The sequence below is a fragment of the Canis lupus genome, chromosome 4 (genome assembly GCF_011100685.1).
Source record: "Canis lupus familiaris isolate Mischka breed German Shepherd chromosome 4, alternate assembly UU_Cfam_GSD_1.0, whole genome shotgun sequence".
NCBI classification, from domain to species: Eukaryota; Metazoa; Chordata; class Mammalia; order Carnivora; family Canidae; genus Canis; species Canis lupus.
The window spans coordinates 23656690-24233405 of record NC_049225.1 but is presented as its reverse complement, the minus strand read 5'-3'; the positions used below and the strand labels follow the sequence as shown (position 1 = coordinate 24233405).

General features: G+C 39.2%; 4 protein-coding genes, 5 long non-coding RNA genes, 1 other non-coding gene and 2 pseudogenes across 38 annotated transcripts in view; 7 read left to right on the top strand and 5 right to left on the bottom strand.

The window, feature by feature from the left end:
• The window catches only part of MCU (mitochondrial calcium uniporter), a 218087-nt gene extending 14086 nt beyond the window's left edge, over positions 1-204001 (bottom strand). The window contains exons 1-4 of one of the 5 annotated variants that reach the window (XM_038534301.1): positions 203657-204001; positions 26942-27011; positions 9670-9840; positions 8447-8551 (exon numbers count right to left, since the gene is read on the bottom strand). In XM_038534301.1, the coding sequence (XP_038390229.1) occupies positions 8447-8551; positions 9670-9840; positions 26942-27011; positions 203657-203806 (496 nt within the window). In that variant the 5' untranslated portion in view covers positions 203807-204001. Of the gene's footprint in view, positions 1-8446; positions 8552-9669; positions 9841-26941; positions 27012-184948; positions 185118-203656 lie in introns of those variants that run through there. The other 4 variants (XM_038534305.1, XM_038534303.1, XM_038534302.1 and 1 more) reach the window with 4 other exon arrangements.
• A 135-nt stretch (positions 204002-204136) lies between these two features.
• On the top strand, positions 204137-235914 carry LOC100688202 (annotated as a pseudogene).
• On the bottom strand, positions 210762-211261 carry LOC111095483 (annotated as a pseudogene).
• Positions 235915-257394: 21480 nt separating the features above from the next.
• On the top strand, positions 257395-505777 carry MICU1 (mitochondrial calcium uptake 1). Of its 11 annotated transcripts, none has more exons than XM_038534289.1 (14): positions 257401-257553; positions 314433-314594; positions 332325-332499; positions 347283-347445; positions 368922-368965; positions 377517-377528; positions 392609-392614; positions 393911-394025; positions 423664-423746; positions 430639-430836; positions 464666-464803; positions 478035-478143; positions 499783-499872; positions 504796-505777. In XM_038534289.1, exons 2-14 carry the CDS (start codon positions 314434-314436, stop codon positions 504954-504956), a joined length of 1455 nt encoding a protein of 484 aa, XP_038390217.1. In that variant the 5' UTR covers positions 257401-257553; position 314433; the 3' UTR covers positions 504957-505777. The 11 variants fall into 11 exon arrangements, with proteins under 11 accessions (XP_038390222.1, XP_038390216.1, XP_038390224.1 ...); XM_038534287.1 differs by lacking the exons at positions 377517-377528; positions 392609-392614 and adding exons at positions 284521-284602; positions 369583-369756 and having other exon boundaries at positions 257409-257553; XM_038534288.1 differs by lacking the exons at positions 377517-377528; positions 392609-392614 and adding an exon at positions 369583-369756 and having other exon boundaries at positions 257396-257543.
• LOC119871679 lies at positions 482981-483082 on the top strand. The gene has a single exon (XR_005358751.1). It is a non-coding gene; the product is annotated as a U6 spliceosomal RNA (small nuclear RNA).
• LOC111095482 lies at positions 483806-488745 on the bottom strand. The gene is made up of 3 exons (XR_005357957.1): positions 488411-488745; positions 488281-488334; positions 483806-484470 (listed from the first exon to the last, which is right to left on the bottom strand). It is a non-coding gene; the product is annotated as an uncharacterized LOC111095482 (long non-coding RNA).
• LOC111095481 lies at positions 497025-516350 on the bottom strand. 2 transcript variants are annotated; one of them, XR_005357954.1, is made up of 3 exons: positions 515530-516350; positions 503940-504098; positions 497025-498026 (listed from the first exon to the last, which is right to left on the bottom strand). It is a non-coding gene; the product is annotated as an uncharacterized LOC111095481 (long non-coding RNA). The 2 variants fall into 2 exon arrangements; XR_005357955.1 differs by lacking the exon at positions 515530-516350 and adding an exon at positions 506096-506560.
• On the top strand, positions 508567-513858 carry LOC119871471. The gene is made up of 2 exons (XR_005357956.1): positions 508567-508888; positions 513135-513858. It is a non-coding gene; the product is annotated as an uncharacterized LOC119871471 (long non-coding RNA).
• Positions 515778-533752, top strand: DNAJB12 (DnaJ heat shock protein family (Hsp40) member B12). Of its 6 annotated transcripts, none has more exons than XR_005357952.1 (10): positions 515779-516022; positions 524363-524534; positions 525290-525435; positions 526802-526987; positions 527117-527196; positions 528248-528357; positions 529944-530116; positions 530630-530727; positions 531874-532313; positions 532967-533747. XR_005357952.1 is itself a non-coding variant. In XM_038534297.1 (9 exons), exons 1-9 carry the CDS (start codon positions 515890-515892, stop codon positions 531901-531903), a joined length of 1128 nt encoding a protein of 375 aa, XP_038390225.1. In that variant the 5' UTR covers positions 515779-515889; the 3' UTR covers positions 531904-533752. The 6 variants fall into 6 exon arrangements, 4 of the variants coding, with proteins under 4 accessions (XP_038390228.1, XP_038390225.1, XP_038390227.1 ...); XR_005357951.1 differs by having other exon boundaries at positions 532963-533747; XM_038534297.1 differs by having other exon boundaries at positions 531874-533752.
• Positions 533753-534288: 536 nt separating this feature from the next.
• LOC119871470 lies at positions 534289-537665 on the top strand. Its single transcript, XR_005357949.1, has 2 exons — positions 534289-534865; positions 536239-537665. It is a non-coding gene; the product is annotated as an uncharacterized LOC119871470 (long non-coding RNA).
• A 6558-nt stretch (positions 537666-544223) lies between these two features.
• Positions 544224-559864, bottom strand: LOC111095480. 9 transcript variants are annotated; one of them, XR_005357942.1, is made up of 5 exons: positions 558198-559864; positions 557868-558014; positions 557069-557198; positions 553558-553686; positions 550916-553400 (listed from the first exon to the last, which is right to left on the bottom strand). XR_005357942.1 is itself a non-coding variant. In XM_038534285.1 (4 exons), the coding sequence occupies exons 2-4, from the start codon at positions 557894-557896 to the stop codon at positions 545968-545970; spliced, it is 414 nt and encodes a 137-aa protein (XP_038390213.1). In that variant the 5' UTR covers positions 557897-558014; positions 559689-559864; the 3' UTR covers positions 545769-545967. The 9 variants fall into 9 exon arrangements, 1 of the variants encoding a protein (XP_038390213.1); XR_005357944.1 differs by lacking the exon at positions 557069-557198 and having other exon boundaries at positions 558198-558561; positions 559056-559864; XR_005357945.1 differs by lacking the exon at positions 557069-557198 and having other exon boundaries at positions 558198-559256; positions 559689-559864.
• A 1975-nt stretch (positions 559865-561839) lies between these two features.
• Positions 561840-567431, top strand: LOC111095479. The gene is made up of 3 exons (XR_005357940.1): positions 561840-562854; positions 565491-565657; positions 566535-567431. It is a non-coding gene; the product is annotated as an uncharacterized LOC111095479 (long non-coding RNA).
• The last annotated feature ends 9285 nt before the right edge of the window (positions 567432-576716 follow it).

Below are 576716 nucleotides of genomic sequence, written 5' to 3'. Positions count from 1 at the left end.
TGTCTTTTATGGCTTCTGGGTTTTATGTTATAGTTAGAAAGCTCTTTCTCAATCCAAGTTTACAAAAAATATTTCTGTTTTGATTGTATTTCAGTACTTTTAAATTTTTTCTTCTTCAAAATTTAAGTTTTTGATCCATTTACCCTTTGACACAGTCTACCACTTCCAGGTATTTTTCTTACATATACACTCATAGACTTCCTAAATGACACATATTTAAGATTATTTGACACTATAGTAAATACTATAGCAAAGGATTAAGATTACATAAAAGTCCATTAATAAGTTTCTAGATCCTTTCTTGTCTTTCTGTTTTGTGTTTTGCTGTTTTTCTTTAGTGATATATTTGGATTTTTTTTCTTTTTGAAGTGTTTCTAATCTAGTTTATTGCACTCCTCATGTCTGATTCCTTTTCAATTTTTATTTATTTATTTATTTATGATAGTCACAGAGAGAGAGAGAGAGAGAGGCAGAGGGAGGAGCAGGCTCCATGCCAGGAGCCCGACGTGGGATTCGATCCCGGGTCTCCAGGATCGCGCCCTGGGCCAAAGGCAGGCGCCAAACCGCTGCGCCACCCAGGGATCCCTGATTCCTTTTTAAAACTATTTATTTGAGAGAGAGTGAGGGAGAGGGAGATCATGAGCAGAAGAAGTAGGACAGCAGAGGGAGAGGTAGAAGCAGACTCCCCTGCTGAGCAGGGAGCCCACTGCAGAGCTCTAACCTAGGACCCTGAGATCATGACCGGAGATGAAGGCAGGTGCTTAACCAACTGAGCCACGCAGGCATCCCTGTCTGATTCCCTTTTAACTCTTTTTATCTCTGTGGTAAAGTTCTCAATAATATCTTCCATTCTTTTCTCAAGCTCAGTGAGTAATCTTATGATCACTGCTTTAAATTATCCATCAGATATGTTACTTATATGTTTTGCTTAGATCTCCAGCGGCAGCCTTATCTTGTTTTTGCATTTGGGATAAATTTTTCTGTCTTCTCATTTTGTCTTAGTCTCTGCCTGCCTCTGTGTGTTACAAAAGTCAGTTATGTCTTTTTCTCCATCTACAATGTAGCCTCTTCCCTCCCCTCAACTTTTTTTAAAGATTTTATTTATTTATTTGAGAGTGAGAGACAGAGAGAGCAAGCATGAACAGGGGTAGAGACAGAGGGAGAGGGAGAAGAGGACTCTCCCTCTGAGAGAGGAGTCTGATGTGGAGCTCCATCCCAGGGCCCTAGGATTATGTCCTGAATCAAAGACAGATGTTTAACCAACTGAGATATCCAGATGCCCTACTGTTCTCTCTAGTTGTGGAGTTTGTTCTGTCAGTCTTTATTTTTTTTTCTGTTTTATTTTTTTTTTTCTGTCAGTCTTTAGATTGATTTCTGAGATATTTAGGAGGATTTGATAGGCATCTAGTTGTATTTGAGGGAGATGAGCCTAGGGTTCTCCTACTCCACCATCACCTTCCTCAGAACCCACTCTTACTTTTTTAGCTTCATTTACAATTGTACAAGGTTGACTCAGTCCTATAACAATTATTTTATTCCACAATAATTATGTGGTTCTGCTTCCCCAGTTGAACCTTGACTGATACAAATACTATGTATGTATATATGTATGATATTATTTGCATACAAAGGGGGGGGAATTTATGCATTTATATTTTCTTAAATGCATCAACAATGTCTGTCAGAAAACATAAGAAACTAAAAACAGTGCTTCCTGGTACAGAAGCAGCAAAAGGTGGATGTGGAACAAGGAAAAGAAGACTTTTTCCCATATATACTTTGATTTTGGGAGTTGAACTTTGTGAATGCACTATCTATTCTAAACAAATAAAAAAACTTAATGTGTAATCAGATACTTTCTAACAGCAATGGAAAAAACCATGAAATGATCATTTATAGATGAATCTCACAGATATCCAATTATTAAAGCCCCAGTAAACTCAAGAGAATTGGCTTTATTTTGTTAGATTTTTCTTGTCAGGAAGAACATGGTTCCAAGGTATTATCATGGTGGAAGAAAACATCAACCTCAAACCCTTTGACCTAGAAAAATATGCCCACATATTTGGAGATGAAATTATGAGAGAAGATAAATCTGCTAATGGCTTAACAACAACACTTTTGGATGATCTGTGTATGCTTTACTACAAATGCAATTAGAAATTTTTAATGTTTTTGCACTTAACATCAGTGCCAGGAAATTAAGGTACAGAAAGACAAAGAGATGTGTTAACATAATGGGTATTAAAAGTCTTAGTTACTAGAATGGTTTGAGAAGGACTTTGGTTGAGTCTCTGATAAAGTACTTATTGTTTTTATTTGGTTTGCATGTTCAACCGTTTCTCTCAAGTCATTTACATCATTAAGAGAGAAGCAAGGTTTCCAGTAGCCTCTGGATGGATAAATGAGGAAAAGGGCTTAGTGGTACCAATCAAAGTGATTCTCCTTAGCACAATAACTTTCAACAACCAGTGATTTAAATTATATTCTCTTCCTCCCCAATATTAAGTCGAAGGCAGTTAATTATTATTTCAACATGGACTGAGATAAAAGACCTTTTAAAGTACTCTCTTTCCATAGGCCTTCCTCTATTTTATATTTAGATTAGGTTTAAAATAATCTAATTGCTAAAACAGTTACTCTTCTAATCCTGTGGGCAGAGGGCAATCCAGCCATAGCTATGGTAATCAAAAGAATGTAATGATGCTTCCAGCTAGACTTAGTGCTATGACCTGGTCCCTTGGTTTCATTTCAGGTTTTTTCTGCCTCTTTCCATTCAATTTTGAGGTTAGGTACAAGGGTTGTTAACACTTAAGTATCTGTAATACTTACAGACTGTCAATCCCACATAAAGGTTAAATAGGCCTTTATTAGATCCTCTATCAATACGTCCTTTATCCTCAGTGCCTGATGGAAGTGTGTAAAGTTCAGGTTTTCTAGTACACAACATACAGCATTTTTAGTTCTAAAGTGCCACACATCACAGGGAAAAGAAAAATAGGAGAGAAGTGAAAGTTGAGAGGGGGGCAGTGAGTAGAAAAAACTATTTCAAAACTTAAAAAACTGTCCTGGAAAAGTTCCCCTTCATTAATTCTTTTATTAGATTTGTTCCATCTGCTCCGTGGGTATATATAATCCTAGTGTTCCTCCTCATCATTTGATCCCTGAGCCTTAGTACTTTCAATTGCTTTTCTGTTTAGCCTTTTCACTATAAAAGAGTTCTAATGTGGGGAAGAGGAATATGCCTACTCATCTGCATGACTGCCAACCTTCTTAAATACAGAAATTCAAACAGCTCTCTTGATGCAGCTGAAAAAGACTGGTAACTTAGATGCCAGCAGTATCTTCCTCATACAGGGAGAGGAAGATAATATGATAGAAACAAAATTAAAATCTGTTTTATGTATCATCAAAAGAAAATGGTTTTCTTTACTATGTTTTTAAAAGATCTTTATAAAAAATTTTAATTCCAATATAGTTAACATACAGTGTTAGTTTCAGGTGAACCTCAGGTGAACCATATAGTGATTCTTATAACAATATAGTAACACTTCCATACAACACCTGGTGTTCATCACAACAAGTACAGTCCTTAATCCCCATGACCTGTATCATCCATCTTCCCATTCTCCTTACCTCTGGTAACCATCAGCTTGTTCTCTTTAGTTAAGAGTCTGTTTCTTAATTTGTCTTTTTACTTTGTTCATTTGTTTTTTCTTAAATTCCACATGAGTGAAATCATATGGTATTTGTCTTTCTCTATTTCATTTAGCATTATACTCTCTAGCTCTATCTATGTCATTGTAAAAGGCAGGATTTCATTTTCTTCTATGGCTGAATGGTATTCCATTGTGTGTGCATATATATGTACACACACATACATACATACCATATCTTCTTTACCCATTCATCTACGTGGACACTGGGGCTGGTTCCATAATATGGCTACTGTAAATAATGCTGCTATAAACACAGGGGCGCATGTATCCCTTTGAATTAGTGTTTTTGTATTTTTAGGGTAAATACCCGATAGTGTGATTACTGGATCGTAGAGTACTTCTATTTTTTTTTTTTAAGATTTTTATTTATTTATTCATGAGAGACGGGGAGAGAGAGATAGAGATAGAGAGAGACAGAGAGAGAGAGACAGAGAGAGGCAGAGACACCGGCAGAGGGAGAAGCAGGCTCCATGCAGGGAGCCCGACATGGGACTCGATCCTGGGTCTCCAGGATCATGCCCTGGGTGGATGGCAGGTGCTAAACCGCTGAGCCACTGGGGCTGCCCCGAGTACTTCTGTTTTTAATTATTCAACTATTTTTTTTTAATTTTTATTTTATTTTATTTTATGATAGTCAGAGAGAGAGAGAGAGAGAGAGATTGAGAGAGAGGCAGAGACACAGGCAGAGGGAGAAGCAGGCTCCATGCACCGGGAGCCTGACGTGGGATTTGATCCCGGGTCTCCAGGATCGCGCCCTGGGCCAAAGGCAGGCGCTAAACCGCTGCGCCACCCAGGGATCCCCAATTATTCAACTATTTTAACTATTTTTAACTGCCTGTACCAGTTTCCTTTCTCTCTACATTCTCACCAACACTTGTTGTTTCTTACATTTTTGAGTTTTACGATGGTTTCTTTTTTTTATTATTATTATTTTCTTAAGATTTTATTTATTTATTCATGAGAGACACAGAGAGGCAGAGATACAGGCAGAGGGAGAAGCAGGCTCCATGCAGGGAGCCTGACGTGGGATTTGACCCCGGGTTCCCAGGATCACATTCCGGGCTGAAGGCAGCGCTAAACCGCTAAGCCACCAGGGCTGCCCGATTTTTACTATGTTTTAAAAGTTTGGGGAAAAGTGTTTACGGACTTGAAACAGTATTATTTAAGCTCCTGTGAGAAATGGTATCTAATGGCATAATCTCTCATTGTCTAATAACAGAGATAAGAGAACTATGATGTGTGAAAATGCTTTAAATGCTGAAAAGATATTTTAGGAGTGCTTGGGTGGCTCAGCTGAGTTGAGTTGGGTTGAGTGTTGGACTTTTCGTTTCAGTTCAGGTCATGATCTCATGGGTTGTGAGATCAAGCCCTGTGAAGGGCTCTGTTCTCAGCAGGGGGTCAGCTTGAGATTCTCTCTCTGCCCTTCCCCCGACTCATATGCTCTATGTAGAATAAACAAATTAATCCTTAAAAAGAAGATATTTTAAAAATTCTACACCAGTGTCATTGAGCTTACCAAATTTCACATTTCAATTTCTAGTTATTCCATGAATTACAAACTTTTAACCTTTGCAAACTTCATATTCCTTTTTTAAAAGATTTTATTTTTAAGTAATCTCTACACCCAATGTGGGGCTCAAACTCCTAACCCCAAGATCAAGAGTTGCATGCTGCACCAAATGAGTGGCCAGGTGCCCCACAAACTTCATATCCTAACTGTCTTTTGGGGAAGCTAAGTAGTATTCTACAATTCTGAGATGTAGATAAAGCAAAGAGTTGTTAGAGTACCAAACTGATTACCAGAGAATCAAATATATCTCCCCCTTTCAGTTTCTACCTTTACTTTTTATTATTCAGCTCAGGAATAACCCTATTTAAAAACCTAAAACATTCATTTTTTACTCTGAAAATAAAGAATTTAGACAGGCTGTTTAGAATTAGTCATTGATTAAAAGCCTCTCTCTTTTTTTTTTTTTTAAAGATTTTATTTATTTTATTAGAGACAGAGACAGACAGACAGACAGGCAGGCAGAGGGAGAAGCAGGCTCCATAGAGGGAGCCTGACATAGGACTTGATAAACTGCTAAGCCACCGGGGCTGCCCAAAAGCCTCTCATTTTTGACAACATAATATATGGAAGCTTACTGTCTTGCTTATTATACCTAATGTAAGGATATATTAATCAACTTTTAAATTTTTACTAACAGGGTCACCTGGGTAGCCTCAGTGGTTGAGCATCTGCCTTTGGCTCAGGTTGTGATCCTGGGGTCTTGGGATTGAGACCCACATCAGGCTCCCCATTGGGAGCCTGCTTCTCCCTCTGCCTATGTGTCTGCCTCTCTCTGTCTTTCATGAATAAATAAATAAAATCTTAAATAAAATAAAATTTTACTAATAGAAAATCTAAATAGAATGTGAACTTTCAGGATAATTCATATACACACACAAAATATTCCTAAGTATAATGCCCTCAAGGTTTACCCAGGTTGTTAGAAATAGCAGGTTTCCTTCTTTTTCACAGCTGAATAATATTCCATTATATGTATATACCATACCACAACTCCTTTATCCATTCATCTGCAGACAGACAATTAAGTTGTTTCCATATCTTCACTACTATGAATAATGCTTCAGTGAATATGGGAGTGCAAGAATCTCTCTGAGATCCTGATTTCATTTTCATTGATATATATCCAAAAGTGGGATTGGTGGATCGTATGGTATTATGGTATGACTGCAAACGGTGCCAAACTTCCCATTGTAAAACGAGTAAGTTTGGCGGATCTGTTGTACAGCATGGTGACTATAGTTAACAATATTGTATTGTATACTTGAAATTTGCTGAGAAAGTAGACCTTAAGTGTTACTACAAACACACACACACACACACAGACACACACACAGATAATTATGTGAGGTGATGGAGATGTTAATTAAGCCTACTGTGGTAATCATTTTGTAATATTAAAGTCTATCAATCATCACATTGTACACCTTAAACTTCACAATGTTATATATCAATTATATGTCAATAAAGCTGGAAAAGAAAGAGCATTTTTAAAGAACAACAACAATAAAGTGAGTAAACTAAGGCCTGTACTTTTGTTATTTTAAAGAGAGCTTCTAGTTCAAAAATCAGGGAATAAAGAAGAAAAACGTATTAGCATAGCTGGTATATAGCTAACAATCGCTGGTCTACATTATTCAGTTATTCCAACATGATAAAGTCTGGTTCAGTAATGTCTTACTATTTCAAGGACACTTTTCCATTCTTGCCGTATTCACTACACTTTTTCTAAGCTAGTCAACTAGCTCACACACAGAAGAGAATCTGGCTTCTGAACAACCAAAATGCTACCACCTTAACTCACTTACTTCACTCATTTTAGTATATGTGCTGCCGAAGCGAGCACTACTTACTTCACTCAATACAGAATGACCACCTGAGACAATGAGGGACACAAAATCACAGCACCTTCTGTCTGAGCATTAACAAAGAAGAGGAATAAGAAGAGTTCACAGAACAGATTATTCACTTCTAGTTGGCTGGGAGTCAGAGCAAAAAGAATAGAAAAAATAGGATCATTAAAGCCTTCGTGGAAAAGCTGACCTTGACAATTTTGACATGAGGAATAGGAGGTTAGGAAGACAGAGAAAAGGCACCTTAGAGAAAGGTGAGCAAGTACTGGGATAGCAAAGAATGTCACAGTTCAGAAAAGAGCAAAAGAATAGAGGGTGGAGGTAAAGGAGGCAGCATGTAAGGGGGAAGGAGGAAAACCTTTAAAGTAGATGTGGATCAGATTTTGGAGGCAGTCAATGTTTAGGCTTTCAGGGAGAATATTCTCTATATTAGACACAATTCTCAAAAGCAGAATTGAAAAGAAGGGATATCCTAGGAGACTATAATGGAAGTGGCATTAACAATAGCAGTAAGCGACAATAAAGATCAATGGCAGAGAGAGAAAAATGACCAAAAAAGATCCAAATTGAAAGCTACTTTAAGAGAGCTTTCTAGCATCAGTACTGTGCACAGACATTTTAGAGTCTGGGATAAAAAGAAAAATCAATATACAATTGCCTTCATGTAAATTTTGGTATTTTGTTCATCACAGGTGTTTTGCATTAACTTTGGTTTTAAAAAAATAGTTCCTTAAAATTTTATCTTGATTACTGAGGTAATCAAAATTTTTTTTGAGGGGGCACCCTCTTAAAATTTGCACCTGAGGTAAATACCACGCTTTTTATATAAAATCATATATATTATACATCAGAAGTTCCTAAGGACTATTATTTTATACTGACTTTCACACTACTGATCTTGAGCCATCAGGAAAAAAAAAAAAGATTAATTCCTGTTACAAATGTTTAAGAGGACAAGAAGTCCATAATTTACTTTAAAAAGATTCCCCCTACAATTTTATTAGAAGAATATGACTTTTACCTTGTAAAAGGTAAAATGGAGGGAAGGAGCTCATTTAGAATATTAATGTATGTGAATGCATGATAATATCCCATAATAAAGCATTCTGGTACCTAAGTTTTAGTCAGTGTACTAACCAGGTACTCAAGTATGAGGTACTCAATGAGTTTTCAACGAAAAGAGTCTATCTGGACCTAAGACTTTCAGTTTTGTTGATTATTTACTTGTCAAGGTTATCCATGAAAAAACAAAGTTCTTTCCAAAAGCCCTTCCACATTTGTCTGACCTTATCAAGATTACTTTTTACCTCTCTTTGGTGGTCGTACATGATATGTTAAGTCATTAATGACCAGCTTAAAGTCATCAAGGAGTAGGAGGTCTATCCCTGTTGAGGCAGCAACTCGAACACCATCTGTGAAAAATTTAAATGTAAAAATTTAAACTTGTCATATGTCCATAATTATTCGAGAATGATCAGGAAAAAGCAATCCTTAAAATAGATTTTAAAAATTATATCTTCTCTTTTAAATTCCAGTTTACTTTTGCCTCATTCCCAAGTACAATGCTAAACAAAGCTTTTATTATCTGAGGTTTTTTGCTTTTATGGCCTCAAGTCCATGAAGATTTAACAATATACTTTTCTAACAGAACTTCATGAATAAGTAAAACAATTACATAGATATATAGATGTTAACTGGAAATATAGGGTCACTGGGAGAGCGGCATGGATGTCATATATCTATGATGGAAGTTGGTTGAAAAAAAGAATGCTTTCTATGTATGGTACTTCTCAGTATAATTACTGATTAGTTGCAAATAATTTAATAGGGACAGATGTTAGGGTCAGCAAAATACACCATACTGGTATACTAATTATATTACTAGATAAGATGAGAATTAAGTATACTTAAACTATATGAAGTATAGAATGTAATAAATTGATAACTGATAAATCCAAGGGTAAATAGGTACTTCCTATGCAGTCTTTTATGTTTTCAGTAGGTTTAAGATTTTTTGAAGAATGGGAAAAAAAGGTAAGGCACTCAAATAAATAGGACAGATGTCAAATCAAATGGGAATTTTTCAGTGCCTTATTTTACATTCTTTTCCAAACACATATGTCTTTACTTTGAAAACTTTCATGTGAAAGGCAGAAGATCTAAAAAGAAGTCCTAGTATTTCTATCTCCAGAGATGAGATCTCAACTACTAGAAAAATTTATTTTATACCTAGGATAATAATAAAAGGTTCAAGAACATAAAATGTCATTGCTTATCTTTGCCTGTGGCATTATATGTGAGGTGCTTCTGAATGAGACTTCTGTGTATATACAGTTCTAAAATTGAACAATTATATTTTGAGAACTGCAAGAGAAATAACTGTCTCTCTTGACATTTGCTCAGCAAAAAATATGTGTTCTAAAGTTAAGAGTGTGGGATTCTTTAGTAGCAGTGTGTGTGTGTGTGCACGCAGAAGTGGTCTGGGGTGAAATGAGGGTTGGGTGGGAATTAATAATGAATGTGACCGTACCTGGTGAATAGATTGCAACTCTGTCAATTCCTCGATCCTCTTCTTGAAGTTGTCGTAAAAACACACCAACCGAGTCTGAGATAGGTTTAAGTGTGAACTGGCAGCGTTCACGCCGGGATGGCAGCCTCACAGATATCACAGGTAACCCATTTTGATACACCACTGTCACATCTGAATGAAAAAGACCCGTAATCATATGATAATTAGATTTCATTAGAAGTTAAAGCTACATTATTACTATTCTTATATAGGGTCTATTATTATCAATGTGGTTTAAAATGTTTTCAAAGGTTTAAGAATATGCCCTTCATCTTTTGTTGAAGGTTATTCTGAGAACTGGCTTATGGAAGATCAATCATATGGATCACACAATTCACTTTTCAGGAAAAAAAAAAAAAAAAAAACCAACAAACCAAACCCAAGCAGAGGATTATCTTCTAAGTAGGTCAAGGAGAGACTTTCCCAGGAATCTGAGGTAAAGATTTTGGCATTGGTAAATATAAACCCTAGTTCTATTGAGGAAGATTATTATTTCCAGGGTACTTGATAAATCAGTATTCTCTTAGATGATGTGAATATATTACAACATAACCAAAACAATTCTTTCCATGTTCTCTTGAACATCATCCTCAGGTCAGCTAGAAGCCAAAACTCAACCATTTGGGATTTTCTAACAAAAGTTATTAAGGGAAACATTATCATAAACTATAAAACTGAAAAGATTTTCTACATTACGGCACAGAATTCCTATTTCCTTATCTTTTTCCTCAATAGTCTTGATTTACAAAGCCTTAGTAACTAAAACAAATGTCAAAATAAAATAACTCTTTTGAAATAATTTTCATATGCATTTTTAAAATAATAAATTCTGAAGCAGAATTTTTTACACAAGCAACTAAGATTTAAAGATGATAAGTAGCACTAGCCTGTGAAGGAGAATAGGCTTTAGTGGCAAATCTGGGATGGAATCTTGATTTACTTTGGATATATTACATAACTTCTCTGAGGCCACACTTTCATGGCATATAAGATAGATTTAGTCCTTAACTGACAGAGTTGTTTCAAGGAATAAGTAAATCATTTAAAACACTTAACACACAGGGCACTTGGGTGGCTTAGTCAGTTAAGCATCTGCTTTTGACTCAGGTCATGATCCTGAGGTCCTGGGATAGAGCCAGCCAGATGTCAGGCTCCCTGCTCAGTGGTGAGTCTGCTTCTCCCTTTGCCCCTGCCCCCACTTGTGTTCTCTCTCAATCACTCTTTCAAATAAATAAATAAAATCTTAAAAAAAAATTAAAACAACACACTGCTTGATATATACATGATAATGTTTATTAGCTTTTTAAGAATAAAAAATAAATTCTACAATGCTTCTAAGGACTCATAACCCTCAAAATTGCAGAGTTGAGAGGAAATATATACAGATTAATCTTCTGGAGATTTCAAATGTATCACACTTCCAGTGTTATAATTTTTATTTATAAAATTTATTTAAAAATTTATTAAAAATTATAATTTTTTACATCTTATTTCCTTGCTCATTCTAGTAAATTTATAAGGCCTATAATATATACAATAGCCTCACATTACATTTTTTAAAAAGACTTTATTTATTTGAATCAGAGAGAGAGGATGAGCAGTGGGGAGAGGGGCAGAAGGAGAAGCAGACTCCTCACTGAGTAGGGAGCCCAATGCAGAGCTCAATCCCAGGACCTATGATATCAGGGATCATGACCTCAGCTGAAGACAGACATTTAACTGACTGAGCCACCCAGGTACCCCTCCACTACATTCTTTCAGTACATTTTAAAAGTAACCTTGATCAAGGCATAGTTTGTAAATAACATAAAATACTTTTATTTTAAATAGACATTTGATGAGTTTTGACACAGTAACCAAGACAAAGAACATTTCCATTACTCTCCCAAATTCCCATTTCCTATCCGAGTTAATCCCCAGGCAACCACTGATTTGATTTGTGTCAATGCAGATTGTATTTAGCTTTTTTGGAGTTTTTACATTACTAGAATCATATCATACAGTACAGACTTTGTATCTGACTTTTCTCAATATAATGATTTTGAGATTATTCCGTGTTGTTGCATGCATTAGTAGTTCATTTTTTATTGTCGGTGGTATTTCACTGTATGGATATAGCATGATTTATTCATTTTCCTGATTGATGTTTGGACTGTTTTCAGTCTCTAGCTACTATGAGAAAAGTTTTTATGATTACTCACTTTCAAGTCTTTGTATAGACATATGTTTCTGTGCTATACCCTTTCTTATCCGTTTACTTTTAACCTATTCTTGTCTATATTTAAAATGGGTTTTCTGGGGTATGTGGGTGCACTCTGTAGTTCAACAGAGGGGGTGGCTCAGTTAAGTGTCTGCCTTTGTCACAAGTCATGATCCCCGGGTCCTGGGATTGTGCCCTGCATCAGGCTCCCTGCTCAGTGGGGAGCCGGTTTTTCCCTCTCTTCCCTACTCATTCTTTCTCTCATTATCTTTGTCTCTCTCAAATAAATAAATAAAATCCTAAAAAAGAAAAGGGTTTTCTGCAGAGAGCATATAGTTGAGTCTTGCTATTTTATCTAATCCGACAATCTTAGATAAGTCTCTCAGATAAATAAATAAGTCTCTTCCTAGACTTTTTTATTTATTTATTTATTTTATTTTATTTTATTTTTTTAATTTTTATTTATTTATGATAGGCACACAGTGAGAGAGAGAGGCAGAGACACAGGCAGAGGGAGAAGCAGGCTCCATGCACCGGGAAACTGACGTGGGATTCGATCCCGGGTCTCCAGGATCGCGCCCTGGGCCAAAGGCAGGTGCTAAACCGCTGCGCCACCCAGGGATCCCGACTTTTTTATTTTAGAGAGGAAATAGACTGCACAAATGTGAGGGAGAGAAGAGGGACTGGACGAGAATTTTAAGCTGAGAGTGGAGCCAGAAGCAGGGCCAATCTCAGGATCCTGAAATCATGACCAGAGCTGAAATCAAGAGTTGGACACTTAATCAACTGAGCCACCCAGGTGCCAACCAATCTCAGCCTAATTAAAGTGTGTACATTATTTTCATTTAATACATTATCAGTAGGGTTCTGTATAAATCTACTTGTGTATGTCTTACTTCTTTCTTTATTGACTGACCCACCTGTTCTTTCTTCTACTTTTCCTCTAGTCTTGCTCTCTTTTAGATTAACTATTTTTATGATTACACTTAATCTCTACTATTGGCTCATTAACCATACCTTTTCATATTTTTAGGGGTTTACCTACAGTCAGTGTTAGCAAACTTTTTCTGTAAGGACTAGATATTATTATTTTTTAAAATAGACTTTATTTATTCATGAGAGACACAGAGAGGCAGAGACATAGGCAGAGGAAGAAGCAAGCTCCCCGTGGGGAGCCTGATGTGGGACTTGATCCCAGGACCCTGGGATCACGACATGAGCCAAAGGCAGACGCTCAACAACTGAGCCACCCAGGTAACATTGTAAGGGCTAAGATATTAAAGATTTTATGTCTTGTGGGCCATAAAGATCTCTGTTGAACTACAGAGTGCACTGCAGCAGAAGTATCTGACAGTATATAAACAAATGGGCATAGCTATTACAATAAACTTTATTTACAAAAATAAGCAGTGGCCTGGATTTGACCTATTGGGTTTGCTGAACCTTGCTCAAAGTTTTACAATTTACATCTTTAACTTCTTTCACTTGATCTTCATATAATTTACGACTTTAGGTACAAATGTAGAATAGGTACAATGTAGAATATCTTAGATAAATATGCTTCTATTTCTCTTGCTTTGTACTATTGTTTTCATACATTTTATTTCTGCATGTTACAAACCACACAATCCATTATTTTTACTTTGATAACTAATTACATTTTAAAGAAATTATAAAATGAGGAAAGATATCTTTTTTTCTATAGATCTAAATTTCTATTTAGAATCATTTTCCTTCTGTCTGAAGAGCTTCCTTAAACATTTCTTGTTGGACAGATGTGTTGACAATAAATTCTCCCCAATTTTGATAAGTCTGAAAAAGTTTATTTACCTTCATTTTTTAAGAACATTCTGCAGTGTAAAAAATTCTAGGTGAACAGATTTTTTTCTATTTAGTACTCTAAAGAACTTAAGTCTTCTGGTTTGCATAGTATATGATAAATTCATGTATAGTCTTCCTTATTCCTCTGCTTTATATGTCTTTTTTCCCTATGGCTGCTTTTAATATTTTCTCTTTACCATTGGTTTTCAATAATTTGATTATAATGTTCCTTTCTATGGCTTTATAAGTATTCTAACATGGGAGTTATTAAATTTCTTAGATCTATGAGCTCATAGTTTTCATCAAATTTGAAAAATTTTGGTATTACAGAAGTATTTTTTCTAGCTCTTACTCCTCTCCTTCTCAGATTCCATTTATACTTCTATTAGATGATGTAGTGCTGTCTCACAGGGCACTGAGGCTCTCTTCATGTATTTCAGGTTCTCTCCCCCCTCTCAGATTAATTTTGGATAGTTTTAACTGCCATACACTTCAATGTCACCGATATTTTCTGGAGTGTTTAAATATGTTGTCAGTTCCCTCTACAACTGCTTTTCATCTCAGATATTATTTGTTTCATCTCTAGAAGTTACATCTGTTTATTTTTGTATGTTCTATTTTCTTCATTTTATGCTTATTTTCCTTTTTTCTCCTGAATATAGACATTTATAGTAACTATTTTAAAATCCTTGTCTATTAATTCCATTATCTGTTGTTTCTAGATCTGTTTCTATTGACTAATTTTTCTTTTCTTTTTCCCCCTTCTTCATTTGCCTAGTAATTTTTGATTTGGAGTTAGACATTGTGATTTTACATTAAGTGCTGGATCTTGTTGTATCATTGGTTGCATGCTATTTTGATCCTTTCAGGTCCTTTAGAAAGTTTCTTAGGACAGATCTAGAGATTACTTTGTTATAGGGCCAAATTTGGCCCCACTTCTAAGATTCAATGCACACTGAACATTCATATATTCAGTGATACCTCTTCTCTGGCTGGAGGGAAGTCTAATGATTTCTGGCCCTGTATGAGTACTAAGAATTATCCATTTTACAATTTCTGGTAATTGATATTGGAAGTTATTCTAGCCTGGTCTTGTGGTTTAGAATTTAGCCAAAATTTCAGGCTGTGAGCTGAGGCAATATAAGGTCAATCCCATTTGCTCTTCTTCTCTCAGAGGTCACAATCTTGTCCTTATTGTCCAATGTCTAAACAAATTTGTTTTACATATTTTGTCTGGTGGTCTTGTTGTTAACAGTAGGGCAGCAATTCCCATAGTAGTTAATCCTCTGTGGATACATGATTTGAATTTTTACATAAAAATTTAAAAGACAGAATCTCTATTTCTTTAATTCTTCCAAACGGGTAGTTTATATTTCTTTAGGAAGAAGAGGCCAAAGATAATAATATGAACTTTATAATACGTACTATCTAAAGTTTTCAATGTCTAAAGATATCTGGAAATTGTCAGTTTGTCATTGCTAAAAGAATCCTTAGCAATCCAGTGTTTCCTTAAAGTCAGAGCCATTAATATGAATATCCTCACTTCTAAAGGCAGTGATGATGATGGCATCATAAAACTGGGTGACTTATTTATTTCTGTGCCCCACCCCCTTATCTTCTTTCTATATGTGAAAAAAACTATTCTGTCACAGATTTCAAGAAGTAGACAGAGGTGAATATATTATTATTATTTTTAAATATTTTATTTTATTTTTTTCAAGGGGGGGCAGAGACACAGGCAGAGAGAGAAGCAGGCTCCATGCAGGGAGCCCGACATGGGACTTGATCCAGGGTCTCCAGGATCAGGCCCTGGGCTGAAGGCGGCCCTAAACCGCTGAGCCACCAGGGCTGCCCTGACAGAGGTGAATTTAAATAAAAGATGGGAATCTTAAACACAAAAGCATGGAAGATTTCACTAAAGCTTCAGTTTTGCAGGTGAAGTGCTTAGGGGTTACTGTTTTAAAAATAACTGAGATGAAGTCAACAGAGAAAATTAAGGCCTTTCTCAGCCACTTTTTTTACACTAAAGATCATGAAGCCTTTCAAAGGAGTGAAACATGAAAGCTTTGAGAAACTGCATGGAATAACACAATTCAGGACTGACAAACCTTCATTATAATACTGTTTTTGAAATAAATCCTAAGCCTCCTTCATTCCCACAAGTGCACTAGATTGTAATGTAAATGTTAGATTTCTTGGTTTGCAACCAAAGAACAATTACCCAAGCTCCTCAAGTTTAACAATATGTAAAATAGCAGCTGCTGGTTGTAGCAAAGTCACAATGGGTATTTACAAGCTACTGACAATTGTCAGCTCCTATTCTCTAGAGACAAAAATTCGTTTTAAGTGCAAATTGCACCAGGTAGTTCTTCCCTGGGGATTATTTTTAATCTTTTGCTTTGATTTCCATTTCAATAATATAAGAAAATAACCTAAGTATGTTCTGAGGTAGTCTGCCTCAAAGAAATCCAGAAGTTATGGGTCAACCAATATGAATATTGAGTAGGAGAATATGACAATGGATTTACGCATAAAAACAAAAAGGCAAGGGGTTTTCCAGACTAAGAGAAGTGCAAGGACAATAGACATTTGGGGTTGAAGAAGGACTACATTAAAAAAAAAAGGCTTTAGGGCGTCAGGTACAGAAAAAGTTGTAATGTAGAAATGCTTATTTTTTAGCCAATTGTTAAGTAGGAATGTTAAGTTCATTTAGGAAACTTCTTTGATGTCCAAAACCATGGGTAAAGTCCTTCAAAATAGATCATCTCATGTATGAACATGACTGTATGTATCTTAAGGACTTACGAAAGGGAACTGGTACAATAAGGAAGCACATATAGGGTGTTTTTTGCAAAGCTACTTAGAGGTGAACCTATATGATATATGATTCCAGTGGTTTAATATCTTGTCTGTTTCTTTTCTTCTTTCTGCATTACTATGCATAAAAAATGTGAACTATAAGCAGAGACTTTTAGTGTTGGAAGAGACAGAGAAATCATATAGACTTTGTCCTTCTTTTGCAGCTAAGAACAATAAAGTCCATTATGGTTAAATGATATTTTTAAGGTTCAACCCAATGCAGAGTGGCTTTGGATCTCATCCAAAAATGACTAACAAGTCATTATCTTCCAGGTCATATGGGATTTAAGTTGCTAAATTCAGTGGTAATGTTAGCCCTTAACTTGCTTGTTTTAGGAATATCTAATATGTCCACCTACTCCTTCACTTTATAAAAAGTTTTCCTTTTGGCTTCTGTGATTTCATACTCTCCTGGTTGTTTTGTATCTTTCTGTCTACACTTTCTCATTTCCTTCATAGGTTCTTCTTCCCCTATTCATCCCTTTTGAAAGTTTCTCAGTGCTTTGCCCCCAGTCTTTGTGCTTCTCAATTCATACACTCTCTAGGCAATCTCATGTCCTTTCATATTGTCAGGTACCATCTAAATGCTGCTGATGTCCCAAATCTATATTCAAGTCTCTGCTAAGTTTCCTATATACATACCTCAAACTCAAAAAATCCTAAAATTTAATAATCTTCCCCAAACCACTACCACTCATCTCTGACAATTCTCATCTCAGTCAATAACACCACCATTATTTAACAACTGCCCAATTCAGAAAATTGTCTGATATCCCTGACTACTCTAAGAACCAGAACATGATATTCTTCCTATCTAATCAGTCACCATGGCCTTTCATTCTATTTCCTAAACACCTTTAATCCTTCCAATTCTCTCCACTACCAACATCTTCTTAGTCCAGGCCAACAACACCTCTCTTCTATCAGCTACACTGTAATTGGACTCCTTACTTTATTTCAGCCTTGCTCCTGTTCAAAACATTATCTACACTTAAACAGAATAATCTTTTCTTTTTTCAAAGGAAACCACTATCTTGAAGTTGGTATTTGGTGTTTAGCATTCCCATCCATTATATACATACAAGTAGGCAGGCAGACAGACACGCACAGACAGACACAGACACAGCTCAATATACCATATATAGTAATATGGAAGCCAGCCTTTAAGATGGCTCTCTATGATCCTTGCCTCTAGGTATTCATATCCTTGTGTGGTCCCATCCCACATCAAATCAGGGCTGGTCTGTCAAAATCAGTAGAATACAGCAGAAGTGATGGTGTGTAACTTCCCAGGCTATGCATAAAAGACTGTAGCTTCTGTCTTGCTCTCTTGGATCACTTGCTCTGAGGAAACCCAGTAGCCACAAGGACAATTCTGCAGCCCTATGGAGAAGCCAACATTGAGAAGAAGTGGAGTCTCCTATCAAGAGCCAGTACCAACTTCTCAGCCATATTGTGAGTCACCTTAGAATTGAATCCTCTAGCCCCAGTCAAACCTTTAGATGATTGTAGCAACCCCATGAGATCCTGAATTGCCCAGCTAAACTGCTCCTGAATTCCAAATGCATAAAAACAAGAAATAATGGATTGTTATTGTTTCAAGCCACTAAGTATTGCCATAATTTGCTATATGGTATTAATAACTAAATTTTGCATGGTTTTTACATGTACTTAGATATTACATAAATGGTTGCACTGTATTCAACCTTCTACAACTTGCCTTCTATGCTCAATAATGCTTTGAGATTTATCCAAATTGAATCACATTTCTGGATCATTCATTTAAAGTCCTATGTAGAATTTCATTGTATGAATATACCACAATTTATTCAGCCGTTGGAAAACCAGATTTTTTATTCTTATTCTAAATAAGAAGAAAGCTAAGAGAGTTACCAGCACTCCTTGTTTTTAGTTTCCAATATAAATTTGGCCAAATTTTCTTTTCCTTTTTGAGCTCTTTGTTTCACACTTTACTCCTTATGCCATCTGGAATTTACTTCTATGAGGTAAGAAGTCAAATTTAACAGCAGCATTTATTGAATAGTCTGCCTTTTCTCCTGATTTACAATATTAATTCTATCATACGTCAAATTTCCATATATGCAATGTTCCTGTAATCTGACCCTACGATCTTTCCTGAACCAGTATTTCACTGTTTTGATTATTATGGTTTTAAGAATACACCCTAGTATGTGGAATATGTGGTTAGGGCAAACCTTCTCCCCTTTTGTACTCCAAATTTATCTCAGGTATTTGTATAGTTTTATTCGTTCGTATGAGTTTTTGAGTAAGTTCAGCAGTTACTGTTGGGGTTTAGATTAGCATTGCACTGGAGTTTATAAATTCATGTGAGGGGAGCTGACATTTTTACAATATTGTCTTCACATTCATTAATGTGTTATAACTCTAATTTATTTTTATCTTCTTTTATGTCCTTCAATAAAGGACATAAAATATTATTCTTCTTAATATATGTTTTATAGATAATATTTTTCCATAGCAATAAGAAATCCCAATTATATAATTGTAACTTTAGTAGATTGATTAATCCAGTTGTCTCTTTCTAACCAGTAATATAAATTAATTTTTAAAAAAGAATTTATTTATTTGAGGGGTCAGGAAAGAGAAGAGGGAGGAGCAGAGGGAGAGGGACAAGCAGACTCCCTGTTAAGCACAAAGTCTGATGCTTGACCTCAGGACTCTGGGATCATGACCTGGGTGGAAACCATTAGTCAGATGCTTACTGAATGAGCTACCCAGGCACCCCTATAATTAATTTTAATCACATCAACTACATATTTCACTTTATACCTCAAGTGAATCAGTATTTGTACAACCGAATCTCTATAAGCTATGTAAAAGCTATTTTTGTGAAGTTATTATGAAGCTTAAATGATGAAAGTTGGAAAAACACAAAGTTGTAAATCATCTTTGAATATATGGTATCATCAGTCTGATGTTAAATAGCTGTATAACTTATGTACCTTTTGTTAATTCTGGTTCTTTTAAAATGAGTTAATGAAAATATTTCTCATACATGTCAAAACCATTTATGCTAAAAGGTCATATCCTCCTTTCTTTTTGTTCATGCACTCATTCTACTGAGAATTAAAAATTTTTGTTTGTTTTTGTAAAAATGAAGTCCTGTCCCAATATAGTACTGTAACATTTTTTTCCTTTCAAAAGTAATGCTCTTGGGATGCCTGGGTGGCTCGGTGGTTGAGCATCTGCCTTTGGCATGTCATGATCCCAGGGTCCTGGGATCATGTCCTGCATTAGACTCCTCACAAGGAGCCTGCTTCCCCCTCTGCCTGTGTCTCTGCTTCTCTGTCTCTTATGAATAAATAAATAAGATCTTTAAAAATAAAATAAAATAAAAGTTAATGCTCTTGATTGGGTGCTGTGAAAGTAACTTTATCAAACGTTGACCTTTGACCCACTTTAATTTTTGGGTAGTGAGAAGCAGCATACAGTCCTAAAGTGGGGACAGTGGAATGCAGTTGAAATAGTATGGTTTTGGAATCTCAGATTTGATAGTACTCAAGTTCTACCACAGAGGACACCTTGAATCCATGGGCACACTACTGAAAATAATTGTACATTAGTTTTCTCACTATAACCTCATTATAACCTCTCTTATAATACAGGGGTTCAAAAATCTCACAAGGCTGCTCCGAAGATTCGATCAGAATATGTGAAAAAAATACCTGCTTTAATAGTTTCTCCCGACTTTCCTAAAAACTAAGGTCTTAAAACCCAAAGTCTAAAATCAGAATATAGGGATCCCTGGGTGGCGCAGCGGTTTGGTGCCTGCCTTTGGCCCAGGGTGCGATCCTGGAGACCCGGGATCGAATCCCATGTCGGGCTCCCGGTGCATGGAGCCTGCTTCTCCCTCTGCCTGTGTCTCTGCCTCTCTTTCTCTCTCTCTCTCTCTGTGTGACTATCATAAATAAATAAAAATAAAAAAAAAAAAAACTTAAAAAAAAAATAAAATCAGAATATAAATCAATCAGTCAATCAGAATACATCCATGGAAAATTTTCAATCATGCCTTTAAATCTCAAGATAAGAAATTTGACTTGTTCCACTGAGGGCAACAAGAAGAAAAACAGTGTATGCTATACAAAGCAATTCCATGTTTCTTAGTATTTTTGGATAACTGACCTCTTTGAGACACTGTAAAGATATGGATTCCTCCTTTGGCCCTATTTCCTGAAAAAATTCCAATAATTTATACATAAAAATTTTAGATATAATTTATTTTAATGCATCAGAAACTGATCTCCTTCATATTGACCACTATGTACTGAATTATGTATCCCTGCGCAATTCATATGTTGAAGCTCTAATTCCCAGTGTGACTATCTGGAGATAGGTCTTTGGGAAGTAACTAAGGTTAAATGAGGTCATAAAGGTGGGGCCCTAATCTGTTAGGACAAGTAAGAAATCTCCCCATCCCCCTACCATGTGAGAACACAGAGACAAGGTAGCTATCTGCAAGCTAACAGATTTCTTACCAGAACCAGACCATGCTGGCACCCTGGCCTCAGACTTCCAGCCTCCAGAACTGTGAAAAAATAAATTTTTATTGTTTAAGCCACCCAGCCTATGCTATTTTGTTATTATGGCAGACCAAGCAAACTACTACATTGATAATATTTTTAAAATAAATGTTGACCAAAAACTTAAGTATTTTCCTCATTTTAAATCCCAAATTAATGGTCATTTCCTGCTTCTCTAAAGAGATAAAACAAAATTGTATGACTTAAATTTTAATTTTTTATAAAAAACTATTTCACTTATAAGGCTTCTATTGTTTGGTTTGCATAAAGAAGCCACATAATGGCCTGGTTTGGGAACATAGTTAACTTGTTTATCATCTTTGATATCTAAAAGGTTGGTGCCTTTCTGTTTTCATGAAAAGAAGTTATGAAAACTCTGAGACTCTGGTAAAGATATGCGGTAATAAATATAATCACAGCTCACTTTGCCACATGATGATGGTAGGCTAGGTATGTGTATGGAACCTAAGAAATTCTAAGACTCTTAGAATTGAATTCATATCACTGTTTTGAGGCAGCATTAAAAGTGAAAAGATTACAAATCCAAAATTCAATTTTAAGGTTTCTGAGTGGAGGCAATCTTCAAGAGCCCTGAGGCTTTTCAATTCTTGTAGAGAAGCTGATAAAGCTTTCCATTCATGACTACCCCCAGAGAAACTTCCTCCAGCAATTGAGAAATTCACAAGGTTGTCTATTTCTAATTATTCCTTGGATAAAAGAACTCAGGATTGTTCTATCAAATTCATCATAATGACTGCAAGGTCCTGAATTGGCGAACAGGCTCATTCATGAAGTCCCAAATATCCCTAAATAAATCAAGCTATAAGTAAACACTTCCTTGTACTAAATTTTCTCTTCTTTTAAAAAGCAAACTCTTGTCCAAAGTTTAATCAAGCAATGGAAAATTTTCTATATTGATAAAATCTTCTTCTCATGATGATTACTTCTGTGGTGGTAGGCAAGGATTCTTTTAGGGCTGTTGGAAGAGACTTCAACTCTAGTAGGTGCCAAGGAAGAAAAACAAACCGAATGTATTATTACAATGGGTGGGGCTCCTTTCTTCTCAGAGGCAATATAAATATGCATGTTACTAAGCTTGGAAGATGCACCATCTGTGCAGAGTACCAAGATCATCCTTAGCATCAAGAAAAAATTTTTTCTGGTAGTTATTTTGGCAAAGAAATTTAACAGTCTTTCAAAGATGGTGACAGCCATTAATGTTAACAGCTTTTTAAATTTCCGTAAGAGAATCTCACATATTTGAGATTTTATTTTTGATTGTGTCAACATGCTTATTAACGGACAAACCCTAGGAAATAACTTCCTAGAAGAAATCACTGGAAAAAAAAAAAAAAAGAAATCACTGGTTTCATCAAGGTGCATTCTGAAGGGAAATGGGATAGTTTTCAATTCCTTCAAAACTTCAAAATATTGGAATAAATGACAGCAATCCTAGAATGGATGACATCATCTGAAATTTGATATAAATCTGCTACTCCAAGCTAAGTCAGTTCAAAACTGTCAGGACATAAAACTTAAAGGTCTTTCCAATTTCATGTAGCAGCTTTTCTTGGCAATGTGAAAGTGAATTTTATAGAACCTTTTCAAAAAAGGGTTTTGTGATCGAACAAATTCAATCACATTTTGATGGTTCCTAACTGAAACTTCTACTTAGAACAAAAATTCCAAACTATAAGATATATTTTAAAAATGGAAAACGAAGGGATCCCTGGGTGGCTCAGAGGTTTAGCATTTGCCTTTGGTCCAGGGCGTGATCCTGGGGTCCCAGGATTGAGTCCTGTATCGGGCTCCCTGCATGGAGCCTGCTTTTCTCTCTCTCTCTCTCTCATGAATAAATAAAATATTTTTTAAAAATTTAAAAATATATATATAAATAAAAATGGAAAACTATAAGCTGTTTCAGCTTTCCCAACTTCATTCTTAGGTTGGTGAGAACTCTGCCGCATTAAAAAAACTAAGGCTTCGTGTTCTAGCATCTTTGGTGATTAGGTGATTTCATTTCTTTTTTGTTGTCAAGTTTCTTAAAAGTTGGAATGAAAGATAGTGGTGGGGTAGTTTGTGCCCTTAACATGACAATGACAATAAACACAGAATTTCCAAATGTATATAAGAGTGGCCATTAATAAAACAAGAGGACTCAAACAATAAGCTGAGGTCATGATCCCACAGTCCTGGGATGGCGCCCCCTTGGCAGGCTCCAAGCTCAGTGGGGGACTCTGCTTCTTCTCCCTCGCTCCTCCTTCTCTCAAATAAATAAATAAATTCTTAAAAAAAAATACCCCACACTGAAATAATACTACATATCCACTAAAATATCTATAATCAAGAAGACTGATCCAATTGACAAGTGTTGGGGAGGATGCAGGGAAACTGGAACACTTGTATATTGCTGGTGGAAATGCAAAGTAGTACAGCCACTTTGGAAAACAGTCTTGTAATTTCTTCAAAAGTCAAGCATATACCATATAATCTAGCCATTCCACTATCTACTCAAGAGAAATGAAAACATATGTTCACACAGACTTATAAACAAATGTTGATACCAGCAGTATTAACAGTCCAAAATGGAAAACAATCCAAACATTTTTCATTGGTGAATAAACCAAATGTGATATGTCCATATACTAGAATATTTCTCAGCAATAAAAATAAAGAACTGCAACACCCACCACAACATGGATAAACCTCAAAAGCATTTTGATATGTAAAACAAACTATAAAACATTATGACATGTAAAAAGAGACTCGTATTATATATGAGTCGATTTACAAGACATTTCGGGAAAAGATTTAATTATTAGAGGCAGAAAGCAGATTAGTGGCTGTCTGAGGCATAAGGTGGGAGAAGGGAATGACTGCAAAACAGGAACAAGGAAACCTTTTGGGGTGAAGGAAGTAATCTTAAGCTGGACAGTTATGATGCTTTGACACGATAGGTGAATTTTATAGTATGTAAAATTTATCTCAATAAGGCTTTAAAAAAAGGTAACAGGACAAAGACCAAAAAAAAGTTGGGGCACATATTTAGTTCTCCAAACCATTCACAGACCTTAGGTTAAGAATTTATATATTATCTATATTTCGGCTGATTAAACAGATGATTATTCTTAAACAGGAATTTTGAGTGATCCTTCATTACTAACATGATTTGCCCTCAAACAATTCTTGTAAGGAAATCTTGTACCTTTTGTTAAGTACAAAATAAACACAACTGTCTACCACAATTCTCAACACAGCAGCATTACAGGGTTAATTCAGCAGCATTACGTTCTGGATAGAGAAATAAAGACAGCTAGAGAAGGCTTATTTTCCTTGTTTTTATCCTAGATCACTTTTGTTACTTTCCCAATTGCTAAGGTGAAGATGTGTCCTGGCTTATACTATTAAAAATTGTCAGGAAAACTCTGGTTGTCTGTTTTTCATCCTCAAAAGTATCCTGAGATGGATGATCAATTATACATTCAACCTGTCTGTAGCAGAATTATTCTCATCCTTAACTTTCATTAACATGAAAGGGAACCCCCTGAAGGCTCTGAACATCGTAAGTAGGTATAAACAATGCAATCATCAAGACTGTACTGTTAGTTATTTTATACTTGAGGGTCAGGGTGTCAGGGGCACAGGGAGATTAAAATGAGATGCCTCAAGCCACATTTTTTAGATTAGCAGGATTTAACACTACCACTAGCATTCTTCACAGAGTGAGTGTTTCTAGTGGACAAGCACCATTTCTGCAGGGTAAGTATGTTTTTCTCTCTTTACTATTTTCTCCATTTCACAGATGAGAAAAGAGGCTGTGAGAAGTTAATTATCTTCCTAAAGTTATAAGGTGGTTAAATGGTGAAACTGACCTGAGTACACTCAGGTCTTCTTGACTCCAAACCTATCTCTTACTTAATCTCTAAGCATAATGCCTCTCCTGAAAGGGAACACAGGCATGGGTGTGGGTATGTACATGTGTGTCTGTGCACCATGTATCCAAAGTGGTTCTCCAGTTGACAGCCATGGGACTAGGGAGTCCGTGGGCTGGTTTGGGGGAGTTTGTATCACTAAGAAATTATGCGTAAAATTTCCTATATATGTAAATAACTTTTCTTTAAAGACAGAGTCTAGAACTTTCACCAGATCTTTGAAAGTATTTCTGACATAAGAAAAATAAAGAATTTTTAAGCTGCTTTGGTAAGAAGGTTAAACACTTAAGATAATATATACCTTTTATATCAGCTATTATAGTCATGATTAGAAGATGTATCAAACAGCACAATAAGCAATTACTGAGAGGTAGTATAGATTAGGCATATATATATATATATATATATATATATATACACACACACACACACACTATGCATATAAATGTAAGGTGATATTTTAGATTTTGTACTTTTAAAAAATGGGGGTCCTCATTTGATAAAGAGTATGATCCAGCAGCCTCAACTAAAAGCAATGAATAATGGTAGAGATGTTTACTACTGGTGGCTAATTCTATTCAAGTAGCTGTGTATTAGGCAGAGTTTTCCATAGGCTATACAGACCTAAGGTAAAATTAGTTTAGAAGTAAAAATAAGAAAAATGTATAATTTGGGGATAGTAAAGACAATGAGTTGCATTAAATCAATTATGTGCTTCTATTTCTATTATTTGATAAATAATATGAGTTGGTTTTCTTGAGAAGGGCAATAGCATTGGTAGGAATTTAGAGTCATGCTTTTTTTTTTTTTTTAAAGTATGTATCTTTTCAACCCCTTATGCAACACAGGGGCAATCTACTAGCATTTATGTCCTAGAATAATCCAGATACTCCAATATAACTGTACCATTGTCACCCTATTGAAATATTTCCATACAGGGTAACAGCAACTGCATTAAGTTTAAATAGCTTTGGGTGAGAGGAGGATTCTGATAACACTGCAAGTATTTATTTTGATGAGTAACAGGGGATTCCAGGAGTTTCAAAATTCCTCTGAGGCTTCTTCACTTTTGGTGTCTATAAGTTTGCTAGATGTTCTCCTGATGTTGCTTTGCCCATAAATTAATGTTTATAAAGTTGGAATTAGAATTTATCAAACTAAACTTGATACAGAGGAAATATATGTAACATTCAAACCAAAGCAAACAATCTAAACTGTAGATGTGTAATACTGGGTAAGAAAAATGACAGTAAGAACTGTGAACGTATTTCCCACTACTGTAATAACCACCAACACCTCTATCCTATTGCCAGTTTGCAGCATCATGGACATCAAAGGACTGTATGGTTCCCAAGCATCTGTTCATTCTTTCTCACATCAAAGAAGAGTATTACAGCCCTCAGTCTAAGGGAAGAAAAAAAACGATCAGGGCAGGAGGTCTCAGATTTTGAAATGCTTCTGTCTAGGTACTAATGATACAAAGGGGCTGGAGAGTTTGATCATAATCCATAATATGAAGACTCAATGGTTAGGAAATACCAAAACAGTCCTTCTGTGATCTTTACATTACCTATGTCCCCATTTTTAAAACATAAATGGAAAGATGAGATAACAATATTCCATGTTCTATGAAAACCTGATGGGTCTATTAGTTTTTCTTTCTGATTTCTCCTCTAAATTCACTGTGTTTTCATTTGAATTTTCTCTTCTTTAGCACCACACTCCCTCAGCTTCTCTGTCTGACTCTAAGTCCATCTCAAGCAAAGGAGTATGATTTTTAAGTTTATATGCTACAGAATGAGAAATATTTAGTTAAGGAAAAAAAATGAGACATAAAAAATGGACTTGCCAAAACTTACCATCAGAGGGCACAACAGTACTGCAATAAACAACTCCCAAATTCTGCCAGAAAGAGAGCCTCTGGTGCACCTAGAAAACACAAAAAGATATATTCAGGGTCAGGTCAGAGCAACAAATGTGTGTGTAAGTGATAAATAACTTTTTGATTATTTAAATAACATGTATTCTTTGTAGAAAACTGCTCCATATATGCTGACTAGTTTTTTGTTTTGTTTTTGATATTAACTCCATGGATTAACGTAAGGGAAACTGACTTCCATATGATTTAGAGTCTTCATACCCAATAACCTTGTAAGCCTTTCCCTTTAAGTCTATATTTGTGTCACACTGAGAAGCATTTTAAGGTCTTTTTCACACAGATCTTGTATGTCCTTTTCCCTAATGTAATGTTTCTTGTACTAACTGTACCAATCTTGTCTGATATTAAGATCATGACCCCTGTGGGGTTTTTTTGGTTTGTATATGTCTGTTGTATCTTTACCTGCCCTCTAATTTTGTTATTCTTTCAGAGTTTTTTTCAGAAATGACTCTAAATAATTTTTTTGTGATCTAATCTGGGAACCGTTTAATGGGAAAGTTCAGCCTATTTACATTTATTAATATAACATATTTAATCTTTTGGTCATCAAATATTATGTTATAAAAATTTTATGCTTTCTTTTATTATTGCTCTTTCTTCTTAAAAATAATTTACTAAATAGTTTGGGCTTGCTTTATTTTAGTTATGCATTCATTTCTTCTGATAATATGGAAAGTTTACTTTGGTTTATTGATTTCAGAGTAAAAGTCTAAGTTCTTTTAGGTGCCTTTAAGATCCAGTACTATCAGATATCTTATTATCTCTCAGTCTTCATCTCCTACCCCTTTCTCAATTATTCTGCTTAAGCCCCTCTAGACTCTTTCCTGTTTCTTGTATACGCCAGTTATGCTCTTGCTTCAAGACTTCGGCAATAGTTACTTTTGCTTAGAATATTATTTCTCCAGGTAACTATCAGGCTCCCTCACTTTCTTCAAATGTTTGCTCAAATTTCACTTTCTGAGGGAGGCCTACTCTGGCTACCCAATTTAGAATGTCAGTCCCATAAATTAAGATGGCAGAGTACTTGGGGGACCCAAAGTTGGTCTCCTCTCTCGAATACAACTACATAGTTATCAAATCATTCTGAATACCTGAAAAATCAATCAGAAATCTGAAAAAATAAATGCTACAAGTCTACAGGTAGAAAAGAAATCACAGTTTAGGAGGTAGGAGATGCAGAGACTTGAATCTGATATGATATACCTAAGGATATGATGAAGGGGTGGGAGCCTGCTTAAGGAGGCTACTGTAAAGTATTATAAGCAGCAGAGAGCAAATTCGGAACTTCTAGAAGTCTGCTACAGTGGGGGACATCCCTGGCTTAAAGGTGCCCAGGTGGCAAAGTGGAATGAAAACCCAGATGTGACAGGATGGTCTCAGGATCCCTGGGATGGCAAGAACAACAGGGGGCAGAGTGGGGCCGAGTTCCCAGGCACAGGAGCAGAGAAGTTGGCTGAAAACAGTGAGTCTAGGTACAGGCTTTCTACTCTGTATTGCCATAAACTGCAACAACTGAATGATTGTGCAACTGCTTTCCTGGACAGGATCCAGCAAAAGGCAGAAGCCTGGCAAGATCCCCTCCCCAAGAGGAAAGCGTGAATCTGCTATGGGGAGTCCCTAAAATTTGGGAGTTTTGAAAGTCATATGCCGGAGATAAAAAAGCTTGGTCATACGCTGGGTGGACAGAATTCTGATGGAAACCAGGGAGGCAAGAGTGATTGATTGCTTTTTTGTGAGGGTTCACTGAAGAGGAGGGGTGTGAATTTTCACCTCTTGGGCTAGAGAGCAGGGTGCAACCATATTCACCCAGCCCATTAGTGCTGAAAGCCTTCAGGGAGCAAAACAGTGCCACCTAGTGGAGTCTGGAGCTCTTATACTGTGCCCTGGCCCCTCTGAATACTGGAGGCACTTCACCAGAGGTAGTCCACCTGACAATCAGCGCAATAGACTCATCCCCCAGAAGACCACCGCGAACAACTCACTTGTACCAAGTTTATTGATCATAGAAGTCTACAAAACTTCAGCTCTTGGGGAAAACAATATATACTATTCTTTGTATTTTTATTTTTTAGTCTTTTAATATTATATTTTCAGTTATTTTCTTATTTTTTCAATTCTTTTTAAATTTTTATATGTATTTTATATATTTTTTGCTTCCTTTCATTGTATATTAATACACATATATATGTATTTATGCTCACATTTATATATTCACATATATACGTTTTTCTTTCTTATTTGGGGATCTAGTTTCTTTTAACAAGCAGATCAAAACATACTCAGGATCCTGTTTTGTTTTCTGTTGTTGTGGTTGTTCTTCTTCTTCTTCTTCTTTTTTTTTTTTTTCTGTTTCTTTCTGCTTTTCTTTCCTGGACAAAAATGACGAGATGGAGAAACTCACTCCAAAAGAAAAACCTAGTGGAGTATGGAGCTGGAATCTGGTGGTAGTACTCACTGCCAGGGATTTAATCAATATGGATACAAGTAATATGTCTGAACTAGAATTTAAAACAATGATTATAAAGACACTAGCTGGGCTTGAAAAAAAAGCATAGAAGACACTAGAGAATCCCTTACTCTAGAGTAAAGAAAACTAAAATCTAGTTAAGTCAAAATTAAAAATTCTATTATCAAGATGCAGTCCAAGATGGAGGCCATAAAAAAAAGGATGAACAAAACAGAAGAGTGAATCATTGATATAGAAGATAAAATGATGGAAAATAAGGATGGTAAAAAGAAGAGGGAAAGAAAACTACTAGATCATGAAGGCAGACTTAGGGAATTCAGAGATTCCATAAAGTAAAATAATATATGAATTATAAGAGTCCCAGAAGATGAGGAGCAGGAAAAGAGGCAGAAGGTTTATTTGAACAAATTATAGCTGACAACATCCCTAATTTGGAAAGGAAATGGACATTTAAGTCCAAGAGGTCCAGAGAACTCCCCTCAAAATCAACAAAAATAGGTCAACACCTAGACATATATGATAGTGAACCTTACAAATTACAAAGATAAAATCTTGAAAGCAGTTTGGGACAACAGGTTAGACACATAACCCACAAGGTTAGACACATAAAGCTAGCAGCAGACCTATACAAAGAGACCTGGCAGGCCAGAAAGGACTGGCATGATATATTTAATGTAATAAATGGGTAAAGTATACAGCCAAGAATACTTTATAGAGCAAGGCTCTCATTTAGAATACAAAGAGAGAGAAAGAGTTTCCAGGACAAACAAATACTGAAGGAATTTGTGAGCACTAAATCAGTCCTGCAAGAAATATTAAAGGTACAGAGAAAGCCCAAAAGTAACAAAGACCAGAAAGAAACAGAGACAATCTACACGAACAGCTACTTTACTGGTAATACAATGCCACTAAATACATATCCTTCAATTATTACTCTGAATGTAAGTGGACTAAATGTTCCAATCAAAAGACATAAGGTATCAGAGTGGATTAAAAAACAAGACTCACTATATGTTGCTTATTAGAGACTCATTTTAGACACAGAGACACCTCTAGATTGAAAGTGAGGGGGTAGAAAACCATTTATCATGCATGCTAATGGACATCAAAAGAATGCTGGAGTAGCCATCCCTATATCAGACAAACTAGATTTTAAACCAAAAACTGTAATAAGAGATAAGGACACTGCATCATAATAAACAGGTCTATCCAACAAGAAGATCTAACAATTGTAAATATTTATGCCCCTGACATGGGAGCAGCCAAATATGTAAACCAATTAATAACAAAAATAAAGAAACCCATTGATGATAATACAATGATAGTAGGGACTTTAATACCCTACTCACTACAATGGACAAATAATCTAAGCTGAAGATCAACAAGGAAACAGACTTTGAATGACATACTGAACCAGATGGACTTCACAGGTATATTCAGAGCATATCATCCTAATGCGGCAGAATACACATTCTTCTCAAGTGCACAAGGAACATTCTCCAGAAGAGATCACATAGTGGGTCACAAATCAGATCCCAACTGGTACAAAAAGATTATGATCATACCATCCATATTTTCAGACCACAATGCTATGAAACTTAAAGTCAACACAAGAAGAAATTTGGAAGGACCACAAATACATGGAGTTTAAAGAACATCCTACAAAAGAATAAATGGATCAAACAGGAAATTAAAGAATTTTTTAAAATACATGGAAGCAAATGAAAATGAAAACACAACAATTCAAAACTTTTGGAATGCAACAAAGATGGTCCTACAAGGGAAGTATATAGCAGTATAGACAGTTCTTCCTCAATAAACAGGAAAAACACACAACCTAACCTTATACCAAAAGGAGTTGGAGAAAGAATAGCAAATAAAGCCTAAACTCAGCAGGAGAAGAGAAATAATAAAGATTAGAGAAGAAATCAATAAAATGAAAAAAACAGTTGAACACATCAATGAAACAAGAAGCTGGTTCTTTGAAAGAATAAGATTAATAAACCCCTAGCTAGACTTAAAAGAGAAAGGACTAAATTAATAAAATCATGAATGGAGAGGAGAGATCACAACCAACACTGAAGAAATACAAACAATTATAAGAATATATTATGAGCAACTGTATACAAACAAATTATACAACCTGGAAGATATGGATGCATTCCTAGAAATATATAGACTACCACAACTGAAACAGGAAGAAATAGAAAAGCTGAAGCGACATATAACCAGCAAGGAAATTGAAGCAGTCATCAAAAATCTCCCAACAAACAAGAGTCCAGAGCCAGCTGGTCTTGCAGGGGAATTCTACCAGACATTTAAAGAAGAATTAATAACTATTCTTCTGAAACTGTTTAAAAAAATAGAAATGGAAGGAAAACTATCAAACTCATTCTATGAGGCCAGCATTACCTTATCCCAAAACCAGACAAAGACCCCACCAAAAAGGAGAATTACAGACTAATATCCCTGATGAACATGGATGCCAAAATTCTCACCAAGATAGAGCCAATAGGATCCAACACTACATTAAAAGGATTATTCACCATGACCAAGTGGGATTCATTCCTGGGCTGCAGAGGTGGTCCAATATCCACAAATCAATCAATGTGATACACCACATTAATAAAAGAAAGGACAAGAACCATATAATCCTCTCAATAGATGCAGAAAAGGGGCTTGACAACATACAGTATCCTTTCTTGATAAAAACCACCACATGTACGGATAAAGGGAACATACCTCAACATCATAAGAGCCATATATGAAAGATCCACAGTGAATATCATCCTCAACAGGGAAAAGCTGAGAGCTTTTCCTCTAAGATCAGGAATATGACAGGGATGTTCACTATCACCACTGTTGTTCAATATAGTACTAGAAGTCATAGCCTCAGAAATCAGACAACAAAAAGAAATGAAAGGCATCCAAATTGGCAAAGGAGAAGTCAAACTTTCACTCTTTATGGACAACATGATACCCTATGTAGAAAACTCAAGGTTCTACCAAAAAATTGCTAGAAGTGATACAGGAATTCAGCAAAGTCCCAAGATATAAAATCAATGCACAGAAGTTAGCTGCATTTCTATACACTAACAATGAAGTAGCAGAAAGATAAATAAGGAATCAATGTCATTTGCAATTGCACCAAAAATCCTAATATACTTAGGTGCCCAAAGCAATGTACACATTCAACAGAATCCCTATCAAAATACTAATAGTATTTTTCATGGAGCTAGAACAAACAATCCTAAAATTTGTATGGAACCAGAAAAGACCCTAAATAGCCAAACTTATGTTGAAAAAGAAAATCAAAGCTGGAGGCATCAAATTCTGGATTATTCAAGCTGCATTACAAAGCTGTAATCATCAAGACCGTATAGAACTGGCACAAAAACAGACACATAGATCAATGGAACAGAATAAAGAAACCAGAAATGGGCTCTCAACTCTGTGGTCAAATGATCTTTGACAAAGCAGGAAAGAATATCCAATGGAGAAAAGAGTCTCTTCAACAAATGGTGTTGAGAAAATTGGACAGTCACATGCAAAAGAATGAAACTGGACGAATTTCTTATACCATACACACACAAACCCTCAAAATGGATGAAAGACTTAAATGTGAGATAGGAATCCATCAAAATCCTAGAGGAGAACACAGGAAGTAACCTCTGTGACATCAGTCATAGCAACACCTTGCTGGACACTCTCCAAAAGCAAGAGAAACAAAAGAAAATGAGCTATTGGAATTTCATCAGGATAAAAAGCTTTTGCACAGCAAATAAATAATCCGTAAAACTAAAAGGCAACCTATAGAATAAAAGATACTTGCAAATGACATATCAGATAAAGGGCTAGTATCCAAAATCTATAAAGAACTTATTAAACTCAAAACTCAGAAAACAAAAAATATAGTCAAGAAATGGGCAGAAGACATGAACAGACATTCCTCCAAAGAGGACATACAAATGGCCAACAGACACATGAAAAAATGCTCAACATCAGCATCAGGGAAATACAAATCAAGACCACAATGAGACATCACTTCACACCAGTCAGAATGGCTAAAATTAGCAACTCAGGAAACGACAGATGTTGGCAAGGATACAGAAAAGGGGAACCCTCATACAGTATTAGTGGAATTGCAAGCTGGTGCAGCCACTCTGCAAAACAGAATGGAGGTTCCTCAGTTAAAAACAGAACTACCCTATGACCCCCTATGACCTACCAATTGCACTACTAGGTATTTATCCAAAAGATACAAACATAGTGATTTGAAGGGGCACATGCACCTTGATGTTTATAGCAACAATGTCCACAATAGCCAAACTATGTAAAAAAGCCCAGATGTCCATTAACAGATGAATGGATGAAGATGTGGTATACTGGGGCGCCTGGGTGGTTGAGTCATTAGTGTCTGACTTTGGCTTAGGTCATGATCTAAAGGTCCTGGGATGGAGCTCCACATCAAGTGTCCCACTCAGCAGGGAGTCTGCTTTGCCCTCTGCCCCTGCCCCATTCATGCTTGGTCATGCTCTCTCTCAAATAAAAATCGTAAAGAAAAAACAAAACAAAACAAAACAAGATGTGGTATTTACTCAGCTATCAAAAAGAATGAAATCTTGTCATTTGCAATGACATAGAACTAGAGAGTATTATGCTAAGCAAAATAAGTCAGAGAAAAACACCATATGATTTCATTCATATGTGGAATTTAAGAAACAAAACAGATGAACATAAGGGAAAGGAAGGAAAAATCAAATAAGATAAAAACAGAGAGGGAGACAAACCACAAGAGACTCTTAACTAAAGGAAACCATCTGAGAGTTTCCTATAGTTAAGGGAAACCCCTGAGCTAAAAGGGAAGTAGGTGGGGGGGATGGGGTAATTGGGTGATGGGCATTAAGGAGAGCATTTGATGTTATGTGCAACTGATGAATCACTAAATTCTACTCCTGAAACTAATAATACACTGTGTTAACTAAATTGAATTTAAATTAAAAAAAAATTTAAAATGTCAACCCTAACAATTGGTACTGCTGATATATATATTTATATATTTCCCATCTCTGTTGTGAGCAGTGATGAATTTCACTATGCCTTAAAAAAAAAAAAAGATTTTATTTATTTATTTTAGAGAGAAAATGAGCATGAGTGGGGAGTGGAAGAGAGAGAATCCCAAGCAGACTCCTCACTGAACATGAAGCCTGATGTGGGGCTTGATCTAATGACCCTGAGAACATGACCTGAGCCAAAATCAAAAGTTGGATGCTTAATTAACTGAGCCACTCAGGTGCCCTGAATTATCCCTCTTTTTTTCTGCCCCACTACTATACAGTTTAGTTTATATTATTTCTTAGTGCTTACCTATTTATCATCTAATTATCTATTACCTATTTATCATCATCTATCATGTATTATCATCACTCACACCCTCTTTTACTGGATTTATTGATTTTAAACATCTTTTGTTAGTGTGTTACACAACATAAGGTTTATACCACTTTATGTCACTTTTGTCCTCACTCTTCCAACTTTTGTTAGTTATATCAATACTGCCTTGTCAAGGTTTTAAACATTCATATTTGCTCTATAAAACCCTATCTAGGGGCACCTGGGTGGCTCAGTGGTAGAGCATCTGCCTTTTGGCTCAGGTCCTGATCCTGGGATTGAGTCCCCCATCAGGCTCCCTACTGGGAGCCTATTTCTCCCTCTGTCTATGTCTCTGCCTCTCTCTAAATAAATAAATAAATAAATAAATAAATAAATAAATAAATAAAAAAAAAAATCTAAAACAAAAACAAAAAAAACCAAAATCTTAATGTAATCTACATATTTATTCTAGTCTTAATTTTATGGATCCAATGGACTTGATGCTCACTTACCACTGTGTTAACTATAGTTTCTCCTTTCACATGTTGTTGTCTGAACTCCATCCTATAGAAGTAGGACTCATCAGAATAAAATTTCTCTGGAATTTGGCATGTTAGAAAATCCTTGCCTTTATACTGAAAGATTACTTGGATTGGCATACAATTCCTAAATAAATATTTGAGGAAAATATTAGGTAAAGTGCTAGTATTGAATGTTGTGTTGGAGAAGACTGAGGTCAGCTACTTCTTTTGGAGAACTGAGCTCTCATAGCTTTTGGGGCTCTGGAGCCATACATAACGTCTCTCAGAATCTTCTCACACACACCTATTTGACCTTCACTGGACCTGGAAGCATTTCTTCGTATATCAAGCTTTAGGATCTCTCTGGCTGTGCTGAAGATGGAGCTTATTTTCTTATTCACTTTCTTATTTTAAGGTTATTTCAAGAGAAGGGGAAAAGTGCTGCCTTTATCAGGCCATTACTTATTTAAATAGTAACTCTCTAATGTGAACATTTCAAAACATACAAAGAAGTAAAGAGCACAGTGTGATGAAGTAAAGAGCACCGGGTGATCTTCCAGGTACCATCACCTACTCCTATATTTACAAACATTTTATCAAATTTGTTTCATCTATATCCACTTAGTTTTTTTACCTGTAGAATAACTTAAAGGAAATTCCAACCAGCATATTGCATTACCTGAAATTATTTCTACACACATCTACTAGACCATTTTAAAATAGGATTTAAAATCTGTGATTTTACAAGGTATCTTTAAAAGTAAAAAATGTTTTTGTGGGCCAAAGAATTGCTTAAACAAACAGTTGTTTATGAGTATTATTTGTTAGGATGCCATAGAACATAGGTTGGCAGGCAAAACAACTGCTTTTGTAAATAAAGTTGTATGGAACACAACCAAACCCATTTATTTACTTCCTGTCTAGAGTAAGTCATCAGTCATTTACTTTCTCACTATAATGGCTGAGTAACTGAGTAACTGTAGCAGTGTTGAGTAGTTACAACAGAGACTATATGGCCCAGAAAGTGTAAAATATTTACCCTTTGGGCCTTAAAGAAAATGTTTGTTGACCCTTGCTGTAGAATGCTACCTCTGTAGTTTGAGATAAATCACTTTCCCAAAGTCCTTCCCAGTCACTTCTATAATGATACTGGTAATTATAAAATATTACTTATTAAATGTTCACTAACACACATATAGGTCCTTTCCTTTCTTTAAACCTTCTAATACCATAGAGTCTAATAGACCAGTAGAAACAGAAATGATTTTGCTCTTGTCATTTTTTTTTTTTGAAACGGAGCAACAATAACAACAAACCAACAAAACCCAAACAAGACAAAATGAAGGAGAGAAATGTACATGCTGGAGAGCAAAGAAGCACTGTTACTCTAAACTGTCTTCCATGACTCCCCCAGATTCAATATATTTCACTGTTAGTTTATATTCCCTTTTTTTTTTAAAGATTTTATTTATTTGAGAGAAAGAGCGAGTGAGCAAGACAGCATGAGCAGGGGGAGCAGGAGAGGGCAAAGCAGGCTCCCCACTGAGCAGGAAGCTGGCTCTGGAGCTCAGTCCCAGGACCTTGGATCCTGACTTAAGCCAAAGGCAGATGCTTAACTAACTGAGCTACCCAGGCAACCCTTAATTGTATATTCTTAACAAAACACAAGAAGATAGAAAGCTTTTAATAAATTCTTATCTGATGCTTGAAGTTAAAAAATCTCAGGTTAAAAAAAAGGAAAACATGGGACACCTGGGTGGCTCAGTGGTTGGTCACCTGCCTTCAGCTCAGATTGTGATCCTGGGATCCAGGATTGAGTCCCTCATTGGGCTTCCTACAAGGAGCCTGCTTCTCCCTCTGCCTATGCCTCTGCCTCTTTCTCTCAGTCCATGTCTCTAATGAAGAAAAAATAAATAAAATCTTAAAAAAAAAAGGGGGGGAAACATTCAGGCAAATGGCATGTATTTATTCACACATTTAAATTTCATAGGCAAACATGAAGATTAAGGTTAAGAAAGCAAATATTCAAATGTGCAGAAATCATAAGAGTAAAATCTCTAGTAATATCAATGCCAAATGAACAAGGTGATTTGGTGTCTGATTCCTTGAAAAAACAAGTTTATACTTTTGGTACAAAAGAGTCCACGGGCACCTGGGTGCCTCAGGTGGTTGAGCATCAGACTCTTGATTTCAGCTCAGGTCATGATCTCAGGGTCCTGGGATCAAGCCCAGCACTGGGCTCCATGCTCAGTGTGGTGCCTGCTTGAGAATTTCTCTCCCTCTCCTCTGCCCCTCCCCTTACTCATGCTCTTCCTCTCTCTCTAAAATAGATGTATAAATCTTTTTAAAAATAGCCCATATATTTTTCTTGTTCCTTTTTAAAAAGTAATCTCTATACCCAACATGGGGTTCAAACTCACAACCCCAAGATCAAGAGTTGCATGCTCCACCAACTGAGTCAGCCAGGTGCCCTGATTGTCCACATCCTTGATAAATAATTTGAGAATTTCTGGGAAAAACAAGGGCTTATAGTTAAAGTATAAAATCTGCTCTGGTATTACAACCATTTCTTAAATCTTAACTCCAGACAAAGAAAAATGCTAGCATTATCAAGTTCGAGTCAGTCTACAAAACATCGTTACTTAATTTTCCCAAGTCATAAAATTCAAGCTAATAAAAAATCAAACTTAAGTATTATAAAAAGACATTTCATGCCCTCAGAGCAACTTATTAAACGTAAGTCAAAGCTTACTTTAAAATTCTTTACTACTATCATAAATTATGCAACTTCCCTTACACTCACCTTTCATTGTTCAGAAGAGCAAACTCAGCAACATATTTCTGTCAGCAACTTGGGAAGAATGTCAAGTCTAAATAACCTGTCAATACCCTCAGAATATTCATTGCCATTTAGACACTAGACCATCTAAGTTAAAAAAGAAGAAAGGGAAGGAGGAGAAAGGAATATAGAAAAGAAAGAAAAAGGCAGTTCCCTATTTGCGCAATTCCATCTATTTAAAAAAATCTTAGATTAACACTGTAAAACTATTTCATTTGATCTCAAGCAAATGTTAAAAAGAAAACCAGAGGCCCAGAATGACATCACTTAAGTTGAGTCCCCAAACCAGGGCTTTATTATAAACCCAACTGCAGTTTCAACCTCCCCCAGAAATGTAGACTTAATTGGTCATCAAGAAATTTCTAATGGGTGCCACCAAGTCTGCCACCAGGGCCCTCTCCATCCCCAAAGTAAGACGAGATAGTCTGTTATAAGACACTCTGCTCTTCCCTCTAAGGGAACAATCTTTTCATTTTGCTAATAACTTTCCTGCTCAGCCTCCTTCTTATAAAAACCTTCCATTTTGTACAACTCCTTGGGGTTCCCCCCATACTTGCTATATGGGATGCGACCCAATTCCTGACTTGTTTAATAAAGACAATTAGATCTTCAAACCCACTCAGCTGAATTGTGATTTTTAACACAAGACAAACTTATAATAGCTTCTACAATCTGGCATCAGTTTTATCCATATCCTCTATATAATACAATTGCTGAAGCATCCCTTCTTTGATAAGTTTTCCTACTTCAACTCTAACAATATACTGAAATAAGCACCAAGACTGTAACTCCTCAAGATATGATATATGGGAAAACACCAAAAGACTTGGGCCCAGTTCCAATTCACTATCTTCAATTTCTACCCTTAAGTCTTGGTATTTTCATTTGTTAAATTAACAACAGCAATGAAAACAAAATTGGTGATTTCACAAGGCTGATTTCATTTAAGGATAAGTGATAATATGAATGTGACAACATTTGAATGACTAATGTCTTACTAAAATGTAAGATATTTGGAAATATAAACTCAAAATAATCTTAAATCTCCTTAAAAGACTGACTGAAAAGAATTTAGTTAGTATAATGTATTTTGACTACCTGTAAACTACCTCTAAACAAGGACATATTATACAACCTAAACACCTTATTATGTTAAAGGTAGAAATCTAAGGTAAGATTTTAGAAGAGAATCTCTTCAGGTAAACCATAAAAAATATTTAAAGGGTTAGACTAAATATAGGGTCTATTTTAATCTTCTTTCAATAACTCACCAAGGACACAAAGTTTCTTATGCAGTGAAAGTGGCATTAATATTTTGTGAGTTAAATTATATTACAGTTTAATATTAGAAAATTATTTTCTCCTTGAAAATAATTAAGTTACCACATTTTATTATAACATAGGCAACATTTCCTCCACTAGAATATATTGTTACTTTATAATGGAAGTCATGATTCAATTGATATACCTTTGATTTCCTAGAGAATTTCATATCTATAAAACAAGGCAATATGAAGCTTTTTTTTTTTTTTTTTTGAAGGACTTTTTGTCACATGTAGTCAACATCAATTTTTGAATTAGGGAATTAAATCTAGCTCCTAAATTATCAAGAAGTTTATTTAAACATTAATACTTGTTCACTGATGTGGGGCATAAAGGATATATATCAATTAAATTTCCTTACAACTTACAGCCTGTTGACAAGTACTTGCAATGGGCAGAGTGACCTTCCTCTAGGAACTCAACTGCCTTGATGTTAATACTTTGCCAAGGGCAAAAGGCAACCTTAGCTTAACATTAGCCCAGGATCCTAGAAGTTTCCTTTAACATATAAAAATACCTTTGGAATTTCCTTTATCTCCACACCTCCCCCCTCACCTAAGCATACAAGGCAAGACCTTAGCCATAATATTCAGCACCACTGCTGATCTAGCAATAGATTAAAATAATCAGAGCACTCAAACCTTAACTGAAACTAGTTGTACATATTATTCAACATAATATAAACTGATGAAAAGTCATTTTTATTTTTTAAATTTTTTAAAAAGATTTTATTTATTTATTCATGAAAGACACAGAGAGAGAGAGAGAGAGAGAGGCAGAGACACAGGCAGAGGGAGAAACAGGCTCCATGCAGGGAGCCCGATGTGGGACTTGATCCTGGGACTCCAGGATCATGCCCTGGGCCAAAGGCAGGCGCTAAACCGCTGAGCCACCCAGAAATCCCCTGAAAGGTCCTTTTTAATCCTAATAAACATAAATATTCATCCACTTAACTGTATCAAGAAATGCTCATTAAAGCCAATTCTCTTATATTAGGTCTTAAAATTAATAACTAGATTTTAAGACTTAAAAGATTAGTGATATTTCTGGCATGAATTAACTTCATTGATAAACAATGTTTCTATTTTAGATTTTGGTATTACTGCAAAATTACAACATATGGTTTATATTATGCAAGAAACAGAGCCCAATATCTGCTATAATTCCATTGTATAGCCTAGATCCCTAGTATTTGAGGTAATCCTACACCTGTATTTGGTATGTGTTTATACCCTAATGGTTGCTACATTTTCCTTAATGGATGCACTTTTACTCCCTTGGGTCTCATGACAAAAATGTTAATGATACCACAGTGAGGAATTCTGTTTTTTCTTAAGTGACAACCTTCCTTTCCCACAGTGAACTGGAAAGCTCTTTTCTACCTTGTTCCTTTCTATTTATTAAGAACCTACATTCACAGGCAAAAATAAAATGTTGGGATGCCTGGGTGGCTCAGCAGTTGGGCATCTACCTTGGGCTCAGGGCGTGATCCTGGAGTCCCACATCTGGTTCCCTGCATGGAGCCTGCTTCAGTCTCTGTCTCTGTCTCTCATGAATAAATAAAGTCTTTAAGAAAAAAAAAAAAAAAGAAAAAAAGAAAATGTTGGCCTCTTTATACTACCTTATTTGGGTTTTTTTTTTTATTTGGGTTTTTAAACAACTATTATTTCTATCCAACATTTGAATTATAAGACTTTTCAAACATGCAGCAAAATTGAAAAGATTTTACTGAGTTAAATTATATTACGGTTTAACAATTAGCTCATAATTTTACACCCTTTATAACCACCTTCACCTAGATTCAATATTATCAGGTTATCTATCCATTCCTTCAAATTTTACAAAAATTTTTAATTCTTATAGTTTTTCATTTTTAAATGCATTACCTTTTCCAACTCCATTTCCTTTACAACTCTCCTGCACTGTTCTCAGATTTTTGTCATTACCTGTCTTCACTTGTAATATTGTATTCTAAATGTCTATTTAGATGCCTGCTTCCCCTTCAGAGTAACAATCACCCTGAAGACTGCTTTCATTTCTTTAGATTTTGGAGCCCACCCCACCCCTAGACCCTAGGAGAAAATAGAAGCTTACTAAGCTTTGTGTTGTCTTTGTCTTTTTCTTCATATCTCAATATCTTTGGCAAGTTTTACAATTTTGCTTTGTGTCCAGGTTTTCCTCTCTTGGAAATTATTAACTTTTCTTTTACTGCTAAACTACCCTGAGAAATAAGGAAGTAATTATGATTTCTATAAGCATTTTGGTAGATATTCAGAGTGTAAATTTCTTCATCTATATATTAAACATCTACTTTATTTTAGCTACTGTCATTGCATAAATATATTCCATACTGTATTGGGATGGCCATTAAACTGCTAATCATTGTTTTTATTTTTTAAAGATTTTTAAAATTTATATGACAGAGAGAGTGAGAGAGTAAGTGAGCATACATTAGTGGGGTGACCAGTAGAGAGAGAAGGAGAGGCAGACTCCCTGCTGAGCAGGGAGCCTGACATGGGGCTCAGTCCCAGGACCCTGGGGGTCATGACCTGATCTGAAGGCAGACACTTAACTGACTGAGCCACTCAGGTGCCCCTAATCATTGTTTTTAAACAAAAAAACCCAAATGCAAAATCCTCAAAGGACTCATTGTTCCACCAAACCTAGCCAGCATTTGTACCTTTCAATAATTATTTGTACATTTCAAAGCAGCGTAAAGATTTAGACATGAGGTAATGAAATCAGAATATAAACCACACTGGAACATGAACTTTCAATAAGTGTTAAAGGTATAAATGTAAGTTTTTGAAAGATGTTTTTATTGAGAGTAAAACTGAAACTTCACTGGTTGCTCTTTTTGATTGACAGTTCAATTTGGCTATGGTTCCTTTTATCACCTGAATTTGTATTTCCCTCTAGTACCACTGAAGTCTGGAAGCTCAGTATTTGTTGATATAACAATATTGGGGAAGTAAGTAGTTGCATCTATAAATTAATGTAATGGGATAAAACTCCCACTCTGAAATGGTATAAAAGGAAAATAACAAGTTTTAAACTTTTTTTTTTTTTGCTTGATGATGAGTAAACAGGATTTGTTATATTATTCTCTATATAACTGAAATATTTTGTAGTTTTCTCTACTTTGCTAGTGCCTGGGGGCTATGAGACTTCTGTGCTTGTTCTAGATAACTTCTCAAAAATACTGTCCACAGATCTGCAGCATCAGCAACAGATAAACATGTTAGAAATGCACATCTCAGGCCCCCCCTCAAACTTATCACATTCTGCATTTTAACACAACCACTAGGAAACTCATATGCATATTAAAGTTTGAGAAGCACCACTATAGTTCACCCAGGTGAGCTTCAAGGGGGTTTACATTAGATGGTTAGATGTAGTACTCTCAGACATTTTACCTTTCTCCTTTATCCAGACCCCAGCATAAGAATTTAGAGTTTGTGGGGACACAACATGACATAATAGAAAAAATGTGACACTGCGAGTTTGAAAAATGGGGCTGTAGTCCCATCTCTGTATGTGACAAAGAACCTTAGTTCTTCTCATCTGTAAAATGAATGGGTTATACAACATTCACTGTAAGGTCCTTCAATTCTAAAAGTCTTCAAATTTATGAAAATAAATAACAGATATTTAGGGAACTGGTTCAACTGCATGTGATATCCAAGGAACTGGGCCTACTTTTAATGCTATAGGTATCTTGTTCATCAATTCCTTTATGTTTATTTAGGTTTGAAAATTAACCTCTATCTTTTGTTTTCACACTTGGTTTCTGGAAGATACATAGTGCGGCTGCTATTAATAATTTCCCTCACTGCTTCCTTTGTTCTTAAATGCAGATAAAACACAGGTAATAGGATTCAGGAAAAAGTAAAATCAGATTCTATGTTTTGTGTAAGAGCATGAGAATGTTAATGTTCTTGGAAAAATATGAATCATTTAGAGGTAAAGGATTATAATTCCTGACACTGTCAAATGGATCAGGAAATAATAAAATTCATCTGTGTGCGTGTGTGTGTGTGTGTGTACATGCATGAGACAGAGAAGAGAAATAAAGCAAATGTAGCAAAATATTAATAACGATGAATCTAGGTTCACCTAGATATAGGTATAGGACTATACATTGTACTTTCTGTAATTTTTTGTAGGTTTGAAATAATTTCTAAATAAAAGTCGAGAGAAAAAAATTAACATAATTATCTACTAACCTCAAAATGCCTATTTTACTCTTTCTTTCTTAAAGTAAAATATAGATTTATTTATTTTTCTGTAACCTTTAACATGCAAGAGGAAACCTTAAAAGGAAAAAAATCATTATCTAGAAGATTATAAAGAAGCGTTAAGTGCAACTTACACTCCCATGTTGCTTCTTTATTTTGTCTTTTGGATACAGACTTGCTTAATTTTCTTCCTAGCTAAGGATAAAATAAAAAGGGTGAAAGAAGGGGTGAGAAGTTGCCTCATATTTTCCTTATATTAATGAAGTAAACAATTTTAAAACAAAAGTTGGCGTTGTACAATTTTCATTTTTGCTCTAGCTTTGGCTAATAATGAAAAAGAATGTAGCTACCACTCACAAATATAAATAACTACAGGCCTTTTTTTATTTCTCTGCAAGGAGAGGGATACAACAGCTGCTATAAAAATCATTCTCCACCCTCCCATGTGCTGTGTAATTGTAATAGACTTAAACCATGAGAAGATCAAAATATAAAAAAAGAAAGAGCAAAGCAGTTGGTTCTGTTGCAGGGTTCCTTTTCCATTTACTGTAAGTTACTTTACCAATTAAAAACAAAATAAATACACTGCCTGCATTTCTAACATAACTGTCCTGCTTAACTGTAAATCTCAACCCAAAATACCAAAAGACTCATGTACTAGCTAACTGATAATGTTCCTTTAGTCTCTCCAGACTTTCTTCAATACCATAAAAACAATAAATCTATCTTCAATTAATCAGATATTTAAAAATACTCGTAAGTTTTGTCTTTAACATTGGCCTCATACAAATAACACAGATTTTGATAACCTTTCCTCCTTTTATCTACCATTACAGAAGGGGATTCATTTTAATTTGCTTAGTTTTAAAAAATGTCCTTAACAAAGCCATTCTAGAGTATAACTTCAGATAATGAACACATTGCTTAAAATTAATACAAAAGAATAGTCATTAAAGGTCTTAGTGCAGTACAAAGGGTAAGATCAAATAAGATAGTTGAGATCATTTTCATATATGATTCAAAACTGAAAATACTCAACCCAGAATGGTCCTCATCCCACATTCTCTGACTCCAGCTGATCTCTCCATCTGTTAAGGGATCACATGGGAACCAATCTCAGCAAACAATCCTAATCACAACTTTACACAGTCTGAGAGATTGATAGAGCCTTATCTAGAGATCCCTGATACATGATCACTATCATCCTCTTCATTTTCTAAGTATATATAGGGTCCAATTTTTCAAATTATTTTTTTATCCTTAGTTCTACAAAGAATTTGAGGCAACTACAACACAAACATTTTTTTTAAAGGAGGTTGGTCTATTTTTTTTTTAAGATTTTATTTATTCATTCATAGACACACAGACAGAGAGAGAGAGAGGCAGAGACACAGGCAGAGGGAGAAGCAGGCTCCATGCAGGGAGCCCGACGTGGGACTCGATCCCGGGTCTGCAGGGTCACGCCCCAGGCAGCGCTAGACCACTGCGCCACCAGGGCTGCCCCAACACAAACATTTTTGATAAAATGGTGGTTAATTTAAAAAATCTTGAAATCAAAATTTAAAAAAACCTGGACCAAGAAAACAAAAATACTTGAAAACAAATATTGGGGCAAAAGAACATGTGGATCATTAAAACCTTAACACTGCGAAATTAAGTTCCATACTCTAAACCTCTAAGATAGCCAGAATAATGGCCCCCCCAAATGTCCATGCCCTAATCTCCGGAATTTGTGGGCATGCACATGCCAAGGGGAAATTAAGGTTATATAGATGGAATTAAGGTTGCTAATAAGTGGAAGCTACTGGAAAAGCAGATTCTCCTTTGGAGGCTCCAGAAAGGAACTTCCTTGCTAACACCTTGGTTTTAGTTCAGTGAGACCTGTATTTGACTTCTAAACTATTGAACTTTAAGATAAAAAACTTATGTTGTTTTAAGCCATAAAGTTTGTGGTAATTTGTGAGAGCAACAATAGAAAACTATTGCTCCCAAGACAAAAAGACAACACAATCAGTGATAACCTCCATTAGTAGAAGGGAGGAAACATAACAATTTGTCAGGAAAGGCAAAATATTTTCTGACATAGAGTTTTATTTTTTATTTTTATTTTTAAAGATTTTACTTATTTATTCATGAGAGACGCAGCGTTCCTAATAATACTCTGAATATTAAACAAGAAACTTTACATGATTTTTTTCTTATTCTTTGATAAAAGATGAGAATATCTTTATCATCTTAAGATACAATTAGTAAAAAGTAAAAAGTCAATCTTTAAGGGAGTAAAATAATATAAACCAAGTTTGGACTTTTTGGGCAGAGTCAGCCTGATTTGAAAAGATTATAACTTGGAATAGCATAAATATTATGGGTAATTAAGTGTAATAACTCATATAATAAAGTTCAATTAGAATTAAAAACTATTAATAGATCTATACTGGATAAATCTTAAAATTAAAAAAATATAGAAGGATAAGCAAATTATATTATTGCAGAAGTTAAAAGAAACATGCTATTTTAATTTTCATATGTATTAATATATACATGTATAATATATTCAACATAAATATTAAATATTAAAATATATGGGAAAGATATCATTTTTATGACAATTATCTCTGAAAAGAAAGGATTTGGGTACTTGGGATGGGAACAAAGGCAACTTTAACTTTATTATATTTATATTGCTTATTTTCTTTCCAATTTTTTTTTTTTTAGTATATATGATGCCAAAGTGAGCACAATACATCGTTTATTTTTCTTTTTAGTAAAAAAGATTTGATACAGGTATGACAAAATGTGAGTATTTAAGGGTATAATTCTCTGTAATTTTGTTTACAAAATTTCTAAATTAAAAACAAAGAAATAAAACACTATCCTTTTAACAGTCTTTGAAAAAATCATTTCTCCAGTTAGGCTTTTTATGGGTGCTGAAAAGACTGAAGATTTTATTTTGTGATATAGGACTGGACTTTATTTTTTATTTTTTTAAAGATTTTATTTATTTATTCATGAGAAATCCGGGGGGGGGGGGGGGGAGACAGAGAGAGAGAGAGAGGCAGAGACTCAGGCAGAGAGAGAAGCAGGCTCCATGCAGGGAGCCCGATGTGGGACTTGATCCCAGGTCTCCAGGATCACACCCTGGATCCTGGAGACCAGGGATGAAGGTGGCGCTAAACCGCTGAGCCACCCAGGCTGTCCTAGGACTGGACTTTAAATGAATGGAACCATACAGCATTTATTAATTTCAGTTTGACTTTTATTGCTCAACACTATATCTATTAGATTCATCCACACTGTTGAGCTATCTTTGCTACATATCTGTGTATCCATTATATGTATATGTATGTATACATATCCATTGTATGAATATTCCAAAATGGACATTCAGGCTTTTTCTAGATTTGGCTAAAAATGCTGTGGTGAACATTCTTCTTCTTCCTTTTTAAGAGAGGGGGAGAAAAAAGGGAGGAGAGAGAGAGAGAGAGAGAAAGAGAGAGAGAGAGAATCTTAAGCAGACTCAGCACTGACCACAGAGCCTCACATGGGGCTTGACCTCACAACTCTGAGATCGTGATTTGAGCTGAAATCAAGAGTCACTTAACTGAATGAGCACCCAGGCGCCCCATACATCCTTTGGGTATAACTAGGAGTAGAAGTGCTGGGTCACAGGATATGCATACGTTCAGCTTTAAGAGATATTAGCAGTTTTTAAAGAGGGTAGATGCCAACTTACACATCTATTAATGTTTAAGAGTTCCAGATACTACACCTTCTTGGTATTGTCAGTTTTGTTAAATTGTGGCCATTCTGGTAGATGTTCAGGTTATCTCCTTGTAGTTTTATCCCTTCATGATTAAAGATGTTGAGATCCTTTTCATATATTTATTGACCATTCAGATATCCTCTTGTGAGTATCCACTCAAATTTCTTGCTCACCTTTTTGTCACATTGTCTTTTTTCTCACTGATGACTAAATTTCTTGATATAGTAAGGACATAAGCCCTTTGTCAGACAGATGTATTCCTAGTATCTTTTTTCACCCTGTAGCTTGCTGCTTCTCTCAATGGTGTCTTGATGAACAAAAAATTTTAATGTAGTCTAATTAGCAATCTTTTCCTTTACGGCTAGAACTTTTTGTATCTTGTTTAAGAAATCATCTACTCCAAGGTCATGAAGATATTCTCCTGTGTTTTCTTTAATAAGCTTTAATGTTTTATGTTTTCCATTTATGTCTATATTTTACCTAGAAGTGTGCTTTTTATTGGTGGTGGGGGGTATCTAATAGGAGTTGAGGCCAAGATAAAATTTATTTTTATTTTTTAATATGGTAACAAATTGATCCACCAACATGTATTGGAAAGACCATCCTGGGATGCCTGAGTGGCTCAGTGGTTGAGCGTCTGCCTTCAGCTCAAGGAGTGGTCCCAGATTCTCTGGATTGAATCCCACATCAGACTCCCTGTGGGGGAAGGGGGGCTTCTCCCTCTGCACATGTCTCTACCTCTCTCTCTGTGTCTCTCATGAATAACTAAATAAAATCTTAAAAAAGGGGCGGGGGGGAAGACTATCCTTTCTCTACAAATTGAGATAAGCATTTGTTCTAAGTCAGATATATAGGTCTGTTTCTGTACTTTCTACCTTGTTCCATTCGTCTATATATCTGTCCTTGCACCAATTCTGCACTATCTTAATTACAATAGCTTTAAACAGTATGCAAAGATTTATATAGTTTTATACTGTATATAAAACTTCATATAGATTTATACAGTCTTAATAACAAATACTATAAATCCTTCAGTTTTGTTTTGCTTCAAGATCATCTTGACTATGCTTAGCCCTTTGCATTTCCTCGCATATTTTAGAATCAGTTTGTTAATTCTCACAAAAATTTTTTTCCTGAGGTTTTAACTATTACATTGAATATATAGATCCACTTGGGGAGAACTAATGATTAAACAATGCTGAGGATTTCAGTACTTAAACACAGTATATTCCTCCATTCACTTGGGTTGTCTTTGTGATTTTCTCTAGAAGTTTGGCACAAGTTTCATTTATTACTAGTTATTTTTATGTTATTTGACATTACGGTAAAGAGTATGATTTTTCAAATTTCCTTTTCTAATTGGTGACCTATAGTGATACAACTAGGTTTTTTAGAGACTGTACTGAAGTATAATATGTATGAGAAAAGAGAATTTTAAGTGCTATACTTTGGTGATTTTTACAAACTGATCACAACAAGCATACAACCAATTTTTATATATTGACTCCAGTTCTAGCAACCTTGCAATGTCTACATATTTTAATATTTTATCTGTAGAATGTTTTGGATTTTGATGTAAAAAATTACATCATCTGCAAATAAAACGGTTTTAAATCTTCCTTTCCAGTACAAGACTTATGAAGGAAATTCCTATCTATTCCTAGTTTGCTGAGAGGTTTGTTTTTAGTTTTCCATTTTTCTTTTTTGGTTGTTGTTGCTTGATTTTTTTGGAGGATGTCTGTATCCATCTTTAAGAAGAAGAAGGCCTAGGGTTTCCCTTTCTTATAATGTCCTTGTTGGCTACAAAACAAGTTATAAAGTAAGCCCACTTTTTATATCCTCTGGAAGAGTTTAAGACAGCTATTATTTCTTCCTTAAATGTTTTAAAGAATTGATCAGTGGCACAGTATCTGGGCCTGGAGTTTTTTATGTGGGAAGGCTTTAATTATAAATTAGATTTCTTTTATAGATAAGAGACCGATCAGATTTTGTATTTCTTCTAGGATGGATTTCACTGTTTTTGGGGGGAAGGGTTGCTTTTATTTTTTTAAATAACAGCAAGTATATAATTTATATACCATTCAGTTCATCTATTTAAAGTATGCAATAGTTTTTTTTTTTTATACATAGAGTTAGGCAACCATCCCACAATCAGTCATAGAACATTTTCATTATCCTCAAAACTTTGTGCTTAACAGTCATTTCCTGTTCCTCCTGACCCCTAACCTCTGACAATCACATATCTACCTTCTGTCTCTATGAATTTGCCTACTGTGGACATTTCATATCAATGAAATCATAGAATATATGGTATTTTGTTATCAGCTTCTTTCACGTAACATAATCTTTTCAAAGTTTACTGATGTCTTAGCATGTATCAGTTCTCCATTCCTTCTTGTTGACAAATGATATTCCATTGTATGGATAAAAGATATTTTGTTTATCCATTCATCTGTCAGATCAGAAATCTGAGTTATTTCTACTTTTTGGTTATTATGAATAATGTTAATATGAGTATTTGTGTGTAAGTTATTGTGCGTGTGTGTGTTTTCATTTCCCTTGGGTAGTTACCTAGGAGTAAAACTGTGAGATCATATGGGAACTCTATATTTGATTTTGAGGAATTGCCAAACTGTTTGGTAAAGTGGCTGTACAATTTACATTCCCACCATCAATATTTAAGGGTTCCAATTTCTCTATATCCTCACCCATACTTATCTTCTTTATTTTAGCCACCAGAGTGAATGTTAAGCAGTATTTCATTGTGGCTTTGACTTCCATTTCTCTGATAAAATGTTGAGCATCTTTTTACATGCTTGCTATCATATCTTGTTAGAGAAATGCCTATTCAGATTCTTTGACCATTTTAAAAGACTGTCTTTTTTTTTAAGATTTTATTAATCTATTCATGAGAGACACACAGAGAGAGAGGTAGGGACATAAGCAGAGGGAGAAGCAGACTCCCCACAAGGAGGCTGATGTGGGACTTGAGCCCAGGACACCGGGATCATGACCTGAGCCAAAGGCAGATGCTCAACCACTGAGCCATCCAGGTGCCCCAGGTTGTCTTTTTTATTATTGAGTTTAGCGTTGGTTTTGTTATGTTATTCTAGGAATTTGTCCATATCATGTGAAGTTTAAAAATTATTTGCATAAGGTTGTTGGGAATACTCTTTCTTTTCTACCTTTTTAATGGCTGTAGGATCTGTAGTGATATTTCATTTTTCTGTTCCTGATATTGGTAAATCGTATCTACTTTTGTTCTTAATCTGTTAGTTTGAATTATTATTTCTTCTTTGATATACTAATATTGGAAGATTTTCCAATGAAAATGTTATAATTTTCAGCTTAATTCCAATGTGGTTAATAAACATACTCTGTATGATTTAAATCATTTGAAATTTATCAAGCCGTGCTCTATGGCCTAGCTTATGGTCAATTTTGGAAAATGTTCTATGTGCCTTTGAAAATAGCCAAGTAGGGGATCCTTGGGTGGCTCAGTGGTTTAGCCTTTGGCCCAGGGCGCGATCCTGGAGTCCCACGTCAGGCTCCAGGCATGGGCCTGCTTCTCCCTCCTCCTGTGTCTCTGCCTTTCTCTTTATGTCTATCATAATCTTTAAAAAAAAAAAAAAAGAAAAGAAAAGAAAAAAGAAAAAAAAAATAGCCAAGTATCTATAGTTGTGGTGTTGCCAGAGGCTTTTAATACTTAGAATATTCTAAGCTACCTGAATGAAAAAAACTTTCCTCTTTAACTTCTTATATTTATCTTGGCATTTTTATACTTAATATGCTGGTATCTAAACTTACTGATAAGTATTTACGATGTTAAGATGAAAGAAATAGTGGGAAATAGGAATAACCACAATTAATGGAAGGACTAACAACCTGTGTCTTACTTAATTCTGTGTTTCTTAGTCTTCCCTAGAACCCTTGCCTAAAAAAACAGATGCTTAATTTGGGGACACTCTGAGATCTTCAATATTCCAAAGCTAACTTAAGCAGAGAAGAGAGGGAAAGTAAGAAATTTCTTGATTTTAAAAGTCAAATTGGTGCTGCAAGATTCATGCTGGATTATTTTGTCAGTCAAAACACTGTAATACCTAAGTGGAGGCCTACTGATGACAGATTGGCAGTGGTTCAGGAGGTTGACTCCTACCCCCATGACCTCCAAGGTTTCGATAATTCCTTCTGTGCTTCTACATGAAACATGATGTTTACTCCTAAGGCCTATCTTTTAATAAATATGCAAATAGATATCAGAGGTTTCAAATATAAAATATATAAAAGAGATAGATTTGTGTGTATGCATAATAAAAATGCTTCTTTCCTTTCTTTCTCTGTTGCTACTCTCTCTTCTCAACAAAATGTCAAACTTACTGAGAAAGCTATCTCCTCAAAGCAGCTTTTTCAGTTGAACTACATATGCAAGCTATAAGGCCTATCCTGGTTTACCCCAATTGGTCAAAATAATGAAATTTGATTTAAATCCCTCTCTGCTGTTGATTTTTAGAGATAATGGTTAGGATCCAGACACTATTTGCCATGTGGTTCTCCAACCAAATTTTCAAATGGCATCTGACAAAATACCTTACATCTTTTTCTTTCCTTTTTTTTTTTAATGTTTCTTTATCTACTTGAGAGCAAGAGACAGTATGTGGTGGGTCGGGGGCAGAGGGAGAGAGAGCTCAAGCAGACTTCTCACTAAGCACAAAGCCTAATGCAGAGCTTAAACTCACAACCCTAAATAAATAAATAAATAAACAAACAAACAAACAAACAAACAAAAAAACTCACAACCCTGAGATATGACCTGAGCCGAAATCAAGAACTAGATGTTTAACCCACTGAGCGACCCAGGAACCCCCCAAAATACCTTTTATCTTTTTCTACCTTTCCCAGCAGAAGAAAAGTATTATAGAGACATGACAAAGTCCAAACTGGCATCTGTTTATACACTGAATTAATGGTCCTATAAAGGAAGGATTAAGAGTATTAAGAGTTAGAAGTTACTTTTATTGCTAGTGTAGAATTCTCAGTGCCAATACGTTTAAGTGTCATCAAACAGCATCACTACGACAATGCTCTGAGTCAATGCTGTCTTCCTATGGCTTGATAACACAAGCTCTTTGAGGATGGGCAGAATATCACATTCCTCCTCTCTGGATTCAACACTACTAAATAATTTACAAATTGATCTTCAGTAACAATTCCAATAAATAAATGCTGGTCAATTCTACAATCGGGGTATGGTAAAGGAGTTCAAGTTTCTAAAATCAAGAAAGCCAAAGGAAAACTTTAGCAGCTTCTAGGAATAGTACTTTTGATATTATTTTCATAGAATAAGTTAGCAAAACATTGTGAATATTATTATTACCACAACAGAGTAATCATGGTTTGCTCACTCAGCCTATCCCCTCCTATTAATCATTCTACATTTGAAGCAAATGAAATTCTGAAAAGTCACAGAAGAGGACAACGACCTAAATTACCAGGAGGAACTTTTCATTCTAAATCACAATCCTATAATACAGCCAGAACAGCTGCTCGATTATAAACTGTTTTAAGTCTTTCATGTTTTTTGCTCCATTATTGTGCTATCACCTAATTCTCCAAAAGGAAGTTGAACGCTTTCCATTTTGCCTCTTTCCAAACAGCTATTTTCCATTTTACGAAATTCTAAAAGAATGAAACAAGTCAAAATATTATCCACCACTTAGAGATTAGAGTTACGACTTGATTGCACCATATAAAAGTACTTAGTACAGGCAAGGCATAAAATAATGTTAATTCTCTTTGGGATAGAATTTCAAAGTCCTCTGCATCAACCAAGTCCATTAAAGTCTCTACTACTCTCCCTCTATCACTTTATTAATACAAAATAATATACTTCCAACTTTTCATTTTCAATGCTTCTCCAATTAGACTGCAAGCCCTTTGAAAAATGTGGAAACGGTGTCATATACTTCTTTCAATGCTCATATATAGCAACAGCTTTATAATTGTAATGCTATAGGCAGTAATAATTCTAATATCCAAGGCCAGTGGCTACTCTAAGTGACACCTAAAGACAGTTTCAAATGTTTATTCAAAATAGTATTGGGTTTCCTTATAAACTATTAGCGAGCCAGTATACCTCAGGCTATTGTTAAGGTAAAATTTAAAAAAACAAACAATATTGTCACTCTTCAGGGAAAGGCTATGTGATGAGATGCAATGAGCTAGGACTGAAGAGTCCTATTACTCTATTGTGTAAATAGTGGTAAAACTAGAAGGGTAAGAAACAAGCGGAGGTATACTGAGGAGAGTATACCTCCAAAATAAACTTAGTCACCATAATTATTTTAAATGTAATATATACACACAGGATATCTACTTTGCAATAGAGAGAAAACTGAGTACCCAAAGTTGAAGGGAGAGAACCAAGGAAAGACTATTTTTCTGGATGCTTCTGAATTAAATTGATTTTGCAGTGTATGCTGGGGGGAGGAGGGTGAAGGAAACCGGCTCCAGTAAGCGATCATAAATTCATAGCAATGAAAAGAAATAGAAAAAAATATTGGCAATAAGTTTGCTGCATAACCCTTCTTATTAATCAAATTATAAAATGCAACTATTTAAATTATAACATTGTGCTACCACTCCTCATCCTACCTATATGGGATTGTTTGCTTGGTTGCCCAGCAGATTTTTTTTTTTTCACATTTTTATTTATTTATGATAGTCACAGAGAGAGAGAGAGAGAGAGAGAGGCAGAGACACAGGCAGAGGGAGAAGCAGGCTCCATGCACCGGGAGCCCGACGTGGGATTCGATCCCGGGTCTCCAGGATCGCGCCCTGGGCCAAAGGCAGGCGCCAAACCACTGCGCCACCCAGGGATCCCCCAGCAGATTTTTTATAAGGAAGCTCAGTAATTTTTACCAGGTTATGTCTTAGTTTTAATCATTCTGAATTAGTTACTTAAAAGCACACAACTGGGTAGAAGGGAATACCTTTCAGTTACTGGAGTGTAGGAAACCAGAGGAAATTTCCTTTTATATAAATGACTACTAAAAGTTCTACTGTGCAAACAAATAAATCTCTTATTTTTTGCTCATCCTAACATATTCCAAATATTCCTAGGGGTTTTTTTCTATAGTATATTAAAAATTTCATTGAATTACCTTTAGAAAAGAAATCTAAAATGAAAGACTTGCTGACAAGTGTTGCATATACAACACACTGGTCCCTAGAAGACCCCTCTGTAGTTAAGAAAAAAATTATGAAAAATACTAGGAGATTGGAGCAATTTTTTAGCCATGTTCAACTTTAAGGAGCATTCATGATTTCTTACCATGAATGATGAAAAAAGGATCACATTTATACTTGTCCATCTCCTTCCCCACTTGATTTGTTAGTTATTTTTATAATATTAAAGTTTAAAAATTTACAATTTATTTTTGAAAGTATAATTTCCACGGAAGTACTTCACTTCTGTCATGAAATGAATTTAAATTTCTTATTATCACACTGTTTTTGCCATGGTTTATTTCTTTTCTTTTTTCTTTTTGCCATGGTTTATTTCTGAATTTTTTATTTTGATTCATCTCTTGATTATGTCTATTTTATCATGATGTAATTTTTTAAAGATTTTATTTATTCATTCATGAGAGACACATGAGAGAGAGGCAGAGACACAGGCAGAGGTAGAAGCAGGCTCCATGCAGGGAGCCCGACATGGGACTCGATCCCGGGACCCCAGGATCAGGCCCTGAGCCAAAGGCAGGCACTCAACCGCTGAGCCACCAAGGCGTCCCTGTCATGATGTAATTTGCTTTAAAAGGTCTTATGGGTATATGTTTGTTCAGCTTCTCCACGCTAGTGTACATCCATGCATGCATTGTATTTATGATTCAAGTAAAAAATCTCAGGTGAAGCCTCAGGCCAAGATAGAATTCCTCTGCTATTTTCTAGCATTGGACCTACTGTAGCTTCTTCAACAAGAGACAAGTTCTATCCGTATGCCACTTTTTAGATAGCCACAGAATTCTTTTTTCAAGTGAATAATTTGACCAGGATATGCCTTGGTACAAGTTCTCATATATCAATTGTTCCTAGGCCACAGGGTAGTCATTTTGATTCAAAGTTTTAATTATCTCAGGAAATATTTTCTCCTATTATGACTCTGAATGTTTTTTCAGTTCCATTGGTTGTTTGCATCAAGAACAGAGATCAGCAAACTATGAACAGGTAAAATCCAGCCCCAAACCTGTTTTTTGTGTATAAAGTTTTACTGGAGCCCAGCCATACATAGTGTCTATAGATGCTTCTGCACAGGGGCAGAGCCGACTGGCTGCAACAGAAACTGAATGGACTGCAAAGCCTAAAATATTTACCATCTGAATCTTTACAGAAAAAATCTGCTGACCCCATGCATATGTTTTATCTCCTTTGGTTTCCCTTATCTTCTTCTCTATAATTTTATACTTATATTTTATTTAATGTTATATAATTTCCTCAAGCCTCTCAGCCATGTCTCATTACATTTACTCTCTTTTTATAATTTCTAACGTGGTTTTCATTACTTTTATTGTTTACCTTTTTTTCTCCTGTATTTCTTTCCTGAGGTTTGCCCACTGATTTTTCAGCTCCTTCTACTGTCCTATTATCCCTTCTTAACATTTATGTTGGAGAGATTTTTAAAAACTATATTTTCTGTAACAGATCATGTCTATAATTTCTTTGCATCTATGATAACTATTGGAACTCCAATAAAGCTTCACCTGTTAGACCTTTTAAAGTACTGTAATACTTACTTTTAGAGAAACCAACATATTACTTGGGCTTCCCAAGAGAGGGTCAGCATTCTCCCACAGTGGAGTAGATTTCACAGTATATAGCAAGTTAAACTTCATTGTTTGCATTCTGGGCTTAGCCTCATGTCAAATTTCATTATAGATGGACTTCTTTTCTATTTTCCTGTCTTTTCGTTTTTAGCGGGTTTCGAAGGAGAAGAGTAAAAATGTCTTCACTCTGCCATCTTTAACTGAAGTCTTCTCCTGACACATTATATTTTAAGATGAGCTAATCTTCAAATAAATAAATTATAGGCTTGACAGGTTTGAATGCATCAGGTAATGAAAGAAAAAAAAAAAATCCAACATCAGCAGTGTGAAAGAATTGCTTAGAAGAAGCCCGTGCCAGGAACAACATTTGTTTGGAGATCTGTTCCAGCAGCCGTGCCAAATCAGTTGTGAGACTTGGATTAAAAGTAGCTGCAGAATGCTGTACTATAAGACTTCCATAGCATGTTTTCAATTAAGCTTAGGATACGGATTAGCAGTTTCACCTGAACATCACTTTATACAGACCCTTTTTCCACTCTTCCTTTTGATTTAGCCCTCATTTGTTGACATACTTGTGTATAACTGCATTACCTTTTTCATCACTTGCCATTCTGGTTCAAATATCCCTTTCAATTTCAGGAGGTTAGACTGGGTGATTTCTAAGGTTTAAAAAAAATTACTTGAGTCTAGGTATAAAAGTATCATGTTGTTGATTATAATACACATTGTTCAGTATAAAGCTGAATTATATTTTTAAAAATATTTATTTGAGAAAGAAAAGAGCATGCAGGGGGAGGGGCAAAGGGAGAGGGAGAGAGGGAGATGGGCAGAGAGGGAGAGAAGGAGAGGGAGAAACAGATTCTCAAGCAGACTGAACTGAGCACAGAGCCCAATACAGTGCTCCATCCCACTACCAGATCGCATTATCAGATCATGATCTGAGCCAAATCAAGAGTCAAACACTTAACTTACTGAGCCACCACCAAGGCACTCCTGAATTATATTTTTAATATATATATGTATAGATTAAGGAACATTGACAAATAGACTTATAAGTGATTATGTCTGTATAGTTTCCAAATTATTTACAGTAATCATGTATTATTTCACAATCAGAAAAAAAAATCACAAAAATATGCTACCTATAGTACAGATATCAAAAGATAGGACAAACTAACAAATCCTTTTACACTTCTTTCCCAAAGTTTGTCTGATTTCTTAATCATCTTCTGTAACTGAAGGTTTGGTTTTCTGCAGTCTTCAGAGTTGCTTACCACTCTGTATCTTACATCTTATTGCTGGTTGATGTCTTTTGTGCATAAAAAGATCCTCTAAGTGTTAATATCCAAGTTGGCTGGTCAGCAGCTCTCACTAGCAGTCCATGGCTGGCTAGATAATTTGAATTTGGGTTACAATGGGTTCTACTCATCTTGCTAAAAGCTGTTTCATTTCAGTTTCCTATTGGGAATCTGTTTGGATTCCTGACATGAGTCATCCTCAATATATAAAAAATCAAGAATGTGGGGCTGGAATAGTGAGCTAACAACCGGACTGTGTTCCAAGTGCTGGCAGCAGTGAGCCCTCATGCTATTTAATGTTTAGGACAGCTTAGAAATGACACTGAAAAAAGTGATCCCAGAATCAGATGTAACAGTTAAAGCACACTTTGAATCTAAAAGTCTCAAAGATGACTAAATTGTCAAGTTGTAGATCTTATGTTTACTCAAGTGCTGGATGTCCCACTCTGCCAACCTCCCACAGGACACTAATAAACGGACAACATAAAACCCAAGTATTTGATAAAACATTATTTAAACCAGTAATGGGAAGAAAGCTTATTTCCTCTTTGTATTGCTTTGCAACAATTTGCTTCAAATTGCAATGGTAAGCTTATTTAGAGCATATTTTCAATAATGAATACTACAGATTACTCACTAGAGATGAAGTTCCTTTGCCCTTTCACATCCTATATTCAACCACATAACCTCTAAAAAATTCTGTTCTCTCTGGTCACTGACTCAGAGGTCCCTTTTCTTCCTTTTGTCCTATCTCTTGCCCACTGTCTCTACCTCACGTTAATAATGAAGAAATCTTGAAACTGAAAGTGTTATACTTTCCACGCTAAAGAAAAAAAGCACCAACCATATCAAAAATGAATAGGTAAATAATATTGTTTCCTAAAATATGGGTTTTTTTAAAGATTTATTTATTTTTAGAGGGGGGCTATCTATTGGAGGGGAAGGGGACAGAGGGAGAGAAAGAATTCCAAGCAGACTCCCAGCTAATAAGCACAGAGCCCAATGTGGGCTCAATCTCAGAACCCTGAGACCAAGACCTGAGCTGAAATCAAGAGTCAGATGCTTAGGGCAACCCAGGTGCCTCAGCAGTTTAGCGCTGCCTTCAGCCCAGGGCATGATCCTGGAGACCCAGGATCGAGTCCCATGTCAGGCTCCCTGCATGGAGCCTGCTTCTCCCTCTGCCTGTGTCTCTGCCTCTCTCTCATTGTCTCTCATGAATAAATAAATAAAATCATTAAAAAAAAAAAGTCAGATGCTTAACTGACTGAGCCACCCAGGTGTCCCCTAAAATATGTTCTATGTGGGAAATTGCCTTTAGGTTTATCTAGTACCTAAATGTCAAGGAACTCAGTCTTGGTTGGGTGAAATTTATTTTCCTCCTGAAAAGAGGCATATAAGGAGGAATGCTTTAGGTTGTGTCTGTGATGAAGGACAAGACATCATTTAGAATTTTATAGGTATCAAAATAAAACCCATAGGGTCTTTCTGCTAAACTCTGAAAAAAAATTTATAGTATCTTGAGAAATTATTATTCATCTTCAAGGATAAATTGGTTAACATGAAACTTCTTTTTCAAAAATTTAAACATCCTCATTACCCAGTCCTTGAATACAGAGATGGAAAGCAATGCTTAAACAATAAGCTCAAAGACAACATATGCATTTAAATTAATAGCATGCCTTTGTATCAAACTAAATTGAGTTGAGATTCCTTCCCCCTGCTCCGACATACTAATGCACCGATTGAGAGAACAGCATACAAGGATTGAGTAGCAGCCTAGTCAAGAAAAGAAAATCTAAATATAAGAATAATCTGAATGGCCCGCACTGATTTTACACTACAAATCTTATTGAGTGAATTAATAAAAGATCAAGTCTATTGGTTACACTGGATCTCCAGTACTTAAATAACTACAACAGACACAAAAACATGTTTATCTCATAAAAATGCCAATTCATTTCAGCAAAAACATACACACATACATGAACCTATCAAGATCTTGAAAAATGATATTTTGGCTCACTGATGCTATAATGCAAATTTTCTTTAACATAATGAGCTTTTTCTCAAAACCACCACCACTACAACAAAACTGAAAAGGCAACCTGGACTTAAATCTTATCATCCACTATATTGTAGCCTATCTTTCCTATATTATAAATTATGCATTTTTTAAAAAACATCAATGGAAATCTTGAGTCTAAACCCTCTTGGTTCAAAGTGTGACCCCGAGAAGTCAACTAATAAAGTAGCTATTACTAAAAGCATGTTAACAGGTTTCTTACGGGGTGTAACCAAAAGAAATCACCACATAGCTTCAGTATTGTCCCTCAGCATATCTAGGCCTAACCTCCCTGCTTTATGACTCTTCTTACTCAGTATAAGCCTTATTTTAGTTATGTTTTCTAGGGTCTCTCTCAGCTTCCTTGATGTTCAAGACCCACTTCACCAAGCCTTACTTCTGGTAAGTCCATTCGATCAACTCCTGTCACAGGATGAAGCAGGGACTATAAAAACACTTTAACACTGTAATTGTGTTAAATGACATCAGTACAAATGTTATCCAACCCTAGCTAGATGGCCCTGAGGTCACCAATGGTTTTGGATCACAGCTCTCCCATTTGCTAACTGTGATTTTGAGCAAGTTCTTTATCTCAAGCCTTAGTTTCTGCATCTATAAATCCAAATGTTGTGAGAGGTCAAAGGACTAATGTATAAAAGCAATGACACCCAAAAACACTAAAACCAAACCAAACAAAAAAAAAAAAAAAAAAAAAACCATGCTATTGTTAATTAATCCTGCAATAGCCTCCAATCTTTTGTCCTTCAAATAAATCCATGAGGGTACACTAGTCATCTGCCTAAATAAAAACTGGATACCATCCTCTCCTGAAAACATTTTCACTAGCTTTTGTTTAAAGGATAAAGCCACGGGATCCCTGGGTGGCGCAGCGGTTTAGCGCCTGCCTTTGGCCCAGGGTGCGATCCTGGAGACCCGGGATCGAATCCCACATCGGGCTCCCGGTGCATGGAGCCTGCTTCTCCCTCTGCCTATGTCTCTGCCTCTCTCTCTCTCTGTGACTATCATAAATAAATAAATTAAAAAAAAATAAATAAAGGATAAAGCCAAAACTTCATATGAGTTTCAAGACTTTTCACAAAGTTAACCAATCCCAGCTCTTCCTCAAGGTCCTGAAAGGATACTTCCTTCTAAAACATACCTTAAAAATGTGGGTCATTAGAGTTTTATTTCCTTTATCTAACAGCTGCCAGCCCATAAATATGAGGAATTCACTTAAAATTTAACAAGAACTTTTAGAAACTTCATTCTCAAGTCAAAATCGTAAAATATTTTCTTAGGATTCTGCAAGGCTTCTGAAGTTAGTATTTCTGATGCCCCTGACTGTTCCTGCCTCACAAATTTCTATAACAGACTCATTTAATTTCAGGGCAAGCATTTACCTGAATCTTTTCTCATTTGGCTGGTAATGAGCTCTGCATCATGAGCCAAAGACAAGAGAATCTGGCTAAGTTTCAGATATTGCAGGTGGAAGAAAAGGTAAGCCAACTGCAAAATATAATGACAAAAGAAATCTAATATCCATTAGTGGTGGTGATACCTCGTTGTAAAACATAACTATTCTTTAAATTCACGGTATTCTTTTCCTAAGCATTTCTTACAGAAATCATCTATTTACAATCAAGTAAAATAAGTGTATCTAAAGATTACTGCAAAGTTTCATATTTTGTGTTACGTATTGACTAGATTGCATCTAAGAGATTTGCTTCTATTTGGAAAAGTAATTAGATGTTTAAATAAATAAATGAAATCTGGTTAGGAATCAGTGATTTTTCTCTTAAGCGTTTTTTTCATTTCATTAGTTTATCCTACTAATAATTTATAAATACGTGTTAATAGAATGTTACTTTATGAATTGTTCCTGGCAGAGAGTAGGGAAAAGGTTCTCAGCACCCTATCTTCTTTGGCCATCTCTTAAAACAGTCACTTACCATTTCAGTAGAAAGCCCAATGTCAGGTCTATTTTCTGAACAAAGCTTATGTGTGTGGGGAAAGGAGGAAAAGGAAACAGAGGCTATATGTATATATTGAAAGAAGAGTGAAAAACAGAAAAACCAAAGTATTAAATTCACTCTACCAATAAACAATTTAGAACTGAGTTACCTGGGAGCTTTTTGGGCTTTGGTTATATTATTACAATTAGCCTTTTTTATTTTTTATTTTTATTTTTTTAAAGATTTTATTTATTTATTCATGAGAGACACAGAGAGAGCGGCAGAGGGAGAAGCAGGCTCCATGCAGGGAGCCCAAGGTGGGACTCGATCCCGGGACTCTGGGATCACAGCCTGGGCTGAAGGCAGACACTCAACCACTGAGCCACTCAGGTGTCCTCTAGCCTCCTTTTCTAATAAAAATGACCAATAAAGAACTCAGTAGAGTTGAGCAGATTTTATTTAGTTAGCTTAGACCACATCAAAGTTACTGGCTCCAAGGAGAAGCACCTTTTATGTTTTTTTTTGTTGTTGTTGTTGTTTTAAACATTTCAGAAGAGGGACACCTGGGTGGCTCAGCAGTTGAGCATCTGCCTTTGGCTCAGGGCACGATCCCAGAGTCCAGGGATTGAGTCCCACATTGGGTTCCCTGAGTGGAGCCTGCTTCTCCCTCTGATTGTGTCTCTGCCTCTCTCTCTGTATCTCTCTCAATCTCTCTCTCTCTCTCATGAATAAATAAAATCTTAAAAAAAATTTTCAGGGATCCCAGGGTGGCGCAGCGGTTTGGCGCCTGCCTTTGGCCCAGGGCGCAATCCTGGAGACCCGGGATCGAATCCCACGTTGGGCTCCCGGTGGGAATGAAGCATGGAGCCTGCTTCTCCCTCTGCCTATGTCTCTGCCTCTCTCTCTCTCTCTCTGTGTGACTATCATAAATAAAAATTAAAAAAAAAATTTTTCAGAAGAAGCTCACCTCACCCAATGAGAAGACATTAAAATATTGACAATAGGTAATATATTCCTCAAGATTCTCATTAGGTTTTATTTCAGGTGACTGTGCTGTTAATGAGGCATTATTACAAAGTCCCCTTGCCCCACTCCCTAAAGCTGAATCATCTTATGGTATTTATTTATGGCCAAAGTCAGGTTTTAAACTCATCTAAATATCCAAATAATAAATGAAAATGCTGCTTCTGTGTGTGAAAAGCAATACAACAATTATCATTTCTCAATGACTTTAAGAAACCACATTAATTACCAGAGCAAAGGTCACTCTTTAGAAGTGTAGAAAAACCATAACCTAGACAAACTGGAGTAATGCTATGAAACTCACTTCCACATTTCTGTCTTACACAATGCAGAGTTCTGTGCAGCCAAGTGACATTATGATAGATGGTACAAAGCTTTCATATCCTTTCAAAAAGAAACAAATAATGGCAGGAGATTGAGCACCATACCACAAAGTAACATATGTATGTTGAATTCAAAAGAGTCTGAGCAGTGGTGGTAATCAGTATCATAATCATATTTCAAGTTGGCCATTTAATGGTAAAATACTGCCACTTAAAATTAAGGCCAATTGAAATTTACTAGTTTTATAATACAGTTTTATAGTGATATAGGAGCTATGTGCCTCTCTGACCTTATTCTGTCCCTCTGTCGTCTTCACTCCTTGAACTGGCTAAGTTTGTTCTGGCTTTATGGCTTCGCATTAATTACTCTTCTCTGCCTGGAATATTCCTTCCATAGATTTTCATATGATTGGCTTTTTCTGGTCAATCAGGTTTCATTAAACATCTCTTCTCAGAGTCCTCTCTTTCCATCAATCTGAAGAGGCTCAACAGTGAACACAAGACTGTGAACACAAGACTGCTTAATTTTATTCCTGGCACTTCTCACTGGGTGATTCTTAATTGATTTGTTTTCATCCCCTTCCCTTCTGCCACACCACCACTAGAACACAAGATCCATGACTGGCTCAACTATATGTTCCTGGCACCAAGAGCAGTGTAATTGGCACATCGTAGACATATTATTCAAATAATTACTGCATTAGAATGAATTAATGAATTAAAGGCTTCCACACAGCTGCCTCAGTCCTTTGTGGCCTAGTGCCTACCTGTGTCTTTGGCATCATCTCACATCAGCCTTCCCCTTACTCTGTACTTCAGTGCACACTGGCTTTTTGTAATTAGTTAAATTCTATATTCTCCTCTGTAGGCACAGGGCCTTTCTTCATTCAGTCTGTTTAGAGAAAGATCCCAGTTTGTTCCTTCAACTGACGAATGCCTATTCGTTTTGCAACTCTCACTCAGTCACCCCCTCATATAACCAGACTAGGTCAAATCCCTTTGCCTAATGTTTGTTTGTTTGTTTGTTTGTTTGTTTTTTAAAAGTTTGTTTATTTAAGTTTATCTTTATACCCATGGGGCTCAAACTCACCATCCCAATATCAAAAGTTGTATGCTCTTCTTCTGACTGAGCCAGCCAGGCAATCTACTACCTAATGCTCTTCAAGTTTTTTCATCTCTCTCTTATAAGCACTTAGGAAATTATAATTTTACTTTTTTGTTTTTAAGTTTGGGATTTTTTTTTTTTTTTTAACTAATCTCTACACTCAATGTGGGGCATGACCCTATGACCCCAAGATCAAGAGTCACATGCTCTTCCAACTGAGCTGACCTTATAATGGAAGTTCTCTTCTGTCAGAAATATATTCAATAACATATGCATGCAATTATAATGCACCACACCTTTTTCTGTTGTTGGAAACTGCACAAAATAGAATTAATCAACATTCCTATTTGGAGTAAAACTACAATGAATGCATGTGTGTGAATTCGTTTTTTTTTTTTTTTTTGCATCCAAACTATCCACAATAAAAAGCAAATTGCAATAAATCATGCTAGATAAAAGACTAAATTAGCTTTTGCCCTCTACAGAAAATTATCTAGAAAATTGTCATATGAAGAAGTGATCTAAGAGTATGAAGACCAAAAAAAAAGGGGGGGGGGTACTATAGAAGTGTGTCAGGCAGGTAATTAATAAAAATAAAAATGTTTTGTTATTATTCTGTAATATGTACTTGTTGGCTTTTAAAATCTGTAAATTGGTGGAGTTCTTTTCTCATTCTAAATAAATATTCACTTAACATTGTTTAAAAAAATGTGAAGGAAGAGGAACTTACAGAATAAAACAGAACTTAACATATAGTCCTTGTTTAGATTCTACTTCAAATGAACCAACTGCAATAAAACATTTATGGGACAATTAGGAAAATATGAATAATTACTAGTTATTTGATGATACTAAGAAAATATTGCTAATATATTCAGTTGTGATGATGATAGTGGCTATCCTCATGTTAGAGAAATATATTGGAGTATTTGTTGAAAAATGATATGGTAATTTGTATAAAACAATCCTGTATTTGTGTGTGTTATGTTCAAGTAAATGGGTAAAGGTAAAGATGAAATAAGATTGGCAATGTGGTTGATAACTGATTAAGATAGGTAACTGATACATGGGATTCATTATTCTTCCAATTATCAAAAAAGGTTTAAATTTTCATGATAAAATATTAAGAATATAAAATGGAAACTTAAGGTTATTTATTACAGTTTAAAGTTATTTATTGGAGGATAGGAATTGAATAGATTTAGGGATTCTCTAAGAAAAGCCTTCAAAAACAAGTTCTCTTTTCAGAGTTTTTAATATGGATAGATACGTTAATAGCAGAGGATGCTATGAGAACAAACAACAATCTAGATTTGTGAGTTTCGATTTTTGTATGTGTGTGTCAAATGTTTGTGCATTCTTTCCTGTACTACACTATTAAATAAAAATCCTGCTGCTTTCGTAGACTTGCTGAATCTCTTACAATAGGCAACAGAAGGTAGGGGAAAACGAGAGCCAACTAGATGAAGAAATACAGGAAAAATTAGAACTGCTGCTGATTCTGTGAAAAAGTGGTTTCTAAAACAAAGATACCAGCAGGAAAAGAAAATAACAAACCATCTACTGTGTAAGTTATATTGCCTACTACAACAAGCTAAGCCAAAACAGATTACTCAGATGGAAAGACCTACCCAAATTTGCTCCTGGAAAGTATTCTGCTTTAAGCCTATCTTCTCTGGCAATAATATCCACAAAGAAGAGAGAGTGGGAAATAGAATATTATTCTATTATAAGAGAAACACAGAAACAATGAGTCATGAATAACACAAATGAAATAAGATACAATTCTCTTGGTAGGAGATCTGAAGGTTGTATGGGGAATGGAGCCACTGTTGATTAAGGTGTAGTGAAAAACTGCTCAGTGCAGTTACTTGGGAGTTATAAATATTTCAAAATAAATTTGAGTAGTGATGTTTTTGTGAAGTATTGAACAGATTTACCATATCACTTTTCATAGGCACTTACAGAATAAAGAGGAAAATACAACATTTTAATGTTCAAATAAAAGCATGAAACACAAAAGAAGAAGTGAAACTTGAAGGGTTATGCAAAGGAATCCATGTTTTGTTTTGGCTTTTAAAAGCAAAAGCTGAACAATGAAGATATATACATAATGAATATATTTGAGCAGGGTAGGCTTTGAGAGCTGTGGTTATCTAACAGCCTGAGCAGTTAAGTATTTACCTTTATCATAATTTTCCTTTCACTCCATTTCTAATGAAATTATACATTGGTAGGCCTCATTTAGGTCTTTCCCAGTTTCACTAAAGGACTTTTAAGTATTGTTCAGAAGCCCTGGTCAGAGTGGTCAGCTTTGTGTCACTCATAAACCTTTATCTTCTTTTTTAAAGAAAACTCGAACAGGCTTGATTTATATCTCAGTTAAATACAAAATTATGCTGAATTGGTAATGGGGTTAACAAAATTTGTCTTATTTTTTATTGCTCCTCTAGACTCACTGAAAATGCTGAAGGGGTGCCTGGGTGGCTCAGTCAGTTGGGTGTCTGACTCTTAATTTCAGCTCAGTTCATGATGACAGGTTGTGAGATCAAACCCCACGGTGGGCTCCATGTTGGTCATGGAGCCTGCTTGAGGATTCTCTCTCCCTCTTTCTCTCCCACCACCCACCAACCCATACATGGGCACATGCACATGCGTGCACTCTCTCTGAAAGAGAGAGAGAGAGAGACAGAGAGAGAGAAGCAAGCAAGCTGAAATTACTGAAGTAAAGAATAGATGATTATCTCAAAGGAAGCAAGAAAAATCCTGAGGATGCTCTGAGTCTGTCTCTAGAATCATTTGCATCAGGAAATGCCTTTTATGTCCTTACGGACTGAATGGGCCAATCTCTCAAACGTGGAAGTTTCCACTTTTGAGTTGAACATTTGGTATCAACAATTTCTTAAAGGCCACATATGCATTCTTAAAGGAAATCATAGAGGATGTGGAAAGCATGCTTAATTAAGAGTTACCTTGAATTAATTACCTAAACCCCTCAGGAACCAACTATTTTCAACTTTTAAAATAAAATGGCAATTTTTAAGAAAATAAACTGGCAAAGAATTACTTTTAAAAAGTCTCTGGGTCAGAGCCAGTCCAAGCCTTTCAAAAGGAAGTCGGGTACATGGGTGGAACATGTGACCAATCGGGAGCCCAGAGTTCTACTGCCGACTTCCAGAACCAGCCAAGACTGTGACTTCTCTCAAATTCCTCACTTCTCTCTGAACTTCATTGATTCAAGGGCTGGATTAGATGATCTTTAAGATCCTGACTATAAAGTTCTACCATATCATTCTTGATCACACAGCTTCAATAGTATAATCCTAGATGATGAAAAATAAATGTCCCAGAAGTACCTGACAATATAATGATTCAAGTAAGAGTCATTTATATTAATTATACTGCACCTATAAAATCAACAGAACAGATCAGATCTTTTGGAAATACTTAAAGCAAAAAGGACTGCAAGTGTTATGAGTCAATACTGATTACCCAGAAAATTATTTAATCAGTTAGAACCCCTCATCACATCCATTTGGAAAGCACTTTAAATTTCTACCACACAGTAAGTAATTGTTACTTAGCTTAATACAATATGAAATTGTATCATAACACTAACAGTACTATGAATTTTCTAGAGGAAAGTGCTCAAAGAACTATGAATATGGACTCTACCTACCTTTATCTTCCCAAGTTAATGACAATATGTTCTATTTTCTGATTTCTCCTTTCACTTCCAGATAATCCAAAGCCTAAGGTTTATGTACTTATTTGCATGTGAACTATGTTTCAATTTTTAAAAAATTTTAATGAATGTGGGCAAAGTTTAAAAAAAAATCCAAAACACAATTCAATTCAAAGATTTTGTTAGGAAAATACAATTTTCTCTTTTATTCAGCATTGTTTGCTTTTATTATCAGTGATTTTCAGGCTTTCAAATGAAGAGAAAAACTACAAGGATGTAATTTTTAGACAGGTAGATGTATGAACTCATTAAGTCATTCAGTAAATAAATCTTGACTTGCTGATTCATGAACAAAAGGCTTTTCCATTTTTTGCATTGTCAGAATGATTATAAAGAAAAAAATTAAAGAAACTATGATATTCCAACAAACGTATCTCAAAAGCAATTTATTATATACATCACAGTGAAATGAGTTTTTTCCTATATTATTAGAATAAAGAGATTGAGCAGTATCTAATGTGTGCTCTTTGCCCCAATAATTCTGCTCTCAAGTATTTTCTGCGCTGAACTTGTCACAAGTATTCAGAAATAGGAGCATTCACTGGAGAACACTTTCATGAAGGCTTGAACCTAGTTTTATTTACTACTGTGTTTTCAAAACTAAAAATAGTGGTTGGCACACATAAGGTACTCATTAAATATATATTAAGGAATGAATGCTTACTGTGGCACTGTTTATTATAATGAATATTTGGAAACAATCTCAACAAGTTATGATATGTCAATATAATGAAATACTACATAGCTGTTAAAAAGAATGAGGTTGGGGACGTGTGAGGGTGGCTCAGTTGTTGAGCATCTGCCTTCGGCTCAGAGGGTAATCCCATGGTCTTGGGATTGAGGCCTGCATTGGGCTCCCCATAGGGAGCCTGCTTTTCCCTCTGCCTATGTCTCTGTCTCTCTGTGTGTCTCTCATGAATAAATAAATAAAATCTTAAAAAAAAAAAAAAAAAGAATGAGGTTGATCTACACACATCTGTGAAAAGAGTATATCATAGAGATCTTAGGCACAAAAATTAACTTAAAAAATTAAATATAGGGCAGCCCCGGTGGCGCAGCAGTTTAGTGCTGCCTGCAGCCTGGGGTGTGATCCTGGAGACCCGGATCAAATCCCACGTCAGGCCCCTGCATGGATCCTGCTTCTCCCGCTGCCTGTGTCTCTGCCTCTCTCTCTGTGTCTCTCATGAATAAATAAATAAAATCTTAAAAAAAAATTAAATTAAATATAGGAAGATTTTAAATTTGTGTTAAAATAGTGTTAAAATATAAAGTATGATTCCATATCTGCACTTAAAATATATTTATATATTTGTATATGTATAGAGAAAAGTTTGAGAAAATCTACATCAAACAGCTATTGGTTTTATCTCTAATGGGGAGATGACTTTTGCTTTTTACTCTGTAACACTTCCGTATTGTCTACTTACTTAAAATTATCACATATCTCTCTAATAAAAGATTTCTAAAAGTTAAAAAATGTAAATGCACAAAGAAAAAAGTTCTGGGAGGATGCAATAAAAATATAGTAGTTATCTTTGGGTGCTGGGATGATGGGTATTTTTCTCCTTTAAGCACTTAGTTTAGTAAAAAACTGAGTAGTTTTCTTTCCCTTTTACACATTTCTGTATTGTTCATAATGTATGAATCACTGAATATGAATTATTTTTCCAGCTAGGGGAAAATAAGGAAAAATGTAAAACCTCAATATATTGAATTATATTAATACTGTTTTACCATCAAACTGAAAGTTCATAGAGGTTTGATAACATGTACAAGATTACACAGCTTGAAAGAAATATCTAAAGCAGTCTCCCAAGAGTAATGATTCACAAAAAAATAACAATTATGAATATTTATGCATCTAACAGCATAGCAGCTATTTATCATAAAGTAGAAACAGTAGGAGATACAAGGTAAAACAAACAAACATACCACTAATAGGAGACTTTCACTTCTTAGATCACCAGAGAAAAAGTAGACAAAAATAAGGAGGAAAAAGCTAAACTAGAACATGTATTCATATAGATATGTAAGTATATTCTGTATCCTGAAAATTAAAAACAAAACAACCTCACCAAATGCCCATGTAACATTTATGAAAAGTAACCACATTAAGTCACAAGGAAAATCTTAATAAATTCTAAGAATAACAAAAATAAAAAGAACATTCTTTAATCATAGTGTAATAAAACCAGAAAATTGTGACAAAAATCAGAAAATAAACTCCTACCTGAAAATTTTAAAATTCTCTGCTAAACAATTCTTGGTCAAAAAGGAAATAAGGCTTTGGCCTTGCTTTAGACTGGATGGGATATCTCTGAAACAGTTAGATTCTTCTATTATTTGAGACATATTAATAACAGTTAATATTGGGATATTATCCCATTATTATAATGGGATATCCCTACAACAGAGTAAAAGATATGGGTTTCCTAGTGTTTCGTGAGAAATCCCTGGTGAATTAATGAATTAATGAATAGTTACAAAGTGACATTATTTTTAACCAAACTATTCTCTTGTGCCAAGAAACAGATACTACATCATAGGTGTCTTATCAGAAGCCAACATTTCCAGTCATGAGGAGCTGTGATCGAATTGGGTGATGAATAAAATAAGCGTGCTCAGGTATTACTTGGTGTTAAAGGAAAAATTCGGCCCAACTTTCTGGAGTTTATTTTTCTTGGAGTTATGGTAGACAGAACTTTAATATTATAATAGAATCAATATTGAAATAAATACACTGAATACATAGTTGAATAAGAAACGTATGCAAACTTCAAACATAAAACATGGGATTTCAGAGAAACTTCACTCTTGCTAAGAATATCCCTAGGATCTTGAGAGGATATACTTCTCACTCTCTAGAGTTAGGGGTACTTGAGAATAGCTTGAAAATTACTTAATATACTGATTTGTTGTTGTTATGATGCCAGGTGAGATCCAGAGAAGCAGACCATCAGGTAGCTTTTGTGGATAAACAAAGTATTCATAAAGTTAAAAAAAGAAAAAGAAAAAGAAATTGAAACAAAAGCTTCAGTGTACAACTTTAGGTGACCAAAATACCATGATGTCTCATTTTTTTTGGCATGGTCAGAAAATTGAGTGTCCACATAAGTGAATTTTCTATGAAACTAAAGCCTATCCCTTTAAGCATAACATCTTTTCAAGTTTTAAATTTCTCTCCCTGGAAGAATTCCTAAAGTATTTTTACTTCAACTTTTTATTGTGGAAAATTTTAAGTATATATAAATATATTCTATAATATATTCCCATGTACCCATCACCCTGATTCAACAATTACTAACTTACAGTTGATCTTATCTCATCTGTTCTACACCCCATTTCCCCTGCTAATTATTTTGAGGTAAGTTTCAGAAATTATATCATGTTATACACTAATATTTTAATATCTCTAAGGGACAAAATTATTTTAAAAACATAATCACTGGGATCACTGGGTGGCTCAGCAGTTTGGCGCCTGCCTTCGGCCCAGGGCCTGATCCTGGAGTCCTGGGATCGAGTCCCACGTCGGGCTCCCTGCATGGAGCCTGCTTCTCCCTCTGCCTGTGTCTCTGCCCCTCTCTCTCTCTTTCTCTCTCTCTGTGTGTCTCTCATGAATGAATAAATAAAATCTTTAAAAATAAAAATAAAAACATAATCACAATTATCATATACTCACACATTTTCGATTTGTAGTGGTTTTAATGGAAAATATTCTAAAATTTACTCATTTTACTTAAAGCACATTGATTATGAAAAAAACTTCTTTTAAAAAAATATTTTATTTATTTATTCATGAGAGACACAGAGAGAGAGAGAGGCAGGGACACAGGCAGAGAGAGAAGCAGGCTCCATGCAGGGAGCCCGATGTGGGACCCGATCTAGGGACTCCAGGATCACGCCCTGGGCCAAGGCAGGCACTCAACCACTGAGCCACCCAGACATCCCTATGAAAAAACTTCTATTTGACAAACCAAAGTCCGTATTCCTGGATGCAGTCTGCTGCGACATCAGAAACCTAAAACATATGGCCCTGATTCCAAGATGTGGTGATAGGAAGAAACAGGGTGGGACTTGAGGAGGCTCTGCTGAGAGCTTAAAGGTAAGTAAGGAAAATTTTATCAGAAGCTAGAGGAAATATATGTAGTGGTGGAGATTTTGGCAATATTGCCACCTATGGTAATGTAGAAAATAGGAAACCTACCTAATGAACTCAATGTTCTAGCTAAGGAGATTTTGGGGCAGAGTTTTGATGGTGCTGTCTTCTCCTAGCCATCTTTAGTAAAATACAAATGTAAGAGATAAGCTACAAAAAAAAAAAAAAAAAAAAAAAAAGATAAGAAAAAGTCTGTCACTTTTTAAAGGAAATATACACAACCCAGGATTTGTTGGGTTTGAAAATGAAACTTTTTCTCATTCTCTATCTCTATAGAAGGTAAACTATTTCAAATTAAGAAATAGGTTCTGGGCAAATATCAGAGCTAGAATAAACGTTTAGGATCTTTCATTAAGACCTTGAGAAATATTTAGAGTGGTGTCTTATAGACCCTTTCAAATGGGGGGACGGGGGAGGCTATCCAAAGATATTTAAGGACATGCCTCACAATTATTCCATTCAACACTAGGGCTTCCAAGAATCTTAAGGATGCTGTCCCACTAGAGTCTCATAGGGAGCTCAAGGTTGAGGAGGGCTTATCCTGAAGAGATTTTTGGGTGTGAGTTTGTCTAACGAAGTGAATTCATAAAATGATTTAATAAGAAGTCCACAAAGGTTTCAGAGAAATTGTATCAACCTGGCCTGAAAGGGACAGACACACGAGAAAATGAAAGGAGGATCTGGACTCCCCAAACTTTTGGTAAAGGTTACTCACCTGCAAAAAAAAAAAAAAAAAAAAAAAAAGAGAGTATTATTCAAAAGCAAGGATGATTCAGCAGAATCAAGAGTGAGGGGACACAGCCAAGATCTAGCAAAAGCCCCATAGATAGAAAGACTGAGCCCTCCCTAGCCAAGGAACTGGCAATATGTGTTCTCAATCAGTAATTGCTATTTATCTCGTTTTTCCCCTTTTTTGTTGGAAGGGTGTATCATGGTTATCCTAGGCCTGTCCCACCATATATGTTCCATTTATGTAGGGCAGATAACTCATCTCTTTAGCCCTAGGTCTTCAAATCAAGAGCAGTAGTTTCTCAAGGAACTGTATGCAAGGAATTGCATCTGTGGAGCCTCATTCATACCTGGACTTGGTATAGATAAGAGCCTGGACTTGGAGCTGATGCTGTACTGGAATGTGAATTGAGGATCTTGGTAGAGGAATTGCATGTGACAAGGATGTGAATTCTTATAGCTAAAGGGCAAACCGGCAAATTTTGTATACTGAGGCAGTCTACCACAATATATCTCATTCCATACATTTTTCTCACAATATGATGAATACATTCTTCCAGTCAGGAGAAGGGTCTATGATTCTTCAAATCTGGGTAGGACTGTGAATAAGGAAGTTAGGATACATGAATTGTGAAACTAAATCATAAAAGACAACACAGCTTCCACTTGGTTTTTTAAGATATGCTTTCTTGGAAACCAGCCACCCTGTGGTTAGGAAATCTAGGCCACATAAAGAGGCAACATACAAATATTCCATGCTACAGCCCTAGTTGAAATCTAGGTCACATGGAGAAGCAGTATACAGACATTCCATACTCACAGCCAGCCTCAGCTGGACATGTGTGAGGAAGACAAGCCATCATCTAACTGCAACCATATAAGATATTCCAAGCAAGAACTATCTTGTTGAACCCAAACAACCCACAAAATTATGAGAAATAATAATATAATGACTGTTAAGTCATAAATTTTAAGGCGATTTCTTACAAAGCAATAGGTAACAAGACCCCAATATAATCCTCTCTAATAAATTAAACTCATGGCCACAAAGATATCTAGAGAACTGTTTGCCTACAAATTAACTGGTCCTAGACTCCTGAGCACCTACAAAATTTTTTGATGGTGTAGGGTTAGGAGTTCCCACCAAAAAAAAAAAAAAAAAAAGGTGAGATATAGCCTTCCTGACATAAGAAAAGTCATTTTAGGCCTCCAGCCATTTTTGTGATCTATACCTGACTGGCACTACTTATCCAAGCACATTATTCTTATAGAACTTCCTGGGATACATTAAAACTGCTGAAAATAGACCTCAGTAGTTAATTATTTTAAAGGAACAAAAGAATGCAAAAATAAACAGCTACTATCAGGCCAGGAAATAGCCTAACCATATCAGAGACAATAAATCAGTGGTAAAACTCCCAAAGCTGTTGCAAAAGACTGACCTAACCTACATTCTTGAGTTGTTTTGCAGGCCTTAACCCCTCTGAGCCCTCAAACACTGGACTAATTGCCAGAGAACTGACGATGCCGACCCTTGCTGGCCCTTGCAACTTCAAACTAGGACCTGGTCTCTGTCAACTTAGGATGACTTCTGCCACAATTCCATACTGAACTGTCCTTCGCCAAGCCCCTCCATGATATACAAGCACACTTAGCTTAAAACTTCTCCAATTAGGAGCACCTGGGTGGCTCAGTGGTTGAGCATCTGCCTTTGGCTCAGGTTGTGATCCCAGGGTCCTGGGAAAGAGTTGTGTATCAGGCTCCCTATAGGAGCCCTCTGCCTCTCTCTGTGTCTCTCATGAATCAATCAATCTTTAAAAGAAAAAAACCTTCCCCAATTATATTGTTGGGGGGAGGAGCAGGATATTTGCTTTGGCAAATATCCCCAGTGTTCTCCCTACTTGTTGCCAAGTAAAGCCCTTCCTTTTCCCACTCTGGCTTGGTTGTGTCATTTGGCTCCAGGACCCACCAAGAGACAAGCCCAGTTTCAGGTTATTATAGTTTTTCCTTTTGCTCGTTGCTCTCTTTTTGAGTGGTTTTTAACATATGGCTTCCTATCAGTTGCTGAATTTTGCCCAAGTAAAATTCTGAGGCAGGCTCTGTGATAATGCTTATTTCTAAATTCCTAGCTATACAGTCACCCCTTGAACAATGTGGAGGTTAAGGGTGCCAAGCCCCCTCACAGTAGGAAATCCCTGTATAATTTTGACTCCCCCAAACTTTACTAATAGCCTACTGATGACCAGAAACCTTACTAATAACATAAACAGTCGATTACCATATTTCGTATGTTATATGTATAATACACTATATTCTTACAATAAAGCAAGCTAAAGAAGACGTTTTGAAGAAAATCATAAGGAAGAGAAAAATACACTTAGAGTACTGTATTGTGGGAAAAAAAATCCACGTAAAAGAAAGTGCACCTGCATAGTTCAAACCTATGCTACTCAAGGATTGACTGTATTACTGCAATAAACTTCGTAAAGGGGCATAATCATCACTGTCACCAACATCTACTGGGCACTAGCCATGAAACACACTCCACTTCACGTGCACTGATGTCATTTAATTTTCAAAAGAAAGAAACTCCTGAGGAGACATTATTATCTCACACTCACACAGAGATACTGAGTGACATTATCCAAGGTCACACACAGCTAGAAAGTGGCAGAACCAGGATTCAAACTTGACTTCAAAGGCCCCGTTCTTTACTACATATTTGGCTCCTTTTGATAAAGGCAACTGAGGTAGCAATCTCTTCTGGATAGAGTTAATTTTAAAATGTTGATTGCTGGGGGATCCCTGGGTGGCTTAGCAGTTTAACACCTCCCTTCGGCCCAGGGTATGCTCCTGGAGTCCCGGGATCGAGTCCCACATCGGGCTCCCTGCATGGAGCCTGCTTCTCCCTCTGCCTGTGTCTCTGCCTCTCTCTGTGTGTCTCTCATGAATAAATAAATAAAATATTTTTTAAAAATAAAATAAAATGTTGATTGCTTTTTGGCATTTAGAAAGAATTTCCTACAAAAAAGAAAACGTTTAGAAGGAGAAAAACTGAACTTTATCATTTTCATATCCTTATATAAATGTGCAACTACAACTAATATAACTGCACTCAACTACTAATTACTCAGATTAGTTGCATTTAGTAATTCATGGCATTTTAATAATAATGGGAAAGCACACTGGCTGAAAGGCTCCCTGATAAAAATAAAGATAAATTATCCTATATCTAAGTATGCAATATAGTTAAGCAGAAACTTCCAAGAAAGAGAGAAAAAAGCTACAGCTTTTTCAGCACTGTTTTTAAAAAGAGAAACGATCTCTATAAGGAATCCCTTCAAGGACTAGCATAACTCTGACACCCTTCTCCTAGACTCGGGGTATAGATGGAGATGGTGAAGAGAGTAATAAACAGAAAAGGAGCAAAAATAATTACTAATGATTATGATTTGCAGTCCATACATGACATTTAGTTAAAATCCTCTTCTGTCCATTTTGTATGACTCTGAGCTACATTAAGAGATCACCATCAGTAGTTGAGCTTTATAGAACTTAAATTTGATTTTAAAGCATTACAGTCATTTCATAATATAAAAGAACTCAAATGACATAAGACCCATCACTAATTTGAAATCATTGGGAATAAGACAGGGCAACAAAGACAAAACGCGCTACCACTTCTTACCTCTCAACAACAAGGAGATCATTTCACATAAAATCTTAATATATGCTTGCAACTCCTCCCCTGCATCTGCAAAGACTATCACGGATACATATCATATGAACATTATCCTTATAGGGAGCATCAATCACTCTGAAGAATATTTACTAAGTATATACCAATAGAGCAAGGCTTTCAAGATTTTGAAATGCCTCCAAAATATCTGATCTATCTTTGTCAGACCACAACATATTTCTTTGTTTCTTATTTCTCTATAATCGAAATGAAAAGCACCATTATGATTTAAAATATATACTGGATTTGAGATCCTGGGAGATTGCATTTCTACTGAAGTGCTGTTATTCATGAAAGTGCTTCTGCAATCAAAGCTTTCTGAGCATATAGTGGCATATAGCACACGTAGTAGCTTTTATTACATAGCCACAGCCTTCTCTAGATACAAAACTATAAATAAATAAACACCAGGGAATCCCAGGAATGTCCAGGGTTATTTCATCAAGCAAAAAGAGATTCAATTTAATAGGAGATGTATATTTCAACTCTATGCTTGTTATACCTTCATCTCCATTCATCTCCAAAATAATAGAATTCAAAAACAAAAAAAAACACATCAGAATGATCTTGCAGATCTTCTTCTAATACCACAATTTCTAAAAGGAGAACATGATTCACCTCAGATTTCATTAACAATCTTCATACGTTTGTTGGGGCTTCTAGGAGGTATATAATACATATAACTTCCCCTGTGGCTTTCCCCACTTTCTTAACTAGGGATGGAAGAATGAGGATAGAAAGCACTGTAAATACAAAAGTCTGGAATTAGTCAGAAGTCATTTCTCTTCTCTTTTCAAAGAAAAAGCCAACATTCATTTAATACAGATTAATGAAGGTCTTCCTCGCCCCCTACTTTCTTTGCTGAATTTTGCAACATGAAAGACATACTAGAACTAAACTGAAAAGTTAGTGTCAGGACTGCAATGCTGCAGGGTTATGAAAGATTCAGAGTTCAGAATTCTGAAATATAGGTCTACAGTTTAAGTGGTCTGTGATAATGCATGGCAATGAATAGGTTCCCACAAAGTCTCTCCTGAATCAAGCCACTGACCAAACCAGAACCAAAACTAGTAAATATATCAGAAATGTGTAACCAGAAACTACTAATGGACCATGTATTGAGAAGAACAGATATCCTTTGAGAAACTCTGGTCATGCAAGGCATTTTTCCAATTTCTTTTCTAGTGCTCCATATTTTATTGTGTGATTTAGGTGGCTTGATGAAGTCTGAAATGCCTTTAAAAAAGGATAACTACTTCTGTGCTATGATTAGAAATATGAATCTAATTTCAGAAGCCTAGGAGAGTTACAAAGATTAATGTACCGATAGTCTTTTTCTTGGGTAAAAATTTGATGAAGAATTATGAGGGAACAGAACTCAACATTTTTAATGGAAATAGAAAGGGAAAGCTAGAAATCCTGGAAAAAAACTTCACCAATCTTACTTTTAAGGGAAAGAATAAGAGGAAGTGCTAATCCTGTGTGTCTAATATGGTTTAATCTTACTTTATATGGATGCAGAATGAAAATGAACAATTCTCCCATAAAACAAAATCAGAGAGAAAGCTCAAAACAAGATGATGGCTATAAAACGACATAAAGCTAGCATCATAAATTCTTATAAGCTCCTATACTTACTTGACATGAAGCCAAAAGTGGTTCTAAACACATCACAGAAGCTACTGACATTTGAAAAATGCTGTATTATAGCTAATAGGCAATAGTAATTACTCAAATTCCACCCATTTGATTCTGTTAGATATCATCCTCCCAACAAGAAAACTTGAATTACATAATATTATTTAAATCTAAAACATCTTATTACTTATTGTGCCAAGATAACACCCTTAAGTACCTTAACTATTTCCAAAATTTCCAGCCATCCAATCCTATTTTCGGAACTTATCCCCTCATCCAACATATCAATTTTGTTCATTTGATGGGGTAAGTGCTAAGGTCCCTAGACTGTACCGGAGCAAAGTGAACTCAGAAACAGTCAATGGGAGAACCCAAAGAAAAGAAGTTACAAGCCTATTCTCTAATTTTTTATTCATCTAATACCCTAAACTCACCCCTTACAAGCCTCAAGAAGTAGACACAGTACTCATTCTAGAGAGGTAAAATTAGCCAGTTACAGGACTTAAGGACTCTAAGCACACTCTTATTTTTTCACTGGGGGAAGATAACACAGGAGATTCAAGAAAATAGCAAAACTGGCTACTTGAGACATGACACCTCATTCTAGACTGTTGTCAGAGGAAGGAATTCAGACATACCCATTCCCTATATCTTCAGTCCCTACTTAGCAAATGTTTATGTTTATTCCAACAAACTACCATATCCACTGCAGTAGCTGTTAAAATAGAGGATGTTATAGACTAGCAAACAAGCACTCTATCATGAGTCAACAACTCCTGATGTGTTACTATGTGACAATACAAAATATTAAATGATTTTTTAGACACATCTTCTTTAACCATCCCTTAGCAACGTGGGTGTGGTGTAAAATTTCCACATAGAATGTACTGATTTGGGGCACTTGGGTGGCTCAGTTGGTTAAGCATCTGCCTTCCCAAGGTCCTGGGATCAAGCCCTGCATCAAACTCCCCATTCAGTAGGGAGTCTGCTTCTCCCTTTCCCTCTGCCTCTCCCTCGCTCTCTCTCTCAAATAAATAAAAGTTTTTTTTTTTTTTAAAGAATGTACTAGCTGAACCTTACTCATTACTAGTTTGTATGTGCAACCATTTATACAGTCTACTACCTATGTACTTGCCCTATTAATCCTATCATTTCAGTACTACATTAGTCATTGAGTTTTTTAACTAGCTGGAGTCATAAACCCCAAATCAACAACTACTTGTTTGGGTAATGGCTAGATACCTATTGAATGAAGGAGACGGAATTCTCTCCACAGACTGGAATACAGAATAGAATCCATCCTTGTTTCCTGACAACTGTTATCATCTTCCTCAAGTAGAAGGTATCCACTCAGAGCTTATTATGTATAAAGCAACACTTAGGTGCTGGGAAGAAAATAAAAAAGAATAAGACAAGGTCTGTGATGGCTAAGAAGTTACAATTTAATCAGTGAGGCAAGATACAACCATAAAAATGAACATACCCTGGTTTATAACAATGCGTAAGTCCTGAAAGAGAGGTAAACCCAATGAAATTTAAATTATCAACAGAAATTGAATTTTCAATGAGTGAAGAATATTGTGGCCAGGAGTGGCAACAGAAGGCTTCTTGGAAGTGAGACCTTACTTGGGTCCAACAAGATATGTTATTTTATAAGGTGCAGGGACAGTAGGTTTGTCTTTTAAATTATGTTTTGTTTAGCCTAATATGAAAATCACTTTATATTACATTATTAAGCTGATGAAAAGTTTATCCTTTAAGCTTGAGATTAAAATATGGCCCTTAAAAAATCTCTCCTTTTCCATATATATTTTTTCTTTGTTCTTTTGCTATGTGAAGTTCAAGGTGATTTACAAGAGGTAGGAAAGCACAAATTTGGTGGTTTGCACAAGGGCTGCAGGAAATACCTAAAACTTCAAAAACAACTATTCTACCAGTGATGGCATGTTTCCAGGAGGACTGAATTTAGTGTGAAAACTGGGGAAATAAGGTTTATGTGTTTCAAAATAACTTGGAATCTAACAAGTCTGTGAAATTAGTAACTATAATCCTAATCCTTCCAATGAGAAAATTGAGGTCCCAGGAGGAGAGAGAACCAAGAATCAGCACAACTAGGATTTGGAATCAGATATATCTGGTTCTAAAAACGCATCTTCTATGTGACTCATTTTTACCTAGTAGAAACAGTGCTCACTCCATGTTGATGTGTTCCAATACACTGAAGATATATATATTAAAAACAAAAACAAAAAAACCCAGCCAGAATTCCACAAACAGCTATTTAGAACTACATTAATTAAACTGGGTGACATCTGTGAACACCAATCTCACGTCTCATGAAAATATCTCAATGGCAGGTCAGTCCATTATGTACCATTTTATTCTTGAATTTTAACTGCATGGCATTAATACCTTATTCAATACACTTAACTGTTCAATGGACAGCTTTCATCTACTCAAATTGGTAACACATACCTTGTAAATACATCTATTATTCTCTTATAGAATCTGTGCTCAATACATTCCATAATATATATACAATATATACCTGAGAATTAAGAGGTGCTGAGCAACATTCTTTTAATTTCTATAAAAGTCTCATTTCCAAAGAATTCTCTTCAACCACTTCTATTACTAGAGACTAACTCTAAATTAAAATAAGTGGCTACACACATATTACAATGTTTCTCTTACAAATTAAACCAAGGTGAAAACTGCTGTCCTTGTAAGGTCTTTCTATAGACAAGTGTCAGAGATAAAGTGAACCCTTACTACCATGAAATGAGCCAAGAGGATACCTTTATATAAACACTGAAAAGTGAATAAAATTGCAGTTCTGGACTATATGCCGACACACAAAAGCAGCTCATTTAAATGTGTCAGATAAACGGCAATCAGCAGATATGACCTCCTAAGAATATATATTTGGCTATTTTTTATCCTGTTTCCTTAATCTGCCACCAACTGTGACAATCACCAAATGTTTGGGGATGTGAGTGGCAGGAGGGGAGGTGGGGAGACAGAGGCAGAGAAAGGAGGAAAAGAAAGTTGTGGCTTCAGTGAATACACAACCACTAACCTTGCTGCAGAGACCCCAAGGTGATTAGGAAACTGTTGGCATAAGCACTGCCAGGATTGTCTGGAGCAGCCACCACTACCATTTGCTTGGCTGACGGTGTGATACATGGGGAAATCGGGGAGATTCTCCTGCTGGATGGTGAAACTGCATCTGCATGCTAAATATCTAGAGGAAGGAGAAGGCTTCGGTAAAAGAAGAGCAATCCCTGTGCTATGTGGAATCCTAACTCTGTTGACAACAGCAAGATTCTGCTTAAACAGCTCTATCAAGCAAGTAAAAGACATACACACTAGGAATTGATTCATGTTTTAATATATTTGCCTATGTGCTTTTCGTTCTTCAGTCTAACAAAGGCATTATCCTTTAAGAGCCGAAAACATATCAGCATTAGGAATTTCCCCAAATTTGCTGTGTAGGAGGAATTCCCCACACCATGCCCATGAAAAAGCAAAGATGCTATGCAATGTACTTCAGCCAGAGGCAGAGTGCTCAGTAACCCTCACACATACCCACACCCACGCATACTTAGGGACAGGCTTTCCCCATCATCACGCACTGAAATGAGGAGAAGACTCCCTCATCTTCCTGCACCATGTCATATTAACATTTAAAGAAGCGACTGGGTGCACAGAGGACTCTTCCTGACAGACAAGGACATTGAGAGATCTAATCCCTGCCAACAGTGGCTTTGCTGGACTTTTTGTCCTTCTTAGATACGCCACTAAGCAGCAAGCATACTTAAATCTATTCTTTAACCCCTCCTACAACTAAATGTACACATTCTTTGCACTGGTTTTCCAGATAGAATAGAAAGAAAATGCAAATCTCTCAACATCCAGGTAAATGGGCTTTTCAACCTCACGGCACAACATGAAAGGTTAAGCAAGGAGCTACAGTATCCAAAGGTACCTAGCTTCCTCTGGCTTCCCTTGAATCAAGCAGCAAGGTTAATTACGTGGAACAGCCAAAAAGGTACAGTAATTGGATATTGACTTTTGGGCGCTGGTGAATTTTAATAATGACTGTGGCACTAGACTTCATAATAAGCTTCTTCTTAACCTGTTTTTGAAACTGAAGAGTGGAAGACAAAGTAAACGAATTAAAAAAAAAGAAAAGAAAAAAAAGAAGGAAGGAAGGAATGTACGAATGAAAGAAACCATACTACCTTAAAAAAAAATGTCTGGAGCTAATCATGGGGAAGATCCTTCCCATATGCTCTGATTTTAGGGACTTCTCACATTTTCTTCTCCACCTTATTCCAATTTGTGTTTTTCTTGGCATGATCTCAGCTCTCTCCCTTCCTTTGAGAAAATAAACAGTATTTACTGTATTTAACACTTTGGATACAATAGACCCCCCCTCCCCCCCAAAAGCCTATCTTTCATCCTACAATGTTAAATTGACATATTTTTCCCTCAAAAGGAAAATGGGCTAGAAATCCCAACCCTGTTTTGCTCAAGAAGGGTTCACGCAGTATATGCAATGCCTCTCAGATGCCAAAGACAGGCTCAAAGGAGTGGCATATGGCAATTCCTTACCTGAGTCCAAATCACATCCCTTCAAGGAACCACTAGTTTGTTTTTGCCACACCTTTGTCCTAAATGATATTCTAAAATAAACAGCATCATACTTGTCTTGGATATGAGGATGGAAGTGAAGCAATGGAAAGGAATTTAAAATATCCTTCAAAAATCTGGAAGCTTTATTTACAGTGCAGCCAGATGGTGTACCTATGCCAGATAATAAAATCCAAATTGAAAACAGTCAAAACACTGACATTCTCTAGCCAAGGTGGAGCACGTGCAATACAATGGTTTCATTTAAACTATTCAGTGAAATACTTAGGGTAGATATTGATTATGATTAAAGTGCATTCAGAAAAAAAAAAAAAAAAAAAAAAAAATAAAGTGCATTCAGCAAAAATTTCAAACCAGTTGAGTTATTGTTTCCTTTTTTATAGCTGGGAACTCCTTTCACACTTTCCTATAGAACTGTAGACTGCAATTTGTTCTGGTTTGCCTTAGTAGAAGGAAGGTCCATTGATACACACCACCAGTCACAAATATTTCTAAATTCCCTGGATTCTTGATCATTTATTTTGTTTCCTTTAAATTTTAAGGGCCAGTTCCTTTATACTACTGTAGGATGTTGGCTCATGGTTACACAGCTACACTAAGACACAACTATCTCTGTTGTTGGCCTTGCTAACTACCTGTCAAATACAAATAATGGATGAGCCCTATAAGCAACAAACTTACAAATTAGTAAGGGAAACTAAATACACATCCTTGTAAATTTAAATAAGAAAACAAAAGTTAAAATGCGTTCCTCAGAAGAGATAGAAATTCAGTTGGATGTTTAAAAAATAGGTAGAATTCAGATAAATGAAAAAGTACAAGAGAGCATTTGGTAGAGCATGAGTTTAGAAATACATATGGTGTGAGGGTAAGAATGTACCAGGCACAGGCACACTACAAGTGGAAATGGACCAGTTCAAGTACTGCTACACCTTTACAACCACTTCACAAAGGAAATTTCAGGCAGACTGAGAAGGGCTATAGCATTCATTACACTGCTACAGTGTAAAACCTTTTTGGGGTTCTCTCCACCCAAACATGTGGTTACAGAATGTTTTGTGGAATCACCAAAGGTGATGGCAAGTTCCAGAACAGAGTAGAGAGAATCATGATCCATGTCCTACAGAAAGGAGTCTACAATCCTGGCAGCACATACTAGTTTCCTTTAGAGAAGTGACCAAAATATCTGATGTGAATGAAAAGGAATTCCCCCTTTTTGCAGCCTATTCATGACCAAAAATCACAGTGTCCTCATTGTTAGAACTGACCATTTGAATCATCTACAGATCCTGTCACTAAAAGTTTCTGGAATAATCAACCCTTTGGCCAATCACAAAGACATTAATTATGTAATAGCAACCGGGGGAAGGGCGGGGGGGGGGGGGATAAAGAGAGAAGAACTGAATGAAAGTAGGCATCTATTTTTCTGAAATATGTTTGAGAACTAAGGAATTCGGAATTCTCATTTTTCACCTAGGAATTAACTCAGGTTAGGCTTCCACACTAAAGTCTCAACTGATTTCAGGAAAACAAAACATCTGCTTCTGTATCACCAAACAACCATCTGTTTCTGAAAATAAACACCCAATCCCCCAAAGCCTTGTTTTAACCACAAATGGAATGAATAAGGTCTCATCCACAGTATACTTTAGGTGTATTTTGCCTTTGGGAATCCTCATCACCTATAATCTGGCTAGCCTTCGGTTGAATTTAACCCCACCATTCATTTAAAATTAGTAAGTCTAAGAAACTAAGGAGGCTATCTCAGGAAGCAAAGCATCAGAGACAAAGTAAGCCAAGGGGAAAAATTCTAAGAGTTTGCAGTCCAGGCTAAGGATACAAGCAGTTTATACACCTAAACAAAGAAGTCCATACTGGCTCCAAGTAACGTCAGCCTCCAAGTAACCTCAGTCTCGACAATTTCTTATCCCCAAATTCCTGGCCTTACAAATTCAATTCGTCTTTCTGATGACCAATAACAAGACACCAAATTCTACATCAAAAACTTAACAGTCCCTCCATGGGTACTATCCCCCTTAATCCCACCCAAGTGTTCTAATCCTTACACTAAAATGGCAAAAAAAAAAAAAATAGGGCAGCCTCAGTGGTGCAGCGTTTTAGCGCCACCTGCAGCCCAGCGTGTGATCCTGGAGACCCGGGATCAAGTCCCGCGTCAGGCTCCCAGCATGGAGCCTGCTTCTCCCTCTGCCTGTGTTTCTGCCTCCCCCCCCCCCCTCTCTGTCGCTCATGAATAAATAAATAAAATATTTTAAAAAATAAAGTAAAATGGCAAAAATACCCAGAAATAAATTAATAAGTTATTCATTGAATTACTAGTCATACATCTCCTTTGCAGAAATGACTATTCAAATTCTTTGTTCATTTTTAAATGAGCGTTGTTTTTTTTTTTATTATTGAGTTATAAGAGTTTAATATATTCTGGACGCAAGTCCTTTATGAATGATTTGCAAATACTTTCTTTTATTCTGTAGGTTGTTTCTTCACTTGTCTAATACTCTGTATGTCAGTCAAAGAAATTAAATAGGCATCATAATGTCACCAAATTAACACAAATATATATTACATTTGTAGAATTTTTTTTATTTTTTTTAAGTAATATCTATGCTCACCATGGGGATTGAATTTACAACCCCAAGATCAAGAGCTGCATGCTCTAGTAACTGAGCCAGCCAGGTGCCTCACCCCATAATGTTAATTCTTTAAGAGCTTTTACCTTCTAAAACTGCATCTGAGTGTCACAATAAGCCTGTGAGTGTGAAGAAGGTATTAACAGGAGAAAACCAGAGAAGCAGTTGACATGGTAAAACTTAGATCAGATATCACTGTTTCAGGATTTTGGTTCGTGTGGTTTTTTTCTTTTTTTGAGGGGGGTGCTGCTAGACCTTTCCAGATGATGAGGTGGGGAGGAGGGAGGAAGTGGAAGGGGAAGGAGTGAAGTTTTTTGTGGCTTTCCATCTAAGTTAAATAGGCATTATGCTCCTCTTATCATAAAAGATCATGGTAAACTTGTTTCAGCAAGTGATGACAAATGCATCTTTCCTACTCTTTCCAGTTCACCTAAAATACACACACACACACAAATATTACTCAAACAATATCTTAGAAAATCACTTTTTAAAAACCCCAACTTTGTTTTCCATTTCCTTCTTCCAGAGTTTTTTTTCAGTTATTTTTTAAAAATATTTCTGAGATACAATTCACATATCAAATTACCCTTTTTAAGTGTACAATTCAGTGGCTTTAGTATATTCACAAAGTTCCATACCCATCCTCAATATCCAATTCTAGAAAATTTTGTCACTCCAAAAAGAAACCTCAAGCTGGTTAATATTCTCTCACTGTTTCGTTCACCCAGCCCCTGGCAACCACTAATCTACTTTCTGTCCCTATGGATTGCCTGTTCTGGACATTTCATACAAATGGAATCAACACTATGTAGTCTTTTGTAACTGGATTTGTTCATTTAACACATTTACAAGGCTCATCCACGTTATAGCATATATCACTACTTCATTCTTTCTTGTTGCCAAATAATATTCCATTACATTCTGTAATATTCATTACATTCCGTTTATCCATTCAATGGATATACATCTATGTTTATCTAGCTGATAAGTATGTAGGTTATTTCTACTTTGACCTATTATGAATAAATGCTGCTATAAACACTGTACAGGTTTTTGGGTAGATATATGCTTTCATTTCTTTTGGGTATATGCCAAGAAGCAAAATTACTGAGTCATATGAGAAATCCATGTTAAACACTTTTAGGAACTGCCAAACTGTTTTTGCAAAGTGGCTATACCATTTCACATTTCCACCAGAAATATATAAATGTTCCAATTACTCCACATCCTCACTAATACTTATTATTTTCTATTATTATCATTGTTGTTGTTGCCATAATAGGCTATGTGAGGTAGTACCTCTTTGTGGCTTTAATTTGCATTTCCCTAAGAACTGGTGAAGCTGAACATCTTTTCAATAGTTTATTGGCCATTCATACATCTCCTTTGCAGAAATGACTATTCAAATTCTTCATTTTTAAATGAGGGTTGGTTTTTTTTTTTTATTATTGAGTTATAAGAGTTTAATATATTCTGGACGCAAGTCCTTTATGAATGCAAATACTTTCTTTTATTCTGTAGGTTGTTTCTTCACTTGTCTAATACTATCATTTTGCAGCAAAGAAATTTTAAATTTTGATGAGGTCCAATTACATATTTGTCCATGAACATGGGATATTTTTCCATTTGTTTAGGTCTTCTTTACTTTCTTTCAATAGGTCTCAGTGTATAAATCTTATACCTCTTTTATTAATTCCATAGTTATTTTTATCACAAAGATACATCTGAACTACATGTCCCATTGATGACTACATATGTTAATGGTCCTCCCTGTATTTAGTATGTGTATCCACATACAAATTTATCCTTTTAATTTTTATTTTTCATCCATTATACATCCATATTAATTTGGAACTTTAATCTGTAAACTGGTTACAAAAACAGCAATCCATTACTGCTACCTCTACCCCTAAAACCTCCACTCCTCCATCCCCAACACACTCAACTTACTTCTTTTCTAATTCCCTCAGGTAACTACTCTGAACTGATCATTTTGATATGTTCTCTCATATCTCTAAATAACACACTTTATAGTACCACCCCTTGAAACAAATACCAATAATTTAAAGAGTGTTGAAATTGCTAATGAAAAACTTTCAAAGCCTCTGACCCTTACCTGGAAGAATGGCCACCTTTTTATTATTACTTAAAAGTATTTTATTATAGTTAGTACTGAAATCCACAATTTGATGGCAAATATACACATTGGAACAGCCTAGTCTTGGAGCTTTGGAAAAGTCAAGAATTATCCACAAGTGAGATATACCCTCTCCAAATGACACTGGCTCCAGATTTTACTCTGAAACACTCTCAGGATCCTTCTATCATAGAAGCTCACATGAAACAAATGTGCTCAGCTTCAACTGGTGTATTAGCCCTATGTTGGGACTCACCTAAATCAAATGATAAGAATGGCAAACATACTGATGACTTGGCACCAACTATTCTGGGTTAAAAAAAAAATATATATATATATATATGTATATATAATATGTAAGTATTAATTAACATTATGTATAATAATATTACATGTTATACATAATTAATATTATGAATATTAATTAATAATTATATATATGCCTAAAGCAGTAAAGATGGTTGAAATGTTCTTTTGTGACAATACAGAAATTAGTAATGATTTACATGTTTAAATTTCTCAGGTGCCAAAGGTCTTCTAAATCTTAACCATGTGAATTTAAGTACTTATAGAATAGTTAAAAATAAACTTGGCATATCAAACTCCAATAAAAAATACATAATACATATATATATAAATACAAAAAAAGGAAGAAAGTCATTTTAACTAGTGAATTAATGAAACCTTAATAATATCACTTATGAAAATAATATCACTGGATACCCATACTATATTGACCTCTCACCATACACTGACAATTCCATGATAGAAAAGTATTCTTTCTAAAAAATGTAAACCTAGGGGTGCATGAACAAGGAAAATCTAAAGTCGTTTCCCCTCAGGACTTGGTCTTCTATCACCAAAGTAAATCAAACATCTAGTCACCTCTAAGTCTAAGAGACACAAAAAAGAGTAGATGGGGGACTGAGGATTCCATTATACCATGTGTCCAACTTGGTCATTTCTCTCCAGGCATCTTGTCTAATACCTCTGGCAAGTGAGTGTCAGGATGTAAATCCTGGTCTAGATAATGACTACACAAAACTTGCAGGCCATGAAGAACTGGGAGTATACGAAGCCAAAAAGATTTTCTTTTCATAAAATAGTCTAAAAGCATGAATGAAATCACAGTACTACAAAAGTAAAACAGTACTTGTTTCACTAGAACACCACATTGAGAGTTAAGAGAAGATTTCTTCCCCCACGCCACTCACCAAATTAGGAAATCAAATATATTTCTCCAACAAACTTGCTCTATCCCTTGTATTCCTTCTCTCAGAAAATGGCACTATCATTTAGTTGTCAAAATGATAAACTTGGCCATAGTTCTTAACTCCTTCCTCCCACCTTCCTTCCTTCCTCCATTCAGTCACCAAAAGACTGTGGGTTCTATCTCTTAAATAGCTGTAAAATCCATCTGTTTCTGCATCTCCAAGTCTGGACTGCACCAATTCTATTCTCCCTGCCTACTATCTATTCTCCACAACATAACCAAAATTATCTTCCTAAAATGCTTGTCTTTTCATGTCACTCCCTTGCTTAAGACCTGTTTCTTTAGCTTTAAGAGCTTTAAAATTCCAAACATTTAAGGAGAAGAACAAAAACAGTTACAGAATTTCAAGAGTCAAACGTCATGAATATATACTTGGGAAAGGGCCAAAAGAAAAGATATGGATTAGTAAAATGTCAGGAGAAAGAAGAGTAGCAGTGGGGACCAGGCTGTGATTAAAGCCAATGCTAAAAATCAAAGGTGGCATAAAAACTTTTTAAAAGTGAATAAATTGCCTTGTAGCAAATTAAAATCACAGCATTACTTAAATCATTTATATCAGATTTTTCAATTCAATAAATGTTTAAGAGAACTCCAATTATATGGAAGGCTCTGGATTATCCACTTAACTCCAAGAAGCCTCCAGTCCAAAGACTTGCTACAATTCCACTTCACCAATAACCTACTCTCAAGACAACCCCTTCTCCACTTTCATTCAAAAACACAGTTACAAAGTATTTATGGATAGAATAATATGTCTGAGATTTGTTTTGTGTTTTTCTTTTTAAGAGATGGAAATAGGGGAAGAGGCAGAGAGGGAGGCAGAGATAGAATCTTAAGCAGCTCCACACCCAGCCCAGAGCCCAATGCAGGGTTCAATCTCATGACCCTGAGATCATGACCTGAGCTGAAACTAAGAGTTGGACACTTAACTGAACCACCTAGGGGCCCTGTCTGAGATCTGCTTTAGAATAATTCTGGGAAGGGAGACAGTGGGAGAGAGGAAAGAAACAAAACTGGCAAATGTTCACATGCGGAAGGTGGTTGGCTGATGGACAGTTCATGGGTTAATTATACTATTGTCTTTGTATTTTTGAAAAATTTCTGTAATAAGTAAAACAAACCTAAAACAAAAGCCACTCAAAAAATTATAAGAAAAATGATCCATTGCTGAAAACATAATGCTTTTCTCATTCAATAAGATTTCATACAGGATAGTTACGTAGACTTTCATATTTCATACATCACTTTGGTGTGATTTTGAAACACAACCAGAAAGATTATTCTTTCAAATTCAATTGTAGAACAGAAAGATTTATACCAGTTAGAGAAAGTAGGGACGTCTGGGTGGCTCAGCATTTGAGCGACTGCCTTCAGCTCAGGGCATGATCCTGGAATCCGGATGGAATCCCACATCAGGTTCCCTTCGGGGAGCTTCCTTCTCCCTCTCCCATGTCTCTGCCTCTCTCTCTCTGTCTCTCATTAATAAATAAGTAAATCATTAAAAAAAAAGAGAGAGAAACTATAAGACAGATCAAAGTTGCAGTAACAGCTTCTGCAACTAAGATATAGAAATCATACTTACTTTAAGAAAACTTTAGTACCATACTGCCATTCTTTGTTCCTAGATCCATTACAAAAAAAAAAAAAGTTTCTACAGTTAGTATCTACTTCACAAATAATTGATTTTAAATAGTCCTGGTCTATACTAGAGGATAGACTATAGGGCATTTTGTGTTTCCAATAATAAACTTTTTATGAATATGATCACGCTGCTCCCTTTCTCTCTAAAACTAACCTTGGCTTGCTACACTGCCCTCCAGCAGGGTTTCTTAACTTTGGCACTACTGATATTTTGGACTGGATAATTCTTTGTTGTGGGGTGCTGTCCAGTGTGTATATCCTTGGAAATATCCTTGGCCTTGGGAGTGCCTGGGTAGCTCATTTAGTTAAGCTTCTGGCTCTTGATTTGGCTCAGGTCATGATCTCAAGGTCATAATATTGAGCCCCACATCAGCTCCCTGCTAAGTGAGGAGTCTGTTTGAGATTTCTCTCCCTGTCCCTCTGCACTTCTCACTCATGCTCTCTAAAAATAAATAATAATAAATAAATCTTTAAAAAAAAAGAAAGAAAGAAATGTCCCTGGCTTTAGCCACTGTCACTAGCAGGGCCAGCTCCCCAATCCCCATTAGTTGTTAACAACCAAAATGCTCCAAACATTGCCAAATATCTTGGGGCGAGGACAAATTACCTCCTATTGAGAACCACTGCCCTACAGCAATGAGACAGTATGATTTCTTAGTTGCTTGTTTAAAAAACACTCTAATCTTGTTTAGCTTCATAAATACATTTCCCTAATCTAGAAGAGCGAGACACCCTGGCATGTGTGTATATATTGCTAGTGTATATATTGCCATCATTTCTTAAAGGAACAGGTTCTTAGTCACTGGATCATAGGAGCATCTTAGATTAGCTACTCAGTGTTCTCCATGGGGAACACAGTCCAGATCTATGGTTATATGCTTTAGAGTTTAGAAGTTCTCTATAAGAAATTTTAAATTTTATGACTTTATCATTGATAATCTTTGAAAATTTGGATCATCTGAATGATTTCAGTGTTGCTAGAAAATTCATGTGCCCACATTTGTGTTTACCAACACAAGAAGTCATCAGTTTCCCTCACTATCTTAAAATGAGAAAAACAGAGGCAGCAATATAGTTGAGATGGTAGAGGCCAAATGATATCATGATATCATTTTCAATAGTTTTAATAGAAATGATGCCTTAAGAAAATTAAATCATCATCTTGTGCACAGTATTCCAGGTGGCCCAATGCAAAAGAACCTATAGGATAGCAAAGAATAACATATTCATATCAGAAGCAGCATTTTAGTTTCAGCAAATCACTATCATTCATCATATTAATATGTTGCTAATATGTTGGTTTTGCTTTGTTTATATTCCATTTGTTTTGATTTATAGTTCTACATGGATGCAGCACAGGGAACTTCTATTTAATTTTATGTTTGTCCAACACTATAGTTATGCATGTAATTAAAAATAATAGTTTCAATCAATACTTGGAATATTTGTCCCTCTTAAAGGTTCTGCAAATTACTCAAATTTGAAAATTACTGATCTTGTCCAATGCCTCATTCTACTCAGAAGAAACTACAGTCCAGTGATATTATAGTAATTTGTCCAAAATCAAATACCTAATCACTGGCAAAGAGAACATTACAACAAATAGGTCTATTCATGCACCAACTATTATCATGTACCTATGTACCTCAGTGTCTTGTATAAATAACATTATTAAGTAAATATAATCCAAAATGTCTTTTTACATATCATATTCTAAATTTAACTTATAAATAGGGAACCAAAATAAACCAGCATTAGAAATACACTATAAATAGACTGCACCAGTACAATACTGTACATGTATTTCCCTATGAAAGACGACTCGGCTAATTACTCTACTGAAAAATTTAAAGAGTATATAGGTGTTACCCTTGATCATGAGAGGTACCAATTCAATATTCCAATCCCATACTTCATAAGTCTTCTTAGCATTAAAGAAGTTGCTTAAATACTGCATTTTTTTATAATCATGAAACATTAGAAAATTTTCCCAACAATAAGGAATTTGTTACATTACCTATAGGATATTCATATAATGGAACCCTTGAGTAAAGATAGTGACTATTTATTAAATGATACTGTATATGAGGTTTTGTATTAAATGTGTTGTACGACCTCATTTACTCTTCACAACAATCCTTTAACTTACCTCCGTTTTACAAATAATGTTTATTTGCCAGGTCATGTAATTGTTAAGCTGAAAAGTCCAGAATCAAAGTCTAATTCCAAATTCTAAACTGATGCTAATGAAAAACTGCTACAAATTAAAATTCAGGTATAACCATCACATGAAAAGACATTTAATGTAATGCTATAATAAAGAAATTTCAAAAATAACATTTACAGGAAAAGTCAGGAAAGCTCTATGTCAAAGTGTTAACAGTGAATATATTACTGGGTCTTCTTTTCACTATCTCTATTTTCTAATTTATTTGCAGTGAATAAATATAAATTGTTAACCAACAGAATCCTTTACTGATACAAGTCAAGCCAACAGACTTATGCTGTGCAATGTAGTCATTCAGGGCAATCTTAGCTACAAGATCCCCATGCTCTAGTCACAAATGAGACCTTAGGCTCCCAAGAGTTTAAAAATAAAAAATCTTCCTTTCTGAATTTCTTATACTCGGTAGTCTCCCCCAGAGAGGAATTAATTACAAATAAGGGAAATAAGCAAAGTATGTCATTTTATAAACTATTGTTTTTACATATCAATGTTAAACATCTTTTCATGTGATGATTACTTAATACATGGCAGTTTTCATAAAACTTACCAATGACACAATCTGAGAATTAAGCAGGAAATTTAACAACTGCATTAAACATTAATCAGCTTCAAGAAATACTATATTTGTGAAAGTCAATGGTTAATTATTTAAAGAGAACATTCCTGGGATGCCTGGGTGGCTCTGCTTGGGGCTCAGGTCCTCATCTTGGGGCCTGGGATTGGGTCCCACATCGGGCTCCCTGTGGGAAGCCTGCTTCTCTCTTGCCCATGTCTCTGCCTCTCTCTGTGTGTCTCCCATGAATAAATAAATAAAATCTTTAAAAAATAAATAAATAAAGGGAACATTCCTTTCACTATGTTTTTAAAATCCGTTTACTTCTGAAAGAAGCCTGTATTTGCTCAAAACACAAGTCTTCAATAAGCCTGTAATGACACAAATTATTAGCTCTTATTAATTTTATTTTAGTTCTTGTTTTTTTTTTTTTAATTTTTATTTATTTATGATAGTCACACAGAGAGAGAGAGAGAGAGAGAGAGAGGCAGAGACATAGGCAGAGGGAGAAGCAGGCTCCATGCACCGGGAGCCCAACGTGGGATTCGATCCCGGGTCTCCAGGATCGCGCCCTGGGCCAAAGGCAGGCGCTAAACCGCTGCGCCACCCAGGGTTCCCCTAGTTCTTGGTTTTGAAGCAACAATGTAAGGAATCATGTTGGTAACAGACAATGAAAAGGAGGCAATGATTTGGTAATGTAGAATAGCTATGGAATTATTTGTGTGAAATTTATAATTAAACCTTTCTGCTATAATCTAATTCTCATTTCACTAACAGTAATAAAAGTGACATTAGACAATCATAGTGCTAACAGCTAGGATATAAAAATATGAAGTCACTTAATACTCAAAAATAAAAGTTAGCCAAGTTTTTCCTTAAGTAAAAATCAAAGTACTCAGAAATTACAAATATTTTATTATCACCAGTGCCTTCACACAGTCACAGGTGTATGAACCTGTGTGTAACCTGGTATGTAAACCAGGTCTTCTTGTTTTATTAGTTTCCTATTGTCTTTGAAATAAATTCCCCAACTCCAGTGGCTTAAAACAACACATATTTATTCTCGTGCATTTTGGAGGTCAGGTATTCAAAATGAGTCTCACTGGGCTAAATAAAGTCAAGGTTCTAGAGGCTCTGAGAGGAATATCCCTTTCCTTACTTTTTTCAGTTTCTAAAGGTCTCCTGCATTCCTTGGCTCATGACACCTTCCTCATATCACTCCCACCTCATGCTTCAGACATCTTATCTCCTACTATTAACTCTCATCTCTTGTCTCCCTATAATCATGAGGACCCTTGTGATTATATTAGACTCAACTACATCATCCAAAATAATCTCCCATCTCAAGATTTTTTTTTTTAATTTTTATTCATTTATGATAGTCACACACAGAGAGAGAGAGAGAGGGAGGCAGAGACATAGGCAGAAGGGAGAAGCAGGCTCCATGCACCGGGAGCCCGACGTGGGATTCGATCCCAGGTCTCCAGGATCAGGCCCTGGGCCAAAGGCAGGCGCTAACCACTGCGCCACCCAGGGTTTCCCCCATCTCAAGATGAGATGAGCCACCCAGAGATCCCCCTCAGAGGGTATTTGTTATATTTTTACCCCACATTTCTCCATGCTTTGTGATATGAGCGTTTAGTTTATCTGATCTAAAGTGTTGGTAAGACCAAAGTACTTTCCGATCTAATGGAGGATATTTTGCCTATATGAACTAGGCTAAGTGCCTTTTAAAATCCTGAGATTAAAGAAGTCTTACTTAGTCACATTATCACCTTCTTTGGATAACAGGTAGTTGCCACAGGGCAAGTAAAAGGATTCAAATTCATTTAACCTGTGTCTTAGTATTACTACAGCTGTGGCTAGCCTGACAGAAGATGGATTGATAGTATATAAAGTTTTCTTACAATTTATTTACAAAGTTAGATAACACAAACCATTTATAAGCTATACAATGATATTATGGGTTTTTTTAAATGTCCGCACAAAAGGATACTGTAAGATGGGAAATGTCTCAGTGATATTTTCATTCATGTTTTTATATGTTACATATGTCACAAGCTGCTGCAGAATGTATAGCAAATACTGAGAAGTTATATTGTTCACTATTTTCCATTATACCTGTATAGCTGAAAATGCAGAGCTATATGTCCTTGGGCCTTATTGGATGTGTAATGTAGCAAAGTATTTTTTGGATCCAGGGTATCTATGATTAGCTCATAACAAGGCTGACCCATAAGACTGACTTTTACTGCCCTTACTTTTTATCAAATAAAGAAAGCCTATAGGCATGAGCCAGCAAAAGATGAAATAGTTTCATTACTTCAAAGAATTGATAGCAATGTAGTTGCATGCTCACGGCTGAGTCATAAATCTTTGCTACTTCTTGAACTCTTTGGCCAGTTGTTTTTCCAGAGACATGCACCAGCCAAGGATAGGAAATATGTAGTGCTTTGCAAATGGATTGTTTTCTTTCCTTGGATATTGTGATTAAGAATCTTGAGATGGGGAAACCCTGGGTGGCGCAGTGGTTAGCACCTGCCTTTGGCCCAGGGCATGATCCTGGAGACCCAGGATCAAGTCCCACGTCGGGCTCCCTGCATGGAGCCTGCTTCTCTCTCTGCCTGTGTCTCTGCCTCTCTCTCCCTCTTTCTGTGTATCTCATGAATAAATAAATAAAATCTTTAAAAAAAAAAAAAAGAAAATGTTAAAAAAAAACACAAATACCCTCTGAAATGCATAACTGAGCATAAAGGAAAAAAGAAAAAATCCTCATGGGCCTAAAAATGAATTGAGAAATGAAAACCAGAGCCCTAAAGGAAGTTCCCTGGTCTGGGTAATCCACAAGCTTGGGTTTGAGAACTCTCCAGGGTGGGCTACATAAAAATTAAAAACTTCTGTGCACCAAAGGACACAACCAAAAGAGTAAAAAGGCAACCTATGTAACTGAAGAAAATATTTGCAAATCTATGTCTGATAAAAAGTTAAATCAAGAACTTATGTAACTCAATAACAACAGAAATCCAGAAAATCCAAACAAGGGATGCCTGGGTGGTTCAGTGGTTGAGTGTCTACCTTTGGTTCAGGTCATGATCCCACGGTCCTGAGATCGAGTCCCACATCGGGCTCCCCACATGGAGCCTGCTTCTCCTCTCTGCCTGTGTCTCTCTGGCTCTCTCTCTGTCTCTCAAGAATAAATAATCTTAAAAAAAAAAAAGAAAATCCAAACAATTCAATTAAATAATGAACAAAGGACTTAAGCAGACATCTCTCCAAGAAGATAGACAAATGGCCAACGAGCATGTGAAAAGATACTGAACATTACTAATCACTAAGGAAATACAAATCAAAGCCACATGAAATACCATCTCACACCAATTAGGATAACCACTATTAAAAGTAATAAGTGTTGGGGCACCTGGGTGGCATAGTCGGTTAAGCACCCAATTCTTGATTTCAGCTCAGGTCAAGATCTCGGGGATATGAGATCGAGCCCCACATTGGGCTCTGCACTGAGCTTGGAGCCTGCTTAAGAATCTCTTCCTCTCCCTCTTTCCCTCCCCTGCTCAAGCACAATCTGTCTCTAAATAAATAAATAATAAGTGTTGACAAGAATGTGGAGAAGTTGGAACCGTTGTGCACTAACTGGTGGGAATATAAAAAGTGTACAGTTGCTATGGAAAACAGTATGGTGGTTCCTCCAAAAATTAAAAATAGAACTACCATATGGTACTGCAATCCCACTTCTGACTATATATCCAAAAGAAATAAACACTCAAAGAGATATCTGCACATCCATTTTCATAGTAGTATTATTCACAATAGCCAAAAGGCGGAAACAACCTAGGTCTCCATCAATAGATGAATGGATAAACAAAAAGTGGTATATACATATAATGAAATGCTATTCATCCTTATAAAGGAAGGAAATTCTGACATATGCTATAACATGGAACTTGAGGACATCACTCTAAGTGAAATCAGCCAGTCACCAGAAGACAAATACTTACTGTTCATTCCATTTATATGTGTATGTAAAGTAGTCAAATTCATATATATGGAAAGCAGAATGGTGGTTGATGGGAGGCAGCAAGGAGGAGGAATGGGGAGTTGATTGTTGCTTAATGGGTATAAAATTTCAGTTTTGCATGATGAGAAAAGTTATAGTTTGCCACAATTAAAAACAAAAAACCACCAAGGGCTAGAGACAAAAATTTGAGTTATTAAAAGATAAGGTTACAACTAAGATCCTCTCATGAAGCAAGGAACATTAAAGTGCTATATCCTCAACGAAGGAATAAATTATAAGGAATTTATTCATGCCACAGGAATAGGACAAGAATTACATCTTTAATTTGGCTTCCATTCAAATAGTACATAAACACTCCCAAGCTGAGAAATACAGAAAGTGGTGCTGATATACAATAACATCAGACATTCAGAAAAATCAAACTCAATATATATCTCTGGAGACAAAACCCTCAACACGGAATTACTACATATTAAACCCAGGGAAGGCAGGTTTATTATTCAAAAAACAAAACATCTGAGAAAACAATCCATCCCAGATAATGTTAGACAATTAACCCCAAGAATTTTGGATACTAAAATCATCTGATACAGACTATAAAGCATATTTGTTTAAGATGAATAGAGATGGGGCATCTGTTGGCTCAGTCAGCAGAGCATGCAACTCTTGATGTCAGGGTTCCAAGTCTGAGTCCCACATTGGATGCAGAGATTACTTAAAAATAAAATCTTTTTTAAAAAGATGAGTATAAACAAGAAACCTGAAAAACTTTTGAAGACCATGAAAATTATAGGTATATTTGAACAAGAGCCTAAAAGAGCTTCTAGAATGAAAACTAATAACTAAAATGTCAAATTTATGGTTCAAATAGCACATGAGACACACTGAAGAATCAGTACATCAGAAGTTAGATATAAAGAGTTATCCAGGATGCAGCAAAAAAGATAGAAATAATTTTTAATTATTTCTTTTTTAATAAAGAACGAAAAGGGCCACCATATATTAGTGATAATGCAGGGAAAATAACATTCAAAGGAATATTTGATTAAGAATTTTCCAGAAATGTTAAAAGCCATGAATCCTCATATTCAGGTACCATAAAGTCCTAAAATAATAAATAAAAACAAATCTACATCTAGATACATGGCTGTGAAGTAGAAGGAACATAAAAGAGAACATAGTAAAAAACAAAACTAGAGCACATGAAAAGATATCCCTAATCCCTAAGGAAATGTAAATTAAAAACATAGTGAGATACCACATCACTCCCATTAGCATAGCTATTAGCAAAAACAAAACAAAAAAAAAAAAACAAAAACAGAAAATAACAAGCATTGGCATGGATGTGGAGAAAGTGAAACACTTCTGTATTGCTGGTGGCAATATAAAATGGTGTGGCCACTGTGGAAAAGAATATTGTGTTTCCTTAGTAAATTAAAAGTAGAATTACCATATGATCCAGGATTGCACTTCTAGGTTTTTATCTAAAAAAAAACTCAAAACAAAGAATGGTAATCTACACAACAGTGTTCACAGCAGCATTATTCACAATAGCTAAAAGATGGAAACAACCCAAATGTCCACCGATGGATAAACAAAATGTGACACATAGATACAATGGAATATTATCAACCTTAAAAAGAAAGGAAATTCTGATACATACTACAACACAGAGGAACCTTGGAAACATTTTGCTAATGAAGTAAGTCAGACACCAAGGGACAAATACATGATTCCTCTGATATGAAGTACCTAAAATAGACATATTCACAGAGATAGAAAGTATAAAAGTGGTTATCAGGGTCTGGGGAAAGGTTAATGAGAAATTATTGTCTAATAGTTACCAAGATTCTGTTTGCAATGATAAAAAACAGTTCTGAAGATGGCAGTGATGGTTGTACAACCATGTGAAAGTACTTAATGCCACTGAACTATTTAAAAATGTTGTCAGGATGGTAAATTTTGCTATATATTTTACCAAATATATACACAAAACCCAAAAATTTAGAGAAAAAATATGACTATCAAAGAAGACAACAGAGTGACACAAGATGTCCAAACAAAATGGAATAACATCATCAAAAGGCTAAGATAAGGGGTTCCTGGGTGGTTAAGTGTCTGCCTTTGTCAGGACATGACCCCCAGGGTCATGGGATCAAGCCCTGAATCATCCTCCTCAGCGGGGAGCTGAGCTTCTCCCTCTCCTCTACTCTTGTGCTCTCTCTCACAATCTGTTGCTATCTGTGTGTCTCTCTCTCAAATAAATAAATATTTTTTTAAAAGGCTAAGATAAAATAACCATCAAGCTAAAATTCTACATGCAACTAAACCATCATTAAAGGATAAGGAAAAATGAAAACATTTTCAAAAGAACACAAAATGAGAGTTTACTACAAACATACCCTAAGTGAAAGAACTATTAAAATATGTACTTCAAAAGAAGAAAATTGAACCTAAAAAGAAAAGAGTGCTGAACAAAGATACTGGCAAAGACTGGGCTACATCTAAGCCAGAGTTATATAAAAAACAGGAATAATAACAACAACAATTAACTTAGAAGAGTAAAATGTGAAGTTAAAAACAAGATAAAAAGAAAATTTTTTAGGGTACTAGGGTAGCTCAGTCAGTAAACTGCCCAAATTTTGATTTTGGCTCAGGTCATGATCTCAGGGCTGTGAGACTGAGCCCCACATTAGGCTCTGCACTAAGTGTGGAGCCTGCTTAAGATTCTCACTCTCCCTATGACCCTCTACTCTCTTTCTCCCTCTTAAAAAAAAAATCATTTTGTATGATAGAGGGAATGATAGGAGTAAAAGCATACTAAAGTTTTGGACTTTATGAAAGAAGGTAGAGACACTGATTAAACTCTAAGTCAGAAATATATGTTAAAATTCTAAGGGTAAATATTAATATATATAAAACATATAACTTCTCAATTCATAGAGGAAAAAAAAGAGTATAAAGAACACATTTTCAGGGACACTTGGGTAGCTCAGTGGTTAGCATCTGCCTGTGGATCCGGTTGTGATACTGGGGTCCTTAGGTTAGTGTCACATCAGACTCCCCACATGGAGCCTGCTTTTTCCCTCTGCCTATGTCTCTGCCTCTGTCTGTCTCTCATGAATAAATAAAATCTTAAAAAAAAAAAAGAACACATTTTCAGAAGAAAAATCAAGAAAGGAGAAAAACACAGAAAAAGGATCAGTGCAAAGTAAGATGGTAAAAATAAACACAAATAGAGACAACTTCTAAAATGCCAATTTGAGGAACTCTAAGGACCATCTATCTACCCAGTAAAACAACTACAACTGGTGAAAACTATAAAACAAAAACTAACCAACTGTTTAAAGTTTCTGCAAATTGTCCTAAAAGTATATAGCAAATGAAAGAACATTTACTTAGAAAATCTACAAAATCTCTGCAAAATCAGCAAAAATCTGTGGCATTTGACCCACAACCTGCTCCCTTCCTGTCCTTCCCTGAGTTCAGCATGATGGAAGTTCTATCCTAGGTGAATGTAACCAAGAATGTAGGCTTTCCTCTACCTCCAACTCCCAAATAAGGACTATTGTATCTGCTTAGGACAGGCAGTCCCTAACGAGAAGCATTTCTCATACTTCCATCTCTGTTGCAAAAGCTCTATAGAGGCAAGAGCCTCTGAAAGGTGTGGAGGTTCACTTCTTCCACTAAGCTCTCATTTATAGGCAGAAGTTCTACCACAGCAGACAGGCCAAGAGTACTGGGATCCCAACTACCCTTACTCCAGTTTGCTCACAGAGTGAAGTTTCCACAAGAGAAGAAGCTGAAAAGAACAAACAGGAGTGTCATTCCAAGAGAAGGTGACCCTATCTTCACTCTCAGCTCAAGGGAAGTGGTAGAGGTTTAGTCCAAAGGTAGGGGCAGGCCATAAGAAAAGAGAGTGCTAGAGAAATGACTACTTGGAACACAATGTGGGGGAAGTTCAAGACTTAAGGCACTACAATAACAATAGAAATTTTTGTGACTCTATGAGAGTAACGAGCTAAATCATAGAAAAACAAGAATTTTACCCAGGAGAATCAAGGAGAGACACAATCAAGAAGATTCTTCTTGAGTCTAGAACAAACCTCAAAGGTTGGCCTCAAAACCACCCCTGCAATAAGATCCAAATTTAATTCCATCAGCCTGTGGAAAAAAATTCATGCTACAAGCATTACTTACAACAATAAAGCAATTACCTGGCAATTGGTGGAGGCTAACAGTTGGGTGTAATACCTAAAGAGGCAGAGAGCTTAACAGAGAGAATAGGGAAAGAGCCTAAGAGAGCTCTGCTAAAACCACCATTATTTTAGGATGATTCAAACTGTATACTGCAGGGGTGCCTGGGTGACTCAATTTGTTAAGCATCTGCCTTCCACTCAAGTCGTGATCCTGGGGTTCTGGGATTGAGCCTGCATCATGCTCCCGAGTCAGCACGGGGTTTGCTTCTCCCTTTCCCGCTGCCCCTTCTCCCTGCTCATGTTCTTTCTTGATATCTCTTTCAAATAAATAAATGAAATCTTAAGAAAAAAAAAAGCAGCTACATACTGCAACTGCAGAAGAAATAAATTTCACTAAAATGGTCCAGCCAAGTCACTAAACAAATAAGCAAGCAAACAACACCCACCTCAGTCCATGAGTGTGTGGGTATTGGGGGTGGAATAAGTATCCTTCATTTCTACAATATGTTATTTAAAATGTCCAGCTTTAAAAATAAAATAAAATGTCCAGTTTTTAGAGGACCATGAGGACACATGAAAAGATGCTCACCATCACTAATCATCCAGGGAATGCAAATCAAAACCACAATGGGATATCATCTGACACCTGTCAAAATGGCTAAAATCAATGACACAAGGATATAGAGAAAGAGGAACCTTCTTGCACTGTTGGTGGGGATGCAAACTGATGCAGCCAGTTTGGAAAACAGTATGGAGGTTCAACAAAAAATTAAAAGTAGAATTACCATATGATCCAGTAATTCCACTACTGGGCATTGACCCAAAGGATACAAAAACACTAATTTAAAAAGACAGATGCACCCTATGTTTGTTGTGGCATTATTTACCATACATAGCCAAACCATGGATGCAACCCAAATGTCCATCAATAGATGAATAAAGAAGATGTGGTGTTAACACATGCACACACATAAACATGCAAAATGTAATTCTACTCAGCCATAAAAAAAGAATGAAATCTTGTTATTTGCAATAACATGAATGGATCTAAAGGATATAATGCTAATTAAAATAAATCAGAGAAAGATAAATACCATGTTATTTCACTCACGTAGCATTTAATAAACAAAGAAAAACAAGACATGTAAAAGAGCAGACTCAAATATATAGAACTGGTGGTTACTAGAGGGAAGATATGCAGGGAGTGGGTAAAAGAGATGAAGGGGATTAAGAGTACACTTATGATGAGAACAGATTAATGTATAGAATTGTTGAATCACTATATTGTAAACCTGAAACTAATATAACACTGTATGTTTATAATATTGGGACTAAGATTTTAAAAAAACAAGTAATAAAATGTCCAGTTTTTGACAAAAAATTATGAGATATTCAAAAAAACAGGGAAAGCAAACAAGCAATGGAAATCATCCTTAAGAGTTCAGATGTTGAACTTAGCAGACAGACTCCAAAACAACTATTATAAATTGTTCAAAGAATTAAAGGAAAAAGTACTTTAAAAAGTAAAAGATGCTATGATAATTTCTCATCAAATAGAAATTATCATTAAAATACAGAAATGATTTTAAATAGTGAAAATTCTAGAGTTGAGAAGTACAATAATCAAATGGAAAAATTCATTGTACAAAGCCTGAACCATAAATATGAATTAGTAGAAGAATCAGCAAACTTGAACATGATGGATAGAAATTATGCATCAGAAGAACAGAGAGAAAAAGAATGTACCCTATGAACAGTATCAGAGAAAAGTAAAAAGCCATTAAGCACATCAACATATACATAATGAAGAGCAGAGGACAAACCCTTATTTCAGGGAAGCAGAGAAAGGAACAGAAAAAATATTCAAAGAAATAATGGCTAAAACTTTCTAAGTATGACTAAATAATCTGTATATCCAAGAAGTTCAACAAAATTCCATGTGGGAAAACACAAAGTAGTATTATATATACACAAGATATATCACAGTAAAAACTCTTGAAAGTCCCAAGAGAAAAATAGCTCCTTATTCTTAAGGAAATCCCCAAAATATTAACAGCAGATTTCTAATCAGGAATAACAAAAGCTATGTGGCACCTTGGTGGCTCAGTTGGTTGAGCATTTAACTCTTGATTTCTGCTCAGGTCATGATCTCAGGGTCCTAGGATGGAGTCGCATGTCACAGAGCCTGCTTGAGATTCTCTCTCCCTCCTCCACTCTCCCTGATCAAGCGCTCGATAAATTAATCAATTTTTTTTTAACTTTAAAAAAGAAAATGAGGGCTAGAAAGCAGTGGGACAACACATTCAAAACTAAAAGAATTCATTGCTGGCAAACCTGCCTTACTAAAAATAGTAAGGGATACTATTTAGCCTAAAAATGCACATGACCCTAAAATTAACCTCAAATCTACATGAAAAAAAAAAATCAAAGAGCTACATGAAAAAAAAAATCAAAGAGCTTCACTAAAGGTAATTACATGGTTATAAAACATAGTATAAATACTCATTTCCTTATCTCTATTAACTATTTTAAAAGCAGATGAATAAAAAACAATATGTATATAATTGTTATTGTTGAGATTATACCTTAATAGATGTAATATATTTGACAATAACAGCATAAAGTCAGTAAATAGGAACAAGTTTGACATCAAAATGTTACTTGAATTCACAGGAGCAAATGAAGAAAACAAATGTTAAACAAGAAGGTTTAATACAAGAAATTTTATAAATTCTGTACTTGTTCTCCAGTCTTCTCTCATATTTTTTAAAAGACATAAAATTATATAACTTAATGATTATAATGCTATTTATCTTGAAACATATATAGCTATAAAATGTGCAGTTGACCCTTCAACAAGAGGGTTAGGGGTTCCAACCATTCCCTCCAGTAGAAAATCTATGTATAACTTTTGGCTCCCCCAAAACCTAACTACTAATGGCCTCCTATTTACTGGAAAGCTTACTAATAATTAGTCAACACAGATTTTTGTAATGTATATGCATTATATACTCTACTTTTACAATAAAGTAAGGTAGAGTAAACATTATTTTAAAAAATTATAAGGAAGAGAGTATACATTTATAGTACTATATGTATATTTATTGAAAACAATATGCCTATTAGTCGACACATGCAATTCAAACTCATTTTGTTCAAGGGTCAACTGTATAATAATAATAGCATAAAAAAAGGAAAGGAAACAGAGATAAATAGTGTATTTTGATGCTTTGCTGGAATTTAGTATAAATCTGAAGTAGACTGTGGTTAGGATAAGCCCTAGGGCACTCAGTAAGAAAATAATTTTTAAAAACTAGTTAAAAATCATCAAAGGAATCAAAATGTTACACTAGAAAATATTCAGATAATGCAAAAGAGTAGTACAGGAGAAGTAGACGAACAGAAAAATAAGACATCACGTGTTAGGCCTTAAACCTAGCATCAGTAAATTTAAACAAACTGAAACCAAAGGAAGCTCTCTGATCATAACAGAATGAAATTAGAAATCAGTAACAGAAGGAAATTTGGGAAATTCACAAATATGGGAAATTCGCAAATATGTGGAAATTAAACATCATAAGGAAAATTAGAAGATATTTTGGGATGGATGAAAATTAAGACACAACATAATAAAACGTATGGATTATAACTAAAGTGGTGCTCAGATGAAAATGTATAGCTATAAGTGCCTTACATCACAAAATATCTCAATTTAATAATCTAACCTTTCACCATAAGACCCCAGACTGTATGATTCAAATGATGTGCTCAGAGTAGGTAAATCTACAGGCAGGAAGTACACTATTGGCTACCAAGGACTGGGAAGATAGGCGGAAATAGGGAGGTTCTGAATGTTCTAAAATTGGGATGCCTGGGTGGCTCAGCGGTTGAGCGCCTGAGGCTCAGGGTGTGATCCCAGGGTCCTGGGATTGAGTCCCATACTGGGTTCCCTGTGAGGAGCCTGCTTCTCCCTCTACCTATGTCTCTGCCTCTTTCTGTGTGTCTCTCATGAATGAATAAATAAAAACATCATAAATAAATAAATAAATAAATAAATAAATAAATAAATAAACAAACAAACAAATAAATAAATAAATAACAGAAGACCCAGCATCAAGACCAGGCCCTATATTGCCCCAACAAGAATAATCTTTTCTGAATACCACTTTCATATCTACTGGTCTTTGGAAAAGGTGTTTAATGAGCATATTTAAATAAGAAGAAATAGAGTTATTAAAACATAGAAGTTCATCTGAAGAACCAAAGAATGTTCAACAACTTGGTTTTCAATCATAATTGATCAATAAGTATCAGAAATACACGACCAAAAGGCCATAAAGTAGTATCCTACCAGTTTTACAGAGACAAACAGAAGTATTAAGAAATGGACTATCATCCTGAAAGTTTTAATGTCCTAGCTATAAGATTCTGAAATCTCCTAAAAATAGATTTGAAAAAAGAATTATTTTTGAAATTATTTAAGGGTACTCAAGGGTTTGAGGGTTTTCAAGTACTGAAAACTCCTTGAGGGTTTGAGGAGTCCACGCAGCCCTAAACTATAGATTACTAATTTATGACTATCTAAACATAATGAATAAACAGAGGCCTTCTGCTTCTTGCATATTTGATACCTAGCAACATAGAGAGGCCAACCAAAAAACAATCATATTTGAATGGCAGAGACTGTGGCAAGCTTTGATTTTACCATATATTAGTAATGCTAATTAATGGCTAAGGCTGGTTTGATCTGTTTGTTATCCAAGAAAATCTTGTTCTACTTCTCCTATTGAACATTAAAATTTTAAAAAGGGAATAGACTGACATAAAAGGTACTCTGAATTTCCAACCTTCTCTTAATTTTATTCCAATGGAAATAAACTTTAAGAAATGGAAAAGAATGGTTCAGATTATTTTTATTCTAGAAGTTTTAGAGCTTCTGTAAGCTTTTATCACAGGTGAAGAAAGGGATTCCTTATTCTTGATGAAGTCATTTGCCTTTAATATCTGCAACAGAAAGCCCTACAGGTTACTAAAATAATCTTTTAAACATAAGACACATCCCAGGAAATAATAACTTTTCAGGAAGAGCTGGCATTAGGCAGAACAAAAGGTTTTTTTTTTTTTTTTGAATTTTTATTTATTTATGATAGTCACAGAGAGAGAGAGAGAGAGAGAGAGAGAGAGGCAGAGACACAGGCAGAGGGAGGAGCAGGCTCCATGCACCGGGAGCCCGACGTGGGATTCGATCCCGGGTCTCCAGGATCTCACCCTGGGCCAAAGGCAGGCGCCAAACCGCTGCGCCACCCAGGGATCCCTTTTTTTTTTTTTTGAAGAACAAAAGGTTAATAAACTTTTCCTTCCCTCTTACTCATTACCCTTTCCCATTTTCTCTCATCTTTTACAGTACCTCTAAGGAAACCATTTGCAGATTTTGCAACATTATGGACAAAATTGTTTTCATTAATACATTTATAAATGGTCAGATAGTCAAATACTATGCTATGCTATCTACAACTGAATTCTCATAGACTGAGTTTGTTTGCAAAGAGAACAATATTTTCATTAAGACTATGTTCTCTATGCCCTAATATCCAATTCTTCCTAAAGGCAAAAATTACATCCATGTGTCTCATTTTTATCCCACTCTACAAATCTGTGGTCATTAATGACTATATGTAATGGCTACTAATCAAAGTATCTGCAGTGAATTTGTACTATATAGAAACTCAGAAAATCCACTGAAAAATCCTATTCTCTTTATATAGCCAAAAAATAATTAAATCAACTTAGAACTTCATAGCAATTACATTTCTAAGCTACTGCAAGTAGACTGTATGCCATTTTTCATTTAGAAATATTAAAAATATAACCTGAAATCTGTTTAGGGGAATGCAATCATTTAAATTCAAATTATGATTATTCCCTACTGCATACTCTTCCTAATGAAAAGGTATAATTACTGCTTGAACATTTTGTAGCTTGAGCAGCGTATGTAGGAACCCTAAGTCCAGCTTATGTAGGAACCCTAAGTCCAGCTGGTGAACAGAAAATATTTGGGCATGCGTGCTACAATATGTTATGCTACCTTTCAGCTACCATATCAAGTATAGGCTCACCTTTTAAAATAACTGGAATTCCTAGCTATGCAATACATTAAACTGCTGCATTACCACAAGGAAAAAATACTGTGTCTACATATTAATTCTACCCCCAATCAGCAACCACCTTCCTCCAGTTCTTCTGATATCTTGAAGTAACAATTCTTTCTGCGGCCAAGATTATACTGCCCATTAAATTGAATTAATGGACTATTTGGCAAACCAGAAACTGGTTCAATCACCGCAGCACAATGAAGGAAGAGAAAGTAAACTGGAATATACTTCTATGATGCCCTGATTCCTTAAATCATTTAGTGGAAGTGAAAGCCAAAGGGCAGGGAAAGGCAAAAGATGTGGCTAGTCAACACTATGTAAATGTGGAGTGGATGCCAAAGAGGAAAAAGCTTGCTCTTAAGAATAGAAAAACCTAACAACAGTTCAACCTAACAAACTCTTTGCTTACTTACTAATGGTAAATGGCTACTTTTAGAGAAAGAAATTAAGAATTTAGGTTAACTCACTAACAGGTAGTTCTCTTTTGTAAGTGTGTGTATGGGGGGGAGTATTATTATTACTTTATATCTCTCAAATCTTTCTGTATTCTTCTATCTCAGATTGTATGACCCAGGCATCTAAGCCAAAACCTTAATCAACTGAGTAAATATATAACAATACCTGAACAAAAGTAACAGCATTTCCCAGTCTCTTTACCTCCAGTCTTAGATCATTCTTAGCTGTTGTAAGAGAGACTATCTAAAGTGAAATTTGATCACATAATTCCTCAGTTTTATTTTTTATTTTTATTTTTTAATTCCTCAGTTTTAAACCTTTCAATGTCATGCCACTACCTATAAAATAATCCCAAACTCTAAAGACAGTATGCAAAATCCCACCATAATCAAACTTCTCTCCCCATCCCATCTCATACTACACTTTGAACTAGTGTGTAGTTCCTTAAAAAATAAGTAAGTCATGCTGTTTTACACTCCTCAGACACTCCTATAGCTCCCTTAATTCAAATGCTTTTACTCATCTTGATACCCACCTCTTGGCCACTTTTCAATATTCCTCCTTCACTCAATTCAAGACCCAAATAATTTCCTCCTGGAAGTTTTTCCTGGACCCCTAAACTGGATTAGGTGTCTAACATGTGTCCTTCCATATTTCCTTGATATAGTACGTAAAATAATGGCCCCCATATATGTCAACACTTTAATCTTCAAAAATCTATGAATATGTTACTTTACATGGCAAAAGGGGCCTTATAGATGTGATTAAGGACTCTGAGATTAGAATTAAAATTGTCATCCAGGATTATTTAGGTAGGGCAATCTAATCACAGGAGTCCTTACAATCAGAAAACCTTTCCCAGCAACAAAGACTCAGAGAGATGATAATAAGAACAAAACCCACTGCTTCTGACTTTGGAGATGGAGGAAGTGATTAAGAGCCAAGGAATTTGGGTAGCCCCTACAAACTAGAAAAAGGCAGAGAAAAAAAATTCTTCTGTAAAATGTCCTGAAGGAACACAGCCCTGTTAACACCTGATTTTAGCCCAGTGAAATCCATGTCAGATTTCTGACCTACAGAACTGCACAATAATAAATTTGTGTTCTTTCAAGCCACTAAGTTTATGGTAATTTATTACAGCAACACTAAAATACTAATATATTTGGGCACCGTTTTTACGACGCTGTACTATTACTATGTCTGCTCAAGAGTGGGAGCTCGATCTTACTCAAAATTGTTTTTCCAATACCTAGCACAGTTGCTGTCTACAGAGATGCTCAACAGTATTTTGGAACTAATACATTTTCATAATTTAATTCTGCAAATTCTTATTACTATAATTAAAACATTTTTCTTCAATTCAGAATCTTAACTGGCAATATGAATTGCTTTCACTCTACATTAGTCATTCCAGACACAGAAATCTATTAATACCAGTTTACTTCTTCTGACTTGTCTCCTTTTAGTAAGAGGACAAGCACTCACTGTAACACAGTCTTCCCATGGAATTTGAATGTATATAGTTTTATCAATTTTCCTGTTTCATATTACATATCATATTTTTTAAATCACATATATATTGTTATCAGGAACAAGTTTTTACTTCTATCAATTCTACAATCCATTAAAAACTATTTTTATTTATCCACTGTGATTTTAAGTCTCCTGAGTGACAAAATAACTACTGGAAGTTCATCTCTTAAATCAAGGATTTAGAAATAGTCAGAAGGTACAAACCGCCATTTCACAACCCTCTAAAATTAGCATTATTTTTCCCTCTTCAAAAGCATTCTCAGTACTATAGTTCACAATATCAGCTGACATTTTTGAGAGCATAATATGTGCTCATTCTCTGTAGTATTATTAATCTTTACATGACCCTACAAAGGTGATTGTACCTATTTCCTTATGGAGGTGGGGGACTCAGAGGATTTAAGTGTCTTGCCTGAGATTAATTACATAGCTCAAAGGTAGTAGAAATGGGAATTCAAGTCCAAAGTCAATTAAAGAGTAAAAAAAAGTAAATTTCTTAGATCAACACTTATATAGCTTATTCTACTACTCAAAAATGGAATTTGGAAAAGTCAGCTTTCATTTCTGAGAAAGAGTTTTCAGACTGTCAGGTACTCATAAAAGTATGGCAATGGCTATCATAAAACACCAAAAAGTACCCATCATGTGACAAGGTGAGAAGACGTATTTTGACTCTACCATTATTTCCTTTGTACCTTAAAAAACCTTTTCTAAGATGAAGATAAGACTGTAAATCCTATCCCTGTGCATCTCTTCTATCAACTAACACTTCCACTCTTCAGGAGATAAAAAGTAGAAAGATTGTAAATTCTAGGCTCATTTTGTGGCTTAAGAACTGGTGCCATATGCAATTTAAACCTCTCACTCAACATCTTCTGGTGCCTATCATTATTGATGGTTAGTATTTACACAGGTTTAAAAATGGATTGCCAAACATTAGCAGCATTGACCTTCACTTCACTAATTAGCTCTGCAATCTTAAGTCACCTCACTCTCTAGTCCTTGTTTTTCTCATCCATAACACAAGAAAGTTAGATCAGATGAAGTTTCTAAACCTTTTCCTAATTCTAATATCCTAGGGCGGCACTAACCTTTGCATTTTGCCTGACATCCTACTGAGCTCAGTACAGCTAGTAGAAATTCAGAGGAATCAGGATATAATTAAAAAGCTTCAGCCAGACTATGTTTGAATTTCAGTACTCACTAAGTATATGACCTTGGGCAAGTCTTACTTAACTGTCTTGTCTGTAAAATAAGGACAAAAGTGCCACCTATGATTCTTTTGAGAATTAAATTTTTAAATACTTCTTAAAAATGCATCTAGGGCAGCCCGGGTGGCTCAGCGGTTTAGCACCGCCTTCAACCCAGGGCATGATCTCCAGATCCTGGGATCGAGTCCCACGACAGGCTCCCTGCAGGGAGCCTGCTTCTCCCTGTGCCTGTGTCTCTGTCTCTTCCCTGTCTCTCATGAATAGATGAATAAAATATTTTTTTAAATGCATCTAAAACAATTCCTGGCACTGAGTAACTACTCACTAAAAATTCTTTCTCTTACAGTGTGATTTATAAGTACTATAATCAGGTTTTTTAAAGAAACCATTTCTTGAAACAGGAGTTAAAGTTTTGTAGGATTTAAAGATAATATAGTATCAAGAGTGTCTTTGTCTACTTGGGGTACCATAACAAAATACCACAGACTATGTGGCTTAAACAAAAGTCATTTCTTTTCTCACCATTCTGGAAGGCTACAAGTCTCCGAGGACAGTCTGCCAGAGTGGTTTCTTGTGAAAGCTCTCTTTCTGGCTTATAGACAGCCACCTTCTCCTTCTTATAAAGGCACCAGCTCTGCCAGACTAGGCATCCACCTTTACAACCTCACATAATCTTTACCACCTCCCCACAGGGCCGAACTCCAAATAGAGTCACATTGGAGGTTAGCGCTTCAATGTAGGAATTTTGGGAGCACTCAAACATTCAGTCCATAACAAACTATGCTTCTTTATTTTTGTACTGAGACTTTATTTTATTTTCTAAAGGTTTTATTTATTTATTCATGAGAGACAGAGAGAGAGAGAGAGATAGGCAAAGGGAGAAGCAGGCTCCCTGGGGGGAGCCCTATGCGGGACTCAACCTGGGGACCCTGGGATCATGCCCTGAGCCGAGACCAGATGCTCAACCACTGAGCCACCCAGGCATCCCTGAGAGTTTATTTTTAAGCAAAGTTTATAAATTTCAATCAAACCTCCTGCCAAGTCTCTAAGACGAATAGAAGTACTATGATCCTACACGGAGACTTGAGGAGCAGACATGGAGAAGTTAAGCAACATAACCTTAATGATGCAACTGAATAAAGGCAGAGTCACAAACAGAATTTGAGCCTTTTGGGGATCCCTGGGTAGCTCAGCGGTTTGTTGCCTGCCTTCAGCCCAGGACGTGATCTTAGAGTCCTGGGATCGAGTCCCACATCAGGGCCCCTGCATGGAGCCTGCTTCTTCCTCTGCCTATGTCTCTGCCTCTCTCTCTCTCTCTCTCTTTCTCTCTCTCTTTCTCTCTCAATCTGTCTCTCATGAATAAATAAATAAAATATTTAAAAAAAGAATTTGAGCCTTTTAACACTGAAGCTCATTCTGTTAAATAATACTGCATTTTTTAAACTTCTATCTCTAAATGTATTATCACTGTCCTTCTCACATTACTTCTTAAATCCGACTTAAAATTCTGTTTTCACTAGAAAATTTAAATAATATTTAAAGAAAGGGGAAATTTTATAAAATGACTGAAGTTTTCAGAGCCAAGAAATTATATTAAATAGAGCTATGAAAACCAGGGTTTAATTAGCCCTGGTTTTGTGATTTCTGCTTTCAGGGAAAGCCAAAAAACTGACACATTCACCAAAGCCATTGGCTTCTTTCTTGACCAACAGTCATCAATGAGGCTCATCCACCCACAGGCAAGCTGGAGTTAGATAATTATTTCCAGTAACTGAAAGTTGCCTATTTTTGCTTTCAGAAAAGAGAAATAGGTTACTTTAATAATTATATTTCACTTTTTCTGGGTGGCAGAGATTTTATACACCATCTCTTTGGGTGCCAAATACCATTATACAACTATATCTGTAGATATGATATAGCACAGACAACTGTCTCAAAGAACATTCTTACAGGGTAGAGGTAGGGGGACAGAACTCTTCAGTGGGGAAAAACACTGGCTTATATTTGGTAGGTATTACTCTTCAGACCACATTGGCTAGGCATTTTTTCCCTCTTTTTAGAGATTAAAAAAAAAAGTAAAACTAGGTGATGTTATTCTGATTCCTTTAGCACTGACATGCAGGCTGGCACCTCCTAGAAAAAGTGAGAAACTTCCTATTCAAAAATAGCAATTTTTATGGGGTTCTCTGTGCTTTTTTGGAGGGAAGGGAGAGATGGATCATATTGTACTTGTCCTTACCTAACCAAATTAAATATTCTATTTTTTCTTTCCTTTTTCTCCCCTGAAACAATTTTGTACTCACTGCACAAAAATGTAGTACCTCCCTGGATTTCTTCAGTTGGAAGGGGTGATGGTGGTGCTGGGGATTTTCCGTTGCTTATCTCTAGATTATCTCTCCATCTCTTATTTGGCTCTCAGCCCATTTACTGCCTGTGTTATCATTTTCCTGTGTCAAATTCCTTCTGTTGTAAATACCTGACAGAGTTTCCATCTTCCTAGTGAGCCTCTGACTGAAAAAAAAATAACTTACTTGGTAATTTCATCATTTACTGTTTTTTTTGAAATGTTAATTACCTTTCTTCATATATTTATGTGCTTTAATATGCGTCCTCAAGTAAAAATCTTTTTTTTAAGATTTTATTTATTTATTCATGAGACAGAGAGAGAGCGAGAGAGAGAGGCAGAGACAGACAGAGGGAGAAGCAGGATCCATGCAGAGAGCCTGACGCAGGACTCGATCCAGGGTCTCCAGGATCAGGCCCTGGGCTGAAGGCAGACGCTCAACCGCTGAGCCAGCCGGGTGCCCCCTCAAGTAAAAACCTTAACCCTGAATTCATAGATTCTAAGATCTTAAATCTGACTTCTCAGGGCATACCCTGAAATCAGGATAGGGAGTGCAGAGGGGAGAAAAAGCTGACAATGGAAGGTCAGTGGATGAAATGCAAGTAGCAAAAGCTAATCAGATAACATGCTAGCCATGACAAATAATGTCAGCCAGGGAGTCTCTAGAATGAGGGGGTTTTTTGAACATAGCAAAAGTATTATTAAAAACAGGTCAATACGTGTTCAGACAATGAATACAGCAAACAATGATAATGCTATTATATAACCTCCAAGAATCAGGACTCCTATTCATTCAGTGAATTATTCAGTTTCTTCAGAGGCTCCCCAAACTGGTTAATAATCCAAAAGAAATTTCTTTTGTATGAGTAACTGTTAGTGGCTACAACTTAGAGCAATCTACGGAAAATCCAATTTTTAAATGCTAACCATACAAAGATAGATTGATACCACAATACAGTACAAACATTATTTTAGTGAAAAAATGAAGAGCACTGTATGACTCATGCACACCTCTTTCAGGAATTGGTTTCATTTGGGCTAGTATCCCTGAAGCAATACTTTGACACAATCTTTGAAAACTCATCTGGCAAGAAAAAGTCCCAAGAGACTATAGTTAGAAAATCGTTTATATTTCAGCAAATTAAATTGCTTTGACTTATAGGCACAAACTCATAATGATATAATACTAATAACAACATCAGACAGCAACTAATAGTAACTATATTTATGTGCCAGGCACTTTTCTTGGTGCTTTATATACTTAGCTCATCTAGTAATTCCCACAACTCATCAGGATAGGAACTATTTTTTCCCACTCCACCTCGACTATTACAGACAAGGCTCAGAGACAGTAAGTGGGGTGGCTGGCTCAGCAGTTGAGCATCTGCCTTTGGCTCAGGGCGTGACCCTGGAGTTCCAGGACTCAGTACCACATTGGGCTTCAGGTGAGGAGTCTGCTTCTCCCTCTGCCTATCTATGTCTCTGCCTCTCTCTCTCTCATGAATGAATAAATAAAATCTTAAAAAAGAAAACCAGACAGTAAGTTAGTTGCGCAAGTTCACATAACTAGTAAGAGCTAGAATATGATCCAGATAGTCTAATTCTGCAGTCCATGCTGTTAATTATTATCCTATAATCTGTCCCTAACTTGGTCAAGGTCATAAGGAACTGGGTGGTGAAACCAGAAACTCAATAAATTCTTGAGCTACATTTAACCAAAAACACATTCAGTAATAAAACATGTGCAGTTATAACTTTTTAGCTTTCCCCTTTCAAGCCCTTAGAAGTCTTTACCATCACCAGCAAAAATACCCATGGAACTAGGCAACAAGCATAGTGCAATATGGGATCCCGGTGCCATCATAAGTCAAATGGTACATGACAAAAACAGCCAAATGTTTATGGTCAGAAAATGTGGTTAAAGTCTTAACTTTGCCATTAACTGGCAGCATGCTATTCAACACAGTACAGAATCTTAAGTCAGACAGACCTGGGTTGAAATCCTAGCTTTAAAACCATGGTATAGAGTGGCAAAGTTTATGTAGAGCACAAGGGCACCTGGCCAAGACAGCACAACAGCTCAGCACAACAGCTGAAATTCTGCCTTTGTTCATTCAGCTCTCCAAGCCATCCGCCTGGGAATGGGAGCTACCTATGCTGGAAGAAGTGGCACTTACCACAAGTCCCCAGGCTACTACCTAGTGCAGTGAGTGTGGCAGCCCAGTTTCAGTTATTTAATTGGTTCACCACAGGGGGCATCTTTTTCTATTTCAAAGGTTCCTCATAAACTAGAGGTAACTAGTTATGTAATCTTGGGCAAGTTACTTTACTCTAAACCTCAGTTCTTTCATATGGAAAAAATATGTGAAAATAGTACCTGCCTCATGGTTTTGAGGATTACACAAAATGGTGCAAGTAAAGTGTTTAGTACAGTGCCAGGAACTTAATAAATGCTCATTAAGTTATAAGCAATAAATTATAACCACATGTAATATCACAACTTGAGCCTCAGATCCCTCATCTGTTAAAATAAATACCATCTACTTCGCAAGACATTTCCATGAATGTTGAATTGTGATGAGAAGGCATTTTACAAACTACTACATGTTTATTTATAATTTTCATATAAAGAATTAGCAAATACATAAAGTTCTTGGTACCCAGTACTTAGTGCTAAACAAATGTTAAACGGTATTGTTGCTGTTAGTATTGACAACTCATTTAAAGTTTTTGCATCACACATTATTGTTTTGGATATTTCTTATTTTAGGGAGGATAAACATGTTCATGGATCATTTTAAATCATTTTAAATTGTGAAAGGAAAATTATCTCATTACAATACAGATCTAAGGGGCCTAGGGCTAAGTGGTATTCAGTTCAAAAAAAATTCTTTTTAATTTTCTTTACAATCTATCAGGTTTGTGCTAATTTTAAAAATAAAAAAAGAGGGGTGGCTGGGTGGTTCAGTCGGTTAAACATCTGCCTTCAGCTCAGGTCAGGACCCCGGAGTCCTGGGATCAAGTCCCACATCAGGCTCCCCTGCTCATCGGGGTGTGCTTCTCCCTCTTCCTCTCCCCTCATCCCTGCTCATGCTCTCGCTCTCAAAATAAAGAAGTAAAATCTTTAAAAAAAAACAGGGGGTGGGGGATCCCTGGGTGGCTCAGAGGTTTAGCACCTGCCTTTGGCCCAGGGCACGATCCTGGAGTCCTGGGATCGAGTCCCACGTCGGGCTCTCGGCATGGAACCTGCTTCTCCCTCCTCCTGTGTCTCTGCCTCTCTCTCTCTCTATGTCTATGATAGATAGATAGATTAGATAGATAGATAGATAGATCGATCGATCAAGAAAGAAAGAAAGAAAGAAAAGAAAATTAGAAAAGAAAAGAAAAGAAAAGAACCCGAAGAACTAAAGAAAAGAAAAGCACAGACGAAGGAAGGCAAGAAAAGGAAGGGAAGGGAAGGGGAAGGGACTGGCGGGCAGGGAGTTCCGGCCGGTCCGTATGCCTGTCCTTTCATGTCATGTGACGTCTTTCCGCTGCTCCCCCCTCCCCGCCCCTCCCCCTCCCCTCCCCTCCCCTCCCACTCCCTCCCTCCCGCCCGCCTCCCTCACCTCCCCCCCCTCCCCCCCCTCCCCCCTCCCCCCCTCCCCCCCCCCCCCCCCCCCCCCTCCCCTCCCCGCCCCCCCCTCCCCCCCAAAAGAAAACAATGAAAGAAGAAAAGAAAAGAAGGCACCTGGGCAGCTCAGTTGGTTAAGCATCTGACTCTTATTTTCAACTCAGGTAATAATCTCACAATGGTGAGATAGAGGCCCTCGTCGGGCTCAGCGTTCAGCAGGGAGTCTGCCTGAGAGTCTCTCTCCCACTCCCTCTGCACCCTTCCCCCTGCCCACATGCTCATGATCAAAATCTCTCTCTCTCTCTTTCTCTCTCTCTCTCTCTCAAAATAAATAAAGTCTTTTTAAAAATGAAAATAAAAAAGAAAAGAAAAATCACATCAGAGACCCAAAGCCTTCTTGCTTAATATCGGAGCCTCTCAACAGAAAAGACTGTATTTATATCCACATGACATATAATGGCATAACTGTAGTTTCTCTGACTTGGAAATAGCATTCCTCAGAAACTGCCTGTTGATTCATTTCTAACTCAAAATAGATATTGAACTTGCTCCCTTAAGAAAAGGGTTCTTTCCACCATTTGGGATAAAGTTTCTATTACTATAAATTCCAAACTTGTAAGTCAGCTACAGCAACTATAATTCAAGCTACAACAAACACACACAGCACAGGGCTGCAAACTAGAGGATTTAACAGGCCTCTAGGCCTCCAGTTCTGCAACAGAATGATGGTTACTGTGACCCATACAGCAGGCAAAACCCAAAATACAATGAAGATCTAAGACTGCTTATACTTGCTTCATGTCTGTCTTTCCAATGTGCTTATAAGTTTTGTTGCTATTCACAGTTATTACCACCACCAGAGAGCTAACCACACAACTACTGACACAGTACTAATGAAAGAAAAGAATGTTTTCTCAACTTTATTAATGCCTGCCATCTTCTTTTTTTTTAAAGAGTTAATTAATTAATTTATTTATGAGAGACACAGAGAGAAAGAGAGGCAGAGACACAGGCAGAGGGAGAAGCAGGCTCCATGCAGGGAGCCTGACATGGGACTTGATCCCAGGTCTCCAGGATCACGCCCTGGGCTGAAGGCAGCCCTAAACCACTGAGCCACCTGGGCTGCCCTGCCTGCCATCTTCTTAGCACTCAAACAGAAAGCACATTCCATAAATACTGTAGCTTATTCTCTCCATCAAGACATCTCAACGGGATGAACACCAAGACGCAATGGATTCAAATCTGAATTGGTCACTAAATAGTGTTATGTCCTCAGCACATAATTTTATCTCTGCAGATTTTATCTCTGAGATAATATATGAAAGAGATTTTTTTTTAATTATAAGGTGATACACATATGGGAACGATTATTTCTGCCAACAGTATGTCATACAAATCAGTATCAAAATCCTGCTTCAGTTTTTTCAATTCACTATAAAGAAAAGTTATAAAAGTGCTTGAGAATAGAAATATTCTACAAATTCAAGACTTATGAATTATATCATCGTTTAATTCTTTATAATCTTATTACAGCACCCATAGAGGCATTAGACACAAAAGTCTCAATCAAAAGGTAACAATAATTTGGAAACTTCTGGAAACATAAGTATTGACAGTGAGGATATAATCAGGTTCCTCAGTAATATTATCTGTTTGGCAATATGTGCTCTTTCTTTTGGCTTTTTTAGTGGCATTTCATGCAGCCACATGCTACTTCTACAAGGGCAGTAAAAGAAGAGCCTCAAGTTTGTTTATCCTGACATCTCTCATGGTACAAAGGAGAAGCAATACTACCTCCATTTAATAAATGAGAAAAGTCTTGGTGATCATCTAAACCTATGAAATAAAAAACAAAAGCAGAACTAGAGTAATAAATAGGCTAAGTTCATTATTCTTTTTCCTAGAATGCACTGTCTTCCTTGGGGCAGGACAAACCTCCAAACTAAAAAATAATTGAAAAAAACTTCCCTATCCTTTCTCTCTCTGGCTTCTTTACTACCTATCTGAGACATTTATACAACAGAGCACAAGAACCAAAAAGTTTGACCCATAGGCACAGCAAAAGATGAACTTCATGAAATCTTGTTTTCTACTTGGCAGCCCTGTAAATCATCTATAAACCAACCCTCCATTAATATAAAGGCCAACTCATGTGACTCATGCTGTTCCTTTTGGAAAGGAAACCCTAGATATCTGGCAAAATAATCTGTCAAAGACAGGGCTCCCTATAGCATGAACAGGCAGATAAACATGACTGCCAAACATCAAGTATGATACAGAATGACTACTGCTAATGTAGTCATTTATAGAGGAATTATTTTCTTTATTTAATTTGCGTTATTACTAAACTACAACACTTCTAATCCAGAATACACCTCACATATAAAGCATGTCCACTAAACAACAAAACTATCACCTCGGCTGGCTTTAAAAGCCAACTAGGAAGAAGTCAGCAACACAAAGGCAGTTTAAGAATTGTACAATTCAGGGCATCTGGGTGGCTCAGTTGGTTAAACAGCAAAAACGGTTAACTGTTGGTTTCAGCTCAGGTCATGATCTCAAGGTCATGAGATAGAGCCCTGTGCCCAGGCTCCACACTTAGCAGGGACTCTGCTTAAGATTCTGTGTCTCCTTCTCCCCCTGTCCCAACTCCCTGTTGTGTTCTCTCTCTCCAAAAAAAAATAAGTAAATGTTAAAAAAAAAAAAAAAAAAGAATTGTACAATTGTCCCTTGAACAATACAGGTGTTATGGGCATCAACCCCTGCACAAATATCCATATATAACATTTTACTTCCACCTAAAACTTAATTACTAATAGCCTACTGTTGACCAGAAGCCTTACCAATAACATAAACAGTTAACACATATTTTATATATGTATTATATATTGTATTCTTTTTTTTAAAGATTTACTTATTTTATTTTTTTTTAAGATTTTATTTATTTATTCATGAGAGACAGACAGAGAGAGAGAGAGAGAGGCAGAGACACAGGCAGAGGGAGAAGCAGGCTCCACGCAGGGAGCCCAACGTGGGACTTGATCCCGGGTCCCAGGATCAGGCCCTGGGCTGGAGGCGGTGCTAAACCGCTGAGCCACTGGGGCTGCCCAGATTTTCTTATTTTAGAGAGAGAGTGGAGGGAGGGGCAGAGGAAGAGAATCTTTCAAGCAGACTCCCTGCAGAGCACAGAGCCCAACCCAGGGCTTAATCCCAGGAACCACGAGATCATGATGGGAGGGAGCCAAAACCAAGTGACAGATGTTTAACCAAGTCAGTCACCCAGGCACCCCTATATACTGTATTCTTACAATAAAGCTAGAGAAAAGAATCAGAGAAATCATAAGGAAGAGAGACAACATTTACACAACATAATGTAAAAAATCCACATAAGTGGACCCATGTGAGTCAAACCAGTGTTGTTCAAAGGTTGACTGTATTTCCCAAGTTAAACATTTGTGTGCTATGTAGTGTACAAACATGTTGTCACTATGACAATATTTTGCTTACAACGTATGGCAACATTGATATGATATACCACAGGCTAAAAATGGTTGCTTATCTAGACATGAGGTCTACAGATGATGTAAATGCTGATTTGGTTTTAAAATACTAAATATGTTTCAACTGCTGAAATACATCACCAATCTGAATTTATACAGAGAACATATTGAGTCCATAAAATATAACAAAATAGTGCATAAACTTTCAGACGGCAGAAAATGAGGAATGGTTTTTTTTTGGACTAGATGGCTTTTTTAAGTTGAGGCAGAAGTTTTGACACTGAAGTTGTTATTGAAGACTTTTGTATCTGACAGATCTGTGCTCCTATAGCCATGATTTGCTATGAAATGTATTTTAAAACCATTTAAAGTTTAATTAACATCTGAAACTCATCAAGGTGTAGTTTATTTGTGTGAATTTTCTTAAATAGTCTCTCTCTTTTTTTTTTTTTTTAAGATTTTATTTATTCATAGAGACAGAGACACGGGCAGAGGGAGAAGCAGGCTCCACACAGGAAGCCCAACATGGGACTCGATCCGGGGTCTCCAGGATCACACCCCAGGCTGCATTAAACGGCTATGCCACCAGGGCTCCCCAAATAGTTTCTCTTTTATGAAAACTGTATTTGGGTTTCTGAGGAGCTAGTTGGCTGACTCTCAGGGTTCATAAATAATCACTGTTCCAACCCTCATTTGGGATCATTCTCCTGTGCCAATTTCCCTTTACTGACACATAACAACTCTTTTGGGTTCCTAGACCCAATTCCAACATGTGTGTGAAGGGGTTTCCCAGTCCACCAATAAGAAACTATTGGACACTAGCAGGGTATACAAGAATTCTACTCAATTCTGACACTATCTACCTGAAGACAGTGTCAGAAATTCAAGAACAGCCAGATAGAAGAGATGCATAAGGCAAGGTATGTGAGAACGGACATGGAGCTTCCTTCCATGCTCTCTCCTGGCATACCATTCTCCCTGCATCTCCACATGCTCACCAATCCAGAAACTCTGAGCAATGATTTTTGGAATAGAATATCTAAAAAGATAAAATAAGGACACTTGATTTTGTATTAGAGCCCACTGAAAGAGTTGTTTCATCAAAGACAGATATTTGAAACGGTGTAATTATATAGAAAACATTTCAATTTGGTCTTAAGAGCTGATTTTAAATAGAAAAATGGATTAAAGATATAAATGGCCAACTTATAGGAGAAAAATGAATAGTTAATATATTTTTTAAATGCTCAGCCTCACTCATAATCAGAAAAGTAATTTAAAAGACTTTAAGATTCTATTTCATATCCATTACATATATAAAAAGTAAAAAGCCTGGGGTGCCTAGGTGGCTCAGTTGGTTAAGTATCTGCCTTCGGCTCAGGTCATGATCTCAGGGTCTTGGGATCGAACCCCCGAGTTGGGCTCCCTGCTCAGCAAGGAGTCTGCTTCTCCCTTTCCCTCTGCCCCTCTCCCCTCCCCACACTCACGCTTTCTCTCTTTCTCTCACTGTGTCTCTCAAATGGATAAATAAAATCTTTTTTAAAAATTAGTTTAAAGATTGTTTTTAATTTATTTGAGAGTGAGCAGAGATATAGAACTAACACGGGCAGGGGAGGGGTAGAGGGAGAGGGAGAAGCAAACACCCACTCTGAGCAGTGAGCCCAATGCAGGGCTCAATCCCAAGATTTTGAGATCATGACCTGAGCCAAAGGCAGACAGATGCTTAACCTACTGAGCAACCCACAAGCCCAATAAATAAAATCTTAAAAAAAAAAAGTCTGACAACACCAAGCACTGAAAAGGATATAGAACAACGTAAACTCTTTTTTTCTTTTCTTTTTTTTAGAGCAATATTAACTCTTATATATTCTTACCCAAAAAGTAAATTGGTATGATCACTTTGGGCAGTATCTATGAAGAAAAACATGCAAATCCTACACCCTAGCATTCCTGCTCATAGGCAAATACCATAGAGAAAGCCTGGGCCATGTACCCAAAGGGACCTGCAACAAGAATGTTCAGACCTACATTTTTATTATAGGAAAAAAAAAAACCCAAAAACCTAGAAATAGCTACCTATCAATAGGAGAATAGAAAACAAGTGTTCAAAAACTGCTGAATGAATGACTCTAAGGGATGAACTACAGTGTTCTCAAAGGAGGTCAGAGACTCAGGAATCTGTGGGATAATACCAAGAGGTGTAAGTAACAACAATATCATCAGAGAGAAAATGTGATGCAGAAAAGAACATTTGAAGAAATACTGGCTGAAAACAATTTTGGTGAAAGACAAACTGTTATATCCATATAATGGAAAACTATTCAACAATAAAAACGATAAACTACTGATACATGGAATAACATGGGTGGATCTCAAAGGCATTATGCTGGGGAAAGAAGACAACTTCCAAATGTTACAAATGATTTGATTCCATTTGATCTACAAAAGGCAGGAGTTTAAGAACAGAGAACAGATCAAAGGTTGCCTGGGATTGTGGATGAGAGGAGGGTTCAAGTCCAGTGGACAGCAAAAGAGAATTTTAGGGGTGGTGGAACTATTCTATATCCTGATTGTTAAGGAGACTACACAAATTTACACGTGTTAAAATTTACATAAATGTACACACACAAAAAGTCAATGTTATTATATACAATTTTAAAAAAAGAAAATCTGGGGAAAAAATCTATCTCATCCAAAGTCATCTATAACTGAGATATATGGCATCACATATATGTAATTATATGTAAAAGGCCACCAAATCAAGCAGTTATATGGGCCATCCACATAAACACTATGACTCTCCTTTAAAGATGGTTAACAAAAAATCTAAATAAAAGCACCAAACAATAAAAATCAAATGTCTTGCAACATAATTTTGTCAGAAGAAAGTGCTCAGTTTTTCTGTTTTTTTTGTTTTGTTTTGTTTTATATTAAACATCTTATTTTTAAGTAATCTCTATACCCAACATGGGGCTCAAACTCACAACCCCAAGATCAAGAGTCACATGCTCCACTGACTGAGCCAGCTGGGAACCCCTAGTGCTCAGTTTTTTTGGTACTTCTTTTTATGGAGCTAATCTAGATTTAAAAGACAGTAACTTTGCGTATTCAAAAAGAAACATTATTCTATCATATTTCGTGCCAGTAAAACCTTCTCGAAGGGGACAGAAGATGCTGCCAGTGCATAAAATTAAATTTTTTTACCTTTTCCTTCTCATTCAACCTCTCAAGTTCAGAGTGCCCTAAATAAAAAGTTACCTAAGCCCTGAGATGAAGGAGATGTACCAACAGTACAGGCCTTTCACAGTGATAACTTCCACAAATGCAATTTTCCACAGCCTATCAGGATTGCCAAAACAGAAGATAGCAAAGCTTTAACAGTGCCTTTTAACTTGGATGACCATGTGTCCTAATCTGCTTGGGACAGCTCTGATTTAAGACCTGCTATATATATATATATATATATATATATATATGGTTTTTTTTTTTTTTTTTTTTTTTTTAGTGGGCTCCACACCCAGCATAGAGGCCAGTGCAGGGCTTGAACTTACAACCTTAAGACCAAGACCGAAGCTAAGATCAGGAGTGGGACACTTAGCCAACTGAGTCACCCAGGTGCTGCCCCCTGACATAATTATTAACAACACTCTCACGCAGGAGGTGCTGAGGCTTAGACAACGAATTATATGGCTACTCCACCCTTAACCCTTAAGGAAACTGACCCACAATCCCTACCTATCACCAAGACTTAAAAAAGAAGACCTCACAAAGAGAAGTCCTTATACTAGGTTCAAAAAAAAAAAAAAAAGACACAGGAAAAATGAATTCGATTAACCTAATGTGTTTGTGTTGTATTTACTTATTTTGTCAATTGTAGCTAACAAAATTCTCTTATTTGGACTGTATAACTGCATAAAAATAACCCAACACTCTAATTAATCCATTCCTTAATATCTTAGGAGAAACTCTATCAGTCACATTGAAGAAGAATAAATGACCCATTTAAAATCCCTACCAATGCTTCCATTCTCATTTTAAAGGCTACTGAATATGAAAAGCATGGAAAGTCTAGTGCTTTTTATTCTGATTTAGGATGCTGTTTGCCAAATTCTAAGGAATTCTAATATGCTGTATCTCCAGACAGAGATATCTCTCTGCTTCCTTAATGTGGTATTACTGTCAAAAAAAGAACAGATTTCAAATTATAATTCTTCCTTGAGACTCTAACAATGTGGATAAGGATATCTCTCTTTTATAGTCTACCTAAAACAATAAACTTACCTTCCTCGCGTAATGAACTGCCAAGACTCCTTATATCTCCTTGTCATCCACCCTTTGGGCATTTATTGAATAGAGAAAAGTTAATACTCCTGCTATCATTCCTTGGTAATAAATCTGATGGGAAAAAGAATAAAGTGAAAGACCTACACTGTGCATTTTAACAGCCACTAGTCACATGCTCCACTGACCACTTGAAGTCTGTCTCATCCTAATTGAGATGCATGGCAGAATTTTTACAACTTGGTACAAGAAAAAAATGTAAAATAATGTTAATAATTTTTAAATTGATTACATGTGGAAATAATATTTTTGATATTTTCTATTAAAATATATTATACCTAGGGGGCTCAGGCAGTTAAGCATCTGCCGTTGGCTCAGGTCACAATCCTAGAGTCCTGGAAATAAGCTCCATATCGGGCTCCCTGCTCAGTTGGGAGTCTGCTTCTCCCGCTCCCTCGTCCCCCCCCCTGTTGCTTGTGCTCTTTCTCTCTCTCTCTGTCTCTCTCTCAAATAAATAAATCTGTTTAAAAAACTATAAAATATACAAATTCACCTGTTTCTTTTTACGTTTTTAGTGTGGCTACTATAAAGTTTTAAATTACTAATATGGCTGCATTATATTTCTATTGAATAATCTCTACAATAAACTATGTTTTGATGTGTTTCATAATAATTTTCGTAACAATAGCAGGTATAATAACCAACTTAGTTACCAAGTCTTTGCAATTGCACCACAGATGTCAAAGTGACAAAATTATCTGTAACAAGAGCAGTCGTTGGTACTCTACAGTAATAACCACTATATTCTTATTTTTTTTAAATGAAAACCAAAGCAAAACTCAAAATATTTTTAAAATGCAATGCCCTGCACTTTTTTGTTTCAAGGAGTATTTTTAATTCTCTAAGAACTTATTGGTACTTATTATTTGTCTAGACACTGTATGATTCCTGAAATATCTCAAAGTAATCAACCATGGACTTTTTAAATTGAAATATAATTGATATATTAGTTTTAGGTGTAGAACATAGTGATTTGACAATTCTATACATTATGGAGTGTTCATCACAATAAGTGTGGTTACCATCTGTCACAATACAAAGTTATTACAATATCATTGACTATATTCCCTATGCTGTACTTATCATTCCTGTGACATATTTTATAACTGGAAATCTGTACCTCTTTATCCCCTTCACCTTTTCTGCCCATCCCCCTCCTCTCTGGCACATATTTGGGCCTGTTTGTTTATGGAAGCAATCTGAATGTCTACTGATAGATAAATGGATAAAGATGTGGTGCGCATACATGCATACACACACACACACACACACACACACACACAACATACATTATGCAATAGGGAATATTACTCAGCCAAAAAAAAGATGAAATCTAGACATTCATGACATGATATTATGCTAAGTGAAATAAGTTGAACAGAGAAAGATAGACATCATATGATTTCACTTATGTCTGGAATCTAAAAAATAAAGCAAAACAACCATAGTGCCAGTTTGGGAAACCTATGTCCACAAGAGTGCAATGTGGAATAAGGAAGCAAAACCTAGGTTCTGGACACAGACTAGATGCAGCAAATAGGCAAGCTGAATTCAAACAAAAATAAACTCGAATTACTACTCCATAGGATTTTTGCCCTACATCTACTCCTAAACATTCCCTTACATTTTTAGTTTATATTTTGAGTTGCTTTTGTCATATCTGGAGAAATTTAGTTAGGCTGAAAAGGCCTTAACAGTTTCATTGTTAGGTTCAGAATTTCAAATATTCTAAGTTCATGCTTAGCAACCTACCATTAAGAGTTTATTAAACTTCTAAGTAAAAGATAATAAATCAAGCCCCTCCCAAACCCCTACATAATAACTTCAGGTCTTGATTTCTCAAAGTTGGCATCAAAAGATCCAAGTAAATGATTTTTTGATACCCTGATCTATCTTACATGATAGCAATTATAACAAATTTTGCATTAAGTTTAGATTTCAGATGGCTTTTGACATTGTAATTATAAAATAGAATAAGATCTCCAAACACACAGCAGCTAGTATAATCTCTGTTTGGAGGCAATTTCAGATATTTGAAACACTCAAGACTTACTTATATCTCAGAACAAGACCTGAAAATAAGACACTTCAGACTTACTACTTAGGATAGACACAGCTTCAATAAATATAACTCAAATGATTTATCTCTTTATAGCCAGATTTAACCACTTTAAAAGGGAGGTTAAATAAATAAATAGGAAGTAATATTTATTTAGATACAGGTGACATTTATGTCTCTTTGACACTTAAATCCAAGAACATTGTACAGCAGCTTTTATTCACAACCACAAAAAATCTTTTGTATTCTTCAGATGTGTAATGTGACTTGGAGCTTCTACTCAAGCATTTTTTTTTTAAGTCTGGCCATAATTCAAATATCCCTATGGAGGATATTTTTCTTTTTGGTTTTTGTAAAACTACACCACTACAACCATGGCTAGTATCAGGTAGTTCTGTATTTGAATATCACAGGTAATGGTTACATCACTAAGTTCCATGCCCTACCACATATACATAAGGTGCTTATTAAATATTTCTTGAATAAATAAATGAGAGAAGGGGAAATATGCACACTAATATTAGACTGCAAAGAAAAACGCGATGCAATCAAACAAAATACAGGGAGAACCAGATGGGATGTCCTTCCACTAAAAACATTAAAAATAGCTATTCCACAAAGAATGATAAAAAAAGTTATGGAGATGGATAATGGTAGTGGTTCACATCAATGAAAATGTACTTAATGTCACTGAATTGTGCATTTAAAAATGGCTAAAATGCTTAACTTTATATTATGTATATTTTACCACAGTAAGCTTTTTTTTTTTTTTTAAAGTAGGCTCCAAACCCAATATGGAGCTTTTAAACTCATTATCCTGAGATCAAGAATGGTTTCCTCTACCAACTGAGCCATTTAGATGCCCCTATAAAAGCTTTTAATAGCTACTCAGCCAAGTGTAACTATGTACTTCCACAGGAAGACACTGAGACTGTGATGGTGAGAAATTCTGACCATGTAAAATATTACGGTACATGGTACAGTAAAAAACTTAAAAATAAGCAAAAAGGCTCTCACTGAAAAAGTTGTACTGTGAGGATATGCTGTTTTACAAAATATGTTTGCCAAGTTCTGTGGCAAAAGTAACATACTATGATAGCTGTTTATATATAAAATACTAAGTAGTATTTACTCCATTGGAAGAAAAACTAAATACAATTTTAGGTAAACACAGACTTTGAGCCTTTAGAAATAAACATGCTTGCTTGAAAAAGAAATAAACAGTTTGGGGACGCCTCGGTGGCTCAACAGTTGAGCATCTGCCTTTGGCTCAGGGCATGATCCCAGGTTCCGGAGATCCAGTCCCACATCAGGCTCCCTGCAGAAAACTTGCTTCTCCCTGTGTCTCTGCCTCTCTCATTCATTCATTCATTCATTCATTCATTCATCCATAAATGAATGAATGAATGAATGAATGAATGAATAAATAAAATCTTTTAAAAAAAGTTTGATCCAAGTTGGTCATAAGCCTTTCAATTCTATAGTTTTTTAAAACTGATATGGATCCACCACATAAGCAATATTATATATTAATATGAAATACTTATTTGCAGATCTTGTTACACAAATCCAAAAGAGGAGGAGATCACTTTAAGCAGAGAAAATTCTATACTAAACCCTCAAAGATTAAAATATCCTATCCTAAACACCCGAAGATTAAAATAAGATATGAAATCTCAAATGGCGATATGGGGACTATTTGCTGACCTATGCCTATCTGAACATTCCTGCAATACTCTCCAACAAAAACTTCAGGGAATAGGTCTGGCAGAAAGAAGTTTGCACTGTAGCTCAAAGAAATCTGGAATGTTAAAAAGGAAAACAGGCCTATGATTGAATAACTACTAACCTTGCTATTTTACATTCTGTCCCAAAGCTGTGACCAGTCAGTCAAAAATTCTAGGATTTTCTCCTCCTCACCAAACTATTCTGGATTTAAGGAGCTACTTGGCAAAATAAAGTCAGTCCACTGAACAAAGTCTGCACTCAGTCTGTTAGGAATATCATATTACCACTAATGTTAACTACCCAAAAGTCTTTTTTTTTTTTTTTTTTTTTGAGAGAGAACACACATATGAGCAGGGGGAGGGGCAGAGTGAGAGAGAGAAGCACTCCCCCTGAGCCAGGAGCTGCAGGGGCTGGATCCCAGGACCCTGAGATCATGACTTGACCTGAAGTCAGACACTTAACCCACTGAGCCACCCAGGCACCCCTCCAAAATCTTAGAACAAACTAACTAAAAAAACTCCTTTGGATCTAGAACAGAAAACAAATGAAGCCAAAGGTATTTATTACATAATATAGACAAAAAAAACCTGCAGCATATATAAAAAATACTTCCTATATTAAAGGTGGGTTTAAAAAGGATTGGGTTAAAATAATTTTCTAATAACAAAAGAAACAAAAACATATAAATATATAAAACTGTCAAGGGAGAGAAGTGAAAATGAGTTATAGCATAACCTACAAAAAACAAATGGTTCAGGGTGCTTGGGTGGCTCGGGTTGTTAAGCATGTGCCTTTGGCTCAAGTCATAATCTCCAGGTCCTGGGATTAAAACCCCATGTTGGGCTCCCTGCTCAGCGTACAGTCTACTTCTCCTTCTCTGTCTCCCTCTGCTCTCCCCATGTGTGTGCTTACGTGCTCTCTCTTGCTCTTTCTAAAAAAAAAAAAAAAAAAAAAAAAAATCTAAAAAAAAATTTTTTTTAACTCCAATGGCTGGGTTACTGGAAAGAACTGCATAGTCTAATTATACTGTAGAATTGCACCTTGTTCAGCTTTTTAAAATCAGCTGCCATCAGGTGCCAAGAGAACTTCAAGGAGAAGTCAAACTACGTAGAACAATGGTTATTTTCAACTCTAATTAATCTCAAATTCTATCATGTATATACCAAATCTTTCATGACTTCTTCATAGCTACTCCTCCAGTAAGAGTATCCAGTAATATCACCCCTCTAAGTAATAATGCAAAATGAATTTTGATTTGTTAGTTTCTTTCATTTGCTTCTAAATTCATAAAATACTAACCATAAAGCTTATGCTTGCAAGCTTCTAGAGGTAAAAACATGGTTTATAGAAAAAAAAAAAGTGCTTTCAATGATTAGAACAGTGCCTGATAACATAGTAGGTACACTAAGTATAAATATTTGCTGAATGAATACAGGAATTATAGTTAAGGAATTAGAATTAATTATAGTTAAGTTTACCATCTTCACCTCATAAAATGTTTATATCACAGTGGCTCTAGAATCTTTTCTCTGGACTGCTCAAAACCAGGCAAACCCATAATCAATGTGGTAACCAAATGGCATACACTCCTCCTCTCTTCTTCCCTCACCACCCAAATACACACATCCATTGGATAGCAAAACCAAATTGAAGATACTTGTTTCCTTCCTTTTTCTTGACTTTCTGCCTAGAACAAAACCCTCAGTAGTATTTTTACAGCTTTGCACTCCCAAAAAATCAGCTCAGCAGTTGCCCAAAGAGCAAGAGCAAGTAGAAGTGCATCTAAAACTACATCTTCAAGAGAAAGCTTTTCTAACTCAGGTTCTCTGGTGCTCTCCTTCTTCCCCAACAGGTACAAATCAAAACCCGCAATTTTCCATAGTCCAGGTCCTGCCCATGGGCAACAAATTATTTTAAAATTAATGGCTCTTAAATAAAATAATGGCTCTTCCTTATTAGATATGCCTCTACGTGTGGAAATTGTTGGGCAAAACACACATCTCACTTATCTTTCACTGTGTCATATTCAATCCTTACTAGATACAGTTCTCACACAGTCATCCTAGCCAATGAATAGGCAAGCACTTAATAAACCCAAGAAAACCACAGTTATTAATTTACAAACAAAAATACTGACCAGTGGCGACCAATAGGTTGTGACTAGAGGAACTGTACCCATTTCTGAGCATTACTTACTTCATCAAATACCTAGAAGTCAAAAATATGGCTGAAATGTATATAAAAATGCTGAGAACCTCTGAGGAAAAATGGTAATACAACAAAGAATAAATAACACTGAAAGTCTGAAGAACCCTTATGATGACAAAGATGGATAGAATACACAGAGAAAACAAGGAACAACTAGAATCTAGAAGACTCATCAAATAAAAGTTTTAGATAGAAATAATCCACAAGCCGCAATTTGGAAGCATGGCACAGGAACTGTCACCAACAGGGACCATTGACCACAAGGAACATGAACACGCCTCTCACAGTACAGATGTCTTTTATGCCATCTTCCACTTTCAAAATACCTTCTACTTTCAAAAGAAGACTGTTTCTATACGTTTATCTTTAACAGTGAGTGTCTATAAATCACAGGGGCATATTTCTGACACAACTTCCTTATGCCTATTGAAACCTATATTTAGTCATGGTCAATTAAATGCTGCTTTCTCAAGAGCTCAATTAACTAAACTCATTAACTGTTGTATCTAAAAGGAAAAAAGACTGTTCATTGTGTTTACAATTAGATATATGAATAAGTGCATTAATATTTTATTAACAACTATTGAAGTATGTTGGAACAGCCTACATGATGCCAAATATAGCTAGAATCTTTTCATACATACAGTAAGTCTTTGCCTATTAGATCTAGAAATGCCTCTCTAAGAACCATGCTGTCATCTCCCTGCTGGCACAACTGGATTAAAGGATCTGTCCTGACAGTTCATTAAGAGATACAACCACACCTAACAGTAGTAGCATGCAGGGCTGCTCAGGCAAAGGAGCAAATGACTCACGGTACCTGTTGATTTAAACTTATCCTTGTATTACATTAGCTTTAGTGACCTCACTGGAATTGAAGTTGGAGATGAAGAAAACAAGTAACACATAAAATAAACAAAGAAATAGAAGTCAGAAGTAAAACAGAAATGCAGAACTAAAAGTCATAATTCTGAAGCTCGGTCATTCAAGAACTTTCAAAAAGAACTGGTAAGAAGGGCAGCCACGGTGGCTCAGCGGTTTAGCACTGCCTTCAGCCTGGGGTGTGATCCTGGAGACTCAGGATTGAGTCCCGCGTCGGGCTCCCTGCATGGAGCCTGCTTCTCTCTCTGCCTATGTCTCTGCCTCTTTCTCTCTCTCTGTGTCTGTCATGAATAAATAAATAAAATCTTAAAAAAAAAAAAAACTGGTAAGAATTGGGGTGCCTAGGTGGCTAGTCAGTGAAGGGTCTGCCTTCCACTGAGGTTATGATCTCCAGAGTCCTGAGACAGAGTCCCAAGTGCCTCAGGGTCCCTGCTCAGCAGGGAGTCTGCTCTTCTTCCTCTCCCTCTGTCCCTCTCCTCCTCATTCTCTCTCTCTTGCTCTCTCTCAAATAAATGAAATCTTAAAAAATAAAATAAAATAAACTGATAAGAAGTTTTGTTTTGGGAAAACCATTCCTAATAGGATATTTTGTCATTTCACTGTTATGATCAGCCATGAACTACGGAGCTTCCTATTTTTAGGTAATGAAAGAGAAAGCCTCATGCTAGAAGGGGAAAGACCATGATGAAAGCATTCTTTTCCAGCTTGCCATAGAACAATAAGCAAGAGAGCTATTAATCAATATACAAGCAAGATGAAAAAACTGTGACTAACAGGATCGAAGCAGAGTTAACACTAAAAATCTTCACTGGTTAATTTCATGTAGTAAGCCCACTTTAATGGGAAAGGGGCGGAAACACCACACAGCCCCAAAACCTACTCCCACAAAAAGACTACAGAAGCATAAGAAAATGGCTTTCTTTAAAATGGAAATTTTTCCCATTTCATAAACAGAGAAGCCTGAAGGATTGCTGCAAGGGAGGCTATTAAAATGTGAGGTTCGCCTAGAACTGAAATTAACTTTTTAACTAGAATTTAAATTTAAGGGATCCCTGGGTGGCGCAGCGGTTTGGCGCCTGCCTTTGGCCCAGGGCGCGATCCTGGAGACCCGGGATCGAATCCCACGTCGGGCTCCCAGTGCATGGAGCCTGCTTCTCCCTCTGCCTATGTCTCTGCCTCTCTCTCTCTCTGTGACTATCATAAATAAGTAAAAAATTTTAAAAAAAATTAAAAAAAAACCAACAACATATATATATGCAATATATATATTGCTGACTTTAATCACTTTTCCAGTTCCTAACATGTAGACTTTTTTAAAAATCCTATTTGAGACAATTTAATAAAATTTAAATTATTCTAAGCATAATTTCAGATGTTATTTTAAAAGTGTATAAAAGGGGGGCACCTGGGTGGCTTGGTCAGTTAAGCGTCTGCCTTCGGCGCAGGTCATAATCCCAGCGTCCTGAGATACAGCCCTGCAGTGGGCTCCCTGCTCAGTGTGGAGTCTGCTTCTCCCTCTGCCTCTGTCCCCACTGCTCGTGTTCTCTCTCTCTCTCTCTCTCTCTCAATCTCAATCTCTCTCAAATAAAATCTTTTTTTAAAGAAAGTCTATAAAAGGGAATGGTCTATCTCAAATCTGAATATAAACTCCCCACTGCTCGTGTTCTCTCTCTCTCTCTCTCTCTCAATCTCAATCTCTCTCAAATAAAATCTTTTTTTAAAAAAAGTCTATAAAAGGGAATGGTCTATCTCAAATCTGAATATAAACTTCACTACAATGTAAAATGGACTTTACAGTCTTCTCTTTTTTTGGCTATTAGTCAACTACTCACTAGAAATCAAAAACTTTTTAAGGTAAATTACATCCCGGTACTCCAATTTATAGTATGTACTTCAGTAATTTAATGACGTCTTGTGCATCTACTATGTGCAACACATCACTGTGACATGACATTCAAGCCTAAGTATTTACACTAAGTGCACATAGTACTTACCTTCTAATACATACCCAAACATACTTTTGGCTCCAGCTGAATATAAAAATGAAACAAAAGAGCTGGAGCCTTCAAAAATGAATAGCATATTGGCCAGTAGAAAGGGTCAGGAGAGCATCCCACAAAAAGCTGTGAACAAAGACAGAACCATAAGGCATGTCTCAGAAAACTAGCCCAGCAAAAGCCTAGGTTGCAAAAGGGAGGAGAAAAAAAGAACCTGGAAGATTAGACAGGGTTCAAACTATAAAGGGCTTTCAACACCAAAGCTCGGGGATTTTAGGCTTTATTCTCTAGGCAACAGGCAGCAAAGGATTTTAAGCAGAAGGGTGACCATTAAAAACAGTATGCCAAATACAGAATTTCTACAGATAAGCAATTATAAGCTTCACATAACATTTCCTTATGTTCTGTTATTTATAACCCTTAACTACTGAAATATGAGGCTAGGATGTCAACATCACGGCTATCAGTACTCAACATTTCCTTTTTCAAGACAATTAAGAATCCACATTTCCCTGCTTAGCATACACTTTCTAAAAAGGCTTGGTCTTTTTGCCCCATTTTCTCTAAAACAAACAGCATAAACCAGAGGAAAAAGTAGTCTTTTTAATGTTTGCTCAATCTAAAGCTAAACCCAGCACATAGGGTACACATGAGTATATAAGTTGGCTCTATTCCTCACTCCATGAGGCTATTTTTAATTTGTTGGTCATATAACTAAGGATGGATAAATGGGAGGGATTTCTCAGTGCCCCCAAGGTACTTATTCATATAACTTTAGGACAATTCCACCTCTATCTTCCTCAAGTAAACTTTCTGATTACTATAATTATAAGCTTTATTTCATTATCAGAACTAGAGAAAGCCTTTCCAGTATTTTTTATTTGTAATGATTGTAACTCTGTCCTCAGTTCCAGTCTAGGCTTTGTCATTTTTTAAAAATTATTACAGGGGGATCCCTGGGTGGCGCAGTGGTTTGGCGCCTGCCTTTGGCCCAGGGCGCGATCCTGGAGACCCGGGATCGAATCCCACGTCAGGCTCCCGGTGCATGAAGCCTGCTTCTCCCTCTGCCTGTGTCTCTGCCCCTCTCTCTCTCTCTGTGACTATCATAAATAAATAAAATAAATAAATAAATAAATAAAAATAAAAAAATAAAATAAAATAAAATAAAATAAAATAAAATAAAATAAAATAAAATAAAATTATTACAGGATTTCTCCAGCAGCATTAACTCCCAGAGGCCTGCAAGTCTTAATGACTACTAAAATAACAATTGCACCCAAAGATAACTGCCATCTCTACCACAGCTCACTGCTACTCTTATGCCCACTAAAAAGCAACAGAATGATGAGGAGTTATTAGGGAGAGTTGGAATCAACAGCTTGCTGCACCTGTAGAAAGGGAGAGCCCACTCTTGAAACTCAGGTCAAAAATTAAGAAGCAGAAAAGGGGGAAACACTGACAACTTTCCTCCTGAGGAATTCACATGGGGTTGCATCCTTTATTCTCTCTTCTCAAATTTTAAAATAGAAATCTCTTTAAAAAAAAAAAAAAAAAGAAAAGAAAAGAAAAGAAAAGAAAAGAAAAGAAATCTCTTACAATTAGGTTATGTGTTATTTGAGTTCTGAGGCCAAGGCCTAGCAATGTGGGAATTTACATGGAAAGCTGGTTCTTTTTTTTTTTTTTTTTAAAGTATTGGCTTGAGTTGAGGTTTCTGCACATCTGTTTTACCACTTTCATTTCTATACTGCTTAACATAAAGTTCCTATTACATTAGTAATTACCCTTACGTGTTTTCTTACCTCTAAAACACAGTTACACCTTAATATATCTGAGATTGCAAACTCATGACTGAAAAGTATGAATTATACACTTTCATGGTACCAACTGAAGAATTTCTCAAGTTTGGAAAAAGCAAGTTACAAGTTATTTTCAAGAAAAACGTTTATGTCCATTTAGGGTATAACCCACGAGACCCATGCCCTACATACTCCACTGACAAGACTAAGAAGTTTTGGGTAACACTGCAGTGAATTATAAACAAGTTCTTCTAGAAACTTTTTTAAGCACTGAAAGCAACCAGTCTGAAAGCTTTTTGACCAAATGCCAACAGCACCATTTCTCCTCACACTACTGTTTCAAATACTGAACAGCTCGATGTTGACATGAGGCAACAATGTCTAAGACTATCCACCATTTAGATTGCTAAATGCTTGGCCTAAATCATCAAAAAGGCATTATTAAGCTAAGGCAAAGGAAGTATGGTAATAAAACTCTTCACTGACAAATGTCAGTGATTTTAAAAGTAGATGAAAGAACCACAGCATTTAAATCATTAGAATCCAAGCTAAAATTTACTGCCTGAGATAATAGTGGGAGGAGGAGGTATGGCTCAGAGTTTTTGTTTACAATCTATTTACTAAGGCAACTTAGCAACATTTCTCCTCACATCTATCTCCAGGAGGGAAATATTGGTCATAATCCTTCTTTCCCAACAAGCATAAAGGGCCAACCTTTGTCTCTGCGGGATAAAATACAACCATCTAAGGGAAAACAAAAGATGTCTGGGTTCGAAGGAAATATTTTCCTAAGAGAATGCAACAATTTTTTCCAGTCTCACTTCCTTTAAGAACTGACAGCCTTTGTGAGTACAGGGGTACTAGGCAGCAGTAGTCAATGGGGGAGAAAGTGAATCAGAGAAATTGGTCAGAATCTTACTATTTAGTTACCTAATAATCTAAACCTGGGGTTAGTAGTAAATCTGAGGATGTAGAATAACCTGCCACAGCCCAACCAAATTTTACTGTCACCATTTAAAGAACTACCAAAAGGAATACAGGCAAACTATTAAGCAAAGCGCTCTTTCAAAGGCATAAAATATTCACGTATTCAACTTCCATGTATACATACATCTCTCAAAACATGAAAGGATTGTAAACAAAAAATGTTATGTTAATTTACTTTTATTTTTGAAATTTTTAGAATCAAAGCACCAAATTGTATTGATATGCAAAGGAAGAATATTTATTTACAAGTTTGCTTTTTTTAAAAAATAGAGTAATATGTACTTACTGTAAAAACTAAAATTAAATACAGAAATATGTAACATGGAAAGTGACAGTCCCCTCCAATCCCAACCCCCACAGACAACCACTGTTAACAATTTAAACCCCAGCATTTTACAACGCTCTATAATTACAAAACCTCAAGGTTGAAGATCCACAAAAATAACAGGTATAAAGGAACCTCCATCCTTATACGCCTCCAGATAATAAAATATCACAAAGCCTCTGCTTGAACAAATCCTTTGACAAGGACCTATGGCCCAAAGCAGTCCACTCCACCTTTATAACAGCTTTTTTTTTTTTTTTTAAGATTTATTTATTTATGATAGACAGAGAGAGAGGGAGAGAAAGAGGCAGAGACACAGGCAGAGGGAGAAGCAGGCTCCATGCCGGGAGCCCCACGTGGGACTCGATCCCGGAACTCCAGGATCGCGCCCTGGGCCAAAGGCAGGCGCTAAACCGCTGAGCCACCCAGGGATCCCCTATAACAGCTTTTATTCTAATACTGAGTAGCAATTACCTTGCTGTCAGATCATCTCAGTTTCTGTCTGGAATATGTCTGTTTTTAAATGTGCACCCTTGGGCAGCCCGGGTGGCTCAGCAGTTTAGTGCTGCCTTCAGCCCAGGGCCTGATCCTGGAGACCCAGGATTGAGTCCCCTGTCAGGCTCCCTGCATGGAGCCTGCTTCTCCCTCTGCCTGTGTCTCTGCCTCCCCCCTTTGTGTCTCTCATGAATAAATAAATAAAATCTTAAAAAAAAAAAAAAGATTTAAATGTGCACCCTTAAAACCAGATACTGACATGAACACAATAGTCTGAAACCATCATAGTACCCATTCTAGATACTATGCTTCTATGAACAGACCCCAAATCACACTGTGGACTCACATGAACATGTACCCACCATTCCAACCCCACCCCTTCCTGTTAAACTACATCACAATCATCTTTAGTAACACTTATTTTTAGAACCATATGTGGAATTTTGCACTTACAATGTTCAGTAAATCTTGATCAGTTTAGTCCATTTCAGTCATCAATATTTCATCCATGTTATTAATAAAAATGTTGAGTGCTGAAAGCCTACTCAGCTATAAAAAGAACTGAAATTCTGATATATACTAAAACAGGGAAGGACCTTGAGAACACTATGCTTAGTGGAATAAGCCAGACACAAAAGAACGAATATTGGATGATTACACTTATCTGGCACCTAGAATAGAAAAATTCAGAGACAGAAGGAATACTAGAGGTTACTAAGAACTGGAGGAGGGAAAATTATTATTTAATTGGTACAGAGTATTTTAGGGAAATATAAAAAAGTTTTAGGTAAAGTGATAATGGTTTAGTGGTGATAGTTAAATATATTTTGAATATATTTAAGGTTGTTGAATTGTATACTTACAAATGGTTCAAATATTTGAACTATACAAATGGTTCAAATAAATACTGTGTTTATACACAAATATATTTTGAATATATTTAAGGTGGTTGAATTGTATACTTACAAATGGTTCAAATAAATATACTTACAAATGGTTCAAATAAATACTATGTTTATTTTATCACAATAAAGAAAAAAAAGGAATGAATTATTGATACATGCTGACTGAAAAGACGCCAATCTCAAATGGTTACAATACCCACTCTAGGACTCCATTCATACAACATTTCTGAAATGATAAGCCTACAGAAATGGAGAACAGATTAGTTGTTGCCAGGGGTTAGAGACCAGGGGAGGAAAAAGTAGATGTAGTTATAAGAGGACAAGAAGGATCCTTGTGGTGATGGATTTGTTCTGTATCTTGACTGTGGTAGTGGATACAGAAGACAATACATGTAACAAAGTTACACAGAATTAAATAAACACAAAAGCGAGCAGAAATAAAATTGAGAAAATCTAATACAATCTGTAGGAATGCCTGGGCTGGCACAGGTGGTAGAGAGCATGTGGCTCTTGATCTCTGGGGTCATGAGTTTGAGCCCCACACTGACTGTAGAGATATACTTAAATATGCCAGAACTATAAAAAAGAGAAAAGAAAAGAAAGGAGAGAAGATCTGTGAATTGCATCAAAGTCGATATCCTGGTTGTGGTATTGTGCCATGGTTTTACAAAATGTTCACTGGCTAAAGGGCACACTGGATCTTATTGCGTTATTTCTTTCAACTACATGTGAATCTACAATTATCTCAAAATTTAAAAATTTAATTAAAAAAATTAAATGCTGAACAAAAGATTGTCAAAACACAGTATGTGCTATTACTACAATTTTCCCACTGTCTCCTGTTAATGTAGTCACTACAACTAGAACATCCTACCACTAGACATGCATTCTCTTTAGTCAAATTAACTAGTTATTTAACTAGTTAAATAGTTATTTAACTAGTTATAAGTCCGTTTAATTATAAGATGTAAAGTCCTAGGGACTCCTGAGTGGCTCAGTGGTTGAGCACCTGCCTTTGGCTCAGGGTATGGTCCCAGGGTCCCGGGAACGAGTCCCACATCGGGCTCCTTACTTCTCCCTCTATGTCTCTGCCTCTCTCTGTGTGTCTCTCATGAATAAATAAATAAAATCCTTTAAAAAAAAAAGTGAAGTCCTCATTATTTTCCCATCTGTTGATAAGGAAATTATTTTAAGCTTGCTTAAATATTCAGTACTTTAAATTTTTCAAAAATAAGTTAGTAACTATTTCTATGCTCAAAGCACAGTACTTTCCAATACTTCCAATAGAAGTATGTGAGCCACATATTTCTCACATATGTGAGCCATAAAATAGTAGCTATATATTTCTCACATATGCAAGCCATAAAATAGTAGCAACATTAATTTTAAAAATTTTAAGGTAAAAAAAATAAAAAAATAAAAATAAAAATTTTAAGGTAAAATTAACTTAGTATTTTATTTAACACAATATATCCAAAATATTGTTTTTTAGGATTTATTTATTTATCGTAGAGAGAGCACGGACACAAAGGGGAGAGGGGCAGACGGAGAGGATCTCAAGCAGACACCATGCTGAGCACAGAATCTGACATGGGGCTCAATCTTACAACCCTGAGATCATGACCTAAGCTGAAATCAAGAGTCAGCTGCTTAACCAAGTCAGCCACCCAGGTGCCCCCAAAGTATTATTCCAAGAGATGTGTATTTTATGATGAAAACAAAGGCAAGAGAATTGTAGCCAAAATCTCTTTACAACCTGCAGCCCACTGATAAAATCTTGAGGCATGCAGAGCGTGACATTCCTTAAGAAACTCATGGCTGCCTTTATGTTCATGTTTCATTAAAGACTAACAGTAGGCCCTACATTCAGCACATAGAAATTCCTTAGAAACTTACATTGTCTACCCCCTTCCCTCCACAAATTTCAAGTACATAATTAAGTCAGTCCTCGCGATCTGTTTCTGCGCAAGGGTCCTGACCCTGTACTGTGATAAGAGCACCTTTTTGCACCATAAAACATCTTAAGAATTCTTCCTTGACCATTGTGCTTGGCAACCTTGCATCGTTTTACACTTAACAGCACATCTCAATTTGAATTAGGCACATTTCAAGTCACCTGTAGCAAATGACTACTATATTAGATAGTGTGGACACAGCATTTCACTCAACTACTAGTTTTGCATCTTATTTGGAAAACTGCTTACAATTTTTAAAAGTCCTTTTTAATTATCTATTCTGGAAACCTGCCTATATCACTTTCTTTGGTCTGCAAATTTGCTTTTTTCTCTTTTTCAGAAGACCCATCCTCAATTTTCCAGTACTGTACTTCTCTCATTTTCTAAGATTTCTCAAAGACCACACAAATAATCTCATATATACATATAAGTTCTGAATACTACCCAGTTCATTTTTTTCTGGGATAACTCTAAGCTCCCTTATAGGTTTTTCACTCTTCCCAGGCTTGGACTACTCTTTATTAGTGTCATTTTCCAACCTTCAAGTCAAAAGAGGTTCTTTGTTGTAAATGTGAGTAGGAAGCAAGGAACTGTATTTTCATCTGCTTCATCATCATTAGCAAGCCTATCCTTACCTATTCCTGTTATTCCACAGTTTTAAAAAATGTTTGTTGTCTTAGTAACTTTAGAAATTTCATCTCATTTTAAACTCATTCTGATAGTACACCAAAGTCAGTCCTAATTGTATATCCTCCTCATTGGTCTTTTGTAAATGTCTGTTTTAGATCTGAGTAAAGCAAGGAATCTCTTTTGTAGTATGCATCAGTCTTTAAAAAACCTCCTCCAGGGACACCTGGGTGGTTCAGTGGTTGGGCGTCTGCCTTCATCTCAGGGCATGATCCTGGGGTCCGGGACTGAGTCCCACATTAGGCTCCCTGCATGGAGCCTGCTTCTCTCTCTGCCTCTCTCTCTCTCTCTCTCATGAATAGGTGGATAAATCTTGGGGAAAAAAAAAAAAAAAGACCCTCCTCCAGTTCTTATTCATAATTTCCAATTAACATTATTTACTTTGAAGGAACTGTCTTTCTTTCTTGAACCTCCTACGTTAAGCCTCTGTTCAGTTGCCACTTTTTATTTTATTTTATTTTTCAGTGGCCACTTTTTAATTTTTTAAATGTAACTTCCAAAGCAATTCCCCAAATTTTCTTCAACAAGCATATTTTACCATCATAATCAAAAAGTTTTAAAAAATAGGTTCCAGTTTGCTTTATCTACCTTCTGTGAAATTATCAGAAAGGCTTGTCAAAATTGAGTAAATGCTCCAATTTAAGCTAAATGAGCCTATTAAAATTCCCCTCCCCCCAAAATACATATATTTGAAGCAATAAACCTCAAGTAAAGCCAAGTTGCCTATTAAGCACTAGTCTATATGTTTTTCATACATTGTCTCATTTTATCTGTACAACATCCTTTCAAGGTTGATTTTATCCATCCCATTTTATAGATGAGAAGACTGATGTTTCAAGAGATTAAAGTGGTTTGTCTCATGTCACCCAAGGAGGAAATGGTAGATTTTGAAATCCAGTCTGGTGGCACAAAAGCCTGTGCTCTTTCCAGCACTCTCTACTTTCTTACAGACATTCTATTCTATTTTTCCATTTAATATTAATAAGGCATAACACATAAATGCTCCTACTGAAAGATTACATTCATATTAAACCCACTAAATGTAGGGGAAAAAAATCAAAAGGGCAATTCTGGTCTCATAAATGCTCTCTCCCGTAATTCAATCAAGCTAAGAATACATTTAACAGGAGCCTTCATTTGCTACAATAGATGGCACATACAATAGCTATGTAGACCATTCTTATGATCCAGTTAAACCAGTTATGAATTCTTTGAATACTCCAATTCCTTCTGAAGGAGTGTAAAACAAATATATAATCTAGATGTTATATATAAAACCTTGCAATACTGGGTACAAATGTTTCTTAAAATCTGGTAAGGAAAAAAAAATCTGATAAGGGGCAGCCCAGGTGGCTCAGAGGTTTCAGCTTTCAGCCGGGGGCCTGATCCTGAAGTCACGGGATCAAGTCCCACATCGGGATCCCTGCATGGAACCTGCTTCTCCCTCTGCCTGTGTCTCTGCCTCTCTCTCTCTCTCTCTCTGTCTCGTGATTAAATAAATACAATCTTAAATAAATAAACAAACAAACAAATAAATAAAATCTTTAAAAAAAAAAAAACCTGATAAGGAAGAGTGCTTAAGGAAGGTGCCAGAAACCAACAGCATTTGTTTGACAACACATTTAGTATTCCTGGTTTTCCTGCTCCATCAGATTCCCATAGAAATTAAAGGGATTTAATTTCATTTACCAGATCCTATCACATTTGATCTATATCAGTGGTCCTTTATAATTTCTTCCATTAATCTGTCTTCATACATCAACAATCTCCATTAAAAAAAAATGACTTTTACTCCCTTTATGACCAATATTGAAAAAACTATAAGACACCAAAAGGGGCATATGACTGCCTTCTTTGGAAAAAGACTCTGAGTTATCAGTTTGAAAAATGAATGAATGATAGATTCATCAAGAAGTAAAGAAAAGCTTAAAAAAAGACACCTCTACTCTTAGAACTCAACAACAGAAATAGAGAAACAACCCAACTTAAAAATGGGCTAAGAATTTGAACAGGCATTTCTCCAAAGATGATACAAATGGCTAACAAGCACACGAAAGTATGTTCAATATCATTAGTCATTAGGAAATACAGATCAAAACACAATGAGTGACCACTTCACACCCACTAGGATGGCTAAAATAAACATAACAGACAATAACAAGTATTGGTGAGGACACAGGGAGACTGAAAACTCACACACTGCTGCCGGAAGATTGTCAAATGGTACAGTCATTTTAAAAAAGATTTGGCAGTTCCACAAAAACTAAACAGAGAATTATTCTATCACCTTGTAATTTTAGTCTCCTAGGTATATACCCAAGAAAAATTAAAACATATCCACAAAAAAACCTGTGTAAGAATGTTGAAAGCAGCATTATTCAAAAATGGAAAAAAACAAACATCCATCAACTGTTGAATGGATAAATAAAAGATGTATATCCATACAATGAAACATCATGGATTATATTATGCAATAAAAGGAGTGAAGTAGGGCGCCTGGGTGGCTCAGTTGGTTAAGCATCTGCTTTCAGCTCAGGTCATGATCTCAGGGTCCTGGGATTGAGCACCACATCAGGCTCCCTGCTCAACAGGGAGTCTGCTTCTCCCTCTCCCTCTGCTTGTGCTTGCTTGCTCTCTGTCAAATAAATAAAATCTTTAAAAAAAAAAAAAAAAAGGAGTGAGGTACTGGGGCACCTGGTTGTCTCAAGTCAGTAGAGTATGCAATTCTTTTTTTTTAGATTTTATTTATTTATTCATGAGAGACACAGAGAGAGAGAAAGGCAGAGATGCAGGCAGAGGGAGAAGCAGGCTCCATGCAGGGAGCCCGACTTGGGATTCAATCCGGGTCCCCAGGATCACGCCCTGGGCTGAAGTCGAGGTGCTAAACCGCCAAGCCACCCGGGATGCCCAGAGCATGTGATTCTTGACCTCGGGATCATTGATTCAAGCCCCACATTGGTCACAGAGCTTACTTACTTACTTAAACATCTACAACATACCTGACCCTTATATTAAGTAAAAGAAACAAGTCACAAAAAGTTATTTGATTCCATATGAGTGAAAAGTTCAGATTACAAAAATCCATAGAAATAAGGAAGTAAATTAGTAATTGCCAGGATGGGTGTGGGGAGGAATGGCAAGCGATTGCTAATGGGTATGAGGTTTCTTTCTGTGGTGATGAAAATATTCTGGAATTAGATAGTACAGAACTCTGTGAATACCCATAAAATGACTGAATTGCCTACTTTAAAAAGGGTGAATACTATGATACGTAAATTATATCCCCATAAAGCTATTATTAAAAAGAGAAAGAGAAGGGCGCCTGGGTGGCTCAGGTCATGATCTCAAAATCCTGGGATGGAGTCCAGATTTGGGCTCTCTGTTCAGTGGGAAGCCTGCTCCTCCCTCTGCTTGTGCTCTCTCTCTCAAGTAAATAAAATTTCAAAAAATATAAATAAATAAATAAACAAACAAACAAAGATTTCTACCCTTTGATGTTAAAGACAACCATAGCTTTCCAATATCCTTTTGTGAGTGGCTCACTGATAAGAATCCCTAGAATAGGGATGCCTGGGTAGCTCTGCCTTTGCAAAGCTTTGCAAAGCTGTGTGATCCTGGAGTCCGGGGTCAAGTCCTGCATCAGGCTCCCTGAATGGAGCCTGCTTTTCCCTCTGCCTATGTCTCTGCTTCTCTCTGTCTCTCATGAATAAATAAATAAAATCTTAAAAAAAAAACCTAGAATAAAAGATTCTTCTATGTCTGAACAAGTTAGTTTTGTTTTCTCATAAGCGTATTCTCTGCCCAAGCTTGATTTTCTTTTTGCCATTTCAAAAGAATGAGATAAATTATTTTTTTCCTTTTGAATACTCTAAAGAGAAATAAATACAACCAAAAATGTCAGTAAAAGAAAATCATAGCTGGTGGGTGGCTCAGTCAGTGAATGGCCAACTCTTGATTTTGGCTCATGTCATGATTTTGGGGTTGTGGGATGGAGTCCTGTGTCAGGGAGGAAAGAAGGAAGGAAGGGAGGGAGGCAGGCAGGCAGGCAGGCAGGCAAGCAAGCAGGCAGGAAGGCAGGAAGGCAGCAAGGCAGCAAGGCAGGAAGGAAATCATAGCTGGGGTTTTTTTTAAACTTAGAAAATTAAAGAATCTCTGAGACTATGTAATTCAGAAAGCTTTAAAGAGAAATATTCAAAATCAATAAATGAATATAAAAAAACAAAAATTAGATGGTTAATAGAGCCCTTAAAATGAAGTTTTGTATGTATAATATTCACCGTCATAAAGCAGCATACTCTACAAATATTAAATATTGCATTCAAATAAAGCAATCTGTTCTATATGAGACCTCAAGTAACTTAGTCCCAATTTCACTTCCTGGATGAGAAAAAGGGGTATGATTTCCATCCAGATTCTAAAAATAGAAACTAAGTTCCCAGCAATTACTCCAAAACAGCACTACTATCATATACACCCACCAGTCAGTACTCTTAGTTACAAACAGAGCAAAACACATTTAAAGTGCCTTCAACACTATGGAAATGTATTGTTCACTGGAGAGCAGTGGTAGGAGTAGGCTTTAGAGCCAGTTCCACAGTATCTGCAAGGACCCAGGCTGTGTTCATCTTTAACTTCAGGATGGTTATTCCCGTAGTTTTGAGATGGCAGCCAGCACCAACTGGCTTCTCTATACTCATGAAGTAGAAGAATTAAGGTTCCCTCATCCAAAGCCCTTTCCTTCAGGTTGAGTGAGCCAAGTAAGCTCATATGCTAATCGCAGAATTAATTACTGCCACCAGAGGAATTCCATGTATAGGCTGGCTTAAACCCAGGCTCCTGAACCAATCACTGGCAAGGGGAATGGAATTAACATGATTGCCTTAAACCAGTGGCTTCTTAACTTTTCCAACTGCAAGCCAGGGTAAGAAAAATATTTTACAACAAGACTCATACACTTACATATGCACACATTCAGACATTGTGTGCAGTTAACAAACATTCTGTAAAACAATACATATCCTTACTATATACAATGCATTCTGGTATTTTCTTATATTACATTTTTTTTTTCAGTTGATTGCCACTCTACCAAAGTGATTTTCTGACCCCTTAATAGGTCATGTTTGGCAGCCTCAAACACACTGGCTTAGGCTAATCAGAGCTCTCACATAAGGGAAGTGTCAAGTTCAGAAACCTAACTACTGCTGCACAGTGGGACAAAGGTGAAATAGTTAATGAGGCATCAGCCACTGCATCCACTAACATCACCCACAGTGCACTTTAACACACATTTTCTTACATGATCTTATACAAGTAGTCTTGGAAAAATCTATAGGATATACACAAAAGAAAAAGAGGTTTATGCCTTATCATTTGGAAACTATGTTAAGACTTCTGCATATTTAGAATAAGGAGGTCATATTCAGAAACTGTTCACATGGATATATTCTCTGCAGAGCACCTACAAGTATGGTCATTAGATATTATTAGAAAGGACAAATAGGAATAAGCTTTAAAAGCTATGGTTGGAGCAGTGATTCTCAACCAGGGATGAAATTTGGTGATGTCTAAGGTATATTTTTGGTTATCACAACTGAGGAGGGGCTGCTATTTTTAACTCGTGGTAAAGGCCAGGGATGCTGCTAAACGTGTTACAACGCACAGGACAGTCCCCTTCTCACAAAGAATTATTTTAAAAAGTGAGGAGTGCCAAGGTTGAGAAACTCTGCATAGAATATTACCACCTATAGTCCATCTAACATCCAAATGCTGCTCTGCAGTGTGAGAATATTAGATACGTATGTACTATCCACTCCAGTTTGAATTTGAAATGGAAAATGGAAAAGAGAGTGAGCAAGAAGCAGAGTCCACATTATTCAGAGTAGTAACTGTTCTGCATTCCAAGCTGAATTTATCTCACTTGTTTATGGAGTTGATTTCTTTAAAAAAAAAAAAAAAAAAAAAAAAAAACTAGAAAGCAGTTTTCTACCTCTTCATTATACAGTGCAATTCTTTACTAGGAAAGATCTACCAGTGCAGATTTGAGGTTGGAGTCTTTTTGTTATTCTGAAGCAGTCATGTGAGCTATTGTTATAACCACACAAAATATTGTTCCCAAAAATCAAGGTAAGAGGAATAGAGAAGGGATTTCTTTCAAGGCCACTAGGTAGAGACACTGGAATGAAAACAGAAGGCTTCATTCCACTACTCACTGGACATGAGGTCTTTCTAATATTTCTTATCTTTGCTAGAAACCTCATGCTGTTCTCCTAAACAGCATCCAAATAATTTTAGTCACTCCATGATATCCAACAGCCCACAGGTTTAATAACACAGAAATATCCTTTTCTTCTCCACACCTATAATTACATACCTTCTCTCAACAGGACATCTCAGGGGAAGAAAAAGTAAGATGTATGTCCTCAAACTTCTGTTAAAACAATACAAAAACGTCCTCTCCTTTATAATCTCATCTACACTTCCTCTTACCACACTCTAGTAACATCAGCCATCCTGCTGTTCCTCTAATAGACCAAACTCAGTCACCACCCTTACCTCAAACCCCCAACCCAAACCCAAACCAGGGCTCCCACTAAAATATTCCTTGCCCTTAACATTACATGGATTTCTCCTTGTCATTTAGGTCTGAGCTTAAGTATTTTGACCTCAGAGAGGGTTTCTCTGACTGCTCAAATCTAAATTAGCCCTGCAATCATTCTCTACCATATCAACTTTTCCATGGTTTTTAACTACTCAGCACTTTTAAACAGCCTTCCCCGTTTGGGAAATTTCTCATCTCCTAAGTCATGCTTTCCCAAAACAAAGTCAGAAATTCACCTTCTCAGCCTCTTCTGTAAACAAGAAGCAGGTATGTGACCTAGGTTCTCCCAACCAACATCCACATATTTCAATTAGGAAGCAAATGATGTAATGGAAACACCATGTTCAATCCATTCTGATGTATATTCAGAGAGATATACCTTCCTTTCAGAAGCAGAAATGACAGAGGTCCTAGCAGTTGCATATCATACTCAGAAAATTCCAGTATCTGTTCCCACTGACAAAAGTCGCAGTATCTTCAATAAAATAGCCCAATGTTATAATTTAGACATTGTTCCTAGCTAAGCAGTCTCCAAGACTGATTCTCCACTTCTCCCCCAAAGATTCTGTGAGCTATATAATACTCTTAAATTTTTTTTCTCTGCTTTAACTAACTACAATAGGCTCTACCATCTGCAACTAAGTTATCTGATTCATTCTTCATAAATGTTTTCATAAGATTCTTTTTGTCTTATGTTTTCTTGTTAATTATTTTATTTATTGGCTGTCTCTCCCCACAAGAATATAAACTCCATGAGGATAGGGATATTGTCTATCCTTATCCTCTATACCCAGTATTTAGAATAGTTGCATATACAAGAGGTACTCAATAAAAACTCAAAACAGTTATTTACTGCTACAAAAACATATACTTAGGAACCAGTTGGAAGAAATTCAAAATATCAGTGCTATAGGAGTAAGAACTAAAAAAAGGATCAATGTGGACTAGAGGGCAGCTTGGGTGGCTCAGCGGTTTACCGCCGCCTTCAGCCCAGAGCCTGATCCTGGAGACCCGGGATCGAGTCCCATGTCGGGCTCCCTACATGGAACCTGCTTCTCCCTCTGCCTGTGTCTCTGCCTCTCTCTGTGTCTCTCATGAATAAATAAATAAAATCTTTTAAAAAAAAATGTGGACTAGAGAGGTCAGAGAGGCTTCATGAGACAGTGCTTGAGTAGTGAAAAGACAAACTGTAATCCATCTCTCTGCAGGAATGCAGACAGGGAAATACATGCCTTCTAAAGGATGAGAACAAATGAATACTGGGAATACGTGTGGCAAACATATATACAAGATTAAAGAAAAGTGTGTGGAGCTCAGTGGGAAGTATCTTAGATATGCAGGATGGGCAAGATTATGAATGGCTCTGAATGCTTGGCCTGAGAATGTTGTATTTGATGATGTTTCAAGAACACTAATCCTCAATGAGCATTTTCATCTATTCTTTATCCTAGATGTTATCTCTATGTAAAACTACAACAGCTACCCACACATTTTCTACAGCATTCCCTCTCTGAACTTTGGTGCTCTATATTTATCTGTTCAAGCTGAGACTACTAGAAAAAGAGATTCTTATAATTAATCCTCTTATAACCAACTGAATACTCAATTTAAAGATAAAAATCTATTACCAAAATGGGCTTTATTTCCTAGCTCCAACCCCAAAGTCAGGTTTTAAGATTTGTCTCAATTCCATTTACCCTTTAGTCTATGAGACTATTATGTTGGTACCAGGTCCACGAACTAGAGCTTTGGGCAAAGAATTTTGTTTTCTTTTGTATTAAAGTAACACAGTCACTGAGAACACAGAAAGATAATTTTATAAAGGGACTTCTTTTTTTTTTAATTTATTTCAGAGAGAGAGATAGTGAACACAAGCAAAGGGGGAGGAACAGAGGAAGAAGCAGACTTCCTGCTGAACAGGGAGCCTGATTCAGAGGTCAAGCCCAGGACCCCAAGATAATGACCTGAGCTGAAGGCAGATGCTTAATTGACAGAGCCACCTAGGCACCCCTGAAGAGACCTCCTCAGATAAAGTCTTCTACGTATCCAGCAAATCCTATAGCTAACAACTATAAAAAGATACATAATTACATTTTCTGGTCTCATGTGAATCAGAAGGACGTGAGAAAGACTTATGTTGTTGGTTTTGGAAAATAATCTGCAGTAATTATTAAATATTACTAAACATACATATAGCATATGAATATATCCTTTGAACCAGCAATCCCACTCCTCTGATTCTTTATCTCATAACATAAATGTGCCAGTATGTGAGGGTATAGACAAGATGCTTATTACAATGTTCACAGTGACAAAAAAAATGAAAAACAAGTGTCCATCAGCAAAGGATCAGCTAAATGAACAAATGTACAGATGCACCAAAAATAATCTCATTGATAATGGCATATTTTATACAACCAATAAGTGAATTCTTTAGTGCTATACTAGTTGATGTGAAGAATGCTGTACTAGAATTACTGAATGAGAAAAACAAGACACAGAACAGAATGCATAATATCCAATTTTTTTTAAACCTATACATATACATGTGTGCCTGGAGGAGTATATGTATACTGATAGGCAGACAAAAAATAGATAGGATGGTGATTCAAGTTTGGGGAAAGATATGAAAGGATATACATTCTATAGTTACTTTGGGGCAAAATGAGAAGGGGGAAAGGGAATTAGACAAGAAAGGAAAAAACTGATATAAATTCACGATAATATAAAAATAAATATGCATACAGATATTTGTATTTTTTAAATAAAAACAATATGAAAATAAAAAGAAGCCTGGGACGCCTGGGTGGCTCAGCAGTTGAGTGTCTACCTTTGGTTCAGGGCATGATCCTGGAGTCCAGCATCGAGTCCCACATGGGGCTCCTTGTGGGGAGCCTGCTTCTCCCTCTGCCTATCTCTGCTGTTCTCTCTCTGTGTCCCTTATGAATAAATAAAATCTTAAAAAAAAAAAAGAAGGGATACTAGAAACCACCTAATCTAACCTCCAGATAATTCAACAACCCTCATTTATTGTTGTGTAATGAACAAGGATTAGTATCTCCTTTCCTAACAGATTTAGTAACAAAGAATCATGTAGACCCCCAGATGCCCATTCCATTTTAAAGCTGTTCTAATGGAAGAAATTCTTCCATGTGATTAATTGAAATGTGCTTGTCCATAAGGAGAAGAAATCAATCTAATCTAAACCCTATTTACATAACTGTCTTCATAGGACTAATATCTTATTTCCTTAGCAACATTTATAGGCAGTTTCCTGCTTTTATACATAATACAGCCTTTAAAATGTGTGTTGAAATTGTAGACTCAGACGTAAGATATTGAAATATTAAAAAATGACGAATTGAAAAAAATTGGAACTCAGATCACAAAGGCTTTCTTTAATACCCAAATAGCTCCTAAAAATCACAATGAAAAGGACCACTTAATAAGAGCAGGAGCAAAAGGAAATATAGTTTTTTAAAAAGATGTTCAACATCACTCACTCAATGCAAATTATCTACATTATGATTCCATTTTTTTCACCAAACATAGATCCAAAAGGTTGGTAACACATTGTGTTGGCAAAGATGTAAGCAGATAGTAGTTCTCATACTTTCTGCTTTTAAGAACACATTCTTTAAACTCACACAGGAGCAGTAATGAATGCACAAGGTTATTCACTGTGGCAATGCAAATAATAGAAAAGGCTGGGAACAAATTAAGTGTTTAACAGAAGGGAACTGATTTTTCTAAAGAAAAGAGTACATGGAACAGAGTAGTTGACAGAGGAATAGGAGACCTTAGCTTTGTCTGGTACCAGGAATTCAGCTAGATAGCCATTAAATCATTCTCAACACCTTCAAACTCAACCAGAGATCTAAGAAAAGAATAACTAAAACTTTACAAATAGAAAAGTGAAGGACGCCTGGGTGGCTCAGCGGTTAAGCGTCTGCCTTTGGCTCAGGGCATGATCTTAGAGTCCTGGGATCAAGTCCCATAACAGGCTTCCTGCATAGAGCCTGCTTCTCTCTCTGCCTATGTCTCTGCCTCTCTCTCTCTCTCATGAATAAATAAAATCTTAAAAAAAAAAAAGTAAAAGGAAAGTCATCACTTTCTGCAAGAATGACATGAGGGAAAAACTCATCTCAAAAAAGACAAGAGGCAATAATGACTGCCAGGGACCTAAACAACATGGACAAAAGTAAGATGTCAGAACTAGAGCTCAGAATAACGATTATAAAGATACTATCTGGGTTTGAAAAAAGCATAGAAGACACTAGAAAATCCCTTTCTGAGGGAGACAGAACGTAAAGACTGCTAACTCTGGGAAACGAACTAGGGGTGGTAGAAGGGGAGGAGGGCGGGGGGTGGGAGTGAATGGGTGACGGGCACTGGGTGTTATTCTGTATGTTAGTAAATTGAACATCAATAAAAAATAAATTAAAAAAAAAAAAGAAAGAAAATCCCTTTCTGGAGCAATAAAAGAACTAAAATCTAAATGTCAAAATAAAAAAGGCTATTAATGAGATGGAATAAAAAATGGAGGTGCTAACTGTTGGTATAAATGAGGCAGAAGAAAGAATTAGTGATATAGAAGACAAAAGGACAGAGAATAAAGAAGCTGAAAAAAAGAGAGCTAAAAAAATACTGGAACACAAGGTGGGAATTCAAGAGATAAGTGATACCATAAAGAGAAAACAGTATTAGAATAATTGGGATCTCAGAAAAAGAAGAAAGACAATGAGGGACAAAGAAGGTCTATTGGAGCAAATTATAGCAGAGAACTTCCCTAATCTGAGGAAGGCACTCAAATCCAAGAAGCACAGAGAACGCTCCTCAAAAATCAATGAAAATAGGTCAACACCTCGACATATATTAGTGAAACTTGTAAATCTCAGAAGTGAAGAGAAAATCATCTAAGTAGCTCAAGACAAGCGATTTGTAACCTACGAGGGTAAAAACATTAGGCTGGCAATAGACTTGTCCACGGAGACCTGGCAGGCCAGAAAGGACTGGCATGAGATATTCAGGGTGCTAAATGAGAAAAATACACAGCCAAGATAATTTATCCAGCTAGGATGTCATTCAAAATAGAAGAAGAGGGATCCCTGGGTGGCGCAGCAGTTTGGCGCCTGCCTTTGGCCCAGGCCGCGATCCTGGAGACCCGGGATCAAATCCCACGTCGGGCTTCCTGCATGGAGCCTGCTTCTCCCTCTGCCTGTGTCTCTGCCTCTCTCTCTCTCTCTCTCTCTGTGTGTGTGTGTGACTATCATGAATAAATAAATAAAATCTTTAAAAAAAAAATGGAGAGATAAAAAGCTTCCAGGACAAATAAAAACTAAAAGAATTTCTGAACCCTAAACCAGCCCTATGGAAAGTATCAAAGGGATCCTTTAAGCAAAAAGAGAGCCCAAAAGTAACAAAGACCAGAAAAGAACAGAGACCATATAGAGAAACATTGACTTCACAGGTAATACAATGGCACTAAATTCATATTATTCAATAGTTACTCTGAATATAAATGGTCTAAACGCCCTAATCAAAAGACACAGGGTATCAGATTGCATAAAAAAAGCAAGACACATCTATATGCTGTCTGCAAGAGACTTATTGTAGATACAAAGACACCTCCAAATTGAAAGTGAAAGGGTGGAAAACCATTTATCATGCTAATGGACAGCAAAAGAAAGCTGGGGTGGCAATCCTTCTATCAGACAAATTAGATTTTAAAACAAAGACTGTAATAAGAGATGAGGAAGGACACTATATCATAATTAAATGATCTATCCAACAAGCGATCTAACAATTGTAAATATTTAGGCCCCTAACATGGGAGCAGCCAATTATATAAACCAATTAATAACAAAAGAAGTAAAAAAATAATACATTGATAACAATACAGTAGGGGACTTTAACACCCCACTTACTGCAATGGACAGATTATCTAAGCAGAAAATCAACAAGGAAACAAGGGCTTTGAATGACACACGGAACCAGACGGACTTCACAGATGTATTGAGAACATTCCATCCTAAAGCAACAGAATATACATTCTACACGAGTGCAACATGGAACGTTCTCCAGAATAGATCACAGACTGGGTCACAAATCAGGTTTCAACCAGGACCAAAAGATTAGGATCATTCCCTGCATATTTTTAAACTACAATGCTTTGAGACTGGAACTCAATCACAAGAGGAAACTTGTAAAGAACTCAAATATATGGAGGCTATTGAGCATCCTACTAAAGAATAATGGGTCAACTAGGAAATAAAAGAAGAATTTTAAAAATTCATGGAAACAAATGAAAATGAAAACATAACTGTTCAAAATCTTTGTGATAAAAAAAAAAAAACCTTTGTGATACAGTAAAAGCGGTCCTAAAAGGGAAGTAAATAACAATACAAGCCTTTCTCAGGAAACAAGAAAGGTCTCAAATATACAAAATAACCTTACAACTAAAGAAGCCGGAGAAAGAACAGCAAATAAAGCCTAAACCGGAACAGCTTAGGCCCAGTCGTTGAGCATCTGCCTTCAGATCGGGGCGTGATCCCAGGGTCCTGGGATTGAGTCCTACTTCAGGCTCCCTGGGGGAGCCTGCTTATTCCTCTGCCTATGTCTCTGCCTCTCTCTCTGTATCTCTCATTAATAAATAAATAAAATGTTAAAATAAAATAAAGCCTAAATCAAGCAAAAGAGAAAAAATAAAGATTACAGCAGAAATCAATGAAATAGAAACCAAAAGAACAGAACAGATCAACAAAACTAAAACCTGGATCCCTGAAAGAATTACTAAGATTGATAAACCCTTGGCCAGACTTATCAAAAAGAGAAATGACCCAAATAAATAAAATCATGAATGAAAGATAAATGATCACAACCAACACTGAAGAAATACAAACTATTATAAGAACAAATTATGAGCAATTGTATGCAAACAAATTATACAATCTGGAAAAAATGGATGCATTCCTTGAGACATATAAACTACCAAAACTGAAACAGGAAGAAAGAGAAAACCTAAACAGACCAATGACCAGCAAGGAAATAGAAGCAGTCATCAAAAATCTCCCAAAAAACAAGTCCAGGGCCAGATGGCTTTCCAGGGGACTACCAAACATTTAAAGAAGAATTAACACCTAATTCTTTTGAAGCTGTTTCAAAAAATAGAAATGGAAAGAAAACTTCCAAACTCTTTCTATTAGGCCAGCATTACCTTCATTCCCAAACCAAACAAAGATCCCATCAAAAAGGAGAATTATAGACCAATATCCCTCATAAACATAGATGCTAAAACTATCATCAAGATACTAGCCAATAGGATCCAGCAGTACATTTATTTAAAGAATTACTCACCACAACGAAGTGGGATTCATTCTGGGCTGCAAGGGTGGTTCAACATCCACAAATCAGTCAATGTGATACATTACATCAATAAAAGAAAGGACAAGAACCATATGATCCTGTCAATAGATGCAGAAAAAGCATTTGACAACATACAGCATCCTTTCTTGATTAAAACTCTTTAGCTTGAGTGGCTCAGCAGTTGAGCATCTGCCTTTGGCTCAGAGCATGATCCCAGGATCCTGGGATGGAGTCCCACATCGGGCTCCCTGCAGGGAGCCTGCTTCTCCCTCTGCCTATGTCTCTGCCTCTGTGTGTGTGTGTCTCTCATGAATAAATAAATAAATAAATATTTAAAAAAAAGAAAAAAAAGAGAGACAGAAGTAAAAGAAATTAAGGAGTCAATCCCGTTCACAGTTGCCTCCAAAACTGTAAGATACCTAGGAATAAACCTAACCAAAGAAGCAAAGGATCTGTACTCAGAAAACTTGTAATAGAACACTCATGAAAGAAATTGAGGAAGATACAAAGAAATGGAAAAACATTCCATGCTCATGGATTGGAAGAACAAATATTGTTAAAATATCTATGCTACCTAGAGCAATCTATACATTCAATGCAATCTCTATCAAAATACCATCAACTTATTTCAGAGTTGGAAGAAATAATCCAAAACCAGAAAAGGCCCCTGAATAGCCAAAGGAATTTTGAAAAAGAAAACCAAAACTCATAGCATCATAATTCCAGACTTCAAGCTCTATTACAAACCTTAATTATCAAGACAGTATGGTACTGGTACAAAAAAAGACACATAGATTAATGGAACAGAATAGAGAACCCCATGAGAACCCAGAAATGGACCCCTCAACTCTATGATCAACTGACCTCTAATAAAGCAGAAAAGAATATCCAATGGAAAAAAGAAGTTTGACTCTTCAACAAATGGTGTTGGGAAAATTGGACAGTCACATGCAGAAGAATGAAACTGGACCATCTCTTCCCACCATACATAAAAACAGACTCAAAATGGATGAAAGACCTAAATGTAAGAGGTGGTGGGATTCCCTGGAATCCACCAAAATCCTAGAGGAGAACATAGGCAGCATCCTTCGTGACCTCAGCCACAGCAATTTCTTGCTAAATACGTCTCCAAAGGCAAGGGAAACAAAGGCAAAAATGAACTAGTGGGACTTTATCACGATAAAAAGCTTTTGCACAGCAAAGGAAATAGTCCTCAAAACTAAAAGATAACCAACGGAACGGAAAAAGATATTTGCAAATGTATTATCAAATAAAGGGCTAGTATTCAAAATCTATACAGAACTTAACCAAACTCAACACTCGAAGAACAAATAATCCAATCAAGAAATGGGCAGAAGGGACATCTGGGTAGCTCAGTGGTTAAGCATCTGCCTTCAGCTCAGGGCATTATCCCAGGGTCCTGGGATCAAGTCCCGCATTGGGGTCCCCACAGGGAGCCTGCTTCTCCCTCTGCCTATGTCTCTGCCTCTCTCTGTGTCTCTCATGAATAAATAAAATATTTTTAAAAAGAAAAGAAATGGAAGAAGACATGAACAGACATTTCTCCAAAGAAGACATACACGTGGCCAACAGACACACGAAAAATGTTCAACATCACTCAGCATCAGGGAAATACAAACCAAAACCACAATTAGGTATCACTTCACACCAGTCAGGATGGCTAAAATTAACAAATCAGGAAACAACAGATGTTGGTAAGGATGTGGAGGAACAGGAACTCTCATACATTGCTGGTAAGAAAGCAACCTGGTACAGCCACTCTGGAAAAGAGTATGGGGGTTCCTGGAAAAGCTGAAATAGAGCTACCCTATGACCCAGTAATTGCACTACTAGGGATTTACCCCAAAGATACACATGTAGTGATCCGAAAAGACACTTGTATCCTAATGTTTATAGCAGCATGCCCACAATAACCAAACTATGGAAACAGTCCAGATGACCGTTGACAGATGAATGGATAAAGAAGATATATATACACACACACACCATGGAATACTACTCAGCCATCAAAAAAATGAAACCTTGCCATTTGCAACAACATGCATGGAACTAGAAGATATTATGCTAAGTGAAATAAGTCAATCAGAGAAAGACAATTATCTTATGATCTCATTCCATATGTGGAATGTAAGAAACAAAACAGAGGACCATAGTTGAAGAGAGAAAATAATAAATGAAGATGAAATCAGAGAGGGAGACAAACCATAAGAGACTCTTAATCATAGGAAACAAACTGAGAGTCCCTGGAGGGGAAGGGGTGAAAGGATGGGATAACTGGGTGATGGCCATTGAGGAGGCCCTGAGATGATATAATGAGCACAGGGTGTTATATAAGACTGATGAATCAGTGACCTCTACTTCTGAAACCAATAATACATGTGAATTAAGTGGACTTAAATAAGATTTTAAAAATAAAAATAAAATTATAGCACATCAACACACCTACATGAAAGATTTTACAAGGTATAAAATTCTGAAAGGATTTATTTAGGATTCTGAAAGAAGAATTTAGAAGACAATTATATCTTAATATCTTGGTTACCAAATCTAGAGATAGAAGAATGGGCTTTCTAAGAGCCTTAAAAGATTTTTATCAGTTTTCATTAAAATAGTAAAAAGGTTCTTGAGAACAGTATTTCAAACAGATGGACTTCAAGAGACGCTTTAAATAACTTTATTGTATTGGAGGCTGTTACTTGTGAGTGTATGAGAACACAGTGAGGGCGGTATCCAATTCTGTTCACACATAAGCACCGAAGGATCATTAGGTGAATATAGGTTTTTTTAAGTTTCTTCAATTTTCCTGAAACTTGTTTCAAGAGAAAGAATGCTTATTCTTTAAAAGTCTTCAAAGGGCAGCCCGGGTGGCTCAGTGGTTTGGCGCTGCCTTGGGCCCAGGGTGTGATCCTGGAGACCCGGGATCGAGTCCCATGTCAGGTTCCCTGCATGGAGCCTGCTCCTCCCTCTGCCTGTGTCTCTGCCTCTCTCTCTCTCTCTGTGTGTCTCATGAGTAAATAAATAAAATCTTTAAAAAAAAAAAAGTCTTCAAAAATAAATAATAAAATAAAATAAAATAAAATAAAATAAAATAAAATAAAATAAAAAAATAAAAGTCTTCAATATGGGACGCCTGGGTGGCTGAGTATTTGCCTTTGGCCCAGGGCATGATCCTGGAGTCCTGGGATCGAGTCCCGCATTGGGCTCCCTTGCATGGAGTCTGCTTCTCCCTTTGCCTCTTTCTCTGTGTCTCTCATGAATAAATAAATAAAATCTTTAAAAAAAATAAAATAAATAAAATAAATAAAAGTCTTCAATGTGCCACCAAAAGCATCTATTTTGAAAACTGTATTGTAAATACAAACAGTAGATACAGCCAGTCTATGGAATATTAAGTTGCCATTAAATGTTTATGACAGGGGTGCCTGGGCAGCCAGTGGGTTAAGCATCTGACTCTTAGTTTCAGCTCTGGTCATGACCTTGGGATCATGAGACGGAGCCCCTGATAGGGCTTCACGCTCAGCAAGGAGTGTGCTTGGGATTCTTTCTTACTCTCTCGCTCTCTGCTCCTCCTCTCTCCTCAAATCCTTAAAATAAAATAAAGTTCATGACAAGTTTGTTAAACATTTGATATAATGCTACACAAAGGAAGAATATAGTTTTAGGCTGCATATAAAAATGAACTACTATTTCATCAAAAGATGAACTCCATAAAAAAATGTCTGGAAGCAAATGCATAAATGTGTTAATAATGATTGTTTCTGAGTAGCATTTTCTCCTTCCTTCCATTTTTCTGTATATTTTTCTTCTCTATGATTTAGTACTTTCATAGTAGATAAAAGCTTTTAAAAATGAATAATAATTACATCATATACATGAATAGAAAATTGAGTTTATCTCTGTTCTAACAGATTTGCTGGACAATTATTAAAAATGTAGTTGTAGGGGCACCTGGGTAGCTCACTTGGTTAAGCTAACCATCTGCCTTCAGCTCAAATCATGATCCCAGGGTCCTGCATTGAGCCCTCTGCAGGGAGCCTGCTTCTCCCTCTTCCTCTGCCCCACCCTTCGTTTGTACTTTCTCTCTGGATCACTCTCTCATCTTAAAAAAAAAAAAAAAAAGTAGTTGTAAAAAGAATCTAAATCTCTTTTCTCTTCACTTTTGCTGTGATTCTTAAACTGCTCTAAAAGCATTAAGTCTAAAAATTTTTTTTAATTTAAAAAATAAAAAAATTAAGCCTTAATTTTAAAAATTCTAGAAGATAAATATTTCCTGCAGACAAAAGTGATAGAAAAAAGAAAGCTAAGCTTTTCAAGTATACACATAACAAAAAATTTGTATTTAGAACATACACATATCACCCATTTAACAAAACCTTTGTACCCAGAACTCTTACATTCAATAAGATGAACACGAATAAAAAATGGGCAAAGGTCTTGAATTGACTCTCTTCACAAAAGACGAAAAATGGCCATGAACAGAAACTATCCAGTGATGCTGGAGCCAAAGAACTCACACCTCAGCCTAACAGGTCTCTGAAATGAGACAGTTTAACAGGAGGGGAGTGTCAGAACTACTCCTTGCGAAATGGAAAACATGCTCACTGGTTTACTAAACCTCCACTTAATTTCTCACAGCTTGCTCACAGGTGTAGACAACAGGGAAGCATCCTGATACCCAACTTAATCTTTCTTAAAAGAAAGTGGCTTTCTCACGTATGTTCAAAAGTCTTAAGGAAGGAAATACCACAAATTTTAATTAAAACACAACCCAAGAAAGGAACACACAAAAAAGAGAAACTAATTTTTTTCCTCCATTTCTTAACTGTCGGCAGAGAAGAAGCGATGGTATTCAGTTCAAGCTGCAAAGCTATTCTCTTCTCTGACCTTTGTGAATCAAACCCCAAAACAAAAGTGGGTTGTTGTGGTTACCCAAAGATTAACTTGGATAAAGTAATGCTGTCTACCATGTTTTCAACTATAATAAAATTTTATTTGTAAAAATACTTAAGTATAGAAAAGAGGAAAAAGGAAACCCTGGGTCACTCACTACAACTCAATCTTGCTATCTCATTATAATTGTCTATGCCCAGACTAAGTCAAGCAGAGGGCTGAATGAAATAGAGAAAGGGGAAGTAACTGAGACCTAATTCACAAGAAGTCACACACTTTTTAATTATAATAAACCAGTATGCTAAATTGGTCTATATATTTTAGTATTTATACAGAAAAATGTCCTCATAAGCCCATCTCATCTTCAAATAAAATGTACAGCTTGTTTTCTCATTAGTTATCACAGATCCTCAAAAGCACACTACCAAGCACACAACCCTAAATATTGTTGAGGAACTCAACAGAGCTTAAGTGAACAATAATTTCAAGTAGCAATTACTAATGACAAGGCTTAAACTGATTTGTTTATGTTTCGCAAATTTTTTTTCAACTAAAATGAAACTGTTTTCTTTTTTTTTTTTTTTACTCTTTGTTTTCAATATCAAAAGCAACACAACAATTAGACAACAGTATCTAGAAATAGCAGTAATGCATCACTATAGTAAGGCATCAGTCAGGTATAAAAACTCTGTAGCATATATTAGAAATCATTTCAGAATGACCAATAAAATGAAAATTAAAATTTTCTTCTATACAAAGGATATTCTGAGATGGGGAAACACTCTCAAATGTGCACTTTAAAAGAGGTATATATTAATATATAAATATGTAATAGTGGAGGAAGTGCTAAAAAAATAAAGCAGAGCAATAGAGAAAGGGAGTACTGAGTAGCTGGGGAAAGTCTGCAGCTTTATACAGGCATACTTCATTTTACTGAACTTTGCTTTATTGCATTTCAGATACTGCACTTTTTGCACACTGAAAATCTGGCAACCCTGCATCAAGCAAGTCTACTGGTGCCATTTTTCCAACAGCATTTGCCCATTTCATGTCTGAGTCTCATATTGATAATTCTTGCAATATTTCAAACCTTTTCATTATGATACTTGTTACAGTGATTTGTGGTCAGTGATACTTGATGTTAGTTTTTTTTTTTTTTTTTTTTAAGATTTTATTTATTCATGAGAGACACACAGAGAGAGGCAGAGACACAGGCAGAGGGAGAAGCAAGCTCCCTGTGGCAAGCCTAATACAGGACTCAATCCCAGGACCCTGGGATCACACCCAGAGCCAAAGGCAGATGCTCAACCACTCAGTCACCCAGGTGACCCGATGTTAGTATTGTTAATTGTTTGGGGGCACCATGAACAGTGCCCACATAGCAGAGTGAACATAACGGATAAATGTCGTGTATGTATCGACTGCTCCACTGACAGGCTATTCCCGTCTCTATCCCTGTCCATAAATCTGCTCATTCCCTGAAACACAACAATATTGAATCAGGTCAATCAGGCCACTAAGTGTTCAAGTGAAAAGAAGAGTCCTCATCTCCCACTCTAAATCAAAACCTACATATGATTAAGCTTAGTGAAGAATGCATGTCAAAAACGGAGATGGGTCAAAAGCCAGGCGTGTTATGCTGAACAGTCAGCCGAGTTGTGAAGGGAAAGGGAACGTTCTTGAAGGAAACTAAAGATGCAACTCCAGTGAACACAGGAATGATAAGAAAGCAAAGCAGCCTCATTGCTGATATAGGTCAAGTGGTCTGAAGGGAAGATGAAACCAGCCATGACATTCCCTTAACCCAAAGCCTAACCCGGAACAAGGCCCTAACATTCTTCTGTTCTGTAAAGGCTGAGAGAGGAGAGGAAGCTGCAGAAGAAAAATCAGAAGCTAGGTTGGATGGTGCTGAAGGTTTAAAAAAGTTCAAGGTAAGACAGATATGCTGCTGCGGAAGAAGCAGCAAATTATTCAGAACATCCAGTTAAGATCATTCATGAACGTGGTTACACTAAACAAGAGATTTCCCAATATAGATGAAAACAGCCTTATATTGGAAGATGCCATCTAGAACTTTCATGGAGAAGTCAATGCCCAGCCTCAAAGCTTCAAAGGACAGGGAAACTTTTTTTTTTTTTTTTAGGATTTTTTAGGGGCTAATGCAGCTGGTGACTTTAAATTGAAGCTAAGGCTCATTTACTATTCTGAAAAACCTAGGGCCCTTAAAAAGTATGCTAAATCTACCATGCCTCTGTCTATAAATGGAACAAAGTCTGGATGACAGCACATCTGTTTACAACACAGTTTACTGAACATTTTAAGCCCACTGTTGACTCCTACTGCTTAGAAGGAAAAAAAAAAAAAGGATTCCTTTCAAAATATTACTGCTCACTGACAACTGGTCACCCAAGAGTTCCGACAGAGATGTACAAGACTGTTTTCATGCCTGCTGACACAACATCTATTCTGCAGCCCATGGATCAAGGAGTCATTTTGACTTTCAAGTCTTTTTTTTTTTTTTTCAAGTCTTATTATTTAAGAAAGACGTTCCATAAAGCTATAGCTGCCACAGATAGGGACTCCTCTGATTAATCTAGGCAAAATAAATCGAAAACCTTCTGGAAAGGATTCACCATTCTAGATGCCATTAAGAACATTCGTAATTCATGGAAAAATGTCAAAATATTAACATGAATGGGAGTTTGGAAGAAGTTGATTCTAGCTTTCATGGATAACTTTGAGAGGTTCAAGATCTTCATGGAGGAAATGTGGAAACAGCAAGAGAACTAGAATTAGAAGTGGAGCCTGAAGATGTGACTGAATGGCTGCAATCCCATGATAAACCTTGAATGGATGAGCAATTGCTTTTTATGGATGAGCAAAAAAAGCAGCTTCTTGAGATGGAATCTACTCTTGGTGAAAATACAGTGAAGATTACTGAAATGACAACAAAGAATTTAGAATATTACATGAACTTAGTTGATAAAAAAGCAATAGGGTTGGAGAGGATTGACTTCAAGTTTGAAAGAAGTTCTACTGTGGTTAAGACACTAACAAACAACATTGATGCTACAGAGAAATTGTTCATGAAGGGAAGAATCAATCAATGCAGCCAAATTCACACTATTGTCTTATTTCAAGAAATTGTCAAAGCCACCCCAACTTCAGCAACCACCACCTTGATCAGTCAGCAGCCATCAACACAGATGCAAGACCCTCTACCAGCAGAAAGATTACAACTCACTGAAGGCATAGATGACGGTTAGCACTTTTTAGCAATAAAGTCTTTTAATTAAGGTATATGCATTTTTTTGATATAAAGCTATTGCATACTTAATAGACTGCAGTATAGTGTAAACCTAACTTTTACAAGCACTGGGAAACAAAAATACATTCAAGTCACTTTATTGTAATATTGACTTTATTACAGTGGTCTGGAACCAAATGTGCTGTATCTCCAAGGAATGCCTGTGTAGGGAAATCATGGAAGATATCTGAGCAGACTTGAGAAAGATAAGAAATAAGCAAACATGCATGTATTTCAGGAAAAGATCATTCTAATCATAAAAATGCAAATGCAAAGATCCTGTGAGGTGGGTCTATATCTAGCACCTTTGAGGAAAATGAAGGAAGTCAATATTATAAAACTGGAATGGGTAAGGGGAAACCAGGTGGGGGGTCAGATGGGGATTGTTCAGGAGTAGTAAGCTGGAGTTGACTGGTAGCAGATGAAAAACAGATTGTTATACATTCCAGAACTTTGAATCAGCCATAGTGGGAGTAATTATATCATAGAAATAGTCAAGTGAAAAAAAAAAATAATAAAGAAATACTCAAGTGCTACAAATCAGTGGCTTTTCCCCTCTGGAGATCCAGTTTATCAGCACATTGCTGCCTATGGGCCACTTTAAATACTTTATCTTTTGGTCTGTGTGAGATCAGAAACTATTGGAAGGGTCATCTTGTCTGGTATCACTGCTTTAGTTCTGATCACGGAGTAAAAGGGGAAAAGCAAGAAGACTAATTTGGAGGCTAACATAATGTAGGTGAGATATGCTGATGGTCTAAATCAAAGTGCCAATGGTGAGAGCATGAGAAGTCAAATTCTAAATATGAAGAGCTCTGATTTGAATCAGCATGTGGCAATTGCTACCAAGCTTCCTACCTACAAATCAATGATCTATCTCTAAATATGTCATTTCTTGTTCTGAATTAAGACTGCTAGTTGGATTTATAAAGAACTTCAAAAAGTACAAAGAACCAATAAGGAGTCTTAGATGCACATTATACATCTTCAGCTACCCAGGGTTCCATTATCATTCCAAATGATCAACACAGACATTTACTAAGCACCTGTTACATATAAGATACTGAAGGTGATACAAAAAGATCTAGAATCCAAGCCCTTAAACTCAAGAATTTTGATAATCCTATAATTCAGACACCATATATTCTAAGATGTAAAGCTAATTTGTTCCGTGTGTTCCCCATATATCCTTTAAATGTTAGCAATCAATTTGTGTGTTTTCAAAATTGCTAGCATTTTCATATATTTTCTTTGAACAATATGAATATAGAAAAAATATATAAGCTTGGTGAACTTTCACAAAGTGAACATATCCATATAACCAACTACCCAAAACAAAAGCCTGAACATTACTGCCACCCCAAAAGGCCCCTTCATAAGGCATTCAAATACTTTCCCCAATCCCAAACAAGGATAATCAATCTCCTGACTTCTGACATCACAGATAGTTTAACCTGTTTTTGAAATGTATGTAAATGCAATCATAGAATATGCACTCTTCAGTGTCTGGCTTCTTCTGCTCAACATTATATCTGTTTCACAATTGTATATAGCTACAGTTTGTTCATTCTGATCAATGTTTAATTCATTGTGTGATTATGCCAGAAATTTATTTACCCATCCTACTGTTGATAAGCATTTGGAAAATTCCAGCTTGCACTATTGCAATTAGTCCTGCAATTAACAGTTTTTGTCCATATCTTCTGGTGAATATGCACATACAATTCCGTTGTGTATAACTCTACGAGTGAAAATGCTTAGTCACAGAACATGCAAGTGTTTAACTTCAGTAAACCAACTAATAAACTTTAAAGGAAAGAATTTTTTTAAGATTTATTTATTTAGGGATCCCTGGGTGGCGCAGCGGTTTAGCGCCTGCCTTTGGCCCAGGGCGTGATCCTGGAGACCCGGGATCGAATCCCACGTCAGGCTCCCAGTGCATGGAGCCTGCTTCTCCCTCTGCCTGTGTCTCTGCCTCTCTCTCTCTCTCTGTGACTATCATAAATAAAAAATTAAAAAAAAAAAAAGATTTATTTATTTATTTGAGAGAGAAAGAGAGAGAGAGTGCATGGGTGGCAGGGAGAGAGAGAGAGAATCCTTGAGCAGACTCCCCAGCAAGTGCAGATTCCAACACTGGGCTCTATCCCAGGACCCCAAGACCATGACCTGACCCGAAATCAAGAGTTGGCTGCTCAACTGACTAAGCCACCCAGGTGCCCCCAAAGGAAGGAGTACTTTAAGGTCTTTACAGGGCAATCTGAATGATTAAGGATTTATCAGAAGGTGCTGATAAAAACTCCATCAAAAACTACTTTCAGGGATCCCTGGGTGGCTTGAACACCTCCCTTCAGCCCAAGGCACAATCCTGGGGTCCCAGGATGGAGTCCCACATCGGGCTTCTGCATGGAGCCTGCTTCTCTCTCTACCTGTGTCTCTGCCTCTCTCTCTCTCTCTCTCTCTCTCTCTGTGTCTCTCATGAATAAATAAAATCTTAAACGAATATTTTTTTTTTTGTAATTTTTATTTATTTATGATAGTCACAGAGAGAGAGAGAGAGAGAGGCAGAGACACAGGCAGAGGGAGAAGCAGGCTCCATGCACCGGGAGCCCGATGTGGGATTCGATCCCGGGTCTCCAGGATCGCGCCCTGGGCCAAAGGTAGGCGCCAAACCGCTGCGCCACCCAGGGATCCCTCATGAATAAATAAAATCTTAAAAAAAAAAACCTACTTTCAGGGGCACCTGGGTGGCTCAGTCAGTTAAGTGCCTTCCTTCAGCTCAGGTCATGATCTTGGGGTCTTGAGATGGAGCACTGTATCAGCCTCCCTGTTCAGCAGGTGAGTCTCCTCGCTCACCCTCTGGCCCTCCCTCTGCCTGTGCTCGCTCACACTCTCTCTCTCCCACTCGTGTGCGCACTCATGTGCTCTCTTGCTCAAATAAAATCTTAAAAAAAAAAAAAACCTACTTTCAGGAGAGCAAGCATATTGAAGTAGGATTGTTGAACCACATGGCTTCCAAGGATAGCAGTTTACTTTAGAATATTTTCACCAGCAATTTGGAATGTGACAATAACACTTAGAAGTAACCAAGTTTGTCTTGTCTTTTCTGGAACTGCTGATGCTGAAAATTTAGAAATAGCTGAAGAGCCATTACTATCAATAAGGTTCAGTAGTCACTTTCTCAACATGTTATGGACTATAAATGTTACATGTCAGAATTCTGCAACAGTTAAGCCTGTACTCCTTTAATCACACTCCTGGAAAATGAAAGGGACTTCAAAACTAGTCTAACCTTCAGGTGGTATATCAATGACTTCTAATTCAGTGAACATGCAAACAAAAATTCATTTAATTCTGAAATGGAAGAAGAATACTAGGCAAAAACTAAAGGAATCTGAATAATGCATACTTTAAGATGTATTAATACTGGTTTATGAATTATAACAAATGTACCAATCTAATGTAACATGTTAACAATAGGGAAAATGGGGTTGGGGTATAAATGGGAATTGTGTGTAAAATCTTAGTTTCCTGTAAATCCAAAACTGTTTAAAAATAGAACTTATTGTTTAAAATCCATTTAAAACTCTGCAACATGGGATCCCTGGGTGGCGCAGTGGTTTGGCGCCTGCCTTTGGCCCAGGGCGTGATCCCGGAGACCTGGGATCGAATCCCACATCGGGCTCCCGGTGCATGGAGCCTGCTTCTCCCTCTGCCTGTGTCTCTGCCTCTCTCTCTCTCTGTGTGACTATCATAAATAAATAAAAATTAAAAAAAAAAAAAAAACTCTGCAACATAATCTACAGATTATAATACACCTGCTAAACTCCTCTCAGAATGCAATCCAAATGCATTTTAAGAGCTGTTAGACACCTACACATGCATACATGCATACACACACACACACTTTCCATCTATGGGCTTAGAGACTTAGATATATGAGGGAAACATTTTGTCTATGCTGATTTTGGTTTTCCCCCAGCTGTAAAATTATGAACAAGGCTCAGGCTTCCTTTTTTCTTCCAACTAACCTAAAGTATTAGGAGTATATCCTGTAAGCGCTTAATGATTCATTAAGAAGCAATCCCCCATGGGATCCCTGGGTGGCTCAGTGGTTTAGCACCTGCCTTCAGCTCAGGGCCTGATCCTGGAGACCTGGGATCGAGTCCCACGTCAGGCTCCCTGCATGGAGCCTGCTCCTCCCTCTGCATGTGTCTCTGCCTCTCTCTCTCTCTCATGGAACCTGCTCCTCCCTCTGCCTCTCTCTCTCTCTCTCTCATGAATAAATAAATAAAATAAAAATTTTAAAAAAGCAATCCCCCAGTTAATCTTCAAACAATAAGAGCATCCAAACTCCAAGTAATATCAATTCTCCAATAAATCACATCTTTGTGGTGGAAATCATTGAGTCTTTGATTTTACTTTAGAGGGAATAAAGGGAAAAGGCTATGCCTTACAGCTAGTAGGGAAAACAAGCAGCCCTAGTATGGTATGAGACCTAGTGGAAGGACGCTGGGCAAAGAGGCAAGAGATCTAGCTTCCAGCTTCAGTTCCACCACTCATCTCCTCTGTGATCCTTGAATATTTCCCTGAACATCTCTGATCCTCAATTTCCATGATCTCAAGTCCATTTTAACTTTATTATTTGTTCCATGAATCAAGAGGTCCTTTAGTGGGACACCTGGGTGGCTCAGCAGTTGAGCATCTGCCTTCGGCTCAGGGCATGATCCCAGAGTCTGGGATCAAGTCCCGCATCGAGCTCCCTTCAGGGAGCCTGCTTCTCCCTCTGCCTGTGTCTCTGCCTCTCTCTGTTTCTCTCATGAATAAATAAATAAAATCTTAAAAAAAAAAAAAAAAAGAGGTCCTTTAGTTATCATTTCTTGACTATGCCAGATATTCTAATTAATTCTTTTATCTTTATCTGTTCTATAAAATTTTTAAAGCACCTAGAAAAAAAACCAATATCCTGTCATAAAATGAATGTTTATTTCTACCAGGGTATATACGGTGGGGGGATACAATGAGTGAAAGATAAGAAGTTGAACAGCCATCATAGCTTTCCATTCCATTAACCTTGTGTGTGTGTGTGTGTGTGTGTGTATTTACTTGCTAATCAGCATTATGACACAGGTTTTGACTTTCCCTTTAGAAGACTAACTGAATTCACCTGTAGTTCCAGCAAGTTTATATCTAAACACAACCTTAAGCTTGGTTCTTCTATAGAAGGAGTTGGAACACTTTTTCTTAAAAAGCTAGATAGTTTGGGGCACCTGGGTGGCTCAGTTGGCTGGGCATCCAATTCTTGGTTTCGGCTTACATCATTATCTCAGGGTTATGAGATGGAACCCCTCAACTGGCTCCACACTCAGTGGAGAGTTTGCTCAGGAGAGTCTCTTTCCCTCTGACCCTCTTCCCCCCAACTCACGAGCTCTCTCATACATGTGCAATGCTCTTTTGCTCTCCCAAATAAGTAAATAAATCTTAAAAAAAAAAAAGCCAGATAGTTTAGACTTTGTGAATCATATGATCTCTGTCACAATTCAACTTTGCTATTGTAGTGCAAAAGCATACATAGATGGGTGTGTGTTCCAATAAAACTTTATTCAAAAAAATCAAGGGATGGCCTTGGCCTTGGTAATTTGTCAAATGCTGTTCTAATATCGAGGGCAGAAAAATCAACTGGCAAGACAGATTTTGTAAAACCACATGAGTTCACACTAATATAAACTGTTTTGTTTGCAGGGACAGAATGTTTATGAATCATGATCTTCACATACCTGAGAATGTTCAAGTTTCCCCTGCGTGAACAGGTCACATCACCAATACCTAAGACAGAGCAGGAAAACACTCTCCCTTACATGGTTGTTATGACATAACAGGGGATGTGTTAATTTATATAGGCAAAATTTACAAGGTGACCTGCAAAAGTAAAATACCAGGTTTTAGCAACTTCAGCAATAACAGAAACCCAAACCCGATTAATGCCAACCACCACTTTTTCTATGTATTAAGCTAAACTAATTCAGGTAAATGTCAAGATCACTGACTTTCCTGGGAGAGCTGTTCTGTTTCCATGCAACCCAGTTGGTTTAAACCAGCAGACCCTTGGTCATCCATAATCTGCTAAATTTCAAAAGGCCAGATTAACTGTTTGAGCTAACACAGATGTCCTGATTCACTATGGGATGGGACAGGGGTGGCTCATCAACATACATGGATTAATTAGGCCAAGATCAGATCTATCATCTCTTAGGGTCTATCCTGATAAAAATGTACCATTCTGTGAGTCACCTTGCTAATAAATTCAACTCCATGTTAGCTACCAGGTGTTCAATAGCAGGCTGGAGCAAAGAGCCAGCCCACAAGGATCAAGCAAGTGCCTTTTTAAAAACTAATCTTAAGAAGTTCCTCTACATGGCTTTGCAAAGTAAGCAAAAACCATGCCAAATAGTAAAAAAGGCACTTACTTGACTCCCACAGGCCAGCTCCACACTCTAGCAGCTAAGATGTCACTGGCATGGTACATGGTAGAAACGATATCTTGTCAACCACTGTAGAAATGGTAGTGAAAGACCTAAAAGAATAGAAAAAAGTAAAGTCAATGTCAAAGGTAAAGGCTCTCCTGAGCCTGCTGACATGGATATCTCCGCATATGACAACAAAGAAAAGAAAGCTTGAAAAGATGTTGTTTAGGACACTTTTAGCTGCTACAAGTGACCTTTCAGACAAGAGGGAACTTTTGAAAGAATATTAACTGTAACCTAGAATAAATCCAGAAGGTTATGAGAGACTCTCAAATATACATTTTTCCCAGAGAAAGAAAGTATTGAATCTTTGATAAGCTCACACAGATGTATAATTGAGAATCTGAAGCAACAATTCATAGACCTATAATATCTTTAGAAATAGTTTTAGAGAAGTGAAATTTTTTCACTCATCTCTATGCTTCTAGCGTTTAAAGAAATGGAATGCTAGTCAACAATGAAGAAATGAAGAAGAAATATTTAAGATTTTTTTTAAGTAATCTCTACACCCAACATGTGAACATAGAACCCTGAAATCAAGATTTGCATGCTCTACCAACTGAGCTAGGCAGGTACCCCTTTTCTTTTTTAAACAACAAACATTTTTTAAAACTGAAGGGGACCCTGGGAATAGAAGTCTCAGATTACTCCTATTCATTTCGAATTTTCACTAGTTTCAGAAACAAATGGACAAAACTTAGAATCCTTGGTGCACTTAAAAAAAAAAAAAATTAATTCATTTACCTAGCCACAGAACCCCCTGGTTTAGGAGTTTTGTTTCAGAATCCTTGACTTGAGGGTACCAAGGTGACTCAGTTGATTAAGCATCTGCCTTTGGCTCAGGTCATGACCCAGGGTTCTAGGATGGAGCTGGAAACATTTCAGGCTCTCTGCTCAGTGGGATGTCTGCTTCTTCCTTTCCCTCTGCCCCTTCCTTCCCACTCATGCTCTCTCTTTCAAATATGTAAATAAAATCTTTTTTTTTAAAAATGCTTGACTTTTGGGAAACTTAATCAGGGATCATTCAAAAACCAACAATAGCAATTTTTTTTCTCCAAAACAACAATTTAAAAAAAGAGCCTGTTCAGATACCACTACCTCTTTTCATAATATCTACACTATTTGTGGGTAAAATAATTTGTGAATAAAAAATTGTGACTTGCAAGAAGAGCAGCAATAGTGAAAAAACAAAAATCACTCTCAATAATCAGTTAATTCTCAATTCTTAATTCTCGATACTTTTTTTTTTTCCATCTAATCATTCCAAATCCTCCTCCAAAAAATTTTTTTTCATTATCTCCTCTTTTATTTGCAGGTCCCTTCAGCATCCTTTCCCTCAGAACCAGAATGGAAGAAATGAACAGCAACTGAATTTAATCATTCTTGAGGCAACAGAATCTCTCCAATAAGAAAAAGCAAAAATAATTTTTCATTATAAATAAGTTTTAGCCAAAAGACTATTCTTGCACTATTTCCTAATTCAAATATGCTTAAAGTTGGATCACCTTTTTAACAGACAGTCTGATGATTCAAATTGCCCAGGCCTCAATTAATTTAATTAGAATGGGATATTCACTGTTAATGGCATATTTGGCCAGACTACATCTTGTGTGCCTAGCTCACATATTCTTCTTAATTTTGGATTGTGTTTGCCTTGCCTGAGCTACTGTCCCTGGAAAGCATCCCATGTATTAGTGTTTCCCTTGCTGCATCAGCATTTCTGGTTAAAGCACAATAGCAAACCATTTGGAGGGACGGCCTTAACAGAATTCTGTACTATGTATTCTGAAACATTATCCAAATCATTATCAAAAATCTTGCAGGTGAAAAGACAATGATATGAAATTGGAAGAAAAAAATTTTACCAGAGATTGCGTACAATCTGATGACTACAAAGTAAAGGCTACTCAATGGCAAATACATATATAAGGTTTATTATGAAAACAAATACTTATTTCACATCAACTATCTACCTCAAAAAGAGTACTTCCCTTCCCTCATTCCTAGACTTTGTTTTTCCTCTGCTCCATAAAATCATGACACAAAAACAGTCTTTTTACCATTTAAGGCACATAAGCTTTTTACAAAAGAAAGCAGTCCCAAACTGCAAATTATTCCAAACACACATGAAAGAAACAATGAATAAAGACCACCAAGTTTCCTTCCACAGTTTGTCTGCACTTTACAAGTCTGAGCATTTTTATAGAGCAAACCAAGTTTTTGCTGCAGCAGCTCAATCCCACATGAGCTTGCTGTATTACAGCAGATACTGTTCTGCATTTTGCACAAGACATGTTCATCTGTGTAATGAAAACATTCTTCTTCTTCTCTTTCTCTCCAAAAGTACAAAGAATTTTCCCAGGAATATGATAAATGAGTACATTTCACACCAAAAAGGGGGGGAAAAAACCACATTTCTAATCTACTTTTAAAATGACATAATAAATTCCTCTTTTCCTGTCCTCCCAAAATAATCAGCTAAAAAGACGCTCAGTCAACAAAAGAATGGTTAAACATGAGAAATAGAGAATGAAACACCATAAAACAGTTAAGAATGAATGAACCAGAACTACATGTATCAACTACATATTTTTTAGAGCATTTAAGCAAAAAGAACAAATTATGTAACTATATACAGTGTAAAATCTTCTAAGTGAGGTTTAAAACATACTTACAGTACTATGCAACACTGACAGAGCAAAAGCATAAATACATGCATGGTAATGGTAAATACCAAATTGGAAAGGACGGTACTTTTGGGAGACAGGACAAGAAATAGGGCTGAGGAAGGATATTTGGGATAGCAATTATAGTTATCCTGTTTAATTTTTCAAGCTAAAAGAAATAAGCATTATATACATTTTTATAGACATGCTATACTTCATACTTTAAAAATAAACTTTTCACCTTGTAAGTTTAACTGAATACAATGTCATTGTCTTATGAAGGAACCCCCATCATCACCCCCAAAAAACCCCTGGTGATGGAATGCCCTTTACACCTGAGCTTTAAGAGACAGCGCATCAGTGCTGACCTGTATTTTCTTCCACTAATGTGCTACTTTCTGATGCTGGCTGTGATGTGACTTTCAGATCCATAACTCAGGGCCTCAGCCAGCTGGTCTCTACTTCTAATCTTACCAAGAATACTTTTTTTAGGCAGGAAATCTGCTAGAGTTCCCTTTCATTTTCCCCCTTTTTACTGCTAAAAGCTCTAGCAATCATTAAAAAAAAAAAAGTCATTACGTATTTAAAGCTCACCCGACTTTGCGGCACTTGGCCAAGCTAGGAACTTGATTTCATTCTGAATCAATGTAGAATGAGATGTTAAAATTAATAAAAGTACTAGTTGCAGTTCAATTTTCCGTCTAATAAATGAATATTCCAAAATTCTGTAATTGTATACTACAATTGTTTTACCATCTCAACCATGTTTAGACAACATTTTGTTTTGAAGCTTAAGTCAGAGCTGGAAACAACAAAAAAAGTCACTTTTGGAGGGGGTGTACTTGCTTTAGAAAGTACAAAATAAATTACTAACATGCATACATGTAACGAGACATTCACCCAAAGCATTCCCTTGGGATCCCTTCAAAAGAGAAAAACAGAACAAAACAAAATCAATATCACCTCTTCAGGATCAGAAAACTTTTTTTCCTGTCTATTCAGCAGCTTCTAGCACCGCATGCAAAGATCAGAGAAAGAGGGACAAGAAAGAGAAACTGATAGAGACAGACATAAACTGGTATTCTCCAATTTACAAAACAAATGTAATTCCATCAAGAGCAAATCAGAAACTTCCAATCTTCTCATTAGGTTTTTACTATTTCTCCTACTCCATTCAATCTATCCTTAAATACTTCTTTGACGTATTCTGACATCCATATTCTGTTTTAAAATGAAAAATAGGTTTTATCACACTTGGCTACTTGCCACAGCCCTGCTTCATGGCAGCTAGCAGAATGCTGGCAGTGCAAGACACAGGATACAGTGGGGGCAGGATGGAAATACGGAAGATTAGTTCCAAAATAAACACCTCCAAAAATCTGTCATCTTTGGAAATATATACATGTAGGGAATCTGGAGTTGGCAGTACCTCTTTCAAAGAGTTCCTTTAAAGCCCAGCCCTTCACCCTTCTCCTCTACCTGCCCCAAATACTTGCCAGGCAGATACATGTGTCAATTTCTTAAATCACTTACAACACAAAAGCACTACAATATTTTTCCATCACTATTTTTACTTAGCGTTTTCTAAAGTCCTGCTGGTTTCAGCATAATCTGGGAACTCTTTTAAAATGATTTGCTGAAAAAAAAAATGATTTGCTGCTGCGTGAATCATTTATTTATTTATTTATTTATTTATTTTTGCGTGAATCTTTTATTTTTTTGTTTTTTGTTTTTTGTTTTTGTTTTTTTGCGTGAATCTTTTAAAAAAGTAATTCCTTCTTCACATTTCCATGATTCCCATCACTGTATTATCTAGGCACAGAGAACGAGATGAACTGTAGATGCATTATTCACAGGGTTGAAGAATTTAGACAACGGTCTCTAGGACTTTTTAACTCACTGCCTCTCATTTATCCAACACTGTATTAGGCTGGGGAGAATGGACTACTATGAGCAGCTAATCACCTGAGGTTTTCACATTCAAAATTCCTGTAGTGTAATAACAAAGGAAAACAGAAACATTTTCTGTTTCAGACTAGCAACCCACAACTCAGAATTAACAAATTATTAGAACAGTCCATCTTAGCTCAGCACTATATGAACTGCTTTTTTCCTTTTCCTGTCGCTCACAACTCTCTGGATTCCCCACCACATCTTCACCTCTTCCCTACAGCCTTGATAGTTTGGATTGGACTAAAGGCATAATGAACTGTTGAAGAGGAATGCAGGGTAAATTGTCTATCAAGATATCAGAAGTAATTATGCAAACTGTCATGAAAAGGAAATGGAAGCTATTTTTCGTCACTAAGCCCTTGACCCTTGTGAGAATAAGCAAATATACTTGGGTTTATGATTTTATACAAGCCCCCCTATCATGAAATAACATAAAAATTACTTATAAAGTATTATTGAAAATGATATATGTCTTAGAATAAGAAAGCCCTTTAAGCTCACCTGATTAAGCATCCTTATTTAACTGACCAAAAACATTAAGACCAAAGAGGTATAAGCCATTTGCCCAAGGTCAAACAGCAAGTTAAGAGAAATGAACAGAATCCAGACTCCTATTGTATCACATGGCACCTAATCCTCTTCAATCAATAACTTACTTTTAGTTTAGTGAATAACACACACACACTTACTTTTAGTTTAGTGAATAACACACACACACACATACACACACACACACCTCTCACTTCCATCTCTTCTTTTATCTAACTATCTCAGAAAACTAATAAAAAATTCTGTGATGGTACAACAATCCTTTATTCCCACAGATTTCAAAAGGCTCACTACAGGACAAATACACTCTTCTGACAAAGTAGAGGGATCCCTGGGTGGCGCAGCGGTTTGGCGCCTGTCTTTGGCCCGGGGTGCAATCCTGGAGACCCGGGATCGAATCCCACGTTGGGCTCCCGGTGCATGGAGCCTGCTCCTCCCTCTGCCTGTGTCTCTGCCTCTCTCTCTCTCTCTCTCTCTCTCTCTCTCTGTGACTATCATAAATAAATAAAAATTTAAAAAAAATTCTGACAAAGTAGATATTGTAATGGCTTTAAAAAATTGTCATAGCCGGGGCTCCTGGGTGGCTCAGTTGGTTAAGTGGCTGACTCTTGATTTCAGTTCAGGTCATGATCTTGGGATCGTGGGGTAGGGCTCAGGGCAGAGTCTGATTGAGATGCTCTTTCCCCCTCCCTCTGCCCCTCCTCCTGCTCACTCACATGCATGCACTCTCTCAAATAAAGTATTAACAGAAAACAAAAAATTGTTACGATTGTCAAATACTTACCTCTGTATTATAATACCTAGAAGACCAAAGAATATGTGCTTTCTGAATAAAGCAATCCAGTGAGTCAAATAAAATACTAAAGAATTACTTGTTCTTGATTATTATGTAGTTTTATTTTTTATACTTCTCTTGAGAAATGGGTGGCAGAAGCTGTAGGAATCTCATATCTTCATTTCTAATGTGAAAAGGGAGGTTGCTAAAATTTTAAGAAAAGGTGCTTAGAAAATGACTAGGTTTTTGTTTGCTTCAAATATAAAAGACCATCATACATACAATGCTCAGTATTCCCTAATGGTAAACAAATATTACAAAAATGGAAAGCTGAAGAGAACACAAAGGAAATTACTCAAAAATATTCCTCTAACGTAATGTGAAGTTTCTGCTTTGAAAGAGTATAATACACAGAACACACACTCTTCAACAAAGATTTGTTGAGTGCTCATCATGTTTTATAAACTTTTTCCATACTGGCGCACAAATCTTTCAGATTCAGATGGATGGGATTGGGGATGGAGGCAGGAAAATGGGAATAAGGTGGGCATCTGCTTCAATATATAAATTTAAAAATCACTAAACCAGATCAGCAGATTTTCACATACAAAAGTAGAGGTACAGAAAAGACAACAATGAAACATACTTAACATGACTGTAAAAAGAAACACACAGAGAAGGTCCAGAAACAAAGTTTCAGCACCTGAGTATTAATAGAATCAGAAAGCCCCTGAAATGAATTGCCTTTCTCCAAGGTACTAGCTGAGTGACAGTCCACGTCCAATCAAGTTCTATCAATTCTATTTCCTATTTAGGTCTATTTCCTAAATCTGCCTTCTCTCTATTCCTTTTCTCTATCCCTAATGCTACTGTCCTCATTCGAACATCCTCTGCCTGGCCCATTAAGATGTTCCTTACTGGGGGCGCCTGGGTGGCTCAGTGGTTGAGCATCAGCCTTCAGCTCAGGGCGTGATCCAGGGGTCCAGGGATCAAGTCCCACATTGGGCTTCCTACGCGGAGCCTGCTTCTCCCTCTGCCTGTGTCTCTGCCTCTCTCCATCTCTCTCTGTGTCTCTCATGAATAAATGAATAAAAAATTTTTTAAAAAGTAAGAGTCATACAGAAAACTTCCTAATCATCTATCTTAATCCAGAAATTAAAAAAATAAATAAATAAAGATGTCCCTTACTAGTGGGGTGCCTGGGTGGCTCAGTTGGTTAAGGGTCTGCTTTAGGCTCAGGTCATGATACCAGGTCCCCGGATCAAGTCCTGCATTAGGCTCCCTAACCCTACTCTGCAGAGAGCTGCTTCTCCCTCTGCCTTTGCCTGCTGCTCCCCTTTCCTGTGCTGTGTCAAATGAATAATAAAATCTTAAAAAAAGAGATGTCCCTTACTGGCCTCTTGGCTTTTCTGGTCCCATCATCCTCTCCAATCAAGCCTTCACACAGCTGCTATTGTAACCTACCAAAAAGCACAAACCTGATCATGTGATTCACCAAACTGAAATTCTTCAGACACTGATTGACCAGCAGTATTTTTCCAAATTATGGATTAAATTGTGGAATCAATTTAAGTGGGTCCCAACCAGTATTTCTTCAACAAAACAGCACAGAAACTATGTATGCCTCATACATAGTAAAAATATTGTTCCGTGAAACTTCTACTTTTACGCACACATGCACATTCTGGGTCATGATATAAAATGTATTTCTACTGTGGGCTGAGTTTAAAAAAAAACTACTGACCTACATAATAAAATTCCAACTCCTTCACAAGTCCCTTCACAGTCTGATTCCCTCACCATAGCACACTAGTTAAGAGACAGACTCTGGAGCCAGATCGCATGGGTTTATTTTCCAGGTATGCCAGTCACAGCTGTGTGATCCTGAACAAGTCATTTACTGAGTGTCACTTACCAGCTGTGATCCTGGGCAAATCAACCAATCTGAGGGGAATTCAGTTTCACAATCTATAAAAGGAGGATAGTAACAGTACCTACCCACAGCATGTGGGTATTTAAGTGAAATTATCTATGTTAAATTTGTAACACATGATGCACTTAATATTAATTATTATTGGTATCACTACTACTGACCAGCCTAATATGTGATTATTCTTGCCCATACTCCAGTTATAACAAACTACTGGCCATTTCTCAAATACATCTTCTTCCCTCATACTGTCATGTCAGATGTTGGTCCCATCTAGAATGTGAACCACACCTTTCCAGTCCCCAGCACATTATATGTCCTCCTATTTCCGCCTAAATGAGGCCGCCCCTATGAAGCCTTCCCCAGTTCTCTTGAGTAGGTCTAAATGTTCTCACTGAGCCTCTGTAAGGGGAGCATTAACTAGTTACAGTCTTGCTTGTCAGTGTCTTCTAGCCAAACTGTGACCTCTTTGGACTACCTCAGAGGCATCTCTCTTTTCCAGCACAGCATCTTTCAAACAGTAGTTCAACAGATATTTTCTGAATGACTCCAGGTTACTTACCCTTACTAGGTCTTTATTTTCTCATATGTACCATAGGGGTAGAGTTTTGCCTGAACAGTTGTTGTAGAGTATACTAGACAATGTTATAAAAGTGATATAGAGGCAATGCTCAACAATGGGTGGGACTTAATAGAATCCTTTGCTAAATTACAAAGATCCTAAGGAAGCAATACCTTAGACCCTTAGTAGCTAATACCTGGAGGAAAGGATGGAGAAAGAGATTTAAGAAATGTAGTCAGAAAAATGGTGAACTCTCTTGGAAGAAAACTATAGTAGATGCTTGAAAAAAAAAAAAAAAAAAAAAACATGGCTGAAGGAGAAGACAAAGGGAAGGAGGCCCCACACAAATACCCTGCCAGGCTGAGACTTAAATTCACCTCCAAAACATGTCTTGTCCACCTTTGTATCCCTCGCATTAAAACAGTTTATGACACTTAAGAAAAAATGAACCTCAATGTCTTCATCTATAAAACTGGGATAATAATGCCTCTCATAGGGTTATGGTGAGAATTAAATGAGGTAACACAATGCCCTCAGAGCTTAGATGCTTTCTCCTCTATCTACTCCTCTACATACACATCAGGTAGTTCAAGCTAACCTATTTGCTGTCCTGTTAATTTGACAAATTATCAGTCACATTAACTTTCTCTAAAGTTCAAAGCAGATATTAATACTCTTAAACATCCTATAATACCACTTACTATAGATAAGAAGCATATGTAGCCTCTCTTAGAAGGCAAAAAAGAAGTCTAAAGGATCTTGTAATCCATGAGGCAGTACAGTTTAAGACTACATTGGAGACTGTCCTCTAGACTCCCTCATACACATAATAGATTTCTCACCAATTCTCTGGTGATTATTACAAATGCTCCCCAAACAATAAAGTAGACAATAAAGAGAAAAACTAAAAACTTCAGTAACAAAGTATAAAGGGTAAACACCCCACTCTTCTGATTAATACTAACAATGTCCTTAAAGAACCTTTGGAAAAGTCTCTTATTTTTAAGAGAGATGTCAAAATGCAATGTCATATTTTCCATTTTTTCCAGAACTGCATTAGGAAAAGTTCAGTTTTAGCATGCTATTAGACCCAGCTGGTGATGTAATTTACCAAGTTATATTTTTATCAAAATAAGAGATTCAAGCCTGTACACAGTTTATACATCAATAACTCACTAAACTTAATAAAATTACTTTGCTTGAAGTCAACTTTTACATTACACAAGCTCTCTCACTGCAAGCATTTAACAAAGTGCAGTGAAATAATTAAATGGACAGTTTCTCTTGTGTGTTCAATATGCAGAGGACAACTTTTTTTTTTTTTTTTTAAACACATGTCATCAAGCTTGACCTAAATCAGGGAGTAATTATTCAAGATTGGGTTTGAGATAAGTCACTTACTGAAAAAATATGGCCCCAACTCACTTTTTTAAAACCCACAACTGTGTAATTTTGTTGGAAAAGAACTGAATGTGAAGGCCAGCAGATGGGGAAGCCATTTTCAGCCCTGTAGTAACTTGTTGGCCTACCAAGGAAAAAGCCATTTCACCACTCTTGCACTGGTTCCTTAACCTACGGTCTTTTTGAGCTCTAAAGTCTATGATTCTTTTAAGTACATGTCCTCCATGGTAACATCGTAAGTTTTCCTAATAACATGTTACTCCAGTAGTTGTAAAATACCCATGAGCCATGATATAGTATTAATCAGTCAAATAATTCCCTTTTGTTGAGTGACTATCTCAAGATCTTGAAGAGTAGTGTTATCCTTAATCACAAAAAAGGAAAAAAAAAAAAAACAGTAATTTTTAAGGAAATCCACAGAGGTACAAAGCTATAATATAAAAAAGAAACAAGTGGTGCCTGGATGGCTCAGTTGGTCGAGTTTTCAACTCTTGATTTAGGCTCAGGTCATGATCTCGGGGTCCTAGAATTGAGTCCTGCATCAGGCTCAATGCTCAGCAGGGAGTCTGCTTGAGCATTCTTCTTCTGCCTCTGCCCCTCACTCCTGTTTTCTCTAAGTAAAGAAATCTTTAAAACAACAACAACACTTCTGCCATTATTCAGATAATGGTATCAATAAAGTGCTATTGCAAAGACCATGACCACTCTGGATTTCAAACATGAGGCAGCCCTAAAACCAAAACTGATTTTTGTTATGTTTGCATACACCAATCTTGATGCTGCATTTTCTACTTAGATTTCCTCTTGGACTCAAGTTCCATAAAGCATAAAATAGAGCCCCTTGGGACTTAGAAAAGGTCAAATAATCGTAATCTGTTAAATAAGTCCGAATTTACTCAAATTTTTTGTGGGGTACAAAATAAGCATGATTTTAATATAAATAAAAGGATGGTTGCAGAGTGCCTGGGTGGCTCAATTAAGTCGCCTCAGGTCATGGTCTCCGGGTCCTGGAATCAAGCCCCACATGAGGCTCCCTACTCAGTGGAGAGTCTGCTTCTCCCTCTGCCCCCAACCCAGACTCTCTCTCTCTCAAATAAATAAAATCTTAAAAAAAAAAAAAAAAAAAAAAGGATAGTTGCTTCCTTAAAAACAAATCTGCTCTTGGAACTAATTTAACACCATGTGTCAACTACACTTCAACAGAAAATAATAATAGTAAATTTTAAAAGTTTGCTCTAAACATTTATCCAGAACCATCAAAATCTTAGTTTTGTAGTAAACTAAAACAATAAAAATGCTAGAACCTGATTCAATCATATATTTCTATTAATCTGGGTATTAATCATACTTTTGCTGGGCTTTGGGCAGGAAGCAAGTACTACCATAGAGCCAATCCAAAGGTACTCACTCTGTGCATCAGTCTACCATAAAGAAGTATAATATACAAAGACAGCACTGGCAATACCAAAGTTAAAGCAATTACCCAAATGTGGCTACCTAAGCAACAGTCCATTAAACAAGTCACACTGGTGACAGGGGGGTGGGTGGGTAGATGAGCATACCTTTACACTGGCAAGCAGACAAAAAGGTGCATATTCAATTAATGCACGTCTGAGTGTCACCTATATACCGAGCATTCTGTTGGCGTCTATGAGAGACAAAAATCCAGTATCTCCTTACCTCCCCTGTAAGATAAGGAACCCACAAATGAAATATTTAGATAACAAGACAAGTCAGTGTCAATCTGTGTCCTGCTAATAATAAATCCTATCAGAATTTAGACAGGACAGAATAGAACCAAAGAAAGGGATTAAGAGCCAGGAATCACGTAAATTAAGATTCTGATGAGGAAGATCTTGAATCCACCTCCACTTAAAGAATTTTAATCTCAGGGGCATCTTGGTTGTTCAGTCAGTTAAGCATCTGCCTTTGGCTCAGGTCATGATTTCATGGTCCTGGGATCTACTAGGATCCTCTACCTCTCTGTACCAGGTATCTCTACCTCTCTGTCAACAGGGAGCCTGCTTCTCCCTCTCCCTCTGCCTCTCCCCTGTCTTGTGTGTGAGCACACTCTCTCTCAAATACATAAATAAAATATTTTAAAAAAGAATTTTATTTTTTTTAAAGATTGATTGATTGACTGATTTATGATAGACAGAGAGAGAGAGAGAGGCAGAGACACAGGAGGAGGGAGAAGCAGGCTCCATGCCGGGAGCCCAACGTGGGACTCGATCTCGGGACCCCAGGATCGCGCCCTAGGCCAAAGGCAGGTGCTAAACCGCTGAGCCACCCAGGGATCCCCTAAAAAAAGAATTTTAACCTCAGATGTAATTAACCACAAACATAACCTAGTAAGTCACTTCCCTCATTCCCATTAGACCTGTTTCCTCATCTGTAAAGTGAAGAGGTTAGACTCAAAGCGGAGTGGTCGTAGGTCACAGTCTCTAACCTGAAATGGACCTTAGAGGTTAGAGGAGTTGATTAGGACTGAAATCCAGTTGCAAGAACTGCATAAACATTTAGTATAGTTATATGGAACACTGGACTAAATACAGTGGGGTATTTGTGCTGGGATCGATCTGGCTAAGTAAGACTGGCCAGACCATGAGAAACCCAATTAGAGAACTGGTACTTGCTACTGTGGCAGGTAATGGAACCTCAGTTCAAGCTGTCAGGTTAAAGTAAAATGCTATCACTGCCAAAGAACTATATAATGTGTAAAACAGACAGGGACAGCCACAAACTCTAAAAATCCAATGACACACTTAAGCAAGATATTTAGTAATTCGGCACAGCCGTTGACCCCTAAGAAATGTTAACAGTCAGGCTTTCATAATCAGAGGTGAGACAGTTAGCAAAGCAATTACCCAGCTCACAATGAAAGGCAGTTCCCCCTCAAAAAATTACCCTTGAAAATAGCAGCCACCTTCACTAACCACACAGAAAGGCATGCAACAAACATTTAAATAAGTCTTGGTTACAGTCACAAGCTGAGGAGCAGTAACAGGCTCTTCATACAAGAAAGGAAAAATTACACTAGATGGTGCTAAAAATATTGAATAAGCCCCTGAACCTTTATTTCTATTTACTTAGTTGAATGATCTTTTAATGAGGAAGGTGGGGAAGGGACAAGTTCTGTTTTATAACTTCGAAACCCCATTTACCAATGCGCTGATCTGTACTGCTTTGAACTCATTCTGTAAACTTGGAAGAGATTTCAAAACACATTCCTCTCAAGCAAAAAAATTAACCAGCACCATAATTGGTTATGTCCCCCTGGCTCTAATTTACCGTACCTACTACACCAGAACAAAAGTGGCACAAGCTGGGCTTGTGATCTAGTCCAATGCAGAGTGCCATCTGCTGCACATGCACAGGATGTGTGCCCTATGCAAGATTCAACCTTAGTATCTCTCAGGGACCTTTGTAAGAGCAAGTTGTCTGTTCCCATATTTGCCTCAGACAACAGCTATGCCTCAAAAACACCTACTTACAGGAGAATTCCCATTCGTGGGACTTTAAAATACCAATACTATCCTAACAAACAACAATTTTGTAAAGGAGGAGAGCTATGAAGGAGCAACCGCACTTTATAATGAAAAGAACACGATAAAGAGGTCAGGATATCTGGGATGGGTGGGAATCCTAAAACTGTTGCATATTAGCCGTGTAATCCTAGACAAGTCCTTCCCCTTTTCTGGGCCTCAATTCCAGGCATAAAATGTCAAGAGTTAAACAGATCTCTAAGAGATACCTTTCAAATGGAGTCTTGTGAGGAATCATAGAATAACAGATGGAGACAGCTATATACGGGATGGCTTCAGAGCAAGCGTAGAAAGAGGGGGAAAAAAACTGTTTACATATTTTAAATAATCAGGTACAACTTTTTTCAAAATTGTACAATTCTAAGTTCATTTACAAGTCAACATTCCCATGATAACACTTCAGCCCTTCAGAAATAGCACTTCACTTTAACTGTTCTTTCAGTTACAAATTCAGCACATCACTTTTACCCACCCCAGAATAGCACAGAAGAACACTTTCATGAAGTACCCACACAAGGAAGACACTCACAGCCTGACAGATTCGCATAGTGGAAAATATACAAGGCACAAATTTAAAAATGCTAAATGAATACCACACCCAAACAGCCTTAGAAAACAAACTGCCCAAAGTCAAAAGGTGTATTAGCAAAATACAGGGATAAAGACAACTCGGGAAGTCTTGAAACGATTTGAGGGAAGAGGGTAATGCCATCAGATATGGGGGAGGCTTTATGTTTTTAGGAAAATAAAACACATAAATGGAGGCTATGAAACATGCGGATCTAAACTGAACTGTGGGGGGAAAAGCTCGGCTCTCACCCAAAAGCTTCAGCAAAGCAATATGTCAGTATGCCAAATACGAAGTACAAATCTTCACAAGAATGAGGATAGGATCCATACATATGACTAATAATAACAGTATCATCTTGCATTTGCAGAGCATTAGTTCTTTTCATAGCTCTTTCAGACACTTGGGTTTAGGCTGTCACCAGTCTTGGGGTATCCTCTCTGAAAACCCCCAGGCCAGTTTCCTCCCAGGAGCTACGTGGCCAGAGTAAGGCAGGTGGATGGATGTACTTGGGCTGAGCTCTGAAGGTACTAGTGTCTGCTCTCAGGCCGTCTTGCAGGGATTCTCTCCTGACCACACTCTACATACAACTCAGCCCTAGGAAATAAAATCTACACTCCTCCTCTCACCGTGGGCCAGGGACCAACACACAGCGGGGTCTACAAAGTCCAAGGAGAGAGAACCGGTCAAGAAGTCCATACCAAGGCCATCTCTTACCATCGAAAAGAAAAAAAAAAAAAAAGAAGAAGAAGAAAGAAGGAAATCCCAATCGCTCCCAAATACACCCCAAAAGGCTGTTCAAACAGAAACTCTCCTTCGTTGCCAGCCAATGAGCTCCAGCAATAACTGGTTAATGCAAACCACCAAATGCCTGCCTCTGCGAACAACTTGCAACAGTCGCTCTGCCTCCGCCCGCTGCGCACCCCCGGGGGCTCTCCAGGCCGGCGCGAGGGACCCCCGACGACCTCCCGCGACCCGCGGGGACGGAGCCCGCCTCCCGAGGCAATGCAGCACCCGCCGCGAGGGGGCTGCTCCCCGAGCCCACGCACGCAGGAAGTCACGGAGGGGGATAAAGTTTGATCTTCCCTCTCGCCCGTCCCCGGGGTCCCGGGCTGCCCCCCGCTCGGCCGCTCTCCGGACACCGACGGCAGGCGGCCGCGGCAACTCAGGACACCCCAACGCGCCCGGAGGAGGGGGAAAGGGGACAACTTGCACGGGGCTCAGTTCACGAGCAACGGGGCAGAGCTGTTTTAAAAAAAAAAAAAGGGGGGGGGGAGGAGGGACCGAGATCGCGGAGCAGCCGGTTGAGAGGTTCAAGTCCCGTCCCTTCCCCGCCCCGGTGCCCCGGGTCCTGCGGGAACATCCCCGCCATCGCCCCTCCTCCCCCTCCTCCTCCTCCCCCTCCTCCTCCTCCTCCACTCGGCTTCCTCCGCCCCCCCTCCCGCCCTGGTCGCCGCCGCAGGCGCCTGAAGGGCACGGCGGCTCCTCGGTGCCCGGCAAGCTCGGGAGCGGCCGCGAGTTGGGGGAACTGCCCGCTGCCCCGGCGGCCTGCCCGCCGGCGGCTCCTACACGCCAGCGCCGCCCCGCCCTCCCCGGAGCCGCCGGGCGCGCTCGCTCACCGTCCGGTGGTGCTGCTGCTGCCGGTGGCGGCTGACGCCCAGCCCCGGGAAGCAGCCGGCAGTCAGCGCTCCGCAGCCGCCGGCGCCCCCGCCGCCGCCCCGGGAGGAGAGGAGCAGCAGGAGCGATCTACCTGCGGCGGCCGCCATCTCTCAACTGGAAACGGCGCCGACCCAGGCAGCGCAGCGGACGGCCGGGGCGGAGCTAAGGCCCGTCACTCAGCGGCGCCGGGCCAACCGCCGCCCGCGGCTGAGTGGAGGAGGCGGGGCTTCCTGCAAGGCCCAATCGACAGGCGGGAGAACCACACTTGAGGCTGCCTGTCACTTCCAGAGTTACCTATTGTGGGACCTAGTCAATTACGGGCAAATTCTAAGGAACCCGTAATCGGCACCGGAGCCCCTCGGCACGGCAGCTGTAGAGAGACAGGGCATGTTGGGTTCGGCTAATCCTCTCCAAGGATAGAGCTGCGATAAGGGTGACTGGGGGGTCATATTCGTGCTAAGCTTTGCACTTTGGGAGTGTTCTAAGTTGGCAAAACGTGAACCCAATTAGTAAATCATTAAACTAGGGATGCTGGAACTCTCAGTGACACGCCCAGAGTTATCGTTCCTGACGTGACTGATGGTATTTGGATATGCTGAAATTAACCCGACGTCAAAGGGAGATCTAATGACCGTGAAATGTAGCATGATACAGGAGGGGTTAGAATGCTTGTGATATCAAAGTCCCAGAATGAGTGCACGCCATCAGAGTGAATTAACACACCTATCTACATTTCAGATACTCGATTCGTTTTTACAGCACCTTTTAGACTGATACTCTTACACTCTCCAGAAGGAATAATCGTGTTATTACCATCTTTGACCCTATGCACACTTATTAAACTATGGAAACAGAACACGTTGGCAATGTAATCGAAGTCATGTGAAGGTTATTTTAATGAATTTTGATCATTTAGATAAGCTGGCCGTTAGGATACACTTTGGAATAATTCTTGATCTCTCTCTCTCTCTCTCTTTTTAAAGGTTTTCTTATTTATTCATGAGAGACACAAGGAGAGAGGCAGAGACATAGGCAGAGGGAGAAGCAGGCTCGCAACTTGGTCCCCGGACCCCAGGATCATGATCTGTACCAAAGGCAGATGCTCAACCACTGAGCCATCCAGCTGCCCCATCGATCACTTCCTCTTGAAAAATACTTCATTTTCCCCCAAGGAACAAGATCATAATGAAAGCTCATTAAAGACTGTGAAAGAAGTATTTCCTTAGAAGAGGATTTCCTAAAAATAAAAAAAAATAAAAATAAATTTTAAAAAAGAGGATTTCCTTGCTGTTATTATAAACTGGATAGTCCTCACATCTTTTAAAATCTGAAACAGAAAAACAGTTTAATAAGGAGCTAAAAGTACTAATCTAGATTTTGGAAAACATCTTGGTAGTGTAGCCTTAGGTGATCAAGCTGAAACAAACAAAAATATATCACACACAGTTCTACTGTATCACTTGTTCTAATAATATTTCCTTTAAGGCTTCACTGAAATGGTACTTGTTTGGCCAAGAATTGCTAAATAATGAAGTGGAGCTTTTGGTTTGTTCAATCCTCCCACCCCACCCCAGAACAGTAAAATGACTGGCTTCTTTAGGTGAGAATATCACACCACTCACCCAAAAGGCATGTATTGCCCAACAAGTGGAACCTGAGAGCTCAAGAATGCGATGAGGCCGTCCCACCCCTGCCATTCAACAGCTGCACACACTAATCCTCCTTGATGGAAATCTGTGACATTCCTGGAACAACTTCCCTTACAATCATTTTCTGCCCATCTATATTTATCCTATCGGCACGTTATGTATTTACCTGTGCTGTGCCATTTCCTCCTTCTTACTAGGATTACCATGAATTTTACTTTTTTTATTTTCTATGCCTTTGCCATATCTGGCTATGAATCAAGATTGTCCCTCCATCTCCATCTTATACTTTGAGAAGTTCTACTGGAATTGTCTTTCTCCTATTCTTCCAAATACAGAAATTAGACATGCATCCTGCAGTTCTGAGATTTAGTCCTGTGCATTTGCAAAAGAAGCACAATAAATAGGGTTTTTTTTTTTAACTGCATAAACCTGAAACTAGAGGGATTACCAAAAGCTTCCTTCTTATTTACCAAAAGATGTCATCTTTTATCTACCAAGATAAAAACCATCGATGCACCCCAGGTAGGCTGTGTAATTTGAGGGTCCACTGACTGAACTGAGTTCTAATAATCCAGGACTAGAAATTAAGCAAACATCAATTACCTCCTCGCAGAGAAAGTCTTTTCCATAGCTGCAAAGGATATTTCTCACATTAGTTGGTTGGCCAGGCCCCATAATAAGAAAGTGTAGATAGCTCAACAGAAAGTATCCTCATTCCTAAAAAAATAAGTAATAAATTACCTATGAAGGAAAGGAAATTAATATTCATTGAGTACCTGCTATGCCAGGCACTGTGCTGATCACAAAATAATATTTTCATAAAAAATGGCAAGGTAATCATGAAAAACTTCAAAACATCATAACTTTTGAGGATTAAAAAATTGAGGAAAACGGGATCCCTGGGTGGCGCAGCTGTTTGGCGCCTGCCTTTGGCCCAGGGCGTGATTCTGGAGACTCGGGATCGAATCCCACATCGGGCTCCCGGTGCATGGAGCCTGCTTCTTCCTCTGCCTGTGTCTCTGCCTCTCTCTCTCTCTCTCTCGGTGACTATCATAAATAAATTAAAATTTTAAAAATTAAAAAAAAAATTGAGGAAAACCTCAATGTTTTCTAACAGGGAATTTGTTAATACGAGACTAATCCTATTACAGAATATTATACAACCATTAACAAAATGAATTATCCCATCTATACTTTAAAGAAGTAATAATGCAGTACAGATGAACCTTTTAAAAGTTATTTATATGCATAAAAGTTACTTATATATATTTGTATATGTTATATATATATATTTCAGATACAGAGTGACTTCTGGAAAAAGTCATGTTAACTCTGGGGACTTTTGAGGGGTAGCTACCCTTTTGAATTTCCCATCTGCATGTTATTTTTATCATTTTAAAAACATGGTCACTGCAATCTACACGGCCACAGAGTTGTTTTCTGTGCCAATCTTAAAACAGGTTGATCTTTTTTTAGCTAAAACTAATCAGAACAGATTTCCTGGAGCATGAAACTCTAACTAGGCTCCCTACTAAAATGTACACGGAAGTCAGCTCCCAATTATGACTCAACTCAATGGAGTATTTGCCTAAAAGCTTTCCAGAATAGCCAAGATAGGTGATGCACACAGTTCATTGACATGGGCAAGAAATCATGACAGGGATCTGCTTAGAGGTCTGGGGGCTGTGTTTCATTGTTCACAGATGGTGTGAATTGTTATGCAAGTAAGATCAGCAATTCTTAAAGAATAGAGAAAAAGTATGATGTAAGTATAATAGTAAAAAAGGAGAGCAAGAGGAGGAAGAGTTTTACCGTCAAATATTTACCATGTCATAAATCACAGCCTAGATCTGTTTTCTGGTTATTTGGGGTTCACTATTTTCCCAGGTGTCATTATTCCCATTTCTCTACCCCTACCCATCTGCAACCATCTCACCATCGCTACCACTCCCATTCCCATGACATCTTCACTTCTGTAATCTTTTATGTTTTTTCTTCAGCTTCTCTGGGCCAGAAACATTTCTAGTTAAGTGTAGCCAAGAAGGGCTGAACTCCTCATAAACCCCACCACATATTCTTTCCTGTCTACATTTACATCTAGTCTCACTTCATTGAACACACAGTTTTTTCCACCCTTATTTTTATTTCTCTCCTCTTCTTATTCCAATATTCCCATCCCCCTTACTCTAATAGAAACTGCAACCTTACACTGGATTATGTACATAATTTACATACATAATTTACATTGATATATTTACATGTGACCTCTTAAAATTTTTGTATGGCAGGAGTCTCATGCCCTGGCCTCCAAAGAATGACTGACTCCATATTCATTTTGTTAACTCAGCGACCCCATAATCTAAATTCTTTTAGATCAGGAACATCAATCTGCAAGTTCTCTTCTATCGAGAGCAGGACACCAGGAAAACACTGAGTTGAAAAGGGTAGGGCTTGTTCAAATAGGACTGTCGTTATTCGTGTTTCTCAAGATCTGAGAGGTTGGCAGCAAGCATTAACGCTGTCCCTTCTGTGTTGGATTGGCTGTGCCTTCCTACAGCCTTTGCTATTTACTAGACCTTTGGAGCCAGGAAGTCTTTTGCCTCTATCTGAAGCGATTCAAAGGGGCAGAGCACTAATTTTGCACTCAAATAAACCACACACCTCCACAGGATTTCAGCACTCATTCTTATGGAACCAAACACCATTCCAGAGTAGCCAAAAGTGTCAAAAGATCACAAGAACATTCTCTAACAATGTTATAGCAAAATTCCGAATTGGTAAAGTACTCCCCTCTCTCAGCAATCTCTAGGTATTTACTACTTATACCCTGAAAATGCCCTGACATTTCAACCTCCAGCTCTGCTCCTGCTGTCCCTATAAGCCACCTGTTCCACCTTTTGAAGACCAGCTTTACCTCCTCTGAGAGTCAACGTTCAGGTAAAAGTAAACTCTCATAGTTGATGGTTTGACTTTGTATCATAGTACTTTCATGCTTGATGTGAGCTGATCTGACAATGAGGTCGGCCACACTCCCTTGGTTATCAGACCTATGTGATTAGACTAATCTCGTTGCCTGGGCCACAGTCCCCTTCTCTCATCTTCTAAGTATAATTTGTATCAAAATTATTTGTGTTACTATATTTCTCTTACAGAACTCTTCCAGGTTAGTGTTGCCAATCTGGCAAACTCATTTAAGCTAACTCTTTAGACGATAAGTACTTCTTGGATTGCCTCTTTTACACAACATTTAAATTTATAGGACCCTCCCAATGCTGAGAGCCAAAATATTTTCACAAAGTATGGCAGGCTTCACAAAATTATTCTGGGGTGAGATAGTCCATTAAAAGTCTTCAAAAATTCATTAATACCAAGCCACATTAGTCTACCTACTTCAAGGTCAGATTTGTCTTTACATTATGCCGAATGTTGCCCAAATTTCAGCTCCTCTGAAACCAAACAAATTTCGTGTCAAATGCTATATTCATTCTTCACTTTGACATCATGCATATAATCTTCATCAGTACTTATTTATATGTGAACACATAAAGACTCTGGGCTGTGGGTAGCACTTGGTAGGAGGCAGAGGGTGGAGGAAGCTGTGGGCGTGAGACTGGTCACTGCCAGTTAACAACAGGTGCGAATGCTGCTCTTTAAATTTAGCCATTGCACTTGGCATCTTGTCTCTCAGCCGTCACTTATGGCAACCACAGCTGATTTGGAAAGGATCAAGGAAAGAATGACAGAAAGGGTCACATTTATTAAAAGCCAGAGAGAAAAAGCACTTTGTTCTCTTTTATTTAATAAAAGCTAGCCTAAGAAATAAAAAGCAGCATGAGACTTGGGAAGTGTAAAAACAGCTTAAAAGAATGAAAAGGGGAAGAAAATTATTCAAAGAGATAGCAATTATTAACAAATCATTCTTAATTAGGCACTTTAAAAGCCATTCAAGCTGCCAAAACTTGGGAGCAAAATTATTTAAAATGTGGGTAGAGACTCAGAAAATAATTACTATTAATTGGGAGTTGGGATAAGAGAAAGGGAAAAGACCTGGATGAGAATAATTCATTTATTCATTCATTTGATCAGTCAGTCAAGAAAAATATATCAAATGCCTCTTATGTGCCAGGCAACATATGCCAGGAGAAACTTTCTAAAATTTACATGTTTTGCATCATATAGTACTTTTTTCTAAAATGCTCATCCTAACCTTGAAACAAGATCAATTCTTCCCATAACTTTGCAATCAAACACTTATAGATCATTTGAAAGAATTAGAAAGATCCCTTGAGTTATCTTGGAGTCTCTATATAATATAAATTTAAAACAGACTACCAATGTAATAAACCACTCCACCCACCAAAATTAGTAAGAAGACATATGAAAAAAATGTAGTTGTTGTCATTGTGTAGTAGGGTACAATGCTTTTTCTTTTTTTAAATAAAACCATTTTTTAAGACTTATTTATTTATTTATTGTAGAGAGAGAAAATGAGAGATAGTATGAGTGGGAGGGGCAAAGGGAGAGGGAAAGAGAATCTCAGGCAGACTCCATGCTGAGCTCAGAGCCCAATTTGGTGACTTGCTCCTAGAACCTTGAAATCATGACCTGAGCTGAAACCAAGAGTCAGACGCCTAACCAACTGCACCACCCAGGTGCCTCAGTAGAGTACAATTCTAGTTTCTGACTAGTTCATTGCCTAGAATATAAAGAAAATTTCCATCTTAGGGAATTATAAGAAGACATTTCGTTTCTTCCTTCATGCCTTGTTTGGCTAAGATATATAGATTAGGTTGAAAAGGTCCCTTTGGCTTTTCTAGCATCAGAGAGAATAACTCCTTTAATAGACTTGTTAAAATTAAACAAGATTTATAGCATCTATAGGTGCTCTAAGGCTCTGAAGCAATCAGATCTATTAACTATTCAATCAAAACATGATCATTATTAAGAGGGTATTTTCACATAATACCACCAGATTATAAACCTAAAATAGCATGAGTAAAGGTCCTAATTCAAAATCCTGGGTTAGGGACGCCTGGGTGGCTCAGCAGTTGAGAGTCTGCCTTCGGCTCACAGCGTGATCCTGAAGTCCCTGGATGGAATCCTACATTGGGCTCCCTGGATGGAGCCTGTTTCTCCCTCTGCCTCTCTCTCTCTCTCTCTCTTTCTCTCTCTCATGAATAAATAAATAAAATCTTTTTTTAAAAAATCCTGGGTTAGGGATCCCTGGGTGGCGCAGCGGTTTGGCGCCTGCCTTTGGCCCAGGGCACGATCCTGGAGACCCAGGATCGAATCCCACGTCAGGCTCCCGGTGCATGGAGCCTGCTTCTCCCTCTGCCTGTGTCTCTGCCTCTCTCTCCCTCTCTCTGTGTGACTATCATAAATAAATAAAAATTAAAAAAAAATCCTGGGTTAATTTGGAATATTTCCCATGATATTTTATAATTATTTTAATTCCCATGATGAAGAACTCACTGAGGAGGATGTGAAAAAGATTGTAAAGATTTGAGGATTCTTTTAAAATAGACCTTTGCTACTTTCTTACCAATTTTGTGTTTGGGAAGATGAAAAAATATGAGCATAGACAATAATTTCCTGTTTGCAGACATGAGTCCTTCTCCGAGAAACAGATTTGGGAGGTGAAGGAATCTTGTTAAATCAAATTTTACATATAGGTTAATAGTAAGCAGGACAACTTTGAAAGTAAAACCCTAGCCATTAGTCATTTCCGGAATGGATTCCTTAGGATGGTAGCTCCCAATATTTGTTCCATCTTTGCAAATAAATTTGTAACACATGGCTATCATAAACAATAGCTTACTCAATAATAGCAAATAAATAATAGCATCTCAATAAATAAGATGGACTTTGGCTCCTACAAAATTCAAAGTGTGTTAGTTGTAACTACATTGTGCCCAAATATCTCCTTGTATTAGAGGATCTGAAATATTTCTCAAATTTAATAAAAGAGTTTATTCTGTAACTACAATTAATGGCTATCCCTGAGTTCCAAGAAATTCATTCCTTATTTCAAGGAGTTACCACAGCCAACAAACCAACAAAAGAATCTGGCCTCACAAGCTTACCATATAAGAAGAGATAAGGGAAATAGAAGAGTATTGTAGGAGGGCATTTTACCTATTTTTAAGGATCTGGGAAGGGTTCTCAGGAGATCCCTCTGGTTGAAATCTGACAGATTAGTAGGAGTAAATGCCAGAGGGAGAATAGTGAGATATGATACCAAAGAGGCAAAGAGAATCAGTTACATAGCATCTTATAAACCATATTAGGGGATCCCTGGGTGGCGCAGCAGTTTGGCGCCTGCCTTTGGCCCAGGGCGCGATCCTGGAGACCCAGGATCGAATCCCACATTGGGCTCCCGGGGCATGGAGCCTGCTTCTCCCTCTGCCTATGTTTCTGCCTCTCTCTCTCTCTCTCTCTCTCTCTCTCTCTGTGTGACTATCATAAATTAAAAAAAAAAATTAAACCACATTAGATAGTTTGAACTTATGCAAAGAACAAAGGTTAAGTCTTGAAGGATTTTAGAAATGGAAGAGATTAGAGAATAGATTGGAGACCAGAGAGACTGAAGGCCAGAAAACAAATTAGGAGATCTAGGCAAGAAACACCAACAATATGGTTTATAATATTGGCCATGGGGAAAAAATAGACTAATTTAGGGAGATTGTATATAAGAAATTGAATCAAAAGATATTAATAATTGAGAAGATATTTGGAGGCAGCAGGGGAATGAAGGAGAGTAAGATATCAAAGGAGATTTCTAAGTGTCTCACTTGGGCAACAGGGTGGATGCTGGTGCCAAACACTGAAAGAGGAAACACAAAAAAGATTTATTATTGCGGGAAAATGAACTCAGTTTTGAAAATGTTGTATGACAGGGGTGCCTGGGTGGCTCAGTCAATTAAGTACCTGGCTTTTGGTTTGGCTTGGGTCATGATCTCATGGGTTGTGGGATCCTACCCCAAGCTCCATGCTTAACAGGGAGTCTGCTTGGGGATTCCCACCTTCTCCCCTCCCCTGACTCACATGTGCCCCTTGCATGCACATACTCTCTCTCTAAAACAAATAAGAAAAGAAAATGTTGTATGGCAGGTGCCTTGAGACATCCAAGCAGCAATATTCATCAGACAATTGGTTATTAGAGCCTGATGAACTGACTAGAAATAAATGTAGGGGTCATTAGCACATAGATAGTTGGTAAATGAAGCCATAGGATTGATTGAAACCATCCAGGTTGAGTATGGGGAAGAAAAGAAGATCTAAGAAATTAGTTTCCATTTAATGTTCTTCCATAATACATGCTTTAAAAATATTTTATTTGAGTAAACAAATGAATGAATAAAAAAAAAACACAAGTCTTAATAAAATCTAGAAGGCGGGGCACCTCGGTGGCTCAGTGGTTGAGCATCTGCCTTTGGCACAGGTCGTGATCCTGGGGTCCTGGGATCAAGTCCCGCATCAGGCTCCCCACGGGAAGCCTGCTTCTCCCTCTGCCTGCGTCTCTGCCTCTCTCTGCATGTCTCTCATAAATAAATAAATAAATAAATAAATAAATAAATAAATAAATAAATCTTTTTTCAAAATCTAGAAGGCTTTTTTTAAAAAAGATTTTATTTATTTATTCATGAGAGAGAGACAGAGAGAGGCAGAGACGCAGGCAGAGAGAGAAACGGGTTCCATGCAGGGAGCCGGACCTGGGGCTCGATCCTGGGTCTCCAGGATCACGCCCTGGACTGAAGGCGGCGCTAAACCGCTGGGCCACCAGGGCTGCCCTAGAAGGCATTTTTAACATTTGTACAGGACTTGTTCAGTATTTAGTATTGATATTCACTTTTTCAGTATTCATTATTGATATTCACTGACCTCAGGTAGTTAGGTCAGTTTTCAAAAATGTTCTGGATCTCTGAATAATTTTTTTAAATTTACTGTAAGATTCTTATATTATTACAATGACAGTATATATAGAGATCCCAAGCTGAATTCTAATACTTCAGTAAGAAGCAAATCCACATAGTTGGCATAGTTCCTTGCTCATAATTAATGGTCTAAAATCATATGTTCAGGGACACCTGGGTGGCTCAGTGGTTGAACATCTGCCTTTGGCTCAGGGCATGATCCCAGACTCCTGGGATGGAGTCCTGCATCGGCTGTCTGTGGGGAGCCTGCTTCTCCCTCTGCCTATGTTTCTGCCTCTCTCTCTGTGTGTCTCATGAATAAATAAATTGAAAATCTTTTTAAAAAATAAATAAAATCATATGCTCAAAGAGAATTGTAGAATGAATGAATAAATACTTAAGTGAAATACATATTCCTATCTTCTCACAATAGAGAAAATTATAGTACCTCCACTCCACTGCTCTTAATGTTTGTTGAGGTATGACAATGGAACAACATAAGCAATGTAGTCCCTAAGGCCATTTAATCAAAGGAGGAACAGTTGTACTAATAACTCTGCCTAGGCATATTGACAGAAAGCTGGGATGATATTGACAAGAACTCATCCAAAAGATGCAGAGCTCTCACAAATCAAGAAAAAGGCAGCAACCCAATAGAAAAAATGGGCATGACTCGAACAGATAATTCACAAAAAGAGGAGATAAAAATAGCTAGTAAACAAAATAAATAAACAAATTTCCCCACAAAGGTGATTTAAATTATTATTTTTTAAGATTTTATTTATTCACGAGAGACACACAACAAAGGTGATTTAAATTATTATTTTTTAAGATTTTATTTATTCACGAGAGACACACAGAGAGAGAGGCAGAGACATAGGCAGAGGGAGAAGCAGGCTCCCTACAAGGAGCCTGATGCAGGACTCAATCCCAGGACCCTGGGATCATGACCTGAGCTAAAGGCAGATGCTCACTCAACCACTGAGCTAATCCAGGACCCTCAAGAAATGCAAATTAAATCTACAATACAGAGGCACCTGGGTGGCTCAGTCAGTTAAGCATCTGCCTTCTGCTCATGTCATGATCTTACAGTCCTGGGTTCAAGCCCCACATCAGGCTCCCTCCTCAGCAGGGCGTCTGCTTCTCCCTCTGCCCCTCCCTCCCATTGGTACCCTCTCTCTCTTCTCTCTCAAATAAATAAAAACTTAAAAGAAAAAAACCACCCACAATGCAATATCGCTTGAAGCCCAGCAGAATAGTCAAAATGAAAAAGATGAAAAATATCAAGTTTTGGCAATGACATGTAGCAATCTCAACTTCTATATGTTGCTGGTGGGAGTATAAATTGGCACAACCTCTATATCAGTCATAGTATAATCAGGAGACAGAAATCACACCAATTACTTGAAGAAACAATTTAATATAAAGAATTATTAATAAAGTGCCCTTCTCTAGTTTTAATAATTTTAATCATTGTTCTCTTAGCCAGAGGAATTATAGCTGCTTCCTATAGTTGCTACCCCATGATTCTTTCAAGTTTTCTTTTTACTCTTGTAGTTAGTTGACATCTTTACACCTAGTTAATAATTATTTACAATTATTTCTTCCCAAGTGACTAGTATGGTTTTAGTCTGCTGACTAATATAGAATTGATCCCAGGAGTGATCCAGGAAGCAGACCCTCAAATATAGGATTGAGGAAATGTTATGATCAAGTCTTTGGGTATGAAAGCAGTGCTTAGCTCTTCATCAATAAGAAACATGCTGCTAGAAACCCACATGTGATATATTCACATTTAATCAAATTATCATCTATAGGTGAATGTGATTGTCTTCTAAGTAAGACAAATGTCTTGGGGTTCAAGTGGCCACTGCACTTTATCAATATGGTAATAATGATGACTTCTAGGACTGTGATGTGACCTGAGACCTAGCCATCTACAGACGTAGGTTTTCATGTTATTGGGAGCGGAGTATAGGAGCAAGGGTGTTTAGATTGAAACTGTACAACTTTCATATCCTGGTCACCAGCAAGGATCCTACACATTATAGGAGTAGTTCAGACTTAGAAATCTTTCTGGGAGACTACTCTGTGCATATGGGAGGGATAATTGAGCTACTAATTCAAACTGGCCAAATTACTAAAGCACACATTTCTTTTACAAATAAAAAGATAGCAACTGAAAGATGGAAAGAGAAAGCAACTTGGAAATCATTTAGTTCTATTCTCTCATTGGACCAAAACAAAACAAAAAGAATTTATTGAGACCTAGAGAGGTAAATATTGAGGACCTACTAGCGCTAAGTGCTTTAATATGTATTAGCTTATTTAATCCTTTAACATTATAACTAGGTATTAGTATTCCTGTTTTACAGATAAGGAAATTGAGGTTAAGTAATTTATGCCAACTCAGCAGCCAAACTCAGGAATGAAGGACTCCAGCACCCACACTCAACCATTAATGTAATCTGACTCTCTGGAAGCCAGCACTCTTGATATGCAGTTCAATATGATTTTTTTTTTTTTAAGATTTTTGAGAGACAGAGCATGAACAGGGGAAAGGGGCAGAGGGAAAGGGAGAAGCAGACTTCCCACTGAGCAGGGAGCCTGATGCAAGGCTCTATCCCAAGACCACAGGATTATGACCTGGGCCAAAGGCAGATGCTTAACCAACTGAGCCACCCAGGTGTCCCCCAATATTATACTTTTGAAGCTACAATTCAGCATTGCTTTTTCTCACAGGCTGAACAGGGATGCAATGGAGGATAAAGCCACATAGAAAGACCTGAAAAAGATTTCACAGGTTCTCTAATGCAGTCTCCATCCACAGTGATGTCATTGAAGTATAAGCACATACCTGACTTGCCCAAGTCCACAAAGCTATTTTTTTAAAGATTTTATTTATTTATTCATGAGAATACACAGAGAGGAGAGAGAGAGAGAAACAGGCAGAGACACAGGCAGAGGGAGAAGCAGGCTCCATGCAGGGAGCCCGACGTGGGACTTGATCCCAGGACTCTAGGATCACACCCTGGGCTGAAGGCGGCGCTAAACTGCTGAGCCAGCCGGGCTGCCCCACAAAGCTATTTTTTTTCCCAAGGGAGAGGACATTTTATTTATTTGAAAGGTTGTTTTTTGTTCTTTGGGTTTTTTTAAATAATCTCTACACTCAATGTGGGGCTCAAACTCACGACCCTGAGATCAATAGTCCCACGCTCTTCTGACTGAGCCAGCCAGATGCCCCTCACAAAGCTATTTAGTGGTAGAAGCAGAGCTATAATCCAAGTTTCCTAACACTGAGGCAATTTTCTTTTCATTATACTACAAAATTTGCCCCTTCCACATTCTCTCTTTTCAGAGGTGGGTCTTGGTATAGGGTCCAAAGTTCTTATTGACTCTTTAAATGGACCAGCTAATGTGAGATTGGGAAGCTTGTTCATTAAATGCACACAGCTTCTACTTCCTGGTTCGCATTCAATGCCATCTCTAGTTTTATACATTAGCAGATTGGGCAGCTACTATATGCTGTGCTGAAAAGTCCCCTATTTCAAACTCTCTACATGACCTTTGCCTTCATACTTCAAACTCTCTTAGGGTTCGCTCCTTTGGGTTGAAACACTGAAACCTTTGTTAAAATGCCAATGGACAATATAACTAAAGGAAGTTCTCATCAATCCCTTAGCTTGAATTAGTTTATGCAATTAGCACTCATCTCATAGAAGAATCCTGAAGGAGTAGGACTCTGGAGAGATTTGAATTTTCATGGCAGAACTGAACGGCATAGGATGACCTGAGAGAGGTGAGACAGGTCATAGTGGAACCTACAGGGATAGGTCATGGCCATATGAAATCATTGAGCACCTGAAGAGGTGACAAGAAATGAAAAGTCAGAAAGTGGTATAGAAATGGGGTAGAAAATGGAGCACTTTTATACAAATTCAAAAAAGAGACACCCCCCCTTTTTTTAGATTTTGTTTATTTATTCATGAGAGACACAGAGAGAGAAGCAGAGACATAGGCAGAGGGAGAAGCAGGCTCCCTGTAGGGAGCTCAATGTGGGACTCGATCCCAGGACCCTGGGATCAGGCCCTGAGCCAAAGGCAGACGCTCAACCATTGAACCATCCAGGCATCCCAAAAAAAGAGACCCTTTCTTTTTTACAGATAAAAGTCTCCAATGTCTTCTATTGGAGAATGGAACACAGACTAGATTTCTACTTTTACGGCCCAGTTGGAACACTGAACAACCATTTGTGATATAGACTTGTGCAAATCACATGCATCATAATGTCACTGAGAGGCTACCCTCCCTGCCACCCCTGCCATTTCTACTCATTTCCCAAAATAGCCACAGAAAAAAGGGAACTAACCTTCATAATGCCTGGCCACAGCCCTCAATGAATTTACTGAGCTCTTTCTCTGTATAGTTAGTCATCACAAACAACTCACAGAGTTAGATATTACTTTTCCAACTTTACAGATGAGAAATACAATGGCCAAAAGAATTTAGGTAATTTCCCTAAAGCACACAACTAAGACATCATTCAAAGAGGCTAAGTACAGTGTGCAGAGCTGAGTCAAGCTGGGTCTGTCTGATTCGTGCTTATCTTTGTCTCACTAGACCACACCTCTTCACGGAAAACTGCTTCCTAGAGTTTACATAGTCATAGGTTCTCAGTTATGCCAACCCTATTCTTTACTCACTGCGTTGACCATCAATGATCTAATATAACACAGGTAAGCACGCAGGTTTCTCATTTGTAAGTGGACCATCTGGGAGGCAAAATATGGAAACAGAATCTTTGACAAGGTCATAAGAATGTTAATTAAATCTAGATTTTAAAGTATTTTTCTAAAATCTGATAGAAAGAAAAAAAATACTGTTAATGATAATATTGAGTACTAGTGGGTTGCCTGGGTGGCTTGGTTGGTTAAGTGTCTGCCTTTGGGCTCAGGTTGTGATGCTGGGGTCCAGGGATGGAGTCCTGCTCAGCGGGGAGCCTACCTATCCCTCTCTCCACCCCTCCCCCAGCTCATGTTCTCTCTTGCTCACTCTCACTCTCTCGTTCTCAAATAAGTAATATCTTTAAAAAATACTGAGTATTAGCTAACAGCAAAGTGTAATGCTGGATGCTGTAATAAACATTATATTACAACATCTTGCTTAATCCTCACAATATCCCTTTGAGGAAAATACTATACAAGCCCCCATTTTTCAGATGAGAAAAATATGATATTGAGAGATTACTTGCTAAAGATCTCCTGGCTGAAGTGGTGGAACCAAGATTTGAATCCAGGATACCTTCTATCACACACTTGTTCCTCCAAATGACCTCCCCTATAATAGACCACTTCAGTACACCATAAAGATCTCAGAGGAAATCCTGTAGTATCTTATACTATTAACTCAAAAGTAATCACTCTGAGGCCTTAGAGTGACACTATCATGATAAAAATAGCACTGTAAAAGAGATTATGTGTTTTTAAAATAATTCCATTGGTACATTAATTTCTTTGGTATGTTTCAATATCCTAGGTGATTAGCACCTTTTGGGTGAATACCATGTATTTGACTTTTTTCTATTTCCTTCACTCAATCATTATTGAATCATTATTGAACAATATTGATCCTTCACTATGGAGAATGCACCATAGTGCCTAACACTGAGCTTGGTGTATAATAAACTCAAAATTTTATTGAATGATTAGTTACAGAAGGAAGAGGTTTTACCTGAAGTTCTCTTGATGTAGTTTCTTTCTTTCTTTTCTTTTTTTTTTGATGTAGTTTCATAGGAATTAATCATTAATGATTTTGATATCATTACTAATCACTAAGACAATATTCCACAGGTAGGGGTTGCATTAGGATCTATGTTTAGTGTAACAACTTGTAAATTAGTGGTAGTCAGCAAATGCTAGTAATTATAACCATTCTAGGGAGTAAGTAAATTGAAAATAATACTTGTTTGCTTTTTCTCTAACATTTGAAAGGCTTTCTAGTACCTAACATAAGGCTATGCTAATATCAAAAGTTGGTAGCTCAGTTTATCTATTAGTGTCCTCTCCCTTGTTTTACAAAGTAGAGGAAATCCTTTATTTACAGCAAGTCAACTCATACTTCTCACTTCAGACTCTGCCTACAACCATCAGGTTCACTTGAAGTAGTACCCTTAGTGAACCCAAAACAGATATGTATATGGTACCCAGACTTTTGAGGAAGTGCATCTCTACCTTATTGCAACAAAAAGAGCCACAATCTGATGTCTAATTCTAAACTTTGCTGAAGAAATATACAAGAAAAATAGGTATGCAAAACAAATATTCCTACATCCATTTCTCAAAAAGTCATCAAGTAGCCAAAAGTTTATCTAGAAATTACCTCAAAGGTAAAAATAAAAATATTGCCATAGTCTTCTGTGACATAGTGGAAAGGGTAGTGGAAGTGGTTTTGGAGAACTAGATTTTATTTTATTATTTTTTTAAGGATTTTTAAAATCCATTCATGAGAGACATAGAGAAAGAGAGGCAGAGACATGGGCAGAGGAAGAAGCAGACTCCCCGAAAGGAGCCCAAAGTAGGAGTCGATCCTGGACTCTGGGATCACGCCCTGATCCAAAGGCAGACACCTTTGAAGTCAGCCACCCAGGTGAGCCACCCAGGAGTCCCAATAACTAGATTTTATACCCAAGTGTAACTACTATGCAATCTGTGTGGGTAAGATACTCAACCTTTCCTTCCTGATCCGTAAAATAATATTCTCCTCTCTGAGTTGTTGTAAAGGTTAAAAAATAATAATAATAACACACATGAAGTTAAGTGACCCCCTATAAAAGGTCAGTTTAATTTAAGCCAGAAATATTATGTTAAATATGTTTCTTTTTTTCTTTCTTTTTAACAGGAAAAAAACCCAGATTTTTAATAACATGTATGCCTCCTATATACATGGGAGACACCCAGAGAAACTAAGTAACTCCAAAGATGTCTCTTTATCTGCTCATTTGTTGTAGAAAACTAAGAATTATGAAAAAATAAGATCTTTGTTCCTTTGGCCCCTACCTTCCTGGCGTTCTGATTTATATAAAGTTTCACCACCGAGGAAGTCTATGTGAGCTTTCTATCCCTTCCAGCAGGGCAAAATGCCCACGGCCTCATGTAAATACATGAGAAGAGTATCGTGTGTCAGCTTATATAATGAGAATTCATCTCACTGTATTGCGTCTCTTAGAATATTTGGTGAAAAATTTTTTGACTTCTCTATTATGACGGGTCTCATTCATACAAGCTTAAACAGCAGATGTCTTAAATGTAGGACAAAAGATGACACACCCTCCCCACCTTCTGTTTTTCTCTCTTCTCCCCTGGCCTATTCTCAGAGCTTAGAATGGACCCCGTTACATTACTTGTGTACTTAGGCTACGCAATGGACTAGCCAACCCACTGAAAAACTGAGCTTTCAGCCTTGCTGATTCATTCCTTCTTTAAGCAGAGATGATTGTTTCTAACTTATAATGTCTTTTTCCTGACTCCTAATGAGTTTCAGTCAACCAAGATCCTTTTTATATCACACGAGTAAACAAACAGAAGAAATGACAATGTCCAAAGAGAAATCCAACTTGAGATATTTTTTCCCTTAGGTAAGCCAAAATATGAATTATTCTGTCAATTTGCAATGAAAAGTTAACTGAACTCATGCTGGTTTGTCTCTAATAGCATTAGGTTCCCACTTTTTGATGAAGTTCAGTAATTTAGTCCTGCAGCATAATGGCAGGATCAATGGACAAGGAGGTAGAAGACTCTATTTTCAGTTCTAGCTCTGGCTCATTACCATTTCTTTGCCCTGACCATCTTCTATTATTACTTGGAATCTCAATTATATTAGCAATGCAGAGAGATTTAGAAAAACCACCCTGTAAGCTAACAACTTAGATGCAGCAGTCTTATTTCTGCAATTGGTCTATGATTGTGGTCTCAGGCAAGAAATTGTCTAATGTAGCACCTCAGTTTCTTCATCCACAGAGACATGATAAATTGTTTCTCTTTTCCCACCAGTTCCTTCACAGAAATGCAGTAATGGAAATGGTATTGACGTTATAAAATATTTTGATCTCTGTAGCCTGTTGCTATGTAAAGAAAAAGTCCTTATTATATTTCAACTTGCATTTTCAGGTACTTAGTGCTCCCTGAGTTTGCACCATATCAATTACTTTTGGAAAAGATTACTATGGATATTACTATTCTTTGCAGAACCTTTGCAGATATAAAACAGGTCATGAAGAATATGCTTTAAGAAAATAAAATTAGGAACACCTGGGTGGCTCAGTGGTTGAGCATCTGCCTTTGGCTTAGGGTGTGATCCCGAGGTCCTGGGATCGAGTCCCACATCGGGCTTCCTACATGGAGCCTGCTTCTCCCTCTGCCTGTGTCTCTGCCTCTCTCTGTGTGTCTCTCATGAATAAATAAAATATTTTTAAAAAATAACAAAATTATTTCACAAAATTTGTGATCGATTGCTGGCTGCTGACAAATCTTCTGATTCAAATTGTCAACCTAATCATCTTAACTTGAAAGAGACAGCTTGTTCATTCAGTGCTATCGCCATGTTGTCTAGGTAGCAAATACAAGCTAAAAAATGAGGATACCACTCAGTTGATCCAAGTAATTCCAGGATTTTTGTCAAATATCTGAGAAAAGTATGTAGGCAGTAAGGGATCTTAAAATCTAACAATAGTTGATAGATAGCTTCTAATCTTGGTTTTGCATGTGTCAAACCTAAGAATGTTATAGTGATATTCACCTATCTCAGGTAGATAATAAGAGCATTGATAGATAATAAGTATATCCTGTCTAATTGTTAAAAGAATGATTATCCTTACAATGACCATTTTAATTTTTGAAGATTGTGATGGTAATGTACTTGGTTTTACAATCTCTCTTTCTCTTTTTCTCTCTTTTCATATTCAAAAGATGTCAATTGGGATTGTTTCCCATTCAGCTTGATTCGGGGTGCTTTGAATGCTGCTTCCATCTGAAAGGGCATCCTTCTCTAAGCCTTCCTTTTCCTCCTGTAGGCTGTCAGGGGACAATGCAACAGCCAACATACAAATTACCTTTTGCGAATGGCTAAAGATGGTGGTGATTTTATAGTATCCTGGGCAGTCCATGGCCACAAAGTAGGAATCAGGGCTCTGCACCAGGGACTTCTTGTGTTTCTTCTTCTCTTCCGGAAAGAGATAGAGAAGATCCTTCTCAAGGAGCATGTTCTCATTGGGAGGTCGTCACCCCTGGAAAAGCTGTTATATGATCTCTTTGTTACATTAGAATACTAACAGATCCAAAGCTCAGACAGTGAAGGAAAAAAATTCTTAGATTGAGACACGAAATTGTATTAATTCAAAGACAGATCTGAAACGGAGAGATCAATTCATAGGGTAAAAGGAATAGAGGAACATATGTGCCAAAATTTACAGGTAAGGAAGACCCAAGATGTAGAATTGAGCTGGTAACTGACAGAGATTCTAATAGGCAAGTCAGAACTGCATGTGCCTAGCAACAAGTATTGGGGATTGGTCACTAGGAAACTGGAATCCAAAGGCAAGAAATCCAGTTACTTTGGTTACAAGAGATACACATAGAAAACCTATAAAACTCTTTGAAGATATATCGTTCATTCATTCAGTAAGTTTATATTAAGTACCTATATGTGCTAGACACTATTTTAGACACTGGGAAATAAGCAGTGAACAGAACAAAGTTCACTTGTGTAGCTAGTTGGGGTGTCAGGGCAGGGCAGACAATAAACTAGTAAAATACATAGTTTGTCAATAGAAATAAGTTTATGGGGAAAGTTTAAGCGAGGAATTTCTGGGCATGGGAAGAAGAGTTGCAATTTTATTTTACTTTTTTTTTTTAAGATTTTAATTATTTATTCATGAAGATATACAGAGAGAGGCAGAGAGACACAGGCAGAGGGAGAAGCAGGCTCCATCCAGGGAGCCGGATGTGGGACTCGATCCCGGGACTCCAGGATTCCACCCTGGGCCAAAGGCAGACACTCAACCGCTGAGCCACCCAGGCATCCCAAGGAGCTGCAATTTTAAACAGTGATAGAGAAAGCCTCACTGAGAAGTAGGCATAGGCAAAAACAGGCTAGACAAGAGGGAAGCAGAGAGTCATGCAGATACCTATGGTAGAGTGATCCAGGCAGTGAATAAAGCAAATGCAAATATTTTTAAAATATTATTTATTTATTTATTAGAGATACAGAGAGAGAGAGAGAGAAGCAGGCTCCATGCTGGGAGCCCGACCTGGGACTCCATCCCGGGTCTCCAGGATCGCACCCTGGGCTGAAGGCGGCGCTAAACCGCTAAGCCCCCGGGACTGCCCAAATGCAAAGAATTGAGGCAGGATCCTGCCCAGCACATTTGAGGAAAAGTAAGGAAGCCATCACAGTTGGAACCGAGTGAGGAAAGGGGGAAGAGTAGGAGATGATGTTAGAGAAGTAAGAGAGAGACACACAAAATATGTTAGGCCCAGAAGATAATTGCAAGGCTTCTGCTGGCTTTACTTTGAGTGAGATGAGAAACTGTCAGAGAGTAGTGAGCAGAGAAAAAGCACACATGATTTATAGTTTAAAAGGATGTATCTGCGGATCCCTGGGTGGCCCAGCAGTTTGGCGCCTGCCTTTGGCCCAGGGCGCGATCCTGGAGACCCGGGATCGAATCCCACGTCTGGCTCCCGGTGCATGGAGCCTGCTTCTCCCTCTGCCTGTGTCTCTGCCTCTCTCTCTCTCTGTGACTATCATAAATAAATAAAAATTAAAAAAAAAAAAAAGAAAATCTCATTAAAAAAAAAAAAAGATGTATCTGACTATTGTTTTGAAATTAGACCATAAGGAGCCAGATATGGAAGCAAGAGCATTTAGGATGCTATTCCAATAATCTAGGGAAGAAAGGATAGAAGCTCAGACAGGCTCTTATGCAGAAGTGAGATGCAATTGGGATAGGGATATATTCTGAAGGCGGAGCCCTCAGGTTATGTTAATGGACTTGAAATAAGAGGGGAGAGAAAGATGGGTGTCAAAGATGACACCAAGAGTTTTGTCCTGGGCAGCCAGGTGGCTCAGTGGTTTAGCTCCTGCCTTCAGTCCCAGGCGTTATCCTAGAGACCTGGGAATGAGTCCCATGTTGGGCTCCCTGCATGGAGCCTGCTTCTCCCTCTGCCTGTGTCTCTGCCTCTCTCTCTCTCTCTCTCTCTGTGTGTCTCATGAGTAAATAAAATCTTTATTTTTTTTTTAAAGAGTTTTTTCCTGAAAAACTGGAAAATGGAGATGCTCTTTATTGATATAGGGAAGAATGTGGGAGGAGTCCTAACCTTCTTTGTGTCCCCATGGCCCTAGTACAATGGAAATGTTCAGTGAATGCCAATAATCTAATCTGAATCTAGTTTCTGTGTATTTGAGATCAGAGTTGTTCTAAATACAGGATTGACTCGTTGGAGTTATTCAATTAGGGTGTGATTCTAGACTCTGGGACAAGGTTAAAAATCATTGATGTGCTACAGCTACCTTGTACTAGCTAGCAAGAACCAACTGCTAAATTTTTGGGATACTGCAAGCCAGGTGTTAAACATAGCTGCTTATTAAACTTGTTATATACACTTATAGCTGGTAATTAAAAATAAAGGTAAAAGTACTTAAAATTCATCACTTCCTAATTATTTTCCTACATTTTACCATTTTCTGTGCCCTTGAATTCGTGTTTGCTGTATCCGTATGACAGAAATACTGTATAATGGTGTGCTACTGTGCATCTCTTCCCAACTCTGTTCAGTGATGCTATGTCAGGAGCTTCAAATTGGCCATGGTATGAGTATTTACAATACAGAAATTGGCAAAAGCTACAAATAAGGGATCTCCCCCACCCTTTTCCTGTCCCAGAGCTGGTTAAATCAATAAGTGGAAATTTAGTTATAGCTTTGAGGGCAATGAATGATAGGGGATGAGCAAACTGTTACATACCTTGTAAATACACACAGGTACAGGCACTGCACACAGAGTATTGTATTATGGTTACACAAGAGGTTTTCCCTGTTCTGGTGAGGGAGGGTCGGGGACTGAGGAAATTGCAGAAGGAGGCAGAAGCAAGGAGATTCCACACAGAGAAAGAAAGGCCTTCATGATTGACTAAACTAGGAATTGCTGGAAAAGATTAGCATCTAAGGTCAATCAATGCCTTAATAGAATAAACCTGGAGCAAATTATAAACTGTTAACAGAGGAGATTAACAGCTTTGGATGGGTTATTTGTATATCTGATATTACAAGGGATGAGGAGAAAGTGGAGACTAGTCAATGTCGTGAGTAGTGACTGCCTATCTGTGAAATTTTCTTGTATTAAGAATCTTATAGCTTATTGTCAGGCCTGATAAAAAAGAAAACCTCAAGGATACTAAAGACACTATCTAATTATTCCTGTGAGACAGCTAGAAAAACAGCACAGTTTAGTTTTGTCATTTTTATTTTACAAAAAATGAAGCTGGAATCCAAGGAATGCAATATAACCGGGTTATTGAGGATAACAGTGAGGGAGACAGTTTAGGAGGGAAAAGGTGTTTCATATGTGTGTGTATGTATAACAGACAACAATGAAAAAGCTCACATATTTAGTGATTCATTTTTCAAGAGAAGCAGGAATACTAATATGTATATTAATTACAAATGTGGCAAAAAAATAAAACCAGAAACATGGAAATGACAAAGACTGAAAAATACGTCTTTGAACCCCAATTTTCCTTGAATTTTTCTTTTTTTTAAATGATATATTTTTTATTTTTAAAGATTTTATTTATTTATTCATGAGAGACAGAGAAAGAGAGAGGCAGAGACACAGGCAGAGGGAGGAGCAGGCTCCACGCAGGGAGCCCGACGTGGGACTTGATCCTGGGTCTCCAGGATCAGGCCCTGGGTTGAAGGCGGCGCTAAACCGCTGGGCCACCCGGGCTGCCCCTCCTTGAATTTTTCTACTTGACTGATTCTAAACAGTTCCAAAAGTGTTCTTTTTTTCTTTTTAAAGATTTATTTTATTTATTTATTTATGATAGACATAGAGAGAGAGAGAGAGAAAGGCAGAGATACAGGAGGAGGGAGAAGCAGGCTCCATGCAGGGAGCCCGATGTGGGACTCAATCCCGGGACTCCAGGATCACGCCCTGGGCCAAAGGCAGGTGCTAAACCGCTGAGCCACCCAGGCATCCCCCTGTTCTTTTTTTCTATTCCTTAAATATATTCATTCTTCATTTCCCACTCTCCCCCACTGGCTTTTGGTTCAAAGCTCAATCTTTTTTATTCATAATGTTTTCTCAAAGTTGTTTTGCATAAGACAGTAAGACTTCATATTTAGCAGAATCACTTGGTTTGAGCATTAGTCTTATTTCCCCAGATGTATTTATGGATATGAGGATGTACAGCTACTGAGTAAAAGAAGAGGAACATTTTTTTTTTTAATTTATTTATGATAGTTACAGAGAGAGAGAGAGAGAGAGAGGCAGAGACACAGGCAGAGGGAGAGGGAGAAGCAGGCTCCATGCACCGGGAGCCCGATGTGGGATTCGATCCCGGGTCTCCAGGATCGCGCCCTGGGCCAAAGGCAGGCGCCAAACCGCTGCGCCACCCAGGGATCCCAAGAAGAGGAACATTTTGATGATTTATGGGTTTATCAAGACTTTGGTGATGTATGAAAGTAACTGTTCCTTGTGCCCTGACTTACTCAATATGATTGTTCAAAATATTTACTGTGTTCCTAAGTGAAAATGGATACTTTATTAGTTTGCATTTCTTTGATTACTAGTGAAACGATATTTTTTTCATTTTGCTCACTAATATTACGTCTTTACTACACATTTCTTTGAGGTTTAATGTGCTTGTATCAATTTGTATGAATTTCTTTATATAAGAAAGATAACAGTCCCTTAAATTTGGTAGTTTTTGCAGACATTTTCCCATTCTCTTGTTGCCTATTCATTTTGGTTACCTTTTTTTTTTTTTTCCATTTTGGTTACCTTAAAACAAAATCATTTTTCCTTTGATTTAAAAAAAATTGCTGCCAAGAATATAAAATAATCATCACCCAGAAGCTTATTACATATTCTGATCTATTTTCTTCTGATTTTTCCATTGTTTAACATTTTATACCTACTCTTTAATTCATCTGAAATTTATTTTGATGAGAAGATAAGATGATGGGCTAGGGGCACCTGGATGATGGGCACCTTAGCAACCTGGCACAGTTGCTTAAGCAGCTGCCTTCAGCTCAAGTCATGAGCCCAGGGTCTGGAATCAAGCCCAACATCAGGCTCTCTGCTGGATGGGCAGCTGTCTCTTCCTCTCAACCACTTGTACTCTCTAACATGTTTTTTTTTTTTTCCCTCTCTCAAAAGTTCTTTCAAAAAGAAGATGGTCTAAAATAATTTTTCTTTTTTAAAGTTTTTATTTATTTATTTGAGAGAAAGAGAGAGAGGACAAACAGAGGGAAGGACAGAAGGGGGGAGGGAGAGAGAGAAAGAGAGAGAGAGAGAGGCAGAAGTGGACTCCATACTGACCATAGAGCCTGACATGCGGCTTGATGCCAGGACTCTGAGATCATGGCCTAAGCCTAAGTCAGATGCTTAACTGACTGAGCCATCCAGGTGCCCCTTAACCTATTTTTTTCTAAATTGATAACCATTCTGGGGGCACCTGGCTGGGTCAGTTGCTGGAGCATGCTACTCTTGATCTCAGAGTTGTTAAATTCAAGCCCCATGCTGGGTGTAGAGATTACTTAAAAATAAAATCTTAAATAAGTAGATAGATTGATAACCATTTTTTAAAAAGATTTTATTTATTCATGAGAGACAGAGAAAGGAAGAGACACAGGCAGAGACACATGCAGAGGGAGAAGCAGGCTCCCTGCAGGGAGCTTGATGCAGGACTCAATCCCAGGATTCCGGATAACACCCTGAGCCAAAGGCAGATGCTCAACTGCTGAGCCACCTAAGCATCCCAATAGATAACTGTTTTGGAATGGTTCTTACTTTCTTGACTGACTTGTGAAATACTCTGTATTACACTTTTTTTTTTTTTAAAGATTTACTTGATTTATTGAGAGTGAGAGAAAGAGAGCCCAAGCAGGAGGGGCAGAGGGAGAGAGAATCCCAAGTAGACTCACAATGGATATGGAACCCAACTCAGGGCTTAATCTCACAACCCTGAGATCACAACTTTAGCTGAAACCCTGAGCCAAAACCCAGTGGGATGCTTAACCAACTGCACCACCCAGGCACCCTGCTCCCCACATTATAATTTATTTATTTGTTTGTTTTATGGTTTTTACAAATATTTTGTTTATTTTAATGAAGCTGGTACAATGTCCATTTAAAACCCATATCTCAGGCCAAAAAGTACAAATAAAATAAAAAAGAGCAGTGTTTTGTTGAATACACTTTTGCATGAATAACTTTATTAACTGCTAATGAAAATTAGAACTTTTCTGGGATCTTCTGACAAGACTTTTATCTTAAAATGCTTTCTCTTCAGTGAAGCCATCTTTGGACTTAGTCATTTACTCTCACCATCTCTGTCTTCTCGACTCCAGCCTGATATTTCTCTTCTTTTGGTCCAGATTCTCAAATTTTAAAAGAAGCTTCAAGTTAAGGAAAGGTCATTTTCCCACAGTTCAGTTCTCTGAAAAACTTCCATCTCCCACTGAAAGTCATAGTCCAGTAGTGAAGTAATCATATGCTAGAACTTCAGGGCCAACTGGAAAGTCATCATGAGCACTTATACTGGTCGATCTTATTTATCACAAGCCTGAAAATGCACAGTCCTGGAAAAGGTGGCCTCTCTGTGCACATATGTAATTTTTAAAAAGGAAAGGGCAATATGAAGGGGGCTGAGGTTTGATCACCAAAAATCATCGCAATGAAAACAAGTGATAATGAATAATGGGCACTAGAATTCAAATTACCAAATGTTTTAAAGAGATGGGGTGCCAGTTTTCAATTCCATTTTGTTTTTTTTTGTTGTTGTTGTTGTTGTTCTTTTTTTCGTCTTTTTCCTTTTTTTCCCTTTTTTTCCTTTTTTTTTTCAATTCCATTTTGAACACCACATTACAAAAGAACTACTTTTAAAAATAAAAAAGGATTGAGGGTAAAGAAAAAAATAAAAAGAATATCTAAATCATTCAATGACCCCCTGTTTGTTCCTGATAAACTTCAATCACATCTTCTTCCTCCATTCCCAGTTCTTTTGGAGTGTGATTATCAGCAATTCTCTGACCTTCAAAGAGAAACCTGAGTGAATTCATTGGAACTCTCTGTCTTAGTATGATTCTTTGAGTTTCTTGAGATGTGTTGTCATTTCACTTTGAAATGAATCTCACTGCTATCCTGTCCAATGATTTTGAGTTTAATGTATTCTCCTTCCTTCTTTTTAAATTTTTTTTAATTTTTATTTATTTATGATAGTCACAGAGAGAGAGAGAGAGAGAGAGGCAGAGACACAGGCAGAGGGAGAAGCAGGCTCCATGCACCGGGAGCCCAACGTGGGATTCGATCCCGGGTCTCCAGGATCACACCCTGGGCCAAAGGCAGGCGCTAAACCGCTGCGCCACCCAGGGATCTCCTCTCCTTCCTTCTTATCCCCCAAGTCCTCAGTTGAAGGTTTTCCCTCTGGGTCAGACATGGTGACGGTGGCTTCACCCAGGATCTCCACACAGCAGGCCTCGGGTATGCAGATCCTTGCTCCAGGGTTTACAAATCCATCTCTCTTTCCCACAGCACAACACCCCCCACATTACAACTTAAACTCCAATGTATAATAGACTATTTCTGCACTAGGCTATTTGTTTTTACTTGTACTTCCCTATTGTAATACAGTAGCTTTGGTATATTATTATATTCCATTGGTTTTACCCTATTTATAATTTTAAAATGTCTCAACTATTACTTCATTCCTATTCCCACAGATCAAGTTCTGAATCATTGTACCTGTTACAAAGACTTTGGTAGTAATGACAATCATTTCCCTATTGAAAGAACAATAGTTACTTCCCTAATATTACTAATTATATTAGTAATTATTAATATAAATAAAGAAGTATATAAAGTTATAAAGAAAGAAGTATATAAAGTTAACTCATTTTAGTGAATTCTATAGGCTTGTCTGAAGTACTTTTAGGTCTCAGAATTTGGATGAACTTAAGAGTGGCAGAGGCACCTATGTAGCTCAGTTGGTTAAGCATCCAACTCCTGATCTCAGGCCATGAGTTCAAGCCCTGCATTGATCTCCACACTGGGTATGGAGCCTACTTAAAAAAAAGAAAAAGAAGGGCAGCCCCGGTGGTGCAGTGGTTTAACGCCGCCTGCAGCCCAGGGGCGTGATCCTGGAGACCCTGGATTGAGTCCCATGTCAGGCTGTCTGTATGATGCCTGCTTCTCCCTGTGCCTCTGCCTCTCTGTCTCTATGAATAAGTAAATAAAATCTTAGAAGAAGAAGAAGAAGAAGAAGAAGAAGAAGAAGAAGAAGAAGAAGAAGAAGACGACGACTTAAGAGTAACAAAAACAAATATGCAAAGTTCTCTTTGGGAGGCTATTTTGTGATTTGTTTTTTTTTTTTTTTATTTTTTTTATTTTTTTTTTATTTTGTGATTTGGAAGAAGAAATATTTCTCTTTGAAGCAAATAAATACAAAGAATGTAAAACTCAAGTGATTAAGATATAAATTTACATGCTTTTAAATATATATTTTATATCTTACAATAAACCTTTCACAATGCTTCTGAAACTTAATCCTAAACATTGTGAACAATTTTACGATTACTTGTACTCGTTTTTTTTTTTTATATATATATAAAGATTTTATTTATTCATGAGAGACACAGAGAGAGAGGCAGAGACACAGGCAGAGGGAGAAGCAGGCTCCATGCAGGGAGCCCGATGCGGGACTCGAGGCAGGCGCCAAACCGCTGAGCCACCCAGGGATTCCCCCTGTAATCATTGTTCTAATTTAAGTTATTTTCCACATACATTGATTTGTCTAAGTATCACTTAGAGCCTCCTAAAAGTTAAGATTTTCTTTCTCAAATTTATTTATTCTTCAAAAATAATATAATTCTAAGAAACCATACAAAAATTTAGAGAAGTTGGAGCGCTTGGGTGGCTCAGTTGGTTAAGTGATTCTTTTTTTTTTTTTTAAGTGTCTGATTCTTGATCTTAGCTCAGGTCTTAATCTCACCATCATGAGTTCAAGTCGAACACTGAAATCCATGCTAGGCTTGGAGCCTATTAAAAAAAAATTGAGAGAAGTTGAGAGTCTCTATAGTCTAATTATGATAAATATTTTTTGGTACTTAAGTGGAATTTTCATACCTGTATTCATTTCAGCATTATTCATGATATCCAAGATATGGAAACAATGTAAATGTTCATCGATGGATGAATGGATAAAGATGGTGTATATATAGACAATGAAACAATATTCAGCCTTAAAAAAAGAAGAAAATCTTGCCGTTTGCAACAACATGGATGAACCTGAAGGATATTAGCTAGGGGAGATAAGCCAGATTCAGAAAGACAGATACTGCTTCATCTCACTTATATGTGGAATCTAAAATAATTAAACTGAAACAGAAAGGAGAATGGTGGTTGTTTGGGGCTGCATGAAGAGAGAAATGGGGAAATACTGTCAAGGGATACAAAATTTCACTTATACAAGATGAATAAGTTGTGAAGCTCTGATGTGCAACAATGTAACTATTTGAAATTGGTTACATTTGAACTTTGTTAAGAGTATAGATCTTAAGTGTTGTCACCACATATGCACCCAAAAGGTAATTAGGTGAAGTGATAGATTATGTTAATTATCTTGACTGTGATGATTATTTAACAATGTATACATATATCAAACCAAACTGTACATCTTAAATATGTAAAAAAATTTTTTGAGAGATAGAGAGTGGGGGAGTGGGGAGAGAGGGACAGTTGGAGAGGGAGAGAGAAAATCTTAGGCGGTTTCCATGCCCAGAGCAGGGCTTGATCACACAATCCTGAGATCATAACCTGAGCCAATATCAAGAGATGGACACTTAATGACTAAGCCCCTGGTGTCCCTCTACAATTTTAAAATTGCCAATTATATCTCAATAAAGGATGCAGAGGAGAGTAAAAATTAAATGTCAACAAGAACTACTAAGCTTTTATGCTTTTAAATGTTCTCTGCATGGCTCTACTACACCAGCTTCTCTTTAATATATGAGTATGACTCAGATGAAAGGTAGCATAAATATTCAATTTGAAGTATTTTCCTAGTAGTCTATGATAGCTCTTCAGAGTTTTATTTGCAGTTGTTCCTAACAATGTTTAAGTTTTTTTATTATGTGACAAAGGCGTTAGCCCTCCAAAAATAACCTGGAAACGGGACTTGCCCAATAGCAACAGAGCTGTTCTTTGTAAATGGGAAGCATAAGGCATGAGTGGGAACTCACAAAAACAGCTTTATGTGCCCTACATTTCTTCTTCAAAATGATTCTATCAAAGATATTTTATTATAATCTTGGTTTCTGTTATAATTGGCTCCCATTTCAAAAGAAGCTGGCCATGTTAGAAAGAATGTCAAGAGTATCCAAGGGTTCTTCGTTTGTATGTTTCCTTTGAGATATGATTTAATTTTCTCATCTTGCTTTATAAACTCTTGCTGATAAAACATATATCTTCTACCTGTGATTTGTCATGTTTCTTTACACTGGATATTTATACATTTTCTAGATCACTGTAATTACTTCATTTCCGGTAGCTGAACCTTGTTTTTGTTATCTTAATAAAACATAAATGATGTCTGCTTTGGAACTGGGTTTGTTCAGGCCACTGAATAACCACACCCTTATAATTAGAGATTTGGTAGTCACCGGGGAGTGGTACAGTCAGCACCAAAATATTATGCCACAGGCATTTATGTAAACACTATTTTTGAATGAATCTGAAAACCAGCCAAGAGATTCATTAAACACCAGGGACATGATGCTTATTCTTCATCTCTATGAAATTAATAAGCTAAAATTTTGGTAAGAAATATCTCACAGTTGCAAAAGTACTACTTTTTATACTTTCTATAGCTCAGAGAAAGTCTGCTTGCTCCACCCCCATGTTAACTAATAATCTACAACTGTTAAAATTATGCTGGGAAAATTTAGAATAAGGAGACTCTGAAGGAGAAGTGATAAGAAATCAGTAAATGTCAGCTTTAGTGCTTTTTCAGAAAACAGTCAAAAGCTTTTAAGAACTATCTGCAGCAACAAGGGTGGGTAAGTAAACTATAATTAACTTACACAATGGAATACTTGGACTTCCGAGCCTCCAGAACCATGACAAATAAATTTTTGCTGTTTGAGCCACCCAGTCTATAATATTTTGTTATAGCAGACTGAACAGACTAAGACATTATTCTTGGTAAAGCAGACACCTATATAGAATACTATATAGTCATTAAAAATAATGAGTAATCGGGATCCCTGGGTGGCGCAGCGGTTTGGCGCCTGCCTTTGGCCCAGGGCGCGATCCTGGAGACCCGGGATCGAATCCCACGTCGGGCTCCCGGTGCATGGAGCCTGCTTCTCCCTCTGCCTGTGTCTCTGCCTCTCTCTCTCTCTCTCTGTGACTATCATAAATAAATAAACATTTAAAAAAAAATAATGAGTAATCTATCTTTACTGACATGGAGAGATTTTTTTTTTTTTAAAGATTTCATTTATTTATTCATGAGTGACACACAGAAAGAGGCAGAGGGAGAAGCAGGCTCTATGCAGGGACCCCGATGTGGGACTAGATCCCCACACTCCGGGGTCACGCCCTGAGCTGAAGGCGATGTTCAACCACTGAGCCACCCAGGCGTTCCCATGGAGAGATATTTATAACACATAAATTGATCAAAGGAGTTTATAAAAAACATGATCTCACTTTTGTTTAACATAAGAAAAAAAAGTACTAACATGCATATATGTATTGAAAGATATGTATCAGGACACCTGGGTGGCTCAGTGGTTGACCGTCTGCCTTTGGCCCAGGGCATGATCCTGGAGTCCCCGGATTGAGTTCCACATCGGGCTCCCTCATGACGCCTGCTTCTCCTCCTTCTGCCTGTGTCTCTGCCTCTCTCTCTTTGTGTCTCTTCTGAAGAAATAAATAAAAATTTTTTTTAAAAAAGAATAAGAAAAGATATGTATCAAAAATATCATTTTCAGGGGCACCTGAGTGGCTCAATGACTGAGCATCTGTCTTTGGCTCAGGTTGTGAACCCAGGGTCCTGGGATTGAGTCTGCATCAGGTGTTGAACTAAATATAATTTTAATTTCCTTCAGTTTTTTTTTTGTATTTTCTGAATTTTTTACAATGACTATCTTATCAATTTCATAATCAGAAAAGACAAAAAGGATATTTCTAATCAGAAATGACAGGATATTTCTATTAAAATATATATATAATTGTTTACTGATATATATATATATTTAAAGCTTATTGTTTATTGATCCTTGCACTTTAACCTCTCTCTTTCTCCATCTTTCAATTCTGTTTGCCTCTAATTGGTGTACTGGTACATAAAGGTCCTAGTGACAAAATGGGAAAGATGACTGTTGCTGACTCCAGACTCCAAAAAGGTATCCACAATTAAGTCCAGCAGATAGAGACAATCTCTCCTATTGCTCCAGCAGAAAAATTGCAGGGCAGACTGATTGTCCTAACATTAATTAGAAACCAAACTATGGGGACACCTGGGTGGTTCAGTGGTTGAGCATCTGCCTTAGGCTCAGGGTGTAATCCTGGAGTTCCAAGATCCAGTCCCACATTGGGCTCCCTGCATGGAGCCTGCTTCTCCCTCTGCCTATGTCTCTGCCTCTCTCTCTCTCTCTCTCTCTCTCTCTGTGTCTCTCTTTAATAAGTAAATAAAATCTTAAAAAAAAAAAACAAAAAAAACAAAAAAACGGAACCAAACTGTGGAGGGGATTAAGTGGGAGTGAATAAGAGATGTAATTTTCTGATGGAACAGGTCTGGCCAGGGAGGACAGAGTCTACCTTGAGTTGGTTCCCGATAGAAAAGAGGGGTTTACCACCTGAAGAAGAGAGGAGGAAATGATATTGAGGAGACTAAAATAACAACGATCTATTCCAATACTCATTCTAGACACTCATAATAATGATAATGAAGTTCTTAAAAAGTTACCATGGGGTATAGACTGGCTGGCTCAGTCTATAGTGTATGCGACTCTTGATCTCAGGGTGGTGAGTTCAAGCCCCATATTGGGCATAGAGATTACAGACACACATACATATATACATAAGAGTCACCACAGAATTTTTCAATGTTTGAAAATTGGAAACCACCATTCAATACCTAAACCACAGTGCTTACTCATTCAATAAATATTCATCAAATATATACTATGAACATAGAAGTCTATATTCTACGGGAATGAGCAGTAAAAGAACAAACAAAAAAACAAAATACACCTGCCTTCACGGATCTTATATTTTCAGACAATGGTAACAACTCTAAAAACTGAGTCTAAAATTGGCCTCTGGTGGGAAATTTTCCTGCAGTAGTGGAGAAAAGAAAATGCAATTTGGCTTTCATATAATTTTTATTTTTTACTTGTTTGTGCTAAGATCCTTATGCTTGAAAGAAATTCAGCTGAGTCATGAGATTTGTAAGCAAATGAGAAGAGTATTGGCTTTTGATATTGATGGAAAAGTATATTATCTAGACACACCCCAAGGTGTTGTGTAGCATTCTTGCACTTTAACTTCTGTGTTACTTCACCTGCCTTTATAGGGACACTAGGCAAACCAATGTCATGGTACCTTTTAAGGGTGGTTTGGACATAATGATGGAAACCCCATGAATTGGATTAATGGTCCTTATATAAGAGACCCCAGAGCACCCTGCTCTTTCTGCCATGTATGACACAGCAAAAAGATAGGGAGCAATTGATGAACAAGGAAGTGGTTTTCACAGGACACCAAATCTGCCAATGTGCTGATCTTGGACTTCTGAGCCTCCAGAACCATGAGAAATAAATTTTTGCTGTTTGAGCCACCCAGTCTATAATATTTTGTTATAGCAGACTGAACAGACTAAGACATTATTCTTGGTGAAGCAGACACCTAACACTGAATTTAAAAAGCTTTGGAAGGAGAACAAAAGCAAGTTTTGGCAAATGTATCTTTTTGCTTCTCTCTCTTTTTAAACCTTGAAGAATATAACAAGTATTACTCCCTAACACAGTGATTCTCAACTCTGACTACACGTTAGAACCACCTTTTGAAAAACACCTGGGAAGGATTGAGGGATGGAGCATTGATAATCCTATAAAAAAAGTACTTCAGGTGATTTTCACATGCAGATAGGATTGAGAACTACCTAAACAATAAGATATAGCCACTGGGGCGGTGGTGGATATTTTTAATCTACAACACTTGGTTATGTTCATTTTATTGCCAGTCTGTCCTCAATGAATCACTTTAACTCTTACCATTTATCCACCTTTAAAAGAAGGACAAGGGCGCCTGGGGGCTCAGCAGTTGAGTGTCTGCCTTTGGCTCAGGTCGTGATCCCAAAGTCCTGGGATTGAGCCTCACATCAAGCTCCCCACAGGGAGCCTGCTTCTTGCTCTGCCAATGTCTCTGCCTCTCTCTATGTCTCTCATGAATAAATAAATAAAATCTTTTAAAAAGGATAAGTGATCCTACATCCATTCATCCACTCATCTTCCTTTCATTCTTTTTCTCTCTCCTTTTCTCTTTCTCATTCATATATTCATTTAATCAGTCATTCATTAAACAAATATTTATTAGGGATAAGTACTGTGCTAGCTGCTAAGGATACAGAAATATAATTCATACTTCCATTCCAGTATTTATAATATTAATAAGATAGCACATGTAAATTAATCATCTTGAGATTCTCAAGTAAAGTTCCATTAAAAAAAAAAGTTGCAAAAAAACACACACCAATCTTTTGCTTGCTTGATTTACTTTGTAAAAAATTGTGTTGAAGCTTGAGTGGCGGCGTTAGACAAACATCAACATTCCTGACCTTCTGTGCTTTCAGGAAGTCATATAGTAAGCTATCCATCTGCCACAGTGTAATTTTCAATCTTTTATATATTGAATGAAAGAATGTAAATGCCTATAATTCATTAGGTTCTACCCAAGAAAAGATTCAGATACTATCAACTTTAATTAGAAATTATTTTAAGCTAAGACTGTTCAGACGTCTCAGGAATATTCTGTGAGGTTCTATTACTTCTGATAGAACAAATCCCATACAGAGTCCAGCCGCATATCTTGATCTTTGGCTCCTATCTGATTCCCAAATCAGGTTACTTTGTAGATGAAGGCAGAAGCCTACATATTTAAAGATAACCAGGCACTTTTTCCCTGTGGACTGTTCATGCTGTTTTCCCCATTTTTAAGCTCCAGGTTGCAGTATAACAGCTGTTCAAAAAACTACTTCAGTGGCCAACTCTGAGACTAGGACTGCTAGATCCCTCTTGGGAAGTTGGACATTATCATACCACTGAAATAGTTACTGACACATATTTAAAGCTAAGAACAAATGCAAGCTCACCTCACCCACTAAAGCACCATGATCATTTCTGATGCAATAGTACACCCACCCAACTCCAAAAGACAAAAGAAAAATATTTTGAATTAAAATTGGCATTGGAAAAAAAATTAAAAAAATAAAATAAAAAAAAAAATAAATAAAATTGGCATTGGAAAAAAAAATTGGCATCGGGAAAACAATAGCAAGGAATAAAGGGAGAACAATCTTCCTTGCCAAGAACAAATTCAAAGCTAGTAGTTTCCAAAAGAGCAAGCCTTACCTATAGCATAAAGTTCCCTGGAATCAGGAGCTTGATGTTGGTACTACCACATAATTGTAATTATTATGAAGCATGAGTTTGCTTATAAGAAGAGAAATACACTCAAAAAAGATAAAGGAGAATCAACATGAAGGGAATGAAATAATTTTGTATCTAGGGGCAGACAGATTTACATTTCTGAGACATATAACCATTCAGTACTCAACATGAATAAATCATCGTGGCCTACGAAATAATAACCTGATTACTAATAATAGTAAGAATAGCTAAAAATTACTGAGCATTTATATTATGCCAGGCAGTATTAGTGCTTTACATGCATTATCTCATTTAATCCTTACAACACTCTTACTATTATTCCTGTTTTCCAGATGAGAACAATGAAGCTCTGAGAATTTATGTAAGTTAACACAGTTTATAAATACTGACACTGTGATTTGAAACCTAGACCTGGGGGATCCCTGGGTGGCTCAGGGGTTTAGCGCCTGCATTTGGCCCCCTACCTGATCCTGGAGTCCTGGGATCGAGTCCCGCATCAGGCTCCCAGCGTGGAGCCTGCTTCTTCCTCTGCCTGTGTCTCTGCCTCTCTCTCTTTCTTTTTTTTTTTTTTTCTCTCTCTCTTTCTATGTCTATCATGAATAAATAAATAAAACCTTTAAAAAAAAATGAAACCTAGACCTGTCGGAATCCAAAACCCACGCTCTTATCTATCACACAACCCACTGTCCTAATTTACCACTGGAGATTTTTTGCTATAGCCATTCTTAAACCTTCTGCATCTTTGCAACTATTCTGGACCTTTTGCAATGTATCTGTCACCAGTAATAGACAAATCTCTAATGGTGATATAGTACACTGGTGGGGACTTGCAAACAGAAAGTAATTTGTAGCTGCTGAGTGTGCACTGCACAAAGCCAGTTGCACCCTCCAGTTGGGTGCAAATGTGAAAGAGAAAACAAAGCCCATCAATATATATTGTGGTAACTAATTACAAGGAAGAATATTGCTAAGACTAATTCCTTCTCTTTAAAATAAGAAAAATAGGGCACCTGGGTGACTCAGTGGTTGAGTGTCTGCCTTTGGCTCAGGTCATGATCCCGGGGTCCTGGGATTGAGTCTTGCTTTGGGCACCCTGTGGGGAGCCTGCTCCTCCCTCTGCCTATGTCTCTACCTCTCTCTGTGTCTCTCATGAATAAATAAATAAAATCTTTTAAAAAATAAGAAAAGTAAGAATTACAAGGGTTATGGGTTTAAAAGAAACTAACTGTTCTCCCTTTGTATTAAAAAGTAGTGAATACACACGCATACACACACAATGTCCAGATTAGCTTGGATAGGTTTTATGGGGATATTAGGTATGTTGAGCTGATGCAGCAGCTTCAAACTCCACTGGGAGAAATTATCCTAATAATGTGATAAGAAAGTAATTGATTTTGAGGGAAAATTTTTTTAAAGATTTTATTTATTTATTCATGAGAGACACAGAGAAAGAGAGAGAGAGGCAGAGACACAGGCAGAGGGAGAAGCAGGCTCCATGCAGGAAGCCCGATGTGGGACTCAACCTCAGGTCTCCAGGATCACGCCCTGGGCCGAAGGCAGGCACTAAACCTCTGAGCCACCCAGGGATCCCCCTGATTTTGAGGGAAATTTTTTTAAATGAAGATTTTTCTGGCAATACCAAGTCTTTTATTGTATTGCACCAAATGGAGTTGACTTCATTAGGAGTAGATTGTGAGTTGCTAAGGACAGGTTCTGGCCCACAATATAGGTTTCCATATGTTTTAGACAGCCTACATACATCCGATGTAGGTCTCTGTTCAACTTCTGAATTTAAGTTTAAAAACAAGTTTTAAAATTCACCACCCATTAACTTTCAGTTTAACAATGATACTTCTTGGGCAGCCCGGGTGGCTCAGCGGTTTAGTGCCTCCTTTAAGCCCAGGGCCTGATCCTGGAGACCCGGGATCGAGTCCCACGTCGGGCTCCCTGCATGGAGTCTGCTTCTCCCTCTGCCTGTGTCTCTGCGCCTTTCTCTCTCTCTCTGTGTGTCTCATGAATAAATAAATAAAATCTTTAAAAAAAACAAACAATGATACTTATTTCCATGCAAATAGTTGAAGGTTGAAAAAAGTCACTGAATCAGGAAAGGAGGGGAAAAATTCTGGTGATAAGCTTCAAGAGGTATAAGTATGCACTTATTATAAGTGTACATGAACATTTCCAATAAATATAGGAAAGTATGGCTGATATTTATAGGCTACTTACCCTGTGTTGGCCATGGTGTCAGAAAAACCAGGGTCACATCCCCAAAGTCAATATTGCTGCTGGGTCCCCCAGGAACACAGCTGAATCCAAGTGTGGTGATATACAGATACTACCGTTTAACAGTGGCTTCTAGCATCTGCAAGTGATTTAGTGTAGTGTATCACACACTTGACGGTGCCTAAGAACCACATGGAGAGCCTGTTAAAGATACTCTAAAGATTACTAGTCTTTTTTTTTTTTTTAAGAATTTATTTATTTATTCATGAGAGACATAGAGAGAGAGAGGCAGAGACACAGGCAGAGGGAGAAGCAGGCTCCCGGTAGGGAGCTCAATGCGCGACTCTATCCCTGGCCCGGGTCACACCCTGAGCTGAAGGCAGACGCTCAACCACTGAGCCACTCAGGTGTCCCTAAAGATTATTATTTTTTTTTAATTTTTTTATTTATTTATGATAGTCATGAGAGAGAGAGAGAGAGAGGCAGAGACATAAGCAGAGGGAGAAGCAGGCTCCATGCACCGGGAGCCCGACATGGGATTTGATCCCGGGTCTCCAGGATCGCGCCCTGGGCCAAAGGCAGGCGCCAAACTGCTACGCCACCCAGGGATCCCAAGATTATTAGTCTTAACCCCAGAGATTCTGATTCTGTAGGTCTGGGGTCATGTGGGAAAATCTGCATTTCTGATTAGCACGTAGGTGAAAGGGAAGCTGTCTATGGAAGGACCATACTTTTAGTAAGAAAAGTATCTGTGAATAGAAAAGTTCACAAGTTCTGAATTTTAATCACATTCTTGTTTGAGTGCAAATCTGAATGCGGCACAGGGTAAACTCCAGGGAAAGCAGGAACTGGCAAAAGGTGTATATCCTTTGGCTTGTTAGAACCATGATTCATAGAAGAATAAAAAGCTATTCAATGGAGGTCCTCCTTGGAACGATCAAGAAAAGCCTTTTTGCTATATGATGATGCTGGGATGGTGTATACAGAAACTATTGAGAATGTTGACGGGGTCTAGCTGTAAGTTAGAGAAATAATTCAGCTTGAAGCAATATCCTGATTTCAAGCCCTTGACAGTTATGATTTCATGATCCTGGGCCAGTGGTCGGTACACCAGCAGCATCAACATCACCTTGGAATTTGTTAGAACTGAAATATGTGTGCAACACCTCAGACTTACTGAATTAAAAAGTCTGGGGATCCCTGGGTGGCGCAGCGGTTTGGCGCCTGCCTTTGGCCCAGGGCGCGATCCTGGAGACCCGGGATCAAATCCCACATCGGGCTCCCGGTGCATGGAGCCTGCTTCTCCCTCTGCCTGTGTCTCTGCCTCTCTCTCTCACTGTGTGCCTATCATAAATAAATAAAAATTAAAAAAAAAAAAGTCTGGGGTGGGACATAGCACCCTGTGGTTTATCAAGCCCTCCAGGTGATTCTAATGCATACTAAAGACTGAGAATCACTGCCTGACTAGTGGTTCTCAGATTCGCTATACATGAGAATAAGAATTACCTGGGAGTACTTATTTAACACATAAATTCCTGTTCCCTCCTCAATGGGGGCCTAAATGTTATATACTTTTGGGGATTCCTAATCTAGACAACATTTACAGAACAGTGCCCTAACCCAGAGGCTTTCTAACTTTTTTGACCAGGACCACTATTTACATAAGGACTCAATAAATATAAATTTATTTGTAACTAAAACAAGAGTTTCATAAAACAATCTCTTACACATGTAAGAGTGTTTCTGTTCTATCTCATTTTTTAAATGCTGGAGTTGAAAGAGGAATCCCAACCACCTCCATTTTGACCTCAGTTTGTACTTTCTAATTGATTAAGTTCTTTCCAGCTCATCTCTTAATTTAGTAATGGAAACTGAAACTACTCCCTCAAGCAATAACTGCCCTGAGCCAGCAAGACCCCAAGTGACTGACCCCAAGACAGTGATCGACCTGATCTTTCCTGCCCACCTGCATGTACCCACTGACCTTTGTCCCACATTTTCCTTATATAAACCTAGAAGTATTTTCAGCCCTATAGAGGCAGTCTTTGAGATGTCATCTATGATCTTTCCAGTGTTGGCCTTGCTGAGATAAATTTCTTTCTTGTTTCACCACTACTCATTTCTCTGCCTTTGGATTTTGTCAGTGGCGAGTGGCCGAACTTGGTCTGTTTGGGACTTCTGAAGCAGGTGCTCTCACGCCCTTGGGCCCAGTTACAGTGGCAGAACTACTAAACTGATTTCATGAGCCATTAAAGGGCTGCAACTACAGCTTGAAAAACACACCTCGGATCAGTGCTTCCCAAATGTTACAGTATATTTGATTCACCTGGAGACCTTGCTATAATGCAAATTCAAATTCAGTAAGAGCGAGATGGGGCTTGAGATGGTGCATTTCTAACATGCTTCCAAGTGTTGCAAATGCCGTTGGTCCATGAATTACTCTTCCAGTGGCAAGGCCTGGACCATAAAAAGTGCAAGAAGGTAACAGCAACCTTGATGCCTCTCTCAGTCATGAAGCTCTCTTTATGATCGCGAGCTTTAGAAGAAATTGCAAGTAGACTGTGGTATTTATCCTGCCCAGATGTAATGGACAGTGAGTTGTCCTTAATATTGTCAGTAGGTAGTTATGGAGTTCAAATTCTCAACCTATGTGGGTGTAAGTAAGAACCAATGTGCAACAGATCATGAGGGGCCTGGGTGGCTCAGTTGGTTAAGTGTCTGCCTTCAGTTTAAGTCATGATCTCAGGGTCCTTGGACCAAGTCTCACGGCTAGTTCACTGCTCAGAGGGGAATCTGCTTCTCCCTCTCCCTTTGCCTCTTTTTTTAAAAAATAGGATTTTTATTTATTTACTTGACAGAGAGAGAGAGAGAGAGAGAGAACAAGCAGCGGGAGCAGCAGAGGGGAAGGGAAAGCCAGAAGCCGTACATGGGGCTTGATCCCAGGACCCCAGGACCATGACTCAAGCTGAAGGCAGACGTCCAACCGACAGAGCCACCCAAGTGCCCCTCTCTCTGCCTCTTCTACACTCCTCATGCACTCACTTCTCTCTCTCAAATTAAAAGAAAAAAAAAAACACCTTAATATCAGAATTGAAAAAATAAAAGACTAACTAGGATCATTTAGTTTTAGAACAATGATGTGTGTCTCCTGTGTCACATTATTAATATATCCCTTCATATAGGTGAAGAACTTCAAAGGAGAAGGTGATACGTAGAGAGGTCAGAGTACTGCCAAGGCAGTGCTGGCTGACTGATCCCTCTAGGTTGGCACCATCTGGGTGAATTCACAAGTCAGTATCTGGCCCTCAGTCTTGAAGGCCATAGAGATGTCCAGGACTCTGAAAAGATTCTGACATTAACCTCATTTATAGAGTCTACTATATAAAAATGCAAGTGCTGGCTTATTTATATTATAATAAAAAGTATAATAAAAAGTCCAAGAGGACTTTGTGTCTTTAGTTGTATGTCCTTTCTCTTCCTTTAGGAACTTTATATGGGAAGACAAATTATAATTATAAGGTTGCTGGGAGAACACAGAATCAGAGAAAAAGACTTTCATTAAATATTTTAGGGACACCTGGGTGGCTCAGCAGTTGAGCGCCTCGCTTCGGCCCAAGGTGTGATCCTGGAGTCCTGAGATTGAGTCTGGCATCGGGCTCCCTGCATGGAGCCTGCTTCTCCCTCTGCCTGTGTCTCTCCCTCTCTTTCTCTCTGTGTCTCTCATGAATAAATAAATGCTTATCTATCATCTCCAGAATATTGCACCTGCTACGAGCACCTTTTCATTTGGCCAGACTTTATTTTTTTTTTATTTTTTTTAATTTTTTTATTTATGATAAATAAAATCATAGTTTCTTTTTTATTTTTATTTTTATTCTTATTTATTTATGATAAATAAAATCATGTCTTTCTTTTTTTATAAATATCATTCTTTTTTTAAAAGATTTTATTTATTTATTCATGATAGACATAGAGAGAGAGAGAGGCAGAGACACAGGCAGAGGGAGAAGCAGGCTCCACACAGGGAGCCCGACGTGGGACTCGATCCCGGGTCTCCAGGATCGTGCCCTGGGCCAAAGGCCGGCACCAAACTGCTGAGCCACCCAGGAATCCCCTCTCTCTGTGTCTTTCATGAATGAATGCATAAATAAAATCTTAAAAAAAAAAAAAAAAAGAATCTCATGCGGACTCTGCACTCAGCAGGAGCACAGATATGAGGCTGATCCCATGACCCTGCGATCATGACCTGAGCCAAAACCAAGAGTTGAGGCACTTAACTGACTGAGCCACCAAGGCACTCCAATAAAGATACTAATTTTTAAAAAATATTTTCCTCAACTCCCTGCATGCTGTTTCCTCCAATTCCCTTTGCTCTGTGTCTATTTCTGCCTTCCTCTTTTTTTTTTTAAGATTTTATTAATCTATTCATGAGAGACACACAGAGAGAGAGAGAGGCAAAGACACAGGCAGAGGGAGAAGCAGGCTCCACGCAGGGAGCCCGACCCCAGGACCCCAGGATCATGCCCTGAGCCGAAGGCAGAGGCTCAACTGCTGAGCTACCCAGGCATCCCTCTGCCTTCCTTTTTAACAGAGTTTCTTCACTTTCCTGGTGACTTTTGACTGTCTGTTCATGTTTAGGAGTGAGGGATTAAAAAGGTACCTTGACTGGCTCAGTTGGAAGAACATGCGACTCTTGATCTCGGGGCCTGCAGTTTAAGCTCCCACGGCAGATGTAGGGATTACTTGAATAAATAAAACTTTAAAAAGAAAAAAAGAAAAGAGTGAGGGACTGAAATACCTGATTACAAGCTCAATGTGTATGAGGCTTGTTTCCTATGGACATTCCTATAAAGGGAGAGGTAGGTGAGAGTCTTCTGCTTGAGGACTATCTCTGACTCTGGGTGCAAACATTCCAGGAGTTGAGTTGGAGACCCAGAAAAGGGAGGGGCAGTTCCAGGATTTGGGAAACTCAATCCTCTTTCCAAGTTTTAGGTCTCACCCCTACTTTCTACTTTGCCTAATATCTCTGACCTCAAGGCCTTTCTAGTTCAAGAGGAGGTTGCTAGAGAAGGGATACCCGCTGACTCAGCTGGTGGACAGGAGTGATCTGTGGGCCCAACATTCTTTGTAATATTAGACTATCAACTTACCTATTTTCAGTTCACTTCTCAGCTTCTAACACACCTGGTATCTTCAGTGACTGACATTTTTTAGTTTCTGCAACAATCAGCTCGCTTCTTATTGGTTTCTCCTTTGGCAAGACAGATTCCTCTTCTTTTTTTTTTTTTTTTTTTTAAGATTTTATTTATTTGACACGGAGAGAGGGCACACAAGCAAGGGGAGTGGCAGGCAGTGGGAGAAGTAGGCTCCTAGCTGAGTGGGGAGCCTGATGCGGAACTCAATCCCAGGACCCTGGGAATCGTGACCTGAACCCAAGGCTTAACCAACGGAGCCTCCCAGGCACCCCTGGTGATGTAGTTTTAGAATAGAGGTGAAGTTTGGTGGGGTGAGGTCCAGAGTTGATGACCAAGAAAGAATCTTGAGACATCTTTGGTACAAAATAGTGGTTTTATTAAAGTACAGGGACAGGACCAGTGGGCAGGAAGAGGGGCTATGAAGGGTTGTGAGGGGTGGCTGATTATATACCTACAGGGTTGGAGGAGGTAAGAAAAAGGAAGGTTTCAAAAGGATTTTTATGCCAAAGAGGACTCACCAGATACTGGAGGCCTTGACATTGTCAAGTTAAGGTTGTTTTTCTCTCTAGCAAGACATTAACTTAAGACAGTTGGGAACTTCCTGGAGGAATGTCACCCCCCAGGATTGGGTGTGAGCTTGTGCTTTGTCCTCAGCTAGAGTTCCCTCATCATCTGTCAAGATATTTCAATTTCCCTTTCTCTGTTTTACCAAATCAGCGACTAGTTTCCCATCCATTTTGCATTATTTTGGTCTCTTCCCTTTCCATCTTCATCCGCACGTTATAAATTTGAAATTTTTGATTCTGCCTCCTAATTATCAATGAAGTTTACTCCCTATCTGTCCAATCTCATCGTTTTAATGTAGGCCCTCGTCATATCTTTCCTCTACTGTTACAATAAAAGTCTATGTGTTCTCCATGTTTTTCATCTTTTTCCATATCTACTGCTCTCCCCATTTTCTTTTTAAAACACAATATGATTTTTCTTCACTTCTCTGTTTAAAATTCTTTGAAGGATTTCCTGTTATTTGCTAGAATAAACTCCAAACTCTTCAAATACAATCCTCCTTCAAAAGTTGGATCTTGCATGTCTTTTCCAGTCCCATTCCTTGCCACCATCCCCAACATGGTACTCTATATTGTGGAGCAAACTATTTATTTTCTGACACACTCTCAGAACTTTACATAACTCCTTTCCTCTTCCAAAACATCCTTCCCTGTTCCTCTTTCTGGAAAACTATTTACTCATCCATCCAAGCTCAGATCAAACATCACATCAGAGAAGCCTTTCCCAATCCCCAAAATGAATTAAGTCATTCTTTTCTCTATACTCTCACAGCACTTCTCACAAAACTCTATTACAGCCATTTTATATTGCATGGTGATTGTTTATGAGCCTATTTCTCACACAACCCATCCTATTCATCTTTGTTCCCTTCTTTTTCCTACCCTCCCTCTACCTCTCAGCTTACAGCATGATACCTAGAACACAGTAAAGCAACTAACATGTATTGAGCACTTAGGCTCTTAATAAATATTTGTTGAATAAATGAAGGCAACACATAAGAGATTTCAGGAAGTCTGAGAGACCCTACTGCTGTGTTTTCTAAAGGTTGGTGAGGTCTGGAGTCAACCCCTTTGGTGCAAAGAGGTGATTTTATTAAAGCACAGTGACAGGACCCATTGGCAGAAAAAGTTGCTGTACTGGGGTTGTGAGCAAGGGCTGAATATATTCTATAGGGTTGAGGGAAATAAGGAAAAAGGGAAGTGTCCAAAAGGACTTTCATATACTAAAGAAGACACACAGGATACTGGAGGCCTGGCTATTGTCAAGCTAAGATTGTCCTCTCCCCCCTTTTTTTTAAATAATAAATTTATTTTTTATTGGTGTTCAATTTACCAACATACAGAATAACACCCAGTGCTCATCCCGTCAAGTGCCCCCCTCAGTGCCCGTCACCCATTCACCCTCACCCCCTGCCCCCCTCCCCTTCCATCACCCCTAGTTCGTTTCCCAGAGTTAGGAGTCCCCATGTTCTGTCTCCCTTTCTGATATTTCCCACACATTTCTTCTCCCTTCCCTTATATTCCCTTTCACTATTATTTATATTCCCCAAATGAATGAGAACATACAATGTTTGTCCTTCTCCGATTGACCCACTTCACTCAGCATAATACCTTCCAGTTCCATCCACATTGAAGCAAATGGTGGGTATTTGTCGTTTCTAATGGCTGAGTAATATTCCATTGTGTCCTCCCCTCTAGCAAAAGATTAATGTCAAGATAGTTGGAAGTTTCCTGGAGGAATGTCACACATATCCCACCCAGGAGTGGGGGAAGGTTGCAAGGTGGCAGCTTGTGTTTTGCCCTCAACTTGCCTTCTGCATCCTCATCAGATACCCTTAGGATTTTCTGATGACTTTATATTAAGGGTTTATACAAAACTACTACGCTTACAGGCACAGCTGTGCATTTCCTTCATTGTGACTAATGACAAGACAGGCATATGAATCTCAGACCGGCAAGGCTGTAAGTCAGGCAGGCTCTCCTGTAAGACATTTTGGAGCTGGCTCGAATCTAATCTCCAGAAAGTAGGAATTTTTATCTCTTTGTTTACTGTTGTATCCTCAGTGCCTTGTACATAGTAAGTACTTGTATTAGGGCACCAACAGGAAACAGATGGAACACTCAAAATAGGATAACTTGAGGGGAGACCATTTATAAAGGTGTAGGTGGAGTGTAGGGGAATCACAAATGATAGGAAAGTAACCCAGGGTTTATAACAGTGACAAATTGTTACACCACCCTAAGTTGAAAATGGAGAAGTTATGTAGATACAGCTACCCTGCCCTGGAGAAGAACAATGACCGCCAGTCACAGCCAACCAATTACTGTAAAGGCCACCCCTCACCCCCACCCAGGGTAACCTCAGTCTAAATCACAAGGTTCAAAAGCATGTGGAAAAACTCAGGCTTAATGGCTGGCATTAATGCAAAAGGACTGTAACCTAGTATGGGAATCAAGCAACGGGAATCACTAAACCAAGGTGGCAAATGCTATCACCATCTCTAAGCCAGGGCCTGGCCTATATGCGACCACATTTTCTTTCCACATTTCCTAATCTTGCCCTGAAGGCACACTTTCTTTGTCAGTTAGGGTCCTCTTTCTTAGTTGAAGTAAGGCCCTACAGTACTTTTCAGCAAAGGGCTCCAGGAAACTAAATCCTGCTGTTACCTAATATGAAACCTATTTGCCAAACTGGCTCCCATCAAATAAGAATACAAATAGCGAAAAAAAAAAAAAAAAAGAATACAAATAGCGTTAGTAGGGTCTTTCCAGTTTGAAATAGGTCCTTAGCCATCAGCTGGGGATACAAAGGTTGGATCAGCTCCAGAGAGAAGGAACTGCCAAGTGCTAGACCAAGCAGATTTTGGAGGGGCCCCCAGACAGCCAGGTTAGGGTTCAAGTTAGGATTCTGTTTCTAGGGGCATCTGAGTGACTCAGTGATTAAGCATCTGCCTTCAGCTCAAGTCACGATCCCAGGGTCCTGGGATGGAGCCCACATAGGACTCCCTGCTCAGCAGGGAGCCTACTTCTTTCTCTCTCCCTGCTCATTCTCTCTCTCTCTCTCTCTCTCTCACTCGCTCGCTACCTCTGTCTTTCTCTCTATCAAATAAATAAGTAAAATCTTAAAAAAAAAAAAAAAAGAGGGAGGGCTTCTGTTCCTAAGGGAGGAAATAATGCAAATCATCAAAGTAAAAATTCTACAGATTGGTCAAAACAATTGAGAGTTGGGACAACTGCGTGGCTTAGTGGTTGAGTGTCTGCCTTCGGCTCCAGGGTGTGATCCTGGAGTTCTAGGATAGAGTCCCACATCACCCGGATCGGGCTCCGGGCATGGAGCCTGCTTCTCCTCTGCCTGTGTCTCTGCCTCTCTCTGTGTCTATCATGAATGAGTAAATAAAATCTTTAAAACAAAACAAAAAACAATTGAGAGTTGAGGAAAAGGCATATATAGGTATATAGGATATGTTTTTCAGGGTAAGATTGATTTCAGATTCATCTGCTGGTGGCAATGATATTTCTAACATACCATTAGGGATGGTGTGGATTGACTCCAGAATTTGGTATGACTGAACTCACAACAATCTTAGGTCCTGAAGCTTAGCAGGGAAAGATAGGGAAAGTAATAATCTGTTTTCCTTTTTTTTCTCCCCTCCTTTAAAAATGATTCTAAATTAAGCCAAAAGCTTTTTCTGTGAGTGTTTAATTAAAACAAGCATATGAGCTCGTAATAACTACTATTTACTGAGCATCTACTGTTTTACGCTTTAGGTATGTTCTCATTAATCTGCATAACAACTCTATAAGGTAGATACAATTATACTTACTTTACAGATGACGAAATGGAAGTTCAGAGCAATAAACAAATAAGTTGTAACGTTAGGGTTTTGAGCCAAGCTTACTTGGCTTTAAAGCCTGAATTATTTCTGGTACTTTAGCTGCCTATGCTATCCTGTTGAGACGCATGATTTTAATCAACCTCAAGCCTTGGATTCCTCTGGGTCATTATAAATGATGAGGACAAGCAAACTTAATGTGATAAGGCCAAAGGAGGATAGATATTAGTACATCACAAAATGTTAGCATGGTTAAGAATAACCAGAATATTTTATAACATCTTTAAATTTTTTTCACGTTAAACATTGAACCCGCTCATGCTCAAAGTTACTTTCTATGAGAGATCATCTCATTTTTGGTTTCTGAGGACAGGGTATTTGTACTATGCTATTTTTCACTTTCATACTTCCCTTCCCCTAATGTGTGGCCCAGGAACAGGCAACTGTCCTAAGAGCTGTCAGTCCTTCAGCTAGCCCGTGATCTCCCACTCTTTCTTACTTTGAAAGAACAAAGTAAGGGGATGCCTGGGTGGCTCAGTGGTTGAATGTCTGCCCTTACACTCAGGGCGTGATCCTGGAGTCCCAAGATCAAGTCCCACATCGGGCTCCCTGCAGGGAGCCTGCTTTTCCCTCTGCCTGTGTCTCTGCCTCTCTCTCTCTGCGTCTCTCCTGGATTAAAAAAAAAAAAAAATCCTTAAAAGAGAGAGAGAGAGAGAGAGAGAGAGAGAGAGAGAGAGAGAGAGAGAGAGAGAAAGAAAAACAAAGTAAGCCACTTGCCTGAGATTTTCTCACTTAGATACTGGAATTTGCAAATATAGAGAATATTAGGTAAGGATAGAATTGGAGCCTTGGTGGATCATGGCAAACCAAAGCAGAAGCTGTGAAATAAAACACGAAAAATAAGATAAACAAATATGTAACTCAGGGTTCTAACAAGAAAACAAAAAACATGTGCAAATGATAAGTTGAGGAGATTTTATGTACAAAGGAACTAATTAGAAATATGTGGGCAGGGTGTAAGGGAGCTATGGGGATCATAGAGGAACCTCATCTGGGTAGTAAGGGAGCTATTACCACCCTTAGACCTGAAGGGCCAAGTGAAGGAAGAGGTTAGAAGGGGAAAGTTGTGTAGAGAGAGTCACTTTGAGAGGAGCATTTAATCTCTGGTTGAGGGACAGTGTGCTTAAAGTGACCTTGCAAGGAGAAAGCCAGGAGAATAAATACAGTCCTCATTTTGTTCATATAATCTGTACAGGTCAGGCTTCCAGGAAAGAGAGCCTTATGGTGAAGGATGAAAAGTGGACCTGGAGGAGCAAACTGAAGATATTTTAGAAAAATAAAACAATGAGTAGAGGAAGGAGAGTAGAATAAATACATAGAGAGAAAAAGTGGCTGTCACAGAGTAAGAGTTGCTACCCACAAGAAAGACGAAAAGGATAGCTAATTCCTAGAGTTGCCTCAGATCCTGATGACTTTCCAGTTTGAAATCCAGTTCCAGTTTTGTTCTAAATATAGCTTTACAATAGACTCTCCTCCTTTAAAATAGCCTATGAGCAACCCGTGGTTGCTTGTAGCCTAATAAAATGCTGGGTACAATGAGAGTAGTTTATTCCTCTTAGAAATCCAGCAAAGTGGGGCTCCTGGGTGGCTCATTCAGTTAAGCATCCAACTCTTGATCTTAACTCAGGCCCTGATCTCATAGTTGTAAGTTCAAACCCTGCTTTGGCTCCATTTTAAAAAGAAAGAAATCCTGCAAACAAATACATTTCAGCCAGTTACTGAGAAAGAATCAAGACACTCTCCTCAGCCTTTTTAAGGTGTCCAGATTTAAAAATAAAGGTGTCAAAAAATAAAAATAAAAAAATAAAAATAAAGGTGTCAGTGTTGTGAAAACCACTTACGGTCAAAATTGAGAAATTATAAAACTGACCTAATTAAGTGAACTCTCTTGAATTATGGAAAACAAGCTGCTCTTTGAAAGGATCACAGACCATTCTACAGGAAATTAAAACAACAATATTTTTTTTCTTTAATCATGTTCCCCCTCACCTTTATTGATTTATCAATATACCAAACTATTCATATTTAAAGTATAAAATTTGATATATGTATTTGTCACCACCATCAAAATAACATTTCTAGGGATCCCTGGGTGGCTCAGCGGCTTGGCGCCTGCCTTTGGCCCAGGGTGCAATCCTGGAGACCCGGGATCGAATCCCACGTCGGGCTCCCAGTGCATGGAGCCTGCTTCTCCCTCTGCCTGTGTCTTTGCCTCTCTCTCTCTCTCTCTCTCTCTCTCTCTCTCTGTGACTATCATAAATTAAAAAAAAAAAACAAAAAAAAAAAAACAAAATAACATTTCTATCTGCTCCAAAATATTTTGTACTTTGTAATCTCTCCCTCTACTTACATCCCCATGAAACTACTAATTAACTTTCTGCCATTTTGAGTTTTCTAGATTTTATATAAATATATTTGTGTAAACATATATATATAAATATAGCTTGATCTATTTTATTTATTTATTTATTTAGAAATTGAGAAAGAGAGAGAAAAAGAGAAAGAGAAGGAACATGGGGAACATGCAGAGGGAGAAGGAGAAGCAGACTACTCACTGAGCAGGGAGCCTAATGTGAGGTTCAATCCCAGGAGCCTGAGATCATGACCTGAGCTGAAGGCAGATGCTTAACCAGCTTAACCAGGTAGGGATTTCCACCCAGGAAATCCCTACCTGCTTTTTTTACTCTTCATAATTTTTCCGAGATTCAACTATTTTGTTATATGTATCAATAAGTATCAATAATAATCCTTTTGTATTGCTCTATAGTCCTTACATTAATATACTTCAGTTTGTCCATTCACATCTTTTTAAAATTAGATTTAATTTTTTATTAAGATTTTTTATTTATTCATTTGAGAGAGAAAGAGAAAGCACAAGCAGGAGAAAAGGGAGAGGGAGAGGGAGAAGCAGACTCCCTGGTGAGCTGGGTGTACGTGTGAGGCTGGATTCTAGGGACCTGGAAATCATGACCTGAGCTGAAGGCAGACGCTTAACCATCTAAGCCACCCAGGTGCCCTGATGTCTTTTTTTTTTTTTTTTTTTTAAGATTTATTTGGGGCAGCCCCGGTGGCTCAGCGGTTTAATGCCACCTTCAGTCCAGGGCCTGATCCTGGAGACCCAGGATCGAGTCCCACGTCAGGCTCCCTGCATGGATCCTGCTTCTCCCTCTGCCTATGTCTCTGCCTCTCTCTCTCTCTGTGTGTCTCTCATGAATAAATAAATAAATAATAAATCTTTAAATAAATAAAGATTTATTTGTTTGTTTGTTTGAGATGGAGAAAACACATGCGCATGGGTGGGGGGAGGGGCATAGAGAAAGAAAGGGAGAATCTCTAGCAGACTCCATGCTGAGCCTGATGTGGGGCTCATCTCATGACCCCAAGATCATGATCTGCACTGAAACCAAGAGTGGGATGCTTTAATCAACTGGGCCACCCAGGCACCCCATCATGTCTTTTTTAAAACTAAGGTATAATTGACATACAACATTATCTTGGTTTCAGGTATATGACATAATGATTTGATATTTATATATATTGCAAAATTACCACTACAATAAATCTAGTTAATATCTGTCACCACATATAGTAACAGAATTTTTTTTCTTAGGCAAAAAGCTTTTAAGATTTACTCTGTTAGCAACTTCCAAATATGCAATATAGTATTATTAACTATAATTGCCATGCAGTACTTTATAACCTCATGACTTACTTATTTTATAACAGTACTTTGTATCTTTGACTCTTTTTTCCCATTTTATTCACCCTTCACCTCCTTCTGGCAACCTACAATCTATGAAATTTTTATTGTTATGTTTTTTTTAAGATTCTACATATAAGTGTGACAATGCACCCAGCGGTCCTACAGATCTATCTCTTGTTTCAACAGTGTTTGGACAGAACAGACAGGGATACCCCTTCTACCAATCTCTGACAACCCTCTAACCTTTTTTCCAGTGACAACTTTTGGAGCCATTTTCTTGGCCATCCTGTGCTTCCTGGACACCCTATTTTGAGTTTAGCTCCTTATTGCCAATCAACCATGAGCTCCCAGATTCATCAGAATTATTCTACCAAGATGGAGGCCACTGTCAAGTGCCTGGTCAACATGCATCTGCAGGCCTCCAACACCTACCTCTCTCTGGGCTTTCATTTTGACTATGATGATGTGGCTCTGGAGGATGTGGGCCACTTTTTCTACAAGTTGGCTAAAGAGAAGCACAAGGGTGCTGAATGTCTCTTGAAGCTTCAAAACCAGCATGTTGGCCACATCCTCCTCCAAGATGTGCAGCAGCCATCCCAAGAAAACCCTGAACTGCCTGTGTTCTGGAAAAGCCTGAACCAGGCCCTTTTGGAACTGTATGCCCTGGGTTCTGTCCTTGCTGACCTCCCATCTCTGTGACTTTTTGGAGAACCACTTCCTAGATGAGGAGGTGAAACTCACCAAAACGATGAGTGACCACCTGACTAACCTTTTCAGGCTGGCCTCTAGGCTGGGCTGGGCAAGTATCTCTTTGAAAGGCTCACTCTCAAGGAGGATTAGTAGCCTCTGGAGCCCAGCAGCTTAACCAACTGGAGCCACCCAGGCAGCCCTCCAACACCATTTATTGAAGAGACTGTCCTTTCCCCAGTGTGTATTCTTGGCTCCTTTGTCATAAATTAATTGACCATGTATGTCTTGGTTTATTTCTGAGTTCTCTATTCTACTCCATTGAGCTATGTGTCTGTTTTTATGCCAATACCATATTGTTTAGATTACTATAGCTTTGTAGTATAGTTTGAAATCAGGGGGTTTAATGCATCCAGTTTTGTTGTTCTTTCTCAAGGTAGTTTTGGTTATTATACAACTGTTCATTTTAAGGTAGAAAATAGGAATAATATTTTTCTGGAAGGCCAAGAGATGTCAGAAGCAATTGCTTTAGTAAATGGAAATTCAAAGCATTAGACCTGGAGCAGTGATCTTGGTTGGTCATTCATTGGGTATGGGACTTGGGTCCAATAACTTTAATCTTGCTGAGCTTTGATTCCCTCATCTGTAAAAGAAGATTGATAATACTTGAAGGGTTTTGTGAAGATTAAATGAGATAATTTATATATTTAGCTCTGTTTAAATATTAACTTTGATTACTATGAAACCGCAGGCAAGAAAATTAAAAAGTTAGGTCCTCTTTGTGGACTTCTATATCAAAGGCCAAAAGACACAATCAAGTATTACAGCTCTGAGCAAAAAGATAAAATATGTTGGTCAATGTTTCTTCCTCCTTCTTCCTCCATTTCCTCCTATCCCTCTTCCTCTACTACCTTTCTCCTTCTCCTTCCTCCTAGCTGTTTGTTATTTTTGTTGCAGGGTGTCTCCTTCTTCTTGAGGGCAAGATCCATTTCCTTTCTTCTGCTTTCATATTACTTAACATACAATTCTTATATCGGTTCTCCATGAATATTTATTGAGGTAATAAAATACTTGTGCAGTATTTTATAGATTTTCAGATACATTATCTCATCCTGATCCTCAAAATTTCCCAGGGAAGTAAGGATAACACATAATGTTATCCCTATTATCAGATGAGGTTACCAAGGCTCAGAGAGGTTAAAACTAGCTGAGATAATAAAGTAGTTCTTTAAATGTCAGCTCAGAGTGCCTTTACTTTGGGATACTGCCTACAAACATTCTCAACAGGATTTGGGTGGGTTCTTTGGCCTCCAGTTAATACTACTATATAAAATCTTTGCAGGATAAGATCGAACTTTATTTTTAGAAAACTAACAGTTGATGGCATGTTGATGCTTATATTGCAATATATGTTTTTATAGAGAACCACACAAGATCTAAAGTTTTCAGGATATAGTATTAGGACTTCCTTCTAAATACAATTCTGAGCAAAATAAGAACTTAAAGTTACTGTTTAAGTATTCATACTAGTTAAAAGTATTTTCTTTCTAGAATTTTGTTTCTAATTTAATCAGTATGCTAAATATTGCCTAAGGATTAATCATATCCACGTTTTCTTATCTCCTTTTATCTGATCTTACTGAGGACTTTTTTTAAAAAGATTTTATTTATTTATTTTAGAGAAGGAGAGCACAGGGAGAAGGGCAGCTGGGGAGGGAGAGTGGAAGAGGGAGAAGGAAGAAGGAAAGGGGCAGAATCTCAGACTGTCCACTGAGCATGGAACTCTATGTGGAGCTTGATCTCATGACCTGGAGATCATGACCTGGCCACAACCAAGAGCTGGATGCCCAAATGACTGAGCTACCTAGGCACTCTGACATTTTTTTTGACTTATTGCAAAAATGTAATAATTTGCAGCACATAATATATCCATTGTACAATTTTGTCTTTTTAGAAAGTTCAGGGTTTTAATTATCATTAGGTCAAATCTTGCTTCCCTAACTCTCATAAAAGAGTTTTTTTGTTTGTTTGTTCGTTTTTGGTCCTTTAGCTAAAAGAACATGACATGATTGGGAACCCTTCTTGTACAATCACTTTGTATTTCTATTGCTTGATCTAAAATTAGACGTTGTCTCATAGGATCTAAATTGGAACCTTTTATGGTTAGCATATGACAAAGAGCTCAGCAAATGCCACCCTGACATGGGACAAGCTGGACTGTTTACTCTTCATAATTAAAGTTGTTGATGCTATTACTGTAACTTCTTATTTTGAAAATATAATAAAAACTATTTATGATAAAGAGGGACTCAAAATCTAGCTGGATTACCATAATTCTAGCTCCTCTAATAGAAGTGAATTCTTAAAGATACAGAAAATGAGATTTCATATTTCATAGTCTGAGTTTTAACATAGTCTGAGTTTATAACATAGTCTGAGCTTGTACTATATTAAGTTTTCTTAAAATTTAGAAACTTATAAACCTAATTTTAAGATTTTTGATTAGTTTGATATTAAATGTTCTATTAATTAAAGAATGCTAACAATTCTTAACTATAAGAACTATTGGCTGTAATTAATTAATTAATTAATTAATTTATGAGAGAGAGCACAAGTGTGCACACACATGTGAGCAAGGGGAGGGGCAGAAGGGGAGGGAAAGTGACAAGCAGACTTGGTGGTGAACACGGAGCCCTACACGGGGCTCAGCTCCGTTCCACAATCCTGAGATTATGATCTGAAGTCAAGAGCACAATGCTTAACCAACTGAGCCACCCAGCCACCCCGAGAATTATTGGCTGTGTTTTAAATGCACTAGATAGCGCACCTGTCTTGTTCTATAGTTGGTAACAATCCTACAATACTTTAGACTGGTGAAATTTAAAATTTAGCAAACCACAATTGATAGATTAAGAAAGAAAGACCTAAGCATATATTTAAGATTCTAAAAATAATTACTAGAAGAAAACAACAAAAACTGAGGGGAAGAGTAGATAAAGTGAGAAACAATTTAAGAGTGCTAAATTTTGTTATCTTTCATAATTAGCAATCAATAGATGTTGGTAGTTGAAAAGTCAAGAGATGGAAATATCTTTATTTTTATTTTATACCTTGCAATACCGTTTAAAAATGTTTAGTCTTGTGCATACATTACTTGTATAATTAAAAAATTAAAACATGGCATAGTACTATTTTAAAAATACCACTTAGCTAGAACAATTATTTTGAGCTCCAATTCTCCATCCCTAAACTGATTCAGGAGACAGAAAAGCGGTTTCCCAGGGATATGACTGTACTTTAATTGCTACTGAGAAGAAACCCTTACCTAGGCTGTGGAGTTGTGTTCATTACTCCTCACTGAGAAACTAAAATAAGTAGAGTCTTTCTACCTACACAATAAAGGTAGAAAGCAGGGAGACAACAGGAGGTGATTTGCCAGCCTTTGGTCAAATAGTAATAGTCACTTGGAAGAGAAATACTTATTGCCCTAATGGAGATAAGACCATTCAAGAATAGGAGTCTCTACCTGCATATAGTTAACATTGCTTATTAAATGCTCTAGTTTAGGGGACACCTGGGTGGCTCAGTGGTTGAGTGCCGCCTTTGTCTCAGGTCATAATCCCATGGTCCTGGGATTGAGTCCTGGAACAGGCTTCCTTTGAAGAGCCTTCTTTTCCCTCTGCTTCTCTCTGTGTGTCTCTCATGAATAAAGAAATAAAATCAAAATAAATAAATAAATAAATAAATAAATAAATAAATAAATGCTTTAGCTTAAAAAGAAATTAAGTTTTGAAGAGGCTGGAATCCTAGCACAATATTTTTTTTAAAGGATTTTATTTCTTTATTCATGAGAGACACAGAGAGTGGCAGAGACATAAGCAGAGGGAGAAGAAGGCTCCTTGTGGGGAGCCTGATGTGGGACTTGATCCTCGACCCTGGGATCATACCTTGAGCCAAAGACAGATGCTCAACCACTGAACCATCCGGGTGCCCCACAATATTTTATACATAGTTAACATTCAGTAATTTTCTATTGAATTGAGAGAAGGTGTAATGATATATATCAATATATCTAATATAATTAACATATCTAGGGACGCCTGGGAATTCAAAATCCTTTAAATTGAGAAACCAGGCTGGAAAAATAAAACAGGGTGATGAGGAGGAGCCACATCACTTGTTGAATTGGAAGGAGAACCCTCTAAATAGAAGGTCCCAGAGAACCTAATGTTTGTTATTTCTTTTATTTTTATGAAACTTCCTTCTGATTTAATCTGACTAGCATCCTAACTGTCTAATAAATAGATTTCCCAAGCATCTGGATGGAAGTTCAAGCCCAGGGAAGTAGAACACACCTATAAAGTGTATCATGGTTCCATGACTACCTCTGACTCACGAGTCATTACTGTAACATCTTGTTGTTATGTGTACTTATAAGTATTTACACTGTGTATATTCTTGAAAACATGACAACAAAATTTCAGTACAATTAATTACTGGTAAAGGAAGTGAAATCAATCTCATTTTAGAGTAAACAACTATGCAGAATGAAGTTAAGTTCACTATGCTACAAAGTACAGTAGTTTTAGTCCATCATTATTAAACCACTTTTATGTTTATGAACAAAGAGGTTGTGCTGAGGTAAGGATGCCCTACTGCTAAATTGTCTTCATTTGGGTTCCCCTATAAGTATGCCTAAGAAGATTCAAATCCAAGTAGTTTATTTGGAAGGGCAGGGAAGTGGAGAAATAAGATAGGAAAAGGAAGGCTGTCAATAAAGGGTGCCTTATCAAGGTAGCTACTGAGGTCCTATGGGAGGGGCACCTAAAGACAATGACTCTCAATTTACTACTAGCTTTCAGAATTGGGCAATGATCTTATTTAAAAAGAAAAATTAGCTTATCCTTTCTTGTGCATCTATGTTTGTTGAGTGAGATTGACACGCATTTAGGTCACCTTCTAGTTAATACTTGTTAATATTTAGCTTAGAAAGAAATTAAGTTTTGAAGAGATTGGAACCCTAGCACAGCATTTTGCACATGGTGAGCAATTGCTAATTCTACTGAATTGAGAGGAATGCATAATGATATATGATGATACCAATATTGGACCCATCCCCATGAATCCGAAGTCATTTGGATTGAGATGCTATCCTGGAAAAGATGGAGGTGGGGATGGGAAGCCCCATTCCATAAGAATTATTCTAGACCCTTTATTATTCTGGATCATATCTCAGAGTCATCTTACTAAGTATTTATGGCAAAATATTCAAGTTTGTGTTCATTTTTCATTTTTATTTCAGGCATTTCTTGTTACTTTTTCTACATTATGAAATATATCACACATACAGAAAATGATACAATAGACACCCATATATTCACTATGCAGATTTTACTTTATTTGCTTCAGTTTTTTTTCAAATAAACAAAAAGCTCTGGATAAGTTTTAAGTACTACCTTTGTATCAGCCACAAGCATATACTCACTAACCTTTCTCTTAAATTTTTCCTTAAGCTCTTCTTTCCGGCTTACCTCGTAACTCAGGCAAATGAAACCTGAAGCCAACCATCAGGTGATGGCGACCGCCCTGACATGACCTCCAGTTGACACAGAACACCCAGACTGGTTGAGCTAAACCCCTGACTCACGCCTGTGCAGATGGATGATGGAGTGACCCCTGGAATGACTGGCAATTGCCTTTATCTCATTATGTTACTAAACTCTCCACCCAAGGAGGAGCATCAGCCTCATTTACAAAACATGCAATGTATGTATAGGCATGTTTCCTTAAGGTGCATGCATGACTTTATGCCTATCAGGACAAGGCTTCCTTATTTAAATATTAATCCTAATCCTAAACAAAAGTTACGCATTCACGGGGCACAGTGGTTGAACACCTGCCTCGGTTCATTATTCCGGGGTCCTGGGATTGAGTCCTGCATCAGGCTCCTTACGGGGACCCTGTTTCTCCCTCTGCCTATGTCTCTATCTCTCTCTCTATGTCTTTCATGAATAAATAAATAAAACCTTAAAAAAAAAGTTACCCATTGACGCTTTCTTCAGGAGTCACAGCTTCATATTTGCCGCAAATAAAAGTTTTCTTTGTATGACAACTCAACCTGGTGCGGTTTCTGACTTACCAAGGAGTGAACTCATCTTGGTTCAGTTACAGTATGCATGTTTGTTTTTTATACTTTTACCTTATATATATCTGTCAACAACCTAGTATTATTTGTGTTTTTAAACTTATGTAACTGGCATAATAATTTATATCACCTTTTGAAATTTAATTTTTAACACATATTTTAGAGATTTATCTATGTTGTTACATTTGGTGCTATATAGATTTCCATAGTATGAATAAATTATACAGGTTATATTCTTCTACTTCTGGATTTAGTTATTTCCAATTTTTTAAAAAGATTTTATTTATTTATTCATGAGAGACACAGAGAAAGAGAGAGAGAGAGAGAGAGGGGCAGAGACACAGGCAGAGGGAGAAGCAGGCTCCCCTCAAGGAGGCCAGTGGGGGACTCAATGCTGAATCCTGGGATCACACCCTGAGTCAAGGGCAGACGCTCAAGTACTGAACCACCCAGGCATCCTCAATTTTTGCTATAATGAAAAATGCTTTGGTGCATATGTACTCAATTTTCTCTAGGGTATCTACATAGAAATGGCTTGTGTTTTTATGCAGCTTATAGTAATTTTACAGGATGAAGATTTTAACTTTAAGGTCTTTAACACAGTTGGGAATTTATTTTTGTGTATGCTGTGAGGTAGGGATCTAATTTTATCTTTTTTCTGTATGGAAAAAATATGAAAATTTCCCATTTTTTCACATTAAACTGATATATTTCAGATCTCATCTCTTTAACAGATAAAGACTAAAAATAAAACAAAACAAAAATGAAACACATATAGCCACAATGCCATTATCATACCTAACAAATTAATAATTCCTTAATATTATTTATCTCTCATCCATGTTCAAATTTTCTCAAATCTTTCAGTCTGTTTCTTCAAATCAGGATTCAAACAAGGCAACACATTGTATTTGGTTGACATATCTCTTAAATCTTTAGTCTATTACAGTTCCTCTTCTTCCATTTTTTTATGTAATTTATTTACTCATTCATTCATTTTAACTCATTTATTTATTTTAGAGAGAGAGAGAGAGAGAACATAAGCAGGGGGAAGGGCAGAGGGAGAGAGAGGATCTCAAGCAGACTCCCTGATAAGTGGGGGGAAACCCCATGCTGGGCTTGATCATGACCTGCTCCGAAGGCAGATATTTAACTGACTGACTGAACCACCCACATGCCTGAAGAAAATATTTTATATTGCTAAATAAAACATGTGGCTTTTATCTTCCTGTAAGTTTATTTCTGCCACTTATGCAGACCGCACAAAAACATGTGGAAAGGGTAATTAAAATATTTAAAAATAAGACTATTATAGCTTATTTTTTTTGAGCCAAAAAATTTCAGGCACTTAACTGGCATTAACAATTAGTCTTCATAGGTTTTTTGAAACTTTGTTATAATAAATAATATTCCTAATTAATTTGCATGTTATAATAACAAATAACATAATTAATAGTTGAGGAACTGACACTCAGAGAGTTAAAGAAAGTGGCTTGAGGGAATTCAATAATTTTAATACATAGACCTATTAAAGAGAATTAGCAATGAAAATACAAAAGGATGTGACTCCTAAAAAAGTATGGCACGGTTAGTTATTTCCCTTCTCCCAAATACAATCTACTTGTGTAGGGCAAACTTAATTTTCTTTTTCGTTTTTTTTTTTTTTTTTTTTTTTTAGAGAGGGAGAGGTAGGGGAGGGGTAGAGGGATAGGGAGAGAGAATCTTAAACAGATTCCATGTACAGCATGGAGCCCAATCTTACAACCCTGAGATCATGACTTGAGCCGAAATCAAGAGTTCGATACTTAACAAACTGAGCCATCAAGGTGCCCCAAATTTAATTTTCTAATTTAAAAGAATTACATATTAGCAGCATAGAGAAAAAAATAAATACCTATTAATCAGACAAAACTGTTTCCAATAAAACACTGGCCTGTTGGGTTCTAATCAATAAAATATTCTCCATGATTCACTATTTGTTCACAAATATCAATACCACAATTGTTTAGAAATTAAGAGGGCCCAAAATTTTATTTAAAAATTTTTTTTGAAAAAAAAAAAAAAAATTTTTTTTGAACATGATCCAAAATTTTAAACAGCCATATAAAGGGTTGTTGCCCAATTCTTTTTTTTTTTTTTCTTAGATTTTATTTATTTATTTGACAGAGAGAAAGAGAGAGCACAAGCAGAGAGAGTGACAGGCAGAGGGAGAGGGAGAAGCAGGCCCCTTGCTGAGCCGGGAGCCAGACTCATGAATCCCAATTCATGCCTGGCCTTGTTTCCCCTAAGCTTCTACCAGTCAATGACTGAGCAAAGCAGGGTAGAAGACCAATCTATTGCTACACAAAGCAGGATTCCTATAATTGGCAACTGTAGCTCAGGAACTTCTCATTGGCCTGGGTAAGATTTTCTCAGAACTGCTCTACAGTCTGAGGCTCTTCCCACTCAATCCTCCCTTTCCTCTTACCTGTCACAGGTGTTAGACCTGTATCACTCTCCCTGTCTACTCCTACTCCTTTGTCCTTTCTCTTTTGTAAGCACTCCCTCCAATAAATCCCTTGGACATCCAATCTTGGTGTCTCTTTCTCCACAGATTCAAACTGATACATTTACAGAAGAATTTTGCCCATTAGATTAAACTTATAGCTGTTTATAGCAAGTATAGATACATTTTTGAAAAACTGTATATTTAGTAGGTGGCTTACAATTAGATTACATACTTCAATTTAAAAACTAGTATTGGGGATCCCTGGGTGGCTCAGCGGTTTAGCGCCTGCCTTCAGCCCAAGGCGTGATCCTGGAGTCCCGGGATCGAGTCCCACGTCGGGCTCCCTGCACGGAGCCTGCTTATCTCTCTGCCTGTGTCTCTGCCTCTTTCTCTGTGTGTGTGTCTCTCATGAATAAAAACAACAACAACAAACTAGTATTAATGCAAATTTACAGGTAAGTTAGTTTTAGGTTTTTTTTTTTTTTTTAAAGATGTGATTTATTCATTCATAAGAGACACAGAGAGAGAGGTAGAGACATAGGCAGAGGGACAAGCAGGCTCCCCACAGTGAGCCTAATGTGGGACTCAATCCCAGTACCCCAGGATCACGACCCAACCAAAGGCAGATACTCAACCACTGACCCACTCAGGGGTCCCTAGTTTTAGGGTCTTAATGAGCAATCAGGATTTCTCCTATGTTTCTGGTCTTAGAAATTACATCTATCCACTATGTTAGGTGCTATTCTGTAGTTAGGGGATGGTGTAATTATGTACAGAAGAGCTTTCCTTCTAAAACTATTTGTGAATTTTATGATAAAAGCAATTCATAATTCAAATTCTACTTTTCCACTTGTTTTTAGCTCTTAATGGTAGTTATGAGATACTAAAGACTTGTTTCTATGTGCTGTTTCACAAAGTCAGAAGTAGAAACAGAATGTAAAAGAACTAAAGAAGTAAAAGAATCATAGTTTATAGTTTATTAATATTTTCCTTGGACTCGCAGTAATACTATAACTTTGGTGTGCTTTATTTTTAGTGCAAAGCAAAAATAAATGGAAACAACAAACTAGGCAACTCCAAAGCCAACTGATACTGGACCAAATTCACTTACCTTGTGTTTCACATACCATTCTATATCGTGATAAGAAAGTTGTGGATTCTTTGAATATTTTTGATTTCCTAAAAGAAAAAATAAAGGTGTAGTCATTTGGCTTTGGACAAAATTACATGATGTCCATCAAGAACAATAAAATGAAAAAAGGTTGGAGGGGAAAAGTATCATTATACTTTTTTGGCTTACTTTTAAGTTCTGTACCTTAGAAGATATCCAGCACTTAAGGGGTGCCTGAGTGGCTCAGTTGGTTAAGCTTCTGACTTTGGTTGGAGTCATGATCTCAGGGTCCTGGGATTGCGCCCAGTGTTGAGCTTGGCATTGGGCACCACAGTCACTGAAGAGTCTGCTTCTCTCTCTGCCCCTCCCTGCACTTTCTCTCTCAAATAAATACAATCTTTAAATTAAAAAAGGAAGATATTCAGCACTTAATGAAAAACTTTATGTATATTATGTTGTTGACAATCAGTATCAAATATCAAAATGATACTGAAACATTGAAATATCAAAAATGATACTTTTGTATTGCAGTAAAATAGTTCCATGTTTCTCCCAGGGATTGTGAACTATGACTCTAGGTTAACAGAAAGCAAATGTAATAAAAATGTAAACATTAGATCCTATTAGTTTTAAGTGTCTTAAGGGATAAAAATTAGGGAGTTTCCAGAGATAATGCTGCTTGGGGTGTGAGTGCAGTGTTTATTTTCTATTCCAATAAATGTATTTTACTGCAAATACTTGCAAAAGACATTTTATTCCATTAATATTTACCAATTTCCCACAATGTTCCAGGCACATTCTAGGTATTAGAAAATTTGAAGATCCTTAAAAGGGGAGATGACTCCTATTTGGCCTTAGAGACACCTTTAGCTCAACTATTCTTAGAGAGCGTCAGCCTACTAATTTTGCCTTCTGATTGAGAATTTTAAGTTATTAAATCCTGGAATATGATGTTTCTTTCACTTCTTTTTCTGTACTATTGTGGATATTATGTCTAACAAATAACAATTTAGACACCAATCTGCTGATAGGTTTTTTTTTTTTTTAAAAGTTACCACATCTGAAGAAATTCTAGAGAGAAGAGAGAAAACAAATAAAAGGAAATTATCAAACAAAAAAATCAAGAAGTTTTCTTAGATACAAAGGACAAAAGTCCTCTGATAAAGGATCTATTGAATGGCCAGCAAATTAAATTTTAAAAAGGCCCACAACAGGGGAATCTTGGTGGCTCAGTTGGTTAAGCATCTGACTCTTGATTTTTGGCTCAGGTCTGATCTCAGTGTCATGGGATCAAGTTCTGCATCAGGCTCTGTACTTAGCAAAAGACTCTAAGAACTAACTTTCTTTCTTTCTTTCTTTCTTTCTTTCTTTCTTTCTTTCTTTCTTTCTGTCTGTCTTTCTTTTTTTTCTAAGAACTTTCAGGAGAAAAATAGAAAAGATCAAGAATTAAAATTGCATCTCACTTCTGAAGACCAACACTGGAAGCAAGAAGACAGTAGCACAATATCTTGAAAATATTTAAGGAAAATTCTTTCTTTTTTTAAAGATTTTATTTTTGGGGTGTAAGGAAGGGTAGGTTAATAAATTGATTGTCTGGGGTTTAAGGAAGAGTAGGTTAGTAAGTTGATTATCTGACTCTTGATTTTGGCTCAGGTTATGATCCCAGATTGAGCCCTGTATTAGGCTCTGCACTCAGTGTGAAGTCTGCTTGAGATTCTCTGTCTCCCTCTCCTTTTGCGCCTGCCCCCTGCTCATGCTCTCTCTCAATAAAATCTTAAAAAATTAAAAAAAAATTTTTTTAAAGTAATCTCTACATCCAACATGGGGCTTAAATTCACAACCCTGAGGTTAAGAGTCTAAAGCTCCCCTGATTGAGTCAGCCAGGCACCTTGGAAAATTATTTCTCACCTAGAGTTTTATACCCTCAATACTATCAATTAAGCATACAGCTGGGCCAAAGATAATTTCAAACATATAAAATCTCTAAAATTTTGGACCCCTGAGTGGCTCAGCAGTTGAGCGCCTAAAATTTTGTATACTTTCTTAGGAGGTTACCTTCTTAAAAAGAATAAATTATGAAAAGGGAAGCACTATTAAAAAGAGGGAGAAAAAGTAAAAAATAAAAAGAGGGAGAAAAGCAAGAAAGATAAAGAGTCTAGGTACTAGAGGATCTACAATAAGAAAGAGGTGAAATCAATACCCAAATTGAAAATGAAGGCACATTCATAGTTGGCAGCTATACAGGAAGACAAGAAAACAAAAGATAGTAATGGGGAATGGAGTGGTTCCAAGAAGCACAAAAATTAGAAATGATGGCTATTCTGATGATTTTGAACATATTAAGAGAAAATATATTCATTCATAATAAATATTTATTTAGTTACCACCATGAGCCATAAACCCTCCTCTCATTGGACTTTCATTGTAGCACAGGGAGTAAGATAATAAACTTAATAAATAAATTCTATGTTAGATGGTGATAGTATCTATGAAAAAAGAAAAAGTAGAACTGAGTAAGGAGGATTAAAATTGGTATAGGTGGGGGAGAGGAGGATGTACATTACAATTTAAAATAGGATAGTGAGGATAAACCTCACTATTAAGTGACATTTTAACCATGACCCGAAGGGAATTAGGAAATTAGTCATGTGTCTCTCTGGCAGAAGGACTTTCCAGGCAGAGAAAACTGCCAGAAGGGATGAAGAAATATGAGAGGGGTAGATGCCAGAGCAAAAGTAGGAAAAGGAGTCAGAGAGGTATAGGGTGAAGGATATGTCATGTAGTGTCTTGTAGATCACTGTAATAACTCATGTTTCTTCCAGGGAAATGGAGATCCACTGTAGGAGTGGAATGGCTTATGTTTTAAATGGATCCCTCTGGCTACCTGTGTGAGAAAAGACTGCAGATGAGGGTGGAAACAGGGAGATAATAATGAGGCAAATGAATTTCCTAAGGAGGCAATTATTCTAGTAATTCAGGCAAGAGATGGTAGCACAAACTACAGTGGTCCATCTGTTGAAAGGCTGAAAGAAGGATTAGTGGTAGTCATATAAAAAACTAAGCAAAGGTAAGAAACGAGCCAACTATTAACTCTAGGAAAAACAGCAATGGTTTAAGAAAGGAAGGTAATTATAGTAGTCCTCATGACTCAGTTCTGAACAATGTTTCCGTAGTCATAGTCACCTAAACCCAAAATGTTAATTTAACCAATTTTTACCATATGGTTATATTGGAAAGGTATGTAGTGAGAGTATGGCTAGTTTCCTAACAATGAGTCCTTACATATCACTTTAAAAAAAAGTCAACTCAATAGGAAAATATGCAAAGGATAACAACAGACAATTTATTTATTTATTTATTTATTTTTAAAAATATTTTATTTATTTATTCATGAGAGAGAGAGAGAGATGCAGAGACACAGGCAAAGGGAGAAGCAGGCTCCATGCAGGGAGCCCGATGCGGGACTCGATCCCCGGGTCTCCAGGATCAGGCCCTGGGCTGAAGGTGGCGCTAAACCGCTACACCACCAGGGCTGCCCAACAACAGACAATTTAAAGAATGATAACTTGGTCTTAAACTTATAAAAAGAAGCTAATCTTCCCTCAAATAAAAGAAAGGAAAATTAAAACTACACTGAGGTATCACTTTTCATCTACTTAGATTGGTAAAGATCCAGAAGTTTGATTAACACTCTGTTGGGGAGAGGGATCCCTGGGTGGCGCAGCGGTTTGGCGCCTGCCTTTGGCCCAGGGCTCGATCCTGGAGACCCGGGATCAAATCCCACGTCGGGCTCCCGGTGCATGGAGCCTGCTTCTCCCTCTGCCTGTGTCCCTGCCTCTCTCTCACTGTGTGTGCCTATCATAAATAAATAAAAATTTAAAAAAAAAAAAAAAAAAAAAAAAAAAAAAAAAAACACTCTGTTGGGGAGAATATGGGTAAATAGGGATTCTCAAACATTCTTGAGGGATGTATAAATTGGTATGGCAATTTGGCAAAAGCTATCAGAGTCACAAAACGTAGATACCCTTTTGGGTTGGACATGGAGGTGGGATACCCAGGTATCCCCCCTTCAGGGAAGTTCTTGTTTGTTCCAGCTGCTGGAAGTTCTGCAGCAGACAATCTTCAACTATCAGCCCCTTCAAGTTTTGCCTTAGCTGCAAAGAGTTGCCTCACCCGATGTCACGCTTTTAAGGGGCAGCTCACATCCTGTGTCTGCTGGAGGAGGTGTATAAAGGCCATGCCATTTACAACCAATGCAGGCTGATTCTGATAGGTCATCAGCTCCACAGCTTCCCTATGGTGTGGCTGAAGCTGCATCAGGTGGCTCAAAGCTGAACTATTGTCTGATCTCATCCGCCCTTCTTCCTTCCACAGCTGTCAAACCCAAGGTTACTCCCTAATAAAAATCCTTAATTCTAAATTTCTGTCCCAAAGTCTGCTTTCCAGAAAACCTAACTTGTGAAATTTTCGACCCACACCTCCATTTATAGGAATTTATTCCACAAATTACTCACACACAAATAATATATATTAAAAGTTATTCACAGCAGATTATTTGGAAGAGCAAAAAGTGAACACACTCTGAATATCTGATTAAATAATTCAGGTAACTGATTAAATAGAGGCATATCTATACTGTGGAATACCACACAGCTATGTAAAAAACTGAAGAAGCCCTTTATATAATGATGCAAAAGGATCTTTAAAAAGTATGTGTGGGGATCCCTGGGTGGCGCAGCGGTTTAGCGCCTGCCTTTGGCCCAGGGCGCGATCCTGGAGACCCAGGATCAAATCCCACGTCAGGCTCCCAGTGCATGGAGCCTGCTTCTCCCTCTGCCTGTGTCTCTGCCTCTCTCTCTCTCACTGTGTGCCTATCATAAATAAATAAAAATAAAAAAAAAAGTATGTGTGTTTGCATGTGTGTGTTTGTACATGCAAGAACGATGCATAAAAACAAATGGCATTTGTTGCCTACAAGGAGATTTGGGTGACTCAGGGACAGAGGTGGAAGGAAGATTTTTCATAGTGTACACCTTAGTACTTTTTGAATTTCAAGATTTTTTAAAAAAGATTTTATTTATTTATTCATGAGAGACACACAGAAAGAGGCAGAGACATAGGCAGAGGGAGAAGCAGGCTCTCTGCAGGGAGCTGATGTGGGACTCAATCCCAGTACCCTAGGATCATGCCCTGAGCTGAAGGCAGACGCTCAACTACTGAGCCACCCAGACATCCCTGTACTTTTTGAATTTTAAACCATGTGAATGGGTTACACAATGATTAGAAAAAATTTCACTAGTTGAATTATTTGACTTAAAACTACATATAGAAAACTGCATATGCACAGCTTTGAGAAAAATTAAATTTAAAAAGACCTGTTGCTACATAAGAAATAAAGGAATAAATTGTACAAAATGATTTCCATTTTAGAAAAAACTGTCTACATATACAGATATATACATTGATATAAGCATGGAAAAGAGTCCAGAAGGAATAAAAAATGTAATAATAGTTAACTCTCAATTGTTTGAATTTAAGGGAATGTATATCTTTGTATTTAAAAAATAATTTGTAAAAATTATGAGACAAACTAAAACTAAAAATATAGGGGAAAAAACCCTGGCTTACCAAATATTTTAGAGGAAACTTTAGATGATGTTTATAGGAGGTTGAAAAACTAATAATTTGAGGAAAATGAAACAAGTTACTACCTTTGCTTTGTCTTGCTTGTTTAACCTTGATTCAACTAATTGGTTGAATTAGTCAATTTCTTAAAAATATCTAGAATAAAATTTCCATTGCAAATATAAGAAGTTCCTACAACTGGGATTAGGAAATTTTTTGGCCTTTTATAAATTCAACTGCTTTTCTTCTTGTTGATTATATATAATCAACTAAAGTTATAAAGTGTAACTATCACTTGACTCTAATGCTGGTTGAAATAAAAGGACTAAAAACTGAAAATTTTCATGATGAATGTTCTCGTCAATTTTGGAGTGAAGTTTAAGAAAGAAAGATATTGGAGAACACTTTATTGTTTTCTTTTTGAAAATAATTTAAACAGGGGCACGTAGGTGGCTCAGTGGTTGACTGTCTGCCTTTGGCTCAGGTCGTGATCCTGGGGTCCTGGGATCGAGTCCTGCATCAGGCTCCCTGCAGGGATCCTGCTTCTCCCTCTGCCTATGTCTCTGCCTCTCTCTGTGTGTCTCTCATGAATAAATAAATAAAATCTTAAAAAAATAGTAATTTAAAAATGTGGGGTCTGGGTGACTCAGTTAAATGTCCAACTCATGGTTTCAACTCAGGTCATGATCTCAGGATCCTGGGTTTGAGCTCTGTGTAAGGCTCTGTGCTCAGTGTGGAGTCGGCTGGAGATTCTCTCCCTCTCCCTCTGCACATTCTCCTCTTTGTATTTATCATGGGCACTCTCTTTTTAGAAACTAACTAACTAACTAACTAACTAAAATCTTAAAAATATATTTAAACATACAGAAAAGTTGTAGGAATAGGAAGAAGAATTCCTGAATACTGGAATTCAAAATCACCAAATTTTAACATTTTGCCGCATTTGTTTTATCATTTTCTTTCTAGATATTTGGCTTTATTTTTTTCAAACCATTTGAGAATAGATTGCATATATCATGACCCTTTAACTCTTCATAGATTAGTTTATATTTACTAAGAAAAAGGATACTCTTTTATATAATTATCACAGTTACCAAATATGGAAGCTACTTTAATCTATGATCCATATTCCAATTTTGTCAATTGTTCCAATAAATCTTTTCTAGGATTACCCTGCAACTGGTACAAGTTCTAGTTTAGGATCATGTATTAATTTCAGTAGTCACGTCTTTATTCCCTTTGAGTATGACACAGGTAGTTCCTCAGTCTTTTTTTTTCTTTCAGGATGGTTCTTTTTTTTTTCTTTTAAGATTTTTATTTATTCATTCATGAGAGATGCAGAGAAGCAGAGAAGCAGAGACATAGGCAGAGGGAGAAGCAGGCTCCCCACAGGGAGCCGGATGCAGGACTCTGTCCAAGTACGCTGGGATCATGCCCTGAGCCAAAGGCAGATGCTCAACCACTGAGCCACCCAGGCACCCCATGCTGGTTATTTCATAGAATGTTCCTAGTATAGGTTTGGTTGGTGTTTCCTCAATAAGGATTAGATTCAAGTGATATGTCCTTCTCATGGTATCACATTAGGAGGCACATGATTACTGATGAAAGTGTCACGTAGTTTCTCCACTGTATAGTTACTATTTTTTCCTCCCAACGAATACACAATGTGTGAGGAGATACTCTGAAAACATAAACATATGCTGCTTCTCATCAAGCTTTCCCCCTGGCTTTTGAATCCATTGGTGATGTTTATCTAAATTGCTTCTGATGGTAGCGAAGTGGCAATTTCCCAACTCCACAATCTTTCTGTATTTATCATGACATTCTCTTTTTAAGAACATCTTTCCTCTTTCCTCACTTCTCTCTGATTAGTATAGACTCATGAATTTATATTTTATTCTATGGATCATAATTCATTATCGTTCTTATTTTGATACTTGAGTTATCCAGATTTGGCCAAGGAGAGGCTCTTTAAGCCGAATCTTGTTGACATGCCCTTATTTTATTTTCTGAACATTCCTTATTTTTTCTTCTTCTTCTTTTTTCTTAAAGATTTTATTTATTAATTCATGAGAAGTACAGAGAGAGAGGCAGAGACACAGGCAGAGGGAGAAGCAGGCTTCCTGTGGGGAGCCTGATGCAGGACTCAATCTTGGGACTCCGGAATCCTTCCCTGAGCCGAAGGCAGATGCTCAACTGCTGAGCCACCCAAGCATCCCTGGATTCCTTATTTCTTAGACTTCCTGCCCTTGCCCCCAAATCAGCTGTTTCGTTAAGAACCCCTGGTTTCTTTTCATGGGGACAGGTTTTAGAAATCAAGATCTGGGCAGGGAACCTTGAATTTTGAAGTTAGATTTTATTTTATTTTATTTTATTTATTTTATTTTATTTTATTTTATTTTATTTTATTTTTTTGAAGTTAGTTTCAATAAAAAAAATCAAAAGGACTACATATTGATTTTTACAAATCATCACATTTATGGCTGATTTAGATATTTCCTTTTTTCCCTTTGTGGTAAGAAAAAAAAACTTCAGCTTGTTTTTTTGGATTTTTCTTATTTACTTGAATTTAATTAATTCTGTCTATAACTATTAGCAAAGAACACATACTGTGACAGTAACTATGGATCATAAGTCTCCAGATAGCTTTTGGAATATAATGTATCATCAAAGTAAATTTGTGATGGAAGACTGCAAAAGTTTTGAAATACTATAACATAATCTGTGGAACCCTGAAGATAAGTGTAATGAAACATGGGATGTCTCATTGAATTCATTTTAAATAAATTGAATCCAAACTGTATAAAATAACACTTTCTGCAGTCAGATGCTTGTTGCAAAGATGTTTTGCTTTTTAATAGTGGTGAGATATGTTGAAAACTTCTGTGGTAACATGTCATATTACCATTTTTATATGATAAAGGCAAATGAACTATAAAATGCTTGAAATAAGTACATCAATTTCGATTTTAACTGAATGAAATTGAATATGTATTCTGTCTCTTGATAACACAGATCTTTCAACAATACATACTATTGAAATATTGAAGATGAAATAAAGTTATCATGTTTTAGGTGTTAAGGTACCAGGAACAAAGGTCAAATTCATTTGCTTGTTGCAGGTATTTCTCATTGTATGGGAATCACCTGGGTCACTTTTTAAAAATTGAAATTCCTGAGCCCCACCCTGTTCTACTTAAACTGTATATCTCATGATCCAAGAATCTATATTTTAAAAATCTCCCAAGATAATTCTGAGACTTTGATCATTAAACTGATTTGGGAATTATTGGATATGACAAAATATATATTTATTCCAGGACGTAAGTCTCATTATACAAACAAGCTGCCCAAGGGCAGGAACTGTGCTTATAAATTTTTATAAGCCCAGCACCTATTATGAGCCTTGCATATAATGGGCATTTGATATATGCTTAGAACAAGAATTTTGACTTCAAATTTTATTGGAATCTTAATATCTAGTTTGTGCATGGAATACAAACTCACGTGAGGGATATTCTACATTCATGCGAGAGGAGCTACTTTGCGCAGCAGTCTGAAAGAGTATTGGATTGGTGGTCTGATTGTTAATGCAGAAGTAATTGTTTTCAGTTATAACCCTGAATTCTAACTTACTCTATGCTTTTGAAAAATTAAGAATGTCCACATTTATGATTCATCTAGTCTATAAATTTTCTGTCTTGTTCCTCTTTCTACTACATGTTTTATTTATTGCCAACGACTAGACAAAAAGAAAATAGTAGTTGATATGTCTATGGTATAAAACAGCAGCTCTCAAAGCGTGGTCCAAGGAGTCCTGAGGTTCCTGAAACTCTTTCTGGTGATCCATAAAGTCAAGACTTTTTCCCTAGTAATAAGCTGTTATTTGTCTTTATCACTCTCATTCTCTGAGTGTACAGTGGAGTCTTCCAGAGGCTACACGATATGTGTATCAACACAGATTAATGAAGGGACACTTTGGTGGTTCAGTGGTTCAGCATCTGCTTTTGGCTCAGGTTATGATCCTGGGGTCCTGGGATGGAGTCCCGCATCAGGCTATGCCTCTGTCTCTGCCTGTCTCTGTCTCTCAAGAATAAGCAAATAAAATCTTAAAAAAAAAAAAAAAAAAAAGAAACAGATTGATGAAGAAAAGATACAAAAATTAGTTGTCTTCTATAACTTGGACATTAAAAAAATTTGCAAGAATATAAAATCATACTGCTCTTCTACGTTTTTTGAAAATATAGTTATCCTAAAAATGTTATTTATATCAGCATATAATGGGCTTGTTATTTTTTAATGCCCATTAATTCTAATTCCTAATATGTTAAGTTTTAATTTCTAACATGTTAAGTATTTATAGGTATAGTACACATAACCAAAAGTTGCTTGGAATCCTCAATAATTCTTAGGAAAGTAAAGGGGTCTAAAAAGACCAACAAGCTGGAGAGCCAGTGATTTATGTTTTTGCACATTATTTAGTTTTACATAGACAAATATTGCCCAAAATTAGATTAAATTACACCAACTCTTATTAATGGATTTTTGTTCAACATTTATGTAATGGTGATTAAACTTCCTTTTTTCCTAGTTCTGAGAAATGGTTGACTTAGCTTCTACTTAAGGTTCTATGGGACCCCCAAGTTGTTCCATTGTAATCTAACAGAATCTGTAAATAACAGAACTTGAAATGTCCATTATGAAAGTTCATTGACATGCTGCCTGGGAAGGATACCATGATGAGTGCCTGCTAAGAAATGGGGAAGGATTTCTTGATCAGAGTTTTCACTTCACAGTGAATAGACTCTCAATGCATGGGAAGGTTATTTTGATAGTTGAGAAGCATCTTAACCACTGTGGCAGGTAGATCTGGGGACAACAGAATGCTGCTTCAGAGTCCAGACCTTGGTGTGCTCAGATGAGGACTTAGTTCCCTTAGCAGAACTGACTGCATTACCTAGAGTCCTAGCCCACTTCTCCACCTGCCATTGAATACAAATTTATCCATCTCACCGGGTAGTTGTAAATAAACATTGGGTTGTCTGTAAAGTGCTAGCACAGTGTCAGGATCACAATGATTTTTCTTTTTCTTTTCTTTCTTTTTTTTTTTTTTAAAGATTTCATTTATTTATTCATGAGACACACACACACACACACACACACACACACACACACACAGAGGCAGAGACACAGGCAGAGGGAGAAGCAGGCTCCATGCAGGGAGCCTGTCGTGGGACTCGATCCCAGGACTCCAGGATCACACCCTGGGCTGAAGGCAGGCGCTAAGCTATTGCGCCACCCAGGGATCCCCACAATGATTTTTCTTAGGTTAGTGGGGAAAGGGTGTCATCTGAAAAGAAAGGGAGAAAATAGTTGCTCCTTCACAATTTAACCCGGTGATTTGACCCCAGTCCGACGCCTTTTGTTTCCATGGTTGTGGCCTTTTTTTTCACAGCTCTGCCAGGGAAACCCTTGAAGAGGAATTTTTTATTTGAAAAATCCTCTGGTATCATAATCAAAGCATTTGTATTCTATTTTCATAGCAGGAGAGACGATCCTTTTCCATCCCCAAATAAGACAGCAACATCTTCGGAGAAAAACACATTCTTAGCAGCTTAGCGGCTAAACTCTCCCACGGTGTTACTACTAAAGAGAACAGCTGGAAAACCCACAGAGTAGAGGAAGTGGTGAGGTTCCTAAATTCAAAGAAGCTTCAAGGTCACAGATGGGGACATTTTACTAGAAGTCTAAACCTAGATACAGTTCGAAAGGAACAATTCTCAAGCTACTGCGGTCCAGTTTTCTTTTCACTGTCTCCCTTGTACTTAGTCAACACGTAAATGAGTACCAGCGACGTGGCAGCAGGCACAAAAAATTCAATTTAACGGACACTTGGTGGGTACGCTCTGTGTGTGTTGGGAACTGGGTGCTAGAGGGAAAGGCAGAGTTTCTGCGAGCCCTCGCGCTTTCCCGCCTTAACACCGAGGAGGCGGGGCCCGAGGCGGGGGCGGGGCCTGAAGCCGGGGGCGGTGTCCGAGGAGGAGGCGGGGCCTGAAGTCGGGGGGCGGGGCCCGAGGCCGGGGCGGGGCCTAAAGCCGAGGGGGCGGGGCCCGAGGCCGGGGCGGGGCCTAAAGCCGAGGGGGCGGGGCCCGAGGCCGGGGCGTGGGCCGAGGCAGGGGCGGGGCCCGAGGCCGGGGGCGGGGCCCGAGGCCGGGGGCGGGGCCCGAGGCCGGGGGCGGGGCGGATTCTCCGAGCCCCGCCCCACACGTATCTCGCCACTATCCCAACAGTCGCAGCGACTAGGAGAGTCACGTGAGAGGGGGCGGCGGAGGTGGAGGTTTCTCTCCGCTGGTGTTTCGTCTCTATGGTCGGTAGAGGTGGGCGGCTTTGACCCCAGAGCGTCTGCAGCCCGGGTGCGTACAGGTGAGTCCTGGACTCTGAAGGGTGTGAAGGGACAGCCATTTAGGGAAGTCGAGAGGAAAGGCAGGGCGAAACCGCCTGAGGGATCCGACCTCCCGGGCCGGCCGTTTGTGGGCTCTGGGATGCGGCGACTTCGGGTCTGGCGGCAGCGCTGTCTTCCCTCACGCTCTCGGCTCAGGGGCCTGCGAGGAGCGCGTAGTGGCGTCTGCTTCCCGTGCCCCCTTTTCCCGTGCTTCCCTTCAGCTAACCGCGTCCCTTTTCGCTGTCCCGGGAGATCTCGGTCCCAGGACCGAGTTCGCAGCCGCCGGGGTCACTCGGGCGCCGGCGTTCTCTCTCCCCGGCGGCAGGCGGGCTTGACCGGTGGACGCGGATGGAAGTGGGTGATGGAGTTTACACTCAGGTCTCTTGTTGGTGGGAATAGTAAGCATTTAAAAAAAAAAAAAGTAGAAGATCAGCGGGGACCCGAAGGAGCAGAACCGAGCGCAGCCGGCTGGGACTGCTAAGTCTTTATGTTTCCGGGCGCCTTCCGGCTCTGGCCCTCCCGCGCCCCACGCCGGCCCCCCGAGGGCGTTACTGCCCCTGTGCCTGTTGAGAGAAGAGTCCAAAACAGGCTGTGCCTTAACCTGCTGTCCCTGCAGTCTTGGGCTTTCTTTTCCTTTCAATCGCCGGAAAACTATTGTAGGTCTTTTTAAATGTAAACAGAATAACCAATCTGTGGCTAAGGGAATACAGTAAAATACTCCCCTCGCGGTACCCGGAAAAGACCCGTTGTCTTGGTTACTTTTATCAGTGTTTTTATTTCAGTGTTTTGGGTGGTTTGGATACACCTTTATGTTGAAGCATCCCTCGGGTCATGTGTGCTTGCGACCTAGCGGAAGAAAGGAGTTTTTTTGCAGACAAAGTTGGGGTTGACAGACGTGGGAGAGTTAAGGTTTAGAATTAAGTTAATCCATCTGACTAGTTAATAAAACGTCCACATCTTGAGGCAGAGGTGTTGTCCAGGATGACCTACATGCTGTCTTTCCGGTGTTGGACAAGTTAATGAGCTTGTTGAGTATCACCTTATCTTAACAAACTTTTTAGAACCTGCCATTAGTTCGTGAGAGGATGGCTCTGGCCTCCAGCTGCTCTGTATCGTCGCTCTTGATAGGTGATTATTTCTTCCACTTTAGGAACATCACTCTGACTCTGAAAGATAAGAGAACAGGGTTGCTGGAAGGAGGTGGGTGGGGGATGGGCTAGTTAGGGATGGGTATTAGGGAGGGCACTTGTTATGAAGAGCGCTGGGTGTTGTATATAAGTGATGAATCACGGAGTTCTACTCCTGAAACCAGTATTGCAGTGTATGTGAACTAGAGTTTAAATAAAAGTTTGAAGAAAAAAATAAAGAACGTCACCCTGGCCATCAATTATGCCAAGAAAGTGTCAATGAAGCCTTCCAAGTGTCTTTACTGAGGATTATAAAACAGAGTAATACTAACAGAAAGTGAAGATTCAGGAGTGGGTTCTGTGCTTGGGAAGAAAGGGAAAGAATGATAGAAGCTAACAAAAGCAACAGAACAAAAGCGTGTATTGCTCTCTTCCTTTATAATTACTGTATTCAGTAGACTTTTTACATCCCCAGAGACTGATTTTCCTATATTTAAGAATAAACAATGGTATATAACTTCTCCCATAATGCAATATTACGTACACTATAACTGAAAGATTTAAGTGACCCTTCAGGTCTTATATTATTTAGGATTATAGGACTAAATGTTATTAAACCTAATTTGGTCACTTTTTTTTTTTTTTAAGTAGGCTCCCCATCCAGCATGGAGCCCAACTCGGAGCTTGAACTCACGACCCTGAGATCAAGACCTGAGCTGAGACCTGAGTCAGAAGCTTAATCTACTGAGCCACCAGGCACCCCCTAATTTGGTCACTTTTAATCTTTAGTTTTAGTGAGTGATTTTTTTTTTTTTTTTTAAGATTGTGTTTACTCATAAGAGACACACAAAGAGAGGCAGAGACCTAGGCAGAGGGAGAAGCAGGTTTCCTGTGGAGAGCCTGATGCAGGACTCCATCCTGGGACAACAGGATCACACCCTGAGCCAAAGGCAGATGCTCAGCCACTGAGCCACCCAGGGGTCCCTAGTGAGTGATTTTTTTTTTTTTTTTTTTAAGATTTTATTCATGAGAGACAGAGAGAGAGAGGGGCAGAGACACAACACAGGCAGAGGGAGAAGCAGGCTCCATGCAGGGAGCCCAATGCAGGACTCGATCCTGGGACTCCAGGATCACACCCTTGGGCCAAAGGGAGGTGCCAAACCACTGAGCCACCCAGGGATCCCCGTGAGTGATTTTTTATAGTGGCTGTAACACTTGCTGGATGTTAACCAATTTTTTCCATATAGAGTTGTCTAATATACTACTTTTAAAAAGAGAACCAATTTTTATTGAGAGAACCTATTTTTTTAAAAAAGTTTTACTCACCCCCCTCAAAAAAAAAACAACCCAAAAATAACTTGGTTTTTTGTCAAGTGGAAAAGTTGATTCCTTTAAAATAGATTTTCTATATACTTTGTAAATTATGAGAAAACTATTAATGTTTTTAAGATGTTAAATATTGGTATCTGAGCATATTTGAGAAGAAAACACAGGGGCAGTATTCTTAAATGTTTTATATTTCTCATTATAAAAGTGTATGTTTTTGAAAAATGGAAACATGGAAAATATAACATTGAAAGTTGAAATCCTAATTTATCTTTTCCCATGCCAGCAGGTAACCACTAGTTTCCGTTGCTATTTGGGAATCAGTGTGGAAAAGTAGAGCCTGAAGTAAAACTCTCTGGGAAAGATGGTACTAATAGCACCAGACTTACATCCTACAGCCTTAGAAACTCCAAAAGAAAGAGAACTTCCCTTTATAACTCCAACAAACTACTGTATGGGAATTTTATTAACCTGACTCATGTCATTGCTCATCCTGGAGGCAGTGTCTGTGGCCAGAGTGATGGGAATGCTTTGTGTAGTCAGGATTGGATTTTGTTCTCACCATGGAGTGGGATTTGGGGGGCATACAGTTTTAAACCACGTAAATTCAGAGTAAGCAACATTGGGGTGCCTGGCTGGCTCAGTTGGTAGAGCATCCCCCTCTTGTGGTTGTGAGTTTGAGCCCCATGTTGGGTGCAGAGTTTATTTAAAAAAAAAAAAAAAAAAAGCAACAAAAGTATGGTTCCTCTGGAAAAATTGAGGTGTCATTTTCTGGAGGGGAGAGAAGGGTTTCTGGACAGGCAAAAACAACATAGTTCACTGAAGTAATTTTACATGTATATATATATATATATATATACATACACACACGCATTTTTTTTTTTTTTAGAGAACTTGCTTTCCTTTCCCAGTGTAAGTTAATTGTATTTTACAGTTTCAGTGTTATTTTTTAAAATGTCTACTTTATTAACTAATGGAATTTGAAATTTAAACTCTTCAAGTAGCATATGTTTGTACCTGTGTTGTTATATGATTAGTACCTGTGCTCTGGAGTATTCAGCTTTTCTAACTTTAAATATATTGTGTGTTTATCCCATTTGTTAAAATCGTTTATTGATAAGTATTTTTATTACTGTGAGTAAAGTTAACAAATTGCAGTTTATAAATAGTAACAAAAATATTGAGTGTTTAAGTATATGTAATCTATATGGTTGAAAGCTTGCTTCTTTTAATATGTGTTTAAAAATCTGTTAGTATAGAACTTCATTTTGAGCATTGAAAAATAAATCACTACAATTGTCACAAATTGTTGTCACTGGGTATTAACTTTAAAACTATAGTCAACGTTAAGGTCTGCTTTTGTATCTTTATGGATTATATTATATTTTAAGAGAAAATATAATTGAAGTAACACTGTTTACTCCACTGTCTTGATTTTGTTTAAAAGAAATGTTAGCAGTTCAATGGACGTTTGAGCTTAATCGCTAATACTGGTGTCACAGACTTCACGAGATTTATATTCTGAAACCCAACTCTGTCACGTCTTGATATTGAGCAAGCTATTTAATCTCTCTGAATTTGAGTTTATTCCATTTGCAAAATAGAAATAATAATACTTATGGGGGTCTTGTGAGGAGTAACTTAATGTATGCCAAGTACCTAGGGTATAGTAGATTCTCATTAAATGTAATTGTTAATAATGACAATAACAAGAAATATTGTTTACAAAGATTTTTATCTCCTCAATTTCAGAATGTTTAGCACCAGTAGTTTAAATGTATATACAGGTGCTAAGGAATAAGATTGTTCTTTCTTCAGTTTTGTCTTTATTTTAGCAGGAGTGTGTGTGTGTGTGTGTGTGTGTATGTTTTAAGTAGGCTCCACGCTTAGTGTGGGGCTTGAACTCAGAACCCTGAAATCCAACAACTGAGCTGAGATCAAGAGTCAGACCCTCAATCAGCTAAGCCACAATTTTAGCAGATTTTTAATTCCGTGTTGCACATATAGTAATAAACTAGAAAACTTTGTGTAAACTACATAATTATTGGTGGACTGCCCAAGTATTTAAAGATTGCCTAATCTTGGTATGTAACTGTTAGCCTGAAGGAATGTATTGAGAGAATTTTGCACAAACTCTGAGCTCAGCAAAGTTTAATATTAAGTAGAAGATCTCACATTCCTTGACTATACCAGGAGAGCTAGGTGTTGAGCATCTTGAGTGTTCAGATCAGAATTTATGGTGACTTGTGGTAGTGGGCAGAAATAATAAAAATGGATTTGTTTTTATTTTTAAGAATGAGCTCAGGATGATACTCCTGTGAAGCAATGCTGTAAGAACATGTTATGTTGGACACCTGCAGGCAGAAGAGATGACAGTTTAGAATGTTACTTGAAAAACCAAAAAAGGCAACATGGAATTGAGTAACTGTAAGAAGTGATTGACATGAAATATAATTTATGACCTGGCATTGGGAAGTTAAATATTGCCATATTGAGAGAAGAGGTGTTTTAGGCCTATTTATGAGAAAATAAATACCTAGAAATGGATTAATCTTTTTTCCCCTAAACTAATCAGTTTTGCAAATTGTAAACATATCCTAGGCTAACTAATAAGTTCAAGGTGAGTTTTACTGACTATGAGAAAATTGAAACTTTAGTGTAATCTTGGAGAAGTATATTTCCATAATTCATCTCAGGTATACAAATGTTTACGTTTCTATTCAACGTGATTTAATGTTCATTTAAAATTTAAAGTGCCTATCCTAATACCTTGCTTGTTCAGAGTTGGACAGTTACTTGGTATCTATTATAAACACTACTTATAATCTTGTTTTTTCTTTTTAAAGTTTGTTCATGGAGTAATGGGACTAAATCTGCAGGCTGTTTTTTTTCCTTTAAAAAAATAAATATTGGTACTTCATTTACTCTATTAGGATTAAGTAAGCATTCTATAACATAACACAGCATTAGAATTCAGCTTTTTTTTTTTTTTTAAGATTTTATTTATTTATTCATGAGAGACAGAGAGAGGCAGAGACATAGGCAGAGAGAGAATCAGGCTCCTCACAGGGAGCCCGATGCGGGACTCGATCCCCAGACTGGGATCATGTCCTGAGCCAAAGGCAATGCACAACTGCTGAGCCACTCAGGTGTCCCAGAATTCACCTTTAACACAGATCTTTCTTGGCTTATAATAATGGTGATATGTTCCAATAAAGCCATTTTAAGTCGAAAATACCACAAGTGAAAAATGCATTTAATACACCTAACCTATTGAACGTCATAGCTTAGCCTAGCCTACACTAAACATGCTCAGAACACAGACTTTAGATTTTATTTTTTTTTTAATTTATTTTTTTTTAAATTTATCAGAGAGAGAGAGAGAGGCAGAGACATAGGCAAAGGGAGAAGCAGACTCCTTGCGGGGAGCCCAATGCAGGACTTGATCCCAAGACCCCGGGATCATGCCCTGAGCCGGAGGCAGACGCTCAACCACTGGGCCACCCAGATGTCCCTTAGAACACTTACTTTAGCCTACAGTGGGCAAAATCATCTAACACAAAGCCTGCTTTATAATAAAGTGTTGAATATCTTAGGTAACTTAATACTGAAAGAAAACAAAATGGTTGTGTGTTGGTGGTTTATCCTCTTGATCACATCTGGGACCCGTGGCTTGCTGCTGCTGCTGCCCAGCTTAGGAAAAACTATTGTACCATGTATCATTAGCCTAGGAAAAGGTCAAAATTAAAAAATTAGAAGTACAATTTCTACTGAGTGCATATTACTCTCACACCATCGTAATGTTGAGACATCCTAAGTCACCATCTGTATATCTTCCTAGTTTAGCTCTTATGACTCTACCTTTCCTTCCTATGCCTTCCCCTATGTTCTAGTCATAGTAAACTACTTTTTGATCCCCCTAACAAGCCATACTTTTGTTGTTGTTGTTGTTGTGTTCGGAATGCCTCACCATTATCCTGCCATCTTTTAACTGGTGAGCTGCTGTTCATCTTTGAATGAGATTGCATTGTTTTTTCAGTTTGCAAGACTTTACCCTCAAGTGGTTATTTTTTTTTGGTGGTTCCCATAATAATAATTTTTACCTTTTGAAAATACTCTTATTTTGTGGAACAGTTGTATGTATTTTCTATGAGATGGAGTGATTCTTGATGCCAGAAACAAGTCTATTCATCATAGTATCCTGAACATGCAACAGAGTGCCTGTAGTCTCTACAAGCTCAGAGCATATTTGGTGAATATATGAGTAAGATAGTTCATCTGCTTTAAAAATCAGAATGGGGTATGTGGGTGGCTCAATGGTTGAACGTCTGCCTTTGATTTGGCTCAGGTTGTGATCCCAGGGTCCTGGGATTGAGTCTCGCATCAGGCCTTACAGGGAGCCTCCTTCTCCCTCTGCCTGTGTCTCTGCCTCTCTCTCTCTGTGTCTCTCATCAATAAATAAAATCTCAAGAAAAAATCAGAATAGAATCAATCCAGTAGATAAAGTCTACACACTATAACCTGTATCAGTCTGATGCATTTAGAAAACTTTTTATTTTTTTATTTTTTATTTTTTTGCATTTAGAAAACTTACTTGGACACACCTAGTAAATTCCATCCACACATTCTACCACACAACAATAACCATATTTTATCTGTCTAATATATACCAAGGCACCGGGGTGGTGGGGGGAGAGGAAAAATATTCCATTCGTTAAGGAGCTCACAATCTAGTGGTAGAGACAGCCAGATGAATTGTTAATTACAATTTAGATTTATGCTAATTAAGGTTCAAATTAAAGCTCAATTTATCAATTTCAGTAGACCCATTTCAGCTGCTTAATAACCACATGTGGCTAGTGCTTACTGTGTTGAATAGTTGATATAAAACATTTCTATCATTGCAATACATTCTTTTGACAGAGCTATTGTAGAACATTATACACTTGAACCTACATTCTTTAGTTTTAGATGATAGTTTTCGTTTCAGTCATATTCTTTGTCAAATTAAACTTGCTTTTAGATTTGAAAGTTTTCTTAAACATTATCAAGTGGATTTTATTTATTTTTTCAAGTGGATTTTAATATATAATACACTTCAAATCAGCATTGCTCATTATTTCAGGTCTTTGATCTGTGTGATAGCATTTAAATTAAGTAGTTTGAGAGTTTGATTAACTTCAGCATTGATAACATCTGATTTTCTATGCTAATAGTTCCTGAGATAGCAGTAAATCATAATGGTTAAGAGCATAGCTTTGCATCAGAGAAACTTTCCTCTGTCATGTATTGTCTGAAACCTTAGGCAGATTCCTTAAAAGCATTGAGCTGTGGTGTTCTTAGTGAAATAGTAATAATGATACTTATTGCAAGAGTTATAGAAGATTAAGGTAACAGATATTAGGCATTTAGCGTCTCCTCACAGAGTATTTATCATTAAATGCTAGCATTAAAGAGAATTTTGAACAATCAGATTCTTTTTTTTGAACAATCAGATATTTAAAACAACTTTTTGAGGAAGTTGGAGAAATTGGAATAGAGTCTGGGTATTAGAACATACCAAGGAATTAATGTGAAATTTGTTTAGGAGTGATATTGATTGTGTGGAAGGAAAAGTCCATATTTTTGGAGGCATATTAAAATATGTAGCAGTGAAATGATAGCATGTCTGAGAGTTGCTTAAAAATAATTCACAAAAAAAATAATTCACGAAGACTTAAGAATAAAAGGGATAGAAAAATTGGTTTTAATATCCATTTCTGGTAAAGAAGGAATAACCAGTACCATATTTACCCTCCTGCCTGAAACAGTTTAAAAGGCAGACAAAAGATACAAAGCAGTGGTTTCCTAGATTTTGGAAGTTGTGCAGCAAAGGAAAGTGATCCCTGAGAGGTGGGAAACCAATGAGGTGCACTCTGTAGTAGCTCTGGTTTGCTGCCTGGAAAGTTTACCAGCTGTACAGAGCAGGGAGGGGGGATCCCAACAGAGAGTGCAGTGATCTCCTTGAATTGAGACAGTCTGGGAAGGTCAAGGCAGCTGGAGTTTGCAGAGCGGAATATTAGAAATGAGAAAGCTGAAAGGAAGGAGAGCTTTGGATCTGCAGTCTCCCCCTCAAGTATCCAGCTGAGAACTGCTCTGTGCATCCATGTGAGGAAACTACTGAAGCTAGGGAGAGTACCACCTGAAAAGAATAAAGAACAGTACTGTTTTTGCAGAGGCAGAAATAATGTTTTTCCTACGAGCCAGAGGAGAAAATGTCTTAACGTGATTGTATAGATTACTCAGAAGGGCCTTGTCTTAGTAGTGGAATAAAATTAGGTGCTCCAGCCTAAAGCAAGACCTGAAAGGGTGGTACTGTTTCCAAGAAACTTAATTATATCCCAGAACTAAGCTCAAGAATAGATGTAGGAATACAAAAATATCCAACATCCAACAAGGTCGAATTCACTGTCTGGCAAGCAGAACTAGGCATGCACAGGAACAGGAAGACATGACACATGATGACAAGAAAAAAAAATCAGTCAAAACCAAAACAAATGACCGTTGATAGAATTAATAAAAGGTATATTAAAACAGTTTTTATCATTGTATTTCATATGCTTAAGAAACTAGAATATTGAATTTTATTTGTTTATTTAGAGAGAAAGAACATATGAACAGGGGGTGGGGGGAGGGACAGAGGGAGAGGGAAAGAATCTCAAGCAGGCTCCATGGTCAGCACAGGGTGTGATGTGGGCCTGGATCTCAGAACCCTTAGATCATAACCTGAGCTGAAATCAAGAGTTGGACACTTAACCAACTGAGCCACCCAGGCACCCCCAGAAAGACTGACTATGTTAAGTAGAAACATAGAAGATAAGAAAACGACCAAAATGTAGTGGAGAAGGTTGTGAATGTGCAGGGATAGGGGGTATATGGCAACTCTTGTACCTTCCACTCAATTTTGCTGTGAACCTAAAACTGCTCTAAAAAAATAAATTTTATTGGAGAACCCAGGTGGCTCATTTGGTTAAGTGTTGGTTTTTTTTTGGGGGGGGGGTTGGGCAGCAGCACTTCACATTTATTGAGAGCCTGCCACCGAGGAGCTCACAGCCTGGGGGCCAAGACTCCACATGTGCTGGGATGGGGGAAGAAAAGAGGTAAAGGCAAAAAGGAAGGCAATGCAGAGACTTTGTGGCCCAAGCAAAGGCGGTACAAAGCAGGCATAGGCAGGGGGAGGAATATGGCCCCATGAGCCCTGCCTAGACCTGTGAACTATGGACCAAGCACAGGCATGAAGGCTGCCTGACCAGTTGGGGCTTCTCCTTTTCTCTCTCCCCCAGTTTGTGCTCTGACTCTCAAATAAAATTTTTAAAAATAAATATATTTTATTAATTATAAAGAAAAAGACCAAAATGGGACTTTGATGAGATGGAAACTGTGATGTCTGAGATGAAAAATATGCTTGTGGGATTAATGGCAGATTAGACATTAGGGGAGAAAATTTATGCCAAAACTCACAAAGTTATACAAAATAATCTATGAAGAGTTCTTGTTAAAAGTACTTAATTTGACTTTGATCATGCTTTTTTTTTTTTTTTTTTTTTTTTTTAAAGATTTACCAATTTTTGAGAGAGTGAGCAAGTGAGCAAGCACAGGGAGGGGCAGAGGGAGAGAGAATTTCTAGTGACTCCCCACTGTGTATAGAGCCCAACACGGGGCTCAACTTCATGACTCTGAGATCGTGACCTGAGCTGAAACCAGGAATCAGATACTTAACTGACTGAACCACCCAGGTGTCCTTCTAATCACACTTTTAGATATAACTGGAATTTATAAGAAATGAAGGGACTGGAGAAACATTTAAGCCATACTGTGAGGAATCAACTAGATAAATCTAGAATTTGAGAAATGCTGCAATATAGTTGTCCTGTTCTTTGAAAATGAGGGTTGTGCTGTGATTGCAGAATATGGTGGATATACTTAATGTAATGGGATTGTATACTAAAAAGTAGATAAGATGCTAAGTTTTATGTGTATTTTACCACAGTTTAAAAAAATGTACCATTTTAATCATTTTTAGGTATACTGTTGGGAAGCATTAAGTATATCTGCATTGTTGTACAGCAGTCACCACCATTCATTTCCAAACCCTTTTCTTCTTTCTAAACAGAAAACTATACCCATGAGATGATATTCTCCTTTTATTCCTCCCCACTGACATCATGAATCTATTTTCCATTTTTATGAATTTCACTACTGTAGGTTTTTCATATAAATGGAATCTTGTATTTGTTTTTTTGTGACTGGCTTATTTCACTTAATGTCTTTAAGATTCATCCATTTGGGGGATGCCTGGGTGGCTCAGGAGTTGAGCATCTGCCTTTGGCTCAGGGTGTGATCCTGGAGTCCCCAGATGGAGTTCTGCATTGGGGTCTTTGCATGGAGCCTGCTTCACTTCCTTCTTCCTATATCTCTGCCTCTCTCTCTGTGTCTCTCATGAAAAAATAAATAAAATCTTAAAAAAAAGATTTATCCATTTTGTAGGATGTATCAGAATTTCTTTCCTTTTTTTTTTTTTTTAAAGATTTTATTTATTTGAGAGACAGAGCACAAGCAGGGTGGGGCTAGGAGCAGAGGGAAAGGGAGAAGTAGGCTACCTGCTGAGCAGAGAGCACAATATGGAGCTTAATCCCACGGCCCTGGGATCATAACCTGAGCCAAAAGCAGACATTTAACCAACTGATCCACCCAGATGCCCCAGAATTTCCTTCCTTTTTTTTTTTTTTTTAATATTTAACTTATTTATTCATGAGAGAGACAGAGACACAGGCAGAGGGAGAAGCACACTCCATGCAGGGAGCCTGATGTGGGACTCAATCCCAGGACTCCAGGATCATGCCCTGAGCCAAAGGCAGACGCTCAATTGCTGAGCCACCCAGGCGTCCCTCCTTCCTTTATTTAAAAAATTGCTTTTATTGTGGTAAAATACATACAATATAAAATTAACCATCTTAATCATTTTTAAGTGTATAAGTCAGTAATATTAAGTACATTCAGATTCTTATGATAGCATCACCAACATCCATCTCCAGAACTTGCAAACATATATTAAATACATATTAAGTAGTACTCTGTATTATCACTTCCCCCCAGCCTCTGTGATTTTGACTACTCTAGGTACCTCCTGTAAGTGGAGTCAACAGTGTTTATTTTGTTGAAACTGACTTTTCTTATTTAGCATAATGTCCTCAAGATTCATCCGTGTTGTATTGTTTGTCAGAATTTCCTACCTTTTTATGGCTGAATAATATTCCATTGTAGGTATAAGCCATATTTTGTTGAAGGACACTTGGATTGCTTCCACTTTTTGGTTATTGTGAATAATGCTATTAGTATGGGTGTACAAATATGTGTTCAAAGTCTCTGCTTTCAATTCTTTTGGATATATTCCCCAAAGTAGAGTTGCTGGATCATATGTTAATTCTATGTTTAATTTTTTGAGGAACTACCATACTGTTTTCCATAGCAGTTGCACCATTTTACATTCCCATCAACAGTGTACAAAGATTCCTATTTCTCTAATACATGTTTTTTCTGTTCATTTCCGTGATTAGAATAGCAAGGCTTATGGCTAGAGTTTTACTTTGCATTTTAATTAAGGGTTTGCATTGAAAGGAAGATATTTAGGTGTGAAGTATTTATATGTCTTAGTGAAATTTATGTTACATAATACAATTTTTATTTGAATTACCACTATCAGCAGCATCCTGTTATTACCTTCCAAAGAAATATTTATTCATAATTTACTGTGTGTTAGACACTGTGCTGAACTTTATATAAGCATTTTCTTGTTTAATCCTCCTCATAGTCATTTGCAGTGAGTGTTATTATCCCTGTTTTATGGTAGCACAAAGTTGCCAAGTCAGGAATCAAATACAAATTTGACTGGCTTCAAAATTAATGGTCAGTAAGAGGTCCAGTTAGTAAGTTCTAGTATTTAGAATTAATGAATTAACTAGATTACCTTGACACAACTTTCTGGTCCTCAGCTCATAAAAACAAAAGAGAACAAAACAAAATACACAACAACAATACAAACTTATCTACATGTTCAGTTAAGCTTTATGATCTAATTTTACTTTAATTAAGTCTTAAAGTTGAAAATAACATCTTCGATTAAGCAAGGGAAAATCTTAAAAAAAAAAAGAAAATAAAGAAGTACCTGGGGAAATAGAAGTGGAGTAAAGGTAAAAAAGGCAGGATAATATCCATTGAAATATCTGATACTGCTGTCAGTCTAGCAGGTTCATTTCTAGAGAGACCAAAACTACAGATAGATTGTTAAAAAGGACTATCTATAAAGATGTCAGTTGCTGTGAAGATGAAAAAAAAATCCATTGAAATTGTTATTTATGTAGAAAGAGACTTCCTTTTGCAGAAATATATATTATTCTTACACATTGGTCCATAATACTGATCAATCCTTTGCTGTTGAATGGGACTCTGAATAACATGTCATGGATCCACAGATGAGTTCTGACATGGAATTATTGTTCCATTTTAATCCTGGTACCCCATTTCCCATATCTGAAAATTAAATATAGTGCATATGAGAGAGTATTCATTGGAGCACTTATAAAATACAGAGTTCTTTGCAAATGCAAGGTGACATGGTTATTAAATATTGATTACTTTGTTCTGTCTTCACATATCATTTCTGTATTACTTAGGATTTGGAGCTTTAATTTAGTAAGGAAGCCTGTAAAGTATCCTAACTGTGTTCTGTGGTGCTTGTAATACGCTATTGTTGATCAAAGTTTTATATTCTTATTTTAAAAAAAATTTGCTCTGAGGCACCTGGGTGGCTCAGTGGCTGAGTGTCTACCTTTGGCTCAGGTCATGATCTGGGGGTCCTGGGATCGAGTCCCCCACTCCCGTGGGGAGCCTGCTTCTCCCTCTGGCTATGTCTCTGCCTTTCTCTCTGTGTGTCTCATGAATAAATAAATAAAATCTTAAAAAAATTTGCTCTTCTTGCAGTCAGTCTCAGCCTTTTGTAGAGTTATGCTTAGTCAACTGGTACTTTTATAATACAATCCCCTGTTAAACCTTTATGGACAAAGCAAACAGATTTAGCAATGAATGAATTAGCTTATTAGCAAATTGCAAATGGGAACATGGTTTCAATAGACCATTTAGGTTTATGCTGTTGTGTGATTAGATTTTTTTTTTAAGATTTTATTTATTTATTCATGAGAGACACACAGAGAGAAGCAGGCTCCATGCAGGGAGCCCGATGTGGGACTCGATCCTGGAACTCCAGGATCATGCCCTGGGCCAAAGGCAGGCACTCAACCACTGAGCCACCCAGGCATCCCTTGTATGATTAGATTAACTCAACCTAATCGCTTTTTTTTTTTTTAATTTTTTTTTTTTTTTTTTTTAATTTATGATAGTCACAGAGAGAGAGAGAGAGGCAGAGACACAGGCAGAGGGAGAAGCAGGCTCCATGCACCGGGAGCCCGATGTGGGACTCGATCCCGGGTCTCCAGGATCGCACCCTAGGCCAAAGGCAGGCGCTAAACCGCTGCGCCACCCAGGGATCCCCCTAATCGCTTTTTGAATGGTTGTCATTAAAATTTTATATATTGTTTTATTATATATAGTTATAGCACATATGAGGACTACATGAAACATATATGTGTACTTGAAAGAATAATTATAAAAGTGACCCATGTTGGTAAACATCACCCAAGCCAAAAAAGAACATTCCCATCACTTGAGAAGGCCCCCATGTGCCTTTTCCTAATCACAGCCCTCTTCTCTTCAGGAGACAAATTACCACCCATGATTTTGGTGATAATCATGGTTATATGTATCACTAAACATCTTACTTGTTTTCGTGTTTTGGGGCCATATGTAGATGAAACCTAACTATATATATATTCTTCATGATTTGCTTCTTCACTCAACATTATATTTGTGAGACTTATCATTTGTTACTTGTAAAGCATTTTTGGAGGGATGTAAAGTTTCCTAAAATTAATTTTGTGATTCCCTATCTATCTTCATTCTTCTTCTAAGTTTATTTTTTAGTAATCTCTATATTTATTGTGGGGCTCGTACTAATGATCCTCTGGATCAAGAGTCACATGCTCTTCCTATTGAGTCACCCAGGTGCCCCTCAATTTTTCTTTTTCTTTTTTAGGAACTATTAATAAAATTTGGTTGTTAGTCCTTTGATGGTTATATGGGTAGCAACTGTTTTGTCCCTCTTTGGACTTTGTAGTGTTTTTTGATGTTTTTAATATTTTTTTTGATGTTTTTAATATTGTTTTTAAATTTTATTAAATTTTTTTTGGCTGTGATTCATCAGTCTTATATAATACCCAGTGCTCATTGCATCACGTGCCCTTCTTAATGTCCATCATTCTGTTACCCCATCCCCCTACCTGCCTCACCTCCAGCAACTCTCAGTTTATTTCCTATGATTAAAAGTCTCTTATGGTTTGTCTCCCTCTCTGATTTCATTTTTTATTTTTCCCTTCCTTCCCTATGATCTTCTGTTTCTTAAATTCCACATATGAGTGAAATCATATTCTCTGATTGACTTATTTCACTTAGTATAATACCCTCTGGTTCCATCCATGTCCTTGCAGAAGGCAAGATTTCATTTTTTTGTTGGCTGAGTAGTATTTCATTGTATGTATATACCACCTCCACTTTATCCATTCATCTTTTGATGGACATCTGCGCTCTTCCATAGTTTGGCTATTGTGGACATTGCTGCTATAAACATTAGGGTGCAGGTGCCCCTTCAGATCATTACATTTGTATCTTTGGGGTAAATTCCTAGTAGTGCAATTGCTGGATTGTAGGATAGCTCTATTTTCAACTTTTTTTTTTTTTTTAAGATTTTATTTATTTATTTGTGAGAGACACACACAGAGAGAGGCAGAGACACAGGCAGAGGGAGAAACAGGCTCCATGCAGGGAGCCCGACATGGGACTCGATCCTGGGACTCCAGGATCAGGCCCTGGGCTGAAGGCAGCCCTAAACCGCTGAGCCACCCGGGCTGCCCTATTTTCAACTTTTTGAGGAACCTCCATACTGTTTTCCAGAGTGGCTGCATGAGCTTGCATTTCCTTTCTTTATAGTATCTTTTATGATGCCTGTATGTTGTTTTTATGGTTGCTTTTAATATATTTTATCAGTCTTTTTTTTTTTTTTTTGGTATTTTTCCTACTGTAATATCATTGAGATATTCTCTTACAGCATTAGCTAGAAACTTTACATTTTTCCTTTTATACTGTTTAATCCACTTAGAACTGATATTTATGTATTGTGAATCCATTGAGTTCTTTTCCTATGCCCTGGCCCTGGGTCAATGTTCCAGCCTCATTTATTGGGAAATCTTCCTTGTCCTACTAATTTGATATCCCATCTCTGTCAGTATCTATTTATGTGGCTATGTCTTAGGGTTTTAAATTTTTTTCTGTTGTTCTATTTGTACCTCTGTGGCAATATCACATTGTCTTAGATACTAAGATTTGTAGTGAGTTTTAATATTAGAGCATTACCAACCTACCTTGTGTTCCCCCCCCCCCCCCCCACCCCAAGCATGTCTTAGCTTTTCTTGGTCCTTTGTACTTCTATATTCATTTTAGGGTCATTTTGTCAAGGTCCACTAAAATCCATTGGGATTGTATTGCTAGTATAGTTTAGTTTGGGGAAAATTGCCATCTTTACAAAATTTTGTTTTTCAGTTTATTAAATGGTATTACATTTATTTAGGTCTTCTTTAAGGAGGTCTTTCAATGAAGTCTTTTATTAGACTTATTCCTAGGTACTTTATACTTTTGCTTTTTTTCTTTGTATTTTAATTTAATTTTTTAAAAAAGATTTTATTTATTTGAATGAAGGAGTGGGAGAGAGAGCACAAGTGGTGGGGGAACAGACTCCCTCTGAGCAGGGAACTCCATGTGAGACTTAGTCCCAGGACCCTGGGATCATGACCTGGCTGAAGGCAGATGCTTAACCAACTGAGCCACCCAGGCTCCCTGCCCTAAGTATTTTTTTAAGACAGTGTGTGGGCAAGCAGGGGGAGGGGCAGAGGGAGAGGAAGAGAATCTCAAGCAGACTCCCTGCTGAGCATGGAGCCTCAGGCAGGTCTTGGTCTCAGGACCTTAAGATGATGACCTGAGCCAAAATCAAGAATTGGTCACTTAATCAACTGAGCCACCCAGGTGCTCCACCAAATGGTAAAATGCAAATTAAGACCACTTTTAAAAAGTGTGTTCCACAAGTATTTTATAAAAGCAATTATATTGAAATTTATTGAAGTATAGTTTACTTACAATAAAGTTTACCCTTTTCTGTATACTCGAAGTTTCAATAAATGCAGTCATATGTGCACAATAATCAAGATATAGGTCAGTTCCTTTCACCCCTAGAAATTGCCTTATGCTCCTCTGTATTAGCCTTTCCCCTCATTTCCATCCCTGGCAGCCACTGATCTGTTTCCTGTTGTTAGGGTTTTGCCTTTTTAAAAATGTCATGCAAATAGAATCATAAAGTTTTTAAAGCTGGTTTAAGAGGCAACTGGGTGGCATAGTCTGTTGGGCATCCAACTCATGGTTTAGAGTCAGGTTGTGATCTCAGGGTCTTGGGATGGAGCCCTGCCTCAGGCTCTGCGCTCAGCAAAGAATCTACTTGTCCCTCTTCCTCTGCCCCTACTCTCTCTCTCTCTCAAATAAAGAAATAAAATCTTTAAAAGTGCTTTAAAATTATCATATAGTCAAGTGTTTTTTTCTCTCGGTGTACAGTTCTTTGAAATTTAATATATAAATTTTAATAATATAGATTCATTTAACTGCCACTGCAATAGGATACAGGAAAGTTCTCAACCCTCTCATGCTGTCCTATTTTAGTCAGACCCTTCTCTACCTCTGTTTCTTAGAAACTTACTAAAAGTTCTCTATTAGTAGTTTTTTCTTTTTTATAAATGTATATACATGGAATCATGAAGTATGTAATCTTTGAGACTGGCTTCTTCCAGTATAATGCCTTTGAGATTGATCCAAGTTGTTGCATGTACCAAGAGTTCGTTCCATTTTAATTATGGTTATATTCCATTGTAGGCTTATGTCACAGTTTGTTTATTCAACTGATGAAAGATACTGGATTTGTTTCTAGATCTTGGCAATTTAAAAAAATGTACACATTCAAATACAGGTTTTATGTGAGCACAAGTTTTTATTTCTCTATGGTAAATACCTAGGAGTAGAATTGTTGGGTCATATGGTAAATATATGTTAAACTTTATGAAAAAAATGTCAAACTGTTTTCCAGAGTGTTTACCATTTTGCATTCCTACCAGCAATGTATAGAGAGTCTCATTTGTTTTGCATTCTTGCTGCACGTAGTATTGTCAGTAATTTTTTTTTAAGATTTATTTATTTATGATAGACGGGGTGGGGGGAGGGGGGCAGAGACACAGGAGGAGGGAGAAGCAGGCTCCATGCCGGGAGCCCGACGTGGGACTCTATCCCAGGACTCCAGATCCCAGGACTCCAGGATTGGGCCCTGGGCCAAAGGCAGGCGCTAAACCCGCTGAGCCACCCAGGGATCCCAGTAATTTTTCTTTTAGCCAAATAAGTATATAATGGTATCTCATTGTGGTCTTAATTTGCATTGCTAATGGCTAATGATGTTGAATACCTTTTTATGTGCTCATTTATTTATGAATAGAGCTGTTAAGAACATTAATTCATAGTTTTTTTGTGTGTGAACCTGTTTTCATTTCTCTGGGGTATTTATCTAAATTCAGCTTGAATTTTTCATACATTGCTAATGACCAAGTTTGAGATAGTGCTAGAGTGTGGAATCTATAGAAACCATAGACACAGGAGAGTTCACACCCACTTGCAGGCTTTTCTCAATAGATCTCAACCAGAAGCTTTCCTATAACATTGGGGAAAGAGCAGAAAACCGAAAGTGCTTCCCAAAGATTCAGCCTATAGTAGGGAAGCATCCACCACAGTGAGAAAAGCAAAAAGCTCCTTTCAGATCTAAATATTTTATTTTTTTTAAATTTTTATTTATTTATGATAGTCACACAGAGAGAGAGAGAGAGGCAGAGACAGAAGCAGGCTCCATGCACCGTCGGAGCCCGACATGGGATTCGATCCCGGGTCTCCAGGATCGCGCCCTGGGCCAAAGGCAGGCACTAAACCGCTGCGCCACCCAGGGATCCCTCCTTTCAGATCTAAAGGACAAAAGTCTTAAGGCCCTGGGGAAGGATAGTAAACCCTGTTACCTTAGGTGAAAATCATTTGTATCTAGTGGGGAGAAAAACAAAAATAAACCCTCACCCCTGGGGAGGGGCAGAAAACTGTTGGAGCCCAGATTATCAGAAGTTTATATCTGACAATAGATAGGGCCACCAAGAAATCCCCATGCCCAAGACCCAGAGGTCTCTCCTGAAAATTGTAGCTGTCCCAGGACAACAGAGAACCCATAACCAGGCTAACACACACCAAGTAACAAGCACTCAGGAAAAATGACATATATTATCTACAAAGGAACAAAGATAGAAATTACAGTAAACTTCTCAGAAATGACAAAAGCCAGTTTCTGTTGCTCTTCTGTCATTCCTGAATTTCCAGATTTCCTTCCAGTATTTGTTTTCTCCCATCTGAAGAACTTTTTGTAGTCTTTTAGAGCAGGTGTGCAGGCAGAGAATTCTCCTAGAATATCATGCTTTGACACTACAGATTTTATTTAAATCCTATGAAGAATGTTCGGCCCTTTCTTTCCTATTTTTTTTTTTTTTTTTTTGCCTTAGCAGGCAGTTGGCCTAGTTAGAGTTAGGCTATAAATTCTGACCCACCTTTAATGGGTTGTAGTTCCAATATCAGTTTGGTTTTCATAACTTTGCATTACTATCCAGATTTTTCCATTGTGTGTACCACACAGTAGCCAGTGGTAGTGATCTATATACCCCATATTTTAGTTCACATATCCTTTGTTTTGCTGTGTGTACCATACCTGTGTACCCTGGATATGAGCTTAGGATATCATACTGAACCTTATGGTTTCATTTTATTGAACTTTCCTTCTATGTGATATTCCCAACATTTCTTTTCTCCACATGATCCTTCTTCTTTTGACTCAGTCCTGAAAATTTCTCTGCCTACTCTATCACATAATTTGGCTTATATCAGCCTCCTGGATCCAGAGACCAGAGGATAGAAAAATGAGCAAATGAGATCCCTCAATGCTCTTGGAGAAGAGTTCCTCTGTCAGAATTTTTCTCTTTTTTCTGATTTTTAGATGTCTTCCTAGCTGCAAGTTATTCTGCACTACTATAGGTGTCTGTTTTTTCTGGGGTGGGAGAAAATGAGCAAAGACACACACATCCAGGGAATTTCTCCCACTCTCTTTTACTCATAGCAGCCTTTTTCCCACTCATCAATCAGAAATAAATGGGTGTTGGAGATCTGTTTGCATCCAGTACACACATCTGGTGTCAAACAAACTTTGAATTTTGGTATGGAGGGACCAGGGGAAAAATTGGGAAACTCTCTGCTATTCTAGTGCTACCTTGAGATGTCTTTCATTTTGCATTTTGCCTGCTAACATATTACTTTTCAGAGTCTTTTTCCATCCAGGGCTTTTAGTTGCATTCAGTGTGAGACCAGAAGTATGCTGACTTCATCTTAACCTGAACCAGAACCTCTATAGTCAAGTTTTAAATACTTTTTATTAGGAAGTATTTCAAACATATACAAAATTATGAATTCTGTTGTACATACACAAAACCCCCATGTACCCATTGCCTAGCTTCACCATTTATCAACATTTGGCTGATCTTTTTCATCTATAATTTCCCATTTTCACTGTCTCTTGACTTTAATTGTAAAATATAGCTGTCCTTTCATTCCATTTTATATGGCCAATTTCTATAATTTTTATGTGTATTGGGAAAGAATGTATAATATGCAGTTGTTCAGTGTTCAGGTATGGGCATTAAGTTGTTGATCATGTTTATAAAAATATTTTATATCCCTACTGTTTCTTTTTTTAAAGATTTTATTACTTATTCATGAGAGACACACACAGCGAAGCAGAGACATAGGCAGAAGGAAAAGCAGGCTCCCTGCGGGGAGCCTGATGTGGAACTCGATCCTAGGACTCCTGGATCATGACCCGATCCTAGGACTCCTGGATCATGACCTAACATTCACCTTTATAAATTTCTATAAATAATGAAGGCAGATGCTCAACCACTGAGACACCCACGTACCCCTATATCCCTACTGTTTTTTTTTTTTAAGATTTTATTTATTTATTCATGAGAGACCGAGAGAGAGAGAGAGAGAGGCAGAGACACAGGCAGAGGGAGAAACAGACTCCATGCAGGAAGCTAGATGTGGGACTTGATCCTGGGACTCCAGGATCATGCTCTGGGCTGAAGGCAGACACCCAACTGCTGAACACCCAGGCATCCCCCTAATGGTTTTAAAAATATTTTTACTGATACATTTTTTTCTTGTTCTATACAATATTCTTTTGAACTTTAAACTTTATAAAGTGATAATCTGTAGTTATGTTATTTAAGTCTAATAAATTTGTGTTACAGGACACTAAAGATAGTTTTTTTTGTGACCTTGAACTCTGTTCAAGTGATTCTTTTAAGCTGTTACAGAAACTAATATTTAATAGCTTTAGAACTACATATGATAAACATTATTTGTGTGATGTGTTGTTGTCTTGCCAATAGGTTAATTGAGTTCTAGCTTAAAAGTCTTAGAAGCTTAAAAAATGCATTTTCACTTTTGACAATAGCCATTCTAATAGATGTGAAGTGGTATCTCGTTGTTTTGATTTTCCTTTCCCCAGTGACTAATGATATTGAACATCTATTGACCCCCCGAGCCACCCAGGGGTCCCTCCAGCAGTGTTTGTTGAAAAGAAGTCCTTTTCATGTTGAATGGACTTGGCACTCTTGCTGAAAATCAGTTGACCATATATGTGGTTTATTCCTAGGCTTTTATTTTATTCCATTGGATTATATATCTGTCTTTATGCCAGGTCCAGTGTTTTTCTTGCTGTTGCTTTGCATTATGTTTTGAAATCAGAAAGTAGGAGTCTCCCAACTTTGTTCTTCTTTCTCAAGATGTTTTTGGCTATTTGGGGTCCCTTGAGATTTCAGATGAATTTTTAAAGATTTTTTTTTCTAGGTGCCATTTTAGAGTCACAGCAAAATTGAAGAGAAGGTACAGAGATTTTTCCATATACCCTCTGCTCTACATGGGCATGGCCTTCTCCATTATCAATTTCCCCCACAAAAGTGGTAGATTTATTACTGTTGACAAACCTATTGATACATCATAATTGACCGAAGTCCGTAGTTTACATTATGGTTCACTCTTGGTGTTGTACATTTTATAGATTTGGACAAATGTATAATGACATGTGTTCATTATTATGGTATAACAGAGTATTTTTACATCCTAAAAATCCTCTATGCTTTGCCTGTTTATTCTTTCTCCTGTCCCAGCCTTTGTCAACCTATGATCTTTCCATTGTCCCTACAGTTTTGCCTCTTCTAGAATGTCATATAGTGGGAATCAACAGCGTGTAGCCATTTCAGATTGGCTTCTTTCACATAGTAACATGCTTTTAAGGTTTCTCCAAGTTTTCTCATGAACTGATAGCTCATTTCTTTTTAGTGCCTTTAACTAGTAGAGAGCCTCTCTGGCATACTGTAGCACCACTTTAGCTAACTAGTAGGGATCTTCTGGCACACAGAGGGTGTCACTTTAGGTAACTACTCTATGACCTTGCCACCATGCCCCTTGCTCCATAAAAGGTGAGAATTAAGGTCCAAATAGAGGGGGAAGATAGGAACAGAAAATAGTGGTAAAGAATACCTGCTTACTGCCTGGATTGTTTGTCCCCTGATCCTCCCTGTCATGTAAGTTACTCTGAATAAAATGCTGTGTAAGCAGTATGTAGTGACTTGCTTCATTTTTTGGTATTGAAGGGTCTTCTCAGTCTGGAGGATACATTACTGACTCTCCTCCATGTTCTTACATTCACCTTTATAAATTTCTATAAATAATGAATGAGGGTTCCTATAGGTCCATATCCTCCCCAGCATTTGATATTGTCAGTGTTCCACATTTTGGTCCTTGTAATTGTTAGGTATTGGTATCTCAGTATTTAGATTTACATTTCCTTGAGGACATGGAGTTTCGTTTCGTTTCGTTTCGTTTCGTTTCTTTTCTTTTCTTTTCTTTTCTTTTCTTTTCTTTTCTTTTCTTTTCTTTTCTTTTCTTTTCTTTTCTTTTCTTTTCTTTCTTTCTTTCTTTCTTTCTTTCTTTCTTTCTTTCTTTCTTTCTTTCTTTCTTTCAGATTTTTATTTATTCATGAGAGAGACACAGAGAGAGGCAGAGACATAGGAAGAGGGAGGAGAAGCAGGCTCCATGCAGAGAGTCTGATGTGGGACTAGATCCCGGGATCATGCCCTGAGCCAGAGGCAGATGCTCAACCACTGAACCACTCAGGCATCCCTGGAATGCTTATCCCTTTCTATATGCTTATTTGCCATCCGTATATCTTCTTTGGTGAGGTGTCAATTCCATATAACTTTTAGGATGGAATTTTGTGTTTCTTTTAAATGATAGAGTTGAGTTTTTTATTTTTAGTTTTTAATTTTTTTAAAGATTTCATTCATTTGTCAGAGAGCACAAGCAGGGGGAGCAGCAGGCAGAGGCAGAGGCTCCTTGTTCAGTAGGGAGCCTGATGAGGGGCTCGAAACCAGGACCCTGGGATCATGACCCAAGCTTAAGGCAGATGCCCAACCGACTGAGCCACCCAGGCACCCTAGAGTTTTTTTTTTTTTTTAAAGAAGAAACCACATATACCCCCATTTCCTAGTTTTCTTCCTTTAAGAAATCTTTAAGGAAATCTTTTTGCCCCTGTTCAGTTTTTTTTTCCCCATTATCTGTCAGTTAACACCAGCATTTTAGTGTTTTGATTCTTTTTTTTATTATTATTAATGTATTTATGAGAGAGAGAGAGAGAGAGAGGCAGAGACACAGGAGGAGGGAGAAGCAGGCTCCATGCCGTTAGCCCGATGTGGGACTTGATCCCGGGGCTCCAGGATTGCGCCCTGGGCCAAAGGCAGGCACCAAACCACTGAGCCACCCAGGGGTCCCTAGTGTTTTGATTCTTAATTTTTTTTTTATGTGGGGTGTTTATTTTTGTAATGGATGAATTTCTATCATTTGCTCTTTTTGTTTTTCTTGTTAAAAGATAACAAAGCAAGAAGTACAGATTTCTAGAAAGGGATTTCGATGGGATTTAATTAAGAGATTAAAGTATTTGGAGAGTATAATGAAATCTGACAAGTGCTTTTTCACATATCTTTTAAGGTGACAACAGAGGTCACTTATTGAAGTTACTAGGCAAGCAAATTGAAGGTAGAAGGAAGAAAGAAACTATTTACATGTCTTGCTTATTACACCTTAAATGTCATCTGTTAAATTCAGAATCAGAATTTTTATTACCTTTAATATTTGAAATTTTATTAAAAAATGAAGAGAATAAGGAAGCTTCATATATGGTTGATAAAGTAATTAAAGTGGAGTTGAAAATATTTCAGACAACAAAGAGCATAGGCTAGGAAAGTAGAATATCGTGATTTTTAATATCAATTTAATTATCAGGAAAATTAATGCTCTGATTTACATTTTTATAACAAATTTATTGAGATATAACTCACAGACCATGTAAGTCACCTATTTAAACTATACAACTTAGTGACTTTTAGTATATTAACAGATATGTGTGACCATCACCAGAATCAATTTAGAATTGATGAAAATAAAATTTTCATATCCCAGAAAGAACCTCTTAGCCTTTAGCACTTACTCCCTATTTCCTCCTAACACCACCCCTCCCCACCTACTAATCTACTTTCTGTCTGACATTTCTTTTTTCTTTTCCTTTTCTTTTCTTTTTTTGAGAGAGAGCGAGCATGAGCAGGGTAGTGGTAGGGAGAGAGGGAGAGGGAGAGAACATCCTAAGCCTCCTTCATACCAGTGCAAAGCCCAGGGCGGGGTTTGATTTCACAACCCTAAGATCGTGGTCTGAGCCCAAATCAAGTCAGATGCTTAATTGAGCCACCCAGGCGCCCCTATTTTGGACATTTCTAATGTGCATTTTTAAAAGATTGCTCTGGAAAAAAGAAATTCATCTGGCTAATGTACAAAATGAAAGCAAAGAGTCCACTTGGGAGATGCTTGCAGAAATCTAAGCATGATAGGATGGTGGTATAGACTTGGCTGTTAGCAGTGGAGATAGAAGTTTATAGATTAGAATATTGTTTAGAAAACTGTGACTTTATTTTTAAAAAGATTTTTATTTATTTATTTGAAACAGAGAGAGAGAGCTAGAGAGCGAACAAGTAGGCAGAGGGAGAGGGAGAAGCAGGCACTCACCGAGCAGGGAGCCCAGTGTGGGGCTTGATCCTAGGACTCCAGGATTACAACCCAGGCTGAAAGTAGATTCTTAACCAACTGAGCCACTCAGGTTGCCCTTAGAAAACTGTGACTTAAATAGTTTGAAGTATTTTCTTTTTTAATAGATTTCATTTATTTATTAGAGAGAGGGAGAGCACAGGTGGGGGGCGGGGGGCAGAGAGAGAGGGAGAAGCAGGCTCCCTGCTAAGGGCAAGTGGGGACTCCATCCGCAGAGGACTCCGGGATCATGACCTATGCCAAAGGCAGCTGCTTAACTGACTCAGCCACCCAGTTGCCTCTGAAATAATTTCTTTTGATAGAAGAATATTTAGTATTTAAATAGAGATCATAATATACAGAGTAATGATTTTACTCTTAATGAAAGGCTTTGGATGCTACAAAGAAAGCCAGAGAAGCCTTACGTCCAGTATGCGAGGAAATGTTTATGAGTTGAATATGTCTTGGGTTTTCAAATCTCTGAGGCTTACATTGTAGTATGGCTTTCCCTACCTCAGATCAGATTGAGCCTGCTGTTGGAAAAGTCTAAAGTGGTGGTGAAGTGTGTACTTAGTTTATTTCTTAGTAGACTAGACTATATATTTTGTTTTAATGGCTGATATCATATAAATGATATGGCTTTTTGGCTTTAGCAGGTAGAACAGGCATTCAAGGTCAAAGTAACAAATTTACGATAATATATAAAAGTTATCCCATTTATAAGACTGAGAATAATTTTTTTCTAAATGACGTCTACCTTTTATTTATAATTATTTATAATAATTTTTAAAAGCCTTTTGACTGAGATATGAGTTCCTTTCTGGTCTTTACCTTGTGTGTTCTTTTTTTTTTTTAATTCATGAGAGAGAGAGAGGGGCAGAGACATAGGCAGAGGGAGAGGCAGGCTCCCCATCGAGGAGCCCAATGCAGGACTCGATGCCAGGACTCCAGGATCATGACCTGAGCCGAAGGCAGACGCTCAACTGCTGAGCGACCCAGACGTCCTTACCTAGTGTGTTCTTAGAGCTACTTAATATTTCCTAAATATATTTTCATCATCTGAAATGGGTAGAAGTAGAGAATTTAAAGCAGTCACTAGGGGAAAAACAAATATTCTGAGAGAACTACCTCTCAAAACACAAAATGATCGTTTAATGGTTTAATAGGTATGTGAAAGAAATAGTTTATTACTATTTTTAAAGGTTTATTTATTTTAAAGAGAGAGTGCATGCACTAGTGGGGAGGGGGCAGAATGAGAGGGAGAAAGAAACTTAAGCAAACTCTGCACTGAGCATGAAGCCTGACACAGGGCTTCATCTCATGACCCTGAGATTACAACCTGAGCCAAAATTAAGAGTGAAATGCTTAATCAACTTTGCCACCCAGGAGCCCCAGAAACGGATTAGTTTTATACTATTTTAAACTGCCTAGAGCTTAGCAAGCAAATTAATTGCTTTACTACGTTATTTAAATTTGAATTTAAGCAAAACGTGACAGAGATGAGAAAAATAAAATACTATCTATATTAAGTATAGATATAGAAATATTAAATGAAATAGAATTTTAAAATATTTTAAAAATGGAATATACAATAAGATTGACTTATACTTTGCTATGTATTTCTTTGAGTGTTAGCACATGTATAGATTTGTGTGACTTGGGATGCCTGGGTGGCTCAGTGGTTGTCTGCCTTCAGCTCAGGGCATGATCCCAGAGTTCCAGGATCACATCCTGCATCAGGCTCTCCACAGGGAGCCTGCTTCTCCCTCTGCCTGTGTGTCTGCCTCTCTCTCATGAATAAATAAATTAATTAATCTAAAAAAAAAAGATTTGTGTGACTGTCCCACACACAATATAGAGTATCTGTCTGGATATAGGCTATCACCTAAAAATTTATGTGTGGTTCTGTTGTAATCAAATCTTCTACCTACCTGTAACTTCTGGTAGTCTGATCTGTTCTCCATCACTATTCTTTTACTTTTCCAGAATATCATATAAAAGCATGTAACCTTTTGAAACTGACTTCTTTCATCATCAGTGTAATACCTTTCAGATTCTTCTTCAGCATGTAAGTAATTTACTCCTGATTGATTACTGCGTAGTTTTCCATTATATGGATATACTGGAGTTTGTTTATCCATGCAACATTTGAAAGTCATTTAGATTATTTTATAATTTTATTATTTAGTCATTTAGGTTATTTACAATTTTGGTAATTATGAATAAAACTGTGAACATTTCAGGTACAGATTTTTGTGCAAACTTTAGTTTTCATCTCTAGAGTATCTAGTAATGCTTCATCTTTCATTCCTCCAATCATGGATGAGTGTTACAGTTGCTTTGTATCTTTGATATTGTCAGATATTGTTGGCTTTAGTGGTTTTTTTGTTTTGTTTTTAGCCATTCTGTTGGGTATATAGTAGTATCTCATTGTGGTTTCCATGATCATTTTTCTAATAGCTAATGATGTTGATCATCTTTGCAAGTGCTAATTTACCATTTATGTATCTTATTTGATGATGTGTCTGTTCAGATCATCTGCTCATTCCTTAATTGGGCTTTTTGTACACTTTATGAATATAGAAAATCCTAGGAAATGCAAACTCATTTATAGAGAGTGGTAGTATAGGCACCTAAAGTCTGAGAAAGGGGAACTCTTTTTTTTGACCAAAGGAAATGTGATCCCAAGAATATAGGGAGGATTCCTCTTGTTTTTTGTTTTTGTTTTTTGTTTTTTTTTTTTTCCTTTTCTATCATCTAGCACAATGGTTTGCAACTAGGCCTAATTTTGTTGTCACACCATTTAGATTACTGTGTACTTATGTACTTCAGCTTGCCTAGCTCTGTATAAGGATAAAGACTGAGCATTTGATGTTTCCTTTGTGCTCTTAGAAACCTGGCCATGGATGATGGAACTGGAAACTCAATTTTTAGGATTGTATTAGTGTTGAGAACTGTCAGTGAGGCTAACAGTTCTTTGGAAAGACTTTTAAAAGGCTTCTGGGATGAATGTGAGAAGAAGAGAGAAAAGAAAAGGAGAAAAGAAAGGAATAGGGTTACATTTCTTGAGTTTGGTAGAATGCTCTGAAATGGTTTTTTTAGACTAATTACAAATAAATATTAAGATGGTATTATTTTAATATTTCATTTTTAGGAGCTTCCTAAAAATGTTTGAATCTGGTCAGAGACAAATCCTGGCCTTTCCTTATAACTACCATCAGGATTTTAGTATACTAACTTTCTCTTGTAGCAATTATATACATATCAGGAAAATACTAATGATTATTCTTGGCTTATGGATATATCTGATTAAATTAATTTGAGAGAAGGGGAGAGACTGCGTGCGCGTGCGTGCAAAAGCAAGGGGAGCAACTGAGGGAGAGGGAGAAACAGGCTCCCCACTGAGTAGGGAGTCCATTATGGTGCTCTGTCTCAGGACCCTGGCATCATGACCTGAGCTGAAAGTGGATGTTTAGCTGACTGAGCCACCTAGGCACGCCTTATGAAGGTATTTTAAAAGATGTCATTTAAGGGCACCTGGGTGGCTTAGGTAAATGTCTAGCTCTTGGTTTCTGCTCAGGTCATGATCTCAGGCACATGAAATTGAGCCCCTATTGAGGTCTGTGCTAGTGCAGAGTCTGCTTGGGATTCTCCCCCTGTCCCTTCCTGTGCTCATGCATGATTGCTGTCTCTCTCTAAAATAAATTTGTAGAGGGCACCCCGGGTGACTCAGTGGTTTAGTGCCACCTTTGGTCCAGGGTGTGATCCTGGAGACTTGGGATCGAGTCACATGTCAGGCTCCCTGCATGGAGCCTGCTTCTCCTGCTGCCTATGTCTCTGCTTCTCTCTCTCTCTGTGTCCCTCATGAATAAATAAATAAAATCTTAAATAAAATAAAATAAATGTGTAGAAAAAAGATGAAGTTTAAGTAATTCATTTACCTGTCTTACCTCAGTGTTAACATATGTGTTTTTATTTTGTTAGTTCCTCTATTCTCTGTACAAAATAAGGAAATGATGACTAATAGTATTAGTTACTCCTTTTTTTTTTTTTTTTTTTTTGTATTAGCTACTCCTGATGCTGTAAGTTAGTTCTGGATAGTTTTTCATATCTCCGATAGTCTCTGCAACCAGATTTCCCCATCTGAACCACAGAACAAAATAAATTATTTCAGTGATTATTTTCTCAATCCTAATCCTATTGGTACAAAACTACTGCCATTCTAATGTATAGGAGAAAAGTTAATTCACTTGCCCAATGGATATGTTATTCTCTTGTGTAACACCTGTTGAGAAAGATTGTAAGAAGTCAGTAACTATGCAATGTTGTTAACTCCCTACCATTGCTACATAAGGGTAAAGTAGATCACAACTGGTAAAAAGAGTGCAAGAAAAAAGGATTGTAAACGTTTTTGTCTGTTTCATCCTGTTGGGAGAAATATAGTGAGCAGTCATAGGTGAAATTGAGTATTTCCTCAAGAAATACAAAACATGTATAATCATTGTGATTGAATCAGGTAAATGATGTTTGTAAATGGAAAATATCTTGCATTAGGAAGTAATATTATTTTAATTAGTAGACTTTTTTCCATGCCTTTTTTATTTATTTATTTTTATTTATTTATTTTTTCCATGCCTTTTTTAAAATTTAAATTCAATTCATTAAAATATAATGTATTATTAGTTTCAGAGGTAAAATTCAGTGATTCATCAGTCTTATACCCAGTGCTCATTAAATTATATGCCCTCCTTAATGTCCATACCCAGTTACCTCATCTCCTCACCCGCCCCAGCAACTCTCAGTTTGTTTCCTGTGATTAAGAGTCTCTTATAGTTTGTCTCCCCTCTGATTTCATCTTTTATTTTTTCCTCTCTTCACCTAGGATCCTCTGTTTTGTTTTTTAAATTCCACATATGAATGAGATCCTATGATGATAATTTTTCTTGGATTGACTGATTTCACTTAGCATAATACCCTCTAGTTCCATCCATGTCATTGCAAAAGGCAAGATTTCATTTTTTTGATGGCTGAGTAGTATTTCATTGTATATATACACCACATTTTCTTTATCCATCTGTCTGGACATCTGGGCTCTTTCCATAGTTTGGCTATTTTGCACATTGCTGCTATCAATACTAGGATGCAAGTGCCCCTTGAGATCACTTCATTTATATCTTCAGGGTAAATCCCTAGTAGTGCAATAGCTGGGTCGTAGGGTGGCTCTATTTTCAACTTTTTGAGGAACCTGCATACTGTTCCCAGAGTGGCTGTACCAGCTTGCATTACTACCAGCAGTGTAGGAAGGTCCCCTTTCTCTACATTCTCACCTACATCTGTTGTTTCTTGATTTGTTAATTTTAGCCATTCTTACTGGTGTGAGGTGGTAGTTCATTGTATTTTGATTTGTATTTCCCTGATGCTGAGTGATGTTGAGAATTTTTTCATGTGTCTGTTGGCCATTTGTATGTCGTCTTTGAAGAAATATCTGTTGATGTCTTCTGCCCATTTCTTGATTGGAATATTTGTTCTTTGGATGTTGAGTTTTGTAAGTTCTTTATAGATTTTGGATATTAGCCCTGTATCTAAAAACACATTTGCAAATATCTTCTCCCATTCTGTCGCTTGTCTTTTGGTTTTGTCTGCAATTTCCTTTGCTGTGCAAGAACCTTTTATCTTGGGCAGCCCAGGTGGCTCAGTGGTTTAGCTCCTGCCTTTAGCTCGGAGCATGATCCTGGAGACCTGGGATCAGGTCCCACATCGGGCTCCCTGCATGGAGCATGCTTCTCCTTCTCCCTGTGTCTCTGCCTCTCTCTCTGTGTCTTTCATGAATGATAAAAATAATCTTAAAAAAAAAAAAAAAACTTTTATCTTGATGAAATCCCAGTAGTTCAGTTTTGCCTTTGTTTCTCTTGCCTTTGGAGACATGTCTTGCAAGAAGATGCTGTGGCCCCAGTCATAGAGGTTGCTTCCTATGTTCTACTCTAGGATTTTGGAAGATTCTTGTCTCACGTTTAGGTCTTTCATCCATTTTTTAAAAAAAGATTTTTATTTATTTTGACAGAGCGTGCACAAGTGGGGGGGAGTGGCAGAGGGAAATGGAGAAGCAGACTCCCTGCTGAGCAGGGAACCTGGTGAGGCGGGGCTTGTTTCCAGGTCCCTGGGATCATGACCTGAGCTGAAGCCAGATGTTTAACCCACTAAGCCACTCAAGTGCCCCCAGTCTTTCATCCATTTTGAGTTTATCTTTGTGAATGGTGTAAGAAAATGGTCCAGTTTCATTCTTCTACATGTGACTCCCAATTTTCCCAGCACAATTTGTTGAAGAGGCTGTCTTTTTTCCATTGATATTCTTTCCTGCTTTGTCAAAGATCAGTTGGCCATATTGTTGAGAGTCCATTTCTGGGTTCTCTATTCTGTTCCATTGATCTGTGTTTTTGTGCCAGTACCCTACTGTCTTGGTGATTACAGGTTTGTGTAAGAGCTTGAATTCTGGAATTGTGATGCTACCAGCTGTGGTTTTCTTTTTTAACATTCCTCTGGCTATTCGGAGTCTTTTTTGGTTCCATACAGATTTTAGGATTATTTGTTCCAACTCTGAAAAAAGTTGATGGTATTTTGGTAGAGATTGCGTTGAATGTAAGGACTGCTCTAAGTAGCATAGATGTTTTAACAGCATTATTCTTCCAATCCATTCCATTTCTTTGTGTCTTCCTCAGTTTCTTTCATGAATTTTCTATAGTTTTCTGAGTATATATCCTTTGCCTCTTTGGTTAGGTTTATTCCTAGGTATCTTATAGTTTTGAGTGCAACTGTATGTGGGATTGACTCCTTAACTTCTCTCTCTTCTGTCTCATTGTTAATGTATAGATATGCAACTGATTTGTGTGCATGGATTTTATATCCTGCCACTTTGCTGAATTCCTGTTTGCGTGCTAGCAGTTTGGGGTTGGAGTCTTTTGGATTTTCCACATGAAGTATCATGTCATCTGTGAAGAGTGAGAGTTTGACTTTTTCCTTGCTGATTTGGATGCCTTTCATTTTTTTTTTTTAAGATTTTATTTATTTATTCATGAGAGACACACACAGAGAGAAGCACAGACACAGGCAGAGGGAGAAGCAGGCTCTATGCAGGGAGCCCGACGTGGGACTCGGTCCCGGGTCTCCAGGATCATACCCTGGGCTGAAAGCAGCGCTAAACCACTGAGCTACCTGGGCTGCCCTTTTCATTTCTTTTTGTTGTCTGATTGCTGAGGCTAGGACTTGTAGTACTGTGTTGAATAATAGTGGTGATAGTGGACATCCCTGTTGTGTTATTGACCTTAGGGGAAAAGCTCTCAGTTTTTCCCCATTGAGAATGATACTCACTGTGGGCTTTTTGTATATTGCTTTTATGATATTGAAGTATGTTCCCTCTATCCCTACACTGTGAAGAATTTTAAACAAGAAAGGATGCTGTGTGTTGTCAAATGCTTTTTCTGCATCTATTGAGAGGATCATATGGTTCTTGTCCTTTTATTACTGTAGTGTAACACATTGGTTGATTTGTATATGTTGACCCATCCTTGCAGCCTAGGAATGAATCCTACTTGGTTGTGGTGAATAATCTTTTTAATGTACTGCTGGATCCTATTGGCTATATCTTGGTGATAATTTTAGCATCCATGTTTATCAGAGATAATGGTCTGTAATTTTCCTTTTTGATGAGATCTTTCTCTGGTTTTGGCATGAAGGTAATGCTGGCCTAATAGAAAGAGTTTGGAAGTTTTCCTTCCATTTCTGTTTTTTGAAACACTTCAGAGAATAGGTGTTAATTCTTGTTTAAATGTTTGGTAGAGGGCAGCCTCAGTGGCTCAGCGGTTTAGCACTGCCTTCAGCCCAGGGCCTGATCCTGGAGACCCGGGATCGAGTCCCACATCAGGCTCCCTGCATGGAGCCTGCTTCTCCCTCTGCCTGTGTCTGCCTCCCTCTCTCTCTCTCTCTCTTTGTATCTCTCATTAATAAATAAATTTTTTTAAAAAAGTAAATGTTTGGTAGAATTCTCCTGGGAAAACTTCTGGCCTGGACTCTTGTTTGTTGGGAGGTTTTTGATGACTACTTACTTCTATTTCCTTGCTGGTCATTGGTCTGTTTAGGTTTTCTCTTTCTTCCTGTTTCAGTTTTGGTAGTTTCTCATTTCTCAAGGAATGCATACATTTCTTCCAGGTTGTATAATTTGTTTGTATACACTTGCTCATAATTTGTTCTTATAATAGTTTGTATTTCTTCAGTGTTGGTTGTGATCTCTCTTTCATTCATGATTTTACTTATTTGATTCCTTTCTCTTTTTGATAAGTCTGGCCAGTCATTTACCAGTCTTAGTAATTCTTTCAAAGAACGAGTTCTTAGTTTTGTTGATCTGTTCTCTTGGTTTCTGTTTTATTGATTTCTTTGATCTAATCCAGCAGGAGAAGAGAAATAATAAAGGTTTTATTTGCTGCTCTTCAGCTCCTTTATGTGTAAGGTTAGTGTATTTGAGACCTTTCTTGTTTCTTGAGAAAGGCTTGTATTGCTATATACTTCCCTCTAAGGAGCACCTTTACTGTATCACAAATGTTTTGAACAGTTGTGTTTTTATTTTCATTTGTTTCCATGAATTTTTAAAATTCTTTTATCTCCTGGGTGACCCATTATTCTACAGTAGGATGTTCTTTAGCCTCCATATATTTGAGTTCTTTCCAGATTTCCTCTTGTGATTGAGTTCATTTCAAAGCATTGTGGCCTAAAAATATGTAGGGGATGATCCCAATCTTTTGGTCCTGGTTGAAACCTGATTTGTGACCCAGTCTGTGATCTATTCTGTTCCATGTGCACTCGTGAAGAATGTATATTATGTTGCTTTAGGATGGAATATTCTGAATATATCTGTGAAGTCCCAACTGGTCTAGAGTATCATTCAAAGCCTTGTTTCCTTGTTGATCTTCTGCTTAGATGATCTGTCCATTGCAGTGAGTGGGGTGTTAAAGTCCCCTACTGTTACTGTATTGTTATTGATGTATTATTTCTTTACATCTTTATTGATGTATTATTTCTTTCAGACCCCAATTTGTTATTAATTGGTTTATGTAATTGGCTGCTCCCATGTTAGGGGCCTAAATATTTACAATTGTTAGATTGCTTGTTGGATAGACCATTTAATTATGATATAGTGTCCTTCCTCATCTCTTATTACAGTCTTTGTTTTAAAATCTAATTTGTAAAAAAAGAAAATTAATTTGTCTGATAGAAGGATTGCCACCTCGGCTTTCTTTTGCTGTGTGTTCATTAGCATGATAAATGGTTTTCCACCCCCTCACTTTCAATCTGGAGGTGTCTTCGGATCTACAATGAGTCTCTTGCAGATAGCATATGGATGTGTCTTGCTTTTTTATCCAATCTGATATCTGTGTCTTTTGACTGGGGCATTTAACCCATTTACCTTAAGAGTAACTATTGAAAGATGTGAATTTAGTGCCATTGTATTTCCTGTGAAGTTAGTGTTTTTCTATATTGTCTCTGTTCCTTTCTGGTCTCTGTTACTTTTGGCCTCTCTCTTCATTTAAAGGAACCCTTTTAATATTTCTTGTAGGGCTGATTTAGTGTTCAGAAATTCTTTTAGTTTTTTTTTGTCCTGGAAGCTTTTTATCTCTCCTTCTATTTTGGATGACATCCTAGCTGGATAAAGTATTCTTGGCTGTGTATTTTTCTCATTTAGCACCCTGAATCTCTCTCCTTTCTGGCCTACTGGGTCTCTGTTTTTTATTTTGACTTGATTAGATTTTAGTTCTTTTATTTCTCCAGGAAGACATTCTCTAGTGCTTTTTATGCTTTTTTTCAAGCCCACCTAGTATCTTTATAATTGTAATTCTGAACTCTTGGTTCCAACATCTTTATATCCATACTGATTAGGTCTCTCATAGTTCTGCCTCTTGTTCTCTTTTTTTTTTTTCAGGTGAGTTTATCCGTCTTGACATTCAGTCCAGAAAAGAACAGATGAACAAGAGAAGGGAATACTAAAACGGCAATAACAACCCCAGAACAAATCAGAAGAAACCCAATACTGAAAAAAGATATAACATTTTTTTAAAAAAAGAAATACTATAACCAGACAGGTGAACAGAACTGAGCAATACACTGGATCTTGTGTGTATTTTGATTGGTCTGTTGATTAGAAAACTAGATCTCAGAATTGTAAAATGAGAAAAACTTACATATGTACAAAAATAAAATTAAATACAATAAAAAGGCTGTAACTGTAAAATGGAAAATTAAAGGACAAAAAAAAAAAAGGAAGGGGTGTAAACAGAGAGGTGAACAGAACAGAGAATATGCTGTATCCTGAGCATATTTTGGTTTGTTAGAAGAAACTACATCTCAAAAAGTGTAAAGAAAGACGAGATCCCTGGGTGGCGCAGCGGTTTGGCGCCTGCCTTTAGCAAATAAAAAAAAAAATTAAAAAAAAGTGTAAAGAAAGAAAAACATATATATGTGTGTGTGTGTGTGTGTGTGTGTGTGTGTGTATAAAAATAAAATTAATAGATTGAAAGGATAGTATGTAATTGTAAGGATGAAAATTAAAAGAGACTTTAACAAAACAAAGAATATGATTAGATGAAGAGAACAGAGCGATACATCAGTTTTTTTTTTTTTAAGATTTATTTTTATTTATTTATGATAAACAGAGAGAGAGAGGCAGAGGCACAGGCAGAGGGAGAAGCAGTCTCCACGCCAGGAGCCCTACGCGGGACTCGATCCCGGGACTCCAGGATCGCACCCTGGGCCAAAGGCAGGCGCGAAACTGCTGAGCCACCCAGGGATCCCCCAGACCGATACATTAGATTCTGGGTGTAGTTTGGTCTGCTTGTTTAGGAAACTAGATTGAAAATTTTAAACATATTTTTTGTTATACATTATATATATTATACATAAAATTAAAAACAATGAAAGGATAGAATGTAATTATAAAAATGAAAACAAAATTTTAAAAGAATTGGTATAATTAGAAATTGGTTGAAAAGAAAAGAGAAAAAAAAATTAAAATTGAAAGATTAAAGAATGGTTGGGGGAGAAAAACCCATCCATTCTCTATACTATTTTCCCCTAGCGCTTGAGTTTTGGTGTTCTCTGTGATCAGTAAACTTGATCTTAACCAGATGTTTTGCTGATCTTCTGTAAGAGGAGCCTTTTGCCTTAATTCTCAAATGTCTTTGCCATGGGCAGATTGCACTGCCCTTGCCAGGGGGCTAAGGAAGGGGCTTGGGATTGCTTTGTTCCCTCCCTGAAGGTTTTCTATGCTGCTTTAGAGGATGAGTATGAGAATGAGGACCTCCCCATCTCTTGTCCTGGAGCCCCACTCATCAATGTGCCTTCAGGGTAAAGCAGCCAATCACTCCTGTCTCCTTAGTCTCTGTACTCTGTGCTCACCCAGACTTTTTTTTTTTTTTTTTTTTTAAGATTTATTCATGAGAGACACACAGAGAGAAGTAGAGACACAGGCAGAGGGAGAAGCAGGCTCCATGCAGGGAGCCCGATGTGGGACTCAATCCCAGGACCTGGGATCACACCCTGAGCTGAAGGCAGAGGCTCAACTGCTGAGCCACCCAGGCATCCCTCACCCAGACTTTTATCTCAGGCATGTCACCCAGTTTCTCATCTCCTAATCCTGCAGACTTCTGCGGTACACACCTACACTGCTCCTTTCAGGGGAGGAAGGGGATTTCTCTGTGGTTCTGCCACTCATTGGGCCCCTTCTTGGAGAGCAGTCGATGGGCCGTGCAGCATTTTGCAGTATATGGTAACCCTAAGCTAAGAACACACTCCTGAGCTCACTGATTGCAGCCCGTTTCCCTGCTCCAATGCCTGGGAACTCTGCTACACCTAGGCACTTCCAGTCTTCCTGTGATCCCGGGGATCCTGAGAGCACATTGTTCTGCCTAGGATTCCACTCTGCTTCACCACCTGAACACCTTTCAGGTGAAGAGGTACCTCACTGGAGCAGACTTCTGAAAGTTCTGATTTTGTTTTCTATTGCTCTATCACTTTCTGGTGCTGGCCTATGAAGGTTCCCTCCCCCCCTGCAGTTTATCTTTGCATGTATCACTTCAGGTTAACTTCTCTGCGTCTTCTAACTTGCAGAAAGCGGTCACTTTTCTATTTGTAGAATTGCAGCTATTCTTTTCTTAGATATCAAATTGAGTTCACAGGTGTTCAGAAGGATTTGATAGTTATCTGGCTGAATTCCTGGGACCAGACAAAACTAAGGTCTCCTACTCCACCATCTTGCACTGTCAACCGTTAGTAGATTTTTCAAGCAGTTTTAAGTTGAAAGAAAACATTGAGCAAAAATAGGGTTGCCATTTATTCTCTTTTACTTTATCCACCAATTCATCTATTTTTAGTATCTTGTATTAGTATGATACATTTATTCCAAATGTATAAAAAAAAATGGGGCGCCTGGGTGGCTCAGCGGTTTAGCACCTGCCTTCGGCCTGGGACATGATCCTGGAGTCTCCAGATTGCGTACCACATTGGGCTCCCTGCATGGAGCCTGCTTCTTCCTCTGCCTGTGTCTCTGCCTCTCTCTCTCTCTCTCTCTCTCTCTGTGTGTGTGTGTGTGTCTCATGAATAAATAAGTAAAATCTTTAAAAAAACAACAACAGAAAAAAAAAAAAAACCAAACGTACAAACCAGTCATCCAATATTGATACATTATTATTAAATAAAGTCTTTGGTTAACATTAAGATTCATTCTGTGTTGATATTGATAGTCTGTATGGGCTTTTTTTTTAATTTAAGATTTTTATTTTTAAAGATTTTATTTTAGAGAGAGAGGGAACAGGCAGAGGGAGTGGCATGTAGAGGGAGAGGGAGAAGCACGTTCCCTGCTGAGCAAGGTGCCTGATGTAGGACTTGATCTCAGGACTCTGGGATCTGACCTGAGGCAAAGGCAGATGCTTAATTGAGCCACCCAGATGTGGGATTCCATCCAAGGACTCTGAGATTATGACCTGAGCTAAAACCAAGAGTTGAGTGCTTAAATCCTGGAAATAATTTTTTTAAATGTATTGCAGTTCTAATATATATGAGATTGATAAAATTATAAATTTATTTCCTTTGATTTTTCTATTTCTGTATCATTAAAAAAGGAAGAATAAGCCTCTGAATGAAAAAGACCTGACCAGTGGTAGTGTTAGACATCATCTTTTCCAGACATCTGGACAGCTCTTTCTGAGCTTGACTAGGCTTGAGTGATCCTCCATGGATATAGTTAAAGATAGCAAAGTGATTAATGTCCCCTATATCAGGAACATGAACTTTGCTTCTGTGATCATAGTGGTCCGAAGTGTGGAAATAATGATTATTTATTTATTTATTTATTTATTTTTCTAAAGATTTTATTTATTTATTCAAGAGAGACACAGAGAGAGAGAGAGAGGGAGAGACACAGGCAGAGGGAGAAGCAGGCTCCCTGCAAGGAGCCCAATGTGGGACTCGATCCCAGATCCCGGGATCACACCCTGAGCCAGAGGCAGGCATCCCAGAAGTGATTGTTTAGATTGGTATGAATCAAATAACAGTAGTCATTGTCCAGATTCTGCCTGTATTTCTGCTAATCATCTTAATATTATTCCTCTAAGTACTGCTTTTATCCTAAGTGTATATGGTCCTATAAAATTGGAATGGCAGTCATGATCCATGTCCCTAGATACTTATTTCTCTATTCTTGGATTGGACACATGGAGAGATAAAGAATTTCAGGTCTAAGAAGAGTGCTCATATTTTCAACAAAGTGAGAGGGGCGTTCCTTAACATAAAGCCAAATATGATAGGCGCACTGCTAACATTATACTGAATTGTGAAAAGCTGGAAACTTTTTTCCTAAGAAGAGGAATAAGGCAAGGATTCCCACTCTTGCCATTTTTTCCAACATACTATATTGAAAGTCCTAGCTCAAGCATTTAGGCAAGAAAAAGAAATGGAAGGCATCCAAATTGGGAAGTTAGAAGTGAAACTACACTATTTGCAAATGACATGATATTATATATAGAAAACCCTAAACACTCCACCAAAAACTATTAGAACTATTATATGAATTCAGTAACATTATAGGATACAAAGTCAGTATAGAGAAGTCTGTTGTGTTTCTATACACTGATAATGAACCATCAGAAAAATAAAGAAAATAATCCCATTCACAATTGCATCAAAAAGAATAAAATATCTAGGAATAAATTTAACCAAAAGATGAAAAACTTGTACACTGAAAACTTAAGTCCTTGATAAAAGAAATAGAAGAATATAGAAATAAATGGAAAGATACTCCATGCTAATGGATTGTAAGAATTAATATTAAGATGTCCATACTACCCAAAACAATGGGCTGATTTAGTATATAAACCCTATCAAAATTCCAATGGCATTTTTCAAGAACTGGAACAAACCTAAAATTTGTGTAGAGTCAAAAGAGACCCCAAATAGCCAAAACGATCTTGAGAAAGAACAACAAAGCTGGAAGCATCACACTCCCTGATTTCAAACTATGTTACAAAACTATAGTAATCCAGGGATCCCTGGGTGGCGCAGCGGTTTGGCGCCTGCCTTTGGCCCAGGGCGCGATCCGGGAGACCCTGGATCGAATCCCACGTCGGGCTCCCGGTGCATGGAGCCTGCTTCTCCCTCTGCCTGTGTCTCTGCCTCTCTCTCTCTCTCTGTGTGACTATCATAAATAAATAAAAATTAAAAAAAAAAAACAGAAAAAAAAAACTATAGTAATCCAAACAGCTTGGTATTGGCATAAAAACAGACACATTGACCCAAAGATTAAGGAACAGAATAGAGAGTCTAGGAATAAACCCACACATATTTGATCAGTTATTTTATGACAAAGGAGCCAAGAATATACAGCGGGGAATGAATAATCTCTTCAATAAATGGTTTTGGAAAAATTAGCCACATATAAAAGACTGAAACTGGACTACTATCTTACACTATACACAAAAATTAACTCAAAATGCATAAAGACTTGAATGTAAGGCCTGAAATCAAAACTCCTAGAAGAAAAAGTAGGTGATGTCAGTCTTGGTGATTTTTTTGGGTCTGGCTTTAAAAACAACAAAAGCAAAAGTCAACAAGTAGAACAACAAACTGAAAGCTTCTGCACAGCAAAGTAAACCATAAGGAAAATGAAAAGGCAGGCTACCAAATGGGAGAAAATATTTGCACATTGTATGTCTAATAAGAGATTATAATATAAAATATATGAAGAAACTAAGATAGCAAGAAACAATTCTAAAACTCAGTAGCAAGAAACAATCCTATTAAAAAATGGGCAGAGGATCTGAATAGACATTTTACCAAGAAGACAGATGGCCAACAAGTACATGAAAAAGATGTTCAACACCATTAGTCATCAGGGAAATGTAAATCAAAACCACGGTGAGATACCACCTCATACCTGGTAGAATGGCTATTATCAGAAGGACAAGAGGGATGCCTGGATGGTGCAGTTGGTTGATTCCTAGTCTTGGTTTTAGTACAGGTTGTGAGGTCGAGCATCACATTGGGCTCTGTGCTCAGTGCAGAGTCTGCTTGAGACTCTTTTGCCTTCTTACTGTCCCTTTCCACTACTCTTTCTCTCTTTATAAAATAAATAAAATCTTTAAAAAGAACAAGAAATAACAAGTGTTGGTGAGGATGCAGAGAAAAGGGAACAACTTATATACTGTTGGTAGAAATGTAAACTGGTGGAGTTACTATGGAAGACAGTATGAAGATTCTTTAAAAAATTAAAAGTAGAACTCCCATATGATCCAGCAATTGTACTTCTGGGTATTTATCTGAAGAAAACAAAAACACTAATTTGGAAAGATAGATTTACCCTTTCTTGCAACATTATTTACAATAGCCTGGTTTGGAAATAATATGTGTCCATCAATGGATGAATGGATAAAGAATAGTGAATCATATGATAGTTCTAGTTTTATTTTTTAAAAAAGTTCCATGCTGTTTTCCACAGTGGCTACACCAGTTTATAAACATTCCATCAAAAGTAAATTCTTAATTTCAGTTTAAATTTCTTTTTTTCTCCCAACTGTTAATAATTGTTTTATTTCTATTTTTAGCTGGTAGGACCTTTTTGCTATTTTCATTTCTAGTTTTATTTTATTGTTTTTAGAAAGTTTTTTGGGGCAATATTTCTACTTTTATGTCTTCCTGTGACCTAATATTCATCTATTTTAAATGAATGATCCTTGGGGTACTTGAGAAAAAGGTGTATTCTCTGTTACTAGTGTATTGTTTGATATATCTGTAAGATATACCTTAGTAATTATGTTGCTTAGGTTGTTCTTCTCTAGAATTTGTAAGTTTTGAAGAAAGCATTTTCAAATCACATATACTTTTTTTTTTTTTTAAGATTATTTACTCATGAGAGACACGGAGAGAGGTAGACACATAGGCAGAGAGAGAAGAAGGTCCCTACAGGGAGCCCAATGCAGGACTTGATACCTGGTGCCGGGATCATGCCCTGAGCCAAAGGCAGATGCTCAACCACTGAGCCACCCATGTGTCCCCAAATCACATATATTTTTAGTTTTAAGTCCTTCTCTGATCTAGCCAGATCCTATTTTTTTTAAAAATTATTTACTGAAAGAGAGAGAACAGGGGGAGAGGCAGAAAGAGAAAATCTCAAGCAGACTCCTCACTGAGCATGGATTCCGATGTGAGGCTCAATCCCAGAACCCCGGGATCGTGATCTGAACTGAAATCAAGAGTCGGATGCTCAACCAGCTGAGCCATCCAGGCACCCCTAGTCAGATACTCTTTTAAAAAAGGAGTTTTAGGATTTATTTGTGGGATGCAAGGATGGTTCAATACTAAACAATCAACATGTATGTCACATCAATAAGAGAAAGGATAAAAACCATATGTTCATTTCAATAGATGCAGAAAAACATTTGACGAAGTTCAACATCATTCATGATACAAATCCTCTGCAGATGGCTAACAGGTACATGAGAAAGATGGTCAATATTACTCATCATCAGGGAAATCAAATCAAAACTACAACGAGCTATCACTTTATACCTGTCAGAATGACTAAAATAAAAAACAGAAGAAACAAGTGTTGGTGAGGATGTGGAGAAAAAGGAGCTCTTACACTGTTGGTGGGAATGCCAACTGGTACAGAGACAGTGGAAAATGTTACGGAGGTTCCTCAAAATGGTAAAAATATAACTACTTATACATTCTAGTAATCATGCTACTTGGTATTACCCCAAATATACAAAAGCACTAATTCAAAGGGATACATGCATCCCTATACTTGTAGGAGCATTATTTACAATAACCAAGATATAGAAGCAGCCCAAGTATCCATCAATTGATGAGTGGATAAAGATGATGTGGTATATGTATAACCATATGTATATATATAATGGAATATTGCTCAGCCATAAAAAGAATGAAGTCTTGCCATGTCATTGGCAATGACAGGGATGGAGCTAGTTAAGTTAGAGAAAGACACATACCATATGATTTCACTCATATATGGAATTTTAGAAACAAGTGAGCAACGGAAAAAGAGAAACCAGAAAACAGACTCTTAATTACAGAGAAAAAACTGATGGTTACAAGAGGGGAGGTAGGTAAAGTTATGGGGGAAATAGAGGATAGGAATGAAAGAGTACACTTACTATGATAAAAATAAAATGACTAAAAAATATTTTTTAGACTTAGTGTGGATGTAGATCACCCATTATCTTTTCAGATCAATTTTAGGGCCTTTTCCTAGTTTCTCTTCTTCGTTATTCCTGACATGTTTTCTCAGTCAACTTTTTCCGCCACAAATCCTTGAGGCAGAAAAGGAATGGGGGAGGCACATGAGATCACACACCAAGATTTAGTTCTTTTTTTCTTTAGTATTATTTTTTAGACTGTCTTCAACTTATGCAGAGGACATGGTTTTCATCAGCTGTTTTTTCCTTAGTGTTCTGTATTGTTTGTGGAGAAAATATTATGAGACTGGGATGTAAGCACCTGCCATTGTCTTCAGCTGCCCCTGTTTCTTGTCTTTAAATCATTTATACATCATAGCAGAACTTAATCTATCACTTAATACTTTGGTTTGATGATAAAGATTAAGGTTTATATTCTGTGGGAGTTTAGGTTTACAAAGTCTCAAATGAATAATCAAATATTAGTTAACAGGGTTTTATTGGATTAACCCTATAATAAGAATTGTTTAAACAAACATTTTAAATGAAGTCTTATGTTGCATGCTAAGATATTGTGACTGCTGATATTACTATAAAGTATAGCCAAGTAACAGTAAAAGTGTGAGGCTTAGAGCTTGAAATTGAAATGTGTTTTAGTTTTGGACAAATTAACATAAACCTAAGAGTTTGGGGGAGATGGAGAGTAAAAAATGGTTTTTCACAGTGTTTCTACTAGACTATTCCTAATCTTCACTTTTACACACCCTACATTTACTTTATACAAGTTTTTTTTTTTTTTAAGATTTTATTTATTCATTCACAACAGTCACACAGAGAGAGGCAGAGACAGGCAGAGGGGGAGGCAGGCAGAGGGGGAAGCAGGCTCCCTGCAGGGAGCCGATGTGGACCCAATCCTGGGGACTCTGGGATCACACCCTGAGCCTAAGGCAGACGCTCAGCCACTGAGCCACCCAGGCGTCCCTGCTTTATACAAGTTAATACTTTATTGACATTAATTTCTTTTGTAGCAATACCTAAACTTTCCTTATTGATAGCTGAAGTTTTTTCACCCTATATTTGTCTAATGGCTCTTAGGTACGCTAAAAGTAAATATTAACCATTTAAACTCTACAGCTACCTAATTTCCAAGACTTGAATTAAAAATGAAGTTGGAGGGGATCCCTGGGTGCACAGTTGTTTAGTGCCTGCCTTCAGCCCAGGGCATGATCCTGGGGTCCTGGGATCAAATCCCACATTGGGCTTCCTGCCTGGATCCTGCTTCTCCCTCTGCCTGTGTCTCTGCCTTTCTCTCTCTCTCATGAATGAATAAATAAAATCTTAAAAAAAAAAAAAAGAAAAAATGAAGTTGGAAATTTTGTTTTATTGAAATTTTAAATATTGAAAGCTTAATCATATCAATGCATTAACACATCCTAGTGTTTTAGAAAATTTATATTGGTCATCGTTTCTGTAGTTTTTTATTTTTTTAAGTAGACTTTTATTTATTTATTTATTTTTTTCTTTTCCTTTTCCACACTTTGTTTTTCTGGGCAGTTATTTGGGTAGGGACATTGTCACTCTTCACTTCTTTCTTCCTTCACCAGACATCATTTTCATCATTTTCAGATACATAAGTGTGCATTCTCATACAAAAAGTGACCATTCAAGTGCTTGATGGATGAAAGAGTATATCCTAGAGTATCAGAAGGTTGATAATATAGGATAGTAACCTGCTTTTCTATAGCATCATCATTTAGCAGGAGTATGTATAAAAAATTATTTGTCAATCCTGACATTTCTGTGAGATGATTCTTGTTCCTACAGTTAACATTTTTTACTGTTAGAGACTTGTATAACTTAAATTAACTTTACCTTCTCACCTAGATCATTTAAAATACCTTTCTTTGCTGTTGGAAAATACTTCTCAGAACAGAGTTAGCTGAGGTGTGAGCTTTCCTCATTGATTCTGTCGATAATGTCACTTTGAGGTATGAAAATGCATCTTTTCTAGACATGAACGTTAATCTCTACTGTATTTTGGCAGTCATCCTGGTGTCTTCAGTGCAGAACTTTAAATCTGATTCATTTCATCTAAAACAAATGTACAGAGATGTTTTTAAAATTATCCAGTATAATTAAAGTCCAGTGTATTGTTGGATTTTTAACAGTGCCACCACAGTTGTGCAGTAAAGATTGTATCCCATTCCTTAGATAATATGACAAAGGCTTCTAAGGTAATGTATTCAGCCAAACTCTTTTATAAAGAATGCTTCGTTTTTTCATACCTTAAGTAAATCTTCTTCCTTGGAACTTTGCTTGAGCCCTTTCCACTTAATGTAATTTTTCCTTTCTTTGAATCTCTATTAATATGGTCTCATAACCTTTACATTTTTTCCATCCCTTGCATAATGGATATTCGAATAGTTGTTTTATGTCCGCTAAGGTGTTTGTGGGCTGACTGTGTCTTGCTCATCTTTGTACCTCTTGCATTGCCCTCACAATACCTTGCCCAGTAAATGCATAGCTTATGAATAAAATAATGGCAGTTGGACATTTTGGATTATGTGAAATTTGCCTCAGCTACTGAGGGTAATATAGGGTGTTGTCTCATTAATAATCACTCAGGCTGGCTTTCTTCTTCCAAAAAGTACAAAATACTTTTATATCTTGTTTTTCTGAAATGAACTCTTAAAGCCAGAAAAGATTTAGAAATAAATATCACCTTTGCCCTGCATCTCCCAGAGTTCAGTCTCAGGAAAAAACTTTCACTGGTCCCACAGCAGGCTAGATCTGGAAAAAGAACCTAATTTCTCTGTATCTACTTGTGTAATTGAGCAGTAATACTTGTTACTACTGTTAGTAATAACTTTAAATTCATTAATTGGCACTCAGGATACTAAGAAGCCTGAAACATACTTCCTGCCTTTAGATTTGCAGTCTCCTGGGCAAGTTGACAGGTATACAATAAAATTTTCTTAAGTCAGGTACCATACAGTGGTAACCAGTGTTAATTCCACAGGAATTTAAAGGAAGAAATCAAGAGTGATAATGCTAATGATTTTACATAGCTTTTACAGATGAGGTAAATCTTAAGAAGGGCTGGGCTGAAGAATACAAATAGTTTTCATGTTAAGACATGTAGAAACAATGATAAAACCAAGCCAGAAACTTGACTCTCTTCATGTCTAGTGCAATACCCTATTATATAGTCATCATATTTATAATTATTAGTGAGCTTATATTTCTCTATAAATCAATAAACATTTAAATGTTTAATGGCCAAGGTATTATAAGCTTTGTGTATTGTATTAGGCACAGGAGTCAAGTTTCAGTTTCCGTGCAGATACAGAAGCCTAGTTTTGTGAGTTCTATAGTATGTAAACTATGAATATGAAATCCATTATGAAAATATATGAACTAGGCAGCCCAGGTGGCTCAGCGGTTTAGCGCTGCCTTTGGCCCAGGGTGTGATCCTGGAGACCTGAGATCGAGTCCCGTGTCAGGCTCCCTGCATGGAGCCTGCATCTCCCTCTGCTTGTGTCTCTGCCTCTCTCTCTCTGTTTGTCATGAATAAATAAATAAATAAAATCTTAAAAAAAAGAAAAACTACAATAATTCTTGTAGTGTGCACAAGGAACAACTGGCTAATCTGAAACTGCTTAAGTCTGCTCTCAGAAGTCCATAAATCTTAAATCTAGCAGTAGCAAATGCTTATTTTTTCCGTTATTTATTTTCCTGTGTTTATGGCAACCATTGTTTTTCATAGTTTGTACATGTTTTGGGGATAACATACCTTTTGCAAAGAAGAAGCACTGCAAATATGCCTATTTACACACTACTGCCTAGTGTGTATTTAATAAGTTGTTCTAGGTCATAGCTTTAGTAAAATCAAGAAAAAGTACATCCATCTGTGTTAGTCACTATACTGCAGTAGAATTGGGCGTACTGTAATTTTTAGTGTAGCTCCTGGTTTTGTTTTTTTACCAATTTAATTCATTCAGAATTTCATTTGTCATTTTTTTCTGTTTTCAAAAGGATAAATATGACAGCAGAATGATGTGTATTCTCATTTTCCAGTAGCGTGTAAAGATGAAACACTTGTTGAGTATTTTTGAGACCTTTGTTGCTGTTTAGATTAAATTATTCTTTGGGTGTCTGGGTGGCTCAGTTGTCTAAGCGTCCAACTCTTTTTTTTTTTTTTTTTTATGATAGTCACGCACAGAGAGAGAGAGGCAGAGACAGGCAGAGGGAGAAGCAGGCTCCATGCACCGGGACCCCGACGTGGGATTCCATCCCGGGTCTCCAGGATCACGCCCTGGGCCAAAGGCAGGCGCTAAACCGCTGCGTCACCCAGGGATCCCTAAGCGTCCAACTCTTGATCTCAGCTCAGGTCTTGATGTCAGGATTGTGACTTCAAGCTCCACATTGGGCGTGGAGCCTACTTTAAAAAAAGATTATTCTTTTCAGTAATATAATGAATTGCATAATCCACTCAAGTATTTTGAAAGTATAACCAGCCATTAGAAAACAGATGTTAGATAGAAAAAAATCTTCCCAGTCAGCTCTGATAGAGCTCTGTCAGATTGATTTGGGAAAGTATTGAAATGGTTTATATTGAGAAAGTTTTAGCTTTTTTTTGAGTGAGTGTTAATAAAAAAATCCTTGGATGGATTAGTGTTAATATTGCATCTGATCCTAAAAATATTTTGTATCTAAAATAAATCTAAATGAAAAAAGTCCCTTTTTTCACAAGGAAGGAAAGATGAAACCTCAGGACTGGGAATATGACTGGAACAAATGAATATAAATATAAATGTAGCTTAATATTCTAATAACCCTCAGAACAACAAAGATGAACTCTTGAAAACTAAACAAAGATGATCACACTCATTTATTAAAGGGAATATACAGTTAAAGTAGATGTTGTTTTTTAATCCACCATGTAAATGGAAAAGATTGGTAACAGCAAATATGGGGAAAGGAATACCCTCATATACTGTTTGTGGTATATAAATTGAAATGTCAGTTTTGAAGGGTAGTTTGACAGTGTCTATTCAAAGTTCAAAATAATCACATTGCCTTTTTTTTTCCTTAAGAGAGAGAGAGAGCACAAGTGAAGTGGGGGAGAGGGAATTGGAAAGAGAGAATCTTAAGTAGGCTCCGCACCCAGCACAGAGCCAACTCAAGGCTTGATCTCACCACACTGAAATCATGACTTGAGCCAAAATCAAGAGCCAGAAGCTTAACCGACTGAGCCACTCAGGCACCTCACACATTACTTTTGATCTAGCAGTTTCATTTGTAAGATATATATCTCACAGATATACTTGAATAAAAATGAATAAAAATAAATGCACAGGAAAAGTCTCTGAAGCTATGTTTGTAATGCTGAAGTCTAGAAACATCCCTAGTGAATTAAGAATTAATTGCTAAGCAGTAAATTGTGTATTCACTGCCAAATAGTTAGATTGTGGAATAATCATAGACTGAAATACTCTGTTATAGTTAAAATCATTCCAACAAGAGATACTCTTTTCAAGTTGTGTTATTAAGTTTTAAAAATTTGCAAACGTGTATGATATGATTCCATTATATAAAACAGGATAATGCAAAGCATTCCAAATGCTGAGTATTTGAATATACATATGTGTATGGAATATTATTTATAGGTAAACAAAAAGAATAATTTCAGGAAAGATACATAAACTTTCTGACTTCTAGAGAGAGTGGTGGGATTTCAAAAATATTAAAAAGAAGATTTTTTTTTTTTTTTAAGATTTTATTTATTTAGTCTTGAGAGACACAGAGAGAGAGGCAGAGACATAAAGGGAGAGGCAGGCTCCTCACAGGGAGCCCGATGTGGGACTTGATCCCTGAACCGGGATCATGCCCTGAGCCGAAGGCAGATGCTCAACCGCTGAGCCACCCAGGTATCCCAATAGTTTCTTTTTATACTTCTGTACAGTGACTGTTTTAAAAGATTTATTTACTTGAGAAAGTGAAGAGAGCATGAGCAGGGGAAGGGGCAGAGGAAGAAGAGTCCAAGCTAACTCTCTGCTGAATGGGGAGCCCAAGTCTGGACTCCATCCCAGGATCTTGAGATTTTGACCTGAGCCAAAATCAAAAGTCACTTAAAGGACTGAGCCACCCAGGTGCCCCTAAAATAACATTTTTAATAATAAAAATATATTCCTATCTTACTTGTAAACAAAAATGAAAGTAGTCTTGATTGTTCTATTAAAAAATCTGTAATCACGTCCAGCAAATCAATATTCCCTTAATTCTCCCATCTTAAGACTCTTCTTTTATTGCCTTCCCTTAACTTCATTACACAGGGGAAAAGGAAGGTGAGTGTGGTTCTCTAGGTTCAATGACTCTGTCATACAAAACTTTTGGGAAATTCTCACTGGCATCTGTTCCAGGGTGGAAATTTGAATGAAATGGGAACGCAGAGTGTCAAGATGTTTCTGTAGTGCAGGGTCTGGCCCTTGAAACTTGAATGTCCCCAAGTTGAATCTTATGTCTTGGAATTGATCAGATTCAGAGAAGCTTCTTTAGGCAAAGTAATATAATAGGAGATTAAACCAGATTGACAGTTTTTTAAACTTACATGAGAAATAAAGCTGGCATGAGAACTAGGATATTCTCATCTTATCAGCATGTTCTCTCTTTGAAGGCAGTCGAAAGAGGAAGCTGAATTGGAATCTTAACATACTTAGTATGGAAATAGAATAAAGGAGAGTTAAATATATAATTTAGATACTTAATGGCTGAGGCTCTGATGGCCTTTAGTTCTAGGGTTAGTATTTGGCTGCCACTGGAGTGGATAGGGAGGATCCTTGTGAGCACCCCAGATAGTGCTGATTTTACAACGTTGTTCTCAGAGAGCAATCATATTTCAGTTTCACAGAGTGCACACATCCATCACCTACATATATTACTTGTGCCAGACGTTGTATTAGATTGTGGAAACACAGATAGAAAGGATACTTGGTCCTTATTTTCTCAAGCTCTTAGTTCATGTAAACTAAATACTTTCGAATCTTGAAGATTTATTTAACTGAGTTCTAAATTGTGTTGGTGTCCAAATTTGGGTAGATCTCAGAAATTTATCTTGGTCTCAGAATTAGCAGATGTTGCTTTTAATAGTAGTGCTGCATAACCGTTGGTAATAGTACATCAGAGGTTTATTTAGGCTGGTGTCAGGATTGGAAGAGCCAAGCATTCCTTCTTTAGATGTGCAATTGTCAGAGATCAAAATAGAAGGCAATTAATCATATAGAAAAGTGCAAGCAGATATTTTAAGTCAGAGTCGAGATGAGGTGTGGAATTCTAATAGTTTGGTAAGTTGAATCACGATGTGGCAATAATCAGAGTATTAGGATATGAATTTGATTTAGGTAAAGTTTGTCTTATAGGGAACCTTACCATGATATGGATTCATTGCTAAGACATTGGGCCTTTGCCTATGACTAGGTTTGACAAATGATAGTCCCTAGCTGAGGAGAATGAAGCATCAGTCTTCTGGACCTGACCTGCCTTATTTTTCTTTAAATGTAAAGCATAAACATAATCTTCCTCAGAAGATCATTAAATTTTATTTGCATCATCTAATTTTTTATAATTAAAAATGCATAATGTTTTATATTTTTTTAGTTGGCAGGTACACATTTTGCCTTTAAAAGTTTGTAAGAAATACTATATGTTTGTTTACATGGATAAATACATAAGCATAGTTTAAAAAATGAAGTGGTATAGGGGCACCTGAGTAGCTTAGTCGGTTGAGCATCTGATTCTTGATTTCGACTCAGATCATGATCTCAAGATCTGAGATTGAGCCCCTTGGTTGGACTCCACACTCAGCAGGGAGCCTGTTTTCAGATTTTGTCTCTCTCTCTCCCTCTTCCCCTCCCCTGCTTGCCTTCTCTCATTCTCTTTCTCTCAATAAATTAAAAAAGTTTTAAAATAAAGTGGTATATTATAAACATCTCTTTGTCTCATATCACCCATCTTCCACCCCTGGTAGCACCACTACTATTACTTTATTGTTTGTCCTTCTGGCGTTATAATAGGAGCATACAAGTATGCATTCTTATTTCTCTTCATTTTACATAAAAGGGTAGCATATCATATATGCTATGCCACAACTTGCTTTTTTAACATGTCACGAAACTCTTCAAATCTATACATAGGTTTTTCATTCCCTATTATTGCTACACGGTATTGCCTTGTGTGTATTTATCATGGTTTAGCCAGTTTTCTCCTAGCGAACATTGAGGTGGATTTTAGACTGTTGCTGTTACCACCATGATGTGAATAACCATGTTTGTGTGTGTATAATTTCAGAAGTATGCAAGTATATTATTAAGATATTTTATCAAAAGTGCAATTGTCTGGGTGACCGAATGCAGTTTTATATGGGTGATTTTAATGGATATTGCCAAATTGTCTCTATAGATTGCACCTTTTTTTTCTCTTTTAGGAAGTAGATAGTACCAGCTTACACATTCCTTAGCAGTACCATTTTTAAAGTATGGCCAACAGGTGTATTTTCAAAGTTGGATTTTTTGCCAGCTTGACAAGTGAGAAGCAGTATCAGTATAGCTGTAATATGCATTCTATTATTAATATTAATGAGATTAAGTATCTTTTCATAGTTCTCAGAGCCATTTTTACTTCTTCTTACAACTGTTTTTTAATTTCTTTTTTTTTTGTTTTTTAATTTCTTTAGCCCAACTTTCTGTTGGTTTGTGAAATATCTTAATAATATTTTATGATTAGCATATTTTTGTATTGTGTTATACTGTTGTTTATTTTTCTGTAGTTGGGCATTTGATCTCATTTTGGAGTGTAACTATTACATTTATTTTGCTGAGAAGAATTTTGAAAAAGTTTTCTTCCCCTTTAGGTTATTTATTTGGGAATCAAGAATTCTCGGATCTACTGTAGATTTTTGTACTAATTAGCTGTGAGTAAACCACATAACTTTTCTGGATCTCAGTTCTTTATCTGTAAAATAAAGATGTTGAATTAAATGATTTCTTGGTCTTGTGACTCTTTGAAGGTTATCAAAAGCAATGTATTAAGCTTAATAGTCTTAAAATAATAGATACAGAAACAGTAATGTTGTTAGAGGTTTTAAAAATACTGTTCTTTTTCTTGTTGGATAATGCTTTCCTTTGGTAACAAAGTTATCTTTCACTTGGCTCCCTTGATATTTCTTAGTTGGAAATACCTCTTCATCTTTTTTCAGTTCACATGAAAGCTACTTTTTAGAGGCATGCTTTGGGCGGGGGTTGGGAGTTGAAAGGGAGTGGAGTACTGTTAAGGAAGAAAAATGCACTCCTCTTGATTAAATTTAATCCTTCTCATAAACATGCTTCATTACTACATAACTGCTGCCAGTTGGCCTATTCAGTTTTCCAGACTCAATTGGAAAGCTAATCTCCTTAGATCTGTTTACATGGTCTCTCATCAAAAATGAATACATTGGACTAGTTACACCCTTTCTTAACTATAAAGTTAGGAATTAAAATTATAATAGAGTCTTTTTCTCATTCTTTTTCTTCGTTTGCTTGGCATCTGTGAAAATTGCACAAGAGAAGATGAATAGATATATATTTTTTAAGATTTAAAAATTTTCAAGTAATCTCTACCCAAATGTGGGGCTCAAACTCATAACCTTGAGATCAAGAGTTGCAAACTCCACCCATTGAGCCAGCCATGTGCCCCTAAATATATCTTTTGATGTGTACTCTAGGGAATGAGATCAAAACCAGTGGTGAAATGATGTAGACAGTAACATTTGAATTGCAACATTAAAATGTAAGCAAACAGTTAGTAGAACTTAAAACTATCAAAATTTATTTATTTATTATTTATTTATTTATTTTTAAATATTTCATTTATCTTTAAAAGAGGCAGAGACACAGGCAGAGGGAGACACAGGCTCCATGCAGGGAGCCCGATGTGGGTCTCGATCACTGGTCTCCAGGATTGCGCCCTGGGCTGAAGGTGGTGCTAAACCGCTGAGCCACCTGGGCTACCCAAAACTATTAAAATTTAAAATCTTCAAGCACCAGAGCATAGGGACATGTATTCTCAAAACTAATACATCTTGATTTTTCTGATATGATCTTACTCCCCCCCCCCATGAAATAGATTAAACTTTTGCCATACATCTTTTCACCAAGATTAGAGAGCATTATAAGATAAAAAGAACCCTAAAGCTCATTTAGGCAATTCTCTCATTTTATAAAATTCTTCCTTAAGAAAGGGAAATAAGTTTCCTTTGTCCACAGCTCTGTAGTAGAGGTGAGGCTAGGTCTTGGGTCATTGGATTCCTATTCCATTTAACTTCTATGATCTGCTAGTTGGTATTATTGTTTCAATCTCCTTCTCCTTTCTGTCTTCCATCTCCTTCACACTTACATATCAGTGTGTGTTGGATACTAATATCTGATGGTTTTTGTCTCTCTTTGGACCTTTAAATTTAATTTTTGGTTCTGCATTTATCATCTAGGCACTTATCACCCAATACTTAGATTATTATTTGCCTTCTGGCTGTACTAAGAGCTTCTACTAGCTCTTTCTGCCTTTGTTCTTTGCAATTTATTCTGACTTCTTTTTTAACATTTATTTTTTTATTTATTTATGATAGACATAGAGAGAGAGAGAGAGGCAGAGATATAAACAGAGGGATAAGCAGGCTCCATGCCAGGAGCCCGACGCGGGACTCGATCCCAGGATTCCAGGATCACGCCCTGGGCCAAAGGCAGGCGCCAAACCGCTGAGCCACCTAGGGATCCCCCTATTCTATTCACTTCTGATAGATAGCTATTCTTTAAGAAAATACCTTCATCACATTCTTTTCCAATGTAAAGTATGTTGTAGTTTCCTGTTGTATATATGATCAGATTTCTCAGTCCAGAATTCAGATGACCTTCTAAAGTGATTATGGCTTACCTGTTTGATCATATGTCTATTTATATATTTTTAACTGAAAAATGGGATTATGTTGGTGAACATATGTCTATTTATGAGATGTCTATTATGTGGACATATGTCTATTTATGGAGAATATCTAATCTATCTTCTAGTCTTACACACTCCTTGCTTGTTCTAACTTTTGAGCTGGTTATGTTATTTGCCTTTCACATTAAAAACTTCTGAATGCTCTTTTCTTTCTTTTGTCAGGGATGAATAAGTTTTCTCCAGATATATATGTTTTAGTCGTGCTCATTTTTATTATAAGGAGATTTATTCAATCTGAAGAGAAAGTAGAGTATTCACTTCTATTATAGATAAAAGCAATGCTACGTATCCAAGTGTGCTGTGGGCGTGGAAAATGTTAATTTAAAAGTGAATCGGTTGTTGACAGGCAGGAAGAAAATATAGTGAACAATCTCATTGGTGCTGGATTTTGCTAGGATATGTGCAATAAAATGAGATGATTTCTGGGGTTGGGGAAGGTTAAAAAATTGTGTTGCTGCAGCTTGGGTCATAGGAAATAGGAAAGAAAAAAAATTCTTTTCCCACTTTGTCCATAAGGGCAGAATTTAGGTCCAATTTTGAAATTGGGTCTAGATTGAATGAAAACGACTAAGGGATAGGTTTACTTAAGAGATTGTAGGTATAGGTCCCAGAGGAGGGTTAGTTACTGGCTCTGTGATGTTAAGAGATAGCTAAGTAGTCTAACTTGATTTGAACCCAAATGGTAAAAGACATACTTTTCTTAGTATTTTGAGGCTTAGAAGTATACTTAAATGTTAGGAGCCAGTACTTGTATGATTTGTACTTTACATAGTTAAATATTTTAGATACCTATAATGTAACAGGCTCCACACTAGACTGTATGGTTATAAAGAGGAAAAATAATTTTGGCCTTAAAGAAGGCTGAGAGCCAAGTGGGGAAGGCCAACTTACATATGAGCGAATGTATTAATTGCCATAGGAAGATATGTATAAAGTGCAAGATAATTTAAATTAAGAAGCGGTGAACTGTGCTTTGGGACAAAGGGGAGGAGAATGAATATGTGATTTGAATGAATTGCCACTATAAAAAGTCATACAACCAGGAAGAAATGCCCCTTTCTCTTTCAGCCTCCCTGGTGGAATAAAAGAATGAAGACTGTACTCTGGCCTCAAGATATTGTCTAGAGGGAAAAAATAATTTTCTATTAATTCTCTGTATAGAGGTACCAGAAATGATCCTGTCTTTGAGCCATCCATGAGATAGCTATCATTTTTTTTAAAAAAAGATTTTACTTATTTGTTTATGAGAGACAGAGAGAGAGAGAGAGGCAGAGACACAGGCAGAGGGAGAAGCAGGCTCCATGCAGGCAGTGCAACGTGGGACTTGATCCTGGGTCTCCAGGATCATACCCTGGGCCAAAGGCGGCGCTAACCCGCTGGCCACCTGGGCTGCCCCGAACTGATCAAAATTTTATATCATTCTGAGGCCCAGAAGTAAACAAAAGCCTTTGCTGACTAACCTAGTCTTACCTGATATTTAAAATTTTTTTTAATTCTCTAATATCTATACCCTAATATTTTGATACTTCTTCAAGATACCAGTTTAGAAATGTATCATTAAAAAAATGTTTCATGTGGAAAAAAAATGTTTCATGTGTATCTTGCCTAATTAGAATGTAGAGTTCTTTTTGGCCTGTTAGGTCTTATCTGATAGTATGAACTTCAGACATTTTTGTTGAATGAGAACTTCCCAGTAATTCTCTTGTATGCTCAATTAGCCTTTGCTGTGGCAGTAAAAACTCCCAATTTTAGTGACTTTTAATCATAAACGTTTATTTCTCATTAGCATTCTATAGGTTGGCTGAGCTCTGCTCGCCCAGCTAGTCTTCACATTGCCTGGCTCCAGGCTGAGATGCATTCATTATGGAACCCAGGTTGAAGGATCATGTCTGTCAGGGGCATGGTCTTCTCTTCATAGAGTGCAGGAGCACGAGAATGCTAGTAGCAATACTTCTTAAAAGTGCTTTGTGGAACTGGCCCACATTCTGTTGGTCAAAGCAAGGTCTATGGCAAGATACGCACCCAAAATGAAAAGAGTGTGGAAAATAGTATTTACCTGGGATGGGGGATGGGTAAGTGACTGGGTTTTGAACAATAATATGACCTAATACAGATGTTTCTGAGTTAAACAGTGAGAGGAACAGGTGAAATTATAAGTATGAAACGGAAGAATTTGGTGAGTAGGAGACCTTCCAAGGACCTGGAATGAAAAAGATTTAATTAAAACGCCCTGAGCAGAACCACTGAGCCCCCCAGGCCCCTCAGTTTCCCGCATCTTTAAAATGGTTGTTCCACTTACAGATCTGTTGCTTTGCAATGCTAAATCCATCTTTCATTGTCCTTTTTGTGATACTAGAAATTTCTCTCTTGCCACCTTTTGTTAAGGTTTGTCAGTTGAAGGTCTAGAGGGAGACTAGAGAAGGGAGGAGTTTTTCTTCCTGATTCTTGTATGCTCTTCCTGCTTGCTCCTGTAGCACACAGTAGCCAGCAGCATGTGGAATGACTTGGTGCTCTCAACCCCTTAGGGAGTTTTAGTAGCAATACTCCCAAATGCATTTTCCTAGTGAGTTCCATACTTGAACATCTCCCCATGGGTACTTTTCTGAGTTCTACTGACATATTGAGTTCCTACTAGATGACTTTATAGTGACTTCTGTTGGCCTGGCACTTTAGTATATTTCTCAGACATCCGTGGTTGTATCCTCACCACAGGCCTATATCTCAGCCATGTTGAGAGGGGCCTCTTTACAGATTTATCCCTCCCCTGTTGTTCTGCATCACCCCTCGAAGTAGTAGCTGCTCACTTTATCTGTTCTTTTTAACCCTTAGTATTTTACCTGTGTTATAGTTAATAATGCTTTATGTTAAACTTTCCCTGTTCAAATTACTATGTTTTTTTTTTGTCTTCTAATTGTACTTTGATATATCAGGTTACAAGTAGTATTTTTCTCATACAACTGTTCTGTGGGTTAAATGGGATATTATATGGTATTGGTATCGAAAAGTGTTTAATCTGCCATTGAGTTAGTCTGTAACGTTTGTTGGCAACTTTCATATGTCATCTTCATCATCATCATCATCACTGTCACTACCCTACTACTAGTTAGGAATAACATTTCTACTTTTTATCCACAGAATGTTTCGTCTTAACTCCCTTTCTGCATTGGCAGAACTGGCTGTGGGCTCTCGATGTTACCACGGAGGATCACAGCCCACCCAGATCAGGCGACGACTAATGATGGTGGCTTTCCTAGGAGCATCTGCAGTAACTGCAAGTACTGGTCTCCTGTGGAAGAGGTGAGCATTTTTGGAGGATCCTCTTCCTGCATGTGCTTTCATTTATCCAGTTATCTTTGTTCTCTCAAAGGATTACATTGACTTCTGGCTTAACTATATACCAAAATTTCTTGCCCAAATCATTTGGCATTGATAATATTTGTCTGTGAAATAAGATGCTTTGAAGAATTCAGCTATTGTGCCCAAGCAACAATAGGAAATATTCTGCCTCAAGGTCTGCCTATTTCTTCTGCTAAACATTTAAAATAATTAACCAATTTAATAATTTCAATAATTTTTAAATAAATAATTAATATATAATAATAAATACATTTAATAATTCACCAGGTTAGCATGCATAATTCACTGTTTTTTAGTATATTTACAAAGCTGTGCAGCCATCACCATTCTCTGATTCCAAAAATTCTCATCACTCCATAAAGAAACTCCATGCCATTTAGCAGTTACTTCCCACTTTCTCCATTCCTCTCAACCCTAGGCAACCACTGATCTACTTTCTGTCAATAGACAGTAAAATGGAGTAATGGTAACACCTGTCTCAAAGGGTTGTTATGAATATTAAATGAGTTATTATTTAGGTTATTAAAATAACATTTTATTTTATTTTTAAAGTAGGCTCTACACCCAGTGTAGGGTTCCATCTCCATGATCCTGAGATCAAGAGTTTCACACTCTATCAGCTGAGCCAGCCAGGTGCCCCAAGTTATTATTTGTTAAATGCTTAGAAAAGAGCCTGGCACATGACTTTGTAGATAAAAAACATTTATGTAGAAAGTACTTGGCACATAGTAAACTGTCAATAAATGTTATCTATTATTATTGGATATAATATGAAGATGAGAAATAGTGAAGAAAGAAGATATAGAGTATTAACAGAAAATACTGAGTTTCCAAAAAAAGTTAGAGTTGTGATATAAAAGACCCTATATATCATGCCAGGAAATTGTGATTTTAATCTGTAGGCAATGATGAGTTATGAGGTTTTGAAACAAGAGACTGATCACAGACAAGTTTAAAGAAAGATTAGTACAGTGACAACAGTGAAATAAACTGGAGTGAGAAGAAGCTACTGACAGACACTAATACTAGTTTGAGATGATGATGAGGGTACTGGAACCTTAGAAAGGAGTGCATGAGTTTTTAGAAAAATTTCCAGGTAAGATGGACAGGAAGAGAGACAGAGGGAGAGAAAGATCTAGACTGAGGGACACAGACGGAAGGAGGAAGAGAGGGAGGCCAAAGAAGGAAATGAGAAATAGGAAATGCACTTTTTGTCCTTTCACTGTAATAAATAGTAAATGCCTAGTAATTTCTTCAGGCAGATGTTTTCCTGCAACGGAATTAAGAGGACCCCATGCATGCGGATTTAGAATTGCCATCTTTGATATTGGACTAAGCCAAAGACAACAGACTATACCTGAGTTGAGAAGTTGTTCAATAGATTGAATATTTAAGAAATTACTACTCTTTTTCTTTCTCTGAATCACTTTGTTTATACTATTCAGATTAAATGCTGATGTTTAGGTTATTTTATTTTTATTAATTTATATTGTTTTGCGTAACATCACTCCCAGAAAAAAAATAAGATGATTATTTGGAGGGTATGTAGAGCAAACATTCCTTTTTTTAGTTTTTAAAGATTTTATTTATTTGTTTGACAGAGAGATAGACCCAGAGAGCACAAGGGGAGGGGGGCGGGGAGTAACAGAGGGAGAAGAAGAGCACAAGCAGGGTACCTGTGGGATCCCAGGATGCTGAGATCATGATCTGAGCCAAAGGCAGACACTTAACCCCTGAGCCACTCAGGTGCCTGAAAACATTCCTTTTTTTAATCATCTTTTAAAAAATTGTTAACTAAGCAGAAATAAAATGTTTTCCTAAGAAGTGGGATTTAAAGTTCTTCTTGAAAGAGGGCATGATATAGTTTTAAACTTGAAAAAAATTAAAGTTTACAAACATTTTAAAACTTTAAAATTCTTAAATTTAAACTACAAAGAATGAGATGATCTAAAAAAAAAGTCTAAAACAGAAGTAAAGAAACAATCTTTTTTTTTTTTCCATTCCCAATCCCTTTTCCTGAACAAAAAATAATAACACAATAATACAGGTTTGAATCATACAGGTAAGTAACAAAGAATACAATTTGGAATGTTTGCCTTCAAACTAAAGTGAGTATATTCTGGGTTATATAATTAGATATGTGTAAAGACCAGGGGATCCCTGGGTGGCTCAGCGGTTTAGCGCCTGCCTTTGGCCCAGGGTACGATCCTGAAGTCCCAGGATCGAGTCCCGTGTCGGGCTCCCTGCATGGAGCCTGCTTCTCCCTCTGCCTGTGTCTCTGCCTCTCTCTCTCCCTATGTCTATCATGAATAAATAAATAAAATATTTTAAAAAAAGATATGTGTAAAGACCAGATATATACTACCCAAATCCACTAATATAAATTAAGTATGATCCTTTGAAACCATATTACAGTACTGTTAGAGAAGGAACATTTGTCATTTTCCTGTTTTTTTTTTTTTTTTTTTTTTACGTCCTCAGCTTCAAAAAAAGTACTGAAATCTAGTGGTAAGGATTCAAGGTTTGCAATCTGAGTGTGTGGGTTTAAACTGGCTATATAATGTATCTAATGTCACATTCTTCTTCAGCCTAAAGTACTTCTTTTACTAAGAGTTCTTATGTGCCGGAGATAGATTCTATCAGCTTTTGTCTGGAAATACCTTTATTTTGTCTTTACTTTTGAAGGATATTTTCACTGGGTATAGAATTCTTGGTTGACTTTTTTCTTTCTAGCAAGCTGTCATTCTGTTGTGTTTAGCTTTGATTTTGTTTTGTTTTTGTCTTTTCAGTATGGTATCTTCATTGTATTCTTTTTTTGTGTATTTGTGTATGTGGTAAAGTATATGTAGCATCAAATTTACTATTTTAACTATTTTTAAGTTCATTAACATTAACTACTTTCACAGTATTGTGTGACCATCACCACCATCCATCTCTAGAATTTTTTCATCATTTCAAACTCAAACTCTGGACCCATTAAACAGTAATTCCCCAGTCACCTTTCCCCCCATCTTTGGGTATTCTGGTTTCTCACTTTATGAATTTGACTATTCTAGTACCTCTAAAAATAGGATTATACAATATTTGTCTTCTTGTGTTTGCCTATTTAATTTAGCATAGTAATTTCAAGGTTCATCCATGTTGTATCATGTGTCAGAATTTCCTTCCTTTTAAAGGCTGAATAATTTTTCATTGCATGTATATATACCATTTTGTTTATCCATTTATCTACCAATGAATACTTGGGTTATTTCCACTTTTTGATTATTGTGAATAATACTGCTATGAACATTATTGCACAAATATCTCTTGCAGTCCCTGCTTTCACTTCTTGTGGGTATATAACTAGAAGTAACATTGCTGGATCATGTCTTCAGATATTTTTTGAAAAGTCAATAGTAATTCTTATCTTTGTTCTTATGTATGAACTATATTTTTATCCTTGGCTTAGTTTTATGACCTTTTTTTTAAAGAAAGGGGTGGGGAGAGAGGCAGAGGAAGAAGGAGAGAGAATCTTGAGCAGGCTCCACACCCAGCATGGAGCCTAATGTAGGGCTCAATCCCATGACTCTGAGATCACCACCTGAGCCAAAACCAAGAGTTTGACAGAACTGACTGAGCTACCCAGGTGCCCTTGTTTTATGATTTTTTTTATCACTTGTTTTCAACAATTTGATTATAATGTATTTTAGTGCTATTTACTTTGTGTTTATTCTGTTAAAAAATGTATTGATTTCCTTAGACTATGAAATTAAAATTTTTATAAAATTTGAAAAATTTTGCCCATTATTTCTTCATTAAATTTTTCTGTCCCTATTTCTGCCCCATTCCCTTACATACACATGCTTTCTGGGACTTCATTCACATGTGTACTAGACCATGTGATATTCTACATATCATCAGGATTTTGCTTATATTTTATATAACCTTCTTTTTCTCTGGGCTTCAGTTTTGGAAGGTTTTTTTTTTTTAATTCTTGTCTCTTCAGGGTCACTGATCTCTTTTTCTGCGGGACCTTATCTGCTGTGTCTCTCTAGTGATTGTTTAAGAAGATTTTGAAATTGTATTTTCAATCTCTAGAAGGATCATTTAGAAGGGTGCCTGGCTGGCTCAGTCAGTAGAGCAAACATCTCTTGATCTCAGTGTTGTGAGTTCAAGCCTCACATTGGATGTGGAAATTACTTAAAAGTAAAATTAAAAGAAAATAGAAGTACCATTTAGAAAATATTGTTAATTGGAGTATCTGGAAAGATGGCAGCATAAGAAAATCCTGAACTGTCCTCCTCCATCAGACCTACCAAATCTATGGCTGTATATGGATAACTTCCCTCTGCAAAAGATCTGAAAACTATAGGTACTGCTTTTCACAATAGAGAATATAAGGACCACACCAAGCTGGGAAGGAGAGGCAGAAACACAGTCCTACCAAAAAAAAAAAAAAAAAAAAAACTTACCCCAAGAATGGCAACATTCACTAGGCAATGCTTCTCCTGGAGGAATGAGGGATTGGTGCCCCACATTGATACCTGGGATCTGCACTGGAGAGATAAGCCTGAGGATCTTTGACTTGCAAAATCAATACGTTTGACATCCAGGAATCCAAAAATTCAATAGGAAACTGAGATTCCCTTCTTAGAGGGCTCATGTGCAGTCTTGCTTGCACTGAGACTCAGAAAAAAACGAGCAGTTTGAAAAGGAATTGCCAGTGACTCACAGAAGGCCTATAATAGGTGTGGAGATCCTTCCTGAGGAGCAAGGGATTCAAGCCCTGCACTGGGCACTCCCTATACCACCCCTACCCTAGAAAGACAAGCCCCCATTTATTCTGGCTTGAAAATCATCAGGGTTTAACTCTAGGAGAGGTGGAGGGCCATAGGAAACCAAAACTGTGCTCTTAAAAGGCCCATCGACAGTCCCACTCATTCAGACCCAGCATATTGGAAGCAGTTTGAAAAGCATCTGGGCCATATATGAGGATTTATTCACTAATTTTAAGGCTTGTGCCAGAAAGGCAAGGTTCTGGGAACTTTCTCCAGGAATGGAACTGCTAGCAGCCACCATTTCTTTTGTCTTCCTTCAGACTAGCTGGCCCAATGAAGGCAACAGTTCTGACCATCTCCATCTCCATTGCTCACACTATTTGCCCTGCCACGGCATTTCCCTGTGGACTGACCTGTCATGTTCTCCTCCAAAGCAACTCCTACCCAGCCTCGCCTGATGAGCAGTCTCATTCAGGACCAGTGCCCCTTCAAAGCAACTCCTTGGGAGAGTTGAGCTGGGGGCAGCCCTGCCCCATGAGCACACCCATAGCAGTGCAGTTAAGCCTCACAGCCAGCTACACCAGGTGCTGACCCTACTCACTGAACACTCACAGCAGCTGCAGACTGGCCTCTAAGCCTGGCAGGCTGGGATCAGCCTCATCCACCAATGCACCCATAGCAGTTGCAACCCAGTCACAATAAGAGGGTGCATGCAACCTACATTGTTGAGAGAGCTCCTAGAATGTATTGCAACTTAAACAACAAGCAACTTAAAATAGACTGCTATATACATAGGTGTTATATATGAACCTCATAGTTACATTACTATAAACCTATAATGGATACACAAAAGACCATGAATACATAGCCAAAGCCATCCTGAGAAAGAAGAGCAAAGCTAGAGGCATCCCATTTCCTGATTTCAAACTATAGGCCAAATCTATATTTATGAAAACAGTATGATACTTAAAAACACATGTAGATCAATAGAACAGACTAGAGATCCCAGAAATAAACTACATATGTGGTCACTTAATATTGACAGGGAGCCAAGAATAGTAAGATGGTAAGATAACAGTCATTTCAGTAAATATTATTGGGAAAGCTGGATAACAAGTCCAGAAGAATGAAATTGGATCCCTATCTTACCCTATTCACAAAAAATAATTCAGATGGATTAAATGCTTTAACATAAGATCCCAAAGTACACACTTGGGGGAGGGGGAAGTAAAGGAAACTTAGGGTCTTGGAACTATTTTTTGGATAACAAAAGGACAAGCAACAAAAGCAAAATCAGCAAGTGGGACTACATTAAGTTAAAAAGCTTAAAAAAAAAAAAAAAGCTTGTGCACAGGGCAGCCCCGGTGGCCCACGGTTTAGCACCGCCTTCAGTCCAGGCTGTGATCCTGGAGACCCGGGATCAAGTCCCACGTTGGGCTCCTTGCATGGAGCCTGCTTCTCCCTCTGCCTGTGTCTCTACCTCTCTGTCTCTCTCATGAATAAATAAATAAAATCTTAAAAAAAAGAACAAAAAAGAAAAGAAAAAAAAAAGCTTGTGCACAGCAAAGGAAATAAAACAAAAAGGCAACCTATGGAATGGGAAAAAATATTTGCAGAGCATATGTCAGTTAAGAGATTAATATCCAAAATATATAAAGCATACAGCTCAAAAGTGTAAAAACAGATGATCTAATTAAAAAACGAACAGAGGACCTGAATAGATGTTTTTCTAAAGTAGACATCCAGATGGCCAAACAGGCACATGAAAAGGTGCTCAACATCACTAATCATCAGGGAAATGCAAATCAAAACCGTAAAAAGATATCACTTCATACCTATGAGAATGGTTAGTCTCAAAATAAGGCATAACAATTTTGGTATAGATGTCTAGAAATAGGAATCCTTGTGCACTATCGGGAATGTAAACTGACTTAACCACTTTGGAAAACAACATGGAGGTTTTTCAGGAACCTGAAAATAGAAAATATTCTAAAAATAGAATAACATATAATCCACCATTCCCAAGGAAATGAGAACAGGATCTTGAAGTGATATCTGGACTCCCATGTTTAATTCAGCATTATTCACAAAAGTGAAGATACGGAGACAACCTAACTGTCCTTCAAGAGATGAACGTGTAAAGAAGATTTGCTACACACACACACTCACAAATATTATTCAGCCTTGGAAAGAAGGAAATCCTGCCATTTACATCTACATTGATGGACCTTGAAGGCATTCTGCTACTGAGATAAATCAGACACAGAAATAAATATACTATTGTATGGTATCACTTATATGTGAAATTTCAAAAACCTGAACTGATAGCAACAGTCATTAAGACAGTGATTTTCAGAGGCTGGTGGTTGGGGAGTTGGGGAGTTGGGGAGGTGTTGGTCAGAATACAGCCTACAGTCAGAATATAAATATGTTCTGGGATCTAATACATAGTGTTGTGATTACAGTTAATAATACAGTATTGTATACTTGAAAATTGCTAATAGACTAAATCTTAAATGTTCTCACTCAAGAAGATTATAATTATGTGATGTAATGGAGGTTTTAGCTAATACAGTGGTGGCAGATTGATACAGATAAGTATCAAATCAATACATTGTATGCCTTAAACTTACAAAATTATCATTAGTTATATCTTAATAAAAAACTGCTTTGATAATGTAATTTAATGCAAAATATACTTTCAGATAAGGATAAAGAAAACTAACTATCATAATTATTAATATGAATCTGTGAAACTTGCGAAGATCTTGTGGAAAAGACCATCACTAATTGCTGACTGTTCTAGTTGATGGCCAGTATAAAAGGAGGGTCAAATAACAAATGATGTTACTTTTTTTTTTTTCTTCTCAAAATGTGTTATTTTGAAAAAGCACAAAACAAGTTAACTTCAGCCACATACAAATATTCTGTAATTTTATTCCTTCCTTTCTCTTTATGGTACTGATGTCACAAGTTACATCTTTTATATTGTGTATCCATTAACATTTTTTATGATTAAGATTTTTTTTAATATTTGATTTTTGAATTTCTTTTGTAGAATTTAAAGAGATTTACACATCATCATTATAGGACAACAGTATTCTGTATTTGTCCATGTATTTGCCTTCATTAATGAGATTTATACTTTATATGCTTTCATGTTGCAGTATAATATATTTCAACTTGTAGAACTTCCTCTAGCATTTTTTTTTTTTTTTTTTGTAATGCAGGTTTGGTAGTATGAACTTCCTCAGCATTGTTTATCTGGGAACATCTTTCTTTCTCCTTGATTTCTAGAGGACAGTTTTACCAGATATAGTACCTTTGGTTGGCAGTTTTTTCTTTCAGCACTTTCCATATTTCATCCTATTTCTTTATGGCCTATAAGGTCTCAGAGTTTTATGGGATCCCCTTGTACATGATGAGTCACTTTTCCCCTGCTACTTTAAAAATTCTCCCTTAGTCTTTGACTTTTTGGCAATTTGATTATAATGTGTCTTGCTGTGGATTTCTTTGGGTTCCTCATCTTGGAAGTCTGTTGAGCTTCTTCAGTCTGGAAGTCCATTAACTTTCCCAAATCTGAGTTTTCAGGTGTTCAAGGTTTTTTTTTTTTTTTGCCATATTTTCTTTCAATGAACTTTTTTTTAACCTCTTTCTTTCTCTTCCTTCTCCTTCATGTATGCATTGGTTTTCTTGACCTTATTCTGTAAGTCTCTTAGGCTTCTTTTGTGTTTTGTTCCTCTGACTGGATAATACCAAATGATCTGTCTTTGAGTTTACCTTTGAGTTTATCTTCTGCTTGATTGAGTCTACTTTTGAGCCACCCTAGTGAATTTTTCGATTCTGTAATTGCACTCATCAGCTTCAGAATTTGCTTTTTTTAATCTCTCTGGATAGTAATTTTTTAATGCAGTGTTTTCTTGAGCTTAGAGATCATCTTTATTTTGGGTATTTTGAATTCTTTTTCAAGTAATAAATATTTCTGTTTCTTTAGGTTCAGTTTCCAGAGATTTATATTGCTCCTCTGGGCCACATTTCTGTTTCTTCACGCATCTTGCAACTTTGTGTTAAGATTCACATTTTTGAAGAATCAATCACATATCTTGATTTTTATAGATTAGCTTCATACAGAGGAAGACCCTCAGTAATCACCCCAGTTACAGATTATGGTGCCTCTAAAACTTTTGGGAAAGGATACAGCTCCTCTAGGTCTGCGTGGGCAGTTTCTCAGTTGGAGAAGCTTTTGCAGGTTTCTTATTCAAGAGCTTTTGAGATCTTGCTCCCTCTGGTGTTTATCTGCAGCACTGCAAGTTCTCTGTGCTTAGCAGCCAGCCACCTACTCCTCTCATCAGCCGCCAGGCATCCAAAGTTGGCCAGCTCCCCATTACCACCCCAGGTCAGGCGAGGTGCATGCCAGTATTTCAGGCAGTCTTCTGAAAAAACTAGAATGCCAGGCACACCTTCCACTTTTTTCCCTCCCTCCTGAGGGAGAAGACTTGTTTTGTCCCTTCCCCTAATTGTGCTAAGCTGTGCCAACTCTGCAACTCTAAGCTGTGCAGATCACCTCCCACTTTTCTTTTTTCTTATCTACCCTCAGGAATGCAAAAATGCCATCTTCCATCAGCACTCCAAGTGAGGTGAACAGAAACCAGTCCCTAGGGCTGGAATGTTGAACACCCTTTCATTCTCGTTCCTCCCTGGAGTGAGAAACTGTGAGCTGGGGCATTCTCTCCTGGTACTGAGCTGTGACTGCTTGGGGGAGGGACTGACATGGGTAGAGTGAAATTGCTTCTCTTACCCATTTCCATGTGTCTGTTTTTGGCATCATGTTTTCCTGGTGCATTACAGCTTCTTAGCCAGATTTTGGGAATCTCCTAAAGGTATTTTGATCTGTACATTGTTGCTAAATCAGTGTTTCTGTGGTAGACAAAGCCTGGGACTTCCTATTCCGCCATCTTGCTGACATCTATCCATGACTTTATTACATATTTTTCATTGTGTAGGTTAACTTTTTGAGTGTCTGGATTTTTTTGTTTTCCTTAAAAGTATATTGATTTTTGTACTGACAGGTAGTTAACTTATTGGAGAATCTATTTGATCAGCTGGAACTTGTTTTTAAACTTTTTTTTTCCCCCAGCATGGTTTAGATAGAGTATCCTTTGCTCTAGGGCTAAGTCAGCCCTACTAATAAGACAGGACCCATCTGTTGTGTTTACTAAATGCCTTGAGTGTTCAATGATTTGTCACAGCTTGAACACTCCTGCTTGTGAATGCTAGAAATTATTTGGCCTATAGCTCTTTGGTAATTGTTTCTTGTCTAATATTGGATACTTTAATCCTAAGAGTGTACTGTTTAATATTAACAAGGGAGGCTCCATTAGGTTCATGGAACTTTTTCTTCCTGTATTTCCTCCTCTCTGGTCCTCTTGCCCACCAATTCCAGTCACCTCAGCCTCTCCAAACTATGGCCTCAACTTAGCATGGTCACTCTTATATTGCTTGGGATCCTGTTCCTGATCTGGAAAATGTCTCCAAGTAGAACTTCAGGACAACTATAGACCTACTTTTTTTTTCAGACAGTTGCTGTCTATTGTTCAGTATCTTAAAATGTTTTATATATTTTGTTAGATTTTCTGTATTTTTCCCCACTCTAGGAAGGCAAATCTAAGTGTAGTTACTCCATTGGGGTTGAAAGCAGAAGTCTTCTTTCTGTACATCATTATATGTCATCGGTTCTATAATGTTTAAATCACTGTATTATTATATCATTACCACAGTGGAGTCAACTATCAGGAATAAAATAGGGAAAAGACAAAGTGACTCTTGGTAGTGTGCAATTCTTAAGATGTTAAAAGTTGCAGGGGTATAATAGGGTGTAACTTGCCTACTACATATGAGCAGCATTCAGAGTATCATGGGATATCAGCCTGTATGTTTTTCAGAAGAAATTATGAATGCCATTCAATTAATTGGACTGAATAAAGCAGTGTGGTTAGGAGGGTTTCTGGTATACCAAATGATATTGAATGTCTGTAGATTTTCTTTTTTAGAACCTAAGGTTTTTGAGAAATCAGGTTAGAGTCACTCTTTCCAGGAGGCTTTTCCTGAACCTATTCTTTGTCCTTATATATTCTTTATCAGTTGGCTTATCTGTTTTCCCTATTTACTGTGACTTTCTTGATGACAGAGACAGTCTTACTATATTTATCTTAGCAACTAGTGTAGCTCCCACAGCATTTGATTGAAGAAATCTTTTCTTTGTGAATAAATACTTTAGGTCTTCACTTTATCAGCCCATCATCATTTGATTCCACAAACTCTTCAGAAGGAAATAAAACAGGGAAATGATCCAGCCTTGATCAGTTGGGGTCAAGGTTGAAAGGAAATTTGAACTGTGGTCAAAAGATTGATTTTGAACCAGGTGGGAAAACCTATAGTGAGTTAGTTTCTTGTTGCTTTTAAAAAATTTGTTTATTTTGGGATACCTGGGTGGGTCAGCGGTTGGGCGTCTGCCTTCGTCTCAGGGCGTGATCCTGGGGTTCTGGGATTGAGTCCTGTAGTGGGCTCCCTGCAAGGAGCCTGCTTCTCCCTCTGCTTATGTCTCTGCCATCTCTCTGTGTCGCTCATGAATAAATAAATAAAATATTTTTAAAAAATTGTTTAGTTTTAGGATTTAACCTTTTTAAAAAGTTATTTTTCTTACTTATAAATTCAAATACTGTTTTGCCTTTGTTAACATGCATAAAATACTATTTATAAGTAAGTGAAATAACTATTGGTTTTTATATTCTTTAAATAGTTACGTAAAAGGAATGCATTAAGAATTTTCTCATATTGTATTTTAATCCCAGCATATATTTTTCCAATCCCTTTCTGGTCAATATAGATAAGGATTTCCATTTTTGTTCCATAATCAGCCATAGCCACATTGCCTACTTTCTCTGTATAAGGCACTGGGTTGGGAACTCTGGATGATTGGAAGAGTAGTGTCCAATCTTTCTCCCTTTTTTTTTTTTAAGTTTTAATTATTATTCCAGTATAATTTATGTACAGTGTTTACATACACATTAGTTTCATGTGTACAATATAGTGATTCAACAATTCTATATGTTACTCAGTGCTCATCACATTGTGCTCACTTCAACAGCACTTGCACTCAGTGCTTATCACAATAAGTATACTCTTAATCCCCTTTATCTCATGTTACTCATCTGCCCACTCCCCTCCCCTCTGGCAGCCATTAGTTTGTTCTTTGTATTTAAGAGTCTTTTTTTTTCTTTTGTTCATTTGTTTTGTTTCTTAAATTCCCCATATGAGTGAAATAATATGGCATTTGTCTTTTTCTGACTGATTTATTTTACTTAGCATTTTACCCTTTATACCCTCTAGATTGATCCATATTGTTGTAAATGGCGAGATTTCATTCTTTTGTATTGCGGAGGAATATTCCATTGTATGTGTATACACACATCTTCTTTATCCATTCATCTATTGATGGACAGTTGGGTTTCTTCCATATTTTGTCTATTGCAAATGATGCTGCAATAAACATAGGGGTGCATCTATTATTTTAATTAGTATTTTCATATTCTTTGTGTAAACACCCAGTGGTGGACTTACTGGATCATATGGTAATGTTAGTTTTAACTTTTTGAGCAACCTCTATACTGTTTCCACAGTGGCTGTACCAGTTTGCATTTCTAGCAGTGCACAAAGTTTCATTTTTCTACACATCCTTACCATCATGTGTTGTTTTTTGTGGTTTTGGTTTTAGCCATTCTAATGGGTGTGAGGTGATACCTCATTGTGGTTTCGATTTGCATTTCCCTAATGATTAGAGATGTTGAGCATCTTTTCATGTGACTCTTGGTTATCTGGATGTCTTCTTTGGAGAAAGGTCTGTTCATGTCTTCTGCCCATTTTTAAAATGGATTATTTGTGTTTTGGGTGTTGAGTTGTATAAGTTCTTTTCTATTTTGGATACTAACCTCTTATCATATATATCATTTGCAAATATCTTCTCCCATTCAGTAGATTGTCTTCTTGTTTTATTGATTGTTTCCTTTGGTGGGCAGAAGCTTTTTATTTTGATGCAGTGCCAGTAGTTGTTGTTTTTTTGTTTGTTTTAATTTCCCTTGCCTCCAGAGACATATCTAGAAACTTTTGCTACAGGTCTCACATTTAGGTCTCTGATCCATTTGGAGTTTATTTTTTTGTATAGTGTAAGTACTTTGGTTTCATTCTTTTCCATGGAGCTGTCTTGTTTTCCCAACACCTTTTGTTGAAAAGACTCTTTCCCATTGCATATTCTTTCCTCTGTTGTAAATTAATTGGCCATATAATTATGGGTTTATTTCTGGGCTCTTTGTTCTGTTGATATATGTGTCTGTTTTTGTGTCAGGACCATAGTGTTTTGATTGCTACAACGTTGTAGTATGTCTTTTTTTCTTACTATGGAGTCCCACATGAGGCTTGAACTCATGACCCTGAGATCAAGACTGAGCTGAGATCAAGAGTTCAATTTGAGGGTAGGAGTGGGGGGGAAAGAGTTGGACACTTAACTGAGTGAGCTTCCCAGGCGCCTATTGGTCCTGTAATGTATCTTGAAATCTGGGATTAGGATAAATAACTCCAGTTCTCTTCTTTTTCAAGATTGCTTTGGCTATTTGGGATGTTTTGTGGTTTCATACAGATTTTGGAATTATTTGTTCAAGTTCTGGGAAAAATACTGTTGGTATTTTGATAGGGATTGCATTAAATCTGTAGATTGTCCTGGGATGTATGGACATTTTAGCAATATTTGTTCTCCCCATCCATGAATATGGACTGTCTTTCCATTTGTTTGTTTCACATTCAGTTTCTTTCATCACTGTTTTATATTTTTCAAAGTACAGGTCTTTGACCTCATTGGTTAAATTTATTTCTAGGTGTTTTTTATTATGTTTGCTGCAGTGGTAAATGGGATCGTTTTCTTAATTTCTTTTTCTGCTACTTTATTATTAGTGTACAGAAATGCAACAGATTTTTATATATTGATTTTATATTCTGCAACCTTACTGAATTCATTTATCAGCTCTAGAAGTTTTTTGGTGGTCTTACGAGTTTTCTATATGTAATATATTATCTGCAAATAAGGTTTTAATCTGTTTGGATTCCTTTTATTTCTGTGATTGCTAGTAGCTAGGATTTCCAGTACTATGTTAAATAAAAATGATGAGAGTGGAATCCTTGTCTTTTTCCTAATCTTAGGGGAAAAGTTCCCACTATTTTACTATTTGGTATGATGATAGCTATGGGTTTTTCATATATGGCCTTAGAAATATGTTCCCTCTAAGCCTACTTTGTTGAGGGGTTTTATTATGGATTGATGTTGTGATTTGTCAAATGCTTATTCTGTATCTATTGAAATGATCATATGTTGTTGTTGTTGTTTTAAGGTTTTATTTATTTATTCATAAGAGACACAGAGAGAAGCAGGCTCCTCAAGGGGATCCTGATGCGGGACTTGATCCTGGAACTCCGGGATCATGCCCTGAGCCAAAGGCAGACACTCAACCTCTGAGCCACCTAGGTGTCCCAATTGTATGGTTTTTATTCTGTTTCTTGTTGATGTGATGTATCATGTTGATTTGCAAATATTGAAGTATCCTTGCATACTAGGAATAAATCCTGCTTGATCTTGGTGAATGAGTTTTTCAATGATTGTTGGATTCGGTTTGCTAATATTTTGTTGAGGATTTCTGTGTCTGTGTTCATTGAGATAATGGCCTTGAGTTTTCTTTGTAATGTCTTTATCTGGTTTTGTTATATTCTGGTAATGTCTGTCTCATAGAATGTATTTGGAAGTTTTCCTTTCTCTTCTATTTTTGGAATATTTTGAGAACAGGTTTTAAGTCTTCTTTAAATGTTTGATAGATTTTACCTGGCCTGCGAAGCCATCTGGTCCTGGACATTTGTTGGTTGGGAGTATTTTGATTTCTGATTCAATTTCATTGCTGGTAATTGGTCTGTTCAAGTTTTCTATTTTTTTCCTGATTCAGTTTGGGGAGGCTATATGTTTTTAGGAATTTATCCATTTCTTCTAGGTTATCCAATTTGTTGGCACATAATTTTTTATAATATTCCTGTATAATCCTTTGTATTTCTTTTTTTTAATCCTTTGTATTTCTGTGGCGTCAGTTGTTATTTCTCCGCTTTCATTTCTGATTGTGTTTCTTTGAGTTCTCTTTCTCTCTCTTTTTGAGAAGTCTAGCTAAACGTTTATCAATTTTGTTGATCTTTTCAAAGAATCAGCTTCTGGTTTCATTGTTTTGTTTTTAGTTTCTATTTAGTGTATTTCTACTCTAGCTTTTATTATTTGCTTCTTCTGGATAGCCTGTCTCTTAATGATCTTAACCATGTTGAACAAGATGACATGCTGATATTTGACAGTTTTTGGTTTGTAAAAGGAACAGAGTCATTTGACTCTCTCTGATAGTTAGAAAGCAAGATTCTGGGAATACAAAAAATAACAAATTATATGATATGGTTTAGTCACTAAATCATGTAGCAATTTGAAAGAATAGAGGATGAAGAAATTAGGAAAAATCTTTGGAGAATACAGCGTCAGTTTCGGTCTCTAATCAGCTAGAGGGACCTCTGAACGTTTAGTTTTTTCTTGCTATTAATAATTGGGTTAACCTGGTAAGCCCTAGAATTTTTTAATGTTCATGTTTTTATTTGAATACCATTTTTTTTATTCTTTTGGTCCCACATTTATTCTTTCAATTTATTTTTTTGTATTTAAAAAAATAACAAAATGTATCATCCTAACCATTTTTAAGTGTACAGTTCAGTAGTGTTAAATATATTCACACTATTGTCAAACAGATCTTTAGAACTTTTTCATCTTGCAAAGCTAAAATTTTTTACTCATTAAATACCTCTGTTCCCCCTTGCAGCCCCGGGTTACCATCATTTTTTTTTCTGTCTCTGTGAAAATAGACTATGTTAGATACCTCATATACGTGGGATCATTCAGCGGCTTATTTCACTTAGCATAATGTTCTCAAGTGTCATCCATATTGTAGTATATGATATGACTTCTTTCCTTTTTAAGTTTTTTTTTTCAGAATTACTTAACAAATTGTTTTTGGCATACAAAAAGCTGTACATAACTAATGCAGACAACTTGAGGTGTTGGAGATAAGTATACATTTCTGATCCATCATTAACAATCTATGCCATAAACCTGTCCATCACCTTAGAAGTTTTTTCCGACCCTCTCATATGTCATTATTATAAGTTGTTTTATTAATAAAATACTTAACATAAGATCTAACCCCTTAACTAATTTTTAAAAGATTTTATTTATTTGAGAGAGAAAACAGAGAGGGATTGGAGGGAAGAGCAGAGGGAGAGGGACAAGCAGACTATGAGCTGAGCATGGAGCCCAAAGTGGGGCTCAATCCCAGGACCCTGAGACTACTACCTGAGCTGAAATCAAAAGTGGATGCTTAATGCACTGAGCAACCGAGGTATCTCCTCCTTGTAAATTTTTAAGTATACAGTTCAGTTTTGTTAACTATAGGCACTATATGCAGTTCAGCAGACCTCTAGGACTTATTTACTTTATGTAATTGAAAATTTGTACCCTTTGACTAATATCTCCCCATTTCTCCTTGCCCCAGCCCTTGGAAAGTACCATTCTATTCTCTGCTTTTGTGGGTTTGAATATAATATAGTACTTGTTCTCTGTGTCTGGCTTATTTCACTTAGCATAGGTTCATCTGTGTTGTCATAAATGGCAAGATTTCCTTCCTTTTTTTAATGCTGAAGAGTATTCCATTTTGCATGCAAATGTATGTCTGTGCCACACACATTTTAATTATTTGTTGACTGATAGGCATTTACGTTGTTTCCCTGCCTTGGCCATGGTGAATAATGCTGCAGTGGACATGGGAATATAGATATCTCCTTGAGATCCTGATTTCAGTTCCTTTGGATATATCCAAAGTGGGATTGCCGAATCATATTGCACTTCTGTTGTTAGTTTTTTTGAGGATCTTCCATCCTGTTTTCCAAGGTGGCTGTTTCAATTTACATTTCCCCCACCAGTGTACCGGGGATCCCTTTTCTCCACATCCTCACCAACACTTGTAATCTTTTTTTTTTTTTTTTTTTTTTTTTTTATTAAAGCTGTCCTACCAGATGTAAGGCGATATCCCATGGCAGTTTTAGTTTGCCTTTCCCTGATGATTACTGATGTTGAGCATATTTTCATATATATGTTGGCTATGTATTTTTTGAGAAATGTTTGTTCACTTCTTTTGCCCATTTTTAAATCAGGTTATTTGAGTTTTGTTTGTTTGTTTTGCTATAATGTTCTAGGAGTTCTCTATGTGTTTTTTTTTCTTTATGTGTTTTGAATGTCAGCCCTTTGTTAAATATATGGTTTGCAAATATTTTCTCCCTTTCCATAGGTTGCTCTTTTATTTTATTCTTTCGCTGTCCTGAAGCTTTTTAGTTTTGTGTAATCCTGCTTGTCTCTTTTTTTCTTTTGTTGCCTGTGCTTTTAGTATCAGATCCTTTATTTTTAAGGCTGAATATTATTCTGTTGTATGTATATACCACATTATCTTTATTCACTCATTTATCGGTGGACATCTCAGTTGCTTCAAACATTTTAGCTATTGTGAGTAATGCTGCTGTTAATATGAATGTACAAAAATCTCTTCATGACTCTACTTTCAATTCTTTTGGATATAACCAGAAATGGGATTGCTTGGATTATATGATAGTTGTATTTTTAACTTTTTGAGGAACCTCTTCATGTAGAAGTTTTCACAAATTATCATTGCTGTTACTTCTACTAAACTATATGAAAATCTTATTTCTTGAATAATGCAATTTTTTTTTTTTAAATATCCAGGGCCCTTGCAGAATCTCCACCATCTGTAAACAACCTAAAGAATGAACTTGGTGATAAAGGGAAGAATAAAGATGAAGGGGAAGTTTGTAACCATGAAAAAAAGGCTGCAGGTGTTTGTCTTGAGCCTCATCAGGAAGAGAAAAAGAAGAAACGTTCTGGATTCAGAGACAGAAAAGTATGGAACACAATCTTATAAATTAATCAGAACTCTTTAAATTTTTTTAATTTATTTATGATAGTCACACAGAGAGAGAGAGAGGGGCAGAGACACAGGCAGAGGGAGAAGCAGGCTCCATGCACCGGGAGCCGGAGGTGGGATTCGATCCCGGGTCTCCAGGATCGTGCCCTGGGCCAAAGGCAGGCGCTAAACTGCTGCGCCACCCAGGGATCCCCAGAACTCTTTTTAATTCTAAATTAGAATAATGTGGTTGGGTCTCTTTTATCATTTATTTCAGATGATTCATATTCTCCTTGCAGATACCACCTCTCTGCTATTTTCTATCATGTTCTAAGGCAAATGTACTCTTGGAATGTGAAGTTAATGGAGCTAGTGAAGATCTAGATTGGTAATCAGGATTTGCATATATTTTCTTCCCTCTTTTAATGCAACTACTTTAGTTGATTCTTGCTTTCCAGACCTTTCTGATGCTAGATGTTCTTGGGTATTTTGAATCTTTGGTACAACTGATTTATGATGCCAAGTTGTAAAGGCAGAATAACATCTCTTTGGAAATATACAAATATTTCCAAAAATTCAACTAATTTTGATAATAGAAGCTTTGAATGACCTCAACATTTTATATCTTTAATACAATCTGCTTTTTATAGAGGTCTGCCTCAGAAAAATTTCAATTCCAGTGTAGTAATGCTTATGATGATGAGCATTTGAATTCAGGAGACATGAGTGATGAAAAGTCAAAAGGATGAATTTCTTAGACATTTTGCAGGTTAATGTTCAAGTTTAGGGAATTGACTTCATTTGCTAAAATGTAGCTAATTGCAACATGATAATTTGAGTTATTTCTGTGTTGTGTGTTCGTATGGTGTATATTTGCAAGAAGAGTTCCTTTGAGAAATTTGGATCATTTTTTTGTTTGGATCAAGTTATCAAATATGTCTTTTTATTTCTTAATTCCATTTCTAGTTGAGGTAAATTTGAACAAAAATTATATATTACAAGTTAATTGTCAACTATCCTGGTATTTCCACAATGATACATTTATTTAATCTTTTGCCCTGAGTGATTTTGAGTAAAATTCCAATTTATCTGGTACCAGCACTTTCATTTTTAGTCAAACTTTCCATTTTACAAAATAGAGATAAAATTGCCCAAATAAGCATTTATTTTTGAACTTTCCATTTTCTTCTCCTGCTTCCTGCTTAGCAGTGACTATATATCATACTTCCCAGAAAGAAATGAAAGCCTGATAAGTGTAATTTACTTAATTTGTAACTCCCATGGCTATAAAACCTTTCTAACCTATTTCTGAAATCATTCTTCTTTCATTAAAGTCTCAGTAGGAGACCGGTGTTTTTTCTATTCAAGGATAATTGTTCCACATGTCATCCTGTTTCCCAACAACCTGTTTCAACACTTATTTTTTCCTCTGTCCAATTTCCTCAGTTGCTCTTTGCTTTTTCACCGATTATATAGTATACATAGACATGTTAAGGATCTTTCCATCTTTAATAAAATAATAAATTGCATTTTTTAGCATGTGTTGTTTTCTCTTGTTTTTTTTTTTTATTTTTTTTTTATTTTATTTTGGTTTGTTTTGGTTTGGCTTTTGGGTTTTTTTGTTTGCTTGGTTTTTGCCATTCATTCTTTCCCTGCTATACCAAGCTGCTCCAGTCTCTACAGGCTATCTTTGACATCCTCACCTCGCACTTAAACTCTTTGGCTTTGTCCTTTTATGTTGTCTTGATTTTTGTGTAATATTTCAAATATTCAGGAAGAAAAAAATAGACTACTATAATGAACATACATGTATCTGACATTGATTTTTGTCAGGTTTTAACATTTGACTATATTTGCTTCAGTTTTTTTTTCTATAAAGATTTTATTTATTCATGAGAGACACATAGAGGCAGAGACATAGGTAGAGGGAGAGGCAGGCTCCCTGTGGGGACCTTGATGTGGAACTTGATTCCAGGACCCCAGGATCACGACTTGAACCAAAGGCAGATGTTCAACCACTGAGCCACCTATGTGCCCCACTTCAGTTTTTTTTAAAGAAACAAAATGAATTTATAAAGTACGTTGCTGTATACTTTCCCAAATCCTATTTTTTTCTCTTTTTCGGAGGTAGACCATTGTCTTTAATTTGTAATTTATTAATGCTATGCATAGCCTGGTTCTTTTGTGTGTTTTATTTTTAATTTAAAAAAAATTCTCAGGTGCAAAGAGTTAGGACAGTCCTATCACTCAGTTTATGTTATACTATCATTGTATATACTTCTATCTTTTATTTAATATTTATATTCTTTTATCTTTTTTCACTTGAGTTATTTTTAATTTTTTAATTTTTAATTTTATTATCTCCTCTGGCACATCAAGTCCTGAATTCTAAAAAAGTCTTACACACTGCTTCAGTATTGAAGCAGAATTCATGGCCATTTCTTTTCTCTTGGAACTCTTCTTAAATGTATCTTGGATCTCACAATCTGTACTGTTTATCTTGTAACTGTTCTTTTATATTTTTTTCATTAGTTCTTCCCCTACTTTCCTGGGGTCTCTTCCTTTTCTTCCCCTCTTTTTTTTTTTTTTTTTTGTGTGTGTGTGTGTGTGGTGATAAAGTAGTTAAAACATCACATTTATCATGTTAACCATCTTTAAAGTATACATTTAATCACAGAGTGTCACCACCCATCATTTCCATAATTGTTTTCATGTTATAAAACTGAAAATCTGTACCCATTAAATAACTCTTTACTACCCCTTCCCCCAGCCCCTAGCAACCACCATTCTGCTTTCTCTCTGAATTTGAATACTAAAAGAACCTCATACAAGTGGAATCATACAGTATTTGTATTTTTGTGTTTGGCTTATTGTACTTTGTGTAATGTCTTCAGGGTTCGTCATATTTTAGCATATGTTGGAATTTCCTTATTTTGAGGGATATTCCAGGGTACATATATATCACGTTTTGTTCTTGCACTTACCCTCTAATGGATACTTGAGTTGCTTCCACATTGTAGCAGTTGTGAAAAATGATACTGTGATCATAGGTAAACAAATATCTATTGAAGACCTTGCTTTCTGTTCTTTTGGGTATGTACCCAGAAGTGAAATTGCTAGATCATATGCTAATCCTATTTTTAATTTTCTTATGGAACCTCCATACTGTTTTTCACAGTAATATACCATTTTACATTTCCACCAGCAAGGGTTCTACTTTTTCATATCTTTGCCAGTGCTTGCTATGTTCTATTCTTATATTAGCCATCCTAACAGATGTGAAGTGATATCTCAGTATAGTTTTCATTTGCATTTCTGTAATGATCAGTGTGATGTTGAACAACTTTGCATGTGCCTAGTAGTCATATTTCTTCCTTGGAGAAATATTTGTTTACATCCTTTGCCAGTTTTTTAACTCTGTTATCGTATTTTTTTAATTATTAAGTTTTAGGAGTTCTCTGTATAATCTATTTGTTAACTCCATAACAGATATATCATGTGCAATTATTTCATCTCATTATATAATTGCCTTTTTACTCTATTGACATTATCTTTTGATGCACACAATTTTTAAAATTTCATGAAATGCACTTTGTCTTTTTTTTTCTTTGTTGCTTGTGCCTCCAGTGTCATACCCAAGAAATCATTGCCAAATCTAATGTGAAGATTTCCATCTATGTTTTCTTCCATAAGTAATATAGTTTTAGGTCTTCTATTTTGGTCTTTGATCCATTTCAAGTTAATTTGTTTTAAAGATTTATTTATTTATTTTAGAGAGAGAGAGCGGGTCAGCACATGAGAGTAGGAAGGGAGAGGTATGGGGAAGAGAGAAGAACAAGCAGACTCCACACTGAGCGCAGAGACAGTCGCAGGGATTAGTACCATATTCCATGAGATCACGACCACAAGTTGGATGCTTAACCAACTGAGCTATCCAGGCACCCCTCAAGTTAATTTCTTAATATGGAGTTAGATAAGGGTTCAGCTTCATTCTTTGGCATGTGGATACCAATATTCCCAGCACTGTTTGTTGAAAAAACTATTCTTTTTCCATTAAATGGTTGTGGCTCCCTTGTCAAAAATCAGTGACCATGTATGTAAGGGTTTATTTCTAGCTCTATATTCTATTACAAATGGTCTATATGTTCTTTTGATGACTAGTTTTGTAGTATGTTTTAAATCAGGATGTAGTAGTCCTCCAACTTTGTTATTTTTTTTCAAAATTTGTTTTGGGACACCTGGGTGGCTCAGTCAGTTAGTCTGCCTTTGACTCAGGACATGATCCCAGGGTCCTGGAATCCAGTTCCACATCAAGCTCCCTGCTCTGGGATGTCTGCTTTTCCCTCTGCCCTTCTCACCTGCTCATGATCTCTCTCTCTCTCTCTCTCTCTCTCAAATAAATAAATAAAATCTTAAAAAAAATTTTGTTTTGGAGTCCTGAGAGATTCCATGACACGTATTAGTTGTTTCCATATCTTGGCTATTGTGAATAATGCTGTAATGAACATGGTAGTATAGATATTTCTTCAAGATATTGATTTTATTTTCTTTGAATATATACCCAAAAGTGAGATTTCTGGAAGATGTGGTAGTTCTATTTTTAATGTCTTAAGGAACTTCCATACTACTTTCCATAGACGCTGAACCAATTTACATGTCCACCAACAGTGCAAAAAGGATCCCTTTTCTCCATATCCTCACCTACGCTTGTTATCTTTACTCTCTTTTTAATTAAATATTGTATTTATTTATTGGAGAGGGGGCACTGAGAGGGTGGGTGGGCAGGGATCCCAACATGGGACTCAGTTTTAGGACTCCAGGATCATGACTTGAGCTGAAGGCAGATGCTTAACACACTGAGCCACCCAGGTCCTCTTTTCTCTCTCTTTTTTTAAACTTTTTTTTTTTTTAAAGATGTATGTATGTATGTATTTATTTTTAAAGATTTTATTTATTTATTCATGAGAGACAGAGAGAGAGAGGCAGAGACACAGGCAGCAGGAGAAGCAGGTTCCATGCAAGGAGCCGGATGCGGGACTTGATCCCGGGACTCCAGGACCATGCCCTGGGCCGACGGCAGGCGCCAAACCGCTGAGCCACCCGGGGATCCCAATGTATTTATTTATTTGAGAGAGAGAGAGTATGTGTGTGTGCATGTGCGCAGAGGGAGAAAATCTTCAGGCAGACTCCCCGCTGGATATGAAGCCTGATGCAGGACTTGATCTCACAACCCTAAGATCATGACCTGAGCTGAAACCAAGAGTCAGAGGCCCAGTCAACTGAACCACCCAGGCACCCATCTTTTCTCTTTTTTTTTTTTTTAATTTTTTAAAAAAATTTTATTTATTTATGATAGTCACAGAGAGAGAGAGAGAGAGAGGCAGAGACACAGGCAGAGGGAGAAGCAGGCTCCATGCACCGGGAGCCCGACGTGGGATTCGATCCTGGGTCTCCAGGATCGTGCCCTGGGCCAAAGGCAGGCGCCAAACCGCTGCGCCACCCAGGGATCCCTTCTCTTTTTGATCCTAACTATCTAACAGGTGTGAGGTGATATTTCCATGTGGTTTTGATTTACATTTTCCTTTTTTTTTTTTTTTTTAAGATTTTATTTATTCATAGAGACAGAGGGAGAGAGGGGCAGAGACACAGGCAGAGGGAGAAGCAGGCTCCATACAGGAAGCCTGACGTGGGACTCTATCAGGGATCTCCAGGATCACATCCCAGGCTGCAGGCGGCGCTAAACCGCTGCGCCACCAGGGTTGCCCTGATTTACATTTTCCTGATGATTAGTGATGTTGAGCACCAAGCACCTTTTTATGTGTCCATTGATCATTTGGATGTCTTCCTTGGAAAAATGGCTTTTTAATTCAGTCTGCCCATTAAATTGAATTGGTTTTTGTAGGATTTTTTGTTTTCGTTTTCGCTTTTTTTTTCTTTTGGCTTTTAAAGTTTTTAATTCCACCTAATTAACATACAGTGTTATACTGATTTCAGGTATACAGTATAGTGATTCAACAGTTCCATATATCATCCAGTGCTCATCATCACACTTGCAGTCCTTAATCCCCATCGCCTGTTTAACCCATCTCCCCATTCCCTTCCTCTTTGGTAACCACCAGTTCTTTATACTTAAGAGTCTGAATTTTTTGTTTGGTTGATTTTTAAAGTAGACTCCTCACCCGGTATGGAGCCCAATGTGGGGCTTAACCTCACAAGATTGAGACCTGAGCTGAGATCAAGACTCAGACACTTAACCAACTGAGCTACTCAGGTGCCCTAAATATCTGTTTGTTTGTTTGTTTGTTTTTTAAGATTGTATTTATTTATTCATGAAAGACACACACACACACACACAGAGGCAGAGACATAGGCAGAGGGAGAAGCAGGCTTCATGCAGGGAGCCTGATGTGGGACTCGATCCTGGGTCTCCAGGATCACACCCTGGGCTGAAGGCAGGCGCTAAACTGCTGAGCCACCCAGGGATTCCCTAAATGTCTGGTTTTTGTCTTTATTTCCTTTGCTATTTTTTTGTTTCTTATATTCCACACATAAGCGAAATCATATGGTGTTTGTCTTTTTCTGACTTATTTTCATTTAACATTTTACCCTTTAGAACCATCCATGTTATATATATACTACCTCCTTTTTACCTTTTTGTCTATTAATGGACATCTGGGTTCCTTCCATATTTTGGCTTTTGCAAATAATGCTGCAATAAATAGGGGTATATATCTTTTCAAATTAGTGTTTTTGTTTCTTTGGGTAAATACTCAGTAATGGAATTACTGGATCATATGGCAGTTCTGTTTTTAAGTTTTTGAGGAATCTCCATACTGTTTTCCATAGTGGGTGCACCAGTTTGCATTCCTACCATCAGTGCACAAAGGTACCCTTTTGTCCACATCCTCGTAAACACTTGTTTCTTCTATTGTTAATTTTAGCTATTCTGACAAGTGTGAAGTGATACCTCATTCTGGTTCTGATTTTCATTTTCCTGATTAGTGGTGTTGAGCACTTTTTGCTGAACCTGTTGGTCATCTGTATGTCTTCTTTGAAAAAAATATCTATTCAGATCATCTGCCCACTTTAAAATCAGATTTTTTTTTATTGTATGAATTCCTTGAATTTGACAAAATACAACATCTTTTTTTTTTTTGTGCTAAAGACCTGAATGAATTGGGTATAGAAGAAACATACTTCAACTTAAGAAAGGCGCTATATAACAAACCTACAGCTAACATCATACTGAACACTGAAAGGTTGAAGTCTTTTCTTCTGTAATGAGAAAGAAGACAAGGATGCCCACTCTAAACACTTTTACTACATAGTACTGGAAGTTCCACCTAGAGCAGTTTGGAAAGACAAAGAAATATAAGGCATCCAAATAGGAAAGAAAGAAGGAAGATTGTTATTATCTGCCGATCATATGTTCATATATAACGATAATCCCAAAGACTCAATCAAAAAGCTGTTGGCGGGATCCCTGGGTGGCGCAGCGGTTTAGCGCCTGCCTTTGGCCCAGGGCGCGATCCTGGAGACCCGGATCGAATCCCACGTCGGGCTCCCGGTGCATGGAGCCTGCTTCTCCCTCTGCCTATGTCTCTGCCTCTCTCTCTCTCTCTCTGTGTGACTATCATAAATAAATAAAAATTAAAAAAAAAAAGCTGTTGGAACTGATCAACAAATTAGCTAAGTGGCAGGATATAAAATCAACATACAAAAAAAAAAAGATTGTTTTTATACACTAACAATGAATTATCTGAAAAAGAAATAAAGATAATTATTCTATTCACAGTAGCATCAAGAACAACAAAATACACAGGAATAAATTTAACCAAGGTAATGAAACATTTATACAATGAAAACTACAAGTCTTTGATGAAAGAAATATAAGACACACGCAAATGAAAAGATATCCTGGGTTCATGGATTAGAGCAATAAATGACATTTAAATGTTTTTACTACCCAAAGCTATCTGTATGTACATTCAATACAATACCTGTAAAAATTCTATTCACATTTTTAACAGGAAAGGAATCCTAAAATTTGTATGGAACTACAAAAGAACCTGAGAAAAAAGAGCTAAGCTGGAAGCATCCCACTTCCTGATATCAAACTACATAGCTGTATTAAAACAGTGTATTCTGCATAAAAATTGACCAGTGGCACAGAATGGAGATCCCAGAAATAAACCACCACCTATGCAGTCAATTAATATTGGACAAGGGAGCCAGGAATACTCTATGGTCAAAGGACAGTCTCTTCAACAAATGGTGTTGGAAAACTATAAGCACATTCAGAAAATGAAATTGAACCCTTATTGAAATCATTCACCACAATTAACCCGAAGGAATTAAATTCTTTAACGTGAGACCTAAAACAATCAAGTTTATAGACCTTTCCGTAGAAGGAAACTTGTAGAAGGAAACATAGTGGAAGCACTACTTATCTTTCATCTTCCAATGATCTTTTTGGTTATGATACCAAAAACACAAGCAACAAGGAAAAATCAACAAATGGGACTCTATCAAATTAAAAAGCTTCTGCACGACAAAGGAACTCATCAACTAAATGAAAGGATAACCTACAGAAAGTTATTTCCAAACCGTATATTGAGTAAGGAGTTAATACTCCTTTTCTTTCTTGATGAATCTAGCCAAACATCTATTTTATCTTTTCAAAAAACTAGCTCTTACTATCATTGGTCTTTTCTATTGTCTTTTAATCCCTATTTAATTTTCTTCCACGCTCATCTTTTTCTTGATTTTTAAATTTTTATTTTTATTTATTTGAGAGAGAGTGCAAGAGAGCATGAGTTGGAGGAGGGGTTGAGGGAGAACTAGACTCCCTGCTTTGCAGGGAGCCTACCTCAGAGTTTGATCCCAGGACCCTAGGATCATGACCTGAGCCAAAGGCAGAAACTTAACCAACTGAACCATCCAGGCGCCCTATTCCACTTTGTTTATTATCTCCTACTTTTAGCTGTGAGCTTAATTTGTTCTTTTTCTAGTTCCTTGAAGTGTAATGTAAATTGTTTATTTGAGATCTTTATTTTTTAAATATAGGTATTTATTGCTATGAATTTCCCTCTTAGAAATGATTTTTGCTATATTCTGTAAGACTTGATATGCTGTATTTCCATTTTTCTTTGTTTCATGATATTTTTAAATTTTTCTTTGTTGACCCATTGGTTTTTCAGGAACATGTTGTTTAATCTTCATGCATTTAAAAATTTTCCAGTATTCTTCTAGTAATTGATTTTTTAGTTACATAGCCTTATGGTCAGAAAATATGCTCATTATGATTTCAGTCTTCTTAAATTTATTATGACTTGTGGCCTAACACATGGTGTCTTCTGGAGAATGTTCCATGTGTGCTTGAGAATAATATGTATTCTGCTGCAATTGAATGGAATGTTCTGTAAATATCTTTTTAAAAATTCATTTTGTCTAACAGTTTTAAGTCCAGTGTTTCCTCATTTATTTTCTCTCAGGATGGTCTATTGTTCAAAGTGGGGTATTCAAATCCCCTACTGTTATTGTATTGCTATGTGTATTTCCCTTCTGTCACATTTACTATATATATTTAGGTTCTCCATGTCCCATACGTAACTAGTTAGAAATGTTATATTCTATTTATGAATTTACCTTTCATTGTTATGTTATTCTTTTCTTTGTCTCTTGTAATGGTCTTTGGCTTAAATTGTATTTTGTTTGGTAGTATAGCTATTCCTGCTTTCTTTGGCTTCGATTTTCATGAAATATCTTTTCCCATCAACTTTGTCTCAGCTTGTGTGTCTCCCAAAACCCGAAGTGAGCCTCTTGTTTTGTTTTTTTAAAGATTTTATCTATTTATCTGACAGAGAGCACAAGCAGGGGGAATGGTAGGCAGAGGGAGAGGGAGAAGCAGCCTCCCCACTGAGCAAGGAGTCTGATGTGAGGGTTGATCCCAGGACTCTGGGATCATGACCTGAGCCAAAGGCAGATGCTTAACCAACTAAGCCATTCAGGCACCCCCCACTCTGTGAAGCCAGCCTCTTGTATGCAATAATAAATAGTTGGGTTTTGTTTTTTGTTGTTTTGTTTTGTTTTGCCATTCTGTTCTTTGCAGAATTTAATCCATTACATTTAAAGTAATTATTGACATTAATTATTGCCATTTTGTTAATTTTTTTTTTAAAGATTTTACTTATTTATTCATGAGAGACACAGAGAGAGAGAGGCAGAGACATAGGCAGAGGGAGAAGCAGGCTCCCTGTGGGGAGCCCAATGCAGACTCTATCCCAGGACCCTGGGATCACTCCCTGAGCTGAAGGCAGATGCTTAACTACTGAGCCACCCAGGCATCCCTTTTTAATTGTTTTCTGAGTGTTTGTAATTCCTTTATCCTTTTCTTTTTTTCTCTTATTCTCTTCCTTTGTGATTTGATCATTTTCTATAGCAGTGTGCTTTGTTTTTTTTCTTTTCACCTTTTGTGTATCTGGTTAGGTAATTGCTTTGTGATTATCATGGGGCTTACAGAAAACATTTTATAACAGTGTATTTTAAGTTGCTAATAGTTTAACTTCTAATGTATATAAAGCTCTACATTTATTCATCCCCAATATTTTAGTTTTTAATATCACAATTTTTATCTTTTTACATTGTTTATCCATTAACAGGTTATTGTAGTTCTTTTTTTTATTTTTCTGAAACACTTATTTTTTTACATTTAAATTCAGTTACTTAGCATATAATGTATTACTAGTTTCAGAGGTAGAATTTAGTGATTCATCAGCCTTACATAATACCCAGTGCTCATTACATCACTTGGTTCCTTAATGCCCATCACCCAGTTACTCAATCCCCCCACCTCCTCCCTTCCAGCAAACCTCAATTTGTTTCTTATGATTTAGAGTCTCTTATGGTTTGTCTCCGTCTCTGATTTCATCTTACTTTATTTTTTCCTCTCTTCCCATATAATCCTTTGTTTTGTAGTTCTTTTTAATACTTTTTTTTTTGAATCTTCATGCTAGAGTTAGAAGTGATTTACACACCACCATTACAAAATTAGAGTATTCTGAAATTAAATATACATTTTACCTTCACCAGCAAGTTTTACATGTTTATGTGTTTTTCTGATATTGGTGTCTTTTGGTTCAGGAATTACCTTTTAAAAAAATTATTTACTTAATTAATCTCTACACCAAACATGAGGCTCAGACTCATGACCAAGATCAAGAGCCACATGCTCTATTGACTGAGCCAGCCAGGCGTCTCAGGTTTAGGAATTAGCTTTAATTTTTTTTTTAAGATTTTATTTATTTATTCATGAAAGACACACATAGAGAGAGGCAGAGACACAGGCAGAGGGAGGAGCAGGCTCCATGCAGGGAGCCTGATGTGGGACTTGATCCAGGGACTCCAGGATGCCTGAGCCAAAGGCAGAGGCTCAACCGCTGACCCACCCAGGCATCCTTCCTTTAATATTTCTTGTAAGATTGATCTAGTATTGATGAATTCCTTCAGCTTTTGTTTTCCTAGAAAATTCTGCATTGTGCTTCAATGGATTCATCTTTTTTAGAACTCTTTGGGCTTCCTGGATCTGCATGTCAGTTTCTTTCCCCAGTTTGGGGATGTTTTCAGTCATCATTTCTTTGAAAAAAATTTCTGCCCCTTTCTCTCATTCTTTCTCCTGCTAGCACCTCTGTGGTACACATTTTGATCCATTTGAGGATGTACTATAAGTCCCTTAAGCTATCTTCATTCTTTTTCATTCCCTTTTCTTTTTGTTCCTCTAATTAGGCAATTTCCTTAAGTTTGCTGCCAAAAAGTAATTGGCTTTATATTCAACGAGACTGGTATCACTGAGTTTGGAATTGCATAGAACTTCAAGAGGCCATCTTATGACAGATGATTGTTATTATGTCTGGCCAGTAATTCACTAGATGAAAGAGAGATGGAATCCCTAACATGTAGGACAACTGTTGGGGTACAGATTGGGTGTTATAAATCAACTTTTGAGAGAAAGTGTGCCAGACACTAATTTATTTATAAGATCTTTCTGCATGCTACCTTTTCCAAGGTCTGACTATAGTCTTCATTCAAAGCCTATGTATGATTTCTCACATCAGGGCCCACAGGGATTCACTGTCACTTGCATTCACTTGGCCTCAAGATATTATCACCTTGATTTTCCTTAGGTATTATACCAAAATTAAACCCTAGAACTGGCTTCAGGACCAGCGGTTTTATTGAAGAGAACTATCTTAATATCATGAAGTTCAAGAATGCTTTAAGTAAATGATTGAACGTAACTATTATAATTCTATTAGTAAATCTTTTCTCTAGGCTACCTATCTCAAAATCGTACAGTTTTCTATATATCTTAGCTCCTAAGCCTTTGTTATTTTAGATGCTGTATTCCAAACACTTTATAAAAATAGTTCTTTCACATTCTTTTGAATATAACCACTTAAAAGGAGGCAGTTTTATATCATTTAATACGGTGTGACCTCCAAGATACATTGCTAAGTGAAAAAAGGAAAGTATGTACTGGATTATGTCTATATTAAACTTTAACAACATGGGGATGTAAAAAGTCTATTACTTTCCTTGGCCTATTGTTTTAAACTAAAACTAATATTCAGCAGTATAATTCAAGGACTTGTAGCAACCCAGGAATCTGGTTTTGAATCTGAAAATTACTGACTTTTAAGTTATTGTTGTTCTACATGTATCTTGTTAAAGATTGACTTGATTTTTTAATTCAGAAAAACCTCTTTTGCATAGCTATAGCTTATACCCTAAACATTGCAAACTGATTATTGTTGTTGTTCAGAAGAACAGGAATACAGATGTCCTAAAGAAAGTTATTTCTTCTATAGCCAGTATTATCCAGCAGGTAGTTGTAATATAATATGAAATGTCTTTGAATTAAGACTTGTAGCTAAGTTTTAAGGCTGCTAAGGGGTTGAAAAGCTCCTTGGTATATTTGCCACATGCCAAATATTTTGATAAAATCTCTGAAATCAGGGATGCCTGAGTGGCTCAGCAGTTGAGTGTCTGCCTTTGGCTCAGGGTATGATCCTGGGATCCAGGGTCGAATCCCACATCGGGCTCCCTGCATGGAGCCTGCTTCTCCCTCTGCCTATGTCTCTTCCTCTCTGTGTGTCTCTCGTGAGTAAATAAATAAAATCTTTAAAAATCTCTGAAATCAGTACTCAGATTTTAATGCAAATTCGTGTTGAAATATTTCTATCATGTATGGTTACAAATTAGCAGTCCTTTTATACTTGCTAAGTGCACATCTGGTAGTAGAGCTAAAACCACCATAACAGCTGTTGTCAGTGACCTCAAATTGACCATTTAGCCAGGACTGGCAGTTACAATGTTAGCTGTGTTAATGTGGCAAGTTAAAAACGTAAATAAAGGTTTTAATATTAGCAAATGGCTTTTTAGACATTGAACTGTTGGATTTTTAGATTGTATTGCCTTTATACATTTCCTGCTAGTTACTTATATGATACTATTTATTTTTGGCTATCTCAACATCTGAAATTCAGAGACAAGAGAAATTTTTTCACCAGAATACTGTGTATATGGTATTTTGGTAAAAAAGATTTTTCTCATTCCTACATTTGTAAAAGAATATTATGCAGAAGATACAGTATTTTGTATATTCCATGCACAGAATCACAGCTTGGATGCCGGAATAAAAAATGGGCATATTAATATTATACTCTTTTAGTTAAATGTATGCCATATTTGATCTTATTACTATTTAAATATTTGTGTTCTTCTCAGCTCTGGTCTTTTCTAAATATGGTGTTTGTAAAAGATTTCCAGTAGTTCCCTTAATTTTTTTAAAGATTTTATTTATTTATTTGACAGAGAGAACGAGTGGTAGGGAGAGGGTAAAGGGAGAAAGAGAAGCAGACTCCTTCCTCAGCAGGGAGCCTGATGGCAAGCTTGATCCCAGGACACTGAGATCATGACTTGAATGGAAGGCAGACGCTTAACTGACTGAACCATCCAGGTGTCCCATAGTTTCCTTAATTTTATAGTCAAAACAAAAAGTCTTATTGCTTCAGATTTGTTAATTAAATTTCCATGATATGTACTTTTATTTTTTAATGCTATTATTATTTAATGTACTTTGTGTTTGAAAGACTATTAGCTATTTAAACTTACGAATTCTCAATTCTGTTTTGATTTGGGATTCAAGAAATTGCATCAAAGTATAAAGTGTAAAATCAATCCCTTTTTAAAAATTTGGGTATTTAAGAATCTATAGCTACCATATATCTGTAATTATACCCATTTACTGAGACCTTTTGAATTCTTGTATGACATTTTTTTAGCTTTGTAGCTTTCAGTAATTTAAAAAATTGGGAAAATAGGGCACCTTGGTGGCTCAGTGGTTGAGTGTCTGTCTGCCTTTGGCTCAGGTCATGATCCTGGGGTCCTGGGATTGAGTCCCACATCATGCAGGGAGCCTGCTTCTTCCTCTGCCTATCTCTCTGCTTCTCTCTATGTGTCTCTCATGGATAAATAAATAAATAAATTAGGGAAATATCTGCAAAAAATTTAAACAAGTTACACAAACATTGCCTCAACTAGACTATAAATGGTATTTGGAGGGTAAACATTTAAAGGTTTTTGAAATTCAAGTTTATGTCTCATATAAAAAATCCAATTATAGATAAAAAGATAGAATAAAACATCTCTAAAAGCAAGATAGAAAATGTATGAAAATGAGAATTCCGTAATATAGTAACACTCTGAATTCCTAATTTTAGGTGATGGAATATGAGAATAGGATTCGAGCGTATTCCACACCAGACAAAATCTTCCGATATTTTGCCACCTTGAAAGTCATCAATGAACCTGGTGAATCTGAAGTGTTTATGACTCCACAGGATTTTGTGCGATCCATAACACCCAATGAAAAACAACCAGAAAGTAAGTGCTAAAGTGAAAAATGAGATTATGATATCAATTTTGTTATATGCTTCTTTATTTCTTTGTATTGCCTAAACATTATACATTTATCCTGTAATTGTATTCATTGTTTAGTGACTGTATGTTAGGCATTATTCATAGTCTTTAGGAGTATGAAAGGGGAGCCAGCAGTCTAATGAGCCTGTACTCAACCAAGATACTTGGTTGAGGAGATTGTACCCAGGTGTCATCTACTAGAAAAACTTAAAGACATATACTTGTTGCCACTGGGCCAGGGGAGCACAGATGGAAGAAGTAGCAGACAGACCAAAAAGCCCAGAAAGGAAGAGACTGAGGAGGAAGACATTTCAGGGAATAAGACCTTTGAAGGACCGTTGCATACACCTGGAAATCCAGAGAGTAATGTGCATGCCCAGGGCCAGACATGTTTGAAAAAGACTTGAATGGGCTTGTACCCCTTACTGATCTTTGTTCCCCATGTAAGGATGTAGTGAAAGTTAAAGCAGAGTTGTAGGAGATGTAGCTAAAAATCAAAGGAAGTACCCAGCTCAGAGCCAGTCTGCAACCATTAGGATGTTTTTTGGGGTGTTTTTTGTTTTGTTTTTTCATTCTTTTTGCCTCCAGCTTTTAAAGAAGTTTCTGTCATGCTACTTGCTGACTGTTTAGATAATAGAACAGAAATTTCAGTGACAACATATGATGGAGAACATAATATTTGCGAAAATATTTTGGAAAAAATCACTAATCACTGATGACTGTAATTCTCAATGGGTTATATAACATCAAACACTGGGAAATAGGGAAAATCTGGCTTTCAGAATTACCACATTATAATATTTAAAATGTCCAATTTTAATTTAAAAAATTGTATGGCATACCAATGATCAGGAATAAATGACGCATCAGCAGAAAGAAAAAGAAATTGACAGAAACCATCCCTGAGAAAGCTCAAGCACTGTACTTACACAAAGACTTTAAATCATCTGTCTTAAATCTGCTCAAAGAGCAAAATGAAACCCGTTGACAAAGAACTGGAGGAAACAAGATGAACAATGTATTAATAAATAGAGAATACCCATAAAGAGATAGCAATCCTTTTTTTTTTTTTTTTTTTAATTTTTTATTTATTTATGATAGTCACAGAGAGAGAGAGAGAGAGGCAGAGACACAGGCAGAGGGAGAAGCAGGCTCCATGCACTGGGAGCCCGATGTGGGATTCGATCCCGGGTCTCCAGGATCGCGCCCTGGGCCAAAGGCAGGCGCCAAACCGCTGCGCCACCCAGGGATCCCGCAATCCTAAAAAGGAACTGAGTAATAATTCCTTGAGCTTGAAGAGTTCAGTAGCTGAACTAAAAAATTCACTAGAACAGTTTAACCGTAGATTTTGAACAGGGAGATAGAAGAATTGTAGAACTTAGACTAACTGATACTATCTATTCAGAGGAGCAGAATGCAAAAAAAACGAATAAAATTGAACAGAGCCTGAGACGCATATGCATAATGGGAGTCCCAGAAAGAGAAATTAAGACATTTCTAAATAATCAAAAGCTGAGAAAGTTTGTTGCTTGTAGTTCTTCCCTGCAAGAAATTCTAAATGGAGTTTTTTAGGCTGAATTGAAAGAATGCTAGACAGTAACTTAATGTCATTCAAAGAAATTAAAAAAAAGATTAATAAAGTTAACTATACAGAGAAATATAAAAGTCAGTATTGCTTTATCTTTGACTCCTTTTTGCTTCCTTTATGATTTATTTATTTTTTTCCTTTATGATTTAAAAGACAAATTCATAAAACAACAGTTGTTAGTATGTGAATGTTGAATCAAAATACGTTATTTTCATTTAAGATGTCAATTGTAAGATATTAATTGTAAACCACTAAGAAAATAACTTTGAAATATACAGAAAAGAAAATAAGGGAATAGAAACGGTGCACTAGAAAAAATTAAACACAAGAGGGCAAGATCAGAGGATTCAAAGGGCAAAAAATATGTAAGACATATAGAAAACAAATTATAAGATGGCAGAAGCAGATCCTTTCTTATCAGCACTTTAAACGTAAGTGAATTAAACTCACCATTTAAAAGAGATTGAGAGGGATGCCTGGGTGGCTCAGCGGTTAAGCACGTCTGCCTTCAGCTCACGGAGTGATCCTGGAGTACTGGGATTGAGTCTTACATCGGGCTTCTTGCATGGAGCCTGCTTCTTCTTCCTCTGTTTCTCTGCCTCTTTCTTTCTGTGTGTCTCATGAATGAATAAATAAAATCTTTAAAAATAAAACAGATTGAGAGGAGAAAAAGTAGGATCTAACTTTATATTGTCTGTAAGAGACTTAACTTTAGCTCCAAAGGCAAGAGTTGGCTGAAAATTAAAGTGTACAAATAGTAGTCAAAAGAGAGGTGAGGTGATTGTACTAATATCAGACAAAGTAGATTTTTATAAGAAATTGTTACATAAGACAAAGACATTATTGATAAAAGGGTCAGTTCATCAAGAAGATATAACAGTGATAAATACATACATACCAAATGACAGACCCCAAAACATATGAAGGAAACATTGACAGAATTGAAGTGAGACATAGTTCTTCAATAATAGTTGGGAGACGGAGCACCTGAATGGCTCAGGCAGTTAAGCATTGACCCTTGCTTTTGGCTTAGGTTGTAATTTATAGGTGGTGAGATGGAGCCCTGAGTTGGGCTCCCAGCTCAGCAAGGGGTCTGCTTGAGGTTCTCTCCTCTCCCTCTGCCCGTCCCCCTGTTCTCTCTCTCTCAAATAAATCTTATAAAAAATGCTAAACATAATTAATTTTTAAAAAATTGTTGGGAGATATCAGTACTGCCATTTCAATAATGGATATAATATTTAGACAGAAGGTTAGTGAAGAAAGAGAACTTAATGCTGTAAACCAGTTAGACCAAAGGCATTTATTTATAAACATTCCACTCAAGAGCAGCAGAATATGCAGTCTTCTCAAGTGCACATCAAATATTCTCCAGAATAGACCTAATAGACCATATGTTAAGTAATAAAATGAATCTTAATAGATTTTAAAAGATTAAGATCATACAAGCATCTTTTTATTTATTTTTTATTTTTTTTACAGGTATCTTTTCTGATTGTAGTAGAACGAAATTATCCATCAATAAAAAGGAAAACTAGAAAATTCATAAATATGTGGAAAGTAAACAACATGCTCTTAAACAACCAGTGGATCAGAGAAATCACAAGAGCAGTTAAAAAATACTTTGAGATAAATGAAAGAGAAAATGGAACTTACCAAAACTTATGCAGTCCTCCAAAAGCAGTGCTTAGAGTGAAACTTAGAGCTATAAACACCAACATTTAACCAGAAGAAAGACCTCAAATCAATTTCCTAAAAACTGTTGTTGGCACTAAAAGGAAAGCAAACAAAACCCAAAGATAAGGAAATAAGGAAATAAGTTAATGTATTAATAAATGAAATGGCAAATAGAAGAACAAGTACCTCAAAAATGGAAATATCCCAAATGTATTGTTTAACAGCTGAATGGATAACAAATTATAGTGTATACAATGGAGTATTATTTGTGTGTGGATGCACCTTGACAACCTTATGCTAAGTGAAACAAACTAAACACAAAAGACCACATATCATATGATTTTATTTATATGAAGTATCTAATAAAAGTAAATCCATAAAGATAGAAACTGGGTTGTTAGTTGCCAGCAGCTAGGTTAAAGGAATGAGAACCGACTGCTTAATTGGTGTGAGGGTTTCTTATTTGGAGCGATGAAAGTGTTTTGGAACTAGATAGAGAGGTGATAGTTATACAACATAGTGAATGTACTAAATGCCACCGAACTGCACTCTTTGAAATGGTTATCTTATTTTAATTGAATTTCACTCTGTTTTTATTTATTTATTTTTATTTTTTTCACTCTATTTTTAAAAGGGGAAAAAAGAATGTGTAGTCAGTCCTCATTTGCAGATTTTGTGTTTATAAGTTTGCATACTCACTAAAATGTACTTGTAACCCCATAATCAGTATTCGCAGTGCTTTTGCAGTCATCCGCAGGTATGTGCAGAACAGCAAAAATTTGAGTCACCCTTTACATGTTGGCCAGCTGAAGTCAAGCAAAGTAGAGCTCTGCCTTTTCATTCTTTAAACAAATGTCCTTGGAGGGAGGACAGGAGAAAGGACGGAGAGAGAATAAAATGTCTTTATACACAAACACACATAAAACAAGGTTTTATATATATTGATTGGTTAACAAAAATTTTGTGACCAGAGGTTCAAGGAACCTAGGAGAAATAGGTCAGTATGCAGCACTTCATTTTTCATGGCAGTTTTATAGAACATAAATACCACAATTAGCACAAATCAGTTGCATATGGTACAGGAGTAAGATGTAAATGAAACTATTCTTTTTAGAGGATATGTTTAAGGAAGATATTCTAAAGGAAGTGGCAATTGAGTTGGATTTTGAAAAAAGAATAATCATTCATTATATATTTGAGAGGGAAAGGGCATCACTCAGAGTGAGTAAACTGCATGGTCGAAATACAGACATGTGAAATAGTCTGAGTTTGAGGAACCAGAAAGAAATATGATGTTTTCTAACCAGGGAGTTTATAATGTTTTGGCCATATTTATTAACATTAATATATGTCTACAACAATTGAAAACTCTAGGTAGAATTATTACCCCTCAAAGATGCAGAAAATCTTCTATGTATTTGTATCTTTTATGGAAAATTTCAAATATAAAAATAAAGAGAATAATATAATCAATTTATATACACACATTACTTAGCTTCAATTGTCAACACATGGCTAGTCTTGTCTTATTTGTAACTTTCTTACTTCTCTTCACTGCGGATCATTTAAAGCCAATCAAGACATTGTATCATTTAATCTGTAAATACCTATATGTGTGTATAAAAGATAAGTACTAAAAAAGCCAATAATAACAATAATCTTTAAATATTGCACTTTTTAAAAAGAGCATTAATTTCTTTATAGTAAAAATATCCAGGCACTTCAATTTTCCCTGTCTTGAAAACATTATGTATAGTTGTTTTATTCAAACCAACATCCAGAGATGGTTACACACTGTATTTGTTATCTCTAAAGGCTTTACCCACAAGGTTTTTTTCCTCTTTTTTTTTTCCTACCATTTACACAAGACAAGCTTTATGCCTTGTTTCACATCTCTCATTCTACCTTTCACTTTTTCACTCAGATTGGTGCTGCAGCAGTTAGCAGTTTAGAGATAAAGCGTGACAGGAAGAAACCTCAACTATGCTATTTAGCTTTAGCTTTCTGCTTTAGAATATCTCTACTGCTATAGCATAGGACCTCTGCAGGAGCCCATTCAACTATGTTGGCATATGCACACATATGGAGGTACAATGGACTTTACTTTTTGTTGAGACTTGGTTGATAAACACTCTGTTCTCCATTGTTTTGGGTGGTCAATTCTGAGATACAAACTACATGGTTTCTCAGGTCAGCCAAGGAGAAGTGAGCCCTACTTGTCTAAATCAGTAATCAGCTCCTTAATATACCCTTGAATTGGCTTTTCCTCCTTTCCTGTTTCACTTTTCTTGATCCTCTTTTTTTTTTTTTAATTTTTATTTATTTATGATAGTCACAGAGAGAGAGAGAGAGGCAGAGACACAGGCGGAGGGAGAAGCAGGCTCCATGCACCGGGAGCCCGACGTGGGATTCGATCCCAGGTCTCCGGGATCGTGCCCCGGGCCAAATGCAGGCACCAAACCGCTGCGCCACCCAGGGATCCCACTTTTCTTGATCCTCTTGCACTGGTTCCCTATTTTTCAGGAAACCCAATCTAGACATCATTTATTTGTGAAAGAATGTAAGTCATTTACATTATAAAATTTCCCACATTTTGGATTCTACTGACTTGTATCACCGTATGGTATTATTTAATATGTTCTTCTATACTTTGCATTTCACCCATGTAGAAAATATATAGAAAGAAACTGAAAGAGGATATACCAAATGTATTCTCTAAATGCTGGTTATAAGGAATTATTTTATTTTTCTTTATATGTTCCTTTTATTTTCTAATAGATTTCATATGCATTTATTCAACAAATATCGACTGACCTCTACTATGAGTTAGACACTATTCTACATGGAAGGGATGCAATAATGAATAAAAAAGACAAAAATTCCTACCTATACAGAATATACAGTATTTTATAGTCAGAAAGAAGGGTATATAAAGTTTCTACTAGTTGCATTGAATTTTAGATTAAAAGCCTTTTAAATTAGTTTTAGCTTCCTTTTTGGTGAGATGTGGAAGGAGAGATTAAAGAAGGCTTCTGTGTAAGAGAAGAAAATTGTAAAATATTTTCCTGGTTTTTATGATAGCAAAATATTTTTGTTCCTATTAAATTATTTCTGAATCTAATTTATATTGGTAACTTTAAATAAAGTGCTTTGCTTCTGATTTGACAGTGAAAATGAAGCAAGACTAGGCAGGTCACTAAAGATTATTTGGTCCTTTGAGGAAAATTATTTTTTTCCCTTTGTAAATCATATATTTTAATTGCTTCTATGCATTTTGACATTCAATTTTGTAATCTTTTGTTTTTTAATTACTGAAAAATCTGTTACATTAACAGAATAGTTGCTAAACGTCTAATATGCTGTGCACAATCCTGGTTTTCATAAAAAGCAAGATTAATAATTGCTCTTCTTTTAAGATGATGATCATGAAGGAAAATGATAATGTATTAAAATGAGATTCATTTAGAAAATTTGGCTTCATTTTTGCTCACGAACAATAATTTCCACATATGTTGACGCAACAGAAGTAAAATATGTATTATTCCTATATGGGTTGAAATACGTAAAGAATAAGGCTATTTTTTTATAGTTTGAATTTCTATGGCTGGACTCTAGCCAGTAGTTCATATTTCAGCTTTGTTGTGTCATGTCTTTCACACATACCATATCCCAGGATATCTAACAGATCTAAATTTGTAAGTTTTAGTTTTAGAACAGTTTAAAAATAACCAAAAAGCATACTAAATCCTAAAATTAAGCAGTTTCTTTTTAAGATTTTATTTTAGAGAGAGATAGATCATGAGCAAGCAAGGGGAGGGGAGAGGAAAGGAGAGAATCTCAAGCAGACTCCCCACTGAGTGTGGAACCTGGTGCAGGGCTTTATCTCAGGACCTGGAGATCATGACCTGAGCCTAAATCAAGAACTAGACTAAGACACCCAGGCACCCCTAAGTAATTTTGAAATGAGTGGAGAGCTGATGAATTTCAATAAAAAGCTTAATATTTCTGTACCGAATACCAAGAAAATTTAGAGTAGCCATAGTTAAGTAGAAAAGACATTAAATGGGGGAAAAAAAAGTACAACATATACTTGAATAAGTCTCATCTCCATTTCTGTGCAATCTTCATGTCAGCACCATTGCTGGTTATAGTGGATAAGGTGGTTGCTTCAGGCTCTGGGCTTTGAATGACTCTTGCTGCTATAATAACCAGTGTTAAACATAACCAGTCAGTGATTGGAAGAATCTTTAAATATATAGAATATATATATATAAATATTTCTACATATTTAAAGAATTAAATATATAGAAAAAACTTGAGCTTTAGTCAGAGCAAAGAGGATCCCTATTTCTTTTCCACCATCTCCCACTGGCTGGCTATATTTTTATTGACCTGATTTTATCTCTGTGGAACATGAAAAGAGTGTAAAAAGATAAACACAGTTCATACTGTGATTTAATTGCCCTGTGCTCCATATTCCCTCTGGGATGACCCTTCATGCATTTAATAATCTTACCTTTGAGACACAATTTTATTCTTAATCATGTACAGTGGGTTCTGGTTCACATAGGAGGATTCTGAAACTCTTCCCACAGACACACCAAATCTGCAGCTTTATACAAAACAATTTTCTCTGAAAGGAACCCAAAAACTAGTTGAGTGACTGCTACACATTAGGCAAATGAGAAAAAAACCTCAAAAGAAAAAAAAGAAAAAAAACCTCATTGAAATAGGTAAGAGAGGCTGAGACAGAGTCTTGCCATAAATCCCATCCTTGTATAGCAACCAGTGGTCAAGAGGAGCTGTGCCAAGGATGGACTCTACTGGAGGATTGGGAGTACTGAACCCCACAACTGGCACCTGAGAAATGAGTTTTTTGAGTCCTGCACCTGAGAGATGAGCCTCTGGAATATGTAGCTTTAAAGCCAAGAAACCTTATGTCTGTAGCATCCAAAGGGCCCATGAAGAGGCAGTTGCATGAAAAGCACCCAGTCTTTGTGAAAGAAGCCTATGTTACTTACCATAAAGCTTCAGCTGGAGGGGCAGGCATATAATTTTAACATATATATAGGGGCCTACTGAAACACTCACCAAAGTCAGAGGCTGATGGGCTCCATCTTTGCACTTTCCCTCTGCATTGCTCCAGGTTGCCAGTATCTCCCAGAAAGGAGCTTGTGAACGTGTCTGGTCATCTGGTTGTGTCACTATCACCCAAGACACACCGCTTGATTACTTGCCTTTGGTGGCGCCGCCAGTAGGGCTTAGGTTTATAGCTTCTTTAGGACTATAGCAAACAGAAACAGTTCTCAACTTTGGCACAGTACAGAGACTAAAAGACTGAAACATATCCCTAGTCTTTCTGTGAAAGAAGCTTTTGGCTTATTTTGAAGCTTTGGCTTGAGGGGCCGGCTTCTGATTTTATGTATATCTGGAGGACTGCTGAAATACTCTCCAGAGACTTTGAAATCTAGTGGGAGCCATCTTTGTACTCTCCCTCTGCCTTGCTTCAGGTCACCAGAATCTTCTGGAAGGGAACTTGTACACATGTCTGGTGCTCTGGCTTATGTCACTGCTACCCAGGACACACCCCTTGATCACCTGGCTGTGGTGGGGCTTATGTTTGCAGGTGCCACAGAACTGTAACAAATCGAGAAACAATTCTTAATTGGCTACTACCCCACAGTACAGGGCAGCAAACCAGAGGATGAAAAACACTCCTAGTTTTTCTGTGATAAAGGCTCATTGGCTTATCTTAATAGCTGCTGTGGCCTGATTCTAATTAAACATACATCTAGGGACCAGCTATAATCCTCCCCACAGACTGGGGAGACTGATGGGTGCCATCTTCATCCTCTCTCTGCTCTGCCCCAGTTGCAAGTGTCTGTGAGAAAGGCGCTTGTGTACATATTTGGCTTCCCAGCTTTTGTGGCTTCCAGCCAGTGGAGACATCTTTTAATAATTTGACTTTAGTAGCTAGCGATGGGGCTTGTTTTTACAGATTTCATGCATAATATGAAACAAACAGAAAAACAATTTTTAACTGGCTAACATTCCAGGGCTCAGTGCAGGAGAAGCAAACAGAAATACCCATCTCCAAGTCTTCCCCCGAAAGAGGTATATTTGCATACTTTAAAAGCTGCTACCTGGAACACATGGGTGGCTCAGTTGGTTACGTGTCTGACTCTTGGTTTTGGCTCAGGTCATGATCTCATGGGTTGTGTAATCAGGCCCTGCATTGGGCTCTGCACTGGACATGGAGTCTGCTTGGGGTTCTCTCTTTCTCTCTTCTGCCCACACCCCACGCTTGCCCAAAGCAGCTACCTGAGAGTCTGGCTTCCAATTAGTCTGAATCCAGGTGCTGAGTGAGATTCTTCTCTTTGAGATATTGAGAGGTTTTGGCACATCCTCAACTACTAGGAACCTCCAAGAATAAAGTAGGCTGCTTGGACTATCAAAGGTTTGAGAGATACCAAGAACTAGAGCAGGGTTGAACAATAAGTTTCGATTTGTACGTGAGGTCACTCCTTCAAAGTTGAGACATGTGGCTGTTTTATCTAATGCATAAAAACCAACATAGAGAGTCAAGAAAAATGAAGAATAGAGGAATATATTTGAAAGGAAAGAAGCTAAAACCTCAGAAAAAGACCTTAATGATATAGAGATGAGTGATTTACTTGATCAAGAGTTCAAAATAATAGTCAAAGATGCCTACCAAATTCAGCAGAATAGTGCGTGAATAAAGTGAGAATTTCAACAAAGAAAACATGTAAGAAAGTATCTAATAGCAGCCATAGAGCTGAAGAATATAGTAATTGAACTGAAAAATTCAGTAGAGGAGTTCAACAGCAGGGTAGCTGCAGCAGAAGAAAGGATCAGTGAACTTGAAGACAGGGCCCATTCAAACAGTGTAGTAAAAAGAGAAATGAGAAAGAGTGAAGATAGTTTAAGGCACTTATGGGACAACATCAGTGGACCAACATCCACATTACAGGAGTCTTAGAAGGAGAAAAGAGAAAGAGGCAGAAATCTTATTTGAACAAGTAATGTCTGAAAACTTCTCTGTGCTGGGGAAGGAAACAGATATCCAGATCAAGGAGCTCAGTTCTAAATAAGCTGAATCCAAGGAGACTCACACAAAAACACATTATAATTAAAGTGTCAGAAGTTAAAAGCAAGGAGAGACTCTTAAAGCAATGAGAGAAAAACAACTTGTTGGGTATAAAGGAACTTCCATGAGACACTAAGCAGACTTTTCAGCAGAAACTTTGCAAACAGGAAGGAGATCATACCATATACAGAAAGTGCTCAAAGCAAAAAACTGCTAACCATGAATACTACCCAGCAAAGCTATCCTTCAGAATAGAAGGAGAAATAAAGTTTTCCAGACAAGCAAACATTAAAGCAGTTCATCACCACTAGACTAGCCTTATAAGAAACGTTAAAGGGAATTCTTTAAGCTGAAACAAAAGGGCACTAATTAGTAACAGGAAAACATAGAAAAAGAACAGACAATGAATATATTTTTGAAGCATTTTTGTGCTGTTTTCTCCCCAACAAGGTAAGATACTTCAGTAGAAGAACCTTGTCTTCTACTTTTACTTTTAGTTCCTTGCAGTGCTGCTGAGTGTATATCAGGTGTTGAATAGCTGCAGTAATCTACCTGTTCCTATATAGCCTGTGAGCCATGAAATTTATTTATTTACTGCTTTAAAAAATAATATTTTGTGACATTTGAAAATTATATGAAACTCAAATTTTGGTGTCCATAAAAGAGTTTTATTGGAGTATATACATACTCATTCATTAGTATTGTTCATGACAGCTTTCATGCAATAGAAGAGTTAAATAGTTGCAACAGAGACTATATGTGGCCCACAAAGCCTGAAATTTTTTCTATCTGACTTTTATGGAAAAAATTTACAACCCTTTCCAAAATAATAAGAATTATATGTCTTGTTCTCTGTTCCTGGTTCCTGACACAGAGCTCCTAAAGCCCTTATAAATAGGATCCTGGGGGCTACCAAGAATCTGTTCTTTTTTTTTTTTTTAAGATTTTACTTATTTATTCATGAGAGACACACACACAGAGAGAGGCAGAGACACAAGGAGAGGGAGAGACAGAGGGAGAAGCAGGCTTCATGCAGGGAGCCTGACGTGGGACTCGATCCTAGGTCTCCTGGATCAGGCCCTGGGCTGAAGGCGGCGCTAAACCGCTGAGCCACCTGGGCTGCCCGAATCTGTTCTTCTTATATGGATGGCAGAGTTGTAGGAAATCAAGCCAACCTCAAGTCTATTCCAAGAGTGCCTGGGTGGCTAGTCCGTGAAGCATTTTTGCCTTTGGCTCAGGTCATGATCTTGGGGTCTTGGGATTGAGCCCCATGTCCAGCTCTGTGCTCAGTGGGGAGTCTACTTCTCTCTCTCTCTCTCCCTCTGCCACTCTCCTCCTGCTTTTGCTCTCTCTCTCAAGTAAATGAATGAAATCTTTTTTAAAAAAGATCCATTCCACTCCCCTTCTCTTCCCTTATTTTTCCTTTCCTCTTTTATATTCTATCCCTGAGATAGAACCAATTTTTTAAAAAGATTTTATTTATTTATTTGAGAAAGAGAATGAGCAGGGGGGCAGGGGCAGAGGGAGAGGGAGAAGCAGACTCCCTGCTGAGCAGGAAGCCCAATGTGGGACTTGATCCTAGGACCCTGGGACCATGACCTGAGCTGAAAGAAGACACTTAACTGAGTAACCCAGGTGCCCCAGAACCAATTTAAGTATAGATATTAACTTGGATTTAGACTTTATTTTAAATATACAGAAAATATAGAAAAGAATAGAGAATATTATTGTAGCCGTTACTTGGTTTCTTCAGATTTTAGTATTTATCCATATTTATCTCATATCTTCATTTTAAATTATTTTGAAAACCCCATGCATCTCTCTGAAACTTCATTTCACCACCTTTCTGCTTAGGTATAACTACTGTTCTTAAGTTGGTGTTTTTCATTCCTGTTGAAGATTTTAGCATTCACATCCATTGTCTTCCATCATCCCCTAGGGAAGAACAGTGATTATATTCATCCCCTAGCACTGACATTGGACTTAGTCATGTGATTTCCTCTAACCAATGATATACATTATGTTCCAGCAAAATCTTCTTAGAGTCAGTTTGTGATTTGCTGTATTCTTGTAAGAAATCAAGCCAACCTCAGAAGTCCATTCCAGGAGCGCCTAGGTGGCTAGTTAGTTAAGAACTCTGCTTTTGGTTCAGGTCATGATCTTGGGGTCTTGGGATTGAGTCCCATGTCCAGCTCCCTGCTTAGCAGGGAGTCTATGTCATATGTCCATGTTCCACAGGGAGGCTGCTGCTGCTCATCAGCCTGGATCCGAGGTTCAGTATTCTGTAGAGTAGAGCTACACCCAATAAGTAATAGATGTAGCATTGACAATATATAAGCCTTCCTTATTTTAAACCACTGAGATTTTAAGATTATTACTGCAGCATAACCTAGCCTATTCTGGCTGCTACATCTCCCCTGTTTTTTAATATGTTAAATATATATTTATATGTATATGTTTGTATATTTACTGTTCCAGGTAGCTGTAGTTCTCTTATTTTCACTGCTGTATAATTGTATTTATCATTTGCATAAATATGTCAGTATTTAATTTATCCATGTTCATGTACATGGAACTTGTTTCCAGTTTTATTAGTCATCTGTTGCTGTGTGACAACCACAAAATGTCTGTGGCATAAAGCAGTGAGCGGTTACCTAGTTTATGCACCTGCAGGTCATGTGAGGTATACCCTACTGATCTCAGCTAGCCTTGCTCTGTAGATAGGCTCAGGTTTGGCTAATCCAAGCAAGGGCAGCTCTGCTTCATGGTTTTGTCAGCAAATTTTTCAAGCTGCTTTAAATGTTTCTCATCTTTTTTACACCACTGGGCTATCCAGAATATATTATTTTCATAGTATTGGCAGAAGTGCAAGAAAGCAAGCCAACCTCAGAAGTCCATTTTAAGGATCTGTTATGTCATACTGCTAATAGCCTGTTGGCCAATCCAAGTCACATAGCTGAGCCCAAACTCAAGAGATTTTCCATGGAGGTCAAGGAAAAGAAAGTGAGTATTTGAAAACCATAATATGCTAGTGTTTTTATTATTAGAAACTGTACTACAGGCAACCTTCTTCCATTATTGCCCTGGTGCATAATTGCAAGAAGTTATTTTCAGCATATAGCTGGAAGTAGGCTTGCTGGTCTGTGGGCCATTCCTCTTCAAATTTGCTATACATTGCCAAGCTAATTTACATATTCTCCAGGAATATATGAGTTTTCTCTTTGCATTCCTGTTAGCACTTGGTATTGTCAGATTTCATTTTTTAGCAAACTGATCGGAATGAATTGTTGTATCTTTGTGATTTTATTTTGCTTTCTCTAGCAACTAGTGAGGCTTATCATCTCTGAATATTTATTGGCTACTCATATTGCCATTTCTATGAATCATCTACTTATCCTCTCTGCTCACTTTTTTTTTTGATTAGTAAAAGTCCTTTATATATTCTCTATTGAAAGCTGTCATATATATATATATATTGCAGATACCTTCTTCCAGTCTATGGCCTGTCTTTTTATTTTGTTTATGGTAATTTTTAGTATACAGAAATTGGCAATATTTTAAATTGTAGCCAGCATTTCCTTGATGGTTTGTACTATCTCTTTTTAACTACTTTATTGAGATGTAATTAACATAGAATATATAGCATATATTTAAAGTGTTTGATGACTTTCGCATACTGGTCACATGTATGTATTAGTGAAACCATCCATCATCAGCACAATCAATATAATGAACATATTCATCACCCCCAAAAGTTTCTTCATACCCATTTGTAATTCTTCCTTCCCATTTTTTCCTACTCCTGGGTCCCAGGCAACCAGTGATATGCTAAGTATTTTATGTATCCTACTATCTATCTACTTTCCCTGTCAGTTATTGAGAGAAGGATATTGATTGACTTTAATTGTGGGTTTGTCTATCATCCTTTCAGTTCTATCAATTTTTACTTTAAATATTTTGAAACTCCTATTAGGTGCATACATGTTTAAAATGTATTATTCTGTCTTCTTTGTGAATTGACCCTCTTATCATTGTGTAATTGACCTCTATGCTAATATTTTTTTGCTGTGAAGTCTACCTAGCCTCATATTTATGTGGCCGCTCTTTATTTATTTATTTATTTATTTTAATTTTTATTTATTTATGATAGTCACAGAGAGAGAGAGGCACAGAGACACAGGCAGAGGGAGAAGCAGGCTCCATGCACCGGGAGCCCGACGTGGGACTCGATCCCAGGTCTCCAGGATCGCGCGCTGGGCCAAAGGCAGGCGCCAAACCGCTGCGCCACCCAGGGATCCCGCCGCTCTTTATTTTGATTCATTTTTCATGATACATCTTTTTCCATCCTATCACCTTATTTATTCATTCATTCATTTCGGGTGGGGAGGGTCAGAGGGAAAGGGAGATTGATTGATTGATTGATTGGTTTCGGGTGAGGAGGCCCAGAAGGAGAGACAGCGAATCTTTAGCAGGCCCCACACCTAGTATGAACCCAACACAGGGGTCACTCTCATAACCCTGAGATCAAGACCTAAGCTGAATCAAGAGTTGGACACTTAAACGATTGAGCCACTCAGGCACCCCTCCATTCTGTTACTTTTAATCTACTTAAACATACCAGTAACTTTAAAATGGTTTTTAATGGGGATCCCTTGGTGGCTCAGCAGTTTGGTGCCTGCTTTAGGCCCAGGGCATGATCCTGGAGTCCCGGGATCGAGTCCCACATAGGGCTCCCTGCATGGAGCCTGCTTCTCCTCTGTGAGAGTCTGTGTCTCTGCCTCTCTCTCTCTGTGTCTCTCTCATGGATAAATAAATAAAATCTTTAATTAATTAATTAATTAAAAATGAAATGGTTTTTTTGTGGATAACATGTAGTTGGATCTAACTTTTCATCCAATATGATAGTTTCACCTCTTAATTAATGTGTTTAGAGGATTTGTATTTAATTTTTTTATATGTTTGGATTTAAGTCTGCCATTTTGTTATTTTTTTTTCTTTTTTCTTTTACCCCTTGCCTTATTTTCAGATTATTCAGATTTTTTAATATTTTTGACTTTTTGGTTTTTGACTATATTTCTCTGTATATCTTAAATTTAGTGGTTGCTATAGAAATTATAATATACATAATTTTTTCACAGTTTCCTAAGAATTTATATTTTACTGCTTCAAGTGAAATATAGATATCTTGCTGCTATATAGGTCACTCCCCAATTTATGGTGTAATGTCATATATATTACAACTACATACATTGAAAACTCCACCTGACATTGTTTTCATTTTAACTTTCATTTCAAGTGTCATACATAAAGAACTTAGAGGAAAAAATAGTCTGTTATACATCTCAATATTAACCATTTCTGTTCTTTATTTCTTAAATTCCAAATTTCCCTTTGGTATCATTTCTTCCCCCCCCCCCCGTGAGGTATAGAGTGTGCTTTAGAGCAGGTCTGCTGGTGGTGGATTCTCAGTTTACTTTCATCTGAGAACATTTTTATTTTGTCCTCATTTTTTTTTAAAGATTTTATTTATTTACTAATGAGAAACTCAGAGAGAGAGAGGCTGAGACACAGACAGAGGGAGAAGCAGACTCCACGTAGGGAGCCCGATGTGGGATTTGATCCCAGGAGTCCGGGATCACGCCCTGGGCTGAAGGTGGCGCCAAACCGCTGAGCCACCCAGGCTGCCCTGTCCTCATTCTTAAAGAATATTTTCACTAAAGAATTCTGGGTTGAAATTCTTTGAGCACTTTAAACTAGCTGCTTCAGATATTTTTTTTTCTTTCTTTGTCTTTGATTTTCAGCAGTTTGACTTTTTTTTTTTTAATATACCTTGTTTTGGGTTTACTAGGCATCTTTAATCTTTATGTTGAAGAGACAACACAAAAAGAGAAGAGATGGTGTCTAAGGGGGAAATTCTTTTTTTTTTTTTAAGGAGGAATTTCTAAAAATGACACATATTTGGGGGACAGGCAGATTAGCTATCAAAGGAATTTAAGGAGTTAATAAGACTGAGTGAAGACGATTGGAAGAAAGCAGAAATGTAGATGTGTGATCTTAGGCAAATCATTTAATATCTCTAAATCTTAGTATTCTCATTTGTAAAATTGAGATATAGCAACTAATTTGTTAAGGTCATGAAAATTAAATAATGCATGGAAAGCCTGTAGTACAACACCTATAAAAATGCTCAAAAACAATAACTTATTACAATGATCACTAAGACAGAAGATAAAACCAAGTGACTACAGTACATATGTCACATCTCATGAATTAACTTTTTTTTTAAAGATTTTATTTATTTATTCATGAAAGACACAGAGAGAGAGAAATAGGCAGAGACACAGGCAGAGGGAGAAGCAGGCTCCATGCAGGGAGCCCGACGTGGGACTCCATCCTGGGTCTCCAGGATCACACCCTGGGCCAAAGGTGGCACTAAACCACTGAGCCACCTGGGCTGCTCATGAATTAGAACTCTACTTCTTTTTCTGTCATATATTAGCTTGTATTACGGAAAAAATCATTTTAATAAATTGTAGGATAATCTCATTTATTAAAAAAAATGAATCACTAAATTTTTGAGAGATAGCTGAGACTTAACTATAATTATTTAGAGTTTCCATTTACCTAAGCTCTGATTTATTGAACTTAAAATGATCTATTTGATTCAGTTTCACTTTTGTCTTTTGACAAAAGGAGTTAGTGTCTTCTTTAAAACAAGTCTTTTGGGACTCCTGGGTGGTTCAGCGGTGGAGCACCTGCCTTCAGCCCAGGGCGTGATCCTGGGGTCCCCGGATTGATTCCCACATCGGGCTCCCTGCATGGAGCCTGCTTCTCCCTCTGCCTGTGTCTCTGCCCCTCTCTCTCTTTCTCTCTGTGTGTGTCTCTCATGAATAAATGAATATTATAAATAAATAGATAAATAAATAAATAAATAAATAAATAAATAAATAAATAAATAAATAAATAAAACAAGTCTTTTACCATCAACAGATGAGTGGAAAAAGATGTGGTATGTGTATATATGTGTACACACACACACACACACACACACACACACACTGGAATACTACTTAGACATCAAAAAGACGATATCTTGCCATTTGCAATGACATAGTTGGAACTAGAGAATATTATGCTAAGTGAAATATGTCAATCAGAGAAAGACAATCATCATATGATCTCACTTATATGTGGAATTTAAGAAACAAAACAGAGGATCATAGAGGAAGAGAGGAAAAAATTAAAAAAATAAAATTTTACAAGATGAAATCAAAGAGGAGAAACAAATCATGAGACTCTTAATCATAGAAGACAAACTCAGGGTCACTGGAGGGAGGGGGATGAGGAGATGAGGTAAGTGGTTGATGGACTTTAAGGAGGACACTTCATGTAATGAGCACTGGATGTTATATATGAACTACTGAACTCTACCTCTGAAACTAATAATACATTGTATGTTAATTGAATTTAAATTTAAAAATTAAAACAAGTCGGGATCCCTGGGTGGCTCAGCAGTTTAGCGCCTGCCTTTGGCCCAGGGCGGGATCCTGGAGACCCGGGATCGAGTCCCACGTCGGGCTCCCAGTGCATGGAGCCTGCTTCTCCCTCTCTCTCTGCCTATGTCTCTGCCTCTCTCTCTCTCTCTCTGTGTGACTATCATAAATAAATAAAAATTAAAAAAAAATTAAAACAAGTCCTTTAAATGTTCATTCTGAGGCTTATACTGAGTATTCTTACAGTATTTCGGCATGTTCATACTGTTTTTGGTGTGGACTCAAGAAGAGGCAACTGTGTACAATTAAAAGCTTTTTAGATAAAATCGGAAAGCATTTAATCTTTCTGAGCTTCAACTTTCTCATTAATAATGGTAAGATAGTGTTTACATCACACTGGGAGTGTGACTTTAATGACTTTGAAATTTCTTTGAATAAAAGTTTAAGAGTCATAGGAAGCACCTTAGGGAAAACAGCATAGTGTCCTGTGTTTCTAAGGTGAGACCCAAAGAGCAAAGGTTGGAGAAATGGAAGGGAATGATGTTATATAGAGGAGTTACTCAAGTATCATTTTCATACTACACATGCTGTGTTTTCCCCTTTATTCTCCATACTCTCACTCCTCCTTGTAATTGGACCTGATAAAATCTCTAGAAGACTTGTATAAGAATAGCTTGAGTTATTTCATCCATCCACGTTTTCCATACTCCACCCCAGTCATGTTAAGAACTGATCTAATTCAACCATCTGCTTCATTTGACAGGTAAAAAAAACCCTAAATATAACAAGATGAAATAACCATTTTTCCACCCTAAAAGTATTAATCTCTTGGCCTACTTCATGTCATATTTGCTTATAATGATAGGAATTCTTAGTATGTGCCAAGCTGTCCTTAAATGCTCCTCCTTTTTTTTTTTTTTTACAAACGTACATGGTAAAATATTTAATAAACTATAACAAGGAGCATTCAGTGAAAACACAAACCTTTTGTATCTTCTCCCCACTCCCATTCCATGTCACATAAGTAATCACTTTAAATTTTGAGTTAACTTTTTAGTTCTTTTAGGGTATTACTCTAATTATTTGAAGTGTGGCTAGTTTGAATTGAGTTGTGCTATAATTGTAAAATACATGCCAGATTTTGAAAACTTAGTATAAAAAAAGGTAAAATATCTCATGATTTTTATAATGATTGCTTGTTGAAATGATAGCTACTTTGCTGTTTTGTTAAAATATATTAAATTAATTTTACTGGTTTCTTTTGATTATTTTAAAGGTAAGTGTTAGAAAATTTTAAATATATCATTTGTAACTCACGTTTATTGCTCATATTATACTTTTGTTGGACGGTGTTCCTCTAATTATTAGTAAGCATGTATTTCCTTTAGTTAATGTACCAAGTTTACTCATGAGATACCTGATTCTAGTGTGATTCTCATTCTTTTATAAAGGACTAAGAAGGGGTAGCCCAGGTGACTCAGTGGTTTAGCGCCGCCCTCAGCCCAGGGCGTGATCCTGGAAACCCAGGATCGAGTCCCACGTCAGGCTCCCTGCATGGAGCCTGCTTCTCCCTCTGCCTGTGTCTCTGCCCCCCTTGCTTCTCTCTCTCTGTGTATTCTAATAAATAAATAAATAAAATATTTACCAAAGAAAAAAGGACTAAAAAGGTTTTTTCTGGAAAGTCTTAGGATTTTCCTATTTTTTGGTATTCTGTAATTTCATAAGCATATACTGAATTGTACATATTTTTTGTTCATTTTGCTTAGAACACTTGGTAAGCCCTACTTTGTGTCACTCTTCAGCACTGAGAAATTTTCTGCTAATACTTTTTGGATTATTTTCTCCCTATTTTTTTTTTTCTTTTAAAAAAAATTTCCTTCTGGGACACCTGGGTGGCTCAGGTGGTTGGTTGAGCATCTGCCTTCAGCTCAGGTCATGATCCTGAGCTCTGTGGGATCAAGCCCTTCCTCAGGCTCTTTGCTTAGCGGGGAGCCTGCTTCTCCCTCTCCCTCTTGCCTGCTGCTCCCTCTGCTTGTGCTCTCTCTCTTTTTGTCAAATAAAGAAATAAAAATCTTAAAAAATTTTTTTCCTTCCTATTTCTGAATGAGAAAAGGTCTTGTATGATATTAGACCTCTAGTATTACATCTCTATTTTTCTATAATTCTCTTTTAATATTTTCTATTTTTCATTCTGTTGTCTTTTTGGCAGTGGTCCTGGGAAGAAACCTTATCCTAACCTTTCAACGGGTATTTAAAAATGAGATGAGATAGGGGTGTCTGGCTGGCCCAATCAGAGGAGTATATAACTCTTGATCTAGGGTTGTGAGTTCAAGCCCTATGTTGTGTGTAGAGATTACTTAAATAAATAAAATTCTAAAAAAATACAAGGAGATAAGCAAACATAGTCTTAGTTGTCTACAACCCTTTCTTGTTCTCTGCTCCTGTATCATGTATTCTGCCTTTATAACTGTGCTGTCTTTTTTTAATATCTGTGAGGTTTCAAATTAGATTTTTTTTAAAAATTTCCTTCTGTTTCCTTTTTGTTTTGTAGTCAGTGGTGTATTTTGTTGGGAGCAGGGTTCTAGAAGTGAAGCACAGTTCAGATAATGAAAATGTATAACCAAATGTATAGAAGCAGAAATGTAAAGAGTTTCCTCTGGGAGCAGTGATAATCTGATCATTTTAATACTGCGGATGTAATGAGATAGGGCTTGAACTAGCATGAATATGGGTGAGAACCAAAAAGAAAAGAACTGAGGAATTATGCAAGAAAAGTAAGTGTAATTGTTAACTGATTTCTCCACTCTAAAAACTCCCACAGTGCCTCCTTATTGAACTTATATGCTCCCTTGTAGTGTTAATTATTATATGCATATGTCTTTCTAACTAAATTGTGACTCTGCAAGGCAGGAATTATATCTTACTCATTAACTTTTTTATAAGTACTTATTGAGCAAGCACTATGCCAGAGGCTGGGATAAAGCAGCAGGCAAAAACAAATAATCTTTGTCTTTAAGGATGCTTAATTACTTAAATCTTTCACAGTGCTTAGAATTAGATGCTAGGTATGCCCAGAGAAATATTTGTTACTTAACCCAACTTTAAAAGGTAATATTAAGATGATCTATTTGTATCTGTTTAGGTGTGTTGCAAAATTTATTTGATATTAAACTATTCTCTCTTTAACTTGATACCAAAAAAAATTATGCATTCAAATTAAACTAATATCCTTCACCTTATTTAAAGTAATATAGCACATTGATAGAATGAAAACAGGCCATTCTTGAAAGAGTCCAGGGTTTTAGTTTGGCTCTACTGTTGAACAGGTTTGCATAAGAATCTTTATCTCCTTTATCTTCTAAGAGCCTCACTTTCTCATATGTAAAACAAAGGTTAGATCTTTTAGCACTGACACTTTGAGTCCAAAATTGGAAACATTTTTCATTTCCATTGCCTTTGAATAATCTTGTGGCTAAACCATCTAAATACGTAACTGAATGGAAATGACAGAGAGCTGTCATTTCGTGTTTTATTTGAATTATAATCATTGACTATACTGTTTTTTTCTCTTTTACAGATTTGGGTCTAGATCAATATACAATAAAACGCTTTGATGGAAAGGTAAGCAAGCCATGAAACTTAATGTACATATCCTATTGTTTACTAAGAAGATTTTAAAGTTCCTCTAGAATTATTTGTGAGAAATTTCTGAATGCCTGTTTATCTTATCAAAAGAGGATGTTTCTTAGGTTGGAAGGCCTGTAAATGCCTTTAGATACTTCAACAGAAAAAATCAAGCAGAAGGTTTTTCTACATTTTTCCATATAAGGTAAACACTCATGGGTAGCCTGCTGTACATAATAAAGGCTCAGTGTATGTTGACATTTGCATTTTAATTCAATTGCCATCATAAAGCTTAACAAGCCCCCCAATATTACATTTGCATTTCTTATAAAAACACTAATTATTATTTGACCTTGTTCAAACTTTGATATTATATAGCAGTAATCCTAACTAGAAAATTGTAGAGATCTTTATTGGTGCTTTATAATAATTATGAAGGCCACTCCAAATTTGTATATACATTTGCATTATACTTACTTTCAATTCTTTTTTTTTTTACTTTCAATTCTTTATGCACAAATAAATCACATAATAAATTGTTCTTAAGTATAGAAAATGAAACTTTAGATTTTATTATCTCAAGGCAGTCCATTAAACATGTTTTTCCCTTTCAGGCTGACTTCTACCAAAAGAAAAAGAAAATATTACACAGGGTCAGAAAGAAAAGTAAAAGGTCAATTTTAAAGAGGAGGAAGAAAGCACATCAGAAAGAAGAGAGAGCCAGGGATGGCTCTCCAAAGCTTAAGGAGAAGGAAATCAGAAGGAAAATCATGCAGTGGCTGGAAAAGGCAGGATCACAAAGAGGGTCTAAATGGGTGGAGTCAGGGTTAGCAGAAACTGCTCTTGCAGGAGTACCTCAATCCTGCATCATTACATAACTCTATGTACTCGTAAGGTGAAGATAGAGATGCTAATAAGATCTTTTGTACAAGTGGAAAGAGTGAGTGGCCACCTTAAGAGTTGAGAACTCTCAGTCAAGGCTTCTGGCCTAACAATTACCTTTCCCATTCAGATGGCCCATTGCTAACATCTGTATCTTCTTTTAAAGTCACATATTCTAAAAGAAAAATGATCAAAAAGAGCATTGAACTAGAATGTTAGGAGACAGGTCAGAGCTGGCTCTGCTTTGGGATAGCCACATCTCTTTGATCCTTGGTATCTGCTTCATGTATAATCAAGTACCATAACCATGTGAAGAGTTACCACAGGCTCTCATGTCAAGGTCTGATTTCAGAATCTGGCAAGTCAGGCCCCTGTTTTATCTGTCTTTGTGTCACTCAGAGTCCAGCATTTGTCTGGCATACAGGAGGAGACCAATAAACATTTGATGACATGAAAAAATCAACTAATCAATCCTGTATTCCTTGGAGATATGACTCAGTAAATCAGTAATATGTTATAGCAATATCAGCCAACAAATCAGTTTTTGGTCCCTGAAGGAATTCAGAGTAGCATGAGAATTCTGTTCTCTATTATACACGTGTATGTATATAAACCTGACAACACATAAAGAAGTTGAATATGTGTAAGTTGAATAGCAAATTTACACGTTATAGGGGAATTTCCATTCGCTGGGGTCTCCCAAATATAAAATCTCTAGTGGTCCACTCATGTTTCATATAAGCTCTTTAATTTTTTCATTTCAACCTATAACTGTTCACTGGATGTTAAAAATAATGCAGCTTTGGGCATGACCCTTGAGTTCCACCTTTGTTTCAATTGTATTCAATTTATGAGCTCTCTATATTCTATCATTAATGAGTGTCATTTGCTTTTTTCTTATTTCCACTTATTTTTATAACATAACAAAAGTAAACTGCAATAAAACATTGAAGTATTTGAGCATGCACCTTCCTGTAGAGACCAAAACACCAGTACTTCTTTGTTTGGAAGGCAGACTTTGTGACAGATTGTAGTGCAAATGTTTGGGCTCTGAAGTATAAAATTCTGAAATGGAAATAGGAAAGGCAGGATTTAGGGATCCCAATGTATAGTGTTTGAAAGTATAACTATATGAGTCATACTGCAATTCAGGCATATGAAAGTAGACTTTATGGTACCAGGGGAACAAGTTCTGAAAGAGAATAGAAAAATGGCAGACATGCATAGGAGGTATGGAACTGAGCCAGCCAGCTTGTCCCCTAGCAAAGAGTGCACAGATTTTCCTTTCATCCACGTTATGATATGCATATTTAGTCCTTTTGCTGGTACTTCATTTAAATATTGTATTAATTTCCATCAAATATATCCTGAAGTCTAGATTTGGAATGAAGGTTATGCTTCTTAAATAGGATTTTTATCTGAGTTCACCTCTAGTTTATGTCTTTATGAATAGTCTTTTATTTCATATGAAGTTTAAGAAAGTAGTGTCTGTGCTATTTTAAACCTTGTATAATGAGGAGTACAACATTCAGGGTTTAATCAGTTTAGAAGTTTTTCCAGGGATTTTTGCTGTGTATAAAGTCCTTCACTTGATATTTGTGATAAGGATCAACGCTTATTCAACTGTTGATCCTATAATTTTCCTTTAGATCTTCATGTCTCTTGTTCTCCCAGATTATTTTCATTCTTAAGTAGCAGTTTCCAGAGTATATAAATCCAAAGACAATTTTCCTCTTGAAAAAAACAGATTTGTGTAGTAACTATAGTAAATTTTATGCAAGATGGCCAGAAATTTAGTCCAAAGCTAATAACCTAGAGGAATTTCCTTTTAAGCTTGCTTTGATTTTTAAATAGGTCATTTTTTCTCACTTGTTTTAACTTGAAAGATAAACTAGTTATAATCTACTTAGATGCATCATTTGACCAGTAGGAAACACTGCCTCATTTTATTGTCTTCTAATTGAACTATACTTTAACCTTTTTGTCATTGAAAGCAAGAACATATGTAGAAATAGTATCATTTTAGGGTGTTTTCTCATTTGTGTTTGAATTTCATGCAATCTCTAGATGCAAAATAGCAAAGAAGGCCCAACTGATACTGAGAAATAATTGGATAGTTAGTTCTTGTTTTGGTGCCTATCATCTTTTCTGTTTGACTAGAAAATGCCCTTAAGTAAATGTAACATTCCTAGTTCAACTAATAGTGAAACTGAATTAGGTTAAACAGCTTTTGTTTTTGTTTTTTTTTTTTTTTTTGGTTAAACAGCTTTTGAATTTGGGGGAGGATAATTTTCCAGAGCCCATCTCTATCTAATGTTAATGTACACTAATCCTTTACAGTAGCAATTTCCTTTGTAGAAAAGTCATGAAATACATTATTATTGGCACTTACATCATTTATGCATTTCAAAAGTATCTACTGATAATACAAAATACATTCTGACTTTTGTTTTAGCATAGTATATCATAGATTTTTTAAAATGCACCCTCCTCCTGCAATGTCCGTGGATTCTCCTTATGACTTATTAATGCAGTTACTTCATGAAGTTTAGATTATTTCTTTAATGAAAACCTCTATTTTTTTCTGGGTTTAATCTTTTAATCACGTAATAACATAAAGTATCATTTCTAAATGGAGCATTTATGTTGCATAATCGTCAAATATTTCTTTCATTTAATGACTTAGTTGCTGTTATTTATTGGTGTGGCTTATCCCATGTGGTTATACCCTTGGTTTTCCTGTTTCTCTTAGCCCTCCTTTTTTCCCCTCAGCATATCAAAGATAGAAATTGTTTAGGATTTTCTGTTCCTGTTGTATGTAATAGACGATACTCTCTGGACCAAACATCACCATTTTTAAAAAAATTATAGTAGAAAACTGCATAGTCTAGGCAAAATTGTTTCTTAATCAAGAATACCTGTATTCCAGAGTTTTGACATAATCCTCTTCTCACTTCTAAAAACTTTATAAAGTTCATAATCTTTTTCAAGTAACAATGAATTGCCCATTGAAACTAAATTGTTCATTGTTATTATTCCACCATGTATTTCTTTTTCAGAAGATAGATTTTTAAAAATCTTTTTTCCTTATCAAATTCCCTTTACCCTCAGCCACTCCCTGGATATTTCAGAAAGCATGCCTCTGGACTGTGTTTTCGTTATTTATATTTACTGTTCCCTTAGAATCTCTCCAGTTTGGAAGAAAGAGTTAATGTGTGTTTTATTCCTATCTCTTTTATGATACCTACAAGAATATTTGTTCACATGGAACAGAGAAAATATTTTTATATCAAATTAAAATCACATTGTCAATAACAACAACAACAAAAAGACATTGTCCACATTCAGGTGAAAGAGGTAAAAGTATGGTCAAAGCCTAGAAAGAAAAGTACTGATTACAGTGATTGTAACAGAAAAAAATATCATTAGGAAAAAAAGATGGGACCCATAGTTAAAGATCAAAGCTTTACTATAACCAAATGCTTTTAATGCTTACTAGGTAAAAAAAAGTTCTTTAAAAATTTTGATAAATGAGCTTTAAAAAGCTATTCTCCTTAAGGGGAAGTCTTGGTTCCCCAAGAGGAATGTGAGCACATTTTCCCCTATAACAGATACTCTTAGTACTTTGAGTTGTTTATTTATTTCATATCATAGATAAGATCTTAGTTCAGAATAAGGACAAGTACAGTATTACTTCTTGACATTCATAGTAAATTATGTAAGGGTTTGCCTGTCTTCTATGAGTGAAATGTATTGTAGATCAAGGAAATGTAAATTAGGAGAGAAGCGAGACTAAAATCACATGGGACAAGAGTTTGATGAATTTTCACATTTATTTGAACTATTTTAATTTTGCACATATTTATATAGCAGTTTATGATGTTATGAACTCTGCAGCTTTCACTCGGCACATTTATCATTCTTTCTTTTGGCTTCCAAAGACTTGAAACTACTCAAGTCTAATTTCTTGGTGAATGGATATATTGTTTCAGATTTTTCTGTTAATAGATACAAATATATAGACAATTGTAAATTTTTATGCCATGTTTTTTATGTTTTTTTTTAAGATTTTAGGGATCCCTGGGTGGCGCAGCGGTTTGGCGCCTGCTTTTGGCCCAGGGCGCGATCCTGGAGACCCGGGATCGAATCCCACGTCAGGCTCCCGGTGCATGGAGCCTGCTTCTCCCTCTGCACTTTCTCTCTCTGTGACTATCACAAATAAATAAAAATTAAAAAAAAATAAAGATTTTATTTATTCATGAGAAACACAGAGAGGAGAGAGAGAGGCAGAGACACAGGCAGAGGGAGAAGCAGGCTCCATGCAGAGAGCCTGACGTGGGACTTGATCCCAGGTCTCCAGGATCACACACCCTGGGCTGAAGGTGGCGCTAAACTGCTGACCCACCCAGGCTGCCCTGTTTCTATGTTTTTATTTGCCCTACGAGTCCCTTCTTTACAGTAGAATATATCACCTGTGTTGTCTTTCTTTTATAATAGGGAAATTTTTGCTTTGAAAAAAGTATAGCAGATTGCAAGAGAATGCACAGATTTCCCCCACTAAAAGTAGAGCATTGCTATGGAAGGTTTCATTAAGCTGAAACAACATAAAGCAAAGAAGCTATTACCATTTTCATAAAAGCAAAAATCCTCTTTGGATGTTTCTCTGTTACTAAAAACAGATACGGGCATAGGCTTTCATAGGACAGGAATGGTATAAAGCAAACTTTCAGACAACAGAGAACCTGTAATTCTTGGAAGCCCGAAGTTCTCCACAAATATTTTATATTCACATATTTTAGGGCTGAAGATTTAGTCCTTTTAAAAAACCACATTAACATATTCACTCATTGGTTGTCGGTGGTTTATTTTTTCGATTTAAAGTAAACTTTCTAAATGAAAAATACTTAGCTCTCTTTGTCTCTTGCAGGAATCATTACCAATAATAACTATATGACAAAGAAGAATATTGAAGCCTTTTGAGTGTTATATTACATACTACACTCTATTTTGTTTTTTGATTTTGGTTCCATGTGCAGTGTGGGGCTTGAACTCACAACCCCAAGATCAAGAGTTGCATAGTTTACGGACTGAGTCAAACAGGTACCCCTACACATTGTTTTAAGTACTTACATATAACTCATTTAATCCACACAGCCACACTTTTAGACAATGTACTTAAATATAACTCATTTAATCCACACAGCCACACTTTTAGATAGCTTACTACTTTATTCATCATTTTACACATAAGAAAATACATAAAAATTAACTTTATTATTTTTTTTGACATAAGATCATGTAGGTAGTAAGTGCAAGAGGCATGATTCCAAGTTTGTAATCTGACTTCACACTCTACCGTCTTAAGCACTGTGGTATCTTATTCATATATCTAAATGATTTGTCTATATGATCTATTTGTAAATAGAAATTTCTCTTGTCAAGTAGTTATTTTATTTTAATACCTTGCTGCCATTTGTGCAAAAACCCCACAAAAAACAAACAAAAAAATCCTTGATATTTCACTCTCTTTTTGCTAAGCATGTTGAAGTTCATTTTTTCTGCTTTGATAAAGTACAGCTAGAAATTCCTATTAACCTGAGAAACTACATAGTATTTTTAAAGGAAGAAAATATAAAGAATATACAAATTTTAACACTTAAATTTAGGAATCAGAATTTCAACCTCATTTTATTTGCTCTATTGTTTTCTCATATGCCACGAACATGAGCAGGCATTTTGAAAAATGCTGTGTCTTTTCTTTTTATTGAAATGATCTCTTAAAGTGCGCACTGTCGTCTATATTTGAAAAATTAGATCTTGGCTCATTGTCATCTAGATACTAGAGTAGATAATGTTTCTGTTAAAAACTAAACTTGCTCTCAAATATTGATTGGTTTTGTGTTAAATGTAGCATCATTTGAATAGGGCCTCTTATTATAGTCTTTAAACAAACAAATGTAGTTTAGATCATAATTGCATTACCAAGGAACTCAACACTCTGATTCAGCATTTCAAGAAATCCTTTGACACCTGTTGCAGTTTTATGTTTTACTTTTAGTCTATTTTTTCATCTTTGTTCTTTCCCATCCAAAGTTCTCTAAATAATTTTTAAGCCATTTTCTCAGTTTTCTCTCTTCTTACAAATTAGCAAATTTAGTTCTTTTATAACGCACCACATCCCTAAGAAAATCTGGTTTCTGTGTCTGAAATATTTTCCAAGGGATTTCCATCTTGAACATCTTAAGTATTTGACAACTATGTGTAAATAATTAGTAGATATTATAAGTATGCTGAACTTGAGTATGAAAAATATATTATGGATTGCTGTACTTCTTAGTATGTAATAGCACAGAATGAAAAGAGTGTGACTTTGGATATGACAATCCTATATTCATATATGGGCTCTGCCTCATACTTAATAGGTAACCTTGGCCAAGAGACCATTTAAGATATCAGTTACCTTCTCAATAAAATCATGACAATGTGGTAAAATATCTGGCTCTACAAATTATAGCTACTTTCCATGACTTTGAGTTGATAACTCAATTTATAAAAGGAGTTAGCTGCTATCATATATATTATCCTCTTGGTTTGTTTGAAATACTGCATAATAGCATCTCCTCTGCCTAATTGCTCTCTCCATGCCAGTTATATCAGTATAAAAATTTCCTTGGGTTCTCTATATGGAGCAATTGACTAGGATTAAATAGTCCATGAGCTGAAGAGATCTCTGATTTGTTTTCTCATATCTGAGCTGTCCTTTGTTCACAGTGATTCATCTCACCCCCGTGTTGTAAAATACTCTGGGTCTCTATCACATCAAACCCAGCCTTTGGTTTGTAAATTGCTAATAGCATATATTTCTCAGTCAAGAACTTTTATCATGCTGCTAAGCTTGTTTTGAGAAGTATGGTAAGTTTGGGTTGAATTGTATTTCACATCCAGTGAAGTTTATTTGTTGAAAAAAATACCTTTAAACCCATTTGATAAGTGAAGATATTTTGGAGTGCTGTGCCCAGCTAAATCAGCTAAGCTACACTGTTTCATCAAATGCCATCCCCTATGATTTTTATCATGAATATGAATACTAATTATTTGTGCAACATCATTTTGCAGGAGACCTATTTCTAAGTAGTCATTCTGAACTCTTTCTTAGAGTAGTTACCAACCCTTTAAACTCATCTGAGTTTGGTTGCCTGTATTTTATTATGGGTGGTAAAGCAACAAATTTGCCATGAATTTTAAAAATATTATATCTGTGAGACATCCTAGTAGGAAACCTTAATTAAAGAAATGCTTTGACCTCTCATGACAAAAATGAAATGTTTGCTTTCCCTTTTCTTTAAGAAACAGATTACAGATTATTATTCATGTGTGTATGTGTGTTTATAGTCTTATGAAGTTTTTATACAATTGTGTGTTTCATTTAGGGGAGGTTAGGAATTGAGATGTTGGAGTGTTTGTTTTATTGTACCTAGCAGATAATATATAAAACATTTCTGTGTATTCCTCACTTCCTGTTTCCGGGTGTTCAGTGATTTTGTTACAGATCTAAATTAGTCCTTATATGTTATAATACTTTGTTATATGTATGTTTGATTTTGGAGTTTTTGTTCATGTAATCAAACAATGTCCATTTTTTTTCTTTTTCTCATCTTCTGATCAGGATTTCTGGCAGGTACCGACTCAGCAGCATGTGCTTTAAAATAATTAATATTCCAAAATCCATAGTAATGCTTCAGGGACAAAAGTTCAGTGCATGCTCATGTCCTTCCCCTGTGCCTTTCAGAATGATTCAATTCCTGTCACTTTAAATTAACATATTTTATCTTTAATATGACAATTCCAACACTGCACTGGTACTTGAAAATATAATATGTAGCATGATTTAAAAAGAAGTTTTAACTTTATGTGTCACAGAAAAGATCAAGAAACCGTTACCACTCTGTTGTATAAGGGATACTCAGTTAAATTGGGTTTAACTAGTCTTAGTCGGGATGTCATGTTCCTAGTTAAACTGTAACAGGAATGGTGAGGCAACAGTAATTTCAAGTGAAAATTAATCTTTTTTCTTTTGAAATTTCTCAACATGATAAATACGTAAAAAAACAGATTTTTTTACGCTCTGTTAAAAAAATTGGCATAACAGGAAACAACTGGAACATTTAGAAAGACTTCATTATTTTGCTTTTTTGAGCTAATCAACAACTTTAACTTGGAAAATCATGAACGAGAATATATAGGTTGTAATCTGGCAAAGGAGAATTTCAAGGACTAACCTAAGAAGTACTATTTAAATTGATCTTTGAAGACTTAGACTCTTTAATTATAATTTATAAATTTTTAAAATTTATTCATTTAAAAAAAGACATTATTCCTGTATTCTAATAGAAACATAAACTAAATTACCATATCTCTTATTTTAAAATAATTAATGCTATAATGAGATCACAATGTGCTCTTTATTTTTATATAGCATTTTTCCTGTGCTTCCTTTTTTAAAAAAATGGACTATATTTTTAGTAGCCTGCTTACCAAACCAATTATCCTGTTACTGGTGCAGTTGATTATCTTCTGCATTTAACTACATTTTGAAACAGACCAACAAATACTTTAATAATTATGCCAAAATAATTTATTGATAATCTCAGTATCAATGTTTCTAAGCCTGGAAAATCTGTTTTAGAACAGCCATGGCACAGCTATATGCATAATGTTAAGGAGAGTAAATCAGATAAGATATTTAACACCTGTGATTGAGGAAAGCTACTTCCACTTCTATAATTGTGGCAGGACAGTTTGTAGGAGGCATCTAAAAACTCTTTCCTTTGATAATTGTATGGTTTAAGGCTTGAAAATTTAAAATTACTTGCCTCACCTAGTTGTCCCTTTAGAGAATGAGAAGAGAAATAGAGGTGGGAATTGGTTAAGTGCTTAGAAGTCTCTGGAAACTGCAGCATTGGGTAGTCAGCCATCATGTTTGACAAAAGAGCACCAGTCTTCTTTAAACTTCCACTATCAAAGGTGATATCCTTTGCTGAGTAAGGGTTCAGAATCAAGTTTTAGTATATTATTAAGGATATCTTGTTAATAAGCTTTTTGTTGAAAATAATAAACTTTATTTTCACAGACTAGCTAGTGGGAGATTGTTTATATCACTATAAATATCACTCATTTTGGTGACACTAGTATAAATGCTTTAAGCTTCCAAAGGTCAATGAGCAGTTACTTTATAGAAGAGGGCTTTCTTGCTTGCTTTCTTAACAGGGATTTGTCCTTTGCATGCCAAGTTCCTGTTGCCTGTGGAAAGGCTGAAATCATTTTGTTTTTCTGGTAGCATAGAGCTGTTCAGATGCAGCTTATGAATGGTGTGAAATACTTAATTATATTGCTGTGAGGAGTATCCATAATGTCTCTTTCCAGTCTCTGAGTTCCACCACTACTAAAGTATGTCAATTTAATTCATGTGTTTGATTATTCAGGTTGAAAAAAGGACTGATAATATAATCATTAAGTGCTCCCAAGGAGGGTGTAGTTTACTTGGTTGCCTCAAATATTCAGACACCTCTTAAATGTCTTTAGATACACTTTTATTTTAGATTCTTTTTTTTTAACTTAGGGTCAACTGAACCCAATCAAATCTATCATTGTTGATTTGAAAGCATAAACATGATTAAACATTATGTTTCTTACACCTTCATATTTCACTTTTCCATAATGAAACAAGATTTGAAATTCATTTTGACATGAGAAGACTTGGTTCCAAATAACTTCCTTTTTCTCATTATTTTAGCACAAGTACTCTAACATGTTTTGAAATTACACAAAGTGAAAGATACTCAAACATTTTATTTCTTCTGTTCCAGTAAAAATGGACTTAGCCTAAACATCTATTGATAATCTTTGGTTACAGAGAATGTGTGAGGATAGCTTTTGCTTTGCATATTTGTCTTTGCCGTGATGCATATTTTAAAGTTCCAAACTTAAAAACTTTTCCAATTACAGGTTAGTCTAACATTTATTAATTAAGAAGAGGATTAAAGAACCATTACATTCTTGAAGTGATACTCATTTTCAAAATGATGAAAGTATGCCTATGAACAAGTCAAGGCATAAAAGTACATTGTGCACCTACATTGTTAGCTATACTTTCCTCTTCTAGATAACTGAGCTGATATAAGCTAAGCCCCAGGATTAATATTTAAGAATAGTTTAACTCTTGTTTTGCCCTGAAAATATTCAATCCCCATTAACAATTTCAGAAGTTACAAGTAATTTCTCTGCATTTATACAATATAACAACATATCATGGTTCTGGAGTCAAACCATGACCTGTTCTGCCATTTTATAGCATTGTTACCTGGGCTATTTATTTAATTTCTCTGAACTTCAGTTTTCTCATTTGTAAAGTACAGATAGTGGTATTACCTACCTCATAGGACTGCAGTGAAGACTCAAAGAGGTGTATAATTCAAATGCTTAGCACAGTGCTTGGCATGAAATATGCAAAGTATAACTTTAAAATTTTTGATATATCTTTAACTGTCAGTGGTGTTCAAAGGATACCTATAAGAGTTAGAGTTCAAAATTATTTAAAAATTCTTCATCTAAAGGGCTTCCTGGGAGATAGTAGTTGTTGTTAGCACAGTGTGGAATGGTTGGTGATCCTCAGAGTGAAACTCTCAGTTTTTATGATGTGATCTTTTTCTTTTAATAATTTTTTCCAAATGGGATACAGTGAAATGCTATATTGACTAACTTTTCAAAATTTGTATTTGAGGTGGCTTTTCCATGAAGTAACAGGGAAGCCTTTTATAAGCCGTGTGACTGAAACCAAGACTACTGCTGAGCCCATGACACTTCTTTTCAGCACTGATTGATTTGAATGGCCAAAGTTCAAAATTAAATTCTTAGGTTTAGGTAGCAAACCAATAATGGTACAGCATAGACTCTCCCACCAAGGGCTGCTTCGAAGTGAGTATTCAGGCATAATGTGGTAAGAAATAATAGAGTTGACAGTTTTCCCCTTCTCGGGTTTTGATAATACCTCATCAGATACTAAAGACTTAAATCCCTTAAATAATGTTGTATCACTTCCTTGAAGTGAATGTTATTCCAGAAGACTTTCAAATTTTTATCATTGCTTGAATCAAATCTTCCACTCTTTTTTAAAGCATCTTCATTTGTGTCCATTTTCTCTATAACCATCTAGTTAACGAACTAGGAAAACATTTGCATGATAAGTATTTGGAGTTATTCTCAGAGCTAAAGTGGTTAGAATTGGGACTGAAAAGAGAATGGCTTTCTGGCAGCGTGAAATTTATAGTATCTTAAGCATTCACCTTCCACAGTTTGTTGCACAGTCATTTCTGTTTGTCTACCTCAGATGCTCTGTTACCTTCAAAAAGGTTGCAAACTCTGAGTCAGGAGAAGTCCTACACTACTTTAAATTAGAAACTTCTCAATTTACTTTTATCTGACATATCCTCAAATTCTACCTTTCTGCAAGTTCAGGTATGAGACGGGGAAAGAAGAATATGTATTTTAACTGTGCAACATTTTCTGTTTGATTGGGAATACTGTGATTGTTTAAGATGGATATCTTACCAAGGCTTTGGCATCTATGCACCAACTAAATAATGAAGTATGAAGCATTAATTGCATGGGAAAATTGCTGAATTTTCTCTAACACTCTTCCCCTCCGTGCCCTAACCCCAACCTTAGGTAGAAATATTGTTCATTATTTGGAAATGATAGGCCAAAATTGCATTTTCTGAAAGAAGCATATTATTATCATTACTTTTGCTTTTGAAGACAACCTCAAATATTTCTTAAGGGATTTAGTTAGACTTTGAAATGTATATCAGTCATCTGGGGAAATGTTAATATTAAAGCAATCCAATTATCTTAGTCTCATAAAGGATGACATCTTAATTTAAATAGTAAAGCTATGTTCTTTATCAGATTTTTCTATAAACCAGAGAAGATTTGAGATTCTAGATAATATATTAGCACCTATTTTGCTGCCATAGTCCATCAACTACTATTTGATAGAAAGTTTATTTTGAACTATAGAACTTGAAAAGTGAATATTAACTAGAATAAATAATGAGATTAAACTCCTAGATATGATTTTCTCTTTGGCTTCATCTAGTTAGTCCTCAAAGGCAAAATTACTGGCCCTATGTTTATCAACCCTGTTAAAGTTCATTGAGCACAGTGAGTATTAAATGAATTAGAATCATGACTGGAATTCCCAGTCCTAAGGCTCCTAACGGCACCTGCAGCTTTGGCAGTGTTATGTAAGTTTATATGATTTGTCAGAAACCATAGCATAGATGCTTTAGCTTAAAACCATCCTGGTAAAACAGTTTTTTTTTTTAAGATTTTTTTTTAAGATTTTATTTATTTATTCATAAGAGACACACAGAGAGAAAGAGGCAGAGACACAGGCAGAGGGAGAAGCAGGCTCCATGCAGGGAGCCCAACGTGGGACTCAATCCCGGGTCTCCAGGATCACACCTTGGGCCAAGGGCAGCACTAAACCGCTGAGCCACCTGGGCTGCCCAAGACTTATTTATTTTAGAGAGAGACTATGTATGTGCATAAGCAGAGTGAGGGGCAGAGAGAAGGAGAAAAGAAGCAGACTTCCCACTGAGCAGGGAGTCCATTGTGGGGCTTGATCTGTCGACCCCGAGATCATGGCCTGAGCCAGTCCAAGAGTTGGACATTTAACTGACTAAGCTGCTCAGTTCACTTTTAGACTCACTGAGAAGTATAACACTTACACATGTATAGGATATGATTTGCTTTAAGTTTCTAATTAAGTGTTTCTGTTTACCTAAAAATAAAAAGATTCAGGATATGATGCAGTTGAGGTCAGTAACAGGACCATATGAGGTTATTTATTTGTTTTGACTTGAGTTCAGTAATTTGAATGTTTTATGATAGTGAGTCTGTAATTGTGGTTTCAATCTCAAAACATAAGATCTTAAGCTAGGTCATATAAATGAATAGTAAAACAGTTAAATCTCCCTTATTTAAGTCAGTGAGCACAGTGCTTTGAAATATTTTACGTAATTTTGTTCTTTAAAAGGAGTAATATTTGTCAGTAAATTTAGTAGAAAAGCTCTTCTGTTCAATTGACCTGCATTTCTACATTTCAGCCTTAATGTCAGAGATTTAAGTGATTGGACTAGAATTTTATATGTAACTTTTAAGAGTGCTAAATATGTATAGAATTGTTGAAGCACTATGTTGTACATCTGGAACTAATATAACACTGTATGTGTACTATACTTTAAAAAATAACAATAATGAAATAGCATAATGGTCTGGAAGGTATCAGCAGTTACTATTTCTTTTTAAAATACCTGCTGCTGTTCATTTTCAGCATATATACTGAAGTATTGCTAAATATTACCTTGTGAACTTTAAGATGAAAGCAAGTTTCTCCTAGACCCTTACTATAAATTTTTTTGCTAAACTTATATTTTAATATATTAATCTCACATTACATGGCCTTACAATACATTTGAAATATATTCTACTTTTTTTTTCAAGTTTTTATTTATTCATGAGAGACACAGAGAGAGGCAGAGACATAGGCAGAGGAAGAAGCAGGCTCCATGCAGGGAGCCTGACATGGGACTCAATCCTGGATCTCCCAGGATCAGGCCCTGGACCGAAGGCAGCACTAAACCACTGAGCCACCCAGGGTGCCCCTATATTCTACTTCTTTTGACTTTTATATACAGAAATTTCTTCCTTTTGATTTGATGTTTATTTTCTACATTGAATGTATTACTTTCATTGAATTAAATACAAATCTTTATGATAGATTTTCCTAGTAAAAATACATTATAAATGTTCATTAGTATGATATAAATTTCATTAGTAACAAAAGATATAAATAACTACCTCTGAGATAGAGAAAGTGAACATTATTATCAATCTGCTAAGGAAAATTACGTTTTCCTTGGAATGTGCCCCCATTTCATCCTTGAAGTATACAAATGATATTTGCCTAGGGGAAAAGAATGACTTAAAACTTAGTCAAGGATTCAACATTATTCAAAATATTAAGTGAAGAAACATTTAACTTCACATTCTCAGTTTGCAGGATTAAACATTGATAAGATCTGGGGGTAAGAAAAAATAATGAAAAATCTTCCCTTCACTTTCCTTCCTTGAATCTAGATTTTTCCATTTTCACCATACTTTGGGACTCTCAAAATTTTATCAATATCAAACTCAAATATCTATATTTTCACAGTTCCCTACGTGCCATGGCTAGTTGGTTTGAGGATATTATTTATGGTAGAATCAGGCCTTTGATTTATAAAGGCCAGCTAAGAAACAGTCATATAAAACCAAATGTCTAAAAATTGGTTTTGTAGTAACTCTCATTTCCTCTCAAATTTTGATGTATTTATTTGATTCTTCTCCTAGCTTTAAAAAAAATTGAGAAATCAAATTTGATAGTTTTATGGCAGTTTTGGTATATTTGATTAATGTCATGAATTTTTTAAGAATCATCTTTGGAGTTGTGGATACTCAACCCACTTATAAATTCTTAGGGTTAATAATTAGGTGAATCTTAAATGCACTTGTGCCACTCTTTGACAAGTTGGTGCCTTGGAAAACATACACATGACTTCCCTCTCTCTCTCTCTCTCTCCTGCTATCCCTACCACAACTCCAGAAGCATGGAAGAACAATGTAGACCTTTAAGAACGAATTAGAAGATAACATTGCACAAAGTATACTGTATAGTATGGTTAATTTAAAAATCCTCTTTGAATATCATTCTCATTTTTAAGGAGCAATTGCAAAACATACACATTCTCTCTTCTTTCTCTTAAACACATGTATACATATGTGCATACATGCTTTCTCTTTCCTGTTTTTCCTGACTTTGATACTTTCTATCCTTGTCACGTCCCCTCCTTTTTTTGTTCACCTTTCTAGGGTCCTTTTTCCTTCTGTATCTTTCAGATGTCTTCATCTTTTTCTTATATGGAGCACTTTGGCCTTCTTTGGCTTCTCTTTCCTATCATTCTACTCAATTCAGCAGAGATCTCATATATAGCTGCACTAATAGAAATATTTTCTCTTTGAGAGGACTGAGGGTTGCAAACATGGACATATTCCATGTAAGGCAGTAGAGAAAGAGATGCCTTCCTGGAGAAAAATCACACTAAAATAGCATTGTAAGGTGTTACTATATAGTCCCTCTGGAGATATGTTCCAGTAGTAATTCTTAATCAATATACAATTGAAGGTATGTTCGTTGACATCTTTATTATCTCCACACACTTTACATTATGGAATAGTGAAGGAGGCTAAGCCTAAACCATGACCTCAAATGCATGTCATGCACAATCTTAAGCTACCTTTTCAACCATTCAGATAATTTCATGTTTATTTGTACTTTGGAATACAGACATTTTGTAAGTAATCAAAAGACCTTCAAAAGAAAATGGACTACTCAAATCAGAAAATATAGAAAAAGTAGCCACACTTTTGGTAAATGGGTAAATTAATTTTTAACAAAAGTGCCAAAATAGTTAAATGGAGAAAGGAATCATTTGTTTTCAACAAATTTATATTTAAAAAATAAATAAAACTTACCCCTTCCCTCACTATACACACAATTTACTTGGAATAGATCATAGACCTAAATATAAAATCTATGATAAGGCTTCTAAAAGCAAATATGAGATGATTTTTATGGACTAAAGAGAGGCAAAAAATTATTAGCATATAAAAAACAATAACCATAAAGGAAAAAATCAATTAGACTTCATGAAAATGTAAAACTTTTCATTGTTAACATAAAATAGAAATTATAAGCCACAAACAAGCAGAAAATATTTTTAATACATGTATCTGACTATATTTGTTATCTGTTGCTAAGTAACAAATCCAAAGCTTAGTGGCTTAAAACAATAATAATCATTTCTTGTCACTTAAGTTTTCTGTGCATAAGGAATTTGGGAGCAATTTGTCTAGATGGTTCTGACTCAGACTTTTTTTTTTATGAGGTTGCAGTCAGAGGTTCGCTAAAGCCTTAGCCATCTGGCTTGGCTGAGGATGGAAAATTCATTTTGAAGGTGGCTCACTAAAATATCTTCTACTGACTCTTTTTGGGAGGCCTCAGATCCTCTCCCTGTAGGCTCTCCATAGTCCTGCCTCTGTTCAAATGACAGCTAGCTTCCCTCCAACAGAGCAATGTACCTTTTATGACAGACTCAGAAGTCACACATTATGACTTAAGCTATCTTTTGTTGGTCATACAGACCAACCCTGATTCATTCCATAAGGAAACAAGGTCTACATAAGAACATGCAGAACAGCAGGCAAGATTCACTAGGCTACCCAGGTCAGACTCCATGAAAAAAGAGTCTTATACCCAGGACATATGATAATTAGTAATTAAAAGAAAGAAAAAGAACCCAATTAAAAATGGGCAAACGACTTGGATTTTGCAAATACGTAATTTCCAATAAATAGTGCTCAATAAGATTGGCCAGCAAGGAAATGTATAACAGAACCACAATGAGGTGACACTACCTACCCACTCAAATGGCTAAAATTAAAAAGACTGGCAACATAAATGTTGGCAATGAAGTGGAGTGACTGGAACTCTCATGCATTGATGATGTGAGTAAAAAAGGTACAGCAACTTTGAGGCAAGTCAAAACAGCCAAAAACTCAAAACACCTGTGTTTGTACATTAAGGAATGAATAATATGTGTGCATTATGATTATATAAAAGTTATAATTATTTCACTTTTATTGAGAGTAGTATACTTCTCTGCAATGAAAATGAATGAATTACTGAAAAATACAGTATGAATGATTCTCCTCAACATTGTGCTGAGCTAAAGAAGCTGTACACCTAAGAGTATATACTGGTGATACCATTTATAAGGAACTTCCAAAAGAGGTAGAACCAATCAATGGTATAAAAATACATTGAGAATTAACTGTAGAGGAGCATAAAAGAAACAACGGAAATGTTTCCAGTGGAAATGTTCTATGTCTTCATGGGAATGTGGGTTACTCAGATATATATATATATATATACTTATAAAACTCATTATTTTGTATATTAGATTTGTGCATTTTACTGAAAATAGATTTTACTTAAAACATATTGAAGTCTAGATGACATGATTAACAATTGTGAATTTACTCTGTAGATTCTCAGCTTAAGCAAATGAGTAAATATATTGAGGATAATGGGAACCAGTTTTCTCCCTATTGGAGAGGGGAATAACATGTATGTAAGGGATAAGACTGTGTTGTACCCCACAGTATTAGAATGAAATTAAGGATACCAATATGAATTCTTAGCTTATAATAGACAGATATGAATGTAATTACGAGAAAGCTTCCGCCTAATTTAAATTGAGGGATATTCTTTAGTATAATTCACTTTTCAAGTTTTTCAAGGTCAAAAAGTACAAAGAGAGAGCAAATGGCAGAGTAGGTTAACTTCAAAACTACACCTCTCCAGTAGACAGTTGGTAAGTTGGCAAAATCATCAATCAACTTTTTCAGATCTCTGGAATCTAAGCAAAGACTTAAAACAACCAGAGGAGTGCTTAAAGAAGATGCTGAAATTTGGTAAAATAAGGTTGTGGTGTTACTTGATGACAATTTCCCCACTCCTCAGCACAATGACAGCCATAACGATTGTGTCTCCCATTTCTGGTACAGCTTGCTTGTACCAGAGTGAGCAGTGCAGACCTTGTTCTTGGAGAATATGTATGTGGGCATTGACTTGTCTGATCAATGAGGAATCAGCTTGCTAGCTTGCCTTTGTTTTGCCTACATTAGAACTTTCTGAGACCTGGGGTGGCCTCCCAAGTGGCATTTGCCAAAAGCATTTAAAGGTAAATGTACTAGCCACAGCAGCCTGAGACAAGCAGCAAATAAACCCAAAAGCCTGGAAAATGAAGAGCCTGTAGCTGGAGATAGTGAGAACAAGGACTTTGAAGTGCTCCATCATACACTGAGGAATCTGGAAGACCTTCCATGTCCAGAGCTGGACGAATACCTAGAAGAACCTTAGCAGACCCTAAACTTTCACCTCTGGCTACCTTTTAGCTTCTGTGCAAGAAAGAAGTGAAGGCAAAGGCAGATTCTTAAACAATGGCTAAGCATTGAAAGAATCCCCAACACAGAGCCAACCTGTAAAGACCTGGAGAGTATTCCCACATATACATCTTTGGCTCCAGGAATTTAGGGAAATCTCAGTCAAATCACTAGGTGACCACTCAGGTAATGGAACAGAGACTTGAGTGATCTTGCTTGACAAAGCATACAGTATTTACAAAAATAATTTAGGAAAGTCACTGAAGAAATAATTATAACTCACACAAGCAGCAGCAGCAAACCCTGAGGAGAGGGAGAATATGGCTTCCAGAGTTACCACATTATAATACACAAAATGTCAAGTTTTCAACAACAAATTTTGCTTTCCTAGAATAAAGAATGTGCCATTTCACAGGAAAAAAAGGAATAGGGACTATCCTTGAGAAAGCTCAGACATTATACTTACTATAGACCTTAAATCCATTATCTTAAGTATATTCAGTGGCCTAAAAGGAACCAGAGGCAAAGAACTCAAAGGAAACATGAGAAAATATCAACCAAGAGAAATTTCAAAAAACTTTCAAGTGAAAACTGAAACTGAAAAGTACAATAGCCAAAAGGAGAATTTCACCAAAGCGGTCTAACAGCCAATTTGAACAGTCAGTAAAAAAGAATCCATGAACTTGAAGATAGGTCAGTTAATATTCTCCAATGTGAGAAACAGAGAAAAAGAAGAAAATTGAACAGAGTTTAAGATACCTTTGTGACATTAAGTGTACCAACATATGTATGATAGGAATCCTAGAAGGCAAGGAGAAAGAGAAGAGAGTAGTATTTGAAGAAACAATGACTGAGAACTTTGCAAATAAATTAATGAAATATGTCAATCTACACTAGGATAAATTTCCAGATATCTACCCTGAGATACATTATAATCCAACTGTCAAAAACTTAGACAAAGAATTGTGAAAGTAGGGAGTTTGTGGCTAGTAGACCAACCCTACCAAAAAAGGGGGCGGGGGGGCTATTGCAAGTCCTTAAAGGCTGAAATGAAAGGAAACTAGATAGTAACTTGAATCTGTATGAACAGATGACACCAGTAAACATAACAACACAGGTAAATAAAAGCCAGTGTGATTGCATTTTGTCTTTTTAAAAATATTTATTCATGAGACAGAGAGAGAGGGAGAGACATAGGCAGAAGAAGAAGCAGGCTCCTCGCAGGGAGCCTGATGTAAGACTCGATCCCCAGACCTGGGATCTCACCCTGAGCCAAAGGCAGATGCTCAACCTCTGAGCCACCCAGGCATCTCATATTTTGGGTTTTTAACTCCTTTTTTGTGTGTGTGATTTAAAAGACAAATAAATGCATAAAATAATAATTATAAATCTATGTTAATGGGAATACTGTATAATATAATTTATGAAAATATAAACATGAGCAGAATTTGTTTTAACACTATTGAAACTAAGTTGTGTTTTTTTAAAATTTCATTGATTTATGTGAGAGAGAGTGAGCAACTGAGTGAGAATAAGAACACAAGCAGGGGGAGAGGGAGAAGCAGATTCCCCGCCGAGCAGGGAGCCCAATGTGGAGCTCAATTCCAGGACCTGAGCCAAAGGCAGAGCTTAACCAACTGAACCACCCAGGCACACCGAAGCTTAGTATTAATTCAGACTAGATTCCTGTAAACTTGAGGTGTTAATTGTTATCTGCAAAGTAGCCTACTAAGAAAATAATTAGGTTTGGTTCCATTTATATGAAATATCTAGGTGACTTCATAGAGACAGAAAATAGATAAGTGGCTAGAAGAAGGGGGGCATGGAGTGTGACCCTTTGGAAGGGGTTTCCAAATGGGGTGATGAAAAAGTTCTGGAACTATATAGTGGTGGTCCTGTGAAGTTCTGGAACTAGATAGTGGTGATAGTGTGAATGTACTTACTACCACTGAGTTTTACACTTTAAAAAATTTTATGTATATTTTACTATGATTTTTAAAAATTATAAAAACAAACAGTATGGTATTGGCAGAAAATAGACATACATATATATCAATGGAATGAGATTGAGACCCCAGAAATAAACCCATATATTTATAGACCATTGATTTTCAACAAAGTGTGAAGACCATTCTGTGGTGAATAGCCTCTTCCACAAATAGTGTGGGAGTCAACTGGATATTCACATGCAAAAGATGAAGTCGGATACCTACTTCACATTACATACAAAAATTAAAGTGGATCAATAACCTAAATATAAAAGTTAAAACTACCAAACTGTTAGAGGAAATGCAGGAGAAATCTTTATAACCTTGGATTTGGTGGTAGAGTCTTATGATATTACATCAAAAGCACAAGCAAATTGAACTTCATCAATATTTAGACATTTCGTGTATCAAAGGACATTATCAAGGTAGTAGAAAGACAATGCACAGAATGGAGAAAACATTTGCGAATCATACCTGATACAGGTTTTGTATATAGAATATATAAACAACTAAAAAAAAAGAAAAGCAAATATAAAGAACTTCTACAACTCAGTAACAAAAGGACAAATAACCCAATTCAAAACATAGGCAAAGGATTTGAATAGACCTTTCTCCAAAGAAGATACACAAATGGCCAACAAAAACATGAAACATGCTTAACACTATAAAGCACTAGGGAAATGTAAATCAAACAACAATGAAATACCACTTTACACCCACTAGAATGGCTGTAGTTTTAAAAAAAGATTTTATTTATTAGAGAGCATGAGAGAGATGAGGTGGTGGCATAGGGCAGAGGTAGAGAGAGAGACCCAATGCAGGTCTAATCCCAGGACCCTGAGATCGTGACAGGAACCAAAGGCAGATACTTAACTGACTGAGCCACCCAGGTGCCCTGGCTATAATTTTTTTAAAAAAGGAAAATAAGTGTTGATGATGGTGTAGAGAAATCGGAACCTTTGTACACTGGTAGTAGAAATTTAAAATGGTGCAGCTGCTCTGAGAAACATTTGGCCTAGAATTATGATATGACTCAGCAGTTCCATTCCTAGGCATATACCCAAAAGAATTGAAAGCAGATAGTCGAACAAATACTTGCACATGAATGTTCATAGTAGCACTGTTTTCAATAGTCAAGAGCTTGAAACAACCCAAATATCCTTTAGTGGATGAATGGATAAACAACTCATGGTACATATACAATGGAATATTATTTGCTGATTAAAAGAAATGAAGTACTAATTGATGCTTCAACATAGATGAACCTAGAAAACATGTTATGTGAAAGAAGTGAAACCCAAAGACCCACATACTGTATGGTTAAAATGGTGAATTTGTGTTACATAAATTTTACTACAATCAAAAATAATAAACCTTCAAAAGAAAAAACAAGGGCAAAAAAGCTGTTTTGGTTAAAGAGACATGACAACTAATGCCACTTATGAATGTTGGATTTGCATCTTGGCTGGGGCGAAAATAGTTACAAAGGAAATTATTGAAATAGTTAACAATTTAAAAGACTGGATTTTAAAAAAGACTAGATAATAGTATGTATCAGTATTAAATATCCTGGTTTATTAAACTTATACTATAGTATGTAAGGGAAAGTCTTTGTTTACAGGAAGTATATGGTGAAATATTTAAATGTAAAGGGGCATGTGTATTGAAGTTGCAGAGATAAAAAAATATTTACATAAAATGATAAAGCAACTAAGGTAATATATATATTCGTGGTGAATCTGAGTAAAAAGTGTACAAGGAAAAAGGTATGTAATTTCTTATATCGATCTTTCTACTTTTCTAAGTTTGAAATTATATCAAAATTAAAAATTACCAACAGAATTAGACTTATCTTTTTGACATCTTCTGAACAGCAGCATAGCTCAGATGATTGTTAGAAAAAATGTTAGATATACTTCTTTGTCTTAGCTGCCTCTTTTCACTCTCTCTGTCTTTAGACTTTTGTGTGTCTCAACTTCTGGATTCCAATATTTATTTATTGGCTTATTACAGTCTCTCTGTATAATCATTACATAATTAATGCAAAGTACTCAGCTTTCATGTATGTTTATTCTAGTTAGTAATGTTATGCCTTTGGGAGCCTATTCTCTTTTTTTAAATTTTTTCTTATTCACATACATTATTTTTACGGTACCTTGGATACTATGAAAAATGTAATCCATTTGTTTCCCTTTTTTGATAAATTAAAATGTTAACTTCCCAGTGAAAGGCTTTGCTGCTCTAGTTCTCTTCCAGAAGTTTTTTTTTCGTCTGAAATTTGTATTCAATCTCTTGGTAGAAGATCAGGTGTGATATGAGATCTAACCTTAGTTTGAACACTTTGGACTATATGCTCATTTTTGTTGTCAGTTCAAAGATATAATCTCTAAATGCTGTCAAACAGGACCATGCTTTCTGTCCACCTCAGATAAGTCAAAGAAGTCCTAACTAGAACGTGCCGTCAGAACCTCATTGCTTGGTTAGCATTCAACTATGGACTTTTTACCTGATTATGCTTACTGTTTTATACAAATAAGCAAATACCCAGTAGGGGCTATTTTGGATAGGTTTATTGAAAAGATCATGATGATTCATTTGGTTCTTGTATTTTCAATTGGTTAACAAGTTTTCTTTCCTTTGTGGTGTATGGTGGCATCTTCACTAGACAGAGGTAACCTATTGGATAGTTGTATACCTGGATGCTGGTGTGGTGGTGCTTGTTGGTTTAGTTTTCATGATACTCCTCCTGAGGTTATGCTTGCAATGCTGCTTCTTATTTTGTGCTTGCATGACATTATTACTTTGACTGCTCTTTGTTGGTTTGGGTTCTTAAAACCTATTTCTATTTTTGGTACTCAGAATAATTCCTTGAATATCTTTAGTTGGTCCAGAACTTATGGAAATTAGTTCCAACCCTAACTCTTTGGTGGATCCTTTTCAGTTTTTGAAAATATCTTCAGTGTCACCACTAAGTTTATCATTTGGCTAGGAATTCAAAAAACAGGTAGCTTTGCTTAAACACACAGGAGGAGATGACTTACTTGCCAAACAGGCTGTTACTAAGCCTGAGAATTAACTCTTTGTGAGTTTTGTAGATTAAAGAAAATGAATATATACTTAGAATAAAATCTAAGTTATAGGAGAGTTTCGTCAAATAGCTGAAACTTAGGAGCCTCCAGCAAGGTATTAGTAAATACAACTAAATTAAATCATGCCTAAATCTTAGTGTGCATGTCTGATTTGCCATTATCTTTCAGAGGAGCTGTTTGCTCTGCAAACTGTCCTACGTTCCAAACCTAAGATTCTTGAGGGTCTTCAGGTAAAAAGTAAATTTAGTATTTCAGAAATTAGTTTTCTGAGCATTTGTGTGGGCCTTGAAAATAGCTGCTTACCTCTTCGTTTCTGATCATGAGTAGTATAGTTTTTCTTGGGCAATTAGGTGACTTCATTTGGGCAAATTATACTGATTGCATTTTTTTTGTTTTTTGTTTTTTTTTTTTCCTACTTCATATGTCTCTACAGAAAAAGGTGGATTGTTTTTAATTTTGTTTTTTTACTTTTTGAAGTTTTTATTTTAATTCTAGTATAGTTAACATACTGTGTTATATTAGTTTCAGGTGTACAAGGTAATGATTCAACAATTCAGGTGGATTATTTTTAAACCCAGGAAACAAAACCAGTCCTAAAGTGGGTCAGTGTATGTCAAATAGCAGTTCATAAAATTAAAATTATTTTCTAGTGTTCATATTAAGCCAGTGTTGAAACCAACAAAATCATCTTTTGTCGTACAATTTTAATCATCTTAAAAACTGTAAAGGATCCATTAATTTGGAATGGCCATCAGAGAAATGCTTATCGATACATAGCATAAAACTGTCACATAAATGGCGATTCATCTCTAACTATTTGTGTTTTTATTCTGCTATATCTTCTTTTTATCTTTTTGTGGGACCCATACGTTTAATAGAAAATTGCCCAGGAACGAGAAAAATTTGCTGATGAAGGCAGTATATTCTATACCCTTGGAGAATGTGGACTCATATCCTTTTCGGACTACATTTTCCTTACAACTGTTCTTTCTAGTAAGTATAAACTTTTCTTTTTATTCACTTATAGGAGCATACAGGAATTAAAAAAAAAAGTTGACTAGAGGGGGAATCAAGACATGTTTGTAGAGTTCATGAATTATAAGTTACATATAGTTTCGTTTGTTTGAATTCTATATAACTTGTATATAGAACCACCTGAGAAAAGAGAAAAAGTATCAAAGTAAAGTGAAGAAAAAAAACAACTGTGAAGTTAAATCTGCTTTTAAGTGTTTGAAGCCCTATATTCTGTTGAAATAGATTATACATTGCCTGGTCCTATAGCCTTTATTAATGTTTCTACTTCCCCACTAAAACACATATTGATCTATCATTTCTCCATTAAAGAAGAAAATGCGCTTAGTTTTTCTGATTGTGTTGAATATTCACTTTTGAATCTTAGAGGATTACATCTTAAGACACAAAATTCAAATTTGACTTATTTAGAGCACTGATGAATTGCTGATTTCTTAAAGCTAAATTATTTGGTTGATAAGTATGCTACTCTATGTGGCTTTTTTTTTTAACCATTCAGACAAACAAATAAAAAAATATATGTTTCTAGCTTTTTGTGTATACTCTATTAAAATCTACCTAAATTGAACGAAAGAGATCGGATTTGTATGTTTGAAAGAGGTGATTCTAATTTATTTTTCATTTGTGACATATCAAACAAAAATAACTGCCTTTTACTTCCCTTCTCTAGGCTAGTCATCTGTAAAGATAAAACTTTAAGGTAGTTTTTAACAAATGACATACACAATACACAGTTCTGCCATAGATCTGACCACTCTTACTCTTCTTCCCTCCGTTGACAGAAAAAATGAAGAAATATAGGCTAATACGCCTTACCATAGCTGTCTTTGATACAAAAGTGTCTGAATAAATTCACATGGTGGTCCAATGCTCTGACAATGTAGATAAACATCAATTTGTTATGAAGATCCAAAATAGTGAACTAAGTAAAAGAAAATTTCAAATCTTAAATTGAGTATTGTTAAAGTTAGTTGTTATTTTGGTAGGGTATGGTTTTCCAGAATTGACTTATCCTGTCCCACCGCTTCTTAGCTTTGTGATTAGGGGCAAGTCAGTGAACTTGTTCATCTGTTTTGTTTATAAAATGAAGATGACAATCATACCAAACCCAAATTACTTATTTGAGGATTATGAGATCATAAATATAAAGTACCTAATTCAGTGCCTAGTATTTAGTAGGTACGCAATCTCTGGGTTTTTTAATTCGTAATACCCCATCATAGAATGCTATTTCATATCTGATTTTAAAAGATCCATAAATCTTGTCAGTAAAAAAACAAGCAGAATTGGTAGGAGTTTTTAAGCCTTTTTTGTAACTTTAAATAGAATTTGCATTCAATAAGCATGATGTGGTAGAGTATTACATTTGATGAAGAGACCAACTTTGAGAACTGTACTAATCTTTACTATATACAGTGGCAGTAGTCCCCTGGAAATGTTTGTTGAGCTGAAATGAGATTTTAATTTGCATCCACTGCTCAGTCCTATTACCTTCATACCTTTCTAAGTATCAGAAAGACCACAGAACAGAACCTTCAGATTACCGAGCATGTTGTGTAACTCCTTTAATTCAGTCATTTTAGAGGAGGTAAAAGTCATACTGACCCTTAAATTCTGGAAACCACTTAAGTAGCTCTACTGGTCCAGGCACCTTTACATCTTGGTGGTCAGCTCCTAGCTTAAACGTAGTGGGTGATTTACAAAAAGTGCTTAGTATTATTACAATGTCACATACAGTTGACTCTTGAACAACACTGGGGACGGGAGTGCTGACATTCCCCTTTACCCCCCACTGTTAAAAAATCTATATATAACTTTTGACTCCCCCAAAACTAGTAGTCTACTGTTGACTGGAAACCTTACTAGATAACGTAAGTTCAATTAACACATTTTGTATGCTGTATGTATTATATACATATATATATAAAGTATTTTTACGATAAAGAAACTAGAAAAGAAAATGTTATTAATACAATCATAAGACAGAGAAAATACATTTACAGTATTGTACTGTATCAAAAAAAAATCACATATAAGTAGACACCCCACACACACACACAGTTCAAGCCTGTATTGTTCAAGGGTGAATTGTCATTTCTATATTGTCAGGAATGAGAAAATATAATAAGAATATGATTTTAAGACTTTCTCTTTATATCAGTGGTTTTAAGCATTTTGATTATTATTATATGCCTCTAGTGTTTCTTAACCTTAGCATTCTTTATTGTTGTTGTTGTTGAACCTTAGCACTCTTGATGTTTGGGGCAGGATAATTTATTGCTGTGAGGGCTGTCCTGTGCATTGTAAGAGGTTTAGCAACATTCCTGGTTTCTACCCACTAGATGTCAATAGAACACTCATTCTCCTCTCACAGTTGTGGCAATCAAAAATGTCTTCAGGATTGTAAAATGTCCCCTTGGGGTTGAGGATGAGAAGGAATCATCCCTGGTTGAGAGCCACTGCCCTAGTCTGGGGCACAGTATTTTGTTTGTTTCATTTGTGTTATTATGTGCCTTGATGTAGTAGTCTTCATGTTTCTTATCTTGGCGTTCTTTAACTTTTTGCATCTATGGATTTATAGTTTTCATCCAATTTGGAAAAAAATTCAGCCATTATTTCTTGAGATACTTTTTTCTTCTCTTTCTTCTTCTTTGGAGACTTCAATTATATATATATTTTTTCCCCTTACATCAACCTTATAATATTTGCACTACTATAATCTTCATTTTACAGGTAAGGAAATTGAGGCATATGGAGAGTTACAAACAAAAAAATTTGCTCCAAGTCCCAGAGTAAATAGATGATTCAGAGTTTGAACCTAAGCCAACTCCAGCATCTAGGCTCCTGTTGATTGGCTTTACAAGTCTGTGGTTACATGTTCAGCAGTGATAAGCCATAATTTATGTAGTGCCTCTTCCTTCTCTCAGGCTGGCTATGGGAAGGTTGGTCATAAACTCTCCTGTAGATAACAGGCATTTCAAGCATTCTTGTAATCCAAATGTTGCACATTGCATTGTCCACTTATCCAACAAACCATGGGAGGAAATGTGCTACAGGAATTACACTCAGATCAGTTCTTTCCCATGTCCTAACTTGCCTCTAGGGTGATAGGAAATGAGGCTCTCAGTGGATCATCTTCCTTGTGGTTAACAAAATTTCATTACAATCTAGACACAGTAAATGGTTCCCAAATCATCCTGCAGGAGAGAATACAATTCTTTAAACACCAAAAGATTTGCCAAGGAGTGATTTGGGACTAGGGGACATGCATTAGCATATTCATTAACCTATTATTCTGGTGGACAACAGGGGCTGTCCTGAAGATTTCCAACAGAAAACCAGCCACAGCAATATAAAACAGCCAGACAAGGCAGGACTATCATCAGTATTTCTAAGTAGCTGGTCTTTTTTCCAAAATTGATAAACTCAGTAGTAGTGTTCAAGAAATTGCCATGATTTTGAAGAATATGAACACTTTGCCCAAATGGATTGACATTTGGGACCTCTGTATACTTTAAAAACTCTACTGTGTTTAACTCTTTGAGGAACCTCCACAGAGTTTTCCAGAGTGGCTGTACCAGTTCACATTCTCACCAACAGTGCAAGAGGGTTCCCCTTTCTCCACATCCTCGCCAACATTTGTTGTTTCTTGTCTTGTTAATTTTCACCATTCTCACTGGTGTGAGGTGGTATCTCATTGTGGTTTGGATTTGTATTTCCCTGATGGCAAGTGATGCGGAGCATTTTCTCATGTGCTTGTTGGCCATGTCTATGTCTTCCTCTGAAATTTCTATTCATGTCTTTTACCCATTTCAGGATTGGGTTGTTTGTTTCTTTGCTGTTGAGTTTAATAAGTTCTTTATAGATCTTGGATACTAGCCCTTTATCTGATATGTCATTTGCAAATATCTTCTCCCATTCTGTAGGTTGTCTTTTAGTTTTGTTGACTGTTTCTTTTGCTATGCAGAAGCTTTTTATCTTGATTAAGTCCCAATAGTTCATTTTTGCTTTTGTTTCCCTTGCCTTCATTGGATGTATTTTTCAAGAAGTTGCTGTGGCCAAGTTCAAAAAGGGTGGTGTTGCCTGTGTTCTCCTCTAGGATTTTGAGTTGTCCATTTTGAGTTTATCTTTGTGTATGGTGTAAGAGAATGGTCTAGTTTCATTCTTCTGCATGTGGCTGTCCAATTTTCCCAGCACCATTTATTGAAGAGACTGTCTTTTTTTCCAGTGGATAGTCTTTCCTGCTTTGTCAAATATTACTTGACCGTAGAGTTGAGGGTCCACTTCTGGATTCTCTATTCTGTTCCATTTATCTATGTGTCTGTTTTTGTGCCAGTACCACACTGACTTGATGACCACAGCTTTGTAGTACAACCTGAAATCTGGCATTGTGATGCCCCCAGCTCTGGTTTTCTTTTTTTAATAGTCCCCTGGCTATTCGGGGTCTTTTCTGATTCTACACAAATCTTTTTTTTTTTTCCACACAAATCTTAAGATGATTTGTCCCAACTCTCTGAAGAAAGTCCATGGTATTTTTATAGGGATTGCATTAAATGTGTAAATTGTGCTGGGTAACATTGACATTTTCACAATATTAATTCTTCCAATCCATGAGCATGGAATATTTTTCCATCTCTTTGTGTCTTCCTCAATTTCTTTCAGAAGTGTTCTGCAGTTTTTAGGGTATAGACCCTTTACCTCTTTGGTTAGGTTTATTCCTAGGTATCTTATGCTTTTGGGTGCAATTGTAAATGGGATTGATTCCTTAATTTCTCTTTCTTCAGTCTCATTGTTATTGGATAGAAATGCCCCATGACCCAGCAATTGCACTGCTGGGGATTTACCCCAAAGATAGAGATGCAATGAAACTCCGGAACACCTTCACCCCAATGTTTACAGCAGCAATGTCCACAATAGCCAAACTGTGGAAGGAGCCTCAGTATCCATCGAAAGATGAATGGATAAAGAAGATGTGGTATATGTATACAATGGAATATTAACCGACCATTAGAAATTTCAAATACCCACCATTTGCTTTGACGTGGATGTAACTGGAGGGTATTATGCTGAGTGAAATAAGTTAATCAGAGAAGGACAAACATATGGTCTCATTCATTTGGAGAATATAAAAAATAGTGAAAGGGAATAAAGGGGAAAGGAGAGAAAATGAGTGAAAATATCAGTGAGGATGACAAAACATGAGAGACACCTAACTCTGGGAAACAAACAAGGGGTAGTGGAAAGGGAGGTGGGTGGGCAGTTGGGGTGACTGGGTGACAGGCACTGAGGGGGCACTTGGCAGGATGAGCGCTGGGTGTTATGCTATATGTTGGCAAATTGAACTCCAATAAAAAAACTATGTATATATAAAAAAATAAAAAATAAAATGCTAGGCCCACTTGAAAGAATAAAAAAAAAAAAAACTCTACTATGTTGTCCAAAATAAAATTTGACAGCTATGTATAGCAAATCCTTCATTTCCCTTCTTGATTTATAATTACTTCTCCTAAAAATAAAAACAAGAATACTGCTTTTATGAGGTTCATGACTGGCTCAGTCAGTGAACCATGCAATTGTTGATCTTGAGGTCATGAGTTTGAGCCCCACATAGGGCACAGAGCTTACCTTAAAAGAAAAAAAAAAGGAGTAGACAACAATGTAAAAATAAAGCTGGAAACCCTTATAAAAAAAATGAGAGAGAGAGAAAACAGCTTTTCTTTTCTTTTTTTTTTTTAAAGATTTTATTTATTCATGAGAGAGAGAGAGAGAGGCAGAGACACAGGCGGAGGGAGAAGCAGGCTCCATGCAGGGAGCCCGACTTGGGACCCGATCCCAGGTCTCCAGGATCAGGCCCTGGGCTGAAGGTGGCACTAAACCACTGAGCCACCCAGGCTGTCCCAGCTTTTCTTTTAAAAAGCATGTTATATAAATACATACTACATACATAATACTTAAAAAGCATGGTATTGTAATTTCACCCATTAAATAGAGTCAATTCTTCATATTTAAACTTTTTAGAAGTTTTATTTTTTTTAGCTAAACAAGAATATCTTGGACACACACCCAGAATAACAGTCAATTTGGCAACAATTTCTTGTGCTTATAATCAACAATGGCATGTCTGTCTTATTCTTCTCTGTATGTGCTTTGGATAATGGGGGCCCTCTTTGGCTTATCTGAAACTAAACACCTTTAAAAGTTTTAAACACTGTCACACACACTCACACACACACACACACACACACACACACACTTAAACATACATACCTCCTAAACCCCTTTCCTGTTTTATTTTTTCTCCTTGGCAATTATCAATCAGTATTTAACATTCTATACAGTTGATTTCTTTTTCGTAGGATGTAAACTACATGACAATAACCACAGGTTTATAATGATATTCACTACAAATTTGTAATGGTATTCACTATAGATATATCTACTCTATTAAAGCATTGGGTAACATGGTAACAAAGCAAGAATGTAACTTTTTTTTTTCTCCAAAAGGAAGTTTAGCAAATATAAGGCTCAACTTTGCTGTTTATACCTGAAGTTGAGAACAATTCTTATAGCTATTGTCTTTAGTCTGTAGCCAGTACCAATGGAATGAGGAAAACATGTTTTTAAATGAATTTATTTCCACACAACTTGGCTTCTTATAATTTAGAATTCACATATTTGTATCCCCCCTTTATTCTTAATTCGTAAATTCTGTTGTTTTATACTATATTTCTGATGGTATAAACATATTTCTGATGAATTAACTTGAAGAATTTTCTTTATAAAAAAAAAAGATTGTGTATATTTATTCATTCATGAGAGACACATAGGCAGAGACATAGGCAGAAGGAGAAGCAGGCTCCTTGCAGGGAGCCTGATGCGGGACTCGATCTGAGGACCCCAGGATCTCAACCTGAGCCAAAGGCAGATGCTCAACCAATGAGCCAAACAGGCGTCCCTTCTTGAAGAATTTTCTCCATGAGCCTTAACATCTGTATTAAGTAGAATATTAAGTATTTAGCAAATAACTATTAAGAATTCTAGATTCGTTCTAGGCAAGAGAGATTGTTAATAATTACTATTATTAAATAATTTCTAAAAAGCCTCTAATCCTTAAAGTAGGTTAATAAAAATTGAATGAGACTATTGAAGCATGATTATTAATGGCTTCATTCTCTGCACTGACAAACTGCAACATTAGCTGATGGTCTTAAATCTTATATAGAAGTCAGAGATTTTTTTCATAACTAGGTGCAGAGAAAGGTCATCGGATTTATCTGGAATGCTACATAGCATTTATTGATTTGGATCATTTCTTGTTAATGCTAAAATTCATTTGATAATGATAGTATGACTTAGAATCTGGATCTTGGCCATTGGCAATTATGAAATATTTATTTTGTGCTCTTTGTCTCCATATGTGTTCTAACTGAAGTTATTAGCACTGTGGCCTAATAACATAAAGACAATTCTAGATAGCTTAAGGAAGCAATAATAAAGCAATAATAAAAGAATAATAAAAGAATATTAAGCATCTTCCTTACTATTTACTGTTATCTTTTAAAACCCACCAGAGGGGATCCATGGGTGGCTCAGCAGTTTAGCACCTGTCTTTGGCCCACAGCGTGATCCTGGAGTCCCGGGATCAAGTCCCATGTCGAGCTCCCTACATGGAGCCTGCCTCTCCCTCTGCCTGTGTCTCTGCCTCTCTCTCTGTGTCTCTCATGAATAAATAAATAAATAAATAAATAAATACCACCAGAAAAAGCAAAAGCAAAAAATGCTACAGCATGTTCAGTACCTAGGAACAGACCTAATGAAAGTCAGGCATAATTCAGTGTATTCCGATTTGATTCCCTCTTTAAATTTTGAGCAATCAGTGGAGAAATTGAATAAGTGATTTCCACTTTAGCAGGATTTGATACACTGACAATTAAACCACATTCTCATTGTGATGCTTATTTTTCACAGACCTTATAAGAAATTACAACAGCATTCAAGTGACAGTTTATATTTTATTTCTCTTGCCATACTAAATTCAGCAACCAATCACAAAGTATGTGTGACTTGGTGCTAGTGGTGCTGATCATTGCCATTCCATCTAATGAACATGTTACAGAAGTTATAGGTGAGGGGTACTTGAGTGGCTCAATCAGTTGAGGGTCTGCCTTCAGCTCAGGTCATGATCCCAGGTTTCTGGGATCCAGCCCCATATCAGGCTCCCTGCTCAGCAGGTAGCCTGCTTCTCCCTCTCCCTCTGCCTGCTGCTCCCCTTGCTTGTGCACTCTGTCAGATAAATAAAATCTTAAAAAAATAATAATTATAGATGAAAATGTTTTTCAGCCCGAGTGATCTGTTGAAAATTCCAGCAAGGCAGCATATTGAGATCTATCAACAGATTTAAGGCAGTTACAAATCTTTTTTATTGGAACATCAGACTTGGGAAGTTACAGAGAAAATTTGATTTAGCTATTAATCTGTACAAGTTTTTTTGGGTCTAGGATTATCTGCCATTGCTAAATTGACATTATGAGTAAGACAAAGCAAATGAAAGGCGGATCTTATTCAGTGTTATTTCTGCATATAAGAGGTGTGTAGAATTTTAGAAATACTCATTTGCATGTTCTACAGCCAAAAGTGTTTCCTTATGTTGATTACCAGTAGCTTCTTTCTCTGGCATAACCTGCTTTTAAGGTTAATTTGTTGATTTTATACTAATGCAGCTTTATCAAAACAATAAAATAATGCTTTTAAATGCATCAAGTATTTATGATGCTAAATTCATTTTGAGCCAGTTGTACCTGAGAACACTGTGCCATTTCAATAACCCCACTGTTAGAGAAAGGTGAAGCATTTTCATCTTTTTATCAACAACCACATAGGAATTTTAGTTCAGATGAGAAAGAATTAAGTGATGTTTGTTTTTAACTCTCTCAGATCTGCATGTGACTCTCCTAGAGGATTAAAATGTTTTCTTTATCTACAAAAGGAAATTAATATTTTGGGAACAATTGCTTGAGATTTCTTCTGAGGATTCACAGAGCTAAGAGGAAAACAGACTAAAGAACCAAATTATGGCTTATAACAAAAAATAAGACCTAACATGTTTTGACTATATCTTGAGGATTTCATAATTTTACACTTTTAAGGAAACCAGTTCTTATTTGCCTTTTCACACATGTATTTTATTTGAATTGATCCATTTTCATTTTTTTAAACTAATAAAATTCTAATATTGACTTAAAATGTTACAGAAATCTGGTTAAGGGCACATAATGTCTCTAGTAAGTTCTCTTTCAGGAAAAATAGTCAACTAGGGCTGTATTCTAAAGAAGAGGTTTTTGAATGAGGTAGTCAGGAGTGTTTTCTGTATGCCCAGTAGGCTGATGCTGCCACCACAATTATGTCTGCATACATTTTGTCCTGTCTTGAATGGCTTCTGTTGGCCTTCAGAGCTTTGTGGTACTTCTCCAGGGAGTCAGTTCTCTAGGATAACTGAGATTCAGGTAGGGGCTCCAGAAGAGAGAAGAGAAGAGGTTTCTCCTGGTCCTACTTCTCTCCTCCTGAGACCCTTGGGAAGGGAAGCCTTAATAAGAGAAGCATTTGGTAAACCCAAAGGCTTCCCCCTTTCTTAGGTTACATTTATCAATGGGATAAAGTTCATGGAGCAAGAAAAATAAAACTACAACATAGGCTAAATTCTCTGCTTTCTAGAAAGTGCCCTCATGTATAAAATTATTTCTTTTCCTCCCTTCATTCTTCAGATCAAAACTGCCTTTCTCTTAGCCTATTTCAGTTAGGATTTTGTTTTTTAAAACAAACATTAGAATTTTAAAAGAAATTTTTACATTGAGTTGTGAATCATAACAGCTCCAGAGATATTTTCAGGAAAATGCTTATTGAATATTCCAAAGAATCTCTGATTAAAGTTTAGAAAGTGGATATGGTATCACTAAATAATAACTTGAAGTAGGAACTATGTCATGAATGTGCTTTTGTATCCCCAAAGTACCTAGCACTGTATCCTACTAATACTGTTCATTCTAAAAATATTTGAATGAAAGGATATTTGGGATGTGACCTCTCTGAGTCCCTTTAAGTAGAAAGGAGATCCAGCCACCCATCCATCTCCATACCCTTGATAACAATGTGAAATAGACCTCAGTTTACTTTTTGATTTCAGTCATTCTTTTTTCCACTAGAATAGAGTACAGAAACTTTCCCAGATTTTAGCCTTTTATTACTCTTCTAACTTCTGTCTTATCCTCCTCAACCTCTATCCTGTCCTGTTTTTGTTCTCTTGGTAGTTGGGATGGCTCCATAAGAATTGAGTCCTTAATAATGGATGATGTTTAAAGATCTTTGTTTATGGTCCACGAGCCCCACTTTTTCACATTGTTTATCTCTTAGAAATTGGACTGGAATCAAATATATCTGTCTACCTCTATAGCTGTCCTTGCCCTAAAACTACAGCTTAATAGTGTTTGGTTATGCTTAGGCTTCATTCTCTGTTGTTTACCTGTTCCTGTAACAGGTTTACAAAATGCTTTATTTGTTGTGCTGGGGAATTTGAGGGTGCACAAGGAAATCAAGGCAAGAATCATGGTTGTCGCAGGATGGTTAGCTTAATCACTACCTTTTCTGAAGAAAATATTCAACACAGTGTCTGGCACATATTAAGTACTCTGTGTATATTTATTGGCTAAATAAGTATCTAAGAATTTTTCTGAATAGATGCTTTAGTATACATACTAAAATTTTATCTTGCTGCAAGTACCGTTAGCAGTCCTGCCTACTATTTAGAACTATTTCTAAATAATAGCTATTCTCAGGGCAGCTGGGTGGCTCAGTTGATTTAAGTGTCTGCCTTCGGCTAGGGTCATGATCAGAGGGTTCTGGAATCAAGCCCCACGTCAGGATCCCTGCTCAGTGGGGAGCCTGCTTCTCCCTCTCCTCCCCACCCACCCACCTGTTTGTGCTCTCTCCCTCTCTCTCTCCCACTCTCTCTTTCTCTGTCTCTCTCTCTCTCAAATAAATAAAATCTTTTTAAAAAAATAGTAACATGCATGTAAAGAAAATACATTCCTAACATAGAGCATAACCTTAGTCAAGGGTAAAGCACTGGCATGCCTCTCAGAATCTTGCTCTTAGGAACTCTTGTTGGAATCGAAGCTTTTTGACATCTCTGGCATTGAATACTCTTCTGTAACACAACTGTCAAATAACAGCGTAAGGAAGAGCAATTTAAATGAAAGACTGTTTCTGGCAGCTCTCAGAAGGTCATCTGGTAACTGAGGCTGAGATATAGCTCAAAGACTGGTTATGTACTATGAACTAGAAACCTTAACTATTTCTTCTCTGTAGGTGTGAACTTATAAATTGTTTCTTTTTTTGAGAATCAGGCCTAAAATGTATTTTCTAGAAAAGCAATAGTTAGAAGGAGTAAGTCTGTAATTCCTTGCTGAAGGAATTCAGATAATTTTTACAATCTTACGAATTTTTTAAACGCAGGTTCTTGACATGCACTATTACATATTCTTTACGAGGAAAAAAAAAAAAACCTTGCCAATTGACGTTAACCTAATCACACTGAGATGCATTAAGAATAAAGAGCTCTCTTTATAGCCATTGGAGAGTCTATATGTAATGTCAAGCTCTTGTAGTTTCTTTCATTGTTTTAGGATTTCCAAATAAAAGCCTAACTAAGTAAATGTGAATTTTAAGTCTGTTCTAAGAATATACATTATATTTTTTTTTTCATTAAGGCCAGAATTTATTGGGGCATCTGGGTGGCTCAGTTGGTTAAGTATCCAGCTCTTGATCTCAGCTCAGGTCTTGATCTCAGTGTAATGAGTTCAAGCCCTAAGTTTGGACTCCATGCTGGGTGTGGAGCCTACATTAAAAGGGGAGGGAGACACCTGGGTGGCTCAGTGGTTGGGCATCTGCCTTTGGCTCAGGTTGTGATCCTGGGGTCCAGGGATCAAGTCCTGTATTAGGCTCTCCGCAAGGAGCCTGCTTCTCCCTTTGCCTGTTTCTCTGTCTCTCTCTGTGTCTCTCATGAATAAATAAATAAATTTTTTTAAAAAAGAATTTACTGGAGTAAAACATGGGTCTTCTAATCTGATACTTCAAGTAAGTGCTGCTAGGAATAGCAATTTAACTCCTACTCCCTACCCTCTGTGTTCATGGTGTCCTGACTACCTTCTCTGACTGACTGTAGCCTAGAGCTATACAAAGTACAGGCATAAAAAAACAAAAACAAAAACACAAAGTACAGGCATCATGGCTCTTCCTTGCCTCTTGGGCAGCTTTATCCCCCATCTGCCCTATAGGTAGACTACCTTAATAGTCTAGTTTTTGGGCTTAGTCATCAAAACTACATGAGGTAAGTGAAATTTTTCCTGAGATCACTCTCAAAGGTGAAGTCCTTTACCTCTGAGAAACTGGGATAAAGATTAGGTTTGATTACCTCTTTTAAAGGGGCAATTAGTTGTTGCTCCCCTTATTGACTACCAAATTCTTTTTTAAAAAATATTTTATTTATTTATTCATAAGACACAGAGAGGCAGAGACGTAGGCAAAGGGAGAAGCAGGCCCCATGCAGGAAGCCTGATGTGGGACCTGATCCTGGGACTCCAGGACCATGCCCTGAGCCAAAGATAGACACTCAATCGCTGAGCCATCCAAGTGTCCCTTGACTACCAAATTCAAAACCATTTGAATCATTCAAAACTACAAGAGCTTGACATTACATATAGACTCTCCAATGGCTATAAATGTGCATCAGAATTAACTACTGGAATAATACTTAAATTTAATTGACCATATAGTATTGGTGAAAGCATAAATTATTGACATACGTTTTTAGAATCTTGACAGTATTTATCAAACATTTTCAAAAATGTTAACCCTTTAGCTTAGTGATTTAATTTCTCCAAGTCTAGGCTAATAAGATGATCACGTGTATAATGATGTTGATGGTCAAAAAATATATTGCAAAGAACTCAAATATCAAACAGATGGTTGAGCAAATTACAATAAATCTATTCAATGATTTTTAGTATAGCACATAATGTTATGTATGTAATATGGAGATTTATTAGCATAGAAAAGTGTTCACACGGTTTTGATAAGTCAAAACATACATATTGCATGATTCCATTTTGGGAAAAGAGAAAAATATGAATGTGTGTTTGTATATGTATTTAAAAATAGTTTGAATATTTGTTTTTCTGATCTGTGTCAAATCTTGTAAATTCTACCTTGAAATAATCCAGAATCCCACCATCTTTCACTGTCCTCTTTTGTGTCTTGGATTATTTTAGTACCTTCCTAGTTGGTCATTCTTTTTTCACACTTGCTTCTCTACAGTCCATTCTTAATATGGAAGCCAGAATGATTTTGTTAATTCAAGTTGTTTCAGCACCCAGAGGTAAAAATATTCAAAGCAGAGCATTATTTTATCTTAACACCATTGTTCTCACAGATAGGGTCATCTGTCTTCTTGTTTTCTGTAGAATTCATTAGGAAATCCTTCCCTGGCCTTTTATAAATCTGTTTTGTGCACAGCTCTCTAGACTTTTCACTAGTGGAACATTATTAGTTAGACACATAAGGCTTCCTTCTTTCCTGGGTTCTTTCTACAGATGGAAGGAAGCCCTTATATCTGTATCAAGACAGATTGAGGGGAAAAGACTGGTCTTCAGTTTCAAAGTGACTAAATTCTCTGCCTTCTAAGAAATTCGTCATCCAAAAAAAATTACTTTTTCCCTTTGTTGTACAAAAGGAATACAGACACACCCTATTACTGGTACTACATATTTAAACGTAATCTACTAGGGCAGCCCAGGTGGCTCAGTGGTTTGGCGCCGCCTTCAGCCCAGGGTGTGATCCTGGAGACCCGGGATTGAGTCCTGCGTCAGGCTCCCAGCATGAGCCTGCTTCTCCCTCTGCCTGTGTCTATGCCTCTGTGTGTGTGTGTGTCTCATGAATAAATAAATAAAATCTTAAATAAATAAATAAATAAAATCCACTATAGTGGAGCAGTTCACAGGGAGAAAAGCAGCAAAATTACCCAGTTTCTATCTTTATACATTTAGCAGAAAAAAATGTGCTTAGTTGAATCAGATACAGCTGGAATGCATCATGGAAAGGACTTTAGGAAAAAGACATTGCCCCCATAACTCCCTGTAAGTACAGGGATGGGAAGCAGGGAATATCCAAGAGGCTAAATGACAATAAGAGCATTCTGGTTGACAAAGTGATCTTGTTAGAAAGGGAGCTTTCACTCCATGGATGATAGCAACCTCTTCTTTCATTGAGCTGATTCAAATCTACAAAGCCAACTTTGTGCTAAGCTACCAGAGGGAAATCTGTATTTGACTCTCCTCACCCTTCATTCCAAAAGACAAAATTGCCTTTCTCAAAATACAACAAATTTAGGTTTTAAAAAATTAAACCCGGGGTGCCTGGCTGGCTCTGTCAGAGAAACATACAACTCTTGGTCTCAGGGTCATGGGTTCAAGCCCCACATTAGGTGTAGACCAATTACTGGGAAAGATAAACTTTTTAAAAAATTAAATCTTCAGATTGAATGAATTCACACTAAATCATAAATGACCTATAAATTCCTATAAGAATTCTAGAAATATTTTCAACAAGATGTCTGTAGGTCCGTAAGATTTCCTAAGTAATGGGGTTCATATAGTGGGTATAAGTAGTCATGTAATAAGATCCTTGGTGATAGGAATATGACCTGATGTTGAAATCCCAGAAACTTCTATAAGAATGAAGATCCAGAAATGGATTCACTAGAGTGAGGGTTCGACTTAGTGATGTCACAAAGAGAAGGAAACAGGAGAACCCAGCCTCCATCCCTCCCAATAAAGGTCAACAATTTGATGGCTATCCACAAACAAAAGCAGCTCTAGGAGAGCTCTGTACTCTACTTAAGAAACTTCAGCAGAAACTTCCCACACAGAAAGAAGGAAAAACAGCTCCATTTGCCTGTGCCATCTTATTGCACAAGTCAGCTTTGCTCATCACCAAAAGGAAACTTCACTTCTAGAAAGAATTCCCCTCACTGAAAATGGAAGATTGAAATGACCAACCAGCTTCCCGAGCCTTTCAGGACTCTGCACAAAGGACTTGCTTCAGTTTCATCCCACTCAGAAACAAGCAAAATTGAGATGTACAGGCCAGCCCGGGTGGCTCAGCAGTTTAGCGCTGCCGCCTTCAGCCCAGGGCATGATCCTGGAAACCCGGGATCAAGTCCCATATCAGGCTCCCTGCATGGAGCCTGTTTCTCCCTCTGCCTGTGTCTCTGCCTCTCTCTGTGTGTGAATAAATAAATAAATCATGAATAAATAAGTAAAATCTTAAAAAAAAAACTGAGATGTACAGAGTTGGCTAGGAATAGGGAAATAAGGTAGGGGTACCACTATCAGTCATAATGTGAGAATGACTGGGATTCCCAGTGATCTGCTCTGTAGAAGACCCCAGCAGCTTTGGCCACTGAAGATACCAATGGCCAACACAGCTACCACATACTTCCTGCAGATTTCACTGGTTTTCTTCCCAGAAATATTCATATTCACTGATGCCAGCCCCCCTCCCTACCCCATTCTCCACTGAAGCTGGGACATCCACCAGCAGCCAGCCCAAGCCTGAGGCTATACAAATACAAGACTCCAGCCTAGACCCCTACAGCTGATCCCCACCTGTGTGCTGGTCTCCTGCCCTTCACTGGCCTTCATTGCAGTGTTTACACCTGTGACAAGATCCTATAGCTATGGAAGTACATGCCAGTAGCCAAGGTCCCTACAGCTGTTTGTGCGTGTAGATCTGGCCCTGTCTCGTGTCACTGGCCTTTACCGGTGGGATTGCCAACTAATCCCTTCACCTATGTATCTGCACGCCCCTGTGCTGACTCGAGACATTCATTTCCACTGTTGTGCACCCATGACAAGATCTAGCAGCCACAGTAGTGCAGACTAACAGCCAGGGCCACTACAGCTGCCAGTGTGCCCACGGTTGGCCCTGGCTTTATTGCTTACCCTAGCCCCACCACTATGTGCATGTTTGCAACTGGTCCCTGCCACTACACAGGCACCTACAGCTGAGTATGTGCACACAACTAGCTCCAGCTACCACCACTGTCTGCCCTAATTCCTACCTGCTAGACCTGGAGGTGCTGCCCAAGGACGCCAACTGCCATTGTAGCCTCTGCAGATCCTCTGCAGTTGTTTTAAAGGCCTACACAGTCATCAGTACTACAGATCCCAGCATTCTGAGCCGATGAGTCACCACCACATCTGGACCCAGAGCCACCACACACCCCTACACTTGGCACCCTTCACCAGCAGACCCAGAGTTTACAGCACACTCCAGTATGCCCCACCCTCAGTAAAGGCCTCCCTTCACACAAGTAAGCCCATGAAGTGGAAAAGATAACCACTTTTTCAAATGCACAGATACCTACTCAAAGCAATAGGGATTGTGAGGTAGCATGGAATCATTTCACTAAAGAAAACTTCCAGTAACAGACCACAAAGAAATGAAGATAAAGGAATTATCTGATGAAGAATTCAAAATAATTGATACTCTAGAAATGCTCAGAAAGCTGCAAGAGTACACAGATAAGGAACAAAATCAGAAAAACAATAGAAAAATGAATTTAGCAAGAGAGATAAAGAATCAAATTTTGAGCTGAAGACTATAATGACTGAACTGAAGAATTTGATGCAAAGAGTTCCAGCAGACTGGACCAATCTGTTTGGACCAGACAGAAGAATACTTTCAAATGAGCTTGAAGATCTCATTTGAAAGTATCCAGCAGGGATGCCTGGGTGGCTCAACCATTGAGCACCTGCCTTTGGTTCAGGGTGTGATCCCAGGATCCAGGATCGAGTCCCACATCGGGCTCCTTGTGGGGAGCCTGCTTCTCACTCTGCCTGTGTCTCTGCCTCTCTCTCTCTCTCTGTCTCTGTCTTTCACGAATAAATAAATCTTAAAAAAAAAGTCCTCTGAAAGTATCAAGCAGAGGAACAATAACAACAAAAAAAGAATGAAAAGAATTGAAGAAAACCTATTGGATATATGGGACGCTATTAAGAGAAATAGTCTACACATCATTGGAGTCCCATATAAAGAAGAGAACGGGGTAGAAAGGTTAAATAAATAATGACTGAGACCTTCCCAGACCTGGGGAGAGATTTGAACATTCAAGTGCATGAAGCAAATAGGTTACCACAAAATCTCAAACCAAAATGATTATAATGAAACTGATTAGGTCAAAGACAAAGACAGAATTTTACAGTAGCAAGAGAATACAAATTTCTCATACAAATTTCCAAAAAGGCTACCAGCTGAATTGTCAGCAGAAACTTTGCAGGCCACCAGAAAATGGAGTAATACATTCAGAGTGCTGAAAAAAAAAAAAAAAAAAACTTCCAACCAAGAATACTTTACCCAGCAAATTTGTCCTCCAAAGATGAAAGTGAAATAAATATGATCCTAACAAACAAAAGCTGAGAGACTTCATTACTGCCAGACCTGCCTTATAAGGAGTACTGAAAGTTCATCTTCAAGTGAAAGGACACTAACTAGTAATATGAAAATACAGAAAACACTGGTTAGTTAAGTACATAGTTAGATTCAGAATACTCTCAGACTGTAATATGGTGATGTGTTAACCACTCAACTCTAGTATAGAAGTTAAATGACATATTAAAATTAGCTATGAGTACATTAATAATGCATACACAGTATAAAAAGATGTATATTGTGACATCAAAAATAAAATGTTGGGAGGGAAGGGTAGAAATTTTGCCTGCAATCAAAATAAGTTAAATAGACATATCTGGAAGATGTTTGAATTAAGCCTCACAGTAACCACAAAGTAAAAAGCTATAGTAGATATACACAAGATAAAGAAAAGGAAACTAAAGTGTATCCACTATAGAAAAACATAAATTCACAAAGGAAGACAGAAAAGAAAAAAACAAAGGAACTACAAAAAATCCAGAAAACTATAAGATAGTAACTCTAAGCTAATGATCACTTAATGATCATTATATCATCAAATATTTAACAATTTTAAATATATATGCATCCAATATTGGAACACCTAAGTATATTAAGCAAATGCCAACAGATCTGAAGGGAGTGAGAATACATTAATATTAGAGGACTTTGGGATCCCTTGGTGGTGCAGCGGTTTGGCGCCTGCTTTTGGCCCAGGGCGCGATCCTGGAGACCCAGGATTGAATCCCACGTCGGGCTCCCGGTGCATGGAGCCTGCTTCTCTCTCTGCCTGTGTCTCTGCCTCTCTCTGTCTCTGTGTGTGTGACTATCATAAATAAATAAAAATTTAAAAAAATATTAGAGGACTTCAATACTCGACTTTCAACCATTTTTTAAATCTTTATTATTTTGTTTTTGATATATTTCTTATAAATAACATGGTTTGATCCAATCTGAGAGCATTTGTCTTTTAATAGAGGAATTTAGTTCTTGTAACTTTGTTGTGATTTATTTGGTCTTTCACTTTATGTTTCTAATGCTTTCTTGCTATTTTTTTCTTTAAAATTTTTGTTCTAGGCATTGCAGGTTTTCATGGAGCTCTTATAGCAGTTTGTATTTTAGAAGGCCTCTTTCCCCTTTTTCTTTATTTTAGTTTCAGGCTGTGTTTTGGTTACCCTTGAGATACTTACATTTCAAAAACATGGTAAGAGGATGCCTGGGTGGCCTAGTAGTTGAGCGGCTGCCTTTGGCTCAGGTGGAGATCCTGGGGTCCTGAAATGAGTCTGGCATCCAGGTCTCTGCTCAGTAGGGATCCTGCTTCTCCACCCCCCCACCCCCCCACCCCCGCCTATGTCTCTGCCTTTAAAAAAAAAAAAAGGTAAGATTTACATCTTCAAGGAACCTAGAAAGAAACTCTTAGAAGTGTTAGTGCCTTTTGGATGGTTTTGGCAGTCCCAATTAAAATGTAGTAGCACCACCCTATGATTAGAGGGAACACACTGTAAAAATAATTCTCTGGACTCAGGGTCAAATGGGGATTCTTCAAGGGTTGGAAAGGAAGAAGGGGGTCATTTGGGTCACTGTGGTCATGGAAATGATAAACCCGTTGGACCATGGCGGTTTTGCAAAGCAGGACATGGGCTTCATCTTAATGTTTTCTATTCACTGTGAACGTAAATAGCGATCACTGAGATGGAATAATGGGCACAAGGAGCCAGGCAATAAATTAGTGCAGAAGAGGGTCCTGGTGTGAGTATCACTGGCTCTAGGGGACTTCTCCTTCCCCTTTCCTTCTTCCTCCCCACTAGAGGCCTCAGTAATCCAGTTATTCCACTGGTGGCAGGGATGTCTTCTGTGGTGACACTTCTGCCCTGTTCAGAGAAAACTGATGGGGCTCAGAATTTGTAGTATCTCAGAGGAAACAAGCATGTAGCCTAGATAGATCTTCAAGAAAGTTATGGATTTGAGGGTCTTTAGAGATACCGTCCAGTTGACACTTTTTGGCAGCTGTGAGTAAAAATTCAGAGCCCTTTCAAACAAAATCTGCAATGGCCAATTCCCTCTCTGTTTCCTGCTACATAAAATCTTAAAGGTTTGAATTTCAGTTAAGGTTAGTTTTTTTAATCTCAGTTTGTACATCTTGATTTTTTCCCCTTGTTACCTCAGTCTTTTGTGTTATTACCAGAAAATTTTGGGTGACATCACTGTGAGCCCTCTTCATATGTGGCTGCTTCCTTTTCAGGTGTCCAAGAGGCCTCTCCTCAATTGAGGTCTGCCTCCACTCAGGTGACATTCAAAGGGTCTTTGGGAAAAGTCCCTAGGCCTCTGCATTGTGATACCAGAGACTTGTCATGACATATTGGTATGCATGACATTGAATAACACCCAGGAAGCATCCATGGGTTTTGTATTTATCAAAGAGCTGATGTACCTCCTTGGGGTTCTTAGGAGATGCTGGCTGGCACCAGATATTCAGGACATTTATATTTGTCCATTAACTTATTTAGCAACATCACACCAGGGATTGAACCCATAATATCCCATTGGGTCAGTGAACGAAGAGCAACAGTAATACGTAGTGATACAGAGATGATAGGCCTGTTGTATTTTTCCTCTGGAGTGTCACTGGTTTCCATTTGCGAGGCTATTTCACTCTTCTGGAGAAGGACATGTAATCCAGGTACGGCCCACTGACTCCGAGGTCAAAGGGGGAGGTCTCCCATCCTCACAGCAATCTTTTCCTTTTACCTTTTGCCTAGAGCCTTTCCTCAGGCAGTGACAACAGCCTTGTAATTTAATCAACTCTCCTTGACTCACCTTGGCCTTGAGGTCTGAAGTACCCTGATGCACAGTGATTGTCACTTAAGGCCCCTGTATTTAGTAGTCTAATAGTCTTGTTAGACCAGATGGCTTTGATCATGCTACTCTGGAGAGATAGTTGGATTAATACAGCAGCCTTGACTTTTTGGGTTGGCAACCCCAGGCAACACATGACAGAGGCAACATGAGAAAGCATATAGCAGCCTGATAGACCCCCAGCAAGCAGTGCCCGGTGTTACCTTCTGAATTAGGTAGTTAGTAAGCAAGTTGCAGGTAAAGGGCATTCCCCTCAGTTAACTACACAAAACAATCATGCATTTCTGCTGCCTGCTTGTGTTTTTTGGTTTTTGGGGGGTTTTGTTTGTTTGTTTGTTTGTTTGTTTTGCTCAGGCCTTAGCTTCCGCATTATAGAAGGTTAACTGTGGCCTAGAAATGCCCCGGGGACACTCACCTGGGCCCTGGTAAACTTCCCACAGACATCTCCCCTCTCCAAAACAAAGTTATGACTGCACTGATCCTTGTGGTTCTTATTGTAATTCCAAGATACCCTTCAGCAACAACTGTCAGGAAACTTAAAAAAAAAAAAAAAAAAGGTTTATTACTTAAAAGACCTAGAAACTACACTGCACAACTAGGCCCACACAGTGAGTGAGGTTGCAGGTAGAGAGTGCCTGAGGATACAGTTCTGCTTTTATTGGGCTTGAGGGTGGGGGCCGAGGGGCTCACAGGCTTACTGTACATTGGTGAATTTAAAGCATAAAAGCCAGGGGGTGCCTGGGTGGCTCAGTAGGTTAAGCATCTGCTTTAGCCGGGATCAGGATCTCAGGCTTCTTGGATTGAGCCCTGCATGGGGCTCCCTGCTCATTGGGGAGTCTGTTGCCCCTGCTGCTCCTCTTCCTCCTACTCCTCTTCCTGTTGTCTCTCTCACAAGTAAATAAATAAAATATTTTTTAAAAAATTAAAAAGAAATAGATGAAACATAAGAGCCAAAGTGTGAAGTGTAGGGAAAAGACAAGTGGTCCAAATGGTTAGTGATAGAAATCACTCACCGTCTCTAAAACAAAGGAGCCTCAGTGCTGAGAGATGGTCCAGCTCTGTCAAGTCACTTAGCTGGCATTGTGTCTCTTTGAGATAGCCCTCTTTGAAGTGCATACCTTGGCCACCAAAGCTTCAGGCTCTTGAATTACAAAAAAGGAAACTGTCAGGGTTTATAATTCAGGTAGTGTTTGAATTAAATTATAAGTGTGTGTGTGTGTGTGTATCTGGAGGGATGGGGGGTGCAATATGACTTTTTTTTTTTTTTTTTTTTTTTTTTTTGCAATATGACTTTTGTCCAGGATGAAATCCTCCATTTCTTTTGATGTCTTCTATTAGAAGTTGAGAAATCTAGCTTCCTTTCACTTTCTTCTCTCTACTCAGTTTTTACAATTTTAAAAATCTGGCTATTTTTTATTCCACATTTCTTTAAATGGCTTTACATTACATATTTTCTCTTTCAGAGGTATTTCTTCTACTTCATTGTTATATATTTTACATTTTGGCAAAATAGCCAAGAGTATGTGCTCTAGTGATCTGCCTGGATTTGAATTCTGGCTCTGGGACCCTGGACCCACTGTACCTTAGTTTACTCTTCTTTAACAAGGGACGGATGTAATAGTATGATGTCATGGAGCAGTTGGGAGGATTAAATAATTCATATAAAGTGCCTATACATAATAAATGACATTTAATAGGTGCCGGTTGCCATGATTATTATCATATTAATAACCATTATTTAAGCTTGACTCTGTTATACTGATTTTATTGCTCACTTAATTTATTGCTCACTTCTTAATTGATCTCATCTTCCCAGTCTTTATTTCTTTATTTTGATTGATTTTTGTTGTTGGCTAAAGAATTTCCTCAACCGGAGATTACAAACTTTTTCTTAAAGAGGATGATAAATATTTTAGGCTTGCTGGCGATGACAACTACTAAGGCCTCTTTGCTACTACTCAACTCTGCCCTTGTAGCTCAAAAGCTGCCATAGTCAGTACATAAACCAGTGGCTAGCCAGGAGGGCATAGTTTACTGATCCTTGCTCAAGACTTTTGTTTCTATTTTTTGTGTTACCTTAGTAAGGTAAGTGGATTATACAGTTCCAAAGCCCTTGCATGTTTGAGAATATCTTCTGTCACTGATGTAGGTAAATGATGAATTCATTTGTATGTAATTCTTAGAAGACAATTGTTTTCCCTCAAGGTTTTATAGAACTTGCTGTAGTGTTCAAGTGTTAGGGACAATTGTGATACAACATATTACTTCTTTTTTTATGATAAATAATGTTTTTTCTTCCTGGATGGCCGAAGATTTCTGTTTTCTTTGTCCCTGGCATTTGTCATTTCACCAGGGGAACTATTTTCTATTCTGGTTAAAACAACAAGGCTAAGAAGAAAAACCTTATTGTCTGGTTTTCATCCACTAAGGACATTTTCTATATATATTGTATTTCAAAAGTTAGCAATGAAATTTTTTTTTACCTTATCATTTTGAATTTCGTATGATGTGGTTTGGTATTTTAAGTGGCAGAATGAATGTTCACTGTTCCATAATATATAGTTTGGTTCCTCTTTAACAGAAGCATACAGCTGCACAACCACAGAAAACATATTCTGGAGAGGCACCTGGGTGGCTCTGTCAGTAAACGCCCACCTCTTGGTTTCAGCTCAGGTTATGATCTCAGGGTTATGAGATTGAGCCCCTGCATCCAGCTCTGTGCTCAATGGGGTGTCTGCTTGAGATTCTCTCTCTCTCCCTCTGCTACTCCTCCCCCCACCCACTCCTGCCCTCTTGCAGCAAATAAATAAATAAATAAATAAATAAATAAATAAATAAATAAATAAAATCTTAAAAAAAAGAAAGAAAACATTCTGGAAACAATCTGATTAAATTACTTCGTTTGAACTTTATTAAAACACTAAATGGTAAAGAACTAAAATTTATAGTATAGTCAAACTCATTACAGTGTTTTAAATTGTAATTCTAGTATAACCCACAGAAAAAAAAACCTTGATTTTAACTATTTCATAAAAGTGTCTATGATATTTCACAGTAAGTGGTATGAGCCAAGTATAGTCCATGTGGATATTTTTAATTTGCCATTCTGTATCTTGTATTTCAAGAATAATTGTTTGCCCAATTTCACAGCAGAATGCCATAGTTATTCTCATCAACTCTATTGACTTCAGATGGCAAGATTAATAGTTGATATTTTGGTCAGTAGATAATTCTACAAGACAAAGATGAGGGGAAGCCTGACAATAAGGTTTCTGAGTTATACTTTCTGAGCAGAAAGTATAATAGTTAAATTTTTGAGCCACTGATATTCTTATCATGCCCTACTTCACATAAATATGCCTTTACACCCAGCTAACTATAAAATACATAACTTTATAAAAAGAAGTTTTCCTTGACTTTGTACTTACCATTTGTCATTCTTTAAGCCTTTTATATTTTTCAAATATTTGCAGCCTTCATTATTAACTATAGTGTTAATGTGACATTTGCCATGAACTATTAGAAAAAGCTGAAAAGGCCATTATTATCATATTTACTACCTGAAAAATAGTTACTAAGAGAAATGAAATCAGACTGATAAGGCAACTTATTGGTGAAAAGAAAACTACTCTATTGCTGCTTAAGTGTGTTTAAAATAATTTTTAGAATATTTTCATTTTGTGTAGCACTTCTTCTGAAGCTAAATCATCCCAAGGAAATGTATAACTATAACACATTGTGCTATGGGAACTCTTCCCATTTCCTCTGTATAAAAGGCAGAAAGATTTCTTTCAGACTGCACATAACCATCAGACCTAGAAGAATTCAGGGAGGAATACTGTTTTAAAATCCAATCTTACAGGTTTTTCTCTCCTCTTTCCCCAAGCCTAGTATTATCATAGCAAGCAAGACACTAAGCCTTCATATAAGAGGAATGCTAGTACATTAGTCGGCAAAGAAACAGTCTTGTTGTTTCTCGAAAGGATACATCATTCCAGAATTAGCTATGTTTAAGATATTCTGCATTCATGGGAGGCATTGACCATCTGAAGTACCCCAGAGGAGTGCTGTTGAGTGCTGAATTCTGGAAGCAAATTCTGAGAAACTGTAGTAGAGACGTGATAATATGTTTTTATGTATTCAGAAGGCCGTCATAGAGATGGGGAAGCAGATTTATTTATTTATTTATGTTTTTATCTCTGTAATAAATTAAACCAGGACAGTTTGTAGGAGCTACACAAAATGAGATTTGTATTCTGTATGAGAAGAAAAGCTCAATTAATACGGCCAACGATGGTTAGACTTTAGAAAGGGTGACATTTCTCTCCCAGAAATAATCAGATCATCGTTACAAATTCAGTAGGCAAATTCATCATTAAATAGAGGTTCATCATAATCTAAAAGTTTTTTTCCTAACTCAGAGTTCTCTGATATTGCATATTAATTACCTCATTTATCCTATAGCCTCATTTTATAACAAGAATAGTGCAGGTAGGAATTCTGTGGTAGGAGAATCAAACCAACAGGAACTAAGAATCCAACCTGCTCATGTTTTTGTTTATTCTGTCAGTACTACTAAAAAAGAATTTAAGGCATAATGACACATGTTGTTGGAAGAGCCAGAATTAGAGCCTTAGTCTTGTGCCTTTTCTATTAAAAAACAGTAAGCAAAACAGTCATGAGGGTCTTGAGACAGCTAGTGTCATTGCTAGTGTCTGATTATTTGACTTACTACACATAGACAAAGATGCTTTTTTTTTTCTTATTATAAAATGAAGCAGAAAAATCTATTGTGCTTCCAGGAACAATTGAGTCGTTATTGTTATCACTGTTGTTAATAATAGAATAATATCAACACAGGTTCTTAACTAGAACAGACCTAATGGATCTCCATTCCTAGTAGCAAAGATTGTCATGGAATTCTGAGTAAAAGAGGTACAGTTATGAACTTTGTATAGAATCTTACTGTTTTAATCAGTTCCAACATATGCTATCCTTTTGGAAATCATTGTACAGGAAAAAGATTTTGTCGTTAATGCAGTGGGGGAAAGCTTCACTGTTCACTCTGTAAGTAGCCTGGAATTCAAAAGAATTCCTCTCTCAGTTCCTAACTCACAAATAGGTTGTGAGTTAGCAGAAACCCTGGACACCTTAAAGCTTTCCAGAACAGCTAGATGTAAAAATTATACTGAAGGACACCTGGGTGGTTCAGTTAGTTGAGCATCCAACTCTTGATTTCAGCTCAGGTCGTGATTTCAGGGTTCCTGGGATTGAACCCCACATCACATTAGCCTCCATGCTCAGCAGGGAGTCTGCCTCAGGATTCTCTCCCCCTGCCCCTCCCACTACTCTCTCCCTCTCCTCAAATAAACACATCTTTGAAGAAAAGTAATTATATACATATATATTATTCTGAGGCCTACTTTTAAAGGGAGATAAGGCAATAGAAGAAACATGATAAGCGGGGATCCCTGGGTGGCTCAGCGGTTTGGCGCCTGCCTTTGGCCCAGGGCGCGATCCTGGAGTTCCGGGATCGAGTCCCGCATCAGGCTCCCGGCGTGGAGCCTGCTTCTCCCTCTGCCTGTGTCTCTGCCTCTCTCTCTCTCTCTCTATCATAAATAAATAAATAAAGCTTTAAAAAAAAAAAAAGAAACATGATAAGCAAATGAAGATTGAACAGGCTAAAAGAGCTGTTCTGGAAGAACCTTTCCTGATAGACTGGTGAGGCCTTGAGAGCATACAAGGCTGCTGCCCTGACGTGCCTCATTTTGACCAGCACACTAGAAGCTCAGCTCCTAGAGTACTGTCAGTGCCTATGCTTTAATGAGCACTCTAAGTAGCTCCACATAAAGCAGATACTCTGTTTGAAAGTAAGCCAGGATCAAGAGATATAGAAAGCTCAAGAAGTACAAGGTGTACTTTGGTAAAATGAATTTAACCTTAGTTGTAGGAGGACATATAAACTATGATTTGCTAAAATAACTCAGTCATTTAAATGATGACTGTGCCTTCACAAAATTCACAGGACAGTGAGAATAAACTATGATGATAAAGCTAAAATTTTAAGCACCCTGTGCACCTCTGTAATCAGTGGTGATAGGGAATGGGAACGCTGCTTTAATTCTTGAGCTTTAATTCAACATACTGACTGGGTCTTGCCAATTTTTCCTCCATTTGTGTTCCTTTGGACTGTATTCCTCCTGATGTGACCTCCTCTGTCACTGCTTCGTTTCTCCTTCCTTTTACCTTAAATATTGGCTTCCAGCTCCACCTTCTCCTCAACCTCCACTTCTCCGTGGGCACCCTCACTTCAGGCTGTGTGCCAGTGACTGCCAGCTTTCACCTTTCTTGTCTAAGTTTTAGACCCATGTTTCCTACTATCTCAGCGGTTTCAACTGCATAGGCTGTGGACCCCTTGAATTCAGCAGGTCTGGTCTGAATTCCTTTTATTTCTCAAACGTTTTACATCCATTTCAGCTCTGGGTTAATGACACACAAGCTACCCAGTAGCCTAAGCTACCCTGTCAGCCTTTTTAACTCTCAACTCTTCACAGCTAATTAATCATTAAGTTGCATAATTCCACCTCCTTATTTCAAATTTGTTTCTTCCTCTCCATCACCACTGCCATTACCTCAGTTCACATTTTCAACCTTTACAAGAGCTGTGATCTTTTCTTAAGCTGGTTCTTGTTTTCTAACATCCTTCAATTCATGCTGTAGCCAGAGAAATCCTTTATAAATGCTTGTTTGATGGTGTTGCTCCCCCACTAAAAACTTTCAACAGCTTTATATTTTCTGCATTTGTTAAAATCTCAGGTATCTACAAGGAAATAATGTATTTGAAAGAAGTGGGCCGAGTGTGAGACAATATGGGGAGAATAGCAGAATGCATTCCTGCCTAAAGCAATTCATATTCAGAATTTTTTAAAACATGTGACAAACCTATTTGAGAATCTAATGTTGCCTATGGGTTTCCAGTTAGTGCAGCCAAGTCTAACATATGAACATGGCATATGCAATATTTCTCTTATGTCAGGTATGTCCTTGAGATGAACAGCTTGGAACTCAGCTATCGCAGAGACTGATCTAATCAGTGAGTCATGTTTTGGTTTGGTTTCGTTTCTAGGTTAAAACATATCAGAATAGAGTATGTGTGTATAACTGTTAAGAACCACTGTCTTCCTATTGGATGCCATGGAGCATAATGAAACAGTTTATTGCCTCTGGAGTCAGTGCTAACCTAGGTTCACATAACAGTTTGCCACATATTAGCTGTGTAATTTTGAGCTAGTCATTTATGGCTTTGAGCTCCAATTTCCTACCCTGTTTAAAAAATAAAGAGAAACCTTCAGGGTTGAGCATACAAAATCAGATAATTATTGAGCTTTAAATTATTGTGCTCAATGCTTGGCATAGTAACTCTTCAGTAAAAGACAGCACCCAGACAAGTAGGAAAAATTTAAGAAGTGACAAGGAATATACAAAAATTCCCTCATCAGTGTCTTTTACAACAATGGTATTTATGGCCTAAAGGAGAGCAAGCCTGTTGGAAGAAGCCATTATCAAGTAAGGCAGGCAATTGGAAGCTGACAAACACATGATTCACCCAGGCAACTAAAAACCAGGAGCTCACCAGTCTGTCTGGCTAGCTAGCTAAAAATGGAAAATAACCTTACAAGATGTTACTATTGACAAATATGTGAGCAAGATGGAAATATAGATTACCTGTAACTATGCATAATGTACCAAGCCCTTTTTACTTTTCTTGTTCATGAATAATCTTTTAAATTAAAAAAAATGATGTTAACTGAAAATTTCATTCAATAGTATTAGCATATATAGGATATTTTATTTTGGTTTATTCTCTACATCTATATAAATTTGAGATACTGAGAGAAGGAAGTAAACAACTTTGTTTTCTTTGCCAGAACATTTTGCATGGTGAGGAAGGAGGGACATTATATTTTATTCTAATGTACAAGCATGTTAATTATATTTATATTATAGTGATTGATCTAGGAACACTAAAATGTCTTGAGCTTTTACCATTCAATTAAGGGAAAGAAAATACATGCCCTCATCTTCTTAAGCTTTGCATTTTTCACTTTGTTTTTTAAACTTCAGCTTTTTTTGGTATTTACATATACTTTGCTCAGTAATTTGTGTACCCAGCTGACATGGTTGAAATAGGAGGTTGAGGGATCCCTGGGTGGCACAGCGGTTTGGCGCCTGCCTTTGGCCCAGGGCACAATCCTGGAGACCCAGGATCGAATCCCACGTCGGGCTCCCAGTGCATGGAGCCTGCTTCTCCCTCTGCCTGTGTCTCTGCCTCTCTCTCTCTCTCTCACTGCGTGCCTATCATAAATAAATAAAAAAAAGAAAAAGAATAAAAGAAAAAAAGAAAAAAAAGAAATAGGAGGTTGAGTAGTATCCTCTTCTGCCTATAGATAATAACCTAATGGCTGAATGACATCTACTGAACTCCTGATTACACTTAAAATGGAGAGACTAGAAGACCAAAGTAGAAATCTAGCTTTTTTTTTTTTTTACATCTCTTTATTTGTTTTAGAAAGAAAGAGAGCGAGCAGGCACACATGCATGAGCAGGGGAAGGGGCAGAGGGAGAGTAAGAAGCAGAATCCCTGCTGAGTGTGGAGCCAAATGTCACCAAATCCCACAACCTAGAAATCACGACCTGAGCTGGAGCCAGGAGCCAGGTGCTCAGCCAACTGAGCCATCCAGGTGCCCCAAAATCTAGCTGGTTTTTAAAAGGCAAGACAAAGACTTAGAGTTTCAGCCTCTTACTTTCTAAGCCTCTACTTATAAGCAGACTTTCATGCCCAGATAAAAAATACTATATTTAAGTAACAGAGCAACTTTAATATGATACAGTTAAGAGGATGGCTTCTAAGAAAGCAAAGCTGACATATCTAGGAGAATAATGGTGAAACTCAAGAGACAAGTGCTGTCTTTACTGGCCGTAGTCAAGTTTGTCTTTCAGTTTTAAGGAGTACTGCTGCAAGATTGATCTAGGTAAGTATGGTAGCATTCTGTGACTTGATATTACATTTTAGTGTTTAACCATCTGTTTTTCTTAAAGGAGTGATTTTTTAATTTTTAGTCAATGCCTTCTAAATATTTTTCTTTCTTCCCTCTCTTTCTTCTTCTTCTTCCCTCTCCTTCTTCTCCTTCCCCCTCATCCTATCCTTCCTTTCTACTTGCAGCTCCTCAGAGAAATTTTGAAATTGCCTTCAAGATGTTTGACTTGAATGGAGATGGAGAAGTAGACATGGAGGAGTTTGAACAGGCAAGTTATCCTAGAAAGTTCCTTTAAGTACATTAATATTTAATACATTTTCATGTGACTTGGAGTTATTTTGGTCTTGGTCAGCATACTCAGGTGCTATCCAATTTTTGAAATACGTAATGTGTCATTTCTGCACTTTTAACAAGTGGGTTTTATTTATTTATTTTTTTACTCTAAGTGTAAGGAGTTATTTGAGCATATGATTAAGGTCAAAGTTGTTCCAGTTCCCCAATATGGATTAGACTGTGATGCTGAGATGAAATTCATCATGTGTTTAGTCAATTTTTATTAAACAGTTCCTTTGTGCCAGTAATTCCAGAATATAAAGATGAATGACATATGTTCTGAAAGGATTTCTGTAAGAAAAGGAAAAATGGTACCATGCCTTTGACCGTGTAGCAGGTCCAAGCTATAGATATGTACAGTTTTTGATGAGTCCCAGGAAGAGATTACATTTCCTTAAAATTTCTATCATTGATGGGCCATAATACTTCTCTAGATACAATTACTATGATTGTCAAAATGACTTCAAAATAAAACAAACCGAAACAAACAAAATATATATATGTATGTGGGAGAAAGTATGAGGAACAAATATCTTTAAATAAAAAATCAACATCCTACAAAATTTGATATGTTTGTATTTTCATTATTATTCAGTTTGAAATATTTTCTACTTCACAGTCTCTTTTTTGATCCCTCAATTGCTTAGAAGCCTGCTGTTCCTCTGCTCTCTGTCAAATAAATAAATAAAATCTTTTTTTAAAAAGTATATTGTTTAATTTCCAAGCTTTGAGGTTTTGTTCTTTTAGTTATCTTACTGCTACTGATATCTAATTTAATTACATTGTGCTTAGAAAACATACTGTGCATGATTTAATCCTTATTTTAAATGTATTGAGCCTTGTTTTATGCAACTGCATTTGATCTATCTTGATAAGCATCAATGTGTCTTCTTAAAGAACGTGTATTCTGCAGTTATTGAGTATGGCGTTTTATAAACATCAATTCTGTCTAGCATCTGGGTGGCTCAGTCAGTTGAGCATCTGTCCTCAGGTCATGATCCGAAGTCCCACATCTGACTTCCTGCTCGGCAGGGAGTTTGCTTTTCCCTTACCCGCTCACACTCGAGTGCATGCTCTCTCTCCTTCTCTCTGTCAAATAGATAAATAAAATCTTTATTTTTAACAAACTATTTTATTTATCTATTTGACAGAGAGAGAGAGAGAGAGCACAAGCAGGGAGGGTGGCAGGCAGGGGGAGAGGGAGATGGGGGGCTTGATGCCAGGACTCTGAGATCATGACCTGAGCCAAAGGCTGCCACTTAACCAAATGAGCCACCCAGGTGCCCCATAAATCTTTAAATGTCAATTCAGTCAAGTTGGTTGACAGTGTTGTTCAGATATTGTTTGTCCTTACTGATTTTCTTTAACGTAGTCATTCTAGCAGTTTTTTGAGATGGAGTTGTTAAAATCTGCAACTATAACTATGCAGTTGTTTGTTTCTCCTTAATTCTGTTGATTTTAGCTTTATGTATTTTGACATTCTCTGTACATTTTTGATTGTTAGGTTTTCCTCATGAATCAATCCTGTTATAATTATGATATGTCACTCTTTATCTTTGGTAATACTCTATCTTAAAATCTACTTTGTGTGATTTTAATATAGCAACTCCAGCTATGCTACTATTTGCATGTATGTCTTTTTTTTCATCCATACTTTAAATATAGCTGTGTCCTTATATTTAAAGTGCATCTTTTATAAATAGCATTAGTTAGGTCTTGTTCTTTTTTTTAATCTATTCAAACAGTCTTTGCCTTTTAATTGCAGTACTTAGTCCATTAACATTTAACATAATTACTAGTGACATAATTTATCAATAATGTATGATGTATGTATGCAATTTATCAATGATATATGTAATTTATATATAATCTAATTGGAATTAGACCAACATTTTTGCCGTTTGTTTTCTGTTTGTTCTTTCAGATTTTTGTTCCTCCCTTTTTTGAGATTAAATATTTTTCCAAGAACTCTGGTTTATCTAGAATTTTAGCTGTACCTTTTTGCACTATTTTTAGTCGTTGCTCTAGAGAGTACAACATAGATTCTTAAATATACATAATCTACTTAAAATTAGCATTCACGTGAAAGGTAGAAACTTTGCTGGAGTACCTAGATGTTGCAGTCGGTTAAGCATCCACCTCTTGGTTTCAACTCAGATTATGATCTCAGGGTGGCGAGATCAGGTTCTGTGTTGAGCTCTGCACCTAGCATGGGGTCTTCTTGAGATTCTCTCTCCCTCTCCCTTTGCCCTTCCTCCTGCTCACTCACTCTCTCTTTCTCAAATAAATAAATGAAAATGTAGAAACTTTGCAACCTAAAGTTTTATTTGCCTCTTCTCCATCCTTTATGCTATAGTTGTTCTGTGTATTATATCTACAGACATTATAAGCCTCATAATAATTTTTGTAATTTTTGCTTTAACAGTCATGTTTTTGAAAGAAAATAAGAGAAAAAATAGTTTGTTATATTCACCATTCTGATGTCCTGTATTCCTTCCTGAATATCCTGGTTTCCATATGGTATTATTTCCATTCAATTGGAAAAACTTTTTTTCAAAGGTTTATTTTATTTACTCTAGAGATGGGGGAGAGGAGCAAAGAAAGGAGGAGAAAGAGTCTTAAGCAGACTCCAAACTGAACATGGAGCCTGATGCAGGGCTCCATCTCATGACCCTGAGATAATGACCTGAGCCAAAACCAAGAGTCCAATGTTTAACCCCCTATGCCACCCAGGTGCCCCAGAAAAACTTTGTTTTGCATTTTTTTAGGATACATGTGTTGGTGATGAATTAATTTATATCACCATTATTTAGGGAAGGAAGTTCTGGGCTTAGAGTTCTAGATGTAAATGTAAAATTCTCAGTTGTTGTTTCACTGTTTCTGTTTTCTTCTGATTAAAAAAATCTGTCAATTTAAATCATTGGTGCTCTATTTACAATATGTTGTTTTCTCTCTCTGCTTTCTAGATTTTCTCTTTATAATTGGTTTTCTAGAAATTTGATTACAGAGTGCCTCACTGTGGTTTTCTTTATATTTCTTTATATTTATATTTATCCTTTTGATGAGCTATTTACATAGCTATTTATATATTTGAATTTTTATTATTTTTATCAAATTTGAGAAATTTCTGGCCACTATGTCTTAAAAATTTTTTGGCCCCATTCTCTCTTACCTCTCTCTTCCAGTAATATAAATGTTAAGACCATATGTGATATTGCATCACAAATCTCTAAAGCTCTATTATTTTTTTTCAATCTTTTTTCCTTTCTGCTATTCAAACTGTATAGTTTTTATTGATTTATCTTCATATTCACTGACTTTCTTTGGTCAATTCTGCTATTAAGCTTATCTAGTAAATTTTTATTTCAGATATTGCATTTTTCAGTTCTAGAACTTTTTTTTAAGATTTTATTTATTTATTCATGAGAGAGAAAGAGAGAGAGAGGCAAATACACAGGCAGAGGGAGAAGCAGGCTCCATGCAGGGAGTCCGACATGGTACTCAATCCCGGGTCTCCAGGATCATGCCCTGGACTGAAGGTGGCGCTAAACCGCTGAGCCACCTGGGCTGCCCTAGAACTTATATTTTATTTTTGATACAGTTTACCTTCTCATCTGAAATTTCCTAATTTTTCCTCATTCATAAGCATATATTGTGCTCTTGACCATTATTATTTAACTTTTAAAATTCTTGTCTACTAATTTGCAGTATCTTGATAATCTTGGAATTGATCTCCATTAATTGCCTTTTTCTCTTGAAGATGAGCTAAATTTTCGCATTCCTTCATATGTTAAGTAATTTTGGATTTTTGTCTAGATATTATAAATGACATGTTGACTTTAGATTTTGTTATATTCATCTGAAGAGTATTAGTGTTTTGTTTTAGCAGGCAATTAGCTCAACTGGATTTGATTAGAGTTTATATATACAATGTGGGACTTAACCTTTCAGAAGCAAAATAGCCATAACTTCCCTACTCCTATTACAGATACTAAACACTATATTTGAATTTAGAGCAGATGGGTCCTGGGTGGGTGTAGGTGGGTCAGTTGATTAAGCATCTGACTTGGGCTCAGGTAGTGATCTCACAGTCAGTCCTGGGATCAAGCCCCATGTGGTGGGGGTGGGGGTGGGTTGGGGGTTCTTGCTCAGCAGGGAGCCTGCTTGTCCTTCTCCCTCGGCCCCTCCCTCTGCTCATGGTCTCTTTCTCAAGTAAATGGAGCAGATCTGTCTTATTTCTGTTATTGATGGTGATATGCAGAATGACTTGGAACAGCCACTTCATCATTCATTCACTTGTTAGAGAAGGGCGTGTTATTTCATCTAATGTGATCCCTTAATAACTAGCTTTCTTAAACTTAATATTGGTCACTAGGAATCTTAATGTAAAAACTCTTAGACCAAAAACAAAACATAATTATAACGTACCTTGTGAACAAATGGCTCTCTTTAGAAGTTTCTCTGCTTCATCCTTATGTATTTTACATTCTTGGGAAATAAAATTTATTAAGTTGAGAATGCTCTAGGATTCCAAACATTCAAAGTTTGCACTGATTTCCCAGGTAAACAGGTATTTTCTTAACACTATATTTGTCAAGCTTCTAAAAAAGTTAATCAGAAGCAAGAAGAGGACCTCACATATTTTGAAGTTAATGTTGCACAAAGCAACAATTAGTTAAGCATCTGCTTCTGGCCCAGGTCATGATCCTGGGTCCTGGGATCAAACCTCACACCAAGCTCCCTGTTCAGTGGGAAGCACACAAAATCTAGTGATACATACCTTTTTTTAAAAAAAGTTTTTAGGGCTGCCCGGGTGGCTCAGCGGTTTAGCGCCACCTTCAGCCCGGGGCGTGATCCCGGAGACCCAGGATCAAGTCCCATGTTGGGCTCCCCACGTGGAGCCTGCTTCTCCAGAACTCCGCCTGTGTCTGCCTCTCTCTCTCTCTCTCTCTCTCTCTCCCTCGAAGAAGAAGAAGAAGAAGAAGAAGAAGAAGAAGAAGAAGAAGAAGAAGAAGAAGAAGAAGAAGAAGAAGAAGAAATAAATAAAATCTTAAAAAGTTTTTAAAGAATGCTCATTATAAATAGTAGTTTATATATAATGGGATAGTATTTAGACTACGCTACTATTAATCATTAATGAAGATGATATAGCATTAGTTAGTCCATTTTTCCTCAACTCCTTTTTCCCAGTCACTTACAAACACATTCTCAGCACCACACTCTTGAAGTTTCTCCCATAGGAAGAGTATAAGCTGCAATATTACAGCCACAGGCAAAATTTAAATCATTGCAGGTTCTCAATACTGGTTCATCACTGCTGTTGGAAAATTCTTCAGTACTCACAATTAGGCAGATAAAATGACTTATGTATTGCCTTCAAAATAATAACAAAAAATGTTCTGATTATCCTGTATTCAATTTAAAGTCTAAAAACCTTCAACCCAAGAAATCATACCAAAACCACGTATGATACTAACCTAGATTTGAAGACTTAGAGATAATAGACTCTAACTGACTTTTCCAATGAGACAGGTAAGGCCCAAAGAGTTTTAATGACCTGCAAAATTCTGCTCTCATAAATTCTCTCTCAGAACTGCAGAATCAGACCCCATGTCTCCTAATTCCTTATCTCATGTCTTTCCATTATACTACTCCACTGTTTATACAGCCACTTAACTTAAATCTTCTTTATGGTCACAAATAATACATAAAATACATGAGACATTTAACTAAGGTAAATCTGTTGTTTCAACTCTCAAGTTTTTAAGTGTTAGGCTTTTCTAATTTGGCAATTTAAAAAAATCAGCCACAAAGCTGTATGTATTGTTTATTTATTATAACACACCCTTATTATTTATCTTTACATATCCCAATTTTAATAATTCTGAATAGTTGCTGTTTTAGCTTGTATAGAGGTAGAAAAGACTGCAGGAACTAGTAAAAAAAAAACATAAAACAAAAGCTACAACAATCATAGACTTGCTTCAAAAAGCTCATTTATATAGTTATGCCACGGTTGTTAGTTCCAAACCTTATCCTTTCTCAAAAAAGCTCATTTAAAACTTCTCAAAGCTGGTAGTCAGTCGGTTAAGCATCCAATTTTCATTTTGGCTCAGGTCACAATGTAATGGGTCATGGGATCAAGCCAGGTGTGGGTCTCTGCGTTCAGCAGGGAGTCTGCTTGAGATTCTTTCTTTGCCTCTCCTTCCTCCTCTCCCCCTACTTGCATGCATGCTCTCTCTCTCGAATAAATAAATCTTTTTAAAAAATCTCAAGGATTAAACTAATTCCCCAGCTTTTCTTGGGAAATTATTTTGTACCAACTTTGTATTTCATTTATCATTCTAATAAATGTGTTATCTCTCTTAGGTATCACTATTTGCCTATAGCTATGCTGCTTCTTATCATAACTAGAGTCAGTAGTGAGAAGTATGAAGTTTTTAAAAGTCTCCTGCAATATGAATGTATTACTGTGAAGTTGGTCATTATTTTAGTGTTTTGTGAGAGGTTTTGAAGCTCAGAAACATATGCTCTTTTCTGAAGAGAGATTTTTTAAAGTATCTCAGTTATAAAGATCTCAGGCATCTGTATTAGAATCATGGTTCCACTACTTGCTAGCTACTTGACCTTGAACAAGTTATTAAACACTATGTGCCTCAAATTCCTCATCTGTAAAATGAGGATAATCTTAGGACTTAATAGGATTGTGAGCATTAAAAGAGAATTGTAGGATAGTGTAGGCAAATAAATAATAGTTATTGATCTTACTTTCATATGTTTTTGTACTTTGTAATGTTTTTCTGGATGGGGGTTTGCTTCTCTTCTAGGTTCAGAGCATCATTCGCTCCCAAACCAGTATGGGTATGCGTCACAGAGATCGTCCTACTACTGGTAACACTCTAAAGTCTGGCTTGTGTTCAGCCCTCACAACCTACTTCTTTGGAGCTGATCTTAAGGGGAAGCTGACGATCAAAAACTTCCTTGAATTTCAGCGTAAACTTCAGCATGATGTTCTGAAATTAGAGGTAGGTATTCCTTGGACTTGAAGAGATCAGGGCACCGTCCAGCACATAAGCACTTAGAGCCACTGAGTTGGGAGGGGCTGTATATAGACACTCTTTCAATCCGTCTCCACCTGTGAGAACTGATTGGTTTGAACCTGACAGCAGATAGGAAATACTATGTTCTATGAAGAGGTTTGGAATAAGGTGGTTTTGGGACTGAAAACCAAAAAAGTCTAAATTGAAAATCTTAGCTGTCTTTGGATACTCAGCTTGAGGGAAAGAAAATTCAGGGGTCAGAGCAGTTCTCAACCTGAGCATGTATCCCCAGTTTTATGTTTATTTTGTAAAAGGCACCAGGAGGTAGAGATGAGGAGGGATAATAAGCAGAGCTTCCTTTGATAGTTTACAAAGGTGGAAACAGCTGGAAACAAAAATGTCAGAATAAAAATATATATGTTCAGTGTTGCAAAAATGTCATACTGTGTTTGGAGATTTTACTTTCCCAGTTATAGTTTAGACCATCATGCTATTCAGTTCCTGGACACAGCTCTGTAGGAGCATTACCTTTCTCTATGTGTTTATTTAGTGAATTAAGTGTATTTTGGGTTAATTGGCTACAAAGTCTGTTCAATTCAAAACATTCATTAAATGCCTTCTAATACACTTTGTTTTCTGAAAAAATGAAATCTTGTTTAAGATTTTTAAAAATTCCTTTACATTGGTGTTTCTCAATTTCTTTTTTTTAAGAAAATATTTAATATTATTTGAAATTTGAAAACATTAAATTACTATGACTAAAAACACATTCAAGTATTAAAGAAAAGCACTCCTTTGTTTTTCAAAATTCTGATAAGCTACTCCCACCGCTTCCACCCACTTAACTCAATTGAGACAGTTTGAAAAGTGACAACTGAATTCCCATTATTGATAAGAGCACTATTGGATGTTCATACTCTAGGAAGAAAGAAGTATGGATAATACTAAAAATCAGATCAAACTTTGAAAATGTGCTTTTGTACTTGTTTTTTGAAAATGGTGTAATTGATACTCAAAGAATTTACCTCAAAAAAACAAATTAATAGATCTCCACAATTCAGCCTTCTGGAGATCAGTTCTTGGCCCCTATACTAAATGGTAAGTGCTATTTATATGTATGTATGTATATATGTATATGTGTATGTGTACACACATATATATAGCATGAAAAGCAAAACTTTACCCTCCTAGGAGTCTCTGGCTGGGGCTGAGAATCAACCTGACATAAGATAGATTACTAGGAGAAAAGGATATAAATTTTTACACATACATGGGAACCCCCATAGGAAAATGAAAAACCCAAAGAAGTGGTTAGGCTTAAGAGTTTATATACTCAGTTGAACAAAGACAGGCAACTTATCTTTATGAAGCTTTGCATTATTATCCCCAGAGAAGGGCAGTCAAAGTTGAGAGTAATCTATACAAACAGACCATAGTTAAATAATTCTTATCTTCCTTTGGTCTCTCCATATATTTTAGTTACTTTTCTATAATTGCCTGTCTTCATTTATTTCCTACTGGTATAGGAAGGACATCTTTCACATTGGAGTTTTATTTCCTGCTTTCAAGAGTCTACTAACTTTTGTGTAAGAATTGGTATGTACTGGAATTCTAGACATATGCCTTGGTCCCACTATACATAGCAGGAATGGTCTTGGGAAATTTTATAACATAATCTGGGAATGTAAATTACCTAACTCATTAATTATATAATTACAATTAAACACAGAGTAAAGATCCATAAAGTACAGTCAGAGAATAAAGGGAATGGTACTTTTAACAAACTTTAAACAATATGTAGGCATCAGGGGCATGGAGCAGGTGCCAGCCTGACCACAATCTAGCCTGACACTCATTCCTGGACACACAAATGGGAGTCTCAAGAGACAGAGCATGGGACATTTTTTTGTCTTTCACTCTGAGAGGCTATAGAGCAGAAAGCCCCCAAACATTGCCAATGAAGTAGAATATTATAAGGCAGATTAGGGATTTCATACATATGTACCTGCACATAGCCTACACCAAAATGCAGGAGGGAAAAAAAAAGATGTGAAAGACAGTCGTATCTAAGATACTTACTATAGAAAGTTCTTTTGTATTTGACTTTGACTTAGGATCATCTACAGGCTTTGGTCCAAGACTACCAGGACTACTCCTGTTTGCCAATTAGCAAATCCTCAATCCTCATGTAAGACTCTTTTGTTAAAGAGCCCAGCCTAACATGTATTAAATATCCTATAAATGTTTATTAATCTGGAATCCATTCTTTCCATGTAATGGTACAAGTCCAGTGAATAAGTGTCTCCTTATCAATAAATCCCATATTTAAGTTTCACGAATCAATCAACTTTGTCTTTCCAGTTAGATTTGTAATTCTTTGAGGAGATGTGAATAGAAGAAAGAACATCCCTTTGGTGCTCTCATAATGAGATCTAAGTTAAAATTTTTCTTCCACCACTTATTATGTGACATTTATTGAGTTATTTACTCTTGTAGACAAGCCTCGCTCCTCATTTGTAAAACAGGGCAATGGTTAAGTGAGATCATGTTTCCTATGAGCTGGGTTTTGTACCCCCCAGAATTCTTATTTTGAAGCCCTTACCCTCAGTACCTGAATATCTGACAATATTTGGAAATACATTCCTTAAAGAGGTGATTAAGTTAAATGAGGCCATTAGAGTGGGCCCTAATCCAGGCCTACTGGTGACTTTGTAAGAAAAGGAAAGGTGCCCATACACAGAGGGACAACCACATGAAGAGACAGCAAGAGGGTAGCCAATAGGAAGCCAAGAAAAGAAGCCTCAGAGGAACCCTGCTCTGCCGGTACTTTGATCTTAAACTTGCAACCTCCAGAATTGTGAAAAAATAAATCTGTTGTCACCCAGTTGGTGGTATTTTGTTATGGCATCCCTAGCAAACTAACACCGTGGTATATGTCTGATGCCACCTCACCTGTACATATCTTTAGTAAGTATTCTTTCATCTTCTCTTTATATCCTCTGCCATTTAGTATGGCAGTTGGCATATACTATGCACTTAAACAGGTCATCTCAAATGAATGACTGAAAGGTCCTTTGTTGAAATACTTTTCTTTTTATAAAACTTCTGGAAAATGGAAGCAGATTTTTTTTTTTTTTATGAAACACTTTTGATTTTACATCTCAAAGCTTGGGTAATTTCTCCCCTCACTGAATATGAAACATAATCTTACCATCATAGCCAAGAGGAAAATGGAAATGATTAATAGTATCTTAACTTTCATGTGGATTTTTATAATTCCATCATTCTTTCTATTTACCTCATACTAGTTTTATTTCATCACTTATTTAGTTTAAAATTTCAGATTTATTATTTCATTTAGTTGTTTCTCTTTTATTGTTGTTGTTTTTAAGATTTACTTATTTATTTTAGGAGGGAGGGGCAAAGGGAGAGGGAAAGAGAGTCTTAAGCAGACTCCATGCTGAGCATGGAGCCTGACACAGGGCCTGATATCATGACCTGAGCTGAAACGAAGAGTTGGACACTCAACAGACCGGGCCACACAAGCGCCCCTCCATTTAATTATTTCTTTTTCTCACTACAGTAGTTTTGAGAGTGAAGAGAACACTATATATTGGTCAAATTTAATTTCCAGAAGGATCAGAGAAGAGGGGAGAAGAAAGTCCATAAACATTTATTGAGTGCCTATTATGAGCCAAGCAACTTATGAATATTACATGCCTTTATTCTAAATCCTGCCAACCCTATTGTGTTTAGTGGTATTATACCCATGTTACAGATGTAGAAACTGAAACTCAAAAAGAGAAAAGTCATAGAGCTATCAAATGGTAAGAGCAAGAATTCCAACTCAGTCTTTCAAACTGAAGTAACTTTTATTCTTTACTTGATTATTATTAGTTTTAGTCTGAGTTGAGATTTCTTTGCCTGACTTATTTGGAACTGTAAAGAAAAACAAAGTGTTCTAAATTTTAAGAACAGAAAAAGACTGGGACGCCTGGGTGGCTCAGTGGTAGAGTGTCTGCGTTTGGCTCAGGGCATGATCCTGGGTCTGGGGATCAAGTCCTACATCAGGCTCCCTGTGGGGAGCCTGCTTCTCCCTCTGCTTCTCTCTGTGTGTATCTCATGAATAAATAAAACCTTTAAAAAAAAAAGAGAGACCAAATTTCTTGAATATCTATAGTCTTACCTTCTTTAGCACCATCTTTTCTTAGCTCTTTTGCCACTCAAATTGATTCTTATACCTGAGAAGAAATACACTGTTCTTTTGTGTTTATAAGATATTACTTAAACTAGTTGTTTAATTTTTATTACAATCACTAGCTTGTTAGGTTTTTATAAATGTTTTGATGCTTTTAATTCTGGTCAGATTTGTCTTATCCTACCCTTTTTCTCTATCTGGAAATTCAAAACATGGGTTTAAACAATGACTTCAGAATACACCGTTGGTTTTTAAAAAAATCTCTTTTGAAGTTATTAAAAATTCCATCTAAGGCTACAAAGAACTATTGAGTTCCTTAGAGACAGGTGCCAAGTCTAATTCCAATTAATATATTCATTGATTTCTTGAGGACTACAGTAAGTTGGATGTCAGTCAAAAATGAAAGGTAATAAGAGAACTCTTTGAAAGAGTATAATTAATTTTAATTTGGGGGGAGGGGAAAAAGGAGCTGTCATTATGTCAAAGAAAAGCAAAAACTAATTTATACAAGAAGCTGCCAACTCCAGAATATACAAGAAAACTGAAAGAACATCATCTAATAAAATTCCAATCTGTAGCATAAATTTTGGGGTTCACATGCTTATTGCATAACCAATCACATTATTACATTTTAAGGAGGCATGAGTATCAATTATTTGAAAGCAAATTGAATATAGTTCAAAAGATAACAATGAGGGGCACTGGGTAGCTCAGTTGGTTAAGCGTTAGTTTCTTACTTTCAGCTCAGGTCAGGATCTCATGGGTCCTGAGATTGAGCCTTGCATCGGACTCCAAGCTCAGCAGGGAGTCGGCTTGAGATGGCTCTGCTCCTGCCCCTCCCCCCACTCATAGGCACACAATGTATGCATCCTCTCTTGGTCGCTCTCTTTCAAAAATTAATAATAAAAAGTTTGTAAAAAGGATAACAGTGACACATATTCCCAGTCTTTAGGAAAAAAATTATTGAAGTTAACAGATATGTTCAGTCAGAAAGACAGATAAAAACGAGAGACATAAAAAATAAGAGAAAAAAAAATAAGAGAGACATAAAGAACAATGCTAATTATTTTCCTTTGTCAATAAAAGTAGAGTAAAAAAAAATAAAACAAGAGAAGGTTAATTTAAGTTAAATATTGAGGAACTTTTTAAAAAATTATACCTATAATTACATGAGTAAAAGTGCTTAGGGAAATTTCACATCACCTACCCTTTATATCATCAAGCTGACATCTTCGTACTCACCTCTCTAAAGTGCCAAAGTAGAATTAAATCTGTCTTGCTCCAATGCAGAGGACCATATTAAGAGACAAACCTCAGCTCTTTTCCTGGCCAAAAGATTTGGAGGAGGAGACCAGAAGGCAAGAAGGCTTTCAATCAAACACTTTCTGGAACTAGAACACTCTTGGCAAAGCAGATTGCTTTTTATCCTAATACCAGTTTTGTTTTGTTTTCTTTCTTCTGGGAAACTGACTCTTATGTAAACTCAAAAATGAGAATGGACTCTTGATTTAATTAAACCTAAGAAACTAAATAAGATATGGTCAATGATGTTTCTTTTAATTTTATTCTTCAGTTTTTGCCAATACAAAGCAGAATGTGGATAATAGTAAATTATAGTATCTTATTCCATCCTTAGATGTTTTCAGCTTGAAATTTCCAAAAATCATTAAACGGGTTATTAAACAGTATTTGTCTCTTTTAGGTATTTATAACTTTACAAACCAAGTATATGTTTAAAAGTAAAAAGTAAAAGCCTATTAAGGTAACCATCCCCACCATAGAAAAATTATAACTTTGTTATTTGGTTGCAGTAATAAAATTATTTTACTAGTTCATTTTTTCCAAAAAATTTAAAGTACTTAGCCAATGTGAACTGCTTCACGTTATGAAATTTTGAGGAGAAAAAGCCATAGCAAGCATTATTTTCCCAGATGTTTAAAAAAGGGAATCTATTACTTTAGCCATATAAAATATTTTCATTTCTTGTTTCTCTCAAGTTATTTATTTTAATCCCTTTTCTTATTTCTTAAATCCAGACATCTGTTTCTTTTATAAGAAAAACAAATTGGGGCACCTGGATGGTTCAGTTTGTTAAGTGTCTGACTCTTGATTTCTGCTCAGCTCATGATCTCAGGATTGTGGTATTGATCCCTGCATCACGCTCTGCACTCCACACTGAGTCTTCTTGTCTGTCTCTCCCTCTCTCTCTCTCAGTAAATAAATAAATAAACAAATATCTTTTAAAAAATTGGATTAGTTACATGACCCATCTAACCAACTAGTCTTTCTTTGCCTGGAACAGAACACTAAGGGATGTTTTCGGAAATAATCATTAATTTTTTTAATCATTAATTTTAAAAAATAAAAACGTATAAAAATAATAGAATAAAAATGTAATTTCCCTCAACAACTTTATAAGTCAGTTACTCATGACTTCATGTGAACGCTTTTTTTTTTTTTTAGATTTTATTTATTTATTTATTCAGGAGAGACACAGAGAGAGAGGGAGAGGCAGAGACACAGAGGGAGAGGCAGGTTCCATGCAGGGCGCCTGATGTGGGACTCGATCCCAGGACTCCAGGATCACGCCCTGGGCTGAAGGCAGGTGCTAAATCACTGAGCCACCCCGGCATCCCCATGTCAACACTTTTTAAACCTAATTATATTTTCTGTCTGTACCACACATCGTGAAGTGGGGTCCAGTATTTTACTCTTATTTAATTCCTTGCAATTCCCTTTACACCCTCTAACTCACGTCTGCTATCATTTGTGGCGTACGGATTCTCTGGCTGTAGAATCAGACTGAACACACTAGATATGGTAGAGTGTCCGTGACGATGTAAAGCTCCCTTGATGTTGTAAATACAGCCTTGATCATTAGTCTGTGAAAAGCATACAGAACAGCGCTTTTTGGTTTCATATCTTTTGGAGAATGAAGGAGAAAGTTTTTAAAGTGATACTCTGTTGCTCAAAATATATAATTCTAGACGTGATTTTTTTTAAAGGCATTAATTGGCACTTCTGAATCTGACCTTTTAGATTGATCATTGAAGCTCAGGAAACTGGGAGAGATTGATATTCTTCTTTGATTTGCAAATAGCTTTACAATTCTAAAGTCAATACATTAGTGATCTTTGCAATAGTGGGCAATCTCCAGGATTTTCCTATCATCAATATCTTTAACTTTACTTTCTAAGCTAATATTAAACCGGGTGCAAGACAAATGGAGCTCAAATAAATCATGAAGATTTGATCTTTCTCTGGAAATTGTTCCTCAGTATATCACTCATATAGTCTTATCAGCCATCTTTTAGTAGAACACAGGCGCTTCTCAATTTATGAATGAGCTGTGTACCAATGTATCAAAAATTCATAGGTCGGTTATTTGGAATTCAGAATGCAGTGATAATTTTTCTCATTTCACACACAATAGAATACTTACAATATTGTTGAATGTAATAATAGTGAAATGAGTAGTATGAAAAATGATGATTGTGTGAATTTATAGTTCATTGTTTAATCTATACATACCCTTCTAGCCACAACAGTCTTGAAGGTAAACCTCTAGCAATATCAAGTATTTTAACAAAAGTTTGCATACATACTACGTAAAATGAAAACACTAGCCAACATTTCTTGAGAGGTTACCATTGAGCCAGGCACTATTCTAAGTGTTTTATGTACATTATTTAATCTTCACAAAGCTATGATGTTGGTATTGTAATTATCCATATTAAACAAGGAAACTGAGGCACAAAGAGATTAAATAACTTGCTGGAGGAGGAGCTGAGATTTTATTCCACGCAGTCTGCCTCCAGAGTCTGCTCTTAGAACTTACACTAGCTTTTTCCGGGAGTTATGCTAAATGCCCAAGATAATAAGATGAACAAAGCATTGTTCTCCCAAGAAGCTTACAAAGGTGACACGAATGAACCATAAATTTTGCACAGTATTATAAGTATTGTACCAGATATATTTTTATGATGCAATGGGAGTATAAAAGGGGACATGTAAATCAGTCTGTGAAGAGCACAAGAGACTGCTTAGGGAAGCTTTCCCCAAGGAGGCAATATTTGAGTCAGTTCTAACCAAAATTCATTCTATCTAAAAAATAGGGTGGTTAATTTTTATTCACACTTTGTTCTGGTTGTAGAATACGTGAGAAGAGGCAGGGGAGCCCTGAGTAACACTGGGACTGGAGCCAGGAAAGAGTGACAGAGAAAATGACCTTTCTTATCAAGTCTGAAATTATATGTCTCCAAGGTGTTCTCATTTTGGTAAAGAGACCCTGTGCCATCAAGTCCAGGTCTGTTTGGAGATCATCAAGAAACAGATGGAAGCAGGGGGAAGGATAAGAAAAGAGGCTTTCTTCAGACTTCTCTAAGAGTTAGCTGGGCCCATGGGCAGATCAAATTTGGCCTCTGACCCAGACTTAGAATGAAGAAATTTGGACTAAATGACAGGCAGGGTGTCTGAGTAGGTCTTTTCATTTTTCTTCCTCCTAGGGCCATCTTTAGCTGCAAATGTCTTTCAGAATTATGGTCTTTGGAATTTATGAACATTTAAAAATAAAGAATTAGGGCTTTAAAGAATGACAGTTGTACTAATGAGTGAAAAGAAGCTTTTTTGTCCTTTTTCTCCATGCTTCTTTTAACTAGTTTGGCTTCAAAAAACTCTAGTAGATCTCTTTCTCTCTCTTTTCTTAGAGGAAAAAGGAGATTTTTTTAAAATAGCTTTAGCCTCTAGCCTGCCATACAGCCTTAGAGGAGTCTAGGGAGTCTAGACAATGTCTTAGGAACCAGAGCCAGCTTTGCAGTAATTTGTGAATAAATAATGCATTACAGCCTGTTGAATTCAGACTCCAAGCAAATGCCACTTTAGAGGGTCATATATATTACATCAACTTATTATCCTCTGAATTCAGTTAACAGCATAGAAACAGGTTTTTTTTCAAGTCTCCTTCATTTCTCCTTTTTCCTATTATAATAGAATGCCTTCTCTCCCTCCCCACCCACACTTTCCTCATTTATTTTGTATCAAATCTCTCACATTAGCATGAATGATTTTTCTTATTAAAGCTTCTTGGACTAATGAAATACAAACTACGTCAATCATATTTTTAGCATTAAAAAAAAAAAACCTCTCCAAATAAAGTAATGCCCAAATATCTTTTTTTAGAATGCCCCTTTTCTTTACCAGTCATTCCTTGAAATCTGGTAGCCTATCTACCAAGCAGAAAAATAAAGACAAAAAAAATGTAGCACAGTTTTTGTGTTTTGGGGGGTTTTGTACTAATAACAAATAAAAACTACCTTCCCACAGACTATAGGTGTCTCCTGCACTCCTTCCATTATCAGCAGAGGGAGTGAGGGAAGAACCAGTGACCTGTGTTACCTAATATCTCTGTCCAGTAGCCCATCTTGATATTCTCTGCAGCTTTGTAGCCTTTAAAGTTTGAAAAGATTCCAGGAAATTTGCCAACTTCACAGTCACAGGCATTATGTTGATTAGATTTTTAATCCCAAATCAGTTGATTTATAGCAGATCCAACTAGAAAAATAAGTGAGGTATATTGAATTCATTGTACTGGAAAATATTGTTCACTGAGATGTTTGATAATATTTTTTTTCAAATTTCTATGTAGATACATTTATGGAGCATGATGCCAGAAATTAAGGAAGAAACTGAATTAGTTTCCTTGAATACAAGATTGGTCATTTTTTCTTTATTAGACATCACATATAAAATTATTTATTAATCTCTGTCATCATTGCTAAGAGTGTTAATATACTATATTTTCCTTTCAGTATAGTTATAGTTCTCATGGATTTTCTGTACTATTGGGAAAGTAAAAACTGAGAAATTCTGGAAGCATTTGTTGTAGTGGAATTACCTTCCCCATCTGGTAACTTTTTTGTTATGGTGGTAATTGTTTCTCTCTCTCTGTCTCTCTGTATAACAAAGTGACATTTGGGATGAATTAATGTTAATAGGGCTAATTTAACAGTTGTCTTGTCTGAGGTAATGTGTCTGATTCTGCAACTCCAGCTATGGTGTTGCTGCCACTGCTAGTATAGATTCTTGCTCAAGCTCTAGTGGTTTTGCGAAGTAAGAAGATTGTTTCTAACCCCTTCTCTCCAAAACTAGAGTATTACAATTGTATTAGTTAGCTGCTATTACATAAGAATTTACTCCAAAACCTAGCAGCTTAAGACAAATATTCTATCACACAGTTGCTAAGGGAAAGGAATCCAGGAGCAGCCTAGCTGCGTGGTTCTGGCCGTCTCATGAAGTGCAGTCACATTGTCAGCCAGAACTGCGGTACTCTAAAAGCCTAAGCTAGAGGATCCTCTGCCAAGCTCACTCACACTGTTGGGGGCAAAAGGCTTTTTTAGTTCTTCACCTTGGGTGTTTTCACAAGGCTCTCGTGACACGGCAGCTGGTGCCTTGCACAGCAAGTGTTCCAAGAGAGAGAAAGTACAACCAAGAAGTCTTTTGTTACCTACCCTCAGGAGTGACATCACGTCTGCTGTATTCTTTTGGCCACACAGACCCACCCTGGACCATTGTGGGAAGAGACTACACAAGAGTGTGAGCATTAGGAGATGGTGGAGCTAGGGGGACATCTTCATAAGGCTATCACATGTATAAATTCACCGCCTTTCCCAGAACATAAGACTGGCCTTTGGACGGCTATGTCAAGAACAGTTCCAGTGATGTGTTGTCGACAGTAATGCTGTCTTACGGATTCCGTGCTGTTGCTCCCTTTGCCAGCAGTTGGCTCATTGTATAGGCTGTCCCACCAGTTTACCTTTCTGCTCTGTGGTGATTTGTTTTCAGATGCCTCACTACCTTTCTGTACCACTTGGTACAGCTCAGGGTCACCACAGTCCACCCATGTTGCATTAACTTTGAATCTGGTGAATAGAGTGGCCGCCTCATTCCATTCCCTCCCATGAGATGCTTGCGTCCAAGGAATTTTCAAGCACGGTATGTGAAGTTTCTCTCTGCTTCACCAGACATGCAGCCACTCACTCTTGCAATCCAGGCTGTGCTTGCTGTATTCCCATCCCAGGCCCTTCCATCTCCAGACAAATGTGCCTACTGTGTAGCTTTTGAATTGATGAGGAAGGCTCCTCTAAATCTTTAGGATTCGATTTATATTTTTTTCAAGGAGTGGGGTTTAGTCCCTTTTTTTGCTATGAACCGTAGTTTATTGCTCCCATTAGTGGCAGAAGTATTGGACATTTTGAATAAATCTCACTTTACAGCCAAAACATTATGATGTGATATGTTTAGTTTCCATGCTTATAAATTTATTCCTTCAATTTAAGGAAAATGTCTACAAAGATCACTCTGCAATTCAGTATTTCTTATGAGAGTAAATTTTTTCTGTGATATTTTATAATCAACTTGGGAAATTCCCACTGACATAATGGTAATGTGTTAAAAACCTAACAAGTTACTTTTTTACTCAAGATATAAGGAATTTTACTCTCACAATACCTAGAATATGATACATATAAAAACACTTAGATAATGTGTTACTTAGTAGCCTTCTATCTGAAAATGTTCATTTCTTAAGTGTGATGAACTTTGAACTTTATTTTTTTATTTATTTATTTTAGGAGAGTGTGTGAAAGGAAGGAGGAGAGGTAGAGGGGGAGGGAGAGAGAGAATCTTAAGCAGGCTCCATACCTAGTAAAGAGCCTAAGGCAGGGCTCGATCTCACTGAGCCAACCAGACGCCCCTGGAGTTTGATTATTTATTTATTCATTCATTCATTCATTCACTCATTTATTCATGAGAGACACAGAGAGAGAGAGAGAAAGGGGGGGGGCAGAGACAAGCAAGCTCCATGAGAGGAGCCTGACGTGGGACTCCATCCCACAATTCCAGGATCATGCCCTGAGCCCAAGGCAGACGCTTAACCACTGAGCCACCCAGGTGACTCTGGAGTTTGAATTTTTATTTTTCATTTATTTAATTTTCTTTTAATTTCTTTTTTTTAAGATTTTATTTATTGATTCATGAGAGACAGAGAGAGAGAGAGAGAGGCAGAGACACAGACAGAGGGAGAAGCAGACTCCATGCAGGGAGCCATGCAGTCCCCCTGACGTGGGACTCGATCCCGGGTCTCCAGGATCACGCCCTGGGCTGAAGGCAGCGCTAAACCGTTGAGCCACCTGGACTGCCCTGGAGTTTGAATTTTTAAAGCAGAAAGTAGCTACTCTTTGGCTATCCTTTTACATAATTCCCAATTATTCACTTAGGTATAAACTCTCATCTTACCCATCTGTGATATTAATTTAAAAAATGGGACACAAACTGTGATGTCCATCAGGACACCTTAAATTGAACTAGAGGTTTCAGAGAACTCGTAGCATTTCTTGTTAAGTATATATGTATCAGATTGAATCTTGTTGACACTAGTTTTTAAATTTTAATCTAAAATAATAGCTGGCGTCAGGCTCCCGGTGCATGGAGCCTGCTTCTCCCTCTGCCTGTGTCTCTGCCTTTCTCTCTCTCTCTCTGTGACTATCATAAATAAATAAAAAAAATAAAAAATAAAAAAAAAAAGAAGGGTATCGGGATCCCTGGGTGGCGCAGTGGTTTAGCGCCTGCCTTTGGCCCAGGGCGCGATCCTGGAGACCCGGGATCGAATCCCACGTCAGGCTCCCGGTGCATGGAGCCTGCTTCTCCCTCTGCCTGTGTCTCTGCCTTTCTCTCTCTCTCTCTGTGACTATCATAAATAAATAAAAATTAAAAAAAATAAAAATAAAAAAAAAATAAAATAATAGCTGGGATTTTTGTAATGCTCAGGAAATTATACTGGTGGATTTACTGATTTTGTCTCAATCGAACTTCAGAGGACTATGAGGGATTTTTTTTTCCCTGTGGATTTGAATTAAGTTTTATAGTTCACTCTAAATATCTATCTTTATGCTCTGACAGAGTTATGATAGCTGGGGGAGCAATCTCTTTGGTTTTCCTCACTTGTGAGTATGTATAACCTCAAATGTGATGTTAATGTGGTTTTACATTCAATTCCTGCCCAAGAAAAATAATAAATTGTGGAGTTGGTTGATCCAGTGAGTATACTAAGTCCATTTATTTGAACATGCAATCATTAACTCACCAAAACTAATCAGATTTTAAACATACTTTGTCAACTATGCCCGGGAGCCTGCTCTTCTAGTGAGACATAATTAATTTCAAACTGGCATAATGGGGCATCGCTTTCCACTCCCTTCTAAACCTGCTTTATAGAGGTCATCCAAAATGACTCACCTTCCCACTCAGCTTTTTCAGTAGTCACCACATCCATCTGCCAGAGGGCTCAATAGGGCAGATCCTCAGAGCAGAGTAAAAGTTACTCAACTTGATAAATGAAACTGTTAGGCTGTAATTAGTATACGTCAAACCCTAGTTACTAGATAGCTTCGAATATTTGAAACACCTACCTCTCTCTGCCAGTATTTCCTGGTAAATACATGAAAGAAGGTGCAATTTTACTCATTATGTTACCATGGTGGCATAACTTTAGTGTATTCCATTGGTTGGCTCTGATCTAAAATACCAATTAACTTCCTCTCTGCCTCCATACAAAAAAGTGCAGTGATCTTGACCTCATGTATGTGTTGCAGTCTTCTCTAGTACTGCAAAGCCATGGGCAGTGTGTAGCCTCCCTAGATGGTTTGGGGCTTATTGTTGCTGCCCAGCTACATGACAGCCAGAGGCGAAGAGGTGGTTATTTGAATCGTAATAAAGGGATAAAAACGAGAATGACCAACTAATATTAGTGCCTCTGCCTTCTGTGTTACTTCTGGCTCAATCAGGTTAAATATCCTTGAAAGAGGAGTATAGGAGCAACTTCTTTATTAGTTCCTACTGCCCCTGTTACCTGGCATTGGCCATTCACACTGATGTATCGAGAGTTGCACATCTAATAAGACCCCAAGAAGGAAGGGTATTAAAAATAATGTAAAGATTTAAGGGAGCATAATTTCAAACATAAAAACATCTGCCAGCACCAGCAAAAGCAAGACCTGCCAGACAGAAATAAAGAATCATCTGATTTTCAGTAAAGGCTCAGCATTAAGCAGTAAGAAAGCCAAGCAACCGTAAGCTTTGCACACCCACTCCTGCAGTCCCTGTCAGTAACATCATCTCATCCAACCACTTCTGTCCATCTCCACTACCATTATAGCCCATCTACAGTCATCTTCTGCCTGGATTACTTCAGTTGCCTCCTTATTAGTCTTATGATAGCCGCTCTCGCCTTCCTTATCATTCTTAGAATAAAGACTTAAACCCATGCCTATAGTTGTATAATTTGGCCCCTACAGCTGCCTCCTCCAAATTCATCTCGTACCAGTCAGTCTTCTACCTCAGGGCCTTTGCATGACTGTTGATTGCCTAGGACATTCTCATCCTCTTTTCCCTCCCTCTGGTCACCTCTTTCCTATTCCTCAGAACCCAGTTACACCTTTACTCAGTCAAGGAAGTCTTCCCTCTTCACTATCTTCCAAACCCAAATTAGACCACCTTTTTATATTAGATGTTTCCAAAGCACCTTGTGCTTTTTCTTCAGATTACTTAATTATATAGTCATCTGATTATTGAATATCTGTTTCCAAACACTACCTAAATACTTCTAAGAGAGACTATTGGGCTCATCATTATTTCCTTAGTGCCTGGCATAGTACTTGACACAAGCAAGATGCTCAGGAAATAGTGCTAAATTAGTAAGTATCTCATCGCATGTGGACAACAGCCTGATAAAGGCACACACACGTGCACATACCCACCCTGTCTCTCTCAATGGCATCATATGGGTTAGTGTATCAGGTCCCTTTTGGGTTATCTACTCAACTTCCAACAATTCCTTCTCTAGGATTTGTTCCACACTACTTCTCAAACACAGGTGTGAGCTCCTGGAAGCCGTGCTTGTCCTTTGTGCCTCCCCCTTATTTCCTCTCCTATCACCATCTCCACCCTCCTCCACCCTAGCTCATTGGATCAGGAGTTGATGCCCAACCTAGGTTGGACCAGTCATATTTCTCCATAAGAAATTTGAAATTGGGACTAGAGACAGTCGGTCTCTTTTGGTGGTTGAACTATAATGTATCCTCCAGAACTCCAGGGTAATGGCTTCTGCCCACTGTGTAGACACATGAACCACCCAGAAGAAAGGCTAACAGCGGAGACCAAAGCAGCTGCCCAGAAATGAGAGCATGCCAACTTTCTAGTTTTGGCTTTCAGTCCTTTCTCAGCCATGAGCTGCCTTGGTCTCCTAGGGTTCCTAAATTTCTTTTTTTGTTGAAGCTAGCTGGAGTTGGTTTCCATTATTTGCAACAAAAAGAAGCCCTAGTACAACTAGAAAAACTAAAAATAATGACCCCCAAACATGCCCAGACTTTATGGAAAAAGACTTGGTGGTCACTGAGCTCATATAGAGGATGAACAAACTTCAGATGACTTCCAGGTGCCTTGTAGGGTATCACAGTTAGTCTCGATTATTCTTATTATCTGCCATGTTGGAAGACCCTATGCTTAAGCGGGAAACATTCCTAATTAGCTCTTTTTAAAAATTAAAAGACTACTACATAATTGAAAAGTACCTTTTATGTCCCTGAAGTTGCTTTAAGAAAACAAAGCAAAATGAAAAACTAACATTTAAGAAAAGCAATCTTAATTAGCTGGGTGACTTAAACAAACAAAACCAAAAAACTTCAGCACTGAGTAATTTGGCACATAACCTCACTTCATAGTTTCTCTTTGGTACTCTAAAATATGTCATTGGCCCGCCAGGGACAGCTCAACACTTTGTTAATAACCTAGAAAATAATAGAAATAGAGGCATTGGGCAGCCCTGGTGGCTTAGCGGTTTAGTGCCACCTTCAGCTCAGGGCATGATCCTGGAGACCCGGGATCGAGTCCCACGTTGGGCTCCCTGCATGGAGCCTGCTTCTCCCTCTGCCTGTGTCTCTGCCTCTCTCTGTGTCTCTCATGAATAAATAAATAAAATCTTTAAAAAAAAAAAAGAAAAGAAAAAGAAAGAAATAGGGGCGCTCCTGGGCTGCTCACTAGGTTGAGTGAATGACTCTTGGTTTTGGCTCACGTTATGATATCAGGGTTGTGGATCGAGCCCAGAGTTGGGCCTTGGGCCCCATGCTCAGGGTCTGCTTGAGATTCCTCCCTCTGCCCTTCCCCCCACTGGTGTGCTCATGCTCTCTCTGGTGCATGACTCTCTCTGTCTCTCTCTAAAGTAAATCCTTAAAAAAAAATACAAAGCAAGTTCTGTTTCTCTTTCTCACCATTGTCACCATAAAAGACCTTAATGACTTTTATTTTCCTATTCTTTGGGGGAAAACATGTTTCTTTTTTCTTTTTCTTTTTTAATAAGGAGTGTGATACTGATGTGTTCTTGCCTTGTAGATACTTTGCCTTTCATCTGCCTGTGATTAGACCCATCATTTCTTCCGACTTTCTGTATTAAAGCTTCAATGAGCTACCTATTCGTGAGCCTCAGTCTCCCCATCTTCCTTCTATTGGTCTTATTAGCTTGCCACTCAATTTAACTTGAATTCTAATTCTTGTGTACTATGTTCTACTCTTTGGCTCTCCGTTTTCTGTTCTAAAAAATTGGCAGTTTCCAACATCATTTTTAGTGTATTGAAAAATATTAACGATTCCGTAGAACCTAAGGAGTTCATTGCCTACACAGTGACTTTCTGAATGGTCAGAAATAAAATGAGTGATAAGATTAAGCCAGCCAAAAAGGAATCAGTCATTTCAAGTGAGATAAACTGAGATTTGAGGTCTGGAGACCAAAGAATAGAATGTATTTCTAATTTTACATGTAATGCCCTTGAACTATAGTAGTTTTCTTTTTTGTTGTTGTTTTTTTGTTTTTAAGATCTTATTATTTATTTATTCATGAGAGACAGAGAAAGAGGCAAAGACACAGAGGGAGAAGCAGGCTCCTCACAGGGAGCCCCATGCAAGACTCGATCCCCAGACCCAGGATCACAACCTTAGCTGAAGACAGATGCTCAACTGCTGAGCCACCCAGGCATCCCTCAACTATGATTTTTTTTAAGGTATTTTCTGAATAAAGTAGAAAATTGAGAATATGCAACTTAATATTCAGCTCAGTTCATATGGGTAAACATAGATATAACCTTAACAATTTTTTTGTTTTAGTATAATAGACCTGTGCTTCTCTCGGTTAAACTATTTGGCTTTTATAGAACATAGGGTCCTGATGATGGATTCCTTGAATCCAGCCTTTTTACTAACCCAGCCACAATGATTTTTTCATGTCTTATGTCTATGGACATTGTTCTTATAGAAAACATCAACCAATGACTATTTGATTCTGTCTCCTCCTGAGTATAAACTGACAGTGTAACTTATAATTACCTGGGCTTTTTTTTTTTTTTTTGTATTTATTAGGAATATGCATACTTCTGTGATCTTAAAACCAGCCTGTAGTCATGGGCTTGTTAAATCATTTTTTTGTATAAACAGTATAATGCAGTTTTATCATGGCTATAATCATGCCAGTAATATACATCTATTGAGACTTACTTTATTTTATTATTATTTTTTTATTTTTATTTTTTATTTTTAGAGAGGGGGCTGTGGCAGAGGGAGAGGGAAAATCCCAAGCAGGCGCCACGCCCAGGATGCAGCTTAATGTGGGGCTCAATTTCTGTGACCTTGAGATCATGATCTGAGCTGAAATCAAGAGTTGAATGCTTAGCCAACTGAGCCACCATGTGCCCTTCCATGTAGAGTAATTTTAAAATCTACCAGACCGTGTTGTAGTACTGATTTTGTCCCATTACTCTTCAAATCTCAGGTTCCTCTTACATAAATGGAGACTCTAGCTATTACACCTATCTTGGGGTAATTATGAGACTCAAATAAGAGAATGAATAGGAAACATTTGTACATTATTATCCCTCAGTCCAGTTGTTTGTTTCCTGTATGTAGTAACTACAGAGCTTATTCTTACAGCTCCTATTTCCATAAATTTTTTGCATAAACCCAGCTTTTATGGGAAAAGAAAGTTTATGACTTAACTTTTCATGCCCTAAGCATAGTTCCACTCCTGCCTCTGTTCCTCCTCATAAACAAGCAAAAAGTGTGTGTGAAGAGGAAAAAGGAGAGTTAAGAGAATTACTGAGTTTTTCTTTCCTTTCTCAATTTTTTTTATGTATTGTCTTTATAAAGAACAGAAAGTTTCTCTTTAAACACAGCTGAAGCAAAAATAAATAAATAAATAAATAAATAAACAAACAAACAAACAAACAGAGCTGAAGCTAACAGAAGCAAGTGTGACCCCCAAACTATTATTTGGAGCTAACATTTATTGTTATTAATAATACTATTACCAATAGCTGACATTTAATCTATTCTAGTATGTGCTAGGTAGGCATTGTACTGCCATATTTCATGGAATCTAAAACATAAACAGTGGAAAAACGAAAAAAAGTCCCACAAACTGTAGGAAGATGGATCATTATTTTATGTGCCACTAAGAAAGAAAAAAAAATGCTGTCAAGTAAACCATGAAAAAAATGCTTTCTTTACACCAAAAATATTTGGTTAATACCTATTAAAATGTGCTTGTAAGTTTAGATATATTATGTGTCATTCTTATACACACATAAAAGGGAATTATAAGCAAAATAGATTGGTCTAAAACTTCATCATATTCAAAGTCCAACTCTTATAAATTTCTCTTTGACTCAAAAATCTGTGTTTTTCCACACAGTACTGTCCTTTGAGCCATCAAGAGCATTAGTAATGCAGCATTTCTTAAAGGAATACCCCACTTTTACCTGGGAATTTCTTCTGAGCCATGGATGCCCGTTCAACACACGCTGATGTACTCATACAGCCAGTGACAACAACATTACAGCTGCTGCCTAGCCAACATCAATTGTAAAAACATACTGAGTTTAGAGATATTAAAATGCAAAAAATGTAAATAAGTAAATACATCTTAGAAAAGATAAATTGGGGTGATTATTTCTCAAGTATTATCTAACTTAACTCTCACAATAATCCCAAGAGAAAAGTATGTATTACACCCATCTTACAAACAAGGGAAAGGTTAAATTAATTGCTCAGGAGGTCATGGTGGATAAGTGATCAAGAAATACTAAACTCGGGATCCCTGGGTGGCGCAGCGGTTTAGCGCCTGCCTTTGGCCCAGGGCGCGATCCTGGAGACCCGGGATCGAATCCCACATCGGGCTCCCGGTGCATGGAGCCTGCTTCTCCCTCTGCCTGTGTCTCTGCCTCTCTCTCTCTCTCTCTCTCTCTCTCTCTGACTATCATAAAAAAAAAAAAAAGAAATACTAAACTCAAGTCAATCTACATAGCCTAAATTCTGCCACTGAAATATACAGCTTCGTTTATATTCCCCATTATAATTAAGAACTCTGATGTGGATGCAAGAGGGCTATCCTAATCCTTCCAGAACTGGGGGTGGGACCTCTGGATGGTGCAGTTGGTTGAGTATTGAACTCTTGCTTTTGGCTCTAGTCGTGATCTCGGGTTCATGAGATCAAACCCTGTGTGGGACCCTGTGCTCTGTGTGGGGCCTGCTTGGGATTCTCTCTCTCCTCCTCCCTCTGCCCCTCCCCACTTCCATGCACACATTCTCTCTCTCAAATAAATAAATAAGTCTTAAGAAAAAAAAAGGAAAAGGGAGTATACAGTGCTGCATAAAGTATTTCTCAGAGGCTATCAAACTAGAAGTTTAGTGAATAAAGACTAAATGAAAAGATTCCTACAAATATCTTCAGCCAACTGTAGATACTATGATCTAAACTTCTAATTCAGATGGGTGGGTCTCTGTGTTTTGATAAAATATTCTCATTTTCCTAGTGGACTAACATATGGCTATAATGATTTTTCAACATTATCCTGGCTTGCATCTTATGAAAACTGATGATATGGTAATTTTCTAATGTCAAGTGACAGAAACTTTACTGATGAGTTTTTGTGGAACAAATTAATGTACCTGTCATTCTCACCTAATCTATCATTTCAGCATAGTTTTAGACTCTGAGTACAAATTGTTTTGGCCTGTGGAGTCTGGCATCACCTGTCTTGTCTGCATCCTTTGCTTGATTTACCTATTCTTATGGTTTCTTTTAGTTTGTTAGATGCAAGCTAAGTTTTACTGAGAAATTTTATACAGTTGACCCTTGAACCTTGGGGTTATGGGTAGTGACCCCTCACCCCATGCAGTCAACAATCTGCATATAATTTTTGACTCTCCCAAAACTTAACTACTAACAGCCTACTATTGACCAGAAGCCTTACCAATAACAAAAACAATCGATTAATACGTATTTTGTATGTTATATGTATTATGTACTCCACTCTTACAACAAAGTAAGCTAACAAAAATATATTGTTATTAAAATCATAAGAAAAATAAGTAAATAAAATCATAAGGAAGAGGGGCACTGGGCTGGCTGAATCAGTAGAGCATGCAACTCTTCATCTCAGGGTCATGTGTTCAAGCCACTGTTGGGCATGGATCCTACTTAGAACAAGAAGAAGAAAATCATAAGGAAGAGAAACTACATTTACAATCTTATACTGTATTTATTGAAAAATTATGGGTATAAGTGGACCTTTGCAGTTCAAACCCATATTGTTCAAGGGTCAACTGTATATAACGACTCAGATGAAGAAGCAAATGGAGCTTCATAGCAGAACCCACATCTAATCATACCCTTGAAACTCTTAAGGGGAACTTTAGGATTTTTTTTTACCTGGGATTAATTACAAATTCTAAAGAAGTGGCACAGTCTCTCCTTAGGTATTCAAGAGTGTAGGCTGGAAAGTGTGTCTTCTCCTACTAGATGATAAATACAGAATTGGTAGGTGATCTTATAAATGATGGAGAGATTTAATCAGTCAACCAAAATTATTCATTGAGTACATGCTGTGTGGCACAGCTCTGGGTATGACACAGTAAAATATACAAGGCATATATTCTGGGACACCTGGGTGGCTCAGCAGTTGAACATCTGTCTTTGGCTCAGGGTGTGATCCCAGAGTCTGGGGATCAAGTCCCGCATCAGGCTTCCCTGCATGGAGCCTGCTTCTCCTTCTGCCTATGTCTCTGCCTCTCTCTTTGTGTCTTTCATGAATAAATAAATAAAATCTAAAAAACAAAAACAAAGCATATTTCCTTCAAAAAGTGTGTAATGTTATGAGACAGATATAGGCACTTTAAAAAACAAAGGATAATATAAGATAAAGCATACTTTCCTATGAGATCTAGACCTTATTTACTGTAGGAGCACAGAAGACTCAGGAAAGTTGAGTGTGTTTTGGAATAATCAGTAGAACCATAAAGAGACATTAAGTTCATTGGAAGATAGGGTTTGTGTTGCCAGATAAGAAGGAGAACAACATCCCAGGCAGGGAAAATAACAAAGAAAAACCCACAGGCACCTGGGTGGCTCAGATAGTTGGGCGTCTGATTTTGACTCAGGTCATGATTTCAGGGTCCTGGGATTAATTTCCAGTCCGGGCTTGGTGGGGAGTCAGCTTCTCCCTCTCCCTTGGTCTCTCCCCCTGCTTATGTTCTCTGTGTCTCTCTCTAATGAATGATTTTTTTAAATTTTTTAAAAGAAAAACCCAAATGCTGAGCATAAAACAAGCCTTTCTCTGGAGCCATGCAGGATTCCAAGTCCTTTCACAGCTGATGAAAGTTTCCTTTGGGATACAAAAGGTCTGAAATTGATCGGATTCCCCTTGCTATGGAAAGGCTTTTGTGTTTATATTTTATCACTATGAAAAAGCATTAGGCACATGATCATCACAGCTTGGAGGACATGTTGCATATTTTAGTGAGTTGATGGCTAATTTACGTCATGCTGGGGCCCACTAAAAATTAATATCCTCCTTTCCTCTGTTATGCAAGTTTTGATATTCTGACCATTTGCCAGTGATTACTGCCTACTGACTTAGAGAGTTTTCTCCCATTATAATAATGGGAGACAATTACCCATATTCTTGTGTAAAAATGGTAACATGAAGAAATTGGTGCCTCTATCCCCAAGATTGGTATTAAAAGGTATTTGATTTGGTTTTTAATTTTTTCACTTTTCCTTTTTTTTTCTTTTTGGATCTTGTAACTTTTTAATCTTTATTCTATTGATATGATATATTACATTAATTAATTTTCAGGTGTTAAACTACCTTTTCATTTATGGGATAAATTCCACTTAGTTATATTGTATAACCCTTTTTATATGTTGCTAGATTTGGTTTGCTAGTATTTCCCTGAGACTTATTTTTCTTTATTCAGTCACTCACTATGATGAAGAAATGATCCACTGTGAATACACCAAGGCCAAAGTAAATTGTATATCTTATCTGTCATCATTATTTTTTAACAGCTTTTCACACTGGCTGCTGCCTTCCACAGTTTGCCACACCTTTAGGTAAAGTCAGCACATCACGCCTTGTAGAGTGGTCATTAAGTGTCAAGTAATGAACAAGCTAAATCTTCAACTCTTTTATGAATGCTGACATGCTGTCAGCAATGCTAGGACAAAAACAGTATGGGAAAACGTTGTATTTTTCAGTACAGTAGATCCCAGAGAGCTATCTACAGAAATGATGAAGTCAGAGGAAAACAAACAGGAAAACACTGACATGCAGTGAAAGGAAACAGCACTTTGCTTTCCTATTACAATTAGTCCTTGGTTCTTATCTCCTAAAATTGGAGCTTTTATATTTTTTTCCAACAGTCATAGTCTGTCTCCAAAACTCTTGTGATCTCATATGAAAAGAAGAATGTCCTTGAACTCTGAATAATGCTGAGCCTCAACTCTCAAAGGAATATATTAACACAAGACAGATTTTTTTCTGTTGCTGTGAATTAGAATAAAATGGTTATTGAAAGCAGAAATTGGATATGATAAGATCTGCTTGCTGAAAGAGTTATCTTAAAGGGAAAAATAACTTCCGACTAATCCTATGAAGCAATTCTATGTGGAAACATTAACTTCATAGATTGATTGGAATATTAAATAGCACTTAATTTTGCCAGAGTCTGACTTGTTCATATTAATCAAAGTCTTAGGGAAAAATAACCACATGAATTTTGTGTAATTCAAAATGCCATGTGAGTTAATATATGGGAAACATTTAGAACAGGACCTGGCACATAACAAGTACTATATAAATGTTTGCTATTATGAATGATAGAGCATGGATTATTCCCTAACAACCTAAGGAATTTTTTCAAACAAGTGTACTAGCCCTTTTATACTTTCTTTTCTTTGGAGCTAAACTATGTTTTTTTTTCCCCTTGCTTTCTCCTTTGCTCAGTATTTGGTTATGTACCAGGGTGCCTGGGTAGCTCAGTCAGTTAAGTATCTACCTTCAGATCAGGTCATGATCTTGGGGTCCCTGCTTAGTAGGGAGTCTTCTTCTCCCTTTTTCTCTGCTCCTCCTCCAACTCATGCTTCCTCTCTCTTTCTCCCCTCTCAAATAAATAAATAAAATCTTTAAAATAAAATATTTGGTCATATACCTTTAAACAAAACAAAACAAAAAAGGAAGTTAACTGGACTGAATTAACTTGAGATTATTCAGTTTAAATGACCCCATGTTAGTCTAAATTCCCAAACATTCAGGCTAGTTACAAAGTCAGCAAACTGGAGGACTTTTTAAAACAAACTTAGCGGGGATCCCTGGGTGGCGCAGCGGTTTGGCGCCTGCCTTTGGCCCAGGGCGCAATCCTGGAGACCTGGGATCGAATCCCACGTCGGGCTCCTGGTACATGGAGCCTGCTTCTCCCTCTGCCTGTGTCTCTGCCTCTCTCTCTCTCTCTCTATCATAAATAAATAAAAATTAAAAAAAATTAAAACACTTAGCTGATAATCTCCTTTTTTGTTCTGAGGATTTAATCATTTTGTGTGGTATTGAGAAATCTATTTTAATATTTTGTTTTCTTTCTTTTTTCCTTAAGATTTATTCATTTGAAAGAGAGAAAGCAAGAGTATGAGCTGGAGGGCAGAGGGAGAGAGGGGGACAATCTCAAGCAGGCTCCATGCTGAACAGAGCCCAACGTGGGTCTTAATCTCATGACCCTGATCTCATCACCCTACATCACAACGTGAACCAAAACCAAGAGTCAGACACTCAACTTACTGTGCCACCCAAGTTCCCGTTTTGTTTTGTTTTTTTAAAGAAGAAACCATAAATTGATGCTTAGCCTCTTATCTCACAAGGGAAGAATTGCTGGATAAAAGCCAGTGAAACAATTCATAAAGAAAAAGGTCCATGCATTTCACTGTAATGAAGATTTAAAGCTTGTATGCATTAAAAAAATAATAAAACTTATGTTCATAAAGCAAACTTAAAACTATATTTTAAAAGAGCAAATATTTTTAATCTTATAAATTAATGAGACAAATATGAGCATTTCTACTAAAAAAAATAGCCAAAGAACATAAAAAAATTAAAAGGAAGATATAGAAATGACCAGTACACATTAGAAAAATGGTCAGCCTCACTAGTAATCAAAGAAATATTCATTAACATAAGTTACCATTTGAAGTATCTGGGTGGCTCAGTTGATTGAGCATCCAACTCTTGAGTTTGGCTTGGGCCCTAATCTCATGGCCCGTGAGATCAAGCCCAGAGTGGGGCTCCTTGCTCAGTGGGAATCTGCTTGGATATTCTCTCCCTCTGCCCTTTCCCCTACTTGTGCTCTCTCTTACTCTCTCAAATAAATAAGTAAAATCTTTAAGAAAACAAATAAGTTACCATTTTTCCCCCCAGCAACAATTTTTTTTTATTATCATACCTGATATTGTCAAACGTACTAAGAAATATGTATTCTCATGTACTACTGGGACTATAAATTGATATAGCTTCCTGGAAATTAATTTGGTAATATGAACCAAGAACATTAAAGAGTTTATACCTACCACTTTTAGACAAACTAAATTGGCAAAAAATAAAAAGTCTGACAATACCAAGTGCTGAAGATGAGAAGCTAGGGGAACTCTTATACATAGCTAATAAAAGCATTGGAGATTCTTCTGATATTTTATAATAAATAATAATATATAAAATATATTTTGTAATATGTAATACATAGAGACCAAAAATATATGATCAAAATAATATATAAAATATAATATGTAAAATATAAAGATAATAAAATAAATATTATAATAATTGAATATTCATAAGCCAGCAGTTCCATTTCTAAATACATACCCTGGACTAGGAATTCTTTTTTTTTTTTTAATTTTTTTTTTTTTTTTTTTTTTTTTTTATTTATGATAGTCACAGAGAGAGAGAGAGAGGCAGAGACATAGGCAGAGGGAGAAGCAGGCTCCAAGCACCGGGAACCTGATGTGGGATTCGATCCCGGGTCTCCAAAATCGCGCCCTGGGCCAAAGGCAGGCGCCAAACCTCTGCGCCACCCAGGGATCCCTGGACTAGGAATTCTTATTCCTGTTTCACAGACACTAATAGAAGAATGTTCATGATAGCATTATTCGTAATAGCAAAAAAAGCTGACAATAACTCAGATATCCATTTATAGGAAAACTGATAGTGGTACTTTCAAACAGCAGAAATCTATAACAGTAAAACCAAAAAAAGTACACATAAATGTGTCAACATCAATAAATCTTAGAAATATAACACTGAAAAACATACATATAACACTTAAAAAAACTAATTATGAAAGAATGTAATCAGTATGATACCATTTTATGAAGTGCAAAAGCAAACAGAAATAACAAATTGGTTAGGGACACAAACATGTTATAAACTAAGAAAAGAACAAGGCAATAGAAAAATCCAGAGGGTAGTTACCTCTTACAGGAGAGTAGGAGATGAGCTTCCACCATTGTGCTAATTCTTCCTCTCTCAAGTTAACTGGAAGGTTCATGGTGTTTTTATTATTATTATGCTTCATAACTTGTCTGTTATGTAAATTATTTTGTATATATCAAATATTCATAATTTCAAAGAGCTTATAGAGTCTTCATGATTCTATTTTTATTTTTATTGTTTTTTTAAAGATTTTATTTATTTATTCATGAGAGACACAGAGAGGCAGAGACACAGACAAAGGAGAAGCAGGCTCCATGCAGGGAGCCCGATGCGGGACTCGATCCCAGGACCCCAGGATCACGCCCTGGGCCGAAGGCAGGCGCCAAACCACTGAGCCACCCAGGGATCCCCAATGATTCTATTTTTAGAGATCAATCCAAAAACAATGAAAAAATAAGTGCAGAAAAAGTTTATCTCAATGGTGGTATTTATTGTGACCCCAGAGTGAAACAATCTAGATATCCAACACTGTTTGATCAAGATTATATATAAATATCAAGATATTTATATCTTGCCCTATTCAAGAAAGGATTTCTTTTTTTACAATTTTATTTTTTAAATCTCTACATTCAATGCGAGACTCAGACTCAAAACCCTGAGATCGAGAGTTTCATGCTCTACCACCTGAGCCAGCCAGGCACCCCAAGAAAGAACTTTAAAAGGCCTTAAAAAATACATTCAGTGAGACAAAAGTTAATTAAAACTTGCTGAGAAATGAAAGTTAAAGGAAGAAGGTAAGAAAAAGCCAAGAGTAAGATTATTATGACCAATATAAATTATAAAGTCTCCTGTTCTTATTAGAGGTAGGCCACAAATTTTATTCTAACTTTCCAGTAACCAGGATAAAAAGGGAAGGATGATTCATGGTGCTTTTAAGATAAGAGCAAATCAACTGTGCTGATTGAGACCAGAGGGAAATTTCCCCCCAGATTCACTGTGCAGGCAAGTAATTTAAATTCTATGTTTTCTTGCCTATAAAAATAGAATAATAACAGTACCTGTTATATAGTGTTGTGAGGATTACATAAGGTAAGTTCCCAAGACAGCACCTGCCAGGTGGTAATAATCATTCAAATAGATTACTGATTAGCAGTAATGAATGACATTCTCGAGAGTGTTCTTACAGAAAACACTGTCATGGCGGTAGTGGAGAGGAGAAATGGAAATCCTCTCAATAGGACAGTGCTGTGAATTAATTTTCTGGTGTTTTGTCTGTACTCCTTCAGTACATATTTATCAGGCACATCCTTTACGCATGTTTCCTGACAATAGATGGCCAGGATATAGGATTTACGTAGTGTTCTGCTTCAGCCAACTGTCAGTAGTCTAATCTTGAAATCATTCTAATGTGTTTTAAAGAATAAAATTTGTTGCATTTACTTTTTCAGCTTTCCAAATGTGAAAGTAATTTTCCGTGATCAGAGACTGACCAAACACAATTATGAGAAGAGCAGTGAGAAATAGTAATTGAACTTAGTTAATACCTACCAAGAACAAAATAACCAATTGAGGCTTTTAGCTTCCTGGACAGGGATATCATGGTGATAAAAATATTAATTGCTACATTTAATGAATGCTAACTATGCAGCAAAGTCTGTGCTAATTTCGTTGTATATATTACCTCATTTAAACCTTCCAACACTTTGAGGTTGTGAATATTCTCTCCATTTTTTGTTGTTGTTGTTGTTGTTGTTTTTGTTTTTTTGGTGGGAAGATTTTGAAGCCTTAGAGGGAGTAAGCCACTTAGCTAAAGTCACAGCAGCAAGTATAGGGTCAAGCCAGAATTTGAACTCAACCTTGCTGATTCTAAAGTCCTTGTTCGTAGTCACTTTAATATGTTACCTTTCACAGAATGAAACCAAAACTTACCCTACCTTGAAACTCCTTGTTCCAGATCTAAAATGTTTTCCCCTGACACCCTCGGTCAAGTACACTCTGATTTTTACTATCCTGTAATAAGTTTATGTATCAGTCTGGTTATCGTCCTGGTTTTGACTATCAGACTGAGAAATTAGCCTTCTTCTGGTCTAACTATATGACTGATATTCATGCCGTGTAGTCTCTTCATTTGGTCACCACCTTGGACTTAAGAATAGTTTTAAAATGGAAAGTACCCTTGGTTTTGAAGTAGAAAAGTTCAGCAGTTTAGTAATCTATAATCTCATGGTCCTAGACTCTGAGGATTATTTTGGCCCTCACTGAGCACACCTAACCATGTTGCCTCCATTCCAAATTGTGGGCTTCTTCCTCAGCTTGCCAGTTAGCCAAAAGACAGTATTAGTGTTGACAGTGAAGATGCAGTTTATATTTAATGATCAAGGAAACTCAGGCTCTGGACAATTTGACCTGGGGCTCTCTGAAGTTCCCTACCAACTACAGAAACAGATTTCCCATTCAAACTATGACATGTGTGTGTCATGCTCACTGAGTGTGTTTGCAGTAGAGAGAACATGGCCTGTCACTGTTTTTCCTTTTGGTAGGCATAACAGACAGTTGTTCTGAGACTCCTGGTAGGAGTAGCAGCGGCATGATGAAGATCCAAAAGACAAATACTTGGGCCCCTGGCTGGCTCCAGTCAGTAGAGCATGTGACTCTTGATCTCAAGGTCATGAGTTCAAGCCCCATGTTGGGCATAGAGATTACTTAAAAAAAAAAAAAAAAAAGATCAAAAGACAAATACTGTCATGTTGAAAAACATAGATGTGTTCAGCTCAGTGGTTTAAGATTACTCTGTATTAGTTGCATTGTGCAGTTCAGAAACTAGAAAAAGCCTATCATGAAAATTATCACTCTGAAATACTTGTATAGGGGCAGGATTTACTCTAGAGGATAAATAAAATCTCCTGAAAGATTACTGTATAAAAGAGAATAAGATTGAAGTTTACATTTGTTGAGATAGACTAACATCGAAAGTCTGTAATAAATCAAGATCCATTTGCAGATACTGATTTCCTTTCCCTTTTGTGACTTTTTAAATCTTGTTTTTGGCTTTTGTTCATAATACATATTTTTTTCTCTTTCTGCTTCCCATATTCCTTAAATCATTTCATCTAGATATATAGACCATCTGTCCTTCCAAAAGGCTATTCCTTCTCTCAACAAGGGGCAGGGGTGGGAGCAAGAGACATAATATGGAAAGAAAGCCAGGAAAAATCTCATGGACAGTTTTTTGGCTCCACTTCCCTGGCCCTTCTTTGCAACCCCCTGGGGAACAACAGGGAGCCAACAGCTTGTATCCATTTGAGAAAGTGGCAGTGGCTACAGAAGAGAAAATACTAGGCTGTTCAGCTCTCTTCCTAGACAAGAAAAGCAATGCAAATGGTCAATGGTGTGCTGGAATGCACACAATTCTGTGCCACAAGAGCAAATAGATTGGAATTTCTTGTCATTGAAGTGGAACATAAGAGGATTTAAGTGAAATGGAAGCTAGTCATTTGAATTGCTTCCAAATACACAATTGGAAGATCTCTACATTATGATAATTTTGTAATAACCTATGTCTTTCCCAAAAGACGGTCTCATGACCTGGGGGATTACGTGCACCCCGTGCTCCAGGACTTGCACCCACAGGATTTTATAGGCTTATGTTACACACTTCATCCCAAGAGCTGTGTGATGTCTAGCTGTAGCCCGTGAAAATGTAGCCCCAGTGAATATCCTTGAGAAATTGCCCTTGAAGCTCCCTAGCCTCAGCCTAGGAGGTCTTCAGCTAATAAAAGTTGTGAATAGCACGTTAGTTCAAGCCAGTTTCCATTTGCCGTTTTGTATGTAAAAAGAAGCCACTCTCTCCCACCTCCTCCAGTTGTGTTAAGATCCCAGATACAAGGCAGCCTTGGCTCAGAGGAGCCTTAAAACCTAAAAGGAGAAGTGCTCTCTGAAATAAAATTACAGAGGAGGTAGTAGCTCTGAAGCTTCATGGAGCTTTCATATTTCATGGAGCTGAGTTTTCATACTTCATGGAGCTGAGTTTTAGAGCTTTTAGGCCCTTTGAGGTTCCAACCCCATAAAAATAATAACAATAATAGAACCCGTTGTCCAAAGTCATGTCTGAGTTCTCAAAAGAACATTAATAAAAATATTAATTTGAGCATTAGAATTGTCACTTGGAAATTTCTACTGGAAATTGTCTTTGAAAAAAATCACAGAGGTGAGGCTTTCTGCTCCTGTGGAGAGCAGACTAAGACGGGCCTTTCCCAAGCCTGGAGCAAGCTGCTGCTGCTGCCAACACTATAAACAAGAAATATTTCACCCTTGAATCTCTCATGTAGGATAAAGCTTCAAATTCATCTAACTCGGATATATGAAATTTCTCCATGGTTGTGAAATCTCCCAGAGAAAGAGAAAATGAGCACCCAAAATTGTGAAGGCCTGCCTGAGGGAGCAGGGACCACCACTTTGTTTCCCTTGCCTCTTAAAGCCCCTAGGTGATCTGTGCATCTCCAGCTTCTGCCCAGGGACCACCTTTCCCTGAAGATCTGATGTAAACATTACAGAAAGTATTCCCATTTGCAAAAATGTTGTCAGTCGTCCGTTTCATTTCAAGAAGGGACATTGAACCATAATTCAAACTTAATTAGAATCCTGAAAACTTTTGATATTGTCAAACATTAATCAAAAAAACTAATCAGCTCTTTAGAAGTGATAGGGTAGCAAAAATGAAATATTGAGTAGTTGAATTTAAAAAAAGAGGTCTTAATATTGACAATGTTGATTTCTTTGGAAATAGTTTTGAAGTTTTGCTTCAAGGACGGTTTCCAATAGTTTTAAATACGATTAAGCCCGGGGCACCTGGGTGGCTCAGTTGGTTAAACAGCTGCCTTTGGCTCAGGTCATAATCCTGGGGTCCTAGGATGGAGCCCCACGTTGGACTCCCTGCTCAGCAGGGAACCTGCTTCTCTCTGTCCCTCTGCCTGCTGTTCCACCTGCTTGCATTCTCTCTCTCTGTCAAATAAATAAAATATTTTTAAAAAAATAAATATGACTAAGCCCAATAGTCCTGTTAGTTTGTCCAAAACATTGCAGTGCTGTCCCATAGGATGAATATGTACCGTTGGTTAGAAGGAGGAAATAGTGTGATATTGAGATACAGTCTGTGGATGCAGACAGAGCTGAGTTTGAATCCCAACTCTGCCACATGGTTGCCTTGGTTTTCTCATTTGTAAAACGGAGCTGATAACATCTACTCCATAGTGTTGTTAAGTGATTAAATGAAGGGATATATGGGGGAAGTTCCTGGCCCATAGTACATGCTCAGTAAATGGTTGCTGATGTTAAAATGTAGCTCTTGTGTCCTGTTCCCACTAGCGAAGGTGTATGTATAAGTCAAGTTAACCATACTAACTGAGGAGATAAGAATTGAAAGAGTATTTCACTCTTAGCTACATACTTCCTTATTTTGTCCCATATGTAAGTCTTATCTCCCTACTAGGTGCTAGTGAAGTTCTGGAGGACAATATCATCTCCTTCTTTACTCCACAATGACTAACAGTGCTAGAGAACTAGTAGACATTCAGGAAATGTTTGTCGACATGACCTTACTTAGCAATGTCTTATGTCTTTCTACACCCCTCCTATGAGAACAGGATTATGCCCTGCCATGTAAGAATCTTAAAATTTCCTGGTAATTGTTATTTTCCAATAAAACTATGGGGATATTTTACCATCTTCAAATTGTTTTGTTTTCTAATTGGTTTCTGGCCCCATCTTTAGCCATTTTGTTATTTATACATATGTAAGTATCATTAACACTGCAACTGGCACTATAATAACTTTCCTGTCTCCAATTTTTTTAGGTGATAAGGAGGGGCAGAGGGAGAGGGAGAGAAAAAGAATTCCAAGCAGGCTCTATACCCACCATGGAGCCCACATGGGGCTCAATCTCACAACTCTGAGATCATGACACGAGCTGAAACCAAGAGTCAGCTGACTGAGCCACCCGGGCGCTCCTTCCTGTCTCCATTTTTTTTTCTGTCTCCATTTTTAAATGAAAATCTTCATTTTCTAATATTATTGAAATTAGCTAGAGGTCCTTTATACTTAACTTTTCCATCTGCATATTTAAGTATATTTAATGAATTTTCAGTAGTTTTGTGGTAAATAAACATATTTAATTAAGGCACTTTTCAAGCTCTATTGATGTCCTAGCATTTGATGACCATTTTGGGGAAAACCTAAAAATGTGTTACTTTTCTTTGAAATCCTTAAAAGTATGAGTGTATATAACAATATTAAGTACAGACAGAGGAACTGATAAGACTTTACAAATGTACAGTTGATCAAATTTATAATAATTAGCTTTTTTCAGAGTTGTTTTAATGGCAATTAGCCTACTCAGATTTTCTACTTTTTGACTCAGTTAAGGGGGATTTAAGATTTTCTTAAAAATCTTCCATTTCTTGGGGTACCTGGCTGTATCAGTTGGTTAAGTGTCTGACTCTTGATTTTGGCTCAGGTCGTGATCTCAGGGTTGTGAGATCAAGTCCCGTTGGGCTCCACACTAGGCATAGAGCCCGCTTAAGATTCTCTCCCTCTCTCTCTGACTCTTCCTCCGCCTACCCCTGTCAAATCTTACATTTCTTGAGATTTAGGGTCATAACATAAAATTCTAAACTGAATTCATCTTCAGTGACTATATTTTTTGTTGTATATAACTTGTCTTTTTTTTTTTTTTACAATTTTTCAGTTTTAATTTTGTGTGTTAGGATTTTCTTTTCTTTTTTTTAATAATTCAGGCAAACTGAGGTTTTATGGGGACGTTTTGGGCAGTTGGAAGACCACTTTTGGCCATTCCTTCTAAGTTTCGATTTATCATGTTCCCATTCCCATTCATTTCTACCAGCACATACATAATTGCAGGTTTTGTGAAAGTTGTTTAGGAGTTTTGTGTCTGTGACTTCCACAAACATCCGTCATTAACTTCTAGTTTTTGGCATATTCCCCACTGTCTGAGAGCACCTCCTTACCATAATGAGGAACTTCTGCATAGCCCTCCCTCACCTCTAGCATTCAGTGCTCGTCCTCCTGGTCTTCCTGTTAGAGAACTCAGTAAGCTTTTGGCAGTGTCCTCTACCATTTCCTGGGAGAGTGCACTTATTTCCCAGAGGGCAGGGGGATTTGAGTGTCAATGTTTGCTACATTCCTTCAATCTGGTCCCATCTGCTCCTTAACTAGCAGCCAGTCCCCTAAGTCTGTGACAGATAGATGGTTTTCCCTAGTTTGAGTTCTAAGGGAGAATCACCCTCCTTTGTCATTCCTTTGTTGATTATAATAAGTACTGGCAGAGTGTGATAATTAGCTTTTGAATTACCTCTGAGTAGCAGGTACATAGATGATTCAGAGAGCACTTATTACCAATAACATTACTCATGAATTGGAATGGAGTTTTAACATTGTTTTTATCCCCACAAGGATGCTCCTGCACTGTAAGGTATGAAGTGTTACAGCAGCTCTGTTTTATGCAGGAGGATATTGAGGCCCAGAGTAGCCGGGTGACTTTCTTGAAGTCATAAATAGTGACAAAGCTGGGATAACACCCCAGATCTTCTGTTCCTGATTGATTTTTTCAAATCTTGGTGAGAATTATAGTTCAAAAATACAGCCTTGGTGGCCATCAGCTATTTTCTGTCATCCAACACAGTTGATCATTCCTCATTTCATGTCAAAATACTTTGCATTTGACCTCAAGAACACTGTTTTCCCTCCCTAGTTCGAACGCCATGACCCTGTGGATGGGAAAATTACTGAGCGGCAGTTCGGTGGCATGCTGCTGGCCTACAGTGGAGTGCAGTCTAAGAAGCTGACTGCCATGCAGAAGCAGCTCAAGAAACACTTCAAAGAGGGAAAGGTAGGTATCTTCATTTATAGGAAGAAAAGGAACCACGGGAAGATATGGCTGTATTGTAAAGGTACTAACATAATGAGAGTGTCATGAAGCAAAGATGATAGCTAATCATCCCTGATACTTGGAAAAAAAAAAAAAAAAAAGAGTAGTGGACGAGGAAGAAGGGAGAGTCCAGAAAAAGCCCTTGAGTTTCTTTTTCAGACAAAAGGTGGCACCAGGAACTAAGATTGAGAAATTAAACGGGGTGTCTGTCTGGCTCTGTCAGTTGAGAATGCAACTCTTGGATTCAGGGTTGTGAGTTGAAGCCCCACATTGGGCCTAGAACTTATTAAAAAAAAAAAAAAAAATTCCTGGAATGCCTGGGTGGCTCAGTGGTGTAGCACCTGCCTTGGGCCCAGGGCGTGATCCTGGAGTCCCGGGATCAAGTCCCACATCGGGCTCCCTGCATGGAGTCTGCTTCTCCCTCTGCCTGTGTCTCTGCCTCTGTGTGTGTGTGTGTGTGTGTGTGTGTGTGTGTGTGTATCTCATAAATAAATAAATAAAACTTTAAAAAGTAAAAAAAAATTCCAGAAAGTCTATCTGGAGAGAAATTAAAAAGAGACTGATTTACTGAGGAAGATAAAGAGTTTAACTATAGATATCTTGATTTAAGATACCTGTGGAGTATCCAGTTAGAGATGATTAGCAGGTACTTGGATATTCAGATCTACTTCAGATGAGTCAGATAAGTTTGGAAATCATCAACACACTATTCAAGTTAAAGCCATAGGAACCTATGAGATTGCCTAAGAAGAGTATTATACAGAAAAGAACTGTACTTCTTTGGCCAAAGACAAAATCAAGTGGAACATTAACATTTAAACAGCACAGGAAGGAAACGGTTATAAAAACTAGTACAATTGAAGCCAATGAAATAATGGTAACAGGGGACAAAGAGGGTCCAGTAAAGTAAGATGATAAACAGCTATTGGCTTTTTGGTAGAATGGTAATAATTGATGATCTTTGGGAGCTGTTTTATTAGAGTGGAGGACATATTAGAATGAGAAGTAAGGAAGTAGAGAAAGAGAAAAAAAGAAGAAAATGAGGAAGAGGGAAGAGGGGCTCCAGAAAGAAGGAAATAGAATACGTTCAAAACTCTGAGCCAGTATATTAGTCTGCTTGGGCTGCTACAACAAAACACCACAGACTGATGTTTCTGTCTTCTTATAAGGACACTAATCCTGTCAGTTCAGAGCCTCACCCCGAAGACCTCATTTAACCTTGTTTATTTGCTTAGAGGTCCCCCTTCTAATATGGCCCCACTGGGGGTTAGGGCTTTAATGTATAAGTTTGGGGGTTGGGGTGATACATTGAGTCCATAACCAACAGAAAACACAAAGGTCTAGCACATGTGATGAACTGAAAGGGGGCTGTTGTGGTTGGAGCATACTAGCAAGAAGGAGAATGGCCTGAGAGGAGGTCTGAGGGCGAGATGGGGGCCAACGCATGCATGAGATGAGTTTGGGTTATATTCACAGCACAATGGGAAGTTATTAAAGGGCTGTGAGCAATGAAATGACATGGTTATACATATGCTTAAATAAATGGCTCTGCCTGCTTTATAAAAAATAGTTTGGAAAGGAGCAAGCATAGAAGCCAAAAGACTAAGATTATTAGAGAATTCAGGAAGAGATGACTGAGCATTTTGTGCACAGCATTGTGATTGGAGACCATGAGTTTGTAGCAGCACTAGTCAACACTGCTCTCTGATACTTTTGCACACCAGCTGTACCTGGTGCAGGAAGGGGCAGATGGTTTGAACTGAGTCAGCATCTGGGGTTTTGGCAGGGTGTGGGATGGACATACTGAAGCAGAAATCAGCGAAGAAGCATACCTCTTAACGATCACACACATACACACACATTCCACAGTGTCAGATCTTTTCATTCTCAGCCCCAATCCACTGGACTATTCCCACTGGGCCACTACCAAAGAAACTGACCTGGCTCTAAAAATATTTCTGTCCCCACAGCAGGCGTTCCCTCGGTGATGGGAGAAAACTCATCATTCACAGAAAGTGACAGAGAGCAGTCTTCTCTCCCAGAGACAACTTTCACACTGCTTAGTACCCAGCTTATATCTGTTGGAAATTGTAATTTCAGAAAATTAATGGCAAATGTTTAGGTAGATTTTTAGCCCCTATGCTGGAAGCACAGTGTTGTTTGCATTAGGAAACACTTCTTTCTACCAGACTAATTTTTAGCTAAGTTTGGTCCAGACATTTATTTGACCTTAAAATAATTATCTATCGTAATAGGCTAATTCATGTTTTACTATGAATTTATATTTCAAAGCTTTAAATTGGGTGTTGGCGACATCTCCCTTGAAGGATTAGAGTGGCTTTGGGAGGAGTTGATGTAGGACCTGGAGACCTCGCAGAAGGGCTTTGAAGTATAAAAAGATAGATTTTTGTCAAAGGTTAAAAATCTGGGTGCTAAATTATTCAGGCCCAGAATTTCCAGGCTGCTTTAGCAAGGAGATTGAGATTGATTGTCCTCTCATGTTGATTAAGTTTGTAAACATAGCAATTAACTAAAATGAAAGTTAATGAAGGGCCTTTGCTCCTAAGGTTATCAGTCCATCTCTCTAGGACCATGTCTCATTAAAGGGGAATCACCATCTGCTCCCTAATTCTTTCTTTTATTCCATTTGCATTTGTGAACATGAAAATGTAACTTTTCATTTGGCTCATACTAATCATTTTCTGTGTGGGCTTCTGTACAGACCTAGAAGACTGGCAGTCCTAGTGGTAGTACTAAGTAAATATTTGCATATTGCTTAATGACTGTGCAATGTTTCACAGCCTTTCACATTTTTCTCTTTCTGTCTTTCCAGCAGCCCTGTTAGATTTTTTTTTCTTTCCATTAAGAATATAGAGACAGAGAGAAAGAGAAATGAATGACCCACCCAGAGTCTGGATAGCCAAGGCTTTTTATTCCAGATCTTGTCTTTTTTTTTTTTTTTTTTTTTTTATGATAGTCACACAGAGAGAGAGAGAGAGAGAGGCAGAGACACAGGCAGAGGGAGAAGCAGGCTCCATGCACCGGGAGCCCGACGTGGGATTCGATCCCGGGTCTCCAGGATCACGCCCTGGGCCAAAGGCAGGCGCCAAACCGCTGCGCCACCCAGGGATCCCTTGTTTTTTTTGTTTTTTTTTTTTAAAAAAGATATTATTTATTTACTCATGAGAGACACAGAAGCAGGCTCACTGCAGGGAGCCCAATGTAGGACTTGATCCCAAACCCTGGTATCAGGCCCTGAGCTGAAGGCAGACGCTCAACCGCTGAGCCACTCGGACATCCCAGATCTTGTCCTTTTGATACCGAAGCCCTCCTTAACCATCCCCTTCCTCCAGAGCAGTGCATCTCAAGCCCGGTTGCCCAGTATCATTTGGGGAACTTTTCAGAAATGTGATTTCTGGGCCATCTTCAACTACATCAGGAGCTTAGTAGGTGAGTCCAGGCATCAGTATTTCTTAAAAGGCTGCTGAGGTGATTCTCCTGTGCACTTCAGCTTGTGACCCACTGCTCTGGACAGGCTGCACTCCATCAGGGTCTCTAGATGTTTCGTCCCAGAGTAATAGTTGGAAGGATTGGGGAACCTGGAAAAATTGCTCTATTCATGCTATAAGTAACTGCTGTGTTTCTTATTTAACAAAGAAAGTAGACAGTTTCCTTTCTTCCTTTTTTTTTTTTTTTTTTTTAAATGGGGAACAAGGTTTGTTTGGGCTTTATTTTAAAAATTAGTCTCTATCATCTATCAGATTTTCCCTATTCCACTCAATATCCTTTTTCCTGTGAATAATTCTTCTAGGCCAAATCTGACTGAGCTCTAAAATTTGCCTATTTTCTTTCCTCCAGATTGTCTTCTTTCCTCATTAAAAGAAAGAGTTTTCTGAGATTTTATAAATGTAATTCACAGGGATGGTTCTCTATGCTTAAGAGCACAGAAGCTGCAAACTTTAATAATTTAGCAAATCTACTGAAGTCTGAATTGAAAATTATAGTCACTTCAATGTCAGACATTGCTATGTGTATGACACTAAGCCAGATGCTGTGAGAAAGATAAAAGATAAACAAAAACCATCACCTATCCCAAGAAATACATAGTCTGTGATATTTAGTAAGAAAAAAATACAGATAAAAAAGAGAAAAAATACAGATATATACACACAAAGAACTATATAATTTCATATTCAGTAATTACTGAGCTTCCGCTGTGTGCTAAGCATTCTTATAAATACTGGGAATACAGTAATGAGCAAAACCAAGTCTGCCTCATAGAACTTAACATTCCTAGTGCAGGGAGACAGATAATAAATAATTATAGTACAAGGCAACTCACTCGACTTTGAACCTCTTGAGAGCAGGGTCTTAACTCATTTTTGCATGTCCACAGTACAGTGAGTGTCCATAGGCAAATGTTTGTCAAATGCATCAGTGAATGTATTAAGCACCGTAATAAAGCTCTGAGGACTCTTGGGAGCACCAGTGAGAAAGATTAGAATCAACTGAAGAGACTAAGATTTCTTGGCAAAGATACAGTTTGAACCTGGCCTTAAAAGCTGAGTAAGATTCTGCAGGGTGTCAGCTTGTGCTTTGTCCTCAGCTTGCCTTATGCTCTCCCGTCATTTCCCCCTGAACAATTTTGACTCCTAAATCTTTAAGGTTGTTGGAGGCAGAAGGTCTCATATTCTATAATTTCTTCCTGCTGAAGAGGGGCATAGAGATGTCCCTACCTAAGGGTCAGTACTGGTTAGTTTGGGAATGTATAGGGCAGTTACAAAAGGTAAAGGCGGATAGAGGAAAAAGCGATCTTAGCTTGACAATAGCAAGGCCTCCAGTATTGGGAGAATCTTCGTTAGCATGTGTGAAAGTCCTTTTGGACACCTCCCTTTTTCCTTACCTCCCCTAACTCTGGAGTGTACCATCAGTCATTCCTCACAACCCCAGGGCACAGCAGCTCTTTCTGCCCAGGGGTCCTGTCCCCAGGCTTTAATAAAAATCACCTTTTTTGGTGATCCTCAAAAAAGAGCAGAGTAGGATTTTGACAAGCAAAAGTTATAAAGCTTTTTGTTGTTGTTGTTGTTATAAAGCTTTTTGCTTTTGCTTCGTGTTTCTTCTTAGAGCCCTATCCTCAGCAACCTTCTGTGTGAATCATGCTTTTTAATACTGCTACCAGCTATTGAGTCTGATTGGTACAACCCAACAGTTGTAATAAAACTATTAGATTATTAACTTTGCCTCTTATCTGTGGATAATATTCATGTGGGCTCTCTTCTTCACGAATTTTCACAGATATTTGAGAGGTGAGCCACATTGTAGTCATCATGGAATATCAGATTCTAGAAACATTGCTGCATAGCACTTGAAAAACTCTTGATTCCAATTATCAGGTGCCTATCAGAGTCACTACTATGTAGTAGAACACCTGAGGTGTGGCCACTAAACTAAAAAGACTAGAACTTTTACTTTATTGATTAGCTTTGTTGTACTGATTAGCCTTGAAACTTGTACTTCCAGGATGCCTGGGTGGCTCAGCAGTTGAGCGTCTGCCTTCAGCTCAGGGCATGATCCCAGAATCTGGGATCAAGTCCCGCATCCAGCTCTTTGTGAGGACCCTGCTTCTCCCTCTGCCTGTGTCTCTACCTCTCTTTCTCTCTCTGTCTCTCATGAATGAATAAATAAAATCTTTAAGAAAAAAAAATAGTAGTTACCCCAAAGAAGTACTAAGCTGTGAATTACTTTTAAAAGAATTTATGGGGATGCCTGAATGGCTCAGCGGTTTAGCACCTGCGTTCGGCACAGGGTGTGAGCCTGGAGTCCCGGGATCGAGTCCCACATCAGGCTGCCTGCATAGAGCCTGCTTTTCCCTCTGCCTATGCCTGTGCCTCTCTCTGTCTCTCATGAATAAATAAAATCTTTTTTTAAAAAATAAAAAATAAAAGAATTTATGGATTCCCCCCCCCCATTATATTTCTGGTTCTCCCCTGCTATTAGTTTCATATACTTCAAAGGTATATGATAAGTATACTTGCCCCTGTTTTCCATCCCTCAGGGTCCTACACAAACCAAAGAGAATGTATTTCAAGCTTAATTGAAAGAAGTCATTGCCATTGGTTCTGTAGTAATAGGCCTGCCAGTTTACTAAGGACTCAAACTACATACTTGCCAAGTACTAGGCATTTTACCTATCTTCTCCCTAATTATCACATCTTGCTTGGTGGATAGAATCCTTATTTTTCAGATGAAAAATGCTTTTCTGAGCCTTAGTTATTTGCTTGAGATCATGGTGTCTTAAGCGGTAACACCATGATTCAAAGCCAGGACTGTCTCATTTCATAGCCCATAATCTTCTTACTAACGAGCCTACTCATTGCCACTCCTTATTCTCCAGGATTTGAATAAGCACAAGGGCTTGGTGGGAAACAAGAAAACCAGTGTTGCTAGACTCTAGCCTATAGGGAGATGTCTAGAAAGGTAATCTATGGAAATGTTTTGTGGAGGACCTTGAATACTAGGCAAGAAGTTGGGTTTATCCCATTGTCAGTGAAAAATCACTAATATTTTGTGAGAAGGAGGAATGAATATATGAAAAAAGTGATGTTCTAGGGTGACTAGGTACTTGTAGAAATAGAAGTAAAAGAAATGGTGTAATTTCCCCCCACTGCCAGGCAACAGTTGAAGTCTGGGGTTTGCAATGGGAAGATGCTTTATTAGAGCAAGATCAGCACAGTTACACCTCTGAAAGGGTACCCAAGAAATTGGTGACAGTGACCACATGGAGGGAGACTGAAAGACAGATAGAGGAAGAACTTGCTTTGTACTGTTCATATATCACTTCATAATATTCATACATTAAAATAATTACATGTTTTTTATTTTTTTTTTCCAGGTGCCCAACCTGGGTTATTTTTTTTTTTTTTTATGATAGTCACACACACAGAGAGAGAGAGAGAGAGGCAGAGACACAGGCAGAGGGAGAAGCAGGATCCATGCACCGGGAGCCCGACGTGGGATTCGATCCCGGGTCTCCAGGATCGCGCCCTGGGCCAAAGGCAGGCGCTAAACCGCTGCACCACCCAGGGTTCCCATGTTTTTTAAAACTCTAATTAAATATTTTTAAAACCTAAGCAGAAGATGGAGCGGATGATAAGTGATAAGATTGGTGCACGGCGGCGTAGCATAGAAGGAGAAGAAAGGAAACTATTTTATCTTTTCAGTGGGGCATAGAGGGAATTCAGGCAATCAATCAGATTGATTCCTAGCAGATAGATTTTCTATGACCAATGAAGAGACAAGACCAGGGAATCATGTGTTACAGTGTGTTACCCTGTCATTATACCCTGTAGTCCCCTCACCATGGCCTGTCAGCACTTGATATCTGGTGTTAACGGATGACTCCAGAGGAAGCCAAATTTTCCTTACTTCTTTCTACTCACATTGCTTTTTATTTTGTTAACAGCTTTATTGAGGTGTAATTCAGACCATAAAATTCACCCATTTTAAGTGAACAATGATTTTTAGTAAATTTACAGTTATACAGTCACCACTGCAATCCAGTTGTAGAATATTTTCATCATCCCGCAAAGGTCCCTTGTGCTAGCTTGCACTCAGCCCCCATCTCCGCCCTCACACCACACAACCAGACATCTCTTTTCTGTCTCTACAGATTTGTCATTCATATAAATGCATTCATAAAATAATGTAATCTTTTGTGTGTGTGTGTGTGTGTGTGTTGCTTCCTTTACTTATTTTGAGATTATCCATGTTATTGCTTGTATTCATAGCTTACTGTTTCTTATTGGTGAATATAGTAAATAAAATTTCATTATACAGATATACTACATTTTGTTTATCCATTTACCAGTTGAACATTTGAATTGTTTCCAGTGTTCAGCCATTGTAAATAATACTGCCATGAACATTTACGTATTGGGCTGTATAAAAAAATTGAGTTTAACCTTTTTTTTTTTAACGAAAGCACCAACCTATTTTCCAAAGTGGGTGTATAATGTTTCATTTTCACAGCAATGTATGAGAGTTCCAGTTTCTCCACATCCTTATCAAAACTTGTCTTTTTTATTACAGTCATTCTAATAGGTATGTAGTAGTTCTCATTGTGGTTTGAATGACTGATGAGCATTGTTTCATGAACGTACTAGCTGATGTGGGAAGCAAAGGCAAAAGAGAAATTATTAAAATTCCTTACTGCCTACAGCCCATTGACCAGTCCGGGAAACAGGCAGAGTGACATTCCTCTAGGGACTCAACTGCCTCAACGTTGATACTTTGCTAAGCGCAAAAAGCAATCTTAGCCTGATCCCCAGGATCCTGTAAGTCTACCTTAACATATAAAAAAATTCCTTTAGGAATTTCCTTTATCTCTAATCTACCCTCCCAAGATATGTGTTGGCAATCATCCGCGAAGCATACGACCCACTGATAGACATCTAAAGGGTCTCATGACTAAGGGTTTGCTAGATGTTAATAAATTACCTTTTCCCAACAATAGCTGGCCCCTTCAAGGTCCTGGAAACCTTACTTCTAAATTCCTTAGAGACTTACATTATTCCTAACCCCCTCCCAACTTGAAAGTATATAATGGGCCACTCCTCATGACCCCAGCTCTTTCTGTCCACGGGTCCTGTCCTCGTGCTTTAATAAAGTCACCTTTTTGCACCAAAGACTTCTCAAGAATTCTTTCTTGGCTGTGGCTTTGAACTCTGATGTCTTTTCCTACATCATTAGCCACTCATATTAACTTTTTTGGTAAGATGCCTATTCAGACACTTTTTAAAGTTGTATTATTATTTTTTCATTTTTGAGTTATAAGAATTCTTTACATAGTTCTGGACACAAATCCTTTATCAGATACATGATTTTTAAATATTTTCTCCCAGTCTGTGATTTGTTTGTTCTCCCGGTATTTGGGGCGGGGGGGGGGGGGGGGGTTGGGGAGCAAGTAGGAGGGGCAGAGGGAAAGAGAGAATCCTGAAGCAGGCTCCCTGCTGAGCAAAGGGCCTAACTGTGGGGCTCCATCCCAGGACCCCAAGATCATGACCTGACTCAAAATCAGGAGTTGGCTATTTAACTGCCTGAGCCACCCAGATGCTCTTATTCTCTCAGTATTTTGAAACACAGAAGTTTATAATTTTGATGAAGTATAATTTATCAACTTTTTTCTTTTATGGATTATGCTTTCAGGGTCATATCTAAGAACTCTTTGTCTTAACACAGGGTTATGAAGACTTTTTATGTTTTCTTCTAAAACATTATATCAGTTGCTTTTAGCTTTGAAAGACAATTCTATTTGTTTAAAAAATTCCTAATGTTAAATTCATTTTTAATAAACAAAGAAGTGTTTCTACCGTCCACAAAGTATATTAACCTTATCTTCTTTTTTTAGTCATCTACAGCCCAGGTTTAAGTAAGTTCATCTTTCCAAGTTTGTTGAACAATTGGTCACAGAATAAAATAACTCCTCCTTCGGCTTCCCCATAGTGTGTCAAGAAATCCCTTTTGATGCCATGCCTAAGGGAAGATGATTTCCTTTTGGCTATGATTCTGCAGGTCAAGTCACCTGCTGGTGGACTATGTACAGCTAATGCCTTCCAGTTTGAACAGATTTGCAGAAAGCACATCCTTTCACTTTTCATCCACAAACCTCATATTAGAATCTTATTATAACTTTATTGCCAGAAAACTCTGGCAATTTTTTACTAAGGTAGTTACAAAGAAATAAGACTTTTGTGACTGGCATCAACTTTTCTTTAAGGAGACCTATCTAAATTGTAAGCTCTATAAAATCAAGGCCCATATCCAGAGCAATTTTATTTCCCTCACTGTTCCTAGCATAGTGCTGAGTTGTTAGTAAATGCTCAATAAATATTTTTATTATAGCCATACAATAAAAGGTAAAATGTTACATATTTCAATTTAATAATGGCATTAATGTGATTTGTATCCCACTGTTTTTCTAAATCATCAAATGAATAGCCATTTGTTCAGATTTTCTGTCTGTCCTTAAATCTCAGCATGAGTACTCTGACCTATTCTATTGTATTTGACATTTCACGATGAATTTTACTAACAAACATTAGAGCTTGTCTGTCAGAATGGGTAGCATTTCCTGTACCATGCCCTTTGTTTTTTTTTGTTGTTGTTGTTGTTGTTGTTGTTGTTGTTTTTTCATGCCCTTTGTTTTAAGAATTTTACGTTAAGCAATGCTTGGGTGGCTCAGCAGTGGTGATCCTGGGTCCAGGGATTGAGTCTTACATCGAGGGAGCCCATTTCTCCCTCTGCCTGTGTCTCTGCCTCTCTCTCTCTCTGTCTCTCATGAATAAATAAATAAAATCTAAAAAAAAAAAGAATTTTACATTAACCATTTTTAAGTGTATAATTCAGTGGCATTAAATACATTCATATTTTGGCAATCATCACCACCATCCATCTTCCCAAACTGAAACTCTGTACACATTAAACAACAATTCTTCGGGCACCTGGCTGGCTCAGTCGGTAGGACATGCAACTCTGGATCTTGGGGTCATGAGTTCAAGCCCCATGTTGGGCACAGAGCTTACTAAAAAAAAAAAAAAAAAAAGTCCTCTTTCCTCCTTCCTCCCAGCCCTGGCAACCACCATTCTACTTTCTGTCTCTATAAATCTAAATAATCTAAGTACCTCATATAAGTGGAATCATATAGTATTTGACCTTTTGTAACTGGCTTGTTTCACTTGGCACATCTTCAAGGTTCATCCATATTGTAGCTTATGTCAGAATTTCCTTCCTTTTAAAGAATGAATCATATTCTACTTTGTTTATACATTTATCCATCAGTGGGTACTTGGGTTGTTTCCACCACTCATGTCTTCTGATGGAAGGGAAGAGAAGATGGCATTAGGATATCCATGCACAAGCATGTGATATTGTAGAATTTGTACTTCTGGTCCAATAGAATTCACCTCTATAAGGTTGATTCTAGCCTAGCGTTTATATTAGATAGCATAGTAAAGGGGCAGCCCAGGTGGCTCAGCAGTTTTACGCCTTTGGCCCAGGGCATGATTCTGGAAACCCAGGATTAAGTCCCATGTTGGGCTCCCTGCATGGAGCCTGCTTCTCCCTCTGCCTGTGTCTCTGCCTCTCTCTCTCTCTCTCTCATAAATAAATATAAAATCTTTTAAAAAATATAGATAGCATACTAAAGCATTTATATAAGGAATAAGCCCTATTTCTGGATGCTGTAAGTCAAGGCCAAGAGAATGGCCTCAAGTTAGAGAAAAATTATTTAACATAAGCCTTCCAGTTCACTGCCAAAAATTATGGAACTTGATACATAGTAGGTACTCCATAAATGTTTGAATGCATACTTAAATACAGATGTACCACTGTGCATAATTGCCAAAAACTGGAAACCCAAGTAGAATGGATTAAAAAATCATGGTATATTCACACAATAGAATACTAACAGCAATAAAAATGAGTTAACTACAGAATACAAAACATAGAGTTTAAAGAGAGAAGCCATATGTAATAGAATGCATACTGCATGATTCCATTTATGAAGTTCAAAACAAGCATAATTAAACTGTTTCTGTTTGAGGATGCATAAAGAGATAGTAACACTATTTTTTTAAAAGACAAGGAAGGAAATGAACTCCCTAGAAGTCAGAATAGTGATTAGCCTTGGGAAAAGGGGGTTATGACAGATGGAACCTATTGAGGGGAGAGAGGAAGGCTTTCCGGGTGGTGATAATAGTCTGTTCCTTGACCTGGGTGGAACAGGTCAGTGTGTTCATTTTACAGCAGTTTGTTGAACATTTATGTTTTTGTTTGTTTGTTTTATGATAGTCACAGAGAGAGAGAGAGAGAGAGAGGCAGAGACACAGGCAGAGGGAGAAGCAGGCTCCATGCACCGAGAGCCCGACGTGGGATTCGATCCCGGGTCTCCAGGATCGCGCCCTGGGCCAAAGGCAGGCGCTAAACCGCTGCGCCACCCAGGGATCCAAACATTTATGTTTTATGCAGATTTCTATATGGTCATCATAGTCCACAATAAAAAGTTTTTTAACTTCTATTATTCTAAGGAAAATGATAAAAAAATCATGTGACATAATCATACATACAGTATTTTAGCTCTTAGTTTGATTGATTAAATGAGAAAGATACAATTGACCCACTTTGAAGAGTACCAGGAAAGAACATTCAATACATTGTCTGTATTGAAGTTTCTTTATTTCTAAGTTCCCCATGTGGATGCCTGAGCTCTCTAGTTTGGGGAAATGGAAATTAGAAGAGGAGCAGCACCAAGTGGAAGCCAATCGACATGGGCAGTGTTAACCTGATGCTTCATTAAAAGGCATTCACCTCAATGTCTCCCCCAGTGTAATCCACTTCTTAGAAATTTTATTTACTTCCATCACAGCATGATGTGTGAGAAGTGGAAATAGTCAAATAGGACAAATCCTTCACCCTGTAAGGAGCCTCCCAGGCCCTAGTTATACAACTACTCTCTCTTGAGCCATCAGAGAAAGTCAAATCAGATCAGCAAATCTTAGGAGCAGCTTTTGAAAAGAACTTCATTTAGGGAATTTCATCCGATTAAAGTTAAGTGGCAAATTGCTTTGTTAGTAGCTTTTAGATTGACACAATGAACAGCTTCCCAAGTGCTTGGGTTCTGCTAAATTCTCAAACCATTCCCCTATATATTACTGACTTTGGTGATTTTTTTACTTAGTTTAAGCCTCAGAAAGCTTAGCTGTCCTAAGGGTAGATTATTAAAATAGAAGTCCTGACTCTAGTCCAACTTGTTAAGATGTATAACATGTAACAGATCAAGGGGCTAAAAGCTCATTTAGGAAATGTCATAATAGATACTGTGACTAATTGGAGGGCAGGGTCAGAAATACTTTTATTAAAGCTATCCAGCCATCACAGTAAACAGCTTCATGTCAGGTTTTACATGGGAGGGGAAAGCAATTAGCCAACAGGGCAAAATTCTAGAGTTGTCATATACAAGTATACATATTTGTATACATATACAAATTTGTCATTCCTTGACAAATTTATTCAGTTTCTATTCTAAACATAGCATAAATTTCTGATGTATAGACCTGAATAATTACCTAGTTCTCTGCATTTTGTGCTGCTTTTTGTTACCGATTGCAGCCTTATCTTGCTGTCTCTCTTCTTTCAGGGTCTGACATTTCAGGAAGTGGAGAACTTCTTTACTTTCCTAAAGAATATTAATGATGTGGACACTGCATTAAGCTTTTACCATATGGCGGGGGCATCTCTTGATAAAGGTAATGAAACCCAGAAATTTGTTCTTGAAGGTATAAACACTGAATCTGTAACCTATTAGGTGACTACCCCTCCTTAATAGTTAATATGTGAGTTTTTAATTGACATTGTTCTTGGCCTGTTTCGTTTTGTTGCCATTGCATGAGCCTTGCATTTCACCCTGAGAGGCCAAGCTCAGCAAATGTATTTTCTTGTGCTAAAAGCTGTGGTCAAGGCAGATGCCTATCTTTAGAAACTTTGGAGCTTCTCTCATTGGAACCAGAGTCATGACATATTTGATGTGAAGCTAAAGTCAGTATCCATTTCAATCCATTCTTTGGTGGGAAGCAATGGTTTGATTTATTTTTTGTGTTAACATGGTTTTTTGCTTTGTTTGTTTAGATAAAATCATGACTCAGATTAGCACCCCCTATTGGTTTACTTCCTATAAATTCAGTTCCAGTTAATACAGGCGATGTGAGGAAGCAGGGGAAGTGAAAACATGATTTTCCCCCCAACATTATATCATGAAAATTTTCACACATTGAGAACAATTGAAATAATTATTCAGAGAACATACACATGTCCACTTCAATTAACATTTTTCTGTATTTTCCAGATAATATATCTGTGTAAATATTCATCCCTCTATCAATCTCTTTTATTTTTTGATGCATTCAAAGGAAATTATAGACATAAGTCATGTCTGAATACTTCAGCATGAATGCTAATTGAAGTTCAATATTTGTTTAAAGTTCCCTTTTGGGACACCTGGGTGGCTCAGTGGCTGTGTCTGCCTTTGGCTCAGGGCACGATCCTGGGGCCCTGGGATCAAGTCCCACATCAGGCTCCTTGCAGGGAACCTGCTCCTCTCTCTGCCTATGTCTCTGCCTCTCTCTCTGTCGCTCATAAATAAATAAATAAGCAAACAAACAAACAAACCAATAAATAAATCTTAAAAAAAACCTAGGGAACCATTTTAAATAAATAAAGTTCCGTTTTGTACCCCTTCATAGTCTACTCCTGCCCTGATGCACCAAGACAACCTTAATCTGTGTGTTTTTCCACCATAGATCAATTTTGTTTGTTCTAGAACTTCATATAAATGGAATTATCCAATGTATAATCTTTTAAAGTGTTTCTCAATGTGTTTTTGAGGTCCATCCATGTTGTCACGTGTAGAGTAGTTTGTTCCTTTTTTGAGTAGTAATTTCTTGTATGAACACGCCACAATCTGTATATCTATTCTTTCATTGGTTGCCTTATCTGTTTCCAATTACTGGCTACCTTGAATAAAGCTGCTATGAATATTTTTGTGTTAGTCCTTTTGAGGACATGTATTTCCATTTCTCTTGGATAAATTCCTAAGAGTGAATTGCTCGGTCCAGGGGAAGGTATTTATTTTATAAAAAACTGTCAAGCCCTTTTTCACAGTGTATCTTTTTGTATTCCCACCAGCAGTGACAACAGTTCGTGTTGTTCTACATTCTTGTCCACCATTGGCAGTATTCTGGAGTGTATATAAAGACATCTCATTATGTTTTTCATTTGTATTTCCTTGATGACTTCTGCTACTGAGCAGTTTTCTTGTGTTCTTGTCATTCAGATATCTTCTGTGGTGACATGTCTGTTCAAATATTTTGCCCATTTTTACTAGGTTGCTTGTCTTATTATTCACTTGAGTTCTTGAAACAGTCTAGGATACTAGTCTTTTATCAGATACATATATTGTGAATATTTTCCTAGACTGTGACTTACCTATTCACTTCCTTAATGATGTCTTTTTCATTTGCAAAAGTTTTAATTTTGGGCAGCCCCGGTGGCGCAGCGGTTTAGCGCCGCCTGCAGCCCAGGGTGTGATCCTGGAGACTGGGGATCGAGTCCCACATCCGGCTCCCTGCATGGAGCCTGCTTCTCCCTCTGCCTGTGTCTCTGCCTCTCTCTCTCTCTCTCTCTCTGTGTGTGTGTCTCTATGAATAAATAAAATCTTTAAAAAAAAGTTTTTAAAAAAGTTTTAATTTTGATAAAGTTTAATTTATTGGATTATTTTTATTAATATTACTTTCTGGTCCTAATAAAACCTTTATCTTCCACCAAACTTTGAAGATACTCTCCTGTATTTTCTCCTACAGGCTTTAGGGCATTAGCTCTTCCATTTCTTATGTGATCCATCTCAAATTAATTTCTGTATATGGTGTGAGGCAGAGTATTCCACATGGATATCCAGTTGTACCAGCACTCTTTGTTGAAAATGCCCTTCATTGGTTTGCTTTGGCATTTTATCAGAAATTAAATTACGTTTTAAGTGTAGGTCTGTTTATAAGGTCTCTATTCTGTTACACTTATCTATATGTCTAGCTATGAGTCTATATCCATACTCAGTCTGATAAGTACTGTAGCTTTATAGAAAGTCTTAAAGTGTCAGGTATTATAAATCTCCCAAGTGGATTCTTCTTTTTCAAGATTACTTTAGATATTTAGGTCCTTTGTGTTTTAGAATCAGCTTGTCACTTTCTGTGTAAAAAAGATGTGGGATTGGGGCACCTGGGTGGCTCAGTTGGCTAAGTATCTGCCTTCTGCTCAGGTCACGATCCCAGGATCCTGGGATGGAGCCCTGGGGCATCAGGCTCCCTGCTCAACCAAGAGCCTACTTCTCCCTCTCCCTCTGTCCACACCCCCCCCCCCCCCCGCCACTCGTGCTCTCTCTCTAATAAATAAAATCTTAAAAGAAAAAAGAGGTGGGATTGTGATTATAACAATATTGAATATATGGATTAATTTGGAGAGACTTGACATATTAGTGATATTGAGTCTTCCAATTCATGAGCATGTTATATATCTCCATTTTTTTAGATCTTCTTAGGTTTCTCTCAGCAGTGTCTATGTAGTATTAAGTAAACAGGTCTTGTGCATACTTTTAGAAATTTATGCCTAAGCATGTTAAGGTTTTGATGCTACTATAAATGGAATTTTTGTTTCATTTTCCAATTATTTGCTGCTATTACTAAAATACAATTGATTTTTGTATGTTGTTCTTGTATTCTGCAATCTTGAGAAATTCACTTTTCTAGTTGTTTCATAGATCCATTAGGTTTCTCTATGTAAGCAATAAAACTGGGCTACAGTTTCTTTGTAGGAAGGTTTTGGTAATTTAATTTTTTTAAAAGATTTTATTTTTTTATTCACAAAAGACACAGAGAGAGAGAGAGGCAGAGACACAGGCAGAGGAAGAAGCAGGCCCCCAGGGAGCCTGATGTGGGACTTGATCCCAGGACTCCAGGATCACGCCCTGGGCCGAAGGCAGGCACTAAACCACTGAGCCACCCAGGGATCCCTAATTCCTTTAATGCATAGGTATTCTGAGTTTGTATTTTATCTTGTATGAATTTTGATAAGTTGTGGGATTTTAAGGAATTTTCCCATTTCATCTAAATTATTGGATTAATGAAAAATCACTCATAATATTCTATTATTATCTTTTCAACATCTATAGAATCTGAAATCACCTCTTTTTCCCCTAACATTGGTGAATTACAGCTTTTTTCTTTTTTCTTAGTTTACCCAGGGGTTTGGCAATTTTGTTAAACTTTTCAAAGAACCAATTTTTTACTTTGTTTTTTTTAAAGATTTATTTATTTATTTATGATAGACAGAGAGAGAGAGAGAGAGAGAGAGAGGCAGAGACACAGGAGGAGGAAGAAGCAGGCTTCATGCTGGGAGCCCGACGCAGGACTCGACCCCGGGACTCCAGGATCACGCCCTGGGCCAAAGGCAGGCACCAAACTGCCGAGCCACCCAGGGATCCCCTGACTGTTTCTTGTATGTTTTTTTTTTTCTATTTTTCTATTGTTATTTCCTTTCTTCTACTTATTTGCAGTATATATTAGTTTTCTTTTTCTAGCTTTTTATGATGGAACTTTACCTACCTTTTCTAAGATAAGGTTTTGAAGCTATAAATTTCTTTTTAAACATAGTTTTATCTATGTACCACAAATTTTGATATGTTACATTTTGATTAAACTGTTTGAAATATTTTCTGATTTTCTGAGTCCCTTAGATGACTCATATGTTATTTTATTTTTTTAAGATTTTTTTATTTTTATTGTTTATTAATGAGAGAGAGAGAAAGAGAGAGAGAGCGCAGCAGAGATACAGGCAGAGGGAGAAGCAGGCTCCCCGCAGGGAGCCCAACGTGGGACTCGATCCCTGGTCTCCAGGATCAGGCCCTGGGCTGAAGGCCGCACTAAACCGCTGAGCCACCCCGGCTGCCCTCATATGTTATTTTAAAGTTTTTTTTAGGGCAGCCCTGGATGGCTCAGCGGTTTAGCGCCGCCTGCAGCCCAGGGTGTGTTCCTGGAGACCCAGGATCGAGTCCTGCATAGGGCTCCCTGCATGGAGCCTGCTTCTCCCTCTTCCTGTGTCTCTGCCTCTCTCTCTCACTGTGTGTGTCTCTCATGAATAAATAAATGAAATCTTAAAAAAATAAAATAAAAGGTTTTTTAATTTCCAAATTTTTTTCTAGATATATTTTTGTTTTTTTATTTGATTTAGTTCTATAGTAGAGAATACACTATAAAATTTCAGTTCTTTAAAATTGATTGAAACTTGTTTAATGGCCTAGCATATGATCAGTTCTTTTTGAAAAATGTTTTAATACATTTGAAAAAAATGTATATTCTGCATTTTTGAATGTAGTGTTGTAAAGATGTCAGGTCAAAGTGGTTGTTAGTGTTCAGATCATTTATGTCCTTACTGACTTTTTTGTCGAGTTTCTCTATTAGGTAGCGAGAGAAGGATGTTATTATAATGTGCTGCCAAAGCAAGCACAGAGAGAAGGATGTTAAAATCTCCACGTCATGCTTGCTTCAGCAGCACGTATACTAAAATTGGATGGATACAGAGAAGATTAGCATGGTCCCTACACGGGATGACATGCAAATTCTTGAAGCATAAAAAAGAAAAGAAAAGAAAAGAAAAGAAAAAAAAAATCTTCACATATGGTGTGTGGATTTGTCTGTTTGCCCTTTAAGTGATGACAGTCTTTGCTTCATGAATTTTGAGCTCTGGTATTAAGTACATACACACTTATTGATTAGGATTATTATGCTTTCCTGATGAATTGACCCCTTTTATCATTGTGAAATGTTCCCCGTTTATCTTTAGTAATACACCTTTTCTTGAAATCTACTTTATCTGATATTGGTATGATTACTCCAGCTTATTTTATGGTTCTTATTTGCACAGTATGCCTTCTTCTATTCTTTTTATGTTCCTCCTATCTGTGTCTTAGGTAAGTGCATCTCTTCTAGACATATAGTTGGATCTAGTGGCCTTTTAGGTATATCTCTTTGCATTTTTATATCTTAATGCTTTCTCTAGAAATTATAACCTTTCACAATTCACTAAAAGGTAGTATTGTGCCGCCTGAGTAAAATGTGAGAAACTTGCAGTCATATAGTTCCATTACCATCACTGTATGTTTTATGTTATAGTTGTCATTTATCTTTCTTCTGTACATATATAATCCCTACAATACAATATTAGGATTGTTGCTTTCAACAGTTTTTTTTAAGAAATTAAGAGAGGGGCACTTGAGTGGCTCAGTGGTTCAGCATCTGCCTTTAGGTCAGGTGGTGGTCCTGGGATCAAGTCCCACATCACGCTCTCCATGGGGAGCCTGCTTCTCCCTCTGCCTATGTCTCTACCTCTCAGTCTGTGTCTCTCATAAATAGATAAAATCTTTTTTTAAAATTAAGAGAAAAAATCTTTTATACGTACCCACATTTGCCGTTTGCTTGTATTTACCATTTTGAGTGCTTTTCATTTATTCCTGAGTACCTAAATTTTTTTCTAGTATCATTTCTCATCAGTCGGAAGAACTTCTTTTGTCCTTTCTTTGGTACAGATCTGCTAGCAATGAATTCTCTTAGATTTTGGTTGATCTGACAGTGTCTCTATTTCACTGTTGGGTACTGCAATATGTAAGTTATAAATCTCACCAAAGCACTGCCTGAGGCTTTATCAACACAATCTTGCTTGTTCAACACTTTTAGGTGGATTCCTTAAGATTTTCTAATATAAGATGATGCCATCTGCAGAGAGACATTATTTTACTTCTTCCTTTCCAAACTGGATGCCTTTTATTTCATTTTCTTAATCCACATAGCTTTTTTAAAGAACAGTTGCTTGTTTGCTTGTTTATTTAAAATCATACCTCCTTTAACCTTGTAGAATCTCTTGAAAAAAAAAAAAACAAACTAATGGTATCATAGAGGTTATGTTTGTATGTGTAATAACACAGGGTTATTTCTCCAGAATAGCTCTGTTTCACAAAACGGATTTGACAGCATCTGAAAATCCAAAGATACAAGATTTAAAGTCATCACTTATTATAAAAATAAAATTAATAAGTTCCTCTTTATATTTGCATACCTGTTTTGAAAAGCTCAACTAAAGACAGTAAAATTCCTTTAAAGAACAATGATCTAGGATGATCATCTGTGTTAAAATTATAGGGTATATAAAATAGAATGATTCAGGGTAGTGGTGGCAAAGGAAAGTGCAACCTAGTGGTTAAAAAAAAAATGTTTCTTTCAAATGACTGCAGGCCATTTCCTAGGATGTGCATTCTCCATATAATCCATGCCTCATTATCCTTGCTAATAGAAGCAGTGCTACAAATTATACAGTCATATCTGACATCCAAATATATGTTTGGCTTTGAGTTATAAGATATTTAGCATTGTTTTGACTTCTTGGTTTGTTTTATCTGTGTAACTTTGGATTCCCTGGGTATAAAACGATGGATATCTAGGGGAAGCTGGCCTAGATTCATACTAAGTAGCAGGGAGAAGCCAAGTATATTCATTTCCTAGGACTGCCATAACAGATTACCTCAAACATGATGATTTAAAAAAAAAAAAAAAAACAGAAATTTATTCTCTCACAGTTCTGAAGGCCACAAATCTGAACTCAAGATGTTGGCAAGGCACTGCTCCCTCTGAAGCCTCTAGGGGAGGATCCTTCCTTGCCTCTTCCAGCTTCACGTGGCTCTACTCACTCCTTGGCTCATGGCTGCAGAACTCCAGTCACTGCTTCTATCTTTACAGGGCCTTCCCCTCCTTCTCCCCACATGCCTTCTGTGTATCTCTTGAAAGGATTGTCATTGGATGGCCTGCCTGGGTAATCCTTAGCCAAGATCTCATCTCAAGATCTTTAATTTAATTACATCTACAAAGACCCTTCTTCCAAACATAGTCACATTCACAAGTTCTAGGGGTTAAGATGTGGACATATCTTTTAGGGGGCCACCATTCAACACACCATAGCAATTAAGAACCAAATATCACCCATTAAGTAGTCCACAAAGTAATAGCAAAATGGGAGGTGATGGGGAGAGTGAATTTAAATTACTTTGAGAATACTTGTATTGTCTGTTTAAAAGCTTAAATTGTCTTAGAAACCTAATTATACTATTTACCTAGGTAAATAGTGTAATTTATCTTTCAAGTCTCAATTCAAATGTCACTTCCTCAGAGAGGCCTTCCCTATCTACTCAATATAAATTATAAAAAACTATATTGCCTATGGTTCTTACAATTTTTTTAAAAAGACACATTAACCAGGAGGCCTGGGTGGCTTAGCAGTTGAGTTTCTGCCTTTGGCTCAGGGCGTGACCCCAGAGTCCTGCAGGGAGCCTGCCCTCCCTCTGCCTGTGTCTCTGCCTCTCTCTCTCTGTGTCTCTCATGAATAAATAAATAAAATCTTTTAAAAAAAAGACACATTAACCTAAAATCCTCTGCTTTCACTATTGTCATCAGTTTCTATCCACAAATTATGGACAAGGGCTTTAATTTCCACAAACATGGCTAATCGAGCAAAGACCACTAAGTACGATATTTTGTATACTGTAGGCCCTCATTACTGATTTATTTACCACCACCTCATTAATATCAAAATGATATCAAAAAAAAGTAGGCATTAGCCTGGATTCTCACTCCTATATTCATTTCTTCAATAAATCTGTCTCTACTTCCAAAACATATCCTGCATCTGACTCCATTTCTGCATCTCCCCTACTAAAGCCCTAGTCTCTCTACAGGCTCTACCCAGACTCACAGGGTTTCATATGTCATGGCCTATATACTCTGAGTTCATCAGTATCACTTTCTTTCCAGTTCACTCCACTCCACATTTTCTTTGTTTATATTCTAAATATACCAAATTCATTCCCACCTGAAGTCCTCTGTTTTAGCTGTTCCTTCACCTCAAGTGCCCTTTCCCATGATCTCTGTGTATTTGGGCCCCTGTAATCCAGGTCTCCTATAAATCACTTCTCACACTGTCCCATTCGAAAGTAACTCCATCACCCTATGTGTCACAGCATTTGTCACTACCTGATATTTTCTCGTGTTTATTATCTGACTCTGCTTACTAGCATGCTTATATGTCTTGTTCATGGACATATTTTTTATGCCTAGAATAATACTTGGGACATAGTAGACACTTTATGAATATTTGACCAATAAATGAATAAGTAAATAAACATTTTGATGGATTGAATAAGACATCAGATTTCAAGCCAATAAACCCTCACCTTTCCCAGTAGACCCAGAGAACAAACTCATGCCATTGATTCATTGTGTTCCTCTGTAACTCCTGTCTTTTAGACTTGACATTATTTTGCCTTCCTGCATGCTTAAAAGGGTGATATCAGTAATGTTAACTGTTCACATACTAGTGTATGCGTGGAAAGACTAGCATGTATTCAGCTATCCTTGCCAAGTTCCCTCACTCTGCCAGATGTGCCTATCCTCTGCACACTCTCCTTGCACTTTCCCCCTTGCTTTCAAACCATCCTAATCCTGACAGTCCTACTAGTGATTCTTCCACTGGTTTGAGTTCTACTTGAATTCTCCCTGCAGTCATGGGATTTTACTGCTAAGACAATACTTGGAAGAGAGGGAAAAAAGTGTAATGGTTTAGAACATAGGTTCTGAAGTCCCGTTCCCTAGGTTTTAAGTTGGACTCCATCATTCACTGGCTGAGTTGCTTTTAGGCAAGTTTAGTTTCTGTATTTTTAAAATCAGAATCATGATACCTGCCTCATAGGGTATTAACCTTGTGCCTATTATGCAGCAACTATTTAATAAATGTCAGCTGCTTTCCTCATTAAATTGATAATGTAAACCAGAATCAATGTGACTCATCCATTTGTTCAGCCAACAGCAGAGGTGCTGTGCTGGGTTCTACCCTCAAGAAGCTCATGGTCTACTAAAGGGGAGAAAGAGAAGTATACAAGCTGCTCAAGTTTGCTGTGCTAAATGCTAATTAGATATATGATTAAAAGTGGAGCCTCTGCCCCATATTAGGCTTGAGGAAGGAGTGGGGCAGGGGCAGAAAGAGGAGTACTTCTGTCTGCCTTCTGCTCTCAGTCTTGGCTGTCTTCATTTTTCCCAAAAGGTTAGGACCTTCAGAAATTGGAACCTTTAAGAGGCTCTGGCACTTCTCTTGCTTGGCTATTTTAGAGCTTGCAAACCTGTCTTTAGACATAATTTAGCACAGAATTTCCCAAACAGCATCGTGAAGAACACTATTTACTGCAATATGTTAATGGTTCTGTGGGTTTAAAAAAAAAAAAAGTTCCATGGTTCAAATAAGTTTGGAAAATGCCAGGTTGTACAGAATTTCTTCCTGCAGCACTACTCCTGCCAACTTTTTAATATGCTAATGTGCATTATGAATCTCCAAGAGAGCCATATAGTTCTCAAACTTGATTTGCCCCAAAATGTCTTTTAACAACTTACAAAGCTAATGTTCTTCAGAACAGTTTGAGAACCCAGGCAGGTGGTAACTACAGATTTACCATATGACAGCATGATCCAATCCCTCCAGAGTAAAAATAACAAAGTTCATTGAGGCTCTTTCTTTAGTTCTGCATGGCCTGTGTGAGAATAACAAACTCCCAGGCAAATGTGAAATGTCCTTGGTGAATTCTGACCATTTGAAGAAAGAACCTTCCTTCATGAAATATTGTATATTTCCCCTATAGGTCGCCTCTCGTTTAGCACTTAAGAGGAATTGGTTCGATTGCTTATTTTTACACATACAGGGCATAAACTTAGATATATAACCTCTCAAGTGCTGTCTAAATGATTTACCTAGTCTGAAGAAGGTAATGGAAAACTGAACACCACTTCCTCCCTGATGGCATCCTACGATGAAAAAAGTTAGAAATTGAATTGGAGCTTTAAAATGAGCTATGGTTTATATAACTTAGAGTATTCTTACTTTTGCAAAGAGAATAAAAGGTTTCTTCTAAAGTGCCAGTCATATCAAATCTCTGTTGCCTTTATTTCTGAAGTGACCTGTATGGCATAGATGACCTTTAAGACTGTTTGTGGCTTTGAATTTCTTTGAGTCTGTTATTTTAAATGAGTAAAGGAGTCTTATCAGTCTTTTGATATTTAGGTCCCTACTGGGTTTTCGGGGAAGTTATAAATTAGTAATGGAATAAATTCTAACACACAGCAAACCACTGTATTCTGAACACTTATCTTTAACTGACAAGCTGCCGCCCTCTCCTGAGCCCTAAGAATCCCATAGCATCATCACTGGGAGGATTGTGAGGCCATCACACAACTAGAACACTTATAGCGACTATCATTTCATTGCAATTTCTGTATGCCAAGCTTACTCTAAGTGCTTTATGGATATTATCTTTTAATCCTCAAAACCCGAAAGGTAGTTGGTATTATCCCCCATTTTGTGGACAAGGAAATATAAAATAAAGCAGCTTGCTCATAGTTAACCTAGCTAAGCAGGTAGAGCCAGGATTCATGCTCAGGCCTCTTTAATCCCAAAGTCTGTATATTCCTTCCATCTCTCAGTATTTCCCAAAATGCTGCTGAAACACAATCCTGAAGGCAATGTTTTGTCATTTTTAAACATCCTTTTTAGTAGCTCAAGAAAGACACTCTCTAGGTCATTTCTTTCCAGTTCCCTTTGGCTGAGCATAGACCATTCTTAGGGTGAGAATAAAGTCCTTTTGGTAAACTAGGGTGTTTTGGAGTTAGTGCCCTTCTCTTGAATAGGAAATATGACATGACATTTCCCCCACAGAGTTGTCTCTTCTGTTCAGGACCATGTTCTACAGACACATTCTGACATCTAGAATTCATACCTTAGAGTTGACACAGACTCATAGTTCCTCTCTAATCTAGCTTCTTATCCCACATAGGAATGTCTTAGTAGGACACATCTGTGTTCATCATTTTTCTAATCCTATTACTCTTTGTGAAGAAACCAACACACAGAAGCCTAAAGTCACTTACATAAGGTCACATAACAAGAAAAGTTGGTGTCCCTTTAAAGGATACCATAGAACAGAAAAAGACACGTGTATATCAAATGGTATGTTTGTCAACATTGAAACATAGGACATACAGATGTGGACCTCTCAGTTTCTAATCAAGATGTTCTTCACCAGCTCTACTCTTTGGTGTGGCAATGCTTTGTTACGCATTTAAATACTGTCCTAACATCTAGCACTTCTTGAGAGTTAACTATATGCATGAAATTTGTAAGTAAAAATTTTGGCTTCAAACTCAAACCTGAGTTTGAGTCCTTGCTCCTCACTACCTTTGTGACCTTGAATAAATCACTTAAGTTCTCAAAGCCTCAGTTTCCTGATCAATAGAATGGTGATAATAGAATATGGCTTCAGGGTTATTGTGCCAGTTAATGAGACAATATTATATTAATATATCAGATGGAAAGGATAACTATACCCAGATGCCTGTTCTGGTTTTCGGCCCCTAGATAATATCTTTCCACTGTCCAGGAGCTTATAGAGTTCTACCCCAATATGGGAACTTAGCAAAAAGTTATTAAACAAAACTAAAAAGATTACCCTAGGACCTCATGGAACTTACTTTTGTTCTCTTAGGAAGTAGTATCTACAGCTTTTTTCAGTCACTTTTGAATTCATGTTTGTTTTGAAGTTATAAGTTGGGGTGCCTGGGTGGCTCAGTAGTTGAGCATCTGCCTTTGGTTCAGGTCATGATTCTGGAGTCCTGGGATCGAGTCCCACATCAGGCAGGGAGCCTGCTTCTCCCTGCCTATGCCTCTGCCTCTCTCTCTGTCTCTCATGAGTAAATAAATCTTAAAAATAAAAAAAAAAATTTTTTTTAAAAAGTTACTAAGTAATTTGCACTTACTAATGAGGAAGATTGGAGCCTTTCACTTCTCCTCAGTTTCATCATTCACCCAAAGATTCTTGAGATCATTGCTTTCAGAAGGCATTATCCTTATTTAAGTTCACTTTTCCTAGAATATGTAACCCCTGTTAACATCTCTAGTGTTCTCAACATTCAAGGGGAAGTTTTCACTACACCATAAACTCTTGAGGACACGAATCATGTTCTCCATATCTTTGTATCCTACTTTGATCCTAGAACAATTCTTTATATACACAGTAGATGTTCATCTAATGTGAATAAATGAGTGGATTAATTCTAGACATAGTCAAGTCCTAGAAAGGATGGTGACTTGCTCTTATAAAAGCCTAGTGTGAGGGAGAAAATGATACAACTATGTCACCTTCACCTGTCACTAATTTTTTTAAGACCATGGGCAAGTCACAACTTCTCTGACCCTCAGGTTAGAGTGATACTAAATGTCTCCAAAGGTTCTTCCAGATTAGAAATTCTAGGACTATAATTAAGTCAGCTTTTTTACTGAATGTAGTAATGTTTTAAGGGACATGTTATAGCCTAAAGTTATATCCAAATTTCTGTGAAAATGAAGTAACTTATAATTATCAGATATATTTGAAATCAGAGCAGCACTGTTGAATTCCCAAAAGCAGGGTGGCAATCTCAATTTATATTCTTGTTAAGAAATGTAAAACTTAATTAGACTTTGGCCAGTGTATCTAAAGATCTAATTTGTGGAGTTTGGTATAGTAGTTGCAGGAGAGGTACATTTGTGTAAAATGTACCTAAAATGAGCACAGCTGTACATCAAGTATGATTCTAAGAACCCCAGAAGGACATTCCCAGCTATAAAAACCTTCTACTTAGCTTTCTTGCTGCATAACAAATTACTACAAATTTAGTATCTTAACCTGTTATCTCAGTTTCTGTAAGTCAGTCTGGGCACAGCATAACTGGCTTCTTTCTCAGCTTGGGTCTTTTTTTTTTTTTTTTAAGACTTTATTTATTTATTTGAGAGAGAGAAGGAGCAGAGGGCAGAGTAGGCTCCCAGCTGAGACTGACACGGAGCTCAATCCCAGGACCCCAAGATCATGACCTGAGCCAAAAGCAGATGCTCAATTGACAGAGCCACCCAAATGCCTCTTCGCTGCTTGGGTCTTAACAAGGTTTAAAGTATAGTGAGTGTTGGAAGAGCTGCATTCTCATCTACAGCTCAGGGTCCTCTTCCAAGCTCATTTAGGTTCCTGGAAGAATTCAATTCCTTTCAGTTGTAGGACTTTTCCTTGCTGGCTGCCAGCCAGGGATCACTCTCAGCGGGCCACTGCAGTTCCTTGCCATGTGGCCCACTCACAACATGGCAGCTCACTTCTTCACAGCCAGCAGGAGACACCCTTTCTCCGGTTGTGCTGAGTTGCATTCTTTTATTATATAATAGTAATCATGGGAGTGATTATCCCATTACCTTTTCCATATAAAGTAACCTAATCACAGTAGTACCCCATTATGTTCACGTAGATCCTGCCCACACTCAAGGAAAGGATTATAGAGGGTGTATATATGTATATATATACACATATATATGTATTAGAGATTATTAGAGTTTATTAGAGATTATAGAGGGTGTGTATATGTGTGTATGTGTGTATATATATATATACACACACATGTATATATATATATACACACACATACCAGAGGGTGGGAATGTTGGGGACTGTCTCAGAATTCTGCCCTCCACACAAGCCATAATTCCAGAAATTCACACTTTTACATTGATTCTTTGAAGACTTCCGAAGATACGGACATTTTAAGTGATTTAAGCCATGTTATCTAAAAAAAAAAAAGTAAAATAACATGGCAGCCATAAAATTTTAATGTGAGAAGGGAAGTTATAAATAATTTTATTTAAACCTTTTATTGTTTTTAACCTCTTCAATTACTCACAAAGAGGAAGGAAATGACTTGTTCAAATCACTGGTAGTGTGACACAATACTGAGACCAGAGATTTAGGCTCACTGACTTCCACACCATTGTTCTCCTTGGCTCATGACACCCACTGCTGCTACAAGAACCTAGAGAATTATATAAGGGATTCAGTGTTTATATGTGAAAGCAGAAATAGGAAAAGTTCACAGCAAGAATGTATGAGAGAGCATTCCCCAGACAGCTATAGCATAAAGGCAGGAGTGGGACTGTCACAAAGATGTGTGGGGAACAGGTTATGTGGGGGAAAGGCTCCTATTTTATAAATTCTTTTAAAGTTTGTGGGAGGCAAGCCCCTGCACTTCAGTTCATCGCTGCATTTTGTAGAAACATTTATATGTGAAGAGGAGTGTTGACCAGGATTCCATTCATTTAAGACAAAGTCATCAATGTTTAAAATGATTCATGATGAAGGCAAGGAAGCTCAAATTCTGAAAGAAATGTTTGCTTTATGAGGCAATTTCTCTGCAAAGACCTCATTTATTTTCCCAAATTTAAAGGCCCTTAGCAATTCTAAAGATTGATTCTGACTTAACTATATTACTTTGAATATATTGTGATTTAGTAAAATTATGTAAGTGCCTCCAGGGAGGAAGAGAGCTGTTTTGAGGATTCATGATTACCAGTGAGAGAGAGAGGAGGGTGAGGGTAGGATAAACTGCCCAAAATCCACATAAATAGACAAATAAGGACAAAATTAGCCAATATTGTGTCCCGCTGAGAAAAGGATCAGAAAGGAATTCCACCAACGGGGAAATACAGAGATTAGTATTTATTCAAACTCTGCTTCTATAGGGACTTCAAGGTTTACTACCCTTAGAAGCCTCTGAAGCTTTGATGAGACACTTGTCAAGGTGAAGAGTATTTAACCTTATACATTATTTCAGCAAGGCAGATTTTAAATATATCAGTTCCCCTCCTTGACGCTACCAGAGATTCAAATTCTATTGAAGCTGACAACTGTAGGCCACCAAGGAAGTAATGTTGTAAAGGGAAGGGCAATAAAAGGTACTCCCTCCTCAAGATTGAGGTTAGGATAAATTAGGAACTGGTTACATAAATGATATATCCTGTCAGTGGAATACTATGCAGCTGTTAAAAAAGAATTATTTATGTAAGGGTATGGCATTCTTCCTAAGAGATGTTGTTAAATGAGTAAAGCAAAACCATGTATTTAGCATACTACTATTTTTGTGGAAAGAAATGAAGAATGAAAATTTGATTTTTATATCCACATTTCTGGAGCAACTGGAGATATTGGTTGCCCCTGGACAACTAGGTGACTAGGAGATAAGGTTGGGAAGGGTACTTCGACCCTTTTGTACCATTTGAATTTTGAAACAGATAAATGTATTAGCTAATGAAAACCAGCTTTTTCAAGTAAAAAGAATGAGAATTTAAAGAGTTAAGGAGGCAAAAACAAGTGAATATGGGAAGTTGGTCTCCAAGTAAGAGCTGGCTTTGTTATAAAGGTTTCCTTGCAACAGGCCTTAACTGTCCCTCTGTAAAATCTATCCTGATGCTCTCACCACCCCCTACACCTTCTGTTCTCGCTCACTAGTCAGGCGTTAGCATCCCTTGCCGCTTTCAGTACTTTATTCAGATTGACTCCTCCACCCCCCCCACCCCACATCACCCACTATCATACATGCTCAAATCTGGAGCAGGCATCTCTTTAATCCTTTAGAATTCAGATCCAAAATGTACCTCCTCCCAAACACACACTAGTCCACTGTAACCCATATGTGTCTATTAATATGTCTGATAATTTCTCCTACATATTTCTCAGTCTTAATGGCATATACAGTCTCCCCCACTAAATTGATCATTCTATGGGTGCATCAGCTGAAATCACTTCCCAGTGGTGCTGGTAAAAATGTTTGCCTTTTGTGAACAGAATATGATGAGGACTTTTGAAGCCAGATATTAAATAATGGATAATGGCAATAAACTTAACTCTAAATCAGTTTATACTAGATTAAGCACGTAAAGCTCATCGAAGCAGTCATCTGGGATGATGCCCTGAGATTCAGAAAACCTGAGATTCAGGTTTTCTCTGTTGCATGTTCTGGTATTTAGGAGCTAGGACCACCAACATCACCTCTGACTAGGTGGCAGCCGGAGTACACAGAGGGGGTCAACCCACCTACATCTTAAAAGCACCAGGAAGAACAAGGAATTGTTATTTTCATTATTGGTATACTGCTCTGCTCTTAGCTGCTTAAATTGCTAGTTCCCATGAATGCTGTCCTTCCCGCCTCCCCCGCCCCCCAGAATCAGGTTGAAATGTGTGTGTTCTCTTAGCCAAAGTGCCTTGAAAGAAGATACAAAAGAAAGGACAGTGCTCTCCGAGGGAGAATCCTTCTACCTATCCCCACCACACCCCCAAAGCCATCTAGGGACGGACTGAAGAAACGAAGGCATCTGTATCATTAGCCTTTCCAGGACTGAAGCAGAAATGTCTCCCCTCACTTAACCTTGGCAGTCACAAGCCAGCTTTTCATTTTTTCCGCTGCAGTCCAGGAAGGCAGGAATAATCACATGGCCACACAGCCAGAGACTGCCAGCCCAACTTGGAGTATCACCTTTCCAAACACCTTTGCAATTAGGAAGAGACAGGCAGCTTCTAACTGGGTCATGCTCGCTCATCATCGTAGCCAGATCTGTGCATCAGAGGCAACTGTGGGGAAGAGCTCCCAGGGCCACCTCTGTTTCACTTGTTTGTTGTTGTATTTTTTTTTTAAGATTTTATTTATTCATGAAAGACACAGAGAGAGAAAGAGAGAGAGGCAGAGATACAGACAGAAGGAGAAACAGGCTCCATTCAGGGAGTCTGATGTGGGAGTCGATCCCGGGTCTCCAGGATCAGGCCCAGAGCTGAAGGCAGCATTAAACCACTGAGCCACCAGGGCTGCCCTGTTTCACGTGTTTTTCATTGGGTTGCAGGTAAATAAACTTTTTAAATTATCCCCGAAATTACTAGAAGTTTGAAGGGAATGCTAATGTCTTCCAGCATATAGGGCAATCAGATCTGTGATCAAACCATAATGCTGACTCCTCCTCACAGCCTCCAGCTATTCAGTTACTGATCTCTGCCCACTAGCACTGAGGATTCCCCAACCAGCTTTTTCTTTTACCTGAGCTTTCTCTGTTGTCTAGGGGGACACTTTCATAGAGGAATCAGTATTGTCCATATACAGGTGCAAGTAGACCCAGGGTGCATACAGAAAAGATTATGGGCTGGAAGTCGGGAGACCTAGATTCTAGACCTAGGTCCGCTGCCCGCTGAGCAAATTATTCTCTGGATTTTGCACTTTCTCTGAGGTTCTCTTCTAGTCCTAAGAGTCTCTGATTCCAAGTGGATATCTGGTCTCTTATCCCTGCAGAACTCTCCCTTCTTCTGTTCGACAACTGTGGTAAATAACTCTGTGTAACGTAGCTTCTGACATTGTAGTCACACAGACTCAGCATATGTTCTTCCTACTACTGAACTCTCCAGCTATGGACCTTGCCAGAGAGGAGACTGGGGACCTGGCACAACTCAGATTCGATTCTGTCTGGACTTTTCAAAAGGGTACCACATTTTCAAGAGCCAGCTGAGCCCGCTTCTACACATTCTTCCTTATCCTAATCTAGTAGAAATCACCCCATCTCATTGTCCATCTGTTGTTCGGGCAGCAGGACCACATTTGCACCAAAGAAGTATATAGGCCTTGGAAACCTAGACCTTCTCCAGGGTGACTTCACGCTCCAGGCAGACATCTTTCAGATTACAAACTAGAATCCCAGCCATCAATCAGTTAGCATCATCAGTGAGAAAGACCCAGATTCCAGAATCCTGGTCTACCTAGGGAGGTCAAAAGCTGGGTGGGGCAGTGGGGGAGGAGGGCAGTGTTCTGCTTGCTATGATTTTTTTTTTTAAGATTTTATTTATTTATTCATGAGAGACACAGGCAGAGGGAGAAAGAAGCAGGCTCCATGCAGGAAGCCTGATGTGGGACTCAATCCCGGGTCTCCAGGACCATGCCCTGGGCTGAAGGCAGGCGCTTAACCGATGAGCCACTCGGGCATCCCTGCTTGCTATGATTTAATTATGACTTTCTGACTCAGGGATGTGGAAGCAAATATAAATGAGCCAACTCTCAGGACCAGCCGTCAAGCATGTGGCTTGTAATCTGCTATCATCTTGCTTGTTCCCAAGAGCTCACATTTTGACAGCTCACCAGCTAGTTAAAGATTTGTTTCCTCCACTGCTCTGATTCATACCCTGGGGACCTGAGGATCTTGGACAGGGAAAGGGCACCCCTAGCTGATGACATCCCAGTAGTTTGAGTTACAGTGACTTAGCAGCCCTGGTAACCGTCTCCAAGTGAAACAGAATGTAATCTGTAATTGTTCTGTCAAGTGATGGCATTGATAATGAGGCATTCCTGCTGGTGGCCTCCAGAGGTCCCTGTTCTGTAACCACTAAGTACCACTTCAGTGAGCTTTTCACTAAAAATTGTCAAGAGCAGTCACTGATATCCTTGGATCCTATTTAGTTAATGGTTTATCTAGAGGAAAGGACCCTACCAGTCTTCGTGGTGCAAAGGATGGGCACTTGGAACATCAAGAGGAATCAGCAGCGGGTACTCTGCCCTGAGAGAATGGAAGGAAATGGGAAAGAGAAAAAGAGGCTAGTTATCAGTTTTGATGGAAGTGTGGGATTGATGTGAAATGCAGACAAAGGAATGGTTAATAACAAAGCGACTGTTTATCGAATACAAAGCCGGTTTTAATCCACTTCTCAGAACATATTCTGTGACTGCAAAGGATAGTTCTATCACAGTCTGAGGCATCCAGTTCCTTCTGATCCGATTCTGTTTGCACTGAGCAATCTTCTGAGATGAATTGAATTTCCTTAGTTAGATTTTCCAACTGAGAAGTATAATAACCAGCTGTTACCATTTTAGTTCTCTTAACAGTTACTATTCTTGTTGTAAATTGGCATGCTGATTTCTGTTCCTTCCTTGGGCAGTTTAGTTAGCAGGAATCAGTTCTTCCTGGGCCAGCAGAGAAAATCAAGTATCTAGACCTACAAGGCAAAGTTTTTAAACCCCAGAACTTCTGCAGTTGTGCAGATTCTCCAGCTCCCCTGTCGGCAGTTAACCACATCTCATGAACATCCGCTGAAATACCTTCTGCTGAAGTCTTGAAGTTCCAAGGGATCTTGATTCCTCCTTCACCCTAACTAACATCCTGGGTGTGGGTGAGAAAATTGGCTCTTCTTGCCCTCCTGGGCAGCCGTCCCCCTCAAGCCAGAGGCTGTGAACACTAAGGCATAGCCTAACTTGTGGCCAATACGACTTTCCTATACCCTTTGTCATAGAGATCCTCAGCTGTCTCTGTATACCTCCACCCTCAGATTCTCAAAAACACCAACAAACTGTTCTTTGGACTGCTAAGCCCCTCAACAGTTATTTTGTGGCATCCCCTCATATGAATATGAAAAAATTAAATTTAAAGCGATTTCAAGAGACTTCATCAGGGTCACCCAGCAAATGGGTGGTGGAGCCAGAGCAAAGCTCAGAGTCTGGTGACTCCAAGCAGTTTCTCTCCTGCATCCCCTCCTTGCATCTCTGCCTTGCTCTGGTACTTGTATCTGCCAACCTTGGGGGCGCTGTGGTGAATACATAGAGGTGACTGAGGCCAAGTGAAAGGTTGAATGCTGGAGAAAATGACAGGAAAGAACTGAAATTAATAGGAACCAAATCCACAGAGAAGGCACACTGACTTTAATTCAAGTTCACACTGCTTCTGGGTGAATCTAATCTTTAAATCTAATATTTAGAACACTTCATTGCTAGTTGATTGATAAGTAAAAGTCAATCCTTTTCTTTCCCGTGAGGTTTACCTCACTTAAGATAAGTGTCCATAAGCAATAACATAAATTATACGTGCCCCTAGATCAGGTTTGAGGACAGACAGTGAGAATAGGTAGTGGAAATGGCCTAACCTTTCCTGGCTTGTCTTTCATGAGAACCCAATTTTCACATGATTGCCAGTGTCTAACAGTAAATGTCAGATAAAGAGAAAATGGTAAGAGAGAAGAGATTTTCCGTGGAGGTCTGGAAGAAGAAAAACAAAACAAAACAAAAAAGGCCACAGACACTGAATTAGTGATATGGGGGCCCACTGTTACCCCAGAGGGCACAGTTGAAAAGAAAGAGTGGCTGATGGAAGGCCAGGAGGAGGGGCAAGGAGCTCATGGATGCAGGTCCTTAGCTGGCAGTCAGCAAAGGAAAGGTGATGCCTGTTAGTGTCCTGACACAAACCTCCTCATTCCCCACCTCTCATTCTTTTGCTGCCTGCTTATTTCCTTGACTTTTTCATCATCATATTTTTTCCTGCCAGAGAGAGATGCCAAGATGGAGACTATTGCAATATCGGGCGTTCTTAGTTTTTTTCTCAAGGCACACTCCTGGTAATAAGAGAACCACCAATGCATGCTCTAGACCATTAGAATCCCATGCTTAAATATTATGTGGATTTTTCACCTTTTAAATTTTTACTATGGTATAGGGTGCCAGGGTGGCTCGGTGGGTTTATCATCCAACTTGTTTTCAGCTCAAGTCATGATCTCAGAGTCATGGGATCGAGTCCTGCATCAGGTTCCATGCATGGTGGGGAGTCACCTGGAAATTCTCTCTCCCTTTCCATCTCCTTCTGCCCCTCCCCATGTCTCATGCTTGTGCTCTGTCTCTGTCTCTCTCTCTCTCAAATAAGTGGATAAAATTTAATTTTTTTTAATTTTTACTGTGGTGACATATATATTAACATAAAGATGACAGTTAAACCATTTTTAACTGTACAAATCATCAGCATTAATTACATTCACACTGTTGTGCAACTGTCACTTCCAAAATGTTTCCATCACCCCAAAGAGAAAATCTGTATCTGCTGACCACTAATTTCCCATTCCCCATCATCCTAGCCCCTGGTAACCACTAATCTACTTTCTGTCTCTATGAACTTAGTATCAGGCACTCTCACTTAACTGTATATACCTCCTAAAATATAGCAGCAGTAGAAAAGAATGGAACCTAGGGGCACCTGGGTAGCTCAGTCAACTGGGCATCTACCTTCGGCTCAGGTCATGATCTTGGGATCCTGGGATCAAGCCCTGAATCGGGCTCCCTGCTCAGCGGGGAGTCTGCTTCTCCCTCTTCCTCTGCCCCTCCCCGCTGCTTGTGTGCATGTTCTCTCAAGTGAATAAATGAAATCTTTTTTAAAAAGAAAAGAATGGAACCTGAGATGAAAAGGAAAGGATGTTTTGGGTTAAAACCAAATTCTCATTTTCTTAAATATGACTTAAGTATAGTTGAAAACTTTTTATTATGACCGAGTAGTTTTATCCCACCCATTCAGAGACCGCAAACTGAAAGTCCCTCTGCCGTACTAATTCAGCATCTCTCTTCTTTCAGTGACCATGCAGCAGGTGGCCAGGACAGTAGCTAAAGTGGAACTCTCCGACCATGTGTGTGATGTGGTGTTTGCGCTCTTTGACTGCGATGGTGAGTGGGGCCCTCTGGAGTTAGATTGTCCTTGAAGTAGACATTGTTTATAACGGAGCCTTGCAGACAGCTCCAGTGCACTAGCCTGTACCTCTTCAACTTACCCCTTTCCCACACCAGTAGCTCAGCCCTCCGCATCATCACTTGAGAACTATAACCATAGGTCCTGGTTTGTGTTTTCCATTTCTTCTTGTAACTCCAATTTGCCTATAGGCCTAAATTAATGTATGACCATAAAGATCTTAACAAAGGAAACAATTCAATTCCAGTAGTGTTTGTAAAAGTAAACTCAAATATAAAAACTAAAAAAAAAAAAAAAAAGGAAACAAAAATATTAGACTCAACTTGCCCCTTAATAGACCAGGAGCACACAATTAACTGAGTGCATCTAGAAAGGTGGTCCTGACCTCTCTACCTCCCAAAGCACATTGCAGTCATTCACATTCCATTTTTGCCCTCTAGCTTGCAGTGGTTTGTGGTGTCTGTGACCACTCTGTAGTTGAGCCCATTTAAGAGGTCCTGGTTCCACTGTGGTGTCATTTCTCAGCTATGTGTCCTGGCATAATACTACTACTGATGTTCACAGTACAACCTTACCCTTTTCCTCGGTGCTTACTAAGAGCCAGGCATTGTGCTTAGCTACTCAGGTAATTCTCTGACTGTAAGAACTGTTCTTCACCACATTTTCCAGATAAGGATGCTGAGACTTAGGCTGAGTCGTTTCCCCAGGAGCACACAGGTAGTAGTAGATAGCATAGCGAGGATATGAATCAAAGCTGGCAGCTTCCCTCTATTCTGTTACCTCTACTGCTTGTGTCACAGCCAGGATTCATTGTTCATCTTCCCTCTAGGAAGTAAGACCAGTGGAATCCAGGAAGCAGGTCAGAAGTTCCTGCCTTGGTGAAACCTTCCTTCTGGCCCCGGCATAGTGAATCCCTTGGGCTTTTTTATTCCTTAACGTGTTTCAATTTGTCTTCATTACAGCATGTTACTCTCTACCTCTGTGTATATGACCTATCTTCCCTACTAAGTTGTGAGGTTTTTTTTTTTTTTTTTTAAGGTTTTCACTTTGATTCCGGTGAGTTAACATACAATGTTCTATTCGTTTCAGGTGTACAGCATAGTGATTCCACAATTCCATACATCATCCACTGCCCATCACCACAAGTGCCCTCCTTCATCCCTATCACCCATGTCACCCATCCCCCCCACCACCTCCCCTCTGGTCACCATCAGTTTGTTCTCCTTAGTTAAGAGCCTGTTTCTTGGTTTGTCTCTTTTTCTCTCTCTCTTTTTTCCCCTGTTGCTCATTTTGTTTCTTAAATTCCACAAGAGTAAAATCATATGGTTTTTGTCCTTCTCTGACTGATTTTGCTTATTAGCCTTATACTCTCTAGCTCTATCCATGTCATTGCAAATGGCAAGATTTCATTGCTTTTTATGGCTCAGTATTCCAGGGTGTGTGTGTGTGTGTGGGTGTGTGTGTGTGTGTGTGTACGTACATGTACATACATACACACCACATCTCCTTTATCCAGTCAGCGTGGATGGACACTGGGGCTGCTTCCATATCTTGGCTATTGTAAATAACCCTGCAGTAAATAAATTATGAGCCTTTTAAGGGTAGTTGCAAGTCCTTTGTTCACCTTTGGACTCCTCCATAGGTACCTCGATAGTACTTTGCACCTAATAGGTGTTTCTTAAGTTATTGAAATTACCTAGTTGAACTTGAGTTATCTAAACCTCCCACCTGCACCCACAACCAAGGTCTGAGTCAAACCTTGTTTTGTTCCAGGGTTAGAACAAGAAGATGGCCTCACCCTCGGGTAGGGGTGGGTTATTCTCTAGTGCTGCCCTATCCAAAATGATACTACTACTTACATGTGGCTATTTAAATTTAGATCAATTAGGGCAGCCCCGGTGGCTCAGCAGTTTAGTGCTGCCTGCAGCCCAGGGCATGATCCTGGAGACCCTGGATCGAGTCCCAGGTCAGGCTCTCTGCATGGAGCCTGCTTCTACCTCTGCCCTGTGTCTCTGACTCTCATTCTCTCTCTGTGTCTCTATGAATGAATAAATAAAAAATCTTAAATAAATAAATAAATAAATAAATAAATAAAAATAAATTTAGATCAATTAAAATTAACAACTGAAAACAGTTCCTTGGTCTGTCTAACCACATTTCAAGTACTCAATAGCTGCATGTGACCAGTGGCTACCATATTAAGTAGCACAGATTAAAAAAAAAATTCCCTCATGAAAGATGGTTCTAATGAAGAGCACTGCTCTACAGTTTAGCTTCCCTCAGATTTTGTTTTTGCAAAATCACTTCTAGTTGGTTTGAGGTTTTTTCCAAAAAACACTTAATTTTATAATTTTTGAAGCCAGAGAGCCAGTCCATAAAGTAAATATGAGAATAAAGGCAAGCGGCCTCACAGTGCCCCTCTTCTCCTAGGAAGGCCTGAGAAATGAAATTGGATTTTCCAGCCTTTTAGAAGGAGGTTCTGTCAATATCTACTTGAGTCACCTTTAAAAAAATCATTTAACACCTCTGGGTTGGTTTGTTTGTTTTTATCTACAGAAAAAGGAAGTGCATATTAAATTTAAAAGCCATTGTTATTCTACAAGCTCTAGATCTTAGGTCAAAATGCCAGAGGACATTGACTTTTCAGACTTGTTCATCCCAGAATTTAGAGTTGCACTCACAGATGACACATGCACACAGATGACATTCAGTCATATACTTGCTTCATAAGTAGCAGAAGCCATTCACATTGATTAGCTCTGGCCTTAGGGAAGCAGGAAGCAAATCCCATGATAGTCTAAATGACCTCAGATTTTTTCATCTTCAGCCTCTCTTATAAAGATATTAAGAATCTCATTTAGACCTTTTTTGTTCTTTTAATTATATTCCATTTTTTAAGATTTTATTTTTTATTTGAGAGAGAGTGACACACAGCACAAATAGGGGGAGGGGCAGAGGGAGAAAATCAGACTCCCCACTGAGCAAGGAGCCCAACAGGGCTCAATCTCAAGACCCTGAGATCATGACCTGAGCTGAAGGCAAATGCTTAACCGACTGAGCCACCCAGGTGCCCTTTTAATTGTATTCTTAATAAGCCATATTATTGGTCACTTTTCAGCCAGCCAGGCTACATTTTAACTCTTTATATTGAAGTATAATATACATACAGAAAAGTGCAAATATCATAAGTAAACACCTTGCTAAATTTTTAAAAACTGAACGCACTGGGGCACCTGGGTAGCTCAGTCAGTTGAGCCTCTGCCTTCAGCTCAGGACATGATCCCAGGGTCCTAGGAGCAAGCCCAGCATCTGGTTCCCTGCTCAGTGGGGAGCCTGCTTCTCCCTCTCCCTCTGCCTTTCCCTGCCCCCCAGTTTGTGCTCACTCACTTTCTCTCTCATGCTCTCTTTCAAATAAATAAATTCTTAAAAAATAATAACTGAACACACCTGTATAACCAGCATTATCCAGAAACATCACATTAGCAGGACCACAGAGCCCCCTGGTACTGCCTTCCAGTCACTTCCTCTCCCAAAGATAATCCTTCTCCTGACTTTGAAAACCATAGATTAGGTCTCCTAATCTCCTAATCTCCTCCTTGCTATGAGGTACCTCTGAGGCTCTCCATGCTCCCTCCAGCCAGAAAACATGGGCCAGTTTAGGTTTTCAGGTACTCTCCACAAAAGTAAACCCTGTGTTCCTTCTTTCCACTCTCTTCCCAGGCCAGTTGTTAGTAAGAGTCTGTTTGCTGGCTTCCTGTTGTCTTATCCCCACCAGAAATGGCTGCCGTTCTTTTAGTCAGCAGCAGACCTTTACTCCTAGGCGTGTAGTTAAAGGGTAACTGTTCTCTACTGTTGACATGGTTCCTGTTCTGTGTGGCTGAAGAGGTTGACCTTTGGTTAAACCAGACACACTCCAAGTTGCTCTCCAGACCTAAGAGACTGTCACTGAAGAGGGCGAAATGGGAGGCCATGAGAAAATAGGCTTAACCCAAAGCCAGATTTTTGATTTTGGTTTTTACTGTGAAAACCCTACTTCATCTCTCACCTGGACTATGGCAGTAGTCTTCCCGATTGATTCCTGTATTCCAGTTATGTGGTTCTCTTGTCCTATCCCCATATCCAGCCAGAGAAATCCATCCAAAATGGAAATCTAACTCCATCTCACTTACTTACTTGCAGTCCTTTCCTTCCTTCCGCTCCACTCCTGGAAGATAAAGCGCAAACACTTTAATGAAAATACAAGCCCCTTGGGGACCTGTCTCCTGCCCACCCCTTCTGTTTACTTCCCCACCCCTGTGTACAGCAGTTCCTAGGTACCCAACAGCCTGCTCCCTGCCTATGCCTTTGCTCATGCGACTAGAATGAACCACTACCTAGAAAGCCTCCTCTGTCTCACTCCCTCCTACTTGGCCAATTTCTGCTCATCCTCTGGGATTCAACTTAGGAGTCACCTCCAGGAAGCCTTTATTGCTCTGTGCTTGCACTATGCTGAGCCTGGGTTAGATCTCTTCCTCTGTGCCCCCCATAGCATCTTCTGTTCACCCCACTTTGGCATTTGCCACCCTGTCAAAATAATATATTTGTCTCTCCCACATCCTGGTTGTATCTCAAAGGACAAGGTCCTGTTTACCTCTTTATTGTCAAATCCTAGTATAGGACCTGACCTACGATATATTCTTGTTCAACTTTTATCATACTACACTAACCTGCCACTGAGTTATAATCCAAAACATCAAGGAAGGAGCAAACCATTTGTTTGAAGCCAAGAGAATTAAATTTGGCTGTGAGGGTGCACTGGGCTCTGGAACCCACATGTGATGTGGGTGTGAATGATGGCATTTTCTCAGCGTCTTTGTTCAAAGGCCTCCACTTATCCCTCTTGTGTTTGCCTCTTCCTCTAGGCAATGGGGAGCTGAGCAATAAGGAATTTGTTTCCATCATGAAGCAGCGGCTGATGAGAGGCCTAGAGAAGCCCAAAGACATGGGCTTCACCCGCCTCATGCAGGCCATGTGGAAATGCGCACAGGAAACTGCCTGGGACTTCGCTTTGCCTAAACAGTAACCCAGAACTGTGAGAGGGACCACCGCCTCCACCCAGAGCACCCTGACCCCTTGAGCAGAGCCTTGGCACAAGCTTTCTGGCTGCTGCTTCTGGAAGTAGCGCTCCCTTCCTCTTGGGAATGATCTCAGGATTCAACCAGTTTCTCCTCTCCACCCTTTCTTTGGCAAAGCATTTTTGCTCAGCTCTCTTTCTGCCCAGTGATTATCCCCATAGGTTCTCAAAAACGTGAACAAGTCCCAAAAGTTCAGGCTTCTGGCATCTTCATCAGCACCATGCATTCAAATTACCCTGTGGATGAAGAATGCAAGGAACCACCCACATACCCGCAAACCCTGGGAAACAGTTCTCGAGTAATTTTTGCTGTGGATTTACATTAAGAACATTCTTTGCTTTTCCTCCTGCTGGTGTTTTTAAGCCACAAGTTGGGAAGACCTCTGAAAGGCAGAAGGAAGCCTGTGATGAACGGTCATGAGGAAGAGCCGGGCAGCCTGGGCCAGAGAAAGGATCCATGTCAGTCCCCAGGATGGTTCTGAGGCCTGCTCCGGGCAGGTGATAGGCACAGCGGGATTTGGAGCAAGATTTGGAATTTCAAGCAGCTGCTTCATGGCTCTTGGGCTCCCTAGGAGGACTCTGCCATAACTCGGTGCCTAATGAGCAGCAGTGATTGAGTCTGTGTTCCCTGCAAGTGCCATTTCCCCTCCAGGAGCGGCCCTCTGAAGCTGAAGCCTGGCTCAGAGCCTGTCTGCCCTCTGTCTTAAACCCTCGTAAAATATCACTTTAATTAGAACAGTTTACAATAAACTCCCCCTACCCCCACAAAAGGCTCTTGTGTCTTTTATTTTAGGATCCTCTGGGGTACTTGTCATTTCATTTCTCCACTGGGTTTGAGATCCTGCCTGTTTCCTTCTACCACGGTCTGGTTCTTCCTGTTGAAAGGCTAAAAGTGAGGGCATTTGGAGGGCAGTGGTGGCGTTGTCCTAGCACAGTTTGGATGGCATCATCTTCGGCCAGGTACACAGTCCTTGGTAACTCAGACTCCACAATTAGGAACTAAGATGGGGTGGTGTATATGAGAAATCATCTGGTGTAGTGGACCTAAATTTTAGAGTCAAAACAACCAGTGTTTTATACGGACTCACCTCTCACTAACTCAGTATGGCCTTGAACAAGTAATTTCCCATCTGTTTCCTTAACTGCAAAATGACAGGGTTGAGCCTAATGAGTTCTCAGGTTTCTTCCAGGTCCAAAAGTATCTCCTTCAGTTCTCCTCCAGAATTCCTGCAGCCTCCAGAACGTCCCCAGGTAATGCTCCCTGGCCTGACAGTGTCTTGAGTCCAGTAACAGAACCACCATACCAAACCCAGAGCTTCCTTTGAGCCCTAGAAGTTGGTGGGAAATGTTCATCAGCCAATTAAGAGCGGAGGCCTGGGTCTCTGCACCTGTGACAGTGCCAACCCCAGCATTTTCTCCAGAGCAACTTCACAACTTCATTTCCAGCATCCTTTCTGGGAGCAGATTAGATTATTTTTCAAATGAGTTTGCCACTCACCTACCTCTCTGCCTTCCACTCTCCTTTCTTGGGATATGAATTATGGTACCCAAGTGTGGTCTTTGCCTTGCTCATTGCTCTGGGGCAAAATGTGAGCTTTTCTTTTTTTTTTTTTTTTAAGATTTTTTTAAATGTATTTATTCATAGACACAGAGAGAGAGACAGAGACACAGAGGGAGAAGCAGGCTCCATGCAGGGAGCCCGATATGGGACTCGATCCCGGGTCTCCAGGATCACACCCCAGGCTGCAGGCGGCACCAAACCACTGTGCCACCAGGGCTGCCCAATGAGAGCTTTTCTTAAATTTGTCCCAGAATCCCAAAATCACTCTTTTCCACAACCCTCATTTCTCCAGCCTGCAAGAGAAGTCCCATTCACAGCCTTCATGGGCATTCATTCTCCCGCAAGAAGAGATCTGCTGATTGGCCTGGGTTCACGGAAGCTGAAAACCAGAGCACAGCAGGATAGGGTAAAGATCTTACCTACATCTTGAAACCCTCTGTCAAGGGCACTCACCTACCACAGGTACATGGAATTTCAGCTGGGCTCCTTTAGCCGCTAGGAGTGCCTGAGAAAGCATAGGGGGTCCAGGTGCTCAAGAAGACAGGATGGCCACACTTTGGCACAATAGGGTTAAATGTGCAGGTAAGAGGTACCAGCTAAATCACCCAGAAGAGGCCAGGGTCCGCCAAAGAAGTCCTTGAGCAAGGTGGCATGTGAGCAGGCTGAGAGGATTTCACTAGGCAGCATGTGGGATAGGCTGGGAGCACTGGGAAGTACAAAAGGCTGATACATGCTTCTCTTTTTATCCAAACTGTTTCTTCTACCTAGATAGAATAACCTTCCCCTCCTCAAGACTCCACTCCAGGGCACCCTGGGTGGCTCAGTGGTTTAGCGCTGCCTTTAGCCCAAGGTGTGATCCTGGAGATCCAGAATCGAGTCCCACGTTGGGCTCCCTGCATGGAGCCTGCTTCTCCCTCTGCCTGTGTCTCTGCCTCTCTCTCTCTCTGTGTCTCTCATGAATAAATAAAATCATTAAAAAAAAAAAGACTCCACTCAAGCTGTCTCCTCCTAAGCCCACCTGGACTATCTTCCTGACAAGACTAGTAGCCCCTCCTCTGCCTCCCAAGGACCACTTGCCCACCCCTAACAACACTGCTGTAATCAATGTAATGTTTATGGGATTGTCATCCACAAAGTTCAGACCCAGAGCAGTGACACCGTCAAAGAAATAGTCCACTACCAAAAGCCAATTTTAAAATAATTCTTGGACAATGTAAAAATGATATTAGCAATACCACAATAAATTTCTCCCACATACCCACAGCCTTTCTCTGTGTTTGCTGATGTTCTCTATTTCTTAAAAATAAATTCCCCAGGGCAGCCCCGGTGGCGCAGCGGTTTAGCGCCGCCTGCAGCCCAGGGCGTGATCCTGGAGACCTGGGATCGAGTCCCACATCAGGCTCCCTGCATGGAGCCTGCTTCTCCCTCTGCCTGTGTCTCTGCCTCTCTCTCTCTCTAGCTGTGTCTCTGTGAATAAATAAAATCTTAAAAAAAAATGAAAATAAAAAAATAAATTCCCCAGTTCTAGCCCTTAGGCTTCAGGGAAAGAAAGAAACTCAGAGGGAACCCAGGCTGCTGGGTTTCCTTGTGACCCTGGGCTCAGCATCATCCACAAGGACAAGCAGAGAGAATATGGAGAGAGACTTTCTAAGAAAAATCGTTTAAGAATATGCATGCTCTTCAAAAATCATATTAATAGCTTCTAGTGCCCCACCTAATTTTAGCTCTGGTTAAAGCATATGCACTTAAACTGAACTGGAGTCTAAGAAAGGAGAAGTCCAGGGCACAGCTGCTGCCAGACAGGAGAGAAGGGACAGCAGTATGGGAGCCAGGAGCCAGGTGCCCCAGCTGGATGGAGCATCCTCTCCAAGGCTTAGCATAGCCCAAGCCGGGTTATGTGCCCCAAGAGGCTTAGAAAAGCGAGGGAACCGAGGCAAGAGTTCAGCTTTCAGGCTTCAAGTGCCACCTGCTGGCAAGAAGGCTCAGTGCAGGGACTCTGGTCTGGAGCCGGAGAGGGCGAAGCCTCTTGAGTCCAGCCTACCCCAGCCCTGCTTCAGAGACTAGGCCTCTCAGGGCCCTGGGCAGCACAGTGTAGGGTGGGATGACCGGCCAGAGATGGACCATAACCATGAAAAGAGATAGTATGCATATTATCATTGAGAAGAGGAAAGCAGCAATGCCTGTGTTGTGTTCCTGTGGCTCCAGAATGGGATTTTTTACCAGCAAATGAGAGTGCATGAGTTGCTCTATTCATTCCACAACTCGTTACTGCCCACCCGGTATGTGCCAAGCATTAAGCAAGGTCTTCAAGGAGTTTGTGGTAAGTACACGTTGCTATGAGAGCACTTAGAAAAGCAGAAGGGCCACCCAATCCCAATTTGGAGGTCAAAGCAAGCATGCAGAGGAAAGGATTTCTCTTGAAGTAAAAAGGGGAAAAAAAAACAAGGCCTGCCAGTTGAGTAGGAGCTAACAGTGGGGGAGGGGCCCAGGCAGAGGCTGCCTCGCTTGCAAAGGTCCAAAGGCCAAAAAGCATGTTTCTGGGAACTGAAGCTCTAGGGAGTATCCAGGACAGATTGGAGAGTGATTTTGTGACCCTAGAATTAATTAATATGGTAATCTTCACCCAAAAAACAAATTAAAAATGCATTTGAAGATTTTAGAACACACATAGATTATAGAAAAAAGTCATCATGGAAATTTTAAAATGCTTAGAACAGAATATGATAATGAAGATACAAAATATTAAGACTTGTGGGACACAGCTAAAGGGAAACTTAAAACCTCCTAACAACTTCCATACTTACTTATAGATGATGAGCTGACAATAAGCATCTGCCTCAAGAAGTTGGAAAAAAAGAGGGCACCTGGGTGACTCAGTGGTTGAGCATCTGCCTTTGGCTCAGGTCACATCCCGGGGTCCCGGGATTGAGTCCCACATCGGGCTCCCCACAGAGAGCCTGCTTCTCCCTCTACCTATGTCTCTGCCTCTTTGTGTCTCTCATGAATAAATAAATGAAATCTTTTTTTCTTTCTTTTTTTTTTAATTTTATTTATTCATGAAAGACACAAAGAGAGAGAGAGAGGCAGAGACACAGGCAGAGGGAGAAGCAGGCTCCATGCAGGGAGCCCGACACGGGACTCGATCCCAGGTCTCGAGGATCGTACCCTGGGCCGAAGGCAGCACTAAACAGCTGAGCCACCAGGGCTGCCCAAATAATTGACATCTTTAAAAAAATAAAATAAAATCTACTTATAACAAAAAATACCAAACCCAGATGACTTTATATGAGAGAGGGGGAAAACAGAACCAGATCCTGTAAGATCCTGTAAGACCCAATAAGGAGTTGGGACTTTATCTTAATTATAATTAGTAGCCACTGACGATTTTAAACCAGAAGATGATGTAATGAGCTTTGCATTTTGGAATGATGACTGCCTGAAATGCCACAGATGGATTGGAGTGGGATCCAGGTTTGAGACTGCTATAATAATGGTAAGCAGATGCAGGGAGCTTGGATTAGGGCAATGGCTGCAGAGTTGGAGTCACTAACAGAATTGGGAGATGTCTAGGTCAGCCCTGAGGGATGGGGGTGGGGTCACGTAAGTTGGAGGATTGTGAGGGAGAGGGAATAATCACAACTGACACCCAGATTTGTGTTTAGGTAACACAGTGTATGGTTGTGCTCTTCAGTGGGATTGGGAAACAGAACCAGCTGTGGCTGGAGGAAGAGGCAGCATCTTTGACATGCTCAGGTGCATAAGACATCCTGGTAGAAATATCTGATGGGTGGTCACATAGAAGGATCTGGATGGACCTAGGGGCACCTAGGTGGCTCAGTCAGTTAAGTGTCGAACTCTTGGTTTCCGTTCAGGTCATGATCTCAGTCGTGAGATCGAGGTCCACATTAGGCTCCACACTCAGCCAAGAGTCTACTTTGAAGATTTCTCTCCCTCTGCCCCTCCCCCTACTCATGTGCTTGCATGCCCTCCCTCTCTCCCTCTCTAATAAATCTTAAAAAAAAAAAAAAAAAGAAAGAAAGAAAGAAAGAAAGAAAGAAAAGAAACATTAACATTAAAAAAAAAAAAAGAATCTGGACCCAGGAAAGGGGTCTAGGGTGGAGATATGGTGTAGGAATCTCCTAAAAATCTGGGTTCTCTGAGCTTCAAGGCCAACTAATCACAAACACATAAGTCTGAACCAGTTTCCTAACTGTAAAATACTAACCCCAGCTCCGTCGCTTCCCCAAGGGATGTTAGGAGTAAAGACCATTGAAGTGAAAGGACTTTGAATCAAAGAACCGGTGCTTGGCGGGTTATCTATGGGTTATCTATCAGTGACAGGTTTGGTAGGAAGGACCCCAAGTGCCTGGTGCCGTCTTTCCAGACTCCAGCCCTGCCTAGGTGTCAAGAGCTCCTTTTTCTCTAGGGATAAGAGAGAGGCCAAAGGACCACAGTGGAGATCCCCAAAGATGCTATGGGGAAATACTTTTGAACTCATTCAACCAGTAATTTGTTGAAACTCGAATATTCAATCACCTATCAGTCATGCACATGTGGGTAAATTTTCACCATCTTCAGTGTGAGGCTCAGGTTTTCTTCTTTCTTTTCCCATAGGTGAACGTTCACATGGTTCCAAAGTCAACCCTAACATTATAGGACATAAAGGGGTGTCTGGGTGGCTCAGTCAGTTGAGCGTTCAACTCTCCGGTTTCAGCTCAGGTCATGGCCTCAGGGTTGTGGGATCGGGCCTCATGTCGGCACAGAGTCTTCTTGTCCCTCTCAGCTCCCACCTGCCTTCTCTCACTCTCAAAAATATAAATACATAAATTTTTTTAAGGGATACATTGGAAAGCCTCCCCGCCATTCCCATAGCTGCACAGTATTCCATTGTATACCATGGTTTAATCAGTAAGAGCAGTTTCTCAGGGAGAGATTTGGGGGCCTGGAGCTCTCTAAAAAGAAAGGTTTGGTGAGCCACATTTGGAGGCAGCAAGGGACACTGGGAAACCAGCAAAAGAGCAAATGACAGGGAGTGGGGGGGTACTAATTTGGCAATTCCTCCTGAAGCTTTAGGCAGGAATGTATCCCCCTAGCTAGTTCAGGAAAACTCTGAATAAAGTATTTATAGAGAGAAAAACCTGTCTCTGAGATCCATTTACTCTCTTCACAAATTTGAGCCCATATTAGGTATCAGGCCCTGTGCTCAGGTCATGGAGAACATGAGGGCAAGATCTTCATCTTAAAAAATATATTAATTAATTAATTAATTAATTAATTAAAAAAAGATCTTCATCTTGCTGTGGGAGGCAGTGAAGGTGAGTGTCGTTGGGGGAGCCAGACTCACAAAGGAGGAGGCCCCTTCTCAGCCTCAGATCTTGTCTCAGATGTCATCTCAGACCCCACACACGCAACTAGCAACTCCCTCTTCTGAGCCTTCTCCGGAGCTTACCCACAATCCCACTGTTGTACTTGCCACACTGTCCTCTCGCTTTTTACTGTCGAGCTCCTCTACTGGACTGTGAGTTCCCTGAGGTCAGGCACTGTCCTTTAGACATAGTGCATTCTGAATCCCTCAAATTCTGCACAGGGCCTGGCTTTCCATATAGACATCTGCCTGTTAAATTAATCCTACCTCTTTGCAGAGATGGAGCTGAAGCTGAGCCTGGAAGAACAGGTTTGTGTGGCCAATGGGAAAGATAATTTAGGAGGACAGTCAGATAGATAGGGTTGGGGTGAAATGTCTTAGTAGAGATGGAGAGGAGACAATAGGAGATTAAAGCTTATTAAGGTCAGACTGTGAATTCTTGGTGCCCCCAGAGGAGGGAAATACAGAGGCTACTGGTCATCTAATACAAGGATGGTGTCAGCTCTAGAAGCAAAATGGGGAGATGCTGAGATTCATTTGGGGATTGATTTCCCCAGTGACTTCTCCTGGGTATCTGTGGAGGCAATTAAGAACTTTTTTCTTTTTCCACTCTTTTTGAGCCTTACCCTCCCACAAATACCAGGATCCCAGCTAGTCAGGGGAGACCTTTCCAATTTTTCCCTTGGATCAAAATCATGACATCTTGATTTCAAGAACTATCAAGGAGAAACTAATTTCAAGCTGGCCTACCAGTTCCGTTTTTAAACAAAACCGATAGACCAAGGACCATAATGTCTAACCTGAACTGAGCAGAAGTGTGGCTCCCGTCCTGGCCTTTGGACTGAGAAGGACCCATAGAGAGTCAATGCCTCAGATGAAAAACAATACACCCAGTTTGAGATCTACAAGAAAGGTAGGGAGCCGTGACATGGAGGCTGGTTAGGCCAGCAGTCAGACAGTTTATAATCCCTTCTGAAAGAACAAAGCCTTTCTGAATGGAAACAATGCAGAGACCCAGCTCAGCTGCAGAAAGGAAGGAAGGAGAAGAATGCAGAAAATAAGGCACAGAGCAGCCCTACGACATACACACACTCAGCCTGTCTCTTCAGCATCTGACTGCTCCAGACCCTGCCAACCGAGCCAAATTACTGACCACAGACTCTAAATTTAAGTAACATTTTGTCATTTTTATGTGTTGCAGGAAAGAAAAAGAGGGCTCGCCAGCCAGCGGCTGGGCAATCACAGCCCAATCCCTTAATGCAATGAACTTACAGGCCTTCTTTTACACAAGTGCCCCCTTCACAAAGTGAAGCACCTGTGGTCGGCCGGAGAAGAGGGGCCCCGTGATACTCAGGAAACGAAAGAGGAGACTTCGTGATACTCAGCAGAAGAGGGGACGATTGGCCTGGCAGTCCTAGGTCAACAAACCTCACAAAGGCGAGATGAAGGGTGTCCTAGTATTTATTCATTAACATATGTTAGGGACCGGTCAATCTTTGGAGATCTTTTCTCCAAGGGTAGGGCTGTCTTATTAGGGAAGTGCTGTGACGCCCAGGTGGCTCAGCAGTTGAGCGACTGCCTTCCACCCAGGGTGTGATCCTGGAGTCCCAGGGTCAAGTCCCACGTCGGGCTCTCTGCATGGAGCCTGCTTCTCCCTCTGCCTCTGTCTCTGCCTCTCTCTTTGGGTCTCTCATGAATAAATAAATAAAATCTTAAAAAAAAAAAAGAGGGGCTGATGCCTCCGCCATCAGGCTATTCTCTGGCAGGCCAGCTGGCGGTCGGTCTGTAAGTGTTTGCATTAAGAAGGGAACTGTGGGAACGGAAAGGAAAGCTGGAGGTGAAGAGACTTCCAAGGAGTGAGCCTGTAGAGCCAAGGATGTCCTGTTTCTTATTACACTGAGAAAATAAAAGCTATTTGAAAAGAACTTCCTTATGTTCCCACTTCCAATTTTACCAGCTGGCCTGCAGTATACCGAGCCACGCTGCCTTCCCTCCTGAAAATCTGGAGTCGACCATACAGCTATCTAAAGCTGTCCCCTCACTTGTGCCCCAGATGCCCTACCCCCGCCTACTCCTGTAATTGTCTCCCCTGTCTCCTGCATTACCAAAATCTCTTGCCCAATTAAGTGATTTCATCATTAAATCATTAATTAAATGACTAAATGAGCCACCTGGGTGGCTCAGTGGTTGAGCATCTGCCTTGGACTTGGGGTGTGACCCCGGGGTCCTGGGATCGAGTCCTGCATCAGGCTCCCTGCATGGATCCTGCTTCTCTCTCTGCCTGTGTCTCTGCCTCTCTTTCTCTCTCTGTCTCTCATGAATAAATAAAATCTTAAAAAAAAAAAAAGTAAAGGCATCACAAACCTAACACGCCCTAAACCAGACATCTCCTATCCCCTCTACCAAACTCCTCTCCGGCTTCCCCCAGCTTCTCTTGCTGCAGTAAAGGCGGGCTTTGTTCCTTCACTGCCCAGCCCCAAAGCCTGAAATCAGGCTCGACAGCCCTCTTCCTCAGTCCCACATCCCATCCAGCAGTGAACAAACTCATTCTGACGTGTGTCTGCAAAACCACATCTAGAGGTCGACGACTACTCACCACTGCCGCCGTCGCCCTGATCATCCGAGTTACCCTTCATCCCCGCCTGGGTTAGAGCAGGGGGCCTCTTCCCACATCCTGCGGGAAAGCCCCAGAGAGGGGCTGAGACCCGACCAGCCGAGCTGGCGACGCGGGCCGGGAACCCGGCCGGGGCGGCTTTCACTGGAGCGGTGGCCAATTCCGCTCTCCAGGGTAAGCCCGCATGCTTCTCCGGGGGGGATCCAGTAGTAACTCATCGAGAAAGTTCCCAGGACTAGAGCCTTTGCAAGCTCTTCCTCCAGCCTGGACCACCCCTCCCTGCAAACGGTCCCATGGGGGGGGGGGGGGGAGGAGGGCGGCGCCTGGGTGGCTCAGTCGGCTAAGCAACCGCCTTTGGCTCGGGTGACGATCCTGGGGCCCCGGCAAGGAGCCCCCATCCATCAGCCTCCCTGCTCGGGGGTGGAGGGGGGGGACCTTCTTGTCCCTCTGCCCTGCTCCCCTGCTTGTGCGCTCTCTCTCTCTAATAAGGAAATCAAATCTTAAAAAAAAGAAAAATAAATAAATAAAGTCGTATCTGGAATACCCGCTCTTTGTCCTGGATTCAGATTTCTGTTAGAATGCCAACTTCTTTTTTTTTCTTTTTTTAGAATGCCAACTTTTTTTTTTTTTTAAGTTTCAGTTTATTTTATTTATGATAGTCACACAGAGAGAGAGAGAGAGGCAGAGACACAGGCAGAGGGAGAAGCAGGCTCCATGCACCGGGAGCCCGACGTGGGATTCGATCCCGGGTCTCCAGGATCGTGCCCTGGGCCAAAGGCAGGGGCCAAACCGCTGCGCCACCCAGGGATCCCTAGAATGCCAACTTCTGAGAGATTTTTCTCATCAGCCTACTTAAAATAGCACCTCCCGCTCTCTAGTCCCTTCATTTTCTTCACAGCACCTGTCCCCACCTGAGCATCTCCATCTCCCGCCCCCCAACCAGAGCGTAAGTTCTATGAGGGCAGGGCTCCGTGGTGCTCACCACTGCGCACACCCAGCCTGGCAAATGCCTGTTGGACGAAATCGATAAATGACCTTCGGCTCAAGGCCACAGAGTCACTTCCAAGAACGCGCAAGCACATGGTCCACTTCAGGGGCCCCAGCATGACCCAGGATGGTTGGGCACGCACCCTCGGCAATACCTCTCCTAGCCGCGCCCCTCTTAGGAGACATACGGTAGCACTTCCGCCCTCGCTCAACTCTCGCTCAAATCTCGGGAAAGGAGGGGCGAGGGGGTTTGTGTCATCACCCTGCGCCCGCCTGCCCCGCGACGTGCCGGCGGCTGGCGCAGCCCTCCGCTCGCCCGGCCTCCCCCTCCCTGGTTCCGCGCTCTGGTTCCGCCATGGAATCCAACAAGGATGAAGCCGAGCGCTGTATTAGCATCGCCCTCAAGGCCATCCAGAGCAACCAGCCCGACCGGGCGCTCCGCTTCCTGGAGAAGGCGCAGCGGCTGTACCCGACGCCGCGAGTCCGCGGTGAGTGTGAAGAGCCGGAGAGGCAGAGGGGACATTAGAACTGATGGGGGGAATACGGGAACGGACCGAGGGGAGCAGTTGGAGGAGGGGGGAGGGGAGCTAGGCGCGGCTACGCCTGCGCACTGAGACGCGCGGGGGCCGCTGGGAGGTGTAGTCTTTGATTCCCACGCCTCTCCGGGACGCGGGACACCTGATGACAGGGGCGGCCGCGACTTCAAGTTTCGGGGTGTTTGTGGGACTCCGTGCGATTCAGAGTTCCCGAGGACGAGGGGCGCCGGCGGGCGAGGGGGGGCGAACTTAACCTGGAAGCCGAGTCGGACTACTTTTCCCAAGGGGCCATTCGGCGGCCCGGGGCCGGTCGGCGGCCTGGGAAATGTTACAGTTTAGCAAAATAAACAGAACTGCTCTGGCGGAGAGAATGGCTTCTGGGGCGGGAAGCGGGGCTTCTGGCCTCCGCACGGCCCGGGAGGGCGTCCTCCTGCCGTCCCTCCCTGGCATGTCTCGGGGCGCGGGCCGGGGAGCGCCCCCCCCCCGAAACTGGAGCCTGCCCTTCCCCCGCCGCCCCTCCTGGACCCTCCTGGACCCTCTGCACCTGCTGCGAGGTGCGGGGCCTCCACCTGGGAGGGACCCGGAAGGTTGTCGCGACTACTCCGCCTCTCACGCCGCCCAGGAACCCTCTTCTTCGTTAACCTAAGACTTCAAGGAAGCTCTTCGTAATACAAGCCCGAGAGGAGGAACGGGGGGTCCAGGGGCGGCCGCCTGCAGCCCAGGTCACGGCCCCAGGGTCCTGGGATCGAGCCGCGCTCGGCGGGGAGCCTGCTTCTCCCCCCGCCCCCGCCCCCGCCCCTCCCCGCTCCTGCGCTCTCTTTCAGTCTCTCAAATAAATACAATCTTTTTAAAAAAAGAGTCCATTATGGGCAGCCCGGGTGGCTCAGCGGTTTAGCGCCGCCTTCAGCCCAGGGTGTGATCCTGGAGACCGGGGATCAGGGATCGAGTCCCATGTCGGGCTCCCTGCATGGAGCCTGCTTCTCCCTCTGCCTGTGTCTCTGCCTCTCTCTCTCTCTCTCTCTCATTAATAAATAAATAAAATCTTAAAAAAAAAATACAGGGTTCATACCAGCAAGATAGTGTGTAGTAAGACCTGAGGTCAGAAGACCTGGGTTCTTATTCTTACTGCTACCATGTGATCTTCCTGAGCTTGGGTTTCCTTATCTGGAAAATTAGAGGGTTGGAGCAGCTAATGTAACAATCATACCATAGGGCCTCTCAGTTTAGAAAGCTCCTTGGAGGGGCGCCTGGCTGGACCAGTCCCTACTGCATGCCACTCTTGACCTCCGGGTTGTAAATTCAAGCCCCACAGTTGGGTGTAGAGATTACTTTTTTAAAAAATTTTAAATCTTAAAAAAAAAAAAAAAAAAGAGGAAAGGTCTTTCAAATGCGCCTACTCACTTGAACCTGCCCTACCAGGGAGGCAGAGCAAAGATCATTATCTTTGTTCTATAGATGAGGAAATATTTCAGAGGCAAGGGATTACACAGCTAGAAATTAGAAAGTTCTGTGGCTCTATAAACGTTTAGTAGAAGAATGAAATGAAGGAGCCGTCAGCCTCCTAACCTCCCTTGCCCATATGTGGGATTGAGAAAAGGGAATGTGGGGATCCCTGTGTGGCTCAGCAGTTTAGCGCCTGCCCCAAGTGATCCTGGGGTCCTGGGATGGAGTCCGCGTCGGGCTCCCTGCATGGAGCCTGCTTCTCCCTCTGCCTGTGTCTCTGCCTCTCTCTCTCTCTCTCTGTTTCTCATGAATAAGTAAAATCTTAAAAAGAGAGAGAGAAAGGGGAACACTGGCAGAAGAGGCCACCTGGAACACTCAGGTTTTCCTCCCTCCCGACTACAGGTTGATCTTTGGCCTATTTGCCTTCTCTTGGAAGGATTTCAGTCTGTATTTGCCAGGATTCCTGAGGTGACCCTCTCAAGGAGCTTCCCTATGCAATAAACCACACCCTGTGAGAGGAGAATGATGGGGTGGGGGCCCTACCAGTCTCAGAATCCTGTCTGATTCTGATGCTTCTGGGGGTTCAGGAGCCGGCAGATGGCAACTGCATGGTCTGTGGAGGTCTTCCTGTCAGCAGCCTCCTGGGCCAGTTTGGGGGCTTGGACTAGTGTCCTTCCTGGGGCTTAAGAAATGGAATTTGCTCAGGCCAAGTAGCCACCTGTATAACTGTCATATTCCCACTCTTCTGGAAAGACCGTATGCCTCATGCCTCTCTGTAACCTTCACCTTGTACCATCTGCAGCCCTGTACTGAGCTGACAAGGACCTGGGGTTAATGTAGGCCTGCGATAGAGAAATCTTGGTTTGGGGGGAAAAAAAAAAAAAATATATATATATATATATATATATACACACACACACACACACAAATACATACATACGTATGTATGTATATATATATATATATCAGGTAGTTATTTACACTTGCCGTTTGAGGTTTGAGCTCATTCCAGGTGCTCATTCAATGCAACAGACGTTTTTGTTTGTTTTATTTGCAAAGTCCTCTGCTTGGTGCTAAGTGGCGTGGCAGGATTGGTAAGACTTGATCCTTCACTTCAAGGAGCTTACAGTCTAGCGAAGGAGACAGAGTTATAGCAAAAAATAATACCACGGCCAAAGAAAAATTCAGCACGCTGTTAGATGCCGGGGGAATGAAGGATGGACGTGAGAGATCCAGCCCCTGCCCTCCATGGGTTCACGGTCTGCCTCTGGAGCAGAGTGCTGGGGATGCAGCTCTGAACTCTGAACTACCAGCAGTCTAGTGAGTGCCCTAGCAGGGACTGAAAAACCGGGGTAGATCACAGTGAGGGAGAGCTTCAGGGAGGGAGACGGAAGCAGCATTTGAACTGCACTTTGGAGGCAGGGAGCAGACTTGGAGAAGGACAGACTGGGGATGGGAGGTTTGGGGGAGAGGATGGGGTGTGGCAAGATTTGGCAGCTGTGGCGGTGGAATGTGAGTATAGAGAGGATTGAGGCTAGAAAGTAGGCTGGGGCCAGATCGTGGAAATCCCTTCCTGCCGGACCAGGATATTCACTTTATTCTGTGAATAAAGTGAAAATGGTGAAAAGACCATTGAAGATGTTGATAGCAGGAATAAGATAAGGGTGCTGTTCTCAAAAGAGCACAGCGTGAAGGGTTAATGAGAGGGAAGAGAGACTGGAGTCAGAGAGTAGGTCAGGAGCCCTGAGCGCCTGAGATAAGGCATTCCAGGTGAGGGTCAGGTCATCGGAGAGGAGGCACCACACCTTATGTAAGAGATGTGTGCTGAGGAAAAATGGGGACATAGCCCTCCAGCCCAGTGTGACCAGGGAGAAAGCAGAGTTGAGGATGGTGACCGGGAAGAGATGGGGAGAGCGTGAGGTGCCGTGGGTGTCCGAAGGAGCTGTTAGCCCGGAGCTCAGGAGAGAACCAGGTTCCAGCTGAAAGTCTGGGATCGTGGGTTTGAGGGCGCTTGCTGGGGTCACCGTGGGAAGGTGCAGAACCGCTGCAGGCACTGCCCCGGGCGGCATCTGTCCTTAGCCAACAGGCAGAGACCCGGGCAGCAAGCAACCCGTGAGACGGAGCAACAGCAAGAAGCGGCAATCCCAGGAGAGGGCAGCAGCCAGGTGGCCATGGAGAGGGTGTCAGGGAGGTGGTGAGCAGCACGGTCAGGCCTCATGGGAGACGGGCAAGTCAAAAAATGAGAGGGCAGGATGGAGAGCACAGGCAGATGGGTCTAGGTGAAGTGGAGGGACAGACAGGAAAGGTCAGGGTGAGAGGGACTTCACAGTGAAAAGGCTATGAGGGGATTTCAGACTTGTGCCGCAGGAGGTGGGACCGAGGGCCGGACCCTTACACTGTGGGGTAGGAGCAGGGCCTAAGCGGGGAAGTCCTAGGGCAGGGCTAGTGGGGCCAGTCCGTCCCTGTCTGGGAGTTTCTGCCCAGCACCTGGCAGCCCACTGCGCTTTGCTTTTGCCTGAGGCTCAGCAACAGTGGTGGAAAACACCAGGGTTTTCAGGGGGCCGATGAGAACATCCTCAGTTTCCCCAGCCACAGAGAGAGGGTCAGCCTGGGTGATCTTGCAGCTCAGGCTGTCTCAGGGTCCTGGTGACGTCAGGAAGGCCCGAGCTGGACAGGCCAGTGTGTCGGGGAGGGACGATTGGTTGCCAGGGGATCCTGCTTTCAGGGTGTTGGAGTGAGAGGTGGCAGGCTGTCCGTGCGGGTCGTCCAGTCCGTCAGCCTTTCTGAGCACACTGTGCACTCAGCCGTCCCATTCACCGAATCTTATTCACCGGGCCTCAAAGCCACCCCGTGAGGGCAGAGGTCATGCCTTCACTGACGAGTTCCGTACGTGGCTGATTGGCAAAGGAGCCTGACTGTCCAGCTCTGCTCCGAGGCTCTTGCCCTCCGCGGGCCTTCCTTTCCCGACTCCCTTAGAGCACCACAGGTACATAGAGAGGGCCTGGAAACGAACAGGAACAGGTGACACTTAACATTTGCTGAGTGTTGGGCTAAGTCCTTTATATGCATTTGCTTACTTACTCCTTCAGCGCTCTGGAGGGAGATACAGTTGTATGTGAAGACGCTAAATCAACTTGTCCAAGACGACCTTGCTAGCAAGCGGCCGGGCCAGCTCTGACCCCGGGTACTCTCACCCTCCAGTCTGGGTTTGAGGAGGGGCCACCGCTGGTGGCTCTGGCCTTAGAGATGGTCTCGTCTCTGCTTCAGCTGCCACCTCCCCCACTGCAGCTCTCGTTTCTTCCACCAAGTTCCCGTCTTTTTAGATGTCTGCCAGTGTTACTGCAAGGGGGCAGGGGCAGGATTTGAACCCAGCCTTGTCTGTCTCCCTCCAGAGTCCAGTTAAGCTGTTCTGTGTCATACTCTTTTGTGACATTTGCCTGCCAGCCACTTGCCATGAGGGACGTAACAGTGAGTCAGGATGAGACAGTCACGTCCCACAGGTCTGGCAGAGGGGTGTCCAGGCCATGAGACAGACCTACTTGACAGCAACCAGAAATCTTGATTTGCCAACTCAAGCAGAAACCTTCTGCGTGACCCAGACCACATTCATTCCCCTTTGGGCTCCCGTTCTGCAGTGTAAGGAAATTAGAGTGGCTGACTCCATGTAACTACCCTGAAGCTTCCAGAATATTCCATGAGAAGTACTAGAGCGAGTCCGTCCCATCTCCTGGCTGATGCTCCAATGTATCTGTAGCAGTTGAATGGATGGTCCTTAGGGTATAAGGGTCCAGCTCAGCCTGGACCACTGAGGCTTCCAGAGAAACTGAAATAAACTAGTCCTCTAAAAGCCCACCAAAGGGCGTCTGGAGGGCTCAATGAAGCGTCTGCCTTCGGCTCAGGTCATGATCCCGGGGTCCTGGGATGGAGCCCCAAGTCGGGCTCCCTGCTCAGTGGGAAGCCTGCTTCTCCCTCTCCCTCTGCTACTACCCCTACTTGTGCTCTTGCTCTCTCTCTTTCTCTATCAAATAAATAAATAAATAAAATCTTTATCTATTTATTTTTAAGATTTTATTTATTTGTTAATGAGAGGCAGAGAGAGAGAGATGCAGAGACACAGGCAGAGGGAGAAGCAGGCTCCATGCAGGGAGCCTGATGTGGGACTTGATCCCGGGACTCCAGGATCAGGCCCTGGGCTGAAGGCGGAGCTAAACCACTGAGCCCCCCGAGCTGCCCCAAATAAAATCTTTAAAATAAAATCAATCAATCAATCAAATAAAAGGCTCCCAAACCCAGCAAACCAGCTCTTCCCTCTGTCCCATCTTCATCAACATCTCTTCATCTTTTGTTTTCTTCTTTGACCATTCCCTCAGTGCCTGGCATGAGCCTGGCATCTGGGACAGCCTGAAATCTCATGGTGACATTTGGGTCCAGAGCCTGCTGAGGGCTGACCCTTACTTAGCCTTCGCAAGCCCCACCTGCTCGGGTCCCCTCCCCATCAGCCAGTTCATCAGCGTGTGTCCTAATATCAGTAGCTACTCATTTTGCACTTTCACTCTGTCAGTGTCTGTGCCAGGTACTCACCTGTGGGTCTCGTTTCATCCTCATACACCCCATCACCCATTACTGAGGTTCAGACAGATTTTATATTTTTTATCGGCCAGGGCTGAACTGCTAGGAAATGAGTGAGCTGAGATTTGAACCCAGGTCTTTCTAAATTGAACTCCTCTTCTCTATTTGGAATGACGGCGCTGGAAGGGGTCCCCCATGCCAGATGCCAGACTTAGGCAGTCGGGATAGCATAGTGGACATCCAGGCGTTACGTCCTGCCTGCCCAGCTTGTGCAGCCCTGCGCCAGCGGATCAAACATCCAGCCCTCTTTTTTACCGTGGGGATGGTGGTAGTAAAACCTCCCTCTCAGGCCACTGTCCGGATTAAGTGAACTAGTACACACGGAGCACCGTGTCCAGGCCTGCCTAACTATGGTGAGCACCCATTATGATCACTCCTCCCAGCGCGTACTCTTCGGGTTTGCTACAGAGGCCTCTGCCTCCCTCACGCAAGGCAAGCTTGATTGTCCGCTCCTTTCCCAGTGAGATCCCGTGAACTTGCTGCACCTAGGACAGCAGTGGCTCAGGGCACAGTGCCACTTGAGTCTCCGTGTTCTGCTCCCAGCAAGCCCTGCTCCTGGCCTCCTGTGTGAGCCCCAGGTATGTTGCTTTAGAGGGTGTCCACCACCCATCCAGGGCCTTGAGCCCAGCAGGCTCCTGGCGTGTTGGAAAGAAACCAGGGACCAGCCGGGGGCACTGCTGTCCTCCCTCAGTACAGTGTCCTGGGTTCCTGCTGTGGTTCAGGTGCCTGGCTTCCCAGGGCACCGTACCCCAGGCACACCTAGGGTTTCCAGAACTGGTTTTGCGCCTGGAATAAATGGACACAGGGAACCTCTGCCAGAGATTTGGGCTCTTCCTGATTGGCAGGAACCACAGGCTTAGGTTTGAGTAACTGGGACGCTATCTGAGGGTAACAGCCAATGTCCTGTGTAGACTCTGAACATTGAAGTAGGGTGTTTGACGTGGGCAGCCACTTGAAAAATGTAAAGAAGAGCAAGTAATGGAAAAGATCTTTATCCTGAGTCTCCTACCATCTCCCGCTCCCTGGGGCAGACGCATTGCCTCCATTCCCCTTCACAGCTAAGTGAAAACTGCCAGGAGGCCTTTCCTGCCAATCCCAGCTGAAACACATGGTCCTGCTAAGTGGGGTCCCCACTGAGATGGGCAGAGTGCTTTGGCCATCTCAACACTTAACAAAGGCTGTTAAACACAATACTCTGGGATTTTTATTTTATTTTATTATAAGATTTATTTATTTACTCATGAGAGACACAGAGAGAGAGGCAGAGACACAGGCAGAGGGAGAAGCAGGCTCCATGCAGGGAGCCTGATGTGGGACTCGATCCTGGAGCCCGGGATCACACCCTGAGCCGAAGGCAGACGCTCAACCACTGAGCCACCCAGGTGTTCCCAACTCTGGGATTTTTAAAACCTGAAGGATTGATGTATGTTTTTATGCAGAGTTTTAAATTAACCCATATCCAGGGGCGCATGACTGGCTAAGTTGGTAGAGTGTGCAACTCTTGATCTAGGGGTTGTAAGTTCGAGCCCTACATTAGATGTAGAGATTATTTTGAAATAAAACCTTAGGGGTGCCTGGGTGGCTCAGTTGGTTAAATGTCTACCTTCGGCTTAGGTCATGACCCCAGGGTCCTATGTGGGGATCCTGGCATCTGGCATGGGGAGCCCCTTCCAGCACAGTCGTTCCAAATAGAGAAGAGGAGTTCAATTTAGAAAGACCTGGGTTCAAATCTCAGCTCACTCACTTCCTAGCAGTACAGCCCTGGCTGATAAAAAAAAAAAATCTGTCTGAACCTCAGTAATGGGTGATGGGGTGTATGAGGACGAAATGAAACCCAGGGTAAGCACCTGGCCCAGAAACTGAATGTGGATCGAGCCCTGCATTGGTTTGGAGTCTGCTTTTCATTCTCCCTCTGAGTTCTCTCAAATACATAAAATCCTAAAAAGAAAAAAAGATTTAAACTAACCTATACCCTGACAACTCCTAAGACATGTGGATCCTGTGGAGCAGGCAACTATCCCACTGGCACCCCACTTCCCCACTCTGGCCCAGGCCCAAGTCAGGGAGGGAGCTAGTGGCTTTGCTGGGAGAAGAGGCAGGTGGGATGTGGGGGTGGGGTGGGGGGAGTCCTGGCCTCTCCCAGGACCAGGCGGCCCCCTCGGCTATGGCCCGTGGCCTTGTTGGAGCAGGAGCCCTGAGTGCTTTGCTTGCCTTGCACAGCCCTGATCGAGTCCCTCAACCAGAAGCCACAGTCTGCCAGTGACCGTCCCTCACCCACAGACACGACCCACAGGAAAGCTGGTGGGACCGACGCCCCCTCGGCCAACGGAGAAGCTGGAGGAGGAGAGAGCACCAAAGGCTACACCGCAGAGCAAGTAGCAGCAGTGAAAAGGTAGAGGGGCTGGAGCCTGGTGCTGTTGGGAAGTTTTCAGATCCAGAGAAGGCTTCCTGCAGCCTGTCCCCCACTCACTCTGCCTGTAGTCTGGGTGGGCCCTGGGAGAGTCCTGAGGATGGAGGAGGTCCAGCCGGGCAGGCTCACCAGGCCCGGGAATGCAGTGTGGGAATCAGGCCTGTGCGGGCCCCTCCCGCCAAGACAACCCACAGCAGAGGCTGGAAATGCTGACTCCGCCGCTGGCTTCCTCTGCTGCTGGCCCGGCGAGGCCCAGCCTCTTTACACAGAGATAGCGCTTGGGCTCCCCTTCCAGCCTCTCCCCCGCCCCTAACAAAGACCCTTTCAGACCAGAGCCTGTGGAGCACAGAATGGAGCCAAGAGACAATTAGCCCTCCAGGGCGTGAGCCAGCTCTGCACGGACATTGACCGTCCTTCTGAGGTGGCCTCTGTCCTTCTGAGATGGCCTCTGGCGAGGATGCTGTTAGCAGGGGGAAGTGGTTCCTGGCCTGAAACACAGCAGCCCCCCTCTGAAATCCGAAATGTATTCCAGGTGTTTCCACTGGGCCCTACCCAGCTCCCCATCCCAGATGGAGCTTTCCAAGGCTCCCCCGTCCCTGAGGCCTGACAGCTCACCTAGAGGAGCCGTCAGCCGTGCCCTGCTGGCCGCCTGAGCCTGCTCAGAGCTGTGCGCCCACACTGCACGGCCCTCGCCCCCCCTCACCTCACGATCCTGGGCCCTCTACCCCCTCCCCCAGGGTCAAGCAGTGTAAAGATTACTATGAGATCCTGGGGGTGAGCAGAGGAGCCTCCGACGAGGACCTGAAGAAGGCCTACCGCAAGCTGGCCCTCAAGTTCCACCCGGACAAGAACCACGCGCCCGGGGCCACTGAGGCTTTCAAAGGTGAGCCAGCCTTCGTTTCCTGCCGGAGAATATATATATTTTTTTTATCTCTTGCCCTTGAGAAGGAATAAGGGTCCCAGACAACTTTTCCAGGAAGTGGCCTTGGACCCAAGTCCCCTGGGCTCAGGAGCAGCCGCCTAGAAAGAAAGTCCTAGCAGTCACCTCCAGCCTACAGAGTCTGTCAGAGCTCAGATAAGACCACCCCCGCCTCCCCTTCCTCTACATCCCCCAGGAATTACAGGAGGGGAGCTGAGCAAGAGAGGACCACTCGCTTCTCCAAGGTCACGTAATTGTAGACCGGAAGCAGGCCTCCTGACTCGCATGCATGCCCCCATCTTGGGATCTGGGTAGCAGTTTCCCTGTGCTGAGGGGCCAGGTAGCCTCAGGTCAGTGGCCTCGTGGTCACCAGCAGCCACAGCCAGTCCTGTACCACACACACACACTCACACACAACACACACTCACATGAGGTGGTGACCACAGCCAAGAAGGGAGCCTGTGGTGGAGCAGATGGCAGTGCTGACCTCTACGACCTGGGGTGCCGTGTCCCTGGGCCCCCCCAAGTTACTCCGTAGCAGGCTGCTTGGGGTTGGTCCTGCAGACGTCATCCCACTGCTGCCTGTCAGCCAGCCCCAGACAGAGAAGGTGAATAGGACTAGGTAGGCGAGGTGGCCATGGCTGATGCTCCAGCCCCGGCTTCTGCCTGCAGCCTGCACAACAGGCACAGAGAGGCCAGATCTAGCCCTGGGGCCTTGTCAGAATGGCCAGAAGAGGGGGGGATCTCCTTATTCTCATGGGTTGCAGGTTGCAGATTCAGCTTTGACCCACTTCTCTGAGAGAGTGAGCTGCCTGAGGAGGGCCTGGGGCTGGGTCCTTGAAGCACAGGTCTCCTACCTGGGGAGCTCTAATGAGGAGACCCTGGAGCCAAGCCAAGGAACAGCAGCTGAGACCTGGACCAGGGAGGAGAGGGCTCGTCAGGCCCTACTACATTCTGTGGGGCAGAATGTGGAGAAGTTTTGACTAGAACTTGGCGATTTGGCCCTTCCAGGCAATTGCTCGAGGAGTAACTAAGATAAAGCCCATAAAGGACCTGGGGTATAGAAAAGGGTGGGTCATCGTCATGAGATGGAGAGCGGGAGCCTGAGTGTTAATCCTTCACCCGGCCCAGACTGCCTCGATCCCCTCAGGTATTCCTGCCTGCCCCGCTCTCTACATGGGCCCAACAGCCAAACCTCCCCCTGGCCCCAAGGACTCCCACTTCCTAAAGCACCACTTGAGTACCTGAAGGAAGGGAGCTCTTGGCTGCCGAAGCCTCCACCTGCATGCCCTGTGTCTTCAAGCTTGGCTGACTTACACCTCTTTTCTAGCCATTGGCACAGCATATGCAGTACTTAGTAACCCAGAGAAAAGGAAGCAATATGACCAGTTTGGTGATGACAAGAGCCAGGCAGCCCGACATGGCCATGGACATGGGGACTTCCACCGTGGCTTTGAGGCTGACATCTCCCCGGAGGACCTCTTCAACATGTTCTTTGGCGGTGGCTTCCCGTCTAGTAAGTACCCTGCCCTCCCCACAGCCAGGCCCCCCCCCGGGGGGGGGGGAGGTGATGGTGGAAGACTGGATGCCGGCCATTCCCTTCCCTGGCAGCCCCGCCCCCTGACTCAGTCCCTCTGACCTCCAGGTAACGTCCACGTCTACAGCAACGGCCGCATGCGCTATACCTACCAGCAAAGGCAGGACCGCAGGGAGAACCAGGGTGACGTGAGTGAGGAAGGCACTGGGGAAAGCAGGGGAGGGCGCCAGGCCCCACCCAGGGTGCAGGGCCTGAAAGGGGAGTGACATCCCCAGCTGGCCATTCTTGGGGTGGGGGGCAGTGTCCCCACAATTCTCAGTCAAGGAGCCATCATTGGGCAACCCCTTGCCATTCAGCTGAGCGACACCAGAGGGAGCCACACTCCACAGTGCCGCCCAGAAGGAGTGGGGAATTGGTGGCCTCTGTCAGGGAATGTCCTGCAGAAGCTTCTCCACCTACAGACAGGTTTGTGTGAGAATGGCCTTTGTGGTCCACTGGTTCATAAGGCCACACTGACATTTTCCAAGCAATGGGAAGTGAAAGAATTGTAAAGGATAACAAAGGTTGACTCTTCTTGTTTCTTTCCAGTACTCTTTGAAAATATATACAAGACCTATAACCAGACAGTACTTCAAAAGCATTTTGAATGCTACAGGTTAAAGAACAGCTAACTGACCAACATTAAAATTCTGTGGACGATTTCAGAGCATTTAAAATTGTGGCAGGCAGAGGGATACTCCTCTGCTCTGTCAGCGTGGCCTCAGGTTTTTATTTATTCGTTTGTTTAAAACCGTGTGTGTATGTGTATTGAACATACAGAAGAGTTTTTTAAATCACAAATTATCACCCAGTGCACAAATTTGTTTTTATTTACAATTTTTTAACTGGCTATTTTTAAATTGGTATATAGTGAAAACAGTCCTCCAGCCCTGCCTGCCAGTCTCCTGGAGGCAGCCACTTTTGCTCATGTTTTTGTTATTCTCTGACAGTAAACACCTGCCTACATGGCATCCTCTTCCTGTATTTAATACCAGTTGCCGTTTTGTTTTCATCTGGAGGAACTGGCAGGTGGAGGAGTTTCTGTATTTTGAGGGGCCCATGGGAGGGGGGAGGAGAGAGTAGCATCATGGCCTATTTGTGTGGCAGCTGCCTCCTGCTGCCCCGGGCTCCTTCGTGCCAGTGAAGCTGGGTGATTGTGGCTGACGCTGGCCTTGGGTGACCAGTGGCTCTTCCCTCCAGGGCGGGCTGGGGGTGTTTGTTCAGCTGATGCCCATCCTCATCCTGATCCTCGTGTCGGCTCTCAGCCAGCTCATGGTCTCCAGCCCCCCGTACAGCCTGAGCCCAAGGCCGTGAGTACTTGCAGCTAGGGACGGGGCTAGGGTGGTGGGTGGACAGGGCCTTGGGATTCTCAGCCCCCATCAGAGGCCTTCCTTCCTATCCTGTGGGTCCTTAATCACAATTCAGATATCTGGCTTGGAATCAAGAACATATGCTTTCCCTGTTGAGCGTAGGTTCTTGATCTTTTATGATCACAGTCCACTAAAGAAATGCGATGAAAACTGCAGATCTTTTCCCTTGAACATTGCACATGCACACAATTTTGCACATAATTTCACAGGCGTCATGCCCACTCCCCCACCCCCTTGAGGGGGTGACCTTATCTGCTGACCTTGAGGTAAGAACCTCTGCTCTTAAGTTCTGGTTGGGGGCCTAGAGGCCATGGAGAGAATAGAGGCTCTAGACTCAGACAAAGCAGAGGTAGCTTTGCATCCCAGCTCAACTATTAACTAAGCAGCTGTGTGATCCGGGACAAGTTACACAACTTCTCTGAGCTTGAGTTCCCCATCTATGCAATGGGAATAACGGCATCTATCTTCTTGTGAAAATTCATTGAATAATATACATAAAATGCCAGGCTCAGGGCACCTGGCTGGCTCATTCAGTGGAGCATGCAACTCTTGATCTCAGGGTCTTGAGTTCAAGCCCCACTTTGGGTATAGAGATTACTTTAAAATAAATAAAATTTTTTGTTAAACAACACCGGGTTTGTTAGAAATACTCAACAGTATTTGTTGAATGGATGTATGGTCTCAGCTGCCAGTAGTGTGCAACTAGGGCAAATTATTTCGCCTTTCAAGGTATCAGCTCCCCTCACATATTTCCAGCACCTGGCATACCCTAGCGGGCGCTCAGGTCCTATTGGGGGGAGCTCTCTGCTCCCCAGACCACCCAGCCCTTCCCCGGGAGCCTGGCAGCCTTCCTCTCGGCCAGCAGGGGGCAGAGTCGGGCTTCCGGAGCCACACTGGCCTCCGGGCTCTCTGGCCTGTTGCCAGCCCTTTGCTGTGCAGCTGGAGGAGGCAGCAGAGGGCAGGTAGCGGCTGCTCCTCCCCCCACCCCCCAGCACTGCCTTCCGTCTGCTGTGCTGCGTGTCCAGGCTCTTCCACAGCCTGCAGAGCCTGTAGTTGGAGCTGGAAGGTGGGACCAAGAGCTGGAAGGCCACAACTCCTTGGAGTCCTTCTGTTGTGTTGTTCCTAAGCCTCTTAACTCCAGACTGGGGGTTCCTGGGTAGGCAGGCAGGCCCCGGGCAGCAATCGACTTAGGGGAGGAATGCGGACATGGAGGCAGAGAGAGCCCAGCCTCCCCTCCTGCGCCGACCAGGGCCTCTCACAAAGGGGCTTCTCCCCACAGGCAGCGTGGTAAGCAGATGGCCTGGGGAAGGGGTGGCCGTAGTCTGCACCACCTGGCGTGGGGGGGGCACCTGCAGTTCCTGCAGACCCTCATTTTGGGTGTTGTGCAAGTTCCTGCTCTAGTTGCAAAGGAAGCAAGTCCTCCTGTGGCCTGTGCTGTACCTCCCGTTGGGGGGACCTGTCATCCTTAGAGCCGCCCTGGACCTGGGGACCTGTGCCCACTTTGTGCCTGATGTGTTTCTGGCCAGGTCAGTGGGCCATGTCCACAGGCGGATCACTGACCACCTGAATGTCGTCTACTACGTGGCAGACAGCTTCTCTAAGGAGTACACAGGCTCCAGCCTCAAAACAGTTGAACGGAACGTGGAAGACGATTATATCGCCAACCTCCGAAACAACTGCTGGAAGGAGAAGCAGCAAAGTGAGTGTGTGGGTGTCGCGGGGACAGAGCCTGAGAGCAGGAGGAGAGAGCCCTGCTCACGGGGATTTGTGGGGCCCAGCGCCTGGTGCTGCTGTGTACCAGCCACCTCCCAGTCAGAAGCGGGACCCCACCCTGCTTCCCTGGGGCTGGGAGCCTGGGGCCATCTGGAGGTTTCCTCCAGGTTCCCGTAAATCACTGCTATCAGCCTGAGTCTGGCTGCCAGAGGTGAGTATGTCGAGACAGATTGGAGCACGTGTCCTGGCCACCTAGGGATCAGGCGTCCAGCTCTATCTGTGGGACCCTAGGGCAGTCAAGCCAGGATGGCAGGGTCTTGCCCTCTCACAAGTTGGGACCATAAACTTTGCTGTCCAGGGTCTTTCCTGAAGGGAGGCCAGCTCTGCCCCAGCTCCAGGGCCTGTGACAGGCTTTCTCCCACGCCCACGGGCTGGCAGGTGCTCCAGTGGCCTGTGGGAGATACCAGGCGCACCCTAACTCTGCCCCATTGCTTTGCAGAGGAAGGCTTGCTGTACCGGGCCCGCTACTTCGGTGACACAGATATGTACCACAAAGCACAGCGGATGGGCACCCCGAGCTGTAGCCGACTGTCAGAGGTGCAGGCCTCCCTGCATGGATAGTCCTGGGCCGGCCACGCCACCGAGGTCCAAGTATGAGCCAGGGCCTCCTCTGCCCTGCAACTCCTGGCAGCTCCGGCCCTGGTCATAAGGCAGAGCAGGGTGGGAGGGAGAGAGGGAAACAGCCTGTTGATGACGGCACAGACTGCTTGTCCCCAGCCTGACCTCCAGCCTGCAGAGCTGGGGCAGCTCTAGGGTGCGCTCAGAAACCAAGGTCTGTTTCGGGCCTCCAGTGCTACTGTCTACGCCACCCCCAAGCCCCTGGCCCTGGGAATGTGGGGTGCCCAAGAGCCAGGCAGAAGGGGCAACTCAAGGCCACTGCTGAGGGCCATGCGTGCTTCCCTGGTCTCATCCAGCCACCGAGTCACCACGGCCCTTCCCCAGGTACAACAGACTAGTGTCTGTGCTCTGCTATTGAGGCCACCAAGGATTACTGGTCCCAAGATAGCCCCCACACACACACTCCCCACCGGACATCAGGAAGTGAGAATAGGGAGGCCAAGATCCCATCCTCTTCTCGGCCCTTCTAGGCAGGAGGAAAAGGAACAAGGTTGGAAGGGCAGCCCCACAGTGGGTCAGGGAGGGAGCCAGCGGCCTGGGAGCGGGAGAGGCGGTGTCCCCTGACCACTCGCCCTCTGCTGGAATCAGGGACTCTGTCAAGTGCCAGTGCACCTGGCAGCCTGGAAGCCACTGCGTGGGCCTGCCCGGGCATCTCACCTGTGGTCCAAGGAAGAGAACGGATGTCATGAGTTTAGGATTGAACACAGATGGGGAGGGGGTGGTGGTGTGCAGGTCGCTGGTAGCAGGCTCCCGCCGCCTCTACCCCTGCGTGTGGGTCACAGCTCCGCTCTCAGGACGTGCTGACCGGGAGAGACTGGGCCGCCCGGGGCGCGTAGGCAGAGCCGGTCAAGTTCTCCTGTCGGTACCTGCCCATCCATCCTGTGCCTGTGGCCCCCTTGGCCAGGGTCCGCCCGCCAGCGCCCCCGGGGCGACGCAGTGCAGGAGGGAGACAGGCTGGGGCTGGGGCTGGGGCGGGCAGGACGCAGCCGGGAGGCCGGGTTGCGTAGGCTGAGCTAGAGGCCCGGGGCCGCAACTGCCCGGCTAACTGTTCACTCTCCTCCCCAGACCATGAAATCCCTGGAGAATTTTTGGTGACATGCACTGAGCCAAGGTGATGGACTGTATATTTAAGGAAAGACATAAAAAGAAAAAAAAAATTAAAATGGAATTGGAGGCCGAACGCCGCACCGCTGCCCTCTCTCTCACCCGGTAAATGCCGAGAGCTCTTAGGACAGGAAAACCTGCCGGGGGCTGCTTCCCTTCCTCCGGGCTGGCCGGGCTGGCCGAGGCAGCCTCCACTCGGCTCTCTCCTAGGATACGGAAACCATGGCAACGGAAGTAGAATGTGAAACTTGGAGCAACGTCTGTGGAAAGGGCTGGGGGAGGGGGCGCCCAACTGCCTTCCTCCCCCGCCCCCCCCAGCCACCACCAGTCACCTCCACGGAAGCCCGTCAGAGGCGTTGGCCGAGGATGGGAGGAGGAGGAACGAGAACTCTCCATAGAATGTAATTTATAGAGCATGGATATGTGTGTATATATATATATATATCTATTTATATGTAAATAGCATATATAAAGATATATATATATATATATATATATATATATAGTCTACTTTTTAAACTCTGCAGGGATTTGGTTAAGTTGTTTAGCTGATTTCTTCCCTGTTCTAGAAAACGAGGCCTGTCTGAGGAAGGTAACTTGGTCCCTCAAAGGCTAGACGTTGGCCATAGCGGACAGCCCGAAGGGAAGTCGGGTCGTAGCTTTCAACGTTCCCCTCAACCCCAGCCTGCTTTTGATGGCGGCGGTAATCATGATAGCCTAAGTCTGTAGGGAACTCAGAGGTGCCAGGTTTCTGACGAAGCTGGAGGGGAGCCGACTTTCAGGGGAGAAAGTGCCCCTAGGGGTATCCAGTTGTGGTAGAGGCCCCGGGCCGCCCGCGGCGTGAGACCACCCACCGCAGCCCTGGTCAGCTCAGGTGGGCTCTGGGTCCCAGAGCCCAGGAGCCTTCTGCACACCCCGCCACAGAGGACAAGGTTAGGGAGGGGGCCCGAGTGCTGCCCAGCCACCTGCCCCCCTCAGTCCCAAAGTGGGTTTTGCCTTATAGATGCCACAGGGCACAGCTCCACGTTGTTGCCACTGGTTTTTCCCAAGTCAGGCACCAAGGACTCCAGACGGTTCTTCCTCCAAGAGCCAGCCGGGTGATGCCCAAGACCCTGGGGCAGCAGCCGCCTCCTGAAGAAAGTCGGGGCCCGTGGGCACCTCTGTCTCCGCCCTCCGTGGACATGATGCCACCCGGCCTTCTGTTGCACTTTGGACAAAGGCTGCACCTTGCGAAGGGTTTTCTTACACTCACCTGGAAGTGAGGATTTTTTCTCACAACAGCAGTTGCTGCCAGGGGAAGGGAGGGAGGTTTTATTTATTCCCACAGTTTCTACTGGGCCTTTTGGAATTACCGTTTCTCCCAAATTTTCCTCTGGCAGCGGGTGTCACTGAGCCTGCCATCTTCCAAAGCCTTACTTCCCCAAGCTGCCAGCCAGGAGGTGACAACCATCCTCCCAGAGTATCTCTTGGCTCTTTTTTTTTTTTTTTTTTTATAATCCACCCCCCCCCCCGAATAAGAATAAGATTCTTGCTGGGAAAGGAAGCTTGGTAAAGAAATGTCAGATGTGATCTTTGAACGTGATCCTACCCTGTGATGCAGCAGCCACCCCGGCCCAGAGAGATGAGAAGAGCTGGACGTGGGCGAGAGCGCCCCACCCGTGGTGGCTCTGGTGCTCTGCCCCCACCATCCCTACCATCTGGTCTTGGTAGATGTCCTTAGGTGGGCTGACCCATGTGCAATAAGAACATAGATCCTAAAGGATCCCCCGAGAAGCTGTATTTCTTGAATTAGAATTCTGAAATTGTACATCTATAAATATATGTTTATTATGTGATTGGCCTTGGTGGGTCTGCATTGAGCAAGGGGGCTGAGGTGGTGGGGTGCAAACACCCGTTCCTACTGACGGCCACGTAGGTCCCCAGGGTGGTTCCAAGGCTGACTCCAGGCACAGGGTGAGGGGCTCAGGCCGGAATCCTGGGGTCCCTGGTAACCCCACCACCACCACCACCGTCCCTGCTTCCTCTCTCCATCCCTGCTGGGAGCTAGAGCCCACTCCGGATCCAGAGCAAGGGGAAAGTTCGAGTTCCTTTCCATCTCTGGCTGCACAGCCTTCCCAGGCACACTCCCCGCACCGCCCCACGGCCCGCCTCCCGCCCCCCAGAGGGTCGGAAAAGTTAAAAACGGTGGCAGCCGGGCAGAGCTTTCTGTGAATGGAGCCGCAGATCTGCCGGGCCTCCCGGAGACAGGGCCCCGCAGCCTGACTGGTGGCCCGAGGCCCCTCCCGCTGCCGCCGCAGCCAAAGGCAGGCGGGCCGCCCGGTGGTGCCACTGCAGCCGGGCGCTCATTGGCCGCCCCGCCGGGTCACCGCGGCCCGGCCCGCGAGCCACCACTTGTTAGCCGCAGTTGGCAGAGGCGTCGCCAGCCGCCCCCGGCCCTCCCGGCAGCCCGCCAAGCCACGGGCGGGACAGACTGTCCAACTGTTGGCTGCAAAAAACAGCCTCTGACAAGTGTCCCCACCCACGTCAGGTGGCCGGCCGGGCCGCCTCATCCATCCAGGCTCTGGGGATCGCCGGCTTATCTCCTGGTGCCAGGCTGGCCCCGGTGCCCGGAAGGGGACTGCGCTGTGTGGCCCAGCTGTAACCGCGTCCTGGCCCCGAGGTCCCCGGGCACAGCCGCCGGCGTCTCGGGCTGGCACCCGGGCTGCGGCGCCAGGACTCCGGTGAAGAGACTGTGGACACAGCGTCGCTTCTGGAGCAACTGGGGACCCCTACCAGATGTCACACGGAGCCAGCCCACTTCCCAAACAGGGAGCTGAAGCTTGGGGGGAGGGAGGGCGATGCCCAGGGGCCCCGGAAACCTTGCCTGGCCTCAGGGGCCGTAGCGAAGCAATCACTATGCAAACATTTGCCGAACTTGGCTCCTCTGTGCTCAAGGTTAACCCCTCGTGCCGAGGTGAGTGGTGGGACACGTGTCCAGGAGGGCGGAAGACAAAGCCACACCAAGGAAAAGGGGACGGAACCTGAGGGGCTTGGGCTCCGACGAGTTTCCCAGGGGGGCAGGTGCGCCCCCTCCCTCGACTCCCCACGTGTCTACCCCGCTGCGACGGCGATCCCTGGGCCGATGTCCTCCCCAGGCGACAACAGCTCACTTGTTGGCTATCGGTGGGCCCCAGCGAGCCGGCTGTCTGGGCAGGATCCTTTTCCCAGGGGGTGGCCCCGGGCAGGTCACTTAACCTGCCTCTGCCTCAGTTTCCTAATCTTCAAAACCACCTACCTCCTTGGGTTACTGTGGGGAGGAAAAGGCTGAGCACATCTATGGTAAAAGGTGCCTGGGGCACCGGATGCTCTAAGTGTTGTTTCGTGTCCTCAGTTGCCAAAGATCGTCCTTAGCTCAAGTCCTATTCAAGGCATCAACCCCAGAAGGTGGCAGCCAGGCAGGTGGGAGAAGCCTGTGTGTGACAGCCCAGTGGGCAGGGGACAGTGATAGCAGCCCCGGAGTGTGGCAGGTGTGAGCAGCTCCGGGGGGAGAGCATGGGGTCTCCCACCAGAAGCAACAGGAGCCAAGTCCTGGAGCTGGGAAAGCATGGAAGCGACCACATCCAAGGAACAATCCATAGGCCAGGCCCCCAATCTATAACTGTCACCTTGCCTGTCACACCTAGTGGCTTTGGCAGAGAAAAAATTTCCCTGGGAATGAAGGAACCGGAGACCTGGCACTCCCCGACCTCGGGTCATCCCCTGTCCGCTCTGCTGTGTATTCACCAAGCACCTCTAACCCTTCCGGGGTGTGGGGCCCTGCCCTGGGGGAGGTGGACAGGAATGAGCAAACCCTGGAAGGCTAGCCCCGAGGGGGGGGCTGGCGCAGCTGGAGGCCCACTGGCACCCTCCCCCAGCCTCTCGTAGAGGCTGTTGTCCCAGGAACCAGGCCTAGGTGCCCTATCAGGGGTAGAGGCCCATGCTGCTTGGGTAGGAAGTAAAGGCCCAGGGCCCAGACAACGAAGGGTATGAGAAAGCACCCTGCTCTCTAGGACCCCCGTGACCAAGCAGATCCCCCAGAGCCCAAGAGTTGGGGCTTTGCTTGAGTGGAGCATGGGGGACCTGACTGCCACTCGGCATCCATCCTCAGCCCCTCTGCTCCCCTTCCATAGGTTGGTCCGGGGAGGGCAGCAATGCCCATCCACCTCTGGCTGGCCTTGCCCTTGGGGGTTCAGTTCCCCAGGGGAGCTGGTGCTGGTAGGGGCGGGAGGTCAGACTCAGGGCCTTCGGGGACTCTGGTCAGCAACTCCACTTCTTTAACTGGGTTCTTGCCATTTTTCGGATGGACAGACAGATGAGAGCTGGAGAGACATATCTGAGCGGCGCAGGAGGCTGCCGGCAGTCTCTAACAGATGGGGAAACGGAGGCCAGACGGAGGGAGTGCGGTCCTCTTCCGTCCCTGGGTCATGTTCATGGCCCTCACGCTCTGACCCCGCTGCCCGCCGGAGCCTCCTCCAACCACCCTTCCCTGACATGCTGCCCCAGTTCCTTCTGCCAACAGCCTCCCCATCACTCCTCCACCCGCCTCCTCTGGGAGGCCTGCCACGTTCCCACAGCCTTGGCCCAGCCCCGCCTCGCATGCCGTCATTCCAGAGGTGTTTGTGCAGTTCTTGGACCAAGGCTTCGCACCCTGGAGGGTAAGGGCCCGCCCGGAGCCCATCCGTCTTGTTCCATGCTGCAGCCCTGGGCATCGCGCGGCCTCCGCGAACACAGCTGAGGCAAGAAAGGGGCCCCGTCAGCATCTGCACACCTTGCTGATGGCCACTCGGGGCAGCCAACCCTGCCCACGGTCACCCTGGAGGGAGCTTTGCAGCCATCAAGCCACACACAGAACCACGGACCCTTCTCCAAGACCTGAGAGGGCTCGAGTGAGGTGTGCCCACTTGCGTAGAAGGACCTACATCCTGCTGGCTGGTGCTGGAAGATGACCAGTCTGTGGGATAAGCACTGAGTAGGGCCTCTTTTTTTTTTTTTAAGATGTATTTATCCATTTTAGAGAGAGAGAGCAAGCGAGGAGTCGGCGGGGGGGGACTTCAAGCAGACTCCGTGCTGAGCGTAGCGCCCAATGCAGGGCTCGATCTCAGGACCTGAGCTGAAACCAAGAATCGGACGCTTAACCAACCATGCCACCCACGCACTCCCTGAGTAGGGCCTTTAATCCACTTCCGGGGGGAAGCAGAGTCCTACTGAAAATGGCCCGTGTCTCAGTGAGGACAGGCATACCAGGGGCCGCCAGGAGAACCAAGGACAGTGCTGCTCCCTCCGGGGACCTCTGGGCCACACTGAAGCAGCCACCCCCCACCCATGGGTGCTCTCTCCAGCACTGAGGCCTGTGCCCGTGGCACCACCTGTTCCTGGGCTCAGACCCATTTCCGTCCCTTGGCCCCAGGCCTCAGGGTCACCCCTGGCAGGCGCTGCCACCTGCCAACAGCCAGCCCCTGCCTACACTGAGACGCTGTTTCGGGGGTGCTCGGGCTGTGCGCCCCGGGCTTCAGGTGCCACAGAGGCAGGGCTCGGGCTGCTACTCTGCGGACGGCTGTGGGCCTCAGTCTCCCTCTTGGCCCTTCTCAGCCTTGAAGCAACTGGGCACAAAGAGATCAGGTTTCAAGCCTCAGCTGTAAAGGACATTTGTATCGTTTTTCATTCGTAGCACTTAAAATTTTTGCTTATAATTTTTGAAATTAATACATAAAGAAGCGTTTTTCACTTGTATCATTTCAAAGTATGTGGTCTGAGTATTCTCAACCTCTCTTCCATGTCAGCCTCTGAACTGTGGAGTCAGGGCTGCTAGCCTCACCGGGGGTGGGGGGTGCTTTGCACAAACAGGCCAACCCAGGGGCTGGGGTCCCCCTGGACGCAGCTTCACGCCAGGACCCCAGGACTCGAGGCCCGCTCACCACCAGCCCAGGGTGCCGGTGGCAGGACTGGATTGGGGCCACGAGATGGAGCAGCATGACCCACATCTGTTCATATTATTAGCACCCGAGCCGGCTGACCGAGGCTGACCGAGGCTGTAACACAATTCGCGGAACCGGCCCAGTTGGCTGGAGGGACACACGGGGTCGGGGGCAGAGGGGCCCCCACTGTCGGGAGAGAACTGCACGTCCCCCCAGGGTGCTGCTGATGTCAGTGTGGGCACTCCCCGCCCCCCCAGGGCCTCTGGGTGATTGTCCTGTACCTGTTTGTGCAGTCCCAGCCTGCGAGACCGGCCTCTCCCTCCTGTGTCCTCCCTGCCCCTGTCGGGGGGGCGGGGAGACGTTTGGGGGTGGTGGCTAGCTGGGAAGAATGCAGGCCCTAGGCCCCCGGGGTGAGGAAGATTTCCCTCTTCTGGCTCCGTTCCAGATTGCTACCTCCTGTTCTGCTGGTGGCACCTGCAGGTGTGGGCATCCCAGGGAGAAGCCAGGCCAGGCCTGGGGGAAGGAGCAGGGCCCCTGGCCAGGCACCCAGCCCTGCCCCTCCAAGCAGTGGGATCTTGAACCTCTCTTGTGAGATCCCTAAACCCTTTCCCTCACCTGTCAAATGGGAATCTCTGACTTGCCTGCAGGCTGGAGGGCGGCAGCTTATCTGCGGCATAGAATGTTTTGTTCCGGTAACTCCCCTAAGAAGGGACAAGGGGCCTCTGGCTCCACTGAACTTGGTGACAGGGCTGAGACAGACCTCAGTGTCAGCAGGAGACAGGAGTCAGAGGATATGGAGATTTCTACACTTGATAGATGGTGCCAGAAGGGGCTGGGCTTGCAATCTAATTACTGGGCACCCCGGGGAGGGAAATGGGACATCCTTGCCCTTGAGCCACAAGTAAGAGGGTTAGACATGGCAGGCACCCTGAGGAGGGGTTGGGTTCCCAAACTGTGACCCTCCAGCCCCTGGGCCCCTCGGGTGCGGGGCAGGGGCAGGGGAGCATGGCCTTCCAGCGCCCCTGCGGTTCAATCACCCACAGTTCTCTCGCGCGCTGAGTGCAGTTCGAACTGATTGAAGAAGAGGTTCCGCTACTAAATACTAAAAACCAAAGAATTGAGATGCCTGGGTGGCTCAGTGGTTGAGCCTTGGGCCCAGGGTGTGATCCCGGGGTCCTGGGGTCGAGTCCCGCATCAGGCTCCCCACGGGAAGCCTGCTTTTCCTACTATCTCTGTATCTCTCTCTCTGTGTCTCTCATGAATAAATAAATAAAGTCTTTATTAAAAAAAAAAAAAAAACAGAGAACTAATCTAACCCTACAATTTCACCAAAGAGGAAACTGATGCCCAGAAAACAGAAGTGGTGCCCGAAATGCTGCCTGGACCACTGCCCCCTGGCCTGGGGACAAAGAGCCTTCACCCTGAGGATGAAGAGGGCCACTGCCAAGTGTGTGTGTGTGGGGGTGCCCACACTGGGCCTCGGCCTCAGTTTCCCTGATGGGACCCCAGACAGAGGTGAGGCCTCAAAGGCCAGGAGCCATGTTCTCCCAAGGCAGGCAAGCCCGGATGCTGATGTGGGATGACAGGAGGGCAGAGTCATCCTCTGCCCACCTCCTGGAGCAACGGAGAGCCCCGTGAGCTGTCTGGCCCGGCAAGGCCTCTCCAGCTGACAGCCACCCCCACCGCGCCCTCCAGTGTGCCCCCAGCAGCCCAGCCATCATTGCAGAGTCCTCACCGCGGGTATCCGAGGCAGGTGGGCAGGGAGCCCTCTGCCCCTTTTACAGATGGGGACACTGAGGCACCGGCAGTAAGTGAGTCTGGCCCCATGCCTCCCTGACGCAAACCCTGTGCTCTCGTCATCATTGTCTGCTCCTCAGGTATCTCTCCCCCGCCCCGTCCCTGCTGGGGGTTGTCCTCCCCCTGACGAAGCAGCTCTGCTCACCTCTGCCCCCAGCCCCAAGCTGACTGGCCCCCGCTTCCCTTCACTGGCTTCAGCAAGGACGGCCCCCCCAACTGAGGTGCTTCTCTGGTCTCTCAGCCGGCCCGGAGCTCCTGGCCTAGCCCCTCTCCTGTGGGGGTCAACTGGACCACCCCGCAGCTGCAGAGAGCCCACAGGCCGGGAGCTTGGTCTTCCAGCCCTGACCAGGTAGGACTAGGCCAGCCCATCCCAATAGGCTCCTCACACCTGCCCCTTCCCTAAGACACGGCCTACAGGTCAGCGCAGGCCGCCAGGCACCTCAGGGTTCTCCCGGTTAGCACTCAAAGTCCCAGATGCCAAGAAATTCCTCAGACACGGTGCAAGCCAGGACAACTGGTCCCCCTACTTAGCACACACAAAGGCAGGGTCATCACCCCTTCCCCTGCCCCCCACCGACCAGGGTCTTTCTTCCCTCTGGAACCCTGGTCTCTGCTAAGGCTAATGGATAGGACCACAGTCGGTCCCTTCAACCTGTCTGGCTCCCTCAGGATAGGCTGGGGACTCCCAGCGCCCACAGGGTGGTCAGAGGCCTGGGGTCTGCCCTAGGCCCTGTCTACAACCTATTGGAGGCCTAGTCCTGCCCCCAGCCCTATGAGAGGACTAGCAGAGAGAGCCCCCAGGAAGGCCCAGGGGGATCCTGGCCTCCATCCCAACCCAGCTTTATCCTGAAGCTGGGGAGCACCCCACTCCAGGTGACCCCAGGTAGGCAACCGTAGGGCAGGAGCCAGGCAGGTCTGCCTGGGGCTCACTGAGGCTGCCTCTACCTGTCTGCCTTCCAGGTGAGTCATTTCCTCCCTGGCGGTCTAGGAGGCTGGGAGAGGCAGGGAGGGGACGGCGTCTAAAAATAGCCTGGACCCACGGAGATCCCTGAAGAGCTCCTCCTTGGGCAAGGGAAGAACCAGCTCCTCCTTGGAGAGGACACCAGTGCGGGGGGGGGGGGGGGGGGGGGGGGGGGGGGCGGGGGGGGGCTACCCCCTCCCCTGCCGGTGCCCCCCTGGGTCCAGGAGCGGGATGGCCCGGAGACCCCGGCCCCCCAGCCCGGCCTCCCCCGGCCCCCCTCCCGGGCTCAGCAGAGTGTGCTGGGGTGTGCAGGGGGCAGCCTGGAGGCTGAAGGGGGGTGCTGGGGAGGGGGGGATGCACGGCGGAGTGGGGAGGCTCGCGGAGACCAGACCCCAGGGCTTCGCCTCCCACATCACCCGCAGGGAGCCACCTTTGCTCCTGGGCCCGCCCCACACAGAGACACACGCGGGGACACGCAGACACAACCCCCGCACTCGTCGCCTGTGACTCACTTCCTCCCAAGAGGGCTCACCCCCCAGCTCGGGGGACTCCGTTTCCCTCGTCAGCAGCACAGACTGAGGACCTACTATGTGCTAGAGCCGCGCCCTGGGAGACAAGGACACCAGGCCCACGACATGCCCTGGGGACACCTTAGGAGGCCCACGGAGGGAAGGGCAGGCCAGCACCCGGGGCAGAAACACCAGCAGCAGGGAGGAGCCCGTGTGTGGGGGAGGACCCCGGGTCCCGGGGAGGATCCCCCATGTCTCAGTGTCCTGGGGAGGACCCTGTGTCCCAGGGAAGATCCCCCGTGTCTCCTGTCCCAGGGAGGACCCCTGTGCCAGGGAGGACCCCGTGTGCGGGGAGGACCTCATGTCCCGGGGAGGATCCTCTGTGTCTCAGTGTCCTGGGGAGGAGCCCCTGTCCCGGGGAGGATCCCGAGGGGAGGGCCGGGACCATCTGTTGCCGGCTGGGTGGCTTAGGGTTAAGTCCTGGCACTGCCACCTTCTGGCCATGTGAGCTGAGCCGGTTACTAGCTCTCTCCCGGCTGTGAAAGCTGCACGGTGCAGGGCGGGGGGGTGGGCAGGGGGGCTGCTGCTGCACCATCACGGCAGCGGCCACTGGTCTCTCCTGTCCCCAAAGCAGCCTTATAAAGCAGCGTCACTGTCCCCATCTTACATGAGGAAAAACGGAGGCCCAGGAACACTAACTGATTCAGCACGATTCGGCTACCCGGTGGTAGAGACTGCTTGGGACCCAAATCTGAGGCAAACTCACGTGCACTGCGGGGTGGAAGTGGGGGCCTGGCAAGTCTGGAATCAGCTGAGGGTGTGCTGACCTCAAATATTCTGGGAGGGCCCTTGGACACCAGCCCCCAAGTGACTAGCTCGTGCCAAGCCTTTGACGGGGGCAGGCCGTCTTCCTTCTGTATCTCCCTCAACCTGAGGCCCCACTAGTCCTGAGTCCCTCCCAGAAATGCAGTGTGCTCTGCGCTCTCTTGGGGTCACCAGGTCACCACCTCCACTCCGTTCAACAGCCCAGTGACCAACGTGGCACCACTCCCACTTGACAGAAAAGGCAGGCAGATCAAAGGAAACAGGAACAGCTCTGGCCACAGAGCTGGGGAAGCAGATCCTGGCCCCAGTGGCCCCAAACACCCCCCCCTCCGCCCCGCTCCTAAGGGAGGTTCTTCCCCCGAAGCCCAGCTATCTGGTGGGGTGGGTGGGAACCCTGTGCTCTCCCTGCTTGATCGCACTTTCCCTGAATTGTCTTGCTGGATTACCCGCAAAACCCAAACCTTGCATCAGCCAGATGGGCCCTGGCTCTAGTGAGAGCCTCTTTCTGCTTCTCTGGGCTTTCCCCACCGTTATCTGACTCATCGTCTGCTGGTCCCAGGAGACTGGAGAGAGGCGGCCACCTTATCCCTATAGCACAGATGGAGACACTAAGGCAGGAAGTGACCTCTGCCAAGGAGTCGGGGCCAGAGCCAGCAGCAGCTGAGGCTGGAAGGCCACAGGTGGGGTTTCACCGCCTGAGTAATGCTCCTGGGGGGTGGCGGGTGCCACACACTCAGTTAAAGAGTTGTTGTTGCCCTAGAGGAGGCACAAATAGGGGGTGCCTGGGTGGCTCAGTGGTTGAGCGTCTGCCTTTGGCCCCGGTCGTGATCCTGGGGGCCTGGGATTGGGTCCTGCATCAGGCTTCCTGGAGGGAGCCTGCTTCTCCCTTGGCCTATGTCTCTGCCCTTTTTTCTGTGTTTCTCATGAATAAATAAATTAAAAATCCTTTAAAACTGAAAAAAAAAAATCCTTTAAAAAAACAAAGTAGGCACAAATATCAGGAGATTTGCGTTGAATGAACGGATGAAGTTTGCAGGTTGCTGGGTGGAGAGATGAGCAGTGATATGGCAGAAAGGATGAATACGATATAGAGGAGGGGGAAAAAAAACATTCCAGAAGCCCAGTCCTGCCCCAGTCAGACTCCCCAAGCCCGGCTGGGGCTTGTCCTCACAGTTGTCCCATGTATGAGCATCATCATGGCTCTGGTTTATTGGGTGAGTCCTAATGACCATTGGTGCTTAACACCTTAGAGCCACCATCTCATTTAATTCCTATTTCAACCCGATGAGGTTGGTCTGTACTATCATTATTCCCATTCGGCAGATGACTTATCTGGGAGCTCAGAGAGGTTAAGCAAGTTCCCCAGGGACACACAGCTCAGCCCCCTCCCCCCCCTCCGCCCAACAGGTATGGGACAACAAGCGCAGGGGCTGACTTAGAAGAGCTCTCCAACCCCAACGGGGAAGCTAGGCCCCTGTGTCTGCGGCTCCCACGTGGGGTCGCCCAGGTGTGCCTGCGGGTGGGCGCCAGGTCCGAGCAAGCCTGGAGGGACAAGCTCGGAACAGCGCGGCCCTGTCCTGAGGACAACGAGCCCGGGCGCCTGGGCGGCTGGGGGGCTTGCGGCCGGCCTGCCCGGGCACAGCGAGCCTCCGGCGGTGCCGTCCCCGGAAGCCCAGCCCCGGGGGAGGGGGTGAACCTCTGCGGGCGGCCCCGCCGGCGCCCTCCTCCCCGGCCTGACCTGGCCCGGCGCCTGCAGATGGGCCGCGCAGCACGTTACCGGCGATTGCCCCATCCGCGGTCCTGCACGACGTGCACACAGCGCACACGGCGCCCCGGCGGCCCCGGCCACGCCCCCGGCCCTGGCCCCGCCCCCGCCCCGGCCCCGCCCCCGGCCCCGCCCCAGCCCGGCCCTGGCCACGCCCACCCATGGCCCCGCCCCCAGGCCGGCCCTGGCCCCGCCCCGGCCCCGCGGCAGCTGGACGCCCGGCCCTGGCCACGCCCATGGCCACGCCCCCGGCCCTGGCCCCGCCCTCGGCCCGGCGGCGGCTGGACGCCCGGCCCGACCGAGTCCCCAGCGGCCCGTTAACTTGGCGGCGGTGGCAGCCGCGTCCGGGCCACCTTTGATGCCTGCCCTTTGCTCCGTCTGCTCTAAGGGGACAAATGAGGGAAATTGAGTAACCCGGCTCAGCAAGGCAGGAAACTCCTGGCCGCTTTGTTACTCACGATTTTACACCAACGTTTGGGGGAGGGGGAGGGGGAGGAGGAGGGGGAGGGGGCCTCCTGGGAGAATTTCTGCAGTGGAGGAGCCCGCGGACTGAAGCAGCCCTGGGCGCTGTGAGCCGCTCCAGGCTGGTCTTGCCGGTCTCCACCTGCCAGGCCGGCCCCGTGGTTGACACCCCCGAGGTGCTCCTCAGATTCTTGTTAAAATGCATTTCCTCACCGCCCTCCTGCTCTGGGTGGCTGTCAAGTGAAAGGGGATGGGTTTAGGGCTGAGGCTGAAGCCTGGCATTTGGGGCCAAGGTTCTCCGTTTAGCATGAGTTTGCTGTTTCCCTTGGGCAAATCCCTTGACCTCTCTGGGCTGCATTCCTGGGGAGTCGGGGGATCAGCAAAAAGGTAACTTGCCTGGCCCTAAGGCTCAGGACAAGTGCTGAACTCCTAGCAAGCAGGAGAAAGAGCCTTCCATTTGCAGCAGAGATTTCCTCTCCTGCAGAGATTTCGCCTCCTCCTCCCCCTGGCTGCAGGCACGGTATTCTGTGTCTACACTGAGTGGCAGGAGTAAATGGCTTTCTGTTGCCTATCATCAGATCAAGCCCAAATTTCTTAGCTTGTCACTTGAGACTTTCTGACATAGAGTCTAAAGTCCCAACTACACCCCCACCCTACACCATGCCCTGAAGAGGAACCTCAGACTTCCCTCCCACACACACTACTTATGTTCAGATTTCTATGCCCTTGCTCATGCTGTTCCCTCCCCCAACAAGGCTCTTCCCTGCACTCCTCCATGATTGGCTCCTTCTCAAACAGATCTCCCTTAATGTTACCACCCTAGCAACTTCTTTCCCGGGTACCCAGTCTAGAGCAGGGACCCCGTTATTCCCTCTCAGCGCTTTCTGTTCCTTCCCTCCTCAGCTCTTACTGTCCCTCAGGGTTGGAAGTTTGTCTCTTTGCTGGACTGAAAGGTCTGTGAGGCAGAGATCATGTCCATTTCTCCATCTCCATATTCCCAGCACTTACCCAGGCACATAGTAAGAGCTTAATAAGTGTTTTATGGAAAGGAAGAAAGGATGGATGATGGATTAGCAAAAACACTGAGAATAATCCAAATGCCTACCAGTAGGAGGCCAGTGTTGTCAAACCATGTACAGCTGGATGCAATACTAGGCAACCACTAAGTGGGTACATACCTCCATGGAAAAGTGTTCTGGTACTGTGAGAAGCGAAGAAAATCCCGTTTTTTCTTTTTCTTTTTTGGGGAAGGGCAGGGAGGGGCAGAGGGAGAGAGAGAATCTTAAGCAGGCTCCATGCCCAGGGGGAGCCCGACGGGGGGCTCAATCTCACGGCACTGAGATCATGACCTGAGCCAAAATCAAGAGTCGGACATGTGGGGGGCCTGGGTGGTGCAGTTAGTTGGGTATCCCACCTTTAGTTTTAGCTCAGGTTGTGATCCCAAGCTCATGATCTCAGGGTTGTGAGATCAAGCCCCGGGAGATTGAGGTTGAGCCTCGTGTCAGGCTCCACACTCAATGGGGAGTCTGCTTGAGATCTCTCTCCCTCTACCTCTGCCCCTCCTGCTTGTGTTCTCTCTAACATAAATAAATGTCCAAAAAAAAAAAAAAAAACCAGTTGGACTTTTAACCCAGGCATTCCAGAAGAAAGTCCCTTTCTAATGAACAAAAGCGGGGGTAGTGGTGGATGAGGAGCATAGATATGTCTGTAAACATAAGAAAAGTCAAGATGGGATACACCAAGCTACCTCTGGGGAGTAGGATACAAACATTTTTGTGGTTTAATCTGTATCTAAAACCTTGCTTAGACATCATCTCCTCTGGAAGTCTTCTCTGCTCCTGCCCTGGGGTTAGAGGAGCTGCCTGGAGCGTGCAGCCGGGTGCTCCCAAGCCAGGCCTGGTGCTCCTTCCTCAGAGTCCAGCCCAGAGGCAATGAGTCTGTGAGCTGCTGGGTGGCCCCAGCAGCTCCTCTGGGCACATGAGTTTGTCCACTTTGTGCAGGTGAAAGCAGTGCTGGAGACGACGGTGAGGACAGCAGGACTGATGCCGGGTAGCCCACCTCCACCTGCCAAGTGACATCACCACAGGTTGCCTCAGGCCATCAGCAGAGCTGAAATGTGACAGGAAGCTCCGACTTCGTGCAAGTGGGACTCAGTGGGCTTCCTTCCAGATTCAGGACACTGAGTCCCAGCTGTGGGTGGCACACAGGGCAGCTTCTCACCGCCCCCAGGGTGGCTGGCGTTGAGCAGGGTCAGACACAACTTGGCGTGAACCAAACCTGCCCACTTGCCTGCTGTCTGGACCATGGTGCCTCACCCCCGGGGGACCTAAAGCAACACGATTCAGACCAAGTGGGCCAGGGGAGAGGAAGGAAGAGCGGCAAAGGGCTCGGGGTCAGATGTCTGAGCTTCTATTCCCACGGGTGCCTGTCATTCTGCTTGTCAGGAAGCAGAAAAGAGTACGGCCCTTTGCTTTCATTTCAAGTTTCACATCTCAGCCTGGCCTCCCTTCCCCTGTCTGTCCCAGAACCGGTTCCCCATCTGGAAAACCCTGGGGGTAGTCCAGGAATGTACCCTCCATCTGGAGTCACTCAGTTTCTGGTAGTTTCAGGTCCACACCCACCAGCCGTGTGTCCTTGGACAACTGGCCTTGCTCCTCTATGCCTCAGTTGCCCTAGTCAACTAGTTAATGCATGGCGAGTGTTGAGAAGTCAGCCCGGTACAAGTGAGTGTATGTTATCCATGCGATTGAGCTACTACCCGTGTGGCTAGGATGGTGACAGTACCTGCTTCATTGAGCTGTTGTGAGGATTGGAGTAGATATTGCACGCCAAGGGCTTGGCTGTGTTGAGCATTTCCTTGTCTTACTAAAGACCATAAGATGCGAGTAGAGATCTTGGGCCCTGAGATGCCAGAGGATTAGTATGGTGGCTGCCTGTGGCCTCCTGGAAGGAGAATGCTTGGTGCTCCATGGTCCATGCAGCCATGCTGGTTCAGTGGTGTTGCCAAGCTGGCTGTTGCTGAGCTGTCTGGTTAGTCAACTGCCTGTTCCTTCAAACTCACTTAAACCAGCTCCATCTGGCCTGGTTTTCCCAACATACCATCCTGGCAGCTGTCACAGGCCCAGAGCACTGGGCAAAGTGTCAGGCCTGCTGCAAAATACATTGGAACTTTATCTGACCCCTGGCTCCTGTCCCAACCAGAAATACATTGGCTGGAACTTGCAGCCAAGCTTGAGCAAGCCTGGAGGCTGGAAAAGGAAGGCAGCAGGGAAACAGGGTCCAGATACTCCACCCCACCCTCTATCCTTGTTGGGCCCCTTTTTATTTACATTATTCTACTAATTAACGTTGTTCCTTACTGTGAAACAGTTTTTAAAACCTAGGGCTTAAATCTGAACTCTTGAGTTTACAGAGAAAGGAGATCTTTCTCCTCCCTCAGTGTTGATTTGTAGCAGTCTTTTTGGAGGCCAGGACAATCCTCTGTGCCACCATCTGGAACTCCCCAGAAAGGGCCCCACACAAGGGCAGCAGTGGCAACCGTGCCCCATTGGAACCTGGCCAGCTCTGGAGGGGGCGGAGCCCAGTTGCAGCATCTCCACCCCAGTCAAGGGTGAGCCTGCCTCAGTGCAAGCTCCCTAAGACCACTCCCGCAGGGAGGTCCCAGGCCAAACAGGTCCTCCTGTAAGTAGCTCCTGGAAAGGCCATTGTCTTCAAATATAAGGAATTCCACGAGTGTCTGGCCCCAAGTGCATTTGAGCATTCAATAGCTTGCCAGTGAAAGGAGAAAACATGAAAACAAAAAAAGTTAAGTGTGTTGCCCAGATAAAGTTTTAGACACTGGGTTACAAATTCGAGAGCTCCAAAATGTCTCGTTACATGGGTAATATTGTCAAGACCCTAAGCCTCACAGATATGGAATTCATTAGATTCAGAATTTTTGGAAAAATCAGCCTAATCAAGTTGAGTGTGTGCTGAATATGAGATCACGTTATGGAACTATTGCTGGTTTTCTCAATGAGAGAATCGAAATGTGATCATTTAGTCGAAACCACAATGAGATATCACCTCACACTCATCAGAATGGCTAAAATCAAAAACACAAGAAGAAAAAGGTGTTGGAAAGGAGGGGGAGGGAAGGAGCCCTCGTGCACTGTTGGTGGGAATGCAAACTGGTGCAGCCACCGTGGAGAACAGTATGGAGTTTCCTCAAGAAATTAAAAATAGAGCTATCATATGATCCAGTCATTTCAGCATTGGGTTTTTATCTAAAGAATGCAAAAACACTAATTCAAAAAGATATATGCACCCCTATGTTTATGGAACAATTATTTACAATAGCCAAGATACAGAAGCAGCTCCAGGGTCCATCCTTCAATAAATGGATAAAGAAGATGTGGTATGAAGGTACCTGTGTGGCTCAGTCAATTAAGCATCTGACTCTTAAAATAAATAAATAAACAAACAAACAAACAAACAAATTAATTAATTAATTAATTAAGCGTCTGACTCTTGATTTTGGCTCCGGTCATGATCTTGGGATCCTGGAGTCGAGCCCTGCATCAGGCTCTGTGCACAGCAGAGCATCTTCTTGAGGATTCTCTCTCTCCCTCTGCCCCATCCCCTCACTCACATGAGTGCTCTCTCTCTCTCAAATAAATTTAAAAAAAAAGATGTAATATGTTTATACAATGGAATATTACTCAGCCATAAAAAAGAATGAAATCTTGCCATTTGCAGCAACATAGATGGATCTAGAAGGTATTATACTAAGTGAAATAAGTCAGTCGGAGAAAGGCAAATACCATATTATTTCACTCATATGTGGATTTTTTTTCATATGTGGGAATTTAAGAAATAAAACCATCACAAAAAGAGCCAAAAATCCCCAGACTTAGGTATAGAGAACAAACTGGTGGTTGCCAGAGGGGAGGTGGATGGGAGGGATGGGTGAAATAGGTGAAGGGGATTAACAGGACACTTATTGTGATGAGCACTGAATAGTGTATAGAATTGTTGAATCACTATACTGTACACCTGAAACTAATATCGCATGTTATATGTTAATATATTAATTATATTTGGAATTTTTATTTTATTTTATTTTTTGAGAGACAGAGCATGGTCTCTGAACAGAGGGGAGGGGCAGAGAGAGAGGGAGAGAGAGAATCTCAAGCAGCTCCACACCCAGCGCAGAGCCCAACACAAGCCGGGATCTCACGACCCTGAGTTCATGACTCAAGCCGAAATCGAGAGTCAGATGCTTAAGCAACTGAGCCACCCAGGCAGCCCATGGAATTTTTTAAATGAAATAAAATTACTAAAAATATGTGATCATTTAGGAGAAGATTTCCTATCCTGAGGAGTTCATATTGAAGTATTTAGCGGTGAAACATTATGATGCCAGCAACTTCTTTTCAAATGGTACACCAAAAAAAAACACCAAAAACCAAAAACAAAAACGGTACAGATAAAGCAAATATGTCAAAAAGTTAACAATAGTTGAATCCAGCCAGAGGGTCTCTGTGTGCTTATTGTGTCATTCTTGCAACTTTTCTATATGTCTGAAGACTTTCTCAGTAAAACATGAAGGGGAAACACATAAATAAAATAAGCTTATTCACATGCAAAATAAGTCAACTAGCTGAATTTCACCTCTTCTCTGAAGATAGAAATAGTCGAAACAAGATAGTGTCCAGGATTGTGGAGTTGAGCTAACCATAGAGAGCCAACTATTTTTAAAGAGTTTACTAAGTACATGTTTGGAAACAGTACTGATCATTAAAAATCCTTTTAGCTCATGGCCAAGAGAGGATTCCTAGCTAGAGTCCTGAAAACTGGAAAGATTCCAGCCATTTTAGCTGCTCGGCACCAGATTTAACACTAGTCAAGAAACACATTTTGAAGACTTACTATGAGCAAAGCCCTGACACTTCACAAAAGGTGTTTTTCCCTCTGCCTGTAATCTGATACTGAGTACAAAGTAGCCTCGGTTTAGTGGGTTTTTTTTTTGTGTGTGTGTGTGTGTGTTTGTTATAAGTTGAATTGTGTCACCTGAAACTCCTATGTTGAAGTCCTACTCCTCACTGTGACCTTATTTGGGACTAGGGTCATCGCAGATAGCATTTGTTAAGGTGAAGTCAATGGGGTGGATGCTAATCTAATCCGGTGACTTTATGGAAAGGGGAAATTTGGTCACATAGAGAGAGACACACACACACAGGAAGAACACGATGTGAAGATGGAGGCAGAGATTGGGCTGATGCTCCTGCAAGCCAAGAAGTAGCGAAGATCGCCAGCAAACCACCAGAAGCTGGGACAGACTGTCCCTCGCAGCCCTCAGCACAAGCCAGCCCTACCCATACCTTGATTTTGGACTTCTTGCCTCCAGAACAGGACAATAAATGTCTGTTGTTTAGCGCCCCCCCGCCCCCCCCCCCCCCCCCCGGTCTGTGGTCATTTGTTCTGGTAACTCTAGCAAACCTGGTGGTAAAGTAAACATGCCATCGAATTTACAGCTCAGACTGTTTAAAAAGCGTACAGTTCAGTGATATGAATTGCATTCACATTGACACACAGCCGTTTTTTTTATTTTCAGCTAAGACAAAACCCGAGACTACGGGAAGGCTGGAGGGCCTAGTTCCATATCTGCTTCTGCTTAGCTGAGTGACCTGTTTCACCATGTGTGCGAAGAAGATACAGGACAGACAACTTCCTGTTCTGATGCTATCATTGCCCACACGTGGAGAAATTATAACAGCAATAGTAGCTCACAATTTATTGAGCAATTACTATGTTGCAGGACCATGCTAAGGGCTTTACAGGGATTACCTCCTTTAATAATCGCAATAACTTTATCAGGGAGGTATCATTAGTCCCATTTTATAGGTGGGGAAACTGAGACTCAAAGAGATTAAGTGCTCAGTTTTGGCAGCCCGGGGATTGGAACATAAGTCTTCACCACTGTGCATACTTTTTATTCTCTCCAGGGGCCTAGGAGAAAATAAAAAGCAAAAAGATGATTGGTGAGATTAAAACCTAGTTTGTGTTTGTGCCAAATCAGCCGACTGCCCGAGAGCCCCTGGTACACATGTGGTCACACCACCAGCTCGGCTCTCCCATATGTCCCCACGTTCAGGAGAGGACTCCAAAGAGCCCAAGAATTCTAGATTCAAACTTGACTTTCCAGGTCATTCTGACAATGTATTTAGGGAGGTTGGAAAATACAACATTGGACTTGACAGCTTATTAGCTTGAATTATAAATGTTGATTGACTATTTAGACAATGTGGTATGTGGGTTTCCATGTGTGCTCTTGCCCTGTGCCCCACTTGCCATGGTTCCCCTACGCAGGCCCCCCACCCCGGGTGGTCAGAGCAGGGAAGTCCCTCTGAGTGATGGGGAGAAGCCACAAGCTCTGAGCAGGGACCAGGCCAGAAGCTGCCCTCTCGCAATTTCACCGAATTTCATCAGGGGTCAGGAAGTAAGTTGCTACAGGGTGGGGAAAAGTCCAGATCTCTTCCGCGGCCCCACCTGATGCTCGGCCCACTGCAGAGCCCGCATCTCAAATCACATGTGTTTTCCTCCCTTCTGCATACACCTGTTTCCCAGAATAGAAAAGCCTAGAGTGGGCTGACCGAGCAGAAGGAAAGGCAGGGTTGAAGGGACAAGACTGAAAGCGTCCTGGTGAAGGGGACGGGGTGGAGGGCAGCACAGGGCAAGGGGCGTGGTGGGGGTTCCTTGGGCCCTGGGGGGGGGAAGTAGGGAGTGGAGATGAGCAAGCCAGGGGCCCCGGCACGTCAGGGTCAGTGGAGGCTCGGGTGAGGCCGCCAGCTGAGGCAGAGATGGGCCAGCGTAGCCTCTGGGGCCAGTGGCAGCCCCACAAAGCCCAACTGGAAACACTGACTCTGGCTAGAAGACCGACCAAGGAGAGGCAGGGTGGTGCAGAACAGCTGAAAATGTCCAAGTTTGGCTGCTGCCCTGTTCAGATCCCTTTCTTCCACGATGCCCTGCGGCTGCGGCCGGGACCGATGGCAACCCCTCTCCGAGCCCATCGCAGCAGGCCTGCGGGCTTGGCCGGGCGGTCGTTATACCCGTTTCACCAGCAAGGGCATGAGAAGTGGACAGGTGGCGTGCCTGGCTCAAGGTCACGGCCAGGAAGGCGTGACCACGAGGCAAAGCCCGACAGCCGAGCGTGGGAAAGGAAAACCAATGGCCAGATTCCAGAAAGGATGCAACACTTGGCATCACCCCCGCCAGAGCTCCAGTGAAGGTGCGCGTCCTGGATGCGGGCTCCCTCGCCTGCCCCCGAGCCTCCCTCCGGGAAGAGAGAGCCCCCCCCCCCCCGCTCTCTCTAATGGTCCCCGTTCTGCAGATCGAGGCATCTGATGCCCAGGGAGGCTAAGCCAATCGCCCAAAGTCACACAATAGCAGGCGGAGAGATGGGGGGCCCAGGTCAGGGGACAGAGTGCGAGCTGGCCTGGTGCACGGGTGCGCGCCCCCACCAGGAGTCCACAGGAGAAAAGCCCACAGAGAACCCGAGTGTCGTGTGAGATGGAGGGCCCGGTTCCAAGCAGCAGGGAACAGCTGTGTTGGCAGGAGGGGGCGAGAATGTGTGTGTGAGCACAGCTTTGACAGCGGCAAACAGTGCGTGGGAGTGTGTTGACAGCAGGGCGTGGGATGGCACTGCCATCGCCATGTGTGTTTCTGCTGGCAGCAGAATGTTCTGGTCTGTGTTGATAAACAATTGTTTGGGCAGGCGTGAGGCTGGAGCAGGGACAGGAGAGGAGCGCTGGGGGCAGGGGGAGGTGGGAGGGAGGGGCGGGCCAAGGCCAGGGCTGCTGCCCCCGCTCCACCCCAGCGCACAGCTTCCAGAACGAGGGGCGGCCGCTGGCAGCTGCTGTTTTCCCAGCTGACCTCACTGGGTGCGAATGTCTGGGTGTGGATCCCTCTGCAAACCACCTGATGCCCATAAACGTGAAAAACAGGAGCAGGGACACGCTGTGAGGAAGAGAGTGTCCTTTGGGAGCTGCTAGTGGCGCGGATGGAGGTGTAATCAACAGCTGAAGCGGTGCAAACACATCGTGACCCCCTTGACCCGGGCGGATTCCTCAAAAGTCAGCTTCTTGGAAGAGGAGGCACCCCTGAGACCATCCCGGCTCATGACTGTAACCAGAGCCCCCGAGGCTCTCGAGGCTCTCGAGTCTCTCGCTGGCTTCCTGGCAGACACAGGTGCAAGCCTGCAAGGACATCTCAACCTAGAAATCACCCACAGGAGCCCCTTCCTGGGGCTTGGGCCGGACCCCATCACTCCCCCACAGGCACACCCCGCACAAGGCCCCTCCACTTGCCTCCTCCCCACTAGCTGACCCCCAAGGCCTCGCACATATTCCTCACCTCCTCCTGGAAGCCTTCCAGGCCAGCTCCAAGCTTAGCACTGTCTCCTCCAGAGCTCCAACTGCTCTTGTTGCCAGGGCCCCTCACACAGGCCTCCCCGCGGCGAGGTAGCCCCAAATGTGCTCTGTGCTGGGCAGTGGATTGGGCACAGTGGGAATTAGGAAGACTCAGTAGTAGCTACCCTGGGGATCTCACGGCTCACTGGGGGTGCACAGAGGGCAAATACAGAGACAGGGGCGTGATAGAGGCCGCGTAAGGGCACCTAAGAAATGCCGTGGGAGGGGGACCCGGGTGGCTCAGTCAGTTTGGCATCTGCCTTCAGCTCAGGTCATGATCCCGGGGTCCTGGGATCGAGCCCCACATCAGGCTCCCGGCTCAGCGGGGAGCCTGCTTCTCCCTCTCCCCCTGCCTGCTGCTCTGCCTGCCTGTGCGCCCTCTCTGTCAAGTCAATAAATAAATAAAATTTTCAAAAAGAAACGCCACGGGAGATCAACAAGGAGAGCCATCCCTCCGGATTTGGAGACGAGGGGAGAGTTAACGCACCGGAGCGAGGGAGCGGCCTGCCCAGGTAGGTGCAGCTCCTCTGAGTTCAGGCATCCTTCGAAGCCAGCACATGGTAGCTGCTAAATCAATGCCTGTGGTTTCTGGATTCAGAGTGTCCCAGGCACCCTCTGAAATCCTAGTTTGGGACCTGGAGGCTCCCCTGCCCTCCCGCCCTCTGCCCTCCGTGGGGTTGGAGGAAGGAAGCTTTGGTGCTGGGGGGAGGTTGGCGCAGCTGTTCCCTGTCCTGCCGGCTGCCCCCTTACTGCCAACAGCCTGCCACTGGCCAGGGGTGGTTGCCGAGTGCCCGACATGCTGCTGCGTCCCGTCCCTTCTTGTCCACCAGGGTTCACAGCTCCGCTCACCCCAAAGGCCAAGGGCAAAACACCTTGGAGCAAGGCTCCTGGCCTCGGACAGACAGATCCCCTGGCAAGGGCCAGACTCTCCATCTCTTGCGGCGGTTCAGCAAAACCACGGCCCTTGCTTCTCCTCGTGAGGCCCTGCCAGGAGACAGACCCGCTTTCCTTTCTACACTCAAATAGAATTCTTCCCAGCTGACCCATTCTAACAGGACCACCCTCACCGCCCTACAGTGGCTGGCTGCCTCTGTGCATCCACATGAGCAACGTCAGAGGATCCTCACCCCAAACCACCTTCCCCTGGCCCATGTGGTGTCTGAAGTTGCACTGCTAGCCCTATCCTCGGGAGGCCTTATAAAAATATGATTCACGGTTGAGTCACTATGTGGGACACCTGGAACTAACACAACACTGTACGTTAACTATACTGGAATTGAAATAGAGTAAATGATTGCTGTGCCCTTACAACTGGTTAAAACAATACATTTTATGTTACGTGTATTTTGCCACGAAAACAAACATTTTGGGTGGATATGCTCCAAAATGTCAATGGCATTATTTTATAGAAGATAGACATTTGGGTAACTTCACTCTCAATTTTATGCTTTCTTTTTTTTTTTCTTTAAAGATTTTATTTATTTATTCATGAGAGAGAGAGAGAGGCAGAGGGAGAAGCAGGCTCCCTGTGGGGAGCCTGATGTGGGACTCGATCCCGGGACCCCAGGACCACGCCCTGAGCCGAAGGCAGATGCTCAACCGCTGAGCCACCCAGGTGTCCCAGTTTTATGCTTTCCTATATTATTTGATTTTTCTTAAGCAGTCGGGCATGTATTACTGGATCGTCAGAAAGGAAGATAATGTCCTTTCTGCTTTGAGAAATAAACACTTTGGCTCTCAAAAAATATATGTAATTTGGCTCCTGGAGAAGCAACACTTGAAGTCAGCATATGTCTGACTTCCTAGATCAGGGAATTTTGAAAAGAATCCCTTGGGGAGGAATAAAGAAATGCAGGTTCCCTGGCCCAGGTGGAGGAGCAGCCCCAGTGATTCTGCAGGCAGCCACATCTTCTAATCCCTGCCTTGGAGACCCACCCCCTCCTCCAGGCTGAGCTCCCCCACAGGGTAGGAAGAAATGGGGGCTCCTGCCACTCAGGGCTGCTGTTGGGAACCCCTCCCTCCCAGGGGCAGAGCCAAGACCTGAGTCTTCCCAGTTCTTTTCCATGGGGGCCTCGACCTGCCTTTCCTTGTTTAACAGATACTTTGGGGAAATGGCAGGGATGGCCACCTTGATGGCAGGGCGCACCCAATCTTTGAGGCTGGATGAGGCCTGGAGAGGTCATCCAGTCCATCCCCCTGTCTCCAGGCAGCACTAGAATTATCTCAGCCGGGTAAGCCTTTATCTTGTTTTGAGGACTTAGGAAGCTGGGTATTCCACACCCTTCCTTGGTCAGCCATTCTCATGTCTAAACATTCCTAGCCAGGAAGTCCTTCCTCATGTCTAATCCAAACTTTTTATGCTAAGAGTTTCCATCCTGTGGCTCTTGTGGTTGGAGACAGGGAAATGGCTCTTGCTTCCCTGCCTTCATGCTAGGTCAAGAACCACCAGAGCCTTGAATCAATACCAAAGTCCTAAGTTGCTATGAACCCCAGGCAAGTCGCTACTACTCTTGGAACTTCAGTTTCCTCACCTGTAAAATGAGGCCGATGACCTCATGAGTTCCTCCAAAGTGCAGGAACTGAGAGGATCAAACGAGGTATGAGTATGTGCATGAGGCATAAAACTTACCAGCAACATGAGACTGTAATTATCATTAATAAATAACAACCACCCATCCTTGCCGAACCATTGTATGAAAATGGTTTCCAATGGGGTGGTACAAAAGATAATTTTAGGTGCTACTAGAACACATATCTTAAAATTTAAATTTAGGGCAGCCTGCGTGGCTCAGCGGTTTAGCGCCGCCTTCAGCCTAGGGCATGACCCTGAAGCCTGGGGATCGAGTCCCACATCAGGCTCCCTGCATGGAGCCTGCTTCTCCTTTGGCCTTGTCTCTGCCTCTCTCTCTCTCTCTCTCTCTGTGCCTCTCATGAATAAATAAATAAAATCTTAAAAATAAATAAAATTTAAATTTAATGTGTGTTAGAAAAAAAATAAAAGCACATCAAATCCTGGATTTTATGGGTAGTTTTTTTTTTTTTTTAATTTTTATTTATTTATGATAGTCACAGAGAGAGAGAGAGGCAGAGACACAGGCAGAGGGAGAAGCAGGCTCCATGCACCGGGAGCCCGACGTGGGATTTGATCCCGGGTCTCCAGGATCGCGCCCTGGGCCAAAGGCAGGCGCCAAACCGCTGCGCCACCCAGGGATCCCTTATGGGTAGTTTTTTAAAGATTTTATTTATTCATTCATGAGGGACACAGACTCGGGCAGAGGGAGAAGCAAGCTCCCTACAGGTAGCCTGATGCGGAACTCGATCCCAGGACCCCGGGATCATGACCTGAGCTAAAGGCAGACTCGCAACCACTGAGCCACCCAGGTGCCCCCAGGATTTTGTAAGTATTATTGCTTAGAACAGGGGCATGTTAAGATAACAACAGCAACAAAACTTACCATCGTTTTATGGAAAAAATATCAAGTAAATGATACTCTAGGTAGCATGAGGCTAGGGCCAAAATTGTGAAGGTGCCTCGAGAAATGCCATCGGAGTAGAACTGGCCAAGGAGAATGAAGGAGGCTGGTTCTACAGAGTGGGCAAGAGAGGCTGAGTCAGGCAAAGGATGAGAAGTGAAGTCTCAGAGGACAGGAGGAGACAATGATTGAGTGCCCTGCCCCCAGATGCAGCCTTCTCTGGGTTCTAGAACAGTCCCCGCCCCAGAGCTGGGCTGTTCCCAGCTCTAGCAAGGATGGGGATTTCTTGTCCGTATTGTAGTCTCCAGGGCTCAGAGCCCCTCTTTGTCCAGCTCTCCCCTGCCAGAGGGAGTTAGACAACCCTGACCCCCCTCCTGAGTCCCTCCTGCACCATTGCCCAGCTATGGTCTGTTAGCTTTGCTGTGGAATTCACAGCTTCCCAAACAGATCCCTCTCCTCCACTGTCAACATGGGATTAAACAAAGAGGCCTGGCAGAGAAGGTCATCTGAGAGCCCCTGTGTGCCAGGCCCCTGGCTGGGCACCAGGACACAGAGTGAGTGAAAGAGGCCCCTGCTCTCCAGGACCTCACAGCAGAGCCAGGGAAACCCTCCTCCCACGGCCGTCCCAGCTATCATAGGGCTTTGTCTACGTTAGGGCAGTGGGGGAAATGGTCCTCTCTGCCTGAGGGTCCTTGGCCTCCAGGAACCAGGCATCTTATTGGAAAAAAACATTACTTCCCCATTACCTCCCTCCGGGAAGGGGCTCCAGGCCCTCGCTTACCCTTTATGCCTAGTCCCAGTAGCGAGCATCGTAATACCTCCTCTTGAACTGGAGTTTCTCAACCCTGGTGTCTGTACACCCAGTTCTCTGGAGTCTGAGATATCTCTATGAGACTTTAAGATGCCTATGTTTTCATTTTGGAATCATCTAAAAAAAAAAATCGGTATAAACAAATGCTACATCATCTGGATGCTTGGCTTACAGCCGAGTATGTGATCACAGAATTTTAGCATCTACATTTGTACCAGTGTTTATGGAAAGCAGTCAACTTGGGTTTTGTTTTTTTATTTTTAATTTAAGTAGATGCTGCATATGGAAAAATACACAAACCTTAAGTATATAGCTGGATGAATTTTCACAAAGAGAACACATCTGTGAACCCAACAGGAAACACAATATTATTACTGCTTCCCCGGAGACCCTCCTCAAGAACTCTTACACTCCTCAGTGGTAACCACTGTCCTTCACAGCAGAGATGAGTTCTGCACATTTCCGAACTTGATATACTGGGCCATATAGAATCACTCTTTGATCCCTGGCTTCTTTCTCTCAACATAACGCCCATGAGATTTATCCATGTTGGCATGTAGCCGTAGATTGCCGTGGTTAGTGTCTCATCAGTGCTTCTCAAAGTAGGGTCCTCAGAGGTAGGCTTCCAGTAATCCACCAGCTAGAGAAAAGCAACTGCAGGTGCCTGATGGTTCAGAAGGGGGTCGAAAGCATCCCACTTGCAAGGCACACAGTCCTGCCGTGAGCATTCACTCTACAGCCAGGGTCCTGCCACAGCCCCACTCCAGACTCTCTGGCTGGGGCTTCCCCGGAGCACCACGCTGGGCCAGGCCTCTAGGTCTTTGCAAATGCTGCTCCGAACTCCTGGGATGCCCTCCCCTCGTTTGTCTGCCTAGCAAAGGCTTATGTGTTTGCCTCCTCCATGAGGTCTCCCCCGGCTCCCCTGGGCAGACTCAGGCACCCCTTTTCTTATGCTTTATCCATGTTACCCCTCGGCCTTTATCACCCCATGTGGTCACTTCAAGTCTGTCTCCCCATTGGACTATGGGCTTTGAGACCAGGAGTGAGTGTGGGGCGACACTGGACTCCCTCCCAGAGTGACCGAGTTGGGAGTCTTGCTGCACCCCTACCCAGGGCCATCAGAGGCGGGAGCAGGATTCTCTGTCCTGGCTCACCTACCTCATTAAACATGGCGTTCAGTTGGCTCCAACATCCCTGCCTCATCAGCAAGGGTGGACAGCATCAGAACAATGGCATGGGAGTCCTTGGCCAAGCCGGCACACCAGGGAATTAAAGGCCTGGACAGTCCTGCTTGGGCCAATGCCAGGCCCTAGGGCCCAAGGATGAGATACTTTACTAGACAGGCATCAGTTTCCTCATCTGTGAAATGGGAACAATGAACCTGGTCACCTTCCTCTTCCCTGGGAAGAGTATGAAGTTAATGAATGCCCAAGACCGGATGTGACTATACCTAAGACCTAGTGCAAGCTGCCCGAAGGCAAGGGAATGGCCTAGGTGACCCTAGGTTCTCTCCTCCTGCCTGGGACTGAAGGACGGTGTGAGAGCCACAGTTCAGCTGCAGCTGCTCATCTTGATCCTCCACCCTTCCCTGGGGGGGAGGGGTCTTTCCTGGGAAGCCCTGACCTGCTTGCTGAGCACCTACCCCACTTATTCCCACCTAAATTTGCCCCATCCTGTGCCTTGCCCCTGCAGTGCTGTGTCCAGTCCACGGCAGGAAATTGGGGTTCTTTGTCCTTTCTCACAGAACCCTGTTCCCGGTGCCCCCGCTCTAGGCAGCCTTCTCCTGCTCACTCTGGGACGATGGGCTCGTCCACACTCTTGCCATTTGAGAAGGGTCCGCGTCCTGGCCTCCCGGGCCCTCCGCATCCTGAGGCGGAGCTGGGACCACTGAACGCGGTTCTGGGAAAAGCGGGCTCCACCCAGCGGGGCAGGAGAGCCGCGGCGCCCCGTTGCCGCGGCAACCAGAAGCCCCCCCCCCCCCCCCCCCCCCCCCCCCGCCTCTCCACTGGCCGCTGAGGCCGCCATCCCTCCTTCGCCGCCAGCAGGGACCAACCCGAGGCAGGCTGAGGGGCCCCCGGGGCTGGTTCTGCCGCAGGGAAGCCCGCCCGCGGGGACCCACCTCTCAGGGCCGCGGGGCGCGGGGGGGGGGGGCGAGCCTCTCGCAGGATGTTCTCGGGCGGGGCTGCGTAGACGCACAGCTGGGTTGTTGGGCCGGGAAGGAAGCAGTTTTTCTTCCCAGCAATTCGGGTCGCCAGAGAGGCCGGGCGGGGCGGGGGGGCGGGGGGGCTCCTTGGGACGGCAGCCGGGAGTTCCCCGAGGGCTGCCTGGCGGAGGCGGAGGCGGAGGCGCGGGCGCCGGGGGCGGGGAGGAGGCTGCGGTGCAGAAGTGTTAGGGCAGCGGGTGGGGAGGATCCGCGGAGGTCAGCTGGGGCGCCGGGCCCCGGGCTCGCGGTCGGGGAGGCGCCCGGGTCGCACCCCCGCCCTGCCCTCCGCAGCGCCACCGGGCACACGGCGGCCTTCCTCTCCGTGTTCCCGAGGAGGGAGGGTCCCATCACCTTCCCCTGCGCCCAGCACCCCGGGAGCTCCCTCCCCTAAATGCCTGCAAGACGACCGTGAAAGAGGTGGGGGGGGCTACCTTCCCCCGCACCTTACGGATGGGGAAACTGAGGCTCACGGAGGCTACCTGGGGGAAGCCTCGGGGAGCTCGTCCCAGCCAGGCGGGAGGCGCGCCCCACCCCCGCCCCCACCCCTGCCCCGGCACCCCGCCCCCACCCCCACCCCCGCCCCCCGCCCCGGCACCCCGCCGCCCCGCCGCCGGAAGGAAGGGTCGCGCCAAGCTGGGAGACTTGCGTGGTTTCCTTTAGCAAAACTGCGTCAGACTCTGTCTGGGGGTAAACCGCCGCTAACTGGTGACAGTGCCCTGATTGCAACAGATCAGAGAGGGGAAACCGAGCCTTCGCGGCCTCCTCCGCCCTCTCTGGAAAGTTCCCTTTTCAGGGGACAACAGATTAAAGAAGGGAGAGCCCGCCCTCCCCAGAGAGGGAAGAGAGTGTTTGGAACTCCGCTTGCTCTTTCAGAACCGCCTAAAATCACCCCTGGAAGCCTCGCTTAACAATAACGGACCCATTGAACTAAGGCTGATTGGGGTTGAGGCCCGGCAGAGAGCACCCCGACCCGCCGGCACCCTGTGCGCCAGGGAGGGGCCCCGCGGGGAGCGCTAGCCTGGGCCTCATCTCCCTCATCTGCGAAATGGACTTGATTAGAGTGTGAGGATTAGGAAAAGTAATCAGCACACCCACTAGAACCTTTCTTGGTGCTGCTGAGCTCTGGAGGGGTCAGGTGGCCCTCCGTACCGAGTATCCCTCACCCCCCAGAGGCATCCCAACCCCAAAACACCAGGCTTTCCAAGGACCACACACTCAGGGAGAGGCTTTTGCCCAAATGCCCTTGCAGTTCACTCCCGGAGGGCCAGAGTCAGAATCTGTAACAAACACTTAAGGAACACCTAAAAATTGATATGTTTTGAGTGCCTAACATATGTCAGACTCTATATTTCTTTTAAAGATTTTACCTATTTGAGAGAGAGAGAAAGAGAGAGCACGAGTAGGGGGCAGAGGTAGAGGGAAAAGTCGACTGCCTGCTGAGCAGGGAGCCTGATGGGGTGGGGGTGGGGCTCGATCCCAGCACCCCAAGATCATGATCTGAGCCTAAGGCAAATGCTTAACCGACTGAGCCACCCAGGTGCCCCTGTCAGGCTCTATATTAAGTGTTGAACCCTGATCAATCCTTTTAATCATTCCAGAACAACCTTTCTTTTTTTTTTTTTTTTTTTTAAGATTTTATTTACTTATTCATGAGAGACAGAGAGAGAGAGAGAGAGAGAGAGAGGCAGAGACACAGGCAGAGGGAGAAGCAGCCTCCATGCAGGGAGCCCGACGTGGGACTCGATCCCGGGTCTCCAGGACCAGGCCCTGGGCCAAAGGCAGAGCTAAACCGCTGAACCACCCGGGCTGCCAACAACCCTTTTTTTCTCTTGAAAAATACTGTGGGCAGTTATTCCCATGTTGCAGATGTTCAAACTGAAGTTTATAGAGAAGAAAGTTCACCGTGTGAATTTCTGACTCTTTCTGATGCAAATGACAGAAAACTTGACTCAAACTGGTTTATGCTAAAAATAGAATTTGCTGGCTCAGAAAACTGAAAAATCCAGGCATGACTTGATCTGGAGACTCCAAAATGTCATAAAGACTGAATCCCTCCACTCTGTCTTTGCCGTTTTGGTGCCACATTTGGGCTCCATGAGTGGTCTTCAAAGAGCAGCTCCAGGTTCATATCATCCTGAGGCCTAGTTCTGTATAAAAGAGGGTCTTGGATGGGTACCTGGGGGGCTCAGTGTTTGGGCATCTACCTTCAGCTCCAGGTGTGATCCTGGGGTCCTGGGATCAAGTCCTACGTCGGGTTCCCCGCAGAGACCCTGCTTCTCCCTCTGCCTGTGTCTCTGCCTCCCTCTCTGTCTCTCTCATGAATACATAAATAAAAATCTTTAAAAAAAATAAATAAATAAATAAATAAATAAAAGAAAGAAAAAAGAGGGTCTTGGTAATTGCAACACAAGTCTCGGGATTTACTCTATTACACAGGGAGGGTCATGTGACCACCTCACAAAAGGCACAACCAGGGAAGCTATGGCACTGATTGGCGGCCTGGTCACGTGCAGCCTCGCCTGTACCAAGGGGCTGAAAAGGCAGGAGGGAGGACTCTTTCTCCCAAGGAGGAACAGAAAAGATGGGGGAATGGGTGCTAGCAGCTAACTCGACCCGTGTCTTGCAGGTCATAGGTGGCGTGGTTGAGAAGAGTTGGGGCAGGGAGTGAGCCTTGGCAGTCGGACTGCAGAACCCTAATTCCTCTACACCTCGCCTGCAGGTTCCAGCCCAGTAGAGAAAGCCCGGATGTGGAAGGTAAGGAAGGCCCTTGCCCTGGGGGGAGAGGGCCCAGGTCACATCCAGAACCTATCCCCACCTCCCACCCTGGCTGCTGTTGTTCCCGGAGGATCCCAGGAGCCTCTCTGATAGCTGGGCCTGGGCTATTATTACCTGCCCCACTGGGGCAGACCTTAGTTGGAGTTACGCACTGTCCTGGGGTCTAATTGCTTCCCATTTCTCCAAGCAGAGGGGAGATTCCTCGGGGTCTAGGACAATGTTCTCCCTTTTCCTGTATGTGGTCTCTCTGGGACCAAGCAGAATTCGTGCAGTATAGGTAGCAATGGTGATTTTGAGATGCCCTCAGAAGATCCTTTTCTACCCCCATGTACCTCCTTTACTATAAAAAAAATTTCATCTTTAGGGGCAACTGGGGGCTCAGTGGTTGAGCATCTGCCTTTGACTCAGCTTGTGATCCCGGGGTCCGGGGATCGAGTCCCGCATCAGGCTCCCCCGGGGGAGCCTGCTTCTCCCTCTGCCTACGGCTCTGCCTCTCTCTCTGGGTCTCTCATGAGTAAATAATAAAAATCTTAAGAAACAAAACAAATTCCATCATTAGATAGGATTTCACTCCTTTAATTCCCCTTAAGAGTCAAATTCCCCTGAGAAAGGCAGCATGGTAAGTCTCATCACTCATTCACACAGTAGTGAGAAGTAGTTCACAGAATTTTTCCTGAGGGCAGGCTTCGTCATCACGGCCACCGTTGATTGAGTGCCTAGTAGGTGCTTTCCACTGATTCAAGAGCTTCTCATGCGTTATCTCATTTAATTCTCACCCCTCTGTGAGGTGGCTACTCTGAGTGACCCCATTTTCCAGGCGAGGAGACTGAGGCCCAGAGAGGTTAATGATCTTGCCCAAAGTCTGCAAGCAGTAGAACAGGGATTTGAACCCATGAAGTCTGGTCCCCAAACCTACACGCTCCATGCACCCAACCAAGATAATCATTAATACTTTTCAGCTTACAAATAGATTTAATACATCTTTAGGACTTCCCTATAATTCAGCAAAGTTGTTAGTATAAGCAGCCTCATTTTTAGAGGAGAACACCGAGGGGTGCCTAAGTGGCTCAGTTGGCAAGCGTCCAGTTCCTGACGTTGGCTCAGGTCATGGTGTCAGAATCTGAAATCAAGCCCCGCGTTAGGCTTGGCACTGGGCATGGAGCCTGCTTAAGGTGCTCCCTCTCCCTCTCCCCAACCCCCACCTCTGTCTCAAAAAGAGAGGGGGGGGGGCGTGAGAGGAGAACAGTGAGGAGGCTAAATTCAGTCAATAGATGAGCTTGCAGATCCAGGGTTTGACCCAATATTCCCATCTGAGATGACTGACCCCACACAGCACCCAGTGAGAAGAGCCTTGGGTCAGCGACCTGGTGTCCTGGGAACAGAGGGAGAGTGTGGGGGGCCTGGAAGCTGGGAGCTGTCAAAACAAACCCACCCCTTCCTCTCCTCTCTCCCTCCCTCCTCCTTTCCTTCTCTTTCTTCCCTCCTTCCTCCCACTCATTCATTCAGCTACCTGGACACCTACTAGGCGGGAGAGCTACGGGTAAGCAATGACCAGAACAAGTGTCCCTTATGCTCTCACAGGGTTGATAGTCTAAAAAACAAATAAACAGGGGCACCTGGCTGGCTCAGTGGTTGGAGCAGGTGGCTCTTGATCTCGGGATCATGAGTTCCAGCCCCATGTTGGGTGTAGAGATCACTGAAAATAAATAAATTAAAAATAAAACAAAAAAACAAGGGCACCTGAATGGCTCAGTTGGTTGAACATCTGCCTTCGACTCGGGTCATGATCTCAGAGTCCTGGGGTCGAGCCCCACATCGGGCTCCCAGCTCAGCGGGGAACGTACTTCTCCCTCTCCTGCTCCCTCTGCTTTGCTCTCTCTCTCTGTCAAGTAAATAAATAAAATCTTAAAAAAAAAAACAAAAACCTTGCTATTTCTTGAGTGTTTATGGTAAGCAGGGCCCATGCTAGGTGCTGACATGCATCAGCCCCATAGGCCACTTTCTCAGGTAGGAGATGGACACTTAGGAAGAGTGACATGCATTATCTCATTTAATGACTCCAGAGTAACTCCAGAGTCCCAGCATTTCACCACTAGACTGGGCTGCACCCATCTTGGGGTGTAGTGAAGATCTAGTGGATGGTTAGAGTGAGTGCACATGCACACACACACACACACACAGCAGTGGCTCTGACTCCAAACAGCCAGCACCAGAGGCAGCCATTCCTGTTGTCTCCAGCACCTTCCTTCCCACCGGGAGCCTCCAGCACCCTCCTTCCCACCGGGAGCCAGGCCCCACCCCACACAGGAGCTGAGTGGGAAAAGGCCATCTCCCAAGGAAAGGATAGGCAGCTCCGAATGAAAACCCCCAGGAAAATTGAGTGAGACTGATCTAACCAGAGGTTCTGAAGGAGACCTCACCAGCTCTCCCTGGGCAGTCTGTAGCATGACGTCTGTGTGCCTTGGTTTCCTTTCCTGTAAGTTGACCCGCTCACAGGCTGTGTCTGAAGTACTACCTATAAGAAACTTCCTAGATCCAGCTGGATAGGGAAGCGCCCTGCTTCCTGACTTGGTCCTTCCAGGTTCTTCACAGGGATTGTATTTCCCATTTTACAGAGATGGAAACGAGGCTCAGAGAGGCTGACCCACAGCCACCTAATGAGTGTTAGAAATGTAATGAGAAGCCATCCAGGTTTTGAATCTGTTGCCCCACAAGTGTCTACTAAGCACTCAACTGCATGCCAGAGTCTGAGCTACGTCCAAGAGATATGGCAGTGAGGAAGGTAGGTTTGTCCTACCTCTAGGAGAGTCAATTTCGGTGGGGGTGACAGATGAGAGGAAATACTGGAAATGTTGGCAGAAGAAAGTGACAAGAGCTGGAAGACTTTTGGGAGGGTAAAGGACAGAGGTCCCCTTGGGGCTGTCTCAGCTTCCACATTTGGGAGGACCCAAAGAGCAAAGATTTTGGGGGCTGATCGTAGTCTTGGTTCAAGTAGGGTGCTAACTGGGAGGAGGAGTTAGAGCTGCCCCACCCAAAAATACCCAGACACCTCTCAGGCCACGCACTGCCTGCCTGGAGTTTCCACCACAACTGTTTCCTTGTCTGGGGTGGTTTCCAGCCCCACCTGCTTTCCTGGAGTCCAGTTCATCTATCACTCCTACCAGGCATGTACCTGGTGTCTAGTGTCATTCTGAGTAATTCCAGAAACCCAGGTGCCCTCACCTGCTCTTGATTCAGTTTGACTCACCCTCCTCATTTCTGGAAGGTGGCTCTTGGCTGTTCTGACCTCATGCTTGGGCACCGGATGCCTCTGGGAGGAGGATCCTCCTCCTCACTCCTGAAGGTTAAGCCAGTAGGTGTCATGCCGAGGAAGTGGAGGAGCCCTGAGGAGGAAACCCTCATCCACCCAGGATTAACGTCCTCCTTCTACAGCCCACTCCTTTAGTGGCCCACTTAGCCACATCTTAGTGGCCCACTCAGCCACATCCTGAAAGGATGTCTCCTTTCCAGTGATCACCCATGTTCTCCCTGTCTGTCCCAGGAAAAGGCTATTATCTAGGAAGAATAGCTAGTGTTAATTGATTGTTTACTATGAGCTAGGTACTCTGTAGACATTGTTAGAGTCTCACGACATTCCATTGTTGGTTTTTATTTTCCAGATGAGAAAATTGAAACTCAGAGAGGAGACTCGTCTTGTCTGAGGTCACACAGCAAGGGATTGGCTGAAGTGGGATTGGAACCGAGGTATACTAGATGTCTGAATTGTTTAACCAAGGCCACACACACCTGACCCCCATGCCACCTGTTCACGGGTAGAGAGGGAAGATGGGGGTCATTCCACCTGCCAAGCTTGAGCCTGCTCAGATCCTGCCTCATGCACCCCCAGGATCCTTTTCTGGTGGTTCTGAGGGGATAGAAGCTCTGAGAGGAGCCAGCATTTGCTCAACCCAGGAATCTGACAGCCACCACTTCCTCGATGGGGTGAAGCCCAGACCTACAGAACACCCATCGCAGGTGCTCCCCTTATGAGTGGGCCAGGTCTATGATGCTTGGTGGCAGTCATGGCCACCAAGTCATCCCTCCTCATTTTATATGGGCCCAAGCCCGCCATGGCAGCTGTCCCCCTCTTTCCCACCCACCGCTTGTCCCCAGTTGGCTCTGCATCCCTCCCACTGGGCCTCCCTTGCCTATCCTACCTTCACAAGGGGTAAGGCCCAGGGCTGTGCTAACTAACCACTAGCCCCCTGTGTTTGTTGAGCACTTGAAATGTGATTAGTGCTGCTGACGAACTGAATTTTAAATTTTATTTAATTCTAATCAAATTACATTTAAATTTTAAAATTGATAATGTAGCAGGGATGCCTGGCTGCCTCAGTTGATAGAGCATGTGACTCTTGATCTCAGGTTTGTAAGCTTGAGCCCACAATGGGAGTAGAGTTTACTTAAAAATAAAATGTTTTTAAAAACATTTTTTAAAATGTTTTTAAAAATTGATAATGTAGGGCAGCCCGGGTGGCTCAGAAGTTTAGCACCACCTTTGGGCCAGGTTGTGATTCTGGAGACCCGGGATGGAGTCCCACATCGGGCTCCCTGCATGGAGCCTGCTTCTCCCTCTGCCTGTGTCTCTGCCTCTCTCTCTCTCTGTCTCTGTGTCATGAATAAATAAATAAAATATTCAGAAAAAATTGATAATGTAGTTATTGAAAAACATTTAAATATGTGTGGAACACCTTGGGCATGAAATCTACTTTTACAACGGCAAATTTTATGGAATCTAAATATAGGTCATTTTCTGATGAAAATTTTGCAAGTACCATAAGTATAAACTAGGTTTTGAATGCTTAGTAATAGAAAAATGTAAAAATATCTCATTAATATTTTTTACATTGATTACATGTCAAAATGCTAGTTTTTTGTATATCGTATTAAATAAAATATATTATTAAAATTGATTTCACCTGACTATTTTTGTAACGTAGCTACTAGACAGTTTTTCGGTTATGTATATGACTCATATTCTATTTCTATCAGACGGTGCTAGTCTGGAGGTTAAATGCGTGGGTTCAAATCCTGGCTCTGTGTGTCCTTGAGCAACTTAACCAGACTCTCCGGGTCTCAGTTCCTCACCCACCTATAAGACAGGGATAATAGTAGCACCTCCCTCAGAGCTGTGCAGAGGAATAAAGGAGAAAATGTTTGTAAAGCACTTAGCGCAGTGCCTGGTGTATAGTAGTGCTCAGGAGTGGGGGGAAAGAGCAACATTATAGGCTTCCTTTTATCATAACACTCCAAGTGCAGTTGAACTAAACTCACCAATATCTAGGGGGCCTGGCTCTGGGGCTTCCAAGGAGTGAGCAAGCCATGGGCTCTCCTGGAACCCATCGCCTAGGAGGGAGGCTGCTCCTGAAAGAAGCCGGCTAAGGGCAGGTGGTACATGGAGCTGAGGGAGAGGGCCTCCAGCTGCTTCTGCAGGAGTGGCCGGGGAAGGCTTCCCTGGGGAGTGGGGCCTGTTTGAGCTAAACCTGGCTGGCAAGGAGCCAATCCAGTGGAACTGAGGAGAGGGTGTCCTGTAGGGTGAACAGCTTACACGCAAGGGCGGCGGCACCAGCGCAGGCGGTGGCTGTCCACTTCTGGAACTGTGCCATCTGCTTCACCAAATTTTCCATTTCTTGCCTCGGCTCCCTCCTGGCTCCAACACTGTCCCTGTGTTCATGGCAATCGTAAGGCCCACATCACTCCCCTGCTCATCTCCCCTGTCTGCCTGTGAGAGCCTCCTCCCTCCTTTGCTGCTCCAGCCAGGCCTGTGCTGGGAGGTTTCCCCTGATGGCTCTCCAGGCTCCCCACCACACCTCCGCTCTGTCTGCGGTTCTTCTAGACTGACCACCTCATTCTACACCATCCTGGGTCCCACCCTCTCTCTCTTCATCTTTCCAGGGTGGTCGTGCCTCCCCAACAAACTTGCCCCTTTCTTAGGGCAGGAACCAGAACCAGCTCTTACCCACCTCCTAGCACCGGCTGAGCCTCTCAGTGAGACCTATGGATTGCCAGATCCCCTCATGGGGGAAGCCGAGAGGCATGCCTGCCCAGGCACAGTGGAAAATCCCTGGCAGAGGGAAGGGCTATGGAAATTTCTTCTTAACGTTCTCTTTCCAGACTTGGCCTTGCCCCAGAGAGCAGTTAAGCATTTGCCCAGTGACCTGCAAGGTGGCTCTATTCTGCCTCTTGTCCCCACCCCCACCCTAGGCTTGAACCCGGCAAGCAGTGATGAGGCTGGAACAAGCAGCAAGTGGCAGCTGAGCTCAGCCTCCGAGAATGGCACTTGATGTCTTCAGTCTCACCGCCTGAGTTCTAAGATGAAGACACAAGGGTCAGTGGCAAAACGATTCGAGGCTGCAAATCTCTCTACTCCCAGTTCAAGCTGCTTCTGTGCCTATGGCCTTATCTGTAAATGGGCATAATAGTGATAGTACCTACTTGTTAGGATTGGTGGTATGCGAAGTGCATTAAAGATGTAGAACATGGGCAGCCCAGGTGGCTCAGTGGTTTAGCGCCGCCTTCAGCCCAGGGCCTGATCCTGGAGACCCGGAATCGAGTCCCATGTAGGGCTGCCTGCATGGAGCCTGCTTCTCCCTCTGCCTGTGTCTCTGCCTGCCTCTCTCTGTGTGTCTCTCATGAATAAATACATAAATAAATCTTAAAAAAAAAGATGTAGAACATGCTATAAATATGAACTCTGTAGCCTCTCTAACCCTGAGCCTGCTCTTCCTCGTAGCTCCAATGGTGGAGGGTGTCAGTCCCATTTGGGCAGCGGCTGACCTCCAGGCGCTAGAATGAGGCCCTGAAGTTCTCACCAGGGGCTTGCAGGTTCCAACGCCGCCTGGCCTCATGTTGTCTATAGACTGTGTCCACAGTCTGTCTTGCCCACATTTGTCCCACTGCTTTTTTTTTTTTTTTTTTTTTTTATTATTTATTTATGATAGGCACACAGAGAGAGAGAGAGGCAGAGACACAGGCAGAGGGAGAAGCAGGCTCCATGCACCGGGAGCCCGACGTGGGATTCGATCCTGGGTCTCCAGGATCGCGCCCTGGGCCAAAGGCAGGCGCTAAACCGCTGCGCCACCCAGGGATCCCTGTCCCACTGCTTTTAAATGTATGTAGATACAGGGCGCCTGGGTGGCTCAGTTGGCTGAGCACCTGCCTTTTAGCTCACGATCCTGGGCTCCTTGCTCAGCGGGGAGCCTGCTTCTCCCTCTCCTTTGCTCCACCACCCCACCCCCACCAGCTTGTGCTCTCTCACTCTTACTGTCAAGTAAATTAAATACAAATCTTTTAAAAATAAAAGTAAATTAATGTATGTAGATGCAATTTTTGGTGAATAAAATACAAATACACTTCACAGTGTAGTGAAATCACAGGGCATATATCCAATCAATCAGTGATGGCAAAAGCCAACTAAAAATTTTGGAGTTTCATAATGGGTTGGGGGCCACTGGGACAGGTGCCTCAATCTCAACCTCCTCCCCAGAGGAGCATGTGTTTCTCTCCTGTCTCTTGAGATGTGCCAACCCAAGTCAGCTCCACTGCTCTGTCCCTGGCCCCCAGACTACCCCCGAAGGGGCTTGGACAGGAATCTGAGTGTGTGGCTGAAAAGCAGAGGTGCAAGAGAACGAAGAAGGCCACCCTCATGTCCTCAGGGAGGAAGGCTCACCCCTCTTTCCTCCCACTTGCTAGATCATAAAGAATATTGCAGATCCCTAGCCCTCCTCCAGCCCTTCACCACTTACCACCTTGTAGGCATGGGTGCAGTGGACTTGGCTCTCAGGGTCATTGGACTAGGGTGTGGAGAGGCATCAAAGTGCCGGGACGTGCTGTGTACTGTCGGTGGGAATGTAAAATGGTGCAGCCACTGCTGAAAACAATATGGCAATTCCTCAAAAATTAAAAATAGACTTACCATCTGATCTAGCAATCTCACCTGTAGGTATATACCTCAAAGAAATGAAAGCAGGGTCTCAAAGAAGTATTTGTACACCCATGTTCATAGCAGCATGATTCACAGTAGCTAAAAGATGGAAGCCACCCACGTGTCCATCGGTGGATGGAAGGACAAGCAAATGCAGTATGTACATACAGTGGAGTAGTATTCAGCTTAAAAAGGAGGAAAACTAAAAAAAAAAAAAAAAAAGGAGGAAAACTGTGGCTATAGAAAATTTGCTACAACCTGAATGAATCTTGAAGACACTGTGTTAAGTAAGACAGGGACAGTAAGACAAATACTGTGTGATTCAATTTATATGACGTATCTAGAAAAGTCAGATTCATAGAGATACAAGGTAGAATGGTGATTCTCAGGGGCTAGGAGGAGGGGGACATGTGGTATTGTTATTTAGTGGGTGTACAATTTTGGTCATGCAAGATAAAAGACTTCTGAAGAACAGTTGCATGACAATATGAATATATTTTTAACACTACTGAACTGTACACTTAAAAATGGTTCAAAGGGGGGACACCTGGCTGGCTCCCTTGGTGGAGCATGCAACTCTTGATCTTGGGGTCGTGAGTCTGAGCCTCACATTGGAGGGAATAGATTGTACTTAAAATATATTTTTTTAATTGTTCAAATTGGGGCAGCCCTGGTGGCTCAGTAGTTTAGCGCCGCCTTCAGCCCAGGGTGTGATCCTGGAGACCCGGGATGGAGTCCTACATCGGGCTCCCTGCATGGAGCTTGCTTCTCCCTCTGCCTGTGTCTCTGCCTCTCTCTCTCTCTCTGTTTCTCATAAATAAATAAAGTCTTTAAAAAATTATTCAAATTGTAAATTTTATGTTATGTGTATTTTACCACAATTTTAAAAAAAGAAGTGTTGGGAATTGGGTCCTAGTGGGCCTTACAGGAGACAGCAGATCTGAGATGTCATGGTTCTTTTCACCCTTTCTATGAGCCAGGCACTGTTTTAGGCACACAAAACACGTAGGTTAACATTCTACTGGCTGAGACAGATGATAAATAAAATTTGAACCAAATGCTCATGGCTTCTCTATGTTTTTCTTCTCCAGGTGAAAAATGTACCATATTTATGCATCAGGCTCCCTGCTCAGTGGGGAGTCTGCTTCTCCCCTCCCTCTCCCTCTCCCTCTTCTGGGGAGAGGCTTCCCTATAAAGAACTCTTGCAACTCAACTAAAAAACAAGCAAAGAGGGACACCTGGGTGGCTCAGTGGTTTGGCACCTGCCTTTGGCCCAGGGTGTGATCCTGGGGTCCTGGAATCGAGTCCCACGTCGGGGTCCATGCATGGAGTCTGCTTCTCCCTCTGCCTGTGTTTCTGCCTCTCTGTGTGTCGCTCATGAATAAATAAATAAATAAAATCTTTAAAAAAAAAACAAAAAACAAAAAACAAGCAAAGAACCTGAATGACATTTCTCCAAAGAAGTTGTCCAAATGACCTAAAAGCTATTTATGGAAAGATATTTAACATTATTGGTCAATAGGGAAATGTAAATCAGCACTACGGTGAGTTGCTATTTCATACCACCAGAATGGCTATAATCAGAGATGGAAAATAACAGGTAGAGGCAAGGATGTGGAGAAACGGGAGCCCTTAAACATTCCTGCCGGGATTTTAAAATGGTGCAGCCCCTCTGGAAAATAGCCTGGCAACTCCTCCTAGTGTTAAATGCAGAGTTACCATGTGACCCATTAATTCCACTTCTGGGTATACACTCAAAAGAAATGAAAATATGTCCACACAAAAACTTATATGTGAATGTTCATAACAGCATTATTCATAAGATCAAAGTGGAAACAACCCAAATGTCCATCAACAGATGAAAGGATAAACAAAATGTGGTCTCTCCAACACAATGGAATACTGTTCATTAGTAAAAAGAAATGTAGTACTGGGGCGCCTGGGTGACTCAGTCAGTTAAGCATCTGCCTTCAGCTCAGGCCATGATCCCAGGGTCCTGGGATCAAGCTCCACATAGGGCCCCCTGCTCAGCAAGGAGTCTGCTTCTCCCTCTCCCTCTGCCCATCCCCCACCCAACCCCCTCCTCATATGTGCCCACTCTCTGCTTTCTCTCTCTCTCAAATAAATAAATAAATAATCTTAAAAAAAAGAAATGTAGTACTGATACATGCCACAATTTGGATGAGCCTGAGTGAAAGAGATCACAAAAGACCACACATTATCCAATTCCATTTGTACGAAATGTCCAAAATAGACAAATCATCGAGATAAAAGTAGATTAGTGGTTGATTAGTAGAGGTGACTGCTCATAGACAGTTTCTTTTGAGGGTGATGAAAATATTGTAAAATTGGTTGTAGTGATAGTTGCATTATTCTGAATATACTAAAAACCATTGATTTGTATACTCTTAACGGGTGATATTTAGAATGTGTAAATTATATCGATAAAGTTGTTTTGGGGGGCACCTGGGTGGCTCAGTTGGTTGAGCATCTGCCTTCGGCTCAGATCATAATCTCTGGGTCCTGGGATTGAGCCCTGTGTAGGCCTCCCTGCTCAGTGGGGAGTCTGCTTCTCTTTCCCAGTTAAGCACCCAACTCTTAATTTCGACTCAGGTCACAAGCTGAGATGGAGGCCCACACCTGGTTCCATGCTGGGCATGGAACTTGCTTAAGATACTCTCTCTCTCCCTCTTCCTCTGCCCCTCCCCCCTCTTAAAAAAAGAGTTCTTTATATATTCTAGATGCAAATCACTTATCATATATATGATTTGCAAAATATTTTCTCCCGTGTGGTTTTTTTACTCTCTTGATTGTGTCCTTTTTTTTTTTTTTTAATTTTTATTTATTTGTGATAGTCACACACACACACAGAGAGGCAGAGACACAGGCAGAGGGAGAAGCAGGCTCCATGCACCGGGAGCCCGACGTAGGATTCGATCCCAGGTCTCCAGGATCGCGCCCTGGGCCAAAGGCAGGCGCCAAACCGCTGCGCCACCCAGGGATCCCTGATTGTGTCCTTTGAAGCACAAATGTTTTTAACATTTATAAAGTCCAACTTGCCAATCTTCTTTTCTACCACTTGTACTTTGGTGTCCTAAGAAATCATTGCCTAATCCAAGACCATAAAGACTAACTCCTACATTTTCTTCTAAAACCCTTAAGGTCTAGCTTTTCCATTTAGCTCTTCCATTGATGTCCATGATCCACTTTGAATTAATTTTTGTGTACATGTACTTTCTTCAAATGAAAGTACAGGTATTAAGGTACAATTTACATTCAATAAAATTCACCAATTTTTAAGTATACAGTTTATTTCTTTTTTTAGATTTTTGTTTTATTTATTCATGAGAGACGCACAGAGAGAGAGGCAGAGACATAGGCAGAGGGAGAAGCAGGCTTCCTACAGAAAGTCTGATGCAGGCTCGATCCCAGGACCCCGGGATCATGACCTGAGCCAAAGGCAAATGCTCAACCACTGAGCCACCCAAGCGTCCTTTTTTTTTTTTAACTTTTTTTTTTTTTTTAATTTATGATAGTCATACAGAGAGAGAGAGAGAGGCAGAGACACAGGCAGAGGGAGAAGCAGGCTCCATGCACCGGGAGCCCGACGTGGGATTCGATCCCGGGTCTCCAGGATCACGCCCTGGGCCAAAGGCAGGCGCTAAACCTCTGCGCCACCCAGGGATCCCCACCCAAGCGTCCATTAATGGTTCCACGTTGCTAGATAATTTTCCCTGGGAAGTTAGGGGGTAGGCAAAATTGGGTGTGTGCCTATTTACTCTCGCCTTTATGCCCCATAGTGTTCCCTGCAAATGTGTGTGATTATGTGGGAATGTGTATATGTGTGTGTGTGTGTGCATGTACACTCATGGGAGGGGATGTCTGCTCCTTAAGGGTTCCCACTTATTTTGGCTTTCTCTTGCAGTCCCACAGAGCCACCTAGTTAGATATAGGTTGAATGAGTGAATGCAGTAATGAAATGGCACCCCATCAGAGTCTGCCTTCAGAGCCGTCAGTACCACATGGCCACAGATGTTTCCGTGCACAGCTCATGCATGAGAGCAAGATGGAGACTCCATGCATGGTTGTGTCGGAGTTTAATAGACGGTTTAATAACTTGTGATTCTTTCATAAAGGGCCCCCCTTTCAGGATAAGGCCAGAGTCCTGTAACAATTGGGCCTGGTTTCTGTGCTTCATGTTTCCTCAGCCTGCTGCTGGACACCCACCAGACACCCACCAGCTGGGACACCCACCAGCTGGGAGCCAGGGAGGGTTCAGGGCAATGAGTGGAAGGCCCCGGAAGTAGGAGGCCACACTTCCGAGCTTAGCCCTGCAGCCTTGCTCACTGAGCCACTCTAGGCCTTTGTGTTTCCTTCTTTACAGTGAGGTAGAAGTAAAGGAATCTAATATGGGGTGTGCAATATGTGCCAGGCTTAGAAGACACAGCTTAGAGGTGCAGCTGTCTAATAAGCACATTACTCCCAAATGATGGTTTTGTTTGTTTAAGATTTAAATTTTTTTGAGAGAGGGAAAGAGCAAGCTTGCATGAGGAGGGGCAGAGGGAGAGGAGAGAATCTTAAGCAGGCTCCATGCCCAGTGCAGAGCCCAATGCAGGGCCCAACGCAGGGCTCCATCCCATGATCCTGAATGATCATGACCTGAGCCGAAATCAAGAGTCAGACACTTAACCAACTAAGCCCCCCAGGCACCCCAAGATTTTATTTTTAAGTAATCTCTACCCCCAGTGTGGGCCTCGAACTCACTACCTTGAGATCAAGAGTCACACGCTGTACTCACTTAGCCAGCCAGATGCCCCCCAAAGGATGTTTTTTACAAGAATGTATTAACGTTGTGTGTTGACATGACTCTTGTTAAGATGGTGACTTTTGAAAAGATGTTAGATGAAAGCAGGACCAGATGGGAAGGAGGTCAAAGATGATCCCTACTACAGGGTGCTTACTATGCAGCCATCTCCACCACAGCTCGGGCCTGCATCTCTTGTGCAACCACTGGCTTCCTCTGCCCACGGTGGGGCCCAGTTATGACTCTATATACAAGTTCCTTCACTATTATCCTTGTTTTACAGATGAGGTAACTCCAAGTGACTTCCTCTAGGTCACTGGCTAAAAAAAGGTCTGAGTCAGGATTCGAACCCAGATTTCACCACAGCATGGTGGCCTGTACCACTAGGGACACTGCCTCCCTTCCAGGACCTTCGCCTTTACTGTTCCTTTAAACTGGGCAGCAGGCATGATTAAACAATGAGGCGTTTCTACCCTGCCCTCCTGTCTCCTTAGCCTGAGAGTTTGAGACTGGTTGGGGATTGGCGGGGGGGTGGGGGTGGGGGGGGGGTGTCTTGTGTGGTTTGAGCCCAAGAAGAGGAGCACAATCAAGCCGTCAGCCAGCCAGGGCCTGAGGGGAACCCAGGGGTATCCCACAGAACTGAGGGATATGAAACAAATGCATACAGTGAGATCAGAAAACTGCTGACTTTTCAACACTATGATTGTGAAGGAGGAGGCAGGAGGAGGCAGAAGGGAATCCTAAAAGGGTTAGAGCTCGTTCTGGGTCTTTTTTTTTTTTTTTTTTTAAGATTTTATTTATTTATTCATGAGAGACACACAGAGAGGGGCAAAGACATAGGCAGAGGGAGAAGCAGGCTCCCTGTGGGGAGCCTGATGCGGAACTCGATCCCAGGACGTTGGGATCACAACCTGAGCCAAAGGCAGCCACTCAACCACTGAGCCACCCAGGTGCCCCTCACTCTGGGTCTTAAAGGAAGGGAAGGGTTTGCAGACAGAACAGAGGGATGACATCCTTGGTAAAGGGCACTAGAATCACCAAAATCTGGGATGAGAGAAGGGCACAGTCCATCTT

Excerpts from the sequence above, each read along its gene's own strand:
- MICU1 (XM_038534288.1), top strand. The coding sequence starts at position 314,434 with ATGTTTCGTCTTAACTCCCTTTCTGCATTGGCAGAACTGGCTGTGGGC. Across the intron at positions 332,500-347,282 it reads CTGGATTCAGAGACAGAAAA|GTGATGGAATATGAGAATAG; the intron begins GTATGGAACACA and ends TCCTAATTTTAG. Across the intron at positions 368,966-369,582 it reads TAAAACGCTTTGATGGAAAG|GCTGACTTCTACCAAAAGAA; the intron begins GTAAGCAAGCCA and ends TTTCCCTTTCAG.
- DNAJB12 (XM_038534297.1), top strand. The coding sequence starts at position 515,890 with ATGGAATCCAACAAGGATGAAGCCGAGCGCTGTATTAGCATCGCCCTC. Across the intron at positions 528,358-529,943 it reads TACAGCCTGAGCCCAAGGCC|GTCAGTGGGCCATGTCCACA; the intron begins GTGAGTACTTGC and ends GTTTCTGGCCAG. Across the intron at positions 530,728-531,873 it reads GCTGTAGCCGACTGTCAGAG|ACCATGAAATCCCTGGAGAA; the intron begins GTGCAGGCCTCC and ends TCTCCTCCCCAG.
- LOC111095480 (XM_038534285.1), bottom strand. The coding sequence starts at position 557,896 with ATGCTCGCTACTGGGACTAGGCATAAAGG. Across the intron at positions 553,682-557,867 it reads ACTGGGACTAGGCATAAAGG|AGCACATTTGGGGCTACCTC; the intron begins GTAAGCGAGGGC and ends TGCCCAGCACAG. Across the intron at positions 546,229-553,557 it reads TGGAAGGCTTCCAGGAGGAG|GTGGAGGTGGGCTACCCGGC; the intron begins GTGAGGAATATG and ends GTCACTTGGCAG.